At 37.5% G+C, this 498,333-nt stretch overlaps 4 protein-coding genes and 1 long non-coding RNA gene across 19 annotated transcripts; 3 read left to right on the top strand and 2 right to left on the bottom strand.

Moving 5' to 3' along the window:
• The first annotated feature begins 10,246 nt into the window (after positions 1-10,246).
• On the top strand, positions 10,247-69,395 carry PPFIA1 (PTPRF interacting protein alpha 1). 8 transcript variants are annotated; one of them, XM_048058739.2, is made up of 32 exons: positions 10,247-11,215; positions 12,306-12,569; positions 31,624-31,725; positions 32,378-32,542; positions 33,426-33,500; positions 33,931-34,032; positions 34,281-34,502; positions 35,238-35,384; positions 36,220-36,354; positions 36,884-36,958; positions 37,352-37,435; positions 38,023-38,154; positions 40,998-41,060; positions 42,299-42,378; positions 42,630-42,759; positions 43,460-43,683; positions 44,057-44,291; positions 46,385-46,414; positions 47,168-47,319; positions 47,937-48,109; positions 51,341-51,434; positions 56,798-56,879; positions 56,993-57,193; positions 57,980-58,042; positions 58,552-58,578; positions 60,243-60,418; positions 60,496-60,593; positions 62,263-62,438; positions 62,858-62,926; positions 65,441-65,606; positions 66,857-66,927; positions 67,924-69,395. In XM_048058739.2, exons 2-31 carry the CDS (start codon positions 12,306-12,308, stop codon positions 66,913-66,915), a joined length of 3,801 nt encoding a protein of 1,266 aa, XP_047914696.1. In that variant the 5' UTR covers positions 10,247-11,215; the 3' UTR covers positions 66,916-66,927; positions 67,924-69,395. The 8 variants fall into 8 exon arrangements, with proteins under 8 accessions (XP_047914696.1, XP_013050328.2, XP_047914695.1 ...); XM_013194874.3 differs by lacking the exon at positions 36,884-36,958 and having other exon boundaries at positions 10,267-11,215; XM_048058738.2 differs by lacking the exons at positions 36,884-36,958; positions 58,552-58,578 and having other exon boundaries at positions 10,268-11,215.
• A 2,630-nt stretch (positions 69,396-72,025) lies between these two features.
• Positions 72,026-98,109, top strand: CTTN (cortactin). Of its 5 annotated transcripts, none has more exons than XM_048058731.2 (17): positions 72,026-72,173; positions 74,497-74,580; positions 75,033-75,106; positions 76,501-76,630; positions 79,873-79,983; positions 80,694-80,748; positions 81,281-81,391; positions 82,260-82,370; positions 82,976-83,086; positions 84,343-84,453; positions 86,204-86,259; positions 87,200-87,269; positions 87,557-87,705; positions 94,350-94,439; positions 94,534-94,723; positions 95,658-95,729; positions 96,325-98,109. In XM_048058731.2, the coding sequence occupies exons 2-17, from the start codon at positions 74,497-74,499 to the stop codon at positions 96,459-96,461; spliced, it is 1,662 nt and encodes a 553-aa protein (XP_047914688.1). In that variant the 5' UTR covers positions 72,026-72,173; the 3' UTR covers positions 96,462-98,109. The 5 variants fall into 5 exon arrangements, with proteins under 5 accessions (XP_047914688.1, XP_047914691.1, XP_047914690.1 ...); XM_048058732.2 differs by lacking the exon at positions 72,026-72,173 and adding an exon at positions 73,444-73,462; XM_048058734.2 differs by lacking the exon at positions 82,260-82,370.
• Positions 98,110-100,760: 2,651 nt separating this feature from the next.
• On the top strand, positions 100,761-108,181 carry LOC106044653 (uncharacterized). The gene is made up of 4 exons (XR_010831631.1): positions 100,761-101,253; positions 101,721-101,817; positions 102,315-102,406; positions 107,475-108,181. It is a non-coding gene; the product is annotated as an uncharacterized lncRNA (long non-coding RNA).
• A 1,953-nt stretch (positions 108,182-110,134) lies between these two features.
• On the bottom strand, positions 110,135-462,570 carry SHANK2 (SH3 and multiple ankyrin repeat domains 2). 4 transcript variants are annotated; one of them, XM_066997187.1, is made up of 26 exons: positions 462,312-462,570; positions 453,825-453,927; positions 436,824-436,893; positions 420,720-420,939; positions 411,032-411,235; positions 409,312-409,383; positions 408,623-408,731; positions 408,194-408,345; positions 407,232-407,399; positions 404,983-405,099; positions 400,561-400,638; positions 380,774-380,840; positions 358,791-358,841; positions 333,510-333,819; positions 328,667-328,836; positions 314,275-314,388; positions 267,802-267,877; positions 248,835-248,917; positions 247,113-247,237; positions 153,899-154,034; positions 150,974-151,054; positions 147,777-147,797; positions 130,296-130,426; positions 128,870-128,981; positions 125,323-127,735; positions 110,135-114,304 (listed from the first exon to the last, which is right to left on the bottom strand). In XM_066997187.1, exons 3-26 carry the CDS (start codon positions 436,835-436,837, stop codon positions 113,731-113,733), a joined length of 5,598 nt encoding a protein of 1,865 aa, XP_066853288.1. In that variant the 5' UTR covers positions 436,838-436,893; positions 453,825-453,927; positions 462,312-462,570; the 3' UTR covers positions 110,135-113,730. The 4 variants fall into 4 exon arrangements, with proteins under 4 accessions (XP_066853288.1, XP_066853289.1, XP_066853291.1 ...); XM_066997188.1 differs by lacking the exons at positions 147,777-147,797; positions 462,312-462,570 and adding an exon at positions 461,950-462,077; XM_066997190.1 differs by lacking the exons at positions 358,791-358,841; positions 462,312-462,570 and adding an exon at positions 461,950-462,077.
• Positions 135,151-147,719, bottom strand: LOC106044639 (uncharacterized). The gene is made up of 3 exons (XM_048058737.2): positions 143,244-147,719; positions 140,800-141,453; positions 135,151-136,300 (listed from the first exon to the last, which is right to left on the bottom strand). The coding sequence occupies exons 2-3, from the start codon at positions 140,876-140,878 to the stop codon at positions 135,441-135,443; spliced, it is 939 nt and encodes a 312-aa protein (XP_047914694.1). The 5' UTR covers positions 140,879-141,453; positions 143,244-147,719; the 3' UTR covers positions 135,151-135,440.
• Positions 462,571-498,333: the final 35,763 nt, after the last annotated feature.

The raw sequence follows: 498,333 nt of genomic DNA, 5'->3' as shown, positions 1-498,333 counted from the left end.
GCATAACTGTTCATATCAGGGTGTGTGTGGCGGGAGCCCAGTTTCACTGTTATCCCGATATCACTGCTGCCAGCTCCACAGGATGCTGCTCAGCGGGGAGTTTTGGTACACACCACTGATGTGTACACCCCTGTACGGTGCGTACTGCTGTATGCATACAGCCTCATCTGGGACTTGGCACTTTGCCTTTGGGACAGACAGAAAGCTATATTATAACAATATAAAACCAGAGGTTATTATAATTAATTATGGCAAATTAGCTTCAGTTTCCTATGTAAGAGTTGCTCATCAGAACAGAGAATGGACTCATTACATAAAAAGTTACCTATGAAAACCAAGGAGCATGGTACCAGTGGTTCAAAATGTGCAGGTCCCCTAGCTATCTGAAGCTGCATATGCTTTGCTCTGTTCTTAACAGCAGATTTTTATTTTTTATTTTTTTTTATTTTAATCTGTAAGGGGATGCAGAAATTGCCCTGAAACACGTTTTTAGGAAGGAGTAAACTGAAAACTTCAGTATACCAATTATTTTTCAGAAATATTCTTGGCTAATAATGGAAGCTCAATTGACCACTAGAGTTGCCTTTCAGTCATATAATCGAGAAGTTGCCACCTAAGTCAGAGGAACTAGGTATTCTGTCTGGAAGAAATAAGTACTGTACATGAAGGTTAATAATTTTGATGGAGGAGGTGCTACTAAGGTACACAGCCTTTATAGCTGAGAGGAGAACGACTGGTATTTAGACTGACTGTGCACACAGATTGCACTGGATCCCCTGAACTTCCAATGGCAAGGGATGCAGAAAGCATTCCTCAGTTTTAAAATTCTTCATGTGTTCCCTGACTCTAAGTTTTATGGAGGAGTTGCCTGTGCTGAGGAAATTTGGTCAGGCTAGTAACAGACACACTGCTAACATCAAGCCAAGAAGGGACACAAAGCCTCATTATGTTTTTACTTATTGTTAAAAAAGATGGTTCGTCACATATCTAGACAACTTTGATGCATACATCTCAACACAAGGAAATCCCAGCAGCACTAAAATGGTAATTTCAGACAGGAACCCTGAAACCGTCTTTCTTTAAAGGAAACACAAATGCAGTGGTAGGGATAACAGATGCAGCAAGGGAGGTGCAGAGGCACCTGCCACTCCTGTTGCTATCGCAGAGGGCTCTGCTGGCCTCCTGCCTTCTCTGTGAGGCCCTCTGGAGTCTCCTCCCCACTGCACACCTCACCCAGGTCGTGTTGTGCATACTCTGGATTTATGTTGCTCAAAATCATGGCATTTCTTCAAAAGAAAAGGATGAGAGCCTCTTGCAACTCTCTTAGCTTATATATTGACAGGCATGTGCCATCTTTCATTTATTTGCTAATTAACTTAAACATCAGACATACAGTTTATGGTGCTGGTACACCACCAGACGGAATAGACAGACCAACACAGAAGCAACCAGGGAAGGAATTTACGTTAAAAACACAATGAAGAATTTTCAGAAGAGAAGCACCACTTACTGTATTTCCATTATTTTTCTCACTATTTATTTCAAATTGACTTGAGCTCCGTTCCCAAAGGTCTTGTTTTGTTCCACTGGCAAAAGTAGAGCTGCTTTTTCGAAAATATTGTCTGTTTTCCCCGAAGGTTCTCTTCTGACTCTGATTCCTTTTAAATGTCATTCTGCTGCTTAAGGCTACTAGTAGGTGGTCTGAGCTGAATGTTTACTATTATATGGCTTATACCTATACTTATTTTCCATGTCAGATTCTGACCTAGTAACCTTCTTCCCCAAATGCTAAAGGTGAAATTTAGTTTTAAATGACTTGGCTGCCTAGGCAGAATTGCTATTAATCAAACAGGAAAATAATGTTGGGAAATGAACCTTCTTCAATAGCAGTTTTATACACTATACCTATTGGCAGATAATTTCATCTGAGCCTTGGGATCACCTTGAAAATGGAGATATTTCAGGGCAAAACACATTGGTGCCATTGTAAATTTCCATAGTTGTTAGTATTTTTGTCTGTTGCAGTTTTCTTTGTGAATTCATTTTGAGATTGTGTTGTTTTTTACTTACTATCTCAGCCAATTCATTTTAGCAAATGAATATTTTTAGTAAACATTTTGAAGACTGCAGGGAATTATAAAATGGTGAAAATAAACATTTAACTCCTGTGTATATAAACTGATGATTCACTGAAAACATTGTTTACATTTCCATTTGCCTATAAGCTGAAGCTGATTGCACAGATAAGTTTTGTCTGGTTTATACACGTACAGTTTGGGAATAATACCTTACCAATTTTATTACCTTCACATACACAGGTGAATGTTTCAATTCAGTGTGCATCTGAATAATGAAGATAGCGATTGCTGCGTGCAGTTTCATGCGGGCAATGTGCATGTAATGAAAGGTACGTTGGCAACTTGAAATCTAGTCAGTTAAGGATTAGAAAGAGGCTTAAGTACTATACTAGATCTCTTTATTTGTTTTTTAAATGCTTTTATCTACTTTACTACAATATGAAGGACTAATAATAGAGGATGCTGAGTACATAGAAATCATGGTCCACTTTGTTTAGTGCCCACTCCAAAGCCACTTGAAGCACTAGGAGCCTTTGCATAGCAGACAAACTGAAAAGATTTTTTTTTCCCTTTCAAACTCAAACTTACAGGAGCCGAAGTGTTAGTTTACATGCAAATCCTTTTTACTCTAGTCAGACTATTTATAAAACTCTTTGCATACATTATTAAAATAATATAATCTTTTAAATATTTTGTGCCTCCTAACAGGTCTCAAAATATTCTAAAAGCTGAAGCCTCAATTTTGAAATGATCTTCATAGAAATCAACTCCCATTCTTCCTTGGAGTCTTCAGAAATAAACAGCTGAGATGCCACGTGTATAGAGCTCACCCTGAGAGCAGTGCGTGGGTATACACAGTATTTTGGAATAAAAAATACCATCGTTCTTTTTTCTTGGTAATTGAGTTTTCATATATCCTGAGAGATTGCCATGGCTCCGAATTTTTTATGCCCTGGTCTTGCAAATATTATCATTTAATTCCAAACCAGTTAAAATTAGCAAGTCAGGTAGGCAAGCCTTAGGCTGCTAAATCCAAAGCAACAAAGCCAAAAGCAGCACTGCTTATTTTGATGGACATTCACATTCATTTTACTTGCTTTTCTACAAACAAGCTGTGCTGTTTCTTGCACGTATCCAGCATCCCAGCCCAGATTCGTGTCTCGGGCTGCTTCAGACACCTAACTGCAGCTCCCACAGCCAGAGTCCAGCTGCCCTAGGCTCCCTCTGCAGTCAATGAGAAGAGACAAGCATCCTCAGAGGGTGATTCATGGACCACACCAAAGATCTGGATCTCTTGCTCCACTGATTACAGAGGCAAGCAAGGGTAAATGGGTTCAGCGTGTAGGTGGTCAGCCAGGTGGAATGTATCCAGACCTGTTCCAGTGAGTCAGGAGCCACCATATTACAGCTGTTCCTGAATTCTTGACTCCAGACATTTCTGCTTGAACTATGCCACATGAATTTATTGAAAGTTTTTTTTTTTTAAATAATGTGTAACTAACAAATGTCAAACCATATTGCTCTGAAATTGTAACTGAAAGCACTATTTCATAGATGTCTTTCATTATATTAAAGAAAAGAGAGATTTGAAGATGTGCTGAAATCAGTATATTCACTTAGTGTAGAATACATTTGCATTAGATTTTAGGGATATGTTTCACTTAAGATTGAAATAATTGGTATTTCGTCTTTCTGCCTCAGGGGGATTTCTGCCACTGTAAATCCATTCAAAAAAGACAACAGCTGCCACAATTCTGTGCTGCAAAGTGAACAACTGAAGCTGAAGGTAATATGAAAACCTTTTTGAGTTCATTGGGTTTGTACTTGAGTGGGAATATGCATTTTTGATTGCAGGAACAGCAGCTAAATTTGGAAAATATTTATGGTATTTATATAGGTATGATTCCCATTAAAATACATACCGCAAGTTCATCTACTCTCGTAAGACTTTTCTACACATCTTCAGATTTTTCTGTGTCTTGTGGAGATTGTTCTTTCTGTAAGATGAAGTAAATCCATCTGAAAAACCATCTGAGATTTCAGAGAAGCTAACTTCTCTGATTTACACCTGCATAAATCGGACATAAATCCATTTAAATCCGTATTATATAAATAAAATATCAACGTAAAGAAGAACAGTGGCAAGCCGTGGTTTCTAGCAATCCTGGCTTCTGTCGCCAAAGGGCTGATACATTTACTAGTGCACATATCTTTTACACATGGGCATAACCATTAATTACCTCCATCCTCTTCACTATAGGTCACCGTGCAGATTCTTCCACTCTTGCTCCTTCTCCCCCAGGCAAAGAGGCTCTTCTGCTCAGCAACCTCTGGATGCATTTATTACGGTAAAATAATGTCGAAGCATCTACTGGCAGAAGAATAATCAGTGCTATTGGCAAAAATCCTGTCCTTTCAGTATGAAATGAGTAAGATGTGTTCAAAATGCATTTTTTGTCAGTCAAGCATCTAAGGAGTAAGCAAGGTGCTTCAGGCTCAGCTCAGAAGGGAAAAACCCATGGGCCCTGATCTCCTGTGGGAGATGAGGTGCGGGAAGGGGCTACTGCACTGCTCAGCTGGGATAAACATCAGGACCTTGTCTTTTTTTTCCCTTTGTCTTTTTTTTTTCCCCTTCTCGTCCTCCCTGTTTTGACCACCTTTTCTTTGAATTTCATCATGTGGTTTTGAGGCGTGGGGAGTGGATGTCTATCTAACCTGGGTCTCTGAAGTGATGCCTTTGCTGCTGGCTGATTTAGTGCATGGCTCTTTCTGGATGCGTCTCCAAGCGCAGCACCTCATTAAATGAGGCGGGCGGGGAGCCAGCCTTTTTGTTGAACTAATAAAGGAGTCGCCGTGCTCATTCAGTGAAAATATCTGAGTTGCTCATGCTCTTGATGTTGTACGGTGTGTCTTGGGGCGCGTGCCCAGGCGGAAGGAAAAAGGAAACTGTTTTTCTGGTACTACAAATAAATAGGAACTCCAAGAAATATTTTGGTGTTGTACAGGAAATACCTGGGAGTTCTTCTGAGTTTATATCCTGGGTATTTCATGTGTATTATGTGCAATGCAGAGGGTTACAAAAGATCTGATGATTCAGTCACGCTTGCGGCATTTGAAGCACTGAAACTACGGTCACTGAAACTACGCTCATGGGCTATGGTGGTCTCCATGCAGGGATAGCGATGTGGCTTTGGAATCAGCCCTTTCAGAGATTTTCGGGATGTCTCAGAAATTTCTGCTGTATCTAAGGTCTAGGCTTTGAGTGTAGCATTCACAAAGCAGAGTGCCTGACAAAGATACTCACAGTATGGCAAGTGGGAAGCACATTCCTACAATAGGATAGTCTGGATTCAAGTTCCCTCCTGGACTAAGCCATCCTCTGGGGCATAAACAAATGCCCAGCTCTTTATACATGAGGAGACAGTGCTTCCCTTTTGTATAAGACATTTATATGTCATGTGAACTCTGTTCCCACCTGAGGCTCTGAAACCCATTTCCAAGAAAGTGCCTAACCGCTAACATTTCCATCTCTCCTCTGTAAGTTGTGTACAGAGTAATACAAGACTTGGAGGTGACAGATCAAGGAGACAACTCCTTTAGGCTGAGGAGGGTCTACAGGCAACACTCTTGCTTCCTAAATGGGAAGTCTGACCACAGATGAGACGAGCTGGGAAAGCTGAATGCAAGAGTGCCTGTGCCTTGTCAACAGACTGGTTGAAGATTAATATATGGATTTCATTCATATTTATTCTCCCGTTCAGAACTGTGTGCTATGTTCTTTCCTTTGCTTTCATCATGAAGCATGATTATAGTTGGTAGTCGGTAGGATGGTTTAGTTTTCGGTTTAATAACTTAAAGACAAAACAAAACTTAGTTTCAGAAGCAAAAACAACCACATTCCAGGTCATCCCAAACTGAGAGAAAATGTAATGACATCTTTTAGGATCTCTGTGAACACAGAGGTTCACTTATGAATTTATTACCTGTAACCTGGGTCTGAGAGCAATTAGTCTGACTGGCTGTGGCGCAGTGTCCAATTTCATAGAGGTTGTTCTGTGTCTACCGTGTTCAACCTTTTGTCCTTACATTCACAAACTCTCCATTTGACTCATACGAAAGGAAAATCAAATCAGGCCAGATTCTTTCTATGAACTGTATTAGTTTTCATTTTTTTAATGTATCATAAGTTGAAGTGAAATAGTCTTTGTTCATACAGCTGTAAATTCCACTTTCTTTTTCAGTCTTACTTTGCTTTTGCATGAAAACATAATTTTGAAAATGCTGCTTGACAGCTCCTTAGACAGAAGTCCTCTTTGTCAACAGAACTAGCACAGCAGAATTAATCAGAACAGGTAAGGATTTTGCCTTTGCTGGCACGCACTGTCCACCTGAATTCTCACCTGGAAAGACTTCCTAGACTTGCAACACAGACCAGGCCAAGCCAGGACAAACACCTTCAGCGCATTTGAACTCTGACTCCCCAAGGATGAGGACAAAATAATGAGCACTGTCCTATCAGCAAAGGTATCCCGTGACTCCATCACCCTCACCATTCCAGCTGACACACCTGAAGAGCAGGTACATTTTCACAGGGTACAAAAATTCAGACCTCTGCGTAGGAAGGGGCAAGGCACAACCTATAAGTCTGTGAAACAGGGAAGATCTCAGCACTGGGCACCAGTTGGCTATGCTGGATCTCATATTTGGATCTCTGGCAATAAGATAATCCCCTTAAATACTTGGAAATCTTTTGAAATTTGTAGTTTTGTAGTTGTTGTACTTCTTCAATTTCTTTTCCAAAAGTAATTATGGTCCCAATCCTAGAAATTGTTCCCTTCTGAATAGGTAAATCTCTGGATTTGTTGAAGCAACTGCAGTGTGGAAGCTTTGGCTAGGATGAAATGTTCCTTGTTGTCAGTGGAAAAATTATGATTTACTAGTAATAAAGAAACCTAAGAAATACTTGATGGCAATCAGTTGATGGTAGCTTAATTTAGCATACAGTAATTGTTTTGCCTGCACATTTTATTTAAGAATTCCACTATTCATCATGTGATGTTAGTTCAGGCACAATAGTTCAGCTAGAGAGGTCCATATCTAGCAACATTTGGTGAATGACAGAAAAAATGAGATTTTTTTCATGTATCTGTTTTGCCACTAGAGGTGAAAAAATTCTCTGTGGAGCATTATTTGAAGAGTTGGTGTCTAGACTTTTATTTCTAAATGATTTCACAATGAAATCAGTAATTTTCAATATTGAGGGCTTTCTGCTAAAAATCAAGCCGTGTGTTACTTTTATATTAGACTTATGGTAAAAGTGACAGCAGAATAAAGACAGTAGAGAAAATACCCTTCACTCTTTCAAAAACTTATCATAAATATTTTTTAATAATAAGCAAGATTAATTTATTTGATTTCAAAATGCTTTTCAGTTTTTGAAGTCTCACTTTACTAGACGGGTATCAGTCAGACTTCTTTACATTTTTATATTTCCTTCCTAAATATTGCATTACAGAGGAAGGAAAGAGTCATAGTCTGAGAAGTAAGGAAATCCCATCTCTCCTCTTCCCACAGTAAGTTTTCATTCTGTGTTTGTAACCGTGCTTAGAAAACTGGGTTACATTTTCACTTGCATTTGAATAGCTTAAGTATTCTTACCAATGCTTTGCTTAACTTTTCAAAAGGCAGGTCAATCTGGCAGGGTATTTTTGTTTTCATTAAAGAATAAAAGTAATCTCCTGTGGTGTATAAGTAATATAATCATTGATAAATTGCACGCAATTTATGGGAGACAGTTTTGTTAATGCAGGTAAAGACAGTTTGGGGCAATGGAATAGAAGCATTTCTCTGTAGAAATGTGCTTAGAACTAATAAGTTGATTACTTTCAAGGAAATCTTCAGGACCTAGTTTTAAGCATTAAGTAACTACCTTTGTTTTACCCCAGAAATGTATTGCTGTGCTTCATAACCATGGCTCAGATTCCGTGGTTAGTTTTACAGTAATGTGAATTATGTGAAAGAAACCCGTAGTGAGCTGAAACTCTTAGTAACAGGTTGAAAGAGAAGGACAAATGAAGAATGCCTTCTTTCCTCCCCTCCCATGATCATTTTAAGCAAGTTATGTTAGAATCAAACCTTACAAGCTTCCACGTTATATATTTGATTTATTAAATACTTTATTTAATATACATTCATATGTATTTTTATATAGATATATCAAAGATTATAAATAGCTTTGTTTCTGTTTTTGTGATACTATTTGACAATACAGGTTAATTCATAGCATTTGGCAGTTGCCTCTGAAATAGCACAATTGATTTTACCTTGGATATTTTTTTCTTTGCTACCACTCCTATTAAGAAAAGTCACATCTCGTTTTTTGTACAATTACACTTCAGTTTTGTCTTAACTCAGTGTTAAATCTGTGCTAACCAGTATTTGGCAGAACTCGTGATTTGAATGTGCCTCATAATATTTGGTATTTTCCTTAAACTTCCAGCTCCTAGGGTCATGTGAGAACATGTGGAACTTCAAGAGAAAAAAAAAAAAATCTAGACCTCATGGCTTTGGAGGAAAGCTTAAAAATGTGACCTGAATTCACCCTAAAGACTCAAATACCAAAGGGAAATACGAAGAACACAATGCAATTAGTTTGTAATAGTAACGATTTTTGTACTTTGGGGAAGGAATAGTGACTTATTAATGATTCTTCCTTTTCAGTGCTGGGGGTCGATATGTTGTGTTTACAAATTAGGTGCCACATAATCCAGTCACAAAACTGCACAGTCTTCAGTGCGGGAACTGTTACTTTTTGGCATGACGTGCCTCTGCCTGTGTAACAGGCCCTTGATGCTTTTCGGAACTTTGCACTATAAAAGCAGGAACTGGATCCAAAATGCAAATGCTTTATTCAGAGTAGTAACACAACTCTTTCACAGAGTTCAAACAGAAGAGAGAAAAAGGAGTTCTCCAAGCTTTGCCTACAAATTCCAACATTATTCAGGTGCATGGAAAAAGCTTTAAAAACATGATCATCCAGGAAGGAACAGAATAAAAACTAGAGAACACGAGGGGAAAACATTTAGATGCTTTTTTGGAAACAGCTCACACTGGGGAAAAAAGTATTATTTTGTCTGTGTATTTGAAGCCCATTTCCTGTGGGGAATATGCAGTGCTGGTGAAGCCACCTCTTGCTTGTGCGGCCGAAGCCATTATGAGGCCTTGGCCAAGTCTGTGCCTTCTTCGTGTCCCCGAGTCCTTCGTAGCCCAGGCCAGGCCAGTGCATGCACTGCACGAACTCCTCTGGAAGAAACCTCATCACCCCGCTTCAGGTGTTGCTCTGCGCGGGCAGGAGGACTGGCAAGGTGTTGGCTCCTCGGGCTGCCTTACTCACGCCAAGAGCCGTTAAGTTGCCCAATTTCACTTGTTAAGCCATCACCTCGGTGCGGGCGTAAGACCGGCACACGCAGCCCCACCCTCTCCCCAATTTTATTTTAATGGTCGCTGCAGGTGGAAGGAGGCCCCCGGAGAAAGGAGGACCCGGAGGAAGGCTGCTCCGGCCGTCACCACACGCGGTGACGGCGCGACTCCGGCGCCGGCAGCGGTCACGACCGCGGTCCTGCCCTGTTGCTCAGCGAGCACGCCTCCTACACCCCAGGGCTCCGCCGCCGAGACGCGGCAGCCCTCCTTTCGGGCGGGGACCCGTGGGCGGCGAGAGTATCGCTTGTAGGGGCAGGGCGCTGCGGCCGGGCGCGCGCGGGGGAGCGGGACTCGAACCCGCGGCACGGCGGCGGGGGCCGGGGGCGGCGAGGAGGGCGGTCCGCGGCGGCCGACCCCCGCGCGGTGCATTGTGGGCCGCGCTCTTCTTCAGACAGGAGGCGCAGAGGGCGCCGGGAGAGGCGGGAGGCGGCGGCGGGGAGGCGGCGGCGACGCTCGGGGCTGGCTCGGCGGGGCGGGGCGGGGCGGGGCGGGCCGGCCGGCGGCGATCCGGGCTCTCGGAGCGCGCGGGGCCTTCGCCGCTTTCCCTCAGGCCGCGCCGCCGGGCCCAGGCCGCCGCGGGAGGCAGCGGCACCGAGCCCGGCCTCAGCCGCGGCCCCTCACCGGCCGCCACGGACGCGGAGGCGGCGGCGGGCGGAGCCGGGCCCGGCCCGGAGGGACGCGGCTCCTCCCGGCGCGGCGGAGCCTGCCCCGCGGCTCCCTAGGGCCCGCAGCGGGGCCGTGCTCGGCCCTCGCGGCGCCGGGGCCTCGGCGCTGAGGGGCTGCGGAAAATCCGCGCTCCTCGCCCGGCAGCTTTGTTCGCCGGGCGCTCCGCGGGGGAGGGAAGCGCTGAGAGCCGGGTTTCCAGCGGCCCCTTCTGCCCCGTCGCTCCCCAGGGCCTGGTCCCGCGCCTCGGCTCCGTTGGCGGCGGGTGCCCTTCTCGGCCGGGTGCCGCCGTCCCGCAGCACCGCCGGGACTGGCTCGGGAGAGAGCGTGCCCACGGATCGGATGGACGGCTGGAGCAGGACAACAGGTCCCCCGTACCGCGCCTTCCAAACTGGTGTCGGCTCCTCGCTGCTGGGATTATAAATGTTTGAACTAAGACCCAGGAAACTGAAAGGAGAGCCTCCTGTTGGAATTAATAGGAGAGAAAAGAAAGGAGGCTTTCCCAAGTCCTTCACGAGAAAACTCGAGCTGTTTTCCCATGCTGTCTGTATTCCGTTTAATAACGCAATTGTGACCTGAGTGGAATTTCCGAGCGATGAACTATTGAAGCTTGTTGCACCAGTGCATCAGACTACGTTTTTTTTCTCTGCACATGATTCCCCTATCCCAGCTGTTGCAGGACCTACGGGCCAGTAATAGAGAGACGGGAAGCTGAGGCAGTGTATTTTCACATTCTTCTCTTCTGGGGACTTGGCTAGTTAGCTGGAGCTGCTGCTGCTTTTTATTGGATCTGCTTTTTACTCGGCAGGTTTATTTGTTTTCACGTGCATGGGGTGTTTCAACTAAATAGACGTTGGACTAGACCTGAATGGATGCTTTGCAACCTAAAAGGTTTTGGGGGATAACCAAAAACTACTAAAAAAAAAAAAAAGAAGAACTGGTACTACAGGAAACTTGGGGCCTGTTTTCCGAGCCTTTTTATTTTATTGAGCAAGGTAAATAATGTAGTGGTGTTGAAAACACAGGGCTTATGGTAATCATGCATGAAAATGTTACAGAGCACTTCAGGCTGTTCAGAGTCTTTCAGCAGATTCAGAGGTGCAGTCCTACTAAAAAACTCTATATCTGTTCATTTTTTCTTTAAAATGAGTATGAAGCGTAGGGGTGAGAACAAACTGTGGGACTTGAGAGGCTGGGAAAACCATTTTTTCTTGTTCTGTAGATTTGTGATGTTGAGAGAGGATGTCTAAAGAACTTTCAGTGGTTCAGTGAAAGTGTGCAGTAATAGTGTTTTTCTCCATGCCTTTTAAAGCCTTGATGGCTTAGACACTTGTGGTGATCTTTTAGGGTCTCCTAAAAGACCTTCCAGTTTAACAGTAGTAAAGTACCTGCATTTGCATAGTTAATTGTATTCATACTCTGCCTCGAATTATTTTCGCTTACCTTTACTGTTGTTATCCACAGTGACAGCTGCTACCACTTTGTAATGAAATTTTTTCTTTTTATCTTCCTTTACATGTTTATCTCTTGAATTGGACTGTTTGGATTTGCCACTAATTTATGTGCATCACATTTACCGTAGAGTTTCTGCAAGCCAGCAGCATAAGCTCAAAGTACTGTTTTAGATATTATCTTTCTATGTTTCAAGAGTTGGAAGAAGCATATAATGATTCTCCAAATATGCAGTGTAATCAGTAACTGTTTTAAGTATATAATTTTTGGTGGCTTGCTGCATGCCTTATCTTTGTTTTTTTAAAGATCTCAGCAGCAGTTTGCTCTTAACAAAAATATAAATCCATTAAAATGAGATCATAGTTTGAAATGCAGCTGTAAAAATCTGGTTTTGCAAGATGTCACAGGATTCTCATTATGAAGTGATGCCTTGATTGAATTGATTGTATACCTTTTCACCTGCAATCTTAATGAAATAGTGGCAAACACTAAGGTGTTGGCAACCTTTGCTGATGCTATCATTGGGAGAGCTAAGCTGGTGTTATGGGTAGTATCCAAAGTCCCTTTGCTTATCCTGTTTAGATTTGTTTGACTTAAATTTATGGTCTTTGTTTTGTCTTGTTTTGTTTCAAGATGATGTGTGAGGTGATGCCAACCATCAGTGAGGCAGAGATTCCCTCTGGGGGAAATGGAGGCCATGGTTCAGGTTCCCCATTACAGTCAGATGCTGATTCCCATTTTGAACAGTTAATGGTATCCATGTTGGAAGAAAGGGATCGCCTTCTGGAAACACTAAGAGAAACTCAGGAGACGCTAACGCTGACCCAGGGCAAACTACATGAAGTTGGTCATGAAAGAGATTCCTTGCAGAGACAGCTCAATACTGCACTTCCACAGGTATGGATGTTTTGAAAGGAAGGTATTTTTAAATATTTTTTTTTCTTTGTGCTTTTTAATTGTCTTTTTTTATATTCAGTTTACTGAACAGTCAGGTTATGTTAGGGAAAGATCAATCTAACCTAACGCTTCCCTGAAGTATCTGTTAGTACTTGCTCAGTTTGAGAAAGATAAAAGAGCAAGGCAAGCAGAGAACATCAGCCCTTTCCCTCGAGTGTATATTCCCTGTTTCTGGCATTTCTTCAGCTTAGGGATAGCCTGAGTGCAAGGTCGTCTCTACATTGTTGTGTTTAATAGAACTTGATGGACTTTCTTCTGTCACTAGTATTTTTCTATGTTGGTTCTAACTGCCTGGTTCATTCATGTGCTCAAGAATTAAATACAGACCATTTTGGGAAAGAAACCAGGCCATTCTGATACTGTTACGGACATGAAAATTCTGGTGCCTGGTGAATACATGCTGAGTTGTTAACAGCAATGTAGAAGTCTGAGTGTGTTGCTTAACTCAGTTCCTTTTGAAGAGATTTTTTTTTTTTTGTCTTGCTGGGAGTTGGCAATTACTAACTTCTGGAGGATGCAGCATGCCAACATACAGCCTATAGTACTGAATGTATTCTATATGGCAGTAGTGTGTAGCTGGGAAAGATCAGGTGTCTACAGAAATTGTGTTTTTATCCATTCATCTTAACACAAACAAGCTAAAAACCCCCAAACAAACAAAAAAACAGCCAACCAAACAAAAAAACCCTGAACTTTGAACACTCTGGAAAGTATTTGATTGTAGGCAAAGCAGAGGCCATTTCCAGTTGTCCTTGAACTGTTGATAGCCTTACACTTTGTAGCAAGCTTGGTTGATGTCCCAAGCGTGCCATGATGATATTGAACTCCGCTTTCATTGTTCCAAGAATACATAGAATTTTTACGTGTTTACATATCCTTAAACATCATTGTTACTGTTTATACAGTTTAAAACAATTTTAAGCCCTCTTATTTCCACTGTACTCATCATAATGCAGTCACTGTATGACTTTTGGTATGGTATGGTAAGCGGAAATTACTCAGGGACAGAAACTAAAAAGTGACGTGTTAATGTAGTTGTATTACAACGTTATGATGGAAATCAGGAGAAGTTTCCAACCTTTGCTGCTCCCTGTGTTAAATCATGTGCTGCAGGCAAAAATCATTCTTTGTTTTTTTTGTGTTGCTTTTTATTGTAATAATTGTGCCTTCTCTTCAGCTGCTATTTCAGGTCTGCTGCATTAATGGATGCCATTAACCAGTTGTATAATCTGTAAACTGGACTTGAATTTGTAGCTGAGTAGAATCATCAAAGCTCTAAACTGTGCTGTTTTTCTTTCCTTTTTAATTCTCAATTTTCCTTTTTAAATCTTGTAAGCTACTAATAAGTAAACATTTCTTTCTAAACATTTTTGAAAGGTTCATGCAGTTAAACAGTCGCCAATTTCATGAATGTCGTATGGTTTCTTGTGAAATCAATAGGAAACCAAGTCTCATAGTTCTGTTGAGAAAGAAATTTTACTGCAACTTTTTATAAAAATAGATCAAAGGATGGATTTTCGTAGATCGCAGTTGGAAAATAATGTTCTGGTGTGAAACTATACCACTTAGAAAGTGACAATTGATTGTGCTTTCAAAAGTTACATTCATAAAATATTTTATTATTCTTGCTACGAATCAGAAATGTCTAATGTATTTGACAAATTTTTGTTGTTACTGTGGTAATGAGTGGGTTATTTCAGATGTGTAAGTTTCTGGCAAAATTCTAATTTCAATTCTAGTAAGTGTTCACTAGGAAAACTTTCTGGTGGCTATGGTATTTGGAGCTAGTCAAACTTTTTTAATTATTTCAAGCTGAGCATTCTTTTGAACTACTGTCTCAAATGACCTATTGTTCAGCTGTGGATTTCAAGTAGGGGTAGAAGCAGGTTAACTTTAAATTTACTGACAACTGTATTACAGATTTTTCAGAAAAAAAACATTTAACAGTGCAATCTTGTTCTTTTTTCTTAATCATAGTAGATATTTTAAATTTAGTAGAAAGGTGTGAAGATCAACTTGGGTAGTTGAACAAATACTAGTATAGTTGCATGAATTACTAAGTCACTATCTAAAAAATGTATTATTTCTACCCTGACCTAGTGTGTACATGCAAATAGTCTTTGAAATTGATTCCAGAGTACTTTATCCTCAGAAGTATTGAATTGACTTGTTAGTAGGTGCACTGTACCTGGTTTACATATTTAGCCGAATCAACCAGTTAGAGATGTTCTGATGATTAATGGAAAATTCTTGTATAGAAGGAGGAATGGCAGATTGATTGCTTTTACATCAAAAGTTCTGTTTTTACTATGAAGACACAATCTTGGATGGCATCCCTGTACTTAATTCCTTATATTCACCGAGTTTCTGTGTGTAGAAAAGAGGCCTGTACCTCTGTGTATATAGTTAAAAGAAAAAAAAAAAGACAAATCAGTACTTGTGTATATGCACATCTCTGTAAGTTATAAAAGTAAATGCAATTTATTCTGCAGCAGTGATGTCCGTTCTTCAAAATAGAAGAGAAATAGACCCATCTAGTACATTTGTAGTAGTAGAGGTGGGCAGCTAGTAATTTAAAGGCATCTGTTCTAGCTCACAAAACTGAAACAGCTATTCAGAGCAGGAAGACGTTTTTATGGATCTCTAGTTCACAAAAAGAAGAGCATTCTCATAGGTGTACTTTGTTACATTTACATTGAGTAAGATTGATAAGCTTTTCTTGTATGAACAGCTAGAAATGAAATTTATCAACACTGGCTTCATAAAATAACTGTCATCTTGTTTAATTTAGCTGTGATTTTTGGTTTCTGGGAGTTACCATCTCTTACCTTGGTTAAAGTTTACTCTGACCTTGGAAAGTGAATTTGGTGAAATCAAATTGCCATGTAAGAATTCAAAACTAAATTTATTTTTCCTAGTATTGTTCAAAGAAATAATGAAAATGAGCTTTTTACTTTGAGAACTTAAAGAACTTGTCTTTTTAGTGTAAACATGTTCAGTTATGATTTAACTATGGTTAGATGAATAACTGTCTGTTATTTTCCATGTTCTTTATGTGCCATCTAGAGTGTTTTCTACAAAATTTAAGATTACTGTGCTTTAAGTTTGTAAATCAGTCTGTGAAACGTATAGGACACTAGTGTGTTTAAAATGTACATTTTGAACTTAAGGTTGATGAGTTCCAGGTGACTACCAGTTTTTGCTGTTGAGGTGTTACAGAGTTCAATATGCTGGTAGGATTCCATGTAGAAGTTTCTGTAAATGAGAAAATGCTTATTTTGGATAGAGAAGGCTGGCATTTAAATTACACAAACTCTGGTACCTAGTACAAATAAAAGTACAGTTGATGAATTCACAGCAACTTTTATCAGGATGATAATCATGTATGTTACAGAATTTTACAAGCTGATGAGCAAATATGATGCTTTTGTAATATAGCAATATTCTTAAGATCTACCTGAATCCTATATTTCTAATCTTTTAGTCTGAAATTTATCATATTCTTTTCTTTGCAGGGTAAATTAAATGAAGTTTAGAAATTTTTTTCTGTTTGTGATGGTTCCTTTCAGAACTTCTATATTCAAGGAGGTGTACATTAGGGACAGATGAGAATTTTCTGTTAGAGGCAGTGTGTGTGTGAAAGTAAGAACACTTTTACTGTAATATGGAGTTAAATATGGAAAAAAGCTGCCTATAATTTTGGTTTGGTCGTACTTAGTATTTGAATGTAAAGCAAGTCCTCGGTAGGTCATTTTTAGTTACGTTCTATCTATAGTAAATATTTAATCGCTACTATATGCTTCAGTTAAAAATAGCATCTCTGTTTATATTTGTGTTCAATTAAATTCAGATCTGTCTCTATATAGCAATTTTCCTTAGTTTCAGAAATACAACTTGATATCTTGCTTGTAGGAAATATCTAAAATTTTGGTCTGAAGCCTACCTTGGTATTGTTTTATAATGATGAATTTATAGATTTAGTTGTCATTTTAATACTGGTGTTATTTGGATTTCTTCCAGAAAGGTTTTAAATAATACAGGATGTCATAGATGAAGAATCAAGGTCTTGAATTGTATGTAGGTATGAAGAACACAGTTACAGAAAGTACATTAAGTAAAGGGCTTGCCAGACTTTGCAGTAGCTGAAATTTCCTTAGCATTTTAAGTGCAGCTCCATTTACAGTATTCATAACTATTCAGCCTTGAGGTGACGTAGCCTATACTGCTTACTCTAGGAAGATGCAGTACTGACTTCTGAGTAAAAGCCATTAGTCTCAGCAGTGAGCTGTCTGTCCAGAAGTGATAGAGATCTAAAAAGGTTTCATTTGTGTGAATGTATGTCAGAGCAGACATATCCTCCATTTCTTTCATCCCATTGTGACAGCAAAGATGAACATGACTCTTTCAGGCAAGTGTAATTTTAGTGTTGTCTGTGTTCAGCTGTAGTTGCTGAATCTTGGCACTTAGTAAATTACTGGATTGTCTTTACACTAGCTTAAGTCAGGTGGAGGTATGAATTAATGTTCAGGATTCACTGAGTATGGCCATAAATCCCAGCTTTCCATGTTTTCTTTACAAGGCAGCTTGTGTCCAAAACCTTCAGAAAATGAAGGGTTATCTGAAAGTATGCTCTATGACAGGTCAAAAAGTGGAGTAGCCGCACTTTTAACAATGTTGTGGTCTACAGGAGTGTATTCAGAACCAAGCCACTAGCATTTGTTCCAACTTCTCAGTTTTTCATTTAAGTATGTTTCTGTGAGTTTATGGAAATGTCCCTCCCCATCCAGTAGTCATTTACTTGGGTGTTGTTAGCAACTAGCTGTTTACACTGTGCTTTTGATTTAGGTTATCTTGATTATAAACTTACATTTTAGCTGGATTAAATTTAAAATTAGTTTTACATTTTCTTGTATATGAGGGTAAATTTTAGTGCTATTATACTGTTCCGTCAGTCTCTGTAACAATGACAAAAAAAGTGAAGTCCAAAGCTATTGTCGTTATTTTCCCTAGCTGATTTCTGGGAAGGGTGTTTTGGTGACTACACAGAAATGCTTTGTGTTTGTTTTAATAGTGATTTGTGGATGTGGCCCTGAAAGATGATCTAGTGATTGTTTTTTCACACTCTTCAGTTACTGTGTACAAATGTCTGATAATGGGCTTTTTAACTTCTGATGGGCTGTAGTCTAACTTGCAGTCTAACAAACGGGCTGTATGTAACCTTGGGTGAAAAGAGCTCTAACCAAAACAAGCAGTTCATAAAATACATAGCATATTCAGAATGAGGCGAACTTTGCATATATACTCATCTGTGCTAACTAGCCTGTAGCCACCTGTACAACAAGTAGTATTTATACAACAAATAGTATTTATTTTCGTATCCTGAAAACAGAGAATTCTTTATCTGCCAGCCTATTTTTTCTCTGCTTTTTAGGAGTATACCTCAACACTACTTTAAAGATGTCCGCTAGCAAGACGTAGGGTTTCAGTGTGGCTATTTAGCTGCAATTTCTATCTACGTTTTTTTTTTTTAAGAAAAAAAATGTCTTCCTTCAAAGATAAATAGTTAAATACATTTTTTTCTCTTACGAGTTCGTAGTGCCTTAACATCCATTACTCTGTGACTTTGGTTTCTTCGGTCTGGTATTTATTTAGGAGAGATGGATATTATCTTTATTAACAGTATAGGATTTGAACTTAAAATGAAGATCATACATTTGTGGTGTAAGTGCTTGTATAAGTTAACTGACTGTCAAATTTCCACAAGCCTGGTGCTTCTAGAATATTCATTAAAAGGTTGGAGAAAACATTTCCCATGTGATTTTTACTGAATTACGATTGGAATGTATTGATGCCGCATTTGAAATCAGAAAATAGCTTACAGAATGTAGCATAAAAACTTAAGTCAAAAAGTATAAGGATAAAAAAACACAAATTATTTTGGAATATGTAGATCGTGCATAGTTAACAATGTTATCAGAGAACTTGAATCTTTGGAGAGAACTTGTTGGCTGTCCATTAGTAACTTTCTTTTTTATACTTCCGAACTGCATTCCACTATTCAATTAATACACTTGTTTCACTTAATTTTGTATTTTAATTTTCCTGCTTTAAAGGAATATGATAGATGTCATGATGTAAGCTGCTTTTTAGCAGTTAAGACAGTTTAATTCACTACATGTATGTAAGGCTGAATGGTATCTGTTGACATGTTTTAGAAAATACTTCTTGTAATTTCTTGTGTGTATGGATTTCAATCCACAAATGCTGAGAGGGGATAAATTTGCATTGTGTGTGTTGGGTAATCTGAGTGTTCATAACTTTCCAAGTGCATTTTTCTTGTAAGCTTGTCTATGTAGTCTCCAGATGCAAGTGGGGAAATGTGTGGCAGTTCTTGCCAGGAAAAATGTTTTCACATTCTCCAGGCTGAAAAAAATTATTATTTTGCTGTTGAGTGGAATGAGATTTTTTACTCGACTTTTTTCACAGAAGTGCATGCAAATGCTGTTTCTGCGTTTTGTAAGCTCCAGATAATTTTGTAGTGAGCTGAATGCGTGTCTGTAGGTCGCTTGAGGAGATTATTCTCCTAGTTCATATATACAGAACTGGAGGAGGACTGTGGTTACAATGCTTCTTAAAAGTATTGCTCAGTTTGATTTTGATGTGTTAATTCCCTCTGTAAATGGATGTGACTTGTTGGTTAAGTTTTCTTTTACTGGTGACCTTCATCTATTTCAGACTTTACCTTGGGTTTCATGTAAGTGCTACTGAAAACCAGCTCCTTTTCTTCTGGCTGGCTGTCATGACAAGGCTCTGGGGTCAGTTCCTGCAGTGACTAGAGCTGTAGCGTTTTTACAAAAAGAAGCTTTGTTGCTTAATCTTCTATTCTGCTATTCCACAGTGGCTGGCCTTGAACTATGCTCATGTGTTTATGTTCATGTCTGCTCAGGAAATGGTTTTTGAGGATGGTAGTGAACGTTTTAACTGGAATATAATTTTGGTTGCATTTGAAATATACTGTGACTTCTTGATGGCTGCAAACAAGTAAGAACAGTCAACATATCTTATCCCATAGTTCTTCTGTTTTACAGTTATGTTTTGAGAAATATGTATGTTTAGAAAAAACATCTGGCTTTAGAACTTCTATGAAGTGCTCCAAGATTCCTTGATGAAAAGGTCCTTATGCTCCCAGTACGAGGCATAGTCAGATATCTTCAAGACGGATTTGAAACAAGCACCTTCAATGATGTGGCTAAAAGCTTGAAAATTTTGATGTGTATGTCTATGTAATTTTGTTAAGAGGAGGAAAAAAATGTCCTCTTGTAGATTAAGCAAGGGTTTTCCATTTGCTGCTGCAGTAGTGAAATGGGCAGCCTTTGATTTTTTTTCTGTAGAACAGTTGTCAGTGTATGCTCTGAGCCATGCTGTGTCATGCCTTACTCCGCTATTGCTCATACATGGCATGGTTTGTTACCCAATTCCATTTAGCATCTAATTGTCTAGAAGTTTTCTGTGCTTTCTTTGTTTTAATCCTGCCTCTCATGTATAAATACATACCAAATTTGGTACAGGTCAGTTACAATGTTTTGTAGGGAAACGTTGCGTTTAAGAACACATTCTACTCTATGGTTCTTTTTAAAGGTAAATATCTGGTGAAAATTAGTAAAAGAATGCACACCACAGGTTAACAAACTCTTTACTGTAGAAATTGTTCTTTTCCTACCTCAAATTTACAGGACGGCACACAGTATAAGGATGTAATTATATAAGCTTAGTAGCTGATTCATTTACACAGTGTAAAACAAAACAAAATATTTCAGGAGGTGCAGTTTAAACAAAGAATTTTTGTGTCAATCTATACAAAGTTTAGATTGGCTGTCCGTATAGTTGAAAGACTTCACTATGAATATTAATGTAAACAAACTGTCTTGCAGCTGGCTGAAGTTTAATAATCATTGTCTTCTCAATACTGATGATTTCCTGTAATGAGAAATGGTATTTATTTTGAATTACTTGAAAAGAAATTTTGGCTACCCAAATCCTTAGTGTAAACGGTAAAACTTTCTTTAATGCGGAGAAGGTTTATTCAGTGAACAGGAATGTAAATTGCTGTTATTTTGAAGATACTAGTTCTCAGCAAATAACCAATTTGATTAGTCTTTTTTTAAATGCTTCTGAACTTTTCATAAAACAAGCCACTGAAAAGGGGGAGAGATCTGCAAGTGGAATTGCTTGCTTGTTTCAATGTGTGCCGAATATAAATCGATACAAAATTTTTCACACTGTAAATTTAACTTTTCAAAAAGAAAATTAGGGGGGAGGAATTTGTTCTACATATCTGAAAGAACTTCTGACTTGATCAATGGCAAGGTTTAAACTGTGGATTTGTGGGTTTGCATTGTGGATTCTCAAGTATTTTACGTGAGCCTGTCACAAAAATCATGTAGCAATATCTACTTTTGATGATAGAATGTCAGTGAAAATTCATTTTCTCTGCATTTCTATTCATAAATGGGAAATCTGTTATCTGAAGTGTGTTTTGGACTTAAATTCTGTTACTAGCTGTGCTTTTCACTGTAGTTTGTGCATAAATAAGTTTTGTGGTTTTACTATTCACAATGGGAACCTGAACTTTGTGTAATACAGTATTTTTAAGGTTCTTTTACGTCACATTTAAAGTCCCAACTGACAGCTCACACTTCAGTCTCTTGCTTCTGCTAGGATTTAAGACGGGACACGTCTTGTATCTTAATTTGGAAACACAGAGTTGAAAAACTTTTTACCCCAATCAGATATCCTTTAAAGGTTTGAAGGGGATTATGTGATATGAAAGTTACCTGTAGCACTAGCACTTCTTCAGATAATCTAAACTTTATGGGTGTGAAAGATGACTGTATCTTAGAGACCGTGGTTGGAAGAACAGAGCCTGTGTGGAGAACAGTTTTTCAGACCTTGGTTATGTGGTGAATTTGCTTGGGGTCTTCACATGTTTATGCATGTTTTAGGGAAATATCTATAATTAGAGTATCTTTTTGAAGCTCTTCCTATTTGCCATATTAATTTTGTGTGAATGACTACAGCTTGGCTTAAATAATTTCAGGGATGCCTTGGAATACTACTGTGAATCTTCCTAGAGTAATGTGTTTTTAATATGGTATTATCGTTTTGATGTATTTCATGGTGAAATGTCCCTGAAGGGTCATTACATTCTTATATTAGCTTTATGTTGAAGAACATGGGACAGGTGCATCTGGTAGTTTCTTTCTTTTAGAACACACAGATTGTGCTTTCAGAATGTCTTTTGAGGGTGTGGTTTGACAATATCTTCTAAAACTTGAGTCTGTTTCAAGAAATGTGGAATTAGTTCTGGCAAAGGGAAAAATCAAAAAGCTTTTTAGGATTTTAGCTTTCAGTGCTTGTCCATGCAGGAAAGAAGCTGCCCTTTTCCCCTCTTGTAATCTCTTTATGTTCATACGTTAATGCAGTTCTGATTCCTTGTTGTAACTGTAGTCTTTAGAGATTGATTAACTCTCCTCTGTGTTTTGTGTAATGGTTATAGAAGATTGGCCAGGGAGGTAGTAGGGGAGAAATGGGCCAAGCTAATCTTTTCTCTCAGCTGTGTATAAGGCCTCAGGGTCTCCTGGTTGCATCATCTCTCCTTCGTTTGTAGCCTGGCGTGGAACAGGAGGTACTTGCTCTTCAGACCAGGTTCCTCACTAATCCGTCTTTTGCTCCAGTATCTGTTACTGGTTACAGCGTGTTAAGATTGTCCTCGTCTCTCCTTTTTTCCCTTCTTGCAATTTCATGTTAGTCATATCCCTGGCTTTGTTCTGTGATGTAACACGTTGGACTCCATGATCCTTGTGAGTCCCTTCCAGCTCTGGATAATCTGTGGTTCTGGTTTTTGGGTTCAGGCGGTTGTTAGAAAGTATGATGGAACTGTTTGTTATAAATATTCTTTGTGCAGTCAAAAAACACCAAACAACAAAACATTAAAAAAGCATAAAAATAAATTGTTTTGACAATCTGCGTTACTGGGTTAAGCTCTTGTGTTTAAATATTGGACGTGTCTATTTTAAGACATGAAAAAACTCTTTTTGAATAGGCTTTAGATTAGCTTTTATTGCAAAAATCAAGTAACTGTTCCATGGAATGGTGCAATTGCATTCAGTCCAAATATTGCAGACTTACATATTTAGCTTTAGTTAGTAAATCCACTTAGCATAGAAACCAGATGATACAGTACAAAGAAACAGAAAAATAGAATGTAAAGGGCCTGTAAGTTCAATTACCTGCTGAAGACATCTATCTGTCCTCATTGAGTATTACTTGCTTAAACAAGTTTGAAATCATAAAACTGAACAGTTCATCAGTTGGCAAAAAAGCGTGTGTTTGTGTGTATATGTAATAGCAGAGCACTGAGGGGGAATGCGTGTTGATGCTTGTTTAATTAGGGTGGCTTGGCCAGCCTTATTCAGATATTCCCAAGCACTCCCTTTTAACACGGTGTGAAAAATGTACTGTACAACTACTGGCCACAGAACTAAGCCTGACAACTCGAGGCCAAGATTAATGGCTGGAATAGGGCAGGGCAGTGCCGTGCCTCAGCTGCTGCTTACAGTTTTTGCAAGCGGAGGTATCTTGTCACCGAAATAATCGTGCACGGAGGTTCTTGTTCTGGGTCTATTTCTGGAAAAAAAAAAAAAAAAAAGTGTAGTGTTCACGTGCGGATTGAGATGCTGAAAGTCAGTATTCAGGATTAAATGACTTTTAGTTTTGAAGTCATAGAAATTTAATTTTAAATGTCAGCTGAGCAAGAGTTGTGCTGTTCCTTGTGAGTGCAGTATGTTTGGAGTTGAACAGGAAAAAAAACACCATGTTTTTTTTTTCTTGCCCAAGGAAACTGACAGTTCAGTATTGTTTACAACTTAAAAGATCTTGTTACAGCTTTTGTGGTAGCTGCTCAGCCTCCATAACTGGGGAGGTCCACTAGAAATATTGGACTTGTGTGAAATTTTCTCAGCTATCTTGCAGTTACTTTACAGTTTGACATTTTTAGGAGTGTTTTATGTTGTGAAATCCTGTACAGGATCCTCTTGACCAACTTTTATGTGGAGAGGAGAAATTTAAATGAAATCTCTATAGTGTCATATTAAAGATGGAGACTGGTTTTGCCCCATATCTTGTCAAACTGGTAAAGCAAGATTCTTCCTCTTTAATTAAGTACAACTGTATTCTCCTTTTGCCATAGTGGATATGGGTGTGGGTAAGTTTTTTACTGACATGGACTCCAAAAATGGAGATGCCTAAAGCTACAACTAAGAAGTTGTCCTACTACTTACTGTATTAGTTACTAATCAAAATAGACTAGGCTAGGGGTGTAGGAATGAGGTTATTCACACTGAAACCCTTCAAATTCATTAATTTAGGGTTTAATTGAGGCATTTGTTTTCCCAGCCCTCCCCCCCCCCCCCCCCCAATTATTTCAATTATTTCTCAAATTGTTTCTGTGTTAGGTGAACTCTTCTTCTGGAAAATGAGTAGTTGGATTGATGCAGTATTGAAGAGGATTGCTGTATTACTGACCAGTCTGTACCAAGTATAACCAACCCCCCCCCCCCATGTTTAACAGCTTGCTCTTCCATGATGACCAGTGCTTTCCTGATGGATATTAAGGGGGCGGGGGATGTGGTATAGCTGTTCTCCAATTCAATATATAGTCTTTGTAATCCATCTGTAGTTTAAGTAGTTTAAAAGTCTCTGTTAAAAGTAGTGTCTACTCTGGGTTAACTGAAAATAGACTCTGTGATACATTGTACTTTGAACCAGCCACAGTTGCTGGCAATGATTTGTTGAGGCTGATGAAGTGATTAACCTGTTACCTGGAGAAAATTTGAATTCTTAATCTTTCATTGTTATCAAGGCTCTTTGCCTTACAGGAAGATGCTTAGCAAACTGCAAATTTCCACCTAAACCAAGAGTGACTGAGAGATATTTTCTGACTTGTTTAAACAATCTTTTGTTCTCTCTTCTGAATTTTACAGGCACACAACGAGGTTGGTTTAGCACTGAAGAAGATAGGATGTTGCTGTGGCTTAGTTCTGAATATTACCAGCAAACAGACTTGTAGAAATTGACTACTGTATTCACTGTGTTTTATGTAGCAGCTCTAATTAGTGGTGGAACTTGGAAGGCTCTCAGGTTAGCGTGTGTACCTTGCACTGTAAGAAACCGTATGTAATCAGTGACTGGCTGTCCAGTGGTGCACAGATAATTTTGCACTAGGCTTTGCCCTTAGTCTCATATACATAACAGTGATGGTTTGCAGAATTTAGAGAAAATTAAATGCAAGAATATAGGTGGTAATGACTTTGCAAGTTTATGCAGGCAGTAGTTAATGATTTGAGTGTAGGTGGCTCCTGTTTGCTTTTCTTCAACCTGTGCTTCAGTCTTTGTACTAGGTTTTACAAACTCAATTTCCAAACTATTCTGCAGCACGTATGAAGTTTGGGTGTTGATTAGTGTGGTGAAAGGAAAAAGTCTGATTTCTCAAGGGGTTAAAGATTCAGCCATGCTTTGGGTTGCAGTACTTCTACACTCCCATGCACCGGTAGAAAACGTCAATCAGGAATGTGTTATATCAGTGAAAGGGGACGTATAGACAGGAAAACATGGAAACTGATGTGTTTTTACCTCCCCTTTTCTGTTAATTCAGTGTTCCTTTTGCAAAGCTGCCAAAAACCATCCATCTTCATTTATGTTTTCTTACACTTTGACATGCAGCACTTCCCCAGAGTTCCTAGCAATGAAGTCCAGATTTAATGCCTTGTAGTTAAGGCTCAGTGAATACTACACATAAATGTGAGCAACTCAGTCAAGATGGTAACTGGAAACCTATTACCATGGAGATTGTTTTACTATGAACTTTTCCATTTTGATCTTGGGCATGTGTTTGGTACCTGCTGGCTGTAAGTTAGAGTTCTTTTGCACATTGCTTTCTGTCAGATGCTAGACAGTTGGTTCTGCTTTCATCTCCAAAGTGGACTGGAAGCAGTGTTTCATTCCAGAGCAGTAACATTATGCAACTGTAAACATTTTAAAACTTAATTGCATATTTAGGATTGAGCATCATTAGTGACAAAGCCCAGATAGGTCAATCCGAGAAGTAAGGTTGAAGAATACCATACCAAAAAAGAGGGTTGGAATGATAGAAGTTACTCAGCTTTAATTTAATATTTGTTTAATATTAATAATTACCCATTAGCTAGGTGCAACGCTTGTTTTAGTGTTTTCATGCAGCATTACAGATTTTGTTAGAGCGGAAAAAAAACAGGCTTTTGAGTCAAGGAAAATGTAAACTAATGAGAGGTGAAAAAAGGTGATACTAAACATTTTAAACTTTTTCCATGCCGCTACTTGGAACAGGAAAAAATTGTTAATAGCAAAGAAATCTGCACCTGTTCTAGTAGTGGGGCTTTTTTGAGTTACAAAACCTGTTATGCATTAGGAGAAATAGAAAAGGAGGCTGATATGTTAAAGTGTACTGTATGCTACACTATTCTCACTGATTGGTAGGTAGCTCTGTCAAAATCAGCCACTTTAAACGTGAAAATTGCTCTGAAACCTGTTTGATATAACCATATCTTAGTATCCCTTTAAGTAATTTCATACATTCCCTTTTATATTTTTTGTTGATTTAGAGCAAAAGAAACACTTTTTCATGGACCCGATTCTCTTAATGTTTGAAACAGCTTTTTTATTTCCAGGTTAGAAAATCTAGGTTGTTAGAAAATCCAGACTGTTTGCTTACTGGAAAGTAATTTCATTATGTGAACAGCAAAATATTTTTCTTCACATTCTAGTCTTAATTTTTGTCTTTCCTATTAGCATATGCTACAGAGATGGAGAGGTTGAAAGCAATCTTATTTATTATGCTGAATAGGCAAAGCATCGTTTATGTCGGTTGATGTTTCTTCTGGATTTCTGCTGTCAGCGCATAACTGTGTTTTCTTGGAAGGCAAGGTTTAATGATTAAAACGTGAATGTTGAAGATGTAACTCTGAGTGATTTTGAATTAAGTAATTGTGATAGCTGAAAAACCTAACCCCTTTTGAGTCAACAACTACAAGCATTTACTTGCTTCTACTAGGCACTTTCAAATTTTATTAAATACTTAAGTATCTTAAAATACTATACATGGGGACATTGGCCCCTGTTGCTACCTACAACCATTGGGTTTAAAATAAGGGGACTATTAAATATCCTGTTAAGCTTAGATATTTTGGTTTGTTCTGATTGCTTTATGACGTCTCTCATTTTCATTTACACGTCATTTGGAATAAGTGTGGATGCTGTGTAACAAATAACATGATGAAAGTTTATCTCAGATTACCTTGGTTTCTCATCCCTGATGGCCTGTATTTTTCCCCAGTTCTTCTCATCATCCTTTCAGCTTCTTGGATTTTTGAGTGGATTGTTTTGATATGCAGACCACAGAACAGAATGTTAACAGTAAAATAAAATGTGATGTAAAGATTAAACAGATAAATTCCTCTCACATATTTCTGGCAGATATGTTCCTAAAGATGCAACAGTTGCATCTTGATCCTTCTTGATTGCAAGAGGGTAATATTTTCTGGATGAATTAATAGTAGTATGTATTCAAAGGATGTTTGTTTTTATATCTTTTTATCCTTTAAGTTTTCTAGTCATCTTGTTGCTGTTAATCCATGAATCCTTATGCGCTGAGGAGCGGCATCGTGTTTTATTGCAGAAAAAAGTTGTATGTGTAAACAAATCTCAAGCAACTTTACTGTTGTCTGCAGTTATAGTAGCAAAGAGCATCCCTAGTGTGCAGCTCATGTTGTTAGACTCCTCAGAGAAATAGAATCAATCCCCAATTTTTCTCCAACTGAAATACTGTTCTTCCTGTCATGTAGTGTTTAGGGGCTTGCAGTGCACTATCTGTGAAACCTATAAACTGTGCTTGTAATAATCATGAAGAAAACCTGTTACCTGAAAGCTGTAATGTTCCTGGACCATCATCTCATAAGCAATCAAGCGTCAGGTCAGACAGCAGAATTCTACAGACTTGACAGCTAGACATCAGCTGGTGCAACCTTTGGAAGGATGTTTGTGGCCTCTAAAATACTAACGGTTGAAGGTCAGTTGATGTGGAAGAAACGCCGTTGTTTTAAAAACTTGTGGAGTTTGTGGACAAAACCCAGAAAACATATTACTGAACAATAACAAAGTTACTTTCACTGATTTTCTTTTTTTTGTTGAGTTACCATTTCTTGCAGTAGGAGTGTCATGTTTGGAATGATACAAATTCAGAAAGTTACTTTTTTGAATAAGCATTTTGGTTTAGTATAATACTTGAACTTTTGCCAGTATGTTCTAGTCAACAAGGGGTATTTAGTATATTTAGCACTCTGTTTCTTCTAGTAAATGCTCTGAAGTGCTTATTCTGAGTCCCATCCTTGTCAGTCTTCAGAGAAGGGTATTTATTATTTTGATTGCAGTTGGAAGCAGAGCACAGCTTCATTCTGAAGCTCTGTCTTCTCCTTAGGTACAGAATAAGTAATGTAGCTCTGCGGATAAGTGGAAAAGTTTTTCAGGATTTTTCTTGTTTCCTTTAATTTCTTTTGTAGATTCATTTAATGCCAAGGAGGAAATTGAGACAACTTAAACTCTTTTTTGAGATGACAAAGTTGCAAATAGTTTTCTTTTGAACTGCTCGAGGAAATCGGATCGTCTTCTGTTGAAGATGGGTATTAAAACTAGAAAAGACATGTCTTTTGGCAGCGTTAACTGAAACTACGGATATTCAAGTGTTCTTTATAAGGCACGTTATGGGACTCACAGCAAATACATTTTGTAAAAACAAACAGCAGTGGATGTATTATGCAATGCTAGAAATACGTGTCAGTCTGTTTATACAGCAGCAATATAAATTCCTGTGTGTATTGTTCTTTTGGGGTCATCTGACAGTGTGGTGGTTCATGTCATAATTATGATATATTTGTGCTATAACTTATGTTTGCACTGGAATATGCGATGGAATAGAACTGTATTATAATCATTTGAAGGGTGAGTAAACTTCCTTTGAAATACACAGCTGTTTTTGTGAAGATGGAGCTCGTACGTGTCTTAGGTAACACTTTTATTAATGCTATACAGTGATCCTAAGTTGAGGAAGGGTGACGAAGTGGTGTCTGGTAGGCCTTGCTGCTTTCTTTATCACGTACTCGACCTGAGATAGAGTCTGGAAGAACGTAGAACTTACCATTGTCAGCCTGATGTCCTTTGGAGAATTCTATAATGTCCGCAATAGTGAATTTTGATGTTGACACTTGAAGGCTTTTTGGTTTTTCAAAGGGGGGGGGGTTGGAGGGGGAAAAACAAAACCAAACAAAAACCCACACCTGGAAAATAAGCTCATATCAAGCTCTTCTGTAAATAATTTGAATCTGTTAATAGTTTCAGTAGTACTTGAAAACTGTTAATTATGAAATATGTAAAGATATGTAAGGTAGGCTTTTGAATAGCTACAACTTCAGAACCTCAACTGGGTTTACCTGCACTTACACTGGAGCAGAAGAGATGTGCTATCAGTTGCCTGGGAGCTGTGAAAACTCCCACAGAGGGGTTTATTAAAGGTACAGTAAAAACTCTGACGTTATGGTGAGTTCTGTAGGCAAGCTCATGGAGTGGATCTTTCCTTCAGTAACTGTGAAGTGTGAGGTGGACTGTTTCCTTTCTTTGTCTACCTTGCACTCAGGAATCTTTTAAATTTTGTTTTGAATGCTTAAAATTTACATTAGCTATGGAGTTGCTGAAAAGGATGTTCTAAGAAGTATATTTCCAGAGGTTTTTACTTGGAAGTAATAGGCCATTTTTTTAAGGATGCAAATGAGTCAATGTATAAAGTTGAAATATTCTGGTGAAAATTTATATGAATATTAATTAGTAAGTATGGTAAAGAAATAGGCTTTTTAGCGGTTGAAAAAATGAAGGAAAATTAAGTGGTTTTTTTCCTGCTGTTGTTTCCTAATTAACTAGGTGGACTGTACTGAATCTTTTTCAATTAACAGATTTTTCTTTAGGAAGAGGGATTATGGTGATGGATTTTGCATCTGTGCTGGTGATATTACTGTTTCTTTCATAGCAACTTTTAGACGCCTAATGCGTTAGTAATCCCAAAGGAGTTCACTGTAGGTATATGTTGTGCAACAGTATTTTTGTGTCTTTTGTCATGTGCGTGTTTTAGAATAAAGCTTACTAAATTAATCTTTTGATTAATTAGATTAAAACGTGTCTTCTGACTGCTTATTTTAGCTGCATGTTAGAATTTGCAGATGTGATAGTATAATTAGTTGAGTCCTTTTGTTTTTAAGCATGTGTTTTCTGTCACTTTGAATTTTACTGCAAAAGGGCTCCATTTTAAGTTTTTTGCTTCCTATGCAGCTGCTGTCTGTTAGGCAGTATATCTTGCAGAGCTTGGAAGACTTAGAGAAGCATCTTTTGTGCACACAGTGTATTTACATAAGATATTCTTCACAGTTTGCTGTACCTTCATCAACTTACCAGTGCAGCTGTACCAATTCACTGTTTATTAGACATGACTTGTTTTTGTCTTTTCTAGACAGTAGAGAAGACTAACTTGTGTATTAGCATTTCCGTCTTTTCTTATACAAGTGCTTCTGTTGTGTTCATCAGCCATTGAAGTGATCAACATGTATTTAATTTCTCATCCTAAGTTGCACTGATGGAAAAAGTGTTTTTTTCCCAGTTTCCTACAAAGCTGTCTTCTAAAGTATGGTCTCGTTCACATTTAGGCTTACAGCTAGTTGTTTTTAATGTGGTTCAGATTACAACTTTAATTTTGCTAGAGTAAGTATGTAGGTAAGATTATTCTCAGTAGTTACTTTTAAGTGTCTTGTATAGTTTCGTATTTCATTATATCCAGAGTATGCTCTTTGAGTTGATCCAGAGCTTAAATGCCATTTATAGTGAGTGTTTCTAGGGAGGCTGTTGCTAGAGTATGGAAATAGCTTAGGATGTAGTAGCTCTTTCAGGTACTCAAGACAATCATATCTTTCTAACAACCCCCCAAATTTAGAAATATATTCTTTACTATTGACTTATCTCAGTGTTCAAAATAGTGGAACAAGCAAACAAAAAAGCAAGCCATGCAGTAACTGCTGTGTTACCTTAACTGCTGTTTACTGATGCCTTCCCACTCTGTGATGCTTATAACGGTTTAATTTTGTTTGGTGAAAGCTTTGTTCAAATTGAAGGGGAAGTCTTTTGAAAACTCAGGGGCTCCTCATTTAGAAAAATTCTGATTCTAGTCTTCCTGGATTTCTTGCAGAACTGTAGGGAAAAGGTCTGTTCTACTTTTGTTTTGTGAGATTTGGAAGTAGGTATAAGCAAAATCCCTGTGTACTGCTAAAGTAGACAAATACAGGTAAAAGTCTGAGTCCTCCAGTGGTGAGCCTTCAAGAATGCTTTGTTACTACAAAGAAGTAACCTGAGTGTTTCGGTAAATGGCAGGGTTATGTATTGTCTCTCACAATTAAATACTGAATAAAAACATCATGTGTTGCTGACTTATATTTTTTTACTGTGCTTATTAGTGCTCTGTTTTTGCATTCCTTATAGCAGTCCTTTAAAAAAAATCTTTGAAACAACGTACCAAGTGCATTAGAAACAGTTTTTTTCCCTTTGCTTAACAGGGATACCCTTACTCAGATAATTGCGAGAGGAGACACAAGTTTTTGAAGTACTGGTCAAATGTCTTTTATCTTTACAGTTGACATTATAAAGGTTTTAAGTGTTTGAATTTAAGCCTGCTTAGCATGACTGTACAATTGTATTGGCTTTAGACATCTGAAATGAATACTTTGAAAAATTGTGTCAAGTGTTCCTATTAATCCACTCTCGCTGTGTCCCAATATTTGATGTACTTATATTTCTGTCTGGTTTATTTCAGGAATTTGCAGCGCTTACAAAAGAACTAAATGTATGCAGGGAACAGCTGCTTGAAAGGGAGGAAGAAATTGCTGAACTGAAAGCAGAAAGAAATAATACCAGGGTAAGTTCCGTGCCTTCTCTCCAGAATTACCCTTTTTGAAGTATCCAACTGTGTGGAGAAAAATACTGAATGTTGAATTTGAAAAGCTAAAAGTTTTTTCCTTGATATTTGTACATGAATCCTCCTGGAGGTGTGTTTGTTGATTAAGAAAGTTTGCAAGCTCATGTATAGCTCCAAATACTGCTGTGCAGAATCCAGAAAGGCTTGTAAGATTGCACTGCTATCTGTCACTCAGCTCTCTTCTAGTTACAATTTTGAAATCATACATTACTTGGGAGCAGAGGAGTAGAGCAGGCAGGCTGTCTGATCTAGCAGCTTACACAGCTGCCAGCAGAGCAGTTGCTGTCCAGTTTAGAGTATTTCCTGTGTGTATCCTTTCTACAAGCATTCTGCTCCTCAGATTGGTGGAGGAACTGGAAAGACCCAGTTAAGTAGAAGCCTCATTTAAAAGCTAGACCAAAAGGGAACGCACATTGTTTACTCTGATAGCACTTTTAATATGGGCAAAATGTTAAAAATGAGTCTTTATACTTGATGTAATAGTTGTCGGTTCTCAGATTTGAAGTTTAGAATACAAAATGTGGCGTTTTAGGAGGCAAAGCTTTCTGCAGCTGTTCCGAACAGGAATAAACATTGTTGTTTTTTGTTTTAGCTATTACTGGAACATTTGGAATGTCTTGTCTCCAGGCATGAGCGATCTCTGAGAATGACTGTTGTAAAGAGACAAGCTCAGTCTCCAGCAGGAGTTTCTAGTGAAGTAGAAGTTCTCAAAGCACTAAAATCTTTATTTGAACACCATAAAGCCCTTGATGAAAAGGTAATGAAATATGCTAGCTAATGTCATCTCATCCTATCCACCCTTTCTTTTCTATGGACCATAGTTGTTTGTACTGAAGTTGTAGAAGACAGGTTCTCTGAACTTTTCTCTATAATAAGATGGTGGCTGTGTTATAAGTGCGTTTGAAACTGCTCTCCTAAATTAATATTGTGCTGCAGCAAGGTGCTGGAATTTATTCCTGTATTCCATTAACTGTTCTAATGTAAACCAAGGATGGTTCAGGTGCATTGTATTTGTTGTACAAATGCATACATTTACTTATCTGTATAATATCAGGTTTTAGCCTTTTGGTGTTATGTAATATAGGAAGTGAACTAGGGAGAACAGGAAGGAAGGAATCTGCTTATGCTGTCTTATAAAAATAAGGCTGAATTAAAGGAGCTTCGCCCTTGCATTGTGCCTGATGTTGGCAGCAGGCTATGAAAGGGGTAATATAACATCTGTGAATTTTGCTACAAATTTGTAGTTTACCAAACAACTTTTGTGATCTTTATATAAAAGTCTTGCAAACTGTGTTAAGGAAAATTCTGTCCCTTCCTTGTTGTGAATAAGCAAAAGTATACACACTTTGTGGCTTTCAAAAGGATAGGCAAATTCGGGATATGTTAAGTGAATGTACAGGTCATGTTGAGATATAATTTGCTTACAACAACAAAAAAGCTAGATTTTAAGATATGCATTGTTTATCTAGAAAGTCTTTTGGAGTGTCTTGTATTTGCTATTGACTAAAGATTAAGCTGGTCACTAAGTTAAATGGTAATAAAACCTTTATTATCTAAAAGAGAATGGTGGTATGGTGATGCATGAAATTTATTTCTTCCTAATTTCAGAGATATCAAATTATTTCAAATGATTCTTTCAGGTAAGGGAGAGGTTACGAGTAGCACTTGAACGATGTAGCTTATTGGAAGAAGAACTAGGTACTACGCATAAAGAGGTAGGTTTATTTTTAAAAGAAATCTTCAGGTGTGCATTGTAAGTGTTTAAACAATATTTGTACACAGTAATTTGAGTTGTTAAAATTTGTTTTTTTTTTTTTTTCCACTTCTTGTGTTTTTATTCTTTTTACCAAATGGGGATAACTACAGTTTTCAACTGTGTCACTTTGAAAGAGCAAGAAAGGAGGATGGGGGTGGAGGGCAGGGGGAAAGGCAAACAACCAAAACGACAAAAAGATCCTTTGGCTTTAAAATAAGAACTTGTAGGATGTAATGGCATAAGTTTTTGGGTGCCTGTGTCAGATTAATACATACCTTATGGTAGAATCGGCAATTGGTTTTGCTCCCTTACTTTTGCAGCTGTTCCTTGTATAATTATTGAGAAATAAATTGACTGGAAACATACACAAGCTTTTCTTTTCTTTTTAGTTAATGATTTTGAAAGAGCAAAATAATCAGAAAAAAACACTTCCAGATGGGATGCTGGATATAAATCATGAACAAGAAAATACACCAACTACAAATGGGAAGGTAGAGCCCTTTACTTTTTCAGTTAATGTATGATTTTTTTTTTAGTGATTAACTAGAATATTTTAATTTTAAACCATAATAAAAGACTTTGAATGAAGATTTAATTGAAAAGTCTGTTACCACAATTTTACTGTTTGCAGCCTATCCAATAGAAGAATTATCTTGGGGGAGGGATGTTTACTGCTAAGTAACAGTTGTTTTTTCAAATTTCTGTGTCATATGCAAATACATTTTTTCCTGTTTAATAGAGATCCTCTGATGGTTCTTTGTGCCATGATGAAAACCTCGCTAAAGTAATTGAACTTCAAGACATCATAGATAAACAAAACAAAGAGCAGACGCAAATGAAAGAACGTCTTACTTCTTTGTCTAGTAGAGTAGCAGAGCTGGAAGAAGATCTTGACACAGCTAGAAAAGACTTAATAAAATCTGAAGAAATGAATACAAAATTGCAGAGAGATGTACGAGAGGTGAGTAATAAACTGTCAAATCTGGGTAGTCACAAGGGCATTTACTTTACAAAATTTGTCATTACACAATTATACCTTGATGTTCTCTGCTTCTTTCAACTTTTTTGATTTTGAAAAGTGAGGAGTGTTGGGGAGGTTGGAACTAGATGATCTTTAAGGTCCCTTCCATCCCATGCCATTCTATGGTATGATTTCAGATATTTCCCACATTTATTAAACTAGAGATTTAACATTGAGGACTTTAACTATGAAAGGTGCTAGAAAAGATGCTTGATCTTATAAATGTTGACATCATTCATGAAGTTGTTTTTTTTATTTTTAAAGATTACCTTAAGGAATCACTTAATTTCAGTGGTGTGATTAGCAGTTCCTGTTACCAATCACTGATCTCTAAGGTCATAGTCTTAGTGTGTACTCCAGAAGAAAAGTATCCTTATTAAATTGGAATGGACCTTAGTTAATTCCAAGAACACTATCTGACCATTGCCAGGAAGTAAAGATTTGTTTGTGCCACTGGAAAGATAAGTAGCAGATCTGTAGTGTAATAAAATAAAGATCAGTCATCTTAACTTTTTTAAACGGTATGTTTACTGAACTTCTGAGCATAAGTTACAGACTACTTTCCAATTCTTTTTGGTTTGTCACGCCACCTCCATTCCTTCCACCTGCCCAGTTTGATCACTAGATAATTATCTCCTATATTAATAACTAGATTCTGTCTTGTGTTTTGCGTAGACTATGGCCCAAAAGGAGGACATGGAAGAGAGAATCACAACTCTTGAGAAACGCTACCTCGCCGCACAACGTGAAGCTACATCTGTGCATGACCTCAATGATAAACTTGAAAATGAAATAGCCACTAAAGACTCCATGCATCGACAGGTTGTAATTTGAAATAAGCTCAAATATTTTAATTAAGATACAAAAGTACGTTTTGCTCAGCATAATACTGATGGAAATGTAGATACTATACTAAGGCACTTAACTTTGCTTTTGGGAAGATGAATATATTTGTAATGCACTATTGCTGGTGATTGTTTTTCAGCAGGGAGTGTGTTGTGCTGAATTTTACCCTGGAAGGCAAGATTAGAGAGTTTACTGGGGAAGGGAAGCGGATTTTAAGCATTTTGATGCACTTGATCATGTGGGAGCAGGGCTTCTGTCCACTTTAATTGTGGATTTCTATGTTACATGTGTCTTCAGTTTCAAGTGAGAGAATTACTCATTCTAAACCAGAAGTTTTAACATTTGTGTAGTGTGTAGTTACTTTTATAGCCTGTAGTGCATGTAAATGTTTCCTTACCGCAGGAGAAATTTGACGTATTTCACATGAGAACTTGTTCAGCTTCATAAACCAGAAATGGTTATTGAGCCAATCACTTTCTAATCAAAGGAAGCCAGGCAATGCTTAGTCAACAACAGATGTCTATGTTAATATATTAAAAAAAAAGTTGTATTCACCCCCCCATATATATGTATACATACATATATATATATATGTATACATACATGTGTGTGTGTATATATATAAATAAAATTTTTGGTAAGTTCTCTCATGTAATGAAGAGGAAGATGCCACATCTATGTTTGAAACCAATTTTGGGTAGTTTGTTGTCCTTAGGTCTAGTATAGGCAGTAATCCACATTTTTACCTTCCTCTTCGATCAAAATTATTACTATTTTAACACTAAACATTGCTGATCATAATCCTGTGTAGAGTGAAGACAAGAACAGGCAATTGCAAGAGCGACTGGAGCTAGCTGAGCAAAAGCTGCAGCAGACTTTGAGAAAAGCTGAAACTTTGCCAGAAGTGGAAGCCGAGCTGGCACAGAGAGTTGCAGCACTTTCAAAGGTGAGACAACTGGACAGTGTCCTCAAGACTTGTTTTCTCAGTGTCCTACTACCAGAAGTCTTAGTGTTGTTTTTAAGTTGTTTCAGTTTTTCCCCAACTAGTTCAGAGAATGTATCTTCCTGTTTCCTGTTCATCTCTTTGAATGCACTCTGATTTGTCCTGTATTTTAATTTCTACTATTTGGAATTTGAATGTCTGTTCTGGTAACTCCTTTATGAAGGTGCCACTAAGAATTGCTATGTTGCTGCTTTTTATTAAAATTCTTTCAGTGATAGCCATTAAAGTATTTTAAAACAACAGTTTCTGAAGGGGAAAACCAAATTTCTTCTACTGTTAACAAAGTGTTAACGCAATTGGGGATAGGGAAGTAAAGGTATTCATTAATACAAAGATTTTTAAATGACTGCAAATGGTATACTGAATTCTGAAAAAGTGTAATGACGACAAATGAACCTTTTTGTGTGCGTGTGTCTTTATAAAGTTTCATTTCTTTCCGTGTTATCTTTCCCATCCCTTACTGGCTCTGTAGTCTGACCTTTTGTCTCCTGGGAGCTCTGCTGCTAAAGATGCTAAAGTATTGGAACTTACCACCAAGCTTAGGAAGGTAGAATTTGTATATTAGTCCTTGTTTCTGCTTGCTGCTTTCTGCTTTGTCATGATTAATAACAAAGGGTTATAGTGTCTAGGCTAGTGAGGAGAATCTGGAAATGCGTTTAGTTTTGATTTGTTTTGTTTTTGGGGGATTTGAATGAACTTCTGCTGTTGCAAACTCATTTTCAAGTAAGTGTTGATTAGCAGTATTTAGTGGTGAGAGGCTTTGTTTTGTTTTTTAACATACAAACTCTCACTAGGTACTTTTAGTGACAAAGCCATCTGTTTTGCATTGTATGTTACCATAAATGGCAGTTGCACAAAGCATGTTAGATACATTATTGGGCATCGATGTTTTTATGCTTCTGAAATTTTTTAAGTTCTAATTTTGTTTTTAAATTGACAGGCTGAAGAGAGGCATGGCAATATAGAAGAAAGACTGAGACAGATGGAAGCACAGTTAGAAGAAAAGAATCAAGAACTGCAAAGGGTAAAGTACATATTTTTGGCACTGAAACAAGGCTGAAAGAGTCCTTTTATGTTTTTTTTAACATTCAGCAAAGCTGTTTTTATGTCTCATCTCTAAAATAAGCCAATGTTTAGGTTGGCTTATAGTTGGGAGATTTGAGCCCCTTTGCTGTGACTAACTTCAAATCTTGAGGAAAAAGCTGAAAAGTCTCTAGCCAGTTTGAAATAAGTCTGGAAATACCTAATTGGTAGTCATATCTCTGATAAAGAGATCAAAAATCTTGCTGAAAGAAACAACCATGCAAAAACTGATTTATAGGTTATAAATAATGGAATTGGTTCCAAAATCTGATCCGTTTTGAAAAGTGTAAGTTCAGATTTTCAAGCTGATCTTGGAACAGTTATTACAATCTTATACTACTCCTTTACAAAGTCATGGAGGTACATGCAGTATTCACTATTGCTTTGGAAAAAAATATTTATATTAAAGAAAAAAACATTTGGATTAAAAATACACTGTTTTCACAACCTGGAAATTATTACAGACGTAAGTTTAAACGATTTCAGTAACTTTGTCATAAGAACTTCAATTTTTGTTATATATTTTAGGCTAGGCAGAGAGAGAAGATGAATGAAGAGCATAATAAACGTTTGTCAGAAACCGTGGATAAGCTTCTCTCTGAATCTAATGAAAGGCTTCAGCTTCATCTCAAGGAAAGGATGGCCGCCTTGGAAGATAAGGTAACATTAAGTTACATTCCAGCATATTTATTAATTAGATGTTCAGTGTTCTGTAGTGATTTGTGTATTTTGTAATGTGTGTGTAACTTCAGTAAATAAATTATAAATTATTAATAAAATAGTTTCTGTTGCGGGATATTTTAATATGGATTTTGAAAATACATTCTTAAAATTCTTTTTTTTTTGGGGGGGGAAATGGAGGTCTTCGTTATACTAGCATTGGGAAGACATCTTTTAGGAAGCTTTATCCTTCCATCTTTTAGGAAGCTTTATCCTTCCATCTTTTAGGAAGCTTTATCCTTCCATCTTTTAGGAAGCTTTATCCTTCCATCTTTTAGGAAGCTTTATCCTTCCATCTTTTAGGAAGCTTTATCCTTCCATCTTTTAGGAAGCTTTATCCTTCCATCTTTTAGGAAGCTTTATCCTTCCATCTTTTAGGAAGCTTTATCCTTCCATCTTTTAGGAAGCTTTATCCTTCCATCTTTTAGGAAGCTTTATCCTTCCATCTTTTAGGAAGCTTTATCCTTCCATCTTTTAGGAAGCTTTATCCTTCCATCTTTTAGGAAGCTTTATCCTTCCATCTTTTAGGAAGCTTTATCCTTCCATCTTTTAGGAAGCTTTATCCTTCCATCTTTTAGGAAGCTTTATCCTTCCATCTTTTAGGAAGCTTTATCCTTCCATCTTTTAGGAAGCTTTATCCTTCCATCTTTTAGGAAGCTTTATCCTTATCTGACTGGTGTGGACTGCATAAATAGGCTTGTCCAGTGTTAATACAGGAAGTCTGAAGAGTTAGGACTTGAACTTTGACTTTTAACGTTCAGTTTCTTTTATTTCCCACTGCTTTGTGTCTGTGTCGGTTACTCTGAATCATTGTGGAATCCTTGCAAGTTGAAACAATCTTGTATTTTTTTCCTAGATGGGCAGATTAAAGGGAATGCTCCCTATGCTGTCAACGCACATCTCAGTCTTCTCCTGTATTCAGTTCAGCTTTTAAATTGTGATGTATTTACCCTTTTTTTCCTCTTTTGCTTTTCAAGCTAGGTCCTTTCTATGGACTTTTCTTTCATTCCTGCCTTTAAGGATTCCCTTATTCTGTGTAAAAAAAAAAAAAAAAAAAAAAAAAAAAACAGGCAACAACAAAGAAACAAACACCACAGCCTTTTACAGTAGCACTTTAATGCTGAGTTTGAATTTTTTTTGTCTTGGATTAAAAAGCAGTTTTTTGTACTGGAGGCTGAAATGACCATTAGGAGAAATGCCTCAGTTAAAAGCTGAGTGGCTTTTGTTTTAAAGTCATGACAACAGAATGTTTTAATTGCAACATGTAACGATGTATTCAGACTTCAATAGATACTTACTTTCTCATGGATTCAAGTCTACACAGTTCTCAACCCTAAACCAACAGTCAGGTATTAAACATGTATTTTGAGAATTCTAGGACTGCTCTCACCTCGGATCATTAAAGATTGAGGTTTTTTTCTGTGCTATTGTACTCTGGGATGTAAGAAAAATCTGGTAGTGTAGAACAAATATAGGGCTTACTGATACTTGGTTTGAGTTGCAAGGTACCTTAAAGGCTGTATAGTTCCAAGCCCCCTGCCATAGGCAGGGATGCCAGTTATCTGGCATGTAAACTTTTGCCTTGTGGGTTTTAATAAACATCACTATTTTCAAGATCACCAACTGCTCCCAGTATTTCTGAATTTCTTGTTACAGGCTTTATCGATAAGGTTGCTCTACTAGTCTTTATAAGTTCAATTTCTGAGAAGCAGGTGACTGCATTTTTTTTATGATTGCATTTTGGGGTGGATATTTTAAGGTTAACCCTAGCCTCTCTTTACCCCTCAAACTCTCTATGGTCATGAATGAGAAATTTTTGTCCTTCCCTGTAAGAAATGGTTTATACAAAAGTATCCTCCGTATGGCTTCCATTCTCTCTTATGACAATTTGGAAAGAAACATGCATGTGAAATTTAAAGACTTCCTTCTGATCATTGGGGTTCTTTTCCCAGAATGATTTGTTTGTTCACTTATGAAACTTTATTACAGGTTTAAGATGCAAATAATGGTGTTACTTACCTCAAGGAAAAGTGTTTAGCAGAACTTTTTGGCAGCACTGGAAAGCGAAAAGAAAGTGAGCTGGTTATAAATTTACTATTAGAAGGGGGAACCTCTGATTTTTGTTTGGTAGCATTTACCATGGTCAAATATGATAGTTGACAATCTTTTTGATTATTGTAGCTCTCAGATGTTTAACTCTCAGATGATTTTTAGTCTGAATTTGGGAACTGCTTTGAGTAAACAGATTGTAGTAGTCTTATCTTTACTGGACTTGTTTATAAGTCATGGCACAATTGCAAAGAAAACAGCTCTGTTAATGAAGGCCCATTAGTCAGTGAGCAATGCAGTTCTGGAGCTACCATGCATCCAAGAAATTGCTGTGTAATAACTTCTTAGATCAGGCAAGTGAATACAAAATGAAAATCCAACGATAATAGCCAGTAATGTCTTAGTAACTAATCAGTGAAATAATTTGAAGTATTTTAGCTGCATAATTATTCCTTTTTGTAGTAATTTTTGTCAAACAGAGCGTAACAGGCTAGTATTGGTATTAATTTTTTATGGCGCTTGTACTATTAGTAAATCCATTATTTAGGGGGCTGTAGACCTGAAAGGATAAACTTTCACCTGTGATCAAAGTGAAATGGTATAAGCAATAAACTGTCTGTAACTTAAGATGCATCTGTGTGGTGTGACTGAAATTTATTGGCACTCATCTTGGTTATGGTTTAAGAGTTGTAAGCTTTTATAAGTAACATGATTTGTGATACATTTTGTTTTAGAATTCACTTATTCGAGAAATTGAAAACGCGAAAAAACAAATTGAGGAACTTCAGCATGAAAAGGTATATATTACGCATTTCAGACATGTTATATTGAAAAATAATTGCTTTATTGCTACGTAGCAGAAGCATATTTGATTTGCCCCGTAAAGCTTAACATTACCAAGTCTGTTTAAGAATAGTAATTTTATGGGCTGATTGTTTATTTTGTGGTATTGTGTACCTCAGTTTTGCAATGCTTTCACAGGTTATATACAGCTTTTTACTCAAAGACCTAACACAGTTCTTAACGTGCAGAGTGGCTGGATATATTGGCAATTTGCCAAAGTTTGAAGACTGCGTAGAATTTCTGTACTGTTGTACATATCTCTTTGAACAGTAAACAGAAAAATACTTTTAATGGTGGGTGTTTTCCCATAAGTATATTAAAGCAATGGATGTCATAAAATGCTTGTTTGATTAAAATTTTCTTAAAATTTTAAGAAGTGGGGGGCAAGGACAGAGATATTTATTAGGCTTGGCTGCTCCTTGCAATAGTGACTGTCCAGCACTGTAACTGAGTTCACTTGAATAATAATGGTGGGGCCTTTCGTTTCTTTGCTTCCTTAAGCAGTGGTGATTCATTTTGTGGTCACACTGTTCTGAAATAATACATGTTATTGCTTATTAAATCACAGGTGTATTGCATCTCCCCAAGTCAGTCTAAGTAGCTAGGCCAAACTGTAGAGGCTGTGCTTCTGTAATAAAATGAAGAACACATTCAGAATATTTTGCAGGATGTGCTTTGAATTTTTGTTTATGTAGGCCAGCGGTTTTCACACAAGGCACAGATGTTCATTGTCAGCCACTTTTCTTAATCTTTCATTGTTTTCTCATTCATTAAATTGCTTTGTTAAATTCCAAGTTTCTAGAGCATGTATGAATGTTGGAGTTAAAAGTGGATGCTTTTAGGACCTGTTGTGCACAGAGCTTGAGAAATCTTGTTTCTTATTAAATATCATTTAATTTTAGTAAAGTTAGTAACATGTGAATTTTGTGCAGTAGCTGTTTTTAAAATATGTATGTCGTTACCTAGCGTCACAGTGTAGAGAGGCAACAGAATTATTCTTGGATGCCCTTTTGTGATGGTGCTGTATTGTGTGTAGCAAAAATCATTATGTTGTTCAAGGTTATGTTTCAAAATCAATTACTCCTGAGTTCTTGTAGAAAGGAGATCAAAGGACTAAATGTTAGTTTATAAATCAGGATTTGATGCTGTTTTTTTAAAAGCATATTGTTACATGTTTTGTTTATTTTTACAGGATCAACTTGTATTAAATGTTGAAGCATTAAGGGCTGAAAATGACCAAGTGCGACTCAGAGCCACATCACTTCATCATAGGTACCAGCACTTAACTGATGTTCATTTTTTTTCTAATTTTTTAAAAGTCACTCTGCTAAACGTAACTTTGTTATAGCTGAAAATACTTTAATTAGTTGTAGCTATAAAATATTCTTTATAGAGCAGCTTTTATTCTGCTTAAAAAAAAAAGTCACTGGTAGGACAGCAGGAATCATTTGGGTGGATTTCTTGGTTTTGTTTCCCCTCCTCCCCCCACCTTCCTAAGGATAAAGTGTTTCTTTATGTTTTAGCCGACAAGATTTCAGATACCCTATGACATCATCTGTGGCTGACAGTCATACAGACTCCTATGGCACCTCCTCAGTGTTGAGGCGTCCCCAGAAAGGGCGTTTGGCAGCTCTCAGAGATGAACCTTCAAAGGTAGTAGAACTCTAAAAACAAAATGATGGCAACTAAGTAGATTAGATAAGGCTGACCTGTTGCAAGGAGTTGGTGGAATAGAATTGATTATACAGCAATAAAACTGCTGAAATCTTATATATCAAAATATGTTTTTTTATATTTGCTGGTGTTTAGGTATCCTGCTTCAATAACTAATACACAGCTACCAGTCTAATTTTTTTGCCCAATGACTGCAATTTGGGGATTTTGAAGTCCAGTTTGTTTCAAGTATATGCCTGTAAAATATAATCTGAAAGAGTCCTACTTTTGTGTCTGTACACTTCTGGATTTGAACTTTTGTTCACTAATCTAACATGTTATTGTCCTGCAAGCAATTTGAGTCCCTTTCTGGACATACAAATTCTCATTACATAAAGCTCTTTTGAGAATTTTTATTGGATTTGTTAGCAAAATTATGTTGTAATTTAGAGTGTCTATAACCAAAATAGTGATGTTTTAACTTATCTATTGGGGCTGTCTTTTTAATTGTGCTTACCTGTAAGATGCAAAATTTTCTACATTGTGGCTTGTTTATTTACGTTTCTCTAAACATTGCTGTCTTGATGGATGCATTCAGCATGTAAGTGGGCTTTTTTAAAAAATCGTTTAAAACCTCTTGAAAAACAGTAGAAATATCACGTTATTCCTACTTGAGTTTGGATTTTGATTCTCTTAACAGGTTCAAACTCTGAATGAGCAGGACTGGGAGCGAGCCCAGCAAGCAAGCGTATTGGCAAATGTGGCACAAGCATTTGAAAGTGATGTTGATGTGTCTGATGGTGAGGATGACAGGGAGACTATATTTAGTTCAGTAGATCTGCTGTCACCAAGCGGTCAGGCGGATGCTCAGACTTTGGCCATGATGCTTCAAGAACAGTTGGATGCAATCAACAAAGAGATTAGGTATGGTCTATCCACTGTTACAATTCTTTTCTAGAAAGAGTTTCTGTGACACGAGAAGTCCTTTTTATGTGGTTACTCACAGAATTGTGGTTGCTCATTCACTTTCCTTAGGGTTTTGGAAGGGTGGGAATTGACAGTTTGCTTATGCGTAAGTACTTCTTTCAGGCTTTTTGTCTTCAGTGTGGTAGAAGAGATTGTATTACTAGTTTGACAGAAAAAGTGTTTACCACCTTTTTCAGATCAGATTACAAGGTTTCCAGGGTGGCTATTTTGTCTGCCAAGTGCTGCTGCTTTCTAAAATTCTTGAATCAGACATTCAGTTTAAATGGTACTTGTTTGAATGTCACGTTCCTTTGGAACCTTTTTTTTCTAGGCTTATACAAGAAGAAAAGGAAAACACAGAACAGCGTGCAGAGGAAATCGAAAGCAGAGTGGGTAGTGGAAGTTTGGATGCCCATGGCAGATTCCGGTCCATGAGCTCCATTCCTCCCCCCTATGCAAGCGGTTCACTTGCTGGTTCTTCCCCACCTGGCAGTGGCCGATCCACGCCAAGGCGTATTCCGCATAGTCCAGCTCGGGAAGTGGACAGACTGGGTATCATGACGCTGGTAAGTATCCATTAACTTTAATTTTCTAGAAGTATATGCCTATTCTCTAGCAAATATGTTTGATTTTTCCAGTTCCTCTGCTTCTTAGCTGTATTTGTCCTTTCTCTGTTTTTCTACTCTTCCCTTTCAACTTCTGTAAAAAGTGTAAGATACAATCGCAAGGTTAGGAAAAAAAGCTTAAAAACATTCAGAAGTCAAGTCCGTTATTTGGTCAACATCTTATACCTATGTATTCCTCTCTTTGTTATGGTCTTTCTTCAGTCATCTTCCCAGAAGAAATGTTTTCTTTTCAACCCCTGGCTCTGCAACCTGTTACTCCCTCTGTTTTAAACTTAAGTTTTAGCAGTCCACCCTTATGCTAAATACCCAGTTAAAAGGTGTTTTGCTTATCTGGCATTTAGTCTTGAAGTTTGTGAAGACATCACAGCTGTGATGATACTGAGTGCTAGTGTCTTATTCTAGCCTATTAAGACACACAGATAAAAGAAATACTTTAGACCTAGTAGCTGACTTAGGGGCAGCTTGTGTTCAGGAGCTCAGTGAGTAGAAAGATGGATTCATTCTTTTGACTTTCCTACAACTGCTTAGGAAGATTAATCCTTCTAGCAGATCCTTTATGCATGTAAATCAACCTGTAAAAACAAGATACAAGTTTTTCACCTTTTTGTTTGAATAATGTTAGGCAAACCTTGATTCTTTTAATATATGGAATATGCTTCACTAAGAAGTGTCTTGGATACAAGTATTTTTTTGTTTTATACATGTAAGTTTGTGTCCAGACTTGCATATGTATTTGAAGACTGTACTTAAGAGTTGTGCACGTAACACCATACTTACTATGTTATTGACTTGGATTGCTGCACTTGCATCATGCCTCTACTGTAACAGTCAGTAGGCGAGGAATGCTATCCAACCCTGTAGCAGCAGACAGATTGCAAGAGACTGATGCACGTAATTTAGGTCTCTAATAGGCGTGTTTAAAGACAAGCATTTCTGCCACCTACTTTTTTGCCAGCTTTTAAAAATCCAGCTTTTTAAAATGAATGCGTGCGGATACCGAAAGTTTTAGTAGTCATATATCCAGAGCCAAGCACAGCTTCCTTTTATAGAAACTAACAAACTTCAAGAGGTTGAGTGCTTTACACTAGCTTTTCACAGTAAAAAGTAGTTGAGGTAACTAATTCCTAAGTACTTCTCTTACAGAAAAATCATGTAAGGAAAAAAAAATAAGTTAAATAGCCATTTTCATGAAAACTAGATCAGAACAATGTTTTATCTTAAAATATATTATTTTGAAGTACTTTGTAGCCAAATACAATTACAACTATTAAACAAATAATCTAAATTTTTTGTCTGTATCGGCCTGAATAACTTGTTTACATAACTCAAGGTTGCTATCTTGGTCTGTGTGCTGGGAGAGGTGAGAAGTACCCCAAAAGTGAGATACAGTGCTTCTGGAGTGGGTGGAGGACTAACTAAAACTGGCGGTAGACTCTGGGTCAAACTTTCCACATCAAACTTTTTTTGAAGATAATTGTTACTATATAGAAATGACCTATTGTTGGCACTCTGTCTTTCGCAGTTACTGAATTATGTCTGCTGCTTATGCTATGTAGCATAACTGCAGAAGTGGCTAAGGTGTTGCATGTAACTAATGCAGGCAGGGTATTACACTTGGTCTGCTTTGCTACTGTGTAGTTTGTTGTTCATGGGGAGTCCTAGAGAAATGACTGGAAATCCTTTCCTGTTTTAAAAGCAATGCCTTATGCCTCCATATGCTTTACTGTTTTTCTCGTTAAAGATAACACGTTTTGTGTTATACTTCTGCGTATATGTTATATATACCTAGGTAACCAAGTATAAATCTTGATTAATCAAGTATAAATTTTGATTTTTTTCTTCCTTTTCCATCTTCAGGCATATATTTAAGTAGTCTGATTTGAAGAGTACTTCATACTCTCTCTGTGCCCTTGCTGTAATTTTGTTTAAATTCTCCCTAATGTATTTTGCCTGTGGTAGTTGTTTCAGTTTGTGCTACAGTTTACAATAAATATTGCTTTTCCAAATTTCTATCTTTTGCACGCATCTGTCAGCCTAGTGATTTAAGGAAGCACCGTAGAAAGGTAAAATCTTTAGTTTATCTACTGATGTTCCCTTTCATCTCCTTCCCTGTTCCCCAGCATTTGCAGGTTAACCAAATAATAAAGATAAATTATATAAATTTTAATATTAAACATAAAACAGTTTACCTTAATGGAAGTGTGGATTTGTTCTTTTTTTTTGTGATGGTGTGTGGGGTACTTCTGTGTTGCGTTCTGTCTGTAATCGATATCCTGCAATCTTCACAAAATAGTATTTAATTTCAAAGATCTGTTAGTGCATGCGGGAATAAATCTTTAATTTTTGTTATTCAGACTTTGAGATAAGTTATGGTCACAAATGTGTAGAAACTGGCTTCATAGAAGTGGTAATTTTGTTGTCTAAATAAGTAACAATGTGAAATGAGATGTCATCTTTTCCCAGAACTTTTTGGTTTTCTATATTTGCACTTATTTAAATAACTGAAGTAAGATATGTTAGTCTCATGGAGCTGATGACATTGCTTTAGTTCTTAGATCTGAGAGTCAATACAAGATGGCTACTACTTGCTCATTTCACTAGCTAAGATTGAAATTTAGCAGTTTGTCAGTGAAAGTAACAAAATTAAGAAGAAAGTCAAACAAAATCCAGGCAACTGCAGAATGGTAAGGTCAAGAGTAATCTCTTAAGATGACAATCACTGATTTTCCTTTTAATGTTTTTGTGTGGCGCCAATACTGCTTTTGTGTTTTTAGCGTATTTCAGCTAACACCAAGTTTTCATTTGTTTTCCGTTAGTCTCCAGCTTCTAGAGAAGAGGTACGAGATGATAAAACCACAATAAAATGTGAAACATCCCCGCCTTCTTCACCTCGATCTTTGCGTTTGGACAGAGTCCAAAAAGGAGCTTTGCATACAGTGAGCCATGAAGATATCAGGGACATAAGAAAGTAAGTGGCTATGAATAAGAGTCAAACCTAGTAGTAACATAGTTGTTATTTCACATTATCAAAATAAAATTTTAAAACTGCAAGGCTGTTCAGCCTATAGGGTTTTAATTTCAGAAGGGAAAGATACAGAATTCTTTCTTTCATAAACTGCATCTTAGCTCTGAATAGAGAACCTGAAAAATAATTCTAGTTAGACCCCATAATTTTAGTTGATGTCTGTTTTCTTCAAAGTGCATAAGTATTTGGGATGGATTCTACTCAAGTAATTTAAAACTTGTGTCTGCATCAATTTGTAAGGAACTTGTTGTCAGCTTTGGCTTCTCTAAATTGCACTTTAAACACTTATTCTTATTTCTTGAAATAAGAATTGACTTAATATTGCTTACTATAATATATATAAATACTCTTATCTTTTCCTTTCTTCCCTGTTTTTCTCTATTTAGTGACATGCATTTTAGTAGATACATTTTTTCTCATGAGACTCCTTAAAAGCTGAAATCAGATGATATTAGTGAATGAGCTTCTGATAACTCACATGGGAACAAGTTGTCTTTTGCTGTTTTGACACTGAGTTTGTTGTACGCAAATTAGTTTGATTCTTTTTTTTAATTGTGAAGTTCAACAGGCTCGCAAGATGGACAAACAAGTAATCCTAGTAGCAGCAATAGTAGCCAAGATTCCCTTCATAAAGCCCCCAAAAAGAAGGGGATCAAATCCTCTATTGGACGCTTGTTTGGTAAGAAAGAAAAGGGACGACCTGGACAAACAAGCAAGGAAACATTAGGACAAGGTTGGTTTGCCTTTTTTTAGCATAATAAATGTAATGAAAAACTGAACTTTAGGGTTTATGTATCAGTATATGCATGTTTATGCTTCATTATTTGATGCTGATGCACAGAATGTTTTTTCAAACCAGGCATATCAAATCTTCTCATAGGTACTTTTATGAAACCTGTATTCACGTTCAGCAAGTCGGGTATCTTTTCATTGTTTTTTTCTATGAAAGCATATTTATTCCTATATGATTTTTATATACTTCATGTTGCTCTTTGAATGTTTGACTATGATTGACATTTATGTAGCCTTCATAATAACATATCTTTACAGTGTAATTAGTGCAGGAAACGCTATCTTGTTCTGCATTTCCAGGACTGCAGTTGTTTCAAAACCTTCTTGCAAAAAACCTTATTGCAAATTTATTTCCTATTCATATAATTATAGAAAACTGAGCTTTTAGAGCTTAAAATTAATCTTTAGGGTTTTGGCTTGTTTATGTTAAGGAGGTTTGATACTGACTTGGAGAGGATCATTGTTACCATCATTCGCCTCATTTTTTTAACGTTATGTTCTGGAGGATCTTTTCATATGTTGTTGGCATCTTGTAGTTGCTACTTTCTGCTGTGTGCTGACCTGTAACAGCTTCCAGCCATTGTATACTCCTTATGGCTGAGCTAAGAAGAACAAGCTAACTCTTACCTGTTGCTTTTATTGCTAGTCTGGTTCTCCAGCAGATAGTACTTAGTCCACGTGATGACCATGAGTTATGTGGGGCCTTTCAGCAAATTCCTAGTTGTCACAAATCTTGCTTAATGACTATGCAACTCACTGCCAACAATCGGCAGCTGAGCTGAGGAAAACCAGTGTCAAGCTGTAGTCATAAGATTTTGATAATGTGGAAATAATACATGGAGTAAAAAAAAATTGGAAGGACAAATAAGTTGTATAATTGTTAGCAACAGCACAATAGTATATAAATCTAGCAAAACCAGTACTGTGGAGTATATAAAATAGAAAACTGTTCTGCTTAACAAGGTAACTAAAGATTCTGGGCATTCTTAATAGTAATTCACATTCTCAGATGTGAATCAGATGAAATCAGATGGTTTTCAAGTTCATTTGCAGCTGTTTGGCAGAGGATGACTTAAACAGTTTATTTCTCAGTAGGCAGGTGGCTGCAGTTATGAAGACCACTTGTGTCTTTATGTTGTAGAGCTAAGACGACACCTTGCTAGCAGGACATATTTTGCAAGTATTGGTATAAATTAGCACAGATATCAGGATGAAATTGCTGTTGCATCCATCTTGATTTTAGTGCCTTTTGGTTTCTTAACTATCACCACTAATAAGCACGTTTCATAAACAAGCAATAACATTTGTGTGACATAAACGAGGCAGGTCATCAGTTACTTGATAGATAAAAATCCTTCTGAAGTAGTGTTAAATGCTCCTTCAGACGTGCATTTGAAAAATTATGGCCAGAACATACTTACCATTGCAGATAATGGAAATTAGTTTGTGCAGTTCCTGTATGTGAACTATCCCAGTATGTGATCGGTCCCATCTTCTAAATGCTTCATCATATACTATTTAGAAAAGGCATTAAGTGTGCCAGGAAGTCTTTAACAAAACAAAACACTTCTGCATTGGAATTGCACAACAAATGTTGTTGAAATACAGGCAATACTAGATGGCTCTCCATCACTATGTATAAGTGATCAACAAGATGAAATGTAATATTTGGCAAATTATCTCTTTTGCATTTCTTTTGTAAAAGCTCTTTTTTTGTGTGTGAAAGAAGCTTGTTTTGACGTGATTTATTACAGTTTTTTGGATCTGATTTCACCAAAAATGATCTGAAGACTGCTTTAACATCTATCATGGTGTTAGTGTGCATAAAGCTACCACTATAGTCATGTGTGATGAAAAGCTGATTGCAGGCTTCAGCAGTGCCATGCAGTCAGTGGATAACTGCAGCTGATGAAGTTGGGGTAGATTAATTTCCAGGGAGTGCAGTGAAAACCAGTGCGACTAACAGTGCAGTGGCTTTGACTTACTACCAAGAAACAGACATTTTTAGAAAAGCAATATTATTCGTAGCTTGCAAAATACATATATTGGTTACTTCTATTATGTATCATGTATGCTAATGAAATAATCCACTCCTTAAGAATGACAGCATGGCCATTGGTGTTTTTATCAATGTCCTGCTTATTTATAAATAAATATTGTAACCCAGGAGCATGTCTGTTTAAAATGACAAGTCTTTGTCAAGCCAAAAGTGAGAAATACCACAGTTCACCAGTGAGATGACATAATTCCCAAGAGGTGCTTTGGAATACTGTTCTATATACCCTTAGAAGTCTTAGAGTTAACCTTGCTCATACATTTTATAACTTTATTGCTGGTATAACATCTAAAGTTAGTACAAAACAAATCAAATGAAGTTTATTTCAGCCGTATAGCTTCATTTGAGACAGAAAACTGGCAACTTTGACGTAACTGCATTATCCAAATCACCAGTTATACTGTAGTCTACTAGAGATGAATTATGTCTTTTTAATCAATGTGAAAATACTTGCCAGGTCTAGTAAGCATTGCATGATTTCCCTTACAAATATTCCAACCAGTTTGGTACAGTCACTACTTGGAATTTCCAGCAAAGCATTCACATCACATCACTTCCTGGTTTAAATGCTTAGATATGATCGGAGTGTTCTGAGATCAATTTCCAGTAAAAACTCTTTCTCTGAAGGTTTTGCCATCAAGACTGAAGTACAAGCAGGAAAATGTTAAGGAAAAGAGTATTTGCACAGTGTTTTTATTTCTTTTCCTGCCCTTACTCCACCATTCACCACAATCACTGTTATTTCTGTATCTGATCTTCTAGTTGGAATCTAAATTTATACATTTTTGGGGTTTGATATAGTGTCTGAATAATCATATGTTGCCTTACCATTTGGATATGATAACCAAAGGAGTATTAGGCTATGAAGTATGATTATGATAAATGCTTAGACAAAACTCTCAGCCTGTTTTAGCTTTTATGGACCTGACAGGAAAAAAAACGTTCTGCCACTTATATGGAATGAAATTTCCTGATAAAATCAGAGTGTATGTTTCTTATCAGTAATATTACAAATGTTTAAATATTTTTGCTCAGGAAAGCAGTAGTGATGTTTGATCTGTAAGTATGTGGCCAGAATTGAGACGATAGTAAGTGTTTTGTCTTTGTTTTTTGCAGTTGGCATGGCAGAAGCAGATAGTTCCTCTCAGGATGCATTAGGTCTCAGTAAGCTTGGAGGTCAGGCAGAAAAAAACAGGAAAATGCAGAAAAAGTAAGTTATCAAACATTTTTAATTCTCTGTTAAGGTGTTGCTTTGTTTAAAACTGCTTTGTTTTCAGTTTTTTGTTTTCAGGCATTTTTCCCTAGTATGGTGCTGTGGCTATTAAGCTTCTGCAGATTTTTTTTTACTAACTTTCAAGAACATGACTGGTAGTATAGTCTTGGTAAGTTTGGAATGATGTTCAGTGATGAACTGGTTCTTATTTAAATGTTATAATAAACTTGGAGATAAGAAGCAGACTCGTATCAAACCCTTCCACAATGTTATATTTAGTACCTGCTTTGGGTTCAACTCATTTGAAAAATTTCCAGTGTTGCTTTTGGTTACCACTTGCTCCACATAGTGCAGTGTGAAAGCATGAAATGTTCTCTACAGGCATCCTTCTGAATGTATTTGCTTCTGTATTAGAGCTGCTGATTGTTTGCTCCCTGCCCTCTGCCCAACCCCCACTTCTGTATAAGGTTATCTTGATATTTTTGCTTATTGTAACAGCTGAATTTTTCTACCATATACCCATTTCTTCATTTTTAATAAACTGTGACTCCTTCCTTCCTTTAGGGAAGATCCTTCCTTTTAGATATGCATTTACCTTTTCCTAGTAATGATTTTTTTCAGAATGTGTTCAAGCAAATCTTTGGTTTAAAGTTCACCTTTGAGTTCTACTGCATGTTTTGTTATTCCCAGACTTAGAAGAAGCAAAGACTTGTAAGTGTAGGTGAGAAATAGATACTGCTACTAGTAGAAATCTTGACTTGATACTTATATGGTAATACCGGGAGCACTTGAATTTATGCAAGTAGGATCAGGCATTCTTTGCATTTTTCCACCCAAAGCTGAGCCATATACTTTGTACTTCCATTGCTTTTATTCTGTCCAGCTGTTATTACTTTTAGTTAAAAAAGCTGATATCAGAAATGTCTTGCTTTTTCACTTTCCTTCTGAAGATTAAAGAATGAATGTTGAAAAGACAGTGTGCTAATAACATCTTTGCAAGAGAGATTTCTCACAGTACCTAAGTTCTATTAGCAAATAAAAATAATGCCTGTTGACTTCACTAATGAAAACCAGCAGTGTGTTAGTTTGAAAAGTCAGAATGGAATGTGGTTTCGTTTGTATAACAAAGCTCAGCTGTTTTTCTTCACTGTTACAGTGAAGGCAGTAATACATTATTATGATCTGATATTTTCCTTTTTCTACAGAACTTTAAAGTTGTATCACGTCTTGCTTGAATAAGTTGTTTAAATCTGGTCATGTCTAAGTAGCAGTACGCCTGTTCTTTGAACAAAATAGATATTTCTCAATACCAGCAACAAATTGTATTCTAGAGTAGAGCAATCTATACTGTCTTTAAAAAATGCAAAAAGAGCAGTTGCAGATAAACCATAGATTTTCTTTGTAAACATATACTGTATTTCAAAAATTTACTACCAGTACATAAAGTATACCTCACGGCTGCCTTGTTTGTTGCTTACAGTGCAACAGTCTGTATTTGACAAATGAAAACTTTTCAGTTTGACTTGCCTAGCTGTTAAATATGGATACATATGAATTCACAGGAAAGTATCTACAATCTAGATACTTCAGTGAAAGTGGATATGAAACAACTGTATTGATGAATATTCTTATAATGTATAGTACTTGTTGCTGAGAGCAGCAACAAAGCTCTTTGAACTTTATGGAGATACAGATCTACCATTTAAATTAAAAATCCTAGGAATATACTTTGATTTGGTTGTTTCAGAATCCTAATAGAATTCTGAAGATAGGAAGCAATATTGGCAAGTGTCAAAGATAGCTTGCTGTGTCTTTGGGATGTCTGTTACTTTTATTTAAAAAAAAAAAAAAGTTGCTCTGAATTGTACCCTTTGATATTACAGAAGGGAAGGGCTTGAACACGTTCTCAAGAGTGAGTGTTAGCTTATGAAATCCTGTCTTCAGTGGAAAAAAAAAATAGGATTAGGCTGACAAAGAGTTCCATTTACCTGAGTGCTTGAAACAATGACAACTAGTTCTATTTATAGTTGTCTCTTTCTGATCCCTATTTGCCTGCTTATCTTTTTGATTTCTGCATATGCACATAAGCAGGCTGAGGGCAGTATTCAGTGTCTTTGCTAACAAAAGAACTATCTGTAGCTACAGAACTAAGTTAAGACATATTTGTCTTTTTGTACGCCTTTGGGTTCAGTTTAATCTTAGTTTATACTTTTCTTTATTGTTTTCCTTTTGTTTACCATTTGATGTGGTAGTGCAAAATCAGGGTAAGTTTATATTTAATTTGTTAGGATTATCGTGAGATGATAAATCTTGTTTGGATTTTATAGTAATACATGAGAAGTGCTAACTTCTTTCAAAAAAGTCTGTGAGAAGAGAGATTAGATATGTAATTTGTTGTGAAAGTGTGTTGCTGAAATATATCCAATGTCTTGATGCTAGTAATGGACATATTAAATCTTAGTTGGAATTAGTTTTAAAATTTGGGGTTTAAAAGTTGTTTAGGAATTGTTAATAGTCATGGCAAATCAATTTAACTGTAGATGTATTTCTATAAAACTTGCCCTTTGCTTACTAAATGTATGTTGGCTTTAGCGTTTTGTCCACGCTGTTCATCTTAGTGAGCTGTACTATTAACAACTTTTGCAAAATTTGCAACTGTATTTGTGCTTTTCTGTGTACAACACAACAAACTTAATGCTGTGTTTATCAGAAAGGAAGACTACCCTAAGTTTAAGGTAACCCTCCTTAAAAGAAGCTATATAGTGGATGGCATGTGAAACTGGGTGGCATATGAAACTAAACGGGCATGTCAGTTGCAATCTGTTCATAGTCTGATTATGTATTCCTCAAACACAGTGAGTTTCTGGTGAAATCGGAAGGTAACTATTGGAAAAGTGATGTTCTTTGCTGTTGGGGAAAAAAAAGCAAACTGATGCATCACTTGTAAATACCAACAACATCTACATTTGAATCCTTCTCATGAAATGTCTTTGGCTGTCTTGAGTTCTCAGTTTGATTTCCTATCAAAGTGAGTTTTTCTTCCTGTATATGAACAAATTCAGCAGGTAACATTCTACCTCATGAAAGTGTTGCTTTTTGGATCTGTTGAATGATTTCTGCTTAAAGTTATCTTATAACCATAGTTTTATTTGTCATTTTTGCACATTTGCCTCCATCACATAACATTGCCTTCCGGCAACACAACTGTTTTCTGCATATAGCGATACCACCAAGTTTAAAGTTTGCATCGTAACCTCATCTTCTACTTTTGATACATTCTCTCTACTGCTCATCACCAAATCACTTATTGTTTTATGGTTAGCCAAAAGCATGCAGGGAGGCCGATGAAACTACAATTCTCTGAACTACAATGCCCCCAAACAGCTTTTTAAGCTGGGAGAAGGAGAGAGGCACCACTCACATGCCCTCTTACCTTCAGGCTGCTTCAATATATCTGCGCTCCTTTGTCACTGGTGCACCTCCCTCCCTGCATGGGCATGTTACTGTACCAACCCAAAAGGAAGACAAACGCCAATTTTGAAGTTTAACTACTCTGAAAAATCATTGTATTCCTTTCTGGCAAATACAATATTAAGCATTTTATTCTGTTCTTACCACGCAGTATTTTATGGCAACTTTCTTATTGGAGGATACAAAACAAAAAAAATAAATTACTTAGTAATAAAGTAAAGCAATATGTTTAGGGCTAGTAATTTGTAAGATTAATTTCTGTGCTAACAGGAAATAGCTGATCCTTTATTCTCACTTTAGAAATATGCATATTCTTGAAATACATGAATAATAGATATTAGCTTTTAGTCTTTTTTTGTCAGTGAAATCTAGCTGTTGAGCTGCTAATTGCTGAACACTATTTCAATATTATTGGATCTTAAAATGGATCCATTTGGTTACTTATAACCAGCTATATGACAGTTCCTCCCTCCTTCCTCTTTTTCATTCCCGGGTAGCACATCTAATTGGGATGAAGTATTGGAAGGTTCTTGTAGAGTATTAGGAATTGATTAATATGCAGGTGAAGTGCTGTGTATTGATAAAAACAGGTACTAGTATATTTATTACTTCATTGATTATTTGTGATAATTAACCATCAATGTAACATGAGGATCCTAGGTATGCTGACATGTCTAGAAGACTTGAATTTTGTTTTGCATCAACAAAAAAAAGCTACTAGTCTGTGATAACCTCATTTCAAGGTGCCTTGTGTCATGGTTATAAAATGTGTAATTTTTAAATGGTTTATAATCTTAAATCTCCTCAGTGATACAGTTTGGGAGTCAGGGAGATTTTGTTTGTTTTAAAGTGAGAAAATTATAAATACACAAAGATCCTGAATCTGTAGTTTTGCTCCTTGTCTTTTCAATTCTATACTTGCAAGCATGAATAATAATTAAAAAAAAAACACACACAAAAAAACCCAGTAAAAACACTGTCCAGTTACATGAAGTTGTTTCTCTAAACTTCTGATGAGTGGAAACTAAACTAAATACAACTGGCTTTCAAAGCCAGCTTAAGTATGCTTTTTTTCCAGACTTTATTCATTATTTTAAAGACAGATGTCTCCAAGCAGCATTGCATGCTATACACGCAACACTAGTTTTTGTCTATTGGCTTCTGAAACATATTTGGAAGCTATTTATAGGGATCTTGTGAGCTTCCATTGTTTCTGTAAGCTGAATTGTCAATATTAAACTTCAGTCTGTTCTGTTTCAGAATAGCAAAGGAAATGGTGTAATCTTAAGGAGGTCAAAGCTGAGTTTCAGTACACAGCCTTTCAGAATTTAATTGCTGAAGTGTGGCTGTCTGAATACAATAGTTATCTGAAGCTATGCCTGAAATTCTGACAGGCTTGCTGTTGCGGAGTGAAGTTTAGCAATTAGTTTCTGTCTTGGTTTCTAGCCTCAACATCTTGATGGATAGTACTATTTTGGTGGCACAGATATCTGATCTACTTGTACGTTTCCACAGGTTTTGAATCTGCATGTTGAAGAAAAATGGCTCCTTTGGTTCAGTCTAACTTGCTGAGCAGAAAATGACAGCAATTGAGAATCCTACTGACAAATAAGTCAGACACCTCCACTTTGTAGTGGCAGCGTTGGCCTGAGTGTCAGTAGCAGCTTCAGACATGGATCATTCTTTTGTTTCCTAGAGGCAAGATCTGGCATCTCTGCCACACAGACATTTCCTGTCTGGTTCAGCTTACATCACTATGTAGTCCTTGTCTATTTTCTGTGCCTGCGTTAGCAGTTAGATCATTATACCTGTATAGCTTTTGATTATAGTGTTTAAATTGACATCTACGCTAGTTTCTTTGTTATTAATAAATATTTCTGTTACCATAGACATGAGCTGCTTGAGGAAGCCAGAAGACAAGGCTTACCTTTTGCACAGTGGGATGGACCTACAGTGGTTGTGTGGTTGGAGGTAAGTGGTCCCTCCAGAATAAATGATAATGAATGTACAGATGTTTAAGGAATCTAAGATTTTGGGGCTAGGAGTGTTTTCCAGATCTGATTACTTCCTTTTTTGTATTTCAGCTGTGGGTAGGGATGCCAGCCTGGTATGTGGCTGCTTGCCGAGCAAATGTGAAAAGTGGTGCTATCATGTCAGCCTTGTCTGATACGGAAATACAGCGTGAAATTGGAATTAGTAATCCTCTGCACAGGCTGAAGCTGAGGTTGGCCATTCAAGAGATCATGTCACTAACAAGTCCGTCTGCCCCTCCCACCTCAAGGACGGTAAGGAAAATGATCCAACATTTGACATCTTTTAGGACCATGAGAATGCAGAAAAAAAATCTACCATAAGTATGTAACCAAAAGGATTTGAACCTTAGTATTTAAGAATGTTTCTAACTTTTCTGGAAATTAAATGAAGTAACAACTGCATTTTCCTTAAGAGCAGTTTGTATGAGTGTAAGTACATAATCCAAAATACCTAAAGTACATGCTATTCTGCTTTTGGCATCAGAAAGATTTATAATACAGATGAGGTATACATGTATGTAGAGAAACTTGTAAAATAGTTGGAGGTCTCTTCAATTCATGAACGCAAGACCATTAATTCCAAACAATGATTCAAACTACATAAAGTAGGAGTCCAACTGTTTCTATGTACTATAGTACATTTAGACACTTCAAGCTAGTATGAATTCCATTGTATGAGTCTGTCTGTTCTACAATCTAAAGTTATTTCTGGGATTCCTGGGATTATGTCCTATACTACAGAGGTGGTTTTTGGGCTAGAGCACAGTCAAGTGTTTGTCCCTAATTACATCAGTGAAAGTTATTTATCACATTCAATTTTGTTAATATTTTTGAAGAACACTGATCCATACTAATAGACTTTTATTCTATGCCATCGCGTTAGATAGATATACCTATACTTAAAGACTTCAGAAACCATTGCTTTTGCCCATGCCTGCTCCTTATGTGTACCAATTGCTTATATGTTCTGCAACCTTTCCTCTTTGTTACTGCTTTCCTTTCATTGGATGTGATTGGTTCACTGTGGGGTCATGTTAGACCACGGGAAATGTCTGGGTAACACATGAAGAAATGGAAAATCTTACAGCCACACAACAAACGGTTAGTTTACGGTGTTGCCACTTCTGTTCCTTAGAGTGCTTTTCTCACTTTTTGAACTACCGAATCAAGGATCATTTGGTCTTTCTATCTTTTCTAAAAATTAATGCATTAAAGTTCTGTGTTATGGCTGCTTCTAATCATTAACCTTGTAACCTGCATCTTGACTTTTTTTTTCAGAAGGGGAAAAACAACTTTGATAAGACTAAAAAAATTAAATCAATTCCCTAATCTGAAAAAGGGAACTCTGATTTCCTTTAACTAATGGGCAAATTGATTTATTTGTGCAGAAATTTCTTCTCTCTGGGAAAAGTTAATCAGTAGATGGGTTTTCCAAATTCTTATGGAAGAATTGGTGTCTTGTATAATTTTCACAATGCATGATGCTTGCACTATGTAGATTTTTCTGTATGCAGTAGACTTAGAGTTTGCAGTGCATCTTTAACTTTGATCTCATTACTAAACTTAAGTACTAATACATGTGTTCTTTTGCTTTTCTAACCACATAACAGGAAGATGAGGAGGGAAGCTGGGCTCAGGTTGGAAACTTTAATATTATAGATCATATGTAAACTGTCATAATAATTACAGCATGAAAACAATCTTTTGTTGTTTGTTTTAGTGACTCTTGGTGTGGCTTGGACTGGGAGAAGGGGGAACTACATGTTTATGGAGTACATACTTAGGAGACACTTTTAGGTTACTTAGAAGCTTTAATGTTTTCTAGTGCTTCCAAGATTTGGTGGTTAATTGTGGAAAATTTGTGAAATGCTTTGTTACGTTGTGTATCCCAAAAGTTATGCATAAGCTTTTTTTGATAGGCCTGTTAGGGGAAGAATATTCAGAAGGCTTCGTTATCATTAGCTCTCCAAAATATTTGTTCTCAAGCTTATGAATGTCCAAAATGAAATTGCTTGTTCTTAACGAGCATTGTAGTATTCTGTGTATTTAACATACTAGATCAAATTAAAATAATTTAATGATGTAAAGACTGGAATATTTTGGTGGGGGATGGCTCTTTGGGAAGCCAGAAGTCCTGCAAGAGTATCAGTCATGCAGAAAGTGTCTGCTCAGCCTGGCCATCATCACAGGTGTACTGCATACTGAGCCTAGATAGATAAGTAGATTTTTGTGTACTAATTCTTTAATCCTCCTTGATTGTTTTCCCTTAGAGCGGTGACAAATCCTAATTGTATTTTCGGGATTGAGATAGTTCAGTATTTTATACGGAGATGTAAACAAAACTTGGGATTTCCCTGTGACCAGTATCTTTGGATGGTATAGTCTCTTCTCGCTTGGCCGCCCTCCAGCTTAAACCTGTTTAAGTCCCATTAACTAATTCTCAAATACTCATTTGCAGATTGTCAATGATAGCTTGCCTTCCTATTACAAGAATAGCATGCTCTTTCAGTCAGCTATCTAGTGATGGCTTGAAGAAATGCATTTCTATGTGCCCTTGCCTCTTTCTAGAAGATGCTGTCTTTACTCTAGAGAAGAAATACAACTTTAGACTTACACAGTGAAAATGAATTATTACCCTTGATTTTTGAAAAAAGAGAGCTGTTAATTTTTGTTGCTTAAGGAGTGATTGGATGCATAGTTATAAGTTCTCTTTTTAGAAATTTCCTACAAAAAAAAATACTTGGTGATTTACAGTTCAGACATGCAGGGAGAGGGAAGGAAGGCTTTTTTGGTTAAGGGCTAGCAGTTACAATTCTTGGTTCTACAATAGTGAGCTTTTGTCACTTATGACTGGGATAAGTTTCTGAAAACGGTTAAGAGTATGAACCCACTGCAGTTATTTTTTAGATGTCTTGTATTTTTGTGCTTAAAAAAAATCTCTTAAATTTTCAAGAGATAACAGTATTTTCAGCATCTTAACAAAATAAAATTCTTTGGATCTTGCTACCTAAAACAGTATAGCTTAGTCTTTTATGATTTTATTAGGTTTTATTTTTTTCATTCTCTTTAACATGAAATACGTTAGGGCAATTTTTTTACTGATCTGATATGAACTTGTTTTTCTTCCTGAGGGTGACTTCTTCAAAGACATATACATACTATTTGATATTTTTGATTTGCTTATCTTTACAGGCTGAAAGTTCCATAGGCATTGTTTTATCTTTTCCTTTAAAATATATTATCTAAAAAAACCTTTTTATTTCTCATTTTAATAAGCTTATTACTTAATTTTTAAAAACAGACGTTAGCATATGGTGATATGAACCATGAGTGGATTGGCAATGAATGGCTCCCAAGTCTGGGGCTCCCTCAATATCGCAGCTATTTCATGGAATGTCTTGTTGATGCTCGAATGCTGGATCATTTAACTAAAAAAGATCTACGTGGACAACTTAAAATGGTGGACAGCTTTCACAGGTAAATAGGCTTAATATGGAGACCAGACTTACAGAAAATATTTGTTACCTCTAAACGTCTTTTTCTTTTCTAAACAGAAACAGTTTTCAGTGTGGAATTATGTGCCTACGAAGACTGAACTATGATCGAAAAGAACTTGAAAGAAAAAGAGAAGAAAGTCAAGCTGAAATTAAAGGTTAAAGATTTTGCCTTAACCTCACTCTGAATCCTACGTCTTTTCACTGGTCTATCTCAAAAATGTGTTTAAAATAAAAAGAGCATTGGAGGGAGAAATTACAAAATATCTGTGTTAAACAGGAGAGATCTGGATGCAGGCCCTGAATGGTGAATCAGGGAATACATCATTAATTCATTAACTCATGCAGGGAGATGCTACAAATTTAGGCATTTTTTAAACTTAATGCTCTGAAGTTTGAACCACAACTAAACATTTTAGGGACGATGAGAATTTTGATTTTTTTTTTTTCTGTGTTGACTTAACTTTTCACTTACATAACTTCATTGTTGCTTGTGGTTGGTAATTTTTATTAACTAACGCTTTATCAAAAAAAAAAAATCCAGGTGACTTAAGTGTTTATATTTTGACATTCATGGTGAGTGTTAAACAAGAGAGGAGGCACTGAAGAAAAAGAGTGGGAATTGAAAGCATTTTCCAAAACTTCACCTGATATTGGGCAGGGAAGTAAATTTATAGAAGTGTTTTCTGACATCTTAGACTGAAACTTTAGGGTTATCACACATGAGATTTTGCTTGGAAGACTCTATGCCCTTTCTTCGTCTTTCCTCTTAAAGTGTTCATACCTTTTGGTTGTTGTCTTAATGAACTGATTGCACCTGGAAATGTTCCCAGGAATTGCAACTAACTGGCATGAAACAAGCCTGTGTGGAGGCTGATAAGCTTTTTTAGCCTCCTTAAATGGTATAGCTTCATCCATTTCGTATAGGGAGCTGCTTCTGTAACATTTAACTCTTGAATTGCTCCTCAGAATTGTTTGGGAAGAATGCTTACTGACACAAATCAGAAATGGCATGTTTCAGGATTATAACAGTTCACTTGTGTTCCTGTATAGTGTAAAAACAAAAAAACACCTACTAATAAGAACATAATTTTTGTTTGAATATTTTTATTGAAAAAGTGTTTGCTACTTTATAGATGAGCTTATATTGATCTTTGAACTGTTACTGTATGAAATGCCTTCAAGCAAACTTCAAATACGTTTACTTTCCACTTTATGATTGCAGAAAATTGTAGTAGTGTACATAAGCCTATATTACTGAATTGAATGTTGTCAGAACTAAAAGGTAGATAAAAATTATAAAACACTATAGTAAAGCTTTCTGTTCAAGTTCAGTAGGAATTGTATCAAACTGTTAACAGGATTTTTCTCTTGAGTAGGAAAAAAACACAAAATATTTAGTCTCTTGTGAGTAACAAGCCCGTAAGAATGACGGTGTACAATAAAAGATCTTGGACAATTCCCATCTGCATGAACAGTATTCCCTGCTTCACTTGCCTCAAAACTAGCATGACAGGAAACCCTCTCTGTAGGCAGAGAGGAAGATTGAGCAAGAACCAGTACTTATGGCTGCAACGAAAACTGCTGTATGGAAAGGATCCAACACAAAGTGTTTGGGGTGTAAGTGTGGAGTTTTGTTTCCAATTCAGACTATCTCATGCACCCCAAAATTGCAGGGGCAGATTAGTTCATGATGTTAAATGTTAAATTACAGAATTCTTTGAGGGCTACTGTTTAGCAGGATACAGATCAAGAAAGGACTTTTTTTTTTTTTTTTTCAGAAAGGTTACATTATATAAACAGGAAACTTTTTTCTTTGCTTCCTAGATGTCCTTGTCTGGAGCAATGAGAGAATGATTCGTTGGGTATTGTCCATTGGTCTTAAGGAATATGCGAATAACCTTGTAGAGAGTGGAGTTCATGGTGCACTTGTGGCCTTAGATGAAACATTTGATTACAATGCATTAGCTCTCCTATTACAAATACCCACTCAGAACACACAGGTAAGGAAAAATCACTTTTATGGTTGATGGTTAAGATTGGAAGTGACTATTTCTCAGATAAGTGAGAAAAACATATAACTGTGCTTTACTTAGTATTTTCTGCTTAGTAACTTCTAGATATTAAATCTGCTTGAACAAAGAATATTGCTGATATCTTTTCCTCATAGCCCATCTTCACATTAGTGTAAAACTTACCTTTTTTTTTCTAGTTTTTATTCTGAAATAACTCAATTTGAGCAAGAAATAAACTTCCATGTCATAAGAGACAGTTAAAATGTTGTAACTTCACAAATACTTAGAATGTTCATTAATCTGATTGGAAGGTCTTAAACGATTTGGGTCATATTACATATCAAAATTAATACAGATTCACTAACTTTTTAGTATTAATTCTGTTTCTTTCGTACTGTAAACTTTAGGCTCGTGCTGTTCTGGAGAGGGAATTTAATAACCTTCTTGTTATGGGCACTGACAGAAGACTTGATGAAGTAAGTTACGTGAGCTGTTGATCTGTCCTGTGGTCCTAGGAACTTTATCAGAACTGTGAAGTGAAAGAATTTAGCTTGACCCTAGTTAAGCTATTGACAGAATTGTGACAGAAATCATAACTTGAAACTCCTTATGAATTTCTGAATATGGCAGTGTTGTGTGTTTAGGTAAAATAACTCCGAATGAGAAAGTGTGAGGTGACATACCAGTTCTGTAGCTCATATGGTTAATGTTTACTAGCAGCACACTTTTGGCTGAATCACTTTTCCTTCTAAAACGTGCGAAAATCAGTAACTAGTGTTGCATATGAATGAAGTATACTTGATAAAGCCACTGTATAGTTTATTTAAATCCTTTGTTATAACAAACAGTATTTCAAATAATTTTGAGAGTATTTCATAAAAGCTTGCCTTATTATTTGTTAATACTGGTATAGAATGACCACCAGAAATATATGTTCATCAAAGTATTTTTTATCAAGTAATCTGTGATTTTTCCGGTGTATAAACTTCATTCAAACATAGCAAATAGAAAGCTGTAACAAACTAGGTGTGAGACTCTGCACTAGCATGGCCTGACAAGTACTATGTGCGGTTCTGAACACCATGATATAAAGACATAAAACTATTAAGAGAGAATCTAAAGGAAGGCAACAAAGATGAAAGGGTCTAGAGGGCAAGATGTATGAGAAGCAGCTGAGGTTCCTCAGTTTCTTCAGCCTAGGAGAGAGGAGACTGAGGGGAGGCCTCATGGCAGCCTGCAGCTACCTCATGAGGGGAGTGAAGGGGCAGGCGCTGAGCTCTGCTCTCTGGGGATAGCGACAGGACCTGAGGGAATGGCGTGGAGCTGCCACTAGGAAAAGTTTCTTCACTGAGAGGGTGGTTGGGCACTGGAACAGGCTCTCCAGGGAAGTGGTCACAGCAGCGAGTCTGCCAGAGTTCAAGAAGTGTTTGGACAACGCTCTCATCCATATGGTTTGATTATTTTTTTTTTTTGGGGGGGTGGTCCTGTACGTTGAACTCTATGATCCTTGTGGGTCCCTTCCAACTCAGGATGTAGTATGGTTTTGTGACTTTTGTAGTCCCTGTGAACTTGTAGCATAAAGGAGTGCATTAAATCTTTAACCATTTAAGTTACTCTGTGATGTAGTTCAGTGAACAGTTGCAAGCTAGTATTACTTTGACAAGTGAGTCTGAACTCTGTACTACCTCTTTTTTGTGCTAATGGGAATTTTTGTGGTAGTACATATAGGAGGAACTGATTCAGATTATGACTAAGATAGCAAAATAGCTAACGTGGTTAACCAGATCAGGAAATAACTCCATGATACATGAGAAACATTTATGCTAGTATTTGGAAGAGGATAGAGGATGTGTGAGAGTGTTGGCGTAAACTGCTTTTGGATCTACCAAGTGAAGTGTACACCAGTACATTGAGAAAGGAGGTTGCTGTGACAGGTCTTGATTTGTTTTGCCTTCTTCTTTTGCCTAATAGACTTGTTTCATCCCTTTTGTGGTGCATCCTGACAGCTGTTCTTAGTATGTATATGTACTAAGGTTTTAATAATGTCAAGAGAAAGCAGCTTGATAGTTTTCTAAGTTTTTCTGTAGTGATGCAAGAGAAGGAGCTTTGAGGGAACAGGTGTTCTGTTCTGTTCTGGCTCTGAGCATCATGAAGATCTCTACAAATAATGCAGATGCTTGTCTCCGAATTTTAATTCTAAAAGGGGACAAATTTTATGTAAAATAACAGTAAAAGGGTAGAATTGTTTCTAAAAGTGAAGCTGGCAAATGTAGGTGCACAGTGGATATTGAGTATTAACATTCATTGCAAAAGATGTCTTTGGAAGCAGGATTTAAACTGTGGTATTTCGGGTGTAGTGTTATATTTCTGAAAGACACAGATGTATGATTGGAAGAGAATGCAGTTGGGTAATTACAAGATAAGTACTCCCAAGTGCTTAAGCAAAACACTGAACAGCAATAAAGTATTTACTACATTTATGTCTTTTTCTCCTCACTATCATCCTAACATTTCTTGTAATTTCTAATGTGAGATGTATCATCATTCCTGTAAGACAGAATTTAAAGTTAAAAAAAAAAAATTGTTCAGCTTAAGCCTCTGTGTCAGTGTTCCCAAAGCAGCTTCTATGATCTGCTTCACTCCTCATATCACTCACTTATTCTTAGATGATATGACACTTACAGATTACCTCAAATTATGAAGTAAAAAGATCTGAAGTACAAAAAGTTTTGTGCACAAGAATTTCCATAGTTACTACACGTGAATTTACATGCACATGAATTTCCATAGTTACTGAGGTAACATGCCTACACTCCAGCAAATGAGCACATATTGTTGAAAACAGAGACCTCTGCAGCTACTAGAGCTGAACTGTTCTGGAAACTAAGTCTTTCAGTCATGGCATATTTACTTACATTGCCAGTAATCCTTTTAATGTCAGTAACAATCCTGATGTTTTGAATTGCTAATGATGTTTATCAATTTAACAGGATGATGATAAGAGCTTTAGGCGAGCACCTTCATGGAGAAAGAAGTTTAGACCAAAGGACATAAGAGGTTTAGCTGCTGGATCAGCAGAGACTCTTCCTGCAAATTTCAGAGTTACAACCTCAATGTCTTCACCCTCTATGCAGCCAAAGAAGATGCAGATTGATGGTATTGACTTTGTATTACTTTAAGCATGGTGCACTTTTTTTTTGCTTGAAATTACAGAGAAATTAAGTTCCAATTGCCTCTTGCTCCGTAAAAGCATCTGCCTTGTGCATGATTGTATATGTAACACTGTTTAACTGTTGGGTGCTTTATAATTCCAGGGAACTGTACTAGATAGGGAGTTAAGTTTTGCTTCATTGGAGTAACAAAATGAGAATTATATTTAAAATTTTTTATTAAGCTAGGGAAACAAAATGATATTTTAATAGAAGTCTTGTAATAATGTGCACAATTTCCAATTAGTAGCAATTAGACCGATGTAAGTCCCACTTCTGAAATGCAGAAAAATACATTCAGCAAATGGTATAAATAAACACACTCAGATAATTTTACGAATATCAAAACTAGAGTAAAATGTGCATTTTTCTTACAGTCGTCACTTAACTATTGAGTGTGTTTGAAACCGATGTTTCATTCAGTTCTTAGAATGATGTATGTGTATTGGTGCATATACATGGGTATAAATATGGGTACCCCCATATTTAAAAGGAAAAAAACATCTTAACCCCCCTTCAAAAAAAAAAAAGGAAAGAAAAAACACCACAAAAACCCTTGGAAGTGAAAGTTGATCAAGTGAGGCATGAAGTATCTTGTCAGTCTTAAAGCAGTCTCCTGGGTACCAGGAGAATAAAATTCCACTCATTTATTTATTTATTTATTTTTTTACAAACTACAAGTAAAAATGAATAGGAAGCGCATTTAATTAGAATAGGCAGGGTGAGAATTTGTTCATAATCCCAGTTGGCTCAAGTTCTGGAAAGTATATTTGAGTAAAGCTCAAAGAAGCAACCTTTTCACCTTATATGACTGTCTAAAATGTGAATTGCTATATATACATTTTAAATATTTTCACTAGCACAAAATATATTCCAGAATTTGTGTGAAAAAAAAGTTAAATATTTTGTATGTAAAAGCCCTTCTTTTTTTTACTGTATTAAAATATATATAAAATAGAAAATAAATTACTTTTGACAGTTTGTGCACTAGTTCACGTGCAGGTTTTTTAGGAAACTTTTTGTTAGCCACTGAAACTAGAAGTGGTTAATGTATAAACTGTACAATAAATTCATCTTTTCTAACTTGTAACCTTAGACTTGAGTGAGCATAATAGCTATAGTCACACTGCTGTGATGTTTTTTGAAAACTAACATGCATGCTGTATTCTGCATGTCTTCCCATGCTTCTTGGAATAGGCAGTGTATCAGGAACACAAAGATTGGATTCTGCTACAGTAAGGACCTACTCCTGTTAAAGCCTTCTCCTGGTGAGTAAAGTGGATAGGTATAATAGTAAAGCAGCTATTTATGTAGTAAAATGTCAGGTGTTTTAACAGAATGAATTTACATGCTTACAAAATCCTTTTTAGTTTACAGGGTAGATTGTTATATTCAAAATCCACAGCTTTTCTTACAAAGATGACTGAGTTTTGGTATTTACTTCTGTAAGTTATTGTATTTGAAGTGTTTTTTTTTTTTTTAAACAGCCTCAAAAAGGACACATACTAAACTATGTAGAAAGTGTTGAAATCAAAAGTTGGATGAAACAACTAGTGAAAGTGGGGAGAAGGGATAAAACTAAATTAGGGACATAAAGGAAAGAAAATAGCATGTGTCATTGCAGTTCAGATTATTTTACATTCTTTAATTTTTATTATCTTTTGGTTTTTAAGGGTTAACCGCATAGCTTTCTGGTCCTTGGATTTTTCCATACCATTGTGATTACTTAGTTTTGTTGGATTTAGCTACCTGAAGTCTAAAATTTGGGTAGCTGTGGAGCAGTGCCAACAATAAAAGACAGCTTGATAACACAAGGGTATTTAACATATGTTAATATACTTTTCTTCAAATCCTCAATTTTTTCACATACACAAGTTTTAGTTCTAAAGAGTTCTCATATATAAAAGATTAATGAGGGAAACTTATCACAACTCAGAACGCGTGGATCTGTCAGTTAAGGGGCCATCTTGAAATCCTTTTAGTTTAAAACATCGAAATTTTGAGTATTTCCCCCCACACACCTGCCACTACTTATCAGAATTTTCTGTAGTCAGATGACCTAGGATGAAAATCTAGGAAGTGAAAATACGTGACTTCATGTGCTTTACTTTGTAACTGAAAATTCAAGAAGGCAATAAAACTGTATACGTTATGGCATGGCAATAATTTGATGCATGACTGCTACATAACTGAGTTGTTTTTGAGGAACTTGGAAGGAAATCTGTTTTAAGAAATTGCTAATGGATTTTTTTTTTTTTTTACAGTTTACCCACACTATTTCTACCGGTGATATGCAGCATTTTGAACATTTGGAAACCGTAACCTGTTAATACTTGTTAAATGGACACTTTGAGATATTTTATTACAGAGTTTTTAATTAGCAAATAAATTCATGAGTACTATAGAGAAAATATTTTAGAATCTAAATGTTTCTTATATTTATGTGACTTCTCATTTATATAGTTACTTACTTTTTTCTGTTTCTATTCAGTCTACAAATCAAATCATTGCTGATTTTTATTCTAATTTTAGTCTTTCCAACTGAATGTACTGTAATGCTTGTATGTATATGTCCCTATAAATAATATAGGGTTTTTGTAAATTATGCGGTTACTGTAATTATCATTGTTTTTTAATAATGAAACTGAAGGTGAAAAGGATTTTAATACCTTTGTACAAGTATCATGACACCAAGCAGTATATATTTCGTCTTTTGGAAATGTTAGCTAGACCTGAAAACAAGTCCAGCTTTTTTTCAGACAAGTATATGTTGTCATAGAAGGTATGGTACATATTTGTTCTTCTTTTTGGAACTGTACCTTTCCACAAAGAGGAATTGTCAAGCAGTGGAAATTTGTCTTTAATTAAAATATAACTTGTTTTAAAAGCTGGGAAGAACTAGAACATTATGGAACACATTTTAGAAGTGACTGACTCGGTCATAACTCTGTCTCTGCTGTATTTGTATAGCATATCTTCACAGTGACTGAAAACAAGCCATAAGCCAAGAACGGTTTTTCCTTAACTGAAGAGGATAGACTTCGTAATAATTCCTGGTCTTAATCCACAGGCCACAGAGAGAGTTTTTGTCCTAGGTCTTTTTGACTGAAAACACTTGTGGAAAGATGCTGGTAAAACTAGTTTTAATGGACCAATCATGAAGCACTGCAGTCTCATGTCAAATGACTAGCGAAAGATGAAGGTACAATGTGCTGAAAACTGAAGCAGTGCAGCTCCTAATAAAGGCCTTACTTTTCTTATGTAAGTCATCTTTTGTGTTTTGTAAACTTGTTCTAAAGAGTTGTCTGGACTTCAATTTGGATGGTTGTAGCCATTTTGGACTGTATGAGTAGAAAAATGTATCTGACACTTGTAAATGGCACATTAAAAAGCCAGCAAGAATCCGTTCAGATGGTGCATTATTTATTATGCAACAATATATATAGCATGTCTTTTTTCTTATTGTTTTCCACTTTTAACTTGCTTGTAAAACAATTTCATTGTTACTGTTCTGTTTTTCTATTAATCTTTTGTGTATTTTCAGATTATGTAACAATATGTACAGTCTACTTTTGAACTATTTTTATCACAGTATTATTTATTGCTTTCTTTCAATAAAGTACTGATGCATTTTCCACTGCCAATAAAACACTATTGAAAAGCTAAAATCAAATTGTATGCAGGCAGATACTTTTGTGGTGAGTGGATATTTGTCAATAAAGCATCTTAACGATTCTTTGCTGCCCTGTAGGTCTTGTTTCAAATGATAATTTTGCTCTTCTCAAGTGGAGAAACATTACATTAGAAGTGACGTTTTCTTCAGTTGTTCAAGTTCATGTCATCAGTTTTTGAAAAACAATTTTCAGAAGAAAAATGCTTTATTGCCTACTTCTAGTAGTTTGAGCTATGGTTTACTTCCCCCCCACAACAGAAACTATCATACAACAGTAGTGTATTTTGATCCATGTGAAGAAGATTGAAGTGCTGTTCTATATAGTAGCTTTGTTAATAAAATGATGTTGACAGTAGTGATATTTGGGGAGAAACATAGGAGTCTAGGGAACTAGTGAGAAATTGGGTCATAATAGGACTGCTTATTTCAATTTAAGTATATTGTAAAGTATTTCTTGTGTAGATGAGAAGACGAGTAAACTTGCTGAGTCATTGAAGCATATTTCATCATGTCCTCTAGATCCACAGCAGGATGTGGAATGCACGGAATGGAGAGATAGCGTGATCAATGCTTTAAACGTTCAATAATGCATCTTTGTCTAGCTTTTCTATATATGTCACTGATAATTTGCAGTCTCTTATATTCTCAAAAAAAATCTATATAGAAAAGGTTAAAATGAAACTGCAGAAGGAAATGTTGACTCACTGTTAGCTGAACTTCATCATTTAGGAAAAAAATCACATCTCTGGTAGCTGATGTGATGGTAGGTGTTCAAAGTCATGTATTGTTGCTTCTCAAAAGTGAGAACAATGTGGTTTAGACTTGTAAAATGTGAAAAGAAAATAAGGTTATTACTGTAAGGCTGTAAAACCCTGACTTATGGAATAATACAATCAACGTGAGAGCTAGAATAAATGAGTGAAATAGAAAAAGTTTTTTCACAAAATAGTAAAACTGTTGGCTTCTTCCTGAGTTACACAGCAAAGCTATCACCATCCCTGAGAAACTTCTGTTTTCAATAACTCCTCCACTCCTCCCACCCCCAAGGAAAAACGTTACAAGTGTATGTGTAAAAGGCACATGGATAAGTTATAGTCATCTTTATTTAAAGCTTGGTTAAATGCAATTTTCTGTAAAATGACAAATGTCTTTAAAGGCTTCAGTTGTAAAGTGCTGTGAAAATGTTAGTATGTGTTTTGAAATGTGAGAACTCTTTTTATCTGTAATAAAGAGATGATAGAATTATTTGAGAACTTTACACTTCCAATTTTTGCATGTTTAGAGGGCAGGTAATCTAAGAAGAGATGTTAGGAGGAAGGTGAAGCTTTAAGCTATGCAGAATTAGAGGACAAGAAGTTGCTTTTGTGATGTCTTATGGATAGTAGTGATTTATCATGCCAGAACTTGAAGTGGGGTGTACGTGAAGTGATTCAAAGCAGCGTTTGTGCTTGGCCTATACCTACCTGGTCTTGAGAGGAATTTGTCCTGCTGTTGTCTTCTCTAAAAGAGCATGGCCACTGCTATGAAACTTGCTGAAGCTAAGTGCACTAAGGAGTTGGGGGGGGGGGGGGGGGGGGGAGACGGAACGACAGGACAAGTAATTTTCAGTTACTTAAACACAGATAACAGTGTTGAAGTACTATTACACTCATTCTTCAGTGTTTAAAGAGGTAGTTAAAGGATATTTTGGTTGCAATTCAGGAACTCTATTGCCTTCAGCTGGGAAGCTTTTTCTTTTCTGGCATTTATTCTGAATAATTTGCTGGTATTATTCTGTTCATTCGGGAGTCGTTTTATTGCACTAGTCGTTTTTGCACAAATGGCAATTAGTCTAATTAAGGTAGCAGCACTGTGTACTTCTATGGCATATAGGAACAGATAGATGAAATTTTTTAAAAAAGAGGTTGATATTCCTATCTGTAATCAGGATCGATGAATACTCTGAAAAGGCTTAGGAAGAGTAACAGAAATAATAGGGAGAGGATCCAGGTTCTCTGAGTCTGCTTTCTGCTCTAGCAGACATCTGTTTAAGTTTAGCCTAATTTTTAATATGCCATATATTTTAAGTCTAGAGTAACTTATATTTCTTACTGGAAAAACTAAGCCCCTTTATACAGTGAACGGGTACATCTGACTACATGTGACGAGGTAGTTCTCTTGCTCCAGCTGGCAGCTGGTAAGTCATGTGTTTGCCTCCAAAACTTTTAGAAACTGGCCTGGCTTTTTTCATATTATCACCCTTCATTATGGTTGCAGTTTATGTATATTTTTCCCCTAGAAATATTCCTTCGACCTTTTCCTACCTCCCAAAGATTACAACCCGTGACAGCTGTTACCCTGTCAGTAACATCACCTAGGACTTGACCTTTTAAAACCCGAGGTGGGCATTGGTTTGTTCGTTTTCCGAGTAATTCAGCTATTTTCCGTTTAATTCAGCCCCCTTGTCAGCAGTCACATGCCATCGTGCTAAGGCGAGGGGAAACCCCTCAGGACCTTCCCTCACCATTTCCAAGACATGGCGCAAAAGCGAGTACAGTAAAGAAAATAAAAGGCGTGTTCGGAACGATACAAAACGCGGCGTACAGCCTCTTAAAAGGCCTGGCGGGGCATCGCAGCAGCCCTTTCCCTGCCGCTGCCCTTTCGGAGGCCGGGCCGGGAGCCGCCGCGGCGGTGCCAGCCGGGCCGAGGGGAGGGCGCTCGGCGGGGCGGGGCGGCCCGGGGCGGCCATCTCCCACCTGGAGCCGCCCCGCCGTGCGGGAAGAGGAAGTGGGAGCTCGGGAGAAGCGGAAATCGCCGCCGCCGTCCGCCCGGGAAGCAGCCGCGGAGCCGGCGGCCACCAGTGTAAGCGCTGGGCCGGGCCGGGCCGGTCGCGTCTCGCCGCCGGCCGCCCGGGAGCGGGGGGAGCGGGGGGCGTCGCGGCGGGGCTGCGGGCTGCGGGCCGCGGGCCCGGGCACCCCCCGCGCACAGAGGCCCCGCGGGGCCGCGCTCCTCGGGGTCCCCGGGGCCTCGGGGCGGGAGGCGGCGGCGGCTCGCCCGGCCGCACGGAGCTGCTGGAGCCCACGGCGTGCGGTTAGCCTGGGTCCGCCGGAGCCGCGGCGTCCTGTCGGTTTTATTCCTTCAGGGGTTTGCCCGTGTGAGCCGGTGACTCATTAACAGCTCACGGTGCTGCTCCGAGCTGCCGCCAGCGCCCAGGCGGCCATCGGGGTCTGTGCTGGCTGCCCTGCCCCTGCTCGTCGGGGCCGGGGCCGAGCCGGGGAGAAACGTGGCGGAGTCGGGATTTTGTAAGGATGTGCGTGCGAAACCTTCCTTTCTCGGTTATTGTTTGCAAGAGGCCAAGGAGGAAGCAGAGAAATCCAGCCTTAAGGATCTAGCCTTTGTGCTTTTAAATACCTGAGCACAGCTGAACGCACAAAAGGGAAAAAAAAAAAAGGAAGTGATTTAACTGTGTACTTGGGGAAGAGCATTCGCCTTACATCCAGCTGGGTAGGTGAAGTCACCGTGTGTGTGTATACACGTAATTCAGCCCCTGACGTTCGGGAATCGAGCACAGGTAACTTGCTGTGTATGGCATGGACTGAGGGTACAAGCTGTCCCTTGAAGCAGTGACCGTAAATTTGCATTTGGTTGTGAGCGAGAAGTTGGACCTCACACCCAGTTTCACTACTGAGCTGCTTCGGTTCTCCTTTCCAATACTTTTTTGGTAAGAAATTTGTTTTTAGGGATGGCTGTATGGCAAACTAAAAGAGTAGGAGAACCTGAGACACGATAGCATGAGAAAAGGCTTTAGACAGAGAATATCCTAAGCAGAAGGGAAACCTCCCGCTGTTTTGTCATCTGCTCTACTTTTACACCCTCCTTCCAGACCAGCCTGTAGTTTGCTACCTTGGGTTTGCTTATTTTTCAGTTGCCATTGTTCTGGGATTTCTGAAGTGCTCCATACGACTGGTTTGTTGGTTTATTCTGTTAGGCTGTAGAGGAAGCGGCGTTTTTTTGCTCTATAACCCTTATCATGGATTATTAGTTATGTATTTAAAAGGGAATTTCCATTCCGCCTTCTGGATTATGCTTGTGTGAATGAAAGAGTCCATGCTAACAATCCTTATAAACTATTCTTAATCGAAAACAAAAAGGTAAGCAGACAGAATGAGAGAATGTTAAAGATCTGTACTCTAATGGTGTGATACCTGAAAAAGCTGGGAAAAAAAGGACGCTTTTTGTTGTTTTTGTTTTGCTTTCTAGAAGTATGTCCATGTTTAATTTTTCTAGAACGAGGGCTATGAAATGCAGGCACTAGCACCAGGCAGGTCAGATGTTCTGTTCACTGGTCACGTTCAGAAATGTTAATTAAAGTGTCCAACTCGATACTCTGCAGGGTATAAGGTTTCCAGAAAGTGAGATACCCCAAATCATTAGCCACTGAATTGCTGACTGCTGTTTCTGGATGTTACTGCCTGCCTTTTTTTAACCAGTTTTGCTTCCGGCTGTCAGTACGCCAGCTCTCACCCTCCATTTCTGCTGAAAGTCAGACGGGCCACTGAGTATGTGTACGTTTCACAAGGGATTATCTACGAAATGCACTAACACACATACCATGTTGTTGCAGGCAACCAGACTAGTGTCTAGATTGCGCACAACTTCTTAAAATGGTTTGGACATCTTTCTTAATCCTGAAACTCATTACACATCAGAGGAAACACATGGAGGTTATGCTGCCTAGTGAACAATATCATGCTCATCATTACTAACAGCTGGGGAAAAAACAGCTATTGCTATGCCTTGAGTATATGCACGGGGTCTAGAATTGGAGCATTCCTCAGGAGTGGGCATTGACACGGAGACCTGCTTGAGCACAAGTCTTTAAATGCAGAGGTTTAAAATGTGACACTAACAGATGTAGAAAAGGCACATGTTGATTTGGTCAGGGAAAAACTTCCTTGGTCTCTTTAAAATCACATCAGCGATTACTCCTAACCTTTCTGCAGCGCCAATAGGAAAATTAAGGGTGGTGGTTGTTCAAACCGGCTTGAGAAGACAACCTGAGAGCCAATGACAGTTCTTGTACTTTGATGGAGACATAATCCAAACTTCCCAATAGCTTGTACAGAACATAAAATGAGTTTCCATGTAACTGGAGCGTGACAGTGCTTCTTCTGTGGTGTTGCAGATGTGGAAGGCTACTGCAGGGCACACCATTTCTGTCAGTCAGGACGATGGAGCTGATGACTGGGAGACGGATCCTGATTTTGTGGTACGGCTTTCAAATTTCGTCTATTTATTGGAACTGTGTAACATAACACGTTAAAGAGTGATTCATCAGGAAAGGGGGTTATATATAAGCAAGATAAACTGATGGGAGCATGCTCCTGGAGGGAGGGAGAATTAGGATTTTCTGTGTGGGGTGAATAAAGCTATCTTGTCTGGCCCGGGTGCTGCAGGGAAGTCTGTATGGAAGTGATTTGAACCGATCGCTTCTGTATGGAAGCGATTCGGAGCAGCAGCTTCTTGGTACAGGAAGTGCTCCGTGCATGTCAGCAGTGGGAAATGCACAGGGCTCGCAGCAGAAAAGAAGTGGAGGCGGAAATAGTTGGTTTTCTAACTCTTCAATCTTGCCAACTTCTGACGGGTTTTGCTGTGAACTCTGAAGTGCAGATAATTAGTGGTATCTTTGGGTTTTTAACTCTTTTTATGTGTCCTTCGCAGAATGATGTGAGTGAGAAAGAACAGCGCTGGGGGGCTAAAACTGTGAAAGGATCCGGCCATCAAGAGCACATCAAGTAAAGCAGCTCTCTTTTAAATTTATTAGTAGTCACAATCCCAGGCAACTTTTAATCAATTCGTGTTCTCAGTTACTTGTATCTTCATAATTAAAACAAGACTGTCTGTAGAAGACTCATTATTTGCCAGATTGCTGATCTTTCATATATGCCAGTATCTTCAGATTGGAAATTAAAATCAGAATTATGATGTAGGGACTCTTAAATCTTGATTTTTAACTGGCAGTGTTGTTCTTCCTGCCTCTTTGTGTCTGGAAAGTTTCTATGTTATTTTTGGGTGCGGGAGCCAATACTGCCGCAGAGAAGATTGCATTGGGTGTTCTGAGGAGCTACATTTGACATTTTAAGGGAGGGTTCAGTCTCTTAGTTCTCAGGCTTTGTTTAGAAAACTGCTACCAAACTCATAAAAATTCTGGTAAATTAACAAATGAACTCCTTTGACAGATTAAAAATAAAAAATAATAAATGAACGCATTATAAAGGCTATGTGAGACAAATAGTCTATCATCTGAATCTCATACTCTTTACAAAAAGTGTCCAAGACTTTTCTTAACTTCCTAAATCACAGATTTCCTAAAACTGTTTTAAAGTCCATGACTGTGGTTTGTGGTCGTTTGGTTTTGCTTGTGTATTTCTGGGGCGCCAAGCCTCCTGATGTAATGCTGAGAACAAATACCATCAGTGTTGCAAGTGGAGGAAGACTGAGCTGTGTGGCTTGCTTCTGGGCTCAGTTATGCTCTGCATTCTTTGGAGAGCAGTGATGACACCTACTGGCTGAGTTGTGCCTGAGGAAGCTTTAAATTCAAGTGGGAAGCATTTTAAGGTACGGAAAACCATCTGGGCTTGTCCTTGTGTATAGCTTGCACTACTGCAACTTCAGTTCCTGCATATTGCAGGAGAACTTGGGGAAGAAGTGAATGTCTCTTTGCATCCTTATTTTGTGTTACAGTTATGTCCAAAATGCTCATTTGGAATCAGAGTCTTGTTACCATAGGGACTGTATGATAAGAGATGATCCCTATTCTGAAAAGTTGCCATCTAAATAAAAAAGTGTTGGGAAGAATTTAAATTAGGATATGAGAAGAAAATATATTTGAGGCACTTATAAGTTCAAGGTAATTCATTGTAAGGTTTTTCATATAGCAAAATCTTCTATGTTAAAGTCTTAAAACCAATGCTTTCATTTTTTTTTCAGAGAATGTTCTGCAGTGGAATAAATTCTGATTCTCAGGATGTGAGGAAGTGCTCTGTGCACTGGAAAAATGGGAAGGGCTTCAAAAATACAAGTTTTCCAACTTTTAAAATACCATCTTACGTTTTATTTTGCATCTTTTTGAAGTTATCTTCTGAAACTTTCTTAGCAAAACTTGCTGTTTAATTATCTGTCTTTAAAGTATTCATCAGCTGAGAGAGAATGTGTTCCAAGAACACCAGAACCTCAAAGAAAAGGAGCTTGAAACAGGACCAAAAGCTTCTCATGGCTATGGAGGGAAATTCGGTGTTGAACAAGATCGCATGGATAAAGTAAGTATGCATGCTTTCCTGAGATGATATTGTAAGCTTTGTCTTGCCGTGCCTGTGATCAGCATGACTACACACGTGAGTTAAGCTTGTTGAAGGCAAAGTCTCTTGTTCCAACTTTGCCAGAATCACAGACATAGAAGCTCAGATCACGGCGTAAGTTACATAGAGCCATGGCTCATCTGCCTTGTAATGCTATAACAAGACCACTTATGACCACTACCACCCAAATCTGTCGGAACATCATGTTCTCTTCCTTATTTAAGTGAAAATTCTACTACAGGAAGAACTGAACTAAAACATATAAAGTACTAGGGACAAGCGTTTCAGGAGGCAGATAAGGAATCTGAATGATGAGAGGAAGTTCTGGGATGTGCCATGGCTCCACATGTGTGTGTTTGACGCTTGCACTGTCTTTAGAGCAAGTCTGCTTTCTTACATCATGGGTGGATTCCCTTGCAGTCAAGATTCAAGTTTCTAAATGTATTTTTCTAAATTAAGAAAGTACTTCATGCATGAATAAATCTAGCATTTTTTTTTTAATTTCAATACTGTGCCAGCTCTTCTATGCATATTGAGGTTGCCAAAGAGTGAAGAAAAGGGTGTGCTGCTTCTTTTAAATTAGAGGGTAGCTCTCTTAAGCAGTGATAAAGCGTGAACAGTGACAAGTAATCCAAGTATTTAAAAAAAGTCAAAAAAAAGTCATTGTACTTCAGTCAGATGATAATGCTTTACATAAGGACCTGATGGCTGAGATACACTCTATTAACAAAGGTAATGGTAACTCTTAAGGTAATTCCATTAGCCGTGTGGTAATTAGACAGTCTTATCAAATTCTGGCTAGTTTCTCTCACATATTTTGTTAAAATGAGAACCACACTGTCTCCTGAATAAGGACGATTTTGTTTTCCTACTTAATTTACTTTCTGTGTTTCTAGTAATGTGACAGCCTTAAATTCCTACTGGATTGCCATATTCCAGGGTAAATTGCAGCATAATTCTCAGTGGGCCTTTGAAATAGACTAACCTAACTGTGAGTCTGGGAAAGGAATTGCTGACCGGATTCAATAATTAGGCCTGTTCTGCAGCTGCGTAGTTCTCTGGTGTCAGTGGTTTGTCCCTCACCTGTGTTCATGGGAAAAATAAAAAAAAAGAAACAAAAGTGATGTTTCCTGTAGGCCAAAAATAATCGTCAGGAAAAATTTGATGGTTGTGTCCTCCCGCTACCAATATCACTCAGATATTGGTAGTGGGAGGCATTCATAATTTATTTTTAATAAATGAAGCTTTCTTACTTGTAACCGTAGTTCCCAAAACTCATCATAAGAATGTTGCCTCTAAGGGAAGGCCTTATACGAGTGTTAAGGCTTGACCCGGCTGAAATAAATGAGTTACTGTGGCATTGGTCATGGTGTTTTTAGGACAAAACCCTGACCCTGTCCTAAAATGAACAACTATCTAATTCCGTATGCCAGGCCCCCATAACTGATTTAAAATGTAGCAGAGTATTGTACTGAGGAATTAGCAGGGCCATTTACTCTGAAATACAGTTTATGAAGAAAAATCTTTATTTTTCTAAATATTTTTTCTAAAAAGGGATATGTTATAAAGCTTGATATTTAATGAAATGGAGGAAGGAATTTTCTTTTTTCAGGTGTCACGTAAAGAAAGCATTCTTAATCTTACCTACCTCAATTTGATAAAACGAGGGATCACATAAAATGTAGGATTTTCAGAGCTTCATGTCTTCCATAGATTTAATGGGTGAAGGGAAGAAGAAAGGGAGATGGGAGCATTTTCCATCACATTTAACAGTTATTCTACCACAGAACAACTGCAAAATAAACACGAGTATGACTGCATCAGTCAGGAAAAGAAAGGGGCTTTTATATGGCTCATAAGTTAAGATAATGTACTATTAGTGACATCCTTGTTACCTGGCAGCCACTCAGCTGTTATACACAGTAATATTTTGCTTAAAAAAAAAAAAAGAACAAGGCAAATAGTGTAAAATCATCTCCCCCTCAAGTTGCATATGGTTTTTAGACACCTTGCATCATCAGATTAATTCTCCCTGCTCCAGCTGCCTGGTGCTGCCACAAGACAAGCAGTTTCTCATTGCTCAGAGGTCTGAGCATGGGGCAGCGTTTGCAGGGCGCTGCCACAGCGGTGCACGCCGATCTCATGAAAGGCAGGGGCTGGGTGCTGGAAGCTGCCGTGCCGTGCTGTGCCAGCACAGCGTTGGGCCGGGCCTGGCATTCATCTGGCAGCAGTCCACGTGCGGCGGGGTGTGAGGTCTTCTCTTCTCAGCCTGGGACGTCAGATTAAAGTGGCAAATCGCAAGCTGCTGTGGCTGGTGCTCCGTTTTGGCACTGGACAGGAGGGAACATCTTGGCACACTGTGCAGCACCCTGCATGGTGCTTGGCTTTACTGCCGGTGCCAGCATCTCGGAGGTGCCCTAGGACTAGGTTAACGTAACACTGGAAAGTGTCACATGTGAGCATGGAAGGATGTACTTTCAGGTGTGTAATTACGTATCCCCTTGTCCTACCCGAAGCCAGCGACAGCACGGGTTCTGCTCCTCGGGTTGCTGTGTTGAGCTCATGTTCCAGCCACAAACAGGAGGCTGCAGAGCTGGGATGGCTGTGGCAGGGCTAGCTCTGTCCTGCCGTGGACGTGCTGCTTCACTCTGTGATGCCTTTTTGCAAGTGAAGAGAAAGTACAGAGAGTAGACGTGTAAATTTGATGTAGGCAGAAGATCAAGGTGCTTCCCTAAAGCAATGTCAGCAGAAAACCTAGCGCAGCTGTGCTTGGTTGCAATCTGTTATCAGCTCAAACAGACCCGTAGCTATGTGCCTAAGTACAAGGCTGCATATTTAATCCAGAACTAATCCTTGTTTTAAATTTGGCATGGCACCATCTAGATTTTGCCTGTATCATTCTGTTTTTCATGCCTGTGGTTTGAAGTTAAAAAATCAGGGTGTAAAACAGTCTTCATGAAATACAGTCATTTCTGCCCGACTCCTTCTTGGCACTTCCCGTGCTCGGGCTGTATGGGTGGCATGGTGACAGCCTCGTAAAGCCTGCTCAAGTGAGTTGTGATTCACAAGGAAGGCAGTTTCAGCAGGAAGCGGCGCAGGTTTGTAAGGAAGCTTATCCTCAGATCACTTGGTGCCATGTTTTCTCTTACATACAGAACTGGACAGAACTGCTGCCTGTTTCTGAACTTTCCAATTTCTTTTAGTCAGCTGTTGGGCATGAATATCAATCGAAGCTTTCTAAGCATTGCTCCCAAGTGGATTCTGTGAAAGGGTTTGGAGGCAAGTTTGGAGTACAAACTGATAGAGTTGACCAGGTAAGCAATTTCTTCTGGTACTGCAGCTACTTGAAGTCATTGAGTTTATCAGCTTGTACACGCAGCTGAAAAATTCCAATACCTTAAAGTGCTGGTGTGGTCTGTTCTTCCTGATATATTTGAAGTTTAGCAGTAAGCTATCACGGACTGTTACAGAGAGAAATTTCTGTTTAAAGCAAAACAAAAGCCCTCATGGGACATTGAGTAGAGTTGAAAAGAAAACTGAAAAGAGATATTAAAATCTGTACTTCAGCTACACTGTGCTCTTTTGGAGAGGAAAAAAAAAATCAATGTAACTGTTACAGAAGGAAGGACTTGGGGATGGTTTGTCTTGTACTGCAACGTGAACTGCTGCGCAGGATAACTGGCTTGCTGTTCCACGACTGTGTAACAACCCTTGTGCGGAAATGCTGAATTTGTCTTGTGCTGAATTTCTGTTGTGCTAAATTGCTGAACTTGGCAAGACAAGAGTATCTTGCTAGGACAATTTGTTTTGGCAAGGGATGACAAAACAAAACAAAAAAATGCACTTGACTATCATGTAAATGAATATGGCCTGTAAGTTTTAAGTAGGTATTTATGCTCCGATCAAAAGGGTCAGAACAGTTTGGAAAGATGCAAGAACTTTCTGTGCTGTTTGTCCACTGCCATGAAAGCAGTTTTTCTACTAATATCTGACTTTGTCACGTGCATTTTTATTTCTCTTCCAGTCAGCTGTTGGGTTTGAATACCAGGGAAAAACTGAGAAGCATGCCTCCCAAAAAGGTAAAGTGGTTAACTTTGCACACCAAAAACCCTTTTTAATACATGTTATTCAAAAAATAGGTAAAATAGATCTTCATTCTCTTATTGCTTGTGAAGGGCCTTGTTTAGTAAAGCCTCAACATGTCATTACCAGTGAATCAGGTGTTGAGGGATTTGCGTGAAAGAGGAGATGAAATAATGAATTTCAAAGCTATTGCATAAGTTGGTAGAGTTTTAATACAATGAAATACTGTGTCATTGTGAGTCTTGTTCTTCTTGTAGAAGTGGTGTTCAGGGATGTTTTAGAGAGGTTGGGAATTGTTCTTTGCTGTGTTGCACCCTACTGGAAATAGCATTAGATTTTAGAGGAAGCATAATAAACTATAGGACCATTGCACACCTTACTTTCAGTGTTTAAACTTAATTGTGTGTGCTAAAGGGTAACATTTCAGTTCTGAAGTAACCGTGGTGTTTATTTTTTTTTCCACTAATGGCTAGGATACGATTCTATTGAAAGCTGCTTTATTTCATTTTTGTTTTTTACTCCATACAGACTACTCAAGTGGTTTTGGTGGAAAGTATGGAGTACAAGCTGACAGGGTGGACAAGAGTGCAGTGGGATTTGATTACCAGGGTAAAACCGAGAAACATGAATCACAGAAGGGTGAGTAGATGCATATGTTGATAGATTCATACCCTGATGTGGCAGGCATTCATGACAGGCAGTGTTGTAAAATGCTTTGTTTTTTTAATTTCATCTGTTGCACTCCCAGCCTGTTGAAAATTAACACTATAAAATTTATGTTGCTAAAAACTTTGACTTCCGAAAAAGAAACCTAAAACCTAGTTTCTAACTGGTATTAAGTGATGATCCAACTGCCATTATTTCAGAAGCAGGGCATATAGGTCTAGAGTTTTTTAAAACTTCTTTTGAAAAGCTGTAGATTAAAATACCTGAGACAGTAAGCAGTTTAACCACAACCGAGGAGTGTTTCTAAAAGAGTCAGCTGTTGGTAGAATAAAGCATTTATCAGAATTGGTAGTGTTTGGAGTTAATATTGGGTTGCTAATCAGGTTTCCAGGCATATCTGATCAAAAAATCAAGTATTTTATTGAAAAATTTTGACATTTTTGCCATCTGTTTTCTGTTTATCTCAAAGAAATATTTGTACTCTAAAAATGCTAGAGAGAAAAAGCGGTTGTTTATTTAAAAGCATACAGGCTGTTGCTGACATGGTTCTTGAAGTTCACTTTGCTATAAGTGTCTTAAAAAGTTTTTCAAGGAGTCAGTAGCCAGAATTGCCAATATCACCCTGTAGTTGAACTACATGTGATGCCATTTTATTTTCCTTCCTGAGAGAATGTATTCTGAAGAATTTATGATTTTGGTGTCCTGAATTGAAATTAACCAGCGATGTCAGTGCTTCTTTTAATACGTAATTTAATGTTAGCAGATCTGATTATCACAGTTTGTCAAGGTAACATTTTGTTGTTGAACACTTACAAACAAAACTCTTCACTCTTATCTCTAGATTATTCCAAGGGCTTTGGTGGTAAATATGGTGTTGACAAGGACAAAGTGGACAAAAGTGCTGTTGGCTTTGAATATCAAGGCAAAACGGAAAAACATGAATCACAGAAAGGTTTTTATTATCTTATTTAAGAATACCGGTTCAAAACAATCAGACTTTCCAACACAGGAAAACGTAATTTTTTTTTTGTTGGTGGTGGTGGTAAATGTGTGTTTGCATTTTGTGTATGTAGATTTCTACTTCCCTTAGATGTAAAGGAAGGCATTGGAAACTGTCCCTGAGTTTCGCATTGTGATTTCCAAGGGACCTTATGTCCATATGGATGTTATTGAAGTAATTGTGTAACTGCACACATCTATGGTCTTCAGAGACAGTATCAAATCCTTCATTATTTATATATCTGTATTGTGCATATATATCTGTGAGGTATATGGGTCTAGATGGAAAGCACATCAGATTCTTCAAGTCTCTGAACATCGAGTCTGAGTGCTGTAATCAACACTCAATTTGTGGTGCTTCTTTGCATTGTGGTCCTAGAGTTACTGAATGGATGTCTCCTTTCCCTTGGCTGAGGTAGTGTAGCAGGGGAAAAAGAGTGAAACTGTTAATGAAAGGGCAGCTTATCCAGTAACGTATCTGCCACATTACCCTTTTTTTCTAAATACTGTTTACAATCATAAACTGCAATAATGTTTTCTGAAACTTCATGCATACAGATTATGTGAAGGGGTTTGGAGGCAAGTTTGGTGTGCAGACAGACAGACAAGACAAATGTGCACTTGGCTGGGATCACCAGGAGAAAGTGCAACTGCATGAATCCCAGAAAGGTATATCAGTTCAAGATTCTTAGCCATTCTTTCTACCTTCTCTAATACCCACTTTTCTCATCCCTGTGTGAACCCTCCTTCCCTTGGTATCTTTAGCTACAGTCTTACAGTGCTAACAGGAATCTCCTTTTTCTGTGTTCAAACTGTTGCTGTGTATTAGTTGAACTGGTGTCTTCAAAGCAGGTTAAACACATCCGATAACAAGTCCCTGAAAGTTCAAACTTAGTGCTAAGTTCTCACTGGAGAAGCCTTACAATTTTGCAGGTAGTCTGGATTATTTTTTCCTTTTTCAGTTCATTCATATAAATCACAAATTAGCGATTACTTTGTACTTTCCTTGAGGATCTTCACAAATAATCTTCCTTTTTGTGGCTTTGGTTGTGTATACCCCTGTTTCCTTGCAGGGGAGATCTAGTATTTAATGCTGTCCTTTCTTGTTGCCTGCAAGATATCTATTCCCATGAAAGATTGGTACCCAGAAGAAAAGTTCCAAATCAGCTATTGCTAGCTGCCTGCCACCACTCTTAACTTAATTACGTTAATTAAGCTAAAATGTCTTACGTTAAAAGTGATCCTCAGAATATTGTTTTGCTGGATGTTCCTGCAGATTTGTTGTGAGAAGATTACCTGAAGCCCTGTTTCTTGTGCCCTCATTTTATATCACTTATTAAAATGCCTGTTGTAAGGCAGCAGTAGGGAATGATCATAGCTCTTAGCTGAGAGCTTTCTTTTCCTCAAGCTGTGTAGCAGCAGGGATATTGCTTCTTCCATTAAACAGTACTGTTTAGGAATATCTGAAGGGTAGTCTCCGTGCACCCTATCTAACCACCTCTTTAAAAAGTCAGATCTGTAGCATACAAATGTTAACCATGCTGATGAAAAGAAGCTCGCTTCATCCTTAACTGTTGATCCTCTTGTATCTTGTTTTGTTTTGGTATATATACTATGTGTGTGTTTGTGTTCAGAATGTTGATCAAATGCAAGTGCATTATGCTGTTTGTATGAGAAATGTTGAGAAGTGATGGTTTTTGGTGACTTCAGAATGGTGTTCCTATGTCTGATAAATCATGTTGACCTCCTCCTAGTCTCAAGTGGAAACTTCTGAATTTACTTGTACAAAAGACTATTGCGAATTTTTTCACCATTCAAAATTATTGGTAACTGAGAAATATTGCAAAAATTATTTTGAGTGTCTCTGACTAAACTTTTTTATTTTCCTCCTTTTGTTTTTAATGTATTACATGTGGCTTTTTCAGACTATAAGAGTGGTTTCGGAGGGAAATTTGGTGTACAGACAGAAAGGCAGGACCCATCTGCTGTGGGGTTTGAATACAAGGAGAAACTAGCCAAGCATGAATCTCAACAAGGCACCGTTTTCACTTGTTACTTTCTTAACAGTGCAGCCACTTCTCACACAGTCTTAAATAGTTGTCTAAGTAGATCAATGCTAGTAATGTGCAGACACTTTCTTGCGCTTCTGTTCCTACATGATCTAGCAATGTTCTTCCATTTTATTCTTAAAATGTTACATGAAACAAGCCTGTATTCAGGAAACGATATCCAATGTTTAGTTAACAGCTCTAAAACATTATGCATTTAGTGATAATAACGACATATTTATTAGTATGATGTTAATGACATTCTTACCAGTTCTAGGGTCTAAATGTGAAACTTTGCCTGGATAAATTGGTGGAAAAATATTCAGATCAGGACCATGCATGTAACCCTTAACAAGCAATGGATTGTGGCAAGATCATTTAAAAATGATTGTAGTCTTTAAAACAAGAAGTAGGGAATGTTTGTGGTTCTTGGGTGAGCAAATACTGTTATAATGCTCTCTTTATTCATTGTGAAATAGTTGGGGTACAAACCATGAATTCCTGGTTTTCCGTTATCTTAAAGTGAGAAGTCTGGATCAGGAAAATGTAAGTGTAGTATATTTATTCTGGCTGAAAATACATACAAAGCTGAAGAGAATGAGGTTGTTCATTCTGATAGTCAGTATTTTCCTGTGCTATAGTGACACAAATTCAAACTTTGAGTGTCAGACGTGCCTTAGCAGACCCCAAGTAAAAACACTAAAATAACTGGTTAGGGGACCCAAGTGGTTTTCGGACTGTGAGGAGAAGTAGTAATCCTAATTGTGTTTTAGGGAAAACACAACAGAAAAGTCTGTTCATTTACAGAGTCTAAGGGCATGTTCCTACAGACAGTTCAGCAGCTCGGTGCCACCAGAAAGTGCTGTTTTTCCAGCCACACACTCTTGCTTCTTCTGTTGCACTGGCTCTGGTGCTAGTCGCACATTTCTTTAAGTAGAAGAAAAATTTTCTTTGAGGTTCTTTCACTGGAAACATCAGAAAGTCACTCTTGTCAGGATTTTTTTTTTTCTTTTTATGCCACTAGTGAATTGAATTGCTTCTGGAGCATAACAAGCACTAGAGTCAGCATCAGGTGAGAGCAGGAGTGTGCAGCTCACAGGTGGTACAGAGCAGCAGGGCCACCCCATTTCCATGGTGGTGAGCTGTCGCAGACTCGTGCTGTCTTGTGGAACTGCCTCTTTCCATATGTGTAGCAGTAGTTATTACCAATGACGTTAGTATTCATCAGTTGGGTATCATGACCAAATCCACCTGAACAAGAAATCTGTTACATTTTTCTGCCATTCATAGAATTTACCAAGTTAAGGAGAAAAAAAATAAAATAAAACCTCTGTGGTCACTGAAGACTGGATGTCACTCCTTAAGGAAAGAAAAGTGGCTTTAGATTATATGATTTCTGCAGAGGGCTAAGAATTGTTGCTGTGAAAGGCTGTGTTACAGAAGTGATGCATTAGAAGGGCTCATCCCTTATTCCTTGCTTGATACCTTATCAGTCCTCAGCTTAATGTTTTCTCAAAGAATGCATGTGGCCCCCAGTCTCTCATCTGCTGGTGTACCTGAAGGCTCTTGCGGTTATGTATCCTTCCTGCATCAAAAAACAAGTTGCATTTTCTTTGGCGGCTGTCACTGTATCTTTGCATGCAGCTGAGATGGCTATTTGCACTTGAAATGGCTATTTGCGTTTGGCAGAAAGATGGACAAAAAACTCCCCACTCTGATCTTTTTATCCTGCTTTTAGATTATTCAAAAGGATTTGGTGGGAAGTATGGCGTACAGAAAGATCGGATGGATAAGGTAAGTTACTTAAAACAGCCGTGACTTAAATAGCCTGTAGGGATAAAAAATAGTATAGTTAGATCTGTAGTGTTCAGCTTTCTATTTCTGGATGCTTCTTCAGTATATCATTAGAATTCTTCTGTGATTTTCCAAATCTTTATAAGGCAAATGAGCATGATTCTATGATCCTTTGATCCTTTTAATGGACTGGTTAAAATAAGTGTCAGGTATTTACCAACTTTGCCCACTTCTCTATATGAGAATTTGTTTCAGTATACTGTAACAGTAAAAGATAGGGCAGCTCATAAGTCCTTTCTACTTTTCCATTTTTAAATTGAAAAAGCTAGAAAATTAAGAAGTTCACACTGAGATTTGCCTAATGAACGTGTACTCTCAGCTTCATATAAGACATTTTAAAGTGAGACAGTAGAAGAATTTGAAAGTCAATAGGATTCTTTTTCCCTTGCGGCTGCAGGACTCGAGACCATTCATTTGAAAAAACAACCAAACAAAAACCTCATATTTTGCATGTTGTTTTCAAAACGTTCCTTCTGATTTAACAGTATCTTCTTACATAAGAGAACTGGCTGCTTTTACCTTGGTAGAAATCTTTCACTGTATGGATTAGAACATCAGCATATACACAATAAATGTTTAAGATGTTGTCTCACTTTCAGTTCTGATGAGTCATCTGTTCATAAACTACATTTTCTTTTTAATTAGTAGGATTTTAATGTATTTAGGTCTGTCCCTGAAGAATAACTCAAAGTAGTTTGATTTACAGAAATAATTATTCCATTTGTCAAGTTTTGATTCTTCCTGATTTTATTTTGGCGTTGTGAAAAAAGCTGTAGGGGCAATACGAAAAAAAAAAAGTACATCACACACCACTGAAGCTGTCTGAATGTCTTCATGAATTTGTGTTTTGTTAATGTAATTTTTTCCTCCTTGCGTATAGAATGCAGCAACTTTTGAAGATATTGAGAAACCATCATCAACATATCAGAAAACCAAGCCAATAGAAGCTGGTAAGGCACTGTCCCCAAATCCGTTCTCTGGAGTTGATAATGTTCAGAAGTCCAGATTGCTATTGTTGATGCAGCTGTGATGTGTAAGAATCATCTAGAGGGAACCATTGTATTTGCAGGTCTCTAGCAACCTCCACTACTGTCTCCCTCTTCCTGTTAGAGGTTTTTCTGTGTTTTGGTTTTTTTTCTTTGCTAAAATTTGTACCATAAACTCATTCCAGGCTACCATTATTCAGAACCTTGAACAACATTTGACTGACTTTTCTTTTTTTCTTTTAATGTCACAGTTGCTAATAAAACAAGCAGCATCCGAGCTAACTTTGAAAACCTAGCCAAGGAAAAAGAACAAGAAGACCGAAGGAAGGCAGAAGCTGAGAGAGCACAAAGAATGGCCAGGGAGAAACAAGAACAGGAGGAGGCTCGGAGGAAACTGGAGGTCAGTAGGATTCAAATCTCTTTTGGATAGCATTTCAAGTGTGTTTCATGTACAGTCGGGTGAAAAGAGACTCTTAAGAAAAGACATTTTCTTTCTTTCCAGCTAGGTTATAAAGCTGTCTTTTGTGTGTGTGTTTGCGTGTATTTCTGCCTGTGCTTCACCTGTTTACAGTACCAACTATCTATCAACATGCGCCATATCTATATCAGACATCAGATATGGCCATGGAATAATACTTAAGTGTATATAATTTTGGTATTTAGCCTACTCAAAAATAAGTAAGCTAGTCTTGGGTGCTAATCTCTGTAGTCTGCTCTTGTCCTAATTTATCTGTACTGTACTTCTGCCTTTTGGTAATACCAGATTCCCATGGTCATCAAGGGCTTTGTAAGAGGAGATACAATGGTCCCCTGCAGGCCTCATGAGTGCTCATTAAAGAAGTTTGATAGTTAGTGATGCTGTTCTTTTTGGAATCGATATTGTTGAAAATTGAGGTAGTATCATCCGTTGGTGTGCCACACACATGAGGTGAGGGAAAATAATCTTCCAAAGGTTAATTAAATCTTAGTTTGGGAATTAAGAAAATGACATTTTAGCATCGACATGCTTAAAAATGTAGTGGTTTGTGTCTTACTCATATGCAAAATAATTCCAGGAGATGTTTAGTCAGAAAATACGTCTTACCTGCTTCATAGAATTTGCATGTTTCGTGAAATTCTACTGCTAGGTGGAAGGACTCGTCCTTCATGTCTAGTTCATTTGCTTTCTTACACAATGCCTGAGGTGCATTAGCATCAGTAGTACTGAGGGCCTGCTATTTGCAGCTCTAAGCTTTCATGCAAGCTGCTGTCACAGTCTGTCCAGACCCTCTGTGGCACTTTCCCCTGTGGACCTACTCTGTTATTCTGATTTCATGGCCTCATACTTGCACGCCCTGTTACTCTTGTGGTAGGGGCTGGAAAGCAACTGCTATTGGCATAAGAGTAGTCTCTTTTCTTCTTCCGCTTCACTTTTTGTTTCACAGATACCAGTCTATAGTAGGGAAGACTAAAGAGTGCACAAAAAATAGTAGTCTTAAAAGCCAGGTAAATGCTACATAGCCATCCATGCACACTGAGACTTAACAGCCAACCTGTAAGCAGCACTGCTCAATTAACGTGCTCCAACTGGTGCTAATAGTGTCACAAGTAATAACCATCTGGGAGATGGAACAGATCCTGATGGAAAGCATATAGTGTTTGGGGAGTTGCACAGCAAAAACTGTCATCTTCAGTTAGTCTGTTTATCAGCAGTCTTGAGCCATGTTACTCCCTATGCCAGCAAAGCAGTTGTATAGTCCCACAAAAGCAGGAAACTAACTGTACCAAACAAAATGTCTAGTTAACCTTGCTCCGTTCATTGGTTGGCTTCTCAGCTCCGCTGTTCACAGGTGAGCAGAGCAGTGCTGCTTCTGAAACAGCTCTGTAGTTTTGCTGTGCTGAAACAGCATGGCCTGTGTATTGTGTGTATAGTTTGACCTTTGAAAGCTGCTAACTCCCTTTTGACTTCTGTTTGAAAAGGGGCAAATTCTAGCTTTATAGAATGAATCACATCTCTCCAACCAAAGTGATGGCTGCTTTTTTCTTTCTTCTTTCAGTTTATGTCCTCTTTTGCCTTATGGCTTCAAGATGCACAGTGCAAGCATATGTTCATTGCATACATTTATCACAAGATGAATGGGAGTTCATCTTTGTGTGATTTTTTTCTAATGCTGCCTTTCATCCTTGTGTACTTTGTAAACTTTTAATACCTTCCCCCAGCCACTGTTTGGGTTTCTTTACTGTCTTGGAGAAAAACCTGTTACACCATTAACACACCACCTGCCACTTTCATAAAGCTGTGAGAGGAGGAGAGAAAGAGCTGAAGTTGAGAAGTCAGTCTTTTCTTTTGATAAGGTCAGCAAGCCTGTTCTGGGGCACCACTTTGAGCATTAGTCAGCTTGGACTGCTCTGTGTCATTCTCATCATTGGCACCGGCCTCTGGCACTGAGACAAGTTGAACATTTGCCTTGAGGAGAGTCCCTTGGTTGCCCTCTCCCCAGAGCAGTGAAGCCAAGATGAGTCCAGTCTTGGAGAGTTGTGGGAGCTCTTTAGGTGAGAAAAGTTGAATGCCTCAGTGTTGAAAGCCATAGCAAAATGCCATCAGCGTGTGTCACCACTTTCTTCTGGTACGGCTGTTGAGCTGGTAGCTCTACAGCTCCTCTATTGCCAGGCTGTCAGTGCTCCTGAACTACTGTCCGCTGTTCCCAGCGTGCTTCAGCGTGTTTAAGCATACATATCACCAATATCTAGGTCTAGCATCTGGTTGTTTCCCTAACAATGTGGTTTTCACTCCTCATCCTCCCCAGCCCTTGTCCTTCCCACCAACACTGCAGCTCTAGTCAGAGAGCTGTAGTCTGTTAGCTCCATGGTGTGTGAATGCTCTTTTTGGACACAGCCTGGAGACAACCATGAAGTTTCAACATTGCTCTTGAAAGTGCAGCTTCACTCTTCCTTCAAGAGATCATAGAATCACAGAATGGTTTGGGTTGGAAGTGACCCTTAAGGATCACCTAGTTCCAACCCCCCTGCCGTGGGGAGGGACACTTTCCACTAGACCAGGTTGCCCAAAGCCCCATCCAAGCTGGCCTTGAACACCTCCAGGGATGGGGCAACCACAGCTTCTTGGGGCAACCTATTCCAGTGCCTCACCACACTCATAATAAAGAATTTCTTCCTAATATCCAATCTAAATCTCCCCTCTTTTAGTTTGGAGTCATTATGCTTGTCCTGTCACTATACTCCCTGATCCCGCTTGTCTTTTCACTTGTCTTCTGCCAGCACATTGGATCTGAATAATGTTATGGTTTGTGACTTGCAGCGGCATTGTTAGCCTTGCAGGATTTAATTTAGTAGGTACTTATACAGTTATCCAGGTAAGGAAGAACTATGAAGCAGGCTGATGGATGTCACAAGTGTTGTGTTGTTAACAAGGCTTTTCTGTGTCCATGAGATCACCTTGGAAAGCCCTTGCTTCCAGCTGAGAATTGTTAAGTATCAGCCCCTAAGAAAAAAGGACTTTCTCAGCATTCATCCTCCTCTTTCATTTTTCTCTCTAAGGCGTGTGCTTTCATCTGGCAATAACCACATTCCATCATTGCTACTTTTGCTTAGTTCTCAGACAAGGTGGCTGGTGGTTTTAGGTCTTTTCAGTTAGCCTGTCTGAATCTTCGTAGGTCGTCTCCAAGATACTAAAGGTAGTGGCTAGACAACACTCATAACTGGGGACTGTTATTTCTTTATTTTTTGTACATTATGTTCAGTTTTGCTCTGCACCTTTGCTACAAGCAGGTTGCTGTTCCTAAAGATGCAAGGAGGTCCTCTATATGGTGGCAGTCGTGTCTTCAGAGGAATGCCCTTCATGTTCCCTCTGGCTTGAAGAGTAGGGAAATCAGTGTATTCCTTCCTCTAGGTTTAGAAAATGCTGTGTAATTCTGTTGCACCATGGCTGCATTTTCATGAGGAGGAGCAGCAGCTACATACCAGTGTTCTGGAGATCAGGGCTTAGCTCAAGAACAGAGCTTTCCTGCTTTGCTTATGAGGTGATGACTGCATGATATGGTTTAAGAGATGTTCTCTTTTCACTCAAGGTGGCAGTTGCCTGAAGTGTTGGATGAGGGGAGAACGGGACTCTGACGTTCACGTGTTGGTCCTTTAGCTCTGTTAGATGGGCTGTGTTGCAGTCCTCAGCAAGAAGTGGGAAATCTGTTCTGGTGGCCGTGAGAGTTTTTTTAAAAGTTGCATAGCTGCTATAGAAAGTATTGATGTTTCTTTTTGAGAGAAGCTTTGTGTCCAGGCTCGCTCTCAGGCACAGTCCTGAGACTGGCCAAATGGGCTGGTTCGTGCACTTCTCGAGGTGCCTCTGTTGCCAAGCGTTTTGCTTAGAGTAAGGCAGGACAACATGCTGCTAGCTTCCATCATACTGGTGTTAACCTGTGCCTTTCGGTATTGGGCTGCCTTTGCCTTTCAGGGACTTCTTCAGTTCTCTCGAGCTGATCTGTGTAACAATTTCTGTCTCACTCACTCGAACCTGACATAATCCTCATTGTGCTATGGATGCTGAATCGCTCTCAGAGATTACTCCTATTACTCAGAGACTACTCCTATTCCAACCTAGTTAAAGTCATTCTTTTAATCAGTAAAGAGGAGATGTGTGTGCCAGAAAGCCAGGCTTTCTGCGTAGTAGTCTCATTGGTCCATCTCCCCTTTCATTTTATCAGATTCGTAGTCTGGAAAGAGTGTGGGAAGTTCAGCCTTTCCATTAGCTCTCTTGCTGTTCATTTTGCGTGATCAATGTGCTCATAAGTAAGATCTGTGGATTGAGGGTGGTGAATTTGGGCTCTTGCTTCCCATTTCAGCTTTTTCATTGAGATTTCTTCCTGCTGAGGAAACAGTTCTCCAGAAGGGTTTAAATGTAGTAGCACAGGTTCTCATGAGTCAGTGAACTGTTGTCTTTTTCTTCCTTTTCCTTTCTCTCTCAAAATGGCTTTCTGCCTATACTGTTATTTTTGCTGTAAGTGTGGGTTAAATTCAAGCCGTTATGCTTGATTTTTCTTGTGCTACATCAAAGATTCTGTTGCCTGGACACATTTGAAGTTTTTTCCAAAGCTGGTATTTAAATTTCACCATAACCAGATGATTAATGCTCTTCCAGACTGAACATCTCCCTGGTTAATTGTGTGGTTCTCTAGGCACTGAGGGAGGGAGGATGAGGTTAAGGGGAAGCTGAAATGATGCTGGCTGTGCTGCCCCGCACTCAGGCTGAGCATGAAAAGGGGAGGGATGCAAGTGCACCAGCCACAGCTGCTGTGAAGGGGTGGGGGGCTTTGACTTAAGCAAGCTATTTCTTTAAGAGAACTTCCTTGCACAGACAGAAAGTTCTCTCACTTTAAGAAAGTATGTGGGCACACGCCCTCCCACAATGGGAATGTACATATGGGCTGCATTCCTTCAAGAATCCTGTTTACTGGTAATCCTTTTTCTTTTTTGCTCTTCACATATGTCGCATAGGCAAGTGGTGTTCAGGGAGCTCTTCTTCAACTGCTGTTACCAATCGACGAGTGCCTCATGATTTAGCTAGAGAACAATGCAAGATGCTGTTGCACATGGAGCATTTCCTTGTGGAAGAAACCCAGCTCTGAGGCAGCCTGAGGTGGACCGTACAATTTAAATGCCTTATGGCAATTATGCTGTGCCTGTCTTAAACGGCAGTCTAGATTGCAGAGACTCAGTTCATGGGACAAATTATTCAATAATTATTCATTATACAGTGCTTCCCTTTGTTAATGGATTGATGCTAGTTAGTTTGTCCCCGAAGTTAGGTTTGAGTTAAATAGATGGTTTGCTAATGTTTTTTTCATCTGTAGTACAGCAGTTAAAGTGAGGAAGGGCATCTGGACAGACTTTTTTCAGAAAGCACAGCATAAGCTTTGAATTGGTCTTCAAAGCTGTCTCTGTTCTCAGGACACATTTTGCTTTCTTTGTTTGATGTATTTTTTTCTAAGCTGTGAAAAACAAAGAAAAGGAAGGTTTTTATTTATTTATTTATTTTGGTGATAAAGTCCTCCCACTTCATCTCTGGTCTGTGATTTCTCCTTAGAATCCTCTGGAGAGTTGTGGCTTGATGAACCTAAACAAATGGAGAGCACAGTCTCCCATAACTTGTATTTTCAGTTCTTTTCTACAAAAAAAGAATAAGGTTTGGCTCTAGGTACACTGATTTCTTTTCCTCTGTGGTAAAGAGAGGCAAAATGAAATAGTTAGCTGACAGTCTTGAAATATAAACTTTTTATAAAATTATGCAACCAATGTTGTGTTTTTTTGGGTACAGTTTGCCAGTTTCCTAATGAATGGCTTCTTAATGATAATTGTGGTTCTGCCCTCCAATTCACAGGTGGGATGGCGCAGTGTGAAGTGCTGGAGTGCCAGAATGGTTGATTCAGATTCATGCTCTTTGTGTTGCAGAATACAATAGCAATACTGCTTTTATTTCTACCACATGGAACTCTTCTGAACGTTTGAACCCCTCATTGTCAGCATATAGGATTTAATTTTGTACGAGCTATTCAGTCTTTTGCTTTGGCAGGCTTTTGGCAGACCTGCAAGAGCTTACAGGATCGTTTCTCATCAAGGACAATATATCAGTTGTATAATTAGAACATGGGGGCTTCAGGTTCTCTAAACTTATGCTAAAATGGTATATGAGGCCCAATCAGCTAATGAACAGAATGAATATATTGAACACAGAAACCCTGCAGCTCCTGTGGAAGTATGCCAAAGAACATTGGGTACTCTGTTTTTAAACTCATGTATCCATACGTACTTTGCAGTTTTTGTTTCTTCATTTTTTTTTTCTCTCCTGCTTTGCAGTATTGCTGAGGCTTTCCTGTTACAGCGAGTCTAAACCCCCAGGCAGGTCTAATGATGGAGGCAATCCAGGCCCGTTCTGCTCCCTTCTCACTTCAGTTTATTTCAAAATGTGTTGTTTATCTCTGTTATTGGAGGGTTTATTTCTTTCATCAAACAGTGATTAAACTGCACTGAAGCTTTTCTTTCTCTTCAATTAAGGAGCAAGCTAAAGCCAAAAAACAGACTCCACCACCATCTCCTACCACACAGCCAGCTGAACAGAAGGCACCCTCAAGCCCAGTCTATGAGGTTTGTTAACGTCACTATCAGTGCCTCATTTTTGATCCTAAGTGTAGGAACCTCTTTACAAAATCTGGACAACCCTCTCTGATTGTTTCTGCAGGATGCAGTTTCGTATGATGCAGAGTCTGCCTACAAGAACTCCAGCACAAAGTACTCAGCTGCGCAGGAGCCAGAGCCCGGCTACAAAGCTGCAGAGTCAGACTACCAAGAAGCAGTGAGTCAGCGAGAGGCAGAATACGAACCCGAGACGGTCTATGAAGTGGCTGGGGCAGGAGACCACTACCAAGCAGGTAGAGTGTCCATTTCTCATGTGAAAGAAACCCTTTAAGATGAAGACTGACTTCCTTGGGCAACAAGTTAATAAATAGTTGTGCTGATATCACACTACCGTCATTTTCTGAAGTTGTTGTCTCATGAGACTTTGTAGATACCCCAGCAACAAACTTTAGTTAGGGGATGCAGATGTGGCTAGAGCAGAATTGAAATTACTTAACTTCTGTGAGATGATGTAGGAATAATTACAGTGCTTTCTAGCTTATCGGTTCAAACAGGAACTGAAGAGTAACCATTTTCACCCTGTGTAATGCAATTCAACTTCAGAAAAAGAGCATAGTGATTGAGTTTAGATGTGTGTTGAACCAATGCTGGCCTAGCAAGCAAAAAATCCTGTCAACGATTCTTGGACTGTGAAATTGATATAGTGTGTTCCATGCTTATGAGGGAGTGCAGTAAGGATGTTCAAAACTAATGGCACTGAAAGAATATAGTTCTTCTGAATTACTGTTTTTCTCAGCTCTTCTGGTTACTAAAATCCTGCTTGCTCTGATACAAGAATGTGGAAATTCTGAACAGACCAATTCACACACACCCCCAAACATGCACACCTAACAATTTATGTTAAATAGTCTCTTACATGCTTATCTTGGGCTCAGTTGTTTTTCTGCCACTTTTTTAAGTGCTATAAAGCTAATAATTTTTATTTTATACTGTATTAAATGTCTAGTTGTGAACACTTCCTGTCAGGCTTTAATTGTGTGCGATTAGGAAAAAAAAAAAGTCCATTTCAGAAGGTACGTCAGCACTGCTCAAAATCTGCATAATTTCCTGCTTCCTGTGTGGATTAGCAGTAGAATGAAAGGAGGAATGCCACAGAAAAGAATTTGGGGTGATAGGTAGAATGCTTTATGCTTTTAATTTGTTTCTTTTCTTTCTCTCTCCCCTTAGAAGAAAATGCTTATGATGAATATGAAAATGAACTTGGAATCACAGCCATAGCCCTTTATGATTATCAGGCTGGTAAGCAAAGCTCTTGTTCTTAAACTTGTTTTTGAATACTGTTTTTTGAAAGATAAAACAAGCTTTGTTTTTCCTTTTCCTTCCATCTTGTAATTTCTTGTAGTGGCGTATGAAATGAAGATATGAGGAATTAGGAATGTTTAACAAGAGGATAGTTAGCAGTATAGATATTTAGCAGTAGCATGTAGACACTTCTGAAAGTTACTACCCGCTGTTTTTAGAAATTGTGTGTGCTTAAAAATCTTTTTTAACCAATTGCTAACACTCTTATTAAACCCTTGGTGTGTGTAATTGTTTAAGGTTCCTCTGATTAATTCTGGGGAGAGCTCAAGAAAGTGAAGTGGTTCCTCAGTGTGTTAGGTAATAATTGCTGCTCTTAGAAATGCAGTGGATAAGAACCAAGCACCGTGTCAGTGCTGAGGATGAGGAAGCAGTGTCTTTACAGGCTGGTATTGCCTCGTGCCGTTTCAAACACCCTGCTGGGAGGGAGGAAGGTGATGGGTGTTCGTGTTATCTTTAGTGACGGTGGGCTGATAGATGAGATGGTTGTGCGGACCGCTCTGCAAATACTGAGTCTCTTCTGCTCTCTCTCCAGCGGGTGATGACGAGATCTCCTTTGATCCAGATGACATCATCACAAACATAGAAATGATCGATGATGGCTGGTGGAGGGGTGTCTGCAAAGGCCGATACGGGTTGTTTCCAGCGAATTATGTGGAGCTGAGACAATAGAGACTATTGTCTACTGGTTATGCCTTAATTCCCCAGTCAATAAATCTGACTTAATACACTACAAATCATGATGCTTTTCTGAGGATGGAGGGGTATATACATATTGCTTTTATATTTAATACTATGCTGATGCTTTTTAAAATGTTTATGCCACAGAAGTTGCTAATATATTGTAACTACAATGTTCTTCACTAAGGCTCTTAAAATGATTTTCATGCATTTGGAAACATTTCTTCTCTGCCAAATTAGCAATTGTCATAAAAGGCCTTTCCGAGGACGATTAGCTGTCTGTCATAATATTGCATGTTTTACTCATAAGTGAGCAGATTTACCTAGTGTTTAAGTCTAGTTAGTCTTCCACTAAATGTTTTCAGCTAAGAAAATCATGGCTATGCAGGTTATTTGCATTTCCACTAAGCAAGGGGGTGGGGAGGACTGGGGAGGGGCATAACTTTTTTTTTCTTTTCCAGGTAGTGTGTGAAAAAGCAAAGAGAATGCTTGAAAGTTGCAGCTAATGGCAGTTAATCAAGTACTGTCCAATATTTACGGAATATTAGTGTTATGAAGGAAACAGTCTGGTTACTTTTTCCTTCTCTTTTAAAGTGAACTTTCTTGGCTATTGCATTGATTTTTTTTTTTCCCCCTCCTGATCTTGCTATTCCTCTTCATGTAATACCAGAGGAGGGCTGCAAACACTCTAGCACTGATTATCCTGAATTTCTTCACATCTTTGTTTTGTTCCACCCTCCCCTCTCTCACAGGAAAACTTGAAAAAATTACAAGTGTTGAGTCGTTCAGTGAAATTCCTACTTGTTCAAAGGGAAACTGGCGTCCAAATCTGTGCGACTACCTACAGGAGTAGTCTCATTGCTTTAAGCAGGAGGAAAAAAGGCAAGATGGAATTGCAGTTGCATTCTGTGTACAATGCATCCTTTGTTCATACAATAAAACAGGCAGGCCTGCTGTGCAGTAGTAACATTTTTATACAACCATATTTGAGTTGAGGAATATTAATACAAATAATTTGATTTAAAACCCATAGAAATATTCTCCATTTTTAAACCATACGAGAGACAACTGTATTTTTTGTATGTTCTACAAAAACTGCCAGTAACATTCTGCTAAACAATGGAGTTAAACCTGTTCTTTGCCAAATCTAAAACTGAAGTTTTTGTCATTCTAGAAAGCTGACTTCACAGCAGATTTAGAGTCCCTACCAAAGATAGTAAGTTGCATCTAATAGTGCACATGTTAAGTGTATGTACTGTCTGTTTCCACCTTCTGATCAAAACAGGAATGGCAGAACTGGTATGGTAGCTAAGAAAGAATGCAGAGAATTTTTATAAACTGTAAATTTGGACCAATGGAATATAGAAGACCTGTACAAAATGGTAAAATATATAATGTATCTTAGAAGGCATCATGTTGAACCAATTCTTGGATGGTTGGGACAATCCTTAATGAATGTCATATGTATGTCATTATTATATATATTTTTTTCCTTTCCATGGTCTCATTTCTGTGTTGTATTTGCATTACTAGGGTTGGGTTTTATATGCAGTTTATTTTATCCAATTTTGCATAGAACACCTCATAGAGGGGATATGATTTTTGTAAATTAAATATTCAATAAACTTTTTGAACCATTTGCATGGAATATTTTTGTATTTTTAAGTTACTTTGTTAGTTTGTTACAGATGGTTCATCTCAAGTTGCATCTGGGAGCAGTTTGCATTACAGTGAATGATATTTCCTCTGAGAGCTGCTGCGTGGTGCTTGGTACCAGGGGACGGCAAGGCTGGGGCAGGTGGCTGCTGCGTGGAGCCCTTCTGGGGTCCTTTTGTGTGAATCACGGGTACAAGGCTCGTTCTGGGCTTTGGTATGAATTTTGTAGCCTGAAAGTCAGTAGGGAGACCAGGTTTTGCATGCTTGGCTGCTCTTCCACCATGCTTCCTTCTTCAGTCCCATTTTTTGTTTCCCTCAAGGTACCTGAACAACCGCAGTAATTTTGGCGAAGCAAGAGATTAGCCTTGGGTACAGGGGGGAAAGCCTCAAAGGGAAAGAAGGACTTGCACTGTACGTGGGCTCACGTGCATGCTGTGTGTCATCAGGTGACACTATCATCAGCATTAGGGGGATTAAGTTTGGGGAGTGTATTTGTGTGTTGCCTCACCTAATGGAGAAGGTTTTGATCTCTAATTCAAGCTACTGATCTCATTATCACCGTGTGGCAAGAAGTTCTCTGCTAGATTGATTTAATGCTTTGTCAAGCATATGTAGGTAGTAGTGTTATGACTGTACTATTGCTACTATGAGATTAGATGTATTAAATTCTTGAAGTTTTAAGATCACTCTTATTCATCAGTAGTAATTGCTCAAGCTAGCTGAAACACTTGCTTCTGGAGAAAAACACCCTAAACTCTCTGAATTCATCATCAGAGCGGCTGGCACAGCCCTCCTTGTGGGTAACTAATGCGAGAAGAAAGCGAGCCCCATTAATTTCTGTTAACAGATGCCTTCCTGAGTCATCGTCTGACTTTGGGTGAGCTATTTGCTTTCCTGACACCTTGAATCCATCACACCTCGGCACAATGCAGTTGTCGCTCCTCAGCATGCCTGGTCTTCAGCTGATGGAAGGCAGCAGTGGCACTGATTTCATTCATTGCCTGATCGATCAATGTTTTTACACTTCTGAATGTCATTCTTCTAAATTAATTACGGTTAAGCACGTAGTAAGAACACTCAATGAATTGTTTCTATATATAATGTTTTATATTATTTTATAGTATTTTCTTTGTCTATTTCTGCAATAATTACTAGTGACAACAAGGAGAGAAGACCATGGCTTGAAAGGTGGTTATGTAGGAGGTGGGGAAGCTCCCATAGAAGTGAGATACCTTTTATTGTACCCTGTGTGCTGGGCTTCCTCCATCCCTTATGAGTGCTTCCCTCACCATGCTGCCTTCAGGCCTAGGCAGCGTGCAGGGTTAGCCCAGCACAGGCATGCCAAGAGCCTGCACAGCTCTGCCAGAGCATTTCTCGGATGCATTTTATCAACCTTCTTCTTAAGCTGCTGCTTTATTTTTAGTCTGCACAGATGGCAGGCTTAAGAGGATGGTGAAGAATGCTCCTGCATCCCATTTATTTTCTGTAAAGCCTTCGAGCTGTGGAGTGCTTTGCTGTTTTTTTTTTTTTTTTATGTGCAATGGGCCATTTCTAACGCATTAATTCTGACTAGCTTGTCGATAGCAAGAGTCAACCTAACCAGGTTTTGACTTTTACCAAGGATGGGGAGTGGGAAGCAAGGGCATCACAAAGCAAAGCAGAAGGAAGCTCCTTAGAAGAGGGGCTTTGGCTTGAACAAGCGAGTAGCAGAAGTGTCGCTGTGCATACCAGCAACATTTTATATTGTACAAGGGCTGTGTGTCCTCTGCAGCCTTTCCTGAACCCAGAAGGGTGACAGTCATGGTAATCTCAGCACAAGTTTTCAAGTCCCTTGACTTGAAAGCCAAGAGCCACGCAACTGCCTGCAAAAACACACAGTGAATGATGGCAGCAACTGCACCAACTAGGGGAGGAATTTCCTGAAATGTACCATCCCTAAGCACACCCACATAAAAGTAGCACACTGGCTCCTTGTGAGGGGCAAGAGCAGCTGCCATCTCATGTAGGTAGTGGCCACCTTGCTGCGGGCTTTCTGCATTGCACAAGGGTGTGGAGCCTTCATGGCTGGAGGCATGTTGCTTGGTTTTTACTAAATTTGGAGACGCTTCCTCAAATTCTATTCACGTTGAGTACACTGCTTCTACAGTGATTTACAGACACAGCTGTGAAGGCAGTTGGTGAGAGGGAAATTAACGTACGAGTCCATGGAAAGAGGAAAAAAACAAAAATCGATCTCAAGTGCGTAATGCTGAGTGTGCGGAGTAGTGGCCTGGACATCATCCAGAAGGGGAATTGGAATTGATTAAAATAGCTTTCCTTGACGCATTTATCCCAGACTCTGGAAAGCTCTGGCAGAAAAGGGGAACTGCATCTCCCACTGCCCGGCCAGCCAGGGAGCCTCGAAGGGTCACGAGGTGGCTCACGATAGCTTTCCCCAAAAGCCAGCACGAGGTGGCACATGATAGCTTTCCCCAAAAGCCAGCTTGTACTGCGTAAAAGCAGCAGCTTGCCTGCCCTCAGGTGGGGCATGGTGAGAACCTGCTCCACGGCGGATCTTCTGTGTGGATTAATGGGCTACCCAGGTGGCTGCGCTGCCAGAGGAAGGAAAGCATAAAGCTGGGGCAAAAGGTGTGGCTAAAGGCACATCAGGAGCTGGGGAATCGCTGAAAGACTTACTGACTTGATGCTTTTAAACGCATCATGAGGCCTATGATTGCAAAATCCTCAGACAAATTATACTGTTTGCTTTCTGGCCCATTTTGGCGATGAGGTCGAAGAGGCTAAATAATATTACATTTGCCAACACTAGTTATAAAGATGTCAGGTAAAAAGCTTTATAGTTTTTATTAAGAGCAATTTCCCTCACCATTTGGAGCCTAGTAAAGCTGCCAGTGAATGATTATTAAAACCTTTTAACTGGATAAAGAAATATTTTGCTTCAGTGATTAGAGATGAAGCTAGGGAACTGTTGAATGCATGACCTTGTGCTGGAGGCACGGAGGCAGGGGCTCAAGCACGACACCAGCCTGCGGCCCACTGCTGTGGTGTTCCTGTGGGGCACGGGCCTCTCTTCCTCTTCTATATGGCCTCCCTGCTTGTGTTTAGAAGGAAATGGTCCATTTCAAAGGTTTCAGACACACATTTTCCATTTCAAGCTTATTTTACCACTGTGAATGTATAATGCAGGTACACGTGTGTGTGTATATATATGAGTGTGCATGCGCCTGGTGTGGGTGTGACACAAGGAGCCACGATGCGCAGGCCCGTGCTGCCACCCTGCAGGCCATGTCCCATCGCTTGTGGCGATACTGCCTCACCCTGCGGGATGCAGGCCGTGGGTAGGACTGGCTACAGTCACAGACAGGTTTCTCTTGTGAACAGCCTTCAGGTGGTCAGATGTGGAGGCCAGAACAGCTCTTGGTTTGTGTGGAAAGCTTGGCCTGGGTGCACCAGTGTGTAGCGGGGCCATGAATTGCATGGACGCCCCCTCTCGCTATCAGGGCGTGGCCATCGCAGCTCCTGGTGTTGCTGGTATGGCACTTAACTCAAAGAGAGGCATTTATCAATGTACTTGACCTGTTTCCTTCTTTGAAGGGTTGGGCCTGTTGCTTCTCCAGATGCTCACTTACATCTGCCCACTTCTGAGTTGAAAGCGCTCCTGGTATATGCAGATGCTGTTACAGCTCTTTGGGTGAGTGTTTGAGCTGCATATCTTTTTCTGGTTGTCCTCCCCATTTTCCTGTTGTGATCTAGGTATTTTAGGGTTGCCAGATCACTGCTGGGTAATACCATTGTGAGGGAAAACTCAGGCCAGACAGCCCTACTCATGACTGTTCAAATGCATTTCACCTTTTCTAAGCACTGTTGGCCACCCTGGTAGTTAATAAATCCGTAAGAAAGTATTTTGGATCAGGTTTAGGTCTTTCTACAGTACTCTATGACAAGTAGTTGCTGTAAGTGAAAGTGCTGTCATGGTATTTTGTAAGGAAGGCCCAGAGCCTTGCACTTAATGTAAAAGATCTAAATTTAAAGGCCTAGGTTTTCTAGAATAAGGCCTACAGTGCAGTTGCCTAATACCAGTAATTAATGGCCCTTTTTTTGAAAGCAAAACATATGATAAACTAAAATTCAGGCAGGTCATTAGAAGTGCAAATACATTCCTAAAATTTTGTTTGGTGTTTTGTTCAGTCTTGAACAGGAACTACAGTTTGCTGAAACTTTGGAAAAGGACAAGTAGATGCTGAATATCAGATCCAGAGTGAAGGAGCAGGCATTCATGGGTAGGTTCATTCCCTCAGCAAGCAATGCTGGAGCTCTCATATTTCCTACTAGAAACCCAGAAAAGCCAAGCTACCATCTCTTAATGAAGCTGAGCTCTTTTACATGCCAGATCTGCTAATATTCCCTTGCCAGGCTGGGAAATACCAAGAGAGCACAGTTCTTTCCCCAGGACATGTTTTTCAGGTCTGTTGGGCCCCCTCGCCTTAAGTGTGTTGTTCCATGCCCTAGCTCATCTGCTTACTAATTTTCTTCAATGATATATGTTTATTTAACCCACATGGTACTGGGTAGATACATGCTCATTACCATGTGTACTACTTCTGCTCTAGCATTGTTATTAATGTTGCTATTAGTCAAGCTTACGTGTTCTTCTGTGTCAAACAGCCCTGGACATTGGCCTGCATACGTTCCAGCCTACTAAGCATTAGTAGCTTTATGCCCAAATGCAGGATCAATTTCTATTCCCAGGAACACAGAGTGCTATTACCATTTCTGGTAAAATGTAAACTACTGCATGTATCATCTTACCCTCAACTATTTATGCCAGCAAGAAAAAATCTTGATTAACTAAACCTCTTAGGGCTCTGGCACCCTTACATTTGCACAACAGTGCAGGAAACCTTACTGTGGTCAACAAAGCCCTCATAAAAATAAAGGTGACCAAAATCTTCCTTAATGTAGTAATATAAGAACTCAAATACAGGCTGGTAGTATTCCAAGTTTATAATAATATTTCTCTACTAAATATTGGGTGTTATTTCCTTTGCAATCTGGAAACAAATTCTCCAGTGAGCTTGTTCTACCTGACTCTATTGCTTTTAAAATTGCATTATTGCTAATTTGCACTTGAATAACCTTTTCCTTCTGTAAACCTTAGATGTTAGTTTTGGCCTTCGGCTTTTCAAGCTGAAAACTATGCATTAATACAAACTCAAATGTTCTTACAGTGAAGTTGTAAATAGCCATATTATAAAGGAAAATGCTCTTTATATCAAAGGACTCTAAACATATTAGAAATGGTTGATTAAGTCCTGCCCGTTATTAGCCCTGATACATAAACACTGCTGTTCTAACATCTGCTTCTGATTTTAATAGTTAGGCATATATGACTAGAAATATCCACCCTTACGAAATTAAGATCAAGAATTGTGGGCAGTAGCAGTACCTACTAGCCGAGGTAGTAAGCAGAAATGACAAACGACGATTCAAGTCAGGAACTGAGCACTCTATGTGCACTCACAAAGAAAGCAGGAGCAAGGGGTTACGCCCAGCAGATCTTGGCTGCAGACCCAACACTCACAGTCTGGACAACTCTGTCCATTGCTCTGCATCACATGCACTCTGTGAACAGCATCTCCCTGCACACACAGGCTATGCTTGTCCCCCTGTCCCGCTGCCTGGGGCAGTCTCCAGGTTCCCCATAACTCCTGAGCAGGCAGCAGGAAGGGTGGCTGTGCACAGGCTTCGCTCTGCCTATGCCCTGGCACACTCAGGAGCCTGCGACACCACAGGCTCGGCTCAGGAGAGTTCCCCCATCACTTATACCTATTGTTAAAGTTAGCTAACTTTCAGAATGAATATATGTATATATTTTAATGATAATATGTGATAATAATACCTTGCCACCACACCTTACCACGTAGAATGCACATATTTTCCCTGAATATAAATGTCTTAGCTGTGCCTGGAAGAATTCACTCATGCGCGCTGTTTTTGCCAGATCCTCTGTTAGCCAATGCGTTTGTGGTTTTGTTTGTTTGTTGTTTAAAAAGTTTTGTTTGGAAGCAATCATGGAAACGTACTTAATATGAAGTAGAGAGCAGGAGATGAAAAATGAGGAATACCCAGGAAGTGCGAGAGCTCAGTCAGGAAAAAGAAACTGTCCTGAGTAAAAAAGGGCTGGTGACCGCTGACCAGCTGGTGACAGGCTTGTGTCCTCTTTGAGTGTTTCCACCTTCCTCTTCATCAGCGCAAGCAGGCATCAGCCACCTGCCTGCACCTGTACTCGCCTGCATCCCCCTGCAATCCTGTCCTGCGTGAAAAAGTCATTCAAATGCCCCCCAAAACATTACAGAGAGATCTGTGCAGCCTTGATAATCAGTTGCTCTTGGTGTGCTGCAGGAAAATGTGACCCAGCAAGCCAACGCTTGCCCCATCCCAGCTGCAGGAGAGGCTATGGTGCCTTCAGGAGGCTCAGGGTTACGGTACTGCTCTTCCCACCTGGACTTAACCAGCGCAGCCTCTCTGGGAAGTGCCTGCATGGGGTGGCTCCTCCTCTGCTCTGCCCGAGGCAGATCACCAGCCCAGCCCTCCAGCAGGCATTAGTCTCGCAGACAGACCAGAAGGAGCTTGTTTTATTCTGTGGGAGAAATTCTTCGAGCTTCCGTTTAATGTTCAGGGAGAAAACTTACTCTCAAAAGAAACCCAAGAGTCTCAGATAATTGAAGCACTGAAAGCTCAAGTTTTACCTATATGAGCAAGTACCATGAGATATTGTTATTATCCAGCTGGATGGCCACCCCAATAAGCATTAAGGGGGTGTGAATCATCCACAATCACGTCTTGGTTTCTGCTCATTTCTTAATACTGTTTTTGCCTCACCAATCTCCAAAAAAACATTCTTCATAGCATGTTATCACAGTTATATAGGTAAGGTCCCCTTCCCTATCTGATGGAGCATCCTTTGGTTAGTAAGCTTCCTTCATCTGTTATTTAATGGTGGAAAATAGTACGAAAATCAAAATTTTTGCTAAAAATTGTTTCAGGCTTTATAGAAATTGCTACAAATTGCCTGTTATCCTTGCGTATGAGCTGAAATAAAACCCTGAGCCTAGTACTTTCCCTAATAAGGTTTATTCTAATGTGAAGGAAGGGGGTGGCATGAGCTAGCACCAGACTGCTTGGGGAAAAAAAAAAAAAAAGTGTTAAAGCAAGGTAGATAGACAGGCCGTAAGTGAGAATCCTTTCTCTTAAATGCTGCAAGGAAAGGACAGGGCATTACCAGTGCCAGAGCTCTGAGCCCAGCTCTTCTGGAGGGAGAGGTGAGAAATGTCCCAGGCCGTGGTCCTCCTCTTCTGCAAGCTCAAATGAGCCCCACAGCTAAAACACAGCCAGGCAATGAACGTAAAGGTGGGGGCAGGCTGAAAATAACTCTGGATGGGGCCAGGTGCCTCTGTTTGGGGCACCCCCTGTCTGGATAACCTGAAGTTTCTCTCTGATTTAGGCAACACAAATTTGGGTGTTTGCTTCCTAGTTTGTTGTTGTTGTTTAACTATTTTTTATCTTTCCTGAGCCAGACCATTGCCAGTACATGGCTGCCTTCCTTGAAATTTATGAACACTGAAGCCTTGTGTTAGGTTTTGCATCTTCCAGGTGTGTATCCTGGGCTTTGTTTCTTCGTTCTGGTGTTTCATCCAGTACTCCAGTATTAATCCAATTATTATTATTTCTGATGTAAAATATGTGATAGGCTCCTGTAGCATGGGCCAGAACTGTGATCTTCCCAGCCGTGAATCCCGCATGTCCCACCCTTCTCTTGATGCCTGAAACTCATCTTGTGTCACCAGCCCTGCCATGCTGCTCCAGGTCATTCAAAACCCTACGAACCATGGGCTTCCCGTGGAAGGCAGCATCCCTCCTCGCATACAGCCAGCACCTGAGTCCCAGGGGGAACCCAGGCAAACCTCGTGCCCCAAGAAATAGCACAGGACGTCTGTTGACTTCACAACCTCTGGTGAACGCCCATACTCTCCCTTGTAGGAGGTGATGCCGCAGCCCCACTCTTGCCATTGTTGCGACGTTCTCCCAGTTTCCAACCTGAATTTATTTGTCGCCAATTGGTAACATCTTCTCCTAGCACTGACGTTCCTTTTAGTTACAATCCCTCTCCTGGCTGTTCACCCACTCATGTGAGTGGGAAAAGCAGACATCTCATATCAGCCTTCTATTTGCTTGGTTAAATAGACCGAGTCATAAAAATCTGCTGTAAGCGCCTGCTGCTAGCACCTCGCCAGCAGCTGTGTCCCACACCTATCCTGGCAGCATCAACCGCAGACAGAGCTCTCCTGAGTGCCCTCAACCCCCTCATACAATAGGTCCTCAGTCCTCCTTGAAAATGCCTTCCTTTCTTCAGGACCATGCATTACGTATGCCTTCATCGAGGCAAAGTTTTCTCTTCCTTTCTGCCACCTCCAACAGAGTAGTCCCATGTACTCAAGGCAAGGATTACGTACGCTGCTCTTTGTTCAAGCACATCTTTCCTGTTGCCGTTGCACTGATCTTTCAAGTGTATAAGATGCTATTTGATATAAAGATCTTCCCTGTGAATAAACCAGCCATCTCATCAGCACAAGCAGTTAATACATGGTTTTAGCTCAGTGACTTTTCTTTAAAGGGTTGAAGTCTGCCTGATGGTATTAAGGCATTATAAAAACACTCTCTTGAGTGAGGAAATGTCCAGAAATGATGTCTAAAAGGCAAGGTGTATAAATGCTCTGCTCTGAATATACACCATCTGTGCAGAATTCTTCTCTGCAAGAAAATTCTTTTCTAAAAATTGCAAAGCATCTTCTGGAAATCACCTACCCTTGCTTTGGGTGCTCTCTGTATTGCAGAACATGACCATTATTAGAGATTTCAGATATTTTATGTACAATTGGACACAGAGCTCATATTCAACCATGTTCAGATGATAAAGAAATTATTTTTGTGTATTTTTCAGCACTGCATGTGGAGTAGTAAGTAAAAAACACTTCAAATTCTGTTTTGGTCACCTTTCTATTTGTTCTCCGCTAAAAGAGGTTTCGACTTCTCTTTGACTTTGTCCTTGCACAGCTTGAAAGAGCTGATATTGGGTTCAAACGAGACCTCAAAACACACCAACAAGGTCAAATCAAAAAGAAAAATGAAAGACATCATTGCAATAGTTCCTCACTGAATATATATATATATATTTTTTAATGGAGTGCCAAACTTGGCAGTTCTCAAAATCCATTATGGACAAATGAGAGCTCATTTAGGGAGCCATGAACTTTTTACACTCTCGTAACAACGCTATGTTTCCCTCAGGATTTGTTTTGAAGAAGAACATCCTTAAGAAAATGAATCAAGGGCTTCAGAAGGCTGTGCAGCAGAGAGGTTACCTTTTATCTCCCCCAAACCTCCTTTTCAGCTATTTCAAGACTTTCATAAGTTTTAAGAAATTGCTTTAAAATGTTTTTAAGTATGTAAGGAAACTAGGAGATTAGAAACAATCAAATAATGCATAAATATCAGTGGAAAATAACCCATTAAAACATGAATTACATTTTGAGTTTTCTGTATATTATATTCTCTTCAGATTTTCAAAGCAAAAAGGTACACTGCAACATTTATTCCAATACATTTTTAAGCACATGCAACACTGGTGTCCTATTTGTACATTGATTTCTAATGCTGTCCAAGAACCTTTACATTAAAAGCATACAAGAACTCACACACACGTGCATGTATTCCTTTTAGCATCAGTTGTGAGGAAAACTTAAATTTTTTCCTTGAGAAACCAAATATCAGTTCTGCAAGTACATTTGATTAATAATCTGCCAGCTATTCTGAACTAATTCCTAATCTGAAAGCCTTGCAGTCATTTGCAGTTTGGATCTGAAACAGCTGTTGTTCATCGGATTGCAATGTTTGATTGAAATTGTTCAAAACAGTCCAAGTTTGCAGCACTAAAGACAAAAAATACATTCTTATTTAAAAGCATGCTCAGTGCAGATGAAGGATCATATGGAGATGCTAACATTTAAAACATAAAATTGCTAAAACACAACCACATATAGACTAGAAAACATTGCAGTTCTTTAAAGGTTTCTCATTCATTGAATAATTCGTAAAATTATACAGTCAGCCTTTTTTTTCTGACTTAAATATTTAGGCCAACTTACAATAATAATAATAAAAAGCTAAAATGACTCCTTGTAAAAGAATGACAATTGTTTAAAATAAATACATATTTTAAGATATTGCTCTGAGACTATGTCCATCACATTCCACTAGATGTCAGCGTTATAGAACCAGCTTCTTCAGACTTCACAGAATGAGTCCACTGCATTTGTTTTTGTTACCTTGTCTTTGATACACAGTACATGTCAACTACATTAATAACTAAGCGTATATTTATGGTAGTAAATTAAACCAAAAATAACAGTCTCATTTCATTGACCCTCCACTCACCCCTACCATTTACTGGATTTGAACAAAGGTCTTCAAATCAGTTTCATGATGACAACAGTGTTTTTAAGTGAGATGTAAATCATTTCAGTTTTTCTAACTACTTCTCTTAATGCAGAGATATGGACTTCTCACTTTAGAAGACAGCACAATGAGCTCTTTTTGTCAGATACTGTAACTCCTGGAAGATAAAGCTCTTTGTGTTAAATACAGTGTAGTTGATCTATGTTGAAAATTATAAGGCACGTGCTTTATTATTATTATTTTTTAATCCCATGTCCTGAAGTACTGTTACTATCTTGCTATTCTGGATGTCCCATCATAGTTGCTGGTTTTTTTCATGGTTTTGGACACAAGGAATGAAAGACCATGAAATGCATGAAAATACAAAAAACAAGAACAAGACAAAACACAACAATGTACACTACCGCAGCAATGAGCAAATCTTCTCATTTCTTTGACCAACAAAGCATTGACAACTGCAAAGCACTCTTGGTTTTGCTCTGTAAATACCTGACTTTATTTAGATATACAGGTGTTTATCACTAGATTGCCACAGTAGCTGAAATAAAACAAAGGCTGTTCCTTTTTTTTTTTTTTTTCTTTCTGCTATGTTTCTTAACAAAACAAAGCTGCCAAATAATTTTGTTGGAAAAATATGAGTGAAATATTAGGTAACGACAAAAAAAAAAAAATGATGAACTAGAACAACATCTGAGGAAGAGAATAATAGTTAAGGAACATATGAAACCAAATGGCAACAGTTCTAGGCATTTATTCCAATATCTTAGAAAAAAAAAAATCTTAATTGCATCACCATTTAAAGATAGAAAAAACAATTAAAGCAAAAGAAAATGATTTGTTTTCTTTTTTTTTCTTTTTTTTTTTCTTTTCCTTTTTTCTTTTTTTTTTCCCCACTTCAAACATCATTTATTCACAGTACAAATATGTCCTGCCGGTACATTTTTTAGGCACCAGAGGCACAAGTCCTGCTAAGGAGCACTGGTTCCTCTCCTACCCATAAAGCTTCTTTTGCCTACAAAAGTTGCAGCCCCCCAACTTTTCAGTGCCTTATTAAACTGCAGAACAGATCCACAGCTGAGTGCCTCATACGACCAGTAATACTAAGTTGAGAGCATGCATTCCCACACACACGCTCAGCAAAGAAAAAAAATTCAATGATTATTTGAAACCCACCTTAAGGCAAATAGATAAGTATTTTCGACCACCTGCTGAAATATTTTTACTTGTCAAATTTCAAACATGGATCTCAAACAGTAAATTAACTAGTGTGAAGCATAAAGAATGCTTTAACCAGAAAAAAAAGAAAGAAATAAAAAGGAAGTGGTTTTTTCCTGACAATAAATCAATGGTTTTGCCTTATTTCTATCTACGTTTTGTTAAAGCATTCTATGCTCTTTCAATATACAACATCAGATTGCAAGTTTGGGAACTTTTTTTTTTTTTTTTAATAAAAATCCGGACAGTGTTCTCTGTTTGCAATCAGAACCACAACCTTAGTGCAATATTATATTTATTTCTTACAGTAATTTTGGTTGCCATACAAGAGTATTAAGGATTGGGGAAAAGTGCAAGTTACAGGAGCTTGATTTTTTAATCAGTCAAAATAAGAGGAATTAAAGCACAAAAATTACAGCAACATAGATAACGTGAACACAAGTTGTTACACAAACTATAGCGAGAAACATATTAATATCTAGAAAAGAAAAGAAAAAATGTAATGGAAAAATTATCAATATTTGTGGCTCATACACATAATCATCGCCAGATCAACTGGGTAATGCTTTTTAAGAACTGAGAAAAAAATCACTATTTTTATTAACTTAAGTACCACAAATAATTAACTTTTGTGATATGTAAATTCTGTAAATCAACAGTCACATCTAGTCATTTTATAATATATGAATTCAACTTAAAATGTTCTCAGACACCTAGGGAAAGGAGTCTGTGCAGTTATACACAATTTACATCTTGTAAGATTTTGGTATTGTATACACAAATATTACAGAAACTAGGCATGTAAATGCAATTTATTTAAATTACAGTATATAAACAAAAGTTGATCCTAAAACCCAGAATATCATAACGTATTTCATAGATCTCTAACAACTTGTTTTTCACTATCATAGTAGCATGAAATAAATGGGTCTTCTCTCCTCCCCCCAACATTTCCAGACTGACGAAAATACTCGGAGGCAACGTCGTATCTGTTACTATTGCTTTCTGTAGCAAAAATCATCAAACAGAGCTAGAGACCGATTCATCTTGGCAGAGGTGCATTTTATTGGTGAAAGTAGGTCCTCTCAGGTCTCATTACGTTTACTTTGAAAGACACAATGTAAAAATAAACTATTTCATTAGCTCTTTAATGTTTCAAACCTCTTCTCTGCTAATGGTATTGTACCTATGCTTTCAGTACCTGAAAAGATACACGAGCAAGAAACACACCTGTGTAAGAAAGGGATTACCATCAACTGTAATTTGCTGTGTATGTCAGCACTTGTTAAACTTAAATCCAACAACAAGATTGTGAGTAAAAAGCAGCTTAAAAGTCAACTTCTACATTGTCTTTTACTACCATAGTTTCTAATGTATTTTCTGGCACATATTATAGAGGTAATATCAACTGTACCCAAAGAAACAAAAAAAGAGCATGGCATTAGTGGTTTATTTACTGAATTCTGTCATATCACCAAATGGAAGACAATGATGGCTAAATTACCATTTTTACACTTCTTAAAGTATCTGATGGCCTCAAGTTGCCTGTATTGACTATCTGAATGAGACTGTCATTTTCTACAACACCTATGGAAAAATTCAGTACTCTTGAAAGTAAAATGCCTTAGTACTTGATTTTTATTACAAGGTTACTTGGAACTTTCAAATACAAATATAGTGTAGTAACAGATGTTAAGTCAAAAGATTTGTTGTTCCGTAAAGGGGGCAGGAGGCTAAATAAGTTGTTTTTTATGAGTATCCAATGCATTGGTAACTATAACCACTTTTGAAGAAATATTCATCCTCCTTTGTAGAAGTTCTAGCAAAGATAGAAAATATAACACAGCTCTGCTGGTTCAGATGCATCCAAATGAGGTTGATTTTAAAAAGGTCAAGACTTTATAATTATTCCACAGAAATAGTATTAAACCACAAAAGTTTTTTTTGTTGTTTTTCACTTTCTAGCACTGAAGTGGCACAAAGGCTGCCCAGTAGACCAGCCACTTATTTTCTTAAAATATTGTGCTTATAAACTATCTGTACAACTATTTAAACTTGCAGTAAAGAAAGATATTTAAAATGCTAAACTTTATGTACTCATACTAGGGCTGTTGCAGACCTAATTAGACACTTGTTCGTGAGCAAAAATAATCACAATAAAAAAAATAGAGATAGGCTGGACCATATGAAGGACCATATCAAGGAAAGAAAGTTCAGGTACCTTGCAAAATGTAAGAGAACCTGAAAGTATGGTAGGTAGGCAGTCTAGCCATCCACACACAATTTACCCACCTTGAACAGCTTGAGTATTATGTTAATAAAGACCTACAAAACTCACAGCTATTAAGAGGTGTTAATTACAAGGGGAGGTCAAACATGCAGAGAGAGACTTGTTAACTTAAAAAAAAAAAAGTCAGATTGACCAAATCTATGTGTTCCACCCCTGCTGACTGAAGTCTCCTGGAAAGCTCTTCGGCTCACCACCCAGCCAATGCTCAGCCACACCGCCAGGTTTGGAGCGGGGCACACTCTCTGCTGCTACCCCGCTGGCAGCCGTGCAAGGAGATCACGGGAGGCCGACGGCAAGTGTTCAGCTCCCCGTGAAGTGCTCTGTCTGCTGTCCTTGTCAGGAAGCCAATACTTGTTAACAGTGATAAAGATGAGAAACTGGATACCTACCAGTTCCCCTGGCCTCTTAACATGCACACGATGGGACAATATAGACCTCGTTCCATCTTGGCATTAGCTTTTTTTTTTTTTTTTTTTTTTAACTTTTTTCATTTTTTTAGCAGGCTGAACTATTTCCATTTCTGCTAACAGGCTGAAATCCCTCTCTTAAAACACTGGCAACCTTCCCATTGCCTTCAATGGGAACATTCATCTATCTTTTTATTCTTCCTTGGCCTGATATTCAAAATAGCTAAGCACTTAACCACTCACTGAATTAAATGGTATCGCTCAGGGTTCAGCATATTTGTGTATCTGACTGTGAAGTCCAAAAGGTGCCTCTGTACATAAAAACATTTTTTTTTTCTGGCTTGTAGAGTTCATATTGCAACTTAGCAGTAGTTTAGCTGGTTGAAAACTGGGGGTCTCAGGTTCAAACTAGCTTCATTTTATTGTACCTCTAAGTGAGCATTACTTCTCAGTTTTTATGAAACTTCTGCATCGTCTTACAGGTCACATCAATGGAGCATGTGTTGAACTTGTTCTGCCACCTTGGAAGAGTGCTAAGTATAATTGCAGAAATAAAGAAATACCAGGTAAAACAGAGCAAGGTTACCTTTGAACTAATTCCAGCAGAACAACCAGCTTCTCTGCCAACAAATCAGAGAGCTAAACTAGTAAAAAACAGTAATATGAACTCCTGTACCTGTCACAATAGTGTGCCTCTGCTAACAAAAACAGATTTGAGTGGTAATGAAGCAATCTGTCCTCTTAAAATAAACTAAGGGTTGGGGAAGGAAGCCTGCTGGGAGACTGAATGAATGTCAAGAAGAGAATACAGTGCCTTTCAAATAAAAAAAATAAAATAAAATTGCTTGCAATTTTAAGATGAAAGAAAACTGGTATGTAATGGTTCCAGCAGAAGGGTATTATAAATAGATGGTAATATTTTTAAAGTTAACAATTTTCTCTCTCTCTCTCATATCTCCCCACAACTTTGAAATAAAATGGCCCCACTCGTGTACATATTTAGATTTATGTTTGGGCATGTAGCATACAGTCTGCATTACCTGAGTACCAGGAATTAAACTGTTTTTCCCCCCCCCTAATTTTGCTGGCACTCGCAGACAGACAAGGCATTTGGGGTATTTCAGTACCAGCCCATCTCTAGTTATCAACAGAAGTTTGTGAGGCAAAATAGCTATTCTTATCTGTCCAGCAGCTGTTTCAAAGCTCTTTCTATGTTCATTCTGTGCCCAACTCTAGTCACTCCAAGGTCTATCAGATCTTCCTTTTGTAGATTTGGTAAATGAGTGCCATCTATTTCATTGTCCATAAATGTTTCTTTATGTTCACCTAAGTTTAGACTTTCCAACCAATCTGCCACATCTGGTTTAGTCCACAGGTGGACAGGCTTAGTTGTAAAAGGCTTATTTGAGATTGGCTGTTGTAATATTGAGGGAGAAGGAGACCTGCTGCGCCCTGTGGTCAAGCCAAATAAGTCCCCAGAAGGGGGCTGGCTGGGTAGGCTAAATACATCAGACAAAGTTGGAGAAGGAGATGAAGCTGAAGCAGAAGCAGTCAGAGGAGCAGGCATGATGTCTTTATTAATCTCTGTTGGTGAAACCACAGGGCTTGGAGCATGTCTTGCTCCTGAGGTCCTACTGTCATAGTCTGGGGACCTGCTCTGCAGTGTGATCGGCTGGCTGGTTCCAGGTCGGACAGTAAAAGTGATTGTTGTACTTCGTGTACCTGAGACAGTACTCATGACTTCTGTGCTCCTGAAAGTGTAAACAGACACAGAAAGTTAGACACAGCAGCTACCAGCTGAAAGTTTGTCCATATCAACACGTGGCAAACATGGCTTTGGAATGTTAGAGTATGTACATATATATGTATTTTTAAGGAGCAATATCAGGTTAAAAGTACTAAGACAGCATAATTGAATCTTTCCCATAGAACAACAATAAATGGTAAGCCATAGATTACCTTTGATTACCATACATTAATAAACCTTTGCTTATGAGCAGTTCAGAAAAAGACCTTCCAGAGCACATTCCTTTTTCCAGGCTACAACAAATTGACTCGGCTAAATGAGAAACACCATCTGTAATAAGCACATGGGCACTTTGTGTTACCCGTGCAGTGCAATCAGGAGTTGATCTTCCTCGGATTGCATGGAGAGGTGAGTCCTTCATTTCTGTTTTAGCCTGTCAGTCCAACACACCGTAAGGTAACATAGCTAATAATAGTAGCTATGGAAAGTATTGGAAGCATATTACTAGCTCAGGTTTTGGGTCTTTGTGCATCTCTCTACTCAGTGAATTTTTGGGTACGTGTGTTTGTAATCCTATTCACTCACAGAACATGCTCCCCAAACTCCTCTTATTTCCCTTTCTGCTCAGCTGACCTTTTCATGCTTTAAAAATAAAACTGTCTTTAAGATTCATAAAAGGACTTTTGTGTCCATTTTTTTTTTTTTTCTGAACAGAAATTATACTTCGGCTGTTTCACTAAAAAACTAACGGAGACAAAATTCTTGTTCTGTGTGCCCAGGGGTGATGTGGTTGTAATCAAGTCACTGGCACCTATCTCCTGCCTAAAGGACATTGCAGATTACAGACTAAACAGACAGGAAACTGGTCGAGAGGCTAACTGTTGCTGAGGCTGTCAGGGTGGGTGAAGGGGCAGACAAGCCAACTTTTGTCTGGTGGCCATAGAGCAAATTTAGAAACATTAGATCTGGGTTCAGGTCTGCTCACTTCATAAAATGCTTAGTCCTACAGCCCTTACTTTTCATGGGACAATTCTGCCAGGCAGCCTGAGCACTACAGGATCTTCCACTGAACTTCTTCCACTCTGGTGCCTTAGGCTCCAGAGCTTTTCAGTTTTAAAATACCAATGAGGGACACCTTCAGCCAACTAATTTCATGCATTTCCTGACCAAAGGATTTATTTATCCTTGAAGTGATGCCACAGACTCCAGAAGATGACCTGGAGGATGCTGTGGATAGATTTCTCACGCAGACACTGACTGAAGACCTCTTTATCTCAGTGCCAGACTGTCCCCAGGCCTGACCGGTCATGCCTAGAGCAGAACGGAGGATGACTTTGGCGCACAATGGCAGATACAAATGCTTTTATTAATAATGCAGATTCACCACGGTGCAGAAAAGATCTTACAGAGCCAAAGTAAAAGCGTGGTTCTGGAGCCCTCATCTTTAAAGTGCCGTTATGGAAGAAGCTGGAGTCTTTTCCTGAATGACTGCTTGAAGATGTTGTGTTAATGGCCAGGAAATGAAGTACCAAAAATGATCTATGCAGCAGGAGTCAAAACCCACATATGCTCTCTCTGGGGCCTGTCCCTCACCACTAGATCAGCTTTACAACTGTGAACCCCTCTCGTGCTCCTCTGTCCTAGGGAATCATGAAGGCTTTGCTCCTGCGTGCAGAGCACTGGGACTGCTGGGATGGAGGATGTGGTGTGTACGGTTAGCCTGTCTCACTGGATTTGGTTCTCAGTTTAATGTAATTATGAATGTCCATAGAAAGGGAGTGACTGGACTTTGGTTGCCCACATCCTGACTAAAATAGTGGTTAAAATTTTAATTAAAAAGATGGGGGTGCCAGCACTTCCTCAAAATCCATCCTAACCTGCTATCCCAGTGAACTACTCTCATCCATTACCCAAAAGAAAAAATGTAGGCAGCTCACCTGGGGCAATGATAATTGGCTATTAATCCCTTTCTCTCATTTGAGCCTTACTGTAGCCACAGTTACTCTTGTAAGACCTGGTAGCCTTGAACTGGAGACTTTCTTCAGCATTTCCTTGGTTTGCTGCTGCCTGTTTTGAGACCTCTTTCTACATACTCCCTGCATCACATCTGGGGCTTCAGCCCATAATTAACAAACCTAGACGTCAGGTAACCTACAGCACTGCCACACTGAGCTTCAGAGCACGCTCATATCACAGCAAGTCTCATTCAAATCGGGCTCCAACACTGTGTTATTAGAAAAGCACTAAGAATAACTTTCTGGAGAATGTACATGTTATTCGCATGAGCAATCCCACTGATTTCCCACAAGTTGTTCCATATATTTCAATGGGAACAGGGGGATCTTTTTGAGAGTTGAAAGATCAGTACTTCACTTGAAACACAGTAGGAACAATACTTTCAGCACTTATGTCTTTGTAATTTAAAAAAGAAAGGAAACACTTGGCAAGGTTTTGAGTGCTTCCCGTGATTTGTTTGGAGCTTAATGGCTTTCATTGTCTTCCAGGGCTAGAGCTAAGCCTTCTTACACATAAAAGTCTATGGCAAGAAACTATTAAATTCTACTAACCAAGGGGAACAAATTATTTCTACCTACTTAGTATTAGGAGTCTCATGCACTTTAATAAGGCATGATATAATTTTAAATCCAAAAAACCCTTGCTTTGAAAAAGGTTGGGATAATGTTGCCCTAGTGATTGAGAGAAGGGCAGGATGAGTTTTGCATAAATGTGGAAATTTCTCCCTATCTCTTTATTTGCGGTGACCCTTTTACGTAAATTTCCTGTATTGCAAATATGAGAAATTATAGTTTTGTATTCACATCTTTCATGGCAATATCAAACGGATGATGCAAATTTATCTTCTATAATGGTAGACACTGGCAGATCACTTCTGTTACCTGACTAACAGCTCCAGGTTCAGTCAGGTACATCTACTTTGTAACCCATTTCTGCTGCTGCTTCTCTGTATGGTTCATTTCACAGACTCCCCGTACATCCTTGTTCAGGAAATCATTTTCACTATTCCCTTAAATAAACTACATTAAGCCTATAAAACAAAATCCCCCAAAGTAAACCGTGTGCTCTTATTTTAAGTATTCTTTAGACTAGTGTTACCTAACCTCAGATGCACAGGCAGTAATACTGGGTGAGCAAAGGCTTTGCTCTTTCTGTCAACCTGGATCAGAGCAATGGCTTCTCATGGCTACAAGCAGTATTAAAAGGTCTGCAGGCATCTTTCTTTCCTTGGACCATGGGTTCAGGACTACTGACTATTAAAATATGACTCTAGAACTATGATAAGAAAAATATTTTAGCTGATTAATGAGGTTTCAACACCAGCTCAGTTTATAGCCACACCAGTACTCAATCTAATAGAAACGTTAACCCTTTTATCAGAAAGCTCGGGGCACTTCATTAACAGACATTCCTACGGCAACACACCTCCTCTGAGGAGGTTATTAGCTGTTCTGCACACTTGGGAATACAGACGAGTTTGTGAGTCAGTACACGTCCCCACTGCTGCCACAGCAGTCCTATTTAGGACTAGTTTTACAGTAACCAGCTGAAGATCAGAGGAAATGTAACCACAGCAACTTGAGGTCACTGCTGTCTGCAAAATCACTCAGCAACCTGCAAAACCAAGTTTGTGCTCTGTTCCTGGCTGCTGTGCTCCAGCTGGCTCTGCGGCTGGCTCTGCAGCCTTCACAAGGCAGACAGCCTCACGAAGGTCATCCGAGCCTGCTGAAGCCCACAATTACATTTCCAGACTTTCCATCCTAACTCTTTCAGTCCAAGATTCTTTCCCCCCCTTTTCCCACCTTGTTTCACTTGCCATACCAAATCCAACATGCTACAGAGACTGCTGTACTGCGATTGTAATCCAAGGAAAAAACACGTGCCTTTGTGCAACTCCTATCCATCCCAAATTATAATTTTTGACATCTACAGTACAGTCTGTGATGCAGATGCAGCCTTGAAACTATCAGCTGTCCTGCATTTTATGGATGGTTGGTATCCTGGTCAGTAAGGGGGCAAGTACATTCCAGCTGGAGAGCAGGCATGTTTGTGTTGTGTTGTGGGTTTTCCAGATTTTTTAATAAGAGCAATTTTGGTATGCTTTATTTGATCATCTGTTATATTAAACATATTAAATCCATATTAAAGCTGCCTAAACCCAAATTTCATTTTAAAAAGGTGAAAAGTCTGATAATTATTTTAAATAAAATTTGCCCTATTAGAATCAGCATATGGTACTAATTTGTAAACATTTGCTGCTGTAAGACTGCACTGATGGCAATGCCTATTATGCTGTCTTGTATTAAAACCACAATATATAATTCCTATGTCTCCAAGTAGAAAAGCCATCAACACAGCTTGTAGGGAAGAAATTCTTTTAAATTTTAAATTGGATTTGCAGGATTCAAATTTACTGTTAACTTAATATCAAATGCAAATCAGTGAAAGATGGCATGCTGCAATAGGTCCTAGAAGCCTCTCATCTAAAAAAACCCAACCAACCAACCAAAAAAAAAACAACAAACAAAAAAAACCACCACCAATAAAACCCCCAGATAATTATGCTCTCACGAGAGCTGTTTTATTCTGTAACTTGCCAAAAAACTTGCTCTCTCTGACAAAGGTTTTCCACTGTTTTGGAGAAAAAAGCTTAGCAAGAGAACCAGTGAGAGAAAAGAGACCCTATAAGAGGTACTGTGGGAAAATAACTTTTCACAGCTTTCTGAGAACATGCAAAACCGAAACTTTGCCTTCATCTCTTGTAATATTTTTACTGTATTTTTGGATTGTCAAAGGAAAATTGCATGGTAGGAAAGTAAGACAATAATCATCTGTTTTGGGGGAAGATTAAGAACAAGCATTGATGTGATGACTGGCAGGATACAGAGCTTCTTAAATATCATTATTTAGTGAGAAGAATTGAGAGATGGTTAGTGTCTGTTGCAGGTAACGCTGTTCAGCTGAAGCGAGGAATAATCACTAAAGGTCTGTGGGAGGCTGTTCAAGACCAACAGTTTTGATGTGAATGGCACAACTATCTAGAAGCAGGCAGCAAGGGCAAGGTGTTGATGAGGGGCAGAGGACCAGGAGGTGGCCTCAGCCCTCTTTTCTTGGAGAGCTGGAAGAGAAAAGGTCAAGGCAAGCTGGAAGGAAAAGGGAAAATCTCACAGCTTCCAATGAGGAAGGATTATCAGTTACCACTGCAGCACAGCTTGATTATTTCAAGGGCTAGTTTGTCTTTACTTTAAACCTCACATAAGTATGTAAAACTGCACTCCCTTTCCCCCAGAAAATACCCTAAAAAAATCCAGCAGAATTTTGACAGATTTGAAAAAACAACGTCCCCTATTTAGGTGTCCAAGCATAAGTTCAGGAATCCACTCTTAGGTGCTCACGTTATAAAAAACTTTGCTGAGTATTTGTCCGATGAAAAGTGGCTTTTATTTCAGTTTGAGATTGCATCCCTTACACGGTTCTGGAATGGCTACCATTTCTGGATTAGGACAATCTAATCCACATTTATATCAAAGTCAACATCAAAATTACTAAAATGCGGTAACAATGAGTGAGCATTAAAAAGAAGCAGAATGCACAACATACTCTATGCTTTATTGTCGTCACTTACTTCATGGCACTTCAGCATGACCCTCTTCTGACAACAGCAGTCATGACAGCAAATAAAAATGACAAAATGGAATGACTGAAACTGCAAGAATTACTGACAAAGTAAGCAATCCTGTGGAATTGGCTGACAAATGGTTAACAACATGAAGTGAAGCTAATGGGACAATATTAAACTGAAAAATCAAGGCTTGAGAATTATTCCACAAAATACACGTTTCATAATCTGGGAAATCTGGAGACATTTTACAAGAAACCAAATGTATGATCAGTCCCCATGCAGGACTCACTGCTAAGTTCAGTTCTGCCTTACCTGTTTGTGAAAAAATGGGAACTTTTCCAGATAAGAAACCCCTTAGAGATGCACAAAAGCCCTGACCATAGACAGTTTCACCTTTAAAATTTGCTATGCCAACACAATACAGGTTATTTTTCCTAGAGGACTTGATCCTGCGTGGTTAAGCATCCTCCACAACTCCCACGTTTGCAATGAGTGCTTCCCACTACCAGGAGTGACGCTCAACCTGCCACAGAGGCCACGGGGGTGTTCTGCAAACACAGGCGGAGAAACATGAGCACCATTTAAAATATAAATAGCTCCTCCCTACAGCAAAGTTATCGATCATTTTGGTATGGTGGTGGCAGAGAGCAGGAGTGGCGGCTATTCATTAGTCCTTATTAGTACATGGGAGCGGTGGCGGAAGGATGGTGTTTGCACTGGGGGTTGTGTTTCTTCTCCTTCGCAGCCACGGGGTCTATTTTGCGTTAATCACGCTGGTGTTATTCAGTCCATCTTGCAGGCTTGCACTTGATCATTATGTCGCTAAGCAACTGCTGGGTTCACAGGCAGAGCGAGCACTCCTCTCTTAACCTGATAAAAACCCTGCAGTAGCCTTGTCCCCCTGTCTTTTATCAGCTCCATATGCAAGTCAGTAGCCTCTTGAGTGCCTTTATAGCACTGCTGCATTTACAGCTTACCAGTCAGCGATGCTGTTATGCTTCCCCTCCTCTCCACCTGGCTCGCAGAGTGTAGGCACCCCTCGGGGCTGCACTTTTAAACCTCTCAACCCCTGTGTGTCCAAGCCCAGGGGCAGGAACTGTAACCAGAGGTCACCACTGGAGCCTGAGCTCTGGGTATTTGGCTCAGGTAGAGACCCGTATCCAAACGTCCCGAACCTTTCCAGGAAGGAAGGCTGGGCAGAAATGGAGGAAGTGATGGTCAGATGTTGTGGTCTCTGATTTGAGAGCCTGACTATGTGGACAGAGCAAATAAAAATTCGTATCGCCAGGAATAATCTCCAAAATTTCTTAAAGAAGCTGATGGCCAAAATCAGGAGTGGGATTAGCAAGCACTCATTCAAAAGCTCTGGTCCAGAACCTTCTGATCAAGTCCTGCAATTATACTTGTATTAGCGCAAACTAAGTAAATACATCCTTCCGCTTTTTCCTCTTTTTCCTTCCCTACCAGTCTCCTCTTCCCATCCCATGGCTGGTCACTGCCACTGAGAAGCAGATGGTTTCCAGCCAGGCATTTCCATGCTCTATTTAAAAATCTTGAAGCTCGGTGTCTCCATAAGAACCACGGCAAACTATAAATACACAGTGTAGAATTACTGCTAAACCAATGTACAGTGAAAAAAAGCTAGATAGGGTCTTTTTTTAATGTAATAATTGAGAGAGAAATGCTGCTCAGGACTGTAAAACAGTCTCTTCATAATCCTCATTTATCAAAAACACATAAAGAAGATCTATTTCATGGGTTTCTCTAACAAGCCATTACCAAACTATCCACAATTAAATTCACCTCTATGCTACCCTGACGGTGCACTTGCCGTGACTGAACCACATTTGTATGTCTACTGGCTGTATAAAAATAGCTCCTAGAGATATTTAGAACTGGTACCTGGGTGAAGCTTCATATATTTCACAATGAAAAAATATATATTTCAATTTCGTCAGGCTCCTAGTGCTATGAACAGAACCCAAGTGAGCATGTGAACAATGTTACTATTTTTAACACTTCCCATGGCTTCTCTTTGGCTGAAGGATATGAACGAATATACTCATTTTTTATCACTTTTCTTTTATTCAGAGGAATCTTTGTGTTTTGAGGGCTAAAATTCCTTACTCCCTTTCTAATGCTACCTCACAGAAAAGGGCTACCAGCTCTACAATTGGCTGGCCTAGGTTTTACGGTATTAGAAAAAAAGTCATGAAACTGTAAGAATTTTAGCTTTACAATTTAAATATTAACTTTAATACTTTGGCAAGATGGTATTCCCTGATCATAATATATTATGACTTTGTAAAAAATTGTGTCAGTCATGCGATTGGGCTAGAAAGGCTATAATTTGTTTAGCTTTTTTAAAGGTAAGGTAGGAGTAAAAGCAGTAAAAATAAGCCTTTGTCTGGGAAGCATTTACCACACATCACTTTTGTGTGGGTACCTTCAAGAACAGAACTGAAACTTAACGCAGGCAGCCCAGGGCATAAACTTATGCAATGCAACAAAGACAGAAGTCAGAGCATTTTCTCCACGGTGCTAACATTGCCATGACCCCTTGAGGGCAGGTCCCAGCCTTGCTGCAGTGCAGGCAAGAGATGGGCACCAGCGCTCAGGCAGACACCACATAGCCAGCCACAGCCGATGGACAAGTCACACCTCTGACTCTGCAAGTGAGCGTCTCACCTGGCATCCCTCTACCTCACTCCTGGTAAGACGAAAAGGAATTGCCTGCAGCATCTTTGTAAAGAGATCTCAAATATCTGTAGATAGTTGGATCTCTGCTGCTGCTGCTGACTTCTTATGCCATTTAAATAAACCCCCCAGTAGCCTTTTCTGATCCTTTTTAGTATCTTCAATCCACCTAATTAGCTGGAGCTGAATTAAAAAATAATGTAATCACATTAGTTTTGAAAACAAAGGAGAACAAAATACAGCCCTCTTACCTTCCATCTACACATCTACATTCATATACCTCTGAAAGCATTTCATCTATGATCAGATAGCAGCCAACAGTTCTACTGCTCTATTCCACTGTCTACTTTTCTTATTTATTATCTCGTAGGTCTTTCAGGATTGTTTTATCTCAAGATCCTCTCTCGAGTTAGCAAATACTCACATTTGGGCAGACTTTTCAGGAAAGAAGTAGGATTTCAGCCAGATTTAAATAATTCTTTGTGTGTTTTTGCTTCCAAATGGAGTCTCTATTTCCATAATGAAGACTATGTAATTTGCCAAAGTTGAGTTACAAGAATTAAAAAGCTAAAGGACAGTGAAGCAAAATAGTTTCCTATAGCTGTCCAAGTCAGATTTTTCTCTAAAGTATAATGTATATGTGATGACACGTATACATGACAGTTTGTTCAAGGAAGCAGTTTTTGCTTTTTTTTTTTTTTCTGCAGCCTTTGTATCAGTTTAAATTTCTTACCACATGCACACCAAAAAAAAAAAAAAAAAGAGGTAATTATTTGCTTCCACTTCTCATTTTTCTCTCAGAAATGAGTACTTTGAAGTATTTACAGTACATTGTAGTTACTTGTCTCAGTTATTTTCTAATAAAATATGATGATAAATATATTTACTGATGATGATAAATATCTTTGATGATAAATATCTTTACTGTCACCTGGAAATAACTATCAATCTAAAATATACATGATAATAAATATATCAAACATATGAAGTCAGAGGCAACATGTTCATATGGCTTAACAAGAAAGACGCTCAAGCCCAAGCAAAAATAGTGTTCTTGAACATAGTAAGAATAGTATGAATTGAAACTGTCAGAGACGTGCAAGACAAGACATGTAAATTCAAGCTTAGTGTACAAATGTTGATTTTATGTTTGCCAATGGTGTTCTCAAATTTAAAGGGTTCATTTGCTGTGCTAACTTTATTCAAACATTGTCTTCATCAAGCAGCCAGTACATATATTTTTCTTGTACAGTTTTCATTGTATTTTTTTCCCCATGTATTAAAGCTTTTCCTGTACAGGCAACTTGATTTATGATCCATTTAGTCAAGAACTACTGGACAGGAATTCCAGAATTCTGGCATTTTTCTTCCATCCCTTCATTCTAGAAGATGTATAATACCTCCATACCTCCCTGTCAGCAATTTAATGACTTACATCTTGCAGAAAATAATGTAACTACCTGACTCTGAGGCTTGCGATCACACTGTTTTCTGAATGAGCAATCATTTGCAATTAACAGAGTCACCCTTTTGCTACATGCAAAACATCTTTATGCATGCAAAGAATGGCTCTTTTCAAAGGCCAGGTTATTTATTATCCAGCAGAATATTTCTATTTAATTTTGCTTACATGGTATCTTTTTTAACAAACTTAATCAGCACTACATTTCTGCAAAAAAATCAATTTCTATGAAGCAGGCCGGGCCAAACAATATGGGATACTTCAGTAAAAGGTCCATTTAACTAACGTATGTAAGGCCAAACTATTCCATGCCACAGAAAAGTAGTACCATGGGATCTTAATAAAATGAACAAAATCTCCTTTTTTTTCCCTTAAGTTTGGATTTCATGATATTTATATCCATATTCAACACAAATGTGACAACAATTAGTTGTGCATTTACCTAATGGTGTTTGACTACTGTAACTTACTTTTTGTCTAAGTACCTTTTGATACTAGTTCTATGGAAATGTGTTGCCCTGCACTAAAAGGATGGTACTGTCGGGAGAAATATGCCACGCTCTTGAACCTGTAAACATCATAGACTATTCACTAGCAAATGGGGACAATAGAAAGTAAGAACTTACATCCAATAATACTGAGTGCTAAAGATTATAAATTAACCATTTAGCAAAAACATGAACAGTGCAAAGTGATTTCAGTGAGTAATTTCCTAAGACAGATTTATATTTCATGATATGGTGGTATACCATGATAAATATCATGATATGATTATTAGCGATACTGGCATGAATCAAACATCAAGCAGTGAATGTGAAGTAAGCCTGGACAAAAACACTTTTTTACCTGTTTGAAGACAAAATAAGTTAAAAATCTGAACAAAAAATAAATTATCACCACATTTTAAAAGAAAAAAAAAAAGAGAAAAGAGCCACTTCAAGAGAAATCTAAGTAACTCATGTTGAAACAACTGATAAGCTTGTAGAAACTGTCTCTGAAATTGGGGAATACCAAAAAGCTCCTATCCTATGTTGTAGACTACTGAAACATTGACAATGTAGGAAATTCTTCTCATCTGTAAAATTGTTTGTCATAGACTATTCATTAAACAAATATGTACAATAAAAGGCACATTCTTTAATCTGTATGATTTACAGGGGAAGTTAGTAAAGGCAAGAAAAGAAAGCAAGCTTTTATTAGTAAATTTTTTGCTAATTGCATTTACCTTGTACTAAGACTTGCAGTTTTTGTTCCAGTAGGTGACTCCAATCCTTCCCCTGGCTTTGAGGATTTCTCTCTGTTCATTTGCTGGAGTATTGAGTTCAATTCACTAATAACATTAGCCTTTGGGCCTGAGAGAATTGGGCTTTTCACCTCCGTCACATCACCCCATAGCTTAGATGTCCTTTGGGGAACAACTTTAGCCATACTGGGCTGTGCACTGATTGGAGGTGGGGGCGGAGCGGGAGGAGGAATAACAAAGCTGTCTACAGTTTCTTCAATTAGCGCATCCTTGTAAAGTGCATTGCTTTTGTTGATTATGGGCTTCATTTTTGGCTTAGGAGGTACTGGGGGTTTGTCCACCAGAAATGTTTGCCCATCTGCATAGACTGTACAAGTATCCACGTTCTCACCCCCTTCTGAGGATAAGGTAGAGATGCTGGACACTGTTGAGATAGTGCTGGTTGTCTCTAAGTGATGGTCACTACTACTCCGACTGTCTACCTCCTCAATCCCAGAGTCAGTGACGTTGTCAAAGCTGTCAGGAGGCGGCAAAAAGGAGGCAGGCAAACAGTTCGAAAGACCCACTTGCTTTTTACTGTCTAAGGAATTTGTTGACTGGCTGGGGGCAAATGGCGCGGGTGAAGGCGTGCCGTTTTTTCTTTGCTTAATCAAGTCTGTTAGAGCCGAACCGGGAGCTGAGCGGTCGTCGGGGATATCAAAGCTGTTGGCGAACTCTAAGGGAGGTGGTAGTGGCTCAGTAAAAATAAATTCTTCATCAATGTCAACTGATGCTAAGGGTGGCGGGGGGATGCGGAACGGCAAGATGACTGGGTCGTCGACAGAGCTCGCTGCTACGATGGTTTTGCAGGGAGATGCCGGTGGCTCAGGTGCAGCAGGCACATCCAGCTCACTTTCTGCTTCCTCACTTCCCTCTGGCCTCTCTGGTGGGGAGTTTTCAGGGTTTGGTTCCATTTCAACTCTTTTTTCCTCTTCATCTTCAGGCGCATCATCCGACTTTGCTGTGTCCATGGTATGAACCATTAACAAGCCAGCTGACTTCTGCTGTGAAGTATCCACAATGTTTATCAACATGTTTTTCTTCTCTTCAGCCTTCTTTTCTTTCCCTGCATCTGTTTCATACTTGTTCTCAGTCTCCTGCCTTCGCAATGGGCCGCGAGTATTTTGTCTAGTGACAGTAGCAGTAACAGGAAATGTCGTTTCAATATTGGGTCTCAGCTTCGTATCGATGTAAAGTGGTTTATTAAGGTCAGGCTTAACAGCGTCCCCTTTGCCTGGAATCTGCTGTGTTTGTTCTTTCATGGCTCTGTCCCTGGCAGAGAGAGCGAGGGCTAGTGGTGAGTTTGGATCTAATAGCTTTCCTGTGACTGGGTGAACATAATTATCTGAGCTGGATGCATTCGTGGGCTTAGCTGCCACTGTACTGTTTTCAGTACCTTTCGTTTTGGACGAAGCATTTAATGTCCTTGAATCACTTTGATTGCTGGGTTCACTGCTATTAAAAAGATTTTCAGGCTCTCTAGGTGCAGGAATTGGAGATGGTGACATAAGCTGTCTAAAGCCATCTTCACTACTAAACATTGCTTCATCAGTAAATTTAGATTGCCTCATACGTGGTGTTGGTGGTGTTAGCCCAACATCCTCATCTCCTAGGTCTGTGGAAAGGAAGGCTGGAGAATTACGCCTTGCTTCCAGCCGCTTTTCCCTGTCCCTTACTGCTCCAGCAATGGCTGCTGCAAATGGACTGCTGACACCTAGGCTGTCGTCGGGTCGGAGTTGCCCAGGTTGCTCTGAAGACTGAGGATCGATTTCCATGCTGCTCCCTTGGCTGCTCTTCCCGCTGCTGCTGGTGGATGGCTCTTTCACAATAATTGTTGGGATTGGAATAGAGCAGGTCTTTTCTGGACTGTCTTCAACATTGGATTGTTTCACCAGCATCCCCTTCCGTCTCGCTGGTTTGGCTGGCACGTAAACTGCTTTGCTTGCAATTTTCCCGACCTCAGAATATGGGTTTTCTGGCATCTGACCCCTCTTGTTCCTGAAATTTGCCTGAGATGTGGCACTCCGACTGTACAGATCCTCAGAGTCCAGAGAGTAGCGGTCCAGTTCTCGTCTGTAATAGATCCCTTTGTCCCTTATCATAGTTCCCACATTTTCAGGCCTAACCAAAGAAATTTTTGCACCTGAATTCTGATTAAATGGAGGTTTAATAGTTCCATAGCTCCTTGATGTTGGGGATTTGGGAGAGTTGTACAGAGAGGGAGAAGGTGGTGGTGGTGAAGGTGGTAAGGACTGTGGTGGTGGTGGTATATCTTCAGAGGTGTCAGGCATTGAAAGACTTCTGGTAAACTTCAGCATAGGAGGAGCCAAAAACTGCCGTTCTTCCTCTGTTATTCCTAAAAAAAAGAAAGTATATATAAAACAATGCCTTCCTTTGCAATCCCTCATATTGCATTATTTCTGTATCCAACCTAAAATGCTAAGGTGCATTTCACATGAGGCATATGTGCAATTATGAAAAGGGTCTTTTGCCTCATTCCAAACATAAGCATTTTTGCTTGCTGAATTTGCTGAAACCCAAATGCCAGAATTCAAAAGAATGCTACAGAATTTTAATTAAAATGATCATTGATATGTAGGCAAATGTTTGGGGTTTATGTATCATCAAGATAGCTGTTGAGAAGCACATTTTCTTTGAAGATTATTGAACAGGGAAGACATTTGGTGCAGAAGAGTACCTTATGTCTGTCCCTAGCACTTTCTAAATGCACAAAATTATGCAACTTAGAAACCTAATGAATTTTTAAGATGCACTGAAGCTTAGCAAAGGAACTGAGAAGATTCTGTTGGGGAAAAAAATCATAATGTTTTATTTCAAAGAATGACATTATATTATTACAGATACAGCTTTTAACATAAATAAACTTGCTAATATTGGGATAATTTAGATGGCCAATTTTACATCATCCTAATGGGTTCCTAAATTGAGAAGTATCACTTCTAAGATTATTATAAAGAACAGAACAAGCTTAAGTTTGGTCTGCTCTATTTCTTTTCTCTTTTGTACAACCATTTATTGACATCATTTGGAAAGAAAAGGAGGTGATTCTTATTCCTTTTGATCAATAGGGATTTCTTTATAAACTACACAGCATTACAATACTTCTGCCTCAATAGCAAAATAAAAATGAATAACATTTTGCCATAGATAATGCATTGTAATAGGCTTGTACCACTCTTTTTCTTTTTTCCTCTTTATTTTTTCCCTTCTTGATAACATTTTTTGTTAGAGGAAACATTCTAAAGAAATGAATCAAATCATTCCACAACGCTTGTCTACTGCCATTAGGGCAGAATGTGGAAATTATAGCAACTTAAACAATAATTTCTTTTTCCATTAACTTTGTATAAAAAATAAGCAATCATTCACTGAGGTAAAGACATTGGAGAAACATGCTTTAAGAAAGAGATAAAGCTGCTAAAAGTAGGTGATTAATGCACAAGTAAACTATGCATGAGAAACGTTTTACCTATAGATTTTTGTCTTCTCATTGTACCCCGAGGTATACCCAGAAAAGGACCTTGAGGACTCCCTGGTACAGTGGGCGTCATCACAGCAATACCCTGTCTCTCATACATGGACTACAAAAAAGCAAACAAAAAGCCCAAGAGCATTAAAGCATGCAAGTCTTTTTCTCACAGGTAAATAACTCTTTTGTAATATCAACTAATCTACCCCTCTTACTTAGAATTTTTATGGAGAATAACAAATTTGATATTCTTCTGGGAAGGCAGTAAAGAGAAAGGGAAGGCTGGGATCTGCTTATATGTTAAAAAAATAACAACAGCTGTAAGTGGAGGTAGGTGAAATTATTTACAAGGCAATATGTTAAGTTTCCAGCACATTCTGTGTGCTGTAAGAAAAAGAAAGCCTGAGCAATTATATTTTGTTTCATTCACTTCCAAAAGCCTTGCACACACCGTATGGGTGTTAACAGTCGCTTTGTGCCAAGCTGTATCCTCTCTTCACTTCTGAGAAGCAGACCTACTCTTGGAGTCTTGCACAGACTCAAGGTGTCTTGTGCAAGGTTACGCTGGAAGTCAGCTTCTCGGGTAGGAACTGAGAAAAGTACCCTGATCCCAATGCACTCAACTGTTCTTTTCTTGTAGTCCATTACAAAACTATTTGTTTTCTGCCTAGAAACAGTTCCTATTTCCTTCTTTCCCAAGCTACGGAGAACAGCAAAGTGTATCAGGACTGGGGCTACTTTAGAGAGGTAGGCTATGGAAAAATGCATCTAAAATACATTAAAAACTTTTTTTTTTTTTCCCCACATGTAAAATTCTGTAAGAGCAAATTCTGCAAGTGAGTAATCCAATTTCAGAGTTCTGGAGTTTAAATTTTTAATGCATGCTATAGTATGAATGTCAATTCTTCCCTTACAAATCATCATGCATTATTTAGTTAAGATATTACATATGCCATTAGACATAATAAAAACCTGCGCTAGTACAAACCTTCACATTAGTCTAAATTACGTGGCTGTACTAATTCTGGCACTGAAACTTTGATTTTTCAGCAAAGATTTTAGCTTGGCCTTAGTGTTGTACCAACATCTTCAGTTAGAATTTACTGGTATCTTACCAGCTCAGATTACAGGCAGAGCAAGGTCACATCTGTTTGAATAATGGTAGCAATGGTGTTGAAGTGACAGTCTCAGAATAAATGTAAGAACTTAATGCTAAAAGGTTTTAGGGGTACATAGGCTCTTCTGTTAAACAAACTATTACCAAAAACACAGACTAGACCAAGGTTACACGATAACAAAGACAACATGATTATATAAAGCATTGTTTTAAATTAATTTCTGTTGTGTGTTGAACTTTGCACACTGGCAAAGTACCCCTTCCAATCAATTTCGGAAGTGAAAGCAGTACTTCATAGCTATCACTCACATTCATATCTGTAGCTGAGGGAAAACATCTACTAGAAGGCCGCTGTTTAATAGTTGCCACTCTTGAGTCCACAGTTGCATTGTCTGCAATTCTTGATGGCTTGGAAACTGGTACTATTTCATCCACCTTATCTGTAATATAAAAGTATTCAGTAAAATAAATATAATTTGTCCAAAAACTGAAAATTTAAGTATTGCAAGTTCAAAGGAAGAGATTTACTTTTCAAAAAAATGCAAAGAAAAAGTTTTTTTTTTGGCATTTTAACAAGGCAATGCTTGAGCATCATAAGTCGTGCAAGCCGAGCACTTTTTATTGCTGCTACATAACATGCATGCTTTAGTTTTAAGCCTGCATGCATTTAATGTTTACTTAGTGTGACTCGAAAAACAATCCTCTTCTTCAAACCTTCAAAATGTGAAGGGAGAATATCTATATAGAAATGGAAAGAAGACCTTTAGAAATAATGAATCTGTACAGCACTGTTTCAAATAGAGATAAGCAGACTGTACTTAGTCATTAGAATTTCAGTGATATTTTGGACAATAACAAGTACTCCAGAAGTGCTCTTTTATGCCTATTCTCTTCAATTAATCACATCCTGATCTATTCACACTTTTGGGTTATTAGATTAGCATTGTATGCAATGACATCATTCTTTAAAATTAAACTTTTATATGTATTTTTTTTCTTAACTGCACAGTCTTGGAATTTGTTTAGTTGTGGTCAGAAACAGACCAAGCAGGCAAAGTCCAAATCAGAATGAGAACTTCAACACTTGGCTTTGGGATCCTGATCTACCATATGGCATGACAATAATATACAGGGAAAACTTTATTCAAAATCTTCTCAAGTTTAGAGTGTTTGTTTTAACCCCATTTCCAACTTTGGTCACAAACAAGATTCATCAGTATTTAATACATAATGTTACTCCCTTAGACTGAGGACCTCAAAGTACCATACAATCAACTAATTATAGCCTCACAGCTCTTTTACTGCCACTTCTGTTATTACAAAACTAAGGCATGGAGAAATTAAATCACTAGCCTATGACTAGTGAACAAAATAGTTTTATTTTTGAACCTGTACTAGAATTCAAACTTATATCATACCAACATGTTTTCTTACTACCCTTTTCATCCCATTTGCTTCTCTAAGAAAGCATAGACTGCAACACATTGACTATTCTGTACTTGATAATCATGTTAATTTAGTGTCTTTTCCTTTGAAGTTTCACTGAAGTAGGGATTAGTTATTTAGCCTGTGGTATTTAAGTGAGTGAAATACCTTAGCCCGGCTCCTATGCTTCCACAATGTGAGTTGGAGCAATGTTACTTTTCAGCCCTTAGATCCTTCTCCCAAATGTTTGATTATTTGCTTCAGCAGAAAAGCAGCTGCTTCATTAGGTTACTACAGACTTAAAAACCAGGATCTTGGTGGTCTACAGATGGTGTTACTATGCAAAGTATCAGATCTAGGGATTTAAGCTTTACCTCTCACTGGAGGGCAGCATACTCAGGGCCCTGGATATGGATGGGAATAAGGCAGGAGGAAAAGAGCTTTTGATTCCTCTAAATTGTAGATCTGGCAGATGCAAGGATGATATTTTAAATGGGAGAAGAAGAAAGGGAATAACTTTTAGCCTTCTGGTTAGAAGAAGGTTGTCCTAGAAGTGGATATTTTAGTGTCACAGAGGGTCAGGGAGCAGGCAGGAAAGGAAAGGTTGAGCAGAATCAGTAAGCTGAACACTGCTGAAATCTTTCTCACAAGAGTAGTGTTTCTGTTTCTTTTCAATTGAAGTTAGAATTCATTTTTTTCATTGGTCTGCTTTATTTTTGTGTGTTTTAAATCATCCAGTGAACGGAGAAAAGGAAAAAAATTCTTAAAACCATCACATGTATTCAAAAATAAAACAAACTTCAAGTCACATTTCATAAGACTTTGTAATACAAACTGTGAACTTCTGAAAGAAAAATATCTGCACTTCTGCTCAGCAAAAGGCATCAGAATGCAATGGTGTAACCATGAACATTTGACCTATACAGCAAAAATATGGCTAGACTCTAGAATTGTACTCGGGGGATCAATCACCAAGAGATTCAAGGATGTAGAGATTTCATATTAAGTCTCTCCCACCCTTTCCAACATCCCAGAAGGCCAACAACTGGTCTTTGGGATAGAGAAGGAACTTTGGGAAACTGAAGCACTAGGTACTCAAAATCTGTAAATCAGAAATATAAATATACCAGTAAGAACTGATCCCCTTTATTTTTAACAGACACATGTAACCATATACCCATTCAGACAACAAAAAGCTACAGGGAAAGAGTGATGAGGCTATGACAGACACTTGAAAAGCATGAAAATATTTGTTTGGGGATGAAACATACATACCCTCCAACTGCACTGATTTTGCTAGACAATACTAGAAGTCAGATCCTAATTTTGGATCTGACCAAAATATCAGTTGGTACCAGTTCTTAATATCATCTACTATTTCCATCTGGAAGAACTTTATTGTGTGTGAGTTTATTGCAGGTTTCTTGTCTGTGGACAGTTCCTCAGCCCTATAGCTGCTCCCATTGAAGTGGTGCTTTGTGTCTTTCCAAATCTAGCTAAAGCACTGAGAAATGGGAGAGGAGAGCAGGTGACAGCTTAAGCTACTTTGCAAGGAACTCTTTAGGGGTTCCTCGCACAGTATTTCCAGCAGCAGCACTGCTACATCTGTGCAGCTTCTTCTTTTGCTCTGCTGTTTTTGATGAGAATGCAAAGGTAGATTGGAGGGCATCATTTTAAAACTACAACAACAAGTTTGAAGCTACAGAAGCAGCCAGTCTGTGGAATGTGGTTTATTCTAAATGGCAGCAGCTACATGGCGGGTCCTGCAGAATACGTCAAAATCTTAGCAACTGACCGCACAACTGCACCACACTTTTGAAGTGAAAGTACTATGTAAAATAAAAACATTCTCACTGTATTATCAGACATGTGCTAATTAGGCCAAGAAAATTAACTGGCTGATTTGTATTTAGCTTTATTCAAACTCATCCCAAAGAAATAAGATGTAAGCATATTGGGACAAATTTCCACTTGCCTCTGCCTTTAACTAGGCTGTTCGTATCCACATTACCAGCGTGCAAACCATGTATGCACCAGAAACACATGTTCAAAAGGCTGTTCATATTGGAGTAATTTTCAGGCTTACTAATGGACTTCTCTCCCAACCTCCATGTGATCTTAAATAACCTGCAGCATGCGTTTCTTGTACCGGTGAGAGGGGAGTCTTACAAGCTTGTGTTGGAAATTCTCTGAGAATGCTTTTACAAACAGTTTTAACAAGAGAGAAATAAAAAAGCCATGGAAGGGGTGCAAAAATTTGCACTTGATCTGTGTCGACAGCGTGGCCGAAGAAGCACGCCCCCAACGGTAGTCTTAGAAGGAACGCAGCTGAATGTAGGTGGAAGGGAAGAAATATTCTGTACTGCAAAGAGCCTACACTGGAGGTTGGCCATGCCAGCTGCATTTCATCATTAAACCATTCATTTAGCAAAGTACAGCCACAAGCACGCACGCACACACGCTTACAAGGGAGCAATTTGTGGCTGACTGGTAGAATAACAAAATGTTGTATCTGCTTTATTTTGATCAACTACAGTCTCAGAGAAAGACGGAAAAGAAGAGGCTATGGCTGACTGGACAGAGAGTGCAGCTCAGTTATAATCATAGAAGAGGATTTTTAGGCCTACAATTACTCTCTATTATTTGCCAGAGGAGGAATTCATCGCTGCTTTGCATATAAACTCTTCTGAACCTTTACAAAAAGTTACAACAGTATGTGGAGAGTCAAACACAGGAGCCATGCTACACCTGTGATAATTAGTTACCACGCTCAAGGGGCTCCTGGTAACAGCATCCTTCCAGAGAACTGTCAGGGATACCACATGGATAAGCCAGTCTGATGCCTCTGCATGCATATAGCAATTTGAGTGCCACTATATTAAATTCCCCCGAGAGAGGCAGCACCAACAGATATAAAATAATTTATTGCAAAGTGCATTTCCATCTGCCCTGTGGGTTACCAATTGCACCCGTGTTCTGCTCAGGGTGCCAGCCCTCAGGAAATTAGATGGCCTAAAGGCACAGAAAGTAGTTTGCATTTTATCAACATGTAGGTCGTCTTTGATGAAAAGCTCTTAATCACAGACATAGTAGCACAGTACCCAACAGCATGTCATGACTTTTACATTCTCAAGAGGTCTGGCTGCTAGGCAAGCTTCTTTTTTTTTTTTCTTTTCTTTTCATTTTCTTAAATAATTAATATCTGTGATAATTACAGGGGACAGTCTCCTCCTAGTAGATTTGGTGCAGGAGATGGCTCTTATCCCCGCAGAACACATTGCTTAGTGACTCCTGTTTCAGATCCCCGGACTCTCTCAGAGGAAAAATTATAATGCTGCCCATCCAACCACCAGATCCATCATAAAAGGAACTTTGAAAACGAGAGTCAGGTGCCTAGATAGATCTGGTGGCACATTACTATACAGGCCCCAAAAGATAAATATGAGGTATGATCCTGGCAACATTACTTATTATACAACATAGCCAAGACATGTGGATTAGCTCCACCGAGGGTCTTAGAAAGTGAGCTTGTCAGACCCACAGAGGATAAGAATGATCATGATCCGGTACAGGCTAACCCCAACACCTCAGGCTGGCATGCCAGAAACACCAGGCAAAGACTGATCGAACACAGTTTTGGAGGCGAGTATTGCCAAGACCTGTATACTTACCACCAAGTCCAGAATGCTTGCTCAGAGGGGATGGGATAATGGAGAAAGAAAACTCAAAAAACAGCTGCCTCAAGAAATGACTTGTATTTGTAAGAAAAGCAATGAATGCCTGGCACAGAGTAAAAAAATGCTTGTATGAAGTTAAAGTGAAAGAACAGAGGCAAATGTTCTTAAAATACCAGCAGCACACATTGTTAACAGTGCAAATATAAACTACAAAATGTTAGACTAATCTAGTCAGCCAGAATACAATGTTAGCCAATGTAGGAAATGGTTGAATTCTGCCATTGATGGCCTTATGGCTAAGAATTAAAAGGACAGGCACATTAAAAAAAACCCTAAAAATCCTATGGTGTGGTTATTTTTTCTTCCCTCCCCCTTTTGCCTGGCGTGTAGGCATGGGCAATGAGGCCCTCTCGGTTATGGCTCTCTGCAGCCGGCCACTGCGACAAGGCAGCGTGGCCTGCGGTGGTTCTCGAGAGTCGCTCGTCCCTTCGGCCCCTGGTAAGCACACAGTGGAGGCTGCCACTGCGTCCTCACCAGTCCATGTCGAGGCACAGGTTAACTCGACATGGGGGGTGGCTCTTTGGGAGATGCGTGTTTCAAGGACCTGCGTCCTTGGCTGCTTAAGGAAAGCTAAAATCTCTGACAGGTAGTTATGGATGGCTCTTGTGGAGGTAGCCACAATGCCCAGCTGCAGCTCCATGCGGCCCATGGACTGTGACATGAGACCCATGGACTGTGCATGCTCCCTCTTGATATTTTCCAGCAGCTGCACAATCCTACTGTTGGTTTCCATCAACAGCTTCTCTCCCTCTGTTAGCTGGGGCTGCCCTCTCCAACCCCGATCCCTAGGGACAGGCTCAACACCGCGGTGCTCTTCATTCATTTCATCATTGCCCTCCTCCTCAGGAGAGTCACTTTCAAACTGAGGAGTCCTACTGAGTGACTGATCCCCGGGAGACTGTATGTCCATGGTACACTCCGGAGTCCGCGCTGGTGTTTGAAATCCCTCAAAATCCTCCCCAACGTTGCTGTGCGTTTCAGATGAGGACAACGGCCACTGCCAGCTCTCTGTGGTCCTGGCCGGCGAGTCTTCATCAGAGGCAGGCACCGAGGATTCCTGTTCTTCGGCCGGCGTGGACGGCGAGCTCCCTCGGTGACGGCCAGCTTGCCCCGAGGATCCAGGAACCTCCCCATCTTGTTCCCCAGTGACATCTGGCAATCAAATAGAGGAGCAACAACCACTGTATCTGAGGCCAGGCAGATGGAGGTATCTACATGCATTGGACAACACATAGAAAGAAGCCAGTTGGGAAGCCAGAGTGTATGTGTTTGGGCAAACGGAAGGGCGGACTAAAGTTTAGTGACTGCATTGGGCAAGTGGCAGTTGACATTATTAACCACTTTTTATATAAATGCACACTGTCCTGTACCCGCAACACACACAGCCATGCTGCATCCCAAGGCAGGAGCTACCAATTCACCTCATTGTGACTGTGACAGGAAATGTCAGTGAACCTATCAAAAAGCTCACCTATGCACTGTAGTGGTGTCAGTCAGAAATCCCTGGGATGAGCTCAGGGCCAAGTGTCCAATTGAGCTTCCTGTGGTGCCAGATGTGCTCCTCACTGGCTGAGGGCAGCCCTTTGTTGTTCTGAAGCACTGCTGGCTATCTTCGCTTTTGTCCGACGTCTCACGTCACCCCCACCCCTAGTGGGCTCTCTCCCAAATCACTGCTGCAGGGTGACGGCGGCTGTCCACAGCATTTATCCTGTGAGCAATGCCCTCCCCAACATTTGCCAGATTTTCTCGCTCTTTTCTCCAAACAGTAGGTAAAGCTATCTGAGGGCATTGCTCGCCAGGATCTCATTGTCTTCTGAAAATAAGTTTTGCCCTCCCCTGGCTACCTCTTCCCTTGCCTGAGGGCATATGATGGAAATTGGGGTGCAAGCACTTCCGTGTGGCGGCTTGGTGTGCAAAGAGGCATTGTTACAGATGTTAACGAGGAGGATATAATGTATGTGCTTACTCTAAATCCTCCCGTACATAAAATGCACTCCCAAAGACTAGAGATGCCTGAGCTTTTTGCACCCACAGCGATCATCAGCTCAGAGTAGAGCATGACCTGCCCAGCGCCATTCTTGATTACATGAGCCAGTGGCCAAAACTCTCATCCTTTCCATGCTTAAATAATAAAAAAAATTGTTTAGGGGGGACAATTTGGTCGTTAGAAATTAATCTGGGGTGGTCTGGCTAAAATGTTGCAATGTGGTAGCCCAAAAAGCCTGTATTCCTCATGCTCAGGCAAGGGATATATGAGAGAAGCACTGTTGTTGGTAAGAACCTGAACAGCAGAGGCTGGCTGTTGCTAGATGGCTGGCTGGCTGTGCTGCTCATGCTGCAGTGGTCTGAATGCCGGGTCAGTGTCAGGTCTACCAGTCTCTGACATCCCAGTCTTGAAAAATGTTATTTTCTAAGGGTTAATTTCTGCTCTTTGGAATAGTTTATATGCTGCTCTTTGGATCTCGGCTTGAAGCTGTGAGCTTACGTCTGGAAGGTATTGCTGAGGTCAGGTTAAAATGCTACTTCTGCTTCTGTTTATGAATCCTTTTTTTTTTTTTTTTGATTTTACACAGTTTTAAATGAAAGCTCTTTCTGATAGACCCAAGGATCCTTCCTTATTTATATCCATCCCTGTCTATCCTAATTCTAATGTAGCACTCATTATTTCTACACCCAAGTGTCTCCAATATTATATTGCTCTGAAAGGGATTCTGTGCAGCTTGATATAATTTTTTTTTAAATGCTAAAGTCATGGATATTATTTATGCATTTAACTTATTCACTACTTCAAAGTATTCACATTCAAAGTATTCACATTATGTCTCTGTCTAGTTGGACTGTCCAGTTGCATGTTTTATGGAAAGTGAGGATGAAATTGTATTTGTAAAAAGGCATGAGCTCCTTATGAAAATGGATTTTTAGGGACAAACTGTCATGCAATCATTGGCTCCCCTACTCCATGGAGATTTGAAAGGGACTATATCAACCTAACTGCAGTACCTGCTTCTTCCTTTGCAATGCTTTTCCCCCGTTGCCTTACTAATACAGCCATAGCTGCAACCCCTCATTAACAAATCTCTCTTAACAACTATAGTGTAGGACCATGAAATTATTTCTCAACATTTTCTTATTTGAGTACACATGAAAAAAAGAAAAAAAGAAAAACAAAACAGGGGACCTATTTTAACCACACATAGCAAACACACATTTCAGTTAAAATCTATGAAATCAGAGAAAGATAAGGGATTATATATATTCATTCTGGTAGAGCCACTGGTCATACAAATATCTTTGAATTTCTTTTGACATCTCATCAGAAAATTCTCTATATTTGAAAACTCCATTTTCCTGACATGTTCTAAACAGAACCCACCTAGCAATTGGTAAGTAATAGAACCAAACTAAATTAAAAATCAAAAACTGAAACAAAACAAAATAAAGAACTCCAAAGCCCACATTAATTTATGAGTATTTCTGTAAATAGTTCCACTGAGTTTAGATTGTTAAGGTTCAGGGGGATCATAACAACTTTGTTATTTGTGCAAATTTACACATTTGCCAGAGGCTTGTAAAGAAATGTTTCTCTGAAAAAGCGTGATAACATTTTTGCAAAGTCCCTAATTCTCTATGAAAACGTACTATTTGCCATCCTCCTCATCGATACTTTCAGGCTTTCAGAGCTAAAAGAAAAGCATCTGGCATAGGTGACCAATAACACAAATGACAAAGAATCCAAGCAAACAGTCTGTGAAAACCCATGGGCAGAAAATTTAATTGTGGAAACTATTGGCGAATACTTATGAATAATGAATACATTCACAGGTTTTAGGATAGGTTTGTTAACTTGACTAGCAATGAAAGGAGGAATATTCGTTAATGGTTATTATTCATAACAAAGTGTTCAACAATTCTAGTCACTTCGGTTTCTGGAAGCTTTATCAAGCATTGACGTGGGGCATGGGGGAAACCAAGGGTGTGTTACATGGTCTCACACAAACTTTTGTTCACTGCTGAACAATCATGGGAAATCTGCCTCAAGGTGAATGGCTGACACCACAGTGATGAATGTGTCAGTCTCTACCCAATAAATCCATTCCTTGATGACCAAAGGTCGCCCTAGATTCAGACTGGATCTTGTTAAGATGATGGCACCAGCTGCTGGGTTGGTGCTGTGGAAAAGGCGTGCCAGTTACATACAGTAGGGCACCGGTAAACTTGGTTTGGCTGGAAACTGCCCTGATCCAGTGAAGAGGCTTGCTGCTTTGAACAGCAAGATTAAGGCTGGCTGAAACAGTTACCTAAACAAACTGCCTTTACCTCATTTCCTTAGGAAAGAGGTGACTTCTTAAATAAATGAATAAATAAATAACGAGAGAGTGCTAAGACTGCTAAGCCAAAATTGGCTATGGACCAATCTGTACATCAACATGGTTGACCTTACTTGGTTGTTAATCAGCTTTATAAAAAAATCTGTCTCATTTAAAACTAAGCTTAAAATAAAGTGGGTACAAAGAAGCACAGCTAGCTTCTTTAGGTATGAAGCAAAGGGACGAGGTCAGATTCTCTGATTTTTCTAGTTGTTTCGACCTTATGCATCATTCCTACATGCAGCATCGTGCTCACAGTGATATATACAACTTACAGGCAAAACACGTTGGTTATGTCTTTTTATATGTATCTTCATATTATCTTTATATCTTTGTATTTATAGCTAGTGATACCAGCCAACAAACTGACAATCTTCAGAGTTGTGACCTGCTTCATGTTCCTAAACTTACGTCCCTTGCTCTGAAAGGGCATGACTCCCAGTTTGGTCCTTAAATGACCAAGTAAGGGAATCAGAAAGGAGCATGCATATGGGCTGAAGGAAATATGAACGTCTGGCAGTCAGTGACCCACTGCACTTTAGCTTCAGTGCTTGATCACTGTGAATACTATGCAGATATTTCCAAAAGTCACCTGGGACTCTCAGGTTTCTGTAGAATGTTTTACCTCACTGATCCTGTTATGTTAAAACAAAAAGTGAGATCTGTTATTAAAGTGGTTCATGTAATAGTGACTAGTGAATCAGCATCAAAGTCCTAACTATTTTCCTTTTTTTTCCTGTTGTCAGACAAGTTCTCTGTTTTTGCAGCGAAGGCTGTAGCTGGCTGCTTGTATGGGTGTTTGCACTGGGCTGATACAGGGCTTGGTCAGATGTGGCATATCTGTGGTGCAATTGCTCCTGGTGGCCACAGGAGAACCACTTGGTCTTTTGTGCCTGCAGGGGTGACCTGTGGTTTGCCCAATCCTGTTCTGAACATCGTGACGAGAAACCAGGTTTATGAAGCCTCTGTGTTCATGAATACATCTTTCATTTTGGAGCACTGCTCTACCATGCTGTTGCCTTGCACCATAACATTTGTGACCATGCTTTCCTACTGACAGTCCTTCAAGTTTGTTATTAGACATAGTTAGGATTGTAGCAATTATCTGGTTGAGATACACAGAGAACTGAACAGTTGATTCAGCTGTAGGGATAGAAGACCAAGACAGAGGCCAAGAACAGAGCAGGGTTTTGGATATAGACAAACTTTAGAGACATCAGAAGTATTTCTTTAACTTTTGTTCAGTGAAGAACATTTGAGACTTATGCCTGTGTTGTGCCTTACCTGCCACTTGGACTGGCAGTTGATCCCTCCCCTGAGATGTGCTGTTCTTTAAGAATCCCTCCTTTTGAAATCCCACCATTTCTGTTTCACCTCTGCTACTGGACCGTTGCCTTTTCCATTATATTTCCTTTTCAGATTCCCCACCAGAAGAGCTGGACGTGAGGGGTGGGGTACCGTCTTCCTGCTGACAGGTAGGTGGAGATGTTCCTTGGCCACAACAAGTGGGCCAGGAGCTCAACAACAGCGGTACCACAGTTGGGGAGCTTCCTGGGACCTGCCTCTGCTGCTCTGGACCTGGGCCTCTGCCTGTATCTGCATCATGCCTCCTGGGGTGGGTGCATTTTTCAAACTGCTTAGGTACCAAGGTGACAGATGCCTTGTAAATACCTAAGATAGATACAGACAGAAACTGTACCAGGCGCAATCAGTTATGCAAAACTTCATACAATGCCAATTGCACCTATATGCTGTAGTATCACCCACCTTTTCTAGCATCTGCAGTCAACCACAGTCAAATATTTGGCACATGTATTTTTCCTTTTGAAAAGTGATGGAAACACAGGACATTCATTCTTCCTTGGTGTCAACCGGTCTAGAAACTTAGCCCTTAATGTCAGGTACTGCATATGCACATATTTTGTTCCATCGTCTTCCCTAAATATGAGTTTGCAAGTTTAGTTTAATTCTTTCATTAATCAATACAATCTGTGTTTCTTTGTCAATAATCTGTAAATATCATTTACATAAGCAGTACTAAAACTAAAGGGGTAGTCTTATGTGTGCATATTAAAAATGTATAAAGATGCATTTAAACTATGTAAAAATATGGTTGTGGTGTTGCTTTTATCTTATGTGTTGATTTTTAAAATTTCCTTTATATTAAACTATAGATAGCTCATTTTTAGCATAAAGATTGGAAGTTAATATGCATATAATCATAAATTTCCATGTACAAAACAACAACAACAAACTGTCTAAAACAAGTAGGTACTCTTATTCCCATTACATTCCTTTTAGATTTTTGTCACTTCCCATACAGAGGCAAAAGACCTTGCCCTGCTTATTTTGTGAAAGAATGGTTGGGGAGGAACTTGATAAATACTTCGGGCTGAATGTCTGTGTGTTGGGGGGAACTGTATAAAGGATAATTTGGGCAAACAGTACATACGGGAATCTAGCCAATGCTCTCAAAGAAACAGATAAACAAAATTCTGGAAGAGATTTCTAATACTAAAGGGTGGTGTATGTTGGGGGGGGAAGTGGCAGAATTGTAAGAACCTACTGATTTCAAAAGCAAGCTTGATCAGGCTACAGAAGTTCATATGATAATGATGCTTGTCATAGAACCAATTGTATTCGATGAATAAATCTCTAGTGCCTCTGGGGAAAAACAGATGACTTATCTGCAGATGGTTAAAAAGGAATCTCTGTTTTATTAGCTATGCCAACTGAAAACTAATGCATTGTTTTAGCTATTCAAATGTGAAAAATCATCAAAGACCAAAACTAGGCAAGGTATAGCTAGGTCTTCAATACGCTGTTCAGAATTTAAAGGCTAACCATAGGTAAATAATTGTTTCAGTGGAAGAATATTAAAGGTTTAGATTTAAACTCAAGTTTGTTTATGATCATATTTACAGGAAAGAAACAGCAAATTGAGCCCATGTCATACAAATGTTATAGTTAAAAACACACAAAAATGGAATGATTTGAGTTTTCATTTAGAAAATTAGGCTAATAATCATAAACCTGCTACCATGAGCACATTTTAATCTGGAAATTAACTTGTTCCAGGCCCACTGCAAATGAGCAATTTGCAGGACTGTGCTTAAGTCACAGTGCCAAAATATTTACCATATTGCAGACAATAGGCAGAGAATATTACTTTAACTGTTACCATGAGGAAATAACAAAAGTGCTTTGCAATACAGTCAAAACCATAAGCCATTCAAAACACCTTCCTTTCATAAAGACTGAGTAAAAATACGTGTATGTTGTCTAGGATACTGTAAACTCTACAACGTACACAAAAATTCAAAAATTGGAAAATTATGTAAAATAAATCAGTAAAACATAAAAATCGATTCATGAGTAAAATTAATCATTTAACATTGAATATCTACAAATACCATTAAATGTTTTATACAAAATGATTTGTATGTATTCACATTAAGGAACTATCAAAACTTTCTCTAAAGAAAGTCTTATTTGGGTTTCTAGGCTTGAAAATATCTCCACATTAGTACATACAAGTCACATTAACATATTATAATCACACAATCAAAAGTAATTTTAAGGAAGGCAGAAAATTGATATTTGTCCAAATTATTTCTATAGATACAATTTTCAAGTACCAGCTCTTTAACAGTATGTTCAATTAATGAAGTTATTATATAGGCATTTAAAATGCACCTGCAATCCTGCAGCCTTACAATTCAGCCTACCTTGAAAGAGGAATGGTCATTGTCTAACACTGGTTTCTGTTTAAGAACAAAAACAAAGCAGAGAATATAGTCAATACCCACTCCTACCCTGCAAGCCAGGTGGAATTTAAGTGGCAATTTGATGTTCTGTTTAAGAGACAGCATTTGAAAATTTGGCCTTGTCACAAAAGAAAGACAATCAATTGACAGAAACCAAAAAGAAAGGTGGAGGACCTAAGACACTTGCAGCCTTCTCTGTTCTTACACTTGCTTTCACACTTCACTTCCACACCGAGGGGAAAAAACAAGCAAACTATGATGAATTATCTAAAAACATTTATTTTCAATTATATTAGGAATTAGTTAACATGGACATATGAACATTTGAAGAAAAAAAAAAAAAGAGAGAGAAATAGCAGCAAAGCGAGTTTTGAGATGAGGGAGATAAGTCCTTCATCTCCCTGGCTCCTGAAAAAGAGAGAGAATACATTAAAAGTGCTGAAAAGTTTTCCATTGCCCTAACTGTATGATGTTGGGAAATACATGCAATTTTAACTGTTTCTCAAGCACTCATGATTATGAATATGTTGTTAGATATTCAATTAATAATATCTGAATATAACAAGTGACACTCACATATGCCAACGTGTTTCATTCATCTGGCTCCAAATGCTACAAAACCAACGTTTTCTTTAACACTTACAATTCTTTTTCCAACTTCTTTTATACCATTGTCTTGTTGGTTGATGCAGAAAGGTTTTGAAAACCTTTTCAATTACTGTCCTGTAGCAAAGAAAACCAAGTATTATGAAAGGGCACTACAAACGTTAGAGGATAATTTAACAAAATCAAAATAATACTAGTGTAAATGAGGAGAACACCCACACAGTGACTCAATTGACCTCTCTGCTCAGGGATTCCCAGTGCTTTCAAAATGTCAGTTAAAGTTCCCACATTAAGCAGTACAAAACTTGTTTTGAAGAAGTACTCAGTCCCGACAGTTACCTGTTAATTTAAGATTCTATGCCAAAAGTTGCTAAAAGTCAGCACATTAGATTTTTTCTTTTTTTTTTCCCTGTGGAAAATCTAGGCTTAGTGTTTTTCTCCTTGAAACATGCTGAATTTCAATATTTTTCTCTTATGAAGTGTTTTAAAAGCAGGTATGTTGTAGTTATGGTAGAAATCCTATACCTTCTTACATTGTTGAGGACTCCACATGAGATAAACTACAAGTCATAAAACCTGTAGCCTTGCTCCATCAGCATGAAGATGGAGCCCATATTTTGTCACATATGTACATCACAAATTCCACTCAGAGTCACTGCCTCATGCTTTTGAAAATGACAATCGTATGACAACCTTTATCTTATTATTGCTACCTCATTAGAATTTCAAACAGGTAATGCAAATCAATTACTTACAAGGACAACCTTCAAGAATTCTTCATTAAGCCTGATGCATTTGATCTCATCTTCTAAAATACAGTGTCTGGTGAAGATCAGAAAACCTTCTTCCTACACAGAAGCACTGTAGATACTGGAAACTATCAAAGAAGTTGATGCTGTCAGTGCTGTAAGAGTTGCTTTGATGCTTTTCCATTGTTTCCTGCAGACAAATCTCCATCATCAACTCCATCATATTGAAATAAAAAAATGACTTTGAACCCAGACGTCTTTTGTGAGTGGTTTCTTCAAACACAATGTAACACATTAAGCTAATCCACTGTTTGGCATTCATTTATATATATTTGCTCTGCAATTTCATTGTTTCAGATGCCATTAGAATGTGCCACCTTTGAAACAATGGACAACAGGTATGAGATGAAGTGCGAACGTTTATTGCAGACAGAGCTAATAATATTTCTTTTGAATGCCAACAACTGATATTTTTTCCATTCAAATGTCGCTAAGACCTGGTGCCAGGTAACAATACCCTGTGTTGATGATATCACAGTTATTCTGTATCAGAGAGACAGCACTAGCATCTAAACTGTTTAGAGAAAATCCTACATCTGTATTAGGTATTTTAGGCCACAACAAAACCCAAAGATCAGCATCAACGCATACAGAGGGATTATTTTACTTAGATTACATATCAAATATATATAAAAAAAAAAAAATCCCACCAAACCCCCAGAGCTCACAACTGACACTCTTCTGACACTGTCAAAGCAGTACTTTGATACGGAAGAATTATCTTATCATTCTCTTTCACCACGAAAATTTAGCCTACTCTATACTTATTTTTCTCCTTTCTCTTAAATTCTCGAGATATCTCCCAAGGATATTTATATTAGCTTTTAATTTAAACTGTCTACTTTACCTTCCACTGACAAGCCCAAATTACTCACTAAATCAAACCCACTTCTGGCAGTAAAAAGCTTATCAGCATGAAACTTTTGAATCATGCATCTAGATATTTACAGATCTTAGTTTATGAATGTATTTGTTAAAAATTTGTTTTAAAATTCTCCCTTCACAAGAAGTTATCAATAAGCACATAAAAATAAAAACTGAAAGTAAAACCCTTCAAAAGCAAGCTTTTCATGAGACATGTAAAATTTTTACGAATTGTTAAATATTAAAATGTTCATTTTGAAACTCTAATGATATCTATTTTTTTTGTAGTGATGATGAAAATTATAATTGGAACAAATGCATCAAGAGTTTAATATTTTTTCTTTTAATATTTTATTTTTAGAGTATTTTCAAATCTTCAATTTGAAATTTCTTTCAAATTTCTTCAATTTCTTTCAAATCTTTAATTTGCTGCATGAATATTTTAGTTATTCTTCAGTTTTAATAGGTTAACTACATATTAACTAGAAATATATTGTAAGTACTGCCTCCAAAAAACTTGCTGCTACAACTGTTAGTCTATCCATTGTTGAAAACCTACAAGTCACAAAGGAAAATAAGACCTCCCTGACATCCCATAAAATCCAGAAAATAGTTTTACTGTTAGAATCACATCCCCTTCAAACATACAGTTTGAAGTTGGATGTTATTTCTCCGAGTTAGGCAGTTGCTGAAAGTAGAAAGTCAGTGGCACAGACTAAGTATAGTTTACCTTTTAGTAATTTGTGCTATGAAAATGCAGTAACATGGTAATACTGCCTGTGACATACTACGAACTTTTTGTGACCTAACGATTTTATATCAATTTAGACACAAATATCTTCTACCCTGAATATAAAAATACCGCCTATGCACTTCCCTTTTCCCAGCCTCCCAATGAGCCAGAACCCCCATCCAAAGACAACCAAAAGCGGTCAAACAGAACTACAAAAGCCATCAGTTCCATCTTAATGCCTCCCTCACCTATAACCCAGAAAACTGTATTTTTGCTTGACAGAAAGCTCTACAATAACAATGTAAAATTTTTTGATATGCTGCCAAAATATATGTTTTAGAAAAATACCAGTAGCAATGGGGTTTATTTATTATATTCTTTGAATCGAGAATGGAAAATACCACTAGCTGGAACCCGTGTTAGTGACCTAAAAGGAGGTCAGGAAAGAACAGAAAAAAAAGAGAGGAAAATAACCTGATTTTTTCCTGTTTAACGATAAAAAGCAAAAACTCCACTACTGAGAGAAGACACTGCCTACAGCCTAGCTTTCCTTTCAGGGACACTGAACTTTGTCAAAGAGCAGGACACAGACTGTTTTACCAGCTACCACCCAGGGGCCCAAAGAGGTTTGAGGCTCTTCCTTGGGCTAGACACCATGAAAATGTGTAAATGACACAGTCCTTGCTCGGGAGAGCTTACAATCTAAAAAAGCAAAATGACATACAGGAGTATGGAAAAATACAGCTAAACACAAACAAACTTTCTATACATATATATACAGTTACATTTATAAAAACTATTAAAATAGCATTGCTACCTCTACCTGTCCCTCTGCCTAGCCATTACTTAGATGATTGCTTAATAAGGATCATAGGGGAAGTGGGTTTTAAGGAGAGATTTCAGGGAGAAGGTAGTGGCCTTATGAATCAGTTCAGGGAGGGCACTCCATGCATATGGGACAGTGTGGAAGATGTCATATAAAAAAATTAAAATTGTGCAGAGCAGCATTTCTCCAAGTCAAAAATTCAAATGTTGTGTGCAAGATCCCTATTTCCTGAGACAGAGACAGTGTGGTTACATGAGTAACTTTTCGCCATTAAAAGGACAAGTGAAACCACTAACGTAGGACTACACTGAGGATGTGTTACTGGCCACATATTCTCTGTGGCTGCCAGTTAACACAGTAACTGTGAGATGATATGGAAAGGTTTGGAAAAGAGTTGGATACAAAGAAGGAAAGAAAGGCAAGATGAGACAAAAGGAAGAAATGTGGGGAATATTTTCAAATGTAGCCTTCTGCTTGAGTTCTTAGTGTGTTTGCAATTTATTAACTAAATAACTAAAAAACATATACAATAACTAATGTACATTTGACACCATAAAATAAACTGGACCATATGCCAACATTTACATTATGTTATTATCCTTCACTATGGAAAGGTGAGAAACAGGTTAAACAAGAGACAAAATGCTTCCCCTTACCCTTCTTCTTCCGTACTGAAGCTTGGAAATAGAAAGGGAATGAACTGTGAATCAATTCTGAAGGTAATTTTATATGCTAAATCCTCGTCTGTTATTTTGAGCACAAACATTTTTCTTCCATCTAAGAAGTCAATCTCTCCCTGCTAACCTATACTATGCATGAACCTATCAAACCACTGTAGATAAACAGCTTGGCAAAAGCCCAGTTTATCAGGGTTTATACATGAAATGTAAGAAATTGCTCCCCTGCATATAGTGGGGATACATGTACAATGTTTCTCTACATTCTTTTTAAAAAGTAGTAACTGGGACAACTTATTGAAATTATTATAATAGGGTATTTTAATATCTTTGCAGATTGAAGTGGAAAGGAATTGCTAGCAGATGTTATCTGCCATATTTTGGAATAATTCATTTGAAAGAGAACAACTGAGATGGTCTGCTCAGTATTATGGAGAATAGGGCAGCTAAAAATCAGTGAATAAAACCATAAGTAGAGTTCAGAACCAGGCAAAGAAAGTGACTGCAAAGACTGCAAGGTGTATAAATTAAAAAAAAATAAAGATCATGTTGTTTAGCTTAGCTAGGAAAACTGACAAAAATATATACTCTAAGGGAAAACAAATTGGGAATTTCTATTTAACATTTTCTTATACTACATAACAAGGGACATTCAATAAAATTAACGGCATCACATTTAAAACCAATAAAAAGGAAATACATCTGTACACAGCACATAATTAGCCTGTGGAATTCATTGCCACGAGACATTATTGAGACCATGAGCTTCTTAAGTTCAGAAAAAAGATTACACATATATTGATGAGAACATCCACAGTGTTCTTCTGTACATACTTCCTACTTATTTTGTACATATATTTTTTTAAAAAAATGTTTATTCTTTAAATAGTTTAATGGACATAAAAATGTGGGTGTTCTCATAGTTCATACAGATGTCCAATATATACACATATACATATAAAGATATATAAATTATGTATATATACACACATACAATCTGTGTTTTACGTCAGAAGACAACTTTTAACTGATGATAGTGAGAACATTATCTCCTTGGAAACTTGTTCAGTTGATGTGCAATTTAAGAATTCTTGTTCCTTCTACTAATAGTCCTTTTACAGGACAAATATTAAAATAGGTAGATCACAGATGTTATTTATAACAGTAGTCATAGTTTGCTAAGATGGCAAATGTTCACAGTATCATGTGGAACTGGTATTTATAGCCATTTGGAAGATGATAAATATCTGCCATGCTCCAGTATTACTACAACTTTGTTAGGGGACGTACACTTCTGGAGCATGTTTTAGGACTATTCTTCAGAATAGTAAAGTCTTGCCACAGTCATATTTGCCCCATCTGGATAAAGATATGGATGGGAAACTTGCTTCAAGATTCAAGTGTGTCCTATGGCTGCTAGTCACAAAAGTTGCAGTGGTTTCTGCTAGCCAATGAGACCAAACAGCAGAACAAGTACTATATGCTGAATTAGGGGATGAGTAAGATAAATTGCAATGCTCTTCATTGCAGAGGTGACTTTACTGTTAATAAGTGACTTTTCCCTAGAAAAGAGTGCTGCTTCTCTCTGCTTTAAGAACAGTATCTACTATGTAAGACTGAAAAGTAAGAGAAATACAAGATATATTCTCAGAATATCCTTATTTTGAAAGTGATTTGCAGAAGGGAATAACAAAGGGGAAAAATGGAACCTAAGTATTCCTGCCTCCTTGGGAAAGTTTGTTGACAAACCAGCAATGTTTTACAGCTTGCTAGCACTCCATGCAAGGAAAACAAATCAAAACATCCCAAAATAAAAAGAGTGTGCAGAAATAATATTTCACATTTTAATCCTGTAAGAAAAATTATGGAGCATTCACAATGTGCTGAAAACAATATTCAGGCTCCTAGAGTTCTTCTCATAGGCTAACTGAGTTTTTTGAGCTCAGGATAAGTAATCAGGATGTTTAATTTTGTCTTCATTTGGTTGTTATGCCGCAGAGAAGACAGTAACCATTTCTGCACTGCTTTGTTGGTCAGAGCTCCCACTGAAACTGTGTGTCTTCTGACTCGCTAGAAGATGGATGGGGTCCATCTGCCCCAGAAAAAATTGACTTATAGGGAAAAAATGTAGCCATTTATCCACAATGCTTTGATTCCCTCAGGTTGGCCTTCATATGAGTCTATGCCAAAAATAAAAATGATTACAAAATGTAAGTATTTAAATCAATGTATTTCCACAGCAGTGGAAAAATTAGAGTTATTGTATTATTCTGCAATGAGGGACGTGGTTTGTTTTTACACCCAACATCATTTGCTAAACACACTATTCTGGTGTGTTTATTAACCATATATTTATATACCTTGGACTTTTCTCTTTGTATATGCAGTCCATTCATATTTTTTAGTCTAGGTGCAGAAATTCTACTTTTTAATGACCTAACAGATAAAAATCAGGAATGAAAAAAATATCAAAAAAAAAAACCACCAAAAAACTGTTACTTTCCTCACTTCCATAAAATAAAATAATAAAAAAAATCCCAAAGAATTATGCATATTTAGAATGTGGATGTTCAAGTAAAGGAATCTACAATCACATTTCTTAGAATTAGCAAAGCAAATAAAAGACTGAATGTTCAATACTTTTTTTTTTTTTATTACCAATAGTGAGGAGAATTAATCTCATATCATGCACAAAAGTCAAAGTGACATCATAATATACACTTTTTCAGATCAGAGGCTAATGAAAACAGGTTGAAGTTGAAGCTGCTTTAACACTGTCAGCTTTTTAACAACAGCTTCTGGCAGCTTACCTTTATCCACTAATGAGAGGCCACAGAAATTTAAAATAAAACAATATTAGATGAACTGAAAATTTAGAAAGCAAAGCTAACAAAATATGATACGGCATTACTTTTTAGTAAATGTGCCAAACTTTGATGATGCATAAAAATGTATCAACATTCTCTTGCATAGCAGTAAAGGCACAAGTTTTTGAAAAATTATTCATGCAAATCATGCATATTTAAATCTCCAAAGATGCAGCATTCTTAAAACCCTTTCTGCTCTATATACTGTACAAAGTGCAGTTCTTTTAAATCAATTGAACATAACATATATATATATATATATTTAAATTTTTATTATCCCAGCATGCTTGTCAAAAAATACTTTCTTACCAAGCTCTTCAAGCTCTGAGGTCATTGACTTAGACCGCAAGGTCAGTGCAGTGGTTGGAGCTCGCTTAGGCGGTGGTGGGGCTTTGCATTAAAGAGAAGGATATACAGTATAAGTAAACATACATCTCTTAACCACTATATTCACATACACAATTTCAGATTTATTTAAAAGAATATGCCATATTAAATAAGGTAATATTAAATACGTACATGCAGAGGAAAAACCCTGAGACGCTTTTCAGGTACTGAATTTCTGTACTGTTTCTACTTTTAGCGTAGGTTGTTTGACACATCAGCAAGCTTTTATATAACAGGATACATAGAAACAGTTAAAGCTAAATAACTCTGCCCTTCTATTTTTTCAGAAGGAAAAAGACTTGTTAGAGAAAGTGCCTCACAGCAGTTGTGCCCCTCCTTCTAAGAAATGTACATAGCTAAAAATCTCCTGGAGACCAGCCAACCTCTGCCAGATTAATTTCATCTTTGAAGAAACTGTTAAATCTGAGAAATACAAGAAAAAAGATTCAAATTTATCTCTATAGTCACAGTGAGACCAGGGAAAACAGGTGATTCTCTGAATAAGTAAGACAAAGTAGATCTTAAAATATCAAGTCAATCAGTTAGCAGAGAACAAGCATCTATTTTAGTATCCTGATAACAAATGTTTTCTGATAGCTTCAAACGTATCCAAACCAGAGAATATATTACAATAATCCACTCCAGAGGTCAGAAAGGAGACTAACATCAGAAAAGATTATGGCAATGTTGGTAGAAAAGCAGGAGGTTTCCAGCAAGTAGAAATGGTGCTGGGACACCAGGAAAAATTAAGGATTCTGATGTGTTTTGGTCAATAACATACATGATGCTACACCATTCTGACAAAAGGTGGCAAAGCAGGACGAAAGAATGATGGAGGGAAGTATACAGCTCCCTTTCTGTATCAGCTATATCCAATACATAAGTTTCATCTTTCCCCTGTTAAGCTCTTTCATCTTCTCAGAGAGCCTTGAACAACAGTGTGCCAATAAAACTAAAAAATATAGCTCAGGTTCAGTGCCACGTATGTGGTATCTACTGCTTAAGTACTGCAAATATTAACTCCAATCTGGGGTCTGCTCTTGCCCAACAAGAGAAGTGACAGCAAATTTTTGAGGCAAACTGCATAAAATACTGGATTGTTAATTGAGGCTGATGCTGTCCCCACCATATAGGAGACTGATGGCAAGAAAATCCCTCCACACACTTCCCAATTTAAAATGGCACTTGTTAGGTGACAAGAAAGGTTACTAACTTGCATCAAAAGGGGGCAAGATGCAAAGGTGAACGTTTTTGGCATTTTGGCAAATGACATGTTACCAATAGAAGGCTCTGGAAAGATGGCAAACTGGGGTGTGTTTTTATAGAAACAACTTATTCTTCCCTTTCTGTTGTATACAACAGCAGTTTTATGTAAGGCCAGTATGACACATCAAAAGGCAGAAGTGAAATGTTTGTTTAGAATGTGCTAATGGTAATTCTATTAAGTTAAAAATTATGCAAAACCATGTTTGGACATGATTTACTTTATTATAACCTTTTCTTTTCTTTTTCTTTTCTTTTTTTTTTCTTTTTTTTTCTTTTTTTTTTCTTTTTTTTTTCTTTTTTTTCCTCAAGGTGCTATAAGTGTTTTTGTTTGTTTGTTTTGTTTTGCTTTGTTTTAAAGCAGTAGATGTCAAGGACGTTGGCAGCATAGAAGGAAAGTTTTACTCCTGGACAAAGAGGGAGCCCTCTAGTGCCAGATTCCAGCCTGCTCTTGTGTTGAAAAGCCAGGTGGCTGTGAGTGACAATTCAAGAAACTGGTGGGAGGAACAGGAGTCTTCAAAAATGTGATGCTGCTGAATTGAACGCTAGTTACTAGCACCAATCTTTTCTGATTAATGATAATTATGAGGGCCTAATAACTTCCCAGAGTAGCTTTTACCTGAGCGGATGCAGGAGCATCTAAGGTGAAGGAAGTAATGCCAAATCTTTTTTTGAGGGGGGGGGTGTCTTTTTTTTTTTCTCTCTCTCTCTCACTTTTTTTTTTTTTTTGTGAAATTTTGCTGGTTTTTTTTTGGTGGTGTGGTGGTGGGTGGGGTTTAGGCGGGGGGTATAGAACATTGCAATTCTTATGAGCATAGCCCAATCTTACTATATAGGTTATCTAATAATCTCCATTAAAGTTAATATAGGAAAAAAATAGGCTTTTAAACTGGGAAAAAACTTCCCCTGTTTGTACTCAGACAATTATTTCCCAAAGTCTTTGCAGCACATGATGCTGTACTAACCTCTCCTGGACCAGCTGCTTTCTTGTTAGCTGTAAAGTGTCACAAAAAGAAACTGCATGTTTTCAACTTATAGGAGGAGGAGGGGATTCTCCCTGACTGGAACTATCCCTCCACTTTGAATTCACCTAGAATGATTTGACCATTGTAATGTACAGTTTTTCTATCAGAAATTCAGTCAAAATATATTGCTTGCTTTTCTTATGCTTATAGAGTTCCTTTATAAAATGTTTTGCCAAACTGTAAGTTCTCAACTTCCAGAGGAGTCAAATTAACCTCAAGTATGTATTGAATTTATTAATAAATACTAATCTGTTCTTTGTGGGTTTTCTACATCATTACTGCAAGACACTCATATCAAGAAGTTTGACTACATCTTCAAACAACGTATAAAGATCCAATGTTGTATAAAGAAATTTCATAGCAAGCATGACAATGGAACACTATCCTTCTTGTCATGTATTAATGTGTATGTCATCAGATTTAAAGTACTCTAAATTAAATAGCAGAAGAGTATTTCAAATTTAAAAAGGGAAATTTGTAAATCAGAATTTCTTGTTCCTACCCTATTTTCTGTGGAACAAGACTGGAAGGACTCCATTAGGAAAAGAGAAAAATGTACCTTTCTTTCTAGCTGTGTCATCTGGATCAAGATTCCTGGTTACTGTGACAACCTTTAGAACTAGGTGATTGCCCCCTTGTCGAATCATGTTCACCACCTGCCTGTGGCCAACTTTCACTACATTCTCATTGTTAACCTGCAAAGACAAAAAATATTCTTTTAGATCAAAATGCTGAAAAATATCTGTTGTTTCAGTTTTTAAACCCAGAAGGTAGAAAGAACAGGAAGATACAGAATTTCTAATTACTATCTTTTCATAAAAATAAATATTATATAGAAGATATGATAACAGTAGAAGAAAAGCAAACTCTTCATGAAATATGCAACTAATTTGCTTATAATTACCAGTTAAACGAACAAACAAACAAACACTTTTCCTTTACATATTTTATTTGCAACTATTAATGTGCTACAACTCTGCATTTCATACACTAAAATATTTTCTTAAGTAATAGTCATTATTTACCGTGGTATTATGCACAAATGTTTATATGCATTTTTCTCTCTAATTTAACCAATGATATATTTAGAAGTTTTTCCTTTTAGACCGTCCAAGAAATAAGATTTTCACTCCTGAAATGAACTCTCAGATTCAAGAGGCATTCTTTTATTTGATGCACTTTTTTCCTCATTTCCCAGTGTTTTCCTTCTGTGAGTTTCTGGAAGGATCTGATGTCTAGGAAGAAAAGGCAACAGGGCCATAGCAGTCCAAAAAAATTTTCCTGGAAAAAGATGAGTTAACTATATGAAACCCTGACCATCTATTACCGTCATGCCAATTAAACTTTAAACCACATTCAACATTCAGCTTTAAAACATATAGTCTCTGGGTAATTCTTACTACTACAGCAAGATTTCTGCTCTATAATATTTCTTCTTAGACATAAAAGAAAGCATAGGTGTAAAAATCTGTAAATAAGCACGCATAAAAGTAATGTTTAAAGTTTGTTTACACAATCTATAAGGCCTCACTTAGAGTTACTTGAAATCTGAATGATAGCAGCATATAAGACTGAAATCCTGCATGTTTTACTTGAACATAAGCGATATTAGGGAATAGAATCATTGAAGAGATGTTGCCAGAATACATGCTGGGAATTTGATCTTTATCCAAAATTCAACTGACTCAGTTATATTTCACTGAGATCACTCAGTGCCTTCCAAAATGAACAGTCATTTTCAAAGTAAGCATTTTTAGCCTCCTCTATTTATTCTGACAGGCTGGGCATCTCACACTTGAAAGAATTTACAGTTTAGAGCAAAATTTCTCATTAAATGTTGTTGCCATTTAGCAGAACATCAAGAAAAGGAGACCCTTTCCAACTAGAAATCATTTTTTTTTTCATACACAAGTCATATTCTTGACTTTTTCAGGGTTAGACAAGATGCATTATGACAAAAAAATGTCTTGGCAAGCCATATTTTCAAAACAATGCTGCAGTCAAAAGTCTCAAAGCACTACTCGTGTACTATGTCTGTAAGCCTGAGATGCTTTTTGAGATGTTTTCTTAGTTTCATATAAAATGACATAGGTGCAGCACATGCTGAGCATCCAGACCTGCTGAGCAGGCAAATATGAAGTTTTCTTATTCTTCAAGTGGAGGATATAAAAGAATATTGATGTGAATAGGACTGTTGATGTTTTGTTGTATTTTACACCTTCTTAGCATCTGGTACTTAATGCCAAGATATGGTATCTATTTAGCCAGACCAACAGCATCTGCACTTAATTTGTCTAACGCATTTTAGCAAACAGAGTTATCCACTTGCTTCTGAAAGACCTTCCAGTATTAAAACCTCAACCAGGTAATCTTTTTCCACAGCAAAAAAAGTTTATATAATTCAAAACTAGAGTTTGCATCAACTCTATTTTTGCTGGAGTTAAATTTTAAGGACAAAAGTCTGTAAGGATTAGAATATATTCTCTAATGCTGCCAAAAAAATAAACCTCCAAATAAATCAAAAGTTAAAAAAAAATAATCAAACATGTACACTTCACTAATGTAAAGTGATAACTGGGTAAAACGATAAATAGCTTATGCAGCATACCATCTGTTCGCATCATTATGTGCAATGATATTTAACATTTAGAGCAAGAGAAAATATATACAGCATTTTTAAAAACTATATCAGAAACAGAACCTCTAAACGACTGTTTATAACAGTTTTATTTAAAATGCACAGTTACAAAAACTGGTACCAAAAAGATTTCTATTACAAAAATAAAATATTGATAGGAGATCTGAAGATTACTTAACTCAAAGAGTTTACAGAAGTATTTGTTAAGAAAAGAACTATGAAATCAGCAGAACAATACATCTTCAATATGTTTAGCACTTCAGTAGGTAAAACTGTAGCATGATTAAAAAAAAAAACAATGATAAAATCAGAATTGTGAAAAGCTTTTAAAGAGCTGGGATTTCAGTCACAGATTCTCTATTTCTTTTAACCTTCCTCAGTATTCTATATATAAGCTAAATGGCTGTAGAAATGGACATTAAATAGTACCACACCAGAGTTCTTGCATGATTGTTTGATAGTTTCAGTCTGATGTTATTCAGCAAAACTTTTTCAGGTATGAATAATATGATGATACTGTCTCTCTGCTTCCCCTTCAAGCTTTGGAAGTGGAGAGATGACTACTGCGTCTCATCTACGTTTTGTAAACAAGCTGAAGCAAATAAATTTTTATAGTCAAGAAAATACTTAGGTATCTATTTCACCTGTGACAATTAAGTTAATAATAACATGGGTATTTGCTATTAAACGTGATCACAGTCTTTGAAATATAACAAAAAATATTTTTGCTTCTGGTGGCAAAGTGTTTAGAAGGATATTCCATAAACAAACTAGCAAAGTCAGTTTGCTGGCACAGATTTCTATTTCTCCCTCTTCTTCAACCCAATCTTTCAGCATATTCTTGGTGATTTTTCATTGCAAAACCTAAAGTTCTTCTTTTCCTTCACCTCCTCCCCAAAACTTTTTTTTTTTTTTTTCCTCACAGAACTGTCTTTCCCCAGCCTTCATAAAGGAGGCCTCAGGACATAATATTCTTGAAATTCACACTCTGTTGTCATATGGTTAAAACTGGTCAGTAGGCTGGAAGTTAATTTGAGCAATTTGAGAAATAATTAATGAAATAATATGATCTCATAGATGCTATGTCGTTAAAAAATAACCTAAACCAGAAGCCTGAGCTCTCAAGCTGCTCAAGCTAAACTTTTTTTTTTTTTTTTTTCCCCCTGGGATATGTATGAAGTATTCTTGCAATGGTTAAAAGGAAGAACACTTCTATGAATATCATGATATTTTACTTCTATGCCTCAGTACCTTTTCCACCTTGTATAATCAATGTACATCAGTTTTGAAGACCAGTACAGTGCTACAAGATGGGAAAATTACGACTTCAGAGCAAGATGGAGACACAAATGAGAAAAAATCATAGCAGATATTTTTTCCAGATAAAATAATTTCCTAGTTGTGTGGAATCCTGTATGGACATCAAAAAAAAAAAGGACATTAAACTGTTGGAAAGTGTCCAGAGGAGAGCAACAAAGATGGTGAAGGGCCTAGAGGGGAAGACATTTGAGGAGTGGCTGAGGTCACTTGGCCTGTTCAGCCTGGAGAAGAGAAGGCTGAGGGGGGATCTCATCACAGTCTGCAACTTCCTCGTGAAGGGGAGTGGAGAGGCAGGTGACCTATTCTCCGTAAACACCACTGATAGGACCCGCGGGAACGGTGTTAAGCTGAGGCAGGGGAAGTTTAGGCTGGACATCAGGAAGAGGTTCTTCACCGAGAGGGTGGCTGCACACTGGAACAGGCTCCCCAGTGAAGTAGTCACTGCACCGAGCCTGTCTGAATTTAAGAAGAGATTGGACTGTGCACTTAGTCACATGGTCTAAACTTTTGGGCGGACCTCTGTGGTGCAAGGAGTTGGACTTGGTGATCCTTATGGGTCCCTTCCAACTCCGGATATCCTATGATTCTATGAATACATTGTATTTCAATGTACTTAAATACCATCAGCCACATGAATTATAACACTGTTTTCAGGTGCCCCATGTAACTTAACCCTGTGTAAACCACTCAGTGAGAAAGATTAGATGAAGCTGAACAGGCAGCAACAGCAGGTGAGAGAGATTTCTACCTAGCCTTTGCCCCAAGTGATGCACTACTACTAGTTAGCTGACAGCTTACAATGGGTAACACAGATGAAATGCAAGCAAAGTGATGCTCATGTTGGTGATCAGTATTTGAGAAGATATGGGTGGAGCAGCTTGCAGCTGTAATTGGAGGTACGCACAGCTGGCTAATCCAGGTACTTCTGGATACATTTAAGGCACTACATTTTCATACAAGACAGAAAATAACACTTGCCATCACCTCCGCATAGTTATGAGATTTCATTCCTTTCCACTGGATGGTGGAACCAGTTATTCACACACTTGTCATTTCATGGGTTTCTATAGTAATGCAATATACTTGAACATGAGACATTCAGTTCTCCAAGATTAAAAGCAGTGTGCTGTGTCTTGTCTTCAATCCCCACTACTGCCACCACAGCAGACAGGTTTCTTCCCCCTTCAGTACCCTCTCGAAGAACCCACAACAGTGCAGTGCTCTGGGGCTTGCATTCAAAGTGCTTCACAGCTGGGGCTCACACTTGCTTAAAGCTCCAAAACAGAGACTTGGATCAACAATGATGTTCCTCTTGCATGAAGAGCTTGGAACACCACCAATTAAGAGTTCTCTCCCCAACTTGGATTTTCTCTCAAGAGATAATTCAAAAACGTGGAGTAAATCAGGGACAAAGAGCACTGACCATCACAAATCTCATATGTTTAATATCCAGGTCTGCCACTCTGACCTGACCTTATGGAGCATATGTACATAGGAACATCTGAAACACACAAACACACACACACAAAAAAAAGTAAGAATCATAAAATTTTATTTAAGAATACATAATGAAGTTGTCTCCAAGGGCAAAATATCAATCCGGTAATCAATTTTTTTCTGTGTGAAATATTCCCTACATGAAAGAACCCCCCACAGAAAAGATAATATATGAACACCCATGACATCAATAAATTTATTCTGAACTTTACAAAGAAAAAGATGTTCCTGTTGAGGCAATCTTATAAACCTGATACCATCGAACACAAGCACGCAGGACTAGGAATGACAACAGTTTATGAAATGGAAGAAGTTCTGAAAAGGATAAGGATATGCTAGAAATTGGTTTACAGTGAGTCTGAACGGAAGTCAGTAAAGTCATTTGACAGGTGACTTCAAGAGATGTACTGAAGCTGAAAAGGGCACCAGAGCAGATGGCATGAAGCCAGGAGCAAAGGAGAAAACAGAATCAGGAGTTAAAGTGAGATGACTGCTCCCAGCACAAAGGAGAGGAAACAGGGATCTTCTCTCCCGGTCTATCTTTACAAAGACATTCTAGGTGATCTCAAAGGAAACAAAGAGTTTACATATGAAACAGTAAGAGAGAGCACTACAGGTGCATGCAAGTCAGTGTAGCCAGACAGAAACTGGTAAGAGGTATAGAAAATTGTAAACTACTTGTTTCAAATATAATTGCATTCACACGTCTCTAACTGATCACTATACTGCCCACAGGGCAGGCTGTATTTACTTTAGAAGCAAGATTAGAGAAAGAATTACCCTGAAATCTGTTCGAGATTTTTCTTAAGATTAACCTTTCACACACACGGGCGCGTACGTCCCAAAATGTTCACTTCCATGTCTTAAAGAAAACGAAACACCATATTATTCTTCAGAGTACTCACTCCACACAAGAGCTACTGTTGGTTGGCTGCTCCCTTTTTTGGCCAATATTTGATTGTAAACAGACTCTTTGCTATGTAAATACATGTATCTAGTATACTTATATGAGCAGATTTAGGGCAGGAAAGAAGAATACTGTTATTTAAAAATGTGGATTTTTTGGAACAGAACACTGGATGGTTCATGTCCGGGAGATGCTGGGGTAGATTTTATGGATATTGGTACAAGCTGCATAAAAGCATTTTTTCGGAAATGCATAACCTTGAGAAGGGTTGGAAAAATAAAATAAAATAAAATAAAATAAAATAAAATAAAATAAAATAAAATAAAATAAAATAAAATAAAATAAAATAACCTGCACATGGTAGGATAGCAGATGTATGAGCTGGAACATATTCACCAGCGCAGCCTTCCCGTAGGAAGGTGCAAAAGAAAAAAACACTACCAGAGAAAGAGACCTTTACAGATTCTGTTCTATTATTATAATAATAATAAAAAAAATCCTAATTTCTTCAATACATCATGTAGCATCCTAATCTTTCCATTATCAAAACATTGTCTCAGTGGAAAATGTAGTCAGTCATTTCCACCAGTAAGTAAAGAGATAAAACCTTGTCATTTTGCTCACAATGACTGCTGCACAGGTGCAATGGTGAATAAATTCACCTTGCAGTTGTGAACGCACATTCTATCAAAATAAACTTCTCAGAAGCTCTTCCCATCCATTGAACTACTTGGAAAACAGAACAAAACAAAACCAAACCAACAAAAACAAAGAAACAACAAAACAAAACCCCCTGTTATACATAGCTACAGGCCCCAGCCCACACAATCTTTAAAAATCCACCACTTCTGTAAACATTTAACACATGCTAACCCCATTACAATTGGTACCAGCAAAATAAACAGCATACAGGTAATTCGGTAGGCTCAAATGATACTTTTGCATGTGCACCATTGTGCATGTGACTCTATCTGAGCATGTCACAACCCAGCATGAATTTACCATCTGTGAAGCATTCTTGTTCTGTAGACCAAAATGTGGCACAAAGAAAGACACAGTGACCTAGACAATCTTTGGGAAGTTATTCATTTGTTATTTATATCTGCAGTGCTAATCCAGGAGTTGGTTACAAGGCTGTTTTATTTACTGAAAGCCAGCAACTGGTCTTGGTGCTTATGGCTGTGCTGGTCTTAATCTCTTTGTGATGGGCCAAAGCAGTATTTGGCCCAAACTCAGACCATGTCCTGAATTTGCACTCTACAAGTGCGTTCAGTGTCAAAAAAAAAGCTTATTTGCTTCATGTTGAAAGCTATAAATTTATTCTGAATGATTAATACTTTAAACAGTGCTTACTTCTGTTTTCTGTATTGTAATCCTGCATCATCACCAAGTACATGAAAAGCACTCAGGTAGACAGTCCACCTTGAAAGGCTTCTGCACAAAGCAAATTTTAATAAATTCTGTAGGCAGCATACTTTTCCCTGAGTATTACAGGAAAGGAATGACTGGATAAATTTGCTAGTAAAATTTGGAGACCCAAATGAAGAGGCAAGTCAAAAAGGTTCATATAAATTTATTTGAACTAGTCCTGAAACTGGTGTGGAACAGTCTCCGGAATATCCCTAAAAAATACCTAATACAAAAAGGATGTTAGCTGACATTCTGATCTCCAACACAAACTTCTTTGATTGTTACCAGGTTTTGATCATATCCTTTCTAATCTAATTTAGTGCAAAAGATGCTTCAGAGATTTTATGCACCCTTTTTTAGTGCCTCATAAAAGGCACTAACAACAACAACAACACCTTTACAGAGCCAAGAATACAAGCTTGTGGAAATCTAGCTGAAATTCTGCATGAGTAGATTTTAAATAACAATCCACTTGCTTATAGATTTCCCTGGACTGATGGCTGTAATGCAAGGGAGGGTGTAAAGAAGACAGAGCCAGGTTCTTCTCAGTCGTATTCAGTAATAGGACAAGAGCAACGGGCCAAAACTGAAATACAGGAAAGTCCAGTGAAACGTAAGAAAAAAATGTTTTTTAATGTGAGTGTGGTTGAATAGATAGGGCAAGAGGTTGCTCAGAAAGGCTGTGCAGTTTCCATCCTTGGATGTACTCAGAGCCCAGCTGGGCATGGTCCCGGGCAACCTGCCATAGTCGAACCTGCTTTGAGCAGGGAATTGGGCCAGGTGGCCTCCAGAGGTGCCTTCCAACCCTAACAGTTCTGTGAGTCTATGCGATTTGCTCAAAAGAAAACATACCACAAAGTACAGCCTTGCAGAAAAAGAAGTACATACGCACTACAGGAAAAGTACCAAAACCGCTAGTAGCAATACTACAGTAAAAGTTTCTTTGCATATGCTCAAATACTGTGGTAAACAAACGAGATATACGACGTCTAAAGGAAAACACCCTGTGGAGATACTATGTCTTGAGGTTTTATACTTCTTCCTGTCACCACAGCCTTAAGATGCAAGTAGGGGAATATTATGACTTTCCTCCTCCAGCTCCCATGGCAAAGGAAGTTGTCCAGCCTGCTGGTGCCCACCCGCAGGAAGGGGAGCAGACCGAAGCACAATCCCCCGGTGAGACCCTGGGTCCCCAGGGCTGCTCCAGCCAGGCGCCAGACCCTTCCTGTAATAGGCTGAGCAGCAGGTAAAAGCGTTGTCTCCTGAACTGCTGCAGGAATCTGGGCTCTGCCTAGAGATTGCTGAGCCACGCTGCTGAGGAAAGCTTGAGCCTGCGCTTCACCGTACCCTAGCGTAGTACCAGTTCTGCAAATCTTCAGCTGCGCTTGGGAATATCTATTTCCGCTAGAAGCACGGGAATGAGGAGACATCTCAGATCGTAAACTCCAGACTCCTTTGTTGTCATGGCAACTGCATCACAAAATTTATTTCTTAACATTTAACCAAGCTCCATCTTGGAAGTACTCAAATTTCTTGCCCCTGTTGTTGTTCCTGTTAGGCCCAAAACCTCTGCCAAGGACCTTTTTTTTTCCTGATCTCATCCTAGGTCCACATGTGACTAGTTTATATTCATTATTTTTTCTTTTTCTTTTTTTTTTTTCTCCCCTTATTTGGACTGCCAGTAGCCTAAATAACCCACTGCTCTCCCCATCCCTTCTACAAGCAGACCAAGTGGGGGAAATTTCCTGCCTTGGCTGAACAAGAATTTTAACAATCCAGTCTAACAAAGAGTCTAAAACATGGATGGAGCAAAACAGCCGCCAAGCACTATTTTTTTTTTTTCCAAAGTGTGCCTTACCAGACAAACTGGCTTACAAAGATGGACTTCTCTTCACCTGTTTTTTTCACCTAACCTACATTGCACCCATGTCCATGTCTGGCCTCCTGAAGAAAAATGATTTTCTTCTAATAATCTGCTAGCTGCAAGTGGAGAAGGTCTGCACCACTCCCCTCCTCACTGACACTGACCTGGAGCATAAACATTTGTGAGTATGAGAGAGCTACTGGTACATGGCCAGTGCTTGTGACTTTAAGATCAGCAACAAAATATTTCATCCTAAAGTTGCTTAAAAACTGTAAAAGCACTGACCTTTTTTTTGAAGTGCTGAGAATTTTGCTCAACTGACCATGTACATACATATACAAATACAGCATAACAAGGAAACACAGCTGAGTATTTTAATAGAACTTCTCTTATCCCCAGCTTACTTTGTTAATGATTCAGCCTTAGCAGAAAAATTAAGTAATGCAAAAATATATCAAAATGGTTACTCAACAGCATCTGATTTTGTCCCATTAAAAATATTGCCAAGAAACAGAAAACAACAGTATTGTTTCTGTGCAGAACTCACTGGTTATGTCTGGGGTCAGAGCTAAATGAATACACTATAAGAAAAGCAGAAGAGTTGATGGGTGCTGTTTCTCTCTTACCCATGCCATGGTTTGACAGATGGAGCCATGTAAAACTAGTATTTTAATCTAAAATTTTGCATTTTTAGTACCTATACTTGAACCAAAAGCTGTTGAAAGCAAGTAACTACTGTCCTCATGAGACTACATTATACAGAACATTTAAGCATTGCTCAATTACTTGGACCCAGTCCTATTAAAAATAATTGTCTCCATTAATCAGTACCTGTTACTATTTTGAATCATTTGGCTTAAGTCACATTTCTTAGGAGAGGTTCAATTAACTTTATTGCAGCTGATTGAACTGCAGTGTACTGCAATCAATTAAATTACACATAGGATGAATTTGTCCAATGTCTTTCAGGTGTGAGAGGTGGAAGTTTTTCCATGTGATAACTACTCTTAGGAAAAAATCAAATGAATTCTGCACATCTGTTTGGCACTCTCCTACACAAAACTGAAAAGGTTTCAATTTCTGAGGAATCTTCGGAATAGTAATATGCCTAATAGCTATATACTGATACAGGGCAGTATGAGATTGTGACCTATACCACATATTTTAACCTATTTAAAAGAATGCGAGTTATATTCATTGAGTATTTAAGGGTCTGGGAACGTCCAGGATGAACAAAAGAAGTCCAGTCTTTGTCTGGGCAGGTCTCTGATCACTTCTCAATTTCCTTACACCCAGAATGGTTATTAGACAGGAGGTTTGCACCTGGAAACAAGATTTAGAGGTCCATAGCTAGAAAGAAAGTCTGGGCACAATTTAAAATGTCACCTTTTTCTACTAAACCTTTCCCCTCTTCCTTCCCCGCTGACCTGACAACCCAGGAGAATGCCAAAGCCAAATATTTCATCCATCTGGCTCGCAGTGATCCTTAGGATGATGGTGGCCTAACTTAACCACAGAAGTTGGATTTGGCAAGCACTGACCCCTTGCCCTAGTTTTGTTGGTACTCTATTTATTTGTTATTCTTCTGGTCTTTTCAGCATGTATTTGTTTTGTATACCTGAGTTTCATTACTACCTGATAGTTTGTCCACTTTCTGCTATATTTGCTTCTGTTTTTCTTAAAATAAACTGCATGAAGATAAGCTGATAAGTATTATTTGTGCAAATTCCCATGCTTTTTGAAAATATGTTCTAACTGAGAATTCAGTAAAATTAAAATTAAGTTTAAAGTGCAACAGAGTATCTTTCATAAACAGATACCTTACTTTTAGTTTCTTTCTAGCTGATATTATAGCTTATAAATTATGGTACACAGCCAGCTGACCTCTGAGTACCAAAAACAGCAAACTAGAGGTCACCCATATACTAATGATACATCTCCAGCATATCAGCCTTTCACAGATGAAATCATGCATGAAAATCTGAAACTGCTTAACCATTGCAACCAGAAGCTGCTTTCACCTCATTTCTCTGACATATCTATTATCATCCACCTTTGCTGGGGTTTGTTTTGAGGTCAAGAGCAACTGCTTTTCCATGTAAAGAAAAGAAATACAACCCTAGCTGCACATTCAGGCTGTGGTTCTGCAGTGGAATAGTAAGTTTAACAAACTCTTGCCTCTCTGCATTCTCCAGCTGACCACCCACCCCCATACCAGTTGCTGCTCTCATCAGCAGAGTCAGTCACTAATGCTTTGTGAGGCCCTTCCCATATCCTGACTTCAGAGGAAAAAAAAAATCATAAATTATAATTTCAATTTGGATCATTCAAGTGAAATGGTTAACACTGCATGGGTTCCCAAATTATCCTTCTGATCTGACCGCCCAGCACAGAGGGAGGAGCTGGAGTCTGTTCAGTTGACAAGCCATGCCCAAGCATCTTGTGGTGGTGCTGTGCTAGCATACTCCCTGTTGCACCCCTCAGCTCCTCTGGGACAACTCTTTGCAGGGCCTCATGAAGAACAGGATCCACTTGGGACAGGCTGTGCTTCTAAGCCAGGCTTATTCCTAGAGCTATTTGCTGAGCAGCTTCACAAGCAGCTTTACCTGTGCAGCTGGGAGGGCATGTGGGGACAGCAACGAAGATCAGAGGAAGCTGAAGCCAGCATTACTGCTTTGATCACCTGTGAAGTTATGCCCTGAGAACAGTACTCAGCTGCCTCACTCTTGCCTGTGAAGTGACTAAATGCTTCAGACCCCAAGTAAACAATTCCCAACTTAACACCTTATAAAAACAGGAGGTAATATTCAACCCTAAAAATACATACTTTTTAAAATCAGCAGCATGGTGGAATTATGCAAGCACTGAGAAGACAATGGGTCTTTATCTGAATTCTGAATGAACCACTTGATAAGTATTTACAATAGCTAGAAGATAGCAGGCTGAGCATTTCTATTTTTAAAACTCTGCATACCTACATTAAAGGCCATTAGGCAGAGAATTCTAAATTAGGTATCAAAATATAGATCTCTTCATGAGTATTAATAATGCAGTCTAATATTTCTTTTCATTAGGGAAGCATACATTAGTCAAGCAACACAATTTAAAGTTAAACATTATACATGGACCGTAAACTGATCGGTTCTGTATGTTCCAAAGATTTTCAGCTAAAGCCTTTACAGAGATTACACAGATATATTGACAGAGATTACACAGATATATTGACAGAATGTGTTGTCATCAAGTGCAGATAATCTATGTTTCCTCCTCCCACATATAGTCACTTTCCAGAAAATGCATCTGCACTGGGAAGAATAAAAAATGTATTGCTCGTGTATTTCTCTTTATGTAGGAAAGTCTGATCTTACAGCATACGGAGGTAATTCTTTCTTACATTTTTTCAACGCACTCTGCCTTAAAGTCAGAATTGCTTGCAAGTCTTTTTGTAGGCCATGTCTGATGTTGCTAAAACTCACAGAGTAGTTAGGATGTATATGATGGCATTTGCTATACAAATACACAGTAAAACATTTATGTCTTAGACTGAGACCTGTGGACAATTACTATGTGCTTTACAGATACACGCTGCAAAGAAATAAAAGTGACAGAAAAGAGCTTTAAATAAGGAAACAAATGTAAGCCAATATTCCTTATTCAAGCGTGAATATGCTGACTGTGTTTATGAAAGACCACGAAGAGGAGAACTGTGTCTAGAAACAATACCAGCAGCTCTGGCTTGATTAGAGGCATAGACAGTGCCTTGTAGTAACGATACACAGACAGCACCTTATCAAGTGCATTTTACTTGAAATCTGTCTTCAGTGATTAATGTTGCAAAGGAGCATGGTTTGGCATTTTAATACTTACTAATATGTCACTATCTATAAGGACAGGCTTTTTAATTCAGACCCACTAAACCCATGGGCAGGCCCAAGTTTTGCACCATTTGTTGTTCCAATACCATTGCATCATTTGACTGTTGTTTGCTCAGTCAAGTCACGCAGCTGACCTACACTACAGAAAGGCATCCTTTTAATAAAAAAAGTCCTGATTTAATTACCTTTATCCAAATGCTCACTGACTTCAATAGCAATACTGAGTCAAGAAATGGTAAACAGCTTATGCCTCTGGACCTCAGTCCTAACTGCCTGAGCTATTTAAACTGTAGTAACAGATGCAAATTAACCAAGTAATTTGCAGGGTTCAGGTCTGGAAGAAAAATAAATAAATAAATAAATAAATAAAATCCTTGGGTCTAAATAGTTGGGGAAAGAGCAGTCTAGGCAATCTCTTCTTGTACCAACATCAAGTACCAGCCTTTGGTCTAGCAGGCTGCCCACTACTAAATCTAAAGTTAACCTGCCCTAAAAACTTTTAGGAATAATAATACTAAATAAAGGAATTTAGATTGACAAATACTTGTACTGCAAAGAAGTTTAGGTTCATGGTCTTATCTGTGTGTGTATATATATTACAATATCTGTACCTTTGTTCAGTTTGGATTTTCCTTCATCTAAGTAAAAGTTTATTCCATAGGAATGAATTTATGAGATTACTTAATGCAGAAATGGGGGTTTGCATCAGAATTGCACTACAACCCCAATTCTGCTTGAGATTCACTTTGTGGTCTTTAAGTCTGTGCTTCTGTTCAACAGCCTTGAAAAGCAGAAAATAACTAATTCACTGTAACATACATAATCAGTCATCATACACTAAGGCTCAGTTGATGGTGGTGAAAAACTCTAACATATTTGATTAGGAAGCACAACATATTATAAAAAACAATAATGGACAATCCCCTAGAATCTACTTTTGCATAGGATTGACAGAATTCACTAGGTGTATTCACAAAGACAACAATAAAAATCCTGCTCATCCTACTTTGTACAAGAGTATCAGAATGTCTATCTGTAATTATAATGTATCACAGCTACTAGGTACAAACACATAGTGCTACAAACATCAACTGAACAAAAACTCAAAACCAACAGAAGGCAACTTTTCTGTTCTCTTTAAAGAAAACAAACTTGTTTATAGGAGCAACTTTGTTAATTCATTATGAGTCTTTCTGCTACCACTTCAAAGCAGCAATGTCCTAATTTACTCACTATGCATGCAGAATGACATTTTTACCATTTCATGCAAACAGCTTCTCTGTTAAGAAGGAATGATTTATTCTGGTTTGTGAACAACCATCTTAGAAGTACAACAGCAGACTCCTCAAAGCATTTTGTCATAGTGGATAAGAATCACCATCAAACCTTTCATTAAGTTTGATTTTATTTGTAAATAGTTGGAAGTAAAAATCTATTTTTACTGATCTGATGACTCATAGAGCACGAGGAAATTTTCTGGCCTTTAAAGCAGCTCCACCTAGCCTACACAGAATGCTAGTCCTGAGGCAGTATCCTTGCAAGCAAAAGGCAAAACCAGTTGAGCAATGCTTTTGCCTTATGCATTGCTCCAAGTCTATAGGTGCCTGCAGTGGCAGTTAAGATGATGCAGCCTGTCCTTTGGAAACATTTGCTCCGCAGCAACACGGTCAAATTCTGTATCAAAACAAGCTGGAAACACTTCTTTAGAAATGCTTTTTTCCTCCTGGGTGTCCAAAAGGAATATAAACCTGCCCTCCTCTTTCTTTCAACACCTAAAGTTAGCAACAAAATTGCCTGCTTCACAAACAGAAGCTGGCTGTGCAATGTATTGGATGAATCAGTGCTGTTATGCACTGACATTTTAGGAACACACTGAATAGCTGTAAGATCATATAAAAATGTAGCAACTCATCAAAAAGCATATCATTGAAATAAGCATGCCACAGAACAGCACAGACGTTGCGGAGAGGGAGACAAATGAAACACAAGTGAAAATAACAACAGTTTTTCTATCAGAAAACAGCAGACACACCCATAGCAGCAGTAATTTTGCAGACTTGTTATCCTGCCGCTTTTATTTCCATGCATTAAATTAAAAACAAACAAACAAGCAACAACAAAAAAACACAACAAACTCAAAACATTCACAGATAGCAAAAACCAGATAAGCTTGGTGCTATATTAAATCTTTTGGAATACGAATTAAGTCTAAAAACAAACAAGGACAGATCAGAAAAGAAGCTTAGAAAGTACATACAACAAAGACAGAACAGAAAGGGATGCTGCTGCCTTACACTGAAGGGCAGACTTGCTTAGTACTTCTGGAAGTAAGGATGAGAAGCTTGCATTTAAACACCAAATATATGTAAACCTCTTACGATTTCAGTTCAATTGCTTCGTAACTAAGTATTGTCAAACAGACTTTAAATGTCAACCAAGTTCTTCTGCAACGGTTTAGAACTTAAAGGCATTGTGGAATCAATAAAAACAAAAGTATTTTATTTCCCACAAAGTTATAATCATTAAAAGCTTGATGCCTAGGTAATTTGTATATTACTCTTGAAAGTGAGCTGGACACCTTCAGTGAGACTCAGGAGCTCAGATTCCTTAAGTACTCAGCAAGCTGCATCCCACTCCAAAGGAGACATAACTGTACGCACGATGTTGGGATGATTCCTGTGAACACTTGACGTGCCAAAGTTTAATCCTAAATCATCATCAACAGTGAAAGGCCAGAAGAATGCTCACTCCTGACAGCAATACAGATGGCAGGTTATGCACCACAACCTGACCACCTTCCTGAGTGCTGAACTCCCTGCTGGGCTGCTAAATCCTGCTTGGCCAGCACCAGCAAGGGCACTCCTAGCCAGACCCCCTGAAGGATTTGGGAATCAGCATGGGCCAAGGATCATTTCCAAGAGGCAGGATGGACAATGAGGCTTCCTTGCTTTGGAGGCTAACTTTAACTGTATGATAGTGCATTGTTCCATGCCAGCAGCCAGCCACACCAGAAAGCTTTTAATACTTTAATCTACTAACTCGAATTTTACATGCTAGAGAGGTATCTGGGAAAAAGAACTTTGCTTTTTGCCAAGCATACATCAAGGAATCCCACTAGTAGTTACTGGTTTCATTTCATAGCTAGCAATAACAATTTCTTTAATGACATGTTGCTCACATGGCTTTGCAGTGTGATACACTCACATGTAAACAGAACTGTGAGAGAGAGGTACACACACAAGTCAGATGTGTGACTTTTAGATGACTTTAAGGTAGCAATTGATTCTCCTTGCACACCATCTCTTTTATCGCAGCCTCTTAGCTCTTTGCTTAAATTGCCCCTATTACAGCAGCATAACAACATATTTCTCTCCAAATAGCTTGACCTAAATCAGTTTTGTCCCAGTTACTGACATTGACAAGTCATTCTGGCAATGCTAGTGGTACAATTGCAGAATATCTTAATACTCTATTTATTGATTTCCAGGTTTTTCATTTAAACTACAAGACAGACATGAAAGACCTGATTAAGATCCTGAGGTTTGACCATGTTAACAGGAAAGGTTCAGTTCTAGGAAACTTGCTGTAAAAAGTAGCCTTAATGTGTGTTACTCTCTCGTACTAATATGCACCCCAAATCCAGCATAGGCAGCACTGATGTGATTGGCTAAATCTGAGGCAGAATAATTTCTGCCAGTGGATTTCATTACTGCATGTTTGTCAGTCTTCCTGACAGGACACAAGGAATTCCTGATCCATAACCAAAGTTCCTGAGAGCTTCTGAAATTAAAGATATTTTTAGACATTGTAAATATATGTGGTCTGAAATAGTTAAGTGATCAATTGCTAACAATGTATAGTTCACACACATACATACTATATCTTTATCATTAAGAATACATTTCTTAGCAAAGAAGCTGAATTTTGTCCAGAGAAATAGAGAAAAATGTAGGTGTGCATTAGACAATGTATGGATCTACTATAACCGACTCAGCTAATAGGCATGGGGACAGTGAAAACTGTGGTGTTCAGAGGCAGCAGTTTAAGAATAAATAAATAAAGCTGGCAAAATATGCCACTAATTAGTCCTTAATGTTTTCTAAGTGAGGAAGAGCAGCTACAATCTGATACAGCCTCTACTTACTCCATCAAATGGCTAGTCTTGGTACAACAGGATAGTATATCACAAAAATAACACAAAAGGACAACGGACTGGGAAAATAATTCAGTCTTGTCAACGACATACTCCAATTTTAACAGTGTCTCAACAGAAAGCTTTAAAGCAATTTTGCTCATGATTACTTCGCATTTCTTTCCTGGTGTTCTTGCTCAGAAATAAAAAGTTGGAATTTTTATGCTCCCTGAAAGACTAAATCTCATTATTTAGTTCAGAAATTGAGTTTATTCAAATTCAGAAAAATTAAGTTGTAAAATTCACAGGTTTTGTATGTAAAGATCAGGGCAAATATTTAGGATTTCCTGAATCCCTGTGATATCCTTATGGGCTTGATGCCACTCTCTTTGGAAACCCTGTTTAATGTGCTGATGCTTCCATTCATCCTACCCATGTCCAGTTCTACTCACACTGAATGCTCCTATTCCTTTCCTTTTCATCTGCATTTTCTGTGTGTCCTTCATCCTTTACCTTCTTATAATGTAGTCTGAGGACATGTCTAGGACACAGAGAGAATGACTCCCAAGGTGGCTGACACAATACCGCATTAGAAGCACCTGAACTAGCACTGGGCAATCTGGCATGCCTAAATGATGCAGCGTGGCACCGTGCAGAGACATGAGCTCGAATCCTGGAAGAAATGCAGCCATACCAGCATGGTGCTGCACTCAGGCTAATTAGCACTGCAACAACACACTTTTGTCACTTCTGGTTTCAGAGGTAGTACCTTCAATGCCAATTCAAGGCTCTCTCTACCACAGGCCACGCATAGTGTTAATGTGTGTGCCCACACCATTACATTAAATGTACTGGGACCATGGTCAGGGATGACATATGGAGATTGCTGTTGAAGGTGCTAACTATCATTTCCAAAATTTAATCAGAATCAATATGATCTTGTACGCTAATAACTGGAGTATTCTCAGAACATAAGGAATTAATTAAATAAGGCATTCAGTAGTTATCCCTCAGCAGCTGACAGATACAGATAAATGTGATTACCTGACTGTTGAGATTTCACTGCTTACTTGCTCTGAATTCTGATCTTGCAGACAGAGGAAGTAGGGTTAACCCTATCATGCTGTGACAAGATTTTTCCTAGATTTCAAGGAAAATTTTTATAGTACCAATACTCTGAAGTGTCTTGACCTTGACTCCTCGATACGTTTTGTATCTATCATTTCCCGTAGTATGCAGACAAGTATATGTACTTGTTGCAAACAAAATAAAGCAAGTATGTTGGAACTTTTGAAACCGAGACAAGATTAGAACCATATCATTACTTATTGGCAAAAAGATTAAGCTGGTAGTATCTCCTAAATAGGGAGGACCTTGGGGTTAGCTGCTTAGTGATTGAGAAACTTCCCTCTTTCAGAACCTGAAACAGACCTAAGAGTAGGATTTTTTTTTCTTCCTGATTATTTATAACTTCAGGTTTTCCATCATGAAAGTATAATTATAATGTTATTAGTTGCAAATCAATCACTTTACTGTTTTGGTGATGTGACTCCTGCAGGGTCAGGGAAATGTATTCCTATCCAGCAACAAACCTGAGTGAGTCTTTGTGAATTCTGACCTGTGAGAGTATTTCATTAAAGCCCTATTCTGGTGCCATCAGAGTCTATCACCATTGAAAATGGCTCAGTTCTCTGCACTCTAATGAGGGACTTTATGCATTCTAGATCCTTCTTACCAAGCAGGAATATTGCAAATACAAAATATTTTCCACCATCTTTATCACATTCACTTTACTAACATCAACTAATCAGTTAAGGAATCTGGAGTGAAGTAAGAATTAGGATCAAAGTCTGTTGTCTGATCATGGACAAAGTTTCTTATAACATTGAGGAATTAAGCCACTAGCTACAAAGCATAACTGATGAGTAAGTAGGACAGGATCTGTTGTCTTGAGCCAGAAAGATGTATACCAAAGCAAGAGGGTGAAATGGAAATTTTTTAAAAGCCAAAAATAGAGAGGAAGGATAGATTGCAGGTTGTGATAAAAATGAAGTTTAGTTTCCTCCATCTGGAAAAGATGAAGCAATCTTTCACTTTTAAAGACAGAACAGGGAAAGCCATATATTTTACTGTTTTACTTCTTACTTTGCCTTCTAAGCAGGATACTCAGTTGTATAATTTGATTTTTTAAATTTTTTTATTTTTAGTCTTGAATACTGTATTCATCACAGCTCCAACTAAAATATTAGCAAAGTTCTATTAACTCTTTCCACCAGGAAATCACAATTACCAACTGAGAAATGAGGGCTTATCAATTACTTTCTTTGCTCCTGTCTTTACTTTTTGTTTTTATTGGAACAGTTACAATAATTTTTGCTTACAGCAATTGTGCCCAATGTGCTACTTTTACTTTTTTCCTCTTCATGCTTTTTTAAACAAATACCACCTGCTTAAAAGCTACATGGGCAACATTTCATTTAGAGCACTAAACTACTTGTTAGTGAAACATCTCTGAGCTGCCTCACAACCTAGCATTCCCACTGCTCGCTCTCAGGTTAATAAAGAACACCCTCACTTAACTACGAACTACATATAACTGGATTTTTTTTTTTTTCCTTTGATCTCACCCCAGGGTTATCACATAATTTATCAAGGAGAGATGAAGAATTTTGTTTGACATAACTGTAGCCCGTCTGGAAGCTTGTAGAAGATCTAACTTAGCCCAAAGCTATGATTTAATACAGTATGATGACAGCTAGGAAAAAGCAGCAAATGCCAAAAACCTCACTGAACATTATAGTTTCAGAACTGCTTTAGTATAGAGGCTCTATTAGCAAAAAGCTTCCAAGGTATGTCTTAGTTATAGAAACCATAAACCATGGTTGCTTGTTTTCTTTTCCTTTGTCATGCAGCATGATACAGATTAAAAAGACAGACAAAATTACTTATCTCAGAGAAAGCATACGCTTTGAGGTTTTGCCACTATTTTGATAGTGTCCAAAGTCAGTGAACTGCACTTTGTCTTGTCTTTTATGTAAGAACAAGGATGAGTCATACAAGACTAAAATAAACACTGGTTTAGAGTTAGTCTTACTAATAATAGCTGCTACATCTTCACAGAGTCTTCCCCACTTGAAACTATTCTATTACTAATATAGTAGTATGGACCACAGTGCTCATAGTTGAATTTTACCTCAGCTGATTTTACCTTAGTGATTTGTTTTCATGTTTATATCAAAACTGATAAATCACACTAGACAGGGGGGCACAGCAATTTAAAAAATGTGCTACCACTGAAACATTTATACCAGCCATTAATCCTACATGGCAGTGAGTGATACCAGAAGGAAGCTAAATTTCTGACTGCAATACTAACCTAGAAAACAGGAATAGCACCTATTCCTAAAACATAAATCATGCCTGGGAACTGTTCTATACAGAGAGGATATTTGAGCCCCTTCCTCAGGCTGGACAGTGTTTTGAGCAACGTGATCTAGTGAAAGATCTTTAGGAATCCCTTCCAACCCAAACCGTTCTATGATTTCCAACATATCCATCCCATAATGAACAAGTGAATTATATTTTGACACTTTGAGAAAACTATTAAACCATTATACATCTTTCATGTCTCATCTGACATGAATATTACCATCTTTAATGTTTTTTATAGACCAAATTCAGATTTTAAATATATGTAGAGTGCAAGATACTGAACAGGTAACACTAAGGATAAAACTTTTAACAGCACAGCAAAACTTAAGAAATAAAGTAAAAGGAAAACCTCCCTGTGTTATGACTGGACCATGAAAAACTATTCATGCTTATCCCAACAGACAAGCACTTCCTGCCTGGATGTACATTAGACAATTGAATGGGATTTATGTTTCTCTGGATTTAAACAGATAGTTTTCAGATGCTGTTAAGCTTTTCATCCTCTCCATAACAGCAATACATTTACTGTTCCATTGCCTTAGGAATTTATACAACAGCTAAACAATTAACTTGATATGCCTCTGCTTATCCTCAAGAGAGTCTTTCCATTTTCTGATCAGGAATCTTTTTTTCTGGGATTGGTCAGCCTTCTGGACAGTGAGGGCTTATCCTAGTTAGCACCTACCACTGAATCATTTATTTTATTCAAACAAGCAGAATGATAGTATATTTTTAATCCACATTTTGTAGTTGTTCAAGGGGATAGACCTTTTTTGTGTGTGTGTGTGTAGAAAAACAAGAAAATGCCCTGCAGGTTCAACACAACTGATCTTTCATTACAAACCTCAAACAGGGCTGCTGTCAGGTCACTGAATTTTGTCCTTCAAAACCGACAACCAAGACCAGCTGTTATTAGAGAAGCACTGTCAATGGCTTTCTCTAAGATTTAAATACTCCATTTACCTTTTAATTTCCACTGTGAATATGCTTTAATTATGTAGGCATACTTGGGTAAATGAAGCAACAACACATTCTTTCAAGGCTCTCATAGTCTCTGTAATATCATGAGCATATGCCATTTTTGTTTTATCAGAGAGACTAAAACAATGTAGTATTGTTTCCTGTGCTCTTCTGATTTTTTTCTGGCAAAGAGTGGTATTGACTATTGAGACTAGAAAATGAATTGTCTTGGCAGCAAGAGCAGTTTCTTCCTAGCCCTCCAAAATAAATAAAAAACCAAATGTATATATGAAATATTAGACCTATATGAAATCTTGGAATACATTCCCACCCACGCTAATTGTGTTACACAAGAAACAAATACAATCTAGGGAGTATCAGGCATATTTTTCACATGCAGCATGTCTTTTTTCATACAGATGTCAATCTCAGATTTCTGACCATGTAGTGATGGAAGGGAGAGTACATGTTTTAGCAGTGGAAGAATCGTGTATCCCACATAGCTGTGAAGCTTGATTTTTATCCTTGCATCAATCTCTCATTTCGTAGAAATGTTAAGATTAAGCAGGGTTGTCAAATTCTTCTTCACTGGTTTTAACATACTGTGTTATAGAAGCTCCTTCCAAAATAGTCATCGACTCAATGAATTAGGAGAAGACTTGGCATATTTTTTTCTCACAAAGCAAAAGCAAAATATTTCAGTAGATTACAGTAAGAGTGAAAGGAGAATTTCCTTACAAAACTAAAGGATCCAACAACAGTTTCTGATATAAATTTCCAGAACCTCCTCCCCACTGACAGCCAAGAAGAAAGATAGCTGCCCTAAGTATTCATATTGGGTACTGAATTGAATTATTCTTCTTAGTGAATGTACTAATTTGAAGAACTAAGTTAATGAACTAAGTGTTAGAAACTTTCTCACAATCTAAACTTGAAGCAGAATGGCTTTATTTCAGTAGACCACTCACAGGTCTACTGACAGAGAGGTCTGTAGGTCTCCTGGTAGGAAGAAACTTATATGGCGGAAAGTAAAGATTGTCTTCCTGTCTCTGCCTTCCCACGTATCTTCCAGCATACCATATGTTTCATACAGAATATTCCAGAAGGATGCTTAAGGGGTTCATTAATTCAGGTATTCCCCAAACCCTGGTTTCTGAGGATCTATGCAACTCAGACCTTTGTCAAATATGAACAAAATTATCAGCCATTCAGCGTGTATACAGTCCATACACAGAGCAAAGTTCAACTAGATAAACAGAAGGGTCACATGGAAAGGTTCTTCATTGTTTGATTTCTATCACTGAAAAGTGTTTGTTGGTAAAGCAACAAACGTTTTTCTTCCAGAAAGTTAGGAGTGTTATGGGGTGTGTGACTCAACACTAGTCTGAGATGCACCAGCAGCTTACTACAGAAACTGCCAGCAGACAGTGCTAGTCCTTCTTCCACAAAGAGACTACAAACAGCTGAGATAAGGGAGAAACACGCAGTCCACTTTCCAGGTACTCGTAACACACATACAGAAGTGGTGTGGCTGGTGAAGAAGCACAGCGCTAGTACTGACATTGTTTCTGAACTTCTACTTTACCTCAGTAACATGCACAAACCATAGACTCATGAAGGTTGGAAAAGACCTCCAAGATCATCTGATACAACCATTCCCCTACCACCAACACTACACACTAAACCATGTCCAACTTTTCCTTGAACACCCCCTGGGAAGGTGACTCCACCGCCTCTCTGTGCAACCCATCCCAATGCCTGACTGCTCTTTCTGGGAAGAAATTTCGCCTAATTTCCAATCTGGGACAAACTTCCACAATACTGCCCTAGTATCAATATAGACAGAGATGGAAGAATAATGTACTATATTTATGCTAGACTAGCAAGTGGGAAAATACAGGTTGTGTGTATTTCAGGTTACTAAAAGGAATAACACTCATTCACTCACTCCCTATGTATTGGCTGAGGTTTAAGGCTGCATATATGATCTTACGAACTTCGGCTATTGTAGAATACATTTCATTCATTTCACAGTAAAATGGGAAAAAGGACAAGCATGCAACTTTCATGTCACAATATAGAAACAAAAAAATATTATTTTGTTTGGGTTAAAAAATAGAGTAAATTGAAATGAGAGGTGAATGAGGTCCTAGAAACACCTGCTTCAAGAAGTGTGACCAAATTCTACAGCACGTGAAGATGGAGCTTGAGAAGATCATGATGCAAATCATCCAATACAGTAGCCCAGCAAGATGTGGAAGATCTAGAAGTAATAAGCAGGATTTCTGGAGTAGAAAGTTGAGGGAAGAAGTGTAGACACTATTATGGAGAAGATTCAGAAATGGCAAAAAGAAGGGACAGGGAAAAAACTGAGACAAGCACAGGAGGGGCAAAATAGAAGAGTTAGAGAACAGAGAGGTGTAAAGGGTAGTTCATGAAGGAGAGAGACTCATATGGAGGAAAGGAGAATCTGTAGTACACAGTATGCCTACTGAGGGTACATAGTTCCCCAAAACAAATATTTTTCTTCATGATAACACCTCCCAGTCCTGCTTCAGTGCAAAAACATTAAGTAATGACAACTATTGCACAGGCTAAAAGATAAAATTGCCAGAGAGAGAAAAATGTTTTTTGCAATTGTGTTAACTTCTCCTCTGGGAATCTCTGCCATTCTTTAATAGAGCTTCACCCGGTAACAAATAGGTAAATGCCTATCTCTACTTGCCATAAAAACAATGCTCATAAAGCTAAGAGCTTCCACTGATACACATCAAGGAACACAGAAAAATCCAGAGCCTCTCATGCAAATTAATTGAATGTTGTACAGCAAAAACATGCTAAAACACAAATACATTGGAACATACATAAGGATTGGATTGTCAGATAACAGAAAAAGAGAGCAAAATTTGTAATACAGACTCACGCCTTCTTCTCTTGTCTTTTAAGATTTCACATTGATGATATTTCTCTGTAAGATCAGCTGGAAGTGAAGTGAATAACATGGAAAGGAATAGTAAAGTCCTATGCCTCCCTGAAAACAACAAACAAGCTGTAGAAATAAATACACTTTCTCTTAGCAAAAAATAAAATAAAATAAATAAAATAAAATTACTATATGTTTCAACAAATATGCCCCTTTTCCTCCACAGTCTCTATTGTTGATAAACTGATGAAGGCTCCATCACTAAAATATTTCTAAATTCCTTTTTTTTTTTTTTTTCTTTTCACTATCACTGACGCAATAATGAAATGTTCTGACATTTTACAGTGGCCTTTGAGGAAGGTACAAATCATCTATAATCAATTTTTAACATCTACCTCTGCAGCATCTAGACAATTACTACCCATATTAGAAGCTTTTCTAGCTAAAGAACTATTAGGATATATGCTGTTCAAGAAAAAATAAAAAGAATTACCTATTGAAGTACATATTTATTTGGAACTTGGTTTGCCTGTAGCTCTGAAAGACGACAAATTTGGATGAGAACACTCTTTCTAGAAGTGGCAGCTCTGAGCTTTCAGTGCACTGCCACATGTATATTATTATTTGGTTGTTTATACTGGATGCAGCTTCAGAGAAGCTGTGACAATGAAGGATTCAGCTTGGACCAGGTGTAGTCCTAGTACTTACATAGGCAACTATCTTTCGTGTAAGCCTGAGTTGCTGTACCTTCATCACTCTGCTGTCTCAACTATCTACAACATAATCTTAATGGTATCTCACCTTTGTGTTTACACACATATATACACTTACATATACAAATGCAAATGTGTATAAAATGTGTAACAGCTGACAATAGCCTGATCAGCTGCAGCAGATTTAGTTCAGCTGCTAATTCAAGAGGTACAACCTGACACATGACAAATTAGAGCATGATAATCATTGCAGTACCAATGAGTCCTAATCTGTTGATCATCCACACTTTGGAAAACCATGTACACTTTAAACAGTACCAGAAAGGATGAAGAAATCACTTCAAGGAGTAGGTAACTGCTATTTGTTTTTATGCATGTGCTTTCTACAAGTCTGAAGAGAATTCAAAGTATCTGCAGAATTCATTATACTGGTCAGATGACAATAGGATAGACTACATAGCCCAAAATAAAGAGGGTGGCAACAGCTTCTTACACAGCTGCAGCTAACGATGGACACTGGACCGCTACTGCTATATGATACTGCTGAGAGGGTCATGGATCCAGAGGGACGTATTAGCTTTTCCTATCTGCAGACTTTGCTTGTACTTCTCATTCTGCCTTGCATGTAATCATCTTATCACAACTGTTAGCTATTTCTGACCTACTTTTAATTTGTGATCTTCTCTGCCCTGATAATGCAAATTATGATACCTTCATCTGAAGCATCAAGATAACTTAATGAATAACTAGGTGATAATATTATCCCTACATTCCCTATGCCTATGTCTTTCCACCTATGTTTTTAGACCCTTGTGATTTGACTTTTCTTCTAAATGTAGTCCCCATTTTTGTTTGAGAAAAATCTAGTAATTTTCTGCCAAATGTTGAAAATTCTTTGATGTTATTTCTTGGAGGGTTTTCAGCTCCCCAGACTTTGAGGTGAAGGTGGCTAAAGGATATATCAAAAGTCTTATTGATTTTGAATTTCAGGAGTCTGGGCAGTTTTGAAAATCTGACCCTTAAGTGACTTATCATCTAGACTTCCTATGCTTTGTGGGATAAAAATCCTCACACATTATTTCTTAATGCAGAAAAGGCACCAGGAGAGCAAAAGTACAGTGATCTCTACCCAAAGGAGTAATGAAAAAGTTTTAGGGAAATATGCCCAGCATACTTGCATCATTATGGCTTGATTAAAAGTAAAATCTGCTAATCCAATTAGAGTAATGAATGAAAGTCTAGCAGGTTCTGTGCATTAACATAAGAAAGTGTATAGAAAAACAGATTCTCCAAAAGTGTGAGAAACTCATCTGATTTTGACTGCTATCACGTTAAGATGAAATATGAATCAGAAAATACGGCACTGTTCAAGTAGGTAGAGGTGTGTGGGTGGAGATGCTGGAATCTCTTTGGGATCAACTGCTGCACTAACACCACTGAGGCAAGTCCACATATTACAAAATATAATTTATTTTTTACATTATTAAGTAGTATTATAGTTCAATATGTTTCCCACTAGGTAGCAGGTTTGTTTTTATTAAACCACTCTTTAATAAGAAATGAATAACAGCTATGGCAAAGCACATCACATCCATTTGGCTAGCTAAACTTTCACCACAATAATGTGAAGCCATAATTTAGAATAGCTTAAAAGAAGACTGACCAAAGTTCTTGTGGTAGGACCAACATTATTAAAAACATGCCCTGACCCACAATAGCTTTGATTTTCAAATGGCATGAGCAAATCCAAACTTTCCTGGAATTTCATAAAATGTACAGGTGAGAACCTTTTTTTCATGGGAGTCAGGTTATTCTGTCTAAATGGCTAATTATAGGCATGTGTATTTACAAATGTGAGCTCAAAAATCCGCTAGCTAATTCAGTTTAGCAGTAAGTTCATTGCTCAAATGGAAGGTTAATTATCATTTTTATTGTTTAAATAAAGGAAACATCTACGTAAACTTAGGTGCTGATACTGTTACATTACTGGAATGACAATATACACACAAACGCATGTGTATATGCACCTTCCTTAAACACTGATCTTATGGTGAACAGCAGCATCAGCAGGCTGACAGGAAACCAAATGAGTTTGGTATACGAAGGATAGGAAGCCTGCCTCCTTAAGACGATATTGTGTAGCAAAACCTTATCTTTCTCATTACTCTATCTGTAAAGTGAGAGAGTATTAATTGCCCTTTGGAGAGCAAGATCAAGATCTGCAATAAATATATTTGTACAATGTAAAATCTAAAACCAAATAATCAATATTAGTTTATTTTACTTCAGAAAATATAAATTTATGGAAGCCAGAGACTTCTACATTGAACTACGATTGATGACAGTAGAATTTTGCACAGCTGGACCAGAATGATTTAGAAGCTAAATTAGAGTTCGAGTGCAAGCAATTAAAAAAAAAAAGAAAAAAAAACGCAAGGTGTACAAACGGTAAAATTATAATGAAAGGAGCAGGGTCAGAAAAAGTTAGGAAAAGAGAACGAATGCACTACAGTTTCCTGCAAATACTAAGTAGACAAACTGTAACTGTTTTAAATTTATTACTAACTTACAAATAAAAAATTATAATGAAATGATAATTAGAAGATGTTTTGCAGATATTGAATTCTTAAAAGTAAAAAAGAAAAAACAAAACAAAAAACACCCAAAACAAACAAAAACAGAACAAGCTAGCCTTGCTAGTTTTCCTTGACCAAAAGTAGCACAATAATGGTACATTTCTTAAATTACTCTGTGAAAGGAATCAAGAATTGAGAGATTTCTACCATGTTAAATAAAGATTGAGATACTGTGTTAAATGTTCAATAAATTTACAGCAATACAAGTCACAGCAGGACTTGCACTAAAGGATCCCTCTGGCACAAGTACCAGAATGTGAATTTTAAGCTTACTGACTATACACCTGATTTCCTTTTGAATAATAATAGCCCCACAAATTTCATATATATATATATATAAATTTTATTTCAAAGAACAGAAATTATTTGCCAAATTCTCTTTAGAGGTCTGGAATAATATTTTATTTCAAGATCCTCTTATTGGCCCTCTGGACTGAAAAATGCACACGATATACTATCCTGCCCATGGCAGGGGTGTTGGACTTCGATGATCTTTAAGTTAACTTCCAACCCAAACCACTCTATGATATTAGAAATTGAAATTGAAAAAATGTAGCAGAAGGAAGTACATTTTTTTTTCTCTTTATTATTTCTAGTATGTTTTAATGATTTGGTAACTACAGATTTCAAAATCATTGTAAGACATTTAATATTCTGGCTGTCAATTACCCTGCCAAAAATGCACAGCATTTGTCTATTAAGTCAACAACATGTGAGGTTGTCATTAGTAACTGATCACTCTGTGAGATAAAATTTTCAAATGCCGTTTCCTAAACTAATTTAAAATGAACGAATGAAGGTGATAAATAGGCAATAATAGTTAAATATAATCTAGAAATAAAAACTTGGTCATACAGTGACTTACTTTTCTTTACATTGATAAAGGCTTATTGAAAACCAATGCATGCATCAAGAATTTTTGTGGGTCACTAACTAAAAGAGTACAGGCATAATTTGCCCAACATAAACAGAACCGCATTCACTTTCAGCATGGTATCTGGTAGACTGATTGTACTTCAGCAGAGTGAATAATCCAGCTGGTGTATATTGATTATACATTTTAAATTCTGCTCCCTTGCTTCCCTATGCTGAAAATAAATGTTATGCTTCCTTGCAGTTTCTCCCACTGCTATGTATCCATATCTCCTTTAACAAAAATTGTCATTCTTTATTGAGATAAATATATCTAATTAATACATTCATATATAAAATACATGTTAGCACTCTAATACGATGGCTGCAATATATATTAATTATTCTTTTATTAATCCTGTTAGTGGTCAGAAGAAAGTTGAAACTAGTCTTGAAAGCTAATGCTCTCAGAAAGAAAAAAAAATCCTCTGCAGAATCCTTTTTGATTTTAACTCTGAGCAAAAATATCAAGTAGCAAAACAGACAATAGAATAGAAGTATATATCTTTGTTACAATGTGCTAAGGTTTCCTCTTGTAATGGTCAGAATCAGGGTATGGAATGACATTGCAACACTTCACCACTTACCATTTCCCAAAAGGACCTTTAATTCTAGACAGGCTAAAGCAGAAATATCCAGAAACTTGTGGGTGTGAATTGTAGCTCCACAAAGGTATAGATATCTCAGCTTCCTTTCAAATGCATAAGAAGTTAATGGTATAAACATCTGTGCATGTATGCATAGGTTTTGAAATCATTCTTCAAGTTAGCTAGTATATTGGTTTGTTCAGATATACTTTCAAAAATGGCCATTACTCATGAAGTACTATAAAAAGACTTCTAAGGTAATAAAACAGGTCCAAGGAGGAGTCCCGTTTTACAATTATTGCAGTTATGCTGCCCACACACATTTTAAAAAGAAGTGCTGAAAGTAGCAGAATTGAGAGAGAAAACAGAGGTCATTCAGAACAAGGAAAAGGTCAGCAGTAGAGACAGCATGCAGAAACAGATGGTCGCTAGAGAAAAATACTAGGGGACTGACAAAACGTGAAGGTTGCTTTGAGAATAAAGAAGAAAGAAGAAAGAGTAAGGACAGACGTACAAAACTTTTAAAGTGACACAGCATTTCAGCTCTGTGCAGACCCTAAATAGCAAAATAACACTGTACTGCTACAGAAAGTGTCAAAAATTATTGTGGCCATAGAAATTTATTAGTGAAATGGAAGGCAAAGAAATAGATAACTTCTGAAAAATGAGGTAAGGCAAGAACTATTAAGGCTGAATATCTGTCTAGGGCTATAAAATAAGCAAAGCAAAAACAGCTATTAGGCTTCTGAAAGTTCAAATAACAGAGAAAAGACTTCAGAGCACCTGGAGGTGACAGAGATGAAGGGTTTGGTGGGATGGAAAACACACTTATGTGAACAGAGTTATCACAGCAAAAATATTGAGGCCAGGCAGAATTACTTAAAGAAATTGGGCAATAGACATATCAGTTTGCAGCAGGAAGCTTCTTTCATCTTCCCAGGTAAGGACTTGATCCAAATGACAAAGACAAAACTAAATACTATTCCGTAATTGCAGAATGTGAATTAGAGATGGTGATAAAGGAAAGAATAAGCACAAGATGAGAATACTGGCATACTAATGATACATGGAAATGGAGGGGATTCAGGCAGTAAGAATCTCTTCCTTTTTTTTTTTTTAAATATTATTAAATTAATTGTTTATCACAATAAATTGATCTTTAGAATTCAAGCAGCAACAGCTAAAAAAAAGTCCATGTGTAATAATGAGATGTGCTGTATTACTTTCTCAGACTCAGGTGTATGGAATACATTTCAAAATGCATTCATTTACTAAATGGAATGAACTATGTTTTTGCCAAGTCACAGGCTGAATTAAAATATCACTGAGCTGCAAAGTAATGATTTAGTAAGAGTTTTCCAGGAACTTTGCACTACCCTACACAATTCCCTCCAGAAGGCACTAAGTCACTGATGGCAGCATCAGAATTCTAAAGTTATATCCAGTTCAGATATATTTAAGGATGAGGAATTTTGGCCTCTTGCTAACTTGCATCCTTATACTATATACTGTTATGGTTAGGAATATATTTGAAGTCAACAGTGCTTAAGATGATGACACTGAACAGAACAGAAAGGCAGTGTTACAGTAAAAAGTAACTAAATTGGAGTTTTGTGTTCCAAATTAACCTGCTCTCTGTTGTAGGTGCTGGACGCTACAATTAACCATGAGTCTATCCTTTAAAGAAAAAACACTGTGGGTATAAAAAAAGTATCCCATACATTTCTGTTGGTAACACTACAGGTAAATTTTGGGAATACGGATTATGATAACAGCCTAAGCCACTTTATGATGTGCCACTAAACACTGCATCACCTGTGTACATCTTTTCTCTCTACACAACTACACCTCAGATTTGTTTAAACAAAAATCTTTTGCCTTTCTTCTCTCCAAAATAGTGAAAACAGAGAAAATGATTAAAGCCATCATCAGGTGCAATCCAATTTAAAAACTGTAACTTTTTCTCCCAAATTCGATGATATTCTGCCATTTTATATCTTATTAATATAGTGTTAGGATAATTTATATTTAAAATTTGCTTATATGTAAAGAAACAGGACCTACAGGTGAGTTTCTTCTCTGAGATCAGATCTCGACTGTCTGAATTCAACATTCTATGTCAACTGCTGAAGATCACTTTATCTCTTATCTCTCACAATTACTGAATATTACATTATCGGATCTGATCACTAGGGTCTGTTAGCTAAGATTCATTGAGACAGAAATCAGTTTATTAATAAAAGGCCTGATTCACAAAACCAGTTTTCATAAATAATGTTTCCATCTAGATAGGCAGAGTTTTGATCATTTCTGTTACTACCTATGAAGACTTCAGTAAATTTAAATTCTGCTTACATTTGTGTTTGAAGAAAAAACAAGAGAATTAAAGCATATTTTTATGGATTCCTCTTGTCCACCTAAGCTGGATAACACCATGCCAAAGACACTGGGATAGTACACTTGGGGCCTGTTTTCCTTTCCAAATTACCTCTCAGAAAAAGGTAATTAATATTCCTGTTGCTTGTATCATGATCAACATTGTAAAAGAGCTGAAGTATTTTACTTTATGTTGAGATTTCTGTCTGATAGCTGACTATTCAGCTGTCTACCAGACTGTGTCAAATGCTTATAAAGCATCTGATGTTTGGAACAAGTGAAAAATATCTTTGTCTCATTTCCTGCAAAGCAATGAACTTTAAAGATGGCTACAGATTATCGTACCACACTGTGCTGCTCTCTAGCAACGGCATTGACAGGTTAAGCATTTCATTCTTGTTCTCAAAGCTGCTTATCTCCATAACTTGTTCTCATTCAGAATTGTTTGGTCAGTAGGTGCAAATCATGATGACTTTGTTAAAATTAGCAAAAAAAAAAAAAAAAAATGCCACAAGAAGCATGTCGGAACATCAGCAAGCATTTAAAATCTTCTGCTGTAATTATAAAACAATTCAAAATAAATTTCATTACTCCTGAAGCCACAAAATTGACTGAAGACCATTTTAAGTTAAATTTAAGGAAGGGATGGAAATCACCTCCTCCTGACCAAAGGCGGCAACTGCATGTGGTCATTTTTAGAATTAATTTTCACCTCAGAAAAAGAAAATTCTTAAGCACAACTCAAATGTCAGAATATTTAGACATTTATTTAATTATTTGTAGGAATTAAAAATGCTTTTAATGCTTCAAAAGATTATAGAGATACGAGCTATGAAAAAAAATATCAAAATGAAGGTTTGAATTAGTCTGCTATTGAAGTGGAAAATGCCTCACTATTTGTCTCAGCCAGAGAGATTTTCTGAACAGTGGGGAACACTTAGCTGTATGCATCCTGTCAGTAGCAGCAAGTAAACTTTCTTTTCTATAAGGAAACTTACTGCTCCACCTCCACTGTTTATCTGTTAAAATTAATATCATATGCTATTAATTTATACACAAACAAGATTTTACAAACTTTACGAAAATGTATAATCCACTTAAATAAGTCCTGAGGCCACTTGTTTATGCATAGTCCTTGGGGACTAAATTAGCCTGATGTGAGCATGCACACTAGTCTGGGAGCAGTAGTTTCTCCCATGTGGTTTGTACCTGATGGTGTGCTTCAGGACTCCTGAAAAGATTTCTTAAATAACATGTATAGGACGATGCCAGTGATATGCTTCTATTGTATGATGCTCTCCATGGCTACATTTTCTAAAACTCGATGCTGTGACATGTATTTGACATCATTTAAGATTTCCAAACAAGCTTGATTGCTAATATCTTAATTAGGGTGTCTAGATCCAGAAGTGACAGCAACGCCTGCAACAGGATGGACATCCAGGAAGAGAAATTTACCCAGGATGTGGTGGTGAGACTGCAACCAACAGACTTTTACCATGTCAAGTATTGCTACATCTCACTTCAGTTACTGCTCTGACTGCAGAATAGGCATAGCCATGGGTTACTCATCTGGTGCAGGCCTTCTGTATGAACTGAGGCAGAGAACCCAATCAAGTATCAACCATTATCAGTGGCTCTATTAGAATTATATTTGGAGAGGCAGCTAATGATTGTGATTAAAATCATTAGACGGCATATCCTGTTTATAGTCTCAAAATAGATCTCAGGTACATTAAATCTAACCTGACAGCACCTACACTATGACATTGTCATTAGATTTTTATAAATATATCAAGACAGAGAAAATCTGGTACCAAATTGGTATCTCTTTTTGTTTGCTACTCAACGTTTTAATGCTTAAAAAGTGCAGCTAAGGCATAGTAGCTGAAATGCTTAAAAAGTGCAGCAAAAGCATAGTAGCTTAAACATCATGGAGACAACTTCACTGAAATATGTTTGAATTTTTTGATAAACTTGGCACCGCAAATCAAGGTTGGAATTTCAAGTCAATCTCTTACATACATCTGTAAAAAAAAAAAAAATAAAATAAAAAATTATGTGATATGCTAATAAAGCATGTGGTGAAAGCATGTGGTGTGCTAATAGAGAAAGTTCTGAAATGGCCTAAAGCAGTGTGGGCCCTTGTAAAAGCTATTGGATAAGGTATTTGAATACTGCTTTGAATACTAGTTGCTTTTTCCTATTGTACATCTCAGCTAGCCTCCTAAGGATATGAATTATGAGTCCTCAAACCTAACTAGTCACCATTTGAAAAAAAAAAAAACATGTGACAGTTTCATGATGCTAACCATTTTGCATAGTACTGTGATTTTACTTAAGACCTCAAAATTTTGTTCTCTAAAATCTGACGCAAAACCAGATAACAATAATAATCCTGTTCATTTACGGCTATAGCAAAGATGAACAATTGAATGTTGATCAAGAGCAAGAAAATATTTTCTGTTCTGTTTCATCTCTTTTGCTGCTTTCTATTTCTCTACCTCAGCCTTACATCTCTATGACAATCATTATACAAACTACATCATTCTGCAGCCCACACAGGCAGTTAACAATTTATCCCTGTTGTCTCAATCATAACCACTTACGAAAACGGCAATCATTCTTGCTTTGAGATTCTGATAAGGGAATATGAATAATTAATTTTATCTCTGGAGTCTCAACACTAGTTTCCACTGTCCCTTTAATTACTTGGACAAATGGGCTGGGATCTCCATTTGTACACCTATTAATCTACAAATCTTTTAATGTGATCAAAGAAACAGCCTTAATACCCTTGATCTCCCTATATAATGTAAGTTAGCAGTGAATCATGTCACAATCTTCCAAACAGTATGCTGCATTTATGAAATTTCAGATATGTGTCAGCTATTTTGCTTGCATCTGTTGAATCTACAACCAAGCTGACTATACACCTTATGATTAGCTATAGTTATCTCTATTAAAACAACTGTCGTTCTTGTTGTTCAGTCCATACTGCTCTTACAGTGGTGAAATCTCTCTCCCCATTAGAAAATTCTCATGCAGTAGATAAAAAACTTCAACCACCAGAAAAATCAATCTAGAGTTTTCATGAATTCAGCTTGATGGTTTTTTTTTTCTTTTCCTTCTCTCAATGAAAAAAATTAAGTTGTTACCCAGATTCCTCTCAAACACCAAAATGTCATCTGTCACTAAGTGTGCTGTATGAATTTCACCCAGACACTACAAATTCTTTTAAGCCTGGACCACATGATATATCAAATGGCTCACCTTCACAAAAAATAAAGTAACACGTGGCCAGCTTATTCAAGATCTCCAAACGAGCACAAATGAAAAACAGCATCTGTATTATCATTGTTCATTTAAGAAATAATGTGATCCTGCCTTAGAATAAAGCGTTCAAAACCAAATTTCAGTCTAAGCAAACAATCTTTGATTGTTTATTTGACCATGTCTACATGAAAAACATGCTGTACTATAAACAGTACGGTCTGATTAACTTAAACTCCTCTCATGAAATTACTATTTAACCTGGAAATTCACTAAAATCCACTGAAATTCACAATTTAAAAAAAAGGTTACATTTGTCTCAGAAAGAATCAGTGTATGAGCTGTCTTTTTGTTATTTATAGAAAAAGGCAAAACATTCTATTAGATCATTTATCAGCATTAACTGATATAAACCATGATGAGTCCTTACAGATCTTTAAAATATTCAAAATAAGAGAATTGCAGTTTTCTATCCCATTATGCCTTCCAATCTCACATAAACTCCAAATATTATGCTTTCTCACATCTTATTGGCAAAGCTTAACTCCAGGCTAAGCATATAGATCTTTCTTTAACAGATATGTGAGATCAACACTGAAAATGGAATAACTTTGGTCCCAAAGCATATGTTTTACATGACCTATAAACTTTTTTATTGTATTGTGTTGTATAATGAATTATCATCTTCCAGAAAGCAATTTACATTTTAAAGAAATCTTATTTTGTGCTTATTTTTGCACTAAAAACAAGACTTGTCTGACATTGCTGCTACATGATATACATCAACAGCTAATTAAATCAGTTACATTTATTTCATAGTTTAACACAGCTGGCAGTCTAAACAAATCTTTTCCAGCTCATGTTCCAGAAGGAGTCCTGTAACAGAATCTCCTCCAGAGAAGCTGGCTGAGTTAGTGGTTTGGGTGAAATCTCTGGCTGTGTGTGTGTCTGGCTGATGTGTGGCACAGCTGGCAGCAGCAAGGACTCACCCTTCCTGTGGCACTTGAACACGGCCATGACAGCATCTGTGCTATGCCTACAGTGAAGCACGCCAGAGAGCATCCCCGTGGCTTCACAGACAAAAGTGCTGCTTCCCGGAACCTGGTCCTTGATTTCTCCCTACACAGTTCCCTTACTGATGGTGGTATTTCTTCCCCCTCAAGGATGTGTTCATAACAGACTAAATCCATTATAAGAGTCAGCTGCATAGGACTATTTTGAGGGCAGTAAGAACATACTTTCCTTCATGCGCAGGCTACTCAGAAAACATAAAAGAGTTATTAACAAAAGAAAAAAATCCTGTTATGGCAGACATACCTCTTGATTAGAAAGCAATGGCACACAATTACTCCATAAAATTCATGTAAATAACATTAACAAAGAGCCAGTGAGTATTCCCCTTCTCTTATGCATACCATGACCAGCTAGCTAAGTGTCTCAGCTAGCTGCATGGCTTGATCAAACAATAAAGTGCTTCTAAAAGCTGAACCAGCAGAAGAGAGAAATCAAAAGTGTTTTTTTTTTCTTTTTTTTTTTCTTCTTCTTTTTCAATATAAATAACTGGAGCATATTTAAACTTTTCACATGTGAACTTCTCATCACAATTTATTTCAGGAATTTGGAGGAGCACATCAGCATTGATTACACAAAATGAATAACAAAACAGGCTCCCTGGAGTCTCTGACAAACATGGCCAATCTATGCATACAGCAATCTCAGCTCCTTCAGTGTAATGTAATGTTTTGATTTTCTGCTAATAACTGTATGGATCGGAAACAGACGAAGAGCATAAAGGGGACAGTGTAGTATAAAACAGATGTTAAAGTACTTCATTTGATTACCTAAATGTTACCCAAGAAATAAGAACATGCAAAAAATCTAATATATTAAATGGAAAAAATAATGAACATGTGAATTCTATCAGTCTATCACATACTGAATTCTGTGAACCCTCTATCCTACCTCCACATTTTCAGTGACTTGAATTAACCAAAGACACACAGACTTCCTTAGGTAAAGAGCCATTAACAGTGATGAACTAAGTTCATCTGCTGAGGAGACAGGCAGTTTGTCTTGTTACATATCAGCACATACTTAATGACACAAATGCAAAATTTTAAATAAGTAAATGATTTTTAGCAAAAACTTCCTCTATGACTGTAATCGATTACATGCAGCTAGGATGCAATTATTAAAGGAATGAAGGAAGAACCAAACAGGGATTTGGAAAACATTTTCTTTAAAGGTATCAGTGATTGCATTATCCGTCCTTCTGTGAGAAAAAACAGTGGCTTTAAAGGAAGGTGCTCAACCAAAAGAGCTATTTCACAAACATTATGTGCTCATGCGTGTAAACAGTGAAAATCATCCCAGACTTAACTACTGAGCATAACAATGTGAATAGAGGTAAGGAGAACCACAACAAAATCATTTGTACAAAAAGCAGGCTACAAGGAAGCCACATTAATTTGGGAGTATCTGCTAGGCATTTTTGAAGTAAAGCACCATCTATACTAAAAGGAATTTCTAAGAAGTTTCTAAGTAATCTATAAAAATACTACCAATGACACTAAAAAGGCAAGTAAACATTTAATGATCCAAAACATTCTTGTGTGTATTTAGTCACAACAGAAAAGTCTAAGCCATCACAAGTAGAAATACCTTTTTCTCTTTTGCTAGGTTGGTACATCAGCTAGCTAAATTTATACACTTATCATGGTTTATCACAGATTACCATAGTGCAAAAGCACAAAAATAAGCTGCATAAATTACCTTACTGTATCAATAGTCAGATCCAGCAAAAAATTTTGGAGATGGAAGGGAAAAGGTAGAAAGATAATTAGGCCACTGATGAGCTTCACTGTTAGATCTGTCTAGAAATACCTAGTTGTATTCCATTGGGAAAAATAAAATCTATTCAAGATACTGAGATAGGTAATAGGTATTTTTCTTAAAAATAATGAAGGTTGAAGAAGGCTGAATAATTCTCAATTGTGTTCATTAAAAGTCATGAAAAAAATTAGACTGCTCTTTCATGAATGGTCAGCAATTGGCACAAATCAGAACCTGGATTTTGTGAGGAAGTACTTCAGTATATTTTTCCCAAGCTATTCTGAGGACTAGGATTCACTGTTTGACCTATGGTTCATGATTCAGGATCTGGGGGTGGGAGGATCTTGGAAAAAAGTAGGGTGAGTTACATCTCATCTTCCATTTTTTTTTTTTTCCACAGCTAAAAAGATGATGCTAAAGCAAGGATCTATTATTTGTCTTTAATGAATTCCTTCTTAAAGAAGTGTCTATATACTTGCCAATAGAAGTGTGCATATGGGATACACCTAATTTGTCATTTAAAAAAAAAATACAATACTGTCAAAATCCTTACCTTGCTTTCTTGATGTAACTGTAATCACTTGACTGTCCCCATGCACCCCAAAGGAAGAAAAAAACAAACAACCAAAATCAGACTCACTTGGAAAGAAAATCTCAGTCAGACCACTTATCGCTGATGGAATCTTATAAGCACTTCTTGGTTAGTTTGGCTTAATGTATTTTTTGAGGAACCTAACAGTAATTATGAAACACTGAAGATGACTATCAGACTATCAAAAGGGAGTTTGAAAACCTCATATGAATAGACTTCTTACCAGAAAGAAGATTAAGAAAAATATGGATCTTGGCTGCCCAAGGTAACATTTCATACATTTAGCAAAACCAAATCTCAACGTTTTCATGTCTCTGTTCACTAAAGTTCTTCTACCACCAGAATACTTACATTATATTGCATATTTGCTTTAGCAAGAGTGCTCTGCAGGAAGCAAAATATTATGTGGATGGAGGAGTAACTGCTCTCTCCTTTGCACTTGCTATGTGTCAGCCCCAACAAGGATGCACACAAGGATGCCAACTGGTTGCTGCGAAGCTTAGGTTCTGCCCATCTTTCACCAAAATGGAAAGACTACTTTGGATCTGAACCATCAAATCAACCACCAGTTGTTATTAAATTTGTAGGAACAATGATTTTATGACTAATGTCTTAAATCTAATGACTAGATCTTATGACTAATGATTAGATCTAATGATTTTTGGCTGTGTCAAATTCAAAAAAAAATTAACCAAAGTGTTAAAAAATGGGGAGAAGGTTGGGTAGTGATAAATGGCTGAATGAGCATACATGGAGATTGCAAAACTTGTCCCTCAGGAAACCAGTCTAAAAATAAATTAAAAAAAAATATCTAAGTGATCAATCCATTTATTTTAAATCTCTTTGACAACCATGTCTCTTCAAAAGAGAAGTGAGGTCCTGCTAGCAAACAAGGTTCCATTTAAAGCTGTTTCATATCAGGAGGATTCAAACCACTCTAGTATCTGTGAAACTTTTCACCCTTCATTATTGTAGGGAGCTTATTATATTGCGTAGTCTAAATCTTTTCTCCATTGAAGTAGGACATGGGCAGAAGTAGAAAATTTGTACCTTGTTGAGGAAAATGCTACAGTAAAATTATACTTGAGTATTTTTTCCATGAAATATTACTTTACAATATTCTTATCCTGTAGCTCAGTAAGGATGTGAGTAGGTGTATGAGGAGCTGAAGCTTATCTCTGGTTTGAAGGAGAGGGGTTCTTCAGTGGAAAAAAGTGCTTGGGATGCAGGACAAGGGAAGGGAAAGGAAGAAAAGACTGTGTAAGTACACAGGCTGGTTCAAGTCTAACACTCCCAGCTTCGTGACATCAGTAGCAAAAGCTTCTACAGTTAGCAGTTATCAGAGCAAATCAGTCCGAGGAACTGCAGTGTACAGTTGCTGCATGAAGGCAGCAACCAACCTTTCTAAAATTCTTCCTTGTAGTGGCAGCCACCATATTATAGTATGAGGTGTGGAAAATAAGTTGTTCTACAACAGGAAAGGTGGTTATTAAACAACTCAGTAAACATCCTCTCCTCCTCAACACAAACTCATGCAATGCATTTAGCTAGTAAAATAACGTCAATGTTTACAAACAGCTAAAACAAATGAGCTGTTATTTTAAATTTATGTGAAAACAAAAACCAGAACATCAACTTTATGGTGAGATTATGATAAAGTACTTTCCACTTAACAACAAACTCCAGCTATACATTTTTTTAAACAAGCATAAGTAGAATAATTACATATTTTACTGCTCATATTAAATTTTATTCATTCAGTTGCTCTCAGTCTCTACAATATAAAATTCAACTAAAATTTTATCTAAGTCAATTCTAACATAGATGCTTAAATAAAAGCAAAACACACCAGTGAAAGAATATAGATTAAAAAACAAGCAAACAAAAAAAAACCACAAGTCTTATAGGCATCTTTAGCCAGATATAACAAAAAGTAGATTCTCTTGTTGCAAGAAGAATCTAAGACATCACAGACCAGTCAAAATTTTGATGGGAGGTGCAGCAAGACACTCTACAAAAGCTTTAAAGTTGAAATATAACAATTTCTCATAGCTGACAGCTGATTTATTAACTAAATATGCTCTTTTAAAGTAAAGTTGACTTTGTAGACCTTTAAGGATACAGTCACACATGATAAACAATAAAACATTCACAAAGAAAACTCTTTCAAATGTACATATTTTTACTGTTTCTTCAGAATCTCCAAAATATGCTACCTACTCTTGCCTGGCATTTATTAACACAACAGAAGAGGCATAAGGGACAGACAAATTGGGGAGACAAGTAAATGGAAGAAAACTGGGATAAAGAATGCAGGTGTAGGTGAGGAATCACATGAAATGTGGAGAAACCAATTACATTGTTAACACCAAATTTAATGGAGTTTTAATGAGCATTTCTCCCATAGGAGATAAGGCAGTAAAAACATTTCTTGCTGGAGGTAGTAACTAGATGAAGATTTGGTTAGACCTTTCTGAATCTCTGAAACACAATTCATCTAAACATTTTTATTTTATTATTTTTTTTAAATCAAAATAACATGACATAAATACACAAGATTCTATAACCCCTCATATTTTGCTATCCACCATAAGCATCACTTTTTAACTGAATCTCTCTCATAGGATAACATGTAATGTGGCTTGTAAAAACAAACAGTTGGGACCTATCAATACTTATTTGAAATCAGTCTGAAAATTGTTTTTGGATTATGTAGCTGAGGTATTAAAATTTACTTTTAATTATTATTATTTTTAAAACCTACCCTTTCCTTCTTAAAAAGTAAATGTCTCTGAGCTGGGAATTCTGAACACCCAAGAGTACTCAGTCAGCTATTTGAACCACAAGTTAAAAGGGGACTCATCACATCAAAGAAACAACAAGGTGATAAAATGAAAATTCATTTGAATGGGTTTGGGGAAGGAGGGTGGCAGTGGCAGGAAACTCTACTGAATTTTTCTGTTTAAACCAAACCTAAGTAGACAATGGTCTACTGCATTGTGAATAACTAAACAATGTTAACTCTCTCATCCAATGCACTGAAGAAATGCTCATAAAAACTGAATCTTAAAAGGAAGTCAAAGCCTGGATTAATTTTATGTGGGAGAAGACAAGTGATCCTGTAAGCAAGACTTTTTTTTCCCCCGATGTTCTAAGATGTGGTTAGATGTGTGGTTAAAATGAGGTTGTGCAATTATAAAACACATTAAAAGTACAAAGGGCCTTTCTCACAAATAACTAAAGAAATCAAGTCATGCGCACCCAGGGAGTTTACAGAGAGGGCTGTGCTGCAGCACAGCTATGTGCCCACCACACTCCAAAGGTGTACGCTTCTCTTCCCATTCTGCATTCCCACTGAGGCTGTGGCAGTGGGTCAGGAGGAAGACCATGGGGGATTGTGTGGCAGCAGGAGGCAGTGGCCTTCAGGAGGCCACCCAGGACCTGGAGGAGCCCCCCACTCCCCATGCTCCCACACCTGCAGGACTCTCCACACTACATAACATTTTGGCCAGTTACATGGAACTGCGTGTGAAGTGTGCCCCTAGCTGAGAGGCCCATGCTGGAAAATGAAGAATATCTGTGAGTAGGAGAGATCAAGAGGAAGCGTTGGGAGGCACTTTTACTCCTGGCCCTCTGAAGACTTTAGGACATAGTTCTTACAAATGGAAAGCTTGTCTCGGTGACTCCAGTGCCAAGCATACATCATAAGATTTTCTGATTATCTATGATGGAGAAATCAAATTGTAAAATGGTCTATTCTAAGCTACAAAAAGGGGGTTAAAATACTGTTTCTGAAGCCAGAAATTCAAAATTTACCAAGAGAATAGTGGCCAAAAATAGTACATTTTTAGATGTTATTAAGCACTTGGCCCTATCTATGTAGACCTTTCATTAACTGGTCTTTCCAAAATTGAATTTACACTCAAAGGATTAGATTTCCAAGTCGACATTTTAGCACAGTTAAATTTTCTAATATTAATGGTCATAAATTAAATCTAGCTCAGTTTAAAATCTAGTTATGCATTTAATTCCATTAACTTCCTGGCACAGAGAACTTACCCAGGCAATTATACATTCTATACACTGACACACTGACAGTATTATTAATATATATATATATATATAAATTGTTTTCTAGTAAATTCAAACCTTTGTTTCACAAAAATCAAACAAGTTTCGTATTTTATCCCAGTGGCCATTCCTGTTTAACTTTTAGTTATTCATTAGGACTGTGAAGCATAAAAAGCAAAGACTAATGGAGCCAATATGCATGTAGTTCTTAGGTTTGTCTTTCAGCCTCTTTCATTTTTATTTCACTTGTGCTGCTGAATTAAACTAAATTTTCTGGGTAAAGATGGATGTTGCGCAACACAGAAGTGCTGAATGACATGCAACTGAGTAGAAGCCAAATCATGTTTTATGCATACTCTATTGTAAATTATTAATTCTTATGATTTATTAATGTACATTCAGTGCAGAATTTTTCAGATGTTTAATAAACATGTTGTATCTAAACAAGATTTTAAAAATGGATTTTCTTTAAATGCAAAGCAAAAATACATCAGATATATGTGGTATAGTAGCCATGGCAAAGTGTAATGGTCTCTTTTTAAATTTATCTAAATCTTATATATCTAGTCAACCTAGAAAAAAAATCAAATGACTACATAACTTTTGTGTATTAAAGACATACAATTAATCTACAATTCCATTAAAAGTACCAGGATTAAAAATCAACAATCCCAAGGCACTAGATAACTCAAAATAAATATTGCTAGAAAACTTTGCTCCATGGATTAGCAGGTAACAGGTACTTGTTTAAAAGCAAGTGTGCATACTTTGAGCCCAGAACCTCCACTCTAGCTTGGCATTGCCATGACTTTCAAAGGATAGCCTTTGTAGTGGCTTCAGTGCTCTTTTGTTCTGCATTGAGAAAAGATGTCAAAGTTTAAAAAATTACAACTAGAAAAAAATATGAGAGTGATCAGATAAGATCACTACCATCTACTTTTTGGAACTGGAGAGGTTTTTATCATTTATTAAAAAAAAATCCAGACATCTATTTCTGGGTTTAACACTACTGTTACACAACTTGCACAGTATTTCAACCTCTGAAAAATGAGTGTATAGCGTTTCTATATCATAACAGTAAACAGTTAACATAGAATGTGACAAGAGAAATGGTATCAATGTGGTAGGGAAAGGTCACATTTCGGATAGGATTGAAGAATATGCATATACCTCTCCTAATGTACATTATTTTTTTTTATTATAAGTGAACGAATGAATCATCATGTAAAGCAGTAGTAGGACAGGACAGATGCAGTCAAACATAGCATAAAGACAGACCGCAGCTGGTGCTGGTTGGAAAAAACAGCATGCAGGTGTGTTTTAGCTAAAACTCTAAAATTTTCTTTTAATTTGGAAGAGATCTTGGCTCAAATCACTCAGAAACCACATCATACAGACAACCCTCATGTTAACTTCATCCCATTAATACAACCACTTGGCTGTGCTGTTGATACAACTGTCTGCAAATACATAGATGAAATGGTCTTGTTGAAAAATGAGGCAGAGTATCAAAAGCTGCAGCAATTGTAGTAAACTTTACTACAATTGTTAGGCTTAAACCCGTAGCGACAATGAATGAAGTGCTCCACTCTCAGCTTTCCCTTTACAACCGTATCATGGATATGGCAGATTTATAGCTTGAAGTCTTCTGCGTTTTGCAGAGGTATGATGACTATACAGAAACACTCTGCTAGCAGTCCCTTGCTGCAATCCAGGCTGATAATCTCAACTGATGCAGGCTATGGCAATGTATCACAGAGGGACAATAATGCAAAAAGAGAGGATACCTCTACGGCACATTATAAAGTGCTCAGGATAACAGAGTGCTTACATCTCCTCCTCTTGCTCAGACTTTAGGAAAAATAAAAATTAGTTCAAATTTCCAAAAACCTGAACCTACGTTAAAAAAGGGACACTGGATTCCATATTTTGTCTGTAACAAACAGCATATACTTTTATATACTTTATACATATACTTACATATTATATGAATTATGTACACACTTTTAATAGGAAGAGAACAGAAAGGTGAGTTAGTATGGAAAAGCTGGGAACCAGAAGAGATCATTTATCATGCAACAACGTGCAATGAACAGTATAACTGCTGCTCCAGCATCCTTTTAACTTTCTAATAAGGAAAATTACTATTATATTACACCCTTCCTTCCTCCCTTTTCCCTTAGAAATGCTACTTTGAAGTTCTGCTATATTATTTCTAGTGTACTAACTCATCAACATACTTAAAAGCCTGATATTCAAATACTTCTTCAAGGCTTTCAGTTCAATTTCATGCCTAGTATTTCATATATTATTAGGTATAGTTCCTTCCTTCCTTTGGGCAAGATAGTAAGACTGGATACCTCCTTGATATACACAATGCCACAGAAAAAAAGGTTTAAAGGTTCTGTAATTCTTTCTTACCTTTTGGAATAGAAACTGTCATTGTGGAATGCGTAATATTGGACCTACCTTTCAATGAAAGAGATTAAATCGGCTTGTAGCAGAAGCAGGTTTAATTGTGTATCTATTAACCACAAGTAAAAAAGATAGAGAGATGAGTTCTTGTGTGACCTATCAGGGGTGTTGCATCCTTTAATGCAATTTGCCTGCATTCACAAGGAAATTTCTTAAGATGCATTGTGATTCTGTGCCTGAAAAGATTATTTACTCAAAATATAACTAACCCCTAAGAAATACTTTGGTCAAAAGATACACATGATGAATTATTTAAAACTATTCAGAAAAGAACCCAATCCATAAGTTTTTAAGCAGATAAATATAATAATATTTAAATATAACAAAAGTATGACATTTTTGTATCTTTACAAACACTTCCAGGGGACCAAGTACTATAAGTAACTCTTGGCCTTTAAATACCAACAATATTTAATAGCACTTGTTCATAAGTTTACACAAGCTAACTTAATACCAGGATGAGATTCAGTACACAGTAAAAATCCAAGGCAGTTTACATGTTTAATTTCATGGTATGCAAAATACCCACTTGCATTTCTACAACTTAGAGAAGGCATTAATATTGACTATATAAAGACTACTGCAACTTTGCCACACAAGCCAGAATATGTGCCTTGACATTCGAATGTTGATACCCTCTCAGAAACAGGAAGCAATTAATTCTATTTCTTCTCTTGCAGTAATACACTTGCATCTGCATAATAAAATTATATGGTAGATATTATTATTATTGTTATTTATTTTTTGACACAGTGTTAGTAAGCATACAGACTATGTTGGGCTCAGTAACTCCTCTCGATCCAAATGCTTAACAATTGCAGAGGAAGAAAAGGTTGTGTAATTAGCCTGCTGGGAGATATAAGGAATCTTTACAATTTCCACTTTACATGCAAATATTTACCATCCCTCTGTTTTATTACAGGCTTTTCAGACTGCCATCAGTCTTAACAGGCTGCACCAATCCTAGAGCAGTCAATCGCCACTAAATTCAGCAGAGTAGCTGAAGTAGCAAGGAGGTGAATAGAACCAAAAAAAAAGAAAGAAAAAGTCTTCTACATTTTATAGAGATATCCTGATTTCAGACTGTAATGGTTTGGTAAAATTTAATCACATTTCTAACTACAAGAAGATGTGGTTTCAAAAAAGAATTTTCAAAATGTCTTGATAGCCAGCTCTATAATCTCACCTCATCTAGAATACATTTTTCCCTTTCTTAGCTTTCCATTTATTCTGGATATTCTTTATTAAAGAAACCAATATTTAATAGGTCTGTCTCTTCATAAAATGTCCTAAAAACACTTTTTACTTTCCGAAGACCCTAGAAAAGACAGCATTTATATCTCACAGGAAATAAAAACATGCTGTATTACAGTTAAGTCATATGCAGAATTCCTTTACTCTCATATCCTAAGCATAAGATCTGATCAGAAAAAGAAATGAACAGGAAATCATCTTTGATGGTAGAGCATCCCCAAAGCTATATTCCTTATCTCCCAGTCTGACCAGAGAAAAGATGATCTGAAAACAGAGAAAAGTAAACATTTAGTTCTCTGAATAATATTACTGAGCCTTTAAATCATGTTTGATTTCTTTACTTTTCACTTCCCAGGGATGTTCCAGAAGAGGTTACTTAAAATGAATTAAGATCTTCTTTCCCTCCTTTAGGTAAAAATATATGAAAAAAAAAAATAGTTCATCCTTACTTCACTGGAAGACTAGAATAAGTGTATATTAAACACAATTTCTCACAATTATGCCAAGAGAATAAGAAATTTCATGATGTTTAAATTTTTAAAATTAGAAGTGCGAGGAAGAATTTCTTTGAGGCCCCAGCAGCTACATAGAGCAACCAAACAAAAACATTGTAAAGGAGCTACAATTTTAAATTTATAGCCAAAATACACAAACGCCAAAACAACAGCATTCCAATCAGAAAGCTTACTGGCAACTAGCATTTAATTTGGGATATTTAGCCAGCTTTTTCTAAGCCTGTAGTTTATTTTGTGACAGGATTTTCAAAATTAAAAACAGTGGAGATAACTTTTAACATACTACAACTGAAATAATTATTAAGAATATTACTGTTGATTTAACAGTGTATTGGACTATTGCCAAGACTAGAAGCTATATTCAATTAGTTTGTGAACATATGTCTTAACGTGTTTAGAAGAACCAGGGTGCAACTAAATCTACTGAAATTGTTTAGCAGATGGAATCAAATTAATGTTTGTGTCTCATACTCATGTCATCGTGTTTATTTTGCTTACAAAAAAAAAATATATATATATAAATCCAAAAACAGATATAAAAAAATCAAATATGTTTCTGTTGAGATGCAAAGATGAGTGTTAACAGTGGTCTTGAACTCCAGGAACAAATTTGTGTGATCTGCATTTCCTCAATTATAATACATACTGCAGAGAACATTTCCAGCCAGGAGAGCAACAAGTTAGCTGTACTATGACAGAATGTACGTATCTTTTCAAAGGTGCAAGAATGATTAATAAAGATATGCACTTACTAAAATCTAGTTCCACTCCAGAACGAGGAAGTCAATGTTTTTTTCTAAATTGAAGTATTTGTGGCAACCCTAAGCCTACATCCAATTCAGTTCACCTGTGACAGGAAATCTGATTAAAATAATTAAGAATAAACCTACAAAGCCACCACATACTCAGAAAGGAAAGCTGCAAAGACAAACCCCAGCATGTGTCTACTCTAATTCAGGAGCGTGCCAGCAGAGTGAAATGTAGATAGTTGAAACTCCCTGACAGTTTACTCAGATTTCCAAAGCCCTTTTGACAAGCTCCTTGCAAAAGACTATAAAAGCACAAGGTAAAATCATGAAGTAGAACCCAGTTAAGAAACTGAGAAGGACTGAGTCATTCCTTTTAGAAACTTGAAAGGAAGTGTAATGTCCCACAGTTCCACAGTGGAAATGAAACAGGCTGAATAGGAAAAAGGCAAACCACCACAGCAGACAACCATTCCTAGTCAGAGACTGAGCTTACTGAAATTTCAAAATGAACCTAGCAAGAGAAAGCAAATGGGCAGTTTAATACCAGAGAAAACGTAATCTATGGGAAGAGAGGACATTCAGCATTGACAAGAGATCTGTGCTCTATTACACAGGTACTTCTATTCACACATTCCCTTAAATGACAGTTGAATTTCATAAATGAGAAGGAAACACACTTAAAATTCCCCACCTTTACTGCCAAAAGTAGACAATAACAAAAGCTAACTATGTCTACTACTGAGTTCTAGACTGTAAGGAGGCCCCAGCTGTCATCAGGATGGTCCTAAAAGCTCTCTTGAGCATGCAACAGTGCTGAGAACTTGCGTTATTAGTGTTGCTTGAATAGTCAGTATGTATTAAGGGAAAAAAAAAAAAAGTTCTTATATGGGACAGACCAAGGCAACTCACTTGTCTTTTCACAGAATTCAGTCTGAGAAAAAGAGGGCATTAGGTAGAGTAGATGCCAAGCTATTATTAAATGAAATGGCTGCTTCCCTTAGTTTCTACTAAGCATCTCACATAGCACTTCTTAGCACTGCATTAACCTTTTTGTGCTACACAATTTCTATGGTTGCAGTCATTATTCAGACTGGCAGGCTTGGTTCTTGTACCTACTTATTGCCCCCAGCTTACAGTTCTTAGCACCATGGCACAACTTTGATCATTGCCCTATTACTTGTTCCTGTTCACCAATTTGGTTCACAACTTCTTCGTATGTCTGGCATGATGAATTTTTCTGCCTCGGCAAGCCCTCTAAGTTTTATATTAGCCAAAATTTAATGAGTAAACATTAAGAATATCTTCTAATCCATGTACAAAATCATTAACAATCTCTTTGCATCCTGAAAACTGCATTTTGTTCACAGCTTCCCATAGTTGACCCATTAGCCGTCTTCCTATTCAACTTATTTTCACTTCTTCCATATTCAATAATGATTTCCTATGGAATGCTAAAGTAAATGCTTTGTTTAAATCTATACAGATCGACTCTCCTGCCCTACTCCTGTCTAAAAAAACAGCTAATCGCTCTCTCATTAGTCTTCACAAACTAGCCTGAAAATAAAACATTGCCGTTTACCCCACTTTCCATTTACTTTCTGTGACCTACCTATTGTTTTTAGTAATCCGATTAAAATTTCATAAAGAATTGACTGTTAGGAAATCTGCTGGCCTATAGTCACCTCACGTTTTGTCTTTTTGAATGCAGATGTTATGTTCCATATTCATGTTTCACTCTGTATTATACCTGGACTTCTGAGAAATGCAAACAACATAGATACTGCTTACCAGCTCTGCAGTTGCTCATCAAGACTCATTTTCCCTAGGTACCTAATCACTCGCATACACAATATGAATGTTCATGAAAGCTGAGGCAAGGCGCTGTTTTTTGTTTCCAGACCTAAAGAAGTGCATCTTCCATCTTGAGGGAGGTATACATGACCCAAATGTTAGCAAGAATGAATGATTTTTTTTTTTTGATATTTGCCTAAATATGCCTTACAAAATGCAAATTACACAGGTTTCTGACTGTTTCCACATTCCTTTATTTTTAATTTTCCTTATTTTTCAGTCCTCTTTCAAATCTTTGTATATTCTCTACTTCCTCTTGTATCCTCCTTAAAGAGCCTATTCATGCAAGTAAAGCTGCAGTCTTTTCTACAAGCTTTTGACATAAAATCTTCCTTGTTATCTGCTTTGCAATTTGACAAACTGGAGCAGCTCACAAGCTCACTCACATTCAAAACTGCTCTATTGGACCAGCTTTTCCTAAAGTCTCTCAATCAGCACACAATATCCATACATTTGAGATTTGGAAGTCTCTTATAATCACTCATTTTCCATGGATTTTTATTTCCTCACTAATCCTACAGACATCCCTATATACATGATATCCATACGTTTTTGCATGCATGCAGGGGTCAATAGCAGTCACATCAATGCTATTGTACTTCAATTCTTTTGCTGTTCATCAGAGCAGTTTGAATAATTCCAGTGATCAGTATCACGCACACTTTTTTTTTTTTTAAGAGGAAATTGGATAATCTAAACTGTAGTATCACTCAGTGCTTATTTCCCTCTTTCTTAAAAGGACTCTACCTTGCAGTCTGTTCTCCATCTACAACTGCTGTGCTGGGTTTCCCTGGAGAGGTTCTGGCCACGGGCTGCTGCAGGGCTCCCCTGTGAGAGAGCCACTTCCAGCTGTTTTCAGCTGTTTCTGCAACAGATGCACCACAGGACACGGCCGAGCCCATCAGTGAAGCTGCTGATCCTGAAGGAGCTGCAGCCCATGGAGGACCCATGCTGCAGTAGGAGAGAAGTGTGAGGAGGCAGGAGCAGCAGAGATGAGCTGTCATGGACTCACCCCGCTGTCCCCATCCCCCTGTGCTACTTGGGAGGAAGGAGAAGGTTGGAGGAGATGGGAATGAAGGAAAAAAGTTGAGCCTGGGAAGAAAGGGGAGGCAGGGGGAGGCTTCTTAATCTTTGTTTTTCATCACCCAAGTCTATTTTATTTGGCAATAAATTAATTTTCCCCAAAGTCTGTTTTGCCTGTGACAGTAATGGGTAAGTGATCTCCCTGTCACCTTGACATGAGCTTTTTCATCTTATTTTCTCCCCTTCTCCTGTTGAGGAGGGGGAGCAGGGGAGCAGCTGAGTGGGTGGCTGGCAGTCAGCTGAGGCCACCCACCACAACCTCAGTCCTGTCCTCAGGATCACTTGGCTTTATTTCTGCAATTCTCAGATTGGTGTCCCATTTCAGCTTTCCCACTTCCTCCATTAAAATTCAGAATGTATAAAAAATTGCATTTTCTTCTAAATGCATTAGCTATCTACCAAAATAGACATTTACTGCTGCATCCTTTTCATGACATTCACAAATGTCTTCCTTTCCTTCATTCTCATGCACCCGATGGCAGCGTGCATGTACATTTGTAATCTTCTTTCAACCTTCTTTGCTAACTTTGTAACTGTGCTTTGCGTGTTCAGTCTCAATGCTAGACAGTCCCACTGCTATATCCATGTGATATTCAGTGTCCCCCTAAAAGTCACCATCTACAAATATCTCAAGTGAATTAAACATCCCAAGGCTCCCATGGTAATGTCATTCCCTTAAGACTATTTTCAAAAACATGCCATAGTTCTGAATTAAATCTCTACAGGAATCTCACTAAAGTTCACCTGAGTTGCAAGGATTCGGAGCATTTTTTTGTACCCTGGCGTACCTGTTCCAGAAAGAATCTGGCTGTACTGTTTGTTCCAGCAATAACAACAATGAATCGCCTCTTTTTTATTCCTCAGACATAAGTTTGTATTGTTTCACTTTGCTGTCAGCGTTGTTATCTAGATATTCTCCTAACAGATCTATCTATTCTTTTATGGATCCCTGCTGACAAAGCTACCTTATAGGTGGTGTATTTCAAATAGCTATAACATTCTGTAAAGTCATCCTCACATTTCACATCTAAAAACATTTCTAACTTTTTGTGACTCTGATCCTGGACACAATTCTCCTTTTTTTTTTTTTTTTCCCCCTGATCTCTGTGGATTGGTGTGGATTGGTCTTTTATTCCACACAGCAGGTGCTTCTGGCCTTTCCCTCTGATTTTCAGTAACAGCAGAACTATTCCACAGACCTATTTCTATTTGCTTCCTTTGCCTTGTTTTCACTGGTCATACCCCTTTCCCCCCACTAATTAACCTCTCCATGTAGGCGTTTACATTTGGAGTCTTTAATATAGCTACTGGCATCTTCTTGCATTGTAGATGCACGCAAATTCTCACTTATATCCAATTTCATTTTTAATCCCTGTTGCACTATCAAAATCTCACCTGAAGTCCACCATTGCGGTGGCTTGACCTTGATGCCCACCCAACCGTTCTTGTACTCCCTCAACAGGAAATGGGGAGAAAATAAGATGAAAAAGTTTGTGGGTCGAGATAAGGACAGGGAGATCACTTACCGATTACTCTCATGGGCAAAAACTCGACCTGGGGAAAATTAACGACTGATTGCCTAGTAAAAGAAGAGGAAAAATGGTGAGAAACAAAGACAAACCTAAAGGACCTTCCCCCAACCTCCCCTTTCTTCCCAGCTCAGCTTCACCCCTGACTCCTCTTTGTCCCCTCCTGAGTGGCACAGCAGATAGGGAATGGGGGTTGCAGTCAGTTTGTAACAGCTCGTCTCTGCCATTCTTTCCTCTTCACACTTTTCCCCTGCTCCACGGTGGGTCTTTCCCTGAAGCTGCAGTCCTTTATGATCTGCTCGCTCCAGCATGTGTCCTTCCCAGAGGCTGCAGTTCTTCAAGAACAGCTCCAACACGGGCCCTCTGCATGGCTTACACTCCTGCTGGAGAACTGCTCCCATCTGGGTCCCCTTCAGGCCACAGCTCCTGCCAAACTGTTCCTGCATGGGCTCCTCTCCATGCATGGGCTGTAGTTCATGCCAGGAATCTTTTTCAGTGTGGGCTCTCCATGGATCGCAGCTTCCTTCAGGGCATATCCACCTGCTCCAGCGTGGGGTCCTCCATGGGCCTACAGGGGGACAAGCTGCTTCACTGTGCTCCTCTTTGTGGGCTGCAGGGGATTCTCTGTTCCAGCACCTGGAGCACTTCTGAGCCTTTCTTTTCTGACCTTGAAATCTGCAGGGTTGTTTTTCTCACATTTTTTCTCACACCTCGCTTACAGAACTGCTGTGCAGTGTTTTTTACTCTTTCTTAAATATGCTGTCACAGAGATGCCACCAGTTTTGATAATTTGCTCGGCTTTGGTCAGTTGTGGTCCATTTTGGAGCTGGCTGTAAATGGCTTTCTCCATCACCGATCTCTTCTCACAGAGCCAACCCCTGTAACACCCACCCTACTACCAAAGCCTTGCCATGGAAACCCAGTACAACCGTTATCTTCAGTTATACTTCTGGTCCATGGGATCTTCTCATCCAATTGCTACATTAGGCACCATGTCACATGTAAGCAGCTTGTATTGGAAATGACTCAAGAATGATGAACAGCTTGCACTGTGTTTCACTATTGCTTGCATATTTTGGCACTTCCTGTGTTACTTTTCACATTTTTCTTCTAAGGGAAATGGATAACAAAACCCACATTTTCATGTAAACTCCCCTATTTGCTGCCCTACTTATTGACTGTAACTTATTAGCTGCTTTATTATCAGTCATCTCTGTTTCTTAATCAGGTGCAGGGACTAGACCCTAATCTTCACAGTCATAAGTATGTGAGGCCTTTCTTCTGAAACATCCCCCAAGACAACACAAACCACCAGTTGCTATAAAGCGGTGCCATCACTTGGAAAAAAGATGTTCCAAGTACCACTACAAAGCACATGCAGCAGCAGCTCTTGAATTGTGACAGAGAGGCTTTCTCTGTGCCATATGGTCTTCACACCAGTGTTTATCCCTGACCACAAGGAAGGAGGAAATGGAGGAACACATTTTTTGCACGTGTCACGCTCTGTCAAAACAGCTCTGACTGCCTGCACGCACTGCCTTCAGGACTGGCATATTCAGCTGGTTGCAAAAATACCCAAAGTCATCAGCCACCTGAAAATGTACGAATGAAATTGAGGCTCACAAAGACAAAATAAATTCTACTATTTTGCCAAAATGTTGAGGCTCAAGCAGGTAAATCATGGTGCTGGTCTCCCCTTTAGATCTCCTGTGCAGACGTGTCACAGGGTTGAGCAAGATGTGCTTGGATACCAGCTCTCACTTGGTCCATCTCCCAGAGAAAATATGGTAAGAGAGTTCCCAAACACATACTAAAAACTTCTTCAGCATTTCAGACTCTGAAGAGGTCTTGTATCTGTCTTTATCCTAGGGCAGTTTCTTATCATAGCATCCTTGCCACATCTCCACTTCTCACACTTCTTCGAACAGGCTTTTGCCTCCATCTGCTGCCAGTCCCAGTCTTCTCAGTGTATCCCCAGTTCCATTTGCCTTATAGGCTCACCTATTTCTTCTTAGTTGTTTGGGCAGTCCACCTCTTCTATCCTCCAAGATCCATCCCATTTCCTCTTTATCTGTTCCTCCTTTTTTTCTTTCCCTAATTCCTCCTCTCTCCTTCCCATAGCTTTTTCCAACAACATGCTTCCAAGGTTATCACTACTTCTGTCTAGTTCCTGTCCCTCATCCATAGATGCTTACCAACTCATTGTTCGGTCAAGATTGCTTCCCTCTCCCCTTACTCACAGTCTTCTAACCATGTGTACCCATAGCTCCGCTTTGTTGGCACCGGAGAAAAAAAATAATCTGAGATTTCCACCAGATTTTGAAAGGTCAACCGAGGAAAAACATGCAATTAGAGAACAGGCAAACAGAACCAAATACAGAATATGATCTGGGTACATTTTCAAAAGAAAATTCTTACTCAAAAGCATAAAAGCACTATCATTTTTCTAGTAAAAGCTCTCCAGGATTGAGAGAAAAAAAAGAAAAAAACAACAGCAAGAAGGGGACAACCAACTAAAAAAGAAAACATCAACTCAAATAATTAATGCTTCAGCAAAAGCTTACTAACTAAAAAAGTTTCTAATAGTGGCAAGTATGACAATATTTTATCCTAAGCAATATAACCAATTTTATCTTCTAATAAAACACACATAAATGTCAGTAGTTATTCTACAACATCCACAAGCTGTGTTAATGCGTGAGAACTTTACTGTGAAATGTATTAGAAAAAGAGTAGTAAGGAAATTGTGACACGACTCTTTTCTGCTTCCAAAGCACAAAACCGATAAACTGCCTACGAGAGTAAGCTATGTTCCTAATTAAAGCAGATAACATAATTACCTGAAGAATATAACAGCATTATTTAATTAACTTTAAATGTGTATTTGTAAAGGCATAAGTAAGTACCTTCTTTTTAAAATATAATCTAACCTGTCATTTTAAGTGCTTTCAGATAAAGGATTATTACATACTTTTTGGACTGTGCATAGATCTGAAATGGAAGGATATTTAATATTTGGTGTTTTCATCTTATCCCCAATTTATTTAGCATGTGTTACTCCATCATGATTTAATTTGGACAAGAAAACTGCATGGCTGCTCAAGCAGTAAATTTAAAGTGTAAATGGATTCTTGGCTGCTGCTGGCCCAGTTTCTGCTTCTGTTTCCATAGAAACCCATGTAGGAGTGGCAAGAAGACATAACTTAAAATATGAACTTAAGGGTTTACTTCCCCCCTCATCCTCCCTCACATTCTAACCTCCATCTCCAAGGAAATGGGATGTAGTTTAAAATCCTCACTCTACCACCCTCCGCTTCTTTCTCATCCCTTGATTTTACTCATACAAGTATATGAAGCAAAAGTCACACTGGACAGTATTTCCTCTGCTAAGTTAGAAATTCTGGGCTGTGAAAAGTGCTTACTTGACCAGGGGGAGGAATGCCACCTTTTCACACACACCCACTTTTGCCTGAAAATTCCAGCACACCTAGATCTCGTGTGTGTGTCTAAGGGCAGAGATGTATTTACAGATTGCCTTTGGATATTTATTTTTATTTAGACAGTGCCCCTGGTACTTCACAATTAAAGTAAATCAGACATTAAATCCTATGTGGATACGAGAGAATAATTATGCATCAGAATATAAGGAAACCAATTAAGCAGCAAGCAACCTGCATAAATTAATAAATAAATAACCAACCCCCCACATAAACAAACAAACATAAAATAAAAAATAAACAAACAAAAGACCAAGTAACAACCCTGACATTCCCAGACAATCAAACTTTTTCCATATTTGTACAGCACAAATTAGAGAGAGTTATTTGGAAATTTTTTTGAGATGCCGTTGCATGTAATACAGCTCAAGCTGGCAAAAACTGATTATTCAAAATAAGTCACTTTCTAAAATATTTGTGAACTTCTCGGTACTACTTATTTGTTTTGCTGGTGTTCAGTGGTATGATGACTGTGACAAATATTGTTTCCTACACTAATAGTCCTAAACAAAAGAGAATTGTAAACAAAACAAAACAAATCAAAAACCTTTAAGTTGAACACGTGCTATCAGTGATGCCTTCAATGTACATATCTACAAGCACAGCAGTTTTTATGCTAGCACCTGTAGGATTCATGAGACTGAAAAGGAAGATTGTTGGGTTTGGAAGTAAGAAAACATTTTCTTTGACTCTTGTGTGTGTGATAGATGGAGGAATGTTCTCTGAATAAAAAGCCCCTCTCAGTCTGGGGTCTACAGCTGGGATTTCAAACTTCACTGCTCAGCAATTTGCAAATCTATCCAGAGGTCCAAATGACAAATAAAACATAAAATATATTAGAAGAAAATACAGTAGGAGGGTATAATACATTCGGCCTACACAATTATTGAATTCCTCTAGTTTTTAAACTGGCTATTAAATGAAACTATGTTAAATACCTGAAATTGATAACTGAAAGGAGAGCTGTAGGTTATCTGATGTAAAGGTGATGTAAAAATCTATATAGCAGAGCTCCAGATCCTGCAAATCATTTGTTCATGTTTAACACTATACCCAGTGTTTAACAAAACCTAACAAGAATTCAGATTTTTTTTTTCTGTACAGAAGTGTGCAAACGGCTTCTCCCTGCCCTAAACTCCGTTTTTGTTTCTAAAAATACATCAGTGGCTATAACAAAATGACAATTATAATTTTGGCACTATTATACAAAGATTATGAGTCATTCATTAAAATATCTAAATTAGCAAGCCTACTGCTAGCTAAAATGGACGACGTTAATACAGCCAAAGACTCAACACTAGCATTATACACTGCTAACAAGTCTTGGTGTAGAATGATGCATTAATACTTCATACAAAGCAAATACACTTTGTAAAAAGTAGCACGGTCTCAAATATACTCTAATAAGTCAGATCACATCTGAAGTGTATTCAAAATACACTTGATTGTGTCACATAAGCAGAAAAGAGCCAGCATACATGCTGAGTTCAATTCAGTATAAATCGTGGGGTTTTTTTTGTTTTTTTTTTTTGACATCCACTGGGACTGGCCTTTTAGCTTTTATAGTAAAATCCTTGTTTCCCTTTCATCTTAAATCCTGAAAGAAGTAATGTTTACTGCCACTTTCCCTTCTGAAAGCAGACCAAGAAGCACCAGATGACTGATAAATGACCGGAGCACTTTACAAGTTCTTAGAGATCAGTAATTCAAATAGAAGCCATTTCTTTACTTTAAACAGGTGTCTGAACATTGTCCACACATGGGCAGGGTTTGAAGTAATGTTTTTATTCATTTATTTATAACCTGGATGGTATGAAAATACAGACTGTGTGACATCATGTGACATCTTCAGATTTCACACTGGAAAGCACTTTGAAGCTTTTCCTTCCCTCTTCCTTTTCACACAAAAGCATTACAAGTTCAGAGAAGGTTTTCCTGCCCATATGCTCTCGTTCACGCTCTATTACTTGCTTGCAAGAGGCAGAAACATGAGTTTCTCTCAAAACCTACTGAAACAACAGCACGAAGAGGACTGGAATCTACAACTTATTTACTGTTGAGCCACATTTGCACTAGGACTTCTTTCATTATTCTCAAATTTCCCATTTAACTTTGTGTGTATTTTTATTACAGAATTTATAGCACCAGTGCTGTGTCAGCAGTCCTCTTAGCAGACAGACAGTAAATGCTGACAAGAGGAGCTTTTCTGCTGGCATCAGAGCACCATCTCTTTGAGGAAACATCATAAACTAGCTGAGCGAACAAAAGCTCCTTTTTACATCAGCCAAGCCACAGCCATGCTGCCAATTTTACTGCTATGTCAACCATGGGGGAGAATTTTTCCCATCAAGCTGAAGTGACCACATCATGAGAATGCTGTAGTACAGCTGAGAAAATTGCTTAAGTTATTTTGTAACAAACACCTTTCAGGCTGTAATGAGGACAACCTTCCAGCTAGCATCAGTTTTCCAGGCAAATCTCATTTTCAACTAAGTACCAGTGCTAGCACTTCTGTGCTCACTAACAAACAAGACTTTCATATCAGTCTAATGAAACAGCAACATTTTTACAAATATTTTGGGTGCATGGAAGCAGAATCTGCTCTTCTCAAAACCACATGGCCAATCCAAACCTCAACCACATAAAAACGCTTTTTTTTTTTCTTCCAAAAACAAGTTCTCACTTTAGTTTTTTAAACTGCTACCATAGTTGCTTTACTAAAGACAAAAAAGCAATCCTATACAGACTTTTCCACTGCTATCCAGAAATGCCATTATCTATTAGCAGGTGTGTGTTTCATCCTTTTTTCTTACTTCTCCATTTCCCATAAAACAGCAAATCTAAAACAAAATAATTGCAAGAAATGTGAAATCCTATTATATTCCTCATGAAAAGCTCAAGAAAAAAAGGTTAAAATGTAGAGTGATATTAAATGTCACCTATAGGATCTAAGTACATATCTGTATTATATTTTCCCATGATTTTTATTTTATTTTATTTTATTTTACGGAAACACCCTCTTTTTTTCACATTTTTATTGGGGTGCTAATGTATTTGGACTTGTGAATTCAGTTCCAGAGAAGAAAATCTATTCCTACAAAATGATTTAAGTCAACCTGTTTGGTAAAAGCCAAAGCAGAAATCAACTCCAAAATCAAGGATATAATAATACAAAGAAGTCACGTGAAATTAGGCAGCTGAGAAGAACTACTGACACACCAACAGTCAAGGTCCAAGAAATGCGTGAGAAATGAGTGGTTTTTTGTCAAATTTAACTTTTGGGAATTCCAAGTGCTTGGCAAAGGAGGGAATCTTTCATTTTTCTTCCTAGTTCAGGAACCTGCTTTAGAAATGGTTTGTGCCTCTGCTGGCTACATGCCTGTCTCTTTTTTACCAATAAAGCCACTACAAAACCCACCCTCAGCCCAATAGCTATCCTCCAAAGACAAAAAGCCTGACTTCTTTCACGTGGTGCTAAAAGAAACTCATTGCAAATGCCTCAATGTCCTCCATCCTCCACTTTTCACAGAATCAAATATTCCACTGCAGGGCCCAGACACATTTTTTCCTCCATGTACTTGGCAAAATGCTAGAAAATAAAAGATCACTGGACAAAGGCTACACCTGCCTCGTGGAACATTTAAACAAAAACAAACCAAAATACAAAGTAAAATTCAAGCCTGCTTCTGGCTTTTGAAAGTAAAGGCTGTCAAATTTGGATTCTGTAACAGAATTTTCCCTCTGCTTTCAGAAAAAATATGTGACTCAAAAGCTGTAATGAAACAAGCTTGCACACCTTTAATACAGTGATTAAATGAACAGTGCCCCTGCACTCCAAGCACAGACCAATATCCTGATATTTCCTGTTTCTTCTGTGTAAGGTGATGCATGAAATCTAAAGATGCCAATTGGGTAGCACCTTTACACCAAAAAAGATACTAAATTACACTTTGTGTATATTAAATTACATTTATAATACTTATACATACACCCAGACATACATACCATGAATATTTCACAATCTTTCCTCATCAGTACTGCTCTTGCTTAAATTTTTGCTTCCTTTTAAAGGAAAGACTGGTTTTCCCACCTATTTAAAAAGATGTTTCTAAGACTAGAGTTAAATAAAATTTACCCAAACCAAAATCATTTGGTAGCCTTTATAGTATATCCTAGACCATATATTATGAGAAGTATGAATATAGGTAGTCTGTTGAAATACCTTTCAGTTGGAATATAAAACATCTATCAGGATGATCAAGTAGCAATGCAGGATAAATAATAGTGAATGTTGCCTGAGCTATTTTTTTCGTGTTCAAGATAGAGACTTTTGTATTTACCAGTCTAAATTAAGACCATTCCACATTCAATTTGGAAACAAAGTTTTTATAACAAACAACAAAATAAATATTCTATATGCCTCCACATCTAAAATACTCCTTGCATAAACAGAGTGTAACACCTTCCCTGCAAATAACACATTGCAAATAAAGTTACAGTCATTTAGCCCAGTATCTAATCTGGGGAATGTCTTTTTCTGAATTCTGTTATTGTGACATATAACTATGGAAAAGTTTAACTTTTTAAAAAAGAGATTTTGCTCCAGTAGCTCTTAGTAAAAAGCAATATACTTCTAAAATTTGTATTAAAATGCAGTGGGTTATTTCAACTTTCTACCACCACTTTCTACCACCATAAGTCCCATTCATCTACTGCTGGCCTGCACAAATAGAACTGGGAGTGTGACCATAGCTTTGGAGAACCTACCTGGAGGTTTAAGAAGTTCATGAGAATGAATAAAAAACAGTAAGCAATCCATTCTTCAAACAAGAGAACACGACTGTTAGAAAGTGAGTCCCATTACTGTTCCTGTATAATTTGGTCCAAGCACAGTGGTAATAATACCTACTAGCTTCTAAGACTTTCCCTTTCAGCAAATTTGAGAAAGATTTGTAGCAAATAAAAGTCATCCCCTATACAAGTCTACATTCATTTTCTCTACTGCATACCAACAGACTTTTAAAATAAAAACTGTGTTTGAAATGGGATTGCAATGGTTTCACTTCTCAGGTAGAGAAGCCATATTTTTCAATGTACCCAGTTAGTAATATATATAGGATATGATTGTAGAACACAAATGTACTATAATATTTTTGATTATGTAATGATTTTTACTGAAGATACAGAAAATATATTTTTTTGTATTATTATTATTACTTGCTGTAAACTTCAGCTTCACTATTAATTTCTTCAATTATGTTCAGTTATTTAATAAAGGTTCAACACTGCTGCATGGACATTTATTTAGAAAACATTTAAAAATACTGAAAGTAGCAGTAAAAGAAGAAAAATCTCTGTTGCTATAGCTAAAATATGTGCAGTCTATATACACCTCCACTAGGTATCTTCCTGCTCCTCCGAACAGCTAATATTCCAAGTGTCTTCCGACTTTGGTGAGCTGCACATTTGAATATCCAGCAAAGTTTAATATGCAGGTTCACAGAGCCTGCTGTTTTCATCCCTAGCTACCTGTCAATTTCATTAGTCACTATTTGCATCTCCTCACATTTAATACATTTAAAACTCTATTATACGTTGATTATAGGAGTTAATAAGAATCAAGACAACTAACCTTGCCAAATGTATGCAAGTCTTCTATCTATATATAGTTAGTTTAGAAATGCAATTAAGGCCATAGTTCTAAACACCATGATCCCAATAAAGCCCGAAAAATATAGCATTCAATAGAAAGCAGAAAAACATAACAATCCCATTTTAAGTGTAAAATAGTAACTTGAACACAAATTATCATCAGTATCAAAATGCTTAAGAGCCAATTACATCCTGTAAATGGTAATGGAAATAAACTGAGGAGACAGTTAAATAGACTTCGATTTTTATTCCTCAAACATTATTAGCTTCTACCAGCTGTCTCAAAAAACAAGTACATTTTCTCTTGATAACTTGACATCCTGTAGGTAGGGATGCTGTCATACCATAAGCAAAAAGCAAAACTGCCTTCCTACAATGCTATGCTAGATGCTTATAAGCCCTGCAACTTCCATTGCCTAGAAAAACTGTTGCTTAGTCTGATATACATGTATGTATATGTGCATATATGAGTGTAACTACATAGCTATATAAATATACATATACACCAAAATCAATCAGTCACTCTACCTATCTATAAACCATTTACATTCCATAAAAAAATCTCTAGGCAGGAAAGCACCAAACAAATGCAATTAAAAACTTGGTATACTACAATGAGGGGAAAAAAATTAAATGTTCTTCCCACCAGGTATTGAATTAAATGCAAGAATTACAATACTGTTTTAATGTTAAAAATAGAATCCAGAAGACTTTCCCTTCTGCCAAACAAGCCAGTGAAAACAAATGAGATACCTCCAAGCACAGCATGTGACACACAAGATTTAACATTATACGATTATTTTTTGGTGAAGAGAAACCTAAAAAATGTAATTTTTTTCCCCCCTCAAATAGAAACTCTTTTGTCACATGGGTCTTAAATGTGACATATTTTGAAGGGCTGTTTTTCCTTAAATAAAGATAATCTGAACTAATGTCAAAATCAGGGTCTAACAACTACGAAAATCACAAGTTAAAACTGTTTTTACATTTGTAATTTTCTAAGGGTGACACCTTTCATGTCTGCTTCTTTCAATTTCCCAGTAGATTAGCATAAGGTCAATGTCAATACCCAGTAAAAGAACTTGTTTCACACTAAATGTGGGAAGTTATTCTTTATGTTATTACTGGATGTGGATAGAGAAAGTCACATTGAAACCCAAAGTTATATATTGTGTTTTTAGGCCAGTATAAGTAATTTGAAAGAAGATCTTGAACAATATACCTAATTTAAGGCATAGATGGTGGATCACAGTAATATTCACTGAAACATTTTACAAATGAGACTTCCTTAACCACCTACTTAATCATGTTCTTAATGTTTGTATGCAGTTAAGGGTAGCCTTTGTATTCTTTTGAGCATAACAATTTTATTTTAAATGCTTATGCGCTGTAAATTCATAATCACAAAAAGGTTGCAGTTGGGGTTGATATTAGGAGAACAAGAATAATGCAGGAAAGATTAATGTGTTAGTTTTGTACACTTTTATAAGGAATAGCAATTAAGGTCACATAAAATGCTGAAATACTCTGTTGAGTCAATGTCATGCTGATGCATTCAGTATTCTGGAAAGCACATGCTATCTCCCTGAAATTCACCTAAAAAGGTTAATTTTACAATAACATCTAACCAGCTGTCATGTTACATAAATTAATAGAATAAGTAGGAGCATCTGCAAAAATAACAAAGTATTCCTATTTGGGGTTAGAAAAATGAAAGCATTCAAAAAAACGAAGGGAAATCAACACTTCTCTATAGACCATAGTCTACCTATTCAAACTAAAAACGAGTTACCAAGATTTATAGGAACTGCCACCGGGAGTTAAACCAACAGTCTATCTCACCTAGACTTCTCTTTCAAATAGTATCCAGTAAGTAACTCGCACAATATCTTACATCAAAGAATCCAAGAAGCAGCACACATATGCACATTTTCCCCTCATGCACTCTCCCTGTGCTCCAAGTCTGAAGTTGCATTTAAACCAGGTCCTAGGCCTCACCAGAGGACTTGTCCCCTTCCATCTCTTCCAAGCTGGTTCGTAATCCTGGTCCCCACAGTGATCTGTGGCTTTGCATAACGTGAATATGTAAATTTAAAGCTGTAACAACAACAAACCACACCACCACCATCAGCAAAAAATCTGCAGCGTGCAGAGCATTAGCTTTGACACAGAGAAGTAAGGACCCAACCGTATTGTTTCCAGACTTCAGAGCCAGTATATTTTCTATGTGCTGTCCTTCCACATCCTGGTTTAAACCTGTGTTATTTCTAATGAGGCTCCAACCTGTGCCACCTGGACATGATGCACCTAGTGACTTTTTGCAACCTCGGACAAAGAATGTTCAGAAAAAAATAAACAAAGTCTCTTGATTCCAATTCTCTTACTTAAGCCATTTGAGAACATGCAGTGATTAAAGTTCACCGAGGGTCAAACCCCTTGCAATATTAAAATCGGAAAGGCAAATCAGGACTAGTTTGAGAACCTGAGCTGAGCTGGAAGATTCTGTGTTCCATAGTTGCTATGAGTAAGACCAACATTAGACACATACATGAGGCTTCTTGTAAGTGCAAATGCCAGCACTGAGCTGATATTTCAGCTTCTTATTCTTTAAGTGGTCTGAAGCTACATACAGTCAGAGAGACTAAAAATTCTTCTGCCAAGCAAGACCAAAAATGGCAGCCAAAAGGTGACTGAGCAATTGTACACTATTTCTCCTTTTTTTTCCCTGTTTTGGAGGACAATGATACAATGTTGGTGTTCTGCCAAAGGCACACATGATGAAAAATATTACACCTTTAGCAGTTTCACTGCATGTTGCTATATAAGCAAAAAAGTCACTTTGAAATGCCATCTTGCTCCTGTGCAAAAAATACTATCTTCTGAGAGGAAAAAACAACAACAACACAAAACAGAAAAGAGCAAAATTTTTTTTTTTTTTCAGAATTTCCATAAAAAAGGTCTGAAAACTACTGTGGATTGTAACACATTATTTGACTAATATGATACTAATTAAAACAAGACAAAATGAATTAAGAGAGAATTCCTGCAATGAGTCAGCAGCACTCTGCATTTATATTCTACAGAAACAGGTGGTTTTTTTGTTGTTGTTTTCCTTTTGTATTTTTAAGTCTGAAGAAACATCACCCTAGTTTTATAACATTCCTGGGCCAGGTGTGAAGTACCTAAACCTTAGGAGTACAGAAGCACTCGCGACCTCTTTCCTGTTAATGCCATGGACGGCCTAAGCACTGGCCTTCAGCTAAAGCAACTAGCCACTAGTTAGGGCCTTCGAAGGATATTTCTGTTAAGGTATCAGTGATACATCAGCTATGCTATTTGGTATAATTATTTGCTATGATCTTGCTTATTTACAAAAATAATGAGTTAAGCTGTATTTCCTGGCAACACAGGAGAAACAAACAGCAGGTAGTTTTGTTACTCAGAAGTCCCCAACTGTGCCACATTCTGCAAAATGGTATTTTAACCTATGCCACCAAAGAAAAACCTGAACTGGACCCAATGAGAGCTGTCTCAAGACTTTCTGGACCCACTGGCCTCCTACCACTCCATCTTGCCCCCTTTGCTCCCCACTGCAGCGTACTGCCAACCTGATGTGGTTTTGACTGTAGAGCTGAGCTATGAGCCTTTTGGGGGAAAAAATAACACTCATCCATCTTTATTACCCCATATTTATTTTTTCTCTTAAAAATACAGGAGCAGTTCCCTGCTGAGCTGTGGGGTGGGACCACTTCAAATTTCTATCAAACGGGAGCTGTGTTCCCACACTACACCTCTGTTGTTACATAGCCTATTACCACGACTGCCTGGAGAAATATTTTCTGAATAAAGACACTGAATTGCTTCTTCCTTGGATCCCAAATAAGGCAACTGACACACCTCTAAACTTTCCTTAGGAGTTCTCTTAAAGACCTGGGTCTACATGGACAGCAATTACTGTCTTTCAAAAATAATTCCAGGAAAAAAACTGATTTGATTTGGTGGGGGAATTACATTCTAGGATTAATTACTTTGGCAACAGATTTAAATAGATGACCATCAATTCAGGAGATTTAATGACTAAAAAGAAATGTCTCGTTGAATGATGACAGAGAGAACTAGAGAGATTTTTTTTTTTTTAATTAAATCTCTCATTATACAAATTATTTCATTTCAGGTATTATCAGTAAACTAATCTGGGAAACAGCCAGAGCATCTGGGTCATCAGTACAGTAAAGGAAAAAATGCAACAAAAAATGCACAAAACTAACAAAAAAGTATCATCCAAAAATAATTACATCTGTGAAGGACAGCAAATGCTGGACAATGTACTGACAAACACCACGGAGCAAAGCAAAAAGAGCTCAGGAACAGGGGCCAGGGAGCGATGGGGCTGGGAAAGAGCCAGGAGGGAAATGCTCCAACCCACTCTGCACCTCCAAGCACAAGAACCCTTGGAGGACCCCAGACTTCTGGCACTTGGACCCTTCATGTGAGAAGGATGTGGCAGACAAAACACTGCATGGTTTACCCTTTTTTTTTTCCCCCTCCTTGTTTTAAAAAGCAGTGCAGTAGCTCCTTGTATGAACAAGAGGCAATGGTCTGTCATACTTCACAATTTCTAGCCAATATCCATAAACAGATTAAACAGATTAGATTGCCCTGCAATGTTAAGCCTCACTGAACATTTTTAGTTTATTCCTGTTAGCACTCTCAGGAAAACACATCACACTTACTTTAAGGATAAACACCCAGGAAAAATGAGACACCTCAAAATGACATCCACGTGCTGGCACGCTGAATGAGGAGCTGCCCTGGATAGCAGGAAAGGCTCAAGAGAAGAGTGTGTCTAACACCCTGTGTCTTCCCTCCTCTTACGGGGTCGAATTTGAGCACTTTGGAGGTGTGAGCCTTAGGTCTTGGCACAGAAAACAGCCAGAGAGTATTCTTTAAGAAGAGCAAAACTTTCACTTTAATCCAATTTAGAGTATGACTTCAGTCATATTCTGAAGAGATACCCTTTTGCTCACTGCCTCCATCCAGGTGACCTTTAATACAAACGGCATTAAAACAGACCAGGCATGGGTTCACAGGCATTCTTACATCCAAATCTAAAACCTTTTGGATAAGACTGTGGTCTGTTTTGAAGAAGAAAGATGATGGTGTGGTTCTGCACTCTGCAACTTGCTTGTTGACCCCAAGGAGGGTTAGGAATGGGTTGTGTCCCTGACTTCCCAGATTGCAATCTGGCAGGTCTGGTGACCTTCATTCACAGAAGTATAGGACTCATGGGAAGTGGAATCTGAAACCTGGGAAACCCAAATATTCACAGATTAAGTGGTAGCTAAATGGGGTTTGAAGCACATAACTGTGAACATAAGCACCTAATGTGAGCATCAGGTAAGACACGTTTGGCCAAGATATTTCTAGCCATAGCCCATGACACCGAAGGCTGTGGTTCAAAGTTCTCTACCACTGGTGTGTGCACCAGCAGTCCCACAGGAGGACCATGACCATGATCACTGAGGACACAGAGGCCTGCACTTATGCCCACTCAGCACACATGATCTGAGGTTTTGTCAGCTTGATGCCTCTCTGTGAATTTCGTGCCAGCTGATCCAGCACACATACTGCCAGTACAAGCTAAGTCATCGTAAAATCAAAAAAAATGAGCCACAGAAGCAAGTTTGCGCTGTGCCACCTGGCTATGGCATTTTTGACTTGATATTGGGAACTCTGAAAGAAGATTATTTGCACATCTTACTGGTATTAAGAAAGAAAGGAATTTTTACTCCAAAGTTTAATCCATTGGTAGAAGAGTTTTGATGTGCCTTTTAAAAGGGCACATCTGCTCTGTAAAGCCAGCTTAATACAGGAGCCACAGGTTAAACCAGACAGAGGTAAACTGCACTAAATATTTTTTTTTGCCGTTTCAAAAAGTCAGTATAAAAAGGAGGCTAGAACTTGCATTGTGTCTTTGAATATGGAGATAGTCTAAGCCAGCGCAATCAGAAACTGAAAATTACAGGTGTGTAAATCTCATGAACATATACATTTGGGGAAAAAAAAAAATAAAAAAAGAAGAATTTGAAGTAATTACAGTCCATGACAGCTGTTTGTATCATCACAAATTAAAAATTATATCTAACACTACTCCCAGTTATTGCCTCTAATGTATGAGGCAGAAGTACGTTGTTTGAGACTTCTAACTGTTTCATTGGATCTTCCCCAAATATCTCTCTTTTTAAAGGGTCCTTTTCTCATGCATTTTCAAGTCTAACAAAAATTATTTGATACCTGTGGGGAAAACATTCAGTCAAACCAGACTTCTGTCTAACTCAGCTATTTTTTTTCATCTCACTAATAACTATATATAATGTGATAATCACATGGAGTCCTTTTGACTAAAATTTCCGGTAATATGATAGAACTAAAATGATTATTAGCATTACCAATCAACAGATTGAAATTAAACCTCTGGATATTTAAAAATGCAGTCATTTGATCAGATTACTAGAACCAAAAGAAAATCAAATCTCATCTAAATCTTATTTATCTGAATTTACTCCTGAATATTATTGGTGAATGTTAAGTGAATAAGCAATAGAAGCAGAGGCAAGGGAGTATGGACAGGGTTTAGGATTAAAGCCCGTATCGTTCAGTTCCTGGACTGCATTCAGTTTGAGGGAAAAAAAAAAAAAGATAATGTTTATCAGCAGAAGAAGCAAATGACATACATCAGGCATAGCTCATACAAACATATTTTTTATATAATATTTGATAATATCCAATAATATCCAACAACTACTTCTCAGGATGAGAAGTTCAAATTATGGACTAATCGTCTTACAAGATATGGTTATCTTCAGTCTCTTAACAGTCAATATGACCCAGCTCAGTGTTTATGAGGGAGTTCAGAAAAGACATATGGCAAGGTCTTGGCCACCTTACCAAGCTGCTTTACAGTATTGTGGGGTGGTAGAGGTGGGGAGAGGGAAGGGAGAAGACCACATTGATCTGTTCATTATTCATAGAATGTCAAGTTGAAACACAAAGAGAAAGGTGTGAAATTCAGAGATGTTACAAGCGTGGGAGGTAAATTTTCTTAAAGCTAAGGTACCAGATACCAGGTAACACACTGCATATATAAAACTATGAGTAAAACCCCGTTGGTCATTAATATGAACTTATTTTAGAGCTTTTGTAACCAAATAAAGGGCTGCAAAATAAATTCTTTAGCTATGTGAGGCTATCAGCATTTTTCAAATGCCTTGGAGTAACTTGTCTTTCACTTCAGGTTACAATTACATTTTGGTCAAAGATACCATGCTCAGTACACTGTAATCCTCTCCTAAATTCTTTGATGCCTGTGGGTCTCCAGTGACCTTATTTAAGCAGTTTTCATCCCAATCGCCATTCACCAAGAGATTAAAAATATCTAGATGTATTTTGATAAAGTAAATCTTTCAAAATACATAAACTATATTAAACTTCTTGAAAATTTGCCTTCCCAGACGTGCAAATACAAAAATGTTGCTTCTGTGAAGAAACTTCTAATTTATCTCACAAGAAGAGAAATTGTACACAAGGTAAAAGCAGGCTAACTACAGAAAGCCATTGCTACAACTCATGCCGTTAGTAATACTTGTTCGTATGGTTCATCTAAGAAACACTTATTCAACTACCAAGTCCTACTGATGACCACATACGCAAATAGGGATATCCTTTTATACCAAACTCTAATATTGTCCCAGCTCAAAACCAACAAACAAACCTCAGAGCTTTGTAATAATATTGGAAACTTTACCAAGCTAAATATGCAGTGAATAGCATCGTCTTTTTTACTTTCCCTCATTTCTTTCACATGGAAAACCATACAAGAAAAGCCTTGTACAAAAGTTCAAGATTAATCTAATTTTACTCTTTTTTTTCCCCCTGAAAAGCCATAAGCAGACTAAGCATACACATGTAAGTAAACTTCAAAATGAATAACCTACATTATTAAATTTTGTACCGCCAGGAGGCTTAACTGAATTGACAATTTTGTTTTTCAAATGTCTACTATTGAAACAGAGATTCTGCCTAAAAAGTTAACTGAGGAAACTGGGAAAAAGATGGTAACCAGAGTAGCCAAGCCAAACTAGAAACATTTCCAGATTATTTCTAGTCACTAATACCTATGAGGAACAAAACCAAGAAAAACACTATGTTCACAATACCAACTATGAATTGCACTAAAATGAGAAAATAAATACTCTCTGACAAAAACTAAAATGAAACAAAACCAAAACAACAATAACAGCAAAACAACACTGGACAAATAGAAAAAGAAAGTCTCAAGAGCAAATAGAACAAGAGTGAAGTGCAAGCCTCAATTTCTAGTCTTGGAAACATCTGTAAACATTCGCATTTGGAGGATTTTTCAGTAGGTTGTCCCAACTTCCTGAGATACATACACAGTAAGCCAGATGTTTCAGGTTTATTGTTGTCCATTGTGATTACATGCAAAAAGTAGAAAACTGTGTGCTGATTATTCTGATCTGCCTTGGCAATAATTACACTTCTATCCATTCACCGAGGATTTGAAACTGAGGGTGGAATGCCATAGTGATTTATGAGTTATGCTAATTTAACCCATCTCTTTCCCAAAACCAAACCTATTAGATTCTTTTATTTACTTACAGTAGTTGCCTGCCAGTCATCAGTGAATTTTATATACTTACAGGAACATCTTTCTACACATACAAGATGTTATTACCTGAAGCAGTCAAACTATTGGTCAATGGAAAGCACACTGGGATACCTCCTAAAAAACATTTTCCTCACTGGGGTCAGAGCCCATTCAGCTCTGAAATTTATGAAAGTTATGAATTTTATGAACTATGAAATTTAACATCGAAAGGTTACAACTTGATGGGATTTTATCAGTGCAAGAAAATAAATTTTACTGAGCTTTAAAAATCTGGATAAATTTTAGCAAATATTTATCCTTAAAGTATTCTTGTCATCCACGGAAGTCAAGAGGTGTCTTGCCTCTATTATTAATGAGTTGGGATATGACTATCTAGTAAGTTTACTCATTTTTATATACACCTTTTTTATCTGGACAAAGCAGCATTTCTCAAAAGCATTACTTAAAAGGCCACCAGTGAGAAATAATGACTTCATAGTTAACATGATCTCAGTAATAACACAGTTCTCACATTTTTACACTTTCATATTTTTAACTAATTGCAAAACTGGTACTCTTCCAACAAGATGTGTCTAGCTATTATAGCCTTTATGGAACAAACCAGGAAAATTTATATTATAGCAGGAAGCTGGACTTGGCATTAAACTAGATTTGTTTTTTGAAAAAATAAATGGAAATAATTCTAAATGCCTGATGCTATTAGATAAGCATACTTTTTAAGACAGTATTTTTTTTTATTTGAAGGATGAGATTTAATTTCATAAATGATAAAAGAATGAGATGTTAAAGAAATTTGAGAAAGCAATGGGAAAATAAAGCATAAGAAGCAAAAATCCTGTCTCTGAAGAGCAGTCATTTATGTTAATAAATATGGAATCAGATAATGGAACAGTAAAATAATCTGAATTTGACTAAATTAAGTATGACTAAAATAATATATCAACATAGAAAAAATAATGTTTTCTATGAAATTACTATTGAATGCTGAAAACCTACAACTGCATGTTCATTGAGGGAATATAATAAATACTTTCAGTATAGGAGAGAGTTTTAACTACACAAAACATATCCAGAAGAATTAAGGACAAACACAGGATCACCAAAAACGTTTAAGATTTGGATTGAAGCTGCTTTTTTTGTTTGTTTGTTTTTTGTTTTGTTTTGTTTTCTATTCCCTATGGATCTCCCAAAATGGTGAAGACAACCTCCTGCAGTCTGCTTCAGTGCCTCTTTCAGCCTGTGCACAGGTCCCCAGGTGAGCGGAAACCCAGCGAGCAGAAACACAGCTGTTGTTTCTCCTCGCTCCCCTCCAGTTTCAGAGGTCTAGTCCAAAATGCTTAGCCATTCTCCCTTCCAGGACATTCATTTATTTGTTGACAGGTTTGTTAAAAGTCCAAACATGGGGGTGGAGCAGGAGGTGGAGAAGAAGGAAAGGAGTGGGCTGGGGCAATACAGATTGCCAGCATATTTTACATTTCTCTCTGCAGGAAGCAGAAGGGCAGGAGAGCCGTGTGCTTGAACTGCATTGCTGCTGCCTGCAAAGCTGGCCCTGCCTTGCGTGCCCCCCAAAACTCTCCCATTTCCTTAGCAACCTCATGGAGAGGTTTGGGGCACCTCAGGCCTTGGACTCACTCAGGAGCAGGCAGCTTTTGCTCTCTTGCTGCTACCTTGAGCTAATGAGAATGAACCCTGAAAACAGAAATATTTTAGATGAAAAGAAGAAAACACGCAGCTTAATCTATATTCACAGAAAAAGAATATATATATCTCATGCTCTCAGGATGGAGATCTAATCAGGGAATGGGTGGGATGTAGCTCTAATCTCTTTCTCAAGCAGAAAGCAACATATATATATAGCAAGCTATCAATCCATCCTTCAAAGATTAATATGGGGTAGCAAAACCCTGAAGTCCTTTTGGCAGAAACGTGTTACTCTTATTAACAAGTGTATGTAAAGTTTCTGACTTGGATAAAGCCCTTGCAAGGACTGCCACCAAGGTCCAGCTTGCAAAAGATATCTGACTTGTAACTGGTTCTAACCTCCTACTTCAAGTTATAAAGGGGAAAAAGAAATCTGGTGGTATCATCTAGAGAGCATGGATAGCTGTAAACGTGCACCAAATGTTAACTGTGAACTAGTTCTGTTACTAATAAAACTGAGCCAAATTAGAGAGGAAAAAAAAAAAAGTTAAAACGTTTAGCAACAGAACCCATATGTATTGCAAACCAGGAAGAGTTTGGGAGAAAGCCTTGCCCTAGCAGATTCAAATAATCCCCACAGCATCCAATCCTGTCTGCAGCCATTTGCTATCCCTGCACTGAGGGTCATGCTCCAGCTGCAGCAGAACAGCACGCACATAACTTGTAACTTCATGAATCCTTTCCTTGCCAACCCACCTGTCCTGCAGCACCCACACCTAACCCCAAACTCCTCATGCTTCTGAGGACTGAAGCGTCAGGCCACTGCCCTTAAATCCATTCCTGTTTAAGAGGTGTAAATCCACTGTCCAAACTGCTAGTTCAGATACCCCTTAGGTTTTACTGAATATAATGATAATTATGGGCTGAAAGAGACTGATCACAGAAGCTAGTACTCATGAAGGACTGTCAGCACACTAATGTGTTTCTACAGCATAATATGCCACATTCTCTCACCTAGAAGCTTTTAGTTTCTTTTAAAACATTACAGCTGAAGAAGGCATTTAATTTGTGATCTAAAAGTCTTTCAGCAGGTTTTTGGGATTGAGCTATTAAAATCAGTTAAATAGTACCTCTGGATTGAATAGCATTAATGAATGTCAAAACATCACAGACACTGTCTATAAAAAGAGTATATAGTTATCTACCATTACTGTGTGGTCATTGACAGAACTAATTTCCTGTGGACTTCTTAGATTTTAGGAAGCATAGATTTTTTCTTAGATTTTGGGAAAAGCAAAGCAAGCCGCAGAGCATACTTGCCAGCATCACCCAGAAACCTGCCAATTGAGGCTGGGGGAAAGGAAACAGCCTGCAAAATATAGATAAAAAGCAGATCTAGCCTGACATTTTGCTAACCTACTGCACAGGAGAACTCAGAAGTAACCAGACTGTTGCTTCCTGTACTTCAGTAACAGATACACTGGTAGGAGGCAAATGTAGACAGATTTCTGATCAATTTTAATGGTCCAGGACTAGCACATACAAACAGGAACACACTGGTGCAGCTGAACTGCAAGTGTTACTGCTGTGAAGACTTCTGCAAAACTCTTAACATCTTAACACTGATAACAAAATTGTAGTATTGAAACAATCTTGCATTTACTCCCATTCTGGGAATCGTTCTTTCATTTCCTTTTCCCTCTTTCCATCTATTTATCCCCCTACGTAAAGGAGAAAGCTTTTAATCTTCTGAACTGCTACCAGTGTTTTGTCTCAGAACAGAGTTTTCCAAAATTATACACCCCCAAATCAACAATCACATGAATGGCTATACAAATTATACTATAAAAAGAAAAAAATCAGCTTTAATTGCTAGCTTTTGCAGCAAATTATTTCATAGCTTACAATTCCCTGCTACAGAGAATTCAAAATGTTGTGCTGGAACTAAAGCCTGGATGAAGTGGACTACTGTATGCCTGCAGCTTATGCAGGGGTTGGAGGGGGTCCTAAACGAAACACAATACACATGACAACATGATGAGTTCTGTCAGAGGACAGCAAATATATGCAATTATCTATTATCTTTTAAAAGAAGTTTCATGCACGTCTTGCTAGTTTAGCATTTAGATAACGCAGATGGAGAGGAATGATATTAAACATATAGATTTGCTTTCTATGATGCACACTGATTTGGTTAATTAGATTAACTCTATCTGAACAGTTATTTTCAGCTGGGCCTGCAAATGTATTTATTGTTTCTGCTTTGAGAGCTCATTTACACTCAACTAGCTACAAAAATCCTGTTTTGATGAGCACTACTGCTACAGCCCAGAGAGACGGACTGATTAATATGTTAGAGCTATCCCAGCAAAAAAAAAAAAAAAAAAAAAAAAAAAGACTGACATGGGCAACTGATGACCAAATCCCCTTCCCCACAGGATTAGCCACACCGAGCCTGCCAAAAGGGGGCTCGAGCAGGGCTGGGGCTGCCGCCTTCCAGCAGCCGGAGCAGGGTGCCCACCGCCTGCCGGGGCCTCCCTGCACAGTTGCCAGGAGACAGTTGCTGCGTTACAGCCCCTCCGGTGCTGAAAAATAGCGTGGAGGATGCGCTGTGCTCCATGGAGATGGGATCTGTTACCGGTTGACCGCTCGGGGCTTTGTGTCCTCACTCCTGCAGATTAAGTGGTTTAGGTTTTTAGGAGGGAGCGATTTGGAAAGGCTTCTGTCCGTACGGATGGATACACTTTTTTGATCCATGCTATATATGAAAGTCAAATGTTTTCACACCCCTTTGGAAACTACACTGAGTATTCATCAGTGTTGAATTTTGTCCACAGCATTTTTCTATTACAGTGCATCCAGAAAAATTGTGGACTTTGACATTTATTGGGCAAGAGAAATATTTATTTCCCTCTTGCTCAATAAATAAAAACATATTTTAAAAATTAGTAGCAGTATTTTGTTCTCACTCAATATTAGGATACAATTTTTCCCCCTCTCACTCATAAATATGACTCTGTAGCATATGTCAGAGCTACCTGATGTAAAACATGAAGAATTTAGTTTACTGCCACTCTTTCTGCCCCTAGTAGCTGGTATCACCAGTCATATTTCTGGCATCTTTTGCAGTTTGCAGGCATCTGTACGCACGATATTGTAACTCAGCCATGAAATACAGCCACAAATAAATTTAAAGTACAGAAAATAGAAATAAAAAGTGCCCAGCCTTCATTTTTTTTAATGAAAATTTTGAGAATAACTAGATCTTAGGTAGCTGGCCAGCTGTAGACCAGCCCTACTGAAATTACTGCCTTCCTACCCGGTAAGAAGTGAGACTGGAGCTTTGACCTACGTGTGAGCACTGGACGCTACGCTGCTTATCTGGAAGACAAAGGGAAAGCAGACTGTAGGTATAACCATGCAGCTGAATGCCAACATAAGTGAGAAGGGACTCCTTCCTGACTAAAACTGATAAATTTCCATGCAATCAGACACAGATTTAGGTACTTTCTGAGTGGTTACTGATTGGTACCTGACCTACTGATAAAATTACCTGCATAACTTCCTAAGAGATTTTATTGCAACACAGAATTTTTTATTTCAGAAGTTATCCTCTGTCATTTTTCTGCAATGACAAGATGAATTTGGTGAAATAATTATTATTGGCAGCTTCATTTCTCATCTTAGAGAAAGGCTTGAGAAATAATAGAGACACAATGAGATCAAACCCTAAACAATTTTTAAATCTCTTCAAACAGGAGTTGCATTTAAAGATGATCATCCCAGCTAAGTTAGGGAGATTTGTGGTTAGAGCCAGGAATTTCCTCATCCTCTAAGCTGAAACCACAACCACCCAACATGCAGTTTTTGTTGTTCATCAGTAAAAACAGCAGGTGGAGATGGCACTACCAGTTCATCTAGATTTATTATGTGATCTAAAAAAGAGGAGGGGAAGGAGAGTAAGATAGGCTTCTTGGAAACAGTTATTTTGGGTGTAGACTAATCCACTCAGTCCTTTGTGTCTCTAGCTCGTGAGGATGGCATAAGAAGGTGTGCCACAAGGCGCTGACATAACAAGAACCTCTGAGCCCCAGGGAGCAGGAGAAGCTGCTGGGCAGAAGCAGGTCAGGCAAAGTGGTCACAATTCTTTGTGCATCCTTAAATTCATTTGGGAGCGGCCTCTGTGAAGAGCTAAATTAGGCACTGTATGCTCAGTAAAATGTCTGAAAAACAAAATTTTCTATGTTTTTAAATTCTCTACAGCATTTTAACATTTATCTCATTGCTTGAAAATTCTGTTACATCCTTCAGTAAGTTCTGAGTGCTTTGCTATCTCTGAATTATGCCTAAGATTAAAGCTGATCATTTGTGTAGATTCAACAGGACAGTTCACTGCACAGAGCATTTTAAAACTTTACTCCTTTTCCTTTTGTTTTGAAAACTGCTGATTTTTTTCTACCTTTCAATTCTTATCCTTTAAGTTAGAGGTCATTTCCTCTTACTGCACAGTAGCTTGTTTTCTAAACATATCTTTCTTTCTGAAAATCCAAACCAAAGCTAAAAGAGTCAAGGTCACTACTGATATATTCCCTGACTCCTTCATAAAACATGATGTTTTTTAAAAATGCCATTTTGAGTCTTCGAGTTTCATCTTTTTTTTACCACATTTCCAGTGATTCTGATCTTTGCAATGTTAGTACCAGTTCTTCAGTGCTGGTAACAAGCTTCATAGTTCAATTCTCAGGGTCATTTCTACGACTCTAAAACCATCGAAGCATTGTTACTTCCCATTCCTCTGCTATCAAGGCAGACCAACAGATAAACAAGAGACACTACTTCTGTTGAGAAATTTCATATCTGCGCTACCCTCGGAATATCACCTTGTCTTGATGATTTGTTACTGTTCATTTTGTCAGTCAGTTATGAAACCTATGGTGTCTATGAAACCAGACATTGCTCCTCAGGGCAGGCTTATGCTGAAATTGATCTAACAATAAACTCCTATTCCAGTGGTAATGCTTGCAGTCATGAGGCTTTCTAGGTGGTTCTTGATGGTTTAGCTGATCACTGACCCCATGCCTTTTTTTTTTCTTTTCTTAAATTTATTTCACTTTTCAGCTGGATAGCTGGATCTACAAGCTACCACTTCTGGATAACAGCACTAACTCAAGAGGGATGGTGGGAGCCTGTGCCTCAGGACACAGGTATAAGGGAGCCCCAAGGAACTACAGCCCAGACTCCAACTGACCTAAACCAAACCTGAAATTGCACCCTTGGTCTTTATTTTCAGTGTCAGGAGGAAGTAGATTCACTAAAGTTTTTATCTATGGCGTTCTCTTTCAAAAGTGCTCCCTTTTATAGGCCCATCATCTTTAAGGTCCACTGACCTCTGGCAGACCTTCTTATTTCTGGTACATTCGAAAGAAAAAATAACATGAGATTTTTTGCCTTTAACTAGTTCTCCCCCAAGGTTTATTTTGCAACAAGTATTACTGTTTTAACTCTGCAGGATTTAAATTCTTTTCTCTCTTCCTCATTCACTTTTCCAATTTTGAAAATCTAAATTCTTAATTCTAAATAACATTATATTTTTTAAAATTATTTTTAGCCATTTAATTATGCTGCCACTTTGGTGGCTGCATTCATAATAGATGGAAGGAAGGAAGGAAGGAAGGAAGGAAGGAAGGAAGGAAGGAAGGAAGGAAGGAAGGAAGGAAGGAAGGAAGGAAGGAAGGAAGGGCAGAACAATTTTGTTTTGAAAGGTGTGAAAGGCAGGCCAGCCTGTGTGGAAGCATGCTAAATTTCCAGTTCCCAAGCAAATGCAAATACTTGAACAGCTGAAGAGAAGTTGTGTTTAGTTGAATTCAGAAGGATGTTTTATTGCTTGTAGTTTTAACTGATTATATTTTGCAAGCAAGATATTAATCTTCTGCTTAGCAAGAATGAAATTGTTTAATTTTTCACCCTTAATCTTGTTGTAGCAAGGGTTAGCCTGCAATCTGCTGTACCACTCTTTCTCCAGAGCAATCAATCTACATAAAGTGTGTGCAGACAGGTCCTTGAGCAGCAACCCAGGACAATTTTGAGTGCTCTCAGGAGCTGGCCTACCTCTCACTAAATTGATGAGTCAGTTGGTCCCTTGTGAAGCCAATCCTTCACAGAAATATTTCATTTCTTTTTAGTTTCTTCATTACTCTTTTGTAGACCAGAGACTACTAACTCAGCCCTCTTGGAACTGATGGCATGAAACAGCCACGCTTCCTTCCAGACTAAGCAAAGGCATTATTAAAAGTAAAAACCAGTACCCATTCAGAGAAACTTACCCAAAAGACCATTGATGAAATTAGCTTATTTTAGTGACAGATTGTGACTCACAAATGCATGATTCCCAACCGTTAATTTATTAGGTCATATAACAGTGGAAGAATTTGATCATAACATTATAACACAGCTGTTTTATTTCAGATGTGGAATGAGTCCAAGTATTTGATAATTATGCTGCTTCAATTAGTGGCAACTCAAGAGTGAGTTAATAGGTATTGTTTGCTCCCAGGCAGGAAGCCCGGGGAAGCTCACAAACAAGTCTGAGGATGTGCAGGTCTGCTGGGCTGATATGCAATATGCTATGTGAGGCTGCAGTATGTCAACAATATGTACCTTGCTGTCCCACAATGAGTACAGTTCACAGCAGTTAAGCATCAAAATTTTCATCTTCCGGTAAAAGGGTGAGCAAGGAAGGCATAAGAGGAAGAGGGCTGTTGGATGTAATAAAGCCCTTGATGAAGACTCTCATAATGAAATAGAACTGATTAGCATATCAGCAGCGTTAGTAAGACAGATATGTTTGCAGTCTTCTGTTTGTTTTTTTTTTTTCCCACAGAAATTCAAGCCCATTTCTATGTTCATTTCCCTATATTAGAACATGACAGTTTATTCATGCTTTCTCTGTCCTTCCTTTTTCAAAATATATTTGTCTTACCCTTAAGGCAGTGACATGCTGTCAATATTTTAATAATGTTACCATAATATGATCATCTCTAGTAAGCAGCTCTAGTATTAGCGCCCTCTGATGATCTGGAAATCACTCCACGGAGAGCATAAGAAACATTAGCTTTCGGTTCACCCTGGAAAAAGCCTGCAGTGCTGTATTATAGTGCAACTGCAAATCTTTTACTTCCATAAGAGAGACAAGGATGGAGAAAGGTTGTCAGCATTAACCACTGTGGTTGCCATTCAAATTTGCCCTTGGCAGTGAAGTAGAACAGGGGAAAACAGAGAATCACACATTATCTTTTCAAATTGCTGGAGAAAAATATAGAGGAGAATCACATTATCTTTCTTTTTTACACTATCACCAACTCCCTAGAAAGTTTATCCATACCCAGCCCTGTTATTTAACAATGAGGAGTGTAATTCCACTTTCACATATGATTTACTGGCACCCACCCATTCAGAAGTTGTCACCTTAAAACACCAAATAGCAGCACAGTTTGTGAACTTTAATAAGACAAGAAAACCATTTTATCACATACACGGCAATGTCATACTGTTTTCAGAAGGTAGCAGAGGCCACCTCTCTATTTAGGCCAGTTAATGCATACTCTTCTGTGACATTTTGCAGGGCATGAAGGAGGAGGAAGGGTGGGTAGGGAAGGTTACAAAGCTCTCTCTGATCCATAAAAAAAAAACCTCTTATGCTTGGCTAAGTTACAAAGGGGTTAATATTATTATTTCCCATCACTCGCATTACTCAGAAAAATCCTGGCAGACTGCCAAAACTGCCATATAACATGAACAGCCTGAAGAGATGGATACATATGGTAGCTAAAGCAGCTACATCCAGCTAATGCTACCACCAGAATTAGTAATGCTGTGAGAAGAGGGATCAGGACTGCATGTCTCCCTCTCGCCCCTGCGCAGGGGCCATGCCCTGCTCCCTCTCTGGCAGCAGGCTGCTCCCACTGCTCTGGGCAGGGGAAGGAGACAGAGGGGAAGAAAGATGAGGTGGGGACCAACCCCCCAAACATCCACAACCTCTGAACGTTTTTGAAAGAGCCAGAAACCCCAGACATCTGAAAAATGTTCACAGAACCTTTAGCACTTCTCGCAGATAGAAAACACATAGCATTGATGGACTCTCATTCTTCAGTACTCTTTGAATACTATTGAGTTCTGAAACCTAATCTTGACTATGAGCTAGCATGTACCAACTAGGATAGCTCTGCTTGAACTACAGTGTTACCTATACTAATCAATAGAAGAATCAGCTGGTACATCTGGAATTAATATTAAGAACACAAATCTTCTGACATCAGAGGATGAAAGGACAGTATGTGTTCTACAAAATACAATCTGATTTTATCTTTTTAAGAAATTCTTCAAAAATAAGGAATTTAGATAATAAAAATTATTTTTGCAAGATAGGTCAGGATTTCTAGATGCTAAGGAGTGCCAGTTTTATGCTGTTTTCTACACACACACTTTATGGTAAAAGCCTTGCTTACATATTATGCTGTAGATACTGATTTAGGGCCTTAGTATATAACTGTATGTACGATTATTTTCAAATGTTTAATTTTTCAAAACAAGGACTTTCATTGTCTTCCTACTGGTATTTTTGCAGAGAGACACAGACCAGGTTTATCCAGTCCAACTTAAATGCTTGCCTGAAGCATCTTCTGAGCATCTCTGTCCCTAACATGGGACAACCTGGCCCTTGCTTAGAGTAGTTGTGGTTTGGAGTCCTTTGGAAAGAAATCTCTACAAAGCCAGAGATTTAGTTTTGTAAAGAAACGTACTGTTTTATTTTGTCTTGGATAGGTCTTTGTGATGCAGGCTGATTCTAAAAACGTCACCTGTTGAAGACTTTTTAAAGTGAAGTTCCAAACAGTCTTTCTTCAACATTTATTCTTCCTTGAAATAAACTGATATGCATTTGTACTCCACCCTCTGGTGGGTTCACACTTTGAGATAAACTTTAAAAACCTCTTATTCTGTTTGCAGTGAATAGCATCAGGAAGACCTTATATGCAATTTTTTAGTGTCTGTAATTTTAATGGGACAGTTTTCAGAGTAAACTTTACTGTGAGACAGTTTGTTGTATGTGCAGGAGAGGGTGATAACCAAAGTAAATCAAAACTAATTAAAATAATAATTCAAGAGAGACACTTCATCCAAAGAGATTATTACAGAACAATAAAAGAAGTTGCTGTGCAAACATGGCATGTTTTATTGAAGGCAATGTTTCTCTATTCAGAACCCTATGGACTGGAAATCAAAACCAGAAGGGGGCAAAAAAGTGTTCCTGACCTATTGGAAATGATGAAATTTAAATATCAGAAGAAAAAAAATCCCCAAGCAAAAAACAACACACCATTAGTAGTTTTCCACAAAGACCCTGTGAGGACAGAAATGCCAGACAACTGTCAAACCAGCCAATATGAGAAATTAGCCAATAATACTAACAGACTCAAATGTCTGCTAAAAAGGAAGTATGCTACTGAGCCATTTCTCAGTGCCAACTGAAAACACGAACACAGGCCAGCATTAGGATAAGTACTATATATATTGCTCCCAATTGCCAAAGCCCAACAAACAAAGACAAGATTTAACCAAAAAAAAAGGGCAGTCATGAGATTTCAATAAAAAGATGAAAGCCAAATGCCTACATATTTTTTCTTGACTTTACAGATTTATAACAACAATATTTAAGGATGAGAATTCAAAGTTTTACTTTTAAATAAGTATTATTTTTTATAAGATAATGACAGCAAAATCTGGGGATTTAAAAATCAAGATCATTGGAAATATAAAAACGAAAGACTTGGAAGCCTAAAAGCTGATAGCTCTGAAAATGACCAGCAAAAGATTCATGGCAACCGAACATGCCTGTTTCAAATCCAAGTACTTGCCAAAGGTGCAGAAAATAGTCCCACCAAGGGTAATGAAAAAGTGTGAAAAATCCAAACTGTATGCATCATTTTGGAAAGACTATTCTGGCCGTATTCACTTTCCTTAAGTCATAGTCTGCACACTTTAAAGAGAGCTGCTCCTGCACAATCTATGTACCACAAACAGTAATCTAATATAATCAGCAACAGAGCAAACTATCTGTAATACACATCTGCTTTGTATTTTAGTGAAAAAATAATTAAAACAACACAAAAACACCCCCCTTCCACAAACTCACACACCCTGACTGTATTAGCAACTGTTTAAACAACCTAAATCTCAGCCTCAGCAGTTCAATTGCAGTTACACACCTGTCCTAAGACTATAATTAACTTATGAAGCTACTGATAAGGATAAAAGTTTCCTACTACTCACAGACCGCAGTTCTCCCGAGCAGAGCCATGTGTGAATATGGTTAATATTGGTTGAATGATAATGTTAATTTCCTTCATCTGTGTATACATCAGCTGTTTAAACTCAGGCTGGCTTCTACAGCAGTTTAAACTCAACTATATAAAATGCTACTGAAGTAAACAACAATATCCCTCTGAGTCTGTTCTGCCAAATGAGCTATGCAAGTGGTAAGGGGGTTCTGCTTAATCCTAGTCTTTCTTCATCTAGTTTTATATTTTCTGTAAATATACAACATTTTCTAAAATGTGGATTTGCAAAATTATACCAATTTTGAAAGTCAATACTTAGAATGGGATTATTTATCTACACAAAACTTTAGTCATGTCACTGATCTGGTGTTTATTTTGAGTAAATGTGTTGAAAAGACTCTGGGCTGATAATTGCATAGCAGCATTAGTTTTGCATAAAATCATCACTCAAAAAAAATATTAAACAAGTTATTGTTGTTTAAAAATAAACAACAAAAAGCTTCCTAGAAAAATATATAAGAAATTTTAAATTGGGATAATGACATCTGCTTGTGCAACAAAAGCAGTAAAACAGACTACATCTAACTACACAAAATATCAAATATTTTTAAATAAACAGAAAGGCAAGCTGATATTTAAATAGCAATTATGTATGGGTTAGAATGCAAATTAAGGGGGGATTCCACTTATTCATAATTTCTCTGTAATGTTAGAAAGCAAACAGTATTCGTGTTCACAGGAACTTGAGTTCTTGATGAGATAGCAGTGTAACTTCTACCAGGTAACATTTTTATGTTCCAAATCCTTGCTGTTTTCTGTTGCTAAACACAAGAATTTATCAAATACAAAACCCCCTTCAGATATGGAAAAAGCTATCTACATAACCTTCCTAGTCCACTGACAGTCAATATTAACATTAATACAACCTAATCTGTATGAAATTAATCCAGCATTTATTTGCTTCAATCTCTCTTGAAAGGGAGGGAAAGAAGGTCAGTGCCTAAATTACAAGATTTAATGTAGCTAGATTAGATGCATCTAAATAGAGGATCCAGCCACCATGCATAGACTTCAGAGCATTTACCCATCATGAGAATGTTTTGTACTCTGCGTTTGAGCTTCCAGTAAACCAGCTGAAACATAGACACATGGGTAAGGCAAATACAATTAACATAGAGAGCTAGAACTCTGCCTAACAGAACTCTAAAATGCAATTTATCCCACCTCTTTTGTAGGGACAACACTTTGCAGCTTTTAAAAGGGCAGCAGTGCTCCCTTTTGTGCTACTGGCAGCACAAGGGTGGTTTCTGTAAATTCAGACCTGCCAAGGAGTAGCATCATGTCTCCATACTAAGGTTAACACCTTTACACGTGGGACAAGACTGATGCAGTTTGTGGCTTTTCTAGAGAAAATTACCTCAGTTAATATGCTGTGTGAGAAAAACACAGCAGCACCATAAGAAAGAAGCAAAAGGAAAAAAAGAACTGAACAGCACTTCTGGAGAAGTTTGCATGGGATAGGGGGAAGAAATGGAAAAAACAGTTACGGAAAAATGAGACTTTTGGATGAATAGTTCCATTCATTGATTCCTGGACAATATATCATTTCCTGCTCTGAAAAGCAGCCTACTTGTAAGGTGTACGCTTGATTTCTATTAAAATATCTCAAATGAATTCTAAAAATGCACAGGAAATTATGGAACCAAATACCTGCTCACAAACAAAACACATCTTAAATTCAATTCTCAAACTGTATGTTATTTGCCAAAAAAACAGCTCCATAATAGGAACAATCAATAAAGCATATTTAGATATTAAAACTCTAACAACAAACTTGAAGAAAATGCTTCCAATAAACATTTTGCTGGTCACGTAAAAACAGTCCTTTCTTTAATTTAGCAGTTAAATTGAGTTATAATAAGACAGCCTAAATAAACATACCCAATGCACTGTTAACAACTCACTAGTCTGTCAACAACTACTGCCTCACAGAAATCTATCAGTGTTGAAAAGCCAAGCCACAGGTTGGTTCCATTAAAAGCAATAACATTGCTTGAAGCTTGTTTGAAGAACAATCCTAAAATAAAGGATTGCAATAAAAATACTTTGTGAATTAAAAAAGGATTCTTTCATTCTGAAAAGTTTACATTTCTTTAAAAGCAAATACAACATACTTAATGCAGGACTTTGGTATCTGCCACGTAGACTTGCTTTTGAGAGCTCAAAGCAGGAGCTTCACACATATCCTAACCTATATTTAGCATGTAGGCTGGTATCAAAAGTATGCAAGGTTACAACATTTTGATATCAGTGCAAATCCAAGCTGAGTCTTCATGAAAAGACTTTTTTTGCTATCTTTAATGCCAGTTCCATAGCAACCATAAACTAGTAAATCGTGGATATTTCATGGTAAAGTTTCTTTCTGCAATGACTTATTCTGCCCAGGATTTTCATGATTCTCTCTTAACTCTCTTCTTTATTCCGTACAACTATGACATTTGACCAAAATCAACACTTTTTGTTCCAGACTGTAAATGGACTCTTCTATTTACAAGCATCTTTTTTGTAAATTTTCTCTTCATCACCAAGTATTTAGCTGCCTAATTTTGCCCTATTAAAAGTTCATTCTTAAAAAACTCCATTAAACCTTTGATGTATCTGCTAGGATAATTTTCAGCGCTCTGATCAGCAAAGCCTTCAGAGACCTTCACATCCAACCACATCCAGCACCTCAAAGTTGCCACTTGGCATGAAGACTATCCCAGAGTTCTTATTTTGAAAACAGAAAGGCAAAACTATCACCAGGGAGAAATAATGTTTCTGCAACGAGTGAGAACTTTGTACGACCAGGTGGGGGAAATAGAAATCCTGCTCCCCAAATTACTGCTAGAATATATGAAGCAAAAATGAAGCAGAAGACAGAAAGGATTATTATTCTCTACTGTATACAAGGAGTCTCTGAAAATATTTGTATCAGTGTTACAATAGAATATAAAATGTAATTTCTAATCTGATTGATTTAAAACATATTTCAATTTCCTTATTAGATAAATTTGCTGACTCCCATAGTTACAAGCTGTAAGAACTGCTTTGAATGTAATAGAACAAGCCACACATCTTCAGAAGCCATCTTCTGTCATTACCTTCTCTCTCACTGCTTTCCTTCATAGCTGTACACTAAGCTCAGAGGAGCTCAGCCACTCTGGGAGAGATGAGCACCTGCTGACTGGGCCCCGTACCTCCAACACTGAATTCTTTCACATCTATTAAATCAACAAAAAAATTGTCACTGGATCATATCTCAAATTATTTTGCATCGTATGCCCCTTTTTTTATGGTTTATTAGAGAAGACAGACCCTTATACTGCACATTACATACCCTAATACTGTGTAAGGACCTGAAATAGACAGAGGCAGAAGTTTGTGATTTTTCTTACATCTACAAACACAGCAGGATGAGAAAAAAGTAGGGAAGGAAACCTTCTGCTTGTTTTTTTTTTTTTTTTTTTTTTTTTTTTTTTGTAAAGTAATTAAAGGATTAATTTCAGACCCATGATCCCTTTTCCATACAGGACACATGCTAGAATCTGAATGCAAAAGAAATAACAGTAACAGGAATGTAGAGATTCTGCTAGAAGATCACATTCAAAAGTTCAGAATTTCCCTAAATCACAAATGTTTCTGCAGTTATCAGCACCCACACAAAAGTAATGAACAGCCTGTTTGTGTACTAACATGAAGTGATTTATCTAGCCCCTCTGAAATATCTAAACCAGTTTATGAACCCCGTTTCACAGTATTGGTTAACAGATTATGGTTATCAAGAAAACCAAATGAATACTTCTCAAGTTCTGGAGTTTTCATTTGCTTTTTCAGGTCTGGAGGTTACAGCAAGGATGTATTTGGATAGCTTGAGACTGCATATATTTGAAAATGAAGCTATTTCTTCAGAAAATCAGAAATTTTGGTTGAGGAGGAGAAATGGGTAGGAAGAGAGAGTATGGTTTCTGCTCATGAAGCATGTGATAACCAGCTGTCAAGCAACTTCCTTTTAAATTCTGGACAGACTTCTCTTTCATGAAACATAACTACCAGGTGAACATAGCTGTTCACCATCACACAAGTTGATTGCAAAAAAAAAGAAAACTGGCAATAAAACAAACAAACTACTAAAACATGAACACACACATGCAACTCCACTTTATAGTATTTCTCTTCCTTGTAAGGAGAGACTTAAACTAAAATGCTTATCCCTCCTGAAAACAGGAAAAAGAAAAATTCCAGGTATTGGATTAGTTCTGCTGCACCACTCAGCAGCAGGAATTTATCAATTAATTCTCCACCATTTGAAACAACTCATCTGTTTTCCTTCACTTATAATTTTGCAGATTTGTAGAAACATTCCCCAGTTAGAAAAAAATGTATTTTCTCCGTAGGCACAAGTACTGTTTTTCATATAGTTCCATTCCGGCAACCAGGTTTCCATAGTATCAAAGACTAAAAAAAGCCAACAGGCTTCAGAGAAATTAATTTTAATATAATGTCTTCTGGAAATCTCTAAACTATACCTTAAAAACTGCGTTTATTTTTATGGAGTCTTAATACCTAACTTCAAGACTTAAGAGCTGGAAAAGGCAGAGTTGTATTACTGTTGCAGTATTTTAATGGAGGATAGGCAGACGCCTGCAAAAGCAAAGACTATGCATTGCTGTGCTTTCTGTGAAACACTGGATGGCCAAGATGGCTGGATGCCACTGGATCACTTCTGGGTGGCCAAGAACTGGCTATTTATAAGCAGCTTATGTTTAAACAAATTTGCTATTTTTAGAGGTTGTGTAGTAGGAAGTCAGGGAAATGCCGGCTTTCATATTCACAAGAAGCCAAAAAGCTCCCTATGGATAGCTCCACACTCCACTGATGTCCCAGGAGCTTTGGCAGCATCCCTCAGAATATAAACGTTGGCTAATTTCTCTTGAAAACAGAATCATCTAGGTCAAAATGCCTTAAGACTGATCACAGAGGACTGAATGGACACAGAACTACTTCTGACTGTTGCTGCCCTTATCACCAAAATTCCTTTCAAATCCTCCTCTCAGAGAAACATAAAAAGCAGTTCTCAGCATCAAATAGGTACTTGTTACATTTTTGGTAAATCAGATAAATAACACCATTTTCTCTTGCACCTTGTGAATACAAGCCTAATATATACCTAACGTAAAATCAAGGGTAAAGAAAAACACTTCCCAGTTTTGCTTGCAGCCTGGTTTTGTATGTCTGAAAACAGCAAAGTGATTTCATTTTTGTCTGCTTTTCAGTCTTATTTTAAAGCATGTTATTTGCTTAAGCGTGAATAACCAAGCTCTTGTAAGAACCAACTTCTTTTTTGTCTGCCCCTTTCCATCTATGCTGACAAAGCTAACAGCTTTATAGATGTATTTTTAGAATAAAATGAGATTGGTTCATCTTTTTTATGATCACACCGAGCACATTCGGAATACCATCATTTCCTGCAGGTTAGAGTCTTCATTTAAAAAAGTAAAAAGAAAGAGCCAAAAGAGTTGACATTTTTCTACAGTGCTTTTGTGCAGACCAAAGCACTTTGAAGGCACAGTACTTTCATTCAACTGCTATTGCCCATTAAAAAATAAAGTAAAAAACAACAACAACAAAAACCACAAAGCCTCACTGACTGAATTTAAGCAGAAAGAAAACAAAATACTTCTCCATCAAGTGAAAATTGATTTGAGCAGCCAGAGCCTGCTCACATACAGCAGATTCTTCAACACTCGCACCAGAGCTGTTCTTCCAAGACCCCACTGTCCAGCTTCTCCAGTCTCTATAGTTACTTGTAAGCAAAAGAGTTTCAAAACCAACACAAAGGAGGAAAGTTGCCTTTGGACTCTGACAACTTTCAGCTTAAGAAATGTTAGGGGGATGCTTGTGGTTAACAAATACCATTTACAGATGTCACCAAGAGGATTATGACTAACCAGTAAACAGAAATTATCTTTATCCTTTCACAGTTGGTTAAATCAAATTGTGTATCACTTAAATATTCAGATTTAAAAATAGTGGTGCCCAGGCTAGATGTGCAGGATCTGCTCTACCTCTGAGTTACATGTTAGTGAGAGCTCTGCTATGCTTACAATAACCATGTATGTACATGCACACAAACAGCCTCTATATTATATATATGTGTGAGTGCATGTGCACGTGCTGAAACACTGCAGTACTGTTGCAGTTTTGCAACAGTAAATCTCCTTTACAATCTAGTTTGTACAGCTGAACCCAAACCTCAAGGAGATGCTGTCTAGGAACAGAACTGCTCAGAGAGCTCAACCACGAGCCTCACTGTTCCCCTGCTTAATATGCGAAGGCGGAGGCTCACTGCATGCACGGGAGGAGCAGCCAAATTGGCAGCAAAAAGCCTAATATAAGACGGTGATGTAGAGTGGACATTACTCTTTTGGTCCACAAAAAGGCCTATGTTTGACAGATAAAGACAGCATAAAAAAATGGAAGATTTTTTTTTTTCTCCTCTTACACACAATATTACTAAATTGCTATTGCTTTTACTACAGTAGTAGGATATTGTAGGATATTACTAAAATACTGCATCAAGCTGATGTTCACACCTTTGGGAGGATACGAACAAAGTTTCAGAAAACAACTGCAAAAAATTGCAACGTGATAAACTGTTATTATGAAGACAATAACAATATCTCGGTTTATTTCAGGAAGAGAAAAAAATATCATGGTCTCCATGTAGCTTCCTTAAAAAATTAGATTTATATCTGGTGGCAGAAGCTAGAGAGGTTCACACTAAAAATAAGAAAAAGCTCAGCCACAGGGTAATTAATGAAGCTTATTTAGGGATGGAAAGGTTTCTCGATTGCTAAAGGGACTTAAATCAGTAACAGATGGCTTAGTAAAACCGCACTAATTCATCCAGCCATTGAATACAAATGTAAGACATAACATTGCTATGCTTGCCAAAAATATTCAAAATGACTATAGTCTCATTTGCAACAATGAAGTCAAAACCTTGCTTTTCAGAAAAGTTTTGAAATTTGTATGAAGTATTTAATGGAATAAAAGAAATATCTAACCTATTGCTAAATATGAAACTAAAGTTACTAGTGTGTGTGTTTTTAATTATTCCAATTATTTTAAACATCTCCCTAAATACTTATTGTTACTTCCTACAAGCAGTCAGAGGACAGATATCTTTGTCTACTAAATGATAAAACAATGCTCTTTATAGTAAATTTCTGTCTATTCTCCACTTACCATTACTTAAAGAAAAGTTTGTAGTAACGAATTCTATAAGCCCTTGAGGAAAAAGACATAAAGGAAGTCATACTCCAGACCATTCTGCATGATTCAGTACATGTGCCAACTGAACTATTCTGAAAAACTCTTCTATTATCACCTCTGGTTTTGATCTCCAAATCACATCTTGATTATTATTTTTTTAAAATTAATAATACACTTTTTATCTACCTTATATTTTAATTTGAATGCAAACAAACAGCTATTCTACTCTGATGACAATAAAATTTCAATTTATCTGGAAAAATAAGTGATTTTATGGCACAAGAATGCAAACTGCATCCCCTCATTTAAAGAACTAAAGCATTATTCTGTTAAAATATTATAGAATTACTTTCACTTGTGAGTATTGATATTACAGTGTTATCAGTTGATATATGTACTGGGACAGACGAAAAATCCCCATACATCATATCATACAACACCTGCAAAAACAGCTACACATTCATAGATAACAACAATAACAAGTAGTTAATAATCCACTGGGTTTTAATTTAGTAAGATAATCTATATTCTACTATACTAAAACGGAAACAAAAATTCTTCTGACACAAAAAACTCTTTTACACTAATGGATCTCTTTAAAGATAGTTATAGTTATCATCAAAGCAAATCTCAAAAACAAACAAACAAAAACCACCAAAAAACAAAAACAAATCAAAGCCCCAAAGCCCCCAAACTCCCAAGATTCTTTGAGTCAATTTGTAAGGCAGCTCTTTTTGAATGGTTTTTAATAGTTCCTCTGTTTATGCTTAGTTTGAGTTCTACACTAAATAAAGTTAATAAAGGTTAGGTACATAAATATTGTTAATGAATAAGAGATTCAGAGTCAGAGCTAATACATGTCCTTCCTGCAAATATATCAAGTAACAAATCAAATCAGCTCATGATTCGATATTTTCTGATGAAGTCTTCACAGGCTGGAGCAGGTGTATTAAAGCAGTTCAGTCATACTCATGAATTCACAACAGCCTACAATGGCTTTATAATTGGTGTATACCTTAATGATGGCTGTAGTTTCTGAAATCCCCCTCTAATGGAAGCCATAATGTTTTAGGTTGCATAGCACCTGCACTAACATGGTGCTTTATTTTTATCTGTCTTTTTAATTGGGCAGGTATTGAGATGAATAGAACGTCAACTAAAAGAAGTGAAAAGAAGCAAATAGGGCTAGCTATACAATCTCTCTCAGTTATAACATTCAAGTCATAACCATACTCCAATTCTGATTGTTTATCAAAGCAATGAAAAATCACATGAATTGATAATTTGAATTGCTTACGAAAATACACATATAATCACAGCTGTCTCTGGCTAACTGTTTCAACTCTAAAACTACTCGTACACTTTCCCATTACAATTTATTTGTGCTCTATCCAGAAAAGCCACTAAACGTTATATATTTATCATAAAAAAACATGATCAGGTTTGAAGCAAGGATAAATATATGTATGTATATATCAGAAATTTCATCAAAGAATTAGGAAACACTGTATCTCCATAAGCAAATTTAACATTAATCACTGAAGTCCCATGATAAAATTAATTGTATAGGTTGGACAAATCAGTACCAAGTGGCTTTTCAGAAAAACTGCAAACTTGATAAAAACTGTCAGATGTTAAAGTGTACCAGCCCTCTTCCTCTTCTGTGTACCTGCTGAAGCAAGACAACACCTTTTCTTCCTTTTGTTTTTTTTTTTTTGCATAAAGCTTTTATCTGTTCTGCTCAATGTGCATCGCCTTCAGTACTGAGCTACTTTAGCATGATCAGTAGCTGTTGTTGAAGTTTTTATCCCCTTTGGAAGTCCAAGAGACCATAATTACACGAGGAAATGATGTTTCTATTCACCTACACTCACAATCCTTCCTGCTTCCAAAGAAAGGATTTATCTTCCTGTCAAACCTGTCTTTCCATACAGTGAGGAAAAAGGCTCTTCTTACCTCCATGACCCCAAGTCATCAAACGTGCTTAAATAAGAGTGAAACATCTGCTCTCCCTTGCATTTCGCCCCCTGCCAAACTGGACTCTCACTTCCTTAAAGCCTGACGCTTTTCGCAAGTGTTATAAATGGGACTAATTAGGATCCTAGTTGCCCATTAACTCCCTTTTTATTAATGTGACATTTATGATAAATGTGTTATATTACTTACAAATGGTTAAGGTGGCACTTACACACACCAGCATAAACTTTGGAGTCATGGAAGAAATCATTTGACAGTAAGACAGACTAACTACACCAGTTATGATAACCATGCACTGCAGCGTAGAGTACATTCAACTCTGACCAGTTCAACACAAGAAATGAAGTAGTCTGGCATTCATAAAAGGGCAGGTGTACTGGTCATCTATATTTCAACAGCAGCATCTTTTTTGCATCAGTGTAAATATCCTCAAGCATGGCTCTCTATAGCTAGGCAGCACTGTGCACTACACAAGTAGCTCATAAAACAGGAAGGAAAAAAAAAACAACCCTGCATTTTCTCCAACATGAAAGTCTTCAAAACCATCAAAGTTGTGATTTCTCAGTATTATTGTATCCTCTTAATTAAATTGCAAAATTCAGAACAGAATACCCTGATGAACATAAATTACATAGAAATAGATTTGATTTGTGTGTAACAACTGCTTCTTTCAAAATTAATTACAAATATGCTGGCCTGTGTAAAGTATGGATTAATGCCCTGATTCAGCAATACATGTGCGTGTTTAACTGTTCTTCCAGGCTAAGGCTAGGAGATGATTGTCTGGACAATTAATTCTAGTTCTTTCATTTGCAAGAAAACTAGTAAATCTTTGAGCAGAATTAGCTATCTGAGACTTCTTGAATCCTTTCAGAGAGTTTAAAAAAATCCATATGCGTAGTTTTCATCCTGTAATCCTATCTACTAAGGTACACGTTATTCACCATCAAATCTATCTATGAAATCATCCAGTACAGACTATTAGAAAGACTTTCTACAGATTAAAAGCCTAACAAGAAATCAATTTCTAAAACCAAAGCATTGTTAACAAAAAACAAACAAAACCAAACCAACACCTGGTGTCAAAAATCATAGTTTTGAAAGCATCCTTGCACAGAGGACATATCAGTACAATTTATAAGCCATCATCAAGCAGTTTGCTATACAGTCATTCTCAAGTAAACAAACAATAAGAAAAATGTACGTTGAAGGCACAGATAAAAATGCACATCTATTTACTTTAAAAGTCTGCTAAGCCTGTTCTTTCATTGTTACAACTATTTAAAAACAATCATCATGGGAGATCAAGGCATGCAACAAATGAAAGGTGTATATTCTGTCCTCTCCTGAATGGAAAGGCCAGGTCTGTAGAAATAAATGCTATGACATCAGTAAATATTTTAACAAAATAGATATTTGTACCTGAAGAAGGGGAAAACAAAACAAAACAAATAGATTTTGCAGATTTGAACCACCCTGAAAGACCTATTTTCAAAGAACCACAGTATCACTTTGTTAGTCGTGGAGGGGTTGTGGGGAAAGAGGAAGAAAATCCCCAAACATGATTTTGTTGCAAACTGCCAGGTAACACTAGAAAGGAGTACCAACTATTACAACAAAACCTGACATCCCAACCAAAATTCCTCCAAAATACATAATGTGATGACATTTTTGGTATGACTGAAGATATTATTTAAATGTGTCATTTTTATAAAGCAGTTTATATAGTAATCTATCATTCTCTCTATATATATATTTGTATGAGTACAGTGCACTGTTGCAAATATTTAATTTCAAGCCAAAGTCTTTTGCTTTATTCTCCATGGTTTCCCAACAGCACTAGATCATTGATGTTTCTGATTGCAGAAACAGTTGCATAAGAAGCCATTAATTTTGGTGACTCTTTAAAAATATTTAGAAGATCACAGAATTGATAGCCTGCCATAAATACAGAAATTAAACTAAATTTGAATTCAATAACGCCAAGAAAAATCAAAATCCCCAAGTTTCTTTGCTACTGTATTCCCAAATGACAAAAAGCATAAATAGAAACTTCCTAGGCAACCTGAACATTGTTCTTTTTACTGCTTTCCTCAATGCTGCATGATATTTAAAAATAGATAATGTGAAATACGTTACCGGTGTTAGTGCACTGAACTTGCTGTTTCAAAAACATCATACACTTTTTCCAAAGTAAATTCGACAAAGGGAATATCTGTCCCCAGCAGAGCACTAACAATTAGATGTCACGATCTCCTACCTCGATCAAAAAGTCCCCGGTTCTCAGGCCAGCTTGCCATGCTACTCCCCCTTCATCCACAGATTCCAAGTACTGCAAAGCAGGAAAGGCTGGAGTTGGGGTGAATTCTTCAATTGGTGTGTCAGCTTTAAAAATAAATACCACATTAAAAAGATAGTTAGGGAATGCTTGCAAATACCACTTGATTAAAGGCCTATTATTGGCCATTCAAATTTATGGTTTAAAAATGGTGGGTGCTAAAAGTAAGAGGACTCTGCCTCAGAGAATATCAAGATGCTGGGAACAGAGCGCAATCTCTCTGCAATAGCAATCCACAGGTCTTCAATTCAGAGAGAAAAATGCATGCTGTTTTACTGACAGAAATTAAATCAAGCTGTATAGGGCAATAGCTGGATTCTGAGTATTCCAGGACTACTTCATGTAAACCTTTTGTATGCCTAGCAAAATGCTTGTAACTCTGGAAACATCCAACTAGAAAGTAATTATTCCCTGTAGCCAGAAGAGAGCATCCAGTTGAACTAGGGGGAGAGGAGTGGGTAACAGGATGAAAGAGATCAAAGTAATTTTTTCTTCTAGATTTAGATGTGTATTACAGAGAAGATAACAGAAGAAAGCACTTTTACGGAAAGGAGGCACAGCAGGCCTTGTACCAGCCCTCTCTCTCTCTGTCACGTACACAGACAAGCAGAAAAGTCCTTGGGTCTTTCACCTGAGGTGCCCCCACTGTTACAGAGAAATTCAGGGGGAAGTAGTTGGGCTTACACAGAGAGAGTAACCTCTGCTTAATGCACAGACAACTCATGCCAATGGGTTAACTAAAAGGTAGTACTATTGGCTTTCCTAGCAGAACTCCAAAAATATTAATTTAGCTAAAATTAGAAAAGCATTTACAACACTGAAAATCTATGGTGTCACTGGTTTGGGGGTGCGGGAAGGGGGGGAGCAAAAATGATGTCCCAAGAATGAAGATATGGAATATTTTTCATGCTCAAGCAAGGCAAGGGAGAACCCATGGAAAAATGAGGGGGAGCAAGAGATGGGACATACCATCATATATATTTTTTAAATACAAAAGGAGCAAACTGGACTGAAAGTTAAAAAGCAAAGCATTAAATAGAATGCTTTTTTTAACTCCTGAGAATGCCGTTATTTTAGATTTTAGTCTACAGAAAAGTAACATGCAATTTAACATATGAACAGCTTTTAAAATGAGCACACTACAGGCCATGCAACATACGTGCAGCTTCTGAAGATATAAAAAAAGATCATATTTTCATACTAAAACTGCACCAATGTCACCTTGCAGAAGATCCACACCTATTTTAAACAAAACATCACTCTCTTGTCTATTTCTATTCAGAGACCTATTTAAACAGACTGACATTTGAAATAAAGAAGCAGGTTTTATAAGGAAAGCAGGTTTCCCATAGTTAGGTAAACTGCATAACAAAACAGATTAATGACAAAATATTACATATACCAGCACAGTAAAAATACAGACAAAACTTTCTCCCCCCAAAATGATTATACAGTGCTTCTCCTATGTAAAAACGCAAAATGCTTCAGACAGAAGCCACTAAAATCCATCTGAGTAGTACAGCATACAGAGAATCCTGTTGTCTAGCAACCAAGTGCACCAAGAATAATTCCTGCTTATATTCAGAGATGTATAAATTTCTTCATGCCCGTGCACATTACACATACACACACAAAAGCACATACCTTTTGCCCCTCTGAGCACAAATCCAAATCCTTCATTGTCTTTTTTCTGCAGGACCACTGCCTTTTCTTCTATTATGCAGTCACTGTAGAGAGAATTCCGAGGATAGCGACCATTATTACATCCCTTCATCACCACTGTAGTAGCTGCTCCTCCAGTGTGCAGGTTCATCATCATCACAGCCCGTTAATCAAATAATATTGCAGTAACCAAGCATGGGAAAATATATAACAAATAGCAGCAGGAAGATGACAAAGACTAAGCCTGATGATAAAAGAGAACATGACAATGCAACTTAAAAAGAATAAAAAAGGCAGAGAGGAAAAAGAAAGAAGAAGAAATCATGCATGGTGGTTTGTGTTCTATATGAATGACTGAATGAACATGTGATCATGTAATCTGTGGGCTAGCTAGGACTCTAAAAGGAAAAAAAGTAAGTGAACTGAACGACAGTATCATTAATAAACTCCTCAATCGTGGATGTACCAGATGCATCTTCTAGTGAAGCCAAAATGAAACCAACCAGAAGAAAAATGAGGCAGCATTTTAAATTTAAAGATAATATATTATGATTTTATATAAGCTAACTAAAAGGCACAAATATATTCTGAAAGCTATGCCTTGCATCAAAAGCCCTTTTTCAATCCTATTGAATGTTGCATGCTGCAAGAATCCCACATGATCATCTGACAGCCTACAATGCTAACAACGTGCAGCTGCCTTGGCGTCATCAAGCACAAATTTCCACAGCATCAAGAATCTGCATAATTGAAATAGTAACAAGACATGCACAATCAGGAAAACACATTTCTAAGGAATATTTCCCATCTCCTGAACAACAATTAATATTAGAAAACAAGGCGATGGTTTAAAGGACTATTTATGTAAGCAGCATGCCCTTAAAGAGAAAGTAGCCTTAAGAATCTTACTGTCATTGGCTAAGAAAAAAGTAGACGGGATGAAAAAATGCATAAAATCCATGTTAAAATGGGACCTCTTATATACAAAGAGCAACCTGTAAAAGCCTTGAATTGTTTTGTGTCTTTCATTAAACATTTGATTACTAAAAATAAGCTCAAAATTAAAAAAAATAATAATAAAAAAGGGGAAAAAAGATTTCGAACATTCTTTTAGGTATAAACTCACTACACAGCACAAGTTGCAAGGCATTCTTCTGAATAAAGACAGTGTCAGGGGTTAAGTATTCACGAATCGTAAGCACTGTAAAACACTAGTAAGCTGGCTTTAAAATATTTACACAACTGGTAAAGACAGGAAGAAGTATAAGCAAGTTTTATTTTCTTTTCCTGATTTTGTATTAGCCAGCTAATGCTTCCACTGGTCTTGTGCAGAATTTAGTCACAAAAGCATTCAATACACAGTAAGAGACAGGAAATGCTTCATTGCCATTAATAATCCAGAAGGGGAGGAGGAAAGTAATTAAAGAAAAATTGGTGTGACCTTTTTATTTAAAGCTCTTAACAAAGGCAAGGATGATGACATGGGGACACCAATGGACAGCCTCCAAACTCCAGACCTCTCACGCATCACAAACCATTCTTTTGGTGACTTTCCAACTCTAACTGAGGGATACAACTTCTTGTTACTCCTAAAGTGGTGAGCTAATTATGGCTTCCATACTACAAAGTACTTAAACGTTATTGAATGGAATAACTCATGAATTAAAGCTACCGCAACGGTGACTTCAGCTTTCTGAGCAACAGATGACCTCCATAAATATCAACAGCTTTTGAATGTGTTCTCTCACCTGCCTACTATTTACCATATAATTCAGACATTACCTTTTCTTACAATGAATACCTCTGCTGTGGAAAGGTTATAATAATAAAATGCATATTTCTCAAGAAAGCCAAACACACTCCTGTTCAAGATACCAGGGCGGGATGGCATCTGCAACTCGCAGAACCCATACCATAGCGCTGAAGCCCTCCAACAATGCCCTAGAGTTACAGAAACAGATATCGTACAAGTGTACTAACATATTTTCAATTCACTATCACATGTTCAAGGTGGGGCTCCATACTTATCCCCTGAAGAGCTAACAGTAAAGCTGTCTTTAGTATTTTTCTTCATATGTGGTCAAATTAATAACACCCATTTCCTTCAAGTTTTCTTCAAAACAATCAACAGCTTAATAGAAGTTAGAAGGCTTTTGAGAACCTTGTCACAGAAAGTATTGTTCAAAGAATGCCCCTTGTGTCCCCTGTCCAAACCCTTCTCTCATCTGAAATAGTTAATGTAAGGAATTCAGAAGCCTATTATCTAGGGACCTTAACAAATTTTGCTCTCATTCTTTATTTTAAAATTATTTATTATCTTTATTATTATTTATTATCTTTATTTATTTTTATTTATTATAAAACAAAACAAATTCATAATATCATTCATTAAAAAGCTGAAATTCCAAAAACAGATCATGGAAAACTTCTTGGGTGCCATTCACCTGATCAATGTTACATATCTATGCCCCCGTTCAAAAAAAGAAAGAAAAAAAAAAGGGGGGAAAAAAAAAAGAGCATTTAGGGTCCATTCACCATCAATTCATTCATCAATTAATGAAATGAACAGGCATTTAGGTATTTTCAAAGTATGCTTACCTGACTATAACATAGACATATATAATTGTTCAGATGAAAAATATGACAAGCAACTATGATTTGCCCTTCCTGTACAGCATATTTATTGTAACTAACCAGTTTTAGACCTCAATTTACACATAGCAGGTGGGAATACTAAACTGACAAAATGTTACAAAGTTTTGTGTTTTACATGGAAATGAAAGAGAAGTAGAAGCACAACATGAATGTTTGGTAATAAAATGTACAAATTGATCTCTACTACTTGACAAATACAGGCTTATAATACACAGTTCCAGTGATGTACTACTTAGGGAAAACTTCATCACAGCCTTTAAAGCAAAAACGTAGGTTTAAAAAAAAAAAAAAAAAAAAAAAAAAAGATGTGTAGCCATTTCTTTTCATTTATGTGGTAGAAGAAGGGAACATGCAATAATCTTATGGTACAGTTTAAAGTTGTTTAAAGGAGTCACAGCAAGCAAATTGATTCCCTACTCCAGTGTTGCACAGCCAAGAACTAGAGGCAGAAGAAGGATGGAAAACCATTGTGCACACACAAATGAACTGAATTTGCAACCTGTACACCCCTTCTCCCACCAAGCTCCCTCCCACCCCAGGGCAGGAGGAAGTTTTTGCAATATTGCTTTTTGCTTGCATTCCCTTTTCTTAGTTCCAGACTGGACATATACGCTGAAGACAAGTGGAAGGTCTGTTCACAGTCTACTTGGTCCTGGCAGGCAAAGTGGTGCCAAATGTAAAAGTAGGTCAAATTTTCTCACAACCAGCCTTGTTGGCAGCAGTTTTTCTGATCCTGAAGGTGTAAGTACTCAGCAACAGAATGCATATAGGTTTCAGCTATCAGTGACAAACAAAGGAGACATCCTGTTACAAGCCTGTTCAGAGGTCTGATCTCAAACAGGAAGAAGAAGCGTTTCTAAGCAGATGCTTTGTGTATAATGTGTGGCTCTACATGAGGCTGAATGGTCCCTGCTATCTGTGATATATGTCAAATTTCAATATGTAAAAATCTTTAAAGTCAATTTCTATTCTATCTCAAACTGAAATTAAACAGCGTCCATTTCACAGTAAAGTTTTCAGAATAATACTAGTTCTATACTATGATAATAAAATTAGTGATTTTAAAATCAATAGCTCATTATTTACATAGGCGACACATTACTTTAACTTTGGGCTGTATAAATACAAGAATCATTACATACAAAATTAAATGCAAAATACATCTACAAAATGCAGAATATTTCTGCATGTGGTACTGTGACAAATCTTAAACATAAAAACTTTAAGCCTTCCCCAAAAAAAGTCAATCTAAAACCACTTTTGCTCTATAAAACACTAAATATTAGAAGATATACTTGTTCATGTAGCTTCTCTAACACTTCAAGGCTCAAGAACTGTGCACAGCTGTTAGACTTTCCATAATTTTATAGCCTTACCAATTGAGAAAGGGAAATAAAAAGACTGGTCAGACAGACAGCTGTGATTTGAACTCAGAACTCATTCAACATAAAAGCCATCATTTGTGTAGACTTTTCAAGACAGCAAGAAGTTCTGCTTCACTAACAGCCCATTCAAATAATACCTGAGGTAGGAGGTAGAAGTGTTAAATCCTTCATAAAGACCTTTATGAAGAAAATAAAGGTTGAAGCACTTGATGGAGGCAGAACCATGAAACTTAGCTTCCATTTCACAACTAGAACAACTACACCCCATCTTAAAGCATGAATTACTCCAAAACAAAAGTCAAAACACTAAAATACAGAGATGGAAACCATCACAACTGTAGAATATGTTTAGGCAAGTTTGTATTGTGTGTATCATTGCCGATTTCAATCTGAAAAACAGCACATAGAGTACACTCCAGTGGAGATAATCATCATTACCTGGAAACAAAAATAGTTACTTGGTCTATTGTCAATCTCTCCTTAAGGTAGAGAAAAAAAATGAATTTAAATGGGAATTATTTTGTTTATTCTCTCCAATTGTGCAGCCCTTAGAAATATCACCTAGGTCTAAATTTTCCAGCATTAACAAACTGGACTACCATTTTCTAAGGCAGAAAAGTTATCCAATGGCTCACACGTGAGATTCAGACAAGCACAGCTGTGAACAATGGAGTAGCCTTCTCAGCCCACAAACCCTTCAGTCAGATGGCTTGCTCTACCCATGAGTGAGAAGTTATCCTCATCAAGTTCATTTCTTTCAGTAGGTGATGCAAATCAAAATAATTTTTTCAAACCTTTTTTTATGTCCTCTCTGCAGCACTCCTGCAATTTCATTTTTCTGGGAAAGATCTACTCAATACACAGCCAACTACATGTTAGAAGAATCAAACTACAGCCCACCCTCACCCAGAAAAGGAAAAGCCTCTTTTAATCTTCGCTAGATGCAATAAACAATACCTAAACCTTTTCATGAATTGATACACAATATCTGAAAAGCAATTGCACCAATTCCTTCCGGGATTAGACAGTCAATTTACGGAGGCTAGGTTCAAGCCCATAGAAGGATATGTTGGAAATCTATTCAAGAGGAAGTCTTTATTGCATTTTCTGCCAGTCAATCCCAGTTAAAAGCACACGAAGAATGTTTTCTCTGAATACTTACTGTTGGGGGAAGTTACCTGTCTTGATACCATGTAAAATTGAAATGATGTGTACAACAAATCTTATTGTAACATATAGGAGAATTCCAGTGGAAAAAAACTTTTCCTGTCATTGCTGGAAGGGGTCAGCTTTTCCATTAATAGTCATCTACTGTAATGACTTCGGGAAAATTGGCTAATTCTAGTAATTAAGGCCTTCAAGATTAATGAAGACTCTGTATTTGATTGCTCATGATTCTTGGACATTGATCATCCAGCTGAGGGCCTTACAGAACTTTCACAGCTCATGTAGCACTCAGAACAGGAATTACTTGTTCAAGAGGTATTAGCTACAACAATAAGCACGCTTTTTTGCACAGCAAATGGAAAAATACACAGATGGTCCCCACCTAACCCACTTACAAACCAAACAGGAACAGCAAGAGGTAGTCAAACATATATCCAAACTCACAGTAATCTCTCTGTAATATGCGGCTGTCCCATGCAGAGATTCCCTTATGTGATGATATCTTTTACTGCATTGTAATGCAATTTGTATCCAAAATTTTCTTGTTTGGTAAGGAATAGCCTTGAACAATAACAGGATACTATGCTAAAGAATAATTCACAACTCAGTGCTACTGTCTTCAATAGAATCTTTTCATAGGTTCTCATGATAACGTCTTAAATAACTAGTAATCATTTCTGTCTATTTTGGGGAAACATTTTATCATTTTTCAGAAGGTGTTTACTTACTCTATTTTGCTTTTCTCAACTATTTATTCCCATCTTCCAACAATACTGGTTTTTGTAAGCAGCATACACCAAAAACACATGCGTAATATTTATGCTGTACAACTGATCAATCCTGCCAATATCTTTTCAGTCATAGAAGACAAGTCTAAATGATTTTCCTTATTCTGCAGAAGAACATATGCTTATCTGGAAGTTTATAGCAAAATGTAATTGGGAGAAGGGCTGCATGAAAATATTTTCAAATACATACTTGATAACTACCTCCATCTTATACTCAAGGTAGACTCAACTTCTCATTAGAACAGAAATATGGGGGACATACTAAATTTTAAATTGATAAACTCCTTATTAGGAAGTGGAAGATAGCAGTACAAGGAATATTGATGATGGAACAATAATTAAAATGTAAAGAAGAAATGAATAGAATCACACAGAAGAACTGAAAACACTGGCTCATCTTTTCTGCTCTTCAATATCTGAGGTCATGAGATTATCACAATAGGATATTTCAGGAAAAACACTGCTCCTGTTCTGATGCTTACTACTACTCTTGCATTCCAGCTTGAGAGGTGCTCTTAAACTGCAGCATCCAGTGACAGTATCTTTACTAGCATGTTCAGCAGTTGAATGTTTCACAGCCTTACTGGCACAGCTGGCACTCAAACAAACAAAACAGAGAAGGAAAAAAAGGGCCAACGCCCCTGCCTTTCCACTGCTGTTCTCTCTCACTTTATTATCTGGCATATAAATTCAAATCGCAATAGAAAAGATGTAGTATAATTCTTCCTCAGCCAACATAACATTTCCTCCATGGCTGAAAGGCTAAATCAGCATATCTTCTCCAGCTGGCTGTGTTCAGGCCCCATAAAGGAATGGGAAAGGAAATGAGGATGCTTTGGCAATACTCTATATACTTCCGTTATCTATATATTCATCTTTCATATCTCTTGTATCAGTGCTGTTTCTACAGAGTTCAGTAAGCATCACTTCGGTCATGAGAAGTGCAAGGCTGTGTATTTTCCATTTAAATTAATTTGTTGAATAAAGAGGTATATGCCAAAGTGTAACACAAAGGAGAAACACATAGGCGTTCCCTAATTTCTATATTTCACAGGTCTCCTTTCCACTGTGAGGACATTACAGACTATAGTAAAGCCTGACAGCATAAATAATTTTTTCCACTTAAAAAGATGTTTCACATTTTTCAACAAGTAGTGAAGTTGTCTTTATGGGATTTTGAATACTTGATAACCTGAACAGCTCTTCCCTAAGTTACCAAAAAGAAAAAATATTAGCTACAAAGTGATTTTTTAAGCATTAGAAAGTCGGAAAGATTATGCTGTTTTTTTTCCAGCCCTATGATTGACAGAGTTGCCCAGAAGATTAACCAGCTATAGAAGAGGCAACCTATTCTAAAGAGAGTAACAGTGCTATATACCACCATGAATTTGTGCTATAAGACATTTCAAAGAAATGCAGCTTTTAAAAGAGAAATATTAAATTTTAAGACACAGACAGAAGTTACGCAATTTTTCTTTATGTAGAAGCAAGAATAAACTTTCTCCCTGTATATATGTGTGTGTCAGTCCACATTCTTTTAGCCAGCCTTCAATTGCACATATTCTTTGGTGTGTAATGAGAAGGTATTAGGTAATCTGAAATAATACCCAAGTCAGTTATTTGGCTATTTTTTTCCCTCTTTTTTTTTATCTTAAGTTCCTGAAACTCTGATCAGTAAAGTAACATAGTGGTATGGCAAAATGGGAAGTCAAACAAATTCCTGGAAATAAAAATCATCCAGAAAAATCTGATATGGGGAAATCTCGGGATAGGGTATGAAGTAAATGATGAGGTCACAATCCTATATATAGATATAACACAATGAGTGTATATAGTCATCATCTTTTTTTTTTTTTTTCCAAAAAGAGAAATATTATTCTCTTGCATTTATACTGGTAGGGAGAAAAAAAAGCATGGTGAGGGGAGGGTGGTGGCAAAGTGAGATTAAAAAATGAAAAGCTTCATTCCCTTAATTAATTAATTTCATTTGCATTTAAAAAATGAATAGTCAATTCAAGTACCTCACAAGACAAGGTAAAAACTAAACACTAAACGTTTGGGTAGGTGTCATTCTAGTACACAACATGAGGGTTTTATAATACAGAGTCCTTCCAACCATTTCATACAGCTGTTCTATCAGTCACATTAGTATTTTGGGCTACAGCACACACCACTTATATCTGATACTCAGTGGCAATTTTCAGTTGTAATTATCAAGCATTTGAGCAACCTAAGCCTGCACTATGAAAATATTAATATTCATTGCTCATACTATGAGCCTTGAACAAATAAACAGACTGTACAAATACATACATATGTTTAAGTAACCAGAATATTTCTCTTTCCTTATTGCATTTGTCTACACAAATCAGTTGCAGTTCTAGCCCCTGCTATTATTACCACGAAAGCACACAGAAAGAAGAATTTTATCTCTAAGCATCTTAATAAAGTATTTACACAAAAGGAATAAATTCAGCTATTAATAACAACACTGACTCTCTATATAGATTTTTTATTCAATAATTTTCCAAATGTTTTTGCTAAAGGTAGTCCATATTCTCACAGCAACCACAGTAACAAGGAAAATAACTTGTTCAAGGTTAGCAAATAGGACAATTAAAAAAGGTAGAACCAGTGATGTAAATCTAGATTTATTCAGATTTAAATAATGGTATGAACATACAAAAACATAACTATCTACATCAATAAAGATCTTCTCTAGCTGACGCAGCATCTTAACTAGTTCATGAAGCCTGATAATCTCTATTCTTATCTCAGAGTTGGCACACATCAGACAGGACTTGGAATTTTTTTCTTCCCTTTTTAGCAAAAGCCAATGTAATACAAGTACAGCCATGCTGGGTCAGACCCAACGTCCTGTCTCTGCCAAAGGCCAACAACACAGAAGGGTGCAAGAGAAGGTCAAGCACGTTTGGTGCTTTACTAGAGCATTCCACCAGCCTCCAACTAAGCTGGACTACTTACTCCTTGTCTTACTGAAAAGCAAGGCCCACCTTTTCCCTTCTTCTTGTGCAGTATTGTCATCATATTTTGGCACATTTCATGGTAATGCAGGGGATTGTACCAGCCTTCTTCAGAATCTCTTGACTGGTGTTTCTATAGTACAATTTAGTTAACGTTCCTGACTTCAGCTTTAAACTTCAAACTAAATTTAAGGGATCCCTCAGGGTTTCCATCAAGCCCTGTTCTCTAGGAATTATCTTCCTCCTATCCTGCATTTCCTGGAATCTAACTGCAGCACTAGCCACAAGAAATCCGAGCAGGCCCGACTGTTCATTTCAGCTTTACAGACATGAGTATGTCACTTAAAGTTCTACATTGTACAGAAGTGCATAGAGCTTTATTCATCAGTGTTAAAATTCCTGTAAGATATTATGATACTTGCATATAAGGCATATGTTACAAATAACTTTCAAATTCTGGCTCAAAACAAGCAAGGTATTATCAAATGCATAGAGTTAAGTTTTTTTCCAAAAGTATTTCCTCACTTTTTTCTTCTCTGAGAGCTTTAGAAGACAGTACAGAGTGTTGAAGTTATATTTTTTAGGCTTTTACTGTAAAGTGAAGAGGGGGTTTCAATTAGAGCTTAATCTGCATACATACCTTTAAAAAATCCTGGCTAATTACCATATTATTTTACAACCTCATTAACGTTGAAAAGGAGGCAGCATTTCTACCTTTAATCTGAAATATATTCCCACCTCGAACTATTTCTCTAATTACACTAAACCCTTCAGTTATTTTAAGCCTACTCCAAATTGTGTTTGCTTATCTGCAAACCAGCTTGAGAAATGTCCATCCTAACAGTTTTTCTGTCTAACAGCATCATAGTTTTCAGTAATTCTGTCAAAGCACGGCCAGTTTAGGCCACAACTTTGGTAGCAATAGCAAACAATCACTGACTTTACAGATACCAGCTGATGAAGAGAAAGAGTTCTGTGTTATTTAAAATGGCAGTTACTTTTCTTAATTAAGTTAATGTTCAACTCGAATCTCTCCATATTGCCCCCTTTCCTTGCTTGCTGGTTGAATTGCAGCTTAATTTCTGGAAATACACAGCATTTATATTGTAAGTATTGGAGACGGTAAAAATTTTGGTTTAGCATTTCAAGTAACTTGGGTGCCTAACTTAAGATGCATAGAGTTTAATTTTAAGTGTATTTTAAAATTCATGTTATTTGAGTTGTTCACAGTAGAGATATAAACCACCTCTGCTACTACTTGCACCCTTACAACTTGTCTACAAATCTGACAGTGCTACTCTATCAGTCATTGGAACTGCTAGTTTAAAGGATCACACAAGCTGCTCAGTATCAGCCCTAGTTTTCAATGGTAGCATAAAACTCTTTATTCTGAGGCCTGTTATCTGCACACAACATGCTTTTTTATTTCTCAAATAAATTAGAAGATACACAGGTAAGAGTCTTTTATTTTTATTATTATTTTTTTTTCCCCCTGAATATGCAGATACCACTATTTGCCAGTGCATGTACTTAACTTAAGCTTCATTATTCTTCTGTTGGGAAATTTTCCATGAAATCAGTTTTAGTGAAATGTTTACCTCTTAAAACAAATCTTTTGTCCATATTTTAACAAAGGCTTAACTTAGACTAAAGATTATTTCTCCAGAATGCAGGGTGCAATGCTGTGTCAGAGTGTGTAGGCACCCTGCAATATCACCAGCTCTTCTACCAGTACATCTGCCCATCGTTCACATCTAACATCCCCACCCATATGCCACAGCCTCTGAGGACAGACCTAGCGTCCAAAAGGCTTGGTGAGGAACTGCTCTATTTGTCAGGTTCTTGGCATTCATCAATGGTATAAGGTACAGGTTTAAGTCAAAGCAGTCTATCAGAGACTGAAGCACAGATGAACACCGACACCAGCTTGCTTGCTCTTTAGCAGGTCCCTCATTTTAAATTGGGTGGAAGCAGAGCCCACAAAGAAATACAACTCCAGAACATCAATTTTGTCCTAAGACAAAGCAAGACATCCTCCTTCCATCAGCCTTAATGTTTTTCACAATGGAAGAACTTTACAGTGACCCCGTTCTGACTTCCTGATAGCTTCTTTTCTTTCTTTTTTTTTTTTTTTAACAGGAAAAAATGACGTGTTGCCTGCCAGTCACCCTTAGAATTTGCCATGTAGAACAAATTTACCAAAGACAACAAATATTTGCGAACTCTGGCTAGAGGGAGGAAGAAAAGTGATTTAAATTTTTGCTCCCTCTGGAGGAAAGCCCAGAGTACAAGCTCAACTGCTATTTGTTCCTCTTGGCCTGCCAAATCTTAAAAATGCATCACTTACAATCAGAGGCACCATATGTCAGCTTTTGCTCATCTAGTGACTAGGTGAGAGGAAGGCAGCCAGAGGTGTAACAGGGCAGGGAACTAAAGGTCACACAGAGGAAGCTAAGTCATCACAGTGGAGGCTGGGACACACAAATGTAAAACAGTAATTGTTAGAAACTTATTCATTCTAATTTTCTCAGAAAACCAAACATTTTATCTCCTGTTTTCTTCTACTCTACCCTTGCATTTAATTATGTGGCTCCTGCGTCTAACTAACCTGGTATCACACCCTCACAATCTTTTCTTGCGTCCTCACCTTCTGGAATTTCCACTCCTTTTCCCTATTTATTTTTTTTATGTATTTTTACTTCTCTCTTACTTTAATTCAGAAAACTTTATTCCTCCCCATGCAGAGGACATAGGCTATAGGCTGCTATAGGCTGCTTTCAGTTCCATCACCTAAATCTGTCCTGTCCTCCAGCAGCCTGCAGGAGAAGTGACAGAGAAAATATTGCTGAACTTGAGTGCATCAATGGCTCTGCAGGAAATGGCCCATGTACCCAATCAAGGCCTTGACAAACTGGATCTTCTGTACCTATACTTACACTGTTTAGATTTTAAAATTGTGAAGAATTATACACTTTTCTTCAATGTTGCTCTTGGAAACTGTTTTCCTTTAAAACTCTTTCCTTTAAAACACTTTACCTCTAAAAAATTACCCCTTCCAGCCCAGAAAATGTCTCAAAAATTTTAATTACTAGTTGCAAAATTATTAGTTGCTAAAAGCAGGATCTTCCTGAAGTGCTTTTAAAAACTTTACTATTAAGATAGTAAACAACTTAAAAATGCACTTACCAGTTCACGGAAACTCCCACCACTCACCATGGAGTATTGTGTCTTACTGTAATTGCATTAGACTTTAATATGCATCTTCATGCAATTATAGTGCAGATTTGAACAAAGAGATACTGCAGTTCAGATACATACATACATGCCCTCTTTACCTACTATTTTAGCAACTACTTTAAATATTATCTGTAGTCACCAACATAAAAAGCTCAGTCGTGGCAGCATAAAACAGCAGGGGAGCCAAAGTGCAAAGTTGTTTATTAGCAAGTCAGATAATTTGCATTAGAAATTAAGTAATAGTAAATGAAAGACTTCACATTTTATATCTCCGCCTGTTTCACAAAATGCTACAATGACTTAATTATTGCTTAAACATATATTTAAATTCCAAAATTGAATTAAATTACATTCTTCAAGTTGATGAGGCACAAAGTATTAAAAATGAGCTGCCCTTGTCTTTCTACCACACATTAATAAAGAAGTTCAGCACAACCAGACTATTATACTCAAAGTAAGGAAACTAATTCAGTACAGGCATCAGGCAAGCCCCTCAAATATCTTTAGATATAAAAGAACAGTTAACACCAGAAAAAAACGTTTTACACTTTTTGCATTTCACAATTTGGTTAGTGCTACTTGTTCCCTATGCCTGAAAAACTCAAGAGCAACCCATGTGCAGAGATTTTATGCCCTTAAAATCTCAGCAAGCATTCAGATGTAAACACATCACTACATCAGGTGAACACACATTATAACTATGAGCATTTTCAGATATTTTTACCAGCATCTCCTTGACAAAGTTCGAGCCTCATATTAAAAAACAAGCAAACAAAACCCCCCACAATTATTGTTTACTTCTTTCCATCAAAGAAAAGGAAACCAAGGATAATGTTTAAAACCTATGCCAGCACACTGTAAGATTCCTTTCAAGTTATCAAAGAGATGAACTGAAGAGTACACACTTCACAGAAAACATTAGTACAGCAGAACTGGTACCATCCAACAGAAAAACAGAAGAAGCCAGTTATGTCAATACAGAATCCCTTTTTCTGGGTAACGACATTGCTATCAGAGTCTCCCTCAGACTCTTCAGGCATAGGGAGAACCAACGTGAAAATGTGGCCAGCAGAATACAAAAAAATAACAAAGCTCTTAAACGTTCCTTCAATTTTGGTAAAGACCCATTTGCCAGTATTTAACGGATTGCTGCTGAAAGCTGCACACAAGCAAGCAGCCCTCAGCAAGTACATCTGCTCGATTCCCTGCCCCATGGGAACGGTACCACTGCTGAGCCACAAGCAGGAAAAGGTCCCTTCACTTCCTCTCTGGTGCCAAAGACCTCGTGACTTGCAAGGACCAGAGGTCTTCAAAAGGTTTCCATTCATTTTAAATGTATATTTATCTATAAAGTCATCAATAATTGCATTTTTTCCACGAGTAAGGCAATATGTATATCTAAAATTTCCACATGATGCCAAATATCAAACCAGATCAAAGGATTTCAGCATCAAATTGAGAGCTTCCTCTAAAAAACCCCACAGTGTAATTATTGTGTCACGCCTGATGTTTAAAGTATTAATACAGCTGCAATTACATCACAACTTTGGGATGAGGACTGAGATATTCAACAGGTAGATTCTCCAGGTTGAAAAAGAAAAATATAAGAAGCACTACACAGCATGCAGAGTTCCTGGGCAGCCAGCTTCAGATGCGCCAAGGAGGCTCTCAGAGCTGTCTGGGATTAAAGCTTGCGAAGCTCTACCTGACACTGCAGATGACAACATCAACAGAGAAACTGTGGGATGCACAACTGAGAAGAGTATCTCTTTTTTCTTGTGTGTTTATGAATCAATTGGCTTTTAAGGAGTTGCTTCCATCAGTTTCTAATGCTCATGAGACATGCATGCTGCCACTGGACTCCAAGTAGGGACATTAGGGTAATGAATTAAACTTTTAATTAAACTTGCTTACACATACCTCCCAGACTACACAATCAAATTTTCCTTTTTTTCTTCATCCAGAAAAATAGAAAAAAAAAACAGAAAGCAAATCAATTCAGTCCCCTCATTAACTTTGTGGCAACCAACCTTTGAAAAGGTTATTTATTATTACATCCTCTCACATGTGCTTCCTGAAGTGCTGTAGCCAAAGGAGGTCATGAAAAGGCACCAAGGAAACTTCTCCCATGCGGTGACTAGTACCAGTTAAAGTGGTTAGTTAAAAAAAAAGATGTGAATGTCAATTAGACTGTGAAGAAAGAGAAAGCACAGAAAGGCAGGGAACCTTACATTTATACCATATACTTCATAACTGTATTGAAGCTGGCAATTCAAAAGTCATTCCTACTGATCTGCTGTTTCACTATTCTGCTGAGGGTGGCAGGCAGATGATGCAATTAATGCAGTAGTAAAGTTTCCACATCTGTGTTCTAAATTTTCCAAATCCACAAAGGCAACCAGATTACGTTTTCCACCAAATTAAGTTTACAATCTTTACATGCTACTGAAATTGCTCATACTATTTATGTCTGTAGAGTATTAAAACTAACAGTTACTTTATCACCAGTCACGTCCTTTAAAAAGGTGCCAATATTTTACATTTGAAATTGAATAATTAATTAATCTTACACGTTTTAATTTGATAACTTAGATTTGTCTTCGCTCTGATTTTCCTGACTGAAAAACTCCCTATTCTATCCTGACAGAATTAATTCCCTCACTGCAGGTTAAATAGCAGATAAAAATTATGATTTGTAAAGGTCTGTATCGATTTTATTTATTTATTTAAATTCAATGTTTATTCTATGCCTTAGTATTAATTTCTCTTATTAAACAAATTCAACTGTGATGAAACAAGACTTCATGAAAGAATTGATTTGAGGCCTACAAATAATTTTATTTGCATTAAAGGTAGTTCTGAATTTTAACTAGACCTCTGATGAATACTTACAAAACTTCGGAAGCTTCCCCTTTGCTAGTGCACAATATTGCCCACCCAGCCTACAAAAGACAGACTGAAACAACCAGTTTTCCAAACAGGACTCAGTAGGTTCCCTCTTACCCTCAGCTCTCAAAAGCAATGTCCCACGGTTGTCAGGACTGCTGCTGACCACAGACACAGGGAAGACACAAAACTCCAGAGACGTGTCAGAGCAGTGTTGTCTTGTCTTATTTTATCTCCCTGCACCTGTGTTGGTGTACCTGCTCTTTGCCTGTGCAAGCTTTCTGCTCCCGTCTGGGGCCATAAGGCATGTCACAAAGTAGAGCCTTGGGCCACAGTATTTCCTGGGGTCTGACACCGTGCTCCAGCCACTGCAGGCATGGGGCTGCCTGCAAGCTCCATCTGGCAAGGCAGAAGGCAGCTTTGGCTATCCAATTTTTCAGCTCAGCCTCCAGAGCTGCAACATGAGATGAACGTCCAGAGATAAGTATTTACCCTGATTTGTCCAATAAGAACTCCTGCTAACATAAGACTTTACGCTCTCCCATGTCCACAATTGCAACAAAGCCTATACTTCCCTTCAGTGTTTGTCTCTCTGCATAAGATTAAAGGAAACTGATTACAAGGAATTAGTTCTCGAAAGTTTCTAATAAAACAGTAAAGAAATCCCTGTAAAGAAATGGTAGCAGAAGCAGTGCATGACAGCTGCAAGAAACATCACTTTTGCATAACAGAATTAATGCATCCCATCAGCATTTAAACCAGCTAATACATTAGACTTGATAGTTTCAAATATTATATTTGTATGATATTTAATGGTTATTTGTACTGGCAAGGAAGTCTCACTGCCTTTCTACATGTTAGTAAGCATACTATCCATTTTCCTGAAGCATTAATGTATGGATAACTCATTTCTTATGCAAAGCTGAAATAGGATTTAATGAACCTCCATTACTCAAGCTGCACATTTTCCTAAAGATGAAAAATGCCATGTACAATGTATTTTCCTGCATGTGAATAAGCCCATTAATATAGATTTCTGAACAGTATTTCTACTCAGCAATTTTTGCCTTCCTTGGAGCAGGAAAGAGAAAGTGAGGGGAGCAGACACTTCCCCTTACTCCCCCACATCATCTCTGGAAAGGAATTGAGTCAGATTTGTTAATACTTTGGTTTCAAAGCTCTTAGTACATAAGCACAATCACCTTCTAACAAATGTTTATTAAGTCTTAGCTGCAAGCAGTTATATCATTTTTACTGTATTCTTCCCTTACTTTGATAGGAAACCATAACAGAAAAAGTAATCAAAGCAACACACAAATTTGGAAATATTGAGTATTGTTAGTTTGACATCACGTTTGCCTCTTTTTAACAATTTCCTTCCCTGAAGAAGCCCATCCTAGAAATTAAATGTACTCTACATACTAACAAGACATACTAAGCTCCTGTCATACTTAAATACAAATTCTTTTTCTTTACCAGCAATATGTAAGCACCAGTAAAATTACCATTTAGATGTACAAAAAGCTGATCTGCAGCCTCAGTCAAGTATCTGAAACTCAACTTCATATGCTACTGCAGTTTTAAGAAAGCAAGTCCTCATACTCTATTTTATTTAGAATAAAAAGTATCAGAACAGTGTTTTGCTAAAAGGTGTGTTGTAAAGGATGAAGAAGGAAGTTTACCTTTCATCATGGTATATGTTCTCTGTAAACACGTCATTACAGCAAGTTTTTGTAAGTACCTCAGAGAAAACTTATTTCTGTTCCAGAAAATTACTAGGTTTGGAAACTCAGTCACCAAAAATATTTTTTAGTTTTGCTTGTATTATTTTTACAGGTCTTGTAGAGAAAAATGCGAGTCTACCTTTCAACTGTATTTCTTGGAATTTCCCATTAATTCTACCTTCTCTCCTACCCTTCCCTTTCAATTCCTACTTGTACTGCTGGACCGTCATTATTACCCCTCTAAATGTGTCCACTGGGATTCAGGTTCTCTGTGGAAATTAGTTTTCTCCAAAATCTTGCTTTACTCAGAAGCTGACAGGAGGAATCTGTTGCTTTCCCACAGACTTCTCAGACAATTAATAGATACTGTTGACAGAATCAGGAACAATTGTAGATATACTTCATACCTAATTTCTCAATAATTAGGGAGTATGAAAACTTTCATTTTATTTGATAAACTTTCCTGCTCAACTGTAGTCTGAATCACGCAGTGCAAATTTTTGAGAGCTTTGCTGTTGCATTGCACAAACACAATATACCTTAATGGTAAATAATCAAACAAACAAGCAAACAAAAAAAAAAAGAAACAAAACACAACAACAAAAACAAAAAAATGGTTTCAATGGAGCTGACATTTTCAAATGAAAACATCTTTTTGTTAGAAAGCAGGACTATTTGGTATCTCTGAGGTAACATAATGTGGCTATAGCTTCTAGCATTACTGAAACAACTCTATCCATTAACGTTGAAATACAGAGACAAGGCTACAGCGCTTATAGAATAACGATCAAAGAATCTTGCAAAAAGTCAACTCCACTCCCTGGAAATGTAACTAGTAACCAGTTAACTTGCTTTGCAGAACAGTTATGTATTTCATAGTAGAGACTAAGAGCTTCTTTTGGCAACTTTATCATTATTAGACTAGGTAGTCAATCATATCATTGTCCAGCTGTGCAAAGCTCTGGTGACTTGGCTGACCATGGCAGGGCAGTATCCACAATGTTGAAATGGGATTTCTCTTCTCCCAGGTCACAGTAACAAGAACTGATGCCTACAGCACACTGTATACTGAACAGGAATATCAGACCCTCCAAAACGGGATGATTGTAGCCAACCCACCATCTGCTGCCTCCTCCCACTGTGTCACCAAAGCTTCCCTCTGCATCCAACATTGCAATAATCCTTCAAATTACAACTCAGTGGGACTGCAGATTTATGTATTTTTCAAATATTTACAGGCAGTAAGCAGCAGACAACCAGCAGGCACTCTGCCTTTCAGAGTTTTGCACACCAACCAGCAGGAACAGGAAAGGATGTCTTGGCTATCCAAACTACTTCAGCTGACTTGAACTCCATCCTCCTGCCCCAAATTGCATACAAACTATGCATAACTCTCAGAACAAAGATTAAGATCACATAATAAAAACAACTGTTACAACATTCTTTTTTTGTTTTTTCCTTGAAATAGATAGCACCACAGGAAATTCTGCCATCATTGCTTTACACATTTCAGAGCTCTTCACCCACAAAAAAGGTGTTTTTCTTGTAAGAGATTCCAGTATGCCACCACAGTTTTCTCAAGAGGACACAAACAATTAACTGAGATTCTGCATGTTAAAAATCATCCTTCCTATCAGAAGCTAGCTGTACATCCAGTGTAGTGGGAGAAGAACCTGCTTAAAAATCATGAATACTCAGGATCTAAGATATCATTCAGAACAACAAATTGCAAAATTTTATTTTGTTTTTCTTATCATCAAGTATGATTCTGCAAACAGATACAGAAGGCCAGATCTTGTGAAATACCCAGCTTAAGTGGTCCTTGACTGTGTACGCAGCTGGAACATACAGCTTCTGTGAAATGCTGATCTCTCTCACTACTCATGAAAACATAACAGTGATACTCACTATTTCTTTGCTGTTCCCTATCTTTGTATACCTATCCCATATGAAAGGGTAAACTGTGATAAAAAAAAAAAATTAGATGTAGAACGATATCTTAGAAGCTCAGTTTAGTCATCCATTTCCCTCTTTCCCTCAAAAGTCTAAAACAAAAGTAACAATTATATAAAATCCAGAAAGGTTTTGTAAACAGATTGCAACCAAAAAGAAAAAGATCTTACCTTGAAGCATCAAAGCTGTCATAGGATCCAACTGTGTAGTGTCTAAACAGCTTCTTTGTTCTATCTGATCGTGTTTCTGCACAAAGAAAAGGGAACATTTAACAATACTCCTGTGCTTTTTAATCAAGCACTGCTTTCATTTGCAATTTCAAGACTGATTTTCTGCTATACATCAATAAAGAAAACTTATAGTATTTATAGCGAATTGACATGGTCTCAAGGAGTTTTGAAATTTTTTTTACTTTGGAGTTGAGGTATTCTTTTAACGTATCACATGCATCAAATAAGGAGGGAGAACCTGTAGATCATATAGCATTTCATTTCTAAGTTTGAACGTTCCAACCCCATTCTCAGAGGCAACAACTTCCTTGGACTAAGAGGCAAAATACAAGAAAGAAACAAGAAAAATAAGCAACAAGTTTTGGAAAGGTTGGAAACAGCCAAAAAATCCAAACCAGTATTGTTGTTGTTGTTGTTGTTTAAATATACACATGCAACACAGAAAACGAAAGCTTTTTCAGCCATTTTATTTGGCATATAGAGAAGGGGGTAGGGGGAAAATTAGGCACCCACAATCATTGCCATCAATCAAATCTCACAGGAAACAGTGCTATAAAACATGTACTGCAATTATGTAGTAAAAGGAAACAATCCAACAAACTGTGGAACGGGGTGAAGCAAAAAAAAAAAAAAGAAAGAAACTCTTTATTTGGGAAACAAGATGATCAAAAGAAAAAGAAACAGCAATAAATTCACCAAAAAGGCATTTAAAACCTTGAGTATATTAGAATTTGATATTTATGCCTTTTACTAAGGGGAAAAAATCAAGACACCAAAAAAATCCCACATCATCCCACTGAAGCAGCTCCCACATCCTGTGGCTAACTATTTATTATGACCACGAAATTTATGTTCACAAGTATTTCTACAGTCAGATTCACCAACAGTAATACTGGTTTAATATGGGTATAACAGTTCAGTTTAGAACAGTATCTACAGAATGACAGACAACAGAGCTAAACATCTCTCTTCCTTGGAAATATGCTCTCTTATTGATTTGAATGGGTATCTAGAAGAGCACCAATACATCAAGCATATGGGAAAGATACAGATACTACTCCAATATTCATTTGCTTCAGTTTTCACAGCAAAGAGCATAATCTTAAAGGCTTACTCTGAAAGGCTACCACAAAGTACATATATAAACTACACCTTTAGGGAAGGACAAATATATTGTACAGGAGGTAGGTAATTCATTGTCATGTTCTTCTTCAGATGACAGGAAAACATAAAAATTTACTTCCAATAGAGGCATTCATACAGAATAAAACTTACGCAAAAAAAAAAAAAAAAAGAGAGCAAGGAACATTATTTTCAGTAGCTTTATGTATTACAAAACTTATTATTCAAAAATTATCAATTTTCTGAGTCTTACTCAACCTTTACCACAATAATATTTTAGGGTATTCATTTTCCTCAGAAGAGTATCTTTAGTATGATTCCTTTGTCTCTGGCTTTGTCTTTCAAGGGAAGATAGTTATACTGAAACTGTGGGTTTTGAGGCAGGAAAAAGTTTGGTCTAAATACAGGTTGGACCTCAAATGCCATCGAATTGTTAGCCTAACAGACATCAAAGAGCAAACTGAAAAGTTTCTGATTTAGCTTGTGCCCATGAAATTCTCATCTGCATGGCCCAGGATTTTTTCATTTAAGGCCATCCTTGCTCCATCGAAACAGATTTTATTAGTTCTCCAAGCTAGACAAAGCCCTCAAGGTATACCATCTCTATGTCACAACTTTTAAGATGTTAAACGTTGCTACTCTGAGATGTAATGTCAGATGACCAAGTGCTAGTCTGCAGAGTGAAAAAATAATGCATCAGTGCAGGATGACAGGCTTTAAACACAGTCAAGAAGCGCAGTGCAGAAGTAAGTACTGGGAAGCAGACTTTGTGAAAAAAGGAGTTGACAAAAAGTATCTCTTTTTGCTTTAACCATTACAGCTGACTCAAACTGGATTGTGGGACTTCAGCATGTTCCAAGCTGGAGACATAAATACAAGTACACATCCAGAGGAATTATGGCTGGAAATATAGATGCAGGTTGCAGCTGGCTGACAGAGTAAGCAAGTTACTTCATAGTGGTGTACTACGATACAAGATACAAGAGATGCCTCTAAGAAGTACTAAGAAAAAATAGAAATATATACATTTATACAGATTTTGGGAAGACCAGCCAGCATCCTTCCTACAGGATGACTAAAGAAGGAGAAAATCCCTTACACAATATGAATCCTACTAGACAGTTTTGTTTACATTTATTCTGTCCCTTTGTCATTCACCTACCAGCTGTATTTTCTGCCAGAGACACCTAACATTTTCCCCAGGCTCCAGGTCCAACTGCCCTGACCCACTGCCTTTCTGGAAAAGCCAAGAAGAGCACAGCCTGCAGCAGGACTAACCTAGCACCTACCTAGGTACAAACAAAGCTCACCCAGGCAGCACAGTAGCTGCAGGGCTGGAGGACACCACATTGCCTTTCACAGAGTAAGAGCTGTAAGTGTAGTGAGAAGCAACGGTACCCAAGGCTACATGACAGCTGCTCAAAGAGATCTGGCTTTGAAGTAGCTCACTGTATGGCTGTACCTCTCAATGTGCTCTAAGGGTCCAGTGAATTTTATAGGTCACACTTTCATCACTAAGTTGACAAGGTTAGCTTCAAAATTCAATGACCTGCTGTAACATGAAGGAAAAAGACCTGCATGAATTGCAGCCTATTCCCCATCGAGCAACATTCTTTTTCACATCATCCTAAAAATCAGATTAATATCCAGAGACATGACCAGAAGCCACACAGAAAAACATAAACCTGGAAACCACTTACAGTTTACCACTGGCCTATTTTCAGCAGTTGGTTAAAAATAATTAAAAGAACAAGGTATGATGACGAATATTTTGGAGCTCTTAATGCCACTGCTTGAGCCTTAAGGAGCCAGATGTTTCTTCTGCAGAAACTGTTTTCTATAGCATGATATTTCAGTGCTATTAACGAATACAAAGTGGGTGGGAGGAAAGGAAAGACACAGTAAGGCAGATAGCTTTGTTCATCTACTTAGTATTGCAAAGCCAGCACTCTAGCTGCAGCCTGTATCTGCTCCCTGCCTCTCCCACCCCTCTACCTTCCCCCACTTCTTTGTGTGCAATCATATTCACAGGGATTATCTGGGAAACCATTAGCCATACAAATCCCTGAACTCAAGGCTAAGTGGCATGTTTCCCAGGTTGCTGTGTAAGCCCTAGAGTTCTTTAATTACCGTCTTTCCCTAAAGCCTGACTCAGATTCCAGTCTGTCCTATTACGCAGCATAAGTACACACAACCATAAGGGGAAAGGATTAGGAATTGGTCTTCATAATGAACAGGGTATTGAAAAAGAAGGAAAAAAGGAAAGAAAAAGAAAGAAAGAAAGAAAGAAAGAAAGAAAGAAAGAAAGAAAGAAAGAAAGAAAGAAAGAAAGAAAGAAAGAAAGAAAGAAAGAAAGAAAGAAAGAAAGAAAGAAAGAAAGAAAGAAAGAAAAAGAAAAAAAAGAAAGAAAGAAAGAAAGAAAGAAAAGGAAAGAAGGAAGGAGAGAAGGAGAGAAGGAGAGAAGGAGAGAAGGAAGAAAGAAAAAGGAAGGAAGGAAGGAAGGAAGGAAGGAAGGAAGGAAGGAAGGAAGGAAGGAAGGAAGGAAGGAAGGAAGGAAGGAAGGAAGGAAGGAAGGAAGGAAGAAAAGGCCACTTTAAGGTTTCTTTTTTTAATTTGACTAAAGAATGCAAAGAACCTATAAACAATTGTTTAACAAATGTTTTTATGAATTCACAACAGAATTACAAAATAAACAGGTATAATAGCACCAAGAGGTTAGTTTTGGCTTTCAGTGGATTTTTGTGCATTCTTATGTCCCCCCTGTTTTCTAAGGTCATTACTTTTAATCAGAGCTCTTTGGAGTAAGTTAGGACCACCTAAGACTCATATCTCTGTCTATCACCAATGCTGGAGTCTTTACCTGTGGAACCTTTGAAGATTTCTTTTTCAACTTGCTGCAGATTAGAAAGACTAGCAGGAAGACACAGACAAAAAGGTCTAGAAAAACATTTAGCAATGTGTATATTCCTCCATTGTTACTGAGATGAACATCTGCCACCACAGCCAAAAAGTCTTTGCATGAAATTGGATCAGTTCAAAAGTTATTCTAGGAGGATGACCAAAGCAGCAGCATTTGCAAAAATGCTCTAGTTTTCTTTACATCATCAAGAAGAAAAAAAAAAAAAAAAAAAAAAGGATCATTGGAGTATCATTCAAGGTTTCTAGAGAAGCCCCAGTTGTAACCCCAACACATTTGTTTCTATTATCTCTAGCTAGAAGACTCTCTAGAAGACTCTCTCTCTACAGGCCTTCATCATTTCTAGGATACAGTAACAGGACATGCCTGGGTATGAAGCATCGGGACAAGGTCACAGCTAACAACTCTGCCCTCAAAGTACCACACTGCTGTTCACAGAGTAAAGAGCATTTTATGCAAAAAGCAAGGCTTTCTGTACAGCTACAGAAAATATCTTCTGTAGGAATACATAGTTACTATAAGTCTCCTGACTTTCTGCTACAAAAAATAAATAATAAATAAATAAATAAAATAAAAGTAATAAACCACCTAAGAGACTTTCTTCACATCAATTAATACGCCATCTAGGAGCAACCTGAGTCCTAGCATGACAGCCACAGAAGAGTCTACAAGGAACAAAATAATATGGCTAGTTTTTTCCTGGTCCATTTACCGCTGAAGCCAAAGGAGTTGCAGCAGAAATAAGCCTTTTGCACTGTGCAACAGTGGTAATACAAATAACAAACCCCTAGCTTTTTCTTTATAAGAATCATTTAATGTTGCAGACATCTCAGTATGCAATGGACTCAAATCCTGACATTCTGAATATAATTTTTAGGGTCAAAGAAAGGTGATCACTGGGAAGATGCAGAAATAAAACAAACATATTCTCCTTTTTTTCTTCCATCTCAGGAGGAGTGATAGTTTTCTTCAACTGAGAAATACACATATGACTTCCCTGCGGCTTCCTGGTGTTAGCCTCATAACTGCCCACAGGACTCCAGCAGTGCCTACAGATAGCATTATCAAAAGCTGAATATTGCTGACATGAAAGGGAAGAAATAAAATTTGGACTCTAACCCACACAGACAGATACCTCGATTCTCGTTCTGTGTCTTTCATGATTAGCACGTAACTCTTGTAAGCACATTACAACAGACACTGGTACTGTTCTTCGTAGCAGCTTGCTTACATACTTGATATTGGTTAGAAGCGTGAAGAGCTAGGGAAAGAAATCCCAAAGCAGCTGCCTTCATTTCTTCTCTCCCCCTGCGGCTCCTCGCAGGGTGGCTTCGTGTTTCCTAGGAAACTGCGCGGGGCTGCGGGCCACTTGCCATCCCTGCAGGAAGGAAGGGCTTCGAGCCATCGGCACGTGCACGGGCTGACCTAAGGAGTGGAAACGCAACCGCCTCACCTGGTGGGGCATTGGTGCGGCACTGGTGCCAAGTCAGAATCCTTCCGTTTTGGTGCTCAGCTGGCCACAGCAAACCGAACAACTTAGCACCATCCGAAAACGTGCAGCTTTTCTTTCTCCTTCCCCAGCAGCACCTTCAAGGGACACAGAGAGAGCTGGAGATGCTCTTTGCTAAGAGAGGGCCAGGTACAGCACTCGGCATGTGGATGACAGAAAGCAGCACCCAGCAGTAGCAAGAGGCTAAGGCTTTTGCTGCGTCCCCTCTTACATTTGCTGGGCAAAAATACTTTCATGGCTATTTATGTTGAGGGTTAGACCAAAAGTTATTCAAAGCTGAGAAAAGAGGTCTGAAATTCTTTGTTACTGCCATGTACACAGACAGTAAATAACGTTAATAGATGTCCACTTGCGCTAGCCATTTTCTATACACTTATTTTGCAATAAGATAGTACCATATAGCCTTTCCTAAAATTGACCCAATTATATCACAAAAAATGTTGACCCTACAAAAAAAAAAGTGGAGAAAAAGTATATGGGATTGAAAATGTCACAGTGGATATCATTTATGTTTCTGTTCCAATTACTTGCACATTCAAAACATTTGCCATACTAAATGATGCTGAATTAATTCTACTGTAGAGGAAGCAACATGTGAAATAGGCAGCAGGTTTGTTAGATACCATGTCTCAAAAACAGCTAACATAGTGGACATTCTTGTCCTAAAAGCTCGGCTCAAGCTGTGTTTCCCATTTGTTGAATAAACTAAGCACATCATTGCTTCAGAAGCCTGTGCTGCTGTGGGATAAACACTACTGTATTACGTGCTGGTCAGAAAAATGCCATTTTATGTGACCAGACTAATGAAAGACAGATCCCATAATTAAAGTAACCCCTTGCTTCACACAAAGGCCAATGACTGCAAATTGTACCCACATTGTTACTATCATCTACAGCACAACTAAAGCTTTGTAAATCTTAGATTTAGGTCATAATGCAATATATAGAATGTGTGAAACTATGTATTAAGGAAATAAATGTTACATTTCAAAAACCAAAAGAGTTTTGCATGGAAGAGTCACCCTATTCCTTCCTTTCTGTGTATTGTAAGCACAACTTTCATACTTCTACTCATTTAACACATTGCTAGCTCAGTATGCATTTGCTTTTGAGTAACGAGATTTTCTTGATAACAGACACATTAGTAACTTTGCTCCAGAAAAGAACAGAGGAGGGGAGGGGAGGGGAGCTCTTATTCATACCACATATGGTCAAGTTTCAGTAATCTTTTCAGCAAAATCTTTTCCTTATTCCCTTTCCTGCTTAGAAAATTGAGATTCATCAAAACAGAGATGTTCCACAAAATTTTGTACAGTAAAATTTTGAAAAGCAGAAGGGTTTTTCAGACCTATAATACAATAGTTTAACATAATATTTTATATTTCTTTCTTTGAGCATTCATTTGAGATGTAAAAAAAGTTCAGGGATTCTCCAAATCAAGCAGAGCAGGATATCTTGGATTCTGAACATCTATGTAAAAATGTAAAATTGAAAGATAAATTTGTCTCTAAATTTGAATTTCTCTCTAAATATTTGAACATAGGATCCTTCTTTTTTAAGACCAGAAGTTGGTGCATTGAAGGCATCAGAGAACAAAGCCCCCCACTGTGCTGTATTTAAAATCTGAACCAGGATTTCCGTCCCTCCTGAATATCAGTATGTGCAATTTTGAAGCTGGAATGAATAAGGAATTCATATGATTTACATTCAGTGAAAGCAAATAAAGCCTACTCCTGTTGAAGGGGTATTAAAATTCTTGAAATGCAAATCTTCAGGTATGTACCACCCAAGAATTCAGAAGAAACTACAATTGTCTTTGTCATGTCTTTGGAAACATGAAATAACATTGTTGCTTCATCAGAAGGGGTACATTATCAAGAAAAAAAAATCTGATGAAAGCATTATAAATGGTAAACTAAAGAAAACCTTTAATTCATAATTCACTTTTTTTAAAGCTTGTTGATTTTTTAAAATCTCAGTATTCAGTTCACGTGGTGTTCTCAGCCAATTTTTCTTTCAGCTGAAGCTGAGAAATAGCAAATCTTATGTGGTATTTGAAGTTTTCAGATTTGAGAATAGGCATAAAAATGTCTCGAGGATGACTCCTTGACTGGAATAGCAAATCCTTGGATGCCCCTGCTTTTTTTTTTTTTTTTTTTCACCCCACCAACTCCTTTAAAAAAGAAAGGAAGACTGATGTTGATTCCCTCATGCATCCTCAAAGAAAGATTAGCTGGAACATAGTGAGTTAGCTTACTCACAAAGGATGCTGAAATGGCTGATCAATGTACCGAATCAGCAAGTTTGCTTGCAAGAGAAACCTTAATAACTGAAATATGCAAGTTAGATCCATTGGAGATGGGGGTTATGGTTAAGAACTGTGGTTTTCCATGTCATTATTTTTCCCTATAATTTATCAAAAAGATCACTTACACTGAAAAAATAGCAAACAGTTGCTGAAACATTTGCTTCTTATTCTCTTAAACTTAATAAGGCTTACAGAGCTGAATATGGGGAATCACTACTCTTGTAACAAGATCACCAGCTATGTACACAATTCTGTTGCTGAAGTTTAAATCTGACTGGGAACATAACTTCATCTGCTTGTATTTTCATCTTATGAAGAAGCAAAGTTATATGTGCATTAACATTGAGGCAAATCTCTGAGGTAGATTTTATTTCAGAACTAGGTCTTCCCTTTGTTATGCAAACTGTTGATAACCCGTTGGGAAACAGGCACAGCAGACGGTGGTTTATTCTCGCATGGCTCTTCCTTTATTTGCAGAATATTTCCAAAATGCTGTAGTGATTGCTTGATCTTTCGCTAAGAAGCTATCCTGGGGCTTTCTGCAGGTCTTCATTCCCTCTGCCCCTCGTTTATGACCCATCTGCAGCAGAATAGTTAATCAGCCTACTGCTTGCAGATGCTGCAAGGCATCTTTGTGTCGATGGTCCCAGTTGAAACAGAGGATTAAATTACTCAGTGTCTGGAACAGACACAGACACAGGTCTGGGTGATGTCATCAAAGGGGAGGAGTTGGGAGAGGACATTTTTTTCTCCCTTTCCCCAAGGTTTATTAGGTTTTACAGACTTTGTTGCTTGTAAAGAGATGGATGTTGACCTGTGCTGATAAGAGACCACAGAGATTCTAGCAACCAAGCATGGAGTTGATTCATTAGAACATATTTACATTTTTGCTCAAACAGCCCACTTTTATGAAATTGGGTCAAAATGAAGCAACTTAAATACGTTTTGGTTAATCCTTTATTGTGGATAGTTTTTGTTGTTGATTTCAAATTGCCCTGATCATGTAATAAGGCAACTCGTTTTTCCAATTTAGATGGAACATAGAAATCTTGGTCTGTTGCCAGCTGGCAATATCATCTGTTGCAAACATTTTACTTATACTGAAGGTCAGAATGGCTTGTTCAACTACAAAGCTGAGGTGGTGTGATGATCCAATTCTTTGGAACTGATTTGTTGCACCAAAGTTTGTAATCATAACACCTTATTTCATATTTTCCTTCTTCTCTGAAAATATTCTTGTGAATTATTTTAGTGTTCTGACTAATAGCAGCAGCTTAATCCAGAATGATGGCCTGTAACAAAGAGCAGGAGTCGCATGACACTTAATAGTTTGCTCAACAGTGCAATTTTACTCTTCACACTCAGTGGATGCTAATTTTGCCATCCCTGTCTTCCAGTGCTTCTGTACATGCCTTATTTAATGCAAACACTAACTTCAGTATTTCAGTACATGTCCCTCATTTTAAGTCAAGAATACCTGTCTGTGAGCAGCAGAGGCCATTTAAAGTCCCAAACCAGCACACTGCAAACAGAGACAACAGGCTTATGGATGTGAAGTGAACAAAGTGAGGACTTTGTAGTGCTCAATGCTGGTATGTTAACACAATGTTCAATTTACCTGTATTTCTACTTATAGCCCTAAAAAGAAAAAAAAGGCAAACAAAAATCAACCTTGCATACATCCAGGGAAGAAGCCTTCTTTTTATCCACACCCAAGCTGAAAACCCAAAGAAAAAAAAATCCTCGAAAAAGATAAATTATAAAGAAAAGAAAATCCAAGTAATATTTTAGAATTTGACATCTATCTCATTCATTAATTAAATACTATGTTTCTCATAGCTACCACCACCCTCTAAACTGGTAGCAGAATTTGTTTACTTCTTCTAAAAAGATAACTTCTGCAGCTTTAGGCCAAGCCAAAGCCACCTGAAGCTGGATCAGTACGGTCATGATCACCTGTTAGGAAGTGTAAAAATACACTTTTATCAATCATTTTCACACAGTTACAAATATACCACAAGAACCTGAATTTTAACCTAGTAGAAATATTACTTTTTAATATTATTACAGTGTAGCAGATAACTTTCAGTGACTTTGCTTTAGATTTAGAGAGACTCCACTAGAAGTTTGTGAAGAAACTCTGCATTGGTTTGTGTGGCAGAAGCTGTGGTCTAGTCTACAGCACACAGGCTATTTCTACCTGAGACATGTTTACAATCACACAAGATAACAAACTGCTTTGAAGAAGGTCATTCTGCACCCTAAGGTGGAAAGAACAGATGGAGAACTATTTTGGGCTGTGTTAGCAAAAACAGTCCCTGAAAAGCCATTCTTCTATTCAATTTTAAATACCATTAATTTTCATGTACAGCAAGTTTCAGCAAGAGTTACTATGGACTTTTATCAACAATGGTGACACAAACATTTCACTTCAATTTCCTCCATTGCGGAAGCCTCATTCAAATACAAAGCCTTGCCAGCTTTATTCAGGATCAACGATCTGTCAAATCCTCATACTTCAATAACAGATAACATTTTGAATACATGAGAAGCAGTCATCTGCTGTGCACAAGAGACATGTGAGAAGTTCAAGGAACATCCCAACCATTTTCACCATAACTCTCCTTAACACACACAGTGGTTTCAAACCTGTCTTTTTGACAGCTTTGCAGCCAACTAGCAATTCCAGCTGCATGTAGGCCTCCTCTCCCTGCCATCAAGCAGGTCTCAGACTGCCCTGATAAGCCATCCAGGATGCAAGGAGGGGGTTTTTCATACTTTCTGCTAGATCAGCTCCATGGAGGACTCATTTGCCCAGTTCAGAAGCATACTGGTTTCCCTTTCCTTTAGTAAGAGGCAAAGGAATAGGAATGCTTTGTTTTCTTTCATTCCCCCCTCCTTCAATCTTCTTGGAATATTTCAGACATCCGTAAAAATATCTCAAAAGACAACTTTCTCACTCAGTCCTGCCTATACAGATGGCACCTCTTCTTAGCTCTTTTCCCAAATCTTGCTCAAGCTGCTCAACCTAACATCATAAAAGTATGGTGTGACAGGTACTTAAAAGGTTATAAAATGCAGATGACTTTAAGAACAAGATAACACTAAAGAAAAATCGAGTAAAAGCCAAAATTTCAAGTCTTCATTCAGTATCTTTTTTTTTTTCCTCTGCTTTGATTATGCACATGTGCTTTCCAGTTTGAATTCCACTGTGGATAAAGGATACCATTACCAAAAACCAACAGACATGCAGAAGAATAGTCAGCAACTTTTACTGTAAGGGCCTCAGAATAACTTATAATTTAATATTACGATTTCAGTCAGTGCGAACAAATGGCTCAGATTAGCAGAGCAGAATGTTGCTAAGCAATGTTGTACAGGAGTTTACACAGGCCCAGGGAGGGGAGGATCAGGGTGGAACGAGTCGATGCTGAGATGTGCATGGTTCCCTGCTCAGCAGGAAGAACTCCTTCCTCACCACGCTCCTGAATGCATACAAAAGGCAAAGGTATCACAGCAGCAAAATTATGGAGGAAACCCACATCGTTTTAAAGGAAAACAGAGAACAGAGCATTATGTACTGAACTGCGATAATTTATCAGAAAATATAGATACAGTTATATACAGATATAATAATAAAAATAATAATGTAATATGCAATATATAGAAATAAAAGTATAAAAATAATATACAGATACAGCTTTAGATGCTTCATATTGATGGCTGTTCAATCTAAGTTAAATATCTCAAGTCTCGGAGTCAGGCCACAGCTACCACATCTAAAACTGTGATTTGACCATTGGTTTGGAGAAGCTACCTGGGTATTCAAAATAATTACTATAACTGGAGATTAAAAGCAGCAAAATCTGAAAATATTTCTATGTTTGAAAACTTATAAACGGTCCTTTCAACACTCTGAAGACAAATAATAGGAACTGCTTTAAAAGAACACATTCAAAAGTCTATGATCTGTTGCAACCTTAACCACTCCTAAAAATTAGAATAAATTCCTGAGAATTAAGAGAATAAAGTTTTCCTAAGAAGGAATCAAAAATAAGACTACTAAAGAGATATTGTATGTTAGGCAGTGCATATTAAGTATGTACCAGATATTAAGAAAAGCAATATATGACTGTACAAAGGTGGTTTTTTTTTTTGTTTTTTTTTTTTTTTAAAGTACCCATATTTTCTAAGCATTTTACTGAGGTCACTAATCTCTCTCTATAAAACCTTTCCATTTCCCCCCCCACCACTTCAAAAAAATATCATTCTTCATTACAGCTATACACAATACCTCCAAAATGAACTCTCTTCATAGATCTTGACTTTTCAGCCATTGTTTCTAACCAGCTGACTTGAGTTTTGTATGCTTCTGCATCCTTACGAAGAAAAACATCCCAGACACTTAATCTCAAAATATGCTCTCTGAAATATGTTAAAAAGTTGAAGCTTTTCAAGAAATGTAGGATTTGACAAGTGTTCTAACTTTTTATACAAAATGCTGCTGAAAACAATTCTTATTTTTAAAGAACAGCAACAGAAATCCCAAATCAAGATGACCACAAACAGGAAGTCTTATTTCACACAAGTTACAGGCAGAGACTCCAAGCCCACATCCTTTCAGTTCCACACTGTACCAAGAGATTTTTTTCCCTGATGCAGGTTTCCATGGAAATGCATCAGTCACTAATCTAAATAAGTGCGGGTGAAGGACGCCTGAAAACCTAGAGCAATTACGCATGCCATTAGAGGAAAAGAATATGATTCAACCCAGCTATTAGAAATGTGGCACAGCTATCACTTCTATATATTGTTGTAGTGTTCTAAAAACAAAACTGCTTCTCTATTTTTTTAAACCCACCCTTTTACTGCCTATAAGAAAGAAAAAAGAAAAAAGCATTAAAAATACCTTTCACGTAACAAGCACATAGTGAAGTCAGACCATATCAATCGCAAAACACAAATGTAGTTAATAACACACATTTATTTTGCAGTGAAAATCCAGTGTACATGAAAACTTGTTGTTCCATTATGGGTCAAAGACACTTCACTTTAGTTATTTTGATGAGCAATAGGGAAGTGAATCCTTTGATCTGTATTAAAGATCTAATGATCCTTGAAAAAAAATGATGTAAATATAAAGCCTGATTAATGTGTTACTAAACATGTATTTGTAACCAGGGCATACGTCAGGCATAGGTAGGTCTGTACTTACAAAGATAATTGCAATTCAGCACCCAAATTAACTTCGAGTAGTACACAGCAGTAAGGGCACACATTCTTCTGTCTGTGTGCGAGTACTTTAGGCTGTGTTACACTGCAAATACCGATCCCCTGAGACTCTTTATCGACATTTCACCTCTGTCCCACAGTGTGCACATCTCACCTGGCCCATGTTGCTGGCACACGAGCGGTTTGGTATCCATGTCAGCTAGCTTTCTTGTCCTCCTGCTGCTTTGCACTCAATGCATTCCTACCTCTTACCACACAGGAAAACATCTAATGATCTGCAGCAGAGACTGTGCTGTTGAGTATGAACAAATGCTTTGCCATAAAGGAAGAGAGTCTTTCCAGACTACTTGAACTGTAGGACAAAAGAGTTATTTTGCCCCTTCCCTCACTCTTGAAGAATGAACTATTGTAGTACTACTTATAAGTGGAAACACTGGGCAACCTTGAAAAGATCCAGTTTGGGGATTCTAAGGACGGTTTTGCAAGTTCTTATAATCTATGCTAGGTTTTACAGAAAATGTCTCCCAAACGGTTGTAATTATATATGAGTGAGGCAAGCGAATTGAAATTTTGAAGCACAGATTTGAGATGCAGCATCTATGCTACATGTAGCATAGCCAGGAACGTGCTACTATTAATCCATTTGACAAGTCTACTTGAAATCATTGTCATTTCAGCCAACAAATATTGCTGTTAGACCACAGGCAGTAGGACCTGAGAAGGAAGAAGCACTTTTCTGGAGGAAAAGACCTCTTAAATTTTCAATTGCACTCAAGTCTCTGTTATGTGCAAGCCCTATTTCCAATCCACAACCAAGCAGTCCCCATCTACCCTCAAGTACTTAATACGTATAGTGAAGCAAGCACTCAGGAGGCAGAGAACCAGTTTTTCTTATAAGCTCAGGGTTCTCCTTGCTGACATCATGCCACCATTGGGAATAACATCTAATTAGTTAAATTTGAATCCATACAATGGAAAAGCCAGAACGGGGGAAATGAAAGACAGCTTAGACTAAGGCTGGCAGAGAAAGCAGCGTGAAACAAGACAGGAACAGCATCAACAGAAAGAACTTGGGAGAAGAATGGGCCTATGGGAAGGAGCAAAGGGCGATGAGGCAAACAAGACATGTACGAGTCTGTCAAGTAGACTGGATCCTGCTCAGGGCCAGGGCCTAACCTGGCACTGATTGTTCCAAACCTTACTCATATAGAGCGTAACAGCACACTACTCCTAATCTGCTGTTAATCAAACCACAGAAAAAATATACCTTAGATTTTAAACTCAGCCATTCAGATACTGTCTCTGGCTATCCTACAGGCTCTCCTTTAAGCATTTCAATTTTTAATTACAACTCCTCATCTCCTTTTTTTTTTTTTTTTCTTTTTTCTTTTTTTCTCTACACAGCTTCACTCTCTCATTCTGGCAGTTATGGGAAGATTTACAACTGCAGAATAGTCAAGTCTAATGAATCTCAGCAGCAAGTTCATGTCATTTTATATATCTATACTGCACATCCCTGCCATTTTGTTACCCATATAATACAAGTACTAGTGCAGTGCAAGGATTTTGTATGCAAACCTGAAAGTATGGGTGGTAACTGTTCTATCTGTGTATTTAAAAGATGTTCTGTTTGAAAGCACGATTACTACACATGGATATTAGTGAATATGTGATTAAGGAAGAGTAAATTTCTAGTCCATCACAAAGCTACTAAGCACAAGCACTTGCATTACTGTAGGCTATAGATGTGCAAACCAGAAAAAGTAAAATACTGTAGTTAAATAATAAACTGAACTGCCAGTGACGGGAACTTGACTTTGGAGGTAATATACAGATAAAGTAATTCACCAGTTAAAAAATAAAATAAACTCCAAGGTATCAGTTACCTACTGATAAGAAATTGGTTAAACGTACCTAAAGGGAGAGCTTGACCTGGACCCAGGTTGATATGAAGCTCACATATGGGGTATTTGCAAAAGCAAGTATAAAAATGGCTCTTGATTTAACAGTTCATCCCTGGACTAGCTGAGTTTCTCAAATGCTAAAATGAGAAATGGGAGTAGTAAAATGTGGGGAAAGTACATCTTGTTCTTGTTATCTACTTCTATATCAATATTTTCAAAATCAGTTACTCCTCATTCAGGATAGACCTTTTAAATGGCTGCAGATTAGACACTAAAGCAATGTATTAGAAAAGTGGCAGATAAATTGTCTTTGCTCCTTCTGTTTTCACTTTTTCAGTGACCGTGACTCTTCTGAAGAGGAAGGTAAACACAGATACATGGAAAAATTACACAGAAGTAGTTCATGTATTAGACTAAAAAAAAGTGAATGCTTTGTCTGGATGCATAGCAAAATATAGTTCTAACTCTCTTTTGTATCTTATATGTGATAACTAACATACATGTTTAATTTCATTGCCCAGTTTCAAATTTTGAAAAAAAGAGGGGTCGTGTAAATTAAGAACACTTGAAAGTCAGCTTGACTACATATTATCCTTTGTTAGCTTTTAGTTTGTTAGCTCCAACACTTGCACTTAAATGTCTTTTCTTCATTTGTTGATGTCTTCGAAAAAGCAGCAGAAAGTAGGTCTTCCTTCTCAAATGTGACAATCTTTTATCTACATCTCAAGCTAGACTCTTTCAAGTTTCATTTTCTAACTTTTAGTCCAATCTAGATTGGGAACTTATTTTAAAGGTGACAGTAAAGTGCTTTTCAAAGTAAAAAATTTAAAACTCTTCTATGACAGAAGGCATACGCTTTAAAAGTTTTATTTATAACACACTTTGAAACCCTTAGGAATACAATGTCATGAACAGATCACTAGAAAATTACATGGCTTTAAATTGTACACTGAATTAACTGAATAGTTGTTTCTCCTTTTATTGTTCAAAATCCATTCTCACTTAAGTGACAATTAAAGCTAAGAGCATATTATGATACATGGATTTGGAATATCTGAACATGCAATTGTAGGAATATGTACATATTACAAATATATATCTGTGTATATATCAATCAGCTCAAATACTACCAGTCAGATGATATTTTCTAACTTTAAGCAAAGATCATCACAGAAATGATCGCTATGAATAGTAAAAGAGAAACTCATTACTGTAGCTCAACATTCATAAAGTCACTATGAGTGTCTAAATCTTCAGGGTATTTCTCCTCAGAATGGCATTGCAATTTGGAGAATTAAGTAACTGAGGCACAGGGAGTGTAAACAGCATGCCAAAGATTACCGTGGAAGACAAAGGGAAGGCAATAAACCTCTTTTAAAGTAGTTCAGCTGAAAAAGCGTTCAAGCTTTAAGTCTGTAAGTCTACCAATAAAAATGTACATTTGCTGTTACATAAATGTCAAAACATATTTTCTAAGACGTCCAAAGGCCAAAAAAGCAGGAATGGCAAAAGACATTTCCAGATGTTTTCTGTAAGTCTAAATGACTAATTCTTGGAAGCAAGTAGCAATATGGAAAGGAATTCTCTTAAGACTGATATGTTCCTGAAACTCCATTATGTATCAAGCTTAATGCCTATAAACTAATAAGAAAAAACTAATTATGTTGCATCTTTGTACTTATGAGATTTTTAGTTATGAGATTTGTAAAATATTATAACTGAAGAAATCAAATACTCTGGGCATATTAGCCACATAAAAAAAAAATAAATCCTAGAGGCAGACTGACAAGGAGGGGTAGCAAGAGAAGAAAACAGGAATTCAGATACATTACACAGTCAGCAGTTACCAACAACTCTGTATCTATGCATCAGTCATACTTCAGTAGAGAGCACCAGCAACAGCACATCTCTCTGCACAATCTTTGTTTTATACAATCAGTAACAACAATCCCCACTGAACTTAATGGTTAACTGGAAGAGGACTAATGATCTCGGGGAAGATTCAGCTTTTACACATCTTACTTCTTTACAACTCTAGATACATTAAAATAAAAAAGTCTATGACCAACCCTAGATTTCAAAATATTCCCTTCTTGAAAATATAAGAATTCAGTGGTCTGGTCTAGAGGGCCAGTGAATGGGGAGTGCTAGTCAGCTTTGTAGGTTCTCACCCAAGAAAGGGAAAAGCTGTTAATTAGAACTGATCCTTGATCATACAGGAAGAAGCCAACCTCTCAGCTGTCACATACTGGTGCCCCAAACCAAAGGGACAAATCAGCAAAGTGGGCTGGCAGCTAGGGAGCTAGGCAGCTAAGCTCCCAGAAGACTTACTACCCTGCACAGTTCTGTAAATCATTGAAGACTAGAAGAGTTTCTCCCCAGCAAAATGAGGAAGAAGATAATGGAGAGTTAATTCTGTAGCCTATTAACCTATTGTGATTGATGGGATTCTCTTGAAATGGAATGCACTTTTCTTCCCCCATCCTAAAGAAAAGTAATTTAAAAGGCTTGACTCAGTGAACCTCTCAAAACCACTTTAAAGCTTGCAACACTACACTGAAAATGTAGCCTTGACCTGATAACAACTTTTTCAGAAATCTGACAGAAAAAAAATGGACGAAAAAAAGGGGAGTAAGAAGAAGTGACAGAGACTTTGAATCAGTGAATTTTTGTTCAGTACAGGTGTCTCAAACATGGGATGCACTTGAGTTATGTACTTAATATGTTTATTCCATTCTAAAAATGTAGTTGAGTATATTAGACCAACCTGGATTAGCCATCTCTCTGTACCTGATAATCACTCTTCTCACCATTTTCCCTCTCTCCTTATCTCTTTCTCACATATGAATTGAATCTCAGCATACTCAAACTTAATCCTCAAAGAGACCATGCAAATCTAATCCTCTCTATATATATCTTAATAAACAAATATATAAATAAATAAATCCTGTTTCATTCTATTTACCACAATCCAGCACACAGACAGTACAAGAAATAATCACCTAACGGTGACAGTCTGAAGAGTTCTTTTTACACTCAAAATGATCCAACTGATTAAACAACTGTGCTTTAACACATCACTGGCTAATCACTCTTTACAGGACTACGAGAGCACTACAAGTCTTTGGCATACATATACATACAACACTACAATCATTTTAGGAGAGAAAGGGCATATGCATGTCTTTAAATAAGCTTCTTCCCTGTCACGTAATCTGAAGTTGACAACTTCAATAATGTCATTTCATTAACATTATGATGTCAAAATTTTAAGATAATATTGTTTGAAAAAGTCTTATCTAGAAATGGGAAACAGGAATAAGGTGGCCTAAGGTAGATGTGTTATTCACAGTCTATTATTTGTAACTAAATTTAGTTCCATTGGCTTTAAGTGCATTTTGTTATCAAAAAATGATTTTAATAATAACTCAGATTATTAATAAAACTCCACACATGTACTTCTACAAAAGCTCAGACCTCTATAGGATGCTTACGGAAACTACCACAGAGTGATTTTTTTTTTTAAACCCGAAGTCCTTATTTCTTTTGACTCACAATCACAAACTCAATTGACAGATGTTAAATGCTGAGAGCAGTAGGCCAACTCCACACGGGTGTTTTCAGGACTGATCAGCAGGGTGTTCCTCCCAGAACTAAACTAGTAATAACACTTCTTGCTCAAAGCCTTTTACCAAAGAAATGTCATAAACTGAAATGCTAGTTATCCATAGCTAGTTCTAATTCTGCCTGTAGATACTAAACACTCAAAATGGGTAGTCTTCAATCCAGAGACATTCTTAGTTAAGCAACTAATCTAATTTCATGATAACAATGTTTACTTTACTAAATAAGCTTGAGAGATCTGACTCTTTTCCCCCCAGATGTTGTGGCAAAGGCCATCTGTTTTATTCCTGATGTAACAGAAGCCATCATACATTTTGCTCCGAGATAAAGTGAAGCAGAATGGTCATTAGCCAAAAAAGGAATTAGAAGTTTCCTAAATACATAATCAGAAGCCTAATGAAATGGACTTTACCAAAAAGGCTGAAGAACAGAAATTAGCAGGAGGGGAGAAGAGGTCTCATCGGTTTTGTAGAAAGCACAAATTACAGAGATGAGAAAGCTCCTGTAGATTTCATAAGTCAAGTTCAATTTAAATGCACATTTACTATGAATATTTGGACTGAACATGATCACATTTTAAGCTGTCCTCCTCTGCAAGAGGGAGACGTTAAAGACATTTTAGAAAACTTATGTTTTCTATATTAGTTTTCTAGTATATTTCCTGTGTAATTAGGTGCAACTTCTGATATTTTTGGCATGCAGAAGCAACAAGAACCACTTGGAAGAAACAACAGTAATGAAAGGAGATGAGGCATAGTTGCATGAAGAAGTACAATTAGAAGTTATCTTAACTGCAGACACATTACTTAAGGGCTTGCTAGATTTTCCTCACCTGAGCTGCGAGCTGAGCGGCCATATGCCTTTGGTAAATGTGCCAAATGTCAAGGGTAGTGTAAACACCAGGCAGTCTTGTCTTACATTCCGTGTTGGCCATTTCAGATTCCTTACTCAACTGCCAGTCTGAGGAACCAGCTTTGCAGATGCAGAATGTTGCACTATAGCTGCTAAGCAGACTATAGGCACACTTTCAGTGCAGACAGCATTAACACATACAATATTCTCCTTGTAAATACCAACACACTTCAAAGCTCCTATTGTGCTCATAGAGTTGCTGAGGTGCAGCTAAACAACTTCCCCTCCACATCTGCATTCTGGGAGTAGCTTCCAATACATACCTTTAACAACTGACAGAAATCAAAGAAAATAACTCCTGCACACAGTACTTCTTAGGATGAGAAGTGGCAAAACTTCTTAGGATGAGCACAGTGCTGCACAAGGTGCAAGACATGCCACTGCTTTCCATCTCTGAACAGTCTGTAAGCAAGATGTGGATTGCCACACTGAGGTCTTTATAGTTCTCAGGAGCAAGCAGGGATTTCCTCCAAGCTGCAGTACATAACAGTAGTAACAACACTGTAACAGCCAACAACTAATGAGATCTGGGCATTTCTTTTAAGAAAATCAATTCCATTCCAGACACTCTGTGTTTATGAAGAAATATTTCAAACATTCTTACAAAATCGATAATGTGATTTTTTTTTGGACATCTTCATGTGAAAGAAACCAAGAGTGACATCAGGACCAAAATATCAATGCTGTCTGTGTGAAAAAGGATAGAAATAAACAAATCACAAATAAACCCTCACAAAACCCCGAAGAGCCCCTAAAAATGAAAAGTTCAATAAACCAAGCAAGTAAAACTACACACATGACATTTCAGAGACATCACCCATTGCCCATTTGCTTTGAAACTTTATAAAACTATCTCCATAAACTGCTTAGCAAAACTATGCTCTAAAGAAAACAAGACAAAGGATGTAATTTCATCTCTATATAAAACCTCTGTATGCCCACTCCTTGAGTACTGTGGGCAGTCCTAGTGTCACAGTAAAACTAGATTATTATTGCAGATACTGTTTGAATAAGAAGTTACATAAAAAAAAAATAAATGAAGAGGGTATTTCGTTAGTCAATTTGTCCATTGGCAATTAAAATACATTGATATCAGGACAGATTCTAATTATTTCACGAATGCATACTATTAAATCTGAATCTCTGGTGAAAAAAAAAAAAAATAAAAATCTTCCCCTTCCCACAGCCATAGTTTATATGGTGCAAGAGAAGGATTTTCTTAATGTCTGGGTAGCTTTTTCAACCAACAGTCAGGAAAGCCAGGACTCAGGATTTTCCCAGACCAATAGTCTCCTGATGCTTTAAAAGCTTGTTGAGGCTATTAAGAGCTAATACACAGTATTTTCTCTCTTCCACAAAAAGGGTGAAAAGCAAAGAGCAGCCAGGTAGGACTGAGCCTTTCGGGACACCATCCTTCAGAGTGCTCTGAGGCCACTGCCCTTTCTCAGGATTCACAGGTTCTTGCAAGAGCTAGCCCTGAGTATACTAAGACATAAAACACCTTTTGAAATCTCTTCACTAGGCTTCGCATATGGTTCACTGCTGCAAGTATTGTATAGGAAGAACAAGGATGACTAGATATGATTTCTTCCATTTTACAGACTGTATGTAGTAGTTTTCAGAGTTTGGGGTTTATTCTGTTGTAATAGCAGCAAATCAACTCAGAAATGAGAATAATCGGAAGGAATTCAAACTCCTCCTTACATTGATAATACCTAAACTTCAGTGTCATTGATAGAAAATAGTATTTCCCTCTGAGGATCTACCCTTGTATAAAAGATGTTTGCTATTTATATTCTTCATACCTTTGAGGTGTGACTGTGATTAAGATAATGTGCATAGTTTTCTTGCATATTCTGAATACATGCTCAGATCTTCATTTACTCAGTTGTATGCACGCAACTATTTGAAAACAGCATCTGCTGAAAAATATCTGCTGTGCAACATGGAGTTGCACCTAGGGACAAAGAAGTGCACAATTTATTTTCTCCCCCTATCAAAAGCAAGGTTATGGACACTGGGAAGCCCAAGAGCATGCCTTTGAACACCAAAGAGTTCAAAGACTCTCATCAAGATTACAGTAAGTGACTTTGTGCTATTTCTGCTCTGCTGAGCACAGTAGGATTATACCATATTCCAATCTATTTTATAGTCTCATACAGTAAAAACTTATGTGACTGTCTTGCTTTAAAAAAAAAAAAAAAAAAAAAAGATTCCAGTATGGGTTATTCATTTGCAGTTATTTCCCTGCTGCATTATATCTTGCATGATCATTAAGTAGCTATTAGTATTGCATATTTTACTTTGGCATTTATGTTGCATATAAAGCGATTAAAGAATAATCTACCACTCTTTTTTCATTTAATTATTTCTGATTCACTAACTATATTTTCAGTAAATTCTGCAAAGCGATGAGATGTTATTCTTTATAAAAAGCATATTTATTATTTATTAGTGGACAAGACTACCAGAAATAACATGCAACTATTAATGCTAGAAAACTACAGCGCAGCCAGTATCTTCACCCCACGCTCACAACCTCTGATCCTATATGATGGATTAAAGGGCACAAGAGACCCACTCTGAAGAGGGCTTTTTGTGTGATATGTTTTTTTAAGAGAACTTTCTCAGGTAAAATGAATATAGAGAGATGTCTATCACAGGTTTAAGGAACACAAATAAATAATCCCCTAATATATACACACTTTTCCCTCCCTAACTATTTCCATGCCTTATTATTATGCCTTACTCATTTTTAATTCATAGTATCACAACAGTTGCAGTATATTTTAGGTAGGAAACCATGTATTCCTTTCCTAAATGTCTGCTTATAGCTGAAGATAATAGGAAACAGTAGGTTATACTCCCAAAAGCAAAGTTAGAAAAATCAGAACTTAAATTAATAAAAAAAAATATTTTCATTTCTGGAGATGATGTCTGTAGGAATGCAGACCCCACTGATGCATAACCGACAATAAAAGAGAAATACAATCTGATACAACACAATCACAGCAAGATCTAATCAAATCTTGGCAAGGAAACATTTCTGGTTTAGTTTAGGTTTTCCCCTGCTTGAAAAGAAAGGGGAATGGACCAGAAAGGCCCTCAACAGAAAGGCTCACAACTATGCTATATTGTCCATAATTTAAACAAGCAAACAAAAAACCTACAAACACGTATACAAATAAACCATATAACAATCTGTGGGCGATCAGGGCGTCCTACTTAACTTTTTGTTCATTTACTCCTACCAAGTGTTTCAAAGGACACAGTTTTTTGTTTTTTTTTTTTTTTTTCTTTCTTTCTTTCTGGCAGTTTATTTCATCCCTAAGTTAACACACTAAAACATCAAGATGTACAATTTATACCTGGGCAAAAACAACCAAACAATCCTCCCTGCTGCACAAGAACTATTGAAAACAAACACAGACGCATGCAGGCAGACAGCAGATCAAGAACCCAAAGTTTACGTGGATATACACTTTTCATCATATTTCATCAACATGGTCTCCCTTAACCATTTACTCATCTCATTCAAACTCCTTCCAGTGGCCCTTTAGTCTAGGTTTCAGTGCCCTCCATGCAATATTTTTGGTTTTGCCACAATTTCCCCATATCCTACATCTGGCCAAATAAGTAGGAGAAGGTCTAGACAGGTTCACTGACAACTTAACTTTTTTTCTACCTGATCCTTCTGTGTCTCCACCAACACTGTTTAAGCAGCTTAAGCAAGTTATTAGAGTTTTTTGCCTCTAACACCCACATTTTCTGTGTTACATGAAAATAAGCAACTACTTTGATTTTATTTTAAGATATCTATTTTATGAGTGCACTCCTTCCATGCAGAGGAGGAGTGACTGTAGCCTACTTGAAAGGGACTGGGAGTGAAGCAAGCACCCAGTGGGATGAAGGCAATATGAATTATATTTAACATGCTTAGAACACACACTGTTTTATACCAGCAACGCTTTTGCTTATTTTTTGAAACAAGTGTATTTTGTGTTATTAGTTTTCACAGAGTTTGCATACTGCTGTGGACACAATCTATCACGTAGGTAAGATAATCCAAAGTATCTCATCTCTCCCTTAGTAACCAAAGAAAGGTCCCCCACACAGTCGATGACGAAGACTAGCCTGAAGAAAACAATTTGTTAAAGCAATACGACAGAGCACCTTTGCCACAGGCAGAAAGTAGAACAGGCAGAAGCATTCATTTCTGCTACCAAGCTGAGACAATGCACAAAGCGTTTAGAGGCAGAGAAGTGTGCAGGAGGAGATGTTTAGCTACACAGGACATTTATTCTGGAGAGAAAAATGATGAATGCCTGTTCTAAAGATTATCCTACATAAAATTCGGATGAAAATGCTGGGTAACGTGAATGTCAGGGCTTCCTTTTTTTGTGTGAAGCAAGCAAAGGAAAAAAAAATACTGCACAGAAAAGTTTTCTGAAGAATATGTCTGAAAGTCTGCATAATGAGCATAAAAATCTGAAGAAAATAGGTGGGAGAGGAGAGCAAGTGAGAGGAAGAGACAGACAGCAGGGCCTGGGAAAGGCAGCTGGTGCTGGAAACTGGTAAAGCGTAAGTGCCTGTGGGCCAGGCAAAGCGATAAACCACAGTATGAGAAGTGCTACAGGACGTATATGGTTTGGTCAGAAGAATGCCAAGGACTGACATATGAGAACTGGTACAATTATTTCTACCAAGAAATTGTCTTCAGAGAAGTGTGTAAAATAGTACTTAGGAAGAGTATTCAGAATTTAAGCTTGAATATTTACAAATCAGGAAGAAAAATATGGAAACTCACCTGAGTAGGTTTTTTTTTTTTTTTTTCATTTTGTGCAGCTCCTCCCTACATTTAAATTGTTATTATCACAAATTTACAGAACAGTTTAAGATAGAAAAACAAACTGTCATCACCTGTGGCAGGAGGAATCTAAATAAAAGATGCATGCTATACTGGTTTGAGATGACACAGGAATATTTGACAGAGTTTTCTCCATTTGAATTCCAGCCCCTTATGCTCACACTGTGTCCTCTTTGGTTTAAAAGGACTGCCACCTACTGAGTTATCTTTGTCTTTATATGGAATTAGGAAAGAGATTAACATTGCCTTCAAATAATGAGAATTTTGATTACAGATTTTTATTTCTTATTTAAACATAAAGACTCGATAAAGTATCTAAATCTTTAAGGTTTAGAGTGTCAAACACCATTTTGCTTTGCTGCAGAAATTATTTTGCTATTAAACTGAAAAGCCTTGCTAGTGGCTGGTTCAAAACTACAAGGTTGCTAGGTTATGATGAGGGCACATCAGAGATCAGCACAAAGATGGCCATCAAAATAACAATATATCAAAGTATCTGAAGCAAAGATTCAGGTAGTGCAGAGAGCATGTAAAGCAGAGTGCTCCACCTTACCGAGCCCTTTCCCCTGTGCCACAGAGGCAATAAAACCAAGTGGCAAACAAGCCTGGAGAACACTGCCTGCAGTAAACCGATGTTACTCAACGGCACTCGCAGAACAGTGTTTATTGCCACTTGAGATACTTCATCTCTCATTCTGAATTAGAACAAAATAGATGAGTCAGTTCTGAAACACAGCTAAGAAATCAATGATGACTGCGTTTATTCATCCTAAAATATGGCACTGACTGAGGTAAAGCAATTGCCCTGTAGCCAGTTGATACTTACAGCTTTTACTAGGACAATATACTTTTAATTGCTCCCTGCGTTCTGCAGCACTGTGATAGTTTTGCCACAAGTTTTATCAAGAAACAGTCCTCAGGTCTAAATGGAATTTCTGATGGACTTCTGAGAAGCAGGTTATCACAGCATTACAAGCACACACTGTCCCAACCCTATAAGAGACAATACCAGTAAGTATCTGTACTCATCCTCTGATTATCAGAGCTTTCCTGCAGTTCTCCACAAAGAGAGATGATGTTGTTGATTAGTTGCTTTCAGTTTTAAGGGCCTGGAAGATGTGATCTGTCCTAGAACTTTTCATAGTGATTGATTATTGCCTCTGAGGACTGTGAGCAAAGAACATAACAGATTCATACATCTGAATTCATCTATAATCTAAAAACATATTTCCATATACAGTAACTAGGAAAGTATTAAAAAAAAATACAGATTATTAGCATTCAAGGCAAACCACAGTGCTTAGAAAGTGCAGCCTCTAAAATAACACAACAAAATTCTTCCTTCCCCCATCTCTCCCACTGCCCTAACATGTCCTTTCTTAAGTTTTTATATTCAAGCATAAATAATAGTGGATTGAAATGTGGCTGAATATTAAACATTATATATTATTTTCGCCTTAAATTCTGTACCCAAAGAATGCCATCTAGTGACCATCTACTGAATACAAGAATTGGTATCAATAATGCATCTCACTTCAACTGTTGAGATAACATATTACACATTAAACATGATGTGCATTTCGTTTTTTTTTTTTTTTTTTTTAATGAAAAAAAAAAGAATAAGATTATAACCTGAGTATTTTTATTCTAAAAGCAAGAGTCCTTGTTGCTGACAAGGACATCTGACCTCTAACTGCAAATTTGTCATCTCCTCCGTGCTTCAGCTACTCCAACCAGAAGGTGGCTTCTGTCTTGCAGAACATTTTTAGGATAATTGCCTCTATATGTGTCTACAGCTAAGTACTGAAGCATTTATGGCTTCCCAGCATTTTGCAGACAGATGAAATTCCATTTTCCCTTGCTACCCCAATTTTTTCTCCTTAAGAAGAAACATTAAGATTACTTCCCTATCAATTAAAAACTAATTACAGCATTTTCTTTAAGTAAGCTATGTTTTATTGTGACAATATTGCTTACACTGCACATTTTATTATAAAAGACAGATAGCATGACATCTTGCCTGCACGGAAACACGCAACACATTTGAACACAAAACATATTTTACAAAAATCCTACAGGTAAGACTTTTCAACAAGCCCTCATACCATGTAATAAAGATTATAGAAGGCTTTGAGCTCCCATAACAAGACTATCTCAAATACTGAGCTGAAAGAAACATATTAGCATCCTAGTCACTCACTGATAAGGGTGTATTTTGTGATATGTTACTGAAGACTGTAATATTCCAGTTGTATAAGATCAGAAAAACAGAACGCCTTCATCTAAAAAATATTACCAAATGTATACTATTTCAAAAACATTCCTATATTTTTAGCATTTTTTCCCCCCTGACATTAGAAAACAGATTTGGCTTTCGATTAATTTAGGCTAATACTTACAATACTCTTTTTCAGATTAATTTTGCCTGTATTTGAAAAAGCAAACTTTTGGAGGGAGCCAACAGAAACAGAGATAAGTAACTGCTGCCATTACCCTCAGAATACAGGCTGGACTAGCATGATGTTACTCACAAACTTTAGAAGCAATAAGCATAAAGTTAAGTCACATTCAGTTGATCACAGGAAAAACTAACTCCATTAGGGAAGAATCATTAGAAAACTTAAGAAAGGTCATGTTCTATATATAATTTGATGGCAAATATGAGCTCCTTAAAAGCCCTCTCATACTTGATGAAATTGTCTATTAGGAAATACATATTTAAAAAAAAGGCTTTCACATAATATGATTGAAAGCTGCAACCTATGCCAATTTTTAATTAATAATTACCACTAAAAGCTCTCCATTAAAGTTAGATAGTTCCACCAGTTCCATGTACAGACAAAAGCACAGCACCAGACAGACTCCAGGAACAGTGCTGTTACCATCCTTTTTCATCACCAGGTAGCAGATTAAGGTAAACCCCTCACACAAAATATGACTGTCTACACAGGGATTTACTTCCTACAAACAGAGATGTTATAAACCTGAAAAAAAATGTACTGAATACTTCTGCATTCATTTATTTTATCAATATCTCTCCATTCATAGAAATTCATAATACTATAGTATTACTGCTTTGTAAGATAATCATTACAGCAAACTAAACACAAACAACAGCTGCAGTACTCTTTGGGAAACAGTTACAAGGGATGATGAGAGATCTCAGAGAAAGAAGTACCTTCACATTCATTCTCATTTTTTGGAATAAAGCAGCACACCTGTGACCTTATCTGAAACCCAAAGGGAATTTAAACAAAGGGCACAAAAGAGATGTACACCCTAAGCAACCAGAAATTAAACTGGAGAATGAAATTCAAGATTTGATTGTATCTTTTTAATATTCTGCTGCTGTAAGTAACAGTAATTGATTTTCTGTAAGGGAAAGATGCAATCAGCAAGTTAAGAATGTAAGAAGGCTTCTGAATATTGATATTCCAGATGAAGATACCGGAACAGTAGTATTTATCAAGAAATACGTTTCTAAACAGATGCTTGAGATTGTAATATATTAATGAAGTTAACTGATTTGTGTAATACAATATTTGAACTTCAAGGAGCCTTGACTTAAATGCTCACCAAATGCATGTGATAACAATTCAAAATACGTTATTGTTTCTGAAATGTTAAAAAACCTATGAAGGAGGTATGTTAATGAGCACCGGGTCATGTGTTACATACAGCTGCAGGATAGTCAGAAGAGTATTTTTTTTCTTTTTGTACTTTAGAATAACTTGCCTAGAACAGTAGGGAAAAAAACTTAAAAATGTCTCTACATTCAGTCTTGATTAGTAACAAGGCAGAGAAAAAACAATACAAATCATCGGTACATTTATATGCACAGAAAAGTATGTCAGAATACATAAGCAAAATGAATACTGCAAAGTGACTAGCAAAACCTGACTTAAGACATAAGAAAAAAAAAAAAAGGTTTAAAAATATGGTATGAATAGGCTTCATAGGAGAGGGAATCACAACATTATATTGTGCAGATTTTATATAAGCATTTAAAAAGTGCCATAGAAGTACAATTCATGAAAGACTATCATGTAGTTAGGTAGTTGTGTGAATACAAATGAAAACCTAAAACTAGTTAAATTATCTGTGGAGCTGTTTTCCAGTTGACTGACTTGCACATGCAAGGAAGTTGCAAGAAGTAAATGGAACTTTGCAGCTGCTACATCTATGAAAACATTTCCCCTGCAGTTATTTTCTGCTGTGCAACGCCCTTCTAATTTCTATTCAATTGTTTATTTCATTAAGCTTATTTAATAGCAAAACCAAAACAGCAACAAAAAACAACCTTGAGTTAACTTAAAGAACCAAAAACTAGTTTAAATAACTACATCCAGGAGAGAGTAATCATCATCACCTCAGCCTTACTACTCAAAACAGTGTCTGTGAATAGTTTAGTGTTTGAATGCATCATTTGTTACATATTCTCATAAAATAAATTTTAGATTAAATATTTCTAAAGTCTCATGCCACTTCTTAATCACCTCTGTATAAAAAGAATTTAGTAATAAAGTTGGTTAACCTCACTATTCTTTTTGACCTGAAGGTATAAACCTGCAATGGGTGAACAGACAGCAAGAACACGAGCCCTACTTCTTTAGAAAAACTAATGGAAAATAAGCATTCCCCCCCCCCTCCTTTTGTAAGCTAAAGCCTTTCCCTAAATACAGACAAACTTTGGCAATAGTCCACTTATAAAATTAATTTTTTAAAAATCTCTTATTAGCAATGATATAATTTTTAAAGTGTCTTAATATCAGCCATATTTTAAAAAAAGGAAGGGAAAGGAGGGAAAGGAGGGAAAGGAGGGAAAGGAGGGAAAGGAGGGAAAGGAGGGAAAGGAGGGAAAGGAGGGAAAGGAGGGAAAGGAGGGAAAGGAGGGAAAGGAGGGAAAGGAGGGAAAGGAGGGAAAGGAGGGAAAGGAGAAGAAAAAAAAGAAAAGTGCTGTTTAGTTCTGGGAAATATGGTTCCCAGGAAATCAGTGGTCTCTTACATTGGTCTCTTCCCAGAATGAGACTCCAGTAGGGACAAATGGTATTTTAAGCCTACTCATCTCAGTATCCAAGCAATCTGTTTGAGAAATATGAAACTTGGGTATAAAGGAAAAAGCCTTGTTAGCTGTGAATCTTTTTAGAAAGCTTAGATTTAATTATTTTTTTCTCCTAGTGCACAAGAGACTACCTGTGGTACTGCTGGCAGCAATATTTTTCTATTCTACCATCACCTTGACCAAAACATGGATGATAGTAGCCTATCAGCTATGCACACAGGAGTCTGAAACACTAACTCATTAGTAAGTCTTATACCGGAGTTCAAATAGTCTGCCTTATGTTTGGGAAATACATATCATTGAATTAATTCAAAGCCAATCATAGTAGCACAAAAAGCTCAAAAAAATCTACATGCGGATTTTCATAAAAATTACATATTGGTACAGTCTATATGAAAATACACAGCGAGTTGACCTGGTGGTTAATCTTGCATTGCTTTTATTATTTCTTGTACATTGTGCAAGGCTGATATAAGTGTGCAAACCAAATCCGTACTGCTGGCAGAGTCCCTCAGAACTCTTCCCCAGAACCACATAGTGCATCCGGAAAGACTCTGATTACCTTGCCAGAAATTAGTTTTTTATGTGAGGCTGCTCCGGCTCCTCTTGTGTATTCTTAGCTTGAGTCCGGCAGAACTGACTGGAATATCAAGGAACCTATGTTTCCCCTATTGCCTTCTCCAAAGCCAGGTGATGATGGCACAGAAAGGAAGATGTGGACACAGAGATGCTGTCAGGAGAGGTGACTATTCAGCCTAGCTTATCCTAGAAAGGTATGAGTCCCAACAAGTAATTGCTGTGTGTTCACAAGTTACGATCCTACCTGCAAGTTTTCAGATTACTTCAGAGATGCCCAACTGTACTAAGTCCAAAGAGACAATAGCTATGCTTTTTGCTAGTATTGGATTCAACAGTAATGCAGACTGACCTGACCACTGCATCAGGAAAACATCCTTCAGAGAGACAGTTTTAGAGAAAAAAGACCATTTCTTCCTCACAACTTATTCTCAAACAAGGATGATGCCATCACTAGACAACAGCCTGCTTTCAGCTGGGTTTATGTTTACCTGAGGAACGTCCGTCAGGACTACCATCCTGCAGTCAAGTGAACTCATCATTCATATAAGCTTATAGCATACATGCTTTCAGGCTGACATCACTGCTCCACTGCACGTTTTAGTACTTAATTACATTTAAAGAATGTTTTGCTTCCTTGTTTGGCTGAGGAGAACATCCTGTGCTCACTAGTCCCCATTACTGCTTCAGCACGACTTCCCAACAAAGAGCTGCAACCCTTCCGTGTAGCCATTTGGATGCCAAGCCCTGCGTATGGAGCCTTGGGTGGAGCCAGATGCAAGGCCCAGCTCATGCCCTGCTCTGACACAGCCTTGCCCCAGGCCTGAGAGGAGCCCTATGAGCCCCTTATAACCTCCTCCTCATGCCCCATCCCACTTCCCGTCACCCACTTAGCTCCGTACTTCAGCTCAGATGTAGCCAAAATCAGGCCTGGGGGTCCTGTTTTCACCTGCCTGCTTTCCCTCACCTTCCTCAGCTCAAAGAGCTCTGAAGAAAAACCTCCTCCTCCTCCTCCGTGCAGAGTTTCCCTCCCAGACAGGCTGCAACAGGAGTGTGGTGGAAGCAGCGCAGTGACGGCCTGCAGGAGTAGGCTAGGGGATGCAGCTCAGACATTAACAGGGCTCTCCACAACAGGTCACAACAGAAATAGGATTTTCCTCTCTCAGCTGCTAGTTAGAATTAGTATTCCCTGATGTCTACTTGAATACAAGACAAAGTACCCATAAATTCTATACATAAAAAGAGGTAACAAATACACATAATTTACAGAATTACAATTTATTTATCACGTGCTGGAAGTATGAAGGCCTAAAACCTCGAGTGCTCTTTGGACCTGTTTTTTTTCCTCATCAGTTTTGAGCCCAAAGGTAATTAACAGATTGTCATAAAAAAAAAAAAAAAATCCACACATCACAGATGCCAGAGATGTGAATATTTCCCTTGTTAAAAAGTAAGAAGTGGGAATAGATCAAGAGAAATTATTCATATCTGGCTTTTGTTTGCTCACAAAGTTTCAACAAAAACGACTAGAGAAGTCAGAACACAAACACTACATCACTTCTGAGAATAAATATAAATAAATACCACAACTCAAAGAGTAAAAATACATGAAAATACATCCACGTGTACCTTTAAAATTAGATAGTATTGTCAGAAGAGCTACCAGATACTTTTGTCTTCAACAGAGTTTAAGTTTGTGTCTTGTAGGACAACATGAAATATATCCATGTTTACAGTTGTACTCACAAACACGGGGAGAATCCCTAAAGTATTTCTACTTATTGACTTTCTAACTCATACCTCAACGTTGTTTTAATATAGTACAACCGAAGCAACTAGATACTGTTTTTAAATAATTTATTTTGATTCTAAGTGGATCAGATGATAACTTTTGTACTCTGCCCTATTTGTTATTCTGATTGATCTAGAAAGGAGGATAATCAACTATTTACTGAACCTCTACTGTTAAATCTCTACTTTTAAAAGATTCAGTAATAAAACACGAAAGCAGCAGGAAGATTCTCATACTGTGTCATTTGTTAATAAAAGATTATATATATATATCTATACTTTTTATTATTATTTTAAACCGTGACAATTTTCAGAAAACACACAAAAAGTAAATATTAATGTTATAAAACAGGCATGGCAGCTACAAACCTGCATGTTGTGATTTAAGAGTGTAGCTATTCAAGACTATTGCCAACTGGAGCCTGTAACTAAATTATCTTCATACTATAAAGCATTCGTCGGTGATACGTTAGAAAGATGCACGAAATGTATGCCTAACGTAGGTACATTTTACAGAAAGAAGGTCTAGTTCAGTGTGGCCTAAAAAACGTGATCAATTTCTTACCTACTTGATCAAAATAGCTCTGTAAGAACCTTCTTAAATATTTGGCTGATGCTTTAAAATCCGTTAACTTGAGCACTTCCAATTAACTTTCAAACACGGCATACAAGTTGCAATTTCCTACAAAGTGTGCTTAGGACTTTACAAAATCCTAATGATTTACTTTTGAAGTTGAATATTTATAACACATTTCAACCTTCCTGCTCTGTCTACATGGTGATACCTCACCAAATCTCTAAATCCAGTGTAGCTCATGTAAACTATTACAGTTCACCTTCAGGTTTGTTTATTTTTAATTGTTATATTTTCAGAACTGAACTCTTCAACATCTATCAAAAGCAATAAGTAAAAAAGTCTTGTTAGAGGTGAAGCTTCTAATTAGATAATCAGCATTACCTGCACAACTTAGATAGCTGAGAAGATACATGCTAACAAACTCAATTCCTGCTTAGTGAGGAAAAGAAATTCAGTACTGTTAGATAACTCTCCGTATAAATAGAAGCATGACTGAGCACAAATTTGATTCCAAGATTACTTAAACTTTAGAAACACCAGCCATTATTTTAGGAACAAGTTACATAGAGTTTTACACACAAACTAATATATATATATATATATATATATTTCACAGGCTGGCGGCATCTCAATGCACTGTTAAATACACACCCAAAACAGAAGGGAAGCTGGAGGCAACAGTGCACCAAAATACATGGAGCTAACAGCACTTGCAACCACATCAGCTATTTTGCTTCCCAGGTATACATTTTCTCTACTTATCAGTCTTATAAACACTTCCCACCCCAAGCTACTTAGAGTTATTAAGCCCTTGTGTCAAGGTCTAGTACTGCATCTACATGTACTACCAAGCATCTGCACTGTTTAACAGTATCACAATATGTTTTGGGGGAGTGGGGACCTGAGGACATCCATTCCTAAAAATTGCATCTTCTATAATGCAGCATAGAAGGCATCCTCAGAAGATGAGGAGATACAGAGAGAAAATAAGCACTAAGCTGTTCTTCAGAAATATTTTCTCACTTTGATAAAATAACTCATAGGGATAAATTAGAAAAGATGAAAACTGGAGATTAGCTACTTTTAATTGTAGAGCAAGAATGTATGATCCTTTTGACAAGCACTTCCTGTTTTTCTATGAACTCTGCCATTGTTCCCATTAAAAAAGACATTCACAAGAAAACAAAAATCTTCCTCTTTCACCGATCCATCTGCTGCCCAGAAAACAGGTAGTACCTCACAGTGTCAGTAGCATATTTCATGCAAATCACATTTATGTATGATGAAAGAATTAAAACAAATGAATGAGAATAATATAAATATGAATAATATAATATTTTAAATATTCATAAGAAAACAAAATAAACCCTTACAACTTTCTTTTTGAAAAAGAAGCACAAATGAGAGAACAAAAAAGTTCACCTGACTTGTATTTTCCTAATTATTAACTTTTTTTACTATATTTCCTGAATTTGCAGTACAGTGCACACTTCAAATACAGCGTGCTATGTTGAAACTCCTCACAGTAACTTAGTTTTAGATACTGTTAAATTCATTTCTAAAAGATTTTCACTTTATTTCCTTGTTTGAGTATGGTGAAACCAGAAGAACACTAGAAAGAATATGTAATTTTCAATTGTCTCACCTGTAATAATGGTATCTGGATGTTTGATAATAATTATGAAGATTAGGTGTTTCAGAGGTTAAGTCCCACTCCAGAGCCAGTTAACAGGCTGGGGACAGAGAGGGGAATGAAGAAGAGTCCTCAAAGAGCAAAGCTCAGGAAAAGGAACTGAAGAAAGCTGAGCTGTGCAATGATTACAGGAATGGAGGGAGTAAGGCCTAGAACTGACCCACAGCTACAGAAGCCTTGATCATTTACAACAAAAATTAATCTTTATGTTACAGCTTTATATCAGAACTATCTGGAGATAGAGAGTCTTACGAGTTTAAAACTAAATTGGATATTAAGATGTTGTCACCAAAGAACTACAGCAACACTGCAAGTCTTTTCCAGACAAAGGAGTTCCTTATCTCAAGAGACTCCCTTTCTTCTCTTCAGCCAGATTTTCTTTCTGTCTGTGAGCATTACTTTATCAGCAGCTAACAGCCTACATCTAGGATCATACCAGTACTTACAATGCAAACAGACAAAATCAAAGGATTACATTTCTATTCTAATTTTGTGTTGTACTTCTCCTCTGGTTTTTATCTAAGCTTTTATTTCTGCAGTACTAATCAGAGCACTTGTCTATAATTTGCCCTTCTGTCTTCTGGGGCAAGTACTTGGCAAAAATCACCATTCTTTCTATTACATTTTAAACATGCTTTGGTTCTTAAAAATAAAAAAATCTTAGCATTGCCTTTCCTCATGGTCTTTTGTTCACTGCACATAACTGTATCCTGCCCTTGGATGACAGAATCTTTGCAAAATTTATTTGTGATTTTTTTACAAGTGCCATGCACAACTCCTGTATGTGTGTACATTTCCTCTCAATCAGAAGTCTACTACTCATTTCAAAGTCTTAAGTGAGACCAGGGCATTGCACAGGTTTTGTCCTGGAAAATAAAAGGAAAAATTTAATCTACAGGATTTTACAGTCAGGAATATGGCTCCTTCTTTTATTTCTTCTTAAGCACTGACCAACAAACATTATTATAACATGTAAAATAAATTGTTTTTCTAAGTTATCTGAGAGAGAAAACATTTAGAATGGAAATAGCAGCTAAAATTCATTTTTTTTCCTTTAGGTATCTTTTATCTTTAGATAACTATTTTTTTCTTTAGATATATTTTATCTTGTATCTTTCTGAAGCACATAGATATACTAAAACTTAGGCTAAGAAAAGGTAAAGTTTATTTATACCCAGTGAGGAGAATGTAGCAACAGACAGCATTAGGCCAACAACTCACTGATGATACTCATCACCATGAGTTTTCTGAATTCACTCAACAAGTGTTTGTTTCTTTTTTTCTTTTCTTTTCTTTAAGAGAAACAACTGTGTATGCTTTTAAATTATATGTAGCTAGGAAACTATATTTTGTTTGTGTCTCAGACTAGCTTCAGAGTGCGTATCAGTGCACCTGCTAAAATAAAAATTTATCCGCACCTAAGTTTTCACAACTGATAAAAAAATTTCAAATTGCTGTCTTGAAGTATTTTTCAAAGGAATGTCAGATAATCCACCCTCCTCTGCTGCCTATTTCCCTCTCCTGCATAGAAAGGTAGCACAGGTAGAAATACTAATATCATAGACATTTATCATTAGGTGAATGAATTGTACCCACCACGGCTTTGCTGTCTGCATTCAGTCAAGTAAACTACATGAATACTACAAAAGCATCACGGGTGGGATTAATTGTTTTTAAGTGCCTTATAATTGTCACTAGCTCATTACTGCAAAGTCAGGGGTACTTGTTAACTCCTGCTCTTCAATCAGTGCGTTACTGAACAGATGACTCAGGCGGTAGTTCTCTGCACTATCAACTGTTGGGACTCCCGTCCTTTCCACTGATCATTGATCATTTTTCCAAATGAGTCTCAGAACAGACAGCCTACCAAATAACATATGTATATATATATTTAAAGCACTCTGTTTCAGTCCACAGTGTAGCCACACAAACCATTTTGCCAGTACAACTGTGGAGAGAAAACTGTGAATGGAAAATAATTGTAATTGACAAACAACATACTGCTGCACAAATTTTGCACCCAAAACGGATGTGATTATACAGACAATGCTGTACATGCAGGAGATATATAACTACAACCATAACAACTTACTTAGTAACTGAGAAAGTGGTAAGTTTCTTTGTCTTTCACATAGCCATGTATAAGCATATCTGCATGAATTTTAATTTAATTTAAAACTTTATAGAAATGTTGGGTTGTTCTTGTGTCAAGGCACTTCGCAGCTGGTAATCTGTTAAGTGCAGATGTGCTGAAAATGTGAAAGGCCTTCCTTTCCCTTCCATCCTGCAAATATACCTTGGCCAAAACTTTTGACGTGGAATCATTTTTAAGCACATCTTTTCCACTGCCACGGTTTTCTAATCCCTATCTGTTTCTCGATGTTGTTGGTATCTGACAGTTGTTTTCCTCAGTCCACTTTTGGCTTGACCATGCCTATCTTTCATAACATGTGTGAACATTCTCAGCACACCCTGAAACAGTGATACTTTCAATCATTCACAGCAATGTGGTTGCAAAGACTTCTACTCTTGTTACCTAACTTCAGCTTTCCATCTCCTGAAGTATATTGTTACCCAGAAATGTATCTAACAGAGTAGAAATACTTTTCTTAATTCATATGATCCAACATTTTAACTATTCAGCCAAAGTTAATATTATAACTTCTTCTTGAAGTACTAATTAGTCATGCAGATAATTAAATTTAATTCCTTTTATTATTGCCAGGAGAGCAGCCAAAATATGTAACTATTTGAAATGTCTCTCTAGATATCATTAAACTAGTGTTGGAATGTGCATAAAATATCTATAAACGTGAACCAAAGACTATGGCTTTGTGTGATTTTTGTTTAATTAGTAGAACTTTTGGCTCCTAAAAAGTCTTAAAACAATACACTGCAGTCCTTTTCGCTTGTAAATCAAAATTATCTTGACCTTTAGAGCTATTTTTTGGTATTTGCAGAACTAATTCATTCTTTAAGTTGTTTACAAATTGCTCTCTTTACACAGTTGTGTAGTGTTTGATTCTTCATGAGGAGTCACAGCAGTTTCTTCAAACAACAGTAAGTAACAAATGCCCCTTTGTCTAAACCCAACAATTTCCACCCCAAGACAGCTAACAATGCAGGGCCTGAACTGAGGGTTAAGAAACTCAGGGGGCATCTTCCATTTCAAATCAGTAAACAGACACAAATTTCAAAACTCCATTCCAAATATGACCTGTTTTTACAAATAATGAAGCCAAGCTCAATTACCATTTAAAATTCAATATATTTTTTGAGTACAGAATTAGAAACATTTGCTTGGGTTTGTCTATTTTAACTGAAGACAAATAACCTGTCCCTGGTTTGAAAAATAAGGCTATCAATATCACTGTGATATTCTTTCACTTCACTACATAAACACACACTGCAATATTGGTTGTCTGAGTAAGCACAGCCCTGGCATGGCACATTTCAAAGCCCAACCCTTAAAACCAATGCCACAGAAAATCTGCTGCAGCTGCTAACTGGTGCCTTCTGACTCTGCCCTCCAGGCAGAACAGGGAGTGGCTGATACTAAGAAAAAGACACCTGTGAGATGTCAGAGTGAGACTGAGAAAGCATCAGAGATAAGTTGAAAGGAGATGGTGTGAGGTCCCCCAGTAGAATAACTTCTCTGCAAGTTCTGTGGCCACGTCCCCGGGCCACCTGAAGTACTGGAAAGGTCTGGGGCTGCCTACCTAGAGCTGATCCAGCACAAGAAAAGTATGCCAGTTAGAGAGAAAATGATCTCCTTAAGAAGAAATTAAAAGCCTTACCTCACCAGCTGGGGTTAACAATTCACAAGGCAAGTTGAGATGCCAGAGTTTCCCTTTGATACCAATCCAGTAATAAAATTAACAGCTTTCTGGCAAAAGAGGTATTCCACTTACATGGTTTTCACTACAGAATAAAAGCTGCAATTGATATGTAATGTAATAACTTTTTTTTTTTTAATGAATCAAAATAGCATGCTTGTTTTCACGCTACTTCTACAATGTTCAGTTACTGTCATCAAGCAGTATATTATCAAGTCATTTTTTCGCCATCAGGCATTCACAGATCTATTAGCAAGCTGGAAAAGACCACTTTCCTCTCCCTTTTGTTGCAGGCAGGTATGAAAGCAAAAAGCAGTGACATAATTTAAGATCAGACTATGGATTATCTACCAGCTGCTGCTATTTAGGTATCATTTTCTTGATCACTTCCAGCACTGCCATTAGTATAAGCAGACATTCTATCATCTTCCTTAAATTATTATGAATTTGATCTTTGATAACTGGGGAGTGTTTCACAGAGTTTTCAGCCTCTGTTGTCAAGCCTTTAATCTGAACTATTAAAAATAAGAGGGGCAAAAAACCTGAATATGTCATTTAGTACCAGAGAATACAGACGAAAAGGTGATTTATCAACACTTTCAGAATACATATAAGATTTGCCTTGCTTTGTGTCAGCCATTTTAAGTAAATGGTTTTCTAAAGAAATTTTTAGGTTATGCTAAATGAAATGAGTTAAATGAAATATCACACTTAATTTAATCCAAATACATACCCAGAATTATTTTAACAGAAGTTATATTCTGAGATAAATAATACGTATATAGGTGTATCAGCAAATCCTTATTAAGCAATATTTCAAAAAAAAAAGGGGAGGGGGGAAGGGAATGTAGAATAAAAAATAAAAGCTAAAACCCTACTCCTACTGTAATATACTGTAATTGAAGATATTTACAGAAAGAGCAAAGGCCAAATATATTTGATTGTAAGATCATAAGATACTAGCAAGTAACTCTAACCAAGAAAAAAAAGAACTATTAGTACAGGGGAGAGATGTTAATATAAATGTATAAATTCTTAATAAAATCTGAAATGATGCAAAATTCCAGAAGGAAAAAGCTATGGATTTTGCCTACTAACAATGGAGATATGCCAAATGATTGGTTAAAACACAAATAATTTGACCCTGGACTTTGATGGTTTAAAAAAAAAAAGTGTTAGTCTGTGTAGTTTTCACAAGAACAATGAGGAATCCAAAAGTTACATGTTATTTCTAGATTGTTAGTACACTGCATAATAGTGCTTCTCAAATTCTGCCACAGGCTCAAGTATCCTGGCTTTAATAACAGGGCTTAAATTCCTAAGAAGTTTGCATCACTTAATAAATCATTCATTATATACCTTTATCTTTTTCATACTTAAGTAATTTGTAACATTAGAAAGTTTTGGCTTCTTTATATGTTCACAGGCTTTGAAAGTTACTTCTTCATGTTAGATGGCCTGGAATTTTGAGCAGAAAATGTGAAGACAACAGTGGAAGTAAAAGGAAGGTACTATAATGGTAACTGCTTTCTTTTTGAGACACTCTTCAGAGTTTGCACTTTTTTATCCTTTATTGTTAGATGGACACAGAAGAAAAGATGCAAGAATCAGAAAAGGAAAAAAAATGTGCACTTGCATGTCTGACTTCACACATCAGCAATCCCAGATGCATTTGAAATGTTGAGTTTCCTAACATATAAGTTTAATTTTGTATTGCTGTGCAATTTAATTTTAGCCTATTTTAATGCTTTAGAGAATTGTGTTGCTCCTTTTCAACTGATTAGAGTTATTCCTAAGTGGCTCTTAGCAAGAATGAAAATCAGTGAAAGGGATGAAGTGCATGTCAGCTGAGGAGATGAAACAGTAAAATATTATGAATTAAAAATTACTTATTCAGAGCTAAAGATGCAGACAGGCTTAGCTCTAGATCTAGGCTTGTATTTTCTATATTTTGAATAATTATTTCATGTTTTTGCTTTATGCTGTTCTCAAAAACTGGATAAATCATGGTATGCTTTATTTTACTCTTTCTTGAAACCAAGCTCATACTGTTAGCAAAAGAAAATCACTCTAATTTGAGAGGGATTATCTGACCAGTGAAATCAGTTGGTAGACTCAGACTTCCGAAGGACAGATATTCTTGCTACAAATACTACTGTTATAGTAAGAAATTTCTGTTACATCTTGGTCAGAAGAGCAGGGACTGGAAGTCTGCAGTGTCTTTTAAGTTGCCCTTGATCAGACAGAACACACATCACCAGGTTGTGTGGGAAGCACATTACTCCATCCTATAGCTCGTGTGTAGACAAAAACAGCTCTCGAGTTACCTCGGCTTCTGAATTAGTATTATTATAGAGTGATGATTCATTTAGAAGCCTTTTCCCAAACTGCTGTTTATCATTACTGAGAACACAAATGCTTTGCTCAGCAAAGCTAAAGTGCAGAAACTTGCTGAGATTCATTCTTTAAATTTCCACTACTTGAGACAAAAACTAGAGTTGATCTGCATCCTCAGCTAGAGAGAGTTGTCAGAATTGGTTGACTAGTATTGAAACAAGCTCCTAAATCACCTGGACTTTGAGGATTGGCTTGAAGCCAACTCATATCTAGTTCTTCACACTGACTTTTTTGTTCCAGGATAGATTATTTTTTTCTCACTTTTTGTTGAAATGGAATGCAGTTTATACAAAAATGCAGTGGGTAGCATATTCCTGATCTTCACCATAAAACAGAACGCTGTTTTTGTGGATGCTCACATCCACATCATTGCATGGCTACATAGGTAAAAAGAAACAGGTAAAGGAACTATTCTATTACCGAAAAATCTTACCTACTGGAAAACTGTATTTTCAAGTTGCTGAAAACTCAGAAGCAAGCTATGCTGAACATTTGGATACAGACATTTGGAGGCAGAAATCCCATCTTAGATGCTAGGTAGCATCGGCTCTGAGCATCAATGACACTAGAGGTCAGCATGGACACGTCTACATTAGCATTTTAGTCTGGGCCAGGAACGTGCTTTCTAAGTATTGCCCACTCTGCTGTAGCCCGCAAGACTGAGCAGCCTCAGAGTTTACAAACTGGATTCTTTTAGGAGGAAATTAAATGAAAGATGCCACTGGTGGTTGTTCAAGCAACATGCCTGGATTAGAAATAGTCTGAAATAAACACCCAGGACTCCCGTGTTACAGATGCTGGGTTCATTCTTTGGATTTGCTTTCCACCTCTTGGACTACTTGCTAATGTAGATAAAGTCTCTGACTTCTATCTGTAGGAGAAGGAAAAGCACTACTTTGACAGGTGAAAAATCCCAGTCTAGATTTTATGTAGGAACATGCAAAGAGAGCATTGTGAAGTACAACCTTAGAAAAGTAAAGACTATTTAAAGTAAAATAGACAGAAATATTGTGAATATAAAAACATGGATGATAACTGGTAGTCATTCCAGAACATTTCATCAGGTGTCTAAAAATCACCAGCTAGGAAGATGGCTACAAAAACCTAATAGTATCTATAAGGCTATTGTAAACAAAGCAAAACGCTCAATATCATTTAGTAGAGCAGCTTCAGAAAGAAGGAAAAAAAAAAGAATGAAAGAAAAAAAGATGGATAGAAAATGAGAAGCTGAGCAGTAAGTATAAGTCAGAAACAAAGGATTGTAGAAAACTGGAAGGAAAAGTAAAACAGGATTTAGACAAACTTGGCTATTAAACTGAATTGAAAGGTAAATAAAAGATGTGTATTTGAAAAGGACAAAATTTGAGAAATTAAGTCAACTTGCTAGGAATTCAACTGGTATATGGAGCACAGAGATTTGTAATGTCACATCTCCTCACTCTTTGAATTAGACATGCTACAACTATGTATAATGTGTACCCTAAGGCCACAGGACAGAAAAACGCATGGAGTTTCCTACTTAGTGAAAAATCACCCCAAAGAGGGTATGAAAGATGAGCAAGGAACTCAAGGAAAGGTACACTGAGAAGGCCAAGAGATGAAAGAGAATTACTAAAGTGAGAATTACTAAAAGACATGCTGAGTCTGCCTGCATTTCAGTATCATCTGTAAAATCTAAGAGTTCTGCAGGCACATCAGTAGAGAGAGAACACAGCAGGAAGGAATAATATACGGTAAAGACGGAATGTAATTAAAGATAACTTCTAGCTTGAAAACTAAATGAATACTTCACCTCAGCTACAAGCAATCAGGTTATCTATATCTGAGTGCTGAAGGACATGGAATATAAAATCACAAGTCCAATAAAAAACATATTTGTAGCAAATCTCTTAAGTCAGAGTAATACCTTATGATGGAAGAAAAACAAATGAAAATACCTATACTTAAGTAGGAGGAAAAAAAGTGTGCCTTCCATTGATGATGGACAGCTGATTTTACAGACAACATTCTTCTGTAAATCATTTTCCATTCGAAGGTACTAGGCAGCAATTCTTAATATTTTTAAGAATGAAAACGAATTTTAAGGGTAGAATAAATGGGTAAAAGGAAGCCTTGCTCTTCTACAGATAGAAAAATTAAAGCTATGTCATAGTGCATTCTTGATGGATACAAACAATTGCTGCCAGAGATCCACGATGACTTGTGATCCTGTGAGCTGCACCCCTTAGCTAGTAAATCCTGTTAAGATGTCTGTTAACCCAAGGTAGTGCCTCACATTTCCATAAATTTCAGTTAACTTGGATTTCATATGTATGAAGCTTCTCCTGCACAGAGCATCATTCTAATCCACCCAGAACACTTTGGCACACATGAAAACGGTATATTTTTAAATATTTAGGAATATAAAAAAATAAATAAATCAAGAATGGAATTTGTTCATAACTAAATAACATAGGAAAACTGTCAATGCAGAAAGAAAAAGTATGTAACATTTATATTGTGTTTTTATTCTGGGAGAAAAAAATAAGATGCTGTATCAATCTCACCTGAAGGAATACTTTTGACTCTAACAAAGATACTGGTGAACGTTAAAAACTGCTTACTAAAGCTACACTGTTTAAAATGAGATGGTACAAAGATTTCGTGCCTAAGAATTTTTAAAAAGCAAGCAAAGGAATTTAGCAGACCACTGATAATTATTTTCTTTGTCATTATTCGTTTTTCATTAGGTCTTGAAATACCAAGGAAACTTCATAAGACTGAAAGAAAACATGTTCTTTGCCAGTGCTATTAAAGGGTAATGAGACAGGCTGGATAATTAAAAGCCTATAAGCCTAGCATCAATCCTAGCAAAATAATGGAATAATTCCTACAAGTCTCAATTAATGAAGGATTAAAGAAGGGGTATAGAATTAATGCCAGTCAATATGACTTTTTTTTGGAAAACAGAACTTGCCAAGCTAGCATGATATCTTTGAAGAGATCACAGGAACCAGGTGCTGTTATGTGCTGCCTACTTCCACAGAAGAGTCTGGATGGCAATGAAGTTCCCTGAAAATTGAACTTGTCTTACAAGTGAGATTATACATCAGCATGACACGAAACACCTGCCCACCAGTTTTACTGGGCATGTAGTGTTTAATTGTGGTTTGTTTTTTCCAAGAACTATTTCTCTTTCTTTCATTCATGGTGTGCAAATGACAAGCTACTATTAAACATAATTATTCAAACTTAATAGCAAAGGGAAGCTGTTTGAAGAAATGTTCCTAAATCTCATTTGTAGGAAAGAACTGTTGCTTTGGTCCTGGTCTGAAAAGAGCTGAGTTTGAAATTCATTTCCTACACACTAAGACGATCTACTTACTAAATCATTATCATAAGGAGTTCTGCTGCTTTGCAAAGTCCAAGATGCAAATTCTTGCAACTTCCACATGTTTATGATGTTTCTCAGCTGATGTTCTTTCAGCAGTCCCAGCAGTCCTAATTTAATTTCTAATCATTTCACCATGCTTAACACATTTTTTCTGAATTACTTTTGCATTTGTACTCGGAGGGAGTACAGACTGATTTTTGCTTGTAAAGTTCTCTTCTTTCATTTCCTTGTTTCCTATGCAAAAGGAATGAAACTGACTGCATTGAGCAATTCAGTGATCAGCCGCTTTCAGTCCATACCATACTTCAATAATAATATGGTGCATAGTGTGCATTTCACATATTTCACGCTCATAGCCCCAGCCTCTATCACATCACACACAGAAGCATGTACCTCATTTATGCCCTAGTTGCAGGCCAGAAGACTATTTTTTTTCCAGACAGCCCAGCAAAATACATGACTGCACTCAAAGGTATAGAAAATGTGCCCATTCTAGTTTGTTTAATTATATTTTCTTCTTTTTTGGAGAAGAAGAATGTTGTATTTAAGGACTTTAACTAGTGTTAACATTAAACAATAAACAAATACAAGAACAATCAGAAAGACAATAGTATGCAGTAAGTATAAATTTGAGTAAATGCTCTTGTGTTTTGCCAGACACATGGCATAAGTTTTCGTAATTTCATGTCAGAAAATTTGTAAGATGTTTCTGTTGATATTCTTTCAGCACTTCCAGATTTGGTAATCCTTCTGCTATTCTCACAACATTTTCCTTCTTAATTTGCATTTTACTTTGTCTGATCAAAGCAATATTTGCTTGCAAATAACCTTGTCACATATTAAAGCAATCATGATATATTGAATTTACTTCCTACACTGTTTCTTGAAAAGAGCTTAAAGGATTTGTGACAAACAAGTTTGATTACCTTCTTTTTTCAAAACCACTGCATATGACTAAAGGTGATGCAAAACTTCTTTCCTATTTCAGAACTTCACTTAATGCCCCTTCTCAGATATTTTTTTCATATTTGGACACAGATGCACAACTCAAATTTAATTCAGAGCTGCTATGAATCAAGAAACACGTTTATGATAACTTATAGATGTCTTTCTGAAGTCTTTCAATTGAGTGGCCACGAGGTGTTATTGAAAGACCTTCAGAACAGTTGATGTGTGGCTCTTCCGTAACTCATGTCCCACACAGACTGAATTTATTCATTTTCCATAGTGTTTCCAAAAACTGAAATTACACTGGAATTTCAACTTGTTATTCCTTTCTAGTACTTGAGAACTTCATTGCTCCTAGATTTGCCATTTCCAACCTCAATCTTCCTTTTGTTTAATATTCCTCTATGACTTTAAATTCTGTTTTTGTTTTTTCTTCAGCCCTTTCAGGAGCTACACAACTATCACAACTATTCTCACTATTTTAGAGGCTAAATCTGTTCTCTCAAACATTAAGTTTTGGTTTTGCCTCTTCCCCTCTTTTTTTTTTTTTAATTTCTCAAAAGAGAAATGGAAGAAGTATAACCTTTTCACACAGCGCATAGTTATCTAGAGCAGTGTTCCCGATGCCTCATTCCCTCATTCTTTTAAAGCTTTCTTATTATAGAATCTACATTTTCATGTTCATCTTACCTCAGCTTCCATTGTAAGCAAGGAAATTAAAATTATTATCAAATCTTACAAACATTTCCAAATCCTTACTACCGTCTAATTACCTCGTCCAGTGAATTCTATTTCATTATATCTTGTTTATACATATACCCCTATTTAGTGCACATGCAAGAAGTAAAAAAAAAGTATGCCGGTGTAGTTTATAATGGCACATATAAAATAATAATGTTCATGAATCAACAATATTATGTATAAATTTTAGTGTATTTTCTCTGTATTGCCAGGAAGTTCTTAATACATCAGAGATCCAAAACACATCAATAGTTAATTTAAAACTGTACACACTCATGGAGAACATTAATTATATTCTTAGAGCTCATTTATAATGAGCATTTAATTAGAGAGTATGCCCTCATATCTTAATTCTTAAAAGGAGAGAAATTATGAGATGTTAGGTAATTCTTAAAATAACATGCTTCAGTGTACATATTTTCTTTCTTTTATTATACATGAACAGTAAAGACTGTTTGCCTAAAGTCTCTCTTCCTTTACTTATAGCAGTTGAATCGTACGATAACAGAGAATTCTATTTCATTTTTTATCAGTAAGGTTGTAGTGGGACATGCCCTAATGGATGCCTCCTCTAAAATTTAGCAAAAGGTCAACAGAGGGAACCTTACTCCCATGAAAAAGAGATTAATACATTCTATGACTACCTCAGATTGGGAGATGATTGACCAATTTTCCTTCTATTATTTATCTAATTAGTCATTCTCCAATACTGTAAGAAAATAAAACACAGCATAATGTTTTACAAAATGTCTGAATACATTGCTATGTTAGAGCTTTTGCAGTACTTCACAGCATAGTCCCTCATGAGAAAGACTGTTTGCTTGGACAGCATCCAGTAAAATCTGATCAATAAACCCATCTTTATTTTTTAATTCAACAGCTCAGCTTTATTTAATTCTCCAATTTCTAATATTGCATAAAAGCACTGCTGTATAACACATTATCATCTAGGCTGCTTCTCTGCTTGTCCAGATACATCACATTTGTCATTGTTAGAATTCAACAAGAACTTGATCTGATTACCTGGTTTGCTTTCATTTGGTTTACACTGAACTTCTTCAACACATTCTGCAGGAAACCATCCAATATGTCCCCGGGTGCTGCCTTCCCAGAATCCACCTTCACCAATGCTTAAAACTAAATACAGAGACACATAGGAAACATTAGACTTTTTTCTCTTCTAACATAAATACCAAGATTATTTACATAACACATTCAATAATAATTGACTATCGTGTTTGTAAGAACAAACGTTGTACAATAATTCAAATTCCAGTGCCTCAAAAGGGGGCACAGAGTAACCTTAAAATGAGACTCTTCCTGATCAGTCTTTGCAACCCCTTCCCGAAACCATTTGTGTCAGAAGTTTTTGTGGCCCTGACATATTTTTTTCAATTTTCACTTTTTGCATTCCTGTTTTTATCAGGGATAAATGTATGGACACATTAATACCAAAATTCTGTCTTGCCTGTTCAAATTAACCTGAAGTGCTGAATGTGTTGTAATGCTGGACCCACACTGAAATTGTGTTTTTGTTTATGTGCATATATAGAGAGAGCTCTCATATGTTTCGTACTTCCTAAGCAAAGATACCACTTCATTTAGTGGGTAGCTCCAGAGATTTGTAATGTAGGTCAAGTAATATGATTTAATGGTTTGAGTATACAGCATATACTTGAATATCCCATAGGTGTGATACACAATGTACAGTCTTTTGAAACATTTCAGTGACTTTTCTCAGTAGAAGATAATGACAATAGGGAGCAGAATTATTTGCCAAAGGAAGAAAAAGCTTTTTACTCTAGTACTAGTTATCTTGATAGCAATCAGGACGCAACAAACATTGTAACAAAAGACTGCAGAATAAAAATGTATGTTTCTATTAGTACGCAACTGGAGATGAAGTTCTTACCAATCACTGTATTTTAGATTGAAAGAACATAAATATTCTATTAAAAAACACACTACACATTATTTTGTTTGAATAAATATGGTGTTACAGACCAATAAAAATACAGGTAGCTCTTCTAAATAGGTTGATTGGGAACAGCTCGGTTGTACAACACAGGTCTACAGAGTGCATCTGTACAAAACACAATGTTCAGTCTAGAGGTCCCTGAGCTACCAAAAATAAGCCTGTGGAAGTTGAAGCAGCACAGCTCCATTAGCAGTGTGCTAGCTAAGCAGCCAAGCTAACTGGCCCTGCTGAAAATCAAGGCTAATTAGCCCAAGCTCATCTCTTTCCTAACATATGCATATGGTTTTCGGGACCTGGAATAATATCTCTGCAGGGTATTGCAGTGTGGTAGGGATATTAACTTGCTCAGAGCTATTTTGATGAGCTCCAACATGAGCACTCTTTGCACTGTTAAAACATGCCTTATCAAGCTTTAAAATTGTAGTCCCCAAGCTTGACTGCAATTGAATTCTGTATCAGTGGAACTGCTGCGACTCAGTGGCTTTGAATTTGAACTTGATTTGCACTACTATAGAGTCAGATGAAAAATCAAATTGATGATAGGCAAAAAATATATATATACATAAAATTTTTTTTCTTACTACTCCTTTAGTATTATCAGGATATATCTATAGATGTCTATATATTATCTATATCTAGATATATATTTATAGATATAGATATCTATATATAGATACATATCTATAGATATCTATATATTATCTATATCTAGATATAGAGAATATATAATATATATAATATATATAATATATATAATATAATATATATATAATATATAGATATCTATAGATATGCCCTGTTAATACTAAAGGAGTAGTAAGATGTTTGGTCTGAAAAATCAGTATCTATAAAACTGAGTTTGAAATTAAATATTTACCTAGTTTGTCATTAATGCAGTCTTAAGCTATTTGTGCTGTTGCCTATGGAGCGTGGATGTCTGTTAACAGAAATTTGACAGAAAAATGTTTTTAAATAGATCAATTTTAAGCCCTTTTCTACTGTACATTCAGATACACAGATTCCATGAATTGCATATTTACAGATCACTTTCAGTAAGAAGTACGTAATAAACCCCCATTAAGGAAACACCCATTAAGGCAAAATATTATACCTGGATGGGTTTTAAATTTACAATTTATCAAGTACCTCTCAGACTTCATGTATGTGAGGAAACCTATAGCGAGCTAGGAAGTTAGAAGCTAATATGGGAGGGCACTGACCTTGGAAGACAGCAACAACTCCACAGTGACACTAAAGCCAAATAAAAAATGTTTAGCATTCCTTTTCTTTTAGTTACCTAAGACCTATTGCTAATGTTTACATAAGCAGGAAATTGCATCTCTACATTGAAATGCAAGTCAAAATGAAGAAACGGGATCTGTACTTTAATGATTTTAATAAAATAAATAATACATAAATCAAAGTATTAATAAATATAAATTTGGGGCAAAAATAATGAAAAACATGTTGATACATTCCAGTTGTTCTTGAAAATGGTTAAAGGTTGCGTATAGTTCTACCCAAAGTAAATCTGATAACTCAGTGTTACATAAAACAGAAGCCTGTTCATGCACCCAATACCAACTACTCATCACCTTTCAATACATTTTTAACAATGTACCCTTTGTTCATGTAAGAATAGAGTGTATTTCTTATATATGAGACAAGAAAGTAGGAAGACGTAATTAATAATATACATATAGATATTGTAAGTATTGTAGCATCCTACTGTACACCGATTTAACTTCAAATAATACATGATTAACTTCAAATAATAAAGGATTCCAACCAACTGAATGAAACTGCAAAATGTGAGACAGTAAAAGACACATGGTGAGGAGAGTTTTCATTTTTGAATCTTAGTCCTGATTTCACTCCACAGACTGGCAAGATAGGGTGAACAAAAACTACTTAGCAATTAAGAAAGACTTCCCTAATTCAGTATTTTATTAATCTGTCAGATCTGCTATTTTGATTTTCCAAATTACATGAATATTTCAATCTCCAAAAAGCATTTGTATTGTGAGAAAGAAGTTGGGTACATCACACCCATAGAGTAATTTCACAAGTTTATGGTAGCAGCTGATAAAACACTCAAGTCAAGATGGGAGAAGGAATATGCTTTTTAAGTCTATATGTGAGTACAAGGCAAAAAGTGGACATGCAAAGCAAAAACACTCCCACTTTAGATCATTATTGCATGGACTATTAAATATTAGCAATTGCTAACAGCAAGAGCAAAGCAGAAATACCCTTAGATATGACTGAAGACATAACACCTATGGAAAAGAGGAAGAAGAGAAAATGAGGCATTGCCAGAATGCAGACAGCCTTCACCATTCTGGTTCAAGACTAGAGATTATATCTACAAAGAAAATAACTGAGTCTTTGGACTTCTTATTAAGGAAGAACAGCATTATGGGTTCCAAGTAAGGAGGTGAAAACCTGATGGAACTGCAAGAGGCACGCAGATGACACAAGGAGTAAATGTGGGGAAAAACTAGCAATACGGTTGATGTACTGAGACAAGATGAATTTTTAGTGAGATGAAGGAAAAACACATACTTAACCTAATACTCAAAATGCAAAATTTGAGATAAAGATGTAGGTTCTGTCCTACCAAAAAAAAAAAAATGAAATTTGAAATAATCTTTTTAAATAAATCTCAAGTTTTATTAATAAGTAAATTCTTCAGCATTAATAAGAAATTCTTCAGCAGGAGCCAAAATCATAATAATCTACATATCTATAAAAACAGGCAACACTTCATGCATTCCAATGTAGGTAATGGGGAACTTAAAGGATAAATAAAAAATATGTATATATCTTTTGTACCCATGAAAGCTTTTTCAGAATGTGGCCTTAATTTTTTTACTTTCTCTCTCAAAACAGTGCATAAGAGATATGCTGTAATAGATAATTTGGTATCAGCAAGAGACTTTCTAATCAACATTTTCCTCTCTGAAGGACATAACAATGGTAAATCAAAGGATAACTTTCCCAAAATTAATAATTAGGCTTTACCATTTCAAGCTTATTTTTTCCTTTTTCTTTTAGTAAAAACAAAAGATGTGGTTGCTATGGCAAGAGGAGGCCACAGTCTCTTTACACACAATATGAATTACAAAAAAGAATCTGATGTTACAAGAGTAAAATTAATGCTCTAATAACATTGTGAATTCTGGTATGTCTTTTCACAACAAAACTATAGTTTAAAAAGAAGAATTATGTTTAATTATATGAGCAAAAGTTCAAATCAAAATCCAATAAATACCAAAAAGTTTAATAACATGAAAATATGCATAAGCAGATGTCTATCAGGATCTTATACTTTAATGTCATTAAAGTATTATACCTAATACCAGCCAGATTCTGCTTTGCCAAAGTCCAAAAAAATAACAAGGAAATGATATATAGTGCCAGTCTAGTATAAGGTGTTTTATCTCTTCTCTAAGTTTACTGATGGCGTATATATTATAACTAATTTTAATATAACATCCTTATCTCAAACAGCTTAACTACGTGATATATTATCCAAAATTCACATTAATCCAAACAACAACAAAAAAGCTGTTTTCTTCCACATTATAGCTCCTTTCATTATGCAATAATGATGAAATAGGGTGTAAGAATATTTTTCCATCAATTTTCGGTGCAAACAATTTCCAAATTTCTTGTAATATTGAAATTTAAATTAATTAATTATTCTACATATCCTTATTTGCTAACATTTTAATGGAAATTACAACCAAATACAAGCCATTTTCTATAGCTGTTACAGGGTATATCTGAAACTGGTTCAAATATCTACAATCAATTTTTGGTGCTTGTATAAACTGCACTCTTTTTTCCCAGGAAAAGAAATGATGATATGGATTGGGAATGTCAGATCATCTTCTCGAAAAAAAATAAATAAATTCTACAACCAAGAGAAAAAAATAAATGAACACAATGGCAATAATGCAAAGTTGAAAACATGCTGAAAAGTCTGAACTAGCCTATGCTGATGTAAGAGCCATCAGAGCTAAAAGCAAGTATATTTGCAAATCATGAGCAGCTGAATATCTCAATACTTTTAGTGAGAGGTGGAATTATGTAAACTGAAAGCCTTCTGGAACTCACAGTAGAAAGCAGAAAAATTCAGAATTTCTTTCTTAATCTGAAAGGGATGGTAATAGTGTCCCTTCCATTCAAACTGCAGTTTGAACATGTTATGTACCTTGGTTCCGTTGTTCAGTTATTGCTAAAAAGTGCCATTTACCTAACGAAATATAAAGGTCTTTCATCTGAATTGTAGATAGGAAGGCTCAGTGCAAACCTGAGCTATGGTTGTGTTTCTTGATATAACAATCTATCTTCCAAATTTGTTTGTTGTTATTGTTTTTTGTTTTGTTTTAATTAAACTATGTATTTTTTTCCTGTGGCAGAGACCCAACTTCTTTCAGAAATATATTATAATTTAGTCTTTTCTCTTTTAGAAATAACTGTTGTTTGATGTAAATTTTCAGAATCATCTGCCCTTAGTAAGGACAGCTTCCAAATGACAAGAATACAATGACAATATCCAAGAATACATATTTCACTAAAGAAAAGTTTTGCTTAAAACATTCCTTAAAAAGGTCACAACTGAAAATGTATTTTCTTAATCTTGTGTTATAATGGCAACTTCTTTCCTTCAAATACATTTCAATATCAAAAAGGTCAATGTTTAACCAATGTTTGGATACAACCAAGTAAACAGAAAAGTAAACTAATAGACAAGTACTGTGCAGGGTGGCAGTTCTCTGCATCTGAAGTGCACCTTGACTCACATTTTACAAGCCAAATAAATGAAGGTCAGCACAAGTTACAACTTAATCTTGCTTTCTCTTAAGGATAAAGCTTTTTCTGAAAATGTGGTTTTAGTTTAATTTTTTCTCCTTGTCTTTACCTATCCCTATTTGTTCCTGACATGTATCCCTTACCCCCTCCCTGTGATTAATGATGAACAGGATCTGTCTGTTCTGTCTTATGGGCAGATCGTTTTTGGCTTTAAAATACATAATCAAGAGTGACTGACATAACTTGAGATCAGTGCAAAAACACTGGAAAGGAAGTAATTGTCTATAGTCCTGATGACAACCACGTTAAGGCCTCCAGCATGCAAACAAGTGACTGTGCCCCAGCTGCCATGTAGAAAATGTTCCTGTGCAGTCCATGTACAATCTGGAAGGAAAGCCTTGTGTATCCGCAGTTAATTTTTGCATGATTTGATTTTGCATGATTGACCTGAACAGTCAAATTCAACTGTGGCTCCACAGACATTTCTTTTAGTGGAGGAGCAAATTCAGCAGTTCTTCCCCATCTCTGGCTGTAAAACCACACAGAGAACTGAAATTAGGGAAATAACATGGACAGGAAACATTCCTCACTTTCAAAACTTACATTTAACTTCCAGTTTTGCCTCCAAAACCAATGTGTGATCAGCTGTGACTTTGGGTAATCTAGTCAAATTTCTATAATCCAAATGACCCCGCTGGTTTATCTGAAAAACTACCTTACCTACCTGTAATTCAGTATTAAATTGCCTGATTTCTAGTAACAGTCTAACTACAAGACCCTGATCTTACTGTACATCTCCTGGTTGATCCTACTGCACATCTTGTCCATCAGTCTCTGTGGCCATGCACACCACAAGTGGACGGTGAGGTAGAGAAGCTTTAACTTAAGGTTTTGGGTATGTGTCACAGCCACAGTCACCATGGCTACAATTGATGTCAGGCTGGATCCTGATTCAAAGCAGCTTTTTTTCCTTTATCACCTGTATTTTCTTAAGAAAGAAAACAAGTGATGTTCAGGAACAGGCCCTGGGTTGAAGAGTAGTTAATAATGATGGATTGTTAACAGAACAACCATTCACTACATCAAAGTCTACAAATACAATAATCTGCCCTTAATCCTCTAAATCTGAGGAAAGAGAGCTCAACTGAAATGGAACTGAATGAGCTGTGCTGTTCAAGTCAAGATTTGGCCCTGTATATCTTTTTCTTCCTCATACCTTTGTTAAAAACTTTCTATAAAGTTAATCTTTTTCCTGTTGTTTAGGTGTTTCTTCAATATTTTGGAGAAAGGGAAGGAGAGATGAAAAAAATGTGAGAAACAATTCTTTCACACTGCTTTGAATATTGAAGAGAAATTCAAATCAAGCATTGGAAGAATCTGATTTGTAACTTTTATCACCATCTCTGCTGAGATGGTGCTGGCAGAGTCAAGTTTGCTCTTCTCCACAGTGATGCCCAAATTACAGGCTGGGGGAACACAGCAGGGAGAATTAATCTGAAAAGAGATCCCAAACCAACTCAGATCTGGAGTCCATAGTGCTGTGTCAGACAATACTAGTGTGCACATATCCAGTTCATAGCTCCTCATGCTGGTACTCCATGTCTATTGAATATTTTGGGCCAGTTTCTGATTACCGAAGGTAGGCTGTATTTAAGTAGGCATAAGCTAAGATGATGGGGATTTGTAGATGGTCTTATGGCCTAACTACCTTCCTGCAGCCTCCATAGCAAAGCGAGCACTCTTGCTGGAGCAGCAGCAAGGCTTTGTGTTTGTCCCAGCACTCTGATGTGCTGGTCACAAGCACAACTCTCTCTCCTGTTCTTCAGGTACAAGTAACTGGAAGAAATGAATTAGGTTATTATCTGCGATGAGTCATAATTATTTGTTAGAAGTTTCAGTCAAACTGATGAAGTCAGAAGGCAGTAAGGAAGATAAATAGACCAATGAATCTAAGTAAGGTTAATATTTCAGTTCACATTAATTTCATCCTTCATATTTTATAGCAAAATAATACTTATGCAAACCTCTTAGGTTAAATTCTGCTGCCATGCTTATTCGCACAGGGTGCAAAATGCTCTTGAAGAAACAAAACAGCATTTCTGTAGCTTTTCCCTTTCCAGTATTTTATTTACTAATCTAACAAGTGCAAAAGCTCTGGAGACCAACTTTTCTTCTGCCCACAAACACTGTCTGTTGGCAATATTTTCAAGCACAGCAGGGGTTTAATAATCTTTCTTTTTCAAAATGACTTACAAGTAGATTTCACAAGAAATGAAAATCTTAGTGATATATTTGGATTGCCCTACTGGCTGAGAGCACGCTGAAATAAAAGCAGTGTAGCAAGGGTCAGTATTTCTAATGCGGAGAACTGCTGACTTTCTGATAGAACAGATGCTTGGATCACCGCTACTGAATTACTTCTGTTTCTCTCACACAAGAGAATGTAGCCGGGAGCAGACCTTGGATGTGGTAAACTGCGCCTGCACAGGAGGCATCTGACAAGATTCCCAAAAAAGTCTACATTGGAGCATATTTGAGACACCAGTAACTCCCCATTTTTCACTAGACAGTGAACACTAGAAAATTTCTTTAATCACAGTAACAATTAAAAAAAAACGAACATTTTCCAGAACGGGCCCCTGCATTTGCCTTCTAGGTGAAACAGAAGAGATGGTGATATCGGGGCAGGCAACAAAAATAAGAGATGAAAGTAAAAATAAAAGACAGTTGTAGGACACAGTAGACCACAGTTTGGGAACATGAAAATTAGGAGGAATAACTAGACATCATGTGGCAAATTAAAAAAACTGTAATAAAAGCACATAATAATAGAAAAACATAAAGAGCAAAACTGTGAGCAGGGTGACAAATCAGAAATTCTCAAAGTATCTGATTTATTTTTTTTTAGCATTTTTTTTCTTCTTTCCAGGTCACTAATGGATCGTTTGTGTCCATTTCAGATGTGCTCTAATATAACAGTTTGTGTTTTTTTTTTTTTAAGAACTTTTGTTTTGTTTTGTTTCTAAGAGACTGAAGATTGTCTGCTCCTTGTTGAGTTATGAACAGAAGTAGCATCTGTTAACCTCACAACAAGGTATACAAGTACAGATTTGAATCACAGCTAACCTTCTCAGGGATGCACAGATTCTTCCTTATTGTTTTGTCTTCGTGATACAGAAAGCTATTCATTCTTTACTCACAAAGCCCTTATAAACATTGCGTTCTCTTCATATTTCTGGGTTTTGTTTCAAAAATGCTGTTTGACTTACAGTTTAAGAATTATATCTAGCAATGCAAAAGATGATTAAAATAAATTTTGCAGGTACTTTACATTATATATATGGGTGTATGTGTGTTTGGATTAAGCCAGATTTATTGATGTGGACTTTTAGGTATAAAATTAAAAAGAAACAAAATATGTTAAAAAATTTTTCAATGGGGAATGAAGCTAGCTCTTTCTCATTTATGTTTTCATAATAAAGCCTGTACAAATAAAGATATCAGGTTTAATTTTACAACAACCATGGTCCTTCTCTCATGAGTGGCAGACACACAAATGATGTCAGTGTGTATGACTAACAACTAAAAATAAAGCAGATATTTTTGTACAGGCTATGTAATATCCTATTAATACAAGACCATTTTGTTTAGTTTACATTTTCTTTGGACCTTGCCCATTCATAACTTTTTCTGAGCGTTTTTTTTAATATCATCTACTGTGATCTATTGGCACTCATGCACTTTTCTGAGGTTTTAGAAAGAAAAGTCTACCTTGTATTCACCTGATAAAAGTGATTTTCATCAAGAGTTTAGGAAATCACCCCCCTCTGTGTCCCACCTTATTTTAGCAAGTTGAAAAATAAAATCCATAAAAGCATTTCCAAATTTATCTCTTCCTCTGATATGTTGTTCTGGGTTGTTGTCCCTGTGGTAAACGCCTTACTACATCCTTACTGCAATCAGTTTCATGGGACACTCAGCAATGAGAATCTCTCCATGGTTAGACTGAACAGGGGCCAGAATCTTTTGGGGAATTCCCATACAGGTCTGTATCTATCCCACACAACCCAAGAAGCACTTGCGGTAGCATCGAGGTTTTAAAAAGAACAGTGCAGCTGTTATATGAAGGCTAAGACAAAGCTTTATTACTTTTTAAAAGTGAGGCTAGGGTGTTCCCAAACACAGCATACAGAAAGTCACTAAACCTCAAACAGCTATGTGTACCCCCAAAATAAACAAAATGATCTTGTATTTATAGGATATTTTGTGGCCTGTACAAAACCTCAGTGCTGACTGGACTATGGTCTTGCTAAGCAAGTCTCTACATGACAGAAAATATACTGGATACTGAGTGGATCTTCTGGTCATAAAGGAGGATCTGATAGCTAGCACACAAGAAATACTGAGTTTTTTAAGAGCTCCAATGCCTGTGCTTTCAGAGAGGGAGCTGATCAACCTTTTTTTTTTTTTTTGTTCCATATTAATAATTACTTTTTCACTGGAACAATGATGTGAATCCGGTTTACTTGAACCTGTATTTTTGCCAAATATGGTAAGTTTGAATTCTTCCTCCATACTGTTGTCCAACTGAGACCTTTTTAAAGCATTACCATCTTTTTAGCTGGACTCTTCATTCTCTACATGACCTTGTTGTGTGCATTCTGACATATTTTTTGTGACACCTGAGGAACCATTGACATGGTGTAGTGGGTCTTCGTGGCAAGGTTTTGGTAGCAGGGGGCCATAGGGGTGGCTTCTGTGAGAAGGATCTAGAAGCTGCCCCATGTTTGGTAAGGGCCCCACTCCTGACCAGAGCTGAGCCAATAAGTGATGTTGTTTTGCGCCTCTGTGACAGCATATTCAAGACAGGGAAAAAAAACGCTGCACCACACAGCAGCTGGGAGAGTGAGAGGAGTGAGAAACAGCCTTGCAGGCGCCAAGGTGAAGAAGGAGGGGGAGAGGTGCTCCAGGCGCCGGAGCAGAAGTCCCCTGCGGCCTTTGGTGAGGCCCATGGTGAAGCAGGCTGTCCCCCTGCAGCCCATGGAGTACCACGGTGGAGCAGGGTTCCACGCTGCAGCCCGTGGAGGAGACCACGGTGGAGCAAGTGGACCTGCAGTGACGGAGGCTGCGGCCTGTGGAAGACCCCTGCCAGAGCAGATTCCGGGCCAGACCTGTAGCCTGTGGAGAGGAGACCACGCAGGAGCAGGTGACCTGGCAGGAGCTGCTGCCCATGGGGGATCCAGGTTGGAGCAGTTTGCTCCTGAGGGATGGACCCTGTGGTACAGACCCATATCTGGAGCAGTTCTTGAAGAGCTGCTGCCTGTGGGCAGCCCACATCGGATCAGTTCGGCAAGGACTGCGTCCCGTGGGAGGGACCCCACAGCACAGGGGACAAGAGTGACCGAGAAGAAGAGGCAGAGAAGAAGCGCTATAGACTGACCGTAACCCCCATTCCCCTGCACCGCTCAGGGGGAGGAGGTGGAAGAGGGTGGATGGGGGGGAAGGTGCTTTTGGTTTCTTTCCTTTGTTTCTCACTTCTCTAGCTTGTTAGTAATAGGTAATAAGTCTTACTGTCTCTCTACGCTGCGTCTGTTTTGCCCGTCACGATAATGACTGTGCGATCTCCCTGTCCTTATCTCAACCCTTGAGCCCTTTTCATCATATTTTCTCCCCATGCCTCTTTGAGGAGGGGGAGTGAGAGAGCGGTTGTGGTGGAGCTCGGCCGCCCACCTGAGTAAAACCACCACACATGGTAACACAAAACAAGGTTTGATCTGCTTCTGAAACTTGTTCCTTTGATTAGCAATGGGAGACTATGATATGGTGTTCCAGCCTTTCTGTGCAAACAGCCTTAAATTACACTCAGAAAGACCTTATCCTTAGTAGCACTATTTTTTTTTTTCTATTTCCAAGCTTTTCCTAAAAGCACTGACGTATAAAAAGTCTCACTAGACTTCACTGTATCAAAGTTCTATAAAACGTTCTAAAACAAGTGTGTCTGCAAATGCTAGATCTCTGCAAGCTTTTAGTTCAATGTGCAAGTCATGCATTTGAAGCTGAAACATCCCTGTAGGGATGATTAGATGTTAGATGGATATGTCCTGCTTTTTGTAACAGTAATAAATAATTTATAGTCACTTCCAGTAAACATAGATTTTCCCCATTTTCTAGTTCACCATTTTGACATTCTTTAGTTAGCGTCCCCCCACAAAATCACTGGTTTCAAGTTTTGATCATCCTATTGTAAGAAGATCTGAAAAGTGAACAAATTTCTTCCTGCATTGTTTTCCAGCTACTGTCACAGTAACTTAAAACAAAGGGCTCCTGAATTAATTTATTTAAATATTAAACTCTTAATTGAAATTTAAATTGCTTGTTCATTGGATATTTTTATATATGTAATAGTCTTAAATTCTAATGTAAACAAGCAGCCTGGTAATGAATGTCTCTACAAACTTCAGCATCCTAAGCAATGTGTTATAGTTTCTCCAGTTTTGTCAGGGAACACATTTTCTGTCTTGCCTTCCTCAAGAACTGCCTCGAGTCTCAGTTGTTTTATTCTGGTTACAAGAATCTATGGTCTATGTCGATCTTACATCCTCTTCATAAAGAAAAATATTACCACATCTTTAAAACCAGCAACTCAGTTGAACACAGTTGCACAGGGATACAATGGCCCCCAAAGAGCCAACCATATTCATTCTTTATTTGTTGGCATCTAGTAGAACCCTACTAACATGCCTGATGCTGAAAGGTATTTTGTACCACTCATAACTCCACAAATTTCACCTTTTGTAGGAACCAGCAATTCTTCCTCATGGTATTAAATTTTCTGAGATTATGCATAAGCAAAGAGTTCTGGGGCATGCTTAAGTTTCACTTTTTTGTTATTATTTTCTTTCCACTATATGCAACAATTTTTCATTTTCTTGTAATTCACCAACATGCACCTTTCTCTACTGTTTTGTTCCTCTACCCTTTCAGTGTGAACAAACTCCATACAAGACCCCAGGCCTTCATATTTTCAGTATTCTTATGTAAAAGTTTGAAAGATCACATCTGCGTTCAATTTGCTTTATGTTTTGCATGACAGTTACTCATAATGTAACTTTACCTTTCTCTAGGTTGTACCCATTCTTTTGACACTTGAAGACTTTTGTGAAGTGATACTATGCATTACTTCTCTTGCATTTATTCTCATATACTGAATACTTACAAATTTGGTTCCCAAACCATGCAAAGCATTCTCAATTTTGTTTGAATTTGAAGCCAGTTCCGTTTTTTTTGTGAGTTGAACTTTATTTGATATTTGGCATTCCCAAGAAATTCTATAACTTCAAAGCTTTGATTGACTTTAAGTTTACTCTAGCCTAGATAACTCCCATTACTTGACAACTTCTACAATGTTTTATCAAATGTTCATATTGGCTCTTCCAAACTTTTTTTCTTGTGCGCTATTTTCTTTTGCTCGTAATCACTGCTTCCTACCAGATCAGAGAACAATCTCCCAGAAATGTTATCTTTTCAGCCCTATAGCAATCACCACCTCTTCTAAATTTAACCCTTCTCCTTCATCTTTGCATTTAAAATACATCTTGCATATGCCTTATCTTTAAAGTGCAGCATTCTTGAGGTTTGTTCTATACCTTCTGTAGATCTCAGTTAACAAAAATTATTTAACCCTCAAATGCTTCAAGAATCAACCATTTCCAAAAATACAAAACAGAAAAAATACTTTCTAATGGCTCCCTGATTATTTCTAACTACTACTCATAGGGTCAGAAGGAAGAGATATTTTCCTTTGAAAGATTAGTTTCAGTTGCAGGAAAAATTTCATCTGTTTAACATTTTTATTTAGCATAATGAATTTATTCCCTTTTATTTGCCTTCCATAATAGTAATTATGCTTGTGTAGATTGGGCAGAAAGTCCTTTAATTCCAGTTTTAGCTGGATGTGCAATACCACAGATGAAATTGTGTTAAGAACACACCCTTAGGAAGCCGAATCCTGTAAACCACATTCCCACTCTCTCAGTGTAAACCTGGAATTACTTATTGCCTGCAAAGTAATAACACAAACTTTGATCTTGATTTTAACATCTTGTTTGGGAAGTGCACCAGTAGCCAGAAACTATATGTGCACCACTATACTTTCTCCCTAGAATATTTACAACTAGACTCTATCTACCTGCTTATTGTAAGTCTCGGGAGGAGACTCCTTCTATATAACCAATAAATTGTTCCTTGAGGAAAGGGCTTGAGACAGACTTGACCCTATCACTGTTTCCTTCCTGAGCTGCTTGGATACCAAACAAGTTTACAAAGTTTTGAAGCTCTGATGTTATTTTTTATAATGACTACAGAAGCCAATTACATGCTCTGTGTAAAATGCTGCTATTACTGCATAGATTTATGAATTTTACTAATAGTTTGAAATCTCAGTTGAAATGGTAGCCAAAAATGCATTGGTTACAAAAGAGAACTAGGAGCAAAATACCCTCTAAAGAAACAAATGCATAAAAGTATCTCTGTTGAACATAGGACAGACTTTTTTCCTAAAATAGAAAAGTACGTTAAAATAAAATTTACATCTATCAGAAGAAAGTACTTACTCACCTTTTACTCTATCTCCTTTGTGCAAATGAATTTCCCCTTCTCCTTGAGGTTGATATGGCTTTACGACAATAAAAAGTCTTCCAGGTACAGCACTGTAAAGCTTGCGCTTTGGACCCTGATAATCCAAGGCAGACAGAGTATCCTTGTTGGCACTAGGACCATAAACGGCACTGGAAATTGAAATTACATATATATATATATAAAGGTTATTTAAAATGATCAAAGTTAATTATCTACCATCACATTGTCAGGATTAAATTAAGCAGTGAATAACATAATCATCTTCCAGTAAGACATCTAAACCTACAGAAAAAAAAATACGTTTTTCATCCTAAACACACTCTTTCAATTGTTGAAATCTTTCTGTCTGAAACATGATAAATATGCATCTGAACATGATGGCCTATAAAAGAAAACAAATAACACTAAAGTTTTTAGTTTTTCTACAAATTGAACTTGCACATTCCAGACCCAGATGAATTTTAAAATTTATCTGCAAACCATACATTACAAGAACCACAATTTATCAGAAACACTTTTAAACATCAATATTTACAATTTTTGTTGGGAATGGATATCTCTGTAACATTGCAATGTTAACTGAACAATTCAGACAACTGAATTATTGACTGAACAGACTGAATACTTAAGTTACTTCATACTCTACTATGGACCAAATAATCAAGTTACTTCATCACTCCAAGGCCTGCAGATAAATGTTAGATTTGAATGTGCACAAAGCAAGGTTCTTATAGCTAACATATTCTCCAAAAGATCATTACTTATTTGTGGTAATCAATAGCTCTCACAATGACTTCAGAGTGCTATGCCCAGATAAATCATAGGTCATCAAAAAACATACAATCTACTTATGGTATATAGAGAAAAATTATTGAAAATTAGTGAAAAATATATGAGATCATTATTAGAACCCCAGGAAAATGAGTGAACCGTCAAAAATAAAGCATGAGAAAGAGGGTGGAAATATTATAAATATTAGAAGGTGGAAAACTTATAGGATATATCACAAAAAAATTCCAATACTCTGCTATTTAACTTACAAGAAAAAATGCAAAATCTTGAGGTCTTACACAAAGTCTAGAAACAGAAGTTAATTGTGAGAAAGAAGAATATTCATAAAGATTTTGAAGAAAAAGAGTACCAAAAGAAGACAAGTAATTGGTGATCAAGCATTGCAACACTCCATGATCTTTTAAGAAGAAAGAAATTAACTCAAATTGCTATAAACCAAATGTAGTGTGAAGGCTGGTGTTTACTGTTTTTCACCCTTCTTTATTTTGTAACCAATCACCTACCAAAATACGAGTCAGTGAGCTTCTCAATATAGGTAAAGAAGTTGTCTGGTAAAAAAGCAAAACAAAACAAAACAAACACAGACATACATACACAAAAACCTCAAAACTAAAAATCATAGTGGATCTTTCTTATCAGGAACACTTTCATTTTACTGCAGTAACTTCTTCACCGCTTGAAATAGTGTCTTCCTTTCACCTTGTCATGATTTTCTACTACTGTGAACAGGTGCTAGTAAAGATAAGCAGTCCTTAAATGTTTAAAAGTGAACTCTGGTTGCAAGTCTGTCAAGGAATTTGCATCAGAAACCTCAGCTGGCTCTCACAGTTGCAAGACAGCAAAAGATGTTCGGTTTTCTGTTCATTTGTTCCATTCCTTTTTCCTTCTAGGTGAAGAAACAGTCATAACTGCTAACAATCCAGATCAATAAAGTATTGCTATACATCTGACTTCCACCAGTATCAAGCTGCATTTTCTGCTTAATGTGGTAGCAACCAGGGAGCAGCATTGTGTTTACCTTCTATCGCAGAAGGTTTGTTCGTTTTCTCTTTTACTGAAAGAGGAGGGGGGGACATTTAAGCACATTTAAGCTTTGCACTGAAGGCATCTTCTCTCATGGGACAGGCTTACTAAAGGAAATCACGGCTGCAACATAGGAGTGATGACTTCTTTAAAAAGATCTTCTCTCTCCCCCTGTGCCCCAGGCCTGGGCTCCCAGCCCAGCACGTCCCACGCCATGAAGGAGCTGAAGGATGATGTGGGGATTTCAGAAGACGCACAGATGTGCTCCCCTCTCACCCAGAAGGTGGCCACCCCTGACAGCTCAGCCCTGACTGAGTCTGTGCAGGCACCTGCTTTCACTAATCATGGTGCTGGTTCCCAAGCCTCTCTCAGCTCCTCATAACACCATTTTGGTGTGGAAAGCAGCAGCCTGGTGAGAAGATAAACACCTGAGTGACAGGCTGCAATGATCACAAGGACCCCTGCAGCACCACTCTCCATCTCTTTCCTTTCCACCAGGCAAACAGCCCTCTGAAACCTCATTAACCCTCTGGTGATGCTAACCCCATGCTGCACTCTGACCTCCTCTGTTACCCTGCCCCTTCTGCTGCTGCTGCTTCAAAATCCAATCTGTGGTGATGTCAAAAAGGTCTTTGTCAGCTAAGGGGAGCAACAGCTTCATGGTGAATGTATTATTTGCAAATAATAAGCAGAGACAGCAACAATTCCCACATTTAGCTGATAGTAAGTAGGTAGTCTTACAGTTAAATAAAATCTGTGAGGAAAGTGTCATATAAGGTGCCATTCAGGGTTGCAAAACAGGCCTGCAGCAAGAAAAAGCACTGCCTGAAGGAACAGATTGTATATAAGATGGTTTTGGTTGACTTTACATTTAGAGAGTTCCAGTTCTCTTCCGAGTACTTGTGGGTGCTCTGGACATCTCTGAAACAAGTCTTGATGGTACTTATCACAGAGAGATCTTCAGCTGGACAGCTGTTTATGCACCTGTCATACTGACACATTAAGAGAAAGACCACCATTTTATTACCACAGCATTTCAGGTAGGAAATTTGTTTCCACTATCATTCGCGCAAGTTTTCAAAATCATGGGCTCCCAGAAAGGGAAGAGGAAAGTGGCTAAATAAAGCCAGAGCAAATAAATATTACTTAAATACTTATTCAAAACTTTATTATTTTTTTTTATCATTTTTCCCTCTCTGAAAGAAATGTTTATACTCTAGGAATTTGGAAGCATGTTATCCCAGGGATATTGATGTAAAGGTGCTTTAAATCCCTTCCAGCTAAAGCTGTCTTCGAGTACAAGGTAAATCCTCCCACTTTGGTGGCTTCAGCAGTGCTCAGTAGAATATCAGGGCACTTATTCTGCAAAAACCATCTTGCAAAAACCTCCTCACCTAAGTGAAGCTTCATTATGGACAACACGTTTTTAAGCTGATATGGTTCTCTGTGAGGTGGCGTCCAAATTATTACCAAATGAGTTTTTGACATTATTGTAACATATAGCACAGTAACAGTAGTTTGCTCTACTGAATGAAACTATTGGCTTAAGACACTCAGGTCCTTTTTCTTCCAGGGATTCTTACATTTCAGACAATGTTTTTTTGGTTTTTGTTTTGTTTCTTACAAAGCACCACATTTCCACTCTCAAGCAGTATTGTTACCAGTGCAAATAATTATTGTCAGTTTAGGCATCTACAGCCAAAGAGAGAATAAGAACATGCAAGGTATCTTTAACTACATTATAGAATCATTAAGGCTGGAAAAGACCTCCAAGATCATCTGGTCCAACCATCCCCCTACCACCAATATCACCCACTAAACTATGTCCCTAAGCAATTCTAAGGTCCAACCCTTCCTTAAACATTCCCAGGGACGGTGACTCCACCACCACCACCCTGGACAACCTGTTCCAATGCCACACTACTCTTTCTGAGCAGAAATGTCTCCTCATTTCCAACCTGAACCTCCCCTGGTGCAACTTGAAGCCATTCCCTCTAGTCCTATCGCTAGTTATCTGCAAGAAGAGGCTGACCCCCAGCTCCCCACACCTTCCTTTCAGGCAGTTGCAGAGAGCAACAAGGTCTCCCCTGAGCCTCCTCTTCTCCAGACTAAACAACCCCGGTTCCCTCAGCTGCTCCTCATAGGACTTGTGTTCCAGGCCCTTCAGCAGCTTCGTAGCCCTTCTCTGGACAAAGAGAATTATGATGCAAGCAAAGATCCAGATACCTACAAATTACAAAGAGAAACCAGCAGATGCATTGATTAACAATACTCTTGCCTTTTCTGCACTGACCAATGGATGATTTTTGGTATTAGGAAACAGGACAGACAAACCTGATATTTTAAATGACAATTGAATAAAACGTGTTTCGTCAAAACATTTAATCTCTGATTCTCTCCATCAATACCCAGCTCTGCCTCCCTTCATTTTTCTAGCCCTGAGCTTTAACCCTTTTCACAGGAAAGTGGTTTCATAAAGCTGAAGACCCCATTTGTGATCAAAACATAGACACAATCATCTACTTTATTATATTACTTGTAATATGTACATCACTCTAATTATTCGGGATTTGCCCTCCAGTGGGACATAGCTGCAGGATATTTGCAGAGAGTGCCTGCTAAATCACATTTATAATTCGAGAGGAAAGAAAGCAGCAAAGTCCTAGGGAATGCAAAAACCCTGCAGCAAGGATAATCATGAAAAGAGCCCCTGACACCTATCACCAACATCTCAAGAAGCTCCTTTTGCTCTCAGTCAGCCTCCTGTACAGCCCCACTTATTCCCCCCAGTTATTCCCTCTGGTTTCCTCTTTGGTTCAAAACTCTTCTGCAGAAGAGAAACAGTCCCTGATTCACCACCCATAAGCAGATCCAACACAGGTTTCAGGCATGACCAATAGTTTTCTCCAGGGACCAAGCATCTCAGAAATATTTTACATGGCTATTAAATATAATCGTTATTTTAGTTATTAAAAGATCTCATACTGTGCAAATATTTAAAATTCACCTGATGTGCCTGTGCTGCTGCCGTTTGGCATCCTCTCCCAACCTGTTTAGGGATGGTGACCGGCTTCGGGAGGATGGAGTGTAACTCCCCACAGTTTTCACAGTTCCATTAGGATTATTCTGCATCTGTTGAAGTAGATGAGGTGAAAGGCTGCGGTGCGAAGAGGCAGAAGAGGAGGCTGACCACTCAGGGAGGTTGTTGATGTTCAGATTGTTGTCACTGTTGGAACGAAGTAAGATACGAGGTGCTGCTAAGGTGCTTGGGGGTCTCCGCCTTCTGTTTGAGTAGGTAGGAGCCTCTCTAAAGGGCACTGTGTAAAGAAAGACATACAGAGTAATCACAGATGAGTTTACCATTTATACACGCTTACAACCCCATGAAAAGACTTAGTAGCATATGGCATTGTTTTTTTTTGCAGAGACAGAAACTCTACCTTGCCTGAATATCTAATCAAATTCATTATCCTCAAAACATCATTAAAACTGAAAACAACTGGCCAATATTAGCCTGTTTACTGGTTTTAATAAATAGTTGGGCAATGCCAGCAATGTGAGTGTGCAGAGCAGTCTGAACTATGGTCTAGGTAAAGGGAAACACCTAATTATCACCAAGTTTGAGGGTCATACTGTTCATATTTACTCTATGCCCTCATTTTCAGTCAGAAAGCCAAGGAATGTGGCTGATCAGTAGAAGTTTTGGTGCACAATCTCCCATCCTCCTTCTCCAATCAGCATCCAAGCTGAGAGAATTTTGTTCCATCACAAATTCAGGCCTAACCTGAAATCTGTAGTGTTAACAGTCACCTTATCCCCATCTTCCAGGTTAAAAATCGAGGACATAGATTTTTCTCCTGGCAGAACTCTATTACACTGCTATAATCCCTTGGTATTCCTCTCTTTCTAATCTAGGCATTTCTACTGCATCTATTACTATTGTATATAGAGCATATTACCCCAGGGTAATATACTCACATCGTCACATGCTGTGTCCCAGGGAGAACACGACTGTATCCAAAGGCTGCAATATGCTAGTTAATGAAACAGTCATAACAGAAAACAAAAGCAAGGGCAATAAAAACACCCAATACAAAGCAGAGGGCCTGTCCTTTCATCGGTGTTAGTAGAGTGTTGCAGCCATACAAGAATTCAGACAAGCAGACACTACGTTTTCCAGATCTCCATTTCTCACTGTAGTGAGTCAGTTACTTGCAAATGCAACTTAAAAGGAGAATTTCCTAATAAAAAGTCATCCAACTCACGCTAGAAATGATAGCATTTCCTATGTATTTTATAAGGCAGTGAGGAGTCTGACCCTGAAAACTTACGCTTAGTCCAGTCCCCATTCATGCAAGCACTCTCATAAATTCCAGTGGAACTCATGGGGTTGCAGGATTGATCCAAAGTGCAAGTATTTATATCTGAAAAGTCCCAGTAGCATAACTAACAGAAGAGAGCCAGGCATTATTCTGAGGTCTTTACTGAGCTGTTGTAATTTTCAAAAACCTTATTTCAGTTGGGAAAGAAGCCCCACAGAATATCACCTACATGTCTAAAGTGCCAGCAAGTGCCATTTGTAAAGTGTCACAAATGTCTACACATTCAATGACCTTCAAAACCACATAAAATAACAGAATTAGAATGTGTCTATCATCCTCTGCAAGTAAATAAATTCACAAAAATATGAATATACACAGGAATCAATCTGTCTTGCCTTGACAGATAGCTTTTAATTGGGAGGACACAGCAAAATTCAAGGTTCCAGAGCAAAATTGAAAGCATATTTATAACATAAAATAAAGGTGTAATTGCAAGTAAAAGAATGGTTTATATTATTTTCATCAGAATTCTTATATGATTAATTGTGATTCTGAGAATTTTAAAATAGCATCCTTCATATTTCTAAACTTTCTCTGGTAAATAGCTCAGCAACATCAGAACAACCAAACAAAAGAGAACAGTGTGCATGGGGAGGAAGGGCTTTAAATTCATTTCCATAATACATTATTTGAAACAAAGCTGAAATAAGGAAGTAGTCTTGAAAAGCTGCTAAACGGGATAAAGCTTAGTAGTCCAATATTTGGGCTAGAAACTGGCAGAAACTGTATAGTTTTCTGGATATTCCGAGTCTTTCATATTTTTGTAGGGTTTCAAAGCAGCAAAGTATGTCTCTGAAAGTACCTTAGTGCTTCAAATGCCATGGTGAAAGCCACAGTTAGTACTAACTTAAAGAAAACTCACAGCGCTTATTTCTAAAATTAACATACACAGATCCTCTGATCAACATATATGACATAAATGTGTTGTTTGTATGTTTCTGGATTTCCAACAATAAGAATATGACTCTGGAGATGATTTCACTGAAGACAAGAATCTTTCCCAGGAACAATAAGGCAGGACAGCTACTGTCATAATTTCCTTACAGGAGAAATCACACAAAACCAGAGAATGCACGGCAGATACAGGGCTGCTATCTGAAAGAGTAGCCTTGTTCCCTTCAGGTCACCAAAGTTTGTCTTAGACTTCAGTAAAAATGGTCTCTGACCCTTAGACTTGAATTTTTCACCACTTAAAACTGCTAACATTCAAAGCAGGCTGCCAAGCCTTTAAGCCACAGCTCTATGAAACTAAAAATTGCCCACGGTTTTTGACCATTTGCTTTAAGCTCTGCATCTGGTAGGATGCACGGTGGTGGCAGCAGGAGGGCAGGGTGCTCAGGATGGGGACAGCACAGCGGGGAGCTGCTGAGCACCTTCGTGCCCGCAGGTTTGAGAAAGCACAGGACAGTGCATTCACTCCTAACGGAAAATAGTGTGTGTTTTGTATGTACGCACGCTCTCCAGGTATCACATTAAATTAGCTCTTTTTCCATTACACATCTGAAAGGGATTTTACATTTGGGAGTTAGTTTTTGATTTGCTATTAATGCTCTGTTCTTAAGGAGAGAACTACAAGCAAAATCAGCCCTTACTACAAAAAATAAACAGGAAAGGGGACAACTAATTACACCAATTGACATGTGTCTAACAAATCTTTTATAGAAAGAGTTAAAAATAAGCATTTCCATGCCTAAAATGATTAATATTCCACCCAACTGTTTCTTTTCCCCAGCAATCTGCAAACTGTAAGTGGGTGGATATTTTTTTAGCTCCTCTTATAGTCATTATTTATATTATTTGCACAATAAAAAATAACTACAACACAAAATGATGGAATGCAAATGTCCACGCTTTAAGCCCTGTTGGACACCGTCACTCCCTAATATCTCACTATGTTCACAACTGTAAGAATAACTGTTGCAAAACTTGTCTGGGAAAAACAGTTGATATAAAATGACATGAAAATGACTGAACTAATTTCATGCCCCTAAACTTTAAAATTATCATCTCTAAAAGCATGCCTGAAAGCATCATTTAATTCTTTCTCCAGCTCTCAGCATTCTTCTATTCCTGGTATTCCATACATCTGAAGGGGTAATTCAGCAGCAGCTACTGACAAATATTCACTCAGGAAATTCCTTACGTGTCTTCAAATGATTTTCTTAGGGAACAAAACATTTCTATAACTACTTCAGAGAAAACCTTAAATGAATAAAGTCACATCCAGCCTTCATAAGCAGTTGCCTAAATGGATTGTCTAGCATGAAATAATTTTGAAAACGAAAATGCAGGAACTGATTAATTATAGAGTCACTAAGCCAATCATATTAAATGTACACAAGAAAACACCAGTCTGAAACATCAAAGTGTTCTGCTTGCATCGCTTACCTTCTTTCTTTGTGAAGGCATTTAACAAAGACTTCATTTTCCCTTTTACTTTAGCAGCAATCCCCTCATTATATAACCTTTGCTGGGAAGAAAGAGGAAAAAAAAAAAAAAAGGAAAAAAAATAAAGCTACCCAATTTCTATGTGTTCGGGCTGCCTGCACCCTGACATGAGCAGCAGGTTTCTGGGCACTGTGTAATTGCCAGCATAGCCGGGCACGCAGCGCCCGGCGCGCTGGTGACAAAGCCCACCCCACATCCTGTCTGTCAGCTGGGAGCCAACTGTGCATAGACTGGAGCCGCTCACACACACACACACACAAAAAAAAAAAAAAAAAAAAAAGGAAAAAAGAAAAAAAACCACCCTGCTATCTCTCTCAGCATTAGTCATGTGAACAGCACCGCCACAGCCTCGCCGGCGAAGCCCTGCTCCTGCTGGTGCTGCCTTCCTGCACCCCACATGCCAGGTGCAGGAGGTGGGGGCCGAAATTTGTGTTGGAGAGGGGCAGGGGGAAGGACGCGCGGACACAGGGGCTTCGCAGCCGCATGCATGTGCTGTGCTGCCAGTGAGGGGAAAGCCTTGGCAAAGCTGAGAGCAGCTTCACAAGTGCATCAGCTTGTAAACTTGCCCGGCTGACTCGTGGTGCTCAGGGGCACCCTTTTGCTTTTTGATGCTTTTTGCTTGCTTAGTGCGATGATAAAAAGAGCCAATTTGAGGAAAAGTGTGAATCAAACCAGAACTCAGCAAGCCTCCTGCAAGAACTACAGTAAGACCATAGACAAAACTGACACTACGCAGAGTAACTGGAGCTGGCCTATATTCCAGCCTGAAACAGATGGGGTACCAGCACCAACAATTTTCCATTCCCCTTCATTGCAGCAATTACACTGAAATAAAACAGAATTTCTTTTTGCACAGGGTAAAAATAATAAAATTTGACTGAGCTGTTCCTCTAAATTTCATGCAAACGCCACAAAATAAATAAGGACATTGCATTTGCAGTTTTTAAAGCGCTAATTCTGCAACACATTCTGCAGGGAACTATGGCAGCCGTGCAAGCATGCTCGCAGGGGTAGAGCAAATCACTGAGAGGCAGGAAGGAAGCAGGGGGCGGTGCTAACAATCACACAAAATTTCAGCATAACTAGTTACACCTACAGAAAAAAAAGATTCTGAAGAACAGGAAGTTCACTGTTTAAAAAATGAGTAACCCGAAGTAAAAACCTGTCCTCAAATAGTATGAACTATATAGCAATTAATAAATATTTATTCCATCTCAGACATCTCTGCTGGCTGCTAATACTTCTATTTTGAAAATCTGGTCCTTTTCTAACTGAGAAAACTGCTTCAAGAAAGACAGAAAATAAATGACTTAGATGGATTTAATCTCCATATGCACAGTAATACCATATTTAACAGAAAACTGAAAAGAATTAGTAAGCACAAATAAATTCAATAGTTTAACCTTCATTTAACATTTCAATGTTTACACAGCTCTTAATTTCTAATTAAAAGAATATTTATCTAAATCAATATAATTTTACATTTTGTTTCAATTTAATTTTAAAAGAACCTGTGCTTATCAGGTGGTAATTTTACCAGTGGAAATGTTGGACACTAAATATAAATATAAAGTTAAACATCTGTATTTGACAAGAATATCTTTTTTTCTTAAAAAAAGATGCAAAGCTTTCTAGAAAGTAGCTTTGAACTGTTACTCCCAAACTTATAAATATGTGCATATGTTAGCTCCCCATAAGAATCGATATTGTTTCCAGAACAAGAACTACTCCACCAGGACAGCTGTGCCACTAATATGAATTATTACCCTTTCCAGTATCTCCATTCAATCCCTCTGATTCCATTTGGAGCTATGAGTGCCAAAGAAGCTATAATGATTAGTAATATTTCACATTTCCATGGTGTTTTCTAACTAAACTTAGTCAACAGTATGTGAGGGCTGCTGAAGTCTGCACAAAAAATTCAGAATCTTGTAGTGTTCCCATTTTAATAGCCAGATGTAAACTGGCAGAAATTAGTTTTATGATGGCAGCCCATGAAATGCTCAGGAAAGACTGAAATCTTACTTTGTGCTTACTGATGGGGCTGAGAGCACTGTTCTGATCACTACTGTAACGCTCATGGGGCAGAGATTTCCTAGGGTGTGCAACTTAAACCAGTTTAACCCATTGCAGGGAAATGTCCTTCACTGACTGCATGGAGCACAGATTGATCCCCGTACACAGAGAATTACCTGTTGTGTCCCCAGGGAAAGAACACAATCCCTGCCTCTACATGTTCAGTTCTGTGCGTTGATACCCAGAACATCAATCGCAGAAAACCATACAGACCAACATTAACTATCTATGGAGAGATGGGATCCCAATGGTGCTCATGTTGCTCCATGCAGAAAGTCCTGGGCATTTCACTACCACGGTGCCGCCAGCATAGAACCTGGGAGCCTGATCCTCAAACTGCATCTTTCTCCACGTGGGTGTCAGTGTTTCAAACTATTGCTATCCTAAGTACCTAACTGTAACAGTTAGGTTAGGAAAGTGTTAAGTCAGTTGTGTTCATTCATGGCTGTTCATATATAGTAAAATAAAAACAGGCAGGCAACTGTAGTCAATCAAAATAAATCCCAGGGGGTATTTTTATTAGATTCTTGCTGGAGCTCCAGCATTTCATCATCTAGAGGTTTCTAATCAGTGTTATAAAAACATAAAAAATATTAAAGTCACTTGAAATTATTGAGTTTCATGGAAATTGTGGGAACTCTTTCCTATCTACCCCATCAGATATATCACCTGATGAACGATCACTTTATTCCATTTAACCATCTTTCTTTTCCCCATCACAGGAAATATAATTTCTTCCTACATGGCAGAGCCTACTGCAATAAACACTATAGTACAATTGGAAAATATGACAATCAAGGAAGTCAGTGAACTATTTGCAGCTGCAATTTTTTTTTTCCGATTTTCACTAATAGCTTATTAGAATTTACTTGTTTTAACTGAAGTCTGAAGAACTGAACTGTGGTGTAAAGAAGTTAAAAAAGAAATTATTCCAGCAACTTCCACCTTTTCCAAAAAGATTTTGCTGCCTTATGATGGTAGTTTTGGTACTTACAAATGAAGATGCCTTACAAATACAAGTGAGGTAAGCCCTAATAAACTTTATTCCCCCACTTCTTCTGCAGGTGCTCAGGAAGACGTCTGTGGGCTCTGCATGAGGATGCCTCTGCAAAGAAAAGGCCACCTTATGCAGACATCAAAACATGGGCTCCAAGGTTAACTTTGATTGCCATTTTTTGTATGTTTGTAACATCAGGTTCACAATTTTTTATGTGTGCTTTAGTCCATAGCTTCCAATGCAAAATAGCGGCTTACACATTTAGACATTTTTTGAGGATCTACTTTTAGGCAATTAAATGTCATTAGGAAAAGTTAAAACATGATTTGTTTGATCGAATCTACATTCTTGCTTAATCTTCCCACTATCGCGAGCAATTGCTTTTCAGATGTGATGGCAGAACACAGTTAAAATTATCATGCTTTATTCTTTTTGGATTTTGTCTTTTTTTTTTTTTTTTGAGTTCTTACCAGAAAAAATCTCTTCAACTTGTACACACATCTAGCCTTTTGTTAAAAATACAGTTCTTCACACGTATAAATAACTTTCTCTCCGCTATAAAATAGGCGTCCCTTATGCTAAACCACCAAGTGGAGAGTTAGACAAGAACAGCCATATTCAAATATAGACTGTAAAGTACAAAAAGATTCAAATATAAACTGTAAAGTACAGAAAAAAAAAAAAAAGAAAGAAAAAAAAGCTAGGTTGATACTGTTTCTAGATTACTTGCTTAACCCACAAAGCTATAGGGTGGTCAGGAGCACAAGCAGTGGTGACAGACTCAGAAGGAATCCACCTCAGAGGAACAACTAAAACTCTTATTAAACAAAGTCGTTTGATTTTTTTGCAAAAAGTTTGAGTTTGCTCAGGATACTGCAGTTAAGCCAACCCTGAGAAGAGAGTGTCTGAGCTCACACAAATGTTGCTTGTAGAGTCCAGCCTTAGCTAACCTGACCTTAGTTTCTCTGTCACTATCATTAGCATCTTCTTGCCACCCAGCAGCGCTGCTTAGCAGCCTTCAGGCAGGCAGTCCAAGTCTGAAGGGTAGAATGGGGGCAGGAGACAGTGTGTAGGAAAGGACAGCAGAGGGATGGATCGGGAACAGATGGCAAGAGTTATCAATTAGAAGAAGAAAGAAAAACAGAATATAGCAGTGAAAGTTACACAGCTATGTGCCAGACTTCCCTTCCGTTACCTGGCATTTATATTACATTGCTGTCCCCAAACTTTGCTCTGTTTGGCAAGGGCCAACCTCACTCTACTCTCACGAGGAACCAAGTGCATTCGTGGAACTATGTTAGAAAGCTACAAGAAGCATGTGGAAAGATTTTCCAATATCCAGCAAAATTTACAGCTGTGCGCAAGGCTTGACTCTAGAGGCAAGACCATGCAGTAGAGTGAACTGGCCACTGCTGGGGTCTTCAGTCCTGCAGAAAACACTTCCTGCAAGTCCTGCTATTGAAAGAATTTTAATTACTAAGCATGTGAGGTGCACGTGTTTGTGGGTACATTTCAAAGGAATTTCAAAGTCGACGAATATATAGTTGCCACACTCAGATGAGCTTAAAATCATGAGAAATGAAAATCAATCCCTCTTTCTTACCATACTCACATGATTATAAATAAGCCTTCAGTAAGATTCACTGGGATTACAGCAGTAATGCAGGAATAACATTAAAGAGCTGCATGCTTCCACAGAAGGCAGGCGTGTTCACTGTAAGGCTTTAGTTTCAGATGCTTACACAACATCAGGAATATATTTAGATCATATAAAAATTGCTAAATATTGCTTAAAACTTGTAATGTGTCAGAGCAAATGTCTGAAATCTCTTTGATAGTCTAGAAGGTAATGGATTCAGAAATTTTGATCCAAAAGAGCTTGAAAATCATGGGATTTTACCTTTTTTTTTTTTTTTTTTAAATTACGAAGCTCAAGGCAGCAATTTCTGCAAATTTTTGAAGCTCTGACTGCAAGGATACAGGTACACACACCAGAATTCACCTTAGAAGTGAAATAAAACCTCTTTCCCAAAGGATAAGAGGCTGCTTTGTAGCCCAGAGTTGTGTGAAAAATCTGGGTCAGGATGCAGAAAGACACAGAACAACGGAGGGTTAAAAGGTGGGAAAATTAAACGCTGCTATTTCACAGGAAAGCCTGGAAGTGGGAAGGAAACAATGGCCAGTAATGAGGGAAATGTCTTGCAAGTAGTAGCTTAAAGAGAGAGAGAAGTAAAGGCAACAAGAGAAATCCACAATAGCTGAAGCAGAATTTGAAAACGATTGAAATCTATCAGCAATGTCAAAGAAAGCAACATATTTGAATAAAGTATGTATGACTCACTTTCATTTTATCAGGTACAGTCCTATATAGAAAACGCACTTACCTAAATAAAAACCTGTATTTTACAGAGTTCTGTTTCTGCAGGATGCTCTCCTCAATCCTGAGGTGTAGAATGGAGAGGCCAGCTCTGAGCTGCCAGGTGACAAGAGTTTCTAAAGGCTTTATCCTCTCAGAGTACTCACAGCTCCCCATTTCTTTTACACGTGTTTGGGTTGAAAGGAACATCAGCTCTTGCTCAGAATAACACAAATAACTGCAACAAACATTTGTATCCATCTTCCATAAATTTGTACGCCCATATAAGAAATAGTGAGTTTTCTCTGCTGTTTGCAAAGACCTTTCCACTGTAATATGGCTAAGGGAAAAAAAAAAATCTTAAAAAGTAAATAGTTCTTGTAAATCCTTTCAGAAAAAGCAGTGGGTGATTTAGAGTAGATGAAACAGGAAACTACTTGGTTTAACTGATTAGGTTACATTTTGCTGGCATTTCTTTAAATATGGACTGTCCTGACTTCAAAGTCTGTTTTCAGCAGCAAGTAGAACTCACCCAGAGTTACTCACTTCTACAGAGCAGCAGACTATCAGTAACCAGCTACCTAGGTATGTTGTTGAAGCAAGAGATCAACAGCCTGTAGGGCATCTGGACAGAAAGATCTATTTAGCTCAGATTATTCAAGCTGCATTATTTTACCTCCAACAATAAGAAAGAAAATATAAATCAAAAATAATTATAACCCACAAAAAATTCTTGTGCTCTTTAAATAAGTTGGTGAAAGGAGGGTGCAATTTTCTCCACTAATAAACTGGGAAATCTAGTCCTGATGCAGCACCACTCAGAAGCATTGAATTACACCACAAAGTTCATTCTTTGCATTATGAACACATTCTATAATGGCTGATACACATGGGCCTCGGAAGCCGTACACAGATTTGTGGGCTGTGGTCTCATGTTGCAGAGGAGAACAAAGACAAATGAATCTGCACAAAATGCTTAGAAAAACAAATGGACCAATATTGGATAGCATAATGCTTCTGTGTTCTGGTGTTGTACAGAAAACAATCTAATTTTGCCTTTGTGTAACTTTCCTCCTACCAAAAGCTCTCAACAAATTCCTTAAATCATTATGTTGTTCCAGGCTTTATTCAGTGATTTGATTTCACTGCTTTAATCTAAGTGTGAACCTCTTTAGTAAATAGTGGGACAAAGCATCTGTGCTTCCAAAAGTGTTGGTGGATCATGTCAGTTTTATTTAGAATAACACCATTTTCATAACTGAAAAGTGTATATTGCTCTCAATGGAGAAAAAAAAATCTCACAGAAGGTACAAAATATATAACTAGCCAAAGTGGTCAAATAGTGTGCCACTGTTATATGCATTGTCCTTGTACAATTCATACAGACAACTGTAATTACTGGGGCAGGGTGTATTGAGTAAACATATTTGTACTATTTTATGTGTCAGTCAGTTGGGTCTGATTCTCCAGGCTTCCTACCTTTTGGCACTATTCCTCCAGCACATCAGATATGAAACACATCCACTCTGTTCTGACAACATTTTACAGTATCTTTGCGTAAGTCTAAATGATAACACAAGGTGCATAAGGATGGAGAATTAGCCTGCAATGAATTCCAGCTTGATAACCCATCACTGGCTCAAGCATTTCTTAGACATACAGTTATTCCCAATTTACTGCAGGGCTCATGACAGAAGAAACCAAGCCATGACATTAAAGTTCATGCATGACTGTGAGCTACCCCAAGGCAGGAATTATAAGAAAACGGCAAAGAAAAAAATCCACAATATCCTCTTGAAGCTGTAGCTCCTCCCTCTTCTTAAATCTTGGTGTCCTTCCCTGCTATTTTTCAACCTCATTTTCCCTTCTCTTCATGGCTACCGTTGTCTTTCATTGCTTCTATCACCAGTTTAAGGATAGCCTGCCTGCCCTACAGAGCCAATAAATGGTCTGTAAGAGTCTATCAGGAGAGATTTCTAGAAGATATTACGTCATAGCAGTTACATAAAATTAGCAGTGAAGTTAAATGGGCAGAGGTAGAATGGTTAGAGGGCAAGAAAACAGCACTGAAGTAGCCCACCCAGATGAGGAAGTTTATAGGAGGTCACATTGCATAAAAGCCTAATAAGAGTGGAACACATCACCCCGTCTTCATACAACAAAGTTTGATTGTGGAATACAGGAGGGAACAATCAAATAATTAATGTGACATTGCTCTATCTTTTTAATACCTTATTGCACTTCGAGGGTAACATTTTCATTGAGAAAATAATACATTGTTTACTGAGGAGACCTCAGAACCGTGAAGACTTTTCGCTTTACTGGTTGGCTTCCCACAGGTGCACATTTCTTTCCGGTGTGTTTAATGACAAATACTTGCATTACCACTTTCATTCTTGTTTTGCAGTAGAGAAGTACAAGGAGGCCATTTTTTTTTTTTTCTGGTAGAGTTCTTACCACCAAAACTACAAATTAAGTGCCAGGAGAACTAAATTCTTGGCTCTGCAGCCTCCCTGAAGTCCATTAATCTGCAAGCAGTGACAGGAGAATTTAAGGACTGAATACTATTGGGGGTCATCAGTGTAGAAGAAGCCAGAGAGACCTCCATATCCCATGGACTTGCATTAACAATCAAAGCAGAAATTGTTTACATATATTTAGGAGTAGCTTCTCAAATGGGGAGTTAGAGAAAAACATCATTACTGAACCCAGAACGCTCTGCACTTTTTTTTTGTTTACACTATCTAGTCCAAGCTGTCTCCAAGAATTCCTCATTTACTCTTATTGTCATCATTTCAGTTTCAAAGTGGACCTAGCACTAAAAGCAGTGAGTAGGATATATTTAGCTTTTGAGACGATGCACATTTGGGTTACCTGAGTACAAAGTCTGCCACTGCCAGCTTCCTTTTGTCTTCTATGCTACAGATAGTAGTTATGCCATGCAAGTATTCACCCCTCAAAATATCTTTTCTAAATAGAGGAAAGCAAGCTCTATCTAAAGTCATGTCATCAAGAAGGATCTTTGAAAAATAAAACCCAATAATTTAAGCTGATAATTGTCTCACTATCCTTAGTTCCATTTAGACATTTGGTGTTAAGAGGAAACTAAAACATAGCTGACTTATTCATTAAAATAACAGCATTTAAAATTATATTAGTAGCCTACATTTCTCTGTCTCAAAAATAACCGTTAATGAATCATGCCGGTCTAAATAAGAAAGGATAAAAAAAGAATGTATCCGTTATAGCAGGGGGTTATCTTTGTACAAATATGTAGGTGTAGCATTTGTAATGTTCTCAGTGGTTAATCCCATTGAGAAAGGAAGGCTTGCTCATTGAAGCCCTTTTGAGGTGGATTAATAAAGTAATATTAGCAATACTATGCCTACTTCTAGTTCAAGACATTATCCCTTGCATTTTAAAATATTTGAAAACGTTGAAGTAAGACTTTTCTATCTTTCTTTCCCATTGTAGCCTTGATTTGGCCTGCAGGTTAAGTTTTGAGATGGTGCACCAATAGCTGAGTTTAGCAGATTTTCTGTAACAAGAATATGAAAAAGGACTCTTGTTTATACAGTTTAGTAAGTCAGAGCTGACAGGAATAAAAGAATAAAAGTGCAAGCTTTAAACCCATTATCAAAAATTAATCTCGTGTACATACTATTTCAGAAATATTGCCCCTTATTCTTACATTTCTGGCAGCAGTGGTGGATGTAGCTACATGATATTCATTAATTCAGCAGAAAATGCATGGCTGACATCCAAGACATTACTATGAAAATAGAAGTTCTGGATATTATTTGGCAGTCACACCCCCGGACATCAAGAGTACTACAATAAAATTTGACTTCCACGTTCAAGTTTCAAAATAACTCTGCTTTCTTCCGGACAAGAAGTGATGCAAATAAAGCTAGTAGGAAAAGGCAATGCAAGTCTCTAAAAAAGAATGGAGTCAGAGAAAGGAGAGTAATTGCATAAAGAAGCAAATTGGATATGTTTTTTCTCTACTAAGCCAGGGCATTTCAGATGCATATCCTTGATGTTTCAGAATAATTTCAGACTGCGAGGTTAGCAGAGAAATCATTTTGCATGCTGGTATTACCTGTACATAAGTGAAACTACTGTATGTATACACACTTTCATTACAGGAAGAACCATGTGGCACTAAACACCTAGGATCATAGAATCATAGAGTCAAAGAATATTCTGAGTTGGAAAGGACCCACAATGATCATTGAGTCTAGCTCCCAGGTCACTACAGAGGTTGTTGCAGGGGCATAACTGAATTGGAACATGCCTTGAGGAATCCTTAGCACATCTAAACTAAGTTAATGATGATTGTACTCATATATTTAAGGACATAATTTCAGGTATGAGAACCATGAATATTATGTCTTTATATATATATATAAGCTTGAAGAATATACAGTGCATCAAAAGATAAATAGTACGGAATCAGACCGAACAGATAGATACAGTAACATGGAACATGTATTTCAGATATTACTGTAGAAAACTTCAGCTGAAAAGTGAATTCAAATTACTTGCAATATTTATTTGTTTACTAATGTTTGTAATAGAGACCTAAAATGAAAGAAAGATCCAGCCCTGAGTTCTGCCAGGGGGCACCGGACTCAGTTTCACCAGAAGCTTATAGTGCAGCAGTCATGCAAACAGCCCCCAGCTACTTTTGCTGCAGAGGGACCGCTGCTTCTGAACCACCTTGAGGGGACCACAGCCTCCAGGAAGCCTCTGTCACAACAAGCGAGGGAACCCCAGCCAAAGACTACTCACACTCCCATGCTGTGCAAGTCAGCCTTTCCATCAGAGGTCAGGAAAGGAATCAGCAGCCTAAGACCCCTCCCTCAGCCGGACAACAGCGGGTATTGGAAGGGTGGGAGAACAGAACAAGAATAAATGGAAAATTATGAATTTGGGGAACATTTTATGGAAACATCGCAAGAGTAATTTTTCCATTAAGTCTTAATATTTCCTGTTCTAGAATTTGGCAAGAAATTTAGAAATGACACAATCTAAGTTCCCGTGGGATTGACCATGCTTTCTTTTACATTAGGAAGCTGCAAGCAACATCAAAGGAATGACCAGCAGTGTGCCCAGGTGGCCAAGAAGGCCAACAGCATCCTGGCCTGTATAAGAAGCAGTGTGGCCAGCAGGGCTAGGGAAGTGATTGTGCCGCTGTACTCGGCTCTGGTGAGGCCGCACCTTGAGTACTCTGTTCAGTTTTGGGCCCCTCGCTACAGGAAGGACATGGACGTGCTTGAGCGAGTCCAGAGAAGGGCGACCAAGCTGGTGAGGGGTCTGGAGAACAAGTCTTACGAGGAGCGGCTGAGGGAGCTGGGCTTGTTCAGCCTGGAGAAGAGGAGGCTCAGGGGCGACCTTATCGCTCTCTACAGTTACCTTAAAGGAGGCTGTAAAGAGGTGGGGGTTGGTCTGTTCTCCTACGTGCCTGGTGACAGGACGAGGGGGAATGGGTGAAAGTTGCGACAGGGGAGTTTTAGGTTGGATGTTAGGAAGTACTTCTTTACCGAAAGGGTTATTAAGCATTGGAACGGGCTGCCCAGGGAGGTGGTGGAGTCACCATCCCTGGAGGTCTTTAAAAGACGTTTAGATGTAGAGCTTAGCGATATGGTTTAGTGGAGTACTTAGTGTTAGGTCGGAGGTTGGACTCGATGATCTTGAGGTCTCTTCCAACCTAGAGAAATCTGTGATACTGTGATACTGTGACCAACAGTAAAGAAGAAGGAGAAATAAATGGGACTCACAGGACACCTTTGAGTTCAAGAAATGAAGTATGAATGGAAATGGAACAACTGGAAGATAGGAAGAAAATGCAGAGAAATTCCAGTGATTCTTAGTGAATCTGGGAGATATAATCTGAAAGAGATTTTCAGTGAAGAAAATGAAAACGGATTACTGCTTTAAGATACTTAGGAATGACCGTTTAACATCTCAGGAAATGGTATGCTATGTAATATACAACCAAGAAAACAATATAAATTTGGATGCTGCACATTACATGGAGGAGTAAAGTGATATTAAGCAACTCCTACAGCCTCTTAAACCATACCTGTAATATCAATTTCTGAATACCAGACCCCTGTTTAACATAAAGATTTACGAAACACACAGCAGGGAATAGCAATGCAGAAAACAATTAGGATGCAGGAGTGACTAATTAACTTTATAAATTTATGTAGGAAATATTTTAACAGGTAAATGCCCTAAGCAAGATCCTATACCATACACAGTCAAAAAGTTTCAATATTGGCTTAATTTGGAAGAGATGTCTTATTCTAGTTTGTTAATTAATAAAAAGGGGGAAAAAAAAAAAAACAGAAAAAAAAAAAAAACAGCTGCTTAAATTCTAGTCCCAATAAAAATGGTAAATATTTTGCCATGGACTCTAGTGGGACCAAAGTTTCAGTCAAGAAATAAAGGAACGTTTGAATGATGCAAAACAGAGGACCAATACAGAGCAACAGAAACAACCCTAAGGAAGTTAACTAGAAGAATAGAACAGTACAAAAAGCACAGAAAGTATTTGAAGATCAGAAAAAAAGTGTAAATGACTTTCCTTCTCTTCTCCTTCCATCCCTCTGAACAATCATAGTTTGCAGCTTTTTCTTAGCATGCAACCAGAAGAAGCAAAGAAAGAGGATGCAGCCCTGGTCCACAACAGCCAGACAGCTGGAAGGTCACTCTCCACAGCCCATCACGCTCACAAGTCACATCTCAACCTGAAAGCTCTAAGGAGCAGTTCATCCCTACCTCTAGTGTTGTTCCATATCATAGCACAACCCAAACTCAGCAAAATAAATAGAGAAACAAGTTGCTTCTTTGATCCATCAAGGAAGTGGAATAATCTGTGGAGCAGAAGTGACAAGTTTCACAACTGTGGACAGAAACCTCTGTGAAGCATACTCTCCAGAGCAAAACTGCAGCAGAACAACCCAATGAGTTTTCTATTTCACTGTTCAAATATGGTCAATATTTCAGTAGGTGAGGTTAAAAATATTAACTAAGAATTTATTTTTAACTAGTGTTTCACTGTTCCATTACCAAAAACAATAGACAAGCTGTTCTTTTACATAGTAATTTTTTTCAGCTTGCGTGATTAAGACACTTAGTATTTATAGTTTGTCTGGATTTTTAGAAGAGATTGTGTGAACATTTCTGATCATTAACTGACAGGAATGGATTGCCTTATCTGGCAATATGTAATGCTAGAGGTAAGCAACATCATAAAGGAAATACAGATTATTTCTCCTTATCATCATCTTACTCTGTTTTGGTAATTTTAGATTGGAGTTATTGGATTTATTTCAGAATCTTACTAATTAAGCCTTACCAACTGATTTGAACTTTCATCTGTGCTTCTTAAAGGGCTGAACTGTCAGAGCTATTGTTGCTGTGAAAACCTTTTGCTGTGAATTAAATTGAACTTTCTTATCTATTCTGTCACTCTCCTTTATAGAAAAAAAAAAGGGGGGGGGGGGAGCTATGTCATAACTGAAGTTCTGTGGATGATGATATAGGTATATAGGTAATGGCTTTTACAACATTATTACTTCACATCTATCAATATTCTGCATTTTTAAGAACCTTGCTACTATGGGTGATGTTTTGAGGCTGTGACAAAAGAGAAGAAGACCCCGCAACACACAACCACTGGGAGCACTGGAAAGAAAAGACATGCAAACACATAAAGAATAAAAGGATAGGAAAAAAAAAAAAAAGGTAAGGTCTAGAGATTGCATTAGCAGTGATGAATTGACCACATAAGCACGTAGCAGCACATAGAGGTAGGGTCAGAACGGGCACTTCAGAGAACTGGCTGGCACACAGCAGCACTGCAGCTCCAGATATGCCTGCAACGAATGAACTGCATTAAGGAGATTGTGAAAGATGGCTGAAGTTTTTCAACAGGAATTTAAGGATTAATAAGAGATAAAGTTCAGGGAACAGTTTTAAATTATATGGGGGGGGGGGGGGGGAAAAGAAGGAAAAAAAGGAAAAAAGGAGACAGGAATAATAACCAAAGCAGAAATTTAATACTTATGGCAATAGTCACAGATATTTCTGAGTAAACTGGGGTACGAGCACACACAAAATTTGTGACCTCTCATAACAGCAAAGTCCATTGATTTTAGTAACTTCTCAAAATACAGTACATTAAGAGAAAATTTTAAACACCACTAGCTTGATACTACATGCTAGAAACACTCAGAGAATTTAGCAGGATACAAGAGTGCTAATCAGGTTGCAAGATCACATTCTTAGCTATTTGTGCCATGAGTAGGATGATCTAGAGCAGCAGTTTTTGCATGCATTCATGCAAACCACACACAACTATTAGGAATTTCAAGCACGATCTGGACAGCTAAGACTTCTGAGATCCTCAAGCTTGTTAGGAGAAAAAAGTTATGAAAGGAATAGAAAACAAATAGTATAATACAATTTTGATATTTGTTTCATTCAAGAAGAGGCCAACTTTTCTCAAGCACTGGTAAGGACCTTACTCATTACTAATCCACAGGCATTAAAAGTTAATGTTCATAATAAGCTAGGAAGGACATTAAAATCATTTTTTAAGAGTACAGGTGTTAAGTAATTCATGTAAGCAACATAACTAGTTGAATGCAGCAAGCGCAGAGCAAAATCAACATTGGACTTGGGCATTTCTGCACCATATTACCAAACCAAAGAGTAAAAGGAAAGATGGTTCACCCATGATTTTTGAAGAGCCAGGAGGATGCAGCATGGCAAGTATTATACTAGAGCTAACAAGCTATCATTTACTCACAGTACTCCATGAAGAACCACTTGAGAAATCTCTGCACAGTTTCTGGGTATCTCTGCTTGCCATTGCTCCCCACAGTGAAAAGTGACCACAAATGCACTGCTACTAAGTGATAGTGGATTTACCACAAAGCATATTTTCTGTGTCCATTCCACTGAATTCTAAAAGATATACTTCAATGGGACACAGGCATATAACCAGTTAAAAAAAAAATCATAAAAATTTACATTTCTACACCATCAGGCATCCACTACCTCTAAAACTCCAGCATTTTTATGACCCTACTCAAATGGTGTTTAAATATAGTTACTGATTAGTTTTACCAGTCTCCATGTATGTACCCTTGGAGTGGAACATTAGCACATCCATATGGGGAAGGATAGGGGCTGTTAAAAGTTGCTGTCCCAGAAAATCACATGGGAAAAGAGCAAGAGAAAAGACAGGCCCCCAGCTCTTCCACATGCATGACAGGGGAAGATAGTTCATTAGAAGGTTTGTGATGGGTCACAATGCATTTCACGCAGCCAAACAACTCCCAGACACCACAACGGGACTTAATTCAATTATTGTGTTTGGGTTGTTCAAGGATGATGCTGAGGGCACTTTTCGAACTGCACACAGTAATATTTCAAACATCAGTATTTAAATGCTTCTCTCATTTCAAAGTGAGAGGTGAAAAAAGAGTGTGATTAAATATATGGAATAACTGAGTTATTGCTTTGGTTTATAACTATATTGCTACACATAAAATCATTACTTGTACTATCTAGTAACTTAAAAAAAAACATCATTCAGCATTCAAAAGGACAGCACTTTTCCTCATAGGTATTTCAAAGCTTGCCTGACTTAACAAATATGTTTCATTTGCACAGTATTCTTGGAGGATTGGAACGAAAAAAAACAATTAAATTGTACCCTACAGAAAAATACTTTCTTCTTTATTTTTCTTGAAAGTATCTAGATCTACACTAAGAAAAAAAAAATCAAAAACATATCAGAGAAAAATCAACATTTTTGCCCACTGTGGTTTGAATATTCTAATTCTGTCCAGTAGTATGCATCTGTGTAAAGCCATCATTAGATAATTCTCTGTCCCATAGCAACCACTTTGTTTTCTCAGGGAAATAAAATATTTTTACATCCTTAGGCAATACCTTTCTCTGCATGGTTTCCTAAATGAAGCTGTTTGTAATCTAAAGTTAACATCTCAATTTACATTGGGCTTTGTAGAGATTTATAGCTATGTATGTGGAAAACAAACTGCTAGCACTAGGCTTTTCTAACTCTCTCTATATGTGCATGTACAGAGTGAGTATTTCACATTTTACATAAAAGCCTGGATTTGTTAATAAAATATTGGTTATTTAAAGTAACAGATTCAAGTTATCAGACGTATTTGTGTTATTAAACAATTATTTAAAAGAGAACAATGGAAAGACAAGAGAGGTAATGTTTTAATGATCTGAGCTTGTAATGATAATTTAGTCCTGAACTCGCAAAGTAGTAAGAAACAAAAAAGGACATTCAGTTTGCATCTTCAGGCACTGGGGAATCATGATAACGGGGCTGGAAGTAAAGTCTCTTAGAGTCACAAAAAAATCATACTTGGAATATTTGATTTATTTATTTATTTATTTATTTATTTTGACATCTCATTCACAGAAAATTGCCTTGAAAAAGACTTCATTTTTTCTAAAAAATTTTTGCTTAAAAATAAAAGGGGACAGATTTCTGAAGTTTGTCAATGCTAAATGGCTCCTATAATCTAGTCTACAAGTCAGAATGCAACATTCATGCTAAATGGTTAACATAAACACCAGGGACTATAGGCAGCTTGAGAGGATCTTCCTGTTACTGTCACAGCTAACCATTTCACAGTAATCCAGAAATTTCGGGGCTGCTGGTCAGAGCCACTGGTTCTCAAACAAGGGTTTGCAGTACTTTACCACAGGTCTCTGTGGAGCTAGCTTTTTCTTAAAAGGGTTTTTAATTATTAAATCCCACTAAAATGACTATACCTATTTTAAATAATTTACTCATGCTATTTCACTGTGCGAGTCACTGCTTAAGTTCCCTACAGACATTACACAAAAGCAAATGTGAAGAGAGAGGAGTATGCAATATAGTAGTATGCCACCGAAATAATGGCAAAAAAGACATGGAAGCAGAGCTTGTACCACAATATGACTTACTGTAACCACATGAGGGCTTGGGTGATGACCTGAACATCATCTCCATTCAAGCATAAAAGGACTGTCATGAAAGAAGAATTCTGATTTATTTATTTATTTATTTATTTATTTGGCAATCCTATCATGTCTCTTCATTGCATCAAAACATGACTGATTTAAATTTTGACAATGAGGTGCATTAGAATGTGAAAAAAATCTCCCAGGGGAAACTGGAAATGTTTGAGATGTGGAAAGCTAAACAGGATGCAAACACCCACACAAAATGCTGCAGGAAAATAGTAAGCTGGAATAATAACATTCATCTAGCTGCTGTACTACACCAGATCTTTACCAAATCTGATTTCTCCAGCTAAATTTTGAAAAATGAAGCATCTAGTAAGTTACAGAGTGAAGTTTTGAACCTTCACAACTGTTCATTAAGATTGCTGATTTCAGCAAAGATTATTTTTTTTCATCTCTACTTACCCTAGCCTTTGAAACCAAATACAGAAAGAAAACTAGTAGGGATCCATTCAGTCTCAAGTGCAATTTAATTTTTTGCTATTAAGCTTTAATGGAAGGAAAAGACATGATCGGAGCAGTGTTTATTTCAATGATGATGCAATGTGATGGGTGCACTGCATAATGTCAGATGATATCAAAAGATGTGTCCTGGTGTAACCTCCCTTATACATAGTGAGAAGCCTCTGAAAATACAGAAGGCAGCAAACAGCTTTGAAGCTGTTACTGGAAAGTTGTCATTTGCTTTCAATAACTGAATATGATTTGTGATTATCTAGTGTTCCAAATTGCTCAAATGATTAGTTACAAAACCATGTCTTCCTTAGATTCTGAAAGGCTCATCTTTCTTATTTAATAGATTAAGATTTTTGTCCTATGAGCTACACTGAAAAGAATTGTACAAAATCGACTTTAGGCAAGTCTTGTGATCCTTGCTTTTGGGGCTGCCTCACAGCAGCACTCATCGACCCAGATTTCCCCAGTGGGGCTTTTCCTGCCATCACTCAGGGATGCCTGGATGATGGGCACAGCTCAGGCATACTTTTGCTTCAGCTGTGCCTTCTGGACCAACAGCCACTGCCCGGGATGCTCACTCAGTTTAGGGAATGGATCAACAGCTCAGCTGAGTCTGGATCAACTCAAAGCTGCTGAAGAGACATAAATCAGAGGAAGCAGGACTAGTAGTTTTGCTCATTAGTTTTGTAAACCCTTAGGGTATTCTCCTTTTAAAACTGTCCTCCCCAAAATACATGTTGTATAAATTTCTCTTCTATTGTACATTCATAGATTCAAGAATTAGATCAGTTCTCAGTGCCCTTTTCATAGATGTAAGATGATCACCCCATACTTTGTGTTTACAAACACTTCATCAGGCAAAGACAGAAGATTTAGGAATCTATGAGGTTATAATTCCTTGTTAAGTAATTGTCATGGTAGATTCTGACAATAGAAAATGTCATAAAACTAAGCAGTTCTCCAGATAATTTCCAACTTCTAATAAAAACAGAACACGGTACTTCTATACATTTTATTACAAAGGCTGTAACCATGGTAGAAAACGCAGCACAATTTAATTCTGACAACCTGTAATCCAAGTTATACCACAGTTTGAATAAAAATATAAAAAAATAAAAAATAAAAAAACAACCTCTGAAGGTACTACATTACAACTTTAAACCAAGAATAACTAAACCTAATGAAACTGCATTGAAAACATCCTGTATTTTAGCTAAGGCTCAGGGGAAGAGTCTTAAAACATTCATATTACAGCACAGCAAACCATCAGTTTGGCTAACTTCACGTAATATAAATTTAAAAAAGATATCTGACTGTAGAACAGAGTTTGAAGGGGAACTATGAGCAAATGATGATAGGAGATTGGAGATGAACCATCGTCTCCAGACACAAATAAGAACACTTCTTACATTGGACGAGGAGTGGAGTAGCCACTGCAGAATACTTCAGAGGATGATGAAACTCAAACATTTTCATAAAAAATTTAACTTCACTGATAATGAACTCACCTCAAAAAAAAAAATCTAACCAGTTCTAACTTGGTCAACACTGCTTAGGCAAACTCAAAAGCTGTCAACTACATCAATATTGTAGTTACCGAGCAGTGTCAATCTTCATAAATGCTGATCTGCGTCTCAGTTATTTCGTATAACAATGTGCAACTACACAATTAATTTTTCCTCTGAGATATAAGAGTGATAAAAGATCATCATTAAATGTATTCTAACTGAATGTCTCTCACCAGGAGTTCAACTGACTTATCTTTAAACTTCATTATAGTAGAAAGGACAAATTCTACTATAGTAAAAAGGCTACCAATGTGATTTATTCCAGCAAAACATACTGTGCAATCCTTTAAGAAATCAAACATCTCGAACTGTGTCTGATATTCATGATGGATAAAAGTACTGGTTAATTCATCCCTACTGATTTTAAAAGAAGTTTATCTGTGTGGTTTTTTTTGTTTGTTTTTTGTTTGGTTTGTTGTTGTTTGTTTGTTTGTTTTGTCTTGTGTGCTTTTTTGTTTGTTTGTTTTGTTTTGTTTTAGAAAACTGTGGTCTTTGTTGCTGCAACATGTATTTATACTCTGAAAATCTTTCCTTTGATCCAGCATCAAACTACTAGTCACATCCATTTCTGAAACTCAGATGCACAAAAAGATAAAGTACAGTTAAAGTGCCAGAAGAGTATAGCCAAAATACGCCTATGATAGGAATAAGTTTAACATTTCCTTTACACTTCTGATAATAGTAAGGACACTGGAAAAAGAAGAAGAAAAAAAAAAAAAAAGAATTTTATGTATTGAAATATTTGAAGCATTCTATTTCAAAAATTAGAGAACTTATTAAAATGGCTTTGTCACTTGCTTCACCATAAAAATGGATATACATATACCCAGATGTGTGTACAAATATCCACAGACAAATATGCGGTAGACATACTCCAAGAATTCTTTATATAAGCTTTCCTTGTAAAACTGTTCTTCATAAAAATGTTACATGAATAAACCAGGTAAATCTGAGGTCATAGATTTTAGAACCATTCCCCGACTTTGCAGAGTCCCTGAAACTCTGCATGGCTCATGCAGACTCCTCGTAAACCTTGGTGCAGCAGTGAGGCCACTGTCTCAGTAAAATTTTAAAGTTTATGCCTTTATGCCTGATTTCCAGTGTCTTTGAATAAAAATTAAGCAGCTATTCTTTTCATATATTGAAAAGAAGTCCAGGCTAGATTGTGTGATGAAATTTGGAGTCTTCCTTTTAACAACTGAATTGCAAACCACATTAAAATATCAATATATTAATGCAAAGTAAAATATCAGTACAGATTAAGCTATAACCATTCTCTTAAAAGAAATTGTAGAAAAAAACTATACTAATAGAAATATTTACATATAATCAGTATCCTATTTATTACCCATTAAAAATACTAAAATCAAACAATTTGCTTTTAGGTTTTCACAAAAAAATATATATATATAGTCAGTATCAAAATTAAACGGATAACATTCTATAGTGGATGGGAGACAGATCAACTGAGCATTATGCAAGGAAGCTTGCCCCATTTCTTGCAATGCACATATTAATCTGCATTTATAAGGTTTAAAACAATCTTCCTGCATAGATGTCTCTCTTTTGAGCTACTGTTCTGACAGTATAGTTTGAAAAAAAATGTTAATTTGGCCCAACCCATAAAACACTGATTTTCTAAGCAGAAATTTCCAAAATAAATGCTGCCCTTCTTCTGCTGCATGTTTACTGGCTTTCCAAAGAATGGAGGTGGATAGGGCCACATAGAGTAGGCTCCAGTATACAGAATCCGTGCTGAAATATTTGCAACAAGACTGTGAGATCAGGTGCAGAACTGCATTATTTTTCCTAGACAGTATAAATATCCAGTATTCCGTCATTCTTAAGATAAATTTGTTATTTTAAATATAATTCCACATTTACAATTGTTTAAGTTTGATTAAGATTGGTTTTCACTGGTCCTCATATAGAGGGTCACCAACAACGAAGTAAAGACTTGCACATCAGTCCCAGAATGTGTTAGGCTTTGTTAATCATGTGCTATGGTATAGAAATATAAGTAATGTCTGTCATTACTGTCAACAGCACCTCCACCCAAAGGCTGTGCTTTGTCTGCCTTGCTGTTAATCATTGTCTCTGATCCATTATGGTACTCGCCCTCCTGGGAACAAAGGCTCAAGTAAATTAAGCTCTTCAGGGCTTCTTGGCGATGTTTGCTTTGGCCCATTACATCAACTTAGTGCCGCTGGAATACATCAGACTCTTGACAGATCTAGCCTAGCCCTAGCCAACATGGTAGGTGTCCTTTACCGTGCATCCTGCAGTCCTCCTCCCTGAGCAGCTCCAATGGGGGTGGCTCAGATTGGGGTGCACTAGAGCACACGGCAGTTCTGGCCCGTGAGCCAAGCTTTCCTCCATGGGAAACCCAGCAGAGGAACAAAGGAGAAAAAGGGGTTGCGTGCGTGCCTGTGTCTGCCTGGGACACGGAGTTGAGAGGTGCCAAGACAGTCATTCATCGTAACAAAGCTTAGCCCCCTAGCATTCTGTTTCACATACTGACTGGGATAACACAGCTTTCAATCACAACTTTGGGTATTTAATTTCATATATATGAACATAGTATAAAACATTAAAAACAGGTTATTCTATACTAGTCACAATGAATAGCATCTTATTCCAAAAATACTCCCTCAATTCCGTCAACCTTTTCAGCATACTAAGGCCCAAAGGTGGAGTTCAAAATCATTCTGAGCCCATGGATCTTTGATAGAGACCCAATTTAGCTACTGCCTATGTGAACAGGCTCAGGATAACAGAATAGTGATTTGTGAAGTCTTAAATTGTGGGGCAGCTATGCTCCTAATATACCTCTATGTTTTGCTAGTTTTCTTTCACTGGGAATAAAAGTACCAGAATCAAATCTTTCTACCATTACCCCCAAAGAGAAAAATGACCATGGTTTAACCCTTACCTGACAGCAACAGACTCCGGGGACTTCTACTTGGATATGGAAAGCAGGATCCTTTCAGAAGGGCAAGGAACGAAGGCAACATTAAGAAGTTAGGTGTCAGAATTTGATTTTAAGGGGAAAAAATGTAAGCAGAAGGTTATGTAAGTGAAGTTCTTCTTATGGAATAATTTGAAAATGGAAAAATGGGCAAAATAAACATTTATAGGAGATGAGGAAGTGAGCTCTCGTTTCTCCCACTCTGCTGCCCCTGTCACTTTGCACAGGAAATGAGGTGATGAAAATGAGATAATGATAAGGTAATGAAAGGTAATGAAGAGTGTTAAGAGTAATTAAGGACAGCAGAAGATGGTGATACAGAGCTTAGAAGACTGTATCACAACTGGTATAACAAAAAAATAATCTGCTTCACCTGCAGTGTTTTTGTTCCACACATGAAAGTGTGGGACCACTTTCCATAGTGGTGGACAGTCACCACCAACACCCCACCACCACAAAAAAAAAATAAATAAAAAAAATCTCATTTCCTCAAAACGTTTTTTCTCTTTTGCCTTTCTGTTACTCTATGATTATATTTTGAGAATTTATATTGTACAAGCTATGAAACTAACATTAATGAGAATGTGCATTTTTGCCAAGTCTTTCACTGCAAATTTCAGCATATAAATACCAAATAATATAAAAAAGTCCACAAAATACTCATAGGACTGTTTCAGAATACTTGTGAAGTTCTTTTGTCATAGCTATTAGATCATGGCTATTTAAACATTTGCACAACTTTATGTCATGTTTACTATACCACCTCTACAATTTCACAAGTTTTCAATATTTTATCTTGTTATATGTCAAGCTACATTTAGCTTAAAAGCATTACTTTATAATGTGCTTATCTATAGTTCATGTCTGGATGTCTAAATTCAAATGATATTGTTACATTTGGGGAGTTTTGAAGAGTTATATTTTCTAGGACACTTTGGTTCAGTAGCATGATCTCACATTTTAGGAAGCTCTTTCTAACTCCACTTTCACTGGACTCATATCAAAAGCCATTTTCCAAAATAACTGATACATCACATACCTCCCTGAAAGCCTTCATATTACACATCTGACCATTTCAATTAAACACTTGGTTTAGAATGACCCATGGCCTAAGTTTCAGTTTCAACATTTTAGGGATCAAATTATGATCATGAACAGATGCTCCATAATTATAAGCCTAACCACAAGCAACAAGAATAGTGACTGTGCTTTAATTTCCTAGCATTCTGGAATACAAACGGGTAATTTTTAACAGGCCATTCTAATAAGAACACTGCCCAAGTTCTGATCTTTTCTGCCTACTCCCAGGACTGACACAAGTGTCCATTAAGACACTCAACTGACCCTTGGTAGCTTAATAAGAGAAGATTCATAGACTTTTTCCTACAAGTGCAGCATGGGTTGCTTCAATTACTACAGGATTCACTGTGTTTAGATCTACCTGTATGATATACTGGATATATTATACACAAGAATTGTATATATCTGTGCCTCAAGGTTACCAATGAGAAGGATACCCCAGTTATCCTTTGGGGACATACTGAAGAGTATGAAGGAGGTGCAAGAGAGATCAGTGCAGAGTCTCCTGAGCTGGAAAAACAAATTAACCTCAGTGGCAGAGAAACAAAGACATCCCCGTTCCTGTCAGTTTTCAGGAAGCTTAAGCAGCAGGTACAACAATGTAGCACTGAATCTTGAAGGGGAGTCCCGAGGAAAACAAATTCTTAACGGAAAATTGGCAACTGACTTTTTTCACAGTAATAACAGGTATTCAAATGGAAAAGAAGAGAAAAAGCAAACATTGCCAATATTTTGGCATTTGTAGGAGTTATCCAAAAAAAGCTTATCTAGGTTCTCTACAGCTTTAACCTGAGAAAAAATTGCACATTAATGCTGCAAAGGAGCTGACACTTTTCATCTGCAGCCCACTCAGCCAGGGAACATCCACTTATATACCCTCATGCATTATTCACCAGGAAAATTGAAATAATCCACCAGTGGTTAAGCAGCTCAGAATCAAATGCAAATCAAGGGAAAGCAGTTAAGAATGAGGATCATTCATAGCCTTCCCTGAACTCCTGACTCTTCCACAACACCAGCATGGAGACTGCAGGAGCTGCTCAGATCCTTGCAGCCCCATTCCTGGCTGCAGGTGCTTGGTGCAGCTTAACCTGTAAATGGGCCTATTTCTGGGATGATAGCAAAAGCACCGACCCTTGCCTATGCTTTATTTGTAGTCAAGAGGATTCTCCCTCCCTGTCAATAAAAGCAGATTCTTTGGCACAAACCTGAGAAAAAACAACAACTGTTTTTAAAAGCCTCTGTTTGCTGTAGCACTGACTATAATCTGGAGTTTAATTTCATTCTTTATCTAACTATGCCACCTTGGCCATAAAACAGTCAAGCATAAAAACAAATTTAAAGTTTAATAAAATACTTTTTCAGTGAAGGTAGAAGTTTTTGCTGTCACCGTATTTATTTTCAGTAGAAAGCTTCAATGGAATTTACCTTATATTGTGATCAATAACAATTATTTTATTACATCTATTTAGGAGAATACAACAGCAAACAGTAAGATCAGAAATCATAAATTCATTTTTAAATCTCAATGAGAAACTATACGTCCCGTTAGCTGTTAAGAAGTTATACACTACATACAAGCTAATGTGAACAGTAGAGGTGTGCATCATTTCTACAGGTTTATACCCAGCAGCACCATGGATACATTTTCAATGAAATCTACTTAAACCTTATATTGCAAGTACTTTCATGAATCTGAATTTATTATCATTGATGCATATTCAGGATGTTGTAAACTCCATGCATTAATGTTCTTTTTAAGAATTTAACAGCTTTAACGCTTTTTAAAGACAATCATACTGGTCATATCTTTTGCAGTTTTCCCCCACAAATATACAGCAAAAGATTTTTCAGTTCAGTGAAAACTGATGTTTATTTTTCAGACAAGATATTTCCAAGAAAAAACGGTTGCTTTAATTAACTACTTACTCATACCAACAATCAGTTAAACTCAAAAATTCTGTTTGCAACCCTAGACTCGATTTCATGAAATTTCAGAAAGACAAATTACAACAGAAAACATTCTTGCCATAAATGGGAAATTTGAAAGTGTAAAATTATGAATGAAAAATTAAGTACACCTTTCTCTAGGTGGCAAAAAAAATAATCTATTAGTTTCATACACTTTTGCAGCCCTTTCAGATATGTGTTTGACTGTCAGAAAGACTAAGACAAAAAATAAACAGTAGGTATTTTAGGTACCATGAGAAAAGTATGCTGTCGACAAAGAAAGAAAATAAAATTAATAACAACCTCCACCAAGAATTCAACAATATTTTTTCAGTAAGAATTTGGCTAGTATCCTAGGAGAGTCACATTATCTTTTACATGATTAGGAACATGACTGACATAAAACACCATACTAGCAACTCATTTTCCTGTAGCTCAGTTGTATTTCTCTTCATGAATTTTCAGGTAAATTCTCTCTTTTAGATCTGCTGGAGTAAAGTCTGGAGTGTGACATCTAAACTGTATCAAGTAGTACCAATACAGCCTGCAGCCATCCATAAACACATCACTTAGTGATGGGAAACAAGAGCCAAAGTCAGAGAGAACAGGGTGAGGCTCTCACTTTACGGAAATTACTAACAGATTTTTAATGTTCACATAAATCTAGGCTGAAACTCTACTCTCATTGTACCTTCTTGATGATTTCTGCAGGTAGATCTCTACTTGTCCCTAGGAAGGCCCAGCACAAACACATCCTCAAACAATATTAACCTCTGATTCTCAGGATCCTGGGCACTTTAAACATGATGCTTTTGCTATAAAGCTACATAAAATTTTCCACGGAATGTGTGGAGATGTTTCTTTGCCAAAAGTAATCCCTACATTTGAAATCAACTGATTAAAAAATAAATAAATAAATCTTAAAATAATTTATTTTAATATCATTAGGACATTGTACACACATACTTAAAATCCTTAACACAATTGATTATTCATTTTGGCTGAATAATTGAGGTCTCCTGTGCTTCTGTTCCTAATTCAGGACAAAAAACGGTAGTATACTAGAAAAAGGACATGAAATATGTACTCAAATATTTTGCCAAATATTTCAGAACTGGCACCTCTCTTCACGTGCAAACTATACTGACTTTATCCCAAATCCGTATGTGATAAAAGATAAAATCTTAGGTATCTTTAAACACAGAAAACTGATTCTGATTTAAAGCTTCTTTTGTGTCAGTGCTTATTGCACTGTTTTTTTTTTAACTTATTTATATTTTTTTTCCACAGAGGAAAAAATAATATAGACTCTGATGGTTTTATTTTATGCATGTGTTAAAAACAATTAACCACCTGATCTCGATATTTTTTTAAATATATCTGTTCACATCTTGCTACATCAGAAGTAAGCAACCTATAAAATGTTATTTAACACAGAAGTATGAAAGCTATTTGAAAAGGACACCCTGTAGGTTTTATGAAGTATATATAAATGCAAAGGCTCTATCATGAAACAAAATGGTTACAGTACGTAAGTGAAGTGTCATAACCAAAACCCTACATCTACAGATCTGCATAAGGAAGGTAAGTCACAGACTGTTATTTATTTGGTAACGATCTGTGGACTGTATCTGTGTGCTAACCTGACATCCCATGAAATAAATCCTGCACCTGAACATTTTGACCCCTAACATAGCTTTGTTCACTATAACAACTGAGTAAAATACTCATTTTGGGTGACAAGGATTTACACACGGCTTCAGAAAGACACCTTACTTTAACACTGGTATTAACTAATGGTCAAATGGTACTGCACCAGTGCCATCCCATATTGTTATGCCCAATTTACCTTTAGAGGCACCTGTCATGTAGCGTGGATGACTAGTGTTCCCAAAGTCAAATTTTAGGAGTATTTATCAAGGGGGGAAAAAAAAAAAAAAAAAAAAGACAGAAAAATCTTGCCAAAATTCTGAGACTTCTTTAGCACTATGATACTGGGTTGACTTTTCCTTAGCGCCTGGAAGCAATTCAACCAGAATAGAGAATCTAATCCTTTACAGCATGTATTTTAATGACTCATTGTTTTCCTATTTCTTTCTAGCTTCCACAAAGCTCAATGGACTTGAGCATGATTATTAAAACACAACAAAAAAAACCCTTTACTTCTCTCAAATAAAAGCATATCACAAAAACAATTTAGCTGTAACCAGTAAAGGACATTCTAAAATTAGAGCCTGTTGTGTTAGGGATGTAACAAAGTGTCTCAGCCATATGCTGGTGTAATCTATAAAAGCTATATTCGAAGCTTATGTCATTGTAACTTTTTCAGAAAGCAGCATAACTGCTACCATACATGAACCAGTATTAATCAAATCATTTTAAATTTAAATCTTCATATAGCATTGGATCGGTAAAAACATTTGGATACCTGAAGTACATTACAATTTTATCTTCATATGTAAAGAATACATCATTACCAACATTAAATGTAACTAAATGACAAATCTTTGGTTTTGAACAATTCTTTACATCCAACTTAATCCTTTTTTTTTTTTTTTTCCACTTAGATGAAAGATGTAAATCAAAAGAGAAGCAGATTTTTTTTTTAAATCTACATAGGACACATGTATTTTTCAGATTGCATAGGATGCAGTCCTCTAGCTCCCAGAAACAGACTTAATAGATTTTGTCTTTTTTCTTCTCAAAGCAGAAACCCAAACACACCCTAAGATAAGGGACTAGCCTAAATCCGTAATAATTTATGTGGATTTCATCCAGATTTACACTTCTTTAATGCAGAACATGACCTGCCGCTTGCGTAACAGTTTAAACACAAGAAAATTTCCCTCATCAATTGAACCATTTTCCTCATCAACTGGTATAGCATCAACTCCAGCTGAGAATTGTTCAGAAGTAGCCATGGACAGAAAACAGAGATACAAAAGGCTTCACAAAAGGGAAAGTGTCTAGGGCACAGAAATTCCCAGGTGCCTACCACTGGTGGGGTGGTCACTGCCAGCCCAGGGGATGCTGCACTGCAGCTCTCAAAGCACGGGCAGTCAACAGGGCAACCGGCACATCCCATAATACAGGGACCCTGCGCTCAACACTGCAGGCTTGGGAGATACTAGGTTCTCCACCCTCCCGGGCTGCACCTCTACACTGCAGAGAAGAGGCATGTTCTTCAAAGGGGGAACCCCTAGACTTACATATATATATGATGATAACCCCCCCCCCCCTTTTTTTTTTTAAATAAGAAAATTAAATGAACAAAACCAAAATTCCATGAAGGTCTGATCATAATGCCACTATACAATCAAACTTTTTATCAAGTACTACTCACTCCAAACCTCTGGACAGGTCAAAAATATGCTTTATTGTGTATTTATTTTTTGCCAGAAAATCACTTCAGAATTACTGGCTAATATAACACAGGTACTCCACAGAAAGATGAGAAGCACTGTTAACCCACAGAACCTTATATTTCATTGTCCTTTTCAACACACTTGAGGTGGCCTGTGAACAATGACTGCATTATTTACCATGAGGAGAAAAATACAGTTCTGTGCTAGAAAGTCTACGGCATTTTCTATATTAGGAATCTAGCTAATGCAAGTTTGCTTTCATTTAGTTGAAATAAACAGTGTTAGATTAGTTCTTACATTTTGTTGTCTCTTTTGATTAACTTCATATGTAAGATTGTGCATCTGTTGCTTACTAAGACATCTGAATAAACATTGTTAAGCTAATGGGTCAAAAGAAAAATAGACACTCTGTCCTAAGTGCAGATTAGAAAGGAAGAATATCAGCAGACTCCTGGGATCCCTTTTAGCTATTTTTGATTTCTAAACTCCAAAATAAATGTCACAGAACCGACACATGGAACTCCAAGGATCCGATCTAAGACCAACAACATATTTTACAACTGTTTGTAATCCCTCATTTTTCCTAATATATTCTTTTTTTCAAGGAGGGTTAAACTGTTCATCCATTGCTTGCAGTCCACTGCTATTATAAAACAGGGCCACCTCTGCCAGTAGCAGCAACATGGCAGCGTAAAGATACATGGCACTGACAATACTTCAGGCTCAAGTATCTCATATAGCACTTTCAGAATTTACTGGCATTCACTGCAACTGCTGCATGCACTGTGGTATGAGAAACATAAGCCAAGTTCTAGCTTTGTATCAGCCAGACTCTGAAAAAAGTGCAGAAGATTACCCTGTGCAGGGATGAAATTCAGCCTTACTTTTTGAAAATGGGGGACAAAGGAAGTATTTTCCTTATTCCAATAAGTTTACAGTTTCATACAAGATTGCTGAGTCAAAGGACAAGTCAGCAGGCAGAAATCTCCACAAGTTCCTCAGACACAGGAAAGGGTTGTATCTTATATGGGAACAGAAGTTGAACAACCAAGGAGAAAAAAATGGAACAGCACTGAGGTACCAGACTTGAGAGAACAGGAAAGAAGCTGGCACAGACAAAAACAGAACAATGAGGAAAGGTGAGAATGAACAAAAGAATCGTGAAAGCAATCATGATTAAATGGAGAAATGATCTGAAAGAGGCAAGATGCAATTAAAATGAACAACAGAAAATACTCATTATGGCTGTAATTAGCAGTTAGACAAATCCAATTTGGGATATGAATGACTTGGTAGCTGTGTTGAAGAAAAGGCTGTAGATGTTACAGGAAATGACAAACTGATGACATATTTCTGGGGCAGACAAGTGAACTTATTCTAGCTATTCCTCAAGCCAGACTGTCACTGTATCGATACAATAGCACAGAACCATAAGCTAGCTATAACTAAGCTAGCAGAACCTGATTGCTTGGAGGCTTTCTGGTGTTAAACATGGTTCAACACAAAGCTGAGCTCTTTGCGTTTCAGAGAAAGTGGTGTCCCAGATGCTGCTTCTGAGCACATGCAGAAACTTCTGGGTTTGCCTTCGGAAGACATAGATATACCCGAAGTTACAGGGTTGGGGAAAAGAAAATACAAGACTAAGATGCACAGGGAAAACTGTCTTAGGTACTCAGCTCCCGGCAATCAACCAAAGTATTGGATATGCGTCAACTAGAAAGAGTTGAAGGGACAAAAAGAGTGTCCAGAAGTTGCTGCTGTACTTCAGGTCATCGCAAGTGGTTCTCAGTTGTTGTTTTTTTTTTGTTTGTTTTGTTTTTTTCTGTTTTTCATCCCATAAATATGAAATATATGTAAACCACTGCTGAGCAGAATCCCAGCCCTTGCCCTGTGCAGATAGGTCAGCATCAGAGTCCCTTTGTTGTCTGATGGCTTCTGCACAAAGGAACAGAGCATCTCTTTTCCACCCTCCGAGTTCCCTACCACCTAGCCATTTGTACATATTTAAGATATGGCACTACCAGGCTAAGCCACCCTCCCAGATAGAATTTACGTATCTTCCTCCGGGGAAAACATCTCCTCCCTTTGTGCGGATAACTGCTTAACACTGAATGCTAAATAAAGAATGCACTCTGGAATACTGGCGGATAACAGAGTAAATTTCTGAGCTACTGGTACTTTAGGATCATTTATTCACAGATCTAAAACATTTTCCATAGAATTATCTGGAAATAGTCAATTATCTGATGAAATATAGCTAACAAAATGCACAATTCTGCTTTTTATTTTATTTGTTTTCAGATGCATCATTTCATGCCTTTAGTTTTAATTCCCTGGCTTTTCAGAAATGGAATCTCACAAATATATCCTTCCCTTTATTTTCCTATAATAATATCACAGCCATTTTCTCTGGCTATTCTTAATCACTTTGTTCTCTTCACGGCTTTTCCTAGTCTTAGAGAAGAAATATGTAAAAATAGGCCACAAGAAACTAGACACACTTGATATGCACAGCAAAAATAGAGCTCTTTAGCACCTGGCGTTCTTGAGAGTGTTAATGAAGCTGGCAAGATAAGCCGTGCTTTGACCCAAAATAAAAAGCTAAGCCCTCAAAAGAAGGGTAAAGATAAATTTGAACCAACACAAAAAAATTCCATGGGCTCATGGCCTCTTGACTTCCTGCATGACGTGAGCCCAGAAGTCTGGACAAGTGCTACATGGACAAATAAGGAGGGATTGGACTTCCTTTTGAAGGCAAAGACAGTGAGCCAGGATCAGGGCACATAGCATGAGATATAGCCCCCATGGGAGGGGGCTCCCATCTCTGCAGGAGCATTCATGTAGGCAGAACATGCAGGAATAGGACACATAATACACATGAAAACATTAATTTCAATCTGCTAAAATCCCTGAGGTCAAGACGCACGTGTATCTCTGTGCCTGCAGTACCAGAAATGCTAGAAGTACTAGTGGCTGGATGTTAGATTAATGGAAAGGAAAAGGAAAAGGAAAAGGAAAAGGAAAAGGAAAAGGAAAAGGAAAAGGAAAAGGAAAAGGAAAAGGAAAAGGAAAAGGAAAAGGAAAAGGAAAAGGAAAAGGAAAAGGAAAAGGAAAAGGAAAAGGAAAAGGAAAAGGAAAAGGAAAAGGAAAAGGAAAAGGAAAAGGAAAAGGAAAAGGAAAAGGAAAAGGAAAAGGAAAAGGAAAAGGAAAAGGAAACGGAAAAGGAAACGGAAAAGGAAACGGAAAAGGAAACGGAAAAGGAGACTCAAACCAGCAAGCAAGCTGACAGTCAGCACTTGAAAGGCTTTTTCTGAAGCAACAAATAATTTCTTCAGGATAAATAAATGATTTGTATTAAATTATAGATTTCATAAGGTACATTTAAAAGTGAAAACACACCAGAGTTCATGTTTAATTTCACTATCGCAGATGTTCTAAAGAGATGTAAGAGGCAGTTTACCAAGTAGGAAATGTTGTAATACAAAAGATTATATATAGAGAAAGGAAATTTATCAAGTAAGAGAACACTTTAGATGGAGGAATTAAGGTCATTTTACTTTCCTTATTTCTAAAAAACAAACAGCTAGAATGATAGTTTTAAGCCAGTATTTTTGCTAGAGTACTGAGGTCCTAATCTACTGGTGTTAGCAGAAATAAATATATTTAAAAGTAAATATATTTATGTCTAATTGGCTAACTTGGGAAGTGAAGAAATTAAAATTGACATTCCTTACGACATATGCCATCCATAAATTCTGTTGTATATTATTATGTTAAGAAATAACTTACATTTTCAACTATTCCTGAAAACACACAAAGCTAGATAACACAATTTCTCTGACATCTTTTAAAAAAGGTAACTGCAACAAATAGCATATATATTCTTTAGGACTACCATGTGTGACTGGAGAGAACCATGGAAACTAGAAAAACAGACATCCAACTGATTCAGCAACCCTCAAAACTGCAAAATATGGAAAACATCATCAAAAACATTTTTGTCAATGAACTGAACATCTGGCAATGAAACAAACAAACAAACAAAAAATCTCCAAACATCAGCTCATTAAAATAGAGACGGAATGACAGAAAAAGTTCAAGAAGTTTCAACTGCCTTGACCCCCTGAGAACTCTGTCCAAGATCCTAAGACCTGGTTTAAACACTCAGGAAGTGTTTACTCTTAAGGTACCTTCCACAGTGTGACAAAACCTTGACTACAAAAGATAAAGCTTGTTGCAAACTCCAAGGGGAAGGCTGTCAACTCAGACATGGGAACACCAGTCTATGAGATTGAGATATAAACAGAGTAACAACAACAGCGTGAAATATTGTGAGCAGTGTGAAATACAGTGTGAAATATTACACTCATTACGAAGCAGCATGCTTCAAAGCCTATCCCTTTATCAAGCCTCATCTGTAATTTGACAACAAATGGTCTTCTCTGAGGACACTGTTTCCTTTTGAAGAGACAGCATATTACAAGATCAATTTTCACTGAAATTCTGACATTAATAACATGATATTAAAATCAGATTATTCATAAAATACTAAAACAAATTTCTTCAGTGAAGCTTGGGTTCTTAAAGTAAATTTCCAAACCACTGTATATTGAATGGATAACAGAACATCAACTGAATTTTGATAAATAATCTTGTCTGGAAGAAAACCAGTATGTTTAGCTGTTAAGAACAAGGGTAAAATTATATAAATTTAGCATAATAGACAGAGGAGCTCCAAGTAAGGGAGTCACTGAAGCGTAAAAAATCTGTTCAAAATGGAAGATATTAACAATTACTGAAAAGCGTAGCTTGAAAAGGTTATTTGAACCATTCTAAAAGAAAAATGTTATCCCTGACAATCACTAAGCTCATACAAATGCTTAGCGAATTATTTTATGATTGGCAATGAAAGCAAGTTGCTTCTGCATTTGGAAGGCTGTCCTTATCCAAATCCAATTAGTCCATAGGAGATGTTCCTTTTCACAGGTAGAAGTCATATTGAACCTGATTATTTTCAATAACATACCCATTAATATATACATTGGCAGATAAGAAGACATATTTAGAAGTTACAGATCCACCTTCTTTCCTATAGCCTTAAGTTTGTATAATACAGGTAGTCTCATTAAGGAAAAGAAATCACTGGGTGCAGAATAAGGCCTGTGATGAAGTCCTCAGTATAAGAATGTACATTACATACAAGTTTGTTTCTTTTTCACTTCCTTTATTTTTCAGTCAATATCTGTTTATACTTTGGGAAATACAGGAAATTTCTTCAGGAAGAACTCCTGATTACTCTTGCCTATCTCTACTTTTTCTTTTCTTTTTAATCACTACCATTTATTTCATGTTCTTTCATCTCTTGTTTCTGTGTTCTTACCATTGTAAATGGGAGAAATAGAAAGCCATGGGATTCTGTACACATCTATTTCTCCATTTGGCCTACATCTATTTTTGACATGACTTCACTGCTTCATTGTTTGAAATCCTGTGTAGTGTTCAGCACAATCTTAGAGAGCTCTTGAGTCTCACGCTGAAAAGCGTTCTAAAGAAAATGTGTTAGCTTTTCAGGAATACTAGAACTCTCTGTACAATACTTCAATTTTCCTTCTGTACTGTCCCTTACTGGGCTGTCTCATATCTGCACTGAAGAATTCCTGCCTCATTTTTTTAGGTGTGGGCCTTCTAATATTCTGATATTGGTACTGCCATCCAAATAAACCTGTTTTATTTTATCTACATACACATACATACACACACACATATATATATAAATAATGATTAAAATGCACATACTTCCTCGGGGTATACCCTCCTTAAAAAAATTAAAAATAAAAAAAAAAAAAGCAATTACAGAAAGTATAGTGATACAGATTTTAATGGACACTGCAATAAGTTAGCACCAAGACACTTAAAATTACGATAATATTGATCAAACAGCAATAGAAAATGCTAGCAAATTACATGATTGTTTCTTTTATGCTAAATTGAATTGAACTTCGTTCAGGTTCTACATCTACCTACCCACAGTTTTTTCTCTCTAATAGTTTAGATCTGCATCTTGTTGCTAAAATGGGAGTGTCTATTAAAAAAAAAAAAAATCAGGGGACAACAGAAATGTTGTCCCAGAACACAGTAGAGTCATGAAGACTGAGCTATACTCAAAGTCCAGCATGTACAGCTGACAAGCTGGTGTTAGAAACAAGATAAATTTGTTTAATGAAGGAGTTACCAACTCTAGAAAAATTCACAAATGCATCCAATGCCATCAGACAGCAAGACTCAGTTACAGTTTTCCAAATCCCATCTATCCATTGTTGCAGGTTTTAAACAAGAAAAAATGTTTTTTCTAGTTATAATCCAGTTCCAGCAAGAATTAGTTAATACAAATTCTGTAATCTGCACTATGGAGAAGGTCAGACTGAATGATCACACTAAATCTCTTCCAGCTTTAGGATCTGTGACCTATAAAATTGAGCCAGAGATCACTGAACAAATTTCATGTCCCATATAAATTCAAAAGTACTACTTTCTTCTTAGATCCCCTAAGCCTAATTCAACATATTCTGGTTTCTGGCCTTGCCTCTGAAGGCACCCTGGGGCAGGATTATGCATCTGATCTAGATGCATGATCTAGCCAGGAAAGATGAGCTCCCAAAGGACGGGTTGCCTGCTTACCACTTCCAGTAGCTCCAATGGAGCTGCAGGGGCTTAGAACAGGATCTGGCCTTCAGCTGGAACAATTCAGTTGAACACTTCAGGCCTCAGTGCTGCACTTTAGTGAAAATAGAACTGCAACAGCTGCTTACACAGAGGTGAATTTCACTTGCAGGGAGTAACCGAAAATCATTATCGTAAGTTCTAGTTCAGTTAAAATATTAGTTCAAAATTTCAGCATTCGAGATGTCTGGGGTATTTGCTGTCTGCTTATAATATGACCCTTGATCTGCCTATTTGGCTCAATGGCATTATCCTTTTATGCATTTCACCAGAATTGTTGAGGATAGTATAATCTACTCAATTACTTTATTTATTGTAAAGCAAGAAATTACTCTTACTCATTTCATAACCTGCTCAATATCCAAAAATACATTCTGCTTTGTCTCCAGTCAGAGCAATTATCCCTGGTATACTTGAATCATTTTTCCTACTGATTATGCTTTAAGGCTTTCTTTCTTCTTCTTTTTTTTTTTTTTTTTTTCTCCCGGCATAATGCTAGCGACACTATTTGTCTGCTTGTTTTTTAATTCATCAGCTTGCATTAGTTCTTTACACAGGCTACAATTTCGCTTCCCTGAACACTACCTCAGAATTCTCAAGCCAGTGAAAGCTATTAAAAACAAAATCAAAAAGTAAAGAATAAAAAGAGAGAGGAGTGGAGAAAGGACTATGCATTACGGCATGCTTTAAGGACTTGGGGAGGTAACTGACCCAGCTCCATGATGGAACAGCACACAGGAATATTACAAAAAAAAAAAAAAAATCAGTGTCCAGCTGGTGGATATAATGGTCCCAGCCTAGAGTGAGCAGAGAAGGTGAGCAGCATTTCTCTTGATCTGGAGCTAGCAGACAAAGACCTATCTAGAAGCCAGCCAAGGAAGAAGTGAGCACTGAGGGACGCTTTGGTCCAAACATGACAAATGGGGCAAGACCCAAAGACATACCAATTGTATCCACACTTCCCTTCCACCTGTGCTCTGCCATCCTCCCAGACATTTCCAGGAGGAAGATGGGGATAAGCCAGCCAGCCTTGCACGACATATACCCACTGCTCAGACCACAAAGCTCTTGCACGAAATGAAAACTATCTCAAGGGCACTGAAGATAGCCTGGGGTTCCTCTGGTAGTTTATTTTTTGCTCGGTTACAAGGCTCGTCTCGTTCAGTCTGTAAAATAAACTCTTAACAGGAGCAGCTGTGGCAATCATTCCCTACCTGGTAGGTGGCAAGAACACGCTACAGACTGGTTTACAGAACCAGACCACATCACTCTACAATCTATAGTACTTATATTAGCAGTTACATGTCAACATTTCTCTCCTTAGTTTCCTGCTCAGAATTTAAAGTAAGCTTTAAGAAATCACAGGCTATGGCCAAGTACTACATGATTTGCAATACTTTGCTCTGCCTACAGTTTCACATCGGATAGTTTAGAAGCTCTGATCTACAAAGCCCATAGAAAAATCAAATGTATGAATATACACAGAACTACACAATTTCAAAGGCCAAGAAGAACAATCCACTTCTGGAAATTAAGCTTAAACTTTGAAATAAAACTAAACAGTTACTGCACTATTTTGTGCTAATACATATGCAGAAAAAAAAAATACCTGTGATCAAAGGGAAAAAAAACTACTGTAAGTTTTTCAAGCCCTGGCCTACATTCCAGTATGTAATTACATTAAAAGATAATAATTCCCAGTTTTCCAATTTGTTTGCTACTGCATACCATGACTGAACATATGACATTCTATTCCTTGTAACCCTTTGGAGAAAAACAGATATATAATAGCAACAAATTTATTGCACACCACTCAATATTTATTGGGTTACAACTCATCATAGAAATTGTTAATGTAAAGCTTTTTTTTTTTCCTATGGACATGAGAAATAATCATTCATTTCACATAAGTATTTAAAATAAACTGGAAAAGGGAACATAGGATTATGTCAATCTCTCACACAATATGCATTTAAAATGTTGGCAATGTAGATCTCAGTGTCATTGGTATCCTGATTACACTAACATCATCCCTTTTCCGTGTTAAAATGCCTAATAGCATATGAAACAGGTTAATGTTACTCCCATTCAAATGACAAATGCACAAAGCTGTAATACATGCTTGTGTCCCTTTTGCTTCTATTAAGTAACATGAGATAAAAATAGAACTAGTCTCATGCTGCTGACAGTTTTGTGGATTTTTAAGTCTTTTGACTTACTGCCCTTTCTTGTTTCTGCTTTTATCTTTCTCAGTATGATTTCTCCTAACTTGAGAAGTATTCTTCAGACATTTGATTTATGAAAATCAAAATTACGAAAAGGTTCCCAAAACCAAAATAAATAAGTAAACAAGCAGAATATTCATTGGGCTGGCTAGCATTTAATTGAAAAAAAAAATACACTTGCAGCTGAAATAAATAAATTAATTAATAAACCAAGAATGCTGACCTCAATCATTCTGATCTAATTAAAGAAAAGGGGTTAGAAAAGCAGTTTTACCACAAACCCACTAGTATCCTTGTCTTTTAAAAGACCCGTTTTGCTCATTCTACAATAAAATGCATGTTTCTTAAGCTATTTACAGTCAAAATTCCAATAAAATAAATATTTTTAGTCATATTTTACTCATGAAAAATGTTTGATATAAAAGCAATTGCCCTGTGTGGAATATGTATATTTTAAAGGAAAAGCCTCCTATATTAGCAGACTTGCAAAATTAAAGAAAAAAAAAAAAAGAAAATCCATGCGAAAGCACAGGCAAACCATCACATACACATATCTCTGCATAATTATAGAGGAATACAGGAACTCTGACTTGAAACCTAGCAACAGTATCCAAGTATTAGTTAGTCTGCTAATCAACTACCAAAACTCACACACCAGCTCAACGTGTTTCATTTTTCAAAAACAAAAAGCAAACAAAAATAAAGCAAAAGAATCCTATCGCTTCTAGCATCAGCGCTGCTGAAGGATAAGATGAACAATATAAAACAAACCTTGTTCACTTGAAGAAGAACAACCCATGTCATTTAATCCATCTGAAAATTCATCTCATCACAAAGAACCAAGGCAAAAGACATTTAAAAATAGGCTATCCAAGTCAAAGGATTATCAACTTGCAACATACTTAATATCTGCATATCTGTACCTAATGAAAGCTTCAATATTACATATATGATTGTTTTTTGTACCTCCATTCTATAGAAGCCATAGTAAATTCTATATAGCAAATGCTTCCTAAATCTGCTGTGCTCATTTACTCACAGACAGCTGCAGGCTGGATGAAAACAATCAGGGATTAACTTCTCTATTCATCACATCTTTTAATCCATTATTTTCTCTTAGTTTGCAATAAATAAATGCATGAAGTTAAATAAATTATAAATGTACTGTAAATAGTAGAAATAAAATTTAAAAAAAAGGAAGTTTAAAAAGGGACATTATTTTTTTTCAGTGGTGTGGTACTGCCATACAGTACATGAGGAGTGTATGTAGTGTCTTCCTGAGTGCAGCAAAGAATAGTCACTTTGCTCTAAGATACTTCTGGGTTCCCAAGACTTTCATAATAAGTGATAATTAGAATAAGTTGCTTTTACATTGTTATTATTCCTTACGAAACTAATTTAGGGGCTTGATTAATTGAAATAATCTGAGAAACCATACTAAGTATTTCATACTGCTTGTAAAGCAAGTTTCTAAGTACCTTATGGTAATAGGTTTTCTTGCTTTATGAAAAATATTATTTTCATTTGTTTCAAATAGGATTACTTTAAAAATGATAGGGCAATTTGTATTCAACTTTGGCATGTCTGTCAAAAAACAACAAAGGGATTCACTGATGTTTAGAACTTCATAAAAGAAATAAATACAATTAAATCTGTATCTATTTTTTAATCTCTTACTGATATCCTTTTTTCCTCTCTTCGGAATCCTTTATTTTTATATATGTTTTGGTCTTGCAAATCAGTACCATCTCCATCAAATAAGACTGATGCAAACATTCCCTGTTAATGACAGCAAGGTGTCCGTTACTGTACTAAGCCACAGGAATTATCCGCAAGGCTTTTTTCTCCATTTGTTTCTGAAAATTGCAGCACCAAGTCAAAAAACAGTTATCTGCACTGAATAGTTTTCATGCCACAGTTTCAACAGACTGCTCACCCAGATACCTAATGTAAAGATTAAGTGGCAGCTGATGGTGGGAAGAGCAGCAAGGTAGGAAAGAAACAACTTGCTGATAGAAGACAGAGCATGTGTGAGAGAACCCACACAATGCTGAGCATTCAGAGGAAAAGGTCAATTTTTTTTAATAGGACAGAATAGCTAACAGATTTCATATTAGTACCATGGCTAAGCGGAAGCAGGTTTATTGAAACTCCAGTTTGCTGGGAGGGACAAGGGCTTAGAGCCAAAGAGGAATATAAGTACTTAAATTACAACACTGTCTGAATGTTTAACTTTCTGTAAATCAGAGTCATGAAAATAATGACCAAGTTTGGATTCTGGGTCTCCCCCTTCTACGGGTCATCCCACATTTTCTCATAAACTTCCTGTGTTAAATCAGTCAAGAGATAGAGGGCTGCACCCACCCGTGGCAAGAATGTGGTGGACATCAGGCTTTCTCCAGACTGAAGGAATGATGGAGAGAGGGAGAAGGGGTGAAGGGAGGGAAGGGTGGAGCGAGAACAATTGCCGCACATGCTCTTCAATCACAGTGCTGGTGCTTAAATCTGTCTCAGTGTACGTCTACCAGCTCTGACCTCTCCTGATAGTTTTGAAACCCTGAATGACTTTATCTGTCTTTAAACACCCTCAGCTTAGCCAACTGAGTGGTCTCTATAGCACAATTTTATGTAGCTGAAAACTTTCCTGGCAAAATGTCCTCTCTCCACATTTACTGGATATTCCTTGGACAACTCAGGTTGCCAATGGCACATACATACTCTGTTCTGGATACAACCATTATTTCATTTGCTTCTATAAAAGGAAAATGGACATAATTCATCTCTCTGACTAAAAGTATACGCTCATATTGGCCCTAGGTAGATACTTTAATCTGGCAAGATCTGAGTGATAGAAACAGCCATTACACACCTTAGAACATCCCCCTCTTTCAGTCAGATGTCACATTACTTTAGTAACATGGGTCATCATTTTTGCCTTTTATGACTCTAAAATAGATATTATTACATTTTCTTCTTTTTACAGTATAGAGTCAAGTCTTACAATTATCATATAAACAGAAAAGCTTATTTTATATTTGCCTGTTTGTTCATAATTTCAACATATTTGTCTAATATAAGTGCGTCATAATTAAATAAAAAGGAAGGGCAATCTCTGTAGGAATTGATCTGTATCTGAGATTTTTGAATTTTTAGAGGGGCAAAGATTTAGTAGTTCTGCTGTAAATTAGTATTTTCTACTGCTAGAGGATACCCTGGTCGTTTTTTACTTGAGCTGCTTCTCTATGATCTTCAACAATGAGGACAGACTTAGCACTACATTTTGGCACAGATTCAGGCCAGGAAAAAAAGGGGGAAAAAAAGAAAAGAGAAAAAAAAAAGTCTCCCTTTAAGACATGCAGTTCAGCCACTTCTTGAGGCTGAACAATCCTAGACTTTGTGTATGGCTTAAAATAGTATCCTACTCTAAAAGCCAATGAAATATAATTGTCAGACAAAGGTGGAATAGATAACGAGTGATAGACCCAGTACTTAAGCATGCAAATGTATTTATGTAGAGCTCTTATGGACTAGTGCATTGAGATGTAGTGCTCCTGCTGCTGGCACGCTGCAGCCTCATCCCATTACTGCATAGGCAGCAGTCTCCTCCTCCTGTGGAAAGGCTGAGCTATGATCTCTGCCACTGAACAAAGCAGCTCATTCACGGCAATGCATGGCACAGGACCATGAATCATAAGCATTACATTACTGCTGTTAGATCCTTATAATTGCAGTTTTGGCAACAACACTTGAAACAGCTTTGTGACTACTGACAAACTGGAAGACACCCACATAATACCTTCTGCATTGAAAGTACAAGTGACTTCCTACTGCAATAGCTTGGGACAACAAAATTATCTAAGAATAATGTTAATTAGCTCATGTCAAAACAGATGGACACTGATAATGTAGTTCCTCACTGTGTAAGATTAGAGATTTTAAGCAAATATTATTTTCTAAATTTCAGATACTTCAGTTTGAGAAATGTAAAAACTTGTTTCTGTCAACAGATAAAAAAATAACTGTTCTTGAAACTACTAAGTTAAGTCCAGTTTCCAGCTACTCTAGCCAGTTAAAATTTTCCCATCCTCGAGATGACACACTTAGGAAAGCAGGTAGATTCATTCTGAAAAAAATATTATTGTTATTTCTATTACTTTGTTGCATAATAGGCTTCCATTTTAAAAGTATCTATAGCTAAAGATACTGTATGACGATCACTAAAAGTCAAAATATTAGGTCAGAAATCTTCCAAGAGCAATGTGGACATTCTTTCCAATACATCACCAACCCCTCTGCCAACAAATGCTTTTGTGAATAATCACAAATATCATCAACAATCTTACTATTAAATGATTGAACACCACATCATCTACCATCTAAAACTTCCATAGGAAAAGGGGACACACACAAAGTTGTATATATTCCAAAGAATTTCCCAAAGTTGTAGCTTATTGATTATTAAATAGGTCTAAAATAATAACGAGGCTTTATGAACTCATTTAATATCAAAATTCAATACCTAACCAAAAATACACCTTCTGAAAGTGTATTTCATGAAAAATGGAAGCTTTAGGATACTTCTCTAGCTCTTTGCTATTTCTTGCCACTCTGTTGCCTCTGTGCTCTAAGAAGGTGCATTAATCAAAAGTTGTATGTTGGAATACATCCAAAACTATAGGAATATAGCAGATAACCAAACTGGTAAGGTAAGTAAAAGTCAAGTTTTTGAAGTTGAAGTGCTGAACATAGTTTTGCACATTCTTCATTATGCTAGCTATCAGGTTTTCTGCTCAGGGTATTGTTGTTTGATTCATTTATTTTTTATTTGGGAAACATTCAAGAAATAGATATTTTGATGCATTCAGTTCTGCCTAAAGCAAAAGCCATGTGGTTATCATTTCTTTCCTGAACTAAGTCTCATCCATCTACTTTTTAACTAAATTCCAGTTTCTCTCATACATTAATACAACTTGGAAATGGCACCGGTCAGGGGGAAGGAGAAGCAGTATAAAACTGAACAGTCAGAGAGGAATGACTTCAGCATGAATATGGCTTTATGTAATCCGACTTAGAGGCTACAGTCAATAAGTGTACTGTGAGCATTACTTACATTTTACAGTTACTTATGCCAAAAGTGTACACATAGTTAACACCAGCAAGTCATTCCTTCACTAGACTTTTTTTTTTTCCTTGTACATAACTATTTTTAAGAGAAAGAATGCACTTAGAAAAACAAGATGCAACAGTTTGCATTGCCTATGTGCAGCACTTTTTCTGCACTGGCTGTACAGGCAAGCCAAAGAACCAAGAACTAGCACAGCAGAAATAATGGGGACCATTTGAATCTAAGCAATCTTTTCCTTTCACTTCAAGATCATCAAAAAGTTTTTAAAATCATTAGCCATATGTAAATATAAACACAAAGATTCTTACCATATTAGGAATAGCTGGTTCATTTCTAAATCAACTGTTTACATCAGACTATTTGTAAATACAGAAGGAAGACATCTTATATGGAAAGGAACTACCCCGCTATGTCAGGTAAAAATCTTACAAACTCACTATGAACTGCAGAAACATAACTTTTATGCAAAACTTTTATGCAATTTCTTCACTTCTCTCAAAGCATACTGCAAAGACTTAAAAGTATCACAATGCTACTAGAATACACATTATTGTGCCAAATTTTAAACTATGTCCCTGCAGAGCATGTGGAACTAGGCAGGGAAAGAGAAGAGAGACCTTAATCTAGAACAGTTCTTTCACAGTCCTATGTTGTATGTGAGCTGACCTAGTTTTCCACATAAATTAAACACTAACAAGTCTTAGACATACATCATCGAATTAAATCAGTGCAGACAACTATATAGACCTTCCTACTTCACAATGAATGCCTTTTTTAGAGCAACTTCAGGATGTTCCTACAGAGTTTTATTTGACTTCAGCTAAAGGATTTAAATTTATTTTAATTAAACTGGGTTAGAAATCGCTTTTTTGAAATCTTTGTTTTAATGGCAAAACACAGTATGTAAAAAGTTCTTTAAATAACCTTAAGGTTTTTTTTTTGTTGTTGTTGTTAATAGACCTTAATGCCTGTCATTTGGAACTGCTCTAGACTTAATCCAGTCTCACACACCACCCTCACTGAGGGGAAAAGATTTTATAGATAATAGTTTCTGCCATATATGTCTTCAGTTCCAGAGAAGGATCTTAATCTTCTTCTGACCAATTATTTGTACTCAAGAGCTTCTCTGGTACGATGCAAAAGTTCAAAACAGCTTGCAGGAGCCAATTTAGCTCTGCTTCATATGGACACATGTATTTAATCTGTTAGAAACTGGTTAATTCATACTCATGAAACATCTATGACTTGCATTATTTCAAATTTATATCAAAATTACTTTTTTTTCAGAGCATATTTTGAAAACATTTTATCTTTTTCTCCTGCCTGCGTTTTTTTTAAGGAAAAGTTACTTCTAAAATCTTCCTGAAACGATACCGTCACTAGCCCTGTAATCATATCGCACATTGAATGATATTAACTTCTTTATAAAATCTTGGTTTTAAAATGTGTAACATTTTCAGTGTTTTCAAATATTTTGCTTACCAATATCAGCTTCCCTGTGGTTCTTGATATATTCAGCGAGCTCAAAATTTCCCGCTATTATAGCCACCTGAAGGATTGCAAAATAGTTACCATTAATATATTGTCATAATTTAAGTAGAAAAATATGTATGTTACATTATTTACAAACAACACACATATATTTTCATTTTGCAGAATGGAGTAACTGTTTGCTTCTTGGACATTTCCACTTCCATTCTGCTACTACTGCACACAATGCATTTCTGAAGCAATGCTAAGAAATGATATCACCACCTACCAAAAGCAGCATGACATGTCCCCCAGTTACACATTTGCTAAGGCTTCTTTGCTCATGGAAGTCTCAGGTGACCGCTAGAAGAGCTATGGAGCTTTTCATGTTGTGGTAGTCAAAATCAGCAGTGCACATTAAATACAGCATTTCCAGCGCTTTCAGCACTATACTGATGTGTGGAGAATTGCCCAATGGCAGGCTCTGATATGTTTAAGATATATTTTTTTCCTTTAATTGCTTCTGCCTTGCTCCTTACCTGAACAATGAAGCAGGAGCTGCAGTGCAATGTACATGGGATAATCAGGAAGGAAATACCAAAAACTACAAGTAGACAGGTATCACCAAGACAGCAAAGATGACTACAAAGGAGAAACTGCAAAAGTTTATGCATATATATAGAATTTAAAGTATTTTAATAACTACACTTCTAAAATAATCTTTTTCTTTTTCATGTATTTCCTGACCACCACAGATGTGTAACTGTCTATTCCAAGTTCTCATATAAATGAACTCAAAAAGAGAAACATCTCCAGTGGATATGATGAGGAAGGTGATTTGCTTATACTCTTGCTATCTCCTCCTTTTTTCTCCTCCTTGTCCTATTTTGCCCTGGATATTCAGCAATTCCTTTTTCTGCATCCATTTTGCAGCTTTCTTTCCACCCAGTGTCACTGTGGCTTTCCTAATGTTGGTAACAGGGATAAGCTGTGCTCACCTTTCCCACTGGAGCTTCTGCATAAATAGGGTGCAGGCAAAAAGCAAAAACAAATGAAAAAAAAAAAAGGCAAAAAACCAAAAACACCTTATTTAAGGACTCCCCTGGATATAGGGCTACTGTCAATCATGAGAAATGATAGAAAATCTCAGGAAAATTCTGAACTCATTACCAAGAAAGATTATCTGCTCATCTGAACCACTCCACAAATCTGGGGGATGAAGAATAATAAAAAGGAAGAAATGTTCTTAGGGAGCTGTATGAGGTACAGTTAACATCAGTAATATTTTTTAATATAAGTTTATTTTTGCTCTCACTGAAGCAAATTTCTTTGAAGGGCCAATTCTATTTACTATTAACTGAATCAAAATAATATCAAAGTCCTCAAAAATGAAGACTATATACAAGCAACAAGATACAGACAGAAAATATTGACTATTATGTATGTAAGAGTTTACAAATCTGCTTTAAATGGTAGACTTGGTCATGTTCAGTACATCCATTTCATTTAAAATAAAAATACTTCCACATATTTTCTTTGCTTTTTCTTCTGCACTGATTATTTACAGTATGCCTCATTGTGCCATTAGTGCATCTTGTGCAGGCCTCAGAGTGGATTTACATATATCCTACTGCAGTGTTGGAACAGGTCTCATCAAAATGCAGTCTATTGACTATTAGCTATTGACTATGCAGTCTAATGACTATTAGCTGCAGGAATGGGTAACTCAGAAAAGTGAACTCACTGCAAAACTTAAAAATAGATGGGGATTGATGACACTCAGATTATTATGTTATTCTCCATTTTACAGTCCTTCTGGTGAGCTCATTTTAAAGCATTTCTTTAGATCTGGAACTCCCATTGTATGGGAGTCCTTATGACTGAAGCCATCACACATGAAACCTTTCTGTATGCAGTTCTAGAAATCTTTGCAAAAGGACACAGATCCAAATAAATGTTTTCACATACAGTGGAGTAATCTCTGATTTATCTCTTGGTCCTAAGCAAGCAGAAGTTGGTTTAAGGAGAGACAGGCTGATTTAGTTCAGATTGTAAAGTCTACTGGCTAGTAAAGTACAAGCAAGCCTTCAAAAAATTACCGTGTTTTAAGAATAATACAGTATCAGAATGATTTTCTATTTAAATTTTTTTAAGCTTTACTTGGTATCAGTTGAATATAGAATTTATTATGTTTATGTCCTGAATCCAAGGTGTGTGATCCCCCACTCTCACACCCCCAGCCCCCCCTTCATATTACTACTTTTAGGTTCTGCTGTTTTTCTTTGTGAATTGTTTATTTCATTACAAAATTCTCTCCAGCATAAAGGGTAAATATAGCAATTAAGTTTGTTTCTCATTTCAAGGGTATGTATGATAGCACAAACTCTATTCCATATTTATACAGCTCCTAGCAGTTATACTTAATAGGTATATACTTGTGTTTTAAAATAATCTTCAGTAGACAGCTATGAGTGCAGCATGTGCAATATAATAATTTTCATGTTTTAAATAATTGACCCACATACAATACCACCACACTTACTAGTGATAATCATGTAATTATTTTCTGATTACAATATTAAAAGCAATGAAATGTTTTGCTTTGGGCACTTCTCAGCTGTGTTACATCTAATGATGGAGTCTTGCAAGCAAAATGCATTAGTATGAATCAATAATGCTGGTTCTAATCAATCCCACTTCTGTTTCAAGACTGCAGTTGACTCAGATGTATCATAAGATTTCTGCATGACATAATATCTGCAAAGATCAGGGAGGTCAGACAGAGTTAGATTGATATGGTGGAGCATTGCCAGCTCATCACCAATAGCGATAATTATCCATCTGAAAATTAGTACTTTAACCATTAGTCAGAACACCTTTATTCCAGGAACTACTCATGAAAAAAAATCCGCTTCTCAGCATGGATAATGTATCAGAATCTGGCCCCCAGCCTTCGCTGCCCAGCTTCTAAAGTGTAACTCAGGATTCTCCTTGGCCAATGGCATTATGTAAGTAACAATAAAGTTGTTCAAAAACACCTGTTTAACCTCACATTCTGCAGCCTGCCACATAAAAGCAACATTTGTGTATACACAAGAGGTTTCTTTACATTTTAAGCAAGCAATAGTACTTTTCGTCAGCATACAAAATTCAGGCAGGGAATTGAGCAGTGACAGGCAGCTTGCTAGACAGCCACCATGTTACTCAAATGAAAGAATTTTTGATACAGAGAAGATTTTAAAACTCAAGTATAAACATGCTGTTCAAGTGATAATCACATTTTATTGCTTGAAAAAAATACAGTACCAGATAGCTGACAGACAGCTTGACAGAGAATTGTTTCTGAATCAAGCACTAGATTCAGCAAGCTCAAGGTATCATCTCTTTCAATTCAATTCATTTCAATTCAGTAAAAACACGATGTAAAATTCTAACAGCAAAAATGAAGGCAAGTATGTTAAGATCTAAAGAAAGCAAGAAAAAGTAAAAAAGTACAAATATTTCTTGGCATAATGTCAATGTACTTCACTTGCATTTGATGGGTAAAGAGTGTGGGAGAAAGTGACGTCAGTGAAAAATCTGAAAGATACAAAATTATATTCATTCAATTTTTACAGTTGCAAACTATAAAACACACCAGCCAACACCTGTTTCCTACCAAAATTTGTCTTGAACCAAAGTTCTAGTTTGTTCAGACAAACCCGTTAATGTGAATTCATTAGGACAAGTGAATGGTCTCCGCAAGATTAAAGCAAAGGGCTTCAGCCAGTTCAAATTTAATCCAAATTAAAGTGGTGCAATATCTTTTGATGAAGACAAAAACTAGAGTGAAAAATAATTGGAAATCTGTAATGGTACTGAATTGCATTGTACTTTAGAACAAAAATACTAATGTAACTTTACAAAAAATAATGGAGTCTGGTACTCTACACACTTGATAATTTACGTGTTTTCAGATAGCCTTATTTTGCTTGCAAGGATGTTCTGCAGTCAAGTGCTAGATTTCTACTTGGCAAGTAATGGCAGGGAAGAAGGTTTTGTTTGTTTTTTGAGGGTCACAAAACTTCTCTTCTTGGCAGTGAAAAGGCAGCACAAGCAGCAAAACTACTGAGAAAGTTTCTTCCAGTTCCAGTGGGAATTGGATTGCAGTCATCAAAATGCATCACATGCATGTTTCCAGACATGAAATATTACCATGAAAGTCTGGAGCTAGCACTTTATAACTAGAGGCTATCTACAGGTTCAGTTATGCTGAAGCTTCAAAAATTGCAGCTTTTTAAAAACAGCATATACAGCAGTCTTACGATATTTCAGGTTCATGTCCTTAGTAAAACTATCCTGCAAAACTTGATAAAGCCTGGTTACTGCATTTTCTCAAAAAGTCACTCTTCTACAATTTTCACTAAAACCTGTATTTTTTGCCCTATTTTTAAAGCGTATATTTACTTTGCATTGGCTCCAGAATCAGAAAGGCTGCACCTGCAGCATCCCAGCATGGTGTCAGTCAAAGTCCAGCTAAAAAGCACGACTAAGTAGTTCAAGTGCAGTGCTTTCAGATCCAAAGTAGGATCTTTATCTGCTGCACTGACATTTGGTTGGGATCTCTGCCACATACTCAGCTGTACAACAGATATAACAGAAACTCTCTTGGTTTTCATATCATCAGAGGCAATCTTATATGAAAGACAGTAACCAGTGAACCATTTATCAGCTCCCTCCCCTCCAAGTTTAACCTACCACACTAAGAATGTTGATACAGACACCTAATTATTTTCTAACTACATTTGATTACGTACATGGCTAACCTGAATAAACACATACCCTTACAACAGGGAAGTGAGCAGAAACTAACGCTAAGCCTGAAGACCTATCAGAGCAGGAGGTAACTCACAAAATAAAATACAGTAGGGCAAACCCATGCAGATAGAATGGCAGTATCATCTCCTACTTCCATGACGCCCTGTCTTCATAATGTCACCGTAACAAAATGTTAATGGAGTCACCGAAACAGGTCATAGCAGAGTTGCACTCAGCTGTGAAGCACCAGGCCATGGGTTTCATGACCCCCTGGGCAAGGCAGCCAAGCGGAGCTGAGAGCCGGCTGTTACTGTCAGGGGGTATGCAGAGCAGAGCGTGACCAGCAGCTGTATGTTTACACTGATATTTGCTTTGCCTTGGGAGAAGCAAAGCTTGTTACAGTACCCCATCATCTCTCTGTCTCACAAACAGATGTTTCTTTTCAAACCCAACCGGTTACAGTGGCTTACTGTTTGTCATGCCAGGCAATCCCAGATGCTCTGTCACCAATTCAGTGAAGACGGGGATGATTTTAATCCACACGTGGCTAGTTGCTATGGATGGTAACTAAGTGGCAGCTCAGTGAAGCAGAAACTTGAATGAATGAAGTAACTGCAATGTTTAGGCTGGGCTAGGGGACCAGGCAGAGGACAAGGGCACTCTGCAACAGCTGCTCCACACAAGAACCACACAACTGGACAAGGAGCAAAAGACTAACTGGTGAGGCACCGTTAGAAGGGTACGTCTTTCTCCTGGCACAGCATTATTCTCATCTTATGGTTTTCTGGTATTTACAGTGAGGAACGTTCCCTCTGGATACATGCAGTTTTTAGGTTGGCTTTCAGAAGTCAAGATTAAAGATTCGAGGCATATTGTTAATTCTCCTTTCTTGAATCATTTTCCCCAAAGAAATCTTGGGGAATTAAGGCAAATAAGACTACTTTGTGTATACATTGGAGACTGACAGATGCCCAGTGACAGGTTTTAGCAGGAGAAAGATTCATGAATGTTTTCAGACACTGGACTAGATAGAAGTAGCAGTACTGTCTCACAGAAGTTTCTCTTTTCAGCCTTGTAAGTGCAGTTGTCAATATATCAATTACTTACCCTCAAGCATTTAGATTTTTCGAATTGTGGTTAATGCAGTGTTTATTCCTTTCGGGAAATTGGAAATTACATATACACTTTACCTGTCACTAACCTTTCACAATTGATTTTTTCTGCTCTTGAAATGTATCACAGGTAGAGATTATATTAAATTAGCGTAAGATCTTTGTAGCCTCTTAGCAAATATGATTTTAGAGCTTTATAGGTTAGTCCCTGGAAGGCAAGTGCCGTGATTAAATTACATTATTACTGTTTGGAACAAACTGCTCCTCACAATAAGAAAAAAAAAAAAGGAAGGAAAAAAAGAAACTGAAGTTGTCCCCTCTTAAGCCCAGCCAATGAACTTTGACAAACTTTCTACATGGAAGTAAGGACTGCATCTCATGGTTCATTAACGTTTCACTGACAATCAAGGCTGCTGAACTTCCTTCTGCACATGCTTAAATTTCAGACCAGGCAAGACATAAAGCTTTAAAGTGCTCTGCCTAAATGGAGAACGGAGGAAGCTGTTTGGGCTGCAGCTGCAAATCACAATAAGCAGTTCACGATGAAACAGCCAGCATGCCCCACCTGATTTTTCTCCCCCTTCTCTTTTTTTCCAGACAATTTCACTTTTCTGATGAAAGTACATTTCATTATTCTTGCCTTCAGGGCTGATGTTTCACCCTTGCATTGTCTCTGCTATCCAGCAGGGCTTGTGAAATGATGGTCTTTCAAGCAAGCTTGAAATAGCAATGAGCTCAGGTATGGTACTATACAATAAAGGAGATAGTTGTATCCCAGGACAAAAAGTGACTTTACCCAGTCTCAGGCAAGCAGGGAAAACAGATGCAACATACAGGTTTCTCTGAGGTGTTATCTACACTGCGTTGTTCCTATGCCCAGGAAGAACTGGAAGGAAAAGATGATAGAACCCTGCAACCCTGATAGAATCTTATGGACCGTGACCATAAGATTCTCCAGAAAATGGTTTCCACTCAAGTCATAGACTTATAAAATTATAATTTATTTAATATACCACTAAGCACTACAGTATGGTAAAAATAGAAGAAGAAACTCCATTCAGACAGCCATCACCATTATGCAATAGGATTCACAATCAGTGGAGACAGGTGAGAAATTATCACAAGGAAGGAACAGTTGGGATCACTTTCTTAACAAAGAGGCTGCCCGAATAGCTCTTCCACGTGTCTTAATTGTGACATGATTTCTTAATATTAAAAATATCAGAAATGTTGTAATTTTTAATGAGCATAAATTTCCAGATTAAAAAACAAAAACAAAAAAAAATAATGCCAACAACTCTCAGTAGTTGAAATATCAAATAAGGTGTAATAATCCAACAGCATGACGATCTCTAAACCATTCTGTTATAATCATAATCTTTGGACACAGACACCTTTATAATTTGATATGAAAATATAATGGTACTTACTGTGGGGCAATGAAAAAGCAATGTAGTTCAACATTATTCTGTCATGTCCACCTGAAAGAAAAGCCCTCCCCAATAAAACTAAGAGGCAAAGGCTTTTCAGAGTCTAAAGCCACTTTGAAATCTGTCACTGTGCACCATCAAGTATGCAGTATTCATCCACATGGATGTTAGAAAGTTAAATTTAGGTTAAGTGCGATGCCCTTACTCTCATGTATGAGTGTGTATGTCCAGGCTGCACGTAGCACAATGAGGTTATATTCCTGATAAACAGAGACACAAAAATCATATAGCACCCACTGCAGACTCAGAAAAAATCTTAAATTGATATGCGTTAGTTGCTCTCATATATGAGCAGCATGTAGATTTTAAAACTCTCTACAGTGGTGCAGATGGAGTTTGGTTTGGAAAAGCATGAAGCAATCTGCGTTCTCAATTTCTTTTCCATAGGTGTGGGAGAAAAATGTACTTATCAAGTATTACTGGTTTCTTGCCCAATTTCAGAGAGCTTTTAAAAATAATTGAATAATAAATTCTATAAATATAAAAACATATTTAAAACTAATTTTCCTTTGGAAACAGATTTTCAAGTAATATCTTAGCAAAATATAACAGTTTTAGTTATTTTCAATTAAAGACATTAAGAATTCAATAAAGCAAAAATTGTATTTTCTGAACCAGTTGGAAAATTCTATGCAGTTACAATAACCATATAGTCTCATATACAAATGCTGAATAATCATGAATTCTGCATTTTCCATTCCAAAAGCAAAGGGAAAAGCAGCATCCTACATTTTGCAGTAGTATAGATTACAGTTGATTTTTGAGTTTGAGGCTATAATATTTTAAAATAAAACTTTTTTTTTAGTTCATCTTTTTATACAATAAAACCAAATGCTTTATTAATATACTATTAATATCACTATTTCACGTTCTTTTTCTAATAGCTCTCTTGAATACATATAAAATGGATGATAAGAAACACAACCTCAAAAATATATATGCTTACACTATGGAGACATTTTTTTCATTTACACTCCAAAAGTTTTCATTAAAAGTAATCAGTTTTGAAGTTGAGATATAATACATATAATTAGAAATATGTCAGAAGCACATTTGAGAATTTTACAATTGTGTAATATTTTGTATAGATAAGGTAATAATATTTTTCTGAGAATATATGAGATGTAAAAGGTTTTACTCGAATTGAGAAAGTTTTAAAATATAGGAATTTGAAGTTTTATTTTATATATAATACTGTTTTCAAGTTTCAGTAAAACTCATTGAAATAAGCTGTGTAAGATATACGTAGAATAAGCAAAGCAGAAAAAAATTAATATTTTCTTTAAATAGTAGTCAGTAAAGATTTATGTTAAGTGCAGGAATAACCTACATCTCTGCCAGAACAATAAAAAGCTGGCAGTTTTTCTAAAATTACTCTATAGTAATGTTATTAAAGAATATGAGTAAAAAAAATTGTACTCAGCATTTTCATACATGCTTTTTTCCTGGACAGAAAATAATTCTTAACTGTTGTAATTATATAATGTAATACAAGACCAATATTTTCCATTTTGAAAGGAACTAACTTTGTATATTAATGTATCTCTTGTCCAGTAGATGGCAAAATATCAGCAAGTCACCTTCAATTTTCTTGAAATTTGCTTAATTTAAGCCCCAAAGTACAGTATATTTTTTTCTTTTTCCTTCTAGTTGCTGCTTTCTATTTCATTGGATAGCAGGATTAGCTTTACCTTTTGGATGTTTTCTGTATATTATCTGCTTGAAAGACAATTTCATCTTCATCAGCTCTTGATACAACAAAGCACAATAATGTTACTATCCTTTAAATAGTCCTTTGAAGACAGTTTCTTCACCACTGAAATTTTTTTCTCCAAAAGCATGCTGCCGCTACTGTTCCCAAATTTGCCAGCACATGTTAGCATACTGTGTACAAAAATCTCTTAGCAACAATATCTTAGTGTCTAACATTTTCCTTCTTCCAACTATGATTCATGGAGCCATCTGTAGTCAGATATTGACATGCAGTATCTTAAAATAGATACCTTGCATTTGCTCAACAACTAGTTTTAGCAGCTGAAAATATAAATTATGGGAAAGGGCCAATATTTCTTTGAGGCTCTTCATCATTCCCTTGATCATTTTAGCACTGTTTAAACAAAGATTTGCCACGATCACATCGCCTCAGTATTAAGGTCACAGCATTGTGCTTTCCAAAGCGCAGCAGCATGAAGTTCTGCTGCGCTGGGTGCAGTCCTTTACATACGCCCTCAAAGCTCTCTCTGTAGCAGTCTGGGTGAGAGCCACCTGGTGACCTGACTCGGTTAATATTAATCAAAGACAAGACTTTAAAACTGTAAAGTACTGCTACATTAAGATCTAAGCTTTTTTTTTTTTTAACACCCTTGGAACCTAAGCCTCATGGAAAATGTCCCACAACAGGTGGAAAAAGCTCAGCATCTCACTGGGCAATAACAAAAAACTTTTGCAGCATCAGTGGTGTAGGGAATGCAAAGATATCCTGAACCTCACTAAGGGAATGCAATAAAAATTACAACCATAGCTTCTCGAGCAGTGTTTTTGCTTCCTAAAACTCTTAGAAAGTTGTTTGGTTTTGGTTTTGGTTTTTTTTTTTTTAGAAGGGAAAGCATCTTGTTTTCAGCTACAGCAAATTGCAAGAACTATCTATCAGTAGCTAAAGATTTTGCAGTTATTTGTTGCAATGCAGTGTGCAATTTCATATAACTTAAAATAATTGCATGGTGCTAAAATCAAGTAATGTTAATTAAATGAAATTATATTAAGTGGAATATATCATATAGAAAGAGTTGATAGTATGGTTTTGAGAAAAAATCTTGAGCAAAATGTGAGGAATACAATTCCATGCCAGGGAAATGAAACAGTATTAACAACTTCAAGGAACTAGGATTTTACCATAAAGATTTTTGTGTAATTGAAATTTAAAAAACAATCAAATATTCAGTTATACAACAATGGGCATCCAAATACATATGTACTTAGCTGGGTATTATCAAAAAAGTCCACTGCAAGCATAACACTATCAGTACATTTTCATTGCTAAAGTTCTGGGTTTGCTTGCAGATTTTACAGTCCCTCTGGGTCTTTGGTAATACACTCAGTAGCCATGAAACACTGCCAGAGTTGACAAGCACAGTGATTTCAAGTCAAAATTAAAAGAAGGCTATTACACTAACCAACCTTACTTTGGTCTTTCTTTGTCCTGCAGTGCTGTCTTAGCCAGGGCTCTATACTGGCTGGATACCTAAAGTGCCTTTAGGCAGCCAAGCTCATTTTCAAGTAATCTTAATATGATTTAAAAAGTAGAATGTGTATTTTACTGTACACTGTCCTTTCATGAAGATACACAGCCATGTTCTTAAAACTTAACTGCTCTTACTCATGAATAAGCCATGCCTGAATACCCTCAGATTAAGCTAAGCTTGCATGGACAGCAAGATAAAAAATGTAAGTCCTTTCCTCACAACTTGCAGGCAAATCACTTCTAAATTATCTCACTCTCTCAGCTTTGAAACGCAAACTTAACTCCTATGACAAAAGGATCCCGTGTTATGCAAGAACTAGCTTGCCAGGAAGTGTTGAACTGAATACACGGGCAAGTCAACTAAAGTTACCATGAAACATGTCAGGCAGCAAAAACGAACGTGCTGGTGAATTCATCCCAGGCACAACTTCCCTGCTTCACATCACTCTTTTATTACCTTCTATTTCCTTAGATGAGAAATAACTAATATTTTTAGGTTACCCTGCTTTATACAGATTGTGGTAAGCCTCTTCCTCAGTCACTACACGTATTAGGAAATTTAATGTTTATTTCTATACTAAAAGTAGGAAAAAATTACATCTTTTTTTCTGCTTCTCTGCTAAAAAGCCATCCATCAAGTTGTTCTCAAGGAAGATGCACTTTTCTAAGCTTGTGTTTTAATAATTAATATGAGAAGGAAAAAGCAGACAGTATGATACACACGTTTACAATTACAGACTCATTCCATGTGAAAATCTAGCTCAGGCGGGAAAGAGCCATCAGAAGCCAGTTATTGCATAATCCCCATTACTACTACATGGGTGAGCAGCAATTCCAAATAAGTATTTATTAAAAGCAGATAAAGCCAGGTTGCAGCATCAGATGAATTAGATAAGGCACAGACAGCAATAGAATTGACTTAATTTTCTTTTTTTTTTTAATATGTTAAATCAGAAAGCCATGAAATGCAATCTTCTTCTGCAGAAGCTTTTTAGAAAAAGACTGAGAAAGTATGCTGTGTGCTGGATTTTGCTTTCCTTGAAATCACAGTAAACATTGGGTTATGTAAAAAATGCAGCTGAAGTGTGGACAGGTGTGCCCTGCTGTAGGGTGCAAGCTTTCACCTCTGAACGCAGGCCTGCCTCATAGAAAAGGCAAAATTAGTGGTTACTTCCCAAAATACTTTCAGAAAAAAATGTCTTCCTACTCAGAGTAGGCAAGAGATACTGCTAACTATTTCACAGTGAAAACTGCTTATGAAATTCAGTTCTGCAAACAGCGCTGTTTAATAACACAGTGTTGTTTAAACTGCTACCCAAATGGGCAAAAACGGTTTTTGAAAGCCCTTAGGACAAAATGCACCGAGCTAATAAAATACATTGATTATTTTATCTAATACATTTGGTGGATTCATTCCAAACTCAATGGGTTATCCAGAACAAAACCTCTGGAAACAGTAGCCTAGTAAAAGCCAGTGCTGATGGGAACAGACATGGGACTGCAGCGTATGCCAACTGCTCATCACGAGCACTGTCTTCAAAATGGCAGTGCAACAAGATGCACAGTTTGTCCTAAAGGCACAGACCCTTCCTTTTTATAAGCAGCAAGGACTCACTCGAATATTACCAGAAATTAACGCTGAATAGCCTGTATATTCCTGCAAAAGCAAGAGATCACGCCAGCACATTACCTGTCCATCAGTCATAACCATTAATCGGTATTTTAAGGCCTGATGTGCTCGTGATCTCAGTCAAGAGCTGTGCTCAGCTGGGTGGATACAAAACAAAAAGATCATTATTGCCCTGAAATGCAAGCTAAGTTGTGACAATCCATTCGGATACAAGCACACGGGAGAACAGCAGGACACGGCTGGGCATCCTGGCAGAAGTAGCCTCAGCCCAAGAGGTGGAGAAATTTCTCTGAAATATCTAGTTCATTAGCATCAACTAATTCAATCAGTGTCACTAGGGCTTTTACATATAGATTATAGCGGCACACAAAATCTAATAATGTACTAGGTATTTAATAGAGAAACTGAATAGTATTAACATCTCAAAATAACACCATGTAACAGCAGTAAGAAAATTTTAAATGTAGTAGATTAGTGCTAGCACGCTTGTCTATAGTTTGTGAAACAAATTTCCCATACGATTTATCCTTCTTTATACCACACATATTGGTCCCGGAATGAAGACATCATAAAAGAACCACAACTCTCATTTTTCCCACAGTTAAATCTAGAGCAGAGCCTGATACAATACACTTTTCTGTAGGAACACTGAAGGGAAGAAAAAAAAAAAAAGAAAAAAAAACTAGCTATCTGTCACTCTCTGGATGTTTATACAGTTCCTAACATTTCCATTTCAAGACACGTAAAATCCTGGCAAAGATGCAACTCGAATAAATGGACATTTTATATTAATCTTGTTCATCCTAGTCTTAGGACTAATGGTGGGTTTGGTTTTTTTTGTTGTTGTTTTTACTTGGAGACAAAATCTGCTTTAAACCAATAAAAGAACAAAAACAGCTACTTATAGATAAGATAATCAAAGTATTTCCAATGACAAGATTTATTGTGCTCTTTATAGTTACAGAAAAAAAAAACCATGCAGAGTTGCCACAGCTGACATTTTACAAGAATAAGACAAGCTATGTGCCACTGTTCAGTTACGATCGGGCTAGTTAAGAACTTACCCTTGTTGCCTTCCTTTCCGGGATACAGTATGAATAAAATAGTAGGAGCAATATTTAAACTTGCTATCAAAATCCTATAATTAAATTAAAATTATACAGATCTGATTGCCTCTTGCAACCTCCCTCCTGACAGCTCATTGCAACTGCACTGCACACCAGTCTTGCTCGCTTGGAGCAAAAACAGGTAGTGACCCTTACAATTTAGTTTGCTTTATTTGTTCCTTTTTATAATCTAGTTTCAGCTGCTTCTCAGCTTTTTGAAGTTTATCGACTTGGTGGGAAGAAAAAACAAACAAACAAAAAAAACAGATCGGCTCCTAGCTACCTCAGGGACATGCTGTTTCCCAGTGAAATACTGCTGTGAGGGAGGACAGCTGAGGTATTTCAGCTGGACTGTCTGAGTGGGGAGAGAAAGTGCAAAGGGGAAGATAAGAGGTCTGGGATCCTTTACACAGAGCACAATACAAATCACAGACACTCCTCCAGAAGTCTGCAGCCACATTACAACTATGCAGCAACAAGTGACTTTCTTTTTTTCTTTTCACCTCCCAAAAAGACACATTCTGTGGTATTTTTAGCATCTCCAAGTGTGGCAATATTTTGTCTTTCTCAATACAAGATAATCACATAATTTAGTTTCTTTGTGTCCCAGTTTTCAAAAGTAGCTGCAGTATCTTCAGAAGCAGGGGGCAGAAGCATCTTTGCTGCCCCAAGTTCTCAGCAGCAGTATCACATACCTCTTTGTTGTCACCAACTGTATAATAAACAAAAAAATTGATCCTTGGTAATTGTACTTTGTGTGCTGCTAAGAAGCGTCTGCCTAACAGCTTGTCAATGCTTCAAAACTGACAATTGCAGGAAATCTACTGGCACTTGAGGTCACCTCAAATTTGCCATTGAACGCTTTTCTCTTGGAAGTGTTACTTGGAAGAACGTCTTGTATCCCAGTTATTCTCAGGAATAGTTTCATTTGGCAACATTTCCCCTAATACTCTAACAGATACCATGTCAGCACAACAAAGGCATAAATATGCTGGAGGTGATGTACGGGATTCCCAAAAAGCCTTTTTCTCAAATGAGAACATGTGTTCCTCTATAAATAGCACTTCAAGGTAAGTGATGAGAAAACATGTCATAACTAATCATTGTTTGCGTCTCAGTATATCACCATGAGACCTTTGTTTTTTATTTATTTAATAATCTCCTCTTATGAAAATAATGGTGCGTATGCATACATCTATACATACACATTTATTTTCAAAGGAAAAATCCATTTTTTTTCTTGTATGGTCACTTCTGTAGAGTTAAAGATGTTAAATGCTTTATATTTTTTAACCATGTTAAGTCCTTGAATCTTTTCCATCAGTATTTAAATATCACAAATAACGAGTAAGTGTAAATTTGAATGCATACACTTTCACGACAGAGTCTTTTACCTGCTATTTCTGTACTGCAAAACAGAATGTAACTGATCAACATAAGCAGTGGTCACGAAAAATAAATAAAACACGAAAATAAATAAAACACGAAAAATAAATAAATAAAACAACCAAAATGAGTACGAAAAAACTCAAAGATTTGACTGAAATCAGGACAAAAGGAGCAAAAAGCTTAAAGTCTGACTAATGCCAGAATGTATAATAAGCAGAGAGATCTTTTTTGCCAATAACACATAATATTCAATAATGCATTGTTCGCACGGGTGTTTTAGGACAGGAATTAGGATAAAAATAAATACTTAGCAAAAAAAAAAAATCCTTATCCAATTGCTATATTCTACTAACACAACAGTTACATATTTTAACATCAAGAGAGAAAATATTTCTTTATATTTGTAAGAAGACTTTTTGAGGCACTGGACAGAGATTTTCAGTTGTAAAATTTGCTTTCTCAGAGTTTCACCCTTTCAAAAGTGTCAGAGACAAAAAATACCTGGGAGTATCTCCTATTATCTTCTTTATCCATAAATTCCATCAAAAAGAGAATTTAAAAAAATGATAAATGATAAACTAAATAAAACTGGGCTTTGGGAAGCCATTACAGAAATATGCTGGATAGAAAAGATGATTTTTTCTGACCATTAGCAGGGCTGGGAGCATTGCATGCATTTCCACCTTGTGACATCCCCATCCTCCCTCTCTTCCCTGCTCAGACTCCATCTCATACAGTCAGTCCCAACTTCCCCCGATCTGATTTTCTTTCTCTTCTGCTCTTGAAGATGAAAAATCTCCCAAAGACCCTTATCTATTTTGCTCTTACTCAGATCTCTCTTTCACTGACTCCCAGCCTTGGTCTCAGGCAGTCTTGCACTTTTCCACCCATCTGCAAGGTCAAGCTCTCAAGTTCCTTGTTTACTTACCCATGCCCAATTCTGCCTGTCTATATTCCCCTAGCCAGCTTCCAAATATGCAGTCTAGTTCTGGAGTCCCTGTATTTGAGTCAGACTGCAAACCATTTTACACTGTTGTGTTATTAACATGGAGATCACTGACAGCATGCAGGGCAATTAAAGAAAACAAAACAAAACAACATAACACAACAGGGGAGATGGGGCGAGGAGAGGTGGGTCAACAGAGTTTTCAGTATGAGCAAAACAACACATGTTTTCCCTCACCCATACTCTGAAACAGCTGAATCATTTTGTTTTTCTGAACAATGCAGCCTCAGATATAAGGCATGGAAATTTTCATTTCAAATGATTCAAATCTGGCAAAAATATGAGCAATTGAAATAGATGTACAGCCAACATACTGAAAGGAACAATCCTACCTGCCGTGGCACTGGAAGAAGGCTGTTCCTCCTGCTGTCTATATACCAGCGCAATAACAGACCATGTTGATTTGGGACAGCAACGGTCAATAACAGAGTACGTCTGAGAGAGAAATCATCCTCAGGTACAACCCTAGGTGTCACTAAACGCAACCTCTGAATAGTTCTGCATGTTTGAACACATATGCTTTAAAAACACTAATTATTAGCTCTATTTGCTCTAAGCTTGGAAGTGCTTTATAGCCCATATGAAAACATATGAATTATTCATATAGAGCTTCTGGTCACTAACAGAAAAAACATGATAAACAAGGTGTATGTTCACTTGAACTTGCGCAGTAAAATATCAATGGCTTGTAAACACTGCAAAACTGATGATGCTGAGTTACTGGATTAATAGTTGCCAGGTAGGTAGAAATTATTTTATATTAATCTATGAAGACAAACTGCATGGAAAACCAAGAAGTTATGGATGTTGGTAGGATATCACAGATTTTCTGAAAGAACATTTTGTCAATTTTCCAGTCCATCCGTTTGCAGCTACCACAAGACCAAGGACTAAGCTTCTGTCTATATTTTCGGTAATAACATAGAAATACTAACATGAAAAGAACAACAACTATAATAAATAAATAAATAAAAAGCTAAAATCACTGGAAAGTTTAAAGGTAGCTTATAAATGGAATGGCAGTTATAGTTCATCATGTCATCAGACAGTTTATGAGAACTGTAACTCGATCTACTCTATGTTGATGGCAATCATGTTTTGGCAAGCCCTATCAAAAGGTAGAAATGGCTGTGGAGGCATCAGCAGAACTTACAACAGGGATGACAGAATAGTTCACAGAAGTGTTAATACTTATTAAGGGGAAATAGAAACAAAGAAACAAACAAACACAAAAAAAAATACAGAAAAATCTCTGGTACCCCATACTCTGTTATTGTGCAGTACATCCTATCAGCAAAATCTGTTACAGCTGACAGCCACAGACAGAGTTTCAGGTGTGGGTGATATCAGCTGTACTCAACATTGATTACTAACTTAAGAGGTCCCAGTAATCAGTCTGGATGAAACCCATTTCTTCAAAGGTGGCTAATAAAATGTTATGCACTTAACTGGGAAGCATATACAAGCTTTTTCATGGATTTGACACTTGACAATGCCATTCTAATACTAATTCTGCCAGACACTGAAAAGGTAAAAAAGACAGACATACCCCAGGCAGAGATGCCCACCCAGAACACAGTGTGGGATACCTAAATTAAATGGCACAGAATTCAGCTCAAAAGAGTCTCCCTTCTTTATGATCCTGTAAATTCGTGCTTATTTTAATAAGGACTTGATTTGGAAAGAAGTGAACACTCTCCCCCACACACTTTTTTTTATGTGTAGTAAAATTAAAATATATTCATTGGCCACTAATGCAAGATGCACAGTCAAAACATGCTCCCCGTTTTCATCAAAATACTACTAATAATAAAGCTTTGGCCTGCCTTGAAAGCAGTATAAAAATTTCTCCATATATGGATACTGTTTATTTACAGAAAAGCCCAGTTTTCATACAATCAGTTTTGTAAGCAGCAATTCAAAGGAATGATCCTTTTAGATTTCTGGGGAAATAACATAATGGAGGTTACTCAAAGGAATAGATCATGCAGCTACAACCATTCTCATTATGTACATATGAGATGCTTCGATGTTCCTTGCTACTGATTACATGAGTAAACAATTTTAGTATGCAAAATCCTATTAACTCAAGGGGATTCTGCATAATTTTATAACAGCTCCACTTGTGGTGTCTGATCGACTGGGTCAGCAGCAGACAGATGGCAAAGAATTAATTCTAATTGCAATGCTGCCATCGGGGTTTTCTCTACTCACTGCATTTGGAAAAACTAGCAGAAAAACCTTTTCTTATATTTCCTACACCTAAAAGCAAGACACCATTGAGTAAAAAGATGCAAAGCAATTTCCTTTTTTTTAAGCACATGGATGTAGAAAGGATAGAAAAAAGCCAAACTAATTGTCAGTCCTTCTGTCCCAGCTAGGGGTAGAGGACCAGTCAAAAGCCCAAATGTCAGAGGTGGTAACATATAATAAATGATAACAAATACAAGCATTTTATTCCATAGGGACAGGGAATACTTAACTGGTCAGTAAGCACACTTCCACAGCTAGACTGTTCTCTTGAGATTATTTCTTCTGTCACTGTGCTTGCTAGCGGTTCTGACATTATTTGGTTTTGGCTAGTCACCCTTCACTACTTGAAGCCCTATAACGATCAGTGCTAGCTTTTACAAAGATTTTTTTCTGCCTTTTTCCCTGTGTTTTCTTAATTTAGGAGGAACAGTAAAAATGTTGCAGCAGTCAGTATAAAGAGAAAGACAAATGGAAATTATTCTGCTTTCCACTTACGCTCCCCACATAAAACCCTAAAACAAAGGCTAAAGTGAATCTCAAAGACACAGAGGAATAAAATCTGATCTCTCAAGGTAGAGAGATGACACTGTAACCCATCCCTCCAAAAATTAGGGATTTCTCTTTTCCATTTTTTAATCACCCAATTAAATCAATCCCTAGTTCTAAGGTACAATGATTAAGTATTATTTAGTACTTAGTGAATTTGTGCTTAGTGCATATTCAGATGGCAAATTATTAGCAGTCAGAAAATGGTCCCTAAAATTAAATTATTAATACACTGTTTCCCTAATTTTGGGAAAACGGTCTCCAGAGAAAACAATGATCTGGCTGGGATTTGCAGCCAGATCTTAAGCTCAAGAGACACAACCTACGTCCAGAAAACCTTCAAAGTACAGAGCTAATTAAACTGATACAGAAATATTTGGCTGAGTTTTGTTAAGACACAGAGGCATTTTCCAGGCATGAACTCTGAGACGCCAACTCCAAGACCTACATAGACATAGCAAATATTCAATCAATATTATTTGTCAAAGCATAAGAGAAAAGGTGCTTTGTTTTGTGGGTTTGTTTGTTTGAGCTTTGTTTTTCATTTGTTTTTTGAATTCTATGCCAGGATGATCCAGCTAGGGAGCAGGATATAATGGGAAAGATGCAAAGGTAAATCAGGACTTTTTTTGTTAAAAGAGTACTTGTTTTGGGGAAACGGTCTCCTCATGTTTCATGACAGGACAGTTTCTTTTAGTAATACTGTGTAATTACTCTTCTAGAAGCACTATTTTCTGTAAATTGAAAAAAAAAACTTTTTCTTTTTCTATAAACATCACAACTTTCATTCCTATTTCTCACATGCCAGTTTGTATTATGAATGTTACACTGAAATAAAGACTAATTAGGACTGCTTCAGAAATGAGGGCTTAAGGTTGTCAGACATACCTGGCAACCCTTTTGGACAACTTTCTTCCATCTGGATTTTTAATTAAACTCACTTAAAGTAATATGAGCAAATGGTGAAAAAACATCTAATGGATTTTGACTAATCCAAAGAAAGACTTTCATTGTGGTGAAAGAGATGACAACTTCAACCTTTATCACTGACTGCACTGCACTTAATCCAACCCCATCCCTGAAACATTTCCCAGATTTTTGGCATCACACCCAAGGAAGGAAGAATTGACAAAACCAAGTTCACATAGTACAGAAAAATAAGAGATTTTTTTTTTTAATATTGTTGAGGGGCAGGGGGAAGACACTTTTTTTTTTTTTTTTTTCCTTACCTGAAATGGAGACTGGCTGTTGTAATTCTTAATCTCCTTGTTTGCTCCCCGGAAGAGCAGCACTCTGGCACAACTCTCCTGAAAATGGTAAAAGGGTAAACTTCTTAATAATGGTCCTAAAGAGATGTTGAGGCTATGAGATGTTTTGCTGCTTTGAATATATTTTCTTAGATAAGAACAGCAATAGTCAAAAAATATATGTATTAGTCTGAGAAAATAAGTTATAAGTAGTATTTAAATGTGTGACAGGGCTTGAGGTGCTTTGCGATGTGTTAGAGTAGAAACAACTTGCAAGTGTTAAAAAAAAAAAAAAGTAAAGGAATGTGAGATGTAAACATCTTATTAAATTTTTAATAAATTGTACTGTGGAAATTCCATATTTAACAAAAAAAAAAAAAAAAGAATTTGCAGTAAATGCATTAGTTCAAAGTGAAATTTGACTCCCAAACGTGTTTTGCCTATTTTGTAGGGAAAATAGTACACTGTTCAAGGTACAGTAAACAGTACTTGTGATGAATATCATCCTCCCCTACTGCTAAAAATTATATAAAGCAGTTTTACTGCTTGTGTGAATTTGCTCTGTTTGTTGGTTTGTTTTTATTTTTTTGTTTTGTTTTCTTTGCTTTTAGTTTTTTTTTGGTTGGTTGGTTTGAGTTTTTTTATTTTATTTTCTTGCTCATCCTCAATGCTAAACATTTAATGTTTGGTTTTTGTTGTTGTTGTTTTGTGTACCTGGAACTGTACTGACCAGTCTAACCTACTTTCTTTTTCCCCCAAATACTAACAGTTACAGTGCAAACCCAATACACTTCTTTTAAGGAAAAGAGAAATGTATGGCTCAAGACCTTCTGAACTGAGGAAATCTGCAAATGAAATCCTCTAAGAACAACTGTTTTGGATTGACACAGAGTATCCTTAGATCACTAGTCTACACTGTTCTAAAGTATGAGTGACCTGCCAGAAATCCTCTGTGGTTCTGGCACACTTTTCAGAATACTAGACTTTTTAGCAATCCATATATATACTCTATTTCCTATATGTCATCTCTAATGTTCATCTTAGGATATTATGCAAACTAGTTTGTTTTTGTTTTCTGATCATGAACATTTCTACTAATTTCATTGTGCTTTTTGGATTTTTTGCCATGTTATGTTATGGAGTTCTACCAAATGAAATATTTCAAAGTGCTACCTTTCATTTCTAACAGTGAATTTGCAGCCAGATAAAAGAGTATTATAGTTTAGCTGTTTTAGTGACAGAAATTGAGCTTATTTATTAGGTTTTGAGTCATAAGCAAACATGTAGAAAGTATGACTGAAAATAATTTTCCTCATGTTTTCCAGTTCATCACAGCAGATTCTTGATCTCTTCCATCACAGGGTCATCCTAAATACATCTGGGGAAGAGGTATCCTACCCTTTCACTACGGTTCATTACTCCAAAAAGATGTTCTTTTGTTTCCTTTTGCTCCCACACTTCCTATTTTGCAAAACAGACTGAAACAACAAAATGGATCCTATCTCAAGATAGGATATTAATAATCATCTCTCATCTATATTAGTAATCATCTCTCAGACAGTATTTTTTAAAGATATATAATTAATATAGTCTCATTTGCTTGTACAGAAATCTGAACATTAGGTGTGTTCACTGTATCTCTAAACACAGAAAGATCTACACCAATGCTTAAAATGTCATAGTTTCCTAATTTTTCTGACTTCTATATTAGCAAATATGCAAAAGAAGTAAATGTGCTGCAATCCAGAGGATGACCTCCAGGTTTAAATGAATAAATAAATACACAAATAATCTTTTCCAGGTTACTTTCCCAAGAATTTGTTTCAGACTGACTGCTAAATGATGCTAGGCTTACACACTACATTATATTCCCACAGTGACCACTGTTCCCCTAGGAATAACATATTTTTACATTCTTCACAATCTTCAAATAAGCTATATACAGTGTAACAAAAAAAAAAATGTAAATTGATTTATTTCTTAAATGGTTTTGATAAGAAAAGTTATGTCAAAAGTGTACAGAGTTGTTCAACAAAAAAAAAATAAAATCTTGTTTTGGATGAAGTACAGAGTTTCGTTCTTTGTTTCTTCTTCTTAAACAAACAAAAGCATTCCTGGCTTCAGAGTCTCTCTTCCTTTTGTCTCCTTCTCATATGTCCGGTGTTAAGGGGAACAAACCAGGGAGAAAAAGCAGAAAAGCCAGAACCAAAAATGCTTCGGATGACCTTTTTTTTTTTTTTTTTTTCCTTAATTCCTTAATTCAAGGGAAATTGCCCATTTAAGAGTTCGTTGTTCTTAAGGTGCTTCCTACCAATGCCACAACTTCTGTTTGCAGTTTGGACAAACTAACAACTTCTGATATTGAGGGCTTAGCATTGTCCATTCGTTATATCATACATGAATCGAATATGCAGTATGATGCCTTTTAGGCATCATAATACTGAAAAAGCATTTTTCAGAGATCTCTAGGCTTGTCAGCAGATAAGATTCAATTTGGTGTTTGAGTTCTGATTAACTGAGTTAATACTACAACAGTTTCCACATAGAATCCAGTCCTATGACTGAAAGAAGGCACTCTTCATCCCTCCGTTTTTATTCGGAAAAAGCAGAGTATAAGACCTGTCCACACTTCATTGATTTACTGGACGGCCACCAAATAATAATAAATAATAATAATAATAAATAATAAATAATAATAATAATAATAATAAACTTTAAAAAACAAGAAGTCATTTAGATCAGCACTTAGCTGGTACTTAAGAAAACAAAATTACTGAAATCCTGAGAAAATTCCCTGGAGAAAGCTGGAAGGGAAAAATCCAATGGGTAATGACTCCATCTACAGGAATCAAGAGGCAAAAAGGATCTTGCTGTCCTTCCCATCTTCTTCTGGAAAAGGTAAACACAGGTCCTTCCACATTAGCTAATAACAACTTTCAATTAAGTTGAAAAAATCACCATGGGTTATGGTTCACAGCACCAAAGAAAAACTCTTTACTTTTACATATTCCTGATTAAAGAAAACAAAATCAGGACACTGTAGCCACAAGATGTAAAACTTCCAGTCAAAAAGCCCAGTTTAATGATAATGAAAACATTCATGATCTGTAGGTGAAATTTCAGTGACAGTCTCTGAATCTTCCACAGAATATTTCTTTCAATAGACATCAGGAGGAGAACACACCTTCACATGAAAAATACTGTCATTCAACAGGATTATTCTAATTTCCATATCATACTGCATAACATTTGCTACAAGTGTGTGATCTTGTAAATAACTATAGCCATGAAAACATTACAATATAACGGTTTAAAAAAAAAAAAAGAATTTGCATTTTTATGTTTATATATGGTCCAAACTTCAAAATTCTTACTCAGAAAAAGTGAAATAAATAAAGTTTGAAAAAATATTTTTTAAATATTCACTTAACAGAAATGCCTATAGTTACTTGTGTCTAATTCCTGATGGGAAGCATAAACGCAAAATTTTTGTTGAGAAAAAAGTGACTTTCAATCCTCTGCAAAATCCTCTAGGAATCTGTATGCCTACAGAAGCAAAGAAACCATTGCTAAGCTTAACCTAGTTGTTCTAGGGGCTTAACCTGTTGAAGACCACCAGCAGACAGGGAGCAACAAGCAATCCACAGAGACACTTACCCACTGATATGTTGCATACTTCAAACAATAATGAGCATTAACAGGGAAATTTTGTATGACTGGACTCTTTATGAATTGAAATCAATTATGGCATACACAACAAGTCAACTGTCAAATTATTCCCCAAATTCTATTTTTAAAACAGTCAAGTCTTCAATACTTGAAGAATCTGCTTTGAAAAGACTTTTGAAAAAGCTGAGATTGTAATTAATTAAGAAGCAGATGCTTTAACAGATGTTTCACTAGTTACAGTCACATCTTATGACTTGTATTTTCCTAATGCGATGTAACATTAAACGTGCTGTGTTTTAACATAGTTGTAAAACTTATTCCCTCCCCACCATCCCTGCAGAGAGAGTATTACATGCTATCAAATCAAAATGGTTCTGTTATTTGTAAATGGCTACACAAGTTGTAAACAGCAGAAAATTAGACATCTTTTGTATAACCTACAGATATATTTCTACAGTATTTTCCAAGTGTTTCTTATTTAATTCTAATTTAAATTTTAGCAAAACAGCAGTAAGTTATTACCAGGAAACAAATATTTAGATACAACACTAAAAAACAGTCCAGTCATACATTGTGTTGTTTTCTTTTCCAACGAATAGGTATAATTTTGCTACCAACAATGAGCAGCCTTATTTGGAATCAGTGACTAAAATACTAATAAAGTTGTGTTTAATTATATCCCTTCTAGTTTCTAGGACTAACGTTTAAAAGTGGAGAATGTGTGTGCCCACTCACTTGGTTGTAAAGGGCACAGATGTGCAGCGCCGTATTTCCTGACGCGTTCTGCGCACACATGTCTGCGCCATAGAAGAGAAGGTGCTCCAGATGTTGGACATGTCCATACCGGCAAGCCTATGAAGAGATACATTAATATCTCAGTTACTATACAATCTGGCTGCATCAGGCAAGCATTCCATGCCAACATTTTTTATTTCCTCGTTTTTAAATCAGAGAATATGCTACTTTATTTTAGACATAATTTTTAAAGCCACCCCTGGACTGAATGGGAAGCCTAACAACCTGATCTGCATATCTCTCTGTGAACTCAGATGCGTGCACTTCAGGTACAGCAAGTCTGTGCAAAAATTTAAGCATATGCTTAAGTACTTGGGGAACAGCGATGTAAATTATCAAGAAAATACGAAGACTGATAACTTTCTAATATATTATTAGGCAGAATATATAAACAGAACTAATATTCCTAGTCAGCTAATCACGTTTAACAGTTGACAGAAAGTAATTTTTTTGTCCTGGAAATCTTTGGAAAGTTGTCCACTAGATGGCACTGAAGATGATCAGATTTCGAAAGCCTGATTTTTAAGGTGTGAACACAGTTTATGGAAATCTGGTCAAAAGAATTGAAATAATAATTTTCAGATTCTATGATGTCACCATATGTACAGTGTACACGAGGCAGTGATCCAAAAGAGGGAAAATCTTCAAGTGTTACTTTCAGTCACACAGACAGAATGTTAAACCCTGAACAGCTGGAATTAAACCTGTACAGAATGAAACTCCACTGAAATTTGAAACTTTCCTGATTAACAAATAAGTTTGAGAAGAATCACATTCGTTCAATTCATCAGTCTCAATTACTCTACTCCTTTCTTCTCTGTAGCACACCAACTGAGCATCTCCCAGTTCATAATACTTTTACCTTGACATCATCTCAGATCAGTATCATTCCTATAATATATGGATTCCTATTCCTATAATAGTATGGAATTTAAGCTGAGAGATACAGATATACAAAGTCATTCACCCTGTCTTAAGTACCTAACTACTACTGACTTCAGTGGGAATTTTATCACCTACACATCTTGCAATTTGGATCAGAGGAATTAGTGTACTGTTCAACACACAAATGTGTGAAAAATGTGACACATCTGGGATTGAACTGGATTTCCCAACTCCCAGACTAGTACCCTAACCACTACATCTTTTCTTTCTCTGAATTTAAATTGCAGCAGACAGAAAAACAAAACAAATCAAACAACAAAAACACAGAAAAATGGTGCTTATTAAATAATTTATTCATTTACAAATTATATGCAAAAACTAATGGAAACATCATGCCAGCTGATGTTAGAACAGGAATATTTTAAGGCAATAGAAAGCAAGCATCTGAAAATAAGCAAATGGGAGAAACAGAATCAAACCATAGATGTGTTTCTGAATGTGGGGGAGAATAGAGCAAATGCACAATGAGCCATAAATTATCAATTCAGTCCTAATTCTAAAAGTCAATCAACAGCTAGATATGAATGTGCAGGTGTCCAACTTTCTATTCTTCCTACAATAAGCTGGACTAAAACCAGGCCTTTACCCCACTTTTCTTCCTTGTTAGAGTGGGGTTTGACCTTCTCCTCTGCCAATCTGACAGCAATGCTTTATTCAGCTTATTGGGAGGCTCTGTAAGACAATTTACACAAGGGAAATATATTTCCCCTAGGTATACATGTTAGGCGAGCTGTTCAAACCATTCAACATTTATCAGAGCTCCCTGTTATGGTCAGTGGAGAAAGACTGGTATCTCCAAGAAAGAAGAAAGTACATCTGACAAACACATAAGAAGTATTACCAGGGAAATTAACATCTAGCAAGTAACAAAAATATTGAGTTAGCCTTTTTTTTTTTTTTTTTAATAAAGTGCCACTAAAAGGATGCTAAATTTCAAACTTCCAAGATTCCATTGTATAAATATGATTAGCAGTCAACTGCAGTAGCAATTTCTGCAGCAAAATCCACGGTAACCAAAGGACTATGAAGTTAAAAAATATTCCATTGGGACAGCTTATACTTCTAATTTACCACAGCGGGATGCAAAGCAACATGCAAACAGAAACAGGAAGTAACTCCATACTTGTATGTGCAAGGACTAAACATATTCAAATGACATTCAAAACACTGTTTAACCACAAAACATATATGGTGCACATCTCCTGGTACTATTTGAACTCTAACCAAAAAATAATCTTATCTACCTGATGAATTTCTTGCCATCCATTTTCATCTTTGCAGCTGACTGTAGCGTGTTCATGAAGTAGCAGTTCACAGCAGTAGGGATCCCCTCCCACCACAGCAGTGTGGTACAGGGGTGTCAGGCCACAGCTGTCTTTGTAGTTAGGAGATGCTCCAAGCTCTAAAAGAGTCTGAAAGCAACCACAACCTGTGAAAACTATTATTTGGAGGGACTTGTAAGTGAAAATAGACTTTTCTACCTTTTTCTAAAATAATTACAAAGTTGATATTTGCCATAATGTGTATTTGTTGCTCACTTATTTACAAGCTGAAAAAATGGGCTGCAACGCAGAGTAAGCTAAGGAAGGAATGACCCCAGAAGAATAAGGACCTCAAGGTATCTACAGGGATAGCAAGAAAAGGATGAGTGACAATGTCCTATTTCCATCCTTCCTTCAATTTCAGAACTGGCACTCTGAAAATGTCGCATTGCCTTTGAAACACATTTACCTCTTCAGTTACAGGATGCTTTATCAAAAATGTCATGCAATTTCCATATCTCTCAAAAGGCAATAAGCAAATGCCATAAATATAAGATTTAATCTAGCATATCAAAGTGATATAAGAATACCTGTTAAAATATGAAAGAAAACAGAAAAGACTGTGTTAAGATACAAGGCGTAATCCATATCACTGGCATTTGCTTTCAAAGAGATAAGCAGCAATAATACTATTCCTATTTCCTCAAGCAGATATTTCCCAATCTATCAGTGAATAAAGTTAAATTTCACCACTACCCAAAAATCAGAAGTAAAAAGGCCCTTTATTGAAAGCAAATCCTAAGATTTTAAAAACACTAGAAAGCACTGGAACAAATATGTATTAAAAGATCCATTGAGGACAACACAGTAATTAACTGAATTCATTTTCCTTTATATATTTTTCTGAATAAAGTAATGTGTAATTTGCTACTAAAAGCATTTACCTTGAGGGTTACTTGGTTCTTGGCTCTAGCTGCTTTGTGCAGAGCTGTCATTCCATCTTTGGCTCTGAAGTCTAAATGTGCTCCTCCATTTTTTAGAGCTTTTATCACTTCTACTGTATTGTCAAGCTGAACTGCCAAAGTTAGTGGTGTTTCTGAAGAATAGAACAGTATACGCATGAAAAAAAGATGACTAAATTTATAAAATAAAGAACATCTGCTTTAAAAACTTTTAAAATATGAAGTTAAAAATACTGATTAAAGAAAATCATAAATTATCAATTTCCTTCTTTGGACAGAAAAACCATACAGATTCCATTAGCCTAGAGTTATGAAGGCAACAGAAAGAATGCATGAGATTTAACCTGTTAATCAGTTTAGGCTGAGCAACCCCACGGTACTACGCTACGCTGCTACTTTTATTGTTCTGACCTCCACTTTCTAGGTCATGATAGTTGGGGTCCAGTCCTCGGTCCAACATTTTTGTGATTTTTTCCACTGAGAGATGGTGGACATGATCCATAAATTTTCTCAAATTAGCCTGAAACAAAGCGTGACAAATTAATCATCCTCTGATTGTAAAAGGAAAATTTTGACTAAAAGTGAAATATTCTGTCACTATATACCCACTGACACCATGGAACAAATTCACATTCCTGGAGAACCCAACTTTATGCTGTGAGCATAAACCATGCAGTTTGTAAAGTTTAGAAGTCAAACACAATGAGAAGATTCTGTTGTTCATAGTTTTAAGGAAAAAGTGAATGAAGATTCTCTCAGTAAGAAATGAGGATAATGTAAGGTGATCATTATTATTCTGACCTGCAAATGAGTCTAAAGCCATAGATCAGCATTTCTGCAGCATGCTGAAAGCACATTGTATTTATGTAATAAGATTCATTCGATATTGTACACCTACGTAAAAGTCAAACATGGGATTTTTTCTACAAGCAAAAATCCCAGATCACAATTCACACATCCCTGTTGGCACTGCAAACGCATACTACTTGTTGTTTGGCAACTGGACCAGGTAGTAATGAACTCCTACTTATATCCAGTTTCTCAGACACACTACTTTTCTAAGAACACATTTGTTCGCTTCCCCAGTAAACTGGGCATACCTTTGTGTGAAGCTTGGCCAGTTGTTTTTCATCAAGATTGAACTGTTTGTACACTCTTTTCTTGTATCGAAACTGAGAGGAAACAAGCAAACAAAAATTTAAAATATCCCATTTTGCTTAAAAAATAATAACAAGAATATTTCTGACCTTACCAGGAAGTGTCCATGATGACGTAGATTTTGGAAAAATTAAAAAAAAAAAAAAGGCTTAGTATTTCATTTTGAATATTCACCAATAATCAGCTTAACTTAGTGTCATTTTGGCCATACAGTTCATGTATGCAAAATTGCTATCTTGTATAAATATACTGAAATGAGTGGAGTTACATGGGAAATGAGATCAGCCTCTAGAATCTACATAAATAAGCAAGAATTACAGTGAAAAGAGCTTTCCCCCTAAAGGCATCTGTGCATTTCATTTATAGCCTCAGATTGAAAGAAGGCCTGGGAAAGAATGTTAAATAACAAAATACATATTTCAAAATAGCCGCTTAACACTTCTGAAATTTAAATGAAAGAAAAAGATTCCTGAAAAATCCCTTAAACAGCATAGGCAGCACTTACACATGGGAATAGTTTTCCTGATGCTTAACAGAACTGGTCCTGTGAATGAGGTTCATAGGACTGTCTCTTTTGACTGAAACTCAATCACTGTGAGCAGTTTGATGCCCTTTGGCTAGAGTAGACAGATCCACAGCCAAAATCATGTGTTTATGTAATTATAATTTCCTATTATTTCATCATACTACACACAGTTCAAAGAATGCAGCACATTTGTTGGGCAAGGAGCCTATACGGTAGGTGGCTTTAATAACAGCTTTTAAAAAAGATCACTTTTAACCCTTGTACTGCAATCCTTTAGCTGTTGCTAGAAGAATTTTGTAGAGTTAGCACTCATGAAACAGAACACTGTAACAAACATGACAGAGAAAATAATGCGGTTATTTATTTTGCTTATGGCTATAATATGAATATCATTGATTGGCTCTCAGAAATAAACTGCTGGAAAAGCCAGGACTCAAAACTCTCTCTGGACCCTGGTTCTTCTTTCCTATGTTTGTGTTGTAGTGGGGTAAGTCTGTTAATTACAGATTATTACTGGGTGATGTACCACCACACAAGCAATATCAAAATGAATTAAATGCCAGTTCTGTGCCCAGCTTCCTGCTGTACAGTGTGATCTGGCTCTGCTCTCTGCTTGCCCAGTGTCATAGTAGCTCTGCCTAGTTTAACCCCCAGCTGCACAGCCCCTGCATGAGCAATGGAGAGGGGAACAGGTGACTGCTTCACACAAACTCACTCTCCTCAGGCTTCACTGAGACAAAAATACCCTCCTTTGGCAGGAGACAAAGGGTTATTATTCAGCAACTGCTACCCTACTATGTTAAACCTAATCACAGATCCAAAAGTTTAATCCAGTACCTTACATTTCTTTTTTAAATCAGACTACTCTCCTAAGATACGTTCCCTGTGTTCTCAGAAGAGGAAAACCTCAAAATCAAATTTTCTGAAGGGTTCGATTCTGTGCAGATTTCTGGGCATAATACATGGAATAACTCCACCAAGCAGGCAAACACCAGCACTCCTGGGAGCAAGGGTTCAAGTTCAGACTTGCTGATCACTGTTTCTAAACGCAATTCTACTGCATGTAGAAACCTCAATTACAGTTTACAGTATCAGAAGAATACAATGATATTTCAGATTTTTGATATAAAAAATACCTCTAGGGACGGAACTCCTTTATTCACTGGCTGTGGGTATTCCCTAAGAAGTCGTTCCTCATCCAAAAACTTCCCATCTCTACCATTGCTTGCAGGCTGGAACAGTCCATAATTCAGGACATCTTTCAAACTCTGATTCAAAGTGCACAAAATTCGTTGCTTTGCAACCCACACTGAAGCTTCTGGGTTAAATCTAATGCATTTCTGCAAAGAGAAATGATAAGAAATGATAAAGGAAATCTAAATAATGAGGAAACATTCAAACACTATCATATTCTAAAATTCACAAGTGTTGTATATATATAAAATAAATCTATACAGCCCATGACAAAGCATACATCAACAGGATTATATTTCAGATGCTCCTTCCTCTGTAACAGCTAATGCACAAGTACTGTGAAAACCCAGGACATTTCAAGTCCCACCACAAAGATGAGAGACCACTTCCTTTTTCGGAGAAAGGATGCCTTCAAGGCAAAACTGTAGGAAAAGCCAAGTGTAAGAAGGGATGTTACAAGATATTTAACCATCCACTTGATTCTAAGATGTTCTGATGACCAGTCTGTATTCAGGCTAGAAATCTAATTTGTTTTAAGCTGTGTTTACCTCGGGGCAAGCTTATGAGAGGAACTATCTGATGTGAGGCAGCAGAGGACTAGAAAACCTCAAAAGAACCTTTTCAGTTCTCTGATACTTACCAAGTTGGAATTCAGGAATTTAAGAAGTTTAGGAATTTCATAGAATCAAAGAATATCCTGAGTTGGAAAGGACCCACAAGGATCATCTAGTCCAACTGCTGGATTTAATAACTGCTGCCCATTTATTTTATTGGCTTCCAAATTTCTTTGCAATGTGCTACAGAGATGTTTTGACCTAGGAAATAGCAGATAGCTTTAATACTTTACGATCTTAAATATAAAAATGTAATCAAGTGAGATATTAGATATTAGATTTTGTCACGAATAAAGGTGTCTAGGAAACATTTTTCATTCTGCTTATATTTAAGTTTCATGATGTTTTGTGAAAAACTTTTTATTTTGTTCTTTTGTTTTGTTTTAAATGGAGATATGAAGGAGAGAGGGAGGCAGAAGTAAGATACAAGCAGTCTTGGACTGGTACTAGACTGCTTTGATTTTAACAATCCAAAACACTAACTTCCGATTGCAATTTAAGTCTGATAATTTTTTTTTTTAGCAACTTGAGAATTCAATATGGTTCCTTTCATTCAGTCTGTTCTTGTGGTCTATCTGTTCTTGATTATGTGCAAACATTGTAGATAATGATGGGTATTTCTAATTCTCAAAGACTTGTTAAACTGGCAAAATAATAAATAATTTCATATTTCTTCAGAACATATTTCAAAATAAAATAAATCTTTCTATAGTGCTTATTCACATTGCACAACAATTCACAATATTTATCTTCAAATACTTCACTTTCCACATGTCTGACATTACCCTGCTCATCTAATGCGTGAGGACAGGTGATAAGAGCTTAACCAGCTGCACTGAACAGAAACTGCAGTGAGGAATTCTTTTTGTGCAGTAGCTAAAAGGCTTATTTTAAAATGAGTTATTTGATACATACATCACCATTACATTTCTACCACACTAGCTACAATATTTTATAAAATCCTCAATGGCAGAATAAACCTGGAAACACTTTGAAACTAATAATTTCACAAATTCACTTATTCACAGCCCTAGCCTTTCTACCAATTCATAAGAAACACAAATGTGCTTATTTTAATCAATGTTGATCCCTTTGTGTGGAGCACCTCAGCTCCCCTCTGCATGTTTTGCAAAATTGAGTTGTAAAAAAGGAAACACAAGAACAGAAAAGCAGAGAGACTTAGTCACCAGACAGTCTTCTTATGCTTCCACAACATGGGCACACATATAGTATCAGTATTTCTCTCTAAATCTCAAAGCCCTTATTCAGACATGAAGCTAGTGGAAAATTTGAAAAAGGACCAAGAAAACGAAAACAACAACAACAACAACAACTGTTGTACTGATAATATCTAAGCTAGCAAACTTCTTTCATATAGAGAAACGTCATTTTGTGTCAAACTCTATAATCAAGGTTCCCACCTATGCAAGCAAAGGGATGCCAAAGAAAATTCCAGTTTAGGTGATAAAACTCCATAATTCTGTTTAACAGGACAATGTAAGAAAGAATTTGCAGAGGGTGTGTGGTACCTTCTTTCACAATGTACTACCCGCTTCAGTGATGTGATATGTTGTCTTCTCAATTTGCAGTCAGAAAAGTTATAATCTGCACTTTAAGTTCCCTTAAGTAAAAAAATAATAAAAATAAATTAAAAATAATAATTAAAAAAAAAATCAGACAATTTCCCATCAAGTTTCCCATGTAGAGGCATTCCTCAGATTCTGCCACGTATGTATTTAGGGACAAAAAGCAGCTTCTTAAAATATTCTATAGAATATTTTAGACTGCAGAAGACTGACAAAATTCTGCCCTTGTTTTCATACTTAAAATGCCAGAAACTTTCCTACCTTTGATAAAATAAATAAATGGACAGCCAAACATACCACTGTCCTCCATACTTTATCTCACAAAATATTCTTTAAAAACCTTACTTTTTCATTGCTAATGAAAAGCTACCCCTTTAATATAGCCATCTTGGTACACACATGCATATTTTGATTATTTAATTGGTTTAACACTACTAAACTGCTCAAATTTGGGCACAATACAGAAAGCAGTAAGCCCTTGCCCAAAGAGTTTGTGATCTTTTTTTTTTACAGATTAGTCTGTTAAATCTGTGATATGATTAATTTTACAGCTTAATCTGATCAAAATGCCCTTCTTGTACTTGCAAGTAGAGATGGAAAGCTGCAATAGGGACATGATAGCTTGTGTCTCAGCACTCAAATTTATTGAAATTACTATCAACTTTGCCATAGACTTTGAGCTCCTCACTTGGGCTGTAGGACCTGATTTTGGCAAGATAAAAGTACCAATACTTATTGAAAATTATGCTTGTAAAGAATTTCCATAGAATGGAAACATCAGCCCTATAACCAAGGAGACATATACAGCCAAAAAGGATTTAAGATTATCATTCTGGGGCATAAATCGGACTAAAAACAAAACACAGGGGAAAAAAAAAAAAGCCCTCAATCTTGCTAAGCAATCTTCTTTGGGTTACTAGATCTGCAGTTAGGGAATTAGTAGCTACCACCAGTGGAAGCAGACAGACCTATGGGATGCCAACAGCAGAGTGCCTGCAGCCATGTACAGCAGCAGCTCACCTGATGAAGGCTTTATGCAGAAGGGAACAGACAAAACAGATCGGAGGAGTGCCAGACCACACATAGCAGAAAGCATTTTACAGCACATCAAACCTTCATAGACTCACACCTAAGTAATCTGCACATAATGAACACCTGTGCAAATGCAGCCACAAAAGGTATGTTCATAAGAGGAAAGGATTCTTTGCCTTTATCACATAAATAGCTAATCAGTACTGGATTAGGAATGAGCTCAAAATCCATACAGAAAATTACTATCAATAATAACGCATCAACATGCACTGTCAATAACAGGATATCATGAAATCTGACTTCAGCAAACTGAGATTTACTGCCTGCTTGAGGAAATCGAGCAGCTCAGCAGGCAGGCTAAGGATTGCTTTCCATCCACTGGGCTGAAATACATTGTTGGTTCTTCCAGTTTTAGGTAAAAACAAGCTATAGTTCAAAAGAACTTAAAGTCTCAAAAAGTACCAGGCAGGTCCTAAGACCTTGGATTACTTTTCTCTTGTGTCCACCTGTTTAAAGAAAGGAGAATTTAAAAAGCCTAGTACCAAAGTTTAATTTCATGGCAGAAGTCAAGCTTGACTTGTGTTCTGACCGGCCTCAAGGTCGTTCTGGGGTAACAGTTGCTGGCAGCCTATCTGACATAAATCTACAGAGTCTGGGATACTGCCTTCTTTCTTCAGATTCATTTGTTTGGCAGAGCAACACAACATGAAGCACTGGGAGAGACTGCCCTCTTGTTGAGCACAACTCCGTAACTGTGGTGACCATGAGAAAATAAGATGGCAGCTAAGTCAAAAAAAGCTAGATGAATTTTTCTAGCAGGATACCTTCAATGACTTTTCAATAAAAAATAAATGAAAAAATAAAAACAAACAACAACAATAAAAACAGAAAACAGGGACAAGTTTCGTGGCAAAGAACAACAGAAATACATAAAACCCAGATATTTCGATATGAAAGATGTGGGATCTATTCATGCCAACCTTTTGTTGCATCCCAAGACCAGAATGCTGACTACATATACTATAAAATTACAGCAGACCTACTCAAAGGGAAAAGGGAAGGGAAGAGCAAAGGGGAAAGGGAAGGGAACAGGTGAAAGGGGAAAAAGGAAAGAGCCCTGAGTGACTCAAAAACACTGTCAAAATCACACTGGGCCACTAGAAATCCTAGTCTACCAGCAAGACAGCATGGCGATATCGGTTGATGAAATGTGAGATCTGCATTTGTAACATTAAAGCTCTTCGGATCATGAGAGACACAGTCAATTATAATCTCATACATCTGCATGCTGGTAAGAGGAAGTCGCAAGTGCAACAGCAGGACAGGAAGCAGGGGAATCATATAGCTCACCCATGCCAACTAAAGGGGAGATATTAATTCAGTGGGAATAACGTTCATGATACAGAATCTCTGAGGAATAACATTTATCCCTTCAAAGTCGATCAACCAACACTTCTTTATCATCAGACTCATGAGGATGTCAATCACACAGAACTGCGCTGTGACAGAGGAACACTGACAAAAGGTTTGTACAGCTGCCTCCAAAATGTAATTGTCAGATTATCAAAATACAAGTTATTCCTTTGGATAGAAGACATCAATATTAAAGATGTGACAAACAAAAAGCGGAAAATGCAAATGAGAGTTTGGTATCTCGGAAAAGGAAAAGGAAAATAGAAAAGAAAAAAAGGCACCCTCATTTTAATTTGTGCCTGGTATTCAACTTAATTCCTTGACACACTGCATTCCTTCCTCATAATGAATTCAGAAAGCACAGAATTCATGAGATGAAAGGTCAAAGAGAAAACAACCTGACCACATTGCCTCCAGGTGGCAGATCACCTGCCCTCATCCAGGGCATAGGTATAGATCTCCACAGCACCCACAGTGTTTCCATCATCAAAACAAACACAAAAAAGAGGAAGATCAACTATAAACAGAAAATAACAACAAGCAATCAGTCACAAAATAGGGTACAGAATATCTGTGAAAGTTGCAAAGGAAACCCTGGAATAGATCTGAGGCAGTGGACAGCAGAACAGATGGGAAACAAAAAAGGGGCTTCTTAAGAAGGAAAAAAAAAAAAGTGTCTCAATCTGCAGACGTGACAATTGTGTTACTACCTTCATAAAAATAAAAGTTGCACAAACTAAACAAGTGCTTTATCCAGGAAAGAAAAGTATTGAAGGGAAGATTCTTAATAAATACTGAAAAAAGTAATGTATAAGGAAGGATACAAATGTATAAAAAGCAATGCAGAATAGGAAAACCAAAAAGCAGTTACAACTTAAGGTGTTGCTGTACAAAGCTGCCACTTACCAAACAACGTTTTGTGAGAAAATTCCAATATTTAAAAAAAAGAAAATGGGGAGGGGGGCGTTTTGCTTATTACTGAAGTGGAACAGCAAAACAGATGGGCAGAAAGCATTTCAAAGAAGTTCTCAACAGACCCAATCCCTTCTCAACATCAGAAATTAATAAAACATTTGAATCTGAGCATTCTGATTTTAAACATAACCCAGAGGGAGCACATAAGCATAGGATAAAACAGAAGAGCAGAACAAACACCATATGTTGATAGCAAAATAATAAAAACATTCCTAAAAACAACTGGCTGACAGATCTCTTCTTGAAGTCGAGGAGAAAGAGCAATTCTGAACACAAAACATTTGACATCACCGGTGGAGCACCATGCAGAGCTTTTCTTGACAAGAGCAACTGGAGAAGAACCAGACTGCTTCCAGTTAGAGGCAAAACCTCTTACAATGTGTTACTGCATGGGCTTATAGAGGAAATGGACACATGACTTACCCTGGATTCAGATAAGATCCAGGGAGAGGTCAGATATGCCATCTATCATACAGGAAAACACAGGAGCATCAGCTTGCTAGTTTTCCATGTCCAACACTCATTCAAAGGCGTATGCGGACACGGTTGCCTTTGGGCACGAGGTAGATAGTAGGGATTAGTTTCAAGCCCAGGTGAAGTATTTGATCCTACCCATCTGAATCTTCTGCGCTAACAGAGAGGCCACTCTGGCCAGGAGATGAGGAACACCCAGTTACTGTGATTCCCATCATAACATTAAGAAGTAGGGGTCACTGTGAAGCCAGAGCCGTCTGTGCTGGATGCACTACAAACAAGCTACTGCTCAAAAGATTACACCTGTGTGTTGCTCCATAAAGGGGTTATTAAAGCTGAGCCTCCCGGTTTATTAAATCAGGAAATTAAATGCTGCGTGATGCAGCTTTTTTGCTCACTCTCCTAAGCACGTATGTTTGCGAATATGGAAGGCTTTTTATGTGCTCTATTCCCTCAGTCATTTTGGTGAATCAGGAAATCTTTTAATCACTCATTTAAACATTCTCCTTGCTCCTGTGCTAAGGATGACACTTAGTTGAATACAGATGATGAACAAAAGCAGAAAAAATTATTCTTTCTAAAAAGTATTGTTTCATCACGTTGTATTGCCATCTGAATTGAAAAGGAGACAAAAAGAGAATTGATGAAATAACTGAAAAGTAAGTCTTCATAAGAGCTTGTTGAGGTTTACAATATCTTTAAAGTTTCATATGAGAATAAGAGGGCAGTAAGACAAATTTCCTACAACGGGTGATAATTTATAGTTTTCTATAGCAGAACATCCTACTTATTATGCTTGACGATTATCTTATATTTGCAATGAATTAAAGGTGATTTACACCACCGTCACTGCAGAGGAGCAAATTTTTATCCCTAGTGAGTTCAGCTAGTGATTTAAACCAGCCAAGTGTGTTCAATTTTATCTAAAGTCCTATACTTGCCTTCCTTTAAAAGAATACATTCTTGGTCAGACTTTCTAAAAACTATTAAGGAATGAAAATATAAAACTAAATAATGCAGTTTCATGCTCCTTTGATTAAACAGCATAATTTTAAATAGCTTTTATGTTAAATTAATTGTGATTACACAGCAAATGGGGTGCATGTTGGGTTTGGTTTGTAGTTATAACACAGCTCACAAACTGTTATCTTTACTGAGCTGTGCTACACTGCATTTAAGCTATTCATTTGTAAAACTGAATCCAGATTTCACTTTTTTGTACAAGAGCTTGTGAGCTGATAAATCAGACATAGATCATCTGCTATAGGATTGTTTAAAACAATTGAGTTACTTTTCATTAATATTTTACCGAAAATCAAAAAAATACTGAAAAGTAAAGCAATAAAAATGAACAAATGAAGCAGGAAACCTAAAATACATTTTATTTCATTTCCTGCACAAAATGAATTTAAACAAAAATAATTGTTTCAATAGCGTCAATAAATAAATGATTATTGGTCTAAGAAACACTATAATGAAATGAGAGGACTTCAGGAGGCTAACATCTCTTTGATTTTAACAGCAGAGAGAAGTCAGCAAGTAAAGCTGATCTTTCTGTTTATACTGGATCTATTCATTGAGCACTGACCATAACCAAAGATAGAGCAGACCGGTAGGATCACTGACAGAGGACTTCATTACAGGGAAAATCTTTTTAAAATTTAAGATGCACAACGGTGGATTTCAATATTTCAGTCAACACTGCAATGAAAGATCCAAGGTGATGACTGCTTCAGCCAAGATTTAATAAGGATGCCATGGGTGGTTCCCAGCAGCCACAGTGCTGCTTTTCCCTCAAAAGCCTTGCTGTCCAGCTCAGGTCCCACACCACCTCTTCTTCACAGAGTTTAATCTCATACAATTTCAACTATTAGAATGGCACTGTAATTTCAGCAGAAACAGGTTCAAGCCTTAACCAAAAAATAAAAAATTAAATACAAGAAATGCACTGTGTGGGTTGAGATTTAAAAAAAAAAAAAAAGGGGGGGCTCTACAACCACACCTGAGGCCACACTGTCAAAACATCTCTTTCCTGTCAGCCTCTAGACAGGCCATCTCTATCATTCCAAAAATGAACTTAATTAAAAACAAAGAAGTAATTTCATGTTAGATAAATTCTCAGTGGCAGCACAGTATGATGTAGATCTTAAATGTCAGCATGGAGTGATGTATGTAACAGACATCCATGAAAAGGATGTGTTTTTTATAATCATCTTTGAAATAAAAAAACTGTTGTCTACCATGAACTGAAAATCCAAACAGCATTCAGGAAGGCCCAGGATAATTTAGATAATCAATCACAAACTTAGACAAGTTGTGGTTCTAGATGGAATCAGCAAGTAACTCCCAAGACCTTCTCTAGGATGCAATTGCTATTCCCTTTGTAGCATTTCTGGAGGACAATGATTCTTTTACTTCAAAAATTACAACAGCAAACTTTTCCAGATTTATTTTCCTAACTTTCCATGTCCTGAACCTCATATATTCTACCATAAAAGAAACACATCTTAATAGTTTGCTGCCAGAAAGAGCAAGGAATTTGGACTGTAGATTTTTGATATCTAAGGAACGTCCATGATGTATTTTTTGATTGAAATATCATTTTTATTATCAAATCAATCATACAATTTTAAACAAATGGAAATTCTGCTTAATGCCTCTTTCTGTAAGACTTGAGTGATTAAATCTTTTATTGAAAACTGTATTTTCATTCAATAGACAAAGGGATTTTGGAAATAGCCATAGGTTTAGGACATTTGCAAGTTAACTTAAATGACTCCTCTAGGAAAAATCAAAAAAGGTTCATTTTATCATTTCTGTTATGTACCCAATATAAGTGGTGAAGAGGTGAGAAAGAATAAAATAGTAATTTCATGTCACTGTAATACCTTCCTCCAAGTTTGCTGATTTCTCTAGGTGGAAGCCTGAGAAACAACACTGTGTAATAAAGGCATAACAGCATAGGAGGAAGGGAAGATTTATTTTGGTGTCTCCTTCCTTATCTTTATGCTCTGAATATCTTCAGCTTTCTACGAAGGCCATTTTTTCATGAGAAGACAACAAAAAGGTGACTAAAGAGAGATCGATGACCTCCTGCCAGACCCCAGTTTAGTGTAATCACAAACTATCTCATGAAGAGATAAACACGAAGACGGCGGGGTTACCTATATGTGAAGTTTTTCTAGAGATGATGTGATTTTTGGTTTCAACCCTCACCTTCTGGTAAGTTTTTTAGATCCAAAATTCTCCTTACTCTACTCGGTCATGCAGACAAGGGTTTTACTTTATGGTCACAGCTTTCATCAAGTTAACGTGCTAAATACACTCCTTTGCTTGGGATGATCCCTTATTTTAGGCAATCCATTGGACATACCGCCAGTGTAAGAAAATGAGATGTGAAAGAAAACAGGACATAAATTTTGACTGATCTATTAAAAATTACAAAAAATAAAAAATAAAACAGATCTACTGTGAACTGAAACCAGCAAAGTAAACAATTTTAAACTTTTTAAAAATGGTAATGTAAAATCCCTTACTGTTTGCTGTAGATCAGGTATTATAATTCGAATCACTAGAGTGTTGCTCTGACTGTCGTCCATTCTGCTGCTTGGCTTTTCTGCGGTTGCTCTAATTGTGTCATAAATAGTTTCTTCTTTGGAGCTGTCTGATTCAGATTCAACAGAATAGTCAGAAAAGCTTTGTGCCATTTCATCTTCGCTTGATGTTGGGCTACGAGGCATGTTCAAGCTTTTTACCCTGCCAATACAAAGCAGAAAGAGAAAAAGGTATATATAGCTAAAGTCTTAAAAACAAATCAGCTACAAGGTCTGTTTGTTTTCCTAGAAGTAATACACATTTCAGCAGTGAAGTCATAGGTTTCATCTTCCTTTTATTTCCTCCTATAATTTATAAGGGTAGGCACAGTGCAATGGAAATAAATCTAGCTACTAGTTTACTACTAAAGAGGAAAAGCGCTAGGAAAAAGAGAAGAGAGAAATGAAAGAGAAAATGACCTTTCTTCCAGGCACTCCTGTCTTTCCAAAAGATCCATCACCAGGTTCTCTGTTAAACAGAAGTGTTGTAAACTGTAATTCCAGTTACAGGTCAGCTAGACCTAACCTCAAAGCATATTTCTCCCAGTGTAACAAGACATTTCAAGAAATTAATATAGCTGCTAAACTAACATTATAATTGAGACCTAACTAGAATTGAGAAACTGCACAGGTAAGGCTTCAATAAAAGACAGTATTTGCAAATAGCAGAATCAACCAGAAATGAAATCCTATAGGGAGCTAGACAGATACAGATGCTTCTTTGTGGTCTGTGGCTCGTATAACACCCTTTATTATCTACACTATCAAAATCTTTCTATTATACATATTTGAATACAGAGTTTAGTAATACCTTTTAATCTGTGGTATAGCTTAGGCTAAAATGAAAGTAGCGTTTCATTCTAAAGTAAGGATATTTGCATTCAGACGTAAATTGCATCACCTAAGGGCTCACAGTAAGAACAGCAGAAAATTTTCCTTCTGGGGTTTTCCAACTACAGCAGCAAAAGACCTTTTTTGTCCCACAAACTCAAAGCTTCTCCTGGAAATGAAAATTATTACTCTGTGGAACAACGAGGGAAAATTTATACTGGAAAGAAATGGAAAGATCATCATAAACTTTGCAGTGCTTGACAAGCACATACTTTTTCAGTTTTCAGAGGCAAGAAAAATGTAAACATTATTTTTCATATTTTCCTTAAGAAACTTTCGAAAAGAACTTCTCTGCTTTTTAATAAAGAAAAAATCCACAGGTAAAAGAAAAAATACCAACCAATTCCCCATTAAAGTGACATTAAAACAAAAGTAAAACACAGAAGAGAAAACTGACTTTGCCAAGGTCACTCATATGCCAGGTCATTGTACCACGATCTACAAATGTATGCTTTGTACAATGGTCTCACAGTCAGATCCCCAAAAGTAAACAGAGTCAAACAGCAGCAGGGACTAGGAGAACACTTCGTAGCACTGTGTCTCACTATTCAGTTTGAGTCAACTAAATATCACAACCATGTTACTCATTCTTCTTCAATGACCGGTCACTTATACAGATATGCTTACAAATCAGGCATAAAAGACAACTTCTAATTCAGCAAATTCTAATTTTAAGGTGTCCCTATGCCAGAGCCAGCATCTGCACCAGAGCACAAGCAGTGGCAAGGCAGGCCTAGAGCTTGAGGTCAAAGTCAAGCATTTCCAAAGCACATCACATATCCACATCATCAAGTAGTATTGTTATTTCTGGTGAAGGACAATTCCAGTATTATTTCCCTCAGCTATAATTACTAATGAAGACAAAAACAGTGCATTCAAAAATCTGAAAGCATGCCAGTTCACAGCAGCTTAATGCAAGGCTCTATTTACAAAAGAAAACTCTTGAGGGAGTATTTCATCATCTTACTGCTTCACTGAACTGTAGATTAATGCTGCTCTCCAAAGCACCTTAAGTCAATGAACAGCCTAAACATCTCAATGGCTTCCTTATTTATCTACCAATGCTGAATCACATGAAACCAAAATATAGTAGGTTGATACAGAGTATTTTAAGAGCATAAGACATATAGGCCAGTGAGCGCAAGGGAAAAGACACAAAGAACATCACACAGTTTGTCTCTCCCTGAAGCCCTCTGAGAGCATAATATATTCCAGGGCAATGGCTTCAACAACTCTGACAGAGAGCAGTAAACTGCAATTATACAGCATAGAATTAGAGAGCTGAATTAGGGAAAAGAAAAAAAAAAAAAAAGAAAAAAAAAAAAACACTTCCCAAGGCTTTGGCAAGTGGATTTTCATGCAAGAACTACCCAGAAATATCTCATGTTGGAATGACAAAGGACAAAGGGAAATTACCAGGTGAAGAAACATCTCCCATACACCAAGCACTTAAGTTGAATAAAACTTCTTGGAAAAGCATCAGCAATGTGTAAGTCACCCTATTTTCTGCAATACAGACCAAAAAAATGCACAAGTAACCACAGAAAAAGATAATGAAAGACTCTATCTACAACAGCAAAAAGAACAGAACTTATGCCCCACCAGCACTACCAAGAAAGAGATCATTTAAATGCTTTTTTTAAACAAGACAATCTGACCACTGGAGACACTAAACCAGTGTGCAAGGCAGATCCTGCCAGGGTGCAGAGATCAAACATGCCTCTCTTAAATCTCATTCTACACACACACACCTTAGGCAACTTGGTTGTTTGGCTCTTAGTTTGCACGGAAACAGAATGTGCTGTCCTTTGTTAACCAGAGATGCTCACTATTATTGCTCCCACAGGGAACACGTTATCTTTTAGGAGCTGTTTCAGGTTTTTCCCAGCGATATATCAAAGACTTTTCCGCAACCAAAACCATAAACTGAGGATAAGTAAGGCATGTTGTTTGGCTTACCTACATTTTTACTGCAGAAGAAAATACAGCATCACAGGCTCCTAATTCCCAGTTGGCAGAACGTTCTTTATTGGTTCAAAAGGATGTTACATAGATAAAATACAGATTAGTTTTTAATAATACAATTGTTTGGGTTTCCTTCTTTCCACTTTTTTTTTTTTTCTAAACATAGCAGACCTTTGGTTCCTATAGTTAAGCTGATTGTTTTTTATAGTGCTATGATACATCAGTGTGCTGAGTGGAGAGAAGTTTCTCACTAAATGAAAACAGATTTCCAAAGATCTTTGGAAAACAGTAAGAGTACACAAGTTATCAAAAGGGAAGAAATTCAACTCCCAGAGCTCTATGTATCTGAATGGTGTGCTCCAGTGAGTGCAAACTAATACAGGAGGGAAAAACAAGAGCAGTGACAAACCAGTCCATTTTTTGGAGCCTTATGGCTGATAAGTGTTGTATGGACAGAATGTATTAAATACATATCTTAAAATTTATGCTCAATTTTCCTAAATATTATAAACTAAATATTTACTAAAGAGCTTAAAATATCTTTAATATGCACAAATATTGGACATGGTATCTTAAATAAACATAGATGTATTATTATAAGATACTCAATACACATCCTTGGTACAAAACCAAGTCTTAAAATCTTCAACTTAATGAAGGCTACATGTGATTTTGTTTATCCTAAAAAGTAACAAGCTCTCCTGTCTAGTTCTGTAGTGGTAAACTGGAGCAAAACCAAATATACAGACACAAAAACCTACTTAAAAAGGCATCTCATATAAGGTCCTGTCTCTATTGTATCAGCACTGACAAGTGAGGTGAACATGGGTGCTTATCGAGTTTCCACGGACCAAACGCAGCAGTCCAGCATCTGACAGCCACACAAAGCTAGCAGCTCAGCACAGAGACCCTGATCCTCTGGGGCACTCCTCCAGTGATCACTTCTGCAAGAGCTTCTCTCTCAAGAGAGAGAATGGCACGAAGGCAGAGCCCCTGCCCAGCCCAGTGGGGCAGTGGGTCCCCACCACATCCATCCACGCTGGCGCTGCAGAGAGCAGAAAGGCAAGGCAGCTGTGGCCCGCACTCCCCCTGGGTTTCTGCAGAGGGAAAGACTAGCATATGGCAAGACAGAAGGAAACGCACCTCTAACACAGAAGCTAAATTTTCGTATGGAAGTCACAATAAAGTACATTTAAGGATTCAACACTTCCTTCCCTGACCTGTGAGATTTTGGTTTTGCTGCCATGTGAATGAAGGCTAGGGTCTCCACGAGTGCCCACTGCAGACTAATCAAACAGCTATTGGTTCTCCTCTCCCTCAAACATGGCTGAGGCACACGCATCAAGTATCTTGCCCAAGGCCACCAAGGATACATCTCAGCAAGGTTTCAAATTCAAGGGTCGCTGTCTCTCAGTCTCGATAAGAACAATCTATTTTTATATAAACATTCACTTGCACAATAGCAGCCCTGTTGCCTGCAGGGAGAAACCCTCTAGGCAGCTATTGTCAGACAAGTTAAAAATGTACCTGTGGGAATATCCCAGACACAGAGTAGGCATTGTTATGGGCTGAGTAATACCATTAACCAGACTGTGAGAAAATTCTGCTGTTAGAATAACAGTAACAGCTAGAAAGAGGCATTTAATAATTAACTGTGAAGAAATACTATTCAGAAAAGGGATTTCCAACTGTATAAAATCTGCCAGCTCCTAACACTCGAATTCTCTGGATTTATTCAGGATTACACATATATGAGCTCTCCAAGCTACTAAATTAAAATGCAGAAGAAGATCAAGCATTGCCTCCTCTAATTTTATTAATACTAAAACAAAAATGAATTTCAGATGGAATTGGAGACAAGGCTGCAATCACACTGCACTGTGCATGTCACGCCTCTCTACCGCTGTGCAGAAAGGACTGTGGAAAAGAAAATCTGATGGGCAGACAGATTCCAATGGCCAATTTGATGGATTCAAACTCCACTTTGCACTGCTGCTTTAAAGCTGTTGTTAACCAACATCGTATCCCAAAGAAGCAATCCAGGTTAAAGACCACCCTTTTGTTTTCAGAGGTTAGCTTCAGCATCCATCACATCCCTGAGCTGGATTCAGTATGCAAATGTTTGTATAGGCAGCGGGAAGAAGATGGCAGATGGCCAGAAGCAAATAGCCAGGGCATAAGAAGGGCAGAAACAACTTTTTCCAAAAGCAGTATTAATGTTGCCAGCATAAAATGAATCTGAGACACTACTGCCTATGTGATGAGAAAGAAATCTATGTAAATATGACAAGCTGATTCCTGCCAATGAAAACCTCTTCATTATTAGCACCAAAACATAACTCAGAACAGTTACAGCTGAAAACCCACTGATACAAAAATCCACTGAAATCCACTGAAACCCACTGATACAAAAATCATCCAGGAAAATGCAAAAACCTAAAATAATACCTCTGCATGGAGAAAAACAAAATGTACATAAGGAATGCTAAACAGCTCACAGTAAAATCCCAGGGAAGATGAGGCCCTTGCAGCTTCCCCTGTTCTCTCAAGCCCACCAGACCAGGAGGCAGGTTTGGTGTTGATTCGACACCATGTGAAGCTTTGCTGGTCAGGCTCCAGTCCTGGGGGTCTTCTGCAAAAGAGCCAGCCTGTTCTCCAAGGGAACACCTCCTGGTCCAATTTGTTTTAGAAGTATAGCTGTAGCTTAGGAGACTGAAAAATAGAGGATGAGGACATGCACCAAGACTCTAAGAAAGTTAATCTGTGATCCCACAGTTTTCTTGATCCACCTCTGTAAAATGGGACAAATGGTTCTTAATTCTTCTGTAAAGCATTTTTACTGTGTGGGAGAAAACACTAGAAAGCCAAATCTCCTGCATGCTATTAAAAAAATTCTCCCTGCAAGGTAATTACCTAAAAATTTTAATCATACAATATTTTGCTATTCACACCCCTGTAATTACCGTTTCCTTCCCTTTATATCACTCCTTCTCTTAAATTTGCCTTGGTTGCACTGTCTGGTAATGCATTTTTTATCTCTCTGTTAAATAACTGAAACACACAAATAAATATTTTACAAGATGTGTGCTGAGTACTCATGTACCAGATCACCAAGCAAAATTCCTCTCTTAATTTTCTCTGAAGCTATTGTTTCTCGTCCCAGTATCTCTTACCCTCAGATTTAAATATTGATTTGAAATCAGTACTGAAAATCAATGGCCATACCCATTTGTCATCACCAACACCCACTGGAAGATTCTTCTTGCTGCCCTGTTTCAGAGCTGACTTATGCAGTCTTTGATTTCTCTGCTAGGTAAGCTGCACAGGTGACAAGAGACAAATTGTTTTGCAAAAGTGATCAAGTGTGACACCTTTTTTTTGCCCCTTCCTTTAAAAACAAAAAACAAACAAAACAAAAAAAAAAGAGAGAGAGAGAAACAGTGAAGTAATTGTTGAACCTGCTCCTTATTCTGAGGCAGGTTGTTATCCCTTGTTCATGTATATTTGTGCAATGCAGACGTGCCAAGAAGAAGCTAAGCCCCATTAACTTCTGGTATTTAGAGTCCTAAATACCAACATCATATGATTAAAGTGGGTCTTAAGATCAGACTGCAAGAATGTAATTTGTTCTTGTTACAGATGTACTTCACCATTAGCACTCCTAAAACATATAAAATCTACACACTTAACCTATTTCTACAAATATAGTGTAGTTTTCTGAAAGTTTCTTAAGTTCCCAAGCAGCTTTTTGTCCAAAGATAAAATTCTTCTTGTCCTCCATCTGTTTTACTTAGTATTTATTTTATTTATAAACTATTCAGATGGTCAAAGTATCTTTATGGAAAGGCTGAATTTCAATCAGGCAGATGCAAGAAGAGGTTTTGGAGAAGGACAGATACAAAGAATACAGCAGATAAGTGACTTATTGTGTTGAATAAGCAAGTCTGGAAGAGAGGCCGTTATGGAAAAAGCTTAACTACGTTTGAAGTAGAAGCAACTTTTCAACTTGAGAAAACAGAACCTGTTGAGGAGGAGAGAGGGAGAGGGAAAAGAGAAGACTCAAGCATATTACTAGGGGAAACACAGCAAGTATTTGTAAATGTTAACCACAGTGAAGTTTACAGAAAAGGGCAACTCCCATTGGCAATACAATATCTTAAGTGTCTTCTGTTGAGCACCTGCAAGGTTTCCAGTGCAAACTTATCTGACCTTTATTTAAAGGTCACCACTCCAGACAAGGAATTACAGCCAGCCTCTTGAGCCCCAAGGTAGGTATCTTCTAGGCTCTCTTCATTTCTACTGTTATTTTAAATACGGCCTCTGCTTTTGTACATTTATTAGAACATTTATTTTCCAACAAATAGATTAACAAACAACTGTACGCCTAAGTAATTATTTAAATACTACTTGCAATGGATGCCGTATTTTACCTAGGATGAAATCGTAATGCATTTTGAAGCACTAAGTAAATGACTGGACCCCAAAGTGATTGCATACACTTATTTGTAAAAACAACTTTCAGTCTGAGAATTCATCTGCTCAGGGTGTATTAATCCAGAATTCTAAAACACTTTAAGTAGATGTTAAACAGAACAAAAGCTAAGTAAGTAGCAACTAAGTAACTAATTTGAAGGACAAAAATAAAACAAACAAACAAAACAACAAAAAAATAAGGCTAAAGCAAAGCAAATTACCCCAGAAACCAAAGCTCACCAGCATACCAAATCTGACATCTGCCCTGAATTCATAAATTCAAATAAATACCCCTTTCTAAGCAGCTAGCATTGGATTCTGAAAGTCTGTCATATAATCTTTATACTGTTGATCTTGTTTGGAGTAAAATATAGACACAGTAACCCTCTGAGAGCCTTTTTAAGAAATTTCATACCTTGCATGGGGAATTAATAATGTATGTAAACCTGCCAAAGTCAACAGATTTACTTTAGGAATGGCTGCACCAAGATGTGACACCTACATGCATTCATATGAAAAACAACAGTCGGGGTAAGTTATAAGATCCAACATGAAACATGGAAAAGTCTATCCAATTCTCGATCCAATAAAGCTTTTCTTCATAATATGACAATAAAGATACAAATATTAACTTTCATTAAGCATACTCCTGTATAGTATCTGGAGATTTCAAAGTTGCAAACTTCAGCAATGAAAACAATATATTTCCCCATTCAGTTATTCAAAAAGAGAATGATACAAACTGAGTAAGTAGTTATGAATTGTTCTCTTTAAGCAATGTGCAAGTATTACACCACTTCAATTTTAAAAGGTCATTAGATATTCATAAAAGACGGATATAATGTTTGTTTTGGTTTTCCCAGAAGTTTTCCTTACCTCAACTGTAGGCTTGCAGAGAAAGCAATTTTATTTTCTAGGCTTTCTGTTTCCAGCATCTACTTGTACTTGACTACGTAAATATCACAAAGATTATAATATGTTGGAAGGGAAAGGACATAAGAGAATTTTAAAAGACTTACAACAAGAGTTGGAAAAAAAAAAAAAAAAAACAAAGCTTGTTGAAGGTATTTACCTCTGGTGCATCTCCCTGGTGGATAAAGCAGCTTAGTTGCTTGTTAATTTGCATTTTATGCTTATCAATTTATTTTCCTTTTTATCCATAAGAAAAACATTTTTGTGAGAGCATTTAATTATTTTTTGTGTTCAAATGAACAGAGAAGCACTGTTGCTGTCTTGTTATGTAGATTAGATCAGGTCCTGAGAGTAGAAAAGGCAGACTCTATCTACAAATAAGTTAGTTTGTTATGAATGGGTTTTGTTATGAAGATCTACCTGAATTTTCTTCAGGTATGATCCTGATGGAGGGCTACTACATTATTGTAATGAATTTGCTGTGTTGCCAAAAATAGTCTCATTGCATACATTATTTTGGTCAAAGAAATAAGGACTCAGTTAAAAAAGCAAAGCTTCAAATAGACGGTTTATTTTTCCTACAAAATTATCTGTTATCTCCGTCTGAGAGATGGATGAAAAAACTAAATTACCCTTTCTTGTTGTGCTTGTTTTTTTGTTGTTTGTTGTTGTTGTTTGTTTTGTTTTGTTTTTTCTTATTTACTTTCATCAAATGCATTAGTATTTCAATACACTAGGAGACACCCCTTGAAGCTTGCAGAGGATACTGGGTACCCGATGTCTGCAGCAGTGTGTGAGGTGGTCCTTGGGGGCACAGACTTCAGGCTTTCCAGAGCCTGTCACCCCAGGGCAGTCCCATGCCAAAGTGCCCTGTAGTTGGAGATTTGAAACATATACCAGGGTGCAGAAGCCTCAGATCAGGAGCAGTTGTACAAACGCAGGTCAAGAATTCTATGATTCTAAGTTGTGGCTGCTGTTTCTTACCAGCACTGACAAGTATATTGGCAGTAATAGGAAGCAATACATAAGGCAAATAAGCTTCTAGTTCATTCGCTGCCTTGCAGAGTCAAGCAGAAGTAAGCCCTGGCCTCAGTTAAGATCATGAAATCAACATGATAGAGAGCAGGGAAGAAAGGCAGAAGGAATAACCTGGCCTTTATAAACTTAATTTCTTTTCCTAACCAAGAGGGAAACAACAAATGAATGGTGACCCAGAAAGGATGTGCACACTGTACAACCAGGGTAGGTGACCAGCCTGTGGTTTAGCCAGCCTTCAGTGTAAGCAAAGCCATGTGCTGTGTCCTCACTCTCTCTGCACCCATCTGTGCAAGTCTGCAGCAAATATCCCTGCGTCCCAGTGGCAGATGGTCTCCAGGCTTCTCTTCTCCAAATTGCAGAAAAACTTACCTGATTTTTTTCAAAGGAAATTTTAAAAGAGGAACTCTGATGATCTTATCTGCATCTTGCCTGCTTATTTTCTACCCCCAAGGTAAGCATAACTTGGGCTTTAACCTGTACTCCAGCCTGTACAAGCAAGCCTGAGTTCATAGTGGAATTAACATTTTTTTAGGATTGTGTATGTAAGTGATGATAGTGATGGCAGACTGGGGAAAAATATTTGCATGCTCAGAAAGGTTAAATGGTCTGCCAAGATGACCCAGGTAGCACAGTAATTCTGTAGAAAAATGGAGAAATAAATTATTCTCTTGACCTTTGAAATTTTGATTCAACTCAAAGTAAAGATAAGAGATTAACTTTTTTGATTAACAATCAAAACACAATGAAAAGAACCAGTTTTCCTCACAGACTACCAACACAATTATTGCCTTCAGTAAACAGCTCAAGAAATAAAAGATCACTTCTTAGGCAAGAAGAAAAGAGCATGAGATGCGTGCTTTTAACTAGTATGCAGAAACAGGGAAACAAAAATACACATAAAGGATAATAAAGTTTAAAAATATATAAGGATTCATAAATAGTTCTTTGAGTCTTCATTCCCTAAATGCCAGGTGTAGTTTGAAATTTAATATTAAAAATAAATAGCATGCCAAATCACCCTGGATAACAGCTTACAATACTTTGATTTAGAGATTCTTCTCCACTCCGAGAGAAATCCCATAAACACCTCCAGCCAATAACTATAAACTCGTCACATCAAAGTACTACAACTGTTCAGCATCCTACATCTTTGTTCTTCTGAGGTGTCCCTGTCTCAATGCAGAACCAAGACAAATATCAGTCATTTGGGTTGGAAGGGCTTCTGGAGGTTTCTAGTCAAGTAGCCTGCTCACAGCTGATGCAGCTGTGAGATCTCAGGCTGCTCATGGCGTTAACTACATTTGTCTTGAAAACCTCCAAGAACAGAGAATGTGTAACCTCCCTGAGCAACCTCCCTGCCCCTGACTGTCCTCGTGGGGAAAAAGATTTTCCTCATACCCAGTCTGATCTTGTTTCAACTTATCGCCTTCTCTCTCTCGTCCTCCCGCCATTCACCACTGCACAGAACCTGGCTCTATCACCTCTATAACCTCCCTGCAGGTCTAGGCCAGCTGATGCTCCATCTCCCCAAAGCCATCACTTCTCCTGCTGGTCACCTCTAGATTTTGTCCCCACTCCCCTCACAGAAAATCCTCTTTACAATAGGACCATTCCTCTATGCATTTCAATATCACTAACACAAAATCACCAATTTTGTTTTTAGCTATGAGGTGAAGATGCCCTTTCATCTTAGTTTTACGTAAATGTACAGTTAATGTATATTCTCAAATATTCTGCAGCCTTTCTTACTTCTGTATTGTTCAAAGTACGGGGCAACAACAGAGGAAAATATTTTTTCATTCTCCCTACCAATCCATGGCCACTCAAACATTTTCCTCCCCTGTGCAGTCCCACAGCATTCCTGTAGCAGCACACTGTTCATATGAAAAAAGAAATACTGATTCAGAAAATCAGGTCATTTTGCCCTGTTAGTGGTGTATGTAACAAAGCCATGACCAAACCATTACAAAAACTTGACCTTAATAAGAAGGGCAAGGCCAGGACTAAGTTTAGAAACAATACTGGCAACCATGCCAGATGTATGGACAGCTTGGTCTTACTGAGGCCAATTGCAAAACACAGCACTTGCATCTCTATTTTGTCTTTAAATAGAGCTGTAATGGTTAAGATACAATCAGAAGATTAACAAATAGGCTTAGTTCTATAACCCAAAAAAGTCCTGCAAGTTTCCAAGCAATCGTATGTTTTGTAATCAGTTTGGTTACACATATTAGCACACTGTGAAATATATGTACAAAGTTTTTTCAACTGTACCAATACATGTTGGCTGTTAAACCTACTATCAATAATATATTCCTTTCTTGTGCTTTTTAAGGGGACATCAGAGTTCAAATTATCATTGACTGAACAATTCAATCTATAATTTACAACAGAAATCCAAGTAAATTTCATCATCGCCAAAGGAAATTCTTGATTTGTTTACAACACGTACAGTGATTTCTTTACAGAGTATGATTTCCACCTGTTTGTGTAAGTCTCTAATTCAGTCACAGGTAATGTACATCCTAAAACGAGGCTGTTGGAGAACTAGAAACACTTTAAACAGATTTATTTCTAATTGACTAGATTTTGTGTTGATTGTACTCCTATAAGACCTGATTAAGTGAATTCATTACCATTTATAATTTTCTGATGGCATACTTTGGAGATTGCAGCCAGGGAAATTATCACAGTCTGATCAAGAAATGCAAACTGAATATAAAAGCATTCTTAAATAATCTTGATTGAATTATGATATAAAATATTCCTAATAAAAATCTGTCTTGAATTGCAGGCGTACAACTGTCAGTTTCTGCCATTAAGTAACTACTTAGTAAAAGTTCTTACTAAATCCTCTGTAAGCATCGAGCAGCTGATGGTGTAGGACTTCACGTTCCTTTGTGATGGCCACCTGCATGGGACTGCCTTTCTCCAGGAATGAGGAGCAGTGATGTACAGGAATATAATGCTTGAAAGAATTATTTCTCTATAAAACTGGGGGCTGGCACGACCCTGAGATGCAGTCTTTATTTTATTCTAAGTCTTTCTATTTTGCTGCTCAAATACTCCCAGGTGTATTGCTAATCTTAACAATTTCCACGCAAAGCTCATTTCCTAACACTGCTCTTGATGCTTTCAGAGCTACCTATTCCTGCACCTCATTATAAGAGAAGAACAACGTCTAGGCAGCTCTGCTTACCGTGTAATGCAGCTGTGCAGGGAAGGAAATAATTAAGCCCATCATGTGAACCAAATCCTTCAGGACATTCCCATTAACGAGATCTACTGAGCCCCTCTCTGCCTTGCTGCTTGCAGAAATGAACAAGGCAGAGACAGAGTGCAAAAAGCCCTCCTCTTCAGCATTAATATAAAGCTATGAAAACAGAAATATATTTTGTTCAATTCACATTTTTAAAGGAAATGAGCATTAAAAAGGGATTTGTCGTTAGCTTTTACGCCTACTTCATGTTCTTCCAGGGATTTTATTCAGTCTGCCTTCCAGTGTTTTCACTCCTAGCTGCCTCATCTCAAAAGTTTTCTCCAGGCCTAGACTCCTCTTCCCCAAACTGTTTCTCAACCACACATTGTAAGTGACCGTTTCTGCCCCTTTCATGGTACTGGAAGCATATCACAATTTAATTTCTTTCTAATGTGCTTTCATCTTCATGATTTTGACATGCCTCCAGTCCCTCTCTTGGGTTAAGAATGCCACCAGCTCCTCCCCATTCTTTTTTTTTAGGAGATTTCAGGATGTATGCTAACTTTCCACCCAACAGATAGGTCACCAGGCTTGGCTCTCTCCCACCACAAACCTGCAGCCATTAATATGCCCAGCAGTTGAATTTCTCACCATTATAGCTTGCCACAGAAGGCATGCTAGGCACCAGAGCTGCATCACCACTGCCTCAGCAGGAGCAAGGAGGCAGGAAGGTCCTCAGACCACCTCCTGCTTCCACAAGACAGCTCTTCTGGCAGCAGCATCCAGGCTGCTGACTTGGCTGCCCAGCTCCACCCAGGGCACAGTGCTGGATCCCCTATTCTTGGCCTGGGAGGACTCATTAAATCACAGCCAGTCAGAAAGAGTACATAAAAAATGAAGTTTTGCTACATTAAAAAGAGCACGTATGTAATATCACAGTATTTTGTATATTATAATAATGGATGTTAAGTATACAAAAAAAAAAAAAAAAAAAAACCTACCCAAAGACTGGTACATGCAACAAAGACCCATAATAATATTTTTAAGAGAACCACAGAACTGGGTACTGGAAGTTCCCCTTCACTAACAACTCAGAGCACGTAAAGCATAGAGGAGTGTTTACAGCCTGTACCAAACATCACTGTCACTGTTGGCTCTCACGGTGAAACAGCGTGCTCAGTCATGAATGTCTGCTTTTCACATCTGCAGTCACTGTGACTGCTATGAATATAAATGGGAAAGAAAGACATTTAAAAAGTAAAAGAAAATAAAAGACTGACAAGGTAAGCAAAAGCCTTACCCATCAAATCTGTAGTTTAGAATGTGTTGATGTCTTGCAGTTAATACATTATCAAAGCTAGATTTGAGTAACTGCTGTTCTTTATGCTTCAGACTTATTTGAAAGACAGTTCAGTTGTACGCTGATGATGTCTATTTTCCACAAATAGCTTAGTACCACTGAGCAAATAATTTAAAAATTGAGAGATTTAAGTTTATTTTCCCATTTTTAGAATTGATTCAAAATATTTCCTCTCACCCCGACACTTTCTCAATTCTGCAGACTGCTCAAACATATACATCCCTCATCAAGGTGTGACAGTATGGGCTCTGAAGGATTATTTTGATCATGCCATAGACTAATGACCAACCTGACACTTGAAAAACTCCATAACTAGAAACTTACTCACATGTTTTAGTCAATTAGTCTCATCAACTCAACACATTGCCAAATAAAATTCTTTAATTCTGTATTTGTGCAGTTGTTTTTGTTCCATTTCCTTTGACTTCTAATTGGCATTAGTACTCATCTTTGACATTGGCACTAGTCACAGAAGCAAATAGCCAATGATATACGCCTGATAAGCTAATTTTTTTTTCTTGTGCTGGCCTTGAGTTACACACCATTATATTTCAAACTTTATCTCCTTTTTCCATTTCTACAGACTACTCCTCCAATTTGAAAGTGTCACCCTGCAGTTTACAGCAGCCCCTTGCAAACTTTTTACATAATTTTAATGTTTTCAGTCTCCTTCTGTTGCTCCTCCAAAGATACTGCTAGGACTGTCTATCAGTGGGAAACCACCACACTGTCTTATCTTTGATATGTGTTCATAACGTGCATTAACACATATACCTGCAGCATCAATGTGAGAAAAGGCCCCTTCACTTTTCTCTCATCACAGAGAAAATGAGGTTTTTAGTTTTCAGATCATACAGAAGTATCAAGCTTTACCAAACGAAACCTAATTTTAAATCGTTGTAGTTTTTGATAAATTTTTTTCTGACTTCTGAGTTTAAAGTTATTTATTTTGTAGCAACTGGACTGTAAGCCAATAAAATAATTCTAGTTTAAGAAACCTTTGTATAAAAAGGTATAAGAAGTCTCCAGAATACTATCAAAACTTTTCAAATTGTGTTTTAAAAGAATCAAAGAAAAGGTATGAGGGGAAAAAAATAAAAAGGAATAAGAAAGAAATACGTAGAGACTAGAAGACTGGCTGAATAGAAAACACTGAAAATACAGCATACAGATACAATAGAAAAGACACAATGGACATATCTGTGCTGTGTAATGAGAGGCTCTACAGTGACATCCTAGTCCATCAGTTTCCACTATGAAATTCTTTACCCAAATCTAACATTAATTGCAAAAGTTACAGTGAACTCACCAAAAAATTGCTCATGGAAAAAAACAGTGTTTCAACACATCTAATACAAGAAGTACCATAACATTAGTCTTCCTGCTAGTTCACATTTAAAGTATATTCAGGAGGAAGAAGAGAGCTGCTACATGTGATGATGAAAGTTAATATGCTCTCCCAACTGTCTTCACAACAGGCTGCTGTTAAACTGCTAAAGTCTTCTCAATTTTACTAAATCTGTGACATAGAAATCGATTCTGAGAAGTTACTATAGGATAAAAGGGAAAAAAGGTGAAAAGACACAACTGTCCTGGTTTCAGTTAGGACAGAGTTAATTTTTCTCCTAGTAGCTGGTAGGGTGCTATGTTTTGGATTAGGATGAGAAGAGTGCTGATAACATGCTGATGTTTTAATTGCTGCAGAGCAGTGCTTACACCAAGCCAAGGGCTTTTCACCTTCTTCGTCTGTCCTGCCAGCGAGCAGGCTAGGGGTGCAGCAGGAGCTGGGAGGGGACAGACCCAGGACAGCTGACCCAAACTGGCCAAAGGGGTATTCCATACCATCTGACGTCATGCTAAACAATATATAGGGGTGGCTAGCTGGGGTAGGGGGGCTGGCTGCTCGGGGATAGGCTGGGCATCGATCAGTGGGCGGTGAGCAATTGCATTGTGCATCACTTGTTTCATACACATTATTATTAGTAGTACTATTACCATTATTATTATTATTATTGTTATTTTTATTTTCCTGTCTTAATAAACTGTCTTTATCTCAACTCACAGGCTTCACTTTCCCGTTTCTCTCCCCCGTCCCAGAGAGGGAGGGGGGAGGGTGAGCGAACAGCTGTGTGGTGTTTAGCTGCCGGCCAGGTTAAACCACAACAGTAACTTAAATGATTTCTCTACAAAATTAATTTGGCATGCTTACCTGTCAGCACACATGAGAAAGCAACTGTGTCAAGAGATCATCAGCATCTAACTATTCTCATCTCAGATTCCTGTAAAAAAAAAAAATAAATAAATAAATACATGAGAAGATTGACACGTAGAGAAAGAAATCCAGTGATCTAACAGCCACCCTCTTTAAAATCTGCAAAGCAGAAACACACAGAACACAAAGGGGATTTTGATGTATTAGTCTTCAAAGGGAAAAAAAAAAAAAAAAAAAGAGGATTTTTATTGCTTTACCAATTTATAACACATTCATCATGCTGTAACATAAATATTACGTATATGAGGACGTCACTCACTCACTCCAGAGTGCTTCTGGCAGCATAAAGCTAGTCCTAAGGCAAAAACAGGCTCTCCTGGTTATCAACAGACATCATTTCAGGCCAGATCTGACAGCAGGTGAAAGATCCTGCCCTGCTGTTTCCCATGGACATCTTTATGAATTTAAGTTTTGCAAAGCACTGAGCATCCCAGGCATGTGCATTTGCAGAACAACCCCAATTTGTGCAGCAAGATGCTTGTCGTTGGTTGGTGGGGGTTTTTTTGTTTGTTTGTTTTGTTTTTCCTCCAAGTCTAGCTGAGATCCAGAAATTAGGTCTGCTTTTTCCAGCCCATCAGAAAGATTCCCCAGTTCAGCAGACACGTTGAGCATCACAGTCCAACTCCCACCACAGTAAGGGATAGCCTAAAGCAGGCTAACTGACGAGCACTGAAGTGTATGACTAGATTCAAATTTATTGCCTTCATGGATGGGTAGAAGCTCACGTTGAAGAAAGTCTTGCCTATCATGTATTTCTTCCTTTTACAGGTATAAGTGGAAGGGAAAAAAACAGACTTCTACATTGAGAAAGCGAGTTTGACAAACTTTTTTCTTTAACTTTTTGGTAACATACTCTGCTGCATGGTACTCCATCAAAAAATAATATTAGATTATATTACACCTGTTACACTAAGAGGTCCAAACAGGCACTCTCAATTAGCCACAAGAGAAATATAAACCAATTATGTAGCTCCAGAAGAAGTACAGAACATTACCATAAGTGAAACCAGAAATTCTCAGGGATAATTATGTGAACACCATTGGACTGCATGTTCTTTATTTTAAATGAAGATAGATTTTGACAAATTTTACTGAAACAAAACCTATTCAAAAAGTTTCAAGAAGGCAGAAAATATTTACAAATGTGTCTCCAGCACCTGCATAACTCTGCACAACTATCTTATAGCAACAGCAAAAGCCATTTAAATATTTTGTACTAAGTAAGCTGCTTTTGAGTTGAAACCTAGTAGACCCAGCATTTTCAGAGTCAGAGATATAAACATGATCTCCACGATCATGAATGTCATAGGGAATGTAAGGAACGAAGGATCACTAGCTGTTTCTCAGAAGGCAAAAACCAGAATCCATGGAAGGGAAGGTATCTGCAGGTTAAAAGCAAAACAAAATCAACTAATCTAACAGGTTTCTTAATCATGCTTCCACTTTTGAACCATCTCTTATACATGGCAGCTTTCAGTTTCTATATGGATCTAGAGACAGAGGATAAAGAATCACCTGGAACTGGAAAATGTCCATCACAAATGAATCCTTCCAAAATTGCTTACCAATGATGACACATCTGCTCAACATATTCCAAAAATTGGCTTTGTAGTTTTTTATGAGAGACTTATAATTTGGTCAATTCTGGATAGACATTGGTAGGATTTAGTAAAGGTGTAAAGCAATAGTCTGAAGCTTAAGAAAATATTTTGGGACTTTGTTGTTATAGAACGTAACAAAACCAATATAAATATTAAGTATTCTGCTACTAAATACCCCACAGAAAATAAAATCTAAGGAAATTCAATGAAGGGAATTTTTGCACTTCCTATGGAGGAAACGAGAATTGCAGCAGTTTTTTCTGTATGGAGTCCAAATCCTTCTGTTTACAAAAATGACCCAGGAACATGGCTCCATTACTTGTATCTGGGCTGTTAATTTACTTCTCACAGTAATCTCTAATGCTACATCTAAGGATAAGAAAATCAACATGAAAAACAGCAGTCTGCAAAGAGTTAGGGAAAGGTCTTTAAATTAGAGTATTTGTATACTGCAGATTTATAGAAAACAAATTAAATGGTGCCAATGCAGGCTTCTTAATGAGGTTGGGTGAGGTTACACAGTGGATGAAGACACCACCGTTGCAAAATTAAGCAACTGTTTTCTTCTCTTCCTGCAAAACACACCTCTTAACACTCACATGCAGACAAAAATGACCAAGCTCCCTTCAGATCTTGTTTTTCCTCCCCTCCAGCCCAGGATCGGTAAAGCAGAAGCTTCTCTTTCTACCCTCAGAGCATATCTGGCGCACCCCTAAATAATTCTCTGTGCCAAAAAATCCCAGGTTACTCTCACATCCCCAGCACTTCCTACTGCAACAGGTTTCTCTTCCAGATGTTGCCTTCATGCCTGGCTGGGCAAGGGACCAAGTATTATCCCCCAGGTGACGCACAATGCAGGACAGGAACTGCTGACCTCACGCCTTTCCGTCTGTGGAAGCTCTAATGTGGGTCTCTCCAATACTTAATCACCAATTTTCATAGCATTTGCAGGAACACCTTAAGAGATTTCTGTTCCTTTAAACAAATTAGCCGAAGTTCAGCAAAATATTCAAAAGCCATTGGAAAGTAGCAGGGGAGGATCAAGGAGGAGAGAAAAGATTGGCAGCCCAGCCACATAAGCCATCTTCCTCATCAAATCAACCTAAAAAGCACCAAGCCATAACTCCAAAAAGCTGAGACAAACACTATGGCTGGTGACACCTACGGCGCCATGCAGGAAGGAGATCTGTCTGATGTTTCCACACTGTACAGTGTGGCAGCAGTACCCTGGTTCAGGGAGCTGCAGCCATGCAGTATTTATAGGACTTGCTGCCCTGCTAAACACTGCTCCTTTCCCCAGGCAGGTCGGCCAGGATGCCAACCATTCCCAAAAGGATGCAAGTCAAACCTTCCCCCCAATCTGACAAGTTTTCAGATTAGAAATGTTCCAGTATTTGTATAACTAGCAGAATGAAAGCGTCAAGATTTCTATATCCCCTTTTTTCTATTATAATATGTGCATCTAATGAATCATCTATACAGGGAGATAACCTTGTTTGTGGGCATTTCTCTGTGCTTAGGTGCCCACTTTGGAAAGTGCACGTTTTTAGCTGAAGAGCAAAGATCAAGTAAATTCAGTTACTGACTAGATAAAGCACGTCCAAACACTGCTCAGCATACAAACATGCATTTATTCTGCCAGTATTCTGGCTCACACAAACACAAGCCAACCAAAGATCATAAAACCATATTGGCAAACTTGAATGAATATTTGTGCTTAACCTCTTGGCACAAATTCAGTGCCAGAGTAGCCCCAGTTTCTGGCTCTGCCCTGGATCCCAGCTGACCAGCCAGCTTCTCTGCACAGCTGTCTGCATGGCCATACAGAAATATCCGTCTCAGTGAATTTATGAAGATGGCACAGAGAATGATTATATGGAAACACTCAAAAATGAAGCATCTGGGAGCACTCAGCTCCAGGATCAGCGTGTTTTAATTAATACAATTTAGAATGAGACTTATCACAAATTTATCATTATTTTTTCCAAACAAAAGCAGCCCTTGCAATCTTAATACTATCGTAGCATGCTAAGTGTTCCTCCTCTACATTCACATACACAAAAATATGTGTGTCATCAACACTGAAGATCCCTTTATCTGCACCAAAGCTTATGTTACCAGCAGCTTCTGTCAAAGGCAATTTATACATGAGGCCTTCAGCAAGCTTGAGTGAATGTCTTCAGAATGTGAATACCAGAAGAGTTCACAGGAATACAGAAAACTTCACCTGGTTTAAAAAATGGCTAAAGCAGTCCAGCTACGCTAGATGAAAGCGCTAACTGCTGCTTTAACAGTACATTCATGTAATTTATAGAGAGCTGAAGGCACAGTAAGACTGCAGGCAGTCCATTAGTCTAGTAATACAGAGACTCCCAGATGTCCTTAATACTAATAGGCCCCAAACACACACTGAATTCTCCACGTTTTTTCCATGTTAAATTGAGAGCTCAGATACCGGGGTGTACTGGTAGCCAAGGCTTGCATCTCTGGCACATGATGGATTCAAACGCTGCATGAGGGAGACTGAATAAGCAAACCTGATCTGATTCTAGCTCCAGAGAGGAAAGTAGCAAGCTGAAAAATGAATGTAGCAAGGGAAGAGCTACCTGAGATTTTGAGATACTCCTGTTGTCCAATTCTGCCACTATATACTGCCAGAGCAAACAAAGGAAGTCTGTTCGCAGGGTTGAAATGTGAACAGAATCAGGAAAGCAGTTCAAGGACGTGGAAAAATAGTTATTTTATTCATTAGAAGAGACCATATTTGGGCATGTATTTAAAACTCAGAGCAGAAAATACTCCACATGGACCTTTTTAGAACTAAATATGAAGTCTACAGCTGCTTGAATACTTACTGGAATGAATTCACATATTTGTGACTCTCTTTTTGTTGTGCTTGACTACTCTAATCTTTTTTTCCTCAGCTGCCCAACTATAATGGCTTCAATGCTCACAGTTTTTGTGGTAGCAGGGAATGGTCTTCAAAAATGTCACATGATTTCTGGGTTCAGATCATTCGCAATCTATGGCAGCACGTTCATGCTAGCAGCAAAAATAAGTTTACTTTCTGTCCAAATACAGGTAATATAAACATACTATTAATTTCATTTACACTTAAGATGCAGAGAACCTCCACGGTCCCACACATTGCCTCTTCAACATTTTTTATCAGATAAAAGAAAAAGCAACACTGGGAATTTGGGCAACACGACATATTAAAATGAGGCAGATTAGCACAAAATCAGAGATGTCCCAAGTTGGTGCAAAGCAGATGTTAACAAGAGACACCCCCCACCCCAAGTCATCCCTGCTCACCCGGGCATCAAACTTCTAACTCCCTGCACTTGGAGAAGAGGGGAGGACAAGGTGCAAAGGTTGACTTCATTTTACTGGTCCTTATTAAATCCATTCCTAAAATATTTAGCAAATTGAGCAGTTGGTAGACCTCACTTAATAGCTCTGACCTGCATGCGAACTGCAGATCTCCAAACACCTCATTCTCTAACACAAAAAGCCATACATAATGCAGGAGTAGTGCATGGGTGAAGTTAATAGTGTATGCTAATCCCTTGCTGAAGCTCAGGGACACACTTGGCCTCTGCTTTGTGGCCATGCACGCTGGGCACAGCTGGCCAGAAGTTCATGACCGCTTGCATTTAGAAGCCAATGGGGTCTGTGGTGCTACAGTGGGAGCACAAGGCAAAAGGCTTCTTGTGATAGCAAGAGACAGAATCTACATACTTGACGTCTGAAACCTGAGTCTCAGAGTTTACTCGGCATGAGTAGATATAAATCTATTGTGACCTGAGAAGTTTCAAACTTCACTATCTCAAAATAAGCTGAATGTGATTTAGGCAGGATTCAGGTCTGCCATAACAACAGTCCCCACTTTTAAGCAGAAAACATAGTCAGGGTCTTTAAATAGGACAAGCACCATACCAGGCAAAAATCCTACTCAAACAGAAAACACTTCTGGGCAGTACTGCTGCCCAAACAGTCACACTGCACTTCTAATCTGACCTGTCATTGTGCTGCTTGACACCAGAGGTTTCCCAAGTACAGGAACTACAGCAGGAACCCTTAGGGCAGCCGCTTACTAGATTTCCCTCCTCCTCTTTGCATTATAAAGTGGGACAGCCACGAATTCAGAGTATACCACTCATGGCTGCTGGCTTCTCTAATATATTATTTAGCCCAATATAACCTCCATTAAAAAGGTCTCTCTAGGGAAAACACAGAGGAGTCAGGATCAGAAGAGTTTGCAAGATACTCAAATAGCAGTTGTGTCACATACACACAGGTGGACTGACAACCACCTGAAGCAGAGTGAGGTTGAACCCGTAACAATTATTCTTGACAGCTGTGAGTATGTCATCAGCTAAGGAGAACTCAGGAAAAGACCACGGGAAGCAATTTTTTTCTCTGGCATTTTGTTAAGTGACAGTCCACAGCCACTAAAACATCTGCAATATATGCAATATTCTAGCTGAACATTAAAGTCAAGATCATGAATAAAAAGTATGCTGCCAACAGACCTTCTCCACCCCATAAAAATCTGGAGGCCTTGCTAACAGCTTCTGTGTAAACTATTCAATGCCTATGTTTCAGACTTCTAAAATGATTTTTTCCAACCCTAAACATAAGTGTAAGGAGACTCAGGTTACTAGGAAAGCCATGCCATACAAAGAATAACTTATTTCAGGCAGCTTAAATTCTTAGATTATGATAATAAAAGAACGACCAGAACTGAATGCTGCATTTTTGCTACCTATTTGTAGGAGGTTAAAAAAAAAAAAAAAAAAAAAAAGTTCAGTCACAGAAAAAAATACCTCCTTCCTATGCTTATCTAAACATAAAATAATTAAAGTAATAAGTATTACTGCAAATCATAAGCAATCAAGGACGAAAGAAAAAAACGTAATCCTCAGTTCACTGCTCATAATTATTTCATTTCCCAAATACTGCAAAATCCACAATAAACAATAAATAATAAAAGCCTTTCAAAAAACCAGAAGATGCTCACCTTGGATGTAACTTTTCATGTAATTCATCTGATGTGTCAATAAAGTCAAAATTGCCAAATTTCAACTTTTGTTCTATGAGATGAAACACTTCGAAACTTAGATTCACACAAGCACTTGCACCCAATTGCTACTTGTATGTGTAACTGGACTTTGAGTCTAAACTCAAAGGAAAGCCTATTGATTGTTAACTGTTGACCAAGAAGAAACAATTTGTTCAAGAAGTGAATGAAATCAGCAGACTATGATTATCTAAAAGAAAGAAACAGCTTTTATGTACTCAAGTTAGGAGAGCACCGTATCTGTCATGCTTTCAGTAGTCCGGGTGGTTCCTTTTTATTTACATGTACCGTCTAAACAACCATCACTCTGTTGTGGAAACATTTGTTACCGTTGTGACAACAGGAAGGAGAGATTTCCCCCAGTTACAAATCACAAACCACTGTGGACACCTGTAGCCTTTGTTCCTTCATCCTTCTCTTAAAGACAGGAATGTTTGCAAAAGACAGGATTTTATTAACTTTCCTGGCTGAGCTACATGGTAAGTAAAGTGAGATGAAATGGGGAGTAATGACAAGAGGAGAAACCAGAGCTGTGGCCAAGTGTGGTGCAAGGAGAGCGGGGCTGCCCAGAGGTCCATTATGCAGCTTTCTGGCAGCTCCAGAGGGGTGAGTGAGTCCAATAACCCAGCCCCATGCCCGTTCAGTTTACTGGCAGTGAGTTTAGGCTGGTGCAAGAGCAGACACGATGGTTTGTATTTGGTGGGTAGGGTTAAAAATTTGGTTAAGAAAAACGTTTTCCATTCTAAGAAGAAATAAACAAGTTTATATCATACTAGCAGTATTTAAAGGAAATAGAAATACATAGCAATACCTACGTTTTCTTAACACAAACCTTGTAACGAGATGAATGTGGTTTACAATGAACAAGACAAAAGAGAGTAAGTAGGTATAGCAGGTAACCATAGCAGATAACACTCAAATGAACGTTTTGAACTGCCTAAGTGGGATTAGCTCTATGTACATTGAAGAGTATTCAGTAAGATTAGACTTATTGGTTTTTGCAACGCCTTGGCCCAACCATGATCAAAGTACTGCATTTAAGGTCTGCTACCATCAGTTCTGCGGAATAGTGAAAAGTGTTGTCACTGCTCTGAATCCCCGTACAGGTATTTAGCACATTACTAGAACTACATGGACCAACGAAGTATCTGAGCCATGGGTATACGTTCCTTGCTCATATAACATATTACAGTAAACAAGGTTACACCAGGCATCAATTGGTTTATTTGTTGGGCCATTCCATTAAGGATGCACTGCACAGAGCATCAGCTATTACTTTCATGGGGGATTTTTTTTTTAATAGAAATCATAAATACAATTAAAGAAAGCACTTACAGTTTCCCCTAATTTTCAAATATGGGTCAGGCAGCATTTTGTCATATGCTTCTTCTATTCACAGCTTGTTCCCTTCCCTGCTTTTATTTGCCCATATGCAGATAGGCAGATTTGCCCATTTACTGTTCACGTGACCAGTGTTGTTATCCACAAATTTGTTTATCTTCATAAATACAATGAAATAATATAATACTATGAAAATATATCAAAAACAAATCAGGTATAGAAAAGGTCATATACACCTATAAAAAGGTACTTGGCTACTACAGATCACTAAATCAGCTCTACAAATATGTAGATTGCTATATGGAGAACTGACCTTCCATGCAGAAAAAATAAATGCTGATATGCCCCAAAGTAGTATATGGCCATGTAGCCTGTTAAGTGAATGCAAATATTCATATGCACATGGCTGTAAGCTCTGTTTAAATGATCTTTACCCTGAGAAACAGAGTATTCTCATTAAAATGCAATCTTAAACAGAACCAGACGTCCCCTTCCCCCCCCAGTGAAAATACAAGGTGTACGTCTGTCGGGAATTAAGCAAAGCTAACATTGCACAGTGTCACCCCGACCTAAGCTACACCTCCAAGGCACACCACAGACTTAAAAAGAAAGAAAAAAAAAAAGTATTTGGAACTGTGAAGAGCGCATTTGTGCGTGTGAAATACAAAAAGGCTCATTTGCTGAAAAATGTATATGGCTTCCATTAAGCAACTCTTTAATCTCTAGATGACTGTGTTTGCTTTGCAGGCTTCATGGAGAAAATAAAAAAAAAAAAAAAGCAGGGAGCACAAAATCGCTGTAAAAGCCACTGCCAACAATAATCCAGAGAATAAGATCTGAGCAGCCTGAGCTCTCTGAACCAGCCTGGGGAAGTCCCAGGAGAGCTCTTCCTCCAAGGGACAGCACTGGGTCGTACTTCCTACAGGCAAGGAATCACTGTCCACAGAGCTATATGCAGTAGTAAAACTTGCCTCACTTTCAGAGTGTTTCCATCTTAACGTTCAACAAGATCTAGGAGAAGTCTGAAGGGAGGACAGAATCTGGCTGCAGGGAGCAGCAGGGGAAAGTGATGACCTGGTAAGAAAATGGCAGAACAAATATGAAGTTGATAAATATAAAATGACATGGTCAAAAACAGTTCTACGCATACAAAAATGAAAATTGAGCTAATTACTACCATTCAAGAAAGACAGTACTTTGCAAATGTCAGCTTTACATGCCACATTCACAAGAATAACCAGAATATTAGGAAATAAATAAATAACAAAATAAAAGGTAGTAAACCACATTATCAATCCATGAAATGCAGATTCTGTCATTTCTTCCCATCTCCTTGTGCTTCCTCCCAGCCCTGAAAGGGTTAGGGTGGAACTAAAAAAAGATGCAGGAATAACTGACCAGCTGGCACGCACATAACAACAACAAGAAATTACAACTTTTCAAGCCCAGGGAAAGTTTACTGAGAAGGGTATACCATTATGAGTGCCTGGAGAAATCAAAAAGAGTACTACCTCCCCTAATAAAAGGAGTAAGAAACAGCAAATGAATCTTGCAAACCCAAAACAGACAGCAAAGTGGTCCATGCCACAACACAGCGTGAAGCTGACAAACTCTGCCACAGGATGCTGTTGGTCACCCACATTCAGCACAGGTTCCATGAACACAATCCTGGAGCACAAACCCTTCAGAATCCTTCTGAAGATACCACATCACTGCCTCAGTAAGATTATGGGATACAGCTTCAACTGGGAGAGGTAAAATGAGCATTATGGCAAAATCATGAGACTAACTTATCCAAGGCAATCTGCTCCAAGGTCTATTTTGGTACCATATTAACAGTCCCACCTTCCCCGGTCCAGTTTGGCCATACCTTGTGCTGCCAAGTCTTCTCTGTGTCTCTCTGTCCAACTCCCACCACCACTTCACCTTCACTCCAGCAGTGCGATGGGCACAGATGTTAGCTACACAGTACCTCAACTCCAATGAGTCACATCAGTATACTTAAAGGTATTTTGAAAGATTTAAATAATAATACCCACCACAGACAAAGTGGAAGAAATTAATATGGCCCTAAAAAGGAGTACAGAGAACACTCCCTGAACATAAATTTCATAGGACACTTGCATGGATATTACGGGGTTGGAAATTTTAATTACTTCATTAATTATTAGTAGGAAACAGAAAAGCAAGTAAAAGATATGGTGGAGAAAAACAATAAGGGCTGCGAGTATAGCAATATTTTTCAGAAAAATCTTCAGATTTAAAAATCACAAGGATCTTGTGTGCCTCATTGGTACCAATAAATGTAAACACAATAGTAAGCAACCTGAATTAAGTATCATCACTAAGTGCTATGAAAATCAGACGATAATGACATATTAACATCATAATTAGTAAACTGGATAATTATGCTTATTATCTATCATTCAATTTGCAAACAATATTTTGAATAGCTTTAAAACAGTAAAAGTCCCATCTGAATTGTAATGTTTTCAATTAACAGGTTACTGAGTTTCCCCAATAATTCAGTAACTAATGGGGAAACTATTTCCCTATTAAGGTTTTCTTTTACAGCTCCTAAGTAGATGCTTTGAAAATTTGCTACTCATCTGTACATTGACCTGTTATTTCATAGATAAAAGAAAATTTCAGATTTTGTTCTCCCCAGTTGTCTTCCAATAAACATCATGCTGGCAGTATTCTTGTTGCCAGAGCTGGCCAGATTTCCTTGCCATGCTGAGCAGAGGACTGCAAAGCTGAGGTGGATCCAGCGCTCTTAGTTTAACCCAGTCCTACAGTTAGACAGCATTAGTGGAAATCTTTTTTACACCTTTCCAAGAAGGGCCAGCTCTTACCTTTATTAGAAGCTTCGCATACACCCTTGGCATTTCAGCTACCCTTCAAGCTTTTTCTCAGTAGTCACAAGCTATAAACCTGACACTACAAAATTTTTCAATCTACTGGTCACCCCCAAGATAACTGCAGCTACTAGAAAATAACACTGGCATTCAGCATATTGCTAAATGAATTATCTACCAGGCCTCAAACAAGTCACACATTCTAACCAGTTTTAGCAGAAGTTATTTTTTTATGATGTTCATTTTCTTGGAAAGTGCCTTGGAAGTGGCTGTTTAATAGCCATTTTTAATGTATATCTCCTGATATCTGCAATTTACAACGATCACAATGATCAAACGATCATTGTTTTATTAGTGAAAAGATTCTTGATGACAAACCCTTAGTGAATGCATACAAGTTGCCGTAGGACTGAGGCTTGCCTTTTCCATTATGTCTTAACTAATTAGCTGCCCTGCTAATGAACAAGAGTAAAATCTGATGCTACAGGTGACTAGCCATGTACAACAATAAAAAAATGAGAAGCATTTCATTAACTATCAGCTGAAAAACTAGAAGAAAATACATAGAAGTCAGGATGGATTCTTTTGCAATGACAAGTAATGCAACTACTACTAAATATTATATATAGCAAAAATAAATATGCACATACACATATATATATGTATATATACACAACAGAGATGGGGCTGAATAGGCTAGAGTGTCTCAATGACCCCAAAGTCCCTTTGAATGCATGCTCAGTTGGTAACTTATCTTGCCTCTAAGATGTATGTTATATCTGATCCAGCAAGTCTTGCTTAATAAATCCAAGCAAGAGAAATAACCTCTCTAGGACATTTGTTCTTTGTCCTCTCTAATGAGACAATATTTAGAGAAAAAGTAAAAAAAAAAAAAAAAATGAGCCTGTGGTCAGCACAACAATTATTTAGCCCAGTATCCTGCCTCTGACAATGACAAGAGGAAACTCGAGTAAACCTGGTTACCACCTGTCATCTTCCCCCTCTGAGCCTGTGAGAACCCAAAATCGTAGGAGGGATGTTAGAGGGCATATCCCTGTCCAGTCCAGTTAGCATCTGCACATGAACTGCAGTCCATGAATTTATCTAATCCCATTTTGAACTTGATGGTACTGTCTACTCCCACGCCTGCCTGTGGCACCAGTTTTGGAACTCCATTATCCAAAAAATATACGTGTATACTACAGTATAAAAATATATCCATGGATAGTATAGGAAGTATATGGAAAAAGCATACTAAAAACTACCAGTAAGGAACTTCTTTGAGTCAGCTACAAACAGCAACTGATTATACCTGAGCCACCATTTGTGCAAGATAGAGTAATGCACTACCTGCTCACACGTGTATCAGTTAGAGCCCAGATTCACAAGCTTTACAGTCTCACAATATTTTACAATAGCTTCCCTTCCCTGCCCCTTTCTTTTCCCCCCACAGCATATCCAGTGCAGGAGCACCTGAGCTGTTGGTGTGACAGCTGGTGAGCAGGCAGGCTATAACATCAGGAATTCAGAGTTACCTGCTTTAAACAGTGTTATTAACACCCCTGCAAGGCCTTCTGCTGTTGACGGACCAAACAGCTGCACACATATGATGGAGTTTTATGATACAGATACATGCAAAGATGTGACTTTTGTGGTTTTGCCTATACTTCTCTCAAATCCCAAGTATATTATTATCCCCATCATTTCAAACCTACATAACCTAATTCCCTCTCTCTATAGGCCTCCATTAGGAGACTGATCACCTCTCTTTAGTGCTAAAATGACGGATATATTTATGACAGATTTGAATTGCTGCTTATCATAGGACAGCCACTGCTGATGACAATCCCTATACCCAGGTCCAATTTAAGTGTAGTATAGATATATACTCCCTTTCTTCCTGCACAACTTGGCTCAGAAGAAGCTCAGAAAGGTCACAGGATAATCATGTTTGACTTCACTTCTATTTGGCTCCCCTAGCTCCAGGATGGTCTTGCAGGTACACCCGCCTTGCTCTTTCCATGCACACCGCCCAGCTCAGTGACAGCTGCCCTGCCTTCCTCTTTCCCATACTTGCCCAGATTGAAAGTTTTACAGCCTCTACTTTCAACTGCATGTTAAATTTCTGTTGAGAGAGGGAGAAACCTTTTACTGAAGCCTTTGGTAAGTTACACTCTCCTTATCACACGGCCACCAATGACATTTACAACAGCAATCTCCACAGCAACTCTGGAATGCAACCAAGTAAATAAGAAATAAAACACAGAGAGGTTAAAGAATTTTTCCTGGCAAGGGACAAAGTGGATGTGAAGGGACCGGATAAGACTGAAAGTAAAATCTAACTTCTGTATTTCTTTTGCCATAATACTTTTTCTCAAGTCCTATAATGAACCAACCTAATTTTGTTTGTAACTTCTTTTCAGGAATGTGTCAGTAGAACAAAAATAACATTTACTTTGGTAGAACTAAAAGTCAGCAGAAGCTCTTCTTTTGTTCTCTGATCTTGAGTTTAAATGAACTACAGACAAATCTTGTGCATTACCGATGCGTGATTTTAGGATTATTGTCATTACCGTGGCATGGAATGCAATAATAAACAAAAGGGAAAAGGTTCCCAATCTATGTAGCTATCAACAGCCTACACAGAGTTTTATCTTCACTGGTTTTGAAACATGTTTATTTAAAACTTTTTCAAGAGATTAGAAACAATTGTTTTTAGGCCACTAAAACACTGTACTCTTTTTTTTCCTTTTTTTTTCTTTTTTTTTTTTTTTTTTTTTTTTAAGACCACTGCACTCTCTTTTCTTCACAGCAACTAAACCAAAACACCTTACAAAGAAACAAACACCTTAATTACATTACTTAGAGGAGACTTCACTGACTGAACCTTGGGGCAACATGTTCCATCATGACCTAAGATACCACAATGACCTTTGCAACAGAAGAGAAGTGTGGAAAGGTAAGTTCTAGAATTCCAATGAATTTCTGTATCGCCAGAAGTGACAGTACCAACAGTGTCTGCATCTGCCTGTGAACAGCTCCAGCCAGGGAAAGCAGACCTTCTATTGGCCTTCATCAGACTGAACAGCTGATTACTGCATCTAGAATATTTCTTTAGCAGTACAGTGAGGCTTCTTTAAGCATTATAATTCAGCGTCAGGAATTTGCCATATTCTGTCCTTCTTAAGAAAGACTGAGTTAAAGGCGTGTCCCCATTGTCAGCCAGTCCATGAATTAAATGATCCATATTCAGAAATTAAAGCAGGAATTTACACACCCCTGTTTCAGCCTACCAGCTCTCCCTGGCATTGTAGCCAATATTGGGCACACCCCAACACCAGAGGCTACGTGTTTTTGGAGCAAAGTTCTGTACATTAAGGAATTATTTTGGTCTTCCCCACACATGGATGATTTAATGAAGAAATTTTAGAGAAACAATTAACTGATTATCATCTGTACAAAAAACTAGTACGTAACATTCAGTGAAAACAATTCTTCAGGAAAAATAAATATTTGGTTACACATTCTCAGCTTCATAAACTATTTTGCAACAAGATTCAAGCTGACCACCTCGGGCAGATCAGAACACCAGGTAAATTAGGGCCAAAAGGACATCATCAAGAAGGTACATAGGACATTCTTTGCCCCAAAGCAAGATAGAGTAGACCTAGGTGTTTGCTGACAGATATCTCTTACTTGTTCTTACAAGTGTCCAGTGGCACAGACTTCACAATCACTCCTAAAAGTCTGAAACAAAAAATAAGCATTAACCAAATAACCCCTATATACACAGGTCCACTACAACTCACTTTTGTGGCTACAGGACTGAGTTTCTAAACACACAAGGCTCTAGAAAATCTTGCTTGCTCTTTTGGTCACCAATTGAACTAGAGCCTTTCAGAGATAACATATTTACAATTTTGCATATGGGATACGTTCACTCTACAGCCTTTCTAAAATATTATTTATTAATAACAGTTATTTACCAAGAGATTACAATATGATAAACTGTTTACAAATAATAAAATAAAATCCAAACTTTCCAAACTGATAACCAAAAACTATCAAGCAGGAGAAATAAAAAAGTAATAATAATAAAAAAGATTTAAAAGTTTTCAAAGCAAGATTTGACAGAACTGGATATAAATCAAAATACCGATCAGTAATTTCATAAACAACTCAGCTGTAGTGAAATGAAAATGCTGCAAGTACAGTGGGCTAGATTGGACATGAGGGAAAAAATAAGAATAAAATATTTCACAACAACATTGTGGAGCAAGACTTGGGCTAATGGTTATACCAATAAGCAACATAAATTGTGGAAAGACATTAAATAGCCTATACTTCATGGGACCGACCACTTTATGCTTCCAAATAACCAAGAATGAAACACAGATTTGTGAGGACCTCAGGATAATATTGTTTTCAGTTTAAGTTTAAAATTACAGAATATTAGGTATGAATAAAAATGGATATAATGAACATACTACTACACACCGTTCTATAGTATGCAATATTCTGTTATTCTGAATAAAATTAGTAAGTATGAACAAACTGTACAAAAACATCAGTATGTACCCTCTGCTGAAAATGTATTACAAAGAGCAGGGAACATTGTTAAACTGCTAGGTTCAGCATAACTAGCATTGTATTCTCATCCCATCTGGTTTGACAGGTAAGAAGGTTTGCAAAAAAATGAATAAAAATGTAGTTTGGTGAGTTTAATGTCATGGAGTTTTACACCGTCTTTGTCAATGTGAAGTCTCACATGAGGTAAGTTTCATAATAATCCTCAAAGTTCCAGTCCAGTTTTGTTCACAGAAGATAAAGGCGTACCAAATCAGTAGATTACCACAACAGAGAGAATTTCAATTAAATGTTTACATTTTCATTTGAACTTTAAAAAAGGCTACTCTTTCTCTTCTCTGCCTTTGAAACATACCGAAGGTTTTTATCTCTGGAACTCATTAAAAAATAAGATCATGTCCTCAGCAGAAGGGAAGGCAGAGAAGTCATGAGACACAAGGTAACTTCTGTAATACAGGCATTTAGGTTTAGAAACATAATCCACTGTAAACCAAAGAAACTTTGATAAACCAATGATCTGACTCTGTGGGATACCAGCCATCGCATTTCCACCACACAGCTGTGTGTGAGGTATCACTTCTCAAGAGAAAACTGCGGGATACAGGACTATTGGGATACGATAGGGGGGGGAACAGGAGAAAGGAGAAGCATAAAAAAGCAAAATACTACCTCCGGCTGTTTTCTGTAGTATCGATCTTTTAGAAACCTTGGTATATACTTTCTTCTATGTGGCATTTAAAAGCTGCTTCACTGTGCCTGCTCTTTGCATTACTGTTTGCGATTTTGAAGTCTGTTCTGAGGTGGTATAAATAACTGGCTTCAGCTGAGCTGCTGACACTGGCTGAGGATCTCAAAATATACAAAATAAACACTTTTGTTCCTCAAATGTTTCTCATCTAAAAATTTCACATTGCTTTATCCTGTACATTCATCTCACAGATGACTGACAAGCTAAGCAGCACTCACAGTGATACAAAAACTTCGCTTTTCAAACCCAAACATAGAAGGGCAAAGACCAGAGTGAAAACCAGAATTTGTTAAAAGCCAAGTTCTTCCATTATAACATTTCCAAATATTTGTTTAGGGGTAATCTTTGCTAACAGGTAAATGCTATGCTGACTAAAAGGTGAAGCACAATTTTCTGGTTCATGCAGCAGGAGCAATAAAAATAAGCATGTTTTTCTTCTTCATTTTCATCAGCTGAAAAATTGTACGTTGAGTTCAGTTTTGCAGGTGGTGCTCACTGTATTTGCGAAGCACAGATAACTGCTCGACTACAGACATCAGAGGACAAACACCAAGGCACCTCAGACTCACAGCCAGAGAAAATAAAACAGAGAAAAGCAGTGACCACATACACCAGAACCCTTCTGTGGAATGAAAGGCCAACACAGGCATTCAGTCCTGGCCTTGAGATCCCTCCTTCTGTGGGCGGTGAAAGCAGCCTCTCCCTCCCACACAGCCTTACCTCACACCGAAAATGGCGGCACGAGCCTGTAGGCTGCTACTCCGTTCCAATGGGCCTCAGCACACCACTGGTGGGCAGACAAATCCGCGTGGCCACAATGGGTCTAGAAGAGAGAAAGGAGTGTGAAGTTTCTGTGTGAAATTTCTGTGGGATGCTGACTTCCCCAGCAGGTTTTAGACACATTTTAGAGAGAAGACAAAAGAGAGCAGCTTGCCCTGACAGAAGATGGTTGAGCCATGAGGAAAGAAGGGCCTTCCAGAAAGGCCATTCACTCACTACTCAGGCACTTAAACCACTGAAGTTCAGTGAAATTAAACCAAGCCTTAATTAAACATATTTTGAAGCAGTGAAGCCCTGTAAGCCATTCCCTGCTCCCTTAGGACAGTAGGCTGAGCAAAAAAACAGATAGATCTCTCCACTTGAGGGGCCTTGTCTAGTTGCCTCCTCTCAGGAGCCCACTGCTGGCACATCGTGTTGACCCCAGTATGAACCACATACTGGTAAACCTCAATGGCCTGCAGCAGACAGGTAGACAAGCTCTGTCTACCAAAAAAACATTTCATTGTTGTTCAGAACAAGTTTTCAGCTTTTTCAGGTCTAACACAAACAGAATACCAGTACACAATAGGAGAGGGGAAATTGCTGAGCTGAAGAATGAGTACCCCCTTTGGGTACACATCAACTTTTGTATGAAAGCTGCTAGTGGCTTCCACAGCAATCCCAGCCACTGGAAGTTAAGACACGGACTTTCTCACTGTAAAATATATAAAACAAAACCAAGGATAAACTTTAAAAAAAATAATTGATCAGAAGTCACATTCCTTTTTTTTTTTTCCCCTAGGAAAAGACAACATGTAAGAAATACATGGATTGGATACATGACTATCAGTAGTAGGAAAGGGTATTGTCATCTTGCTTATGTTTTTCAGGCTATAACATGCTTCTGGAAATCCTATCTTAATATTTCCTGGAGAAGACAGAAAGCGTACAGTCCACTGCACTGATGATAGGATCATTCTGCTATCTGATTAAAGTGATGTATAATAACAAAACTCATAACAATACACCACACCGAAGTCATGTCCTGTGAATAAATTGTCTAATTGGATAGACAGATATATTTTAAGAAAGACAATGTTTCATACAGCTACAATCATTTATAAAGTACTTAAAAGTCTATTTTCAGTAATAATGGTTACAGAGGTATACAGCCTAGACTAAATTAATGGGCCAAATTACTGAGCTTGCTACAGCGATTGCATGCTCTAAGGGGAACCTAATTCAAAATCAGGTTGTCTAAAAGAGCTGCTGGAAAGTCAGTCACCTGCCAGTTCAAAATTTACTCTTACTGCTAGTATCAAAGCTACGAGTACACTTCCTGGGGATAACCTGGTGGTTGGCAAGTGGCACAAGTTTTGTTACACTCCATTTGCCATCAGGTCAGGTCCTTTGACAGTCCCTCCCCAAAAGCTTAGGTAGAGGAGGCGAGCAGCACCAGGCAGGCTGGGTAGCAGCAGGGCGGACTCAGGTTGGAACCCTGCAGGTCCATAACTTTGTAAGGACAGCAACACACTGGAGGAACTCCATGCACTCTTTTAGATTAAGTGAAAAGAAAAAAAAAAATCCCCATATGTTACAGTGGTCAGAAAAACATTTGAAAATAGTGTGAAAAGGGGAAAACATTAGCATACACCGATTTTAACCACACCACTAGTGTTAACCCAACTGTGATGTACTCTACTTGCATTACTCCCCTTCACTGGAAGAGCTACTTTCAAAATATGCATGAGGAATGTCAACATATATCACTAACAGTGACTGCACATCACAGTTTCTGCCATCAGCCCTCCTTTTAAAATAGGGTATTGGAACCCAAACACACTTTTGACATGACAAAAACTTTTTTGTACCCAGTAAATTCTTACATCAAGTTATTTAATTATGCGCCTAGTTTAGTTATAGCCCATTTTTTTAATTAAAATTAGTTTGGAGCTAGCATATAATGCACTCATTGGTGATACCTTGAGCTACCAAGAAAATTGGTCCAGATCTCTTACTATAAAAATTCTTAAAGGGCTCTTGGGATGTTTCCCAAGAAGGGGCAAGTAACACTGTCTTTTACACCTAAGTGAACATCACAGACTTTCAGCCTTCAGACTGACTGGGACTTTTATAGCTGATGAAGAAACTGAGCATCAACTTGATCAGCAAAGAGGGAAGCCAAAGGCTTAGGCCTGCAAAGGGCATCATTCTCCATCATTTTTCTCTTCTTCTCTCCTTCTTCAATATGTCACCTTTGCTTCTTCTCCTCACCTAGAGAGTTTCCTCTCCATACTCCAGCTGAGCTCCATTCCAGCCGGGCCAACCCACCAGTGGCTGGCTGCTGCTGCACATGACCCAGAAACAGATCTCCCAAGCTGAGACTTAGCAATGCAGAAGGATGCTCTGCAGAAGTCACGAGCTATTCAAGATCCACAGCCTCTTCTCAAGTCCCTAGATAAAAGTCATGATGGTGGAATGGTTGGATGATATCAAATATTTATATTGCAGTGTTAACACAAATTAAAGTAAGAGTGTCTGTAATCAGAATAAGGACTGTTGAACATATTCTCTGTTATACTCTGGTGATTAAACATTAAATTTAAAGCTTATACTGCTGGTATGGCCTGTGTCATAGCTCCACAGTCTCAATGTTGAACAATAAAATACAATTTAACTGTTTTCTGAGGTTCACTTTCAAAATGTACTCAGAGTAAATATCCTGTTTGTAATCAAAAGGACTTTAGTCCCAAAATTCTATTTCCATAACGACAGCATCCTCATTAGAAAACTCAAATTTTGTGAAGTACTCGCTCCACTGATATTTTATCAGTAAAATGTAATTAAAAAAAAGCATGCATACACTTTGAATTTGAAATTGGAATGGCGAACTTATGTGCATGGCTAAGTAAAACAGTTTTACCAAAACCTAAATCATGGACATTCAGAATCCAAACATAGGAATGAAACATTCAAAATCAATTATACGTGACAATTGTTTACATGAAAATGCAGTAACAGTTTGATTAGAACAATGCCATAGGTCCTGAATATTATGGCCATATCTCTACTAGCAAGCAAAACAGGCCAGTGATTGTTTATGGGGCCTATAAGTAGGTGTTGGCACAACACTCTTTGCTTCATTCATCACGCCCTCATTAAGCATCCTATTGCTCAGTCATGCATATCTATAGAGATCCCAGCAGCATGCTCACCCTGCTGAGCACAATGCACATCTTCCCATACGCTACAACAGCCCCTATGCATAAGAGCAAATGCTGAAGGGTGAATATGAGCACACTGCTCTCATATACTTCTTTACACCAAAAAGACATAATAACCAAGATGGTTTCCTTCTGATATCCAAACAAGGAGTTGTGTTTTTTTGTTTGTTTTTGTTTTTAAATGAAATATCATAAGCTATCTACTTCTAATACAGAAATTTGTTTGAAACAATGCCAAGCATGAAATACAACTACTATATCTCAGACATCAGATAAAGCCATATGCTAAATGTGTCATGGCAAAGAAGATCAAAATGATTTGTCAAATAGCATTTGAACTTAAAGCCGATCCACAATTATGTTTTATCTCATCAGTTTAAAAGTAGGTCTTTTAAACTAGTAGCAAAACAAACATTGTACATTGTTTTTCTTCCTAAAAGAAAAAGGCACTTTAAAGCTGCTATATTGGATCATCACCAACAGCATCAGTTTCTGTTTGCTTCGAAGGGGTCCAGCATGGGCATTTCTAATCAACAGTATAAAGCACGCCAATGGCATACAGAATTTGCAGTCCTAATGATAACCCTGTTTTCAAAGACTGTGAGTGCTTCCAGATAGGGATGGCCCTTATATGCTATGGCATCTGATCCAAAGTAACTTTGTGCTGGCTTACAGACCCACTGGCTTGAAGACAGCCTATTAAAACAAGACCTGAATTCTATGCAAATGATGCATATCAAAGGCTCATTTCACATCCTAGGTTTTTAACATGAATTAAATCACATCTGCTTATTCTTAAAGATAGCACGATTGGGTCAAAAACATGTACTCAGCTCCTCTAGATTTCAGTCACTATCATCCCCAAAACCAAGCAAAAGCCCAAGAAATGTTTATTCTCAGCATCTCTGATATCAAGAAAAAACACTCATGCAACCTGCTGGTAGAGTGCCTGTGTTGGATCCTTCTCTACTGATTGCTCCATGCAGTGACTACCAGCCTGATCATGCAGTTCATGCACACAGCTCTTCACTGTGGAAACTGAAGTCTGGGGCCAACTCCACTGCTATCCACCTCCAACGATATTCGTTTCCACTGAACTCCTCAAAATCTGAAAGTTCCTTTCCACAGATACAGCATCTTCCTCTGAAATTTCTGGAATGTGTCAGATGCTGTGTTCACAAATGGTCACAATGAAATCAGTGCTGGCAAGCTGAGCATAAGTATATATCATGCTAAGATTGCTCATTTTAAAATATTTTTTTTCTCTGCTGTACTCATTCTCAAAGCAATAAAGCATCTTATTGAAGTAAGAAGACTTAAGAGAGAAACTGGTTAGAAAAAAAAAAAACATAACCATACTCGTAAATTATTTTTCTTCTCTGACTGAACTGAAAATTGTAGGAAGCAAAAAGCAGAGTGTTGAAAGTAGTTTTTATTTTCAGACTTCTTGGTTTGTGAATTCCAGGTGCTACTTCTCAGACATGCAAGAAAATTAGATTCAAAAACAAAATTGATTTTTACCATGACAGTTTTTCTGAAGTTAATGACATGCAAATCATTATGCATGTATTTACATTCTTGATTAGGACAAGATTGAGAAGTTAGAAAATAGAGCGATGATGCTCCTGTAGGTTTTAGCAAAGACTTTTCAGGTAGGCAAGAGACATGAATGACTAACATGCAAGAAATAAACAAAGCCCTCCCAAAAAGTATTAAAATGCTGAAGATAAGTAATTTGCCTCTAATGTCCTTATCAAAGAGTTCACACTATCTAGGGTGCCTACTTTCTTAATTAATGGAAAAATAGTTTGATGGGAACACCTACGTCATGCTGGGGCTCTGTGGGGCTCCTCTAGAAACTCGCAGTCCTGTTACACGGCGAATGCTCATCAGACTCCCTAACACAATAGTCTGACCTCCGAAGCAATGAAATTGAAGTCTGCCAATGAAACTTAAGAAAGAAACTTGATCGAGCCATTGGAGTCTCTTGCATAATTCACTCTCTCTTCTTTGGACAGCCCTTCACTGATCTGTTGAAGGAGCACCACGTCCCTGTCCCAGACACCGAACACACACACACCTCACCCAAGGCACACGCTCATGGGGTGAAGCCACAGGACCACCCACCCCAGGAACATGCTGCGAGGAAGAGGAGTAGTATTTCTAAGAAGCAAACTCCTTGGGAAGTGCTGTGGCAGCCAGCCACAAGGAGACCTCAGCAAAAAAGAGCCAGGGACTGGGGAGCATGGTCTGGCTGCCTTGCACCACACATGGCACAGCTGAGTAGGAAGCAAGAGATGGAGAGGAAAAACCAAAGGGCTGGCAGGGGAGGGTGGGGGGCTATTTCTGAGTGGGGGAGCTAAGATGTAACCTTGAGGTTATGGCATCTGAGGAATTTCTAAGCTGAAGGGAAACAGAAAGTTCAAACAACCTCATCTGAGAGACTTAAATGCACAAGCACAGGAAAACGGAAAGTTGAGATGGAAAAGGGGAGGGTGGGGGTGGAGGGGGTGAAAGAATCAACCTGAAGAAATTAAAGATTATGTTTTCTGGCCCTAAAGCAAGGGAAAGCATGAGTGCTGTTGGATAAGACAAGGACTATCAAAAGAGCTAGTCAGAATCAATGCAAAGGATTTGTCAGATGCCCATGGCTCTCAGCTGCATCTTCATGGGCTTTTAGTTCTAGTTTACAGCAGAACAGATGGAAAAGCAAAGCACTGCTTTTGGCCAGTCTTCAAGCCTGGCTACCTAAAGTCAGCTGCTACTTCTTCAGCTTAATTCTTCTAAACCATCAGTCCATTTGTGGCTAGCAAAGAAATACCAAAGCTGCACTGTAGTTTGGAGGTGCTGCAGAAAATTATTGCAAATGCCTGGGTGGTGCTTATATTAACATATGTAAGATCATATGGACCATCAAATTTGGGATTGGGAAAAGTGTTGCCCCTGTTCAGCAAGACTCTTTGAGGCCATTTTGCCTCCTCCTACAGCTCTGGGATTGCTTTTCCTAAATGGGATCCGGCTAACCTCCTCCTGCAAGGAACTGAGCCCCAGCAACACCTCCATTCCCCTGTGGTTTGTGCTTTCATTTGGTTTCTGGGAGATTAACATATTTGGCCTAACTGGAGTTCTTGGATTTTTAATACAGAAGATATGGGCAAAGTTAATGCCCTATGATATCCAGGGGTGAGCTGGGACTTCAGCTCCTTGGAGCTATGAAAAGCATGTAGATGCCTGTTCAAAACTCACTGACTTTCAGAGGCTGAGGACCTGGTAGCTTCCTTCCCAAAGCGTGATGACTCTCAGTGTGGTATCCAGCAGTAGAGCCAGGAATTTAACAGTGGGCACTCTGGTTCACCAGTTGTAGCTGCAACTTTTAAACAGAACAGCCGCCCACAAAGGGTTGGTCCATACTTTAACCCATTTTCTTGCCACCTCCTACTACATCTGAGCTGGTGGATGTGGAAGAGCTTCCAGTTTCCCACACAGGGGAGCTGGGGCATCGCTGCGCCCGAGGAGCACACTCCTGGCAGACCAGGCAGCGGTGATACTGCTTTGTCTAGCAGCTCCCTGGGTGCAGCAGAGCTGTGTGCTGCTCCGCATTTGTTCCACGACGACAAGCAGGTTAAGGCCACGCTGTGCTGGGTGATACAAGACACGCTGTAGGAGGAACGTGAAGGTAGAAGGATGACTTTGCTTATTGATTCTTGTTCTTCCCAATCATGGGCAATTAAGCAATCACAAGTCTAATTCAGACAGATCCACGGGAAACCTGATCCACTCACCAACAGACAACAGGCTTTAAAATAACACTCCATACTGATAGAAGAGCAAAACAAACATCAGACCTTCAGTAAAACACCTAAAGACACAGCTATAGACCTCAGAAAGAAGCAGTGAAGATTAAGAGTATTATCAATGATAATCCGAAGCATCTCTTCAAATAAAATCCAGAGATATAAGCTGTATGTCTAATTATATATTTATTCACAAGTGAGATGAGGTACTGTAAAAGCTGCATTCAAATCTCACACTGCTGAATTGCATTTTAGCCTCTTTGCCTCCTGACTTTGATAATTTTAACATGCCATTGTGTTTTCAATATAAGAGCCATGCGATTTCACAGCTAAGTCACAACCTTGATCCACAAATAGCTTTAAACAAAGATAGCGTTTGTTTATGAGGGCTTTTTTTTTTTTTCCTGCCAGAGCTCCCTCGAACAAGGCAGGTTATTCTGAGAGGAGTTAAACAGAGCCAAGAGCGCAGCGAAGGAGAGGAGGAAGAGCCACAAAGGGAAGGAAGTAAAAACTTCCAGGAGAAGAACATGTCCAGGGGTGCGCTGAGTTACCGGTGGGGAGGTTTTGTGCCTTCTCCCGCTGCAAGGAGCGAGGCCTGCGACACGGGTGCTGGGGGCGAGCTCTCCTGCAGCCCACCCAAGGCTGCGGGGGCTCCCCGCTGCTTTCGCTCCCCTGCTCCCCGTGCTCCAGGTCCTCCTCCCTGACGGAACCGGGCAAGCGGAGCGACGAGGGCAGCTCTGCTGCGACCGCGGGTTTGCCACCCGCTGCTCACCTGCTCCCCTCCGCCCTCCTCTCCCCTGCACCGCGCCCCGAGCATCCCGCACCGGGGCTCCCCCACCGCCCCGGCGCCTCCCCGGCAGCAGCCGCCGAGCATCCCCCGTCCCGCGGGCAGAAATTCAACCCCAAAACTCAGCACGGGGCTACTCCGCCGCTCCCGAAGTGGGGTGGGGGTGCCCCCACTCCCACCTGCCTCCGTGCAAGCGGGCGCAGCCGGTGCCGGCGGGGAGGTCCGGCCGCCCCCCGTCCCTCGTCCACCCCCCCACCCCCCCCCCCCGGGGCCGTGCCTACCTGTGGCCGGGAGCGGGGCCGAAAGTTGCGAGGGGGCGGCGGGGCCCGGCTGCGCTCCCCTCACGCCTCGCTGCCGCCGCCGCCGCCGGCCGGGCTGGGCGTGGGGGGGGGGCCGGGCCGGGAGCCGCCCCCCCGCGGGCTGGCAGCGCCCGCCTCGCCGCCCGGCCCCCCTCACACCCCCACGCACCCCCGGGTCCTCGCCGGGTGAATCGCTCCTGGGGTTCCCGGCTCGCCGCCCCGTCGGTCCCGCTGCGCCGCAGCCGCTCCTCCGCCTCGAGCAGCGGAGGGAGGCTCCTGCATCCCCGGCCTCCGCCTGCATCCCGGCCTCTGCCCTACCTGGGCAGCTCCCAGCCGTCACCCACCTGCAGCCAGGGGCAGCCACAGCCCTCGGGTGGTCCCCACCGCGTGTCACGGCACGGGCTGGACCCCCTCGCTCCTGCCCGGGATTCCTGCCGAGCGCCTGAGCTGACCCGGAGGCACGAGAACCACATGGACGCAAGTTGGGAGCGGTGCTCTGTACGCCGTTCCTCTACGGAGGCTGAACCTCGGAACACTTTTATCACCCAACCGGAACGACACCGCCTGTTGATCAGTGATGCCACTCAGGGCAAACATCAAGATGCTCCAGCCAAGGGTGTGGATGTTGGAGCACTTGAAGGAGTCCACCTTTAGGCACAACGCCACACCGAACTTCTTCGACAGGGATGACACTATATTTTTTCCTATGTTAAGACATTTCAAACTAAATAGAAAATATACATAAATGCAGAAAATATGCACAAACAGCTTTAGCAGCTCACTTTTGGACTTTGTGAACTGCTTTGCACAGTCATAAAACTTTATACCATGATAACTCTCAAACGGCTCTTTTTAAACAAGTAATGTCCTTGAAAAGGAGAAAATTCTTTAATACACACAGAGCAACCATGTAAACTCATAAATATTGATGAACATTAAACTGTATGCCATGAAAATAATTTTCATGCAAAAGGTCTTGCGCACGTAGGTGCAGTCACTGGCAAAGTTCACGCACAATTCTCTCTGCTGGTTGTAAGTCCTCGATGATACGTGTGGAGGTCTCGTCTTTTAGATACCATGAAGGAAGCTGGGGATGCCCAGCTCTCAGAATGTAACATCATTAGAGAAAATTAAAAGCAAACAAAAACAACAGAGAAGCAAACAGGCAAATGAAAAGAAGGCTATTTGATTTGGATGGGAATTTTCTACCTCTTCTAAACTGATCTACCCATCCCTACATTTTTCTCTTTAAATTTTAAAGCATCTGAACATTTGTTCTGTCAGTCGAGAAAAAATGGACTGACTTAAACTCATCTTAGATCCCCAGGGGATATCATGGGAAAATAGGACAGCAGTGCTAAGATGAAAAACTCTATCTACTGCATCTTTTACAATTAAAAACTTACAAACAGCTAGAGGAAGTAAAAATGAAAAAAAAAAAAAAAAAGCAAGAACTGCTTTTATGCTGCAATTCAAAATTCAATATTGTATCCAAAAACCAATGTACAAAAAGTGCAAATGAAAATTACTTACGTCAGTGGCGATAGCTGACAGTTGCTCTATATGAGGAGCATCATCTGTAGCTTTACTCTTACTGACATGTAATTAATACATAGCACCTTTATCAAATTTCAAATGGAAAGCCTTGAAGCGTGATTAAATTCAACTCTGTGTTTCTTTGTCATGTTTGAGATGCAAGAGAAATTTAGGATCCTTCAAGAATTTTATAAATACTGATGGAGACAATGTGAAAGCACACACACTCACACACAAATATATATATATATATATAACTCCCCCCCCCCCCTTTTTTTAACTACAATGCCTAAAATTTTGCCTTCCTGAGTTAAGTCCTACCAAAGTTTCAACTATCATTATATGTTTTCTGTTTCTAGATTTTTAGGCTTCTAAAAAAAAAAAAAAAAAAAAAAACCACTATGATGACCTGAAGGAGCTTCAGCTGAGTAGCTGAGTAAGGGCTAGGAAAACTGGGACAAAGAAGTTGCTCCCAACTGTAAACTCTTCCCTGAAAAAAATGTGGTAAGTTGTGACAAGATTAGGAGTTTTTTTCTATAACATTTACCCTTCCTAAACCATGAAAGTAAGTACAGCAAGAGCAAATCTCTGTAGGTAATAGAAACGACACAACTTTGCAGCTTCTGGGAACTTTCTCACATGAATATGTTGGACTATTAATTTCATAAAACACTCCATAACCTTTTATGGTTGTCCATAAACTTGTGGAAGTCCCTAAACCTGCTGCAGCAGTCTGGGCAATTTAACTTCTGTTTCTGAGCCAGCAAAAAGCATCATCTGACCATCACGGATGGGGTTTGTTCATCTAAGAACCATCTGAGCCACATGGCAGGGGCTGCCACCTGCAGTTGCTCATCTTTTTCCATTGATAATAGAAGCACAGAGAATTGTCTCAGGCAGGAGAGCTACTGTGTTGCAGGCTGATAGGTTTAGGTGGGATGAAACCCATGTTTCTTGATCACAGTAAAGGAAGTTTCAAGGGCCTTTTAACCTCTCGTTGTCTTAGATATACACTGAAATAAGTAGTGACCTGGTGTCAGTACATTTGACAATGTCGACTGCAAGTTCAGTTATCATTACACTTACAAAATTTTTAAAACCCTGCTATCAAACAGAACCTGCATGTAGCCGAATTATAAAAATCGATATAGGGCTGAAGCAATAAAGTGGCAGACCCTAACTCAGATTTCTTATATGGGAAGATAGAAGTGAAGTACTTCATTTAAAAAAATACATATTCCTTGGCATTTTAATAAACATTCCAAAAAGATCAAATTGTATACATTTGCTAGGAATCTTATTTAGATTGTTTGCTCATTTACTCATTTACTAAAATCCATAAAAATCACTTTCATGTCAAAAGTAACATTTTTAAATGCTTAAGACAAACATTTACTTACAGATATGCTCTCAATCCCCCACTCTCTTAAATGATCCTACTGATAACACCCTCACCACCAATTTCCCGATCCTTTCCTATGCTCTTCAGTATTCTCAAGACTTTTAAGCTCTTTTGGAGTTTGACATATCTTCTTAACCCCATTTTTTGTCCTTTGCTTCCAATACCTCTTCAGTAACTATTTCTCCCCTTCTGTTCAGAAATATTTTATCAGCTGCTTTTTATAAGCCAGTTTATTAAGCTTAAACCAATATAAGGTTAAATTAATGCAGATTTTTTTTTTTTTCCCTGCAACTGTGAATGGATTTCCCCAGCAGTTCATTACATCCTTCAAGAATAATAAAAGTCATTAAAGGCACCAGTTAGACACAGATCTGGAAGAAGTGTAAAACACATACATATCTCCTGATGTAAGATTATTGTGCCCTTTAAATAATAAGCCATTTAAGTATAGCTATTTAGTGTCAATTTTTATTAAGTTCCTTGCACTCCAAGATAAAATGCCTTTTTAAATTAATAAGAGATAAGGAAATAAATCTGTTCATTTTCCATTACAGGTAAATTACTATGGAGTTATTTGATGAAAGTTTCTTGCTATTAAAAAAAAAAAAAAAAAAGCGTGAGAGAGAAAGTATCTTCCGTAATTTTCTCTCCTTACTTTTTATGTTAAAGAAAACAATCCTTCCATAAATTAATATACATGGAAAAAATGGTACATACTAAGCATTAAATAATAAATTATCTAATTTTCCTGTTTTGAAAGCTAGTTTTTCTTTTTTTTCTTTTGATAAATTTGTAATTTGTAAAACACATTTTCTCATTTTAATGGTTAATTCATTTCCTCTTGGGTTATACGCATAATGACAGAGTTACACAATAATTTATTTTAAGAATTTTGCTGTACTTGGCTTACGATGAGTATTTCACAAAATCATGACCTTCCAGATCACATCTTATATTAGTACCCCTACAGTTACCCCACTGGTGATTCCACTAGCAGTAATTTACCAGAGATAACAAGAAACAGAGAGAGGATGTCTTAGTGATGCACATAAATTGTCCTGAGATTTTCTTTTATTTTATGTCTTTTACAGATTTCAGTTCCTAACACTATGTTATGACAGACAACTTGCTTTATCTGCTCTGAAGCCCTGAGGTAATTTACCACACTTTTTGCTGAAGACAGGGAGAGACAAGTGCAGATGACCTGAGAAGATTCAGAGGTGTGTGTCAGCCACAAACACTATGGAAACACAAGCTTTAGTTATGTCGTTCAAAAGCATATGCTGTTTACATAGGTTTTCTCACTATATATATATATATATACACACACATATATTATATAGATAAAAATAGTTGTTTTGGTTTTTTTTAAATAAAGTATTCCTCAAGGAGGAATTTAACATTTAACTCTCACAAGATCAATGCTAAAATGAAGCATCTTATGCAAAATAATTTGTAGTATCAGTGGAAAGACAGACCTGCCCTTATTCATCTGCAAAATTGAGTGAGGCAAGCTTAACAAACTTTCCTCGTCCTATCCAGCCAATATAAAGTTACTTTTGATAGACCATTGGTAGAAAACAGCACGCACTCGAACCCTCACGGCCTGCTAGGCCAAGACCCTGGAAGTGGAGAGGAGAAGCGGCCACAGGCTGTGACAGCCCCGGCCCTGCACATTGCTTCTGTGCCATTTGGGAAGGCAACACACAGCACCTCACAACAATATCCTGTGATGTAACAGTACAGCCACATACTTCGACTGCTGTGTGAATATTTATGGATTTCACCTGCGTAGACATACATTATATATTGGCCAAAGCTGATTTCTTTTCCGAGAGGAGAAAGCTATTTCCTACAGACTTCACAGGAACAACAACTTCAGCAAATGCTCAGTTTATCATAGTAGCTCTCATGGTCAAAACACCTCCTCTGGACTGGAGTGAAGGGTATCAAGGAAAACAGTGAAACTGCTACTGGATGTTATTCCTGTTTCCACATGTTAGCAAGCCTGGCTTTAAGAATTAACATAACAGACAGCCAAGGTTAATTATGTTGGCATCCATAATTACCTTACCCTTACACCCAGCCTAACTGGGGGATATTTGAGATGCACAGGTCTTTGAATTGCCAGATCTGCTTTAAATCAGAAATATCCATGCACAAGCTGTTCAGGAAAAAAATGTGCAAGAACTGTTTTGAGCCTGTGGTCCAGAGTTCAGACTGGCTTCACGGCTCTCCAGATCAGACCCACAACACAGACTTAAAGGAATGCAAATGCCATATTCCAGCTAATCTCAGCACATGTGGGAAACCCTAAATATATGCTTAAACTTGATTTTGGAACATGTGCTCGGTATTTTGCATGCACTTTTGTGCTTTTCCGGGTAGGAATGGGCAAATGCTTACTTCAATACTCTGGTGAACACCAGATGAAATCATGAGATTTCATGCATATGTATTTCAGTTTGGAGATGCATGGATAGTCTAGCAGTCATTACAGCAATTTCTCAAAATACCAAGAAGAAAAAAAGGGGAAAAAAATCAACTGTCATGTCTGTATTGCTTTTAGCCTGATATCAAGCAACTTCAAGTGACAAACACTTCTATCCACTGCATTCCTGTTCTCTTATCAAGCCATAGCTAATCAGCTCTAGGCTGTCCTGCTGCTAACTCAGGCAACAAACCACTCGTGACTTCAGCAGATGTTCTCCTTTTCATGCCAGTAGCGATATTTACTAATAGTTTTTCATGTTATGGTTTTCTGTCTCAAAACTTATTTCTCAGGATAAGGAGTACACTATATTTAAACATTTAGAGCCATAAATATCCATTTGCTAATTTGGTGCTTTCTTGAAAGCTACATGACAAGATTTTGTCACAGTTCAATCGTTTAAACTACATATTACATAGACCTCATGTCTTTAATAGTAAGAGTCATTGAAGTTTTTTTGCCAAGAGAGTTCATCAAAATGGCAAAACTGAGAAGGCTTTCTGCTGCCAAGCTTCACACGCCCTCTGCCTTTATTAGGCTCTGCCAAATGTGGTAGTTGCTCACCAAAGGGATGAGATGCTCACTCATAGTCTCTTATTAGGCAGGAATGTAATCTTTGATTTGTAAATTAAGGAAAGCTCTACTCTTCTATGCACTAACTGGCACCTTGGAAAGAATTAAGGAACTTTTTATAAAGAAGAGCAGATAACTTATTTTCATTAAAGTTAACATTTAAATGCCTTTACTGATCATTAACTACTCGGTTTTGTTTACAAAGAACTTTCAAAGTTCATAAATATTAACTTACCCTCAATGCCTTCCTGTGAAATTTCATTTTCCTTGTCAATCTGTTAAGGTATAAACAGAGATTAAGAAAATTTCTCAAAGGCATGAATTAGCCAACATGAATGGAGCCTTTATGAATCCTGCTTCTTGTTAATCCCAAATTATGTTCCCTTTTATTGGTCTGATGTTTCTGAACTGCAATCAGTGCTACCAGGTGTTAGGTAAGCTCAGATTTTATTGGTTCTTGACTTCTCATAAACTGTAAATCAATCTTAAAAACTGAAATATATATGTGAATACTGTCTGATGGCTACCACATTACAGAGACCCAGGGCACACAGAAAGGAAAGAAAACATTTCCCTCTTGTTTTTTCCTTGCTTTGCTGTCTGGGCACAATCACCTCTTCTCCTGAATCAACAAAGCAGGACACAGTAGATGGTAGTAAGTCACTGAGCAAGAGTGCTGTCTGCTGTTTACCAGAGTCAGTAGTTCAACTTTACTTCTCGTTGTAACAGTTGAGGAGCTTGCACATGGTTACGCATCTCAGCTGAGAGGGAAAGTAAACTCGAGTGTAACCAATCGTATTAAAATAAGCCCATTGGATCTTTATGGTAATCTATTTGTTATTAAATGCATGTACATAACTGTTACTGGGCAGCAATTTCCTAAAACTAGCAACTTGGTCATGTTTGATTATCTGACTGTATCTTCAGTGAACTGTTGATGCAGTTAACCTACGAGAGGCTGAAAAAATACCTGTGAACTGTAATTTGAGTCAGGCAGGTCTGGACCATTAGACTATATAAACACAGAGTCCCATTGGGTAGATACAGCATAGGTCAGTGAATACTGTATGACATACAGGAGGCCAAATACAGTATGATTGCTCAAGTTGCCCCCACGTTTGTGTTTCAGTGAGAGTGAGATGTGCACTTTTGAAGTGACTACGCTTCGGGTGTTGGTGCACAGTGAGGAGCAGGCAGGATGCTCTAGTGAGGAGGAGGTGCTCCAGGAGTGCAGCAGCAGCACTCCAACCAGTAATGAGCGCACATGCAGCCCAGGGAGCAAATTAAAGCTAGTTAAAGCAAGAAACCCTGAAATTTCTGGAGTGCAGATGGCAGGTTATTAGGATTGGTTGTTTCCACAGATCTGCTCCTAGCAAGCTGCGCTACACAGTAATGCAGAGAGCATATGAGCTGCTTATCTTTGCTAACACACGCTGCTTTAGGCATATAGAAGGCCCTAGATAGCTAGAGAGTTTTACCACAAAATGTAGATGGCTCGTGAGTTGGGCCAAGATGTGGGACCATATCTGCCACTTAGCTCCCAAGCCTACAGACGGCTCTGGGGTCTGAGCAATTTGCCAAAGGTCTGCACAAAATGTCAGTGGCAAAGAAGCCTTCCTCACTCCTAGGGAAGACCCTTGAACTTAGCGGTCCCCTGACAGCTCAAGACGTACAATTCCTAAAGAGACTAATAGTTTCAATATTCCTTTTTTCCACATGCAGATGTCATGTTGTTTTTCATTTTCTTTTCTTTTTTTCCTTTTTTTTTTTTTGTGGGCTTGCCCCTGTGATACATACTAAACAGAAAATTTCATAAAACAGAATACGTAGGTAAGTTGTTCATTTAAAAAACATAGAAACAAACCCAGTATCTGTTTCAACACGTGAATTGTTCATCATGGGTATTCAACCTGTAAGATGTCTAAAGCTTTCTAATCTTCACCATTTTTTCCGCTTAATATTTCATGTTCGTTACCTTAGCTGAATATGAAGGCAAATCTTAGTCTTCTAAATAGATTATTTCTTTAAAGTTCATATTCTAGTAAGATTATCCAGTAACATGACAATATTGACAAGAAATCATTTTCCTCAGAAAAAAAACACAATAAATACAGAATAAAAACTGCCATCCTGTGCAAAAGATTTACAAGTATCTTGCAACAGAAAAATTATAATCACTCAGACATGAACTGTTGAGTTCTCTTTATCACTGAACTATAATTTTAGCAAGATAAGTTAGCACATATGAACTATAAAACCCACATTGGCAGTTCATTTCCTACAACTTACCCTTAAGGTCTAAATACTGTCTCTATCTTAAGAATAAAAGCAAAACACTGACCCATTCAACAGTTGGGGGTAAAAATGTTCCACCTGTAATGTAACACCTCTTGGAAGGTAAATAATGCAATCACTTCCAAGACTTGCAATTTTTAGAAATTCAGATGTTGTAGTGGTACGTTTGGCTGTTACACCACTGCAAGTTTATGTAAATTTTCCTAAAATCGAGGGGATTCTGTATAAAGACATCATTGGTGATGTGACCTGATTTTCAAAGACAGTGAGCGCCCAGACCTGCCTTTGGCTTTGCAAATAGCTGTAGATGTTCATCATGTCAGCCAGTCAAGCCATTAGCCTTTCAGCATTCTCGTTTTTAAGATCGTTTAGATAGATTTACCCAGAGGAAATTACTGTAGCTATTAATTTACGTTCATTTCCTCACACATAGAGAGAACACATGAAAGTCATTTTTGCTGCTGACAATAAAAATTGTACATTCAAAGATCAAGTACTTTGTGGTTTTGCTGGCCTGAGCCCTTCATGCCTTGTCAGCTCTCTCTCCTCACTGGCAGACCACCAGTTAATGGATTTAACCTCTGCATCAATGAAAAATAATGGATCAGCATGTCAAAGATAAGTTACACCAAAGTCATGCATGTCCTCTTTCTCCTTCACTAATTTTCATATTCTAATTTCCTTCACCATTGCTTTACTTACTTTCACAAGAAGTATAGTTACTCGAGCAAGTAGCAAGCAGTTAAAAAGTTAAAGAGTTTCAGCTGTTCACAAAAATCACTCTGCAATTCAGCTCCCACATGTGCAAATGGCACAATATCACTAACTAGGTCCTGCAGACACCTGGACAACCTCTGACTTGAGCAACAGTTTAAGACAACTGAATGTGTAATAAAGTTTTGTCAAGGTAATGCAAAAATAGACAAAAGTCACTTGGTGTTGAAATAATCCTGTATGAAACAGCTATACATATATATATATACACACACACACACATACATATAACTGGGAAAAAAAAAGAAAAAAAAAAGCTTTTTTCATTTCCTGCAAATACAGTTACTTGTATATAATATTAACAGTCATATAAATACTTGCAGATAATATGGTAGTGTCAGAACAGAACCAGAGATCTGTCTTCTCAAACTCTGGGGCTGTGTCCACCAATTACACAGTTTTAGCTTGATTCATGTTTCCAGTAAAGCACCCAAGACAAGGTAGTAGAAAAACAAATTCAGAATTGTAGAGAATGAGAAACCAAAAGATTTAGGAATTCAAGAAGTCAAAACAAGAAACTGCTAGTAACTTTCTTTTCCATGCCACTTAGACTCCTATAGCCATCCCAAATGGATTAAAATGAGAAATCTTCTAAAATACATGCCAGGCCAACTTTGTCAATTTTGTCCATAAATTCAATAGTATAAATTCTTAAGTGGAATGATTTTTTTTATGTACCACCTTCTGGGAAAGACTGGTGAGTTTCTTCTGTAACAAGAGAAGTTCAGAAGTACAAAACAGAAATCTACCCATCACAGGCTCCACAGTCAGTCTGAAAACATGACTATTCATTCTCCAGGTTGAAGAGAAATTGAAAGCATCAGTCACAGTGAGCAAAAGTTTGATGCTGCAACCCTGTAGTGTGGATATTTATAAAGTTTGGTGACTCCTCCATGAGCTCAACAGATCTGTTCAGTTCTCTACAGAGTAATGTTTATCTTTTTTACTTCAGATAAAATTCCATGTACTTTGGAGTGCTCACAAGGACACTAACCAAATAAATTGTAAAAACTGATCAGAGTATGTACTGAGGTATCCTCCCAAGGCTTTTTAGGATACCTTTGGCTGCAGTTCATTCTGCAGTGTGGTATATGTGAATGAATCGTTGGAGCCAGCACAATGTCCTAGTGTTTTTGAGCATAATGATTTACAGCAACAGTTTTGAATGCAACACTAGGTCCTGAATCCATTCGTTGTTTATAAAAAGAAGTGGATTTTGGTAAAGAGCAGGCAGAAGCCTGAAAGAGGTCATAGTTTCCGTAGGACTTCTTAAAAGTAATATTTCCAAAACAGGGAACAGATTATTTTCCATTAAATTTTTCAACTCTTAACTTTTTTATCTTCCCCTATCCATATTTCCAAGTCATAGTTGTTATCTGAGCCGCAGCCTAGCTGGTGATCCATTCAAGCAATACAATATTTCTATGCACATCTGCATTGGATGGTATAATAGTTTCTGTGAAGTCAGTGAAAGGTTTGCCACAGATATCAGTAAAATGATTATGCCTCTGCTCATCCCTTCAAAACTAAAACCAAACTCACGAAGAAAAGAACTTCACATTTGTACAGTTATAAAAATAAACACCAAGATAAATCATGATATGCAAAACATACACATGATGTACTTGCCTTTGGGGGGGGGGGGGGGGGGGGGGGGGGGGAGGTAGAGGAGTCTGGGAGGACAGACAATTTTAAAACTAAGGTTACAATGGGGATTATATAGCCTTTATTCCATAATACAGTGATCTATAAGAGCATTTTCAGAAGGGCAAAATGTAAACAAACAGACCTCTTAATGTTTGTTTGTTTTTACAACGGATTTGCCGCTACAATAACTTTATCAAATAGCAACAAAGAGCTGTTTGGCCCATTCTCACAACTTTCTCAGTGACAGCAGATACAGCTTTGGATATACATTTGGATGTTTGGATTATTTTTGTATAAACTTGGATATTTCTTGGGCCTACACTCTTCCAACATGACCCAGAATGTTTTAATAGTTTTTTCATCCATGTCGTCTGAATGGCTGCTCTATACAACAGAAAAAGAGTCCAGAAGTTGTGAAGAGCTTTACTAGTTCCAAAAACATGTGAAATAGTGTTAAGATAACTCAAATTCTTCTTGTGCTAAATTCCCCTTCTAGTGAATCACCAGCATTGACTGGGCACTGAGGGACTAATTTGGTTCAAACTCTTAGTCCTAGAAGCTTTTTTATTATGTCAGCATTAAGAACAATTCTTTAAAACAATACTTGTCCATTTATAATATTTGCCAGTGAAAAACTTTAAAGAACAATGTGAATACCTTGTGAATTATAATTGATTCCCTATTACATATAGGAACTATATAACTTCAAGACAGAATAAACAGAATGAATTGGACAGGCTGGTGTCCAGTCACTGGGTGGTGTCTGTGGGCTCTATTTTAGGGCCAGTTCTCTTTAACATTTTCATAAATGACCCAGATGCAGGACTTAAAATGTATACAAAGAAAATTTGCAGGTGACACTAAATTAGGAGGAGCTGTTGACTCCCTCAGCGGGGGATAGGCCATCAGAGAGATCTTGACAAATCAGAGGGCTTGGCAATCACCAACCACATGAAGTTTAACGAGAGCAAGTCCTGCATTCTGCACTGGGCAACCCTGGCTATATTTACACACTGGGGGACAAGAGGCTGGAGAGCAGCACTGTCGAAAAGAATCTGGGGGTTCTAGTTGATGTCAAGCTGAACACGAGTTCACAGCGCACCCTGGCAGCCAAAAGGACCACCCATTACCATCAGCTGCATCGAGCACAGCACTGCTAGCCAGTCACAGGCAGCGATTGTCCCGTTCTGCTCTGCACTGGTGCAGCCTCACTGCAAGCACTGTGTGCAGTTTTGGGCACCACAACATAACAAGGACATAAAACTATTAGAAAGTGTCCAAAGTAGGGCTACAAAGATGGCGAAGGGTCTAGATGGGAAGACCTATGAGGAGTGGCCTTGGTTTGTTCAGCCCAGAACTGAAAAGTCTGAGGGGAGGCCTCATGGCAGCCTACAGCTTCCTCACGAGGGGAGCGGAGGGGCAGGCCCTGATCTCTGCTCTATGGGGACAGTGACAGGACCCAAACGAACGGCATGGAGCTGTGACAGAGGAGGGTCAGGCTGGGTGTTTGGGAAAGGTTCTTCATCAAGAAGGTGGTCGGGCACTGGGACAGGCTTCCCAGGGCAGTGATCAGAGCACCGAGCCTACTGGAGTTCAAGAAGCACTCAGACAGCGCTCTCAGACATAGGGTCTGATTTTTAGCTGTTCCTCTGTGGAGCCAGGAGTTAGACTCGATGATCTTTGTGGATCCCTTCCAATTCAGGATATTCTATAGTTCTATTCTGTGATAATTGATATGATTTAATGAGTGATAATGCGGAGAGCTCCATATGGGCAACTGGCCAGTTGAGTGACTTGCTGATAGTCATAACACTTATAAAAATAAATAACCAAAAATTGCAAAAAAGCTTCAAATTCATATCACACAACTCATTTTATTATACAAAGTGCATTAAACAGGGTCTTCTCTTTGGATCCTATCTAACAGAAGAGAATGAGGCGGGCTGGCAGTGATAGCATTTGCATCCCATGCTGCCACTATTGCTTGAATGTAATTAATTATGGGTAGTACCCACAGTCCTGTAATCTGTTAGAAAGACTAGAAAACACTCATAAAATAAGGTTGTTTTGAAGAGTGAGAAGTTATTGAGAGGGTAAAAAAAAAAAAAAAAAAATCCCAGCTATGAATTGCCCTGTATAAGCTGACCCTGGAATTACCAAGAGATCAGAACACAAATTCAATACTACGCATGTTCAGAATATCATGCATTGACATACTGCAACAGCTGAGCAAAGGAATAGGCAACTGATTTAGCCTGGCATCTATGAGGGGAACAAGAAAGATGCACATAAATTCAGATTAGATAAGAAGACTGAATGAGAAAAGGAGAAAACTAAACACTGAACACAGTCTACGTACAGTGGATATGAAGCTCCCTGGAATTAATATAGGAAAAGTAGATATGCTATTGCTTTGTTGGTTTCTTTTTTATACAGTTTTAACATAGAAGAAAATGACTACAATCAACCACTGCAAACTGCAAAGTCTGAGTTTTTCTATAATCCATCACTGACTTGCAGAGAAAACATTGTTTTGGCAGTTTCACTTTCAACTTCTTAGTTTAACGTTATAGAAGTGTGAAAGCTAGAAGTTGGTTTTTTTGGAACATGCTTCTGGAGTATTCCCCTGTCTTCTCACGATTACTTGGCGATTATAGAAAACAATTCATTCTACATCCCGACTGAAGTTTAAAAACAAACAAACCAAAAAACAACATGACTTTGGAAAGCTAATTTGAAGAATTTGTCCTGTTTGACATGCATTTTAAACATGATCACAATTAAAACACCCCATTACACAGCAAGGCTTTTTCATTTTCACCCTCGGCCAACCATAATGAGCCACACTGGTCTCCATCATGGTCCTCTGTGCACCATCATGCTCACCAGCCTATTTCAGCCATATAATAGTCAAGTAAGAACATGTGCAGTCAATAACACTTAAGAATAATAGGCCAGGTTCATCACTGGAGTCTGTAGGAGGGCATTTGGCCCATTAGCTCAGATACATAGGAAGCTTTGTTATGAAGGAATCACTTTGCAAAATCCCGATCTCTTGGCTAACACTCATTAACATTGGATGGAAATCATAAAAAGAAAATATTCCCTTATTACAATGGAGTAGACATTGTTGCTGAAAAACCCAGCTTCTCTGCATCTGTGTGTTGAAAATCACATGCCACCTACTGTAAAAGCCCTGAGCAAATTGCTGCCACCCCGTGCATTACAATTTCTGTATAAGAAAAATGGAGATTATAATTTTTAAGATGGATGCATTGTGAGAACTGTAGCTGGCAAAGATCTCAAAGTCTTTAAATTTTAGAGCAGTTTACATTAAGCATCGGCTCTTCCATTATCACCTTGATTCTTACTTCATTTAGCGGCTACTCCAGCAATCTATTCCTGTTCAGAAAAGCATTTTTGCATATACCTAATAATAAATGCATTTAAGCAAATTCTTGAAGATAAACATGTCTTTAAATGCTTTACTCAACAGTGAAGAAATTTTGCTCTGTCAAAAATAACCAACTGGATTGGAAACTTCCTCTTAAAGTATTTTCAAATGTTGTCAATAAAATTATAATGTGCACATTACGTTCATTTTTTTACTGTATATTATTCTAACAAGACTTGTGAAAACACTATTCATGAGTGAAAAAAGATTTCTTTTTTCCTTAATTAAAAGTGGTAGAAATGCATTCTTCTTGTGATGCAAAACACCCTTCCTCCATTTAAAAAAAAAACAACAACAAAAAAAACCTTTTCATTATGATTTTTTAGTTGAAGAGTTTTTATTTTTTTTTCATAGCAAAAAATAACTAAATACTGCTAATTCAGTATTTAAACAAACTTGTAACTACTAGAATGTCAGCAATATGGTAAATGATTACTCTGTTTGTTTCAGAAATAGGGTAAGGCACCATGTTTAATTTTCAATTTTCTGTAGCAGATTACTGTAATGATATGAAATACATTCCTTCAGTCAGAAGGCTGTCTGAGGACAAACTGATCCTCACCTAATTTAGAGGACAAACTAATCCTCAGCTAATTCAGAGCAGCACAACATTTAAAGCTTCCTATGAGAATTGATTTACATGACATAAATCCTTTGAGATAATGGTGTAGCCAATTTTCAGCAGTTTTTTTGTCTTTTTTTTTTTAAAAAAGAAAAAATCCTATGATTTTTGCAAATCAGAACGTGGCTTGCTTTTACCTGGTATAAAATTTACACACTCTCACATTTCTTCACTTCCGATTTCTAGAAAGACAAAACCTGCCAGTCTTTCAAAAGTATTGAGAACTGCAAAGTTACCTACTCTCAAAATATATCTCCATTTAATAACAGGATATTGGACTTTCTAATCCGAGAGGCCCAGTCCAGTTCAACATCTACTTATGGATAAAACAATCACAAAGTCTAGTTAGTCCTCATCATTTTGCAAATCATTTTTTTCTATTCCTTTAAAAAAAATGATGTCTTCTCCGTAGCAATGTTTCTAATTTAAAAAAGAAAAAAGTGTTCACAAGAACTAAACTTTTTGCTTTTCTACTACACACACACACACACACACACTGGCTATGACATAAAACTAGCATAGCTTCATTTAAATCACTTTACACCAGTATAATGTCACTTAACATTTTCAGAGCATAATTATCATTATTGAAAATCCCACTGTACTGAAATAAAACAGAGTGATGAAGTGGTGGAACACCCCTAGCATAGTTAGTCCTTGTAAATACCAGCCTCTGGATTTAGGGAATTACAGAAAAGGTGCTGTACCCTGTGTTTTCTCTTTGACTCGGGAATGCTGCATTAACATGAACCCTATTTGGCAATATTCAGTTTGATTGATAGCATTTATGATGTACTTAATGCCATTGCATAAATACAAAACTGTACTGCTATTTTTCACCAAGACATTTTCAGAAAAGAACGAACCTCCTGCTTGACTTCACAGGCAATGTGATCTAAAAGCAGAAAGGAAGCATGAAAGAGTAAAACAATGTAGTTTTACTCTAATGGTTGTTTCTGCTATAAATCATACATAAACCTTTTGCAAGCTCATACAGTTTTTATTGCTCTCAAAAGAAAAAAAATAGTCAGTTATACACAATATTTGCTCTACTAAAACAGACAAGGGACGGAGCAGACTGCTTCCTTTCCTTTAGCAATGCACTTGGTCACCTTGTAAATCTCAGCTCAGGAAGAAAATGGTCCTGACCTGTGCATGCAACCATTTTACATGGTGCTACTTGAGATGAAGGACTTTCCTTTGCTCATAACAAATTGCATAAGCTATAGAATCATCTAGGTTGGAAAAGACGTTCCAAATCATCAATTCCAGCCATCAGCCTAACCTACGTGAGTGAGCTTAGTGCTGTCCAGCTTTTAAAAGCCTTGTAATCCTCCTTGGCTCTTTGGATTTCAGTGGTGATTATGTGCTACTTACAGTAATATTCAGCCTTTTTTCCTCTGTAATTCCTGGAGCTCAGTTGAACTTTGGGGTGCCCCAGCCCCATGCTTGAACAGTTGTAGGACGACAGCCAAGAGGAGGCCTGTAGAGATGGCCTTCCTGGAGAGAAGGAAAGACCACAAGCTCTGAGGCCTGGAGACTGAGGTGGCAAGGGTGGATCAGCACATTCCCACATGTTGCACAGAACAACCAACAGTACCTAAAAATGTGTTTTAAAGGTTGTCCTCTGCTGTCAACTCTTCATTTAAATTGCTAGTGCTCTGAGGTCAGTTTGTTTGCATAACATTTAGGTGCTTTATTATTTGCTGATGTGACAAGGAAAATGGGACTTGATTTTTCCAGAACCCGTTGCAGCCACCAGCACATCAGCTGAGGTCTAAGCTCTTTTCTGCCAGACATGGATATTGCAGTGCATGGCTAACCAGGGAGCTTGGTTACCTGGCTGGAAGAAGTGGGCAGAAATTACTCTGCCTGCTGCTCCACGGGTGTCTGACCTTCTTACTTCTGTTTCTCCCTCTTGTCTAGTATGCATCAGCTACCTTCTTGCTTGATGTTCTGAATTATAAGCTTAAAGGCAAACAAGATACTGTAAATTTGCTTATCAACCATATTTGTGTGATTTCAAAATCTGTTCTCCAAGTTCAACACTCAGTTATCCTTTAAGGGAATATTATTTCTAATTGTGAATCGAACTACATCATGATCACAGCAGAAGAGTGGTACTTCACTAAGAATCTCCTGAATATTTAACGGTAAGAGCCATGCCATTACCAGTAAGAAGTCACAAGCTGCCCTGAGAAGAAACAGGACTGAGACCATTACAACCATGCTGTTGAGCAGCTTTTGCAGGTGAATGATTCACAGCCATGTATGCATGAAACAATGCATTTTGTAAGTTAGAATTTTCTACACTTTATACCTATCATGAATATTCTTAATTGGTTTCAAATTAAGACAGTCTGGCTACGTTCATATCATTATTGACTGTGTTTCATGGAAACATCTATGCAATCAACTTTTTGTAAACCAATGTTCATGAAAAATCATTTAAAATTCAAATGTACAAATATTGTTTAAAAACAATGGAAAATGCGGCGATGCAAATATTTGAACAAAGAATTCCTCTGATTTTCTCCAATCAAGAAGCAGGAATTTTGTGTAACATATGTGGCCAAATGCATTGAAATAATAGCTCAAATTTTGAATATTCATGGATAGTCATAATGTGAATAATCCTCTTGTTGGAAAAAAAAAAAAAAAAGAGAGAGAGAGAATCTGCTTCAGAGCAGTTCCGTAAATTAAAGGAGCAAGAAAATTCACCAGGGAGAAATTATCTGCCCTGCTGTAACTACCACACTGTCAGAACTTCCAGAATTAGTTTCCTATACGGTAATGCTATTCTGATTTGGCATTTGCAATATAATTTAACAAGTAACTTACGTTTTCCTTACATTAGTTCGCAATCAAGTAAAGTTTCCCTCTTTTCCTTTCCCCTCCCTAAGAATCCCTACCTTAATTAAAATTTACTTACGTTGTCTTTATAGTATAAGGATACCTATATATAAGTATATAAAAGTATACATTCATAATAGAAGTATCCTAAATAAACAGTGTCTTTTTAACAGCTCTCCACCCTTTGAACATTATAGGGAATTGCCTAAAACTGAGCTCATATTCAAAGGGATTCAGTTCTTCATTACAAAACTATTAGCAAGAACTTAAAAATACTTCTTTGGCATTTTCATGGCTTTCCTTTATGACAGTCTTTTCAGTATGCATCTTTCAGATTCAACTCTTGTATCTTTACGGTAGATCAGCCCAAATTTGTCAAAAGTTCATACGTGATTGAAGAAAATTAAGATGCAGTTATGAGAAGACATTGTCTTCCCATTTAAAGTCAAAACTGAGCAGTATTCAAGTTACCTACTCCAGACAGACAATTATACAAAATATATATATATATACTCTTGAACTAGATCAAATAGTCTGTGTGCTCACAGAGTGATGGAAGCATATACCTGAAATGAGCTAAGAAGACTGGAACTGAAGGGCATTTAAAAAGAACCATCCTCATTTAACAAAAACAACACAGCAGAACCTGAAAGGATCTAGGAACTATATAAAGCATACATTTATAAAATGGCTTTCTTAGGGAGTGCATCTGTTTGACTAGTAAGTGGGCCACGGACGACAGAATGAAGTCTCTTAAGAATCACCATTTGTAGAGACAAACATAGATATAAGGTCTCTCTGAACTAGAGGTTCTGACTTCAACAGTCTCGGAAAAGACCATTCTCTGAAAGTATGTTATTTTGCCTGATCACTTATTTAACCTAAACAATAGGTATGTTCCTTAATTTTATGAGTTGTAAATTAGAAATATTTTCCTTGTTTTGATTATGTTCTTTCACTCTTTTCTTAATCATTGTTATGTAAGGGGTTTAACTGTCTTACATATCCTTAAAATCTTCAGCTGAAATCTGTAATAGAGGTAGTGAAGACAGGACATCTTCTGGCTCTTTCCATCAAATATGCAGGCGACTAACTGTAGACAATGAAAAAGAGCTCTGATGCAGATGTGGGACAAACTTATCTCCATCCCTGAAGGTTTACAATCTATTGTCACAATAGATGACAAAATAGAAGAAACCTGACAAGAGGAGGCAGAAGCAAAAATTCTTTTCCAGGTTCTCTTCTAAGATTTTCCTTCTCACCGCTTGCATCTTTGCTCTCCTGTGTTATTTTAAGATTCTTGTCTTCTCGAATTTTCTGCCAAGTGTGATGCACACCTGTGCAGCAAGAGAATAAGATAACGACAGGAGTGCACTCACTGTTAGAGGGTCTGCCTCAATTTGCAAAATCCAAGACATTCATACACTAGGAAGACACAACACTGAGCTCACTGTGACAAACTCAGGGTACTTAAAGTCATGCTGCACTCATTGTTGCCTAGCTATTCAACTTCTGTACCATTTCCCTGCTTGAATTCATGCCCAAGCAAATCTTTCTGTATCAATAGGGACCTAAATCAACCATGTATTGCTCCATGAAAGCCTCTGAAGTTTCTTGCTTGCACTCTTCTAAGAGTCTAAAGACAGATTTTAAAGAAACTTTGCAGTTAAACATCATGCTATAAACATCCAATGGGAGCCAGAAATGCTCCCCATTGGATTTTCAGAAAGATTTTCATTTTGTTATTTGCTGTACTCACCCAAATAAAATACAACAATGTTCAGAAAAGTAAAAAATCCCGTGGCTCATTTTAGCCAATTTAATCTGTCTTAATAAACTGAGCAGCATGAAGTGATCATCTACTTTTAACTTGTATGTCAATAAGGTAGACACCTTTTGAACCCACACCCCAGTGTAACCCTGAATTTTGCAGCAATCTGTCATGAGCTTTCCCAGGAAGAGGATTCTCAGTCTACTTCTCTGAGGCAATCAAAGTAGAATTGTTGTCTTCAAGTGTTGTCTACCTTTGAATCAAATTTTCCATATATTCTTAAGCAATGGGTTATTTTTCAGTGATACTTTAAAGCCAATGTAGATCTGTATGGAATATTTTGTTTCTGTGCTGCTTATAAGGTTTTATATTTGATAGAAGTTAGTAACAGAGAATTATATTAAAACCAAATGTTGTAGAATCTAAATATTTCCCAAAGAGTATCCCTTGTTTCTGTTACACAAAATTTGATGCACAGAACATCAAGTCATTTATCAAATCAAACTGAACTGTATTTCTTTATAAAGTTTTACAAATTTGTCAAAGTCAGAAACAGTAATGTCAAGTTCTACAATTAAACTTGGGTTAGAAAGCTGGGATACACATTACTATTAAAATAGATGCTAAATTCCTGTTATCTCTCTGTATAACTTATAATCTTACCTAAGCTTCATCAACATTGTCTAGACAGTAAATTGTACTGGAAAGGGAAATATTATTCAATGGTTTTATTGTTAGAAGGCTCAGAATAAAACCCCCCCCCCTTTTTTTTTTAAGGAATAGCTGCATTTACTGTTAAATATTCAATAAATTTCCTTTTTTTCTTTAAAAAAATCACAGTTGAAAAGGTTAGGTTTTTTTCCCCCTCTGACAGTAAAATTATTACTTGCTCTCATGAAGAAATCATTAAAGCAGGCAACAAGAATGTTCTAATTCTTATGTCCCCATTTCCCAAAATATCAAAATGATGTTATGTGCCTTGTTGTCCCAGATTGTCTGTCAGTAGATTGCAGGTCATAACAGATCACTTTATGGTAACCCAGAAATAAGGAGCTCTGCTCTACCCTAAATTATAACCAAGTTCCTGATATCAGCAGGGTCGTACTGTGGCAGAACGCAGAGTTTGGGATGGATTAGCTCTGCAAGAAAATATGTAAAACATTTGCAGCACCTTTGATATCAGGAAAGCCCCAGGAGCACTAAATATCAGCCCTCAGCTCCGAAGACAAGGTGGATTTATGTGAGCTGGCACAGAAGTCTCCAGACTGGCTGAAGCAGATTGGATCACCTGGGGGGCTGACAGCAGCCAGCGCCCGGTGTACAAGTGCATCATGACACAGGTAGCAGATTATCTATCTGTACACAACCATCTCCTGACACAACACCACAGCCTCCAACAACCCGCAGGTACATACGTATATCATACCATATAGATATGACCTTTCTCAATGCCTCTGCTCCCTCACAACTGGAATGCTTTCCTTTTACAGGATGCCAGCAGCCACGTAGCCAGCTGTGGGAGCTTTCCCTTCAGTCAGATTCTTGTACATCACCATGAAATGTAAGATGTCACATTGCATGTTCAGAATGATTAAGAGATTTCATCATGTTCTCAGATAATAATAAAACCTCTGTGCTTCTTAGAAAACAAATTTGCCATCCATCTAACAAGCGACAGCTAGTACAGATACCCGAGTATACCTGTGACAGCTGCTAAATAGAAACAAGGAGTTGTTTGACTGGTCTTCGCCTGTGCTTCATTGCAGCAGCAGACATCCAGTTCATAACAACACTGCCACTGGTATCAGGTGCCTAGGCAGTGTGGAAGTGGTGTTTTTACCCAAGAATCATTCTCCAGAAGATATGCAACTAGAGGTGTCAATGATTATGAATGACCCTAAGTTCATCTGTGTATACCATCCAATCTAAAACAGACAAGAATAGGCTTTATGCTGTTTGTTTAGATTCCTGGAATATTTTACAACATTCGAGTAATTAGGACTCTCCTCCTTCATACCCTCCGTGAGAACAGCTGTGTGGCTGAGGGTTGCTGCATCGCTCCATGAAGCTCCAGAAGTAGAAACGGGGCAGCTCAGAAGCTGCCACCCACCTCCAGGCAGGAGCCAAGGAAAGGCAGGGCATCTGGCCAACAGGGAAGCCTGCTCAGCGAATCACAACTTCCTCACGCAAATGTTGGCTTTGGAAGGATGTGAAGCCTGGTGACCAAGAATGAGATTTCTGAGAGCAAATATGACTGAGACTTCAGTTTGAAGTTTTCCCCAGGCATAGAATCAACACCAGTAGGATAAAGTCACAGGCTTTGAGGGGAGAGCATAATGCAGTTATTAGCTACAACACCTTGAAAAAATCTGCTACAAATGCCTACCTCTGCTGCCTTTGTGACACCCACAAAACCTGAGAATTTACATGCTTTTAGGCTTCTAAAAGGAACAAGAATTAAGGCAAAAAGAAAATTTGTCTTATACAGCTTAAATATCTTTATTGTCCTGGACTGTGTGTGCCAGCAGGATCCCTGCACTACCTCTTCTTACCAGAAAACAAACATATAAACAAGGATCAATGCACAGTCACTTTTTAGAGCAGACTAAGTAATTCTAGAGGACTTTTCAACCCAATCACTAACAGTGTTTTTAACGATTTCAGAGGGTCCAGCTGATTATCCCTAGCTGGGGCTCTAACTCCTGCTGTCACTTCTCTTCAGTGCTATTCCAAGTGAGATGTTCCTTCATCCAACTACACGGCCTAAGTGCTGGCATGTGGCTCCAGAGACCCCTTTTCCATCTGCTCAAAGCATTTTTACACTCTTGGGCTGGAGTGTAGTTGTTCTACTCTCATTTCCTCAAATACTTGTTTGAATGCTTAACATTACTCCTGCAAGGTCGCTTGCTGATTTCAATGTTATTTATTTTGCAGACATTTTGCTTATCCGCATGCTTTTGTTCCCTATTTATGTAACAGGAACAACACTTTTCACACCCTGGAAGTATTTGAAAACAAATTCGCACACAATGGTGAGCTACTCAAGCACCACTATGATGATAGGAATACTGCAGCTAGCTTGATTCTCCATTATTATTAATGTGCCAGATGAGCAGCTTACCAGAGATGATCTCATACAGTCAAAAGAATGGAAATTAGATACCACAGGTGGCTTTAAGCCAAAACATGAACATAACGCACAGGATTGCGCCCTTTTTTTAAATTGCCTCTTTATGGCTGTGATAGACAACAGGAAGAGGATGCAAATGGGTTTTAATGTCTGCTTTTAAACCCATTGTTGCTTAGATCTGGTTGAAATGACTCGGTATTTTAAATAGCGTTCACATATTAAGTGGCAGGTGTGAGTTTCTGCTTCTTATTAGGAAAAAAAAACAGCTGCTTTCTGTGAATTTAGCTTTGGGAGCCAGAGCGCTCCAATTTCAATCTGCATTCTGGGACAGGTAGCACAGACCAATTAATCACTAAGGCTCTCAAATGGTCTCACCTTCTTTTGTCTTTGAACAGCACGATACAAAATAAAAATGGGTCATCAATGCATAAAGCAAAAGGCTATGATATCATATTATTGAAAAGAGATTATACATGCAGCACCGGTGCGAGATACAAAGAAAAACAATTCTTTATCACTACTAGAGCACGTAGTCTGACAGGGGAGCATGTGTTTTTTTGTTTTTACAAGTACTGCAAAAATCCTTTCTATAGCAAGGATACTGATAGCTTTCAGCTCTGTAGCTCCCAGGTGAAACGAAAGATCTGGAACACGAAGCTCAGGAACAGGTGAACTCATAGTTCACTGAAGATGCCCACTGTTAATTGAAGCCATGAGAAATAAGGTGCTGTTGGCAATACAGGTGTGTGCCAAATGCCTGGGACATGACATGTGCCAGGAGCAACAGGCCGGCAAAGAGAGGCATGTTTAGGTAGAAAAAATAATCTGTAGAAATTGGTCATAAAAACAGGGAGAAATGGAAGAAAGTTGTTGTAATAGGTTATAAAGCCTCATATCAAATGTATCCTTCACTTTGTTGTTCATAAAGAGAGTAAAGAGGGACAGTACACAAAACAAAGGGGGAGGAGAGGAAAGTTGACAGTTCAAGTCCCTGGCTAGACAGAAATCAGCCAAGTGCTACTGTTGAGCTTTAACAGCAACAACAGATTCCTTGGGATCAACAGAATATGCAGAAGCTGTGCAAAGCAGGACGAAGTCAGTATTATATTAGTTAAAAATATCTAGAATAAAAATCATTACTACTAGGCTCTACAAGCGTGATTTGAATAATGAGAATAGCAGAAAATAGTTGGCATGGAACATTTAGCAAAGTATACCTAAATTGCAGATAGTCAGTCTGCATTTACCCGCAGAGAGCTTGCCTAACGCATCTCGTACTGCCTCATTGAAGAAGCAACAATAACAGAAAAGATTTTACAGGGAGAGAATCTGCGGGTATAATTATACAGGCCTGCAGGAAACATTTTTGTCAGAATAATGAGCTGGAAGTTAAACATGAAAAAGGGAGCCACCACAACAATCGAACCTCAGTCAAAGCAATGCTAGAGGAAGAGAAATTCTAAAGAAGAGAAATAAATTAGAAGAGATCTTACATTGCTGGACAACAAGGTAGAGTAGGATCTCAATACATAGTCTCAATTTAAATACCTCAAAAAATTCATTGTGTCCATAGGTTAATTGCTCTGATGATTAATTACTTTCAGTTAATATTAAACTACTCTGACTTGGTCTGCCTTCAGTTTTCAAACTCTGCTTTTTCTCACACCTTTGTTAGATTTCACAGCTCTTCACAATAAAATCCTTCCAATCCTCTCCCTGGAGGCTCTACAAGTTTACCCTAAGCTATGTTGTCTTGAGATGAATTGCATTTTTTAGTTTCTCATTATCATCATGATTTTGAGACTCCAGACCATTCTTGGGATCTTTTTTCCATCTTTTCCTAATTTCCAAGAAGCATGGACACCATGCGTCCACATGAACTGGACACAGTTTTCTAGTTAATGCCTGAACAGCACAGTGTCTAATCTTAAAATAAAAATAAAAAATAAAAACAATTGCAGACAGTACTTTCTCTTGATATGGACCAGAAAGTCATGTTCGATTTCCTGAAAAAGACTCTATAGTCTGGCTTCTGGTGGAATTAACCCTTATTCAGTTATTCATGATTTTTACATTTAATAAGATGAGAATCTGGGCCAACTACACAGTTCTGGTTAGAGGAATAAAAAAAAAAAAAAAGTGGACAACAAAGTTCAAAAGAGGATAACTGGGATAATAAGCCTTAATGACCCTAAATGATAACTGAAAGAAGGTTAAATGTGCTATGGAAAAGACAAGATTTACAAAAGACCTCACTGATGCATAAAACATCTTAAGGGAATAGAAAGAGTAAGTTTTAGTAGACTAGCAATTTAATAGAGGGATATGCAAGCACAATTAATTAATTAGTTAATGCCTGTATTAATGAAGATGAAAAGCTCTATATAAAAGCTTTGTGCTGTATTACAGGAAAAAAGAAAAGCAGCAGACAAATGTATACCTTTTAACACAGAAGTTTAACAAAATGATCTGGGGGGACTAGTAGGCTGTGCTAGCATCTGAGCTGCAACAATGCAGGTGTGGCAGTGGAGGAGAGAAGGGACAGAGGTGCTTCAGCTAGCAAGACCTCTGCACAGAGGCAGGTGAGACCACACAGACTGGTAGGTGTGTGGAAGAGGTGAACTTAAAACTATTTTCAAGTTAACTCACCTCTGAGTGTCTCATTACAGAAGGGAGTTATGTTCTCACTGGTTATAAGGAAATATTCCATATTCCACCTCCATAGCAGGAAAAAAAAAAAAAAAAACACTGTGAGGATAGCTAAGAATTGAAACAGGTTGCCCACAGAGGTTGTGAAATCTCCACCCTTGGAGGTTTTTTGCACCTGGTTAGACAAAGCCCTAAACAAGCTGGTGGGAATTTAGGCTTGACCCTGGCTCTGAATAGCAGGTTGGACTGGAGCGCTCCCACAGTCCTGTCCAACATGAACAAATCTGCAATGCTCTGATGTAAAGGAACTGTTTTTTTTTGTTTGTTTGTTTGTTTTTAACACAAATATTAGAGAAGCTACAATTATAAATACAAATAAAAGATAAGCTGTGATTCCTAATGTACAGACAAGGAAAATATTAGCATACTTTACCAAAATATGAGATGTATACCAAAACATGAGGCATACATATACCGAAAAACACACACACACACACACACACACACACATATATATACACCAAAACACATGCAACAAATAACTTTGGATATTTTTGCCTTTAGGGACCCACACCTTGCAGTCTCTGAGGTTTACTGGACCTTGATAACTGGCCTACAGCTTATTAAAGCAGAGGTATTTTTCGAGCAAAAGAGTGATTTATATCAAAGAGAAGCTATAGATTTCCTCATAAAGCCTTTGTTTGATTTGAAGAAGTGAATATTGTTTTTAAATGAATATCAGTTTAGAAGAAATATTTACAGCTGTATCTTTTCTTTCTCCTTTGTGAAATAAACAACTGGAAATGGGTGGTTTCCTCTCAGTGACTGAAATTCAGCATATTGATTATAAAAAAATATTTTCGCTAACTAACTTCCTTGATTATTGACTAAAATTCATTAGATATTCTTTTAGTTATAGTGCCACAATGACTACAACTTGCTGCATTTATCCCTTTTGAGACAAACCCAAACTGCTAGCCACTTACATTTATAGCAGAATTATTTGTTTGTTTCAGGTTATTTGTTATGTGTTTATTGATTCCACAGCTTCACGGGAAAGAAAAGAATATTAGATACTGTATCCTATAAGGGCTTTTAACAAACTTTTCTAAAGGTATAAATTTGAGTTTATGGTGCTTAGTATCCTCCAGATAGTAAGAATGCTTCAGTTATTTAGTTTTACTTTCAAGGTGAGAAAAACAAACAAACAAACAACAACAAACATGAAAAAGTATCAGAAATGTAAAGTATCATGTGTTGGATAAATAATTGTTGCTATTTATTGAAATTACTGATGAAAAAATACAAGAGTACCCAATTCTTAACTGTCAGCAAATAAAACCTTGTAAAAATACCGCCCAAGATGCTCCAATATTTTTATCAGAAAAATGCTCTTTATTCGCTGTTTGTTTAAAACAAAATATTAGCTGAGGCTTCAATTAAATACAGACAAAAATACTTTGAGGAACAACAATGGGGAATGTAAAAAGGCAAATAGCTTGGCACAGGCCATGAGTAGTTTGTTTAATGCAAACTGAAAACATGGGTATAGAGTAGCTTAACTTTTTATACAGTCCAAGGTTATTTTTAACTGAAAAGCTATCTTCTCATTGCTGTTTACCTGCTATTTGATTTTCTTTCCTTATGTCAAACACATCTCTTATTTTTAGTACAAGTTGTCCTTCCTGCAACATTTTGCCTACCAAGATTTTGTATATAAAGCTGCAGTATATCTCTATATACTGTATAGGTTTCATTTCCAGTGAATGAAATTCCTCAGTACCTTCAAAGGCAAAAACGAGGTGTGTCTTCGACATAGATCACTATGAACAACACACACAAGTCATTTCCTACAATATGGAGATGCCTCAGCAAGACGTATGTTTGGTTTATACATCATACACAAATAGAGCTTGGAAACTAGCCTAGGAAAAGACCAATGTGAGGTTTGCACTATTGCTCTTAGCCACAGTCCTAGAGGACGATCTGTGTTGATAGCTTCTTAGTAGCAGCTTATCTTAGCCACAGGAGAAAACTTCCCTAGCTCAGAATGCCACTGCCACAGCACTGCACAAGACTGACAAAAATATAGGGCCCGAACAGCTTAGTCTCCACCCACCCTTCCTGCCCCAGCTAACAGGTGGTTGTTTAAACACCTCGACCTGGCAGGAACAGGTTTTGATCTAAATACAAAACTTCTGCCTGTAGGATCACCAATGTAGTATATTCAATTCTCTTAAAAATCTTTCAAAGGGAACAAATAGAAGATACAAAGTACTTTATATTGCAGTGTGGTTTCCAGCACTAGGAAATGTCACTTTAGTGGTCACTACCAGTGTGGTTTGAAATGTTTCATTTAAGCTCATATTGAACTCAGATTGCTGAAGGTCCCTCCCGCCCTCCCTCCTACAGGCAAATTCAGCTTCCTGAATTCCCGTCTTTGTGGGTCTGTGCTGCTAGACAAGTCCCCACCTAATTACCAAGACAGAAAAGGATTTTTCACCCCAGCTACCATTGTTGTAACAGCTGATAATACCATTTTTCTATCATCTTCTAAGGAAGGGTTATGTCAGTGGGAGATCAGACACTCTCCTCTGAAAGGAGCACAGTTCAGCCACTCACTGCTATACAAATCAGCAGCCTTTCTCTTGCTAAACATCCAAAATCTTAGCTTTATATTACTTCCCATTTTGAAGCTATATACATATTGCCAAAGAAGAAGGCTCCCGGAACATATTCCATATTCCCTTTCACTCTCTGCCACCGCAGTGTGCTCAGAAGTGCCTTCCCTGAAACTTCATTCTGACCAGAAATACTTAATGGTGACAGCAAGACAGCACAGGCCATGCAGATATTTCTGTGTTTCCCTGAATCCTCTTGTCTGACTAAACAGGTTCCCTTTAGGTTGCAATCAAGGCCACCCCTTCCCATCACAGTGGCAAAAATGTCTGTATGTATAGGCAGCCAATAATTGTTATCTCACGGTTTCAGGCAGTAGCAGCTGTATGTGTGGTGGACTCATACCCTTCCTCAGCTCAGCAGGATTGGATCCAGTCCTCTGCTCTCTCATGCAAAGGTCCTTGTCATGGAGAAGAGCTATAGTCAAATGAAACAGATTCAAAGAGATCACCTTGTAAATTTTGCACAGCAAACTGAGTTGCAACATATCTCAACTGTATGCATCATCCATATGTAGGCCACCAATTTTACACCTGGGATCTTTTTCTTACCAATATGGCAAAAATAACACAATCACCCTTTAACTGATTATTCTGATATGTAGTCATTAGATGGAAATTGCGTCCAACCTGCTCTGTCTTTGGCAAGATAAAAGATCAGAGAGCCAGAACCACATTCCTCTCTACTTTATTCTCTTAAGAAGAGACTGTACTGAAAGCCTTTCTCAAGGCAAAGTGATCACCCATTCCTCTCCCTTCATCCACAAAGCCTGTAATTCCACCACAAAATTCAATCAGGTTGGTCAAGAATGATTTGCTCTTGGTAGATCCATGCTGGATGTTGACAAGCAAATTTTTGCTCTTCATGTGCCAGCAAATGGTTTTTGTGAGAAACTGCTCCACAATCTTCCTAAGGACCGAGGTGAGGCTGACTGGCCTATAGTTCCCTTCCTGTCCTGAAGACGATACACTTCCTTTTTCCTGTCATATTAATCAATTCCCATGAATATTAATTATAAAATATTATAAAATCCCCAGATAAAGGTATTCAAAGCACCTGGTCCCAGACTATAGACAGAGGTGTTACTGAATTGTGAACAAAGCCAACTCCCCCCTTCTTCTCCCTCTGCATTGCTCAGCTTGCGTCAGCCTCCACAGCTGCCAAGTCTCTCCAAAAGACAATTCAACTCACCAACCCAACTGAAAGCTAATCAGTCAAAACAAAATAAAGAAAACAGGGGAAAAGAGTCAGATAAGGAAAGCTGTTAGGGCCATTTGCAGTACGTACAAATGTAAGGAGGTGATGTATGTGTGTTTTAAACTGCCTTTTATTTTTTTATCACAGCTGTTTCACAGAGTCTATAGCAGACCGCCATGAGGAGCTTTAAAAAGTTTGATGTTTTGTAAAAGAACTTTGATGTTGCCTATCAGATCTTTTCCGAAATTGATCCCTACTCTTCTCAAACTCCCTTTTCAGCCTTGGTACTTACTTCCTTTCACTTGCCCAGTATCGTTGGTGGTTGTCTAGGCAACACACCTTGTGTTCTCCCTAGCATCACAGCACCGCTAATGAAAGAAAGCCTTTCGCATCTCTGGGTCGCATCATGTTAATTCAGCGCTCTGTGTGAGATCCAAGCAACTGATTTAGTGTGCAACTTGCGATGCAAAATGCTCTTTACAAGCCTACCAAAGTGACAGAGCTACCATAAGGAAGTGTTCTTCAGAAGCCCTTCCAGTGGTTAGCTGCACAGGGAACTGCACATATGCAGAGAATCGCCTCTTCTCATACTTACTGAGGTCAACAACAAAATACTCAGCAACTGGGAGTTGGAATAGGCCCAGAGTAGTAGTGGTATTTTCTCAAGACAAACTCCATAGATCCCCTTCAGGCTGCTATGTATGGTAAACCTATAAAGAAAGCAGAAGAGGACTGTTGAGCAGAAGAGGACTATATATATATATATATATATATATAAACCCTCAGCAGTTATTTAATGCTTTTCCACCCTGAAAGTATGGTTCTAGCTAATTCATCCATCTTCTCCACCTTTAAGCAGAAGAGAAGGCAGATTCACCCAATGACACAGGGAAGACTGTCAGTCCAAACCTTTAAAAATCATTGGAGTTCCTAAAAATATGGGATTTTCATTATTGTCTTTTGGATTCTGCACTGATTGCTATGTAATCTTAGTATCAATGAGTTGTGACTGCAAATGTCTCGTGATCCCTTATTGTGGTATGGGATATAGGAAACTGCAGCAAGGAAAAAGAGACACAGGCTGACCTCTAGAAAGGTTGCATTGTGTGGACTGAAAGGGGAAACATACCCATTAACTGTGTAAAAGCTACAGAGATAGGGATGGCTCTTTCAAAATCACTTTGAAAAAAGCAGCAGATACCTGAAAAATGTGGCAACAAAGAGCAGGACTGGAGTGCAAATAACGTTCTCCTTGATTTTTTAATCATACACCACACTTTTGGTCCTTTGCTCCAGGGAAAGCAAGACTGCAATAACATAACAATAAAAAAAAGCCATAATCCTGATGATTTATAGTCTCAAACTGAAATGTGTAAATGATCTGTTCTCCTCAGAATATGAAAGCTATTTGCCATTCGAACACAGATCTGAATTTTGCAAAGGGTCTCTCATTAATTGAAGGTCAGATCAATATCACTACTTGTAGGATGCTTGGAATACATGTCAGAAGACATTTCCATATTAAAATTGAACAAGGCATTACACCAACAATTCATTCTCGCCCCAGGTTAACCTTAAACAGCAAAGAAATATTTCACTTGTTAATCTAATTCTCCTCCATATTAGATTGTCATGTTGTTGGCCATGGCTTTTGCAAATTTAATTCATGTCAAAGCCTGCAATTTTCTTTGCTTGCTGTTGCTACATTAGACTTCTTGTCTTCTTTCTCTCAGGAATGCTGTTTTCTGAAATCCACAGTTAAAGAGTGATATGTAACTTCAGTGGTTGTCATCCTTAGGGACACTTCTGACATATGCGCATTTTGAAGCCATCTGTCCAGATGAAAGATCAGATGGGTGAAGAACTCATCTGTACAAAGCTTTGAAAACTGCCCTTAATCATATTTTAAGTAACTTTTCTCAGACTAGGCAGGGGCCTTCCCTCTGGCCGCAGACTCATCCCTGCCACCCACAACGTGATGTCATGCTGTCTAGCTTCATACAGGCTGTGATGCAGCACTCTCACCAGGTTTTCTAGCTGTAGGTTCACAACAGAGACCAGGATCTTCAACTAAAACCGAGGCAAGCAAAACAGACAATGACTTACAGTAACCACTAACCAAGGAATCAGGAGCCGAATCTTGCCTCACCTTGACATCCATTACACTCAGACACGTGTCTCTTAGCTGTCAGTGCATGGTGAGTGAACAAGCTGGCTTGGGCAGGAGGACAGCCTGGATGACATCAGTTACCTTTTGTGTTTCTGTTACCAAAAGCCAGGAATGGAATCTGAAGCATGAATGCTGTCCACTATAACCATTTAAAAGCATCACGCATGTTTTCCACTTCTCTTGTTGGACATGAATGTACAACTGGGATGCCCAGGTAATGATCTGCAGGCAGAATGCATGGGTTTGCTTCTTACATAAAGTGCTCATCAGTATTTTGTTATTAACCTTTTCAGTAAAAGATCACTGGGTCCTTTCCACTGGGTCAATTAATCCCAAGTATGGCACCCCCAGAGAGTTCAAGAAGCTTTCTACAAGGACGATTTCACCATTACACATTTGTGTCTCTTCCCTCTTTATTCTGCATACATGAGGTAAAGCAAATGTCATTTGTTTTTTGAAAACAGACTCTGTAACCCACCAGCTCTCATAAAAATAGCCAATAATTATTTTAATCAAACTTCAGCAATTAGTTTCAGAATTTCCCTTGTAATACATTGAAAGCTAGAGCTACATAAGAGCTCACATATTTTCTCTCTCCAAAATGCTACTGATTTTTAACACAGTTTGTCTTGTTTAAAAATATGTCTCAGACTCTTAGAATTGTCCAAGAATTTAGAGTCATAGACTGTCAGCAAAGCCCTAAGATTGAGTTCATTAGTTTCCTAAATAGTACTTCACCGAAGATGCAATATCTAATTCTGAACAAACTTGGGCAAAAAACATGGAGTGGAAAGCTCCCAAAAGAAGCCTTTAAAATGCTGCTTGTGTTTTCTAGGTGAACATCAAGAAGATCTGTGACATAACTGATGACAAGAACCCTGACACCATCTCAGATCCCATACAATTTTAAGAAACAGAAAAGTATCACTGATGTGAAAAGTAGAATTGAAAGGTAGTGTTACAAGAGACTAAAATCTTAGAAGTTATTTGTAAGATAGCTTCCACATTTAAAGTTATATGTGAAATACTCAGTGGATTTAATGAATTAAGTCTACAGAAATAGCGAGCTACACTAGTTTTTATGTACTGAAGTTAGTAACCTTTTATGAATGAATATTTTTCCCTAAAAGTTATTCCTATGAAAAGAAGGTATTTCCCCTTGGAAAATGTGTTAGGGGAATTATCTGCTTATCACATTGAATAGATTTTATTTCCTTTAGAAGAAATAACACTTAAGTGATGGTGACAAAGTTTCCTGTGTTAAAGGGAATAGGAGAAAAGGGGATCTTTTGAAGCCACGCATTATTTAACATGGGTGCAGGAAAGCAATTTTGAGAATGTTGATGAAAGCTTATTTTTATTGCAAAGTTATTACAAAAGAAAAAAAAGTAATAACTGTGAAGTTCAGAAAAAACTTGCAAAATTTTAAAGCACACAGGAGACAGCTTCTTGAACAGGCAGGTATTGAACCCTGAAACCAGTAGGGTTCTGAGAAGAGGAACTTCATATAAAGACACTCTATATCTCTAGTACCATAGCAGCCTGAAAAATACTCTTATTAGTATTTAAGAGCACCCTTACTCATAAGAATTGTACTCAAACACAATGTTTCACACACCAAGAACTCTTTTATGCTATTACTTATTAAAGAAATGGAGCAGGAAAAAGAATTAGGCCACTTCAACAAAGTTAGAAAGCACAGAAAGGACAGCCTAGAAGTGAATAATAACCGATATACCTATGCTGCATAGCTGCCCAAGGCCAAAAATCTGATTACAAAAGGTGCTGTACAAAGACAAAACCAAAAACTGGCTCCTGCTCAAGAGAACTTTTTACCTAAGAAAAGGGACGATAGTACAGAAAGGGTGGGTGGCAAAAGGCAGGTCAACCTTTGATGGGAAATTGGCTGAGCTCCTAGTTCTTGTTGGGATTCAGAGGCATCAGGGCCTTATAAAGTTTTATAGAAGCGCCTAGAGGGACTGAAGTTGAAAACGTTTACAGGGAGTTGTTCCACAGAAATAAAAAGCAAAAGCATGCTTAATTTGAAACAGAAGCTGGTCAGAAATATAAAACTACAATTTGATAGGGGAAAAAGAACAAAGATCAGAGTAAAGCGATGAAGGGCCTTTAATATGAAGACATTAATTTCCTTGTGAAGGAAGAAGGTAATATAGTCAAGGTCACAGTGTAGGAAAACAATGTTTTAGGGAACATATTTTGAACAGATATGACTACATTTGTAAAGGTCAAATAAAGGGATGTGGCATTAGCCAAAACATATGTTGGGACCAGAATAAGAATTTTACTTTGCAAAAGCACTGAAAAAAAATTATACCTTCATAAAACAAAAAGATATATCATCCACAGCTGAACATGGCTCATTGCTGAAGTTGAAGAAGCCTCTTCACCTGAACCATCCAAACATAACTGAGGATTCTCCTTTGGAACGCCCCTGCCCCTTACCTTGCTCTTCCCACCAGACAGCTTTGGGCAGCAGGAACAGGAGCACACAATGAAGAACTGGTTACAGCCTCACAACTAGAAAAACTGGGGAAGAATAGTCATTAGTGTTTCTGTTTCCAGACACTATTTCCAAGACAGCCACAAACTCTGCCAAATGCAAAACACTTCCTTTGCACCATATCAGCTTGCATCTAGTGAGGAAATGGCATGCTCTTGGCCTGTATGGAGCTAGCTGCTGAGTTTCCTTACCTTGAGAGTCTATAACAATGACTTACTTTCTGATCTGAAGACAGAAGTATTTTAATGATTGAAACTAAATTCAGTTAGATAATATTGATACACTTACCTTGAAACTATATAGTCACATAAATTCATTTAGCAATTTTTTTCCCATTCTTTAGAAAAATGTGAACACATCACAATTGTCAACGCAATGAAGCAGATCACTCTCAGCCATACGATGTGGTATTAAAAGCCCTTGATTTGTTTTCTTGTGTTTCGTGGAAGATAATGCTCTACCTCTGGAGCATCTGATTTGCAGGTTGATATTACTTGCAGGAACAACAGAATTTATTAAAAATACAAATAACTGTTACCTAAAAGTTTTGTTGTAGAAGATCTTTCTTCTTTCTCCATCAAGCTCATCTGTTCTTAAAGATAGCATTTAAAACGCTTGGACTACCTTTGCCCATGAGGTCTACTTAATATGATATTGCAAAGTCACGACTTGTCACAAACCTCAGGATACATAAGTTCAGGTGGGGAGGAGGCTATTTTCTGAGTCCCAGCTGCTAGAGTTGAGACAAATTTGGTTTGCTTGTTTTTTAAGAAGATATTTATTGCCTATATGGCTGTAGGAAAGTCTGAACATTAAAGACTCTTAAAACCACTGATTTAAAAGACCAAATTTCAAAGCCAGTTTCAGGAACCAGGTAAGTTCTGAATGTTTGGCACTGGTGACTATGTTGATATAACAGCAACTAAGATCCACAGAAACTCTTTCAAATTTAGGATATTTATCATCAGCCAAACTAGTTTTTCACACGAGATCACAGAGTGAGGTATGCATAGGTACGACTGAGCATAACAGCACCCCTGGGGGTTTAAAGGTAATCTTAAAGTGAAATGCTAGCCAAGAAGTAGTTGGCAACAGTAGGTGAGCATTTGGAGCAAACTGTGAACTATTTTCTTGGCTAAGGGTATTCCCTGCTCTCAGTAGGGCCACTTCAGTATTCTGTACAACTGCGTGTAGAAAAGCAGGATTTGCATGGTGGCTAAGGCAATTTCCTCTCAGAGAAGCAGAGGTTTGCCAAATCACACAAACAACTTAATAATTTTACTTATTTTTATCTGTATTTGCTCTTAGCACATAATTAATTCTATTTTCAAAATGCATTTTAATTTTGAATAATATTCCACATGCAGATTGTTAGGGTGGTATTCAAAGCATAATCAGGCTCTTCCACACTGAGAAAGAAGTCAGCTGCAGGATGAGAATTCATACTGGAACCATTGAGAGCTCACGTCTCAGCCCCAGCTGTGCCAGGAGCTACAGATGCCATCCAAGGACTGAAGAGAATTTTGTTTTGGAGAGTAAGAGAAGGAGACCTGTAGAAGGCAAGGAAGAAGAAAAGCCCAAAGAACCCTTCCAGTTGTATGCAAATGCCATGTTTACCTCCTTTGTTACTTAGTCTCTAAAAAATACATTTTTAAAAAAATATCCACACACACACACGTTACAGAGATACTACCTGGGCAGCCTATAGATTGAGAAGAGTTCCAAGTATCTGACATGCAAAGAACTTGCCCTTGTAACAAAACTTACAAATTCACAGGTAATTTTGGTTTTATACAAATGATGGTCACAGGACTATGTGGACTTTCAACACTACATGGAAAGGACAGGGAAGGTATAACAGCAGATGAGGACAAGGAGATCCAATGATAAGGAGAGCTGGGCTTCTCTTTTCCTTGCCTTTGTCCTTCTTCTAGAGATGTACTCTGGGACATGAGGTGATGTCATCGTTGCTTTATGCAAAGTCCCCGTCTGTTTAGAATGGCTTATTCTGAGCTACAGCAACATATTCTGGGATAGCATAACAGTTCGCTTACCTGGGTAAGAATTTAGCACTGACTTCACATTGCCTCACTTCAGCTGTTAACCTTCTCTTATGCAACAGTTGGATAAAAATAAAAATAAAAAAAAGAAAAGTATCAGAGAGTTTTGATTAATTTCTTGCTATTTTTGAGTTGATTTCACCTTCAGATTCTAGATTAGACTAACATTAAAATCAGGTTATAACTACAGTAAAGAAATGCATAAAATTGATTTTGCTGTAATATTAGAAAAAGGAAATAATTCAGTTGGGTTTAATCTAATAACATGTACTTATAAGACAAAAATTTGGCCTATGCTACTTAGAAATCCCTTTTTCATTTTGTTAATGTTTCATTTCACCAGACACTTTTATAAAACTTCAATTTTGTTTGCTGTGAGCCCTGTACTGCATTGCGTTCTTTTTCCTTTGCTTTCACATACATCAAGAAACGTAGAAGAAAGTAACGCAATTTCAAGTTGTGGGCTTATTTGTTTTTTGTTTGTTTTTAACATGTTTTGTTGTAAAACCACAATAATCCACAAAAATAAACCACAATATTTG

Source organism: Anser cygnoides, chromosome 5, assembly GCF_040182565.1.
Source record: "Anser cygnoides isolate HZ-2024a breed goose chromosome 5, Taihu_goose_T2T_genome, whole genome shotgun sequence".
NCBI lineage: Eukaryota > Metazoa > Chordata > Aves > Anseriformes > Anatidae > Anser > Anser cygnoides.
This window is presented reverse-complemented; position numbering and strand designations above follow the sequence as displayed.

Coding starts and splice junctions, on each gene's coding strand:
- PPFIA1 (XM_048058739.2), top strand. CDS start 12,306: ATGATGTGTGAGGTGATGCCAACCATCAGTGAGGCAGAGATTCCCTCT. Junction 42,379..42,629: donor GCCACATCACTTCATCATAG/GTACCAGCACTT, acceptor TTTATGTTTTAG/CCGACAAGATTTCAGATACC. Junction 58,043..58,551: donor TTACAGCCACACAACAAACG/GTTAGTTTACGG, acceptor ACCACATAACAG/GAAGATGAGGAGGGAAGCTG.
- CTTN (XM_048058731.2), top strand. CDS start 74,497: ATGTGGAAGGCTACTGCAGGGCACACCATTTCTGTCAGTCAGGACGAT. Junction 86,260..87,199: donor AGAAAGATCGGATGGATAAG/GTAAGTTACTTA, acceptor CCTTGCGTATAG/AATGCAGCAACTTTTGAAGA. Junction 94,440..94,533: donor CCTCAAGCCCAGTCTATGAG/GTTTGTTAACGT, acceptor TTGTTTCTGCAG/GATGCAGTTTCGTATGATGC.
- LOC106044639 (XM_048058737.2), bottom strand. CDS start 140,878: ATGGTGGGATTTCAAAAGGAGGGATTCTTAAAGAACAGCACATCTCAG. Junction 136,301..140,799: donor ACTGCCAGTCCAAGTGGCAG/GTAAGGCACAAC, acceptor TTTGATTGCCAG/ATGTCACTGGGGAACAAGAT.
- SHANK2 (XM_066997187.1), bottom strand. Junction 409,384..411,031: donor AAGGAGTTCCGTCCCTAGAG/GTATTTTTTATA, acceptor GTTTCCTCTCAG/TTTCGATACAAGAAAAGAGT. Junction 314,389..328,666: donor CAAAGGAGATAGAGTAAAAG/GTGAGTAAGTAC, acceptor CTCTGTATTTAG/TTTTAAGCATTGGTGAAGGT.